The sequence below is a fragment of the Corvus kubaryi genome, unplaced genomic scaffold (assembly GCF_017639235.1).
Source record: "Corvus kubaryi isolate FWS band 111438036 unplaced genomic scaffold, C.kubaryi_AGA036_p1.0 37397, whole genome shotgun sequence".
NCBI lineage: Eukaryota > Metazoa > Chordata > Aves > Passeriformes > Corvidae > Corvus > Corvus kubaryi.
In genome coordinates, this window is record NW_024581136.1 from 7,185,349 (window position 1) to 7,710,579 (window position 525,231).

Below are 525,231 nucleotides of genomic sequence, written 5' to 3' on the forward strand. Positions count from 1 at the left end.
AAAATCCCTCACAGAGGACTGAATGTTCAAAGTTTGTGCTACAATATCTATACACTTCTTTACTTTTGAAGAATGAAGCAGGAAGTTTCTCCAAGCCCTGTAGGAAAGGTGTAATAATCTCCCATCTGATTTCCCTTGCATGTTCTGGGTTTCACGGAAGGAAAATACAGGTGTGTGGACTCAGAGGAGTCCAGGAGTCCTCTGAGAAGAGGGCTTGAAAATACCTTGTGGTTTATTGTAACAAGTAAGTCAAAGTGTAGGAGGGAGGCTGAGAAGTGGCAAAGAATGGTTAATCCTGAAATGTAAAGCACATGGAAAATCCGGGCTACGATTCTGATTTTCAGAAAATGTTTTGTTTCTTCCCCCCCATTCTCCCATCTTAGATGTACATGTTTCTTCCTAGTTTTTCTTCAGCTTTTAAATCCAGATTACGATGCTGTGAAGTGAATGCATTTATATGCTGTGCTGTAATAAGATAATATTTGCCTGTACAGAGTTTCATAATGCAAACCTCTGTGGGAAAAGACACCTCAAGAGTTCCAGCAGGAACTTTGCCTTGTTCTGTTTTGGGAAAAAGAAAAACATTTGTGATCTTGATTCCATTTACTCCAGTGCTTTCCTGTCAGCTTGAAAGGATCAGAGGAGTTCAGTCCTATTGGAACTGGTTTTGAAAAATTAAGATATGAACACTGTAATCTTCCCTATACCACAGTGCTGAATGGATTCAGCAAAGCACTTAAACACACACTTTAAATTGAAGTTTAAATGAAGTTGCACATAATGCAGTTTACATTTTTTTTGTTTAAAGTGTTTGAGGACAATTAGGACATCCATCCTTTCAGGAAACATCCTTTCAGGAAATATTAGACACCAGAGGAAATTGATTACATCTAGTTTTTATATAACCTTAACATGCACTGGGATCACTGTCCATTGGTTTTTTGGGTTTAATGATCAGAATAGAAAATTAAGAAGAAGCAAAATATTTAAGAAACCATTATTATGACTGCATCAAGCTTATCATGCAAGTAAAAGGCTTTAGTAATAGTGAAAAGAATATGCTCTGTAAATTTTAGAGTCTGTATGTTACATTTTCAGCTGTTAAATATCCAGAAGCTGGTAGTACCATTCGGTTTTGCTTCTCTGCTAACTTAAGTCTATAATCAGACAAACATTTAAAGAAAGATTGATCTCCAACTTCCTCTTACAGTTGGAGTAATATTTGACTGAAGGGAGGCAGCAAATTGAGTAGACTGGTTTACAGAATGCATCATCCTTTTCACATATTTGTAGCACCTTCTCAGTTAGGGAAGAGCTCCTGTATCTATGAAAAAAACTTGCAGAGGAGGACAACGTCTCCTTACCAGGCAGTGTAGGGCTGTTCTTCCTTGGTTTACAAAGGAGACATAGTTTTATTGATTTAATTTTTTGAAAATGTCTTTTGAGTACTTATTGTAAGATTTTAACCTTAGTGAAACTAAAACTTGTTTTAGCTTGGCATGATAGCAGTCATTTTTTAAAATATTGGCTTCATTGAGGGTGCGTCTCAGTATCGTCTCTTAACTAAGTTCTTATACTCTGGTCCTTCCATACATAATGGAGAGGCTCTTTCAGACAGTGGTTTAAAACCTACTTCTAGAAATAGATATTATTCAATATTACCTAAAAAAAGAAAATAAATTAAAAAATGAAACAATAATATTCAGGAAATTCTGCTAAAGGAATAGACAAAGCAAAAATGCTGGTGCATGGATATCAAATTTAATGCCATGGATTGTCTGACCTAAGAGATATATATGAATGTGGGACTGTTATTTAATATTTCCCAAATGAAATTGAATAGGTAAAAGTTAAAAGTGATTGTTCTAGTATTGTGTGCATAGGAGAGCTGGCTAAAATTGAAAAAGGTGCTTCAGTATTTTGAACTTCGAAGATGAATGTTTCTTGAAATGTCACAGTTCCATTACATACGGCTCATAACCTTTAAATGTGGTTACAGTAAACCAAAATGTATTTCAGATTCAACACACTAATCCTTGATGAGAAATGTGCAGAGCTGTCATTTTCTCTGAGCATTCATATGTGGTCACTGGGGTTTCCACAGGTCTGTTCCACAGAGACACTGTCTTTTAGCAGGTAAACATTTTTTTTTTCCCCCTAAGGAAACTGAGAAAAATCTGTCCTCAAAAAAAAGCGGCTCCATACAATCTGCAGTGCTACCCTCTTGTTTCTCTTAAGGTTTCAAGAGCTAAGAAATCGTTTTTACAATGCTGCTGTAAAACTTTGCCTTTATTTGTTTGTGGTTTTTTTTAACATCTTTGGTAAACATTGTCAGTGAAGCTGCATGTTTTCACCCAAGTGCCATCTGGAACTGTCCATCTTTCAACCTGACTGTTTAAAAATGAGGAGATTCGGCCAAGAAATCTGTTTTCTCTGTTGGTTTGAAAATTCCTGCATAATATGTGCTAGCCTGCATACCTCCAACCTTTCTCAGTATTTTGGAAGAGTGGCTTTTCTAATGAGTTTATTATTTGCCAAGTGTTCTCTGTGCATATATAGGTCATTGCATAACATGGCACTGAAGATGTATTGCTCTGGGGGGACAGAAGCATTTCCAGAAATATTTTTAAAAGAACAAAGACAAATTGTTCAGAGGCGGAAATTTAACAGCAGTTGGATTCCTTTGCCCCTATGACTCTTATTCTATAAACTGTGATAACCACTTCTGAGGGAGGAAGGAAGTTGAATGCAGAAACCTCTGTGCTAAATGTCCAGTGGCTTTGGCACCTGGGCAGTGAAGTCTGGTAATATGAATAGACCTAGGCTGGTGGAGAGAACAGGGAGAGCAAAAGCCAGAAATCTCCTGGGTTGACATTTTAATAGATGGAGGAAAAGCCTCAGTGCCACAAAGGGAGTCACGCACCACGTCCCACCAGCCAGTCCCAGAGCAGCAGCCGCCTTGGCAAGGCAACCCCAGTTCCTCCCTGTGCCACAATGGTGCCAGGGCTGTGGGTGGGGTGGGGTGTGCCCGACTGTCCCCTCCTACCCTCCTGCTCACCCTCACCCTGCTTCCTGGGGGGCACAGTGGGGACTGGAGAAAGCCTTGCCAGGATGCCAGCAGTGCTCAGCACCAGCTGGAACACTGGTGCATTATCCAGCCTGGTCTAGTCACAACCCCAAACCTCAGCACGGTATGGGCTGCCATGAAACATTAACCCAGGCCTGGCCAAAGCCAGTACTGAATTAATCCAGGTGGAACTGTGGAAGAGAGACTCACAAAGGTAGCTGTTAGAAGGGAGAATATGTTTATTTCAACAATTTATGCTTAGTTTAAGTCTCTTGGATTTTGGGGGTGATATTGTCCTATTAGGAGGGCTGATGAGTGAGCTTGGATGATAAGTGGTTTATTGAACATGACCTAATTATAATGAGGGGAATGGGAAATATTTTCGGACAGGCTCAGAAAAGCTCTGTGGGAAAGAGGTACCCAAAGTTGTCTTGATGTGGCACGAGGGGATGAATGGAAGTTAACTCTTGAAAGACTTCTTCAGGCACTTGGGCATTTGGATGATGGGTGCTATATAGGAACTCAGATAGAACAGTTCAGCTGTGTTTGAACTCATTGAAGGATTAAATCCCCTTCAGAGCAGCAGCACAATTCTGAGTTTTTTTGGAGTACCCTGCAGTGAGTGAGTTTATATCTCTCAAAGACAGACAGATAAATTAGTGCCCACAGTAGCTGTCTCAGCTAGATTTGAGTTTGTAGCAGTTCAGATTCTCTCCACAGAAATGAACAATTTCCCATTATCTCAGCAACCCCAAAGGACTGTGCTCTGTTTTTGAATACGAGGTTCCATGGGCTGCACAGTTCAGTACTTATTTCAAATACCCTGAAATATGGCAGTAATCAGTGGTGGAGGATGTGATCTTCCACTGAGTCCTACACATGATACACATTTCCTACTGGTTGCATGATAATAAAACTGATGGCAAATGGCCCCAAAGCCCTGGGAGCTGGACTGAGGGAGGAGTGAAAAGCAGTGGCTGCTTTGGGGTTCTTTTGCTGCCAGCTCTGAGGGTGTAACACGGCTGAGGAGCTGCAGGAAAGCAGCATGAGGGATTTTCAGTAAAAGTTGCTTGGTTTTTCTGGCCCCTACTGTTTATCAGTTACAGCTGAACAACCTGTTATCGCCCAAAGGAATTACAGTCTTAGTCTTAAACTCTCAAGATCTCTCAGTTTAGAAGGTTTTCAACTGATTTCAAGAATGTGACTGGGAGAAATAATATAATACATAAGACACTATAATTCTGGAGTAATTTGGGGGAGAGAATACAGCGAAATTGATTTCAAATGTCCCCCTCCTTTATTTTTTTAAGAATACAGTGTTCATAATACCTTGACTTTTAACCTGTAGAATTGCTATTACTGTAAACAGCACTAACATGGCAAACAAATACATTTTTTCTTTTTGTCCTGATGTTATAATAATGATATAGCTATAACAAAACCACTTGCACAGAATAACTGCAGATTCTGAAAAGAATTTTGATCATTGTTAATATTTTGAAAAGCAAAAGCTGGAATTTCTGGAGGGCTGCACTGTAAATTCTCACAAAAGGGTGTTTAATTTATCAATTATGGACATTTTAAAGCTCCTATAGACCTGTATTTGAATGCATTTCTAGAAGCTACTGTATTACCATTATGATTACTATAATGTTATTGTGATGGCTTGATTTCTGTGTCACAAAATTTGGTTTCAATTGTTGCTCATGTAAGATCATATGGAATTAAATGGCAATTTAAAAATTGATTCTGATCATTTTAAATATGGATTCAGGAAAAGTAAGTCTGGAAGAAGTGATAAATACAGAATTCCAAAAGCATTCTTATTGTGGAGCACAACATTTTATCTTTCTCTTTTTTTTTTTTTTAATATTTGTGGACGGGAAAATATATATATATTTTTTTTTTTTTGCTAAGAGAAACAAGTCATTTCTTAAGGTCTTAAGTGAATCAAACATGTTTGCTCTGGACTGTGTTGCACCCTCAGCCCCCTGAAGCTGGTTTCCCTTGTTTTCCATCCCCCCACAGGGCAAGAACAGAGTGCTGGGGTTTGGAGAGAAGACTGCTGACCCTCCAATGGTTGCTGACGAGCAAATATCTTTAGTTTTTGATTCTGCTTATCTTCCCTTTTGGGTTTACTAATTTGGGTCTCTGTTCTCTACAAACCCAAGTTGACAAGAAACCTTGGGAAGTACAGTTAAGTTTGAAGCCACAGCTCCTTTACAAAATAAAAATCGCTGTTCTCCCACCAAGTGTGGATAGGATGGCTCAGTGCTGTATTCGGTTGACAGTTTGCATTTTGCCTGAGCTTTAGGTGTCTTATGGAATCTAGGGAACCAAATGTTATCCTCTGTTATTTTAGTAAACTGACTTAAACTATCTCTTTTTAGTCTCATAGGGAGATTAAAGCTCAGTGTGCTTTATAAACAGAACATTATTTCTATTCAAACACTAGGGAAGCTCAAATATTTTAGTTAGCATTCGGAGCAATATTTTTGTCTTTTCTTGTGGTACTTTGATTTTTTTCTTGCCATAGATCTGTAAATATTTTTTTTCTCTGAACAGGTAAGTAGTTTTGGGTAAAATGTTAGAATAGAGTTGCCTCCCCTAGGGTATAAAATGAGTTCTTCATGATCCTGCATTATGTGTTACAGCCTCTCCTCTGCAAAAAGCACATTCTGTAAGAAGTTATTAACAGTAGGAAATTCAGCTAAGGTGCCAAATAACCCAACTGTACTTTTCACAGTAATGAGTAATCTGTGCTTCTTTTCCTAATGCCTTGACTAAAAAGGCTTGTTTAGCGTGTGTGTTTTACACTGTAATATAGTGCTTCATTTCCCTCATAATTTCTGGAGCTGGGAGCTGAAGTAATGGTTTTCTGGGCCTTAGCACACTGCTTGAACTTGCAAAGTCTATTTCATGGTCTGCTAGATCCTAATGGAGATTGTTGGTAATGAGATAACACTTATATTTATATAAAAGGAAATTTACTGCCAACTGCCTAAAACTTGCAAGCAATTGAAGTAATGAGTTAAGTTTTTAGTTTATTTTATTGGTATGTAAGGAAATATACAGAGGTCAGTTTCAACTCCCTAAAATGCCCAAAATAGCATAGGTCAGGGTACCAAAACACAGTGTCTTTGAAAACTTTTAAATGAGGAGGTATATTAATGGTTCTCTTGGAGATACATTTGTATCTGGAGCTTCTGCTTCCCAAGCAATTAAATAATTTGGCAACAAATGTTACACCTCATTCAGTAAAAATCAGATACTATGTTCTTCTGTTAATGTAGTCAATATTAGAGCTGAAGCATATGCAAAAAGGTGGGGAAGCTGTGCAGCTGCTCTTGAGAGGCTTTGAGGGTGACCTTGGTATCAGCTGTGCTAATGGCATTTCTAGCAGAGCCTCTGCAGGAGGCTTTTGCCTAGAGCCACACCATGAGTTATCCCTGCATTGGAGATTGCATAATTGTTCAAGAGAAGAGAGGAAAAATTGCCTTTCTAAATTCCCAAGTGAGATCTACAGCACACCAGTGAAGGCCAAATGGGTAAGTCTAGCATGGCAATACAGATGCTGTGCAAACCAAAGAGAATCAAAAGATTGTTCCCCCCCAAGAGCTTGTGTGCAGTGCTCACCATCTCAGCTTTAACTTATGGGATGTGTCCTTCTAGTATGCACACAGAGCTTTATTTTCAAATGGTGGTGATGTGGATGCCCCATTTCAGATGTTTAGAGGAGGACTTGTTTAGATATCACTCATTTTTGGGTGGTGAATGTTTACTAGTCAGAGAGATTTCTGATTTGAGAATCATCAAAATTGCATTCTTTTTGCAATCGTGAAACAAATTATAAAGAATGAAGCATTCAAAAATCTGTCAGCCCTTGTATGCATTTACAGTAGGGGGGAAAGAATATTGAGAAAGATCTCTCTGTTGCTCACAAGGTTAGTAATTGGGTTATATATTGATTTGAAGTTCAGTTCTGTATCTGCAGAACAGAGTAATAATATAACGAGTTCAGAGGTTTCCGGAGTTCAAGTTGGAAGTAGTGGAGCCATGGCTTAATTTTGTAGGTCATATCAAATCTGTGCCAATAATTCTTTAGGGGATGGCACATTATGTGTGCACCTACCACTTTTAAAGGCTAGACACTCTTAAAAATGTCTATTAACTCTGTTTTAATAAAACCTTCATATCCCAAGTGTTGGAGACACTGATGATTAAGATTTCAAGTGTAATGGCCTCAGGCATTGTATCTAACTTTCAGAAACCTTTCCAAGTTATCTAAAATAATAACAACTTCTTCACTTTTTACTTTCTTTTTAAAAAATTCAGGATCTCAGGGCTTTCTAAGGCTATGAGTTTGGCAGACTTTACTGCACAAGAAAGTTTGTTGAGCAATTTAAGTGTTACAATCAAAGCTTATTAGATGGCTTAAGATATGTGTGTTACCTTTTCATTTGAATTTCTAAAAGGCACAAACAACGTGAAAATATTTTTTAAGAGGTTGCGAGAGAAAGTTTTTAACAGTAAGAGGGTGGGGCAAAAGCTGGCAAGCTTTACCAGTGTTGTGGGAGGTGAGATTTTAGGTTTTGCAGTTTTCAGATTTCACTTTGTCTTGTTCTTTGTAAATGGTGTTAGGTTGAAGCTACAGAGTTTTGTTTTATTTTGTTTTTCTTGGAGAGAGTATTTTTTTGGGTTGGGTTTTTTTGTTCCCGCTTGGTTAGTTAAGAGAGAGAAATTATGCTTTCAATTATACTGTTATGAATCTAGAATAACTTAATATTCATGTGCTGTTAGTCTAGACTAGATGAGACAGAAAACCAGAACCTAGCTACAGTATTTGTTGATGAGTAGGATGGAGATGAGACTTTAGAGAGCAAGATCTTAATTTATGTCCCAATACTTCTGATACTACTGATATTAAATTCAGGTTTATGTTTTAGAAAAGATTTAAAATACTGGTTCAGGAAATAAGTGTAAGGAAAAGAATCCTCTTTGATCTGCACATATGCTACTGGGAGCGATATCTTTTGCTCCTTCCCTGCCTTTGTAGGTGAGAAAAGCCGACCAAACACAGAAGAAAGATTCCAGAAAGCAGCTGAGCCTGCAGGTTCAACTCTCCCCTGCGGCACCCCAGCTCTGTAGTCCTGCCATTGTCCTCACTCAGGCACTGGCAAACCTGCAGCTTGAGCAGCCACTCCATGCAGCTGAAATGAAAACTCATGAGGAAAAACAAGCTTTCCAACTCCAGGATGTCTGAATCAGCTCCATGAAGCAGGTCACTTGGCAGTTACATTCTAGTTTTTTTTCCATGGCTGGGAAAAACTCTGGGAGAGGTTGGGTGGGGCTGGAGTAGAACACAGGACACTCCTGGAGGTGGCCTGAGTGAGCATGGATGGTCAGCTGGGAGCTTAATGTTATCGGTGATGGAGGGTATGTTAATGATTCCTAAAACCAGCAGCAGTGTGTGCTGCTGAACTGGGACAGTAGGGTGGCTCTGGAAACAACATGTGGTTGGCACTCGTCCCTGTCCCCAGAATGGCTTCTTCCACTGAGGGTAGGATTTTACACTGAGGATAGGATTTTACCCTGCATCAGGAAAAGCACGATTAAAACTGTACATCAGCTAGGTAGTTCACTTTTTTTGAATGTAGGTTAATGCCAATTTATTTTGTGTTAGTTTTTCTTCTGAATTTATAAAAGGACCAGAACTCTCTGTTCTCTGGGCATGTCAATCAACCAAATTAAAGCACAGAAAACTGTTGAATAAACACTACAATCAGTGTAGAAAGAAAACAAGTAGGAATAACCCAGTATCTCACTGAGTAACTGTGCAGAACCAATGATTAACACTAATGACCTGTCCCTGTGGCACAGTTGCCCTTCAGCACTTTTAAATCACAATACCCAAATCCCTCACAGCACATCCTTGGGTCAGACTGGGCTATTTCAAGTCAGTAAGGCAAAGGCATAGTAAGAGTGCTGAAGTAGCTTATTTTTACAGAGCAGGTCTGGCCTTGGGGCATTAGCTGCTTTCAGCTGCCTCAGTGCTTTTGGGGGCCAGAGGCAGCCTCTCAGCAAGGCAGGTGGCAGATCTGACAGGGCTTAGGTCAGAAAGCACACCTTGGAAACTGCAGGTCTCTCCTGCCTACTATGAAACACCCACTGAATGTGTTCATGTCACCCGCTCGCTTGCACTCTACAGAAATTCCCTCTGAGTTGCTGTCTTGTCCTGTTTCATTCTGAAGATGGATATGTACCCTGTCTTGAGGCTTTTAAAAGCTGACCAGACACTGCAGAAGGTAATGTGAATAGCAGTTAATAAGTCATATGAAGAAGAAGTGTCATTTTGCTCGCCAAAACATGTGTGGCATTCTAAGCACATGGGGTCACCAACAGAGGAAATGCCATGTGTCCTGCCTAAGAGGTACAGAGGTGCCACTGGCATCACAGAATCACTCAGGCTGTAGCTGAAACCCGTTCTAGCATTTTAACAGCCAAGGCTCTCATCCATGCTTGTGGCTTTTGGAACAACAAATGACATTTGAGATTACGAGTTTGTTTTTCAGCATCACTGTGACAGAGCCATCATCACCATGACAGCCAGCCCCAGACAGCAGCACAAACCTGTCACAGCAGCAGAGACTGCACAGGCTCAATTTTGGATGCCTAAAGGGGAGGGCTTCCCAAGGGTTACTTGTAGGGCATTCTCCACTCCAATATCAGCCACTGTCCCAGTGTGGATCTAGGGTACTACACTGACATTAAATTATTGCATTTCCAGCTTCAGCTGGATAAATAACTTTTCACTTTCTGTGAGAGGTTGCTCTCATTAAATGGTCCCTGTATTCAGCACTGCTTTGCAAAAACTGCTTCACAGTAACAGATAACTAACTGTAAATCCATAAAACTATTCTTAATTTTCCCTCATGAAAGGTATTATAAACTGTAAATGATTAATAATTTCTCATGTATGTGGATTGTTTTATTTTATTTTAAGAAAGTGGCTTAAATAGAGTATAAAATCAGTAGGTCAGATCATACTGAAATGGTAGGCTAACAGATGTAGCAACTATGAAGGTGTTGCATTGCTTAAAATGTTATGTATTTTGTATCAGAAATAGGGGCTTTTCAAAGTAACAAAAGTTCCTATTTTAATTGGATAGGAAAAAAAGAACTTCATGTGAAAATAGCGTGTTCTAGGAACTATAGTACTTTGATCAGTACACCTTTTACTAAAATACTGCATGATAGAAGTTTCTTTAATAAAAATTACATAATTCTAAAAATAATTAGTTTCAGTTGATTTTGAGCTCAGAAAAACACACCAGTGCTGAGAAAGAGATGAAATTACAAAGCTGTATTGGAAAAGAACCAGTATGGTAAAATATTATTAACAATTATTTTAATCTGCTATGCATTGCCAAGAGCTGAGAGCTTGAGAGAAAGTTGTACGAAGATGTGATGTAGCACAAGTGGCAGCTGAAATTGAGACTGTTAAACAAAAATCTATGCAAACCAGAACTAAAATGACAATTCTACAACGGTATCTATGTGTGTGAAACCCAAATTGAAGGTTATGGATGAGCTTCAAACCAACAGATCTGGGACTGGTGTAATTATTTTGCTGAGCTATTATTGCAAACTCTTCATTCAGCTGAGCCTTCCAGGGTACCACACATAATGAAGTTTAGAGGCTCTTACTTAATTTAAAGCTGCTCATAGAGGTCGATGCCTCTTGGCAATGCTGCCAAGTCTTGTTGAGTCTTAAAAGGGAGCAACAGGCTTTAGGCTCGAGGTGTTAGATGTGGGTAACTTCAGTGGATTCTGATGGATTCAGAGGTGTCGTTGATGTGTAGAGGGAAGGTAGAATGATGGTGTCTCACGATGCCTGGGGATGTGAGCAGGTGAGGTACGTACAGCCCTCAGATGGGCAGCGTAACCTGCATGTTTGTGCATCTGAGGACAGTGCCTGACCAAGGTGCAGCTGTGCAATGTCCCTCTGTTGTTACTTGGATTCAGTGCTCTGCTGCAATTCCCTATGGTGCCTAGCATGGACTTTGGAGCATTTGATACATTGGGGATATTTGGGCCTTTTATAATTCTTGTACTATTAAACCTTGACAGACACTGCATTAAACTTCACTCCGTTCCATTCCAGTGTCTCCGTTATCACCTTATACATTCGCTTTATGATAATTCCTAAATTTGTCAATGGATTTTAAGGCCTTCCCACCCAGGAGACTGTACTTCTCTCCAGATACTCAGCTTGCAGAGTTGGGCTGTGTTTTAATGGTATAATAAATCCCAATTTAGCACTCCCTCTTTGTACGGAAAAAATTGCTGTGGGCAAATGGCAAAAATGCTGACTTTGTGTAAAACCTGTGCATGTTCTGATAAGTTTTTAAATTATTGACAAGTTAACATTGTACCAGTTCATTTATGCTGAAGAAGTATTATTTGTCTTTTGGAGCCAGAGTAATGTTCCATAAAAGCATAAAGCAGCCTGAATTTCAGAATTGCTGCTTTGGCTAACTTGGAAAATGCACCTGTATGATCCAGGTTCAGGTCCACAGGCTTTGGCATAATGACAGTGACTGTGAGAGAACCCTTCCATCACCTTGTATGGCAAGGACTGTAAACAATGCTGTGAACAGTGGATACACTGGAAGCTGAAATGACTCTCATAATTTTATGACAACAATTATTGACATATTTTTATGTACAAATTATTGAAATTAAATGTTGACATAATTTTAGAAGCCCGTGTTGTTTGGCCCTCAAGTAGTATGGGAAATGACAAACTAATTTTAAAGTGTTTTGAAGCAGAAACACAAAAATAGTATTTCTATTGAGAGGGGAAAAAAAAGATGTTTAGGAATGGTTGAAAAAGCAAAGATCACCAGTGCAATTTGGTTTGAAAGTAAGTTGCTCTTTCTGAGCATAAGAAGTGAATTTGGGACTAGTGTTTACATAAGGTCTCAGTTTACCTTTGAAAATTGTATTGCTGCAGCTGTCTGGAGATTGGCTTGCTTTGTGTATCCATGTGTTTTTAAATGATAGATATGAAAACAAATTTTTAGGCTGCTGTGAAATACTGATGCTTATGGCAGACAGTAATTTCAAGAGATGTATTTTCCTCACTATTAATGAACTTGTATAAACCTTACACGTTGAAGAGCTGGTCCTGCTCTAGTTGCCCTTGTCACATTTTCTTCCCTGTTATAATTTAGCTATGTAGCCTAGCTGCAGTACTGGGCCTCTTTTTTAAATTTTTTTATTTCATGTAGAAGTGTGAATGTCCTCCAAAAATGTGACCATACGTGACTCCCTTGAAGAAAAGAGAAGAAGCTGGGTTACATCCATTTTGTTTGGAGGAAGAAGCAGTCTGGGAAAACAAAGTAAGTCTTTCTAAAGTAAGATCTTGGAGAACAAGACACAGCAAGTTGTTAGAGTTCGTGTTTGGCTACAGTGATGTAAGAGACCTCTGCAGGGCGGGGGAAGTTCAGACATTCCTGCCTTCAGCTCTTCCTAATTGCTAAACTCCCTTATGTTCATCAGAATTTGCTGGTGGTGAGAGGCTGCCAGATTTGATAGAAATAACCAGAAACCTGAAGTGAAGGGTGAGAAGTCTGTAACATGGAATTGTTGTAATGACTAATGAAGTCAGAATGAAGGCTGAATAACATTGACTCCTTTATGATAAACACCAGTGGGTCAAAATCTGAACACTACTGCACCCTAGGAAAACGCAGTTATATTTAGGAGACAGGAGAACAAAAAAAGCCTGAAACATTCCTGTCAAGTCACATTTCTCTTACTGATATTTACTCTTTCCTTGTTGTCTCTTCAGCTTTTCCTTTTTTATACCTTTCCTTCTAAGCCTTGACAAGATAGGCAATATTGTTACATTGACACGTTAGGATAGAATAAAAAATGTAAGAAAGCATTGTGTGAAAATGGTTGTCAGCACAACGTTCCTTGTGTTCTTCTAGGCTTTTAGTTGAAATATTAGGTACTGGAAGCTTTTTTCTCTTACCTCATAATTTACCAGTTTACCCTCTGGGGCCACTGCAACAGTTTTCTGTAGCTGTTCCTTTTCTCATTTCCTGACTTCTGTTTCACACTTGGACACTTGCATGAAAGAAAAATCAGCAGAGCTGCCTGCAAGGGTTGTCCCGAATTGTCCTGCACTTGTCTGCCTTTGATGGCATGTGCTAATGCAACAGGGGACACACAGGGATGCATAGGGGATACACTGTGGGGCTGCTGAATGAATAAGTGGATTTCTTACAAGTTGCTTCATACTACTGCCTGTTCATGTACTCAGCTTAGTTGTAGGAAAGGCAGTCTATTCATAGTGGCATTCAAGCACATATTCAGTACTTTACTGAGTCAGTGTTCCAGTGCTATGTTTTTTTTTCTAAATTATACCAAATTATATAAATTACTTACACATGGCTTTGGAACATAAGTCACCTTTTTGAGAAGTTAGCCTTGTAAAATAAACAAGACAAAATCCCAGAGGGAAGAAAACCCACAATCCTTTTCTACATTTTAAGCACAGGATTCTACTGCAGCCAAACCATCTTCTTCCAATAAAAAGCTCTGCGCTGAGTTCAAGTATATATATGTTTCATTTTTCCCTAACTTCATCTTGGTCATTTGGAGAACTTGGAATTCACACTCCTCATCGGAAAACTTTTAAATCTTTTGGTGGAATGGCACTGGGCTGCAGGCCAGGAGACCTGAACACAGCTCTTTCATCTCTTGTAGGCTGAGGAAATGTACTTTCACATCAGGCTTTTTTTCTGGGATGGAGGTGGATTTGAAGTCAATATGACATTCTTGGAAGTTTCTCTCCTTGCAGCAGGCTCTGGAGGCTCTGTGCTTGTCTGGATGATGAACTCTGAGTGGCACTGAAGTTGTGAGCACAGCCTGGGTGTTTCACTGGAGAGGTTTGGGGTTGAGCACACACTTATTGAACAGTGTTTACTCACTTGGCAGTGTTGCCAGTCAAGGATCATCCCATCCCAATACTTGCCTTTTATGCTAAAAAATTACTACTAAACAGTTCTACTTCTAACTCTGATTTTTCCCCAGTAACCAAAAAGAATACTTTAAAATCCTTATCAATATAATGAATCTCATTCTCAAATAAAGCGGGCTTTTATTAGAAAACTGTAGTCATATGTCTTTTCTTACTCAAGGCTGATGGTTCTGCAAGTACAGACAAGATGAATGTGCTTCATTTTGCCTGGGATTCTGTGTGTTCTTTATTTCTCACAGCTCCTTCACTTTTAGGATGGACATTGGTTTAGTCAGAGCAGTGCTGCCAGTCATACTTAGTTATTTTTGGAGACATAACCTTGGCTAGTAATTAATTATGCCCTGAAATTGCTACTGAATTCTGGTTCAGGGCATATAGTAATATATAATCTTGTCTTATTTCACATACTGTTCCTATACCCTAGTCAAACATACATGATTGTCTCTAGTAGTCTGATATTCGTGGCAGAATTCTTTGAGGATTTAAGGTTAGGATCGTTGTCATCTCCTGGACTAATGGCATATTATCTGAGAGAACTGCTCAGCAGCTCATAATATCAATGCTTCCTGTGCTTTTTATCCTCAAATCCCTACATATTGCATAAGGTAAATATTATTCTCATCTTTTGGGAGAACAAACAGAAGAACAGCAGCAATGCCATTTGCAAAAAAGTAGCACCTTTCTGGCTGTCTCAAGCCAGGAAGTCACACTTAGTCCTTGTTCCCCCTTTATTTGTTGGAGGAATTCCCTGTGCTTATTGGTGCAGTGCTGCAAAAGAAGCAGCACTAATACTGTCCTTGTTTTCTGCCCTCCATTTAGCCAGAGATTTACCCATCTGGCAGGAGCTGCTTTCCTTCTAACTGCAAGCAGACTGCAGCCTTCACAGGAGAGTAAATGCCTTTTTATTCTTCTGTGGGAGTTTATCTCCGTTTCCAACCTATGAATAAAAACATTAGTTGGGAAAATGAAAGATTTTCTTACTGATAAGCCATGAAATTAAGCTCTTTGATCTTTGCTGGAAACCACCATATACACAGGTTTCTCTGTTCAGAGAAATTAGAAGATTAATTGAATTAAACATCTAAAAAATAAAACAAAAGCCATGACCATTTTTGCTGGGAAATAATGATGCCATGTTATGCTTTATCAGTATAATTTAGCTATGCATTATATAGAAAATAAAACTTTTTAAGGGATCTTGTGAGGAATAATTAAATAAATGAACAGTGGCATTGTTGAAAATATTCAGCAGAGATTTTTGTCAGTCGTGGGCAGATCCAAAAGCTGTTGAAGTCAATGAAAACCCTTATAGGTATTCAAGCTGGCTTTCCTGTCCCCCAAAGAACCACAAGTGTGCTGCATGGAGGCTGCTGTGTTGGTTTTCTCTACCATGTCAAATAGTAGGTGAATATTTGTCAGTCAGAGCAAGAATCAAATAAGTTTGTAAACCAAGTCTCACTTTCAGTTATGACTTAATGCCAAATTTTGGGTGGATTTGGATGTCTAAAGACCAGCTAAAGAACACACTGGGCTTTCCCAAATCATGCACATGCCTTCCTGCATGGTCCAATGGGCTGCAGATCTGTGTATTGAATGCTGTCAGTACATTCAAAATTGGGCTCCAACATAAATACCAATTTGATTGTAAAAAGGATGTTTAGGCCTTAAAATCACTGAGGTGTCATTGCAAATGCTACCAAGGAAAGCAGCTTCTCATACTAGAATATTTTTAGATTATCAGTAAGTGCAATATGCAAATTTCAGTCAGACCAGGGCCCTGTCTCAGTTATAAGTGGTCAGTAATGATTCTGGAATACATGAATATAAAATAATATGACTTATAAATCATGCCAAGCAGAAATTGTTTCTTCTACTTTGTTAAATATAATTATTATCCTGAATGAATTATGCCTTAAGAAAAAGATAAACTATTTTAAAAGGTCTTGGAAAAGGACTGCAAAAAATATTAACAAGAAAGATGCTAGTGCCATGAGAAAATAGAAAACTTGCTACTTGATACTTGAACCAGAATAAATTGTTTTTCCTCACAATAGTTTTGGCTCATGATACTGATGGCAATGGAAACATATCTACGCAGTGCAACAGAACTTATGTAAATTCAAATTTTAACTTGTCTTGAAAAATGTCCTGGGAAAAGTCTAAATCATTAAATTCTTAATTAAGAAGCAAGCAAAAAAGATAATATTTCTGGGGTGGTATTTGAAGGTTTTCAGAAGTGCTTCGTTAGCCAAGAGCTGAAAATTTGGAATCTGTGAAGCCAGAGAGTGTAATACAATGCCACCCTCTGTGGGAACTTGCTTTGTGTGTTATTAGATATTCCCAAAAGGCTCCTGGCTATAAAGTCAGAAGTTAAATAGATAGTCAGTGTAAAAGCAATTTTATGTTTAAAACTGTGGAATAAGAAACGAAAGCAGTCAAATGCCAAGAAAAACGTAGGTCCCTTTTCATAGTCATTTTCAGGCATATTCAAAGACTTTTGGATGCTGTCTCAAAACCCATAATTTGAGATGCAGTCTTTATCTTTCATTGTGGACCTATGCAACTAGAAGATCTTTGCTTCCAGGCAGTGTGTGGAATTTACTAGTCAAATTAATGACTCAGGGAACATTAAAGACTCTGTAGAATTAAAATGTTCTGTATATCAAGAACACTATCATTAGTAAGCAAAGGTATGTATTTAAGCTTTCTGAAATGTCTTTATTCTCGAGAGAAACATTTTACAATGGAAGCCTCATTTTCCAGTATCTGGATTTAGCAGTGTGTATTTAGTAAAGTTAGCATAATTAATGCAATGTAGCTGACAAAGTTGATGCACTAATACAGTGTCAGGCCTATGGTGAAGGTGTGAAGTTATACACTCATTTTATTGTTCTCAGATGTCACTGGAAGCACAGTAGTTCACTGAAAAAGCTGATCAATGCAGCAGAGGCTCTCTTGCCCCTATCTCAAATATATAATCTGAAAAGAAGCAGGCACTAGGGAAGCACTGCAACCCCCAGCTGCCCATAAAGTGGCAGCTTGTCTGCTTGAAAGAGTAGTTAAAAGGTCGAGTTCTGTACAGAGTCCTGATGTTACCTGTTAGCATTCCTCAGCAATAACTGTGTTTAAACACAGCAGAGTGACTGGGAAAGTGAGTACAAATCACCTCTGCTAGAGAACACTTGTCTTTGGAGCTCAGAGGTAAGGAAAGGAACTAATTTATGCTCATTTCTCCTTTATCTCTTTTCTTTCCTTTGAGGAAAGGAAAATGAAAGAAGACCACTTTCAGTAAATGTGGAACTAAATAGCCAGTGACTGTTTGGCTGTAAAATGCAATCTACTCTGGTCTTATACTGACTGTGTGTACAAGATATTTTATTGTCGGCAGTAGAAACAACTACCTGGTCAAGTTAATTAAAAATAGGTTTAAAGCCTCACATAAACCTTCTGTTTCTCCCATGCAGAATCTTAAATTGATCTTAAAGGATCCTGCTGAAATCTTGATCATTTATTTCTCAGCAGCTGAATTGACTGGTGGCTGGAAGCTCTGTGATGAAAAGAAAATAGCTTGGGTTAAGAGCTGGCTAAAAAATTACAAGTATGGGGAAACATAGACATCCAAGTCTTTATTAACATCAGAGGAAGCAGTGCAGAGTGCCCAGAGATAGCTGTGGAGGGTGTCAGAGCCTCATGTAGGTACCAGTAACCTCTGTAGGCTTTTCTGCTTGAGGAATGGCAAAGTGGTGGAAAGTTACCCATAATTTGAGAACATTTTGCCTGGGAAAATGGAAAGGTTTTACTCACACAGAATCTAAACGCCAAATCTGTAATTTAATCTGACGTGTATCTGATTTTCATCCATAATCAAGCAGTAGAAATGCACGTGTCTTTTGCCTTTCTGTATCCATTATCCATGAGGAAACTGAGGAGAGCCAATCTGACCATGGACTTGTAATTAAAGCATGGTGTTCTCCACTGTCACTTATTCAACGCAGGCTGGAGGATACAGCTCCTCTAACACACCACTTTCCTATCTAGGGCACAAGAACAAACACAATATTTATCTTTAGCAGTGGCTGGCAGCATTGCAGCTTGTGCCTGCACTGCAGTTATCTTTAGACTTTGTCACAGAAATGACCTACCTAATATCCCAGACATCCTTTCCTTAAGGGTAGGGTAGAACTGGATGTCTCTGAAATAAAATAATCACATGTATTATCTAATTCTGCAGGCAGCTGAAGGAGTAAATTTGTACCTTCTAAAATGTTCTTCTCTATGTAAATTGAACTATGTTGACGGAACCACTAAAAGCTAAAACGTGATGCAGTTGTTGCTTAGCTGTGTGAAGTAACATCACAAAAATGCTTTAGAAGAGCAAGTGAAATGCTTAGTTAAGATTTTAGAAGAAATGCTTACTTCAAATATAATGTACTTAGAGACTTAGCTAAACTTTGCTTTTTCATTGTGAAAAATGCTCTAAAATCTTTAATAACTTCAAAGGTTGAGGGCTTCAGTTTTACAGTAGCAAAGTGCTGACTGAGCCTTTCCTCAGAATGAGCTCAAAAGCAAGAGCACAACGTACTTTGATCAGAGACATTTCCTTAACTATATTATGGTTCTAGTGAAGTCTGCATTGCCTTGATAACTGCAACTGGTAAGTTTTGCCCTTCTGTTCCTCCATACTATACAAACTAATCACTCTCCATTTATGAGTTGATAAATTATCTCCTGCATTGCATATCCTCTGATTTCTGATTAGAAGATCAAGGATTTCAGTACATTGTTGGAAAGCCTTCAGTCCTACACCTTTTAGCAGAAAACAGGAAAGGAAAACAGCCTTCTGAGGTGGTGTGCACCTGGGTTAACCACTTCAAATTTCTGAAACCTGCAAACTAGAGAATGTATTCTTGTTTTATTTAATAACTAACAACTGTGCTCAAGTCTAGCAGGTCATGGCCATATTCACCAACAAAGGGTTACGTTGGCATGAGAAGGGAGAAAATGAACCCTGCTGAGAAAAAGAGAACTGAAGAGTGCTATTATGCAATTTAATACCCTTGCTGGGACTAAATACCTGCCAAGGGGTTGCTTGCTTCTATAATCCTTAAAAATCCCACAAAATACTCCACCTTTTGTGATTGTGAGTAAGGTAAAAGGAGGTGCTGATGAGCTATTGATCTCTTCAGCAGATCATGTCCTTTCAGGTGAGACTGAACACAGTGGAAGGCTTTAGACAAACCAGACTGGACCCAAATCCTGCCAGCTGTGCCAGAGGAGAAAGGATGTGAAGCATCACAGATCTTCACATAAATAATGGAGGTTCAATAGTTTGCAATTGTTAGCATGTGTCTGTCTGGGATGTCACCCGTTCTGAGACAACTGCTTGAGCTGTCCACAGGGACCTTAGCAGCACATTCCCTGCCCTATCCTGGCACCATGTTTGTACCTATCCTGTCTCTACACCATTTCCCACTTCTTTTCATGCCTTCCCTTCTAAATTGTATCCTTTTTATTTTCTTCAGTCTTTCTCACTAAACTTTTTTCTTCTTCCTCCTGTCACTGTCAAATCTTTGTAACTTCTTGTCTTTCCAAAATGCCTCAGCTCTTTTCTTCTGAATTACACAGCTCAGTCTTGTCTTCAGAGCCAAAGCTACAAAAACGTAGGAGGAGTTTATTTTTTTTTTTGTTTCTCAAGTATGGTGTTAAATTAACCATGGCAATTGTGCAGTTACAGAAAAAACCCTTTTCTTAATTCAGGCCAGAAATTGCATATTCAAAGCATTTTACTGTCAGGCTGTACCAAAAGTCTCAGCTGTTCACGTGGGAACTGGAATTCTGGAAGCTTATATTTTAAACAAATTTGGGAGAATTTTCACACCATGACACTGCAGTGATATTTTCCTTCTGCCAAATTTCCATTTCTTACTCTCTAGCTTGAAGGTATCAAAATTTTTAAATGAAATGTTATTTTTTCTTTCTTTCTTTTTTTTGAATGGTAGATCATTATTCACTTGCATCTTCCTTGAAATTGGCTCATTTGTTTAAGCTGACGCTTTCCAAAATCTTTCAGCTTGAGGCAATCACCCAGCAGCACAGGAAATTCCTCAGAATGGTCAACACTGGCAAAGTTATAAACAACTAAAAATAGGTCTTATCATGGAAGGCTTTGAATGTGCTGACTGTAAGAGGTACTGTCAGCTCTGCATGTAAGAGACGGAACAGACATCTTGGCTTTCTCTAGAGGTACTTTGGCAAAGACTTGCTCATCTCCTGAGGCAGTTCACATACACTGTTTCCGGGCATGTTTCCAAACAGAAAGTGGAGTAAATGCTACTCCACAAGCCAGGACAGGATTGAAAAACTGGCTCTGTAGCCCCTTTCTCTCAGAGCAATAAGCAAAAATGTTAGTGTGAGACTGTGGTTTGTATCCTCCTTACTGATCCCAGAGATTACTGTCTCCAGCTGGTCATCACCACCTCCTTTGGAGTTCATAGTCTCTGTTGATCTGCCAATTGCAGTAAAAGTGCTTGGTTAGATCAGAGGGTTCAATCTTATATCATATACGAAGGCAAAAAAAAAATCCATCAAAAAACTGGCGAAAGTTTGTTTATTTCTGGAAGGACAATGGCGTAGTTACTATATTGTGGTGCAGAGGCCAGTTTACTACTAGTTTGCTTAAAAGAATTTATTCCTATGGAAATGTTAATGTTACTCAGTTCATCTTCAAGTGCCGATAGATCAAGCACTGGGGTGTTCTTAACCTCAGCTCTGCTGCACGAGATCAATATGAGCCAATGGTTTTCTGATTAGCTCTATATTGATTGACCTTAATCCAAGAGTCATGTTCCTCCCTAGTAAGAGTAATCCCTCAGGAATGTCATGGCTTCCTCGATTATAGATGACATAATAATCTTCATTACCTTCTTTTCATTGTTCATTTTGAACTCTTTCTCCATGCAAGTCATGCCTTATCCTTATTGCTTCACTTTGGATTTGGTAGCATCATTATTAAGATTAGTTAATTAATTTGTAAAACTTTTTATGTAAATAGCTATAATTATTACTTCAGTGGCATGAAAAAATTTCAGTTTTTTAATATTCATGATCTCAGTAAATGTAGTTTCTATAAAGAGAATGTGGTGTGCCATTTTGGACAGGGGATGACAGGATAAGAGTATACTTTTTCCTTCTAGAAGTAGGTCTCTTGAGAAAAAAACTCTCTCAAGTCAAAATCAAAACTGGTTATGCTAGATCTGTAAAAGTGCCAATGACTCCAGAAGACTTTTTCTTTTGTAATGGAATTTTATCCACTGTGCTCTGCTTATGCATAAAAGATTTTCTCTGATCCCTCTTAGCTCTGTAAACCTCACCTAAATCTGAAAGCCAGGGTAGATACTTTCTTTTCCAGCCCCACTGCTGTTTGCAAGAGCACCACAGGCTAAATGAGGCCATTATTAAAAATTTTTGCCCCCCTTTATTTCTTTCTTAAGAGACAACTTTGAATAAACTTGTCCAAACCTATCAGCTTTCAGCAGGATTTGCAGAGGTGTAACCGAGGACAGTCTAGCCTGCAGCAGTTTATGCTTTGCAGGTGACAGTCCATGACAACACACATAACCAACACATGACCTGAACATCTCTGTCTTTTACCGTGCCTTTTAAGTCTCACAAAATGAAACATTTATTACTGCTTCAGTACAATTGCATTGTTTTCATACCAGTGGAATAAATACCAATTCACTGTAACCAAAAAGATTCTCTTCCTCTTCTAGATCAATTTCCTGCCAGCAGAAAATTGCTATGTACCAACTTTGGTGTTTTGGCTAGTGCAGTTTTAAATTCTCCAAGCAACGGGAGATCCACTGTTGCTATTTAAAGACTATTTCATTTTAGTAGCTTCTACTAAGGGAAATTTGCAGCTTCCCTATTTTTTAACTTTACATTAGCAAAACCTGTTCTTGTCAGAGGGAGTAATGAACTAAAGAAACTTCATTCTCTGTTCTCAGCTCCAATTACTGTTAAAGCACAGCAGTTTGGTGTTCCTTGGTGCTCACAGGAATCAAACATATTTAAGAGGTCTGGAACACCTACAAAATGTGTTTGTCTGTGTTTTATTCTCTGTAATCCATTTAGTGTATTCATTTAGAGCACACCTGGCTGAGAAAATGGCTTTTGATCCAAGAATGGCTTTTTGGGACTGCCTAATCAGACATCTTGGGATGTGTTTGGAGTTACCCCAAGTGATGCAATTATGCTGTAGGTGACTGAATTCATACCTGGGAAATAAAAACTGTTTCAAATACAGATACTATTTGAGAGCTGCAGGTTTTGATGGGAGAGGAAGATGGTGGTGATTTGTGCTTGCAGAATCAGCTGTGCTAGAGGAGGGGTTAACACTTTTGTGACTGTGGCAGCTGTGTAGCTGATTCCTGTGAATTGGTTTTTTTTTTTGCGATCAAGTAGGTTTAAATTTTGCCCGCTAATTAAGAAGCTCTTCTGGTGGCTGCCTAAAAGGAGTCCATTTCTGCCTTGTCCTAGCTCTAGCTCTCTTTTCTTGTTTAAGAATAATACATTTGATAACTCAGAATACAGAGCTGTAGGTAAAACCAAGAATGATTTTTGTCTTTTGCTGTTGTGAGAGGTGGCTCATATGTGTGCACATTTAATGTTTTGGGGTGAAATCCCTGGAGCTATGACCAACTGGCAGAAAACACTGGAAGCATGTTGATCTGGAACTCCCCAGCTCCCAGCTGATGTCTGCCTGGGCCTCTCTCCCACTCATTTGAAGTTCAGCCCAGGGGTAGGAAAGTATGTTGGACACTGGCTCCTTCTGAGTTTTGCTCTCTGGTAGCAACTCAGAGATGTTGCCTAAACCCTGGCAGAGATAGCTGCTGGAGTCACCCAAGGGACTAACTGGTTTTGTCTGGGCTGTGTGTGGCTTTTGGCATTTGCCGGCCTTGGCGTGGGGAAGTGGTGTCAGTCTGTTCTGCTGCTGTGGCTTTCTTGGTCTGTCTGCAGGGAGGCTGAACTAGAGCTTAACCCTAGTGCTGAGGTGAATCTTATTACTGAGGTCTACATTAATCTCTCTGACAAGCGTGCTGTACACCTCAGTGCATTTCTACTGGATCCAAATGAATTATTTTTCCTATGGACAGTAATCTGCTTTAAATATAGCAAGTACCTACGCAGCACATGAAAACACAAGCAGGAGCTTATGCCAACGTGCTTCAGCTATATATTAGTGGGATAGGTCTTCCCAAAAAGCTGGCTCAGCAAATAGGAAAGAAATGATCTTTTGTCAGTCCTGTACTGGATCTGTCTAACCCTTATTATACGTGTAAGGTTCTGTAAATAATAAATCAGGAGCAAGTAAATTGTATGAAGGCAGAAACCCAGTCAATAATTTCTAATAATCTCATTATGCTTGACAATATTTTTAGGAACTGCTTCTGCTATGATGGGGATGAAGGGAAACTTCCTAGCACAGTAGTTACCAGCTGCTGTGCTTTTAGAGGTCCAATAAGATGGTACTAGGTTTGAAAGATAAACAGCTAATTTTTAAAATTAAAAAAAGAAAATAAGGGAATGAGTAAATCTGACAAACATGGTAGTGGTTTGAGAGTGATTTGGGAACAAAGAATGTGGTAGCATTTGTTAGGCTTCACAGAAGAAGAAAATCAATTTGCCTCCTGCAAGGGTGGTTATTATCTCTGGTGTGCACACTTACTGCCCATGTCAGCCCATCGCTTCTGGGGCCTCTTGGTTAAAGATACTATCATCTTTAATGAAACTTAGTTCATTTCATCAAATGATCTTAGAGTCAATTACTATTTAAAATACACAATAGATGCAGTTCTGTTTTACATTAAAGAAGATTGATCACATTCCACCAGTTTAAAAGGTCTACCAGGGAGCATGTTTTATGGGCTGTGTAGAAAAACATGGATCAGTAAATTCAGAAGGCATATGTTCCTTTTGCTTTTCCTGTCTAATTTTCCTTCCCGAGATCTAATCTGGGCTGGTTACTGTCCTGCCTGCACTGCCTGTGTGTTGGTTGTTCAACTGGATGGACATATTATGGAACAAGTTATAAGTTAAATTATGAAATAGAAGGAAAAATTGGTCTGTGAAAAGATCTTTTCTTCCTTATTATTGCAGGGATTGTGTACTTTGGTATGAGACTGAGGTCAAATCAGGTGCCATAAGAGTATAGAATTTTTAATATTAAAAGAAAAAAAATTCACCATGACAATTTAACTGAAATATTTTTCATTATTAACTTGGAAAAAGAGATAACTATGTTTTGCCTTGCCTATTGATCTTATAGAATATTTCATATTTTCCTATTAATCCACCTTCTCTTCAAAACTATGCCTACTGAAGCTTACAGGAATCCCATGAGACACGTTACTGGAGAATGCAATAGTCTTTTTTTTTCAGGCTTCAGTTTGTTTTGTATCAGGGACCAAGTTTCTGGTTTATTTTAGGTAACACAGATTGAAGGAGGAAATAAGGCAATGGCCCTCCTGCATATCAAACTAACTTAAAATATGACAGAGTAAATCTGTATTTAACTACTTTGATGACTGACCCTCTTTATAACCTGTGACTGCTTAATCTCACAAGCTATTTGTGCAATGACTTTACTAGTTTCTAGTTTGGCAAAATACCCTGAAGACACAGCACTTAAAATTTGCAGTATGAGCTGAGTCAGCAGCTGCCTAGCTTGAAAGGCAAAGTGAACAGTTCAGCATATTTTCATCAGCATAAACAACTTTGAAGAAACATCATGATCTTCTCAGAATTATTTATTTTTCCAACTCAATTAGCCCTTTTTGCCCTGCTCTTTCCTCTGTCACACCTCTTAGCATAGATGTGTTGTGGAGACAGGCACTGTGTGCTAGCTCCATGTCTGTGCAGCACTGATATAGCTCTGTGCCAGCAAGGGATGCTCCTTGACATCATTCCAATAAAAAAGTTACTGACAGTGAGATTCTGGAGATGGCTGATGAGTTTTCCAGGACTAATTTTGACTTGTCTAACTATGATAACTCACTGGTTGAGTAGGCAAAATGAATATTGCAGTAAATCCTTGGTTAAGCATAGGTTTGTGTAAAACCTTGTGGTTCATGCATCCGTTTGATCGTCACCTCTAGGAACAGTTAGTTTTAAAGCAATGAGACTGTTTACAGAGCTTGGTCCATCTGCAGCTTTTGGGCCTGTCCCTAAATAAAGGGTACCACTTGTTTTCGCTATACCATCGCTTGGGCTGTGTTCTGGTCAACATTTACTGACTGTTCTGGCTGTTAAAGCCTTGCTTTTCACACCCTTCTCCTCTTTTAATCTGTGTTTCTGGTTTTGTTTTTACTGTGTGTTCTTCCTTGGAATCGTGCTGTGCCGCCTCACCTGCTGGGCCAAGCAGCAGGCTGTGGTGGTGCCGTGTTTTGCCTGCTCCAGAAGAGTCTAGTTCTGGGCACACAGGGACATTGTGGTGAGAGTGTCATATGAGAGCACAGAGAACCAAACCCAGCAGTCCAAGGGGCAACATGGCTGGGAGAAGGTGGGAATGGGGAAGGAAAATGAGCGTGAGCGTCCTGCTGGCACTTGGCAGCCCTTTCACACTTGTCTCATCTGGAGAGTCATGTGCCCCAGGGAGGGCCGCGGTCTGCCCTCCCCTGTGGGCTGTGTAAGATGCTGTTGCTTTGGAAACTGTCTGTGTATTCCATGTGCCTGTGACATTTGTGAGGGTGAGCAGAGTGTGATCTGGCAGCACAGCTCCTGGGGGACAAGTGCTGGGAGCTTTGATGGAGGGCACGTCCCCTGTGCGGGGTCCTGCTTGTCACCGCTATGACAGCCAGGGCCGAGGAGGGCAACGCATTGACTCCTCTGAGAGCGCTGGTGCAAAGATTTATCCTGGCTCTCCTTTGGAGCTGCTTTGCATTGTGCTTTGGGTTTGTTTCTAAGTTTGCAGAACAGACACACTGTGTAGGTGACAGCATCACTGAAACCCAAACCTCTCTGCCCTGGCCTCAAGCCCAGCTGTGAGAGTTCTGGAGTGAGTCACAAACCACCCGGGTACCTCACTGGGGTGTGGCTGTCCTTTTCAATTAAAAACCTTCCAATTTTTAAAGTTTTTGTCTACAAACTTTCTAAGAAAAGTCATCCCAAAAGCACACACTGAAAGTGATGCATAAGTATATGGTGAAGCAGTGCTTCAGTTTAAGCTTATGAATGCTTCATCATCAGTGTATTCAGTGCACAGCTTGGCTGCCTAAGCAGCTGTCAGAAAACAAAAGTACTCTAGAGACTAATACACTCTTCAGGCATCATTTCAGATTATGTGGATAATTTAAGATTAACCCTTCAATGCTTTAATAAGATTCAGTTTTTTACATACTATTACAACATGAATGAACCTTTCTGAATGATGCCAAAGGCTAGATGACTTTTATTATTAGTTTCAAGAAACAGCAATAGTTCGTTTTGATATTGTGTCAATATGTTAGTATATATGTTTTATTCCCTGGTCATGTATGCCTATAATGTTTCTAGTCTGAGTTTTGTTTGCAACCTTTTCTGTCTGATTTTTTTTTTTTTTTAATATCAGAACATATAGTACGTTGAATGAGGTTATATGAAATTACTATTTGTACCAGGTAAAACTTCAAGACATTTTATTTTTTTGGATGTAACTGTACGACCTAAAATGTTAGGACTACTATCAAGTACAACCCGGTAAAAGAAGAGATAATTACTTTCTGCCTGAATGATACTGCTGGGATCACTAAAGAGACAACAACTTTTATTACTTTGTTTTAACTCCAGGCACCGTATTCTCTTTTGATTGTGGTTGCTGGTTTGCAAACAAGGTGCCTTTTGTACTTCATATCCTCTGAGTGTCTTGTTAGTAATCTATCTAAACTCGAGTCTTAGATTTTTTGATGCCTTTTCCTGAAGCAGTAGTGGACAGAATTTGTCTAAAGAATATTGATGAAGCAACAAAACTCTGTCCTTTTATTGAAAAAGATAATAGAGCTCTCTTTGTTATTACAGGCTGATATTCTTGCCTGTACATTTAAGAGGAATCTTACTGTCTGGCCTTATATAATATGTGGGAATATTTCACAGGTAACTCCAGTATCATGCCCACTAGCTAAAATGATTGCTGATCTTTAATCTTCAGTTTTTGATTTGAGACATGATGAGTGTTGGAAGCCACATACCCTGATAAGCTGTTATAAAGGTTAATTACACTTTATTTTACTTTCTTGAAAATATGTTTTATTTTCTGGTTTGAAATTTCCAGCTGCTGTCACAATGGGGCATGGTCCTGTACAAAATGTGTTCCAGTGGGAACATTTTTGGGACTAGAGTTCAGTATATTAATGCCTTTCCTCTAAGGTGAAGTCAGGAAGGAAATATGGGAGACTTGCAATAGGTAATGTGAATCTGACAAGGAAGGCCACAAGAAGCTGAGTCCAAGATTGGAGGTGAGGAGGGGACAGTAAGAGCCTAGGTTTAGGATGAGCCCTTTTCAGGCTATTTCTCCATTTTAATTTGATTTGAATTTGTGCACATCTGCAGGTGCCTCACTGGGTGGCTACAGAGGTTCACGACACTTTGAAATTTGAGTTTGAGCTAAGTACAAGCATTGACTGCAAAGTGCCCTGGTAATGGAAAGGTGCCACTTGTGCCATTGCATTTTTTGATGTGGAAGTTTTCTGAATCTTAAGGTTATGTACTAAAATTTTCCCACGTTCCGATGGAAAACCCATTTCTTCTGCATATCATTTTACAATTTGAGTTGGAAGGGAACTCAAAGGCCATCTAGTTCATCCCGTGTGTGACTGTTTTGTGGAAGCTAGTATGGAGGTGGGTGCAATTCACCTATGAGGTTGTACAGAGTGTATACTACTTTTGAAACACCTGTTAAGAAGCCAGTGCTGGTTTCCTTCATTTCAGAGAGTAACAGAGGGTAATTGTTCTAAAGAGCACGATAGTGCAGCGTACTTCAACCTGTGATCTCTAATCTGACTGGACTGCAAGTGAGCACAGAGGCGTCAAAACACTATCTGTGAAATGTTTGCCAAAAACTGAAGTGCTGACAGGTTTAGCTGGAATCTGGCTCCTGGTGATTGTTAGCACTTCCTGGCAACAACAGCTACAGATGGCTAGAAAATTGCCAGCAAGCATTTTTAATGCTGAAATTACAATGCTGTGAACCAAACATTTTCTGTTTAGCCCGGTGAAAAGTACTGTGGGGTTCATGTTTCCAACAAAGAATGAGGACTACAACCACTCTAGGGCAAGTCAAAGCAATGAGATCTGACTCTGCCTCCCTTCCACTCTCCCTTTCCCCTGTCCAGTTTTGAGGTTTCGTAAAGGTTTTCAGCATGTGTATCCAGAATAGAAAATTATTTGCTTGCTGATGCTAATTGTGAATGCCTTTAGTTTCCTGTTTATTTTGGAATTGTGTTGGTACAGGAATGGGCAATGGCAATTTTAAATATGCTCAGGTGTTTAAATGAGAGTTCAGGCTCTTACTCTACCACCTTTTCAAACGAATAGAAAACTAGCAGTGAGTGAGGGGGAAAGAAAAGGAATATGTATTATGAGAATTGCCTTAGACACTTGCATATACTTCATACATTACTTTTCATCTTGAGAAATAAATATGGTGTCTCTCTGGTCAGAATCTGTTTTACAGAGAGTTCTACCTCCAGTGATTTCTAGTTGGTCAAGGAAAATGTAATTCATTATTTGTTCAGCACAACTGTAACACACAGGATACATTTTTGTCTGTGCACAGCTGCTTGGTACCTTAGCTGCATCATGCCTGACATTCAAGAACGTTGTGAAAATACAGAGCAGCTAGCTATTTTTATGAAGTAGATTTGTATACATCCACGAAGTTCTTTCTCTTTGGCCTGCTGGTTTCTCATCCCCTGTCATGATCCTCTTTCCCAACAACTTCTGTTTCTTTCATTTCCCCCTTCTCACAAATTCTTATTGTAGTAGCAGTGCCTCTGGCAATACTTCTCCAGTTGTCTTGCTTTGATAACATCACAACTTCCCCGGGGTGTGGTTTTTTGATGCTGACTTGCGACCTGCTCCGTGTACCAAGGTCACTCAGCTGCCCTGCCCACGCCCTGTCCTCCTCGGGGAGGGGCAGCATTGCCAGGGACTGGAAATCTGCCACTCACTCTGGTGGTGATTCCTGACCCAAACAGGTATGCTTTCAGATCAGTACGTCTCCCACGCAGATACATCTTGCAGACGTTTAAGGCTGGCTCCCAAAATCCTATTGTTCTCTAAGGAGGAAAGCAGATCCTATTAGAGTGCTGAATGGTTTAGTAATTGGAATTGTCCTTCTCTCCAGAAGTTCTTCACAGGTCAGGAGAACCATCAATAATATAAATTTGCTTCACTTAAGCACTGTTTTATCAGTGATTTCAGGCCCACATGGACTGCGTTTTTAACACGATTACGAATTCTAATTTATATACGAAGGAATTTGATTTCTATAAGGGAGACTGAAATTCTGTTACGTTATGCCACCTATTTTTTTTTTTTTTTTTGGAGGAGTGTTAAATAGACAAAGATGTATAATGTTGAGTTTTAAGTGCATTTGCATGTGTAAAACATTTCTGTACTGTACTTCTAGCTTTACATCCAGGAACTAGTGCTGCAGCTTGATCCAGCAAGCATTGAAACAATGCCTAATATTAAAAATGCTCATGGCCAGTTGAGATCAGCAAGGAAGATCTCCAGTTGAAATGGTTTCCTGGATTTGGTCCAGGGGGGCAGACAGGGGTGAGTGTTTAACTCCTAAGAAATAAAAACGCCTCAGTTGCCCTGATGTAATTCCATCCCCACTCCCCACCTTTGTCAAGCCTTGCCATCTGCAAGGGTGGGATGTGACACTGTAACGATAGCAGCACGATCCTTGCAGCCCTTAGCTCTCATGGACAGACGGAGATTTTAAAAATTGCTAAGGGGTTTTCGTTGCAGATCTTCCACTGGAATCCAGTTATTCAGAACTGCAGATACTGTTAGGAAGTTGACAAAATCATTTGGCCGCACTGATGATTAATTTATAAAGGGCTTAAAGGCATTAAACCAGTGACCTGGTAAAAATCATTGGTGTCAGATAAAGGGATGCCTGCATTAACAGAGCTGAGGCCTTTTAACAGCTTTTAGAGGAAAAGTATGTGTTAAAAGCATGCTAAAAATGTGTTCAGGGAACAGGTCAGCCAAAGTAATTTGCAAAGAGAAATAGTGTAATATTTTTGCATACAGGTTTTGATTGTTGCAAATACTAATCTAGGCTTACAGGAGCGATGAGAGATGAAAGCTAGAGAAAAATAAATTCCCAATCTTTGTTTTTATAGAAAGACTGTGCATTTTTCTTTATTATTAAATGCTTCGTAATAGGAAACTCATCCCTTGCAGTTTTGGATCCTTGCATCCACCTGGAGTCTCATTTAAGTTATTCCCAGAAGAAGTGGTCTGTCTGAGAATTGTGCCTTTTAGTAAAGGGGCCTTATTCTGCAATTTATGCATACTCCCTGAAACTATTTGGTGTTCTGATGTTGGTGGTTGTCTTATGGCTCACATCTGTTAGTGACATTTAGGTAAAGAATTTGTGTAAACTCTTCACCACTCAGTCTAGACAGTAATGTAAAAACTTAAATAATTTTGATTTTTAAGTAGGATTTTGTATGTTAAATTCTGCAATTCCAAAGACATTTTGGAAGGGAAACCTTTTTTTTGAAAGCGTAACCTAATCTCTTTTGCAAAACAGCTGAAGAAACTAATATTCTTTGAAATATTTGCCTCAATACATCAGCATGACTTCTCAAATACTTTGGCAAGCAGTAGTCCAAACTGGCTTTTTTAGGCAGGAAGGTAGTCAGCTTGCATTTATTTACAGATTGACTGTGTCATGGACAGTGTTGGATAGGGTCTGTCAGGGTTATTTGCTTGCAGGCAGCACTGTATCATCATGACAGTACTGCCTCACATGTTGAGGTTAATATTATCAAGCTTTGGAGACCTGTGCATCACAGAAAGAACCATCCCCAGTTCCTCAGCGCTGCCTATTCAGAAGGTATTGCATGGGAATCCTGCTCCTCTCCAATGGTCATATTTTGTAACTTTGTCTTTTAAGGTTGTGACTGTCATAACAGTACTTCTTCCTTTGCATTTAAAATAGACTGGGATAATGTACGTTTTAAGCAGTAATTACTACTATATTGGATATCTTGTCTGCTCCAAGGAAAGATCACACCAATTAGATTTTAATGATTATATGTAAAATTAAAGCCATATAGAAAATGCCTACTGAGATAATCAGTTATTGCAAGCAGGGGAGAAACAGCAATTCATATTTGTGGTGGTTGAATGACCACATTGTTTGCCTGAACCTGTGCCCAGTTTCTACTATTCAACAATGCTGCAACAGAATATCAAGTCTTGGGCAACCCCTGCAATAAAAAGAGGCAATTATCACAGTGCTGCAGTTAATGAATGACCTTGCTGATAGAAACAATCATTACAATTAAACATAGCGAGGTTGTTCTTTTGTTTGTTTTTTTAAACCCTTCCTCCTTCAAAAGAAAAAGTGCCTTTGGTTTTAGGAAGGAAATAATAATCAGATTGTAACTGAATTGTAAACGAAATAGTGGATTTCCTTTACTTTTAAATACTACTGCTGGTTTGTGTTTATTAGCAGACAATATGCATTTGCTGCTGTTCTCTAAAGGATTTTCAGCCAGTACTTAGCCAGCAAATCTAGAGTTCATTTTCTAACACAATCTGTCTTGGGGCACTGACACTGAAGATACATACCCAGGAGTTATTTTTCCATCGTGTTATAGGCTTAGTCGGTTCTCTTCTCTGCCCTGCCTTCTCAGTTCCCATTTTTTGAGCAGTCAGCTTGGTGACAAGGGTGAAGAACACTTTTGAGCTAAAAACAGCTATTTACTTCCTTGCTAGGAGAAAGCTTGTGTCAGTCCAAAAGGTTCTACAATGAAAGGATACTTTTGCTTAAATATGCCTGTATTGCAGTAGATAATTTTGCATTATCTTCCTACAGATGGGAAATGGAGTCATTATGTCCAGTGACATTGCCTACATTGAAACACAAGATGGATGTAGCTCCTTTTTTATTTGTTCTCCTAATTGAACCATCCAATCCCCAAAACACTGTGGAAGTGAGAAACAGCACTCCAAGGAAATATTAATTGTGTGGATTATAGAAAAATAATTACAGAATTATTTCAAATGTAAGTATTGCAGTGTTATATTTAGTTCACTGGATCCAAGTTAAATAGAAGAGTAGCAGAATTAGGAGTTTTTGAGGAAAACATCTGTTTTTCATTGTGCTTGAATGAAGCTGCCTTTTCTAAACTTTTCATTGTGTACTCTGTGCATAATGTGAGGGATTTTTTTTTGAAATGTAAATGGATAAAATGTAAAGGTTTATGTTGAATGGGGATACTGTAGTTGGCATAGATAAGAGGGTTTCTGAGACAGTTTTTGCCCATGAAACATTGAAACTGACTTTCTATCCTCATTTAAAATTAGTTTTATTGTTGAGGCTGAGCAAAGTAAAAGTGTGAGCAGATGCGTTAATTTATGAAAAGGAGAAAAATATTTTACAATTTTACCTTTATTATGAAGGTAAAGTGGTGACTTTTAAATACATGAACCCATAAAATCCTCACTGGATAAGTTCTCTCCTATACTATCCTGGTAAAAATTGTCCTGCTTAGTATGTGTCAGGCACCCTTATGAGACAATAACCTGACCTCTGTGTGTTGTCTCTAGATGAGATTTTGTATATGTTCTTTCAGGGAACATTGCAGTCAGGGTTTGGGTTATAGCTTCCCATGGTAATCCTTCAGAGGAACCTACTGTCAAGAGGATATGTGGTTTAAGGTTTTTTTTTTAAGAATGGAATATTTTGAAATATTTGTTTGTGCTGAGCAAGCACTATTCTAGGCTAAGTTTTAGAGGGCAAAAATTGTCATGCTATGCACCATTGTCTAAATTTAGCAATTACTGAAATAGCACTTGGTTGCAATCTCCTCCTCTTTTTTTTTTTTCTTTCTTTTTTTTCTCTCTCTCTGTCTTTTTTAAAAAGCATATTCAGGCTTTGGAGAGCTGAATGATTTTTGAAAAATTCTTTCAGTTTGTGACAGCCACCTGCTCTCTTGGTCATAGATTAATAACACCTGACCAAGCATGAAAACATGCTGAGTCCATCTGCCTCTCGCCATGCAGGGGGCATTGCAGTGTTGTTTTATTATGTCCTTAGCACAGCATCCCGTTCAGAACCATGTTATCAGTCCTGTTCAACCAGCTCATTCGAGAGAACGTGGGATCTGTTCACACAGCACCTTGGAAACAACCTTTTTATCTGAGCTTCTTTTGCCACAGTGCTGCCAAGTCTTCCACGTGTCCATTATTTGAGAAGAGTTTTATTGTTAATATTCCCTAGAGATTCTTACTGAGCCTCTTCCAATGAGCTGCAGGGATGCTGGCTGTGTTTGTTGGACCATGTCTCATAGGACAGCCTATGGGCTATAAGTTCTTGCTTAGTTCTGAAAAGTGCTAAAATATGTTTTCAATTTCAAGCACAAAAAATGGTCCTAGTGAAATAAGTACTAGGATGGAAAAAAAAGCGATCACTAAATTAAACTTTTATTGTTATTTAAAAATAAATTTAAAAAAAGAAAAAAATTCCACTGAGATACCTGTAACTGGCAAACTGTATGAACAAGTGATGGCTTACATCTACACAGAAGATCTTTCTTGAAATAGTAATGATAATTAATACCTTCAGGTGCCATCAGCCTGTACTGTACTTATATAATACCCAGCTGTATAATTAAGAGATCTTATTTTCAGCTTGATCCTTTCTTTTTCCATAATTATCAGTTAAAATCTTACACTTGTGAAGCCTGCCACTTGTGTTAGCAGTGCAGTTAACCCTGGCTTAAGCCATGCAGAACTGCTCTCAGTGTTAGTTCAAAAGTTTAAGCTCCTTGGACCAAAGGCCCCTTCCAAAGTGCCCTGTTGCTCCAGAGCAGATCTTGACTGGGCTCTTGTGTGCTCCAACAATGCTGATGACTAACTGGAGCTCTGTGTTCCATAAAAATTTTCCAAATCTGGGTAGAAAGCAAGGAAACAGATGAATTCGTTTGTAGGAGCTCTTACAAATAATGAAAGTTATAAGTCAAAGTCATATTCTAAGGCCGTTAAATCTGAGCCACAATGTTGAAAGAAGACACCAATTGGAAAGGAAGTAAATACCTGCCCATTTTTGGAAGACTGTAACCCCTGTCATGCCCTATTTTTTAAACTCATGTCTGTACCAAAATTCCTTTTTGATGAAGAGAAAAATATAATTTCTTTTAAATGAAACCAGAAATTACAATAATTTGGGGGGGGTGGGTATAAGGACATATGCTGATGTTTCTTTATCAATCCAATGTAGTTTGTAGGTAATAGAGGGACTCTGAAGGGATTTATCTTTCTCAGTGTGCACTTCTGCTTTTCACATTGCTGCTCTTTGGAACTTTTAATGCTCAAGCTTGTGAACAAATGAACATCTGGACACAAGCACTGTATGTGGTTGTATCTCATGCTGATTACCTATGTCCAAAGATTTTGCTGCTGTTTAAATGCTAGGAGAGGAGGAAAAATTATTTTTGGGAGAAAATAAAATATTTTGCTTGACCAAAACCAATCACTTGATTTTTAAAAAAGTTAATTCATTTGTGGAAGCAACATTTGAAAGCATGCATATTCTTTTGTGTTGAACCTTCTGTTTTTTGTCACCTCTGATCAGAAAACTTATTGTACTGGCTTTGTTTGGGATAGAATTCAAATTACTAATATTATGATAGTAGCCTAACTGAAGTGCCTAAAACCAGGAGAAGTTAGTAAAGAAATGTTGGTGGCATATTCCTGTGTCTACCCTCACTTAGATTTGCTGCATAGCTGCTTTTACAGACAGTGGAGAAAAGAGACCATTCACTTATACGGAACTTCACTGGGGAAAAAGAAGGTGATTAAAAGAAAAATGCAATTACAAGGAGTATGAGTAAGACCGTTTTTAGACAAGTGCTATTGTTCAATATAGAATGGAATATAAAAAATAATTTTCTCCTCACTTTCACCACCTCTTTAGCAAGCCTTTTGTACTGAGAATTTGCAGAATTAAATTCTTTTGACAATGGATTTCATTTAACTATAAAAAATTAAACCAGTTTCTTATAAGGTTTGTATTATGCAGTGTCACCTCTGCTAGACACAACTGTTCCTTTTCTCTCCTAACTCTCACTTCTCCTACTCTCTTTTTCCTTCCTCTTTATGGACTACTCCTTCTTCATCTTAAACAAGTGACAGCTGTATCTGACAGCAAAACACCTTCTTAGAAGTCCATGAGTTCATGTAGTTTTCAGGTTTGCTTTCAAACTCTTTGTTTGAATCATTGGGTTTAGTAAAACTGTAAGTGGAAATTAGATATAGTTTTGAGTAACCTTTAGCTGCCTTGCAACACTCAAAGACTATTTTATCCCCTGCACAACCTAAAATATTCTCACTTGAAATAATTGTCACTATTTGGCAGATCACAAGGAAAGCTGCTTGTTCAGTCTTGAACTGCTCTAATTCTCTGCCTGTGAGGAGCTATTTGCCACACCTTCTTCAAGGTGGTAATGAGGTTTACAGCCTCCATCGTCTTTGTTATCTCTACAAACATACACTGAATGGCCACTGAATTGTTGTCATGATCAAATACCACAAATATATATTTTTTATATGCTTGAAGGATGCAGAGACTCATATAATTCAGTTCAGGGGGTCTTTGGATTGGGGTTTGATTTTGGAGTATATTCTGTAAATTTGGTTTGCTAGCTATATAAATCATCTATTATGCCCCTTTCAAAATTATTGTTTACTAAAATCAAGGCTTTTAAATTAGAAAACTATACTTGACAAAGCAGTTATGCCAAGTAACCTATGAAAATGTCAAGTCTTCTCTGCTTGGGGGCTTGTATTTCATGATCGGGCTCTAGAGTGTTGACATTTCAGTCTAGGATCTCCCTGGCTGCCCTTGGGTGAGGCTGCAGGCTCTTGGCACATCCCCCAAACACATCGTCTGTCAGATCCATCAGACTTCAGTTGCTGGTCGATCTTCTTGGCCCACGTTTTTTCCGTGCAAACTCACCACAGATCTTTATCCTCTGGTCTACTGCTGCTCTGCAGTCTTTTTGCTATTCATGGGAGCCTGTTTTGCAACTAGGTGAAGAGCTGGTATTGTTTTACTTTAAATGAATGCTTTCCTGGTTTCATTCTTTATGCTTTCTTGTTGCTGAACTGCAGTCGCTGTGGTTGTAGTACAGCTCCCTGTAGTTTCTGATGGCAAGGTTTTTCTACACAGAAAGAAGCTCTCTGCTTTGCTTTGCAGAGAGCAAAATATTTTTTTGTGGAAAAATATCTCACTGTTATGAAACATATAGTCTGGGATTTTTTTCCCTCTCACTACCTGTGGCCTTTCCAAGAATGTTCTTATTTGTGTAAGCAGAACTTAACCATCAATTTTGGCACTATTTATCTGTTGTGCTCCTACATGCAATGTTCTAAGAGACACAAAAACAGATGTGCATAATAATAAGGGGATTTATCACCTAGAGTTTCATGTAAAGAATGCTTTAATTATTCTAGTTGGTGTAGAATTACTGTAAGAATTAATTTTTTGAAAGAATGAAAGACATATGCTTACTTTAGAAAGTATAAGGTAGTGAATTAACCCTTGAATCGAGTATTATTTAATCTCTGCCTCAGGGTCAGAATCTGGTATTCCTAATAACACTGATTATGAGCTGCCTTGAGGTAAGCTGTAGAATGAAGTACAATTCACTCTAAGGAAGAACTGTAAAACATTGCCCTGAGATAGTAAATGTAAGCAAGAACTGCACAGGTATTAATCTGACATGCAGTTACATTGTTTTAGGGAAATCTGTCTATCTTGCAGTTTCTAGATGGAGGAAAAGTCCAGCAAAGCACTCAGACTGTCTGCCATTTTTCTGAATGATTGCCAAGGATTATGTCTGTCTTTTGAAATGATCTACAAGTAATTCAAACTGATGAGAATGCGAGATGTGCCAAATGATTTGGCAAAATATCAGGTACCTCTGAACATGGTGGCTCCTGCTGACCTGCTATATAGAATGACACAATGTGGTGTGACTGACACTGCATAACATTAAGCAGCATGTAGGAAATTGGAAAATGCAGTGTTTTCAAGGCCAAGGTACCAAGGAAAAATGCATTTTTGATGGATGCCTACTTAAAAAAATCTTGCTGTTTGTGAAATGTCATTTTGGACTTTTGCTGTATTGGAGGACAGAGAATGGATTTTATGTCTGGATATTAGCCTTGGCTCTGATCAGCTAAAAGATGCTGTTGAAAATATTGGGAAAGATGATAAATTATTGGGTAAACAGTTGGATCTATGTAAGGTCTATTTTCTTAATAGGGAGGGAGAAGGAAGTGAAATTTCTCTTAACAGACTGAATCAAAAGCTTAAAGAAAAACATCATAGCTATTATCCAAGACTGGGATTCTCTCTTGGATTCAAAGTTTTGTGCTGAAATTTAAAGAATAAACTCCAAGCAGTGAGATTTAAATATCCTCTGTTGTTTGTTAGTACTTTCCCCATGCACTGATCTCCCTGCCGTGAACCCAACTGTTCTCAGAGGAGGGGTACACAGGGTGTCAGTCTGGGCTACAGAGAGATGGATATGCTGGCTCAGAAGGGAAGAGCATTTACCAGTTATTCACCTGCAAATAGAGGCTGATGGAGATGACTTACCAGCTTGCCAAAATGTCCTAAGAAATGCTTAATTGTCTCTGTAAAATATTTCTGAAAATTTTTCATGGTTTCGTTCTTGTTATGGTTAGAGTGAAAAAAAGGGGCAAGTAGAAGCTGCATAGCTTATAGGGTCTTACAGACTTGGATTCAGATTAAGAGCTTGTGGAGGTGGATGGAAATTTTGGACCTAAAGCTTGTGAAGGCAGCTTAAAATTTTAAGATTAACAGCCTTGTCATAGAAGGAACTAAAATGATTGAGTGTAGTATTCATGTGCTACAGCTAATTTAATTTGTGTTTCTAATAGCTTTGATTTTTCAGTAGTGCAAAGAAATAAATTTTTTGGTGTGGTGGAGATTTTTCATAATTTTTGGTTTTGTTGGGGCAAAACACTGAACAAGTGTTTCAGGAGAAATTCAGGAAGCATTAGTTCAGAAACAGTCACAAGTGTATTTTCTATGCTTGTTTAGGGCTTTAGTGATTTACATGCCAGTGGTATTTCACTTCTGTGCTGTTTCAGCTGCTCTTCTTGAGAAGCAAGACTGGAGCCATGCCTCTCTCCAGTTCTCACCTGCCTCTTTCAGTACTTTCCTGCTGAATTTTGTGTGTTACCACTTGAGGTCTAAGTATGGCACCAAATGAAAGGGAAATTGTACCTTGTTCTTATTCCCCAGGAAGGGAGAATAGTCTACATTTCAGTTTAGCTCAGTGAGATTAGACTATTGCACAAGAGATTCCTGAGGGGAATGGGAGCAGTTGAAAGAGTATAAGTGAGATGGGAAGGGATACTGTCATCTACATCAAAAAAATGCCCTACATTGGCAGTGAGAACAGAAGTGAACTACATGATAGCAGTTCACTGGTATCATCCACCTCTGATTTCTCTGATTGGATACCCGAGCTAGAAGCTCTGCAATGACTATAGAGCTGCCTGAACCATGTCATACACGTCAGAACACTCTGGAGATTAGATAAAGGCAGTTCAATAGGTAAAGCAAAAGCTGAATGCATGTGCAAAGCAAAATAAGGAATTCATTCTCTGCTTCCTGTGGAAAGGCAGATATTTAGCCCTTTTCAGTGAAGCTGAGCTTTACCATATGTAATGGTTGCTTGGGAATCCTAAGACTGTAGTTCCAAACATCTCCATCTTCTTTCTTTTCACGACCGTCATATGCTGAGCATGATGCCGTATGGTATGGTACATCCCTGTGGTCAGCTGAGGTCAGCTGTCCTGGCTGTGCCCCTCCCAGCTTTTCCTGCACCCCCAGGCTCCTTGCTTGCAGGGCAGCATGACAAATGGAAAAGGCCTTGATGCTGTGCAAGCACAGACCAGCAACAGCTAAAACATTCCTGTTATCTTCAACACTCTTTTGGTCACCTATCCAAACCATAGCCACACATGGTACAATGACATCATTATGATTTGCTGTATCTTTTATATAAGAGCAAGCATTTCCAGTGGCCTTGCCACTGTCTTCCATGACTACCATGATCTCATAGGACAACAGCTCTGGTAGTAACACTTTTGTTTATATAAACTTAAAACTTTTAAACTGCTTTAAAAAAATCTGGCGCTGTCAAAGATGGTAAGATCAAAGTGGTACTGAACCTTCTTTTTGAATATTTTGTGAGTTGTTTTGATGCACAGTAGCATATGTGTAGAGGAGAATGAGAGGCCAAATAAACAGGGAAAAGAAGTCATATATCTTATGGGCAGACTTCAGAAACAGAATTCTAGTATTTGATGAAAGCTAATCAGTATTACTGTGAGGTTTTACGTGTTTGTTCTCCACTGTGACTTCCCCATTATTCAAAACTGGTTTTATCTGCAATTTTGTTTTAAACTTGCAGGTTTCCACAACCTTTCCCATCCTTCATCATTGGCCCAAATTTAGCCAAGAAGTTGCTCATAATTCTGCAGCTTTACTAGCAGGTAATTTTTAATGAATTATGATTCCCCATTTCCCACTTACTAGTTCCAGGACTATGTTTCAGTGTAGACATTATAACTTTCAGAACTGTAAATTTAGATAGTATTTTTTTCCCCTGTGTCTGTTTTTGTGCAATTTTTATCCCTCTAAACCAGTGTTTGTTACTCTGTGTTTGTAGACTCTCCTCAGGTGTATGTAAATTACATACAGGTGAAATATGATATTAAAGCTGACTCTGCATATATTGAAGTCAATGGGGATAACTTAGATACAGAATTATTCATCCACTTAATTTTTTGCAAGATTGAAACCTAAGATTGCAACAATTATTTTAAGCTTTTGTTTTTGTGTCAGTTAATGTTGAATGGGCTGAATTTATTTATTTTTAGGGTGAATAAGTAGCTAGCTTATACTGGCTGGAATAGGGATAGTAAGGGATAATTTTGTAATGAAGTAAATGGACTCAGATTTTTAGAGTTCTTTTAAGAGAAATTGAGAACTTCATTGATAATTTTTTATTTTTCTTCCAGCTTATGTTTTTTTTTAATGTGGCTACAGTGTAGTTTTCTGTTTGGTTGTAAAGAGATAACCATGCTTGGAAGTTGCTTGCCAGACTTCAGCAGGGAACTTGTTCATCAGGTTTTTTGTCCAGTTAGCATGGTTTCAAGTGTCATGAGTGCCAGTAAACCTGTCAGCTCAGTCTCATTTCTAAGAAGTAGAAAGTACTACAAAGCCTTTTATTTTCTGACATGAGCAAACGGAAAAGATCAGTTTAGTCTGTAACCCACAGCTTTATGAAGTCATTAAGTGGGAAGGCAACAGCTCTGAGCTGCACAGTTCTAGAAGAGGCATGAAGGTAGTGCTAAGTTACCTCTGACACCCTGCTTTGAGTACTTGCCTGCAGGGGCTGTGGGTGAGAGCTGCCAGCACTATCATGGTGCCTCTGTTCATGCTGGTCTTCACTGTTGTGAAGGTAGAGCTGGAATAATAATTGCCTCACATCAGTATTGCTGTGGGGGAATGCCATTAACATGGAACCTCTTGGTTTAGCTTTACCATGGACCCTTCCTACTGATTCATTCAGCAACCCAGCAATGATACATACAGGCTCTGTGCACCCCAGCAGGGCACTTGCAGGAGCTGGAAATACAAGTGCAGATGAAGTACAAAATGCCCAAAGCATGATCATGTTAGCTTACAAAATTAAGCCATAATCTATGGAAATCATAGGTGTAAACACAATTAACTTATTTTTCAGTTTGGGCAAAAAAGAATTTACTAGTTTTATTGTCCAGGTTGGAACAACACTCAGGTTAATTTTCTCTCTTTTCAGTTCTCATTAGCCCATAGTAATGATGGATTCCTGCCAAGCAATAAACAGTGCCATTCCCAATTACTTTTGGGCTTGTTTTTTTTTTTTTTTTTTTTCTTACACTGATATAAACAGTGAAGGTAATTTTAGTTTTAATTTTTGTTCATGCTTAGTGATCTTGGCCAGCTGAAGCCTTATGTCCCATTTAGTTCTGAGTCAAGACTGGGCTCAGTCATGCCTGTGAAAACTTGTCAGTTTTCCAGCCGTTCATGTTCAGAGCCAAGGAATAGGAAAAATGTCTGCAGTTGAATGCTGCTCCTCCCCCGGATTGCTTTTGTCTTGTTTTGAGAACTCTCCTTATGCAACGTGCTTTGGCTGTGACGTAGTGCTAACTCCAGAGAGGCTTTCTCCCTTCGAAGTCATTACTGCCTATTGTATTCTCTCTGCCTCTAGAGCTGTTCTAATTATGTAAAGAGAACTGGCTTTTCATATAAATAGACATACAAATCACAGCCTGCATAAACTTTCATAAGAAAAAACTAAGCATCTGTCACTTGGTGTTAATTTCCACTGTATGCTTTCTGTATAAAAGGGATTTGTGGTTTTGTTTTCATACAGTGAGATTCTTTTAGTAGTTATAGTTTTGTTTTTCCCAGTCGCAGGAATGGGTATGATATAGTCATGCTGAAATGCCAAAATAGTCATTGCTGGCTTATAGTTGTTGCAGAATTTGTTCTTTGAATGATATATTTTAGCTTCCTTAAGAGTTCAAGGAATACTTTCTTTATTAAAATACTACCACATATAAGGAATAAATGGAAAATTTGAGTTGCCACTGAATGTCTGTGGAAGAACAGGCATCTCTGAACAAGATATTATTTTAGCTGCAATGAAGAAGGGCATTCTTTCCAGCTGGGAAGAATGTTAATGATGCCAATTACCCACTTTATGACAATGAATGAGGAAGGCTGGAATGCAGGGCTCTTTTTCTGAAGATGATGTGACTGCATGAGTGATGTTCTAGTAACTTTCAGTAAGATCCATATTATAGGGCTGATTTTTAAACAATGCAACTCATTCCCCTTTATTCTGTCTTTGAAATGAAAGTGTTAGAAGGTCAGATAGTGTATCCACTGTTGGGGGAGGGAATCCATAAATGATTATTCACGGAAGTGGTGTGACAAGTGGCATGACACTACTGGCAGTAAGGATGTTCTGAGCAATAAGCATTGGTTTGTGGTGTTTGCAATGACACTTGTTCTTTGCAGCAGGACTGTGCCAGAAGTTCCCAGCAGTGGGGAGGTGCTTGTGCTCCCCCAGGTGACCAAGAGGGTCTAGACTGGATGAGTTGTTGTGGCACGAGCTCTTCAAAGGCTGCACTGTTGGTATTGCTGGTATAGCCTCTAAAGTGAATAACTTATCTCCCTGCAAGTGTCCTTTGATAAAGCAGATAAGTCAAACACTAAATAGGAGACTGCAATGTCTTTCCAAGAATAAATTACCAGATCTTGAGACTCCTTACATCTAGAAAAGCTCTGCCGAATGGCACAAAAGTTTTGCATTTGGAAACTGGTGAAGGTCTATTGCATTAAAATATACTGACTTTAAACTTAAAATATAACCTGTGTTGCACATGAGATTATAAACTTTTCTTTGTAGTCTTCTGCTTGCTGAGAGGGAAGTACAAACCCCCTGACTGTAGAAAGTGGCAGAGGATTGGGAAAAGACATCAGAGTAGAAATTGGCTTTCCATGTGGGAACAGCAGTTTGAGAGAAGCTTGAACGCAAAATGTAGAGGAAGGAAGTAGTGGATGTCTCACTGCTCTCATGGTGGTTATGCACACAACACTGCATTTCAATTTAGGAAGAGTATGTTAGCGTGGGCTGCACTGATCAAATTAAAAACAGAAACCATAGAAATGTACTGTAAAACTTCTGCTTGATTAAACATTGTCTCTTATTCCCCAGCCTGCTCACTGCCAGGACAGCATGTTACAAATTGAGGGCTTGAGAACTCCCATCCATTGTTCCTCTGCTGAAAACCTCTCTGACAAATTCTTCCCCTCAGTGAGAGTTCACCAGCAAATTCCAGTAATGCTCTGGGTAGCTGGTGTGTCGTGTAAACTTCTCTCTTAACCCCTGAACTCTGCTGTTTCTAATTTCAGCTGACCATGTGTGACAGGCCAGGGCTGTGGCTTATGAAACCAGCTGTTCTGTGCTAGCACTGCAGCTGTGCTAGGCCACCAGTCACTGGCTTTCATTCCTTTTGTAAAGAAAATGTTTATTCGTGTACTCTAGTCTTGAAATGACAGGAATCGTGATGGAGACACGGCATGATTTGTATAAGCTTTCCTTTCTTTTGTTTCTGTGTTTGTTACAAATGTATGTATGGCACAATTTAGAGAAATGGTTCAGTAATAATACAATGATTTCACTTTAAAGCCAGTCTTCTTCTGGCTGCTGTTTATGTCTAGCTGCAGCAGAAATATAGCCATTAAAAAGAAAAAAATGGAGAAGGGCAGAAGTTCTGCTTTTCCATCCAGATCTGGTCAAACTACTCCAGTTTTGCAATATTTTTTTACAAATCTGTGGTTTCTATCATTGGCATAGATTTGCTGTTGGGGACATTTGTCTGACATTTCTGTTTAAAGTCCATCAGAATTCCATGCTTACTATTTAGATTTGATAGCTAGAGGTATTAAGTTATATTTGGACATCATAACACAATTAAGTTCTACAATTATTTACATTTCCTTTTATTCTTGGTAAGTTATCTGTAGCTTTGCTGCTTTCTATGCAAATAAAAGAGAAAAGGATTGATTTTTTTTCTGCATTTTTTTTTCTTTATTTCTCCTGGCTTTTGGTTGAATTGAGTTTAATAAGTAGCTGTATTCTTTTGGAGATAGATTTTTTTTTTTTCTTATTCTAGCTCATGACTCAGCTGTATTTCCAAAGACTGCATTTGGTGCTCATACTCCCCCCACCTCCTGGAAGTGAAGAATATTTAGAAGGAGAGATTTCAAAATACATTTTTAGTTCAGTTGCTTCTAATGCTGAGCTTTAATTGGCATGGCCAAATTCAAGTTCATAGCACCCAACCATACAGAAGTGACTTCACTCTTAGCTAAAATTGTATGTCTAGAAGCTATTTAAAATGCTACTCATTAATCTGCTCTATGCTAATTATTGCTAGTTTAACAGTCCTACTGCCCTCCCTGTTTAAATAAGCTGCTTATTTATTTTCATTAGTGAGAAATGTTCATGTGTTTTCTACCCTGGACACAAGTGTATTTTTTTACATTGAGGTGGGCCTGTCCACCCAGTGGGGGATCTAGAAATACTTGAAGAACACTTTGTTTTTGATTTTTGTTTGTTTTATTTTGTTTATTTGGGGTCTGCTTGCTTGTTTTGTTTTCTGGGGGTTTACATTTGTTTGTTTTGTTTTTAATTTATTTTTTTACGAAGTCAGGTGTTTTTGTCTTTTATTTTATAATTTAAACTCTTACAGGCTTAGAAAGAAGGCTGTTAATGGTTTCTATCTCTAATTTCTCTATGGCCTTTTTTTTTTTTTTTATGGTATACACTCTCTGCAGAAGAAAAATTGAAAAAAAGCAACTCCAAAAACCAAACAAAAAGCAGACAACAAAAAAAACCTATAGAAATGAAGTACTTGCTGGTGCATATGTTGTTCGTAGTCTGATTTGAGTGCTGCAAGTTTTTCTGAGTCTTCAGATGCCTGTTAAGGTCATATGCAATAGAAAGGAAAAGGCTGTACTGAAGCTGTTTTAGTTTTCCTTCATGTAAGTGGAAAATGGACAGCAGGGCACAATGCTAAAATTAGGAAATAATGGAAAAAGGATTTCAGTGTTAATATAAAAGAAGGAAGTACCAAAATGAAGCAGTTTTGTTGCTGTGTAACGGGAGTTAATGCTGACCTGCAAGAAAGGTGTGAGGATCTAAGGACCTCAGAATCCTGACTTGCCTTTGTAGTAAAGAGAAATTGAGTGATAATGTGATTTGTGTCCCCACTGCTCGCAAATTTGTTACCTTCCACTCCTTACACATGGGGTTTTTGTTTTCTGGTTTTTTTTTACTGCAAGCAACTTCTCTGTTCTGCTTGCCTTGTGTTCAGGCTCTGCCCCAGGTGGCTGATGTTTCTTTGTAGAAAAGCTTAAGCTGCGCTTCTTATTTAATCTTTGCAAATGTGTAACACAATCTATGAAGTTTTCTGTTTTAAAATACCAGCATCTCTCGAAAGTTTTCATAAGTATAGCTGGAGTACATTTGAAATCTTGTACCAGGATCAATTATCTCTTTCTTTGTCTATTTAATAGTAACTTTTTTAAAATAATATGCTGTGACATCTTTATTATCCTTTAGTGATGAGGACAGTGAACACAATAATAATTTTAAGCCTCAGTAGGTTAATGGAGTTAGGCTTGTCACCATACATTATAAAAGCAATTAAAAGTGTTTTTAATGAGCTTCAGTTGAGTGTGAATCTCAGTTTTATACAGCTCAAACTAGAGTGACCCTTAGAACATGTCTTACTGTTTTGGAAACTCAGTAGAGGAGGAGTTTTCATCTTCTGTCACCAAACACAGGCAGTTTGACTATACCTCTGAGTACTGCTTGCGTAGAGCAAAGAGAAATTAAATAGAGTGATATTTGAGGCCATATTTTACTTGGCCACCTTTTTTCCTGTCTCTGTGTTTGTCATGACTTAAAACTATGGCTAAAAGGAAATAAATAGAGTAAATAAAGGATTTTTTTTGTTTTGCCAGGAGTCAGATTCTGTGTGGTCAACTCAGGCTGAAGAGAATCTATAAACACTGTTAAACAGTAGTGACAATAGACCCTTTCCTGCAATATTTATAATACACCAAGAAAAATTCTGTTATTTTAAGTCATGAAAATCTCCTGACTGGGCCTGTTAAATTTGGTTGCTTTATACCAAGTCCCCCTTTGCTCTCTTAGGATATTTATAAGTGATCCTGGAGGAATGGCACACTCAGTACTTAATGTATTATGTCTGCATTGCAGCTATTGGAGTGCAGGTGGATATAACACTGCTGAGGTTGGTAGGAGAAATACATAATCCTGTAGTGCCTGGGTATCTACAGATTCCAAAGTTTTAATCTGGTGGCTTTCCAAAGATAAAGGATTTGGACCTATTTACAGCCAAAGCTGGGCTCATGCTCAAACACACTACACCCTTTTCCCTGCTTCAGGATGATGCATCTTTCCTAAACTTTGTTACTGGTGTTGGTGATGTCTATACCTTGCCAATTTGCCTTTCTCTGTGAGGTCTTATAATGATCCAACTTATTTTTTCCAATCCATCTAACCTAAAATATAATACTACTCCATCTGTGGAGAGGGAGGAGAGAAAGAGCTTACTGCTTACTGAAATAACTTATCTAGTGACAAGCAATGAAACTTAGGGAAACAGGTCATCATTGGGTAGATATTCTTTGATGCTGCTTGCCATTGCTTTTAAGGCATTAATCCTGCCTGTTTGTCCTGTGTGTGTTGTCTCTGAAGAAGTTTCTGACTAATTTAATGTGTTTTGATTCTAGATTTGTAATTATAGCATTGTAGTTGCATGTAGATGTGGAGATGGTTGAATTGTTATTCTTCTGTAATTGGGGTGGTAAAGTCCCTTCCTTTCAAAGTCCTTTTCTGAGATAGTCATAATTTTATGAATAATTTATTTGTCTTGAAAACTTGTATTGCTTTTGTTTCACAAAATGAGATTTAAAAAATGAATTATGTCAAAGTCTTTAGGCTATTTGGGATATCATGACTCTGAAAACTAGTGTACTGAGAAAATTATTCAAAAACTCTATTTATACTTCACTAAGTTTATCACCTTTGTAACAGTTCAAATTTTATATGTATATAGATTTATTTTGATGCTCAAATTTCATGTGACTGGTGCAGGGGATGACGTATGGATTTAAACTCAGGTTTGGACTGTGAGCTCTGGAGCTCAGCAGATTTGAAATGACTTGAAGATGCAAGTTAGATGATATGGCTTTTCTGCATATTCAATTTCTAATTCAGTTGGGTGAACATATTAGCTTGTCAATCAGTCCCTGAAAATTTTTCAGATCTCACTGTTTACAGTGTTATTCTCTGTTCTGCAGATGCCGATGATCTGTTATCCACATTCCTGCTAACAGCCTTCTCTGTTCCATGGTTTTTTCTTCCCTTTCTCAATGCCAACTACTCTTTCTCTCAAATTTTCCAGTTTTAATTAACTTAATTAGGTTAAATCATGGTCTTGGAGGCAGTGATACTGAGGAACCTTTTCTTGGCAGTTCTTTTTCTCTTGAGCAGTTCCTGTGCTTGTTCTTCCTGCTTCCCACCACTTGTTTTCCCTGCTGTAGCACATTGTAACCAGATTCATGCAAATCAAAGAATCTCTCCTGCCTTTTTAAAACACCAAGCAATTAATTCACTGTTCAGCTTTGTGGAGCGCCTCCACAAATGGTTAATTTGGCACAACTGAAGGTGGCAGCAAGTGGGTGGTTGGGCAGAAGCTCAAGGCTAGCAGGGATGGGGGAAAGGAAAGACCTGAGCTACCCCTGCTGCTAAAGGGGAGAAGTCCTTAAGACCTATTTTTGTCAGAACTTTGGAAGGGAGGCATCCCAGAGCTTGGTGCTTTTTCATGTGTTTTCAGATGGTTTGATGCTAAACACTCTGCTCCCTCCCATCAACCAACCTGCAAATAAGCAAACAAAAACCCCCCAAGAGGAACCAAATTTTACTTTACAGAGCTTGCAGAACTTCACTTTTTTCAGCATGTTCTAGTCAGTGGAACTGCCTTAAATATCCTCATGGATTTGTACTTTGACTTCCTCGCAGTTATGCCATACACTCACCTGAATTTCCATCAGTACCTCTGTTGATTTAAGCATTCCCCTTCTCTGTGCTGACGGCACTGAGGAATCGTCATGGTCCTTGATGATGCCTTGTTCATGTGGTAGCACAGTGAACATGTGCAGGTTAATTTCTTTAATGCATGGCACAATTAAGGGGATCATAAGAAGGCAGAAAGGCACTACTCAAATTTGCACTGCCACTGGAAGAGGTGCTCTTAGAACTACAGCTGTCGGTATTTCTTGCTTGGTGTATTTGGCCTCTTCAGGAATTCTTTCAGTTGTTTTCAATGAATAGCTCCATAGAATGCTCAACATAAAATAACAAAATTGAACAATTTTGACAGGTGAAGTTTGGAAGTTTGACTTTCCATTGGAGTGGATCTCCCTTTCAGTTTTAATGTTCTAAAAATGCTGTTTGGGTGTAGGGGTAGGTCCATGTTATGAGGCTGAGTCTCCCTTGCTCCTCTCTTGAATAATAGCCCTGGCATGTGTTGCTCCAGGCAATGCTCTGGTGTGTGCCTAAGTGTAGCAACAGCTTTTCGAGTCTTAGGGTTTTTTTTAGAGGCTTTGTTTTGGTGTGTAGGCTATCCTGGTGAGGGTTGATGAAAAGCAATTGTCCTTGAAAGTAGCTGTGGGAAATTTTAAGGAAATCAATGGGAATTGTCACCACCAAAAAGGGCACAGGTAACATAGCCAGCCAGTTTATTTGAGGGTTTGTTCTATGGTGCCATGTCTTCCTGTAAAGCACTGTACTGATGCAATTAAAATGAAGCAAAAGAGAGCAAATAACTGTTTTGGTATGAAAGAGGTGGAAAAAATGTTATGCCTCCATTTCTCATTCCAAGTGCTGGCTTCAGCAAGTATATTCCAATCTCTTTAAATCCCTACAATATGGGTGGGATTGAAGTTAAAAACCATATTGCTTAACAAGATTACAATAGTATTTACACTCATCACCTGGGCCCTGTCAATGTGTCTGGGTCACCAAGTCACCAGTGTGTTTGATTATACTGCACTGAGACTAACTACACTGCGTTAGAGCAGTTGGAAGCCATAAAAAGGACCTGTTTCTCAGAAGTTTATAACGGTAGTTGTGCTTTGTGACTTTCTGGATGAGCACTGGTTGAGTACAACATCTGCTTGTCTGCAGATGAAAAACCACAAATCTTTATTTGTGTTTTATGTTTTTTGATTGTGGAGAGAGACACTGGGTCTTTTTTTTCTTCCCCCCCACCTTCACTTCTCTAATGTGAACTTTGAAGTCACTCTAGTTGTGCATAAAAAACCCCACGTGGTTCTGGAGAGCAATTTAGAAATCTAAATATTTCTTCTGCTTGCTTTCAAATTCTCAAGCCTTTGTTTACTTTATCCATGACCATCATATATACGATTTTGTCTGAAATAATGTCTTTGTCACATAATTGCTCTTTAAAAACAAGGTGAAATGTGGATGAGTTATTGGGGAATTTTCTTTGTAATTCCTCTCCTCCTTTGCCACATGGTTAATAAATTTTTATGCATAACTGTGGCCTTGGCATAATTGAAAGATTTCTCTGATGTCCTTGAACTCACACCCATTTTCTCCAAGGCTGAATTCAACTTTGTGTTTTGCAATTGGGGCGTTCTTTGAGAGACAAAAAATTAAAGGACTTGAACCACTATAGTACATTAGATTTAGGGATGAGAGGTTAGACCCTGCTCCCTCCAGCTGCCTTTCCCTATGTCCTGTCAGCTGGAGCTACAGCCAGCACACAGCTGGCAGCACAAACCGTGTTTGCAAGCAGAGCCTCCCTCACTCCAGTGCTTTGCTGGCAGTGTGTGACCATGCCAGGCTCTGCCTGGCAGAGCATCTGCAGGGGTGGGACATGCAGACAGTAATATCTGTAACTACCTCAGTATCACTTGGTTTTCTCTTTGGAGGTCCTGGTTTTGTTTGCTTTAACTTTGCCTCTTTTAGTCTGCCCTTGAAAATAAGATGCAGCAAAGTGAGTAACCGAGAGAACAAACTTTGAAATCCATATTTTTTACATGAAGAAACACTGTCCAGTATTTCTAATTAAATCTTTTAGTAATAATTCTAGTGCCCTAGAATTTCTTCCTTAAGTGAAGAATTTAGTGTATATTTCATTGCATATGATTTTTTCTTTATCAAAGACAGCAACAATTAAACACTGCTTTATAAAAAACGTTATTATTTTCCTATTCATGTAAAGATTTATATAAACTAATTTTTATCCTCATCATCTTGTGAATATCATACTTTATTTTCATTGGATGTATTTTGAAAGGTTTTTCAGCCTCAGGATAATCTCTGGAGTCTTTTGTTCTTGAAGCATTATTCTTTCTCATCTATATCTTTGCTTTATATGCACTGACATCCTAATCCTGCCAGATCAGAGATTTGTAATCTTGTTCTTGCGGAGCATTTAAGTACTAATGGCTTCATAGCAGCAGACCTAAAGAGCTGGCACCTTTTAGTATAGACCTGTAGAACAAGGACTTCTGATTTGTACAGAGCTGAGCAACGGATATGCAAGAGTAATGCTGGTTTATAACTATGGCAATGAGCAATGGGTTGGTCCTTAAAAGTCTCATAGTTTGCCCTGTTACGTGCTATCATGCTTACACTGGCAAATCTTCCCTCAGCAAAGCTCAAGACTGCTCACCCCAACTGAACTTTTGTTTCTCTCCTTCTTTCCCATCTCTGTTATCTCACAGGCAGTTGGCTACAGGCTGGAGACTCATCCATGCATGCTCTCTATGGACAAGGCAATGGTGTAAAATCTGGGCTTTAGTATGCTTTAATTCAGAAGCCGGGGTGAGTTTTATCACATGTTAATCACTCCAGCCATATCTATATTCAATGAATTTTGAGGTTTTGGTACAGGATTGTCCAACCTTGACCTCACAGTGTAATTGAATTTTGTCTGTATTACTAGTGTATCTCAAGATAGTTCTTCTAGGAACTATCTCAAAATTAGCCTACTTGATTTCTTTATTTTATATTTCCCTTTTCCTTTTCTTTTTTCACTCACTCTATATGTATCCTGCATGCATGCTTGTATGAGCAGGGACTGATACCACTAAGCGGTGTATAAGGTGGTGATACACCTTTATTAGATTAATGTATATCACCAGAGGTTTTAAGAAGTTCATTGAATCCATTTGAAAAGGAGATGACTTATGTGTATAACTAACAGAGGGCAGAGTCTTCAAGTATATTTTTATTACAGATTTTCACATCTTGTATAATTATATATATTACACTTAGCATGAATAGTTCATTCTAAATCATCACAGACAAATGTGTGTGTGAATATTATATGACATATGATTGTTTCTTTTGCTTGTGGACTCTGAGATGAGAATTAGAAATGTTTCTTCATATGGCTAATCGCCTAAATCCACAGGATCTAATTTATGTGGCTGAGTATGGATTCAGCAGTCTAGTTTTAAGCATCTGCTTTTGGCTGTGCTGATCTTTAGCATTCTTTTCTTATTTTAATGAGGAATTTAACCTTTTAGTTGCTACTTCTTTTCAACTGGGCTCATTTCAAAAGGAAACGGTTGCACACTGTTTCATGCAAACAGTTCTTTTTCTTCATACTCTCCCTGACACCAAAATAATGACACATGAAAGTGTGCCATTCTTTTTTGGTCACAGGACCAGATAAAAAGTAGTCAAAATCTATGTTAATGTCTTTTTTGTTCAGCTTTAAGTAGTTTTCCACTGTCCTTTTCACACAGTGGAATAAACCAGACCCGTCTGACGCAGAGCCAAGGATAACAGAAATGCCTCCTCTGTCTTCTCCATTCTCCTCCCTCTCTCACAGAAATAAGAACAATATTTTTCTCTATTATTTGGTAAGCCCAAACAAGTTAAGGCCCTGCATCAAATATTTTTTGAGCCTTTTAACATTTCAGAAGTATGATAACATATTTAGTGTTGATAATGTGACAAATAGTTTACTTATGTCGTGCTTGTAAAAGTTTCCGTTGCCTTTATTGGGGCTGGAAACACTGCCAGAATGCCTGAGTAATCACTAGAACAGCTATTGGGCTGCAGATGAAGTCAATATTTGCTTGTGCTTCAAGTTGTGGTTATGTTTGTGAGGGAGCTTAAAACAGTGTCAATAAATGATATGAAGCCATCTTTATGTGGAACACAACAGTAACTAAGGCTGTGTTCACTGTATTGTAATCATACACAAGAAATATGCTCCTTACTCACTTTCTTCTGAAACATGACACTGTTAAATGTGAATTTATATGATTTTCACTTTAATAGTGAAGTCTCAAGGGTTTAAAGAGTAAAAAAACCTTAAACTAAAATGTACTATTCCAGCTTAATAAATCTGGCCAGAAAAACCTTTTTGTTGATGTTCCAGATTACTTTTTAAATTGTTTTCTCTTTATCTTCACATTAGAAGCCCAAATAAAAATATATGCTGGGGTGCAACAAAGGAAAAAAATTTGAGGTGTATCTGAATTCTAGCTTTTGGTCTAGATTTCACTTTTGGAGAGGATATTAGGGATGAGGGGACTGGAAGGGTCATATGTTCAGTGCTCATTCCTGCTGCTGGCAAGAGGAACAAGGAAGGACTTCTTGATATTTTAATTGTACATTGAAGTAAGAAGGTGGAGTGGAACAGGGAGGGAAGAGACTCTGATAGCATATACTGCAACACATTTGCATACGTATGCGATCTCTGGGGTATGAACAGCAGCTTTCACAGCCATCTGTTCTTTTGTTGGGGCTGCAGCAACTTGCATCAGTTTCAAATATTCACTGATGTGGGCTAAATATGTTTAATAAACCCCTGCTGAAACCACAGGTTATGGAAAGTCAATCCCGTATTGTTCCTAGACAAATCTGGATGATTATTGTGGTGTACATCCAGTCAGCAGGCTTTTGTCCAAGCTTTTTTATGGGGAAGATTGTGGCTGTTTTGACATGTTTATGTGCTTGTATTGGCATATTTGGAGATCAGGGAGTTTTGTTGCAGGGAGAAGGAGGAGTTCTGCTGTAGCTGGGGTCAAGAGCTCTGCCCTTTTAAGTGGGCAAAATCTAGGGAGGGAGCAGAGGTTAACAATGTGATGTGATATTTCTTTAAAAAACAAAAATATCTCTCAAACTCAACCTCTGAAACTCTGGTGGTGTCCAATAGCTGACTTGGATTGTCCAGTCTTTAGACTAGGAGTTTGTAATTGTCTCTTATATGCCAGCCAGCCCCTATAGCAAGAGGGTTATGATGCAGATATCTGGATCTAATGCACTCTGCATCCCTTCAGATAAAATCCATCTCTGTTGTTGTTCCTATAAATTAATATTAGGAAAGGATTTAGCCCAGATCCTCTCTTATTGAATTTTACCAAGTCCCTCAAGCAAAACATTCAAAACAAAAAAGATTGTTAGAATGCTTGAAGGTGACTTGCATTGGCTATTGATTATTCTCTGTGGTATGGCAAAGGATGGGCCCCTTGGCTTCATTATAATTATGCCTTTTTTACTTTTGCTTGTCTCTGTTGTGTGTTGTCACCACCCCTCTTTCAGATTCCTGTCATATTTCTCATTCTGGAAATATAAGATATTCAGGCAGAAAACCTAAATTGAATGTTACTTTCTGGGGGAATACTGGCTGGAACATATTTTGTCTTCAGGCTTTTCCTTTGGGCTAACATAGGAATGGGAAGATAATAGTTTTATATTTAGTTGGTGTTAGCTTTCTCCCAATTTCTGATTTTCAGTAGTTACCTCAGATTTCAGAGTATGTCTGTAACTGTGAATGTGTTGTCAGAAGTTGCTAACAAGCATGTATAAGTGTGAAAACTTAAGTGTCAATATTTTTAATCAAACTCATTCTTAAATTATCATAGGTTGTAAGTTTCTAGTTTGCCGTTGCAATTTTTCCAGTGATGTCCGTGTTGCAGAGAACTATGACCACTCTATGACCCAGTGACCAAGATTTGGCTCCAGCAGCTGTTTCAGTGTCTAAAATACAGCAAAAAGACTGAGTTGCAGAACTCAAGCAAGGAAATAATTGTTCAGAGCTGAAAAATGTCAGGCTTATATTTTTTCCTAAGCTTATATTTATAAATTTCTGAGTGCAACGTTGTCTTTTGAACCTCCTACCATAATTTTCTTAAAGGTGTTTAATCTAAGGAATGTGAAGTATTACTCCATGACTGGCGGTTCATTTAAGAAAGCTCTGAAGAGGGTGTAAATGTAGTTGCCTTACTTGCAGACATATAAGCAATATATGGCATCTTAAAACACAGGAAGCTCCTTATCAAAATAAATGGCATGGTGACAATTTGTTTCATACTAAAATCAACATCTATGAAAGGACTAATAAATTCATGACTAAATGAGAATCTTTCAATCATGCACAACAAAGCTTTATGTAGCTGCTGAAAATGCATATGGTAAATTCAAGCTATTTTGATTATTTGTGCTCTGCAGGATTCAGTTATCATATAAGAATTAAGACTTTGTCAATCCAGTTAAAACAAAATTAATTTTTCCTAACCGTGCAATTATGAAGATGATAGTTTGATATAGTTTGGAGGAAAGTGTAGCTGATGATTGCTTTTGATGAGAGTGACTTTATCTCTGCGTCCCTTTTTTCAGTGGATCCACCAGTGTAGAAGGCAGTTTCTGGAATTAAGTATGGAATTCAGCAATTTGAAGTTGCTTAATTAATGCAGGCTATCATAAGTCAGTTATCCAGTAGCTGTATGAGCATAACCAGTGTGATGAAGATTTTCATACAGTGTTTTGAAAGATGTTTTTGATTTACAATTGGTTGCCAAAGGTTTTTGTATTCTTGCTGTTCCCATGCAGCTGATCAGACCTCAGTGGAGTTTTGTGCTGTGTAACTCTTAGAAAATCAATCAAAAACTAAATAAAGGGACTTGTTGCATTGGTAACTCATTCCATTTAGTGAGGGGTTAAAAAGGAGAGCTGGTGCTCTGGAATACCAGCCTGCAGTAGCTGGAAAAAACAGGCAAACCCAAAGTCTTTGAAAGGGATTTGGAAGAGTAAGTGTTTACAGTAAATATTTTGGTTTTAACCTAGATAGCATCTAGTTACATAGAAAAATTAAATGTATGTGGCTGATTTGTATTTAATCATGAAGCAAGCCAAAGTCACACCGATGAACAAGCAGTTGTACATGCACAATTTAAGCCTGTAGGTCATGAGAACTGGAGATTTTAGGTTCTGGGATTAATCTGATATTGTGTTCTAATTTGCATATTAATGAACTGGCACAATCATTTACATATATGACATGATCTCTAACATCAGGTCTTAGCCTAACAACATATTTCCTCAGCAAGAAGCCAAATGAGTGTGCTTTAATCTTACAAATGCTGGAAGCCAATGAACTAGAATTAGATAAAATCTCTGTACTGTGAGTAACTGGAGGAAAGTGACCCTGCCACCTTTCAGTCTGTAAAAGCTGTTTGTAATTTCTTGGAATGACTCCCTTCCCACAGAGATAATATTTGGAGATAATATTGAAGATTAGCACTCCTACGTATCTTAGGTCAATGCTCTTTTGTAGCTGGATGTCCTTCTGTGTTCTCTGTAGTTCAAATCCTGGAGCAAATTGGACCAATAACTTTGTTCAGCAGCCCTCTAGAAAGGCTTGTCTTTAGCTTCCTTTGGGAAGAGGATGATTCACTCCCAAGAGCTGTCATGTTAGGGTGCTTCCTTTAAAGTGGTGACAAATCCCCGCTTCTATCCATCCCCAGATTCACAAGCCCGGGTTCCAGAGGCTTGTGTGCACAGGCTGTGCCTGGGACTGGCAGGAGGAGGGCTGAGAGCAGGAATGAAGGGCTGCCCAGAGATGGGATGTGGTGAGGGCCAATAATCTGGATAGTAACGGTGGGGACTGTGTGCTGTGAGGGGCCCTGTGTCTGGAGCAACTGGGAGACACAGTCCCTCCAGTAGACTTGTAGACTTTTTTGTGGGATTCATGGTTCAGGAATACTGAAGAAGTGGCTGTGCCTCTATTTTTGAATTATCTCCTTTTCCCAAAATACTGTCCTTGTTTTTATTTGTCAGAATAAAATTTCCTTACTTTTCACAGTCTATTATAACTAAAGAAATTCAGTCCTACTTTGGTCCATCTCCATATACTGCTTTGCCTGGGTTCCTACTGTTTGTTCTTCCCAATTGTTCTTGTTGGTGTTTGGCTGCAGTCTTTAGTCTGGGTTTGTCTTGAAAAAGTGAAGCCCAGCTTCTGCTCCAGTAGGTTTTAAGAGATGAACGTACCACAGACTTGTCAGGACTCAGAAAAGACTATGTGTAGAACTACAAAATGTCACTAGAATAGAATTATTCTGATCAGCTCAGGACTTTTTATTGCATTTTTATTCTGTTTTGAAGGGCCTGAGATAAAAAACCAGGCAGTGGCTGCTACCCTGCTTCTAGAAAAACAAGCAGGAGGAGGAGGTGGAAAGGAGAAGCACATTCAAGCCTTTGGTTTAAATGGTGAAAAGTTTAGATGGAAATAAAGGATGTTTCTTGGTACTTTACCTGACCCGGAAGAAATGTGAGACTCAAAAAACTGATATACAAAATGTAATGAATGTGACTGACATGAATACTTGTATTGTTTGGCTGGTGTGCTGCAGAAGGGTGTTTTTAATTTTTTTTTTTTTTTGTTTGTCTATTTGTTTTATTTTTGTTCATTGTGTCAACGAAGTCTGGAATGTTAATGTTTTCTGTGAGATAATGAACAGCTGCTTAAGGCTTATTTTCTTTCTGCTTTTCTAATGAGATTATTGTTTTGTTAGATCTTTTAGTCCCTGTAGAGTTGACAAGAGGTGAAGTTTCATTGTTACAGTTTGTTTAGGAGCTCTAAACATGACCTAGGATTCTACTTAGGTATAATAACTATGGAACAAAAGCACAGATGCTACATCCCCTCCTGCTCACCTCCAAGTGTTCTGCATGTAAATAATACCTTCCTTCCCCCCTTCCCAAAACAGGAACTCTGGTTGTAGTTCTAGTGTTTTCTGGTTAGGATTCGTTGCTACAGCTCTTTTCTGCACAGGAATGTTTACAGACTGTCCTGACATGACTCTTGGTAACGGAAGTTGCTGTTTCTGCTTTGGGTAGTATTCAGCTGATTTAGTTAAGTACTTAACTAATAGTGTCCGACAGATCAAACCCAAGCAGTAAGGTCTGGTTTTGTGGGTTTTTTTCTGTTCTATTTTGGGTTTTTCTCCCACTCCCTTCATTCCCTCTCTTAGAAAGTGCTACCCAGCTCCTGGCTTTACTCAGTCCCTGACAGCAGTGGAGCAATGGAGCCTTTTCAGAGCCAGGAGAACAATGGGATGTAGTCAGATGCTTCTCACTGGAGCTTTATTTGCTGTAACAAATATATTTGGGTCCCCTCATCAAAAGTTCAGGCTTTTATTTATTGGCAACGTAATCCTAATCACCAGGACAGAAGAACCCTCTGCATGCTGGAGGACTAAGCCTAAACTTGGTATCTTTTGACCAGAAGAATGTTATTTAAATTGCTGCATGTTTGAGGATTCTGGCACATCCTAATGTCTCATGTTTGTTTTAATATTTTAATGAACCCCAAAAATATAAAATAATCTCAATTAGTAGCTAATAGGAAATAAATCTTTATTGTTGTCAGACAAATATATTCCAAGAGAAACACAAATATTCTTCCTAGCCTACTGAGACATTTGATAATAAAATGTTTCCTCAGTATTTCTCTTTGCATTAGCCTGTATTTAACTGTCTGATCTGTTGAGGATCCAGCCAGAATGGGGGAAAACAGAAATGCATCACACTTAGGGTATTATATTTTCTTCATTTTCTAAGGTGCTGAACGGTCTTTCAGTAGAATTTGTAATAATGTTCCACCAGTCCAGCCTTTTTTCAGAAACTATTGAAAGCTTGTGAGTGGCTTCATGCCTATTTCCCATGGCAGCAAACTGTGTTAAAATTAATGCTCACATTACACTTCAGAAGAAGATTGATACAATTTTTTTTAAGATAGGATATTCTGTTTAGATCCACATAACAACACTTGTCATTTAAGTAATGGGCCTGCCTGGTACCTCATTAAACACCTTTTATACTGAAAGATGGCAGAAAATGGCAGCATAAGAAATAACATAGGCATCACTGAATAAGACCATTTTCTAGAATGCTTGAAAATTGGACTAAATGCACTGTCTATGAAGGACAGATACCAAGTCTTGTTGCAATGGGCTATGTCAGAAATAGGCTGACTGATGGGACCTGAACTGCCAGATGTACTGAAAGATATAATATACTTATTGTTTAATCATGTGGATAGAGCAGAAGATGGAAACATTGAGAATAAGAAGATTACAGTAAGAGCTACTGCTTAATCTGAGCAATAGCCTCTGAGGCTTCTTAATCTACTAGGGGAATTGTATAGATGCAGTAAGTCTGACAAGACGAATAAAAGAATAAAGAATCTTGTAAGTAAGTGAAATTATAGATTTTAATTTCTGTTTTTCTTCAAGGGATTGAGGAAAGGGAAATAAAAAGAGGCATGGGAAAAAATGTGCCCTATTTTACTGCTGTTCATGATGTAGGAAACATGAATGAGTCTATGATGTGCTATTTTTTGCTTTTGGAAGCATATGAATTTCAGGCTTGGAATCCCCAGCTTTGACTGAGGAGCCAAGAGGACTGTGCTGCTGATTTACATAGTTTGTGGTGAAATATTGCCATGGTGTCAGGAAGCCTCAGCTAGGTCTGAGGAAAATGTGGTGAATACCTGTCCCTGTCGCACAGGGCCTGTGGTTTAAAAGTTTGCAAGAAATTAAAGGATGTAAAGACCTGCTTGAGGGGTGTATGGCTGCTGCCCCTAATGTATGTTGTGTAGGCAGGACTGAAGTAGCTCAGTTTTAACCAAGGTGGGTGATGTGGGGGGGGGGTGGGAGTGGAGTGAGGAAAAAAGGAGTAGGTCTTAACATGCTGATCCTAATAATGTTAAAACGTAAACACACTTAAAAAAGCCATGTTTTTCAATGAGCATGCTTGTGTGGGAATATATCAATATTATACTTGTGGCCACAGAAACCAGGACAAATAAATGCAACTAAATGTCAGTAATCTACTAGTAGGTACAGGGACCTCAGATAAAGCTTTCCCTTATGTACTGCAAGAATACACTGCTTATTGTAATGTGTTCGGAAAATCATAAATTAGTGTAATTTTTACAAGCTAGAGAATCATATAAGCTATTTATAATTATTAACGTAAGTCAGTAATGTTGGAATCTGTGTAAAGAGTGCTTTTCTTGACTCATCTGTCATTCAGTTGTTGAATAGCATGTTCACTTAAACAATTCCAGCAACTTTTAAATGTTCTAGGAAACATCTAAATTACATCAGAAGGAAAGGTATTTTAGGAAATTTAATTAGATACCAAAGCATGCAGGTGCTTGTAATTTAATTGCTGAAAAAGGAGGGATTGCTAAACATTAACAGTTTTATTTTTATCCATCAGCTTTTGCTTAATGCACGGTGGTTCCATGAATGCTATGTAGCAGAGTTTTTAGCAGAAATGTTAATGAACAATGCAATAGACAGTTAAAAATTACAAAGGCTTTTAAATCTTCTAAAGTCTATGGTATGTATATGATGCAATCATTTAAATTCTTCTTCATATTATGACGATGATCCTGGAAAGACTTCTATTCCATCCAAGTCCAGAAAATCTTGTGCCTTAAATGAATTCCTGCAGTGTTGAAGACTTGTAGGTCATAAGCATTCGAACAATATAAGCCTAAAAAAAAAAATCACTTCTACTATGCTTTCCTTGACACGTTTTAAAACTTTCAGCTTCAACTTCTTTTGCTTTTAATTCCTCTCAGTCCTGTGCTCTTCTTATCCCTTCATCTTCCTGTCATCTCTCACTCACCCCGGATCTGTGCATTTTTCTGAGTTCCTGACCACAAAAGCCTGGCTTGAGTTGCCTCTGGAGGAAGTGGTGAAAGGAAGCATGACTGTATTATCATGGGGAACCGCAGAAACTTAGGAACCTTCTGTGGCTGCTGAAAGTGATGGCCAGAAATCATCTTTGTAATTACAGTAAACATTCATAGGATTTGGCAATTGAAGATAATTTTTCTCTCTCCTAGAGGTCTTTGCTTGTAAGGCGAGGACTTAAGAGTTCTTGCATCAAGTGTATCACTTTCCAGGCCGTAGCCACTTCCCTACCAAGAATAACTTCAGGACTCATTCTTTAAGGTCTAAAAAATGAATCTAAAATATGTTTAATTAAAGCTTGTAGAACTAATGATTTCATCTCCCCTTTCCTTTCCATCTATTATCAGAAATAGTGGGGGAATATCTTCCCTGGGAGGGGTAACACCAGTTTGTTGGTTCACTTACTGCCATTCTGACTTGCCTGAATTCAGTGCTTTCAGCACAGATCCATTGTCACTGCCAGGGAGTGCCCTGCAGAAAGCAGCAGAACAGGAATATTGTTGTATTTCACAGTTAAATGTAGTAGGACTCCATTAATCCTGAGAGGAATTGTTCTGATTGTGGTATTTGGACAGTCATTTTAGAACATGAAAGTGTTTCTGTGTTGAAAGATGAGAGGAAGAGTATATTAATGAAAAGACAGTTCAAGGTTAGTTCACTTCCCAAGCATTTTGTGACCGAATGATTACTGAAAAATATTGTTAAAAGCCTTCAAAGCCACTCATCTCACTGCAGTTGGTGCCACTGGAGCTGGTGTGTCTGAGTGGCTCTGTGGGTGTTTGTGCTTGGCCAGCTTTGCAAACACAGTTCCTGTAAAAACCCACCTATTTTCTGTAAGTGCCATTTTGATATCCAAGAGTTTCACACTAATTGTGATCCCTCTATTATTACTTTTTTTTGGTAAAAACTAACTATATAAAAATATCAGAGAAAAGGTTTTCAGTTTCAAAACTGTGGTACAGAGGAAAAAATTTGTTTATTTTCATACTATTTTTCTTTTAATTTGGTTATGCCTCTTTAAAATTAGAACTATAATAAAGAATGAACTAATAAGGAATGATTAAATATTAGGTACCTATAATCCTAAACTGCTTTGATATCTGTATTAAGCTTATTGCAATAAAATACACAAAATATTTTTATTTCAGGACAAATGAGATGAAGGAAAAATAGATAATGTGTAAAAAAAGTTACTCAATTATCTGGATACAAGATCCTGAATAATTACTATGCAAGCACCAACACAATCATTCATTCTCTGATTGTTTTGGTTTGTCAGTTCTTGGTCTTTATACAACTAATTCAGAAAAATATAGCATCCACAGGATTATAATATTCAAAACAGGTTTTGAACCTCTGATCGTGCAGGCTTTTAAATGTTTATGTCCAAATAATGGGAGTAATCAACATAGTGCAGACAACTCTTTGGCCTACAGTATGAGCAGAGTCAAGTTTCCTCTGGTTGTTAGTATCATTACTTAAATCAGATATGAATAATCATGTGCTTAAGACTTATGTTAGCAGGGGCAAAATGAAGCCAGATGATTTAAACTGGGTTTTTGTTTGTTGATAGGCATTGTGATTATGAACAACACTCTTTAAAAAATTCTCAATAAATTTATATATAAAAATCTTGCTTACAAATAAATGTACCTAAAATTATTTTATTTTTGTATATTATTGTTAATTTCAAAAGAGATGCAGATAGAGGATCTGGAGAGGCAGATGTCATTCCTGAGACATCGATACACTTTTGCAAGTTAATTCTGTGGACGTTTTGTAGAGCTGGGCATGGTAAGATTTCATTGTAAAGAATCTTTTCCTACCCTTACCTTAAGGCTCTTAGTGTACTGTGATACAGAAATGGGAAACCTTTGGTTAGCTTCAATTTGTTACTGAATTCATATAAGAAATTCCCAAAACAATGAACAAGGAATAAGTGCTTGCCAGTTTTTATTCTGATGTGGTGATCTTTGAATTCCTGTCTAAATACTGATGCAATGGAGAGTCATGTCCATCAGCTGTGCAAGAAATTTACAGTTATAAAGTGCACCTGTTGTACTCTTTCTGTTCCCTCTGCCTTTGTGGGAAAAAGTTGTTGAGCTATGGCTGTTTTTGTGGAACACTCTACATCTGGGAAGATCAATCTTTCTTGCCAACTATTTAATTTCTGTGTTTTTGTGCTGTATAGAGTTGAAGTGTTTAGTTTGATAACTCAAGTGCTTTTTTTGCTTGGTCTAATTTTACTGGTTTTTTTTCAGGGGAGCGTTGGGCTCCAACACTTGTTGTTGGGCTTTTGTTTTGTTTTGTTTGGAGATTGTTTGTTGGCTTTGGTGATGATACTTCTGTGGAAAAGTCCGGTTCAAAACTATATATTTAAAGCCAGGAAAAATATTTTTTAAAAAGATCCTGAAACAAATATGTCATGTTATGTTTAAATGCAAATAAGTATCCATCAGTGGAATCTACAGTGTCTGCTTTGTAAACACAGAGTCAGGGTGAGTAAACTGACAGAGAAGTGTTTCCTTACACCACTGAGAATTATATCAGTGAAGATTCAGTTCATTTATGTCTTTGATAAAACCAATGGAATATTTCCCATGTCCCACAGCTGGTATTCTGAAGAAGGGAGATGAGGAAGACCTTATCAGCAGATAAGACTTGATAAGCCATAAGCAAAATGCATGTAATCAGCTCCCAGGAACATTCCAGTCATTTAGCGCCCCTAATCAGGGTTATGCCCCTTATCAGTGAGATCAGTGTGAAGGTTACTAAAGTCATTGTGAAATAACAAAAAATGGGGATAGTTAAAGCAGATTTGTAGTAATTTGTGATATGTGGTTTTGCAATTAACTTGTGCTGTTTTCTATTTATGATCACAAAAACCACATTGATTCTGTAATATTGATTGGCACATAGCAAATGGAATCTATTTACCTAATCTTCTTAATAGTCTCTGCATTAGATGGGGGCAAGACAGCTGAATATAAGAAGGTAAATCAAAGCAGCTGTCTGCTTCCATTTGTGACATATAGAATTCTAGACTAGAAGGGGTGTTTCACTGCTGGTCAACTTATTTCATAAGGCAACCTAAAGAGACACTGTGAGAGAAAAGCTTTTGTTCATCAGAAAACAGCTTTAAAATTACTGCCATAAAAAGTCCCTGAAAATCACTGGTTGGAGTAAGATGAATTAAGATTTACATCATAGTTAAGTCTCATTAAGTTTCATTATGTTTCTTATGTTCTTACTGAAGATTTATAAGAGCCATTAACTTACATGTTGCAATTCTATGAAAATGCATACTTCTGAAAAGAAAAATGGTTATTTTTCTGGTTGGCTTAATGCCAATTTATATGTGGCACACATTCAAAGCTTTTATAACTTTGTGCTCTAATCATGTCCCAGGTTCTATTCCTTACTGTACAGTTAAGCTGATAAAATTGTTCTTAAGATGTTTCTAGCCAAGATACTTTTAGCAGATTAAAATGAATAAGCAGGATGAACATCTGTTTAAGTGCACAAAGAACCCTGTATTCAGCAGGCATCTCTTGCAGCCCCCTTGGAAGATTTCTGCTCAGTGAATTTTAACAATTCTAGTTACAGGTGATACCTGCTATGACCACTGTATGGTTATATATAATAAGGTCATTATCCACAGCAGTTCTACATCTAGATATGTCAGAGGAAAAGGAAAAACATATGTGGCCTTGTAATCTAATTGCTCCAAATTAGGAAAAGCAACATGAGTATTGTGGGAAATGTATCTATAAAAAGAGAAATCTATAAGATAAAAGTTTGGTAGTTATTATAGGATCGTTTGTGCCAATGACTGGAACAAAGGCAGGTCCCAAAATCACATTTGGAGTAGAGATTTTTCCCTTGAGGATGCACAAGGGCTTTCAGAATGCTGTGGGAACAGAGGGACATGTGAACACCAGAATTTCAGGATTGACTTAAGGAAGATTTACTGAACTGCCTTTTTTTTTTTTTTTTTGTGAAGAAAATATTTGGTTTTTTGCTTGTAGATGCAATAACTGCAGCTCAGACTATTCACAAGTTATATAGTTTGGTTTTTTCTCTCTTGTAGAAGACAGCCTGTTGCTTCCCACTTGCTAACAGGTTCTCTGAGGTTTTATTTTTTCACATGTAAAATTGACATAAGTGGCTTTGTTTTTCATTTTTTTTTTTTTGTTTCCCATAATTCCTGATAAAAAGCTCATGTGTTAGTTGTGTTTGGGAAATGGTAATACTTCCCAGAAAGAGAGATCTGCTTTTTCTGGAAATTACTAGGAATTGTTTGAGTGCTCATGTGCAGCAGTCTCCTGTACATCCTGTACCTGAAGTATCCCAGTTTTCAAACTTGGTCAAATGGGTCTCATCCATTATTACCAAGGACAATACAATATCCGTTTGGAAAGATCTCAGAAAATCTTCTATGATAATTAATATCAATTTCTTCTGCAAATTATGCTACCACAATCTGTTTATGTAGGCTTGGAGACCAGAAAGTTTGACAGCTAAAGCTGATCACTTCAATAAAATTTCATTTAGAAACTGAAGCTGAAAACTGGGCTCAAGGAGTGGTTCCTTAGAATTGAGACAGCTGCAATAGAAGCTTTTGGGTTGATGCTGTTTATGACTTTCATCTCAGAGCAGACATGAAAAAGATCAGGATGCCGTAAGTGCTCACTAAGGGATACTTTTGAGTGTACAGCTGTACAAGAGTTGGGAACTTTAAAGCACTGACTGTTTATATCTGGAGAGAAGAATGATAGAGAAAAGTGTCTTCCTGTACTGCTTCTCTTTCTTTTTCCAGCTGATCAACCTCAGAAACTTTGGGAAAGTTACTTTGAGCATGAGTGAGAGATCTATAATATCTGGGCTGGGCAGCACTGCCCTGCTGCACAAGTGACACCTGTAGTCTGCACTGGCACATCTGGAGGAGCAGAGCAGCAGCGCAGGGATCAGTAGAAGCTGATGGCGGGACTAGGCAATGGCTTTGTGCTGGCACCCACCCCCCCTTGCATCTCTGCTGGCACTGAGAACCAGCCCAGCTCCAAAGTACCTTGGCTGAGTCAGTCTTCACTTTCCTAAGGTCCTGCAGCTGTATGAAAAAGACTGAGGAAAAAAGAAGTGACCAAACCTTAAATTTAGAAATGATGTACAGAGGCTTTTACATAGGAAAGACTCTCTGTGCTTCTGTTGATTCTGCTTAATTCTGGGAGAGTAGGAGGTGATTCTGGAAAGTGTTAGATTTACTGTGTTAAATTCCTTCTCTGAGGCTTTCAAGAAGGGCATGGTACGTGCTTCCCCAAGCAGAAGGGAAGGGAGCGTTTTCTATGGTTTTGGAAAACATTAAAATGCACCCAACCACTTTTAATATTGAATTTTTCTATTCTGTCTGCTTTTAGTTATTGGCATAATATTCCCTGGCTGATTTGCTGCTGCTTGGAAAAGGCATGGGTCTCTTTCAAACCACCAAGAAGCACTTGAAGCAATTACCTCTTTACCTGATTTTGTGATGCTCTCCGGTCAAAATGTAGGTGTGAGAGCAAGGAATGATGAGAGGGGAGCAGGAAATTTTAATGCACTCAAGCAGACGAACAGCTGTCTCTGGAAAAGCTGGCCAATGCCCCGAACCTTATGCAGTATAAAAAGAAGGTCATCCTACTCAGCAGGTTTTCCAGTTACTTAGAGAAGACCTGCTCCCTGCTCCATGCTAGTGAAAACTACCACAACCCCTGTTACTCTCTTGAGGCTGATCAGTCAGTCTACAATTACTCACTTTTCTCTTGAAACTACTTTCAGAGATTGCTTGAGGGGAGAAGACACACTAAGAGCAGCAGTAGAAAAATATATTTTTTTAAAAGGTGCATTTCCAAACGTAAATGAAACCATTTTGGAGAAGTCAATTAAAATTGACTTTTTCAACAAAAATGAGACCTTAACTTTAGTTAGTTTCTCTAGATTTAGGGTTCTTTCTTACTGCATAGCACACTGACATTTTATATTTATTCACTTTAAAATACATGTGCTTATACATGTATAATTTAGACCTCACTTTTTCTGGAGGGTCTAGTTGTTTTATGGTCATGGGATTAAGCAAACATTTTTCAGAAGTGTATGTAATTTGTCTGTTAATAGAACGAAACTTTGTAATGTTTTGGGAATCTAGAAAAGTTTTTACTTTGGGAATCGTTTCATCTCTTGGCTACAAATGTCCTACAAGCCACATTTTAAATGCATGTTTTTTGTTTATGTGATAGAAAAAAGTGACAAAGGAGCAAGCACTTGTATAAACTGGAAAATTTTGAAATAATGCATGAAAAATACAGCTCTTTGGTCACTGCTCTTCTGTTAAAGCATGATTATTCTGTCTACTAATTCATTCTACATGGTGGCAAAAACCTTCACACAACTGAACAATATCTGAGCTTCTTTGCTGTGGTAAATCTGTACCTGCAGAACATATTTATTTAAGTGGTACCCTGGCTTTGATATGTTCCTCAAATCATAGCATACTGTAACTGCAGCTGAGGTAGACGTGACATCTGAAGTACCTGATGGCAACTTGAGAATATATTGGTAGCACACGCCACTACAGATATCATGGAATAATTTGCACCATCTGGGGAGAGCTTTCCTCTTCTGGAGGTGCCTGACACAGCTGTTACTGCACAGGGTATTTATCCATTCACTGCAATGCACAAGATAATTGGAGGCAAAATTAACATGTCAGCTTGAACCAGCACAGAAAGTCTTTTACTTCAGCAGGGTGCAGAAGTTCTCAAGTATAAATAAATACCTGCTGGTATTTAAGGTTACCAAGAGTTATATAGTTGTTGCTCCCTGAATTAAAAGGCATAATTTCACGCAATTTTCTTTGAGAGTGAAGGTATTTTAGCTTTCAGAACTTTAGTTCCTTCTGAATTTTCCTTGACCTCTTTTCTGACCTAGGAAAAAATTGCAGTTGATCTGAAAAATGCTGAAGTATTTTCTCAGAGGTTGCAAAGACATAGGTACATTCAAAAAGAGAATTATTTCCCTTTATTGTGGGGTTGTTTTTTTACACTTACCCTGAAGAACTTGGTGCAGTACATCTCTCCAAGCCCCCTCTGTGACTGACTATATGCCAATAACTCCTTGTAGCTGATTAATCTGGATAACCATTTTGTATTTAGACTTTGCAATGTATGCAAAAAGCTGATAGGAGCACACACAATACCCCCACACCCATGAGATAGGTGTTATCAAGAAAAACTAACAAATTTTTTTTTCTTGTTGGCTGGAAACAAACATATATAAGGTGAGTTGGAAGGGAGTGGTGTGGGGAAGGAGAGGGATTTTATGTGGGTTAGTTTTAGACCTAGGAATCCAGTTTCTTTACACTCTTCTGTGTATGAGTATGATGATGGCAGATACTACTTCAGGAAAACATAATCTGAATCTTAACAGAAGGATCCTGTCTCTTTATCCACTGAGTGTGTTGAAAACATATGTCTGTTAACATCCTTGGATTAAAGTAGGGCTTCGTTAATACTGCCATGCTGCTTCTTCCATTTTAGGAAGCGTAAATAGCACTCTATCCTGTTACATGAGATCAAACAAATTCTTAGACATATAGATAAAAATGTATGGGGCAGCTTACCTCTTTGAATAGCCTGGGTCTCATTGTCAGGGTGTGATATAATTTGTGCAGAAAAAGAAGAAAATTTATTTCACTTTTTTTTTTCCTCTCTGATGACTAGAAAATGCTGTCCTGGTGTTTTATAAACATGCTTTGTTTTCAGTGATAACTAAGTATCCAGAACCTAAATAGTCATCCAAATCCAAACCAGCATTGTATTAAATAATTTTCTCTATATGTCTGGATTAAGATTATCCTGTCTCACAGAGCTATTGCCTGTACAGAACTGCACAGTTTGTACAACTATGTACAGGATCTTCATGGGACCATACCACTGAGTATACAGTCAAAAGAAGATTTAAATTATAGCAACATTTTATTAGAATTTAAATATAGTCACTTTTTAATAAACAATCATTAAAATGACTTTCATCAACTGAAATTTCAATATTCATGTAATTATTAAAACTTACTTGTCTTTATTCTCCATAAAAATTTTAAATGACACAGCACAAGCATTCTTCGGAAAGGCATGAGATAAGTTTGTGTGTTTGCTGCTTACATCTCTCTTCCCCAAAGTTGCTGACCTTGATGTTTTAGACATTTTCTAAATGAGCCATACCCTTAAGCCATAGAATTTAGGCTTGTTCTTCATCAATGGGATGTCTGTTATCTATGTTGACATTGTAAATTGAACCCAGTCAAACACACAGCTGTCACCTGAACTGGTTACAGTTTATTTAAGTGTTTTAGTATACATGGGAAATAATTCCATCTGTACTACAATAGTCAACAGTGTAGCAGGGAATAACAATGTTCTAGTTAGCTTCCTGGGTTAATTATAACCTTGGCAAACATGAAACTCAAGGGAGAATGGGGGAAGGGGGATGACTGGGGTCATTAACTGGACATAAAGGTTTTTCTTCCAGAAGGTGGTTTGACACCATGTGGTTACTTCAGAGGCTCTCACAGAGCTGTCAGATGGTGCAACCTTTTTGGGACAAACCCTCCTGCATTTGTGTAGCTCCCTCAGCCATGTCTCCTAAGGAACCGCTGTGTTCTGAACAGGTGTCAGAAGTAGACTTGTCATGTGCCCGCAACAGGTCTCTCAACACTTAAGCACAAATGTCTCTCTACCTTGGGAAGTCTTGATCTGTGTTAAGAGAACTGGAATTGAGGATTTCTAGAGCCATTTATATGTAATATCCCACATTACACCAATATGTTCTGCTGCTATTGGTGTGACTGTCTGTCCCTCCCCTGCAAGCCTGACTTCAAATATAATTCCTGTCCCTTTCAGTCATCTTTTCTCACTGCCAGTAAAACAGCCCCGGCTCTGGACGTAGACATGTCCCTGTTTGAGCATTAGAAACAGTTGAACAGGCTGCCTGCTTTTGTTCAGCTAAGTGTGAGGAGCAGGGCTTTCTGTTGGTATTGCTGTGTCCTAAACATATAGGGCCAGACTTACAGTCTTTGGATAGAGCTTCTAAAGTCATAAGTCCATCAAAAACAGGAGTTATGTGCACAGTGAGCAGGTGTGTGTTGTGGTGGTAACCACAGTCATCATTATCTCGTTGCTGACACTGAGCGACCTATGGAAATTCACTTGCTGCAAAATAACTTGCTGTTCTGTGAATACCTTTAGTCTGTTTTCCTATATTTTTCTTGGCTTTGAGCTCCATGGTCTGTTTGACAGTGCTGTTGCACGGCATGGAAAATTTTGCCTCTTTTTTTTCCCACTGGTCTACCACTGGCTGGTGGATGGGGTAGTGAAAAGGGAATACAAAAGGAAGCTTCAAGAATCTTGTGTACAGATCATTTGGGGAAAAAAAAATCCCTTTGTGTCAAGGGCAGAGCTGTGCATATAGGGAACAGTAAATTAATTTTATTATTAATTTGATTAGAGTAAAAATTGCAGGATTTAACCATAAGAGCTGGTTTCAGTAACTTGCAAACTAACAAAGTGAAGTCATTCACTCCCTTTACTCTTGATTAACACATTATCATACACGTAGCAGCTTGTTTCTAATTCTTCAAGGATTACTCCAGTTTCTCCAGAGACTTGCTGATGAGTAACAATTAAACCAGCTTGGGCAGGTTGCAGTCTTCCTCCCACACCGAAGTAGCAGCTGTGACAATAGAGTGGACTCCCGGAGCATGTAGAAGTCAACTGTCTGCTCCACCCGGACTGACACCTCTGGTGAGCTGGGCTGGGTCTGAGGAGCGAGGGCCTCTTAAAGTTGTGACTTCTCCTTCTGTCACCTCCCCCTTCTGGAAGTTCATTGACATGAAGCTCAGCAATATCAGCTGCAAACGTGACTATGGAAACTTGGCAGGAGACAGTCCCCAACCCTGAGCTTCCATGGCGGGTTGCAAACTCCAAGAGATTTTCTGTGAGCCAACCCCGGCTGTTGCACAAGCGAATGCAGCTGTGGTTTGCCTTTGATACTAAACAAACTGAAGATGAAAAATAACATGCAGACATATTGCAGTGAAACAGAAGTCTAAACTTCTGCTATGGAAGTGTAGCAGTTATGACAGGGAAACTAAAACATGAGTTTAGAGCTCACGAAGCCAAATACTTCTCTAAGATGCTGCAGCTGTGCAGACAGTGACGCATTTAAGGAGAACTTAATTCTTTCAGTGGACTTTGAAATTACTGTTAAGGCTGATTTGGGAATGAGGGAGTCCTGGAAATCCAGTTCTTGTCTCCTTATGCACAGGCTGACAACTGTTAAAGACTTTTCTCACTTTTTGAAAACAGGTCTTTATCCACTACTAGTCTTTTTTCCCATAAAATGAAAAGCCTCTGCTTTGCAAACCATCATTAAATTGTATCTCTATTGTGTAGTCACTAGCATGTTCCCTTCTGCCTGAATGCCTCCTATAGTGGCCACAGATCTATAAAACATAAGAAATGTTCATTGTACATGCATCCATAAATTCATTACTTCCTCCTCACACTCAGCTTTTATGGATATTGCATGTAACTCACTCAAGGCAGAGTCAGTATCAGAGTGCATTACTCAAATGAATTTCACCTTTTGTTTTAGCTCTGGGGCTCAAAAATACAGCATTTTCTGTTGAAATGTATCACACACCAGTGTTTGTGTTCTGGTTGTGGTTATCTCCCTTTGCACAGCCTGGAGTACAACATGCTAATGGTTACATTTATAAAACATAGCTGTAACTGCAATAAATGGTAAGGGAAGGCAATTTTCCTGATAGACTGTGTTCTAGCCCAGATTAATGTCAAACTAAATATACTGCTTACCCTTCTCTTACCCACAGTTTCTGTCTCAAGCTGAGCGCATATTCTCTTGCAGCACTCACTCATTGCATGTCACTTTTGGAGGTAGATGTTATTTAGCAGCCTCTTGGTGAAGAGCATCTTATTAGATGGAGATGTGGATAGCAAATTATTTGGGGATAGACGGTGTACTGCAGAATTTTCTTTTCATTTTTAAAGGATATTTTGTATATGCAAAGCAACAGAATGCTTGATAATTTGAAACAGAAATGCAGAGGGATACCAGGAGAGGAGCACAAAAAGAAGGTAAACAGAAAAATACTGGCAAGAATCAGTACACCCCAGATAATTTGATCTATGGTTTTTTCTAGATGATATTTCCTGTAAAGTTCTATTAATCAGTGTCAAAATTTGTATTTTCCAAACTGTTTTACTTTAAGGTTTTCTGTCCCACTTCCCTCTAGTGTTTTTCTCTGCTGCCCAGGGTAACTGTAGAATCCTTGCTGAGAAAGAGGAAACAGCAGCTGCTTGGTGCATTCTTCAAGTGTCAGACACCTGCTGCTGGAGAGGTCCTCAGCCCTGTGCTCTTCACCAAGATTAGAACAAAACCAAGCAGAATTGTGCAGGCAAGACTGGGAAATAAGGAATAGTGTCTGTTAGAGAAGCAGTCCCTCTTTCTCGGCTTAGGAAAATGACTCTTCAGATTAATATGAGATTGGGAACTGAATCCAGGTTTCCTGGTCTAGTCTGATGACTAGTCCACAAACTACAAGTAGTTGTTTGGAAACTACAGTTTCTAATAAGTCTACAGTCAGACTTTGGAAAAATCATTAGAATAATTTCCAGTATTTTCACTCTAGGATCAGACTTTAGATTTCTGTTTTATTTTGCTGTGATTAGAATCAAGTAAGTGTGAAATTGTATAGTGTGAAATCAAACTTATTCCTGTTCATAACTAATTAAGGTTGATATCCCTAACACCTGAAAACATGTTGAGATCAAAATAACAGGAAAGCCAGAAAACTAATGATTAAAATTCTACTGGTTGGATAGAGACAGTCATAGTATATATACCTGTTTAATACCCCTGCTTGTACCCGTGTTTAATCTGCTGCCATGGCTGTCCTTGCTGTACTGCTCTCCAGGCATTCAATCCTTGTCTTGTGAAGTGTTTGTTCTGATATTTATTTTCTTTTCCTGCTCTTACAATTTTTCAATTCTTTCCACCCTTTGGAGTCACCAGCATTGACCAGGGGTACTGAAAAGAAAATATTACTGTTCTGAAGAACATAGGCTGGATGAAATGATGGCTCTTCCCTGTCCTGATGTTCATTAGGAAATGCATAATGTACTGCTGTCATGGTGTGAATTCCCAGCACAGGGATGTGTGGACCAAAATGGCTCAGGTACCTGGAATCCTGAGCTGTTACATACAAATTCCTGATGCACAGGCTGAATTTTTTGTGCCTGAGCCATTGCGTCATTGAAAAGAATTTTCACTCCTGATTGCAGAGAGCGATATTAAAGGAAAAAAATAAACTTTTCAATGTTCAATACCTCTTTAGTGCAGGTTTCTTTTGTGTGGCCCGGGGGACCCCAAAAATGTGACCATTCTTAGAGGTCTCAGTGTCAGGAAGCCATGAGCTTACACTGAAAAATAATGTAACATGGGAATTGAATATTTATATAATTTTGCTTTCGCTTGGTATACTTCTGGTAGGAAATAGTGCTTTAAAATTGAAGCCTAAAACTGCTGCTTTGACTTGAAGAATGAATATTTGCATTTAAATGAAGTAAATAGAAAGCCTGAAATTTTGCTTCCAAGGAAAACCAAAATCATCTCACAAAGAGTAATATTTTTGATTTTGCTTAATATCAGGGTTGAGCACAGAAGTTTCCATAACTCTCCTGCAAGGGCAAATATTAATGATGATTTATGAATTGTTGCTTGTATAACATGTACAGTGGAGTTTCAACAGATTTAACACAGTTTTGTTATGAAGTGTTTGTGATCTTTTTGGGCAGTCCGTGAAAAGTTACCACGTGTAGGTGATGTGTAAATATTAGTCTGAAGAACTGCAGTAAGCCATAGGAAGAAGTTGAAATCACAGCTTTTGTGAGTGGCAATTAAAGATTTTTAAGTACTTGGGCTAGAGGGCCAAGATCTTATTACTTCTACCTGCTCCATCTTCTGTATGGATATTATTGTGTGGTTACAGTTTTCTCTTGACTGGATCAAGAGAATTTAGAGCTGATCTGGTTTCTGTGGGTGTGTCTCACTTCAGAGACAGGTTTTTCTACCATTCTACATCTTGCTGAAATTTTAAAGAAATAGTATTTGGATTTCAAACCCATTTTCTCCTTTCTGAGGATCTTGATGCTTATGAGGCTGCTGTTAGCACAGAGGAGCCTGCAGGAAACAGGCAGTTCTAGCAATGAAAAGACTGTTTACATACTGCTGCATTCCTTCCAATGTTTTCTTTTTAAATGACATAAAACTATGCTTGAGAAGGTATGTCAGGCACACTACATCTCTTCTATTTAGTTTAGCTTTCCTGTCCAAAGTGTTTAAAAACACAAGCAATTGATCATTCACTTGAAGAGAGCTGAATACAACTGTCAGAAAACACACATTTTTTCTAAAAATCTGTATCTAAATAAGGTGTCTATCTGTTTACACACTGTTTATTGTATCAGGGTCAGAAACATAATGTTTAGAGTTCCCATCTGGTATGATTATTTCATACTGCTCTTGGTTCAGGCAACTTCTGGTTCAATTTTCTCAATGTTTATGTGTCAGTCATAGAATCATCAACTTTTGCAAACAAGGACAAGGGCATAGTGAGGGATTTTGCAAACAATTTTTTTTCTCTACAATATGTATGATTTTTAGAAAAATTATATAAAGAAGGCTTCACTCACATGCCTAGAAATGCATTAGAAAACTGAAATCTGACACTAGATATAAGTTATTTAGGGTCTTCCTCTTTTTTGCTAATACTAGTGAAGCTGCTGGTACTTTCTGCATTGTGAGGTCATGCTCTGCTCAAGTGCAAGTCAGATTTGGACTCAAACAATTGAATTTGAACAAAGGAAGATCTATAATATCTCTACTTTCTTTTGTCTCTTGTTGTGAGCAAGATGAGAAAGAAAAAAGTTCAGCAACTGATCTGCCCCCAAAAACAGATGCAAGAGGTTGTTTTTTTGTCATCTTTGTCTTTGGACTTCACTGCTTGAGTCAGAGGCTTTTTCATTTGACAGAATGCACTGGAAGCAAAACAAAGGTGTTGTCAGCAGAGTTCCATATGCTGAAAATTAGTGACTGTCAGCTGGTGCTTAAGCTGGGGCTCGCAGTTCCATGTACTGCACAGCAGGACAATGCACACGGTATCAATGCATTTCTTTTTTGAACTCTTTTTGACACTCTTGAGCTGTAACCTGCAGTTCAGATGAAAAGGCTGCTGTGTCTCAGCTCAGCCAAGGATGGTGAGGTCACAATTCTTCCTCCCATGAGCACCAGGAAGTTTGTATTCTGCCCAACACAGTCCAGCAACTTCAATAGAAAACCAGCCAGGGACTGTGGTGGCACTAGAATTAACAATTAACAGGAAAAACTGCCTTCTGCTCATAAATAGCAGTCTTAAGAAAATGCAGCTTGTGCTTCATGGTAACAATTGAAAGGTTTCTAGAACTTGCATGAAGAGCTATTTTGCTATAGTTGGTATGTAACTGCCTGTGCCTCTCTATTTTGTGTAGCTAATCAGGATTTTGAGAGTCTCACAGCTACTGCCCCAAGTTTTCTGTGAGGAGAAGAAAGTCAACTGCATATGAATTTTACAATTTTTTTGTGTGAAGTGAGTTAGAATACTCTGTTACCAATTAAATGGAGAATCCCATATTTGAAATGTTTCTAGTGCATTCCAGATAGATTAGACTCTAATGACTCAGTTTTCAATAAATAAAAAAAAGTTCATTACTTGTTGAAGCATTTATAAAAGAAAAAAGAGACACATTTAGAATATTAACACCTAATTTGCTGAACTCTGATAAGAAGATTTTTTTACCTCACTGGCTTCTGGGACCTGATCTTGGGAGAATATGGAGTGCTGATTATGGGCTTTGTGCCTTCTTAAACTTTTTATCTCAGGAGCCAAGCCTCCTGCAATTAGGATTGGTGAAATATTGCCTTTTATTTCATAAAAATAAGTGTATACAGTACGAAATAAAACAAGAATGAGCTTTAAATCAAGTTCAATTTGAACAGAAGGACTCTTTAATCTTAAGAAAAATTCCAGTTCAATGCTCCAGAAAGAAAAAAAAAAAAAAAAAGGAACTATTATCTAGCAGTGTCATACATGTGTTGGTATGGCTTTTAGACGCTGGAAAATAATTATCAGGAATTTTCCTTCCTAATATTTCTCTGGATGCTTATATTTTTAATGAGTACTTTGACCATTTTCAAGCAAACAGGATATTTTTTTTCTCAGCACATCACGAAGACATTGATTATAACTGTAAAATAGAACTCTCTACATGATTTTCAATACTGTAAATTGAAGAAAACAGATAAATTAATTGCTGCTACAAAATAATTCCTGCTCTAGTAAAATTGGTATGGTGGGGGAGAAAACACAAGGTAGTTGCAAGGGAAGAATTACATGATGGTTTAGGGGAAGAGTGGGACAAATAGAGGGTTAACAGTTTGATTTTAATTTTTTTTTCAATATATTCCTCCTACTTTCCCCCTCAGCTGAAGATGGCTGCTTTGCAGGAGAGTGGTGCTCTCCACTGTCTGTATCTGTCTGGGCACTGACTTGGGATGATATGCAACAATATGCAGGTACATGCATGTTAACAGAATTTTTACCACAGAATAAAATGGGCCAAAAGTTTTACACTGTACATCAAAATGTCTTTTCATGTGTCCTCTTGGACAGTGAGCAGACACTTTAAAACATCAGGAATATGACAGAAATTTACACCACTCTATGGGATTCTAAAGGACCTCAGCGGATTTATGCGCTTGTAATGAGCATTGCATGAATACATGCAAAAATGACAGATGAGATTTGGATGAATTGATAATTGGGTATTCATGGCATACAAATGAATGCAAAATTTGTAGCTATGGACTTTAAAAAAATACTAGAGGACATTTATAAAAAGCAAATTTTGGACTTTCATTCCCACACAAGTTATTTCTGAATTATGCAGATATTTTTCACTTTATTTATATAATCTTGTGAGGTTTTTTCTCTGTAATTCCAACTAACATAAATTAATTTAACTAAGTTACTAAAGGGTAATATAGCTTAATGAAATAGTATTAAAAGTAGTAATATTATAGGATGATTCAGGTTGGAAGGAACATCAATCTCATCTCCAGCTGAAAGCAGGGAGAACTCTGAGGAGAGTATTTGACTACTAATGTAGCTACTGAAGCTCTCTTTGCTCTTGGTAGTTAAGTCTCAACTCCAGCTGAGCTTCTGCTTTCCAAACACCATAACTTCATGCCTGGACAATCTTATGGAATTATATCTATATATCTAAAGAGGATAAAAGTAAAACTTTTAAAAGTGTAAGATGTCTGTAGAATTAGTTGAGCAGTCTAGAGACTGGATATATTGGAAACATGTTATGAACACTGTGCAAAAACAGGATGCGATTTCTTCACCAGTTTTCTTTTTAGTCCTAATATTGTTTTTTTCTGCATTTGATCTTGCAAGATTCTGAGCTTCCTGACCTAGTTTCAGTAAAATATTTTAGGCATGGGAGCAGACCATTAAAGTATAATAAGCTTTTCCCCATATTTCAATTTTATGCCTGCCTGGTTTCCTGGATCATACACAGTGCCTACAATTTTTGTGATGATTTCCAAATTTCGTGTTTGCATGTGATATCTAGTCAATGTTTGGTTTTGATGCAACTTTTCTTTTACTCTTGTTTACATCTGGTGACTAAGATGATGCAGCAAATTTCTTCAGGGCTGAAAATTGTTAAATCTGTGTCTCCTGGTCAGCAACTCACTGATTCTCCAAGATAAAATACTTGAGAAACACAAACTATTTCACCTCAATGTCTTACTTTTGGGGCTGCAGTTAGTGTTCCTCACTAAAATCAGGATCTGACCCAGTGTCCTCTTTTCTTTTGGAGCATTGCTCATTTGTGATGTGTCACAGAAATTACATAGCAAAATAGCACAGATCCTCTGGGTAGTGTTTGAACTAGGCCTACTTTCACACATCTGGTTGTTTTTTGGTGTTTGGTTTTGTTGGTTTTTTAAATTTTTTCTTCTTACCTGCCAAACCATTGCTGAACTTCACGGTTATCTATTTTTTTAATGTGCTGTCTCTAAAGTGTATCATTTCTCCAGCCTTCCTGGGATCTTCACAGAATGCTATATAAATGTGAATATCCAAATGTTTAACACATTTAAACACACTTCATACAGGAGCATTCAATGGTGGTATCACTGTAAAACTGCTTCCAGAAGTCTTCAATACAACAAATAGTAATATTTTTTTCTTATATTGCTAGCACTGGTGACTGCTTTCAAATTGTCTGTACCTTTGACTCTTTAAAATAACTCTTTAAAAGATTTTCAAGGGATTTAAGGATTTTCAGTTAGTTTGACTTTATTATTGTGTTCCTTTTTACTTATACATTACATCAGTACTTTTCAGCTTGTGGTCCCACACCTGTTTCGTACCTACCTAAGGTGTCACAGGGACTGGCCACAGGCTGTCAGGCCTGAGACAGTGGAAGAAACTGGCACTCCCCATACCTCCAAATATCTAGAGAAGAATTGCCTGAGTCCCTGTGAACACTCAGCAGTCAGGTGAGAGTGAGAAGCAAGTGTATGACAAGGAGATGGCAAACCTCACCTGGAAGTCATATTAGCTCCTTACAGTTCTACAGGCAGTCAGGTAACCATTTCTTCATCAACAGCAAATAAACAGAATCCTGCACAAATAGATTAAGATCTCTGATGCCAGGAGGAGATGAAAACAGGCTGTTTCCTAACTAATTTTGAGGTGTCTCTGATTTGCCTCTTCTGGGTCTGCCAGAAGCCAAAGTTGAGGACCTGGCCCATGAATCAGGTAAAGCACTTTTGTCAGCTCTACTCCAAAAAACATTACCTTATTTGGCACAGGGGAATTATCTCTCCAGTGTCTGATCTTTCAGTGCTCAGGTGGAATAAGGGGAGTGTTCCCAGTGGTCTGAAGATTTCAGCCTTGCCTCTCCATGCACACTCTGTAAATTTTCGGTTGTTTACAACTGTATATTTTCTTTTTTCTCCACAAGGCCTTTGTGTTCATACAATTGTTTTTTTTCTGTTATGTTTGTTTATGCTTGTGTGGTCAAAGGAGTCTCAGTTTTTCAGTGTGATGCTAGATGTAGCAAGGTGGCAGAAATCTGAGAATGCTAACAGACAAAGAAATATGTTTTATGCATGTGCCTTGGTCGTGTAAGGACTGGGAAATGATGATTACTTGTGACAGAGTAGGTTGAACAACACCACCCTTCTGCAGTACATTTTCCATTTGAAATGTTAATTGCAGGTTACTGGTTTACTGAAAACGTAAAGGGTATGTGCACCTTAAATGTAGGTCACACTGCTACACATGGAAACCTCTGCCCTTGCAGCTGCAGATATGCCAGGCAATCTCTCTGGGGGCAGCAGAGACAGGGTACACTTGACCTGATCTGCATAGTTCACTGGATCCAGCATCTGCGTTATGATACCAGAGTTCAAGTGCTTCATTTTCCCCTTCATTTTGTCACTTCATCGCTGCCAAAAGAGGGTAACAACTGAGTGTGAAATAAACGAATGTCTGCATATGCCAATGATTATTTTTACAAATGCATCTGTTAGATGGTGGTTTTTTTTGTTTTTTTTTTTAATGGTTATTCAGGAGTCACTCAGCAGCTAAAAGGAAAAACTTTTTAAATATTTAATGTCTCTGAAATGCTCTGAGATGAAATAATCTTGTTTTTGTAGCTTTGGTTTAACATAATGGACTGTGAAAGGAGGCCAATGATTATGTGACCATTTGAGAGCCAGAATCATACCTAAAATCAAGAGTGTCAGCAAACAATGACTTGATAAAAGTCATGAAGATGAAAATATAGCATAAATATCATCTATACAGAAATAAAATATGGAGTACATTGAATTTGCCTTTGAGTCAATATTAATTCAGTAGGATGAGGCTTTGCAGACTGGTGTTCTATTCATTATTTTTCTACAAAAGGATGTGGACAATTTGAGAATTTCTTTACTCTTCCTGCTCTATACTGTAATTGGATGTGCTGAGCAAAAGATCATAAATCGTCTTTTTGGTGGTCCAAAACAACAGGTACATAATGGACTTTCCCACTCTGGAGCAAGAGGTTGGCAATGAAGATGAATTTACAACTAAAAGAAAAATCAAACAAAAAAACTCCTCCAAACTTCTGTCCAAGCAATGTTTAAAATAATCCTGCAATACACCAATGCCTTTATTTATTTATTTTTCAACAGACTTTCCTTTTTTTGTTGCTTCTTTGGTTTTTTGCTTATTGTTATAGAATACATTCAGCTGGTTCTTGGCCTGCTCGTGCTGCAACACTAAATAAATCCCACATATTTCCGAAAATACATTCACCACTTCTGTGGGGCCTAATTTTCCTCACCTTACTGTTGGACTTAATAAACTTTCATCACCTTTAACATGAGGAAAATGAGCCTGTGACATGGAAATTTTGATGTCTGATTTTAATTTAGTTTTTGATTGATTCTCCTTGGATAATTCATGTTTTGCATTGACAGAAGATGGTGCAGTTAAGCAGGACCAAAATAAAAATTGTTCTGCTATTTCAGCAGTTAACTTGCAGCTGTTGTGGAAATGACAGCAGAATATATTCATGAATCACCTCAGTTCCCCCAGACAATGAACAGGAACAGTACAACTGAACAATTGCCTGCAGATAATAAAACCTATATTTCCTTTCACGCACTTAAATTTCCTTTTGATTAAATAATTCCATGTTTGAGTGCAGTTCACAGGTAGGAAATGTTTATGTAAACCCCCTTGATTAGAGCAGCATCCTGGGGAATTTATCACTTCATAATTTTTAGCTTCAGTCTGTTGTCACAAAGTAAAGCTTGCTAAGTAGTCTGCACATCTAATCCTCCAAACTCTTTCACACTGGCTTTAGCATCTCTAGCTTTAGAGTAGTGCTTCAAGTTTACAAGCTGCTAATTGCTCTGGGGTGCAGCTGACTGGGTTAGATTATCAGCTGGGATTTACTGCTTGGACTCTGACAGCACGTGGGAGCACCAGTGGCCCCAGTGCTGCACTCTGCGCAGGCACCTGGAGTCTGAGACCTTTCAGCCAGAAGTCACCAACCAGACACGGATTGAGCATGGATTGTACTCCCCTGGGTGAGCACCAGGGAGCAACACCGATCAGCCTTCCAGGCAGATTATCAAATCACACATCAGTACACTTGAGATGGGAATGATTTGGACTATGTAAATCAGGTATTTGAAGTCTTTCGTACAGTCTTGGCAAAGGACCACAAGATGCTGCTGGAAGCAAGGCCACTGCCTGGGCACCACTGCTCATAGGATGGCTTTATTTTAAATTGTGCTCAGGTGTGTGTTCAGTATCCACAAAAACTTCCATGTGCAGCACTAAGTATTTCAAAGGAGCAGGCTTACAACATCTTGGAACAACACAAAAGGCGTATTTTAACTGAATTTCTGAAAAGTTAAACAAGTATGCCAACAACACTGCAGCTTTTAAAAACTGAGTAAGAGAAGCTATAATATTTCTGGTTTTTGGTTTTCTTTTTTTTTCTGGATGGTTGCAGTCTCTTTGAGGATATTTTGTGTCCATATTGCATATTTATGAGTTGTAATGTATAAAAACACACAAAGGTAGATTGCAAAGTTTGTATTTGGTCGTTATTCACGCAGGACTCCCCTAGAAATCTATGAGAACAGCGTGTTTATTTGAAAGTAGAAGGTATACCTGTCTAAGGTATATATATTCTTTATTTCATTTCACATTTATTTTCTACACCGTACATTGTAAATACACACTGAAACCCAAGAAATACTTAGCTAAGTTCAAATTCTACCTTTTAGAAAGCTGAGGAAATGCACAATGCAAATTACACTGGGTAACCCGGGCTCTTCTGTGCAAAGCAGTGTCACTCCTGAGCCTCTCCCCCTCCTACTTCTCCTTCTGGGGTACCAAGTGGCAGAGCCAGGCCACCAATTCTGTCTTCCTCTTCCCAGGGCTCTTTGGGAAGGGGGAATAGAAAAGCACCATGTCACTTCACAAGGCATGGCCAAATCAGTTTTCCAAGGAAGCCACTTTTGTGTTTGCATCCCAGTCCAGTTGTGCAAGAACAAGCCTAAAATGGTAGGAGAGTGGTCCCCTCCTCCTCTGTGGTACACAGAAAGGAGAGATGAGGGGATATATTACTCTTTAGTTTCTGTTAAAGAGGAAAGCCTGTATCTGAATACTCAGCATGCTCTCAGACAACACGTGGAACCCAAGGACTTTTATCAGCAGTGACTCAAACTGGTGTCTGTGTGTATATATATATTTATTTATTTATGGATAGATTTCCTTTTCCTATTGGAATCTGAATACATTTATGTGTTTCTTTAGTTGTGTCCAAAGCTCTTGATTGGAAACAGAGCTATTCTTCTTGGGAGTCTGACCTAGGCTACAAAATCAGTCAAAAGCAACACCAGTCAGCTCCTGTGTCATAACAAACTTGGGTTGAATTTATAGCAGGAAAACATGTGTATTGCTCCTGTTTGGGAGGTGTCTGTATGGATTCATTTTCTGTGGGTCTTTGGCTCAGCTGAAGCAGGTGATGAATTTTTCCAACGTTGCTTGGAGATACCCCTGCAGTGCAAATCAACCTGGGGGTAAGATTTCTGTTTTTACCCATAGTAGCATATGAGGGCCAGTAACAAGACCTAGCCATCATCTACTTCTGAGCTAAGTAAATGCACCTGTAAGTCTTGCTGTTTGGGAGTCAATTAAAAGCCTAATTGATTATTTCTGCTTGGTATAAAAAAATATCCTTCAAATGTAAAGGTTACTGATCCCATTCATGTAGATAGAATAAAATATACAAGCATACTTTTAGACAGTGTTCACATGCTTTGCAATCTCATTGCCAAAGCACTTTTGCAATGTTTGAATCTGACCCTGCTGCCAGGGACATGGTGTATTACACTTTAACTGCACTGTTTCCATGATGCTGCTTTTTAAATAGCTGTGTATGGCAGCATCTGTGCTGTAGTGGAGATCACAGCTCTACACCATGTTAGTTTTCAGAAACCTCAGGGAAGTGAATTTTTGTTCCTCGGCACTTCCCCAGTTTCTTTTTGTTTAATTTTGGCACAAAACAGAGTTGTACAAGAATGCTGAAACCTAACTTATCAACCTTTGTTCCTGATGAAAGCATTCCCTGCCGGTTGAGTGAATAGGGATTGCTCACACGTGTTGTACTTACCTACCCTCCTTGTTTGTTACTGTAGGTATCCCTCAGTCTTAAAGAGGTATTTTCCCTTTATATGAGAAGATAAATTACGGATCTTGCTGTTTCCTTTGGGGGAAATATATCCTTCTGCCTGTGTCTGTATGTGGCACGACCATTGTCTTGGATGCATTCAGAGGCTGTGGAGTTAGGGTTATGGCTGCAATTGGTGTGCATGGTCTAAATCAACCAAATCCTACTTGCTGCACAATTATAAGGCAATCTGAAGTTAATATCACTTTTCTTTTCAAATCTAATTTTGGTATGTGTTAAGTGTTAGTAGGAATAGGAATTTATCTATTAAATATATGTGAATAGAAAGGAATCATGTTCCTTTCAGTACTTATTAACCAGATGTACTGTGGCATCATTCCGGGAATGACTTTATAACACCTTGAAGTTGCAATTTCTGTATATGATATAATTTCTGTTTTTAGTTTGAGTTACAGAATGGTTATAGAGTGTCTTGTGGAGGCTCTAATGACAAAGTTTAATCAAATATAAGGAAGCAGAGACTGTTATGCAGTCCAGTGCTGTTCCTGCTTGGAGATGGTAGAGCCATGTGCTTGGTCTCCTCCCTTAATAGTTGCTGCTAATAGGGCCCTCCTTTGCAAAGGGGTATCAGCCTTACAAATTCAATAGGACAATGCATTACCTAATGGAGGTGACTGATTCATTTTTCAAGAGCACAGAAGGTTAATTTTCCATTAGTAAATAATAAAACAAAGTTTACTTGACAGGGACAGATGGGAAGCTATGCAAATAAGCTTATGCAGTCAATTATATTTTGGATTTGATGAGCATATGGACAATAGACAAACAGAAAAATCCATGCCAGACAAATGAGTTGACTTCCTTAAGAAAAACATTTACTAAGAGTTCTAAACAGAATTAAGACCATTAATGAACAAGATAAATGATATTAATGGCAACTCTAAAATGGCTGAAGTAGCTTTGTCTTTAGCAAGAAAAAATGTTATTTGGACAACAAAGACATTTTGGGAATGCAGAGAAAATGATGTACCCAGATGAGCTTGTATGTATCTGGTGGTGAAATGCAGAAAGGTTTTGGTGGCCAGGAATGGTCACAGATGCTGTCAAAGTCCTTTCCCCATGTGCATCTCACACAGAGTCTGCATTTGCAGCAGTGGGTGAAGCTGCCATTTAAGCAAGGGTGAATTTCATTTCTCCTCTGAATTCCAGGCACACAAACCTGCCCAGTCAGATATCACCCACCATTTGTGTCCTGGGGATACCTTGCTGGTTCTTTTTGAAATTTATAGAGAGTGAGAAACAGCAATGAGGAGTTCAAAACTACAATCAATGCAGTAATTTTCTGAGCTAAAAGGTTTCTTAGCTTAACAACTTTTTGATTTTGTTGGGGTTTGTTTTTTGGTTTTTTTTTTTTTTGTTTTGTTTTTGTTTTTGTTTTAGTATTAAATCATATTAAAGGAATTTGGGGAGGATGAAAAAGTATTCATAAATATTTCTGCAGGTTTCTGACCTAACCTTTCTTTGCCTAATATTTCTCCTTGTAAATATTTTAGAATTCAATTCATTGAGTGAGGGGGAGGTAAAATATGTATATGAAAATGGAGATTAATGTTAACAGGATTTATGCTAACAAGATATATACCTACTTAAGATGTATAAACCACCTGCTTTTTGTAATATCAGGTATATTTTAATCTCATAACTTGAGAACTCATGTTTTGTTGCATTAAGATCAGTTTAATATAAACTGTGGCCCCTCTGAAGACAATATTGCATTAGTTTCGGTTTGAAACAACTATACCTTCTGCTAGAATTTAGTCTATTAAATAATACCAGGTGTGGTGATCACTCACCAAAACCCTTGTGCTTTATGGTTGCCATGCTCTGCTTTTTACAAGATGATAAAGTTTCAATTTTATCTGTAGCAGGAAATGCTCCATTTCTAGTCTCTGTCTTTTGCTAAATTTGCCAATTACTGCAAATAAAAATCAATTTTTGTAATCACAAACTGGAATTTATTGTTTATGTGATGTATTTAGCTGCAGAAAACTTTTGTTTAAAATAATCTCCTACTATAACTGCTAGAAATGGTTTTTTCATCTCCATTAAACTTCTGGCTTAGTTCATTAACATATTGTTAATTGTTGTGTGATTTAGTTTAGTTCCACATGAGTGGCAACTCTGAAGCAGAAATGATTTTTTTTATACTTATTGTTTGTCTGGAAAGAAAATCATCTAAAGTGATTGGAAAGGGAGGGAAGTATAGAATGCTTGCATTATAGCTCTATGTTTAATAGGAACAAAATATAAATACAAAAAACAAAATAAAAATTCAAGTGGAATGCCAAAAAAAGAATCTGCAAGGTAAGGCTATGGGACTTTAAATTATAAAAATGTCTTTTTTTTAGTAGTACTAGAATGTTGTCATGTGTTAGTAAAGCATAGCCCCGAAAGTGATGTTCTTGCAAAGGGGTGCTTACAGCTTCCTCTATGACTTGACAGAACCTATCAGATGGCCAGTTTGAATACGGACAATTTTTTAAGCCACTTAAAACTGTGACCGCCTCTGTGATACACACTTAAGAATAGACAAACCCCGGGCAGAGTCTCTCTCTCTCTCGTTTCCGGCGCTGGGACAGGTGGCTGCGGGCCCCGTGTGGGGGCAGCGGGCCCAGCCCAGGCCCTGCTCGGACCAGGCCGGGCCGGGCCACGGCCATCCTGGAGCCGATGGGCCCTGTTCCACCCGCAGAACCCCCCCACTGCCTTGCTGTGGGCAGCCGGAGCGGCTCTCCCCCCTCTCCACCGAGATAGGCCACATTCCAGCTGCAAGGCCTGGGTGAGATTAACCCTTTTAGTGCTGTGAAGAGCTGAAACCCTGAGGGAGGAGAAAGAGGAGATGCTTAAAGCTGAAATTCTGTTGTAAAGCTGTGATATATCAGAGTATCCCATTGTAATTTCATGAAGGCATGGGGGGTGGAGCGTTCAACTTGTACTTGAGAGCAAAAGCACCTGCACTGAGATAGGCAGATGCTGAAGCAGCTGTAATTTGATGAGAAGTTTGAACAGGGAGAGATGGAAGCGATGAGGACTCTTACTCCACATGGAAAGGGGAAGACCTCAGTTCCTAGAGATGCTCCCAGAGATAGTCCTAGAGATGAAGATGAGGAGGACCTTTTGCTCCCAGGGAAGGAGAAGGGCCTCTGTTCTTAGAGATGAAATGCTCCCAGAGATGAGTGAAGAGAACTTTTGTTTTTTTTTGTATATTTTCCCATATTTCTCTGGCATTCTATTAGTAACACAAATTATACATTATGCACATAAATAGACACTTTTCAAAAATAACAGGAGAATACACTTGTAAATATGAAAAATCTGTAGTGAATTCTTTTTTTTCAATATGCTAAGCCCTTTAGGCCCTATGTTATTTGATATGATTTCTTGGAGGCTGTTAGCTTAATTGTATCTTGGAAACACACATCAAATTCATGCCTTAGCCTGTTCGTGATCTTTGTATTGAGGAAACTATATGGAGTACAGAGAAAGAGCTGATGAAAGAGGAAAGTGTTTTGAATATTAGACAAAAAAATAAATTTATTTAAATCTTTTTTAAAACCAGACATCAGAGAACATGACAGTAGAAATACACATTTTTTGCAAAAAAAATTGTTTAATGTTTGAAGCTACAAAGAAAAGAGATCCCATTCGAGCGACTTAGATGAATGCATTTATAAAAAGTAAAAAAATCAGAGTCTAAGAAGGCCTGAAATATTCTAGTCTTAAACCACTAGTAGTTGAAATTCAAACATTTTCCTAGTCTTCCTCTAGGCCTTTCAGTGACTGCTTCAGCAAGTTTGGCTCCCTCCATCTCCTAGTTGGGAAAGGTCAATCTAGAGTGTTAGAGACAATTATTGTATTTAAGTGAATATCTGTGGTATTTTCTTTAAAGACTTGGTTGTTTTGTGGGTCTAAAGGAAAGGACCTCAAAAAAGAAATTATTATAGCCAAGAATGGATTCTAAATGCATATTAATGAAGATTAATAAAAATAACTGTGCTCATAGAAGGTCTGAAAAGAAATTAGTTTCTTTTGATGAGTTTTAGAGTAGACATCAGACTGGGGGACCTCACAGATAGCAGGTGGTGAGGCTGTCACTTCTTAAGAAGCCTGAGAGGTTTTTCCTGTCTAGGCTCACTTGTTCCTGCCCTCCCTTTTGGGGGGATTTTTGCACAAAGAGAACTCTGATCCAGATTTGGACACAAACCTCAGCACTGGCACTGTTGAGTGGGTGCTGAGTGAGTGAGTAGCAGAGGGGAACGCTCAGCGCCTCTTGTGCTGGCTGTGATGCTGGAGTAAATCTAGCAAGAAGCTGTGCTGTGTCAGTGCATGGTTTATCTGCTGGGGTTCTGTTTAGTGTAGTCTGCTCCTCCAAAGTGTTGGCATTTATTTGATCTAGAGGATTTATAATAAAAATGAGCCACCTAGAAAATACGATCAACTTGTCAAGAAACCTAGGACCTGAACTCCCTCCTGGGGATGCTCACTTAGAGTTTACCTACAAGGGAAACTGTTTAGCTCGGTATATGAAGCATTTTCATTTCAGTATATAAGTGTTCACATAAGAAGTCTGTTCAGGATAGCACTCTCCCCTTACATTTGCATCTTCCTTTAAATCCAGTTCCTTGTGTAAACAGGCCCTTGGAACATCACTTACAAGTGAGGAGCATTCCTTTTTTGTGAGGCATCCAAAATCCTGTGATATGTTGTTTAAAATATTAATTGCATTCAAAGCTGTTTCAGCTGATTTTTAGCTCTGGCTCTACTTAATGCAGGAAGGTATCCTAGAAGTAGATTTTTGCTGAACACATGCATATAAGAGCATAAAACTTATCTAGACCAAGGGTGAATGGAATAAATTAAGTAGAATGTATATGTGAAAATAATGAAAAAAAATGGAGTGGAGTGATGGCTGAAGAATGGATTTTAGTATTATATGATTAAGGTTGAGTATGTATATTTTGTCTTTCGAGTGCTAAGTCAGAGAATGGAGGTCGGACTTAAACATTCATAATTATCAAACTTTGAAAGTAAATTAATATTTCACGTAATTAGTATGATATTCAAAGACAATTTATAATATTTTAAACACACGCTTTAGCTACACAGTTACTACCATTTTTTAAACGCCAGAGCTTTAATGCTGCAGGTAGCAGTTAATGCCTTGGGCTGTGTAAGGTGCTTGTGTGCAGTACTTTGTACACAGGCATCTGAAAATCCTTGCTAATGACATGTTGCTGCACATTGTACTGGCATCTGTAAAAATTATCTAATGCTTATCTCTCAGCTTTGTAAACCCTATGTGAATGTATCTTTGATGGAAAGCATGACTAAGCCAGTGGCTTTACTGATCCTAATTTAAAGAGTCAATATTTAGATGTTGTAGTTAGGGTTTTAGAAAGGCTTGAAGGCTGATAACAAAAATTGTTTTACTCTAAAGAGACAGGAGTGAAAACAGATTCTGGAATACTAGTGACTAATGTAGGGGTAGTATGGGAGAAAGACAATCCTGGGGCTATAGAGTTCTGAAGAATCAGGAAATGCTAGAATTCTCATGTGGGTGCAGAGACTTATGTACTGCTGAGGAGCCAGAGAGTGATGTAAGGCACAAATAAATTTAGCAAATGCAAGAATGTTTATTACCTTCACATGCAAATGAAACATCATTTATTTAACCAGTTTTTGATGTCTGTAGTAGTGTGTATACTGTGTTTTATATGGTTCCTGTGTGGCCATAAATAAATTTTATTTAGAGCATTGGAGGGAGCTGTTATTAACAGAGTTACTCACAGCCAACATCAATTATCTCTGGTACTCTACAAATACTTATTTATGGTTACAATAAAATATTCTTGGGGAAGTGCAGTTCTGTAAAGCTACCTAGAATACCTAGCATGGGGATTTCATCTTCTAGAATAAAGCCACTGTTGTACATGACAAAAATATGGAGGATCAGTGAGTTGCTGAATAACCCCCAAAGTGTTCACTCTTATGAGTTAATGTGTGCTGTCATTTGTCTTAGGGCATGGGCCTCTCCTCTCATGAATAAATCTCACAAGTAGAATACCTTTGTAAGGAGAAAAAGGTATAATAATTTGGAATGTGGTACTATAGATTTTCTTTTAAAAAATTGGATAGCTAAGGTTCTTCAGCAAACTGATTATAGATATTCCTTCTAATTAGTCTGTTTTTTCTCCACTTTGGTCAGAGAGGTAATTTAGGTTTCTGTAGCAGAGAGTGTATTTTTAAATTTTTTGAGATATGAATACCTAGCCTTTTACAGTTTCAAAGATCTAATGAGTTTCTTATTCTGCACTTTGAATATCCCTTTAATATAAGGTTGCACGGATGAAATGTTCTTTTTTTTTCTTATGCCACTAGTAAGGAGCATTATAGATACCAAAACCCCTCAGTTTTACATCTTGTCTCTCTATATTGCATTGATCCAAATAAAGGACGTGCACACTGACAAGTGTGTGCCTGTCATAGAGTGGAACAGTCATTATGAGTTTTCCATTATATGACAACTCTATGACTTCTTTTGTGACAAAATGATTGGAAGATGATAAGTGGCAGAATTTTCCTCCTCATCTGAAAGGAGACTGATGTAGTCATTTGCACACAATGAGAGTTATCAGCCTGTATTAGACAAGAACATTTATGATCTATAGCTGGTAATTTGTAAATCAGCGGAGTCCCTGAATTAGCAAAGACAAGTGAAGCCATGCAGGTTAATAGTTAGGGTTTTCCCCTTTAAAAGTACAAAAGAGTGTAGATATTGATATGATATCTAAGGAGCATGTGTTGTATTAGTAATTTTATTGACTGTTACAGAATTCCTTTCTCGTTGGATTTTTATGAAGTGTCTTAATTTACGTCTTTACACTTTCTAGAAGTACTGTCAGGTTATATGTGGGACTGTGCAATTAATGGCAATGTCTTTCTAATGTGTTTATCCCAGATTCCTGAAGGTCTGATGAATGGTGGAATATCATCCAATTCATGTTTGTCAAATCACCATTTCACTGCCAGTGAAACTGGAATCCTGCAGAACTTGAAATATGTTTCTCTTCTGTACTATGCAATATGGGAAATTAAAGAGAGTCAGTATAGATGCACCCCACAAAAAAGGATATATATCATCAATTTTAAGTGTCAAATTTTAGTCTGACCATAAATGAAAAGCTATTAAAGAAGAATTTGAGATCATCCAGATAATCATGTGGAGCTTGCATGCTTCATCCCTTAGGAGTCAAGGAAATTACTTTATTATTGATTTTTTTTCCTATTTTAAAATATATTAGCAGTAAGAGCAAAATATGATGTTTTCATCACCCTCTCCTCTATTTTTAAAGTTTGATCTCCAAGCAGCAGAGCCTTTCCATGTTGCTGGAGTACAGATGTAGAGTATGAATAAAGTCTATATGGAAATGAATGTACACTGCCATGTAAAACACAGCTGACTGGTCACAGCACGACGACCAAATTGTATTGAACTGTACTGTGTGATTTACAAAATTTTTCCTTCCTTTGTCAAATATTTCTTGTTATTGGTTGGCCACAGATTTATCAAGAGTATTTATGGGTGAGTTGGAAGCTAAATTACCTCAAATACTGTGAGTGTGAAATAGTGTGAAAGACAGGAATGTCATTTAGCAGATATATTAATCATAGGGCCACAGAATAAGGTGAGTTAGAAGGCACCTGTCAGGATCATTGAGTCCAAGTCCTGGCTCTGCACAGGACACCCCAAAAGTCACACCCTGTGCCTGAGAACGTTGTCCAGACGCTTGAACTCCGTCAGGCTTGGGGCTGTGACCACTTCACTGGGGAACCTGTTCAGTGCTGGCCATGTTTACCAATTATTAAGGGAAGGCTGCTGTTTCTCCACATCTCAAATGCTTCAAAATTCTGACATTACTGGAAACTAAAGCAAGCCCAGGAGTTAATTTTTGAATAACTGCAATACTATTTCAGCTGTAGCTTTTAAAGGGAATTTTGCTGTTAAATGAGCTACTTAAGTAAACAGATCATAGTTTCCAAGGACCATTCACTGTATTGCAGTTAAAACCTCCCAAAGCAGAGCCAGTCTCTGCATTTGTTCTGTTGTGTTCACCCCAAGAGAAAAAAGCCTTCCTTCTGATCACAGAGCCGCTAACACAGGTACAGGAATCTGCCCACAGCACAGCTTTCTGCTGGTTACCCTTTTAGTAAGAACACTCTTCAGTTGGTTTTAGCCATAATTTTGTTAAATTGACTGGGAAGATAAGAAATGTCTTCATTTGTGATAATTTTTGGACAATGAAAACTCATTTTCTTGAAGAACAAAATAAACAAAAAGTTGAAAAATATGAGTAAATGCCACAAAAATAATTGGGAACTTAATCCTTCAGAGTTTTTAGTTTAGATTTGTTGTTTGTGGAGCCTGGATTTTTGTGTGTTTGTTTTAATAAAGTTTTGTTTATGTTCTTTATTTTTATTTAGGATAAAGTGTCATCGCAGGGTTTTTTTTTCCTGCATCAGATATTGTTCCTGCAATACTCTGTTTATTCTGGTCAGAAGCTTTAAGGACAATTCTGTTCTTATGTTGCCATCATTACATGGAACACATCGACATGGCAATGTAAAACTCTTCTATTGGATGAAACTGGAGATTTTAGCAAGTAAAAGGCTTGGATTTTAATTGGTTCATTTTTATGTATTATGCTATGTAAGACAGACACAAGGCAGGACATAATGAAAGTTCATGTAGAACCTCAGGGTATTTGAAATTTAACTGAGGTACACAAGTATTTTTGTCCTTATGGCTTGCATATTTGCCTTTGATATCAGATTTTATTGGTAGTTCATTAAATCCTTCAGATGAATAGAAACACCTACAATTACAGGTCCTCTCAGCAGAGAAGAAAGCACTAAAACACAGATGATGCTCGAACTTGGCTTGTGTTAAGCAAAATAGCAAATGAGGTACAGAAATACACTGTAAGAGGGATAAAGAGGGAAATTTTCCCTGTAGAGACCATGGCTGATGAAGGCTTTTTCTCCAGCCTGTGAGATAAGACAGTGGTTGTTAGTAGGTTTTGCCACCAATCTCTTGCTCCTTCCCATCCCCTGATACCTCATCCCTGTGGGAGTGTGGATCTGGAGCGTGTGTTAGGGAATGCAGTACCGGGGCACCCGAGGGCAGCGCAGCTGCTCAGGCTCTAGAGGGGCAGCAAAATCTCTCTTCACAATAGGAAGTAAGGTTTTCCTTTATGCCATGGGTGTTTGTCCGTTGTCCAGTGGCACAATTCCAAGTCTCAGGCAGCTGCTGTAATTGTTGCTAGGGAGAAGTTTGGTTAGCTATCCACCAAAGGTGTAATTAGTCTTTTACCTGTTAGAGCTCATCTAGTTAGAGAAAAGGATTGAAACAATTCCCTGTCCTCTCACCATTTCAAATAACTCTGTGTGGAGTGCTGGCTGAAAAGGGAAAATCTGTCTTTTTGAATTTAAATGATCCCTGGAGTTAGTAACTGTTGAAAACATGTAGCATATTCTATATTCTTTACTTAATGGGAAATGAGATTTCTTGGACTAGAACATTCTAAAGGGAGAAGACAAACATTTTTACTTGAATTTTATGTTTATGTTCTGACCAAGTCAGAGTGTTACATACTAAGTGGTTTGAGTCCTTTAGTTATTTAAGCATTTCATAGTCTTGACTGCTTGTCTTGAAGCTGATAGAAGCTGAGGTTGTAATTTGTCTGTCAGAATGCATTTCCTTTCCAGAAGCCCTATAGTAGTGGTAAAAATTAGTGGTTTGCCGTGGGTGTTTCAACAAGTGTGCTCAATTTAAGATGCCAAATCAGAATGGATTCCATAATTCTTATAGCATGTTAAATAAGTCAATTAACTAATATTTTTTTACTATTTATTCAAAGAATTCTCTGTGTTAACAACTGAGGTTAGGGGAGGGGTTTCTGTGGCTTTTTGTTCGGTTTTTTTATAACCAGTGCAGAAAACCTGCCACTTTTACCAGAAGTTTGAAGGTCATTGTAACAATCACTGAATGAACTTTAATTGCAATAGGAATGGATGGAAATCTCTTACATCTGCTGAATTCTGGTAAAATACTTCAGTGTAAGTTATCGTGTGGGTCATGATACTACATTTCACAGAGAAGGATTTGTGAAACAGCTTAAGAAAAGATTGACTGGACTCTTACTATGCAGTATTATTTATTGGTGATGATGTAAGCTGTACAAAGAGAAGGATGAAGCACAAGGGTGTTAAATGTGCTTTGTTCTTTGAATCATCTCCATAGCACTGCGAGCTCCAATCCACTCACAGGCTGCTTCTCATTCTTAGAGCACAGACAGGAACTGGCCATGTTCTGCCTATATATTCTGCACTAGTCATTTCTTAACACTTGACTTTTCATTCCCATTTCATACCAGGCAGACAGGCTTTAAATACTGGTACATTTTTTAATTTATAGTTTGAATAATTGTTCATTTTGTTTGTATGTTTTTTACTTTAAGCAAACTTCAGCTGAGATTTTGGGAAGTCAGTGCATCTAGAATTCATATGATGAGTGTGATGCAATTTAATCTCACTAAATTCTCTTCTCTTGGATACAACTTGCTATAATTGTACTGTAGATCTGCATCAAATTGAGATTTAGGAATAGAAATTAAGTTTTGTATTATAACAGGCTTAGTGAAAAGCCCGCAAAATTTTTTCAACTGTAATGGGCTCAGGTCAGGCGACAATTAAATACCGTTGCAGTAATAACTAAAACACATTAGAAGAAAACAGTTGCATGCGGGTTTTTTTTTTTTTTTGTTTTGTGTTTTTTTTGACATAGATTAAGGATGCTTAGTTCAGAAATAATATTTGGACAAAAACCACCCTAAAATCAAAGATGAAGAGCACCTCTTATCTCCCTGATGGGGGTGGAACATTTCAGTCCTGCAGCTCAGGAAATTGCTCTTTCCTTTGCACAAAAAGATTGAGGATCCAATACTGTTCTCTTACCTCCATTCTACCCATTGCAATTAAGGAAAGCAATTTGTGTCTATAAAAAGTCCCATTGAATCAAACAGCATTCATTTCAGTACATAATAGTCTCATAAAAATCAATAGGACTGTGGCTGTAACCTCTGTGTCCAAAGGGAATTGTGTGTGCTGGTGCCTTCCCTGTCTTGGAAGGTCTCCGAACCTTTTTGCTCAAGCCTTTAATATAGAAGGAGCTTATTGAAAACCTTGTTTGCTACATACTGAAGTGCTTTGATTTTCCTTCCTTTCTGAAGTATTGTGAGACAGTGTGTACCACTGTCCTTGGGGTGCCTATTAATATCTATTATAGTAGATATACTGGTTCATTTCTTTTTCATGTCAGTATAAAGATTTGCAGCCTACAAGAAAAATAATTACTGTGCATTTTCTTTTTCACTTAGGAAATGTTTTTCACTTAGAAAAAAAGAAACCCTCAGTAAGTGGCACATCTTGATGTAATTATTCAGAAATGTGGTTTAAATCTGACTCTTCCATTTTCTGTATCTTTTCCCAGTCTGATTAACATACACAATGAAAGTATTTATCTGTGAGGTTGAAAGAAAAAAGTGCCAGCTGTATGTTACCAAATCTAATGAAAGACATCTTGCTGTCTATGGAGGTTGATTCGAATTTTCCATTCTGCCTTGTTATCCTTGAGAGAATCCTCTCTGACTGATTATGACAACTGAAAATGTGGCAGCAGAAATTCTGAAGGGAAAAAACCCAAGTGATTAGAAATGAAAGTTTTTTTTGCATATGAAATTTTATATTACTATATAATTGCAGTGAACTATAAGCTTACTGGAGTAAACATAACAATAACTTGTTCTCACAAAATCCTGCACTGACTTACAATTTAAGGAGTCATTCACAATGTAGGAACCAGTGATTATTGAGCTGACGCTGGCAATGTATTAATTAATGCAATGGAGCAGCAATAATGACACTTGAGGGCATCATGCAAATCTTATATTTGAGTTATACTTAGAGTCAAATTAGAAATTACTCAAGGGACTTCACATTATAAACTTAGTCCATTTCAGACTTTTAGCAGAAACCTTTATTTCCTTTTTCTGTGGATAGTAAGTGCAGGTTTTTTTTAAAGTCACTCTCTGTCTAACTACACCTTTCACTATAGAATCATATCTTTGTTATAGAAATGTTATAAACCATTTTGTCAATTACCTGAGAGTCAGCAATTGGTACTTTCATAAGAATAAAAGGAATAATTTTTTTTAGAAGGCTTGATTTCAGTCTTGTGAATAGGAATTGCCTGTGATGTCTCCCTCCCTCATAAACAGCATCAGCCATTGTGGCGATCAAGATCCTTTCACTTCAAAGTGTTTAAACCATCTCATTAAATATACATTAAGAATAGCATTGATGAACAGACATTCTTTCATTTCTCTGATTTTTTTGCCTTCTGTTTTCCTTTCAAGTCTTGAAATCTTTGGCCATTGGGATAATTAGTTTGCTCTTGAGATGGTGTCTCTCCTTTGGCTGTCAGCTTGCACAGGCACCTAAAGATAATTTAGAAATTGGAAGCTGGTTTATGACTAAAAGCATAAGTGTAGTCAAATAAGAAAATTTGCTGCCTATGACCTCTACCTTTTAGGAGTTTTCCTTCCATGTAATGCCAGGTGGATCATATCAGTGTTCATCATCTTTTTCCCCTTCCACTTTTGAAAATGAGTTATTTTAATCATCAGCCAAAATGAGAAATCTTTTATGGTCTTCAGAGAACATGAAGCAACTGGGAAGGAGAGAAGGAATAAAGGCAAACATAGCATGCTCAAGAGAGGAAGGAAGGAAAATTAGAATAGCAAATCCAGAAGTAGCCCTCTCTACTGGGTTTGCTGCATTATGGTACAAGTGATGGCTGAAACTATTGAAAGTCCTATGGAAATTACATCAAGAAAGTAGAGTGGCTGTTGTCTGTTCACAGCCCCCATGCATTAGAAAAACTTTCCTTTTCCTCTTTTTTCTTGATACTTTTCACTTGCTAGAAATTTTAGAATTTTTGTAAGAGGCAAATACTGGTTGTGGGATAGTTGGTTTTTCTCCCTTTTTTTAAATTTTTTTTTTTTATTTGCCACACATGAAGATTAAAAAGAAAAAAAGAGGTGAGGCAAGATATAGTTAAAGCACCAAAGTTAACATGCTTTGTTTTGGTGTCTGAGTGAAGAGGCCAGGCTCTCTCAACTCGATAAACAGCCATATGATTGCAGTCTATAAAATCATTAGCAAAATGCAAAGCATGGAGGGGAGCACTGGCTGCTGCTGTTTTTTTCAGCTATAGTAACTGGAGGGCATTGAATGAAGCCAGGATGGGTGGGGATCAAAACAAACAAGATGAGCAGGATTAAGGGGTAGCAGGCCTGTGATCTCCTTGACAAGAAACACTGTGGGTGCCAAAAGTTCAAGCTGGTCCTAGGGCAAATTCATTTGAAGTTTTTGCATGAAAGACTGTTTTATTAGTAAAATGAAATTGTGATCTCTCTTAAAAGAAACCCTAAGTGATTCTATTTTTTTACAGTCACCATGAAAGAAAAAATTATTTAGTGTTTAAGTAATTCCCACTCTGAGAATGCTCAGAAAGATGGCAGGGTATGAGTAACTTTGCAAACAGACTTTGTCTTTTGAAGCTTGATTCAATTTTGGAAGAAGGTCCTCATATACTGTTGACAAATGAGATTGTAAGAGTGTAAATGAATGCAGAATAATAACTACTAGGAACAATAATATGTGTAGGGTTTGGTAGTGTCCCATTCACACTGCACAGACAATTCTTTCACTAGACTTTAAAAGAAACACCCTTCTAGGTAAGCATCTCCTTTTCTGTAACCTATTTTTTTCTCCAAGTTGCCAGCATATTTCTTTCATGTAAGCATTAGATCAAACAAAATGTAGAAAGCAAGCAGTGATTAATGTCTTTCCACTGTGTTTTCAGTGTGGAAAAGCTCTCCATAGATAAGCCATATTTGCTCCTTAACTAGTACTAAAGTATTACATCTTACTACATGCTCCATTTTCCTATTGCAAATTTTAGCTTAATTTGGCATACAAAACTAACCTATCACTCCAGCATCTTTAAACCTTCCAAAAATCCCTCATAAAGCAAGTAAATGTAGTTTTGCATACAATGTGAAATGAATATGAGCTATTTTCCTCTTCATTTGCTTTATTCTTTTTTTAGTCGGTGAATGTTATGTGTTGGATGATTCAGGTTGGGTGGTTTCTTTTTATACAAAGATATGATTATCCTTTTAAAGTGAATATGGTTTAAAGTGAAACATACTATCAAATATTTTTACAGATGAAAAGCCATCAATGGATTTCTAAATTCTACAAATTTCTCATGTGTGTGGCTGTTGGATCAGGTAAGTGCTAAGTTAGCCATTAAAAATATAGGAAGAGGAATATGACAACTGTTAGATATGCATCACTACAAATCAAATGTTATTCTAGCCTTCAAAATACCTAAAGTTTATAATTTAAGCCAATCTGTTCCATTGCAACTTTCCTTTATTTTTTTTCTTGTATCTCCGTTTGATTTATTGGGGGAAAAAAAGGAAGGAAGAAATAATCTTATGGGCTTGGTTTTACGGGAATAAAGATAATTTTTGGTGTTTCCACAGCTTTTATTATGCGATAACAAATATCCAAATATGTGTTTCTCATAAACCTCAGTTCTCTGTTCTTCAGAGTTGTTTTGGTTAGTCCCTGACATCTAATTCCTTTTTACTTTGGCGTCCACATATATGCTGTGACCTGAAGTTAGACCACCTGCTGGCTGACACCCTGTTAGCCTGTTTTAGAAATAGACTATTCCTGTCAACACTGCTCTCAGGTGTATATGTAAGACTCATATACATGCAGACTTACAGTGTCTGCCTTCTTAGTTATATTTGCCCAAGCAAACCTCACTGGGGAACAATTTGAGCCGTAAGCACCAGTCTACAGCATGCATGAAGAAAGCCTTTTTTATAATAGCTATAACTATATATAGTTGGTGAATGCTGGCAGGGGTACTAAACAATTTCATCAGGTATTTTAAAAATGAAATGTAACTTAGTAGAGCTTTGCTTTGAGCCCACTGTGGAGTAAGTCTGTTGGATTTCCTTCAAAAAACAATTTGTGCATTCCCTAATTACCATTTACTACCCTTTCGTTTCACAACAGAATATAGCTTGTGTGACAACTGACTCAAAACTGCTGAAACTTTCTGCTTAGATCACACATTTAAAGTGAAAAATGTTAACCAAAACCACAGTCAGATAAAGCAGTCTTGCCTTAATAATATATTACAGTTGTCAAAAGGCATCCTTGTTAAAACACATAGTATTGGAAAAAAACTTTATCTGATAAAGGACACTAATGGAAATATGTCAATGGCTAAAGGGTAAAACGATTTTTAAAAGCATTTTAGAACGTAATTGGGATCAAAAGAAACCTTTATTGGATTCTTTGCTTGATCCAGATGGTGAAATCCTGAATAGTGATGCAAAAGAGGCAAGAAATGTCAACAACAGTTTGTGTCCTATATTTGGAATGAAGCAAGAACATGCATACAGGAGGCAGATTTTGAGAGAATTGAATATTCACCAATGAGAACAAAAAAAAAAAAAAGGAGGTAGCACTTACTGAAACTAAGATTTTTTTTTTTAAACCACAGATTCAGAAAATTTGTCAGAGACCTAAAAGACATGATTAACAGTGTTATTTTTTCACTGATGTCAAAAAAATGGGGAAATTTGGTTTTTGAACAACAGGAAACTCTAAGCTGCTTAGCTACAGGTCACACAGAGGCACAATAAATGCAATAGTCAAATAGAGACTGTAAACACAATTTAAGAATAAAAATGGGAGACTTCCATCAACATGGCTTCAGGACAAGCATTTTTTGGTAAACAAATCTGTTATCCATTTCACAGAAATACAGGTTTGATGGACACAAACAGCTATGTTGAGCAGTAAATTGTGTTTTAACATCATTTAAAATCACATAACTTACTAATGCGAACCCTACAGGTTAATTGCATTCTGTAGACTTCACAGGGGTACTTAATATCTTCTTTACCTCAGACTTCAACAGAAAGGCCAGTTATCCTCAGGGCAACCAGCCCCCTGAGATGGGAGACAGGGATGAGCATTAGAATAGACCCCCTGCAATCCAGGATGGAGTAGATGATGACCTGCTGAGCCACCTAGACCCTCCCAAGTCTCTGGTAATGAATAGACCCCACCCAAGGGCAGTGAAGGAGTTGCCAAAAGAGCTTGTTCAACTGCTCTCCATCATTTATCATCAGTCCTGACCAACCTGGAAGGTCCTAGATAGCTGCAGAGTGACCAGTGTGATGCCTCTCTGCAGGAAGGGTCAGAAGGAGCACGCAGGGAGCTACGGGCCTGTCAGCCTGATCACAGTGCTGGGGAAGTTCAGGGAGAAGATCATCCCGAGTGCCATGCCATGGCACATACAGGACAACCAGGGGGTCAGCCATGGGCATAGAAAAGGCAGGTCCTGCTTGACCAGCCTCATCTCCTTCTATGGCAGGGCGACCTGCTTTGTGGATGAGGAGATGGCTGTGGATGTGTCTGTCTGGACTGTAGTAAAGCCTATGTCACTGTTTCCCACAGCATCTCCTGGAGAACCCGGCTGCTCATGGCTTGCACAGGCTCTCTCTGCTGGATAAAAAAGGCAGGATACCTGGGCCCAGAGTGTGGTGGGGAATGGAATTACATTCAGCTGGCACCTGGGCACTGGTGGGGCTCCGCCGAGCTCGGTACTGGGGCCAGCCCTGTTTGATCAAGGGGATCAAACAAGGGGATCAAGTGCAGTCTCAGTGAATTTGCAGGCAACAGCAAGTTGGCTGGGAATGTGGATCTGCTGGAGGGGAGGAAGGTTCTGCAGAGGGATCTGGACAGGCTGGATTGATGGGCTGAGGCCAAGGGTATGAGGTGCAACAAGGTGAAGTGCCAGGTCCTGCACTCGGGTCGCAAAAACCCCCTGCAGTGCTACAATGTGGAGTTATTCAAAATGGTGGGATGCTGCTTTCCTGCCTGCTTCTGCAGGTTAACATCAGTCAGGGAGGCTTCTTTACATCATCAACCCCTAAGCATGCTAGGGTCCTGCTGTTTCAGAACCCCACAGCACTTAGCCCTATTAGGTCTCAATATGCCGTGGTGTGATTTGTGCATAAATACCAGGTAACAAACCCAGGGAGCTTTGTAACATTTTGGGTTTGTTCATCTACAGGCACAGTTGTTTCATGTTTTTGGGTGAAATATGTGTTTGTGGAGGAGAAACTGGGATTAGAAAGTGAGGCTCTAAAATATCTCTAAACACTCCTAAGGAATTTCAAGCTTGGGAACAGCAGTTCCCTAAAACAGAGCACAATTTGCAACATCTGGAGTTTATTACAAATTTAAATTGCATATAACACCCCAAGTATTTATTTTCCTTCTCACAGAAATCATCCTTTTTCTGGTGGCATTAATAATATACCTGTTTCATTAAACTGCTCAGGCACATGACTACTAGAAACTCTCAGTGGAGAAGAAGCTGAAGTTCCCTGAGTGCTACAGTATACTTGACATAGTAGTAATATCTGCTGAGTTATGGGCTATATAATTTTTGAATCGTGTTCCACAGCACTCAGCAATATCTGTCATATGCTTTGTATCTATGTCACAGTTATTGCTGAGTTCAAACGAGTAATACTTAGGTTTATTTGAGAAATTCAGGTGAAAAGCTCCAAAAGATTTGTACTGTAGCAAAGTTTCATTTTCTACTGATGAGTCATTTTTTTATGAAAGTTTAATGAACAACAGCAAGCAAATAAAAATCATAACTGAGTTCACAAAGAAAGGTAGTATTGTGATGCCTTTTTCTGTGCTCACCTAAAATGTTGCTGACTTCCAAGGACAGGATTTTTCTTTCTTAATGGAACATGACTTAATTGCCTAGTTATAACTGTATGTTAATGTCAATAAAACTGCTTGTGAATGCAATGATTTAAAACCAGCAAGCTTTAAATTAGATGTCATGCATAGTATTCAGTTAGCCTCAAAGAGCAGAAATCAAAGATTTTCAAATAATCAGAAATGGAAAGTGGAAAAGACGTATTTAAGCCACTTTTTCTGTACAGAAGTTCTTCAACTTTTGTATCTTTATCAGCTGGAAATGCTCTGTTACTTGGGAAGTTTTTATCTTAGGCAGCCTTTATCTTTACCTTTGTGTGCCAGCCTTCCCACATTTTCGAATGCACAGCATTTTTTGTCTGGGAGGTGGAAACCAGCAGAGAATATTCATCTTTTACCCTTATCCACAACCTCTGCAGTCTCTCCAGTAGTAAAAGGCTCACAATTTCTCTGCTATACCACTATACCTGTCTGCCAGTCTTTACAGCAAAGGACAAAATGGAAATGAGAGTCTACAGCATATTTTAAATTCAATAGAGATCATTTTCCTTCATCATGTGTATAATATCTGGTAGATTTCTTTGGACCCATATTTACATCTCTATAGCTAGTGCTCTTTTAAAGCTCCCAGGCAGTTGAAATATTCCAGAAGCTGGATGTGAAATACTGTCTTAAGTGCTTAGATTACTTCATGTATACAACATTCTTTGCTAAAGGAGAGGAGATTTAGAGAAAGATGTGGGGTCTTATTCTTGCTGATGTCAGAGTACCTCTGAAGGGAGCAGCAAATCCTCACATGTCTAGATACCAGCACTTTGACCTTGACAGTGAGTTTACTTGGGTTGTGCCATTCTGCTCGGGCAAACCAAGCTCAAGTACATTGCAGTGCAACTAGAGAGAGCTGAGCCAGATTTAAAAATAGCAAGTACAGCAGCATGAATCTTGAGGTGTAGGCTGCATTAGAGTCTCAAGTTTCAATGGGGTCTCCAAAGTCTGTGGAACTGTTCTCTCACTAGCAGTGGTTAGCCTGTTCTGGCTGATCTAGTGATGTATTCCTGCTGCTTCAAGCAAGAAGTCCAAGGGACCGAGCACAGTCTACTTTTAGCATATGAGCACTGGCAACAAGGAAGAAGTAATTTCTCATCACTGTTGTGTTCTTCAGGCCTGAATATCAATGAATCCAGCCCTCCCCAGCTCCAGATAGTTGTGACGAGGTGTTTGAGCTGGCAGAATCAAGTGCACTGTGGTCATGCACCCCTCGACCTGGAGAAGGCATATAGGATGAAGAGGCTTCATTTGCTTCTGCTGCCTCTTTGCCAGAGGAGCTTCCCTCTCCCTGAAGAACTGTCAGCACCTCAATCTAGTGCAGTCTGTGTGTTTTGTCACTCTGCATTGCTGATCCACCTGGTGGCGTCTTTATAGTGTGAGAGTAATTGCTTTTCTGCAATACCTCAGTCTCCAATTTACAAAGGTTTCAGAGCTGGTGTCAGTGCAGCTCCCAAGCTGAGAGTGCTTGTCTGTCCGTGGTACAACTGGACGGGAACAGCTGTGCTCAGATATTCCAAATTCCTTGCCTCTTACACATGCTTTACCTTTTCTGCAAGCCTAAGATGATACAAGCACATTAATTCAAAGGTGCTCACAAAGATATCATGCCTTTTTTACTAAGAATAACAAAAGCAAACAGTGTGAATGTAGTGCTCTCTCACTGTCTGTTCATACTTTATGTAACATATTGTGCTTATCAGCTCTTGTTGGGCTTGTGACAACAACCAGATTAGTGCAGTAGTGCTGCTTTGAAGGAGCTGTGAGTTATTTGGGCGGTAGAAAGTAAATGCTTCTTGTATGAGTACTGGGATTAAGAAGACTGTACCACAATGACTAATAGGAAACTAGGCCATGAGCTTTTGGGCAAGACCTGTTTGGTCAATTTAACAGTTTAGTCCCTTTGGTAATTATGCAAGCAGGCATCCCATTTCATACTGAAACAAGAGTTACAGGTCTGATACAGCTTTGATATTTCTGCATGTCTCAGTGAATATTTGAAGAAGTACCCTGTGAAGATGGAATGCCCCAAGTGTAAGTGGGAGCTCCAAAACAACTGAAAATGACGGGGGACATGCCTCAGGCTCCCAGGCCTTTTTTTTAAAATGAAAAATATAGAATGAGGCTCCCAGATATCCTTTTCTTTCATGTTCCATGCTTAGGGCCATAGCAACTAAAAAGCCTTGCTGCATTGAGACTTGAGATAAACTGAGGGAATATTAAATAAGCCAGTATGCAGAGATCACTGGGAGTAGGTAGGAGTTTGAAAGCTCCAGTTTATAAAAGTAACTAGGAAATTGTGCTGGTAGCTAAAAGATCAAACATTCAACTTATCAAAGGTTACGTTTGAAGTTTTGGGAAACCAAATAAAGAAATTCATTGTTCTATTTCAGTGACTTCTGTGGCATAATTTCTTTGGCCATTGTACTTTCCTTAATAACATCTGATTTCTGTGGGGGTAATTTTAGCAGTGCTGCATCATACAAGATGCTTACAGAGTAAATGTTCTGCAAACAGTGTGTTAAATTGATTTCTTGTCCCTAATTGAGGTTGATTAAATGTAAATTTCAGGTTCTTGATCTAGGAGTTGTTGGCTTTTTGCCTTGGCTCTGGTTAGTGTGTTTCTTCTAAAACACACTTGAGCTAAAAGCACCCGTCTTTCTCAGTCCTCTATATTCATGTTGATAAAAATATTTTTATTTCTGGAGCAAGGCAGAGACTTTATTGAATATTTTGTCATTTGGTATATGACACCTAACAGCTCTGTGCCTCAAACCAGCTTTAACATTGTGCTGCTAATCTAGAACACAGGCTTCAAATGAGTTCAGAGGCAAGAATTGTAGCAGGACTAATGAAAATGAATTATATATGCTTCCTTATTTTGGCAATTTTGATTGAATTTTTTTTTTCCCATTTTGGAGAAGCATTAAAAGCATGTCTATAGAGAATTATACCTTTATGTGGTTTCTTGTGAAAATCACATTTGTTTGAGAAAGAATAGATGATTTTCTTTGAAGTAGAACCACAACCACTGAAAACCAGAGATATTTCTCCTAAGCAAAATGCCAAATATTTCCCTGTTTGTTTATAGGTCAAATCTCAAGGAGACACAGAATCCAGAGAACTTTCCCCTGGCCTAACCCTTAATTTATCCAGTAGTTTAGCTCTGCTTGTCTGTCTGCACCGTGAATAGGCTGATTCCAGTGGGACTATTTATACCACATAAAGTTAAATCATGAGTGAGCTTTGCAGGATTGGGACCTTCAGAGGCAACTGGCAGACTTAAAATGCATTATTCCAAAATGCGGCAGAGAGTTCTCTGTGTTATGCTAAATGGGCTTTATTGCACTGAACTAATCTCCTAGTTATAACTAATCTCTTGAAGCCTGGTTCTCTTCATCCTCATTTCAGTAAATGCAAAGTCATTGCCTGAATCAAGTCAGGGTGTTTGGCTTTTTTATTCCTTCGTCCTTAATTATTACATAACCTTTAATACAGGGTTTACAGAAGAGAGAGGTAGGTCCAGTGTATAAATTGGATTACTCCTCCTGGAACCTGTGGAGTTATAACTGTTTACAGTGACTAAGAATCTGGCCCATAAACTTCACTGAAAGGCTTTCTCTAACCTGGCAGTGTAATTAGACTGAAAGAGTTATTTTCAAGAGTTGTTACTACCTGAAAATGATTACTCACTGGGGCATCGTTAGTATAATACCAAAGTCACTTCTCAAGGATGCTGGAAATCCAAACACTCTGTGCTGTTTGCATTCCTCAGTAGGACAGCTAATATATTGCCTCCTGTGTGGCTTGTGTAGTAAAACTGCTGTATTAACTATAACAGCGTTGGTACATGTTTCCCTAATCAAAAAATGAAACTGGTGTCTCTGGCAGTAGATAACTATACTCCTAGCAAGACAGATGCTTGTGCCTTTTTATAGAGAGAGTAGCTTTTCAATGTGCAGCAAGGACTCTACAAAACCACATAACAAAACAGTTTATATTTGCAGATAAGAAGTAACATCACTTATACTGAATAAGCTGAGAAAGCCAAGTGTATAGATTTTAATACACTTCATCAGTAGTACATTAAGGAGCAGACCCAAAGGCTCATGGAAATGGAAAGAGGCTACCTGACTTCAGCAGGACCTTGGTTGATCCTGTAATCTTTAGGGTTTGCAGGCTCTCATGGGGGAAAGGAACCACCACACACATAATATTTGAGTCATGATGGTGAAAATCATGGCAGTGATGGGTGAAATACCTGCAGCCATGTGGTCTGTTGCTGTCTTGTGTGGTAGAAGTGAGGAGATCAGGAAGAGGGGGCAGCTTCTCTCTGTGCTGTGAGCATCCTCTTTTCCTGCCTTGGCAGTGTGGTTGCAGTCTGCCAGGCACTGGTGGGTGCTGCTTGCCCTGCTAAGCAGCAATGCCAGCACTGAGAGCAGTGTAGCTGTCTCCTCCTGCCTCCATCCTGCTGGGTTAAGGGCAAGGGTAGTACCTGAACCTCAGAGGTCTCTCTGGGCCTTTCACAGGCCTTAGAAATATGTGAGAACCAAGTCCTCTCCAAGGTGTTCCAGTTGCAGCTGTTGCTGCAGGCTTGCCTGGTGAGGCTTTGCCTGTCTCCTTGGCAAGAAATCAGGTATTAATAGCATCTTTGGTGGTCTAGCCACTTTCTTCCTAAAAATCCCACTAAGACTTCATTCTTTGTTGGTAAAGATAAGAAAGTGTTTTCTCATGATAGTTCATGTCAGCCCCCACCACAAGACAGATGGAATCACCATCAGCTGTTGTGTATCTGTGCTTATCAGATCTGGGCAGAGAGTGTGGGGCTGTTGCAAGCTGGGGGAGGCCTGTACACTCTGCTCCCACCCCTGCTGTCCCTGGGCCCTGTGCACAGTCCCCCCTCACCCCAGCTCAGGATGGGGTGTTCTCAGGCAGGGAGCAGAGACATCGCCGTGGCAGAGCAGCAGAACATCACAGCAGCCACATCTGCAGAGTTCTGCACACATCGGGCTGGAGATGCAACATATCTCATTGTACCGGCACAAAATGCTTTGTGTCTGGACTTAAAATAGGAGCTCAAGCACGAAGACATCTGTTTTACATCAGCTGTACATATGAATGCAAACACTGGTCTTTAAAGGTAATTTTTACTAATGCGCTCCCCATTGCAAACTTCCCTGGCTTGATGAGGGTGATACACCCGGTGCCAGCAGCACACCGTGTTTCAAAGCAAATTATAATATGCTGCTAACGTGAAGCTTAAGATGTGCTTTGTTAAAAACCAGCTTTTATCTCAGAGAAAAGGTTTTCTCTCTAACATCAGAGACTGTCTACACTGCAGAAAAATAACTCTGCCTCTGAAAGTTATCTGGCCAAATTAATACTGGCAGTTTCTAGGAAGCTATATCAGGGAATGCTGCGTTATTTTGTGTTTCTCCATGCTAAGCTTTTGTCCCATTTTATGTATTTATGCTTTCGCAATGTTTAATACTTGACCACTGAGGGCTAATCTGGTGCAACATGGATACAATGAAAATATTTTCTTATCCATTTTTATCCTAATTTGAGTTCTAAAATAGCTGTTGAACTGGTTAAATGATGGCTTGTTAGTATTTCTGTATTCTCTAAGCACAGTTTTGAATGCTCTGTTTAGAAGTTACTCTAATCTCTTAATGTAACTGTAATAATTCTAGTAATAGATAAAGTCACCCAGGAATCACAAAGAAACTCTAAGTACAGAAAAGGTATGGTACTGAGATGAATGATAGGAATAGATTTATTTTGTGGAGCAAAATATCCAAAAAGAAGTTTCTGGTAAAGTATCAGTTGCTACAAATTTGTGCTGAGCTAAAAAAAAATAATTCTCCACTTTTGTGAAGTCTACAGAGAACCACTTTTATACATGTATTAATCTAGCACTGCCTGTCTTAAAAGCTAAAACTGGAGAGAAAAAGTTGAAGATATTAGGATGTCAGTGTGGTGAGAAGATGAAATGTTATCTTCATTGTTGAAATATAAAAGAGAAACTTGGCAGTCATTTGACTGGCTGGATGATATTATATTAGATATAATGATTGTACATTTAGTAGAGACATAAATAGTTACTAATGCCAAAAAGACATGAAAACATGATTTTCTCTGCTTTGAAATTGGGAGGAACCCTATGCCATGTATTTATTTAGGAGAATTGTAATACTATCAAAGGAAGAGACCTCTGACATTATTAATACCACTAATTAATTCTTCCTGTCAGGAGGGTTCTCAAACCTAATTTAGAAGGACCTCTGTGATTTGCCAGCACTGTGCTCACTGTGTAGCTGTTCCAGAGTGGGCACTCATTAGTGGCAGTTACCTTGTACTCCTTTAGCAAGGGCTGCAGGTGCAAGGCAGTCTGAGGCTTCATTTTCCTTCTTTCCGCATAACCTGTGCAAATTAAGAACAGATATTTTGGTATCAAATATTTAAAAAGTACATTTTTAATGACTTTCTTATATTTTAATGAGAAAATGGAGGGAGGAGACAGATTTTGTAACTTTTAATAAGACTTCCTAGACAACATCTGTATGCTTAATAAATTAGTCATCTTTTTAGCACTTTTTGTTTACATTACTTTCCTCAGCCAACACTGAAGGAGGTTATTCTGATGATGAAGGTAAAATAAATGGGCTGATGTGAACTGAGGGAAAGCCTATTATAGATCCTGTGTGAGTGGCCTTTGAGAAGACGTGTAATGGTTCAGAGAGCTCCCAGATCTTGAGTCCTCAGGCATCTGCTCCAGATCTTGGTAAAGAGCTGAGGCCACCATCCTTCTCTGTGCATAGAACGTGTCTGCTGCCTTCCTTTGTCTTCCCGGGTTGCTGTAGCCACACGTAATTGGTTGTGTGTGAGGGGCCTCCTGTGTCATCTCAGTAGCTGCTCTCTTATCTCTTTTTTTCTGTGGCACAGTGATGCTTTCCACAAACATCAACAGCCTGATATTCCTTTTCAAAGTCACAACAGTCTGACAGGCTAAAAGTGCCTGGTTGGCAGTTTCCTGTTTTGGAACAGACTCCTGACTGCGTTTTGATTTTTTAACTGCACCATGGGGAAGAGCTTGCAGCTTGACACAGCCATCATACTGTAAAAATATGTTCTATTAAATCATTGTTTATTGCTTCTATTACCTTTCATTTTATTTTTTCTGAGAGAGGCAACAAAAATAAATGCTATTTCTTTTTTTTTTCCCAGGGGAAAAATAAAAGACAGTTATATGATGGGAAGAGGGATTTTTTGGCTTGTGGAAGGCTTAACAAGAACACATATGTACTCTTGACCCTCTAGTGAGGAACTGCAGAAAGAAAAAAGTCAAGATTTTCTGTGCAGTGGGTGTTTATATGCTTAACAGTATTCAGCTTCATAAGCTGTAATAGAAACTTCTTTTGGTAGGTCTTTCATCTCTATAAACAGCTTACTGCCGCCATCACAGTTAATTTGATTAGTGGCACTCAGACATGAACCCAGTGAAACAGCAGCTTAAGAGCACTTTTGCAACCAGTGACTATATTGGGAATTCTAATCTTTGTCAGAGCTGCACAGGAGGACAGCTACTTCTCTCACATTTCTTAATGTTTTAAAACTGTTTTGAACACTTATGTACTTCAGGGAATGACATAGAAAGGGTGAGAGAGATTATCACCTGACAAAACTTTCTTGAATTAGGTCATAGCAGGCTGTTTCGTTTAAGAGTTGTTCCTTTGCCTACGTGCTTAAAATCAAGCTTTCCTTCTCAACTCTTGTATAAGCCAGGACAGTGTTTTTGCTCTGTGAACACAGAGGATGCATGACTGTGGTGTCAGAGGAAGAAGGACAATACCTTTCTCAAATATCCTAGAAAATAAGGATGGGATTCCTATCTTATATGACAGCTGGATTCTGTATGTGTCCCAGGATTGTTCTGTGCTGCTCCCTTAAATTGCCTTCCCACGACTATCAGTGTTTATTGTAGTAACATGGCTCTGTTTCCTATTTATCAAGTTGGATATCTGGTGTATTTACTCAGGTAATTGAGGAATGCACAGATCCTTTGGGTACTGCAGATTTTTAAACGGAAAATATAAAAGGCAAATGATTGTGGCAGAAAAAGAAGGGAGAGACAGGGTAGGCTTTGAGAGCTCATTCAAGGAGTCTTTTGGTATAAAAAGATTGGAGAAATCTGTTTGACATGCAGGTGGCAAAGGCAAATCTTGTACCTGGGAAAGGATATAATTCCCTTCTCTCCTCTGTTGGGGAAGTACTGATCATACGTTTGTTAAAAAGGCCATACCTGATCCTATCTTGGTGCTGTAAACCAGAGCAGAATTAGCTCTTATCTCAACATCTCTGCTTGCATAAAATAATAGTGTATGCTTTTGATAATCACTGGTTTGGTGTGGCTGCCAAAATGGTTAGTAGTGAAACGGTTAAAGTGAAGGTATTTAAGCACTACCACTTGGTTTTATAGTGAGCACCTGCTGAGATAAATTCAAGCTCCTAGCATCAGTTGCTTTTTAAAAAAAAAGTAAATAGAAGTTTAACTTCTGTAAGTCTTTGACTTGGCAAATTTTAGGAAAAGCAAAACTATGCAGCAGTTTATGTGACAGGTAAATAATGTCTTCCCTATAAGATTTGAATTTCAGATGCTACAGGGGCTCTTGGCTCACACAGGTTTAATAAGTAATATGTCTTCCAGAAACCATATATATCTGAGAATAGACATACACTATGGCATTATGGATGGCACTGCTTCTGACCAGTAATTTTAATGTGCAGGGTTGTTGTTCTTTTTTTTTTTTTTTTTCTTTTTTCTTATGTGCTTTTTTCCCTGAGTAGTTAGAATTGACAGAAAGTTATACTCTTGATTGCAGACATATCAGTACTTTTCTCACTGTCATATGAAGGCAAATGTATTGTTCTACTTTGAATGTAACATTAACCAAGCAATTTAATGCAACTCAAAATTATGGCAAATATTCTTGTGATACTATGAGAACGTATGGTTGTGTAAAAGGGTTGTTTGGGTCTTGCTTTTACTAGTGCTGTAGAGTAAGCCATGACTGCCAGGAGAAGGAGGAATATAGTGCTCACCAGCTGGTTTTTCCCTACCAAAAATTATTTGGATCAAGGTATTTTATCTAAATATATTCAGAGTGCATATGAAATATGTTCTGGATACATTCACCTATATATTTTAGATAAAGAGCAGCTTTGAAAATTCCAGCTGTTTCACACACAATGTGCCAGCAGCAGTCAGATGACAGGATGTCTGCAAAACTGAACAGAGTTTCTTTAAACAAATTATTCAAACTCCCAGATCAGGTATGTCTTATCATCTGTCTCACAACCCATCAACCATCCCGCCCCTCCCTGGGAAAACATGGGAAAGCAGGAGTGTCTGGAAGGATGATGAATAGAGATCTGATAAACAAAGGTGGAACAAGGCTTTCATAACTGGCTGTGCCTTTGGAGGAGTGCCCTGCTCTGTTGTAGCCTATGTGGATTTACACTGGTAAATTGTACTGTAGTGAAACAAGTTGTTCAGTCCTAGAGGCAATTTGCAGGGAAACAAAGGCTGTTGTATTATATTGGCCAATAATGGCTACTGTATATTTTTTGGTTTCTGCTGTGCAGCTTGGTTTCAGGGGCCTGAACAAATGACAGGAAAGTAATGTAAAAGTGCATGGCTGGAAGGACTGCTTAATAAGATACAGAGCCTCTTATCTCTAAGTAGTCTGTGTGGGTTTAATAGGGTCCAAATGTTGTGACGAACATTTATGCAGACATCAGAGCAGTGTCCTGATTTTTTTTTTAAAGGGCTACATACTCCAGGCCTGCTGACGTCAATGCAAGTGTGAATGTCTCAGCTTCTTATAAATGACTTGGTGTGCACTGAAAAAAACTGATTTAGTTCACACAATTTTTGACTCTCAGCCATACAGACCTCTCATGTTACTCAGGACAACGATATACATTTTAGCTCTAAAATTCACAAGGGTCCACTTAGTACACAAAGGATTCTTTTGTTTGAACAATTGACTTTTTCGAAACTGCTTCACACTGTTGGCACAAATAGTTGGTTCTGCTTCTTGAGAGAAGGAGAAAATAGGCATTTAAAGGTGGTGTGCCACCTATGCCGTTTGTTGCTTGTGTTTTGTAGTGATACCACTAGATGCCATAGTGTTGAAATTCCAAACTGGAAGTGTCAAAGACTCCCAACAGATGTCATGTTGCATTGGATATATGTTTGTAGAGCACTTACCTCCTTTTGGAAATCCCACATCTAGGTTTTTTCAGTGCTTATCATCTGCTGAGTACAGAAGTGGTTGTGGTAAGGAAGGGACAGACCACAACTTTTCATTCTTGCAGCCAGTGATTCCCTCAGAGGAGAAAAGAAATTTTAGAAGTCTGTAAGGCCTGGCTTGCCTTTCTAGTAATGCCAGGGATCCTTGGGGGCTGTTTTAAGTCACAATATACAGCATGGCCAATGTCTGCACTTCACTTACCAGAAGGAGGGAAGTAATCTTTCCAGAACTCACAGTCTGAGTCCCTTCTTAGGTACTGACTAACCACAAAATTATTTAAGACCAAAAGAAATTATTTACCATGAACAGTATTAACAAGCCTAACTAAAAACTGCTGCTACTGAGCAGAGATCCCATCAGACACCAGTTTGTCACAGCTTTAAAAGTTCTTTTATTAGAATGCTGAAAAACGGCTGTATTGAAATAAATATCTCAACTTACATAATGTATCCACCTATCATAATTATGTATAGTTGTGAAATTCAGGTTCAGCAGGTTCAGCATACAACAGATTCCTGCTTGCAAGTAAACTGTGCTTGTTTAAAAAGTCAGAAGTAGAGAGAAAGAAGAACATATTTGAAAAGGAAGGTATTTCAAAGAACTTTCCTGGGAGAGTTTGAAGAGTTTCATGTTTATTCTGTAAATGCTGCAAAGGAAACTCCACTTTAAGCTGCCTAGAAAGTGCATTTTTTCAGAAAACTTTTCATACTTTAAAACTAAGTTTTAATATGGCACAAGCCAGCAAATTCAGGCAGCACATCTAAGAAAACAATTTTTTTTCTCATCACAGAAAACCTGAAGCTAATCCAAGGAGAATAAAAAGGCACTTCTTCTTTCACGTTTATACAATTTAAGAAGCTGTTGTACAAAGCAGACAAAAAACCTGTCACCAACCTCTTGATCTCCATCTTGAAAAACAACAATGGTACCCATTCATTACTTCACCCAATATCTCTTTCTGTTCTGTTTAATGGGAACTATTCTCTGACTGCAGTGTACTTCAATGAAGAATTTTTAAAAAGCCTCTGCTTCCACACTTTGCTGCTTTATATTCGAGCAAAAAACTCCTCAAAAGTTTTGCACTTATGCCTTTGTATAAATTTATGTCCATACATAAACCTGTGTAATATAAACAACAAATGTTATCTGTGCCCTGTGCTGCGCTTGTTCCCTGCTTACTTCCCATTTATGAATGATGAGAATTCTGTGCATGGGAGTGGCAGAGATATGAAATCTTTCCTCCTGTAGAGCTGTTTCCATTTCACTCCTTTTAGCCAGAGTTTAGAAATTGCTGGAAGTTTGAAGGACTGAAAGTTTTTGGGTGGAAAATTGTACTTTTTTCCTCCCATCTTTCCAGTATCGGTTTTTAATTCCTTCTGGGTCTTCTAGAAAGTGTCTCTGTTCCTATTTGGTTCTGTAGTTCCTGGATCATTGCACTTATCCATATCCACAGTGATATATCACTGTGGTGTCTGATTTGCAGTGGAAAAGCAAAGGCTGTGGGGGCTGTTTGTTTAAGAGTAAGCTATTTCCATACTCTTTCTGGTTCAGTTTTGGAATATGGAAATCTAAGTCTAATAATTTTAAAGAACCTGTAGGGACTCCTTTTGTATAAGGAGGAATTTTAGTAGCATGAGGCTGTGGAAGTGAACGTCATCACATGCTGGCCCACAGCATTTGTTCATTGAAAAAGGAAAGCATTTAATATTGAATCTCAGAATGGCCTCCACAGAAGACAATCATTCAGCAGTCAGGCTGCTCAGCCCTTGCTCCTGCAGCAGCCTGCTATGATGTGACAGTGCAGTAATGAAGACTACAGGAGTGCAGAAGACTTGCTTTGACTTCTGCAAACTTCTACAAACTCAGCTCTGCTCGTAAGTTGTATGGCAGGACCCAGCACATACCTGGAGTCACCCAGCATCATCTGATTTTGTTGTAATCCGAGGAGTGCCCTACTTATCTTACTTGTTCAGTAGCAATAGTTAAGGAAGAGTCAAGCCCAAATAAGCCTATAATGCAGTGCTACATTGCTTTTAGTGAAAACTGAAACAATATCCACCTGTTGTAGAGCATACCTGAGCTTTTTAATTTATTATTTCAGCCCCATTTAAGGGGATAATGGCATGATTGAGGGAATGCATTAATCACACATACATCAGTACTGGAATTTGGCTAGGAACAGATTAGTTCTTGTTCGCAGCAGATGTTCTATATTATAGCAGGGAGGAGAGGGGAGGAAGTTGCAGTTAACAAAGCATTTACCTGTGCTTGCTATTGCTCTGGGTTTTTTTGTATTTTTTTTTATCCAGGTGTGTTAGTCAATCTGTATTATAGTCATGCAGGAGTGAAGCATAACTAATGCATTTCTGACACACTTTTTATTTCAGAAAGTTAAGAGTATAGAGCAGTAGATGGGATTTAGTGAGAGCTGTTCTCTGAGCTCTGGGTGAAAGGCCTTTCTGTGTCAGAGACCTCTTGGGCCACACTGAAGTCACTGTGAGATGGCCCATGTGTAGGTGCATTGCCCAAAACTGAACTCTGTGCTTTCTTGTTTCCTCTTTTTGTTCCACTAAACCCTAGAATTGGGTAAGAATTAGGGTATTTGAAGCAATATTTTATGCACAGGCTGGATTTCCCGTCAAAGTCAATGGGTAACTTCCTACAGCTGCAGCTGGCTGGGAGAGCTGCTGTCACCAACTCATTTCCTCTGTAATGACCCTTTTCTCTCTGAAGTTGTGCTTATTTTTATACCCAGATTTCACAGTAACTTTTATTGTTAATTTTGTGTACAGTGAACAGAGAAGTTTTTGTTTACTTAGCATGAGACTTAGCAGCCACTGTGGTGTTTATCAACTATGACACTCATTTCACATCTCATCTGCTATATGAGTGAAATGTGAAAATAATCATGTTTTTCTAGCATATCAGGGATGAAATTACTTACAACCAACAGGAATGGCTGGGGTTATTTTTAGTCTTCTGTGTTAGTGTAATTTACCAGACAAAAACTGGAACCACTCTCCTCTTCTCACAGGTTTATAGTAGTAGTAAGTGCCAAAAGTATAGATCTGCTACAGCTCACAAACCCATTGCTGAGTTTTAAGATACAAGTCTCAATGGCAGCGTTGTTTTTTGGCAATTATTTTACTATAGCACCCCCAGGCAGATTCAGAATTTTCTGATTGCTGGCCTTGCAGGTAATCACAATTGGCCAAATTCTGTTGCTCAAGCACATTGAATACAATTTTGGGCAGACATCAGTATCAGTGCTTGATGTGCTTTCTAGTCATTAGGAACAACAGACCAGAGGTTGGAAGCTGATTTCTAGTAGTAAAAAATAGTTGATTGGAAAGAAATGATGTTTCTTTTACTTTGCACTGGAGAAGGCAAATATTTGCAAGGAAGGGAAAAGACAAGCCTGTGCTGTCCCCTATAGAGTGTAGCATCAAATTACAGTCAACAGGCTTTTTAAAGATTGAGAGGAGTAATTAATCCATAGTACAAAAACTTCTAAGAAAGTCACTGCCTTGTCAGAGCAGAGTAGAAGATAAGAAGGATGAAATAAGGCAATGAGAAATTGCTGAAAAATTTAATCGTGCTTTGTAATGGGACAAAGAGCTAGGGCCCAGGGGATTTGGTCTTTAGTTGGGTTTTTTATGGATGAGTGGGGTGGGGTTTTTATCTTTTTGAGAGCAAGATGGGTTTTAATTCTGATATGGCTTCCATTGTGAACATACTCATTATAAGTCACTTGATAATAACTCTGAAACTGATTAGTTCCTTAAGGCAATGCTTTGATGAAGTTTAGAAAGTAGTTTGAAAAGTCTGTAAGAAATTTCATGTTTTGCTTTATAGGCTTCAGATTACATATATAGTGCTAGTGTCATAATGAACATTAGGGGAACCAATTTGGTTGCATACCTAAATACAGTTAAACCAGAGAGCTCCAGGCTTACCTTTATGACTTTATATATCTATTATACATCAAAGGGACATGAAAGTTGTGCTCTGAACCAAGAAAATTCACAATTACAGGAAAAGAAATTAACACACATGTACTCAGCAAAACCACAGTGCAATTCATTAGAAATTAATTAAGCATCTCACTGCAAAATCCTTATAAAGACAAAACCCCCACTGGTCCAAATTCACTGCTAGCCTAGAAGGAACTAGCTTCCTGAAAATTTATTTTATCTCAAGAATTTTTATCGTAAGTGTTGGAAAACAGGTGGAATTTCTCAGAGCAATGATTACAGAATAATGCACTAGACTTGAGCAGGACACATTTTGTCTCAGGTAATCCCCAATTTTTTTCCTTTTAAGGTTGAAGAAGTAATAAACAGATTTTTCCTTAAATGTGGTAAATATGGTAAAATAGGATGCAAAGATCATTATGCTAATAAGGACTTGGATTAATCCAGATCTCTGTCATCATTTAAAGACAATTTAGGCCATTATCCTAAATTTCTTAGAAAGAGAGAGATTCTCTTTTCAGATTAAGGTGTCCCATCCAGTGACTTGCAAGGGACACCAACCAATGAAACAAGGTCTAAATCCTCTTTCTCCTGTAACTATGTGAACAACAGACAAATTGTGCTGATGAAAATACATGTGCAACCTGACTCCTGTCTATATCACATTTTTCTATCTAAAATATCTATATAAGGTGTGAAGATAGCTCTTATCTGCATGCAATTCTTCTAAGACTCCCGGAGTTTGTTTCCATGGTTGATAGCAACTTATTAAATGAAAGATTGGCCTGAAGCACATGCTAGAAAAAAAAATAGGAAAAGCAGTGAGGGAGCTTTATGTAAGACATTTACAAATTGTTTCAGATATTCAAACTTATAACAGTGCAGTCGCTTGAAGATGTTTGAGACTGTGTTTCTGTAGCTATCTTTGGCAGTAGTTCCAAACGATACTTTTGTACAGAATTGCTCTTTGTTAAAGGAAAGTGATTGAGTAGTGCAGTTAAGTATGATGAGAGAAGCCTCACCAGGAGCTTATTTGCAGGTGGATTTGAAATCCTGTATCCTACATGTACACAGACAGTCCTTTCCTCTTTCTAGCTGCTGTGTTCCACTTAAGCTTGAAAGAAACACGTCATTATGATTTTTCGCCCTATCTTTCCCTGAAGATAAGGAGCTGTTTGAACAAGGAAATCCTCGTAGTTTGACTTACTGATGAAACCAAGGTGTCTTCATGTCCCATTGCTTGTTCCATGCAACATGTTTGTTTAAGATTTATAGACATCTGATGATAAAAGCAATGAGTCTGTCTGGAATCCCAGGCAAATGGCCTTAGGGATTTTGAGACAGCACAGCTGACTTTTATTCCCATACTAAGCACTGAGGTGCTCGTACTTGTTAAATGAGGTTCAGACCTGATGCATTGACCTTACTGCACCTGCACTGCAGGACACACATGGTCACATGAGAGAGGGGTTAACGAAGTCCCATGTCACATCATGTGACTCTTGCATTTGCCAGGAGTCTGAACAATATTATTGAAACCCATAGATTTGATACACATTTGTTGCCATTTCGGAGGGTCATTTTCAGTGACAGGATATTATATGTTCGGGGGAAACAGAAAAATTTTCTGTGATAGTTTTTTATCTACAGTTCTGTGTAGTCAGAGCAGAAAGTCTTTATAAAAGGATACTATTTCATTAATTTCAAGATAGTTTTATTTTTATGCCACTGCTGGAGAGAGAAAAATACATATATGATCCACCTTTCTTTAGCTGTCTTACAGAGAACAGTATAAATAATTTTACAGCTTAATTATTGCATTTGGCTAACTGATATCCAGAGACCTAAACAGGTCATGAAGCCGGGTACTACAATGGATAAATTGTGTTTCCAGTTATGTCATTGAAAGTCCTTTAGAAACCAGTGCTGTTAAAGATGGGCTGCATGGGTGTGACTGATGGCAGGATATGGCCTATAAACTCTGCACTGAAGAGGAAAATAATCTGAATATGTCTAATTAGTGGGGCTGCTGAAAGCAGAGATGGAGCTTAGCTGCTTCTTTGGAGTACAGAAAACATTTAAAAATAGTTTTAAAATGACCACTCAGCAAAAAAAATATGGGAGGAAAGCCTATTTTTCTCCTTGAAAGAAATAAACAGATATTAAGATCAAACTTTAGTTTGCATTTGCAGAGAAACTGATGTTTTAGGCCCAAGCAAATGAGTAAATAAATAGATGTTTACTTAGAGATACTATCAAATATTTAACACTAAAAATAGGGACCTCTCAGGAGACAGTGGGCCTACTCTAAAGCTATAATAATGCCTTTGGGGGTGGGCAGCATCATCTTCCGTGCCTGTGAGGTGCTGTAGATTCCAAAGCAAAGCCGAGGAAATGAACCAGAATACAGCTGCAATGAAAGGACTTTTTTTTTTCTCAGTTTTAATGTAACCTAAAGTATAGAACTGTCTCAGTGTCTTCAAAATAAATCTTATAAGATTAATATCCTGAAGAAGTATTCAGTAAAATAGTTTTGCAATCTACAGGGTCTCTCCCAGATGCTTTTTATTTGAATATCAATAAAGTATTTCTATTTCATTGAATAAATTTGTCTTTTAAATTAGAAATGGAAGTACATATAAACTGGGAAATAAATGGATCTTAGAGTTTCAAAATTCAATGTTTTGACATGGTGACATGCAATATTCAGAGAAACACTGCAGAGAGGGCAGCTCAAGCATCTTCTAAGGTGAGTCACATATTGAATTTCCTATTTAACTTCCATTAAATAGGCAGAAACTTTCATTTCTTTTGAGTTCTAATACCACCTAATAGATTTGAAAAACTAAATGTAACATGAGAATTGCAGATATCTGTGTATTATTTTCACACTTAAAACTGAATAGTAACTTCAAACTGGTACAGTAAGAGATGGGAATCCTAAACTTGTATGAGAGTTCGTAGGAAAGGAGGAGGAAATTTCATCAGAAGTTGAATACTAAGTTCTGGATTTAAAATCACTAATGTAAAGAGAATGCAGAGAAAAATCTATTTTGATCTTATTACAGCTCGACAAGACTTTGCATCATTGAAATATAAGATGGACTAATTGCATCAAAGCAATTGCATTTGGGTCTTTTAGTTTGCGGTAAAACTAATTATAAAACAGCTTTTAATGAAACATTCTGTGGCATAGCAAATGTATTTTATATTGCTGTTACAAAATGAATAATCTCTCGTGCTGTAGTTCTAAATTCTTAATCACATTCTTCGTTTAAACTCTAGGAAAGGAATGAATGTCTTGTACATTACAGCCTTTTGACCAGGTTTTTATTGTGAATAGTCCAGCAATGTGATGAAATACTTTCTTTAATGCAGCCTGGGTGATTGTACAGAAGCTTTTCCTCAATAGTGGTGTCAGTTTAACTGTGATGTTTCTAGATATCTATATGCCAGTGACATGTTCCAAGTCTGAGATCATTCCTAACACTCCACTGAGACTTATCCCTAATTTTGTTCATCCCTATTAAATCTGCAAATTGGTTTATATATTTAAAGAAAGTCACCAGTTGTCAGGATAAGCTACAGTCTAAAAGATTCTTAAAAATAATCTCAGATTTTCTACTGACCAAACCAGAGAGGGAGAAAAGAGCTAAAACATATGGCCAACTTCAGCTTCAACTTCTTAGCCTAAGACTTAGAAAGGTATGTTGATTTAATTGGTGTAACTCCATAGCCTTTAATGGCAGATTTATATGTAAAATCCTTCACTATCCTCTGTAGATTAGTCAGAGGACTTACTGAAAATAATAAAAAGAAAAAGAAAAAAAAATGTATTTATGCAATCTGGGATTTTTCCTTTCTCAATCCAGGCTGGATGTGTGAGAGTATCTATCCAGTGAGAGACTTTGTAGAGCATCTAATAGTCAGAAAACATTAGGCAGCAACTCTTTGAAAACATTTGGTGGTTGGTTTTGGTTTTTTTCCAATGTCTTAAAATTAGGTTTATGAAATAATTTGAATATTTTCCATGATTATTTGCTCCTGTGCAACTCCAAAGATAATCCCTGTCCTGGAGAACTTGCACAGCAGATTGTTTGGGCCAGAATGTTATGTGATGTCAAGCCATTGCCAGCCCTGATGGTAACTCCACTTGGCAACCAGTTGCACTAATTTCAGAGGAGTGTTACTGTGAGACATGTTTTTGAATCTAGAGGAACACTGTTCTGTAACTGAGCTGTTTTGCTCAAGCATCTTATTTTGGCTGTTAATTTTTGAAGTCTGTCAGTGTCTTGAAAACAATGTGCAGATGCCTCTTGCTTCAGATCAGTTGTATTTGCCAGCATTGGCTCATATCTCTGTAGTGACATATACAGAAGTGGTGTTTCTTGCATCACTGTGACATTTTATTGCATATCAACTCCACAGAGAATATCTCCAAGAACATTTTTTCTGTGCATGGAAAATGGAAGGAGCACAGCTGTGTGCAGGGATGGTCCACCAGGGAGCCATGTTCTGCAAGCCTGCCTGCATCACCTTCCATAGGCTCCAAACATGAAACGTGAGCCAAACTCATCCTTTTGATGGCCAGCTGAGGAATTCCCCTCCCGGCCACTCAGCACAGCAGCTGGTTTTCTTGGTTTAGTTTCTTCAGAAGAGCCTGTGAGTGGCCACCCACATGTCTAACAGGCCCTACTGGTGCACAAAGAGCCAGACTCCTCCAGGCCTGGTGGACCTGTCATGTTCACACTATCAGGGTCAAACTGCTCACCAGGCTCTGGGCAAGGCAGGAATTTTTGCCAGTTGAACTCATGTATTTGCCTCAATGTCTTTGATCCTCTTGATGTTGTAGTTTGTCTGGAAACAGTCTATGTACAAATAGATGGGAAAATTATCTGATATATGGGGAAATCTAAGGGTGAAACCATAAGGAGAGAGATTAAGATATAGGTAAATGATCTTATGGTGCCCTCTGACATGAAGATCTACTGAATATTTTATGTGGAGACGTGCAATCAGTAGAAGAAGGTGTATATAAAATGTATGGAATTCAACTTGCTTGTCAGAGGCTGAGCTCCTCTCCAAAGGAGGAGAGGTTGGTGCTGTGTGACAGACAGCAGGTGAAGGTGCATTTCAGGTTGCGTGTGTTGTGTGAGGAGGATGAAGAGGCAACAACTGGGGCATGGGAGACCAGCAAAGCTCCAGGAGTGAGGGGAAGACTGGTAAGAGTTAAAGATGGTGAGCAACGAGGCTGTCAGATGAGAGATATGCGGGGAAATGGATTGTCAGGAAAAGTAACACAGAACAACATAAAGTAATGATACTGAAACTGAAATCTAGTCCTGAAAGAAGAAGTATGACTGAGGAACAAAAGGTCAGTTATTGAAAGGTGTAGCTGGTGTGTCACGTGCCGAAGTGAAGACACCTAACAGATCATTAATACAAGCTCACAGAGCAGGTAACTCAGCAGTGGAGGTGGCAACTGGGGGGGTGGCTGAGGAGCTCAGTGACAGCACAGCTCTGTGTCACTGCATCCAGTGGGCAGGCAGTGCCTGTTGGCTCTGCAGGCAGCAGATTTGATTTTGGTTTTCTTCCTGAAACCTCTTTTGTGGAACCCCCTGCTTTTCAACTCTCAAAGACAACTCGAGATTGCTGCTTAGTGGGAAATGGGAAAACATGTTAGCTGATGGGACAATATAACAAATGCTTAATTTCTTAAAGACATAACTAGTATTAGTTACCCAGACATATATGTGCAAGCAGTTAAACAGCAGTTGTGTGACTCAGCCCTTACCACTAAATAGCCGAAGTCTTTTGCTTTGAAATATTTGCTCCATGCTTATTTTTTCTGGCAAGGCATAATCATGAGATTTCTCCACAAACTGTTGATTGGCTTTATGGTTTTTAATGGTCTGGTTTCTGGTAGCCATCAGTAGAAGCAAGACAGAAACCTTGTTCAGTTCTGGAATCTGCCTGGGCTGTTGGCTGTTCCCAGTAAGAGATGTCATTTACTGAAATCAGTTATGCTGATTTCATCAAATTTTGCTAAATTGATCTACTTTCAAACTTACTTCCATCCAGAAAAAAAAAGTCATTTAGGTGTAAGCTAGCCATGTGTGGTTATCTATCTGCAAACAAAGTCAAGTTCCTGCAGTTTAAAAAGAAAGGGGTTTATGCTCATTGTAAAGCTGCATTTGCACTACTGCATGTAAATAGCAGATGTAGCTCAGCCTTTGGGTAGTTTGCAAGTGCCAGATTATACAGGAGGAATAAATGCAGACGGCTATGGGCAGGACAGACTCCTGTGCTGACATCAATCATCCCCAGATCAGTCAGAGCTAATCAACAGTTTTCAAGTTATGAATACTGAACACTTGTCACAATCTGCAGCTGAAAAGTTATTCACTGAAATTATACAGTGAATTAATTGAAGTAGCACCTTGGAGAAAATTATAAGTGTTTTGCAGGCAATTTGTGAATAGGTAAAGTGAAATTAATTGAATGAATGATTTGTTATGAACTATTCTCCCAGAAGTAGGAAGGTTCTATTTTTGGTTTTTCTAATTTCATTAAGCAAAGTTTGAAATTTTCACCCATATATCCTGCCATAGAAATGTAATCCTAGGCTTGGCCATCGTCATCTTTAGCATCTTGCCATGTTGTGAAGATCATTGACATCTTTAGCTATATTCCCAAAGCAAGTTTTAGCTGAAATGCTTTAACAGTTTATTTAATGATTAATATTCACTAGAAATAGAAATTGTCTACCTTGTCATTTTTTTATTCTGTTTCTCCACTGTAAAGCATTTACACTGGTCTACCATATCATGCTCAAAAGTAGAATTTTGTCTAGAAGCCCCATTTTGAAGCAGTAATCTAAGGCAGATTTCTGCTTGATATATGAAGTAATTATACCTCTGAAAGATCATTAACAGTTGACAGTTTTAGAAAAGAGAAATGAAGCAGTCTCCATATTTTTTATTCTGTCTTTAATGCTTAGCATAAATTTTCTATTTCCACAACATAATGAATGATGGCTTTGCCTCAGAAAACAACTGTTCAGTCTTTATTAATGAACACTTTTATTTAGGCTTAATAAATTTGTCAAGACTGCAATGCGTTCTGATGTGGTTACATTGAGAGTGAATGCCATGTACCTCCCAGATATGCTCTGTTCTATGATCTTGGTTTTTTGCATAGGAAATATGTCCAAAACGTAAACCAGTGTCCTATTTTCTTGTACTTCTGTAATTTATCTGTATAGATTTCACCTTAACAGTGATATCAGGTAAGAGAGCTGCCAGCTTTTCTCTCTACTTGTGATTCCTTGTCCCTGTCCATTGGATAGCGATAGGTGGCTCAAGTCTCCTGCCTGAGGAGATTGCTATATTTTGCTATATTTAATGAATTCCTCCATCAGTGGTGGTTTCATATGCTATGTAGGGTACAGAAAGCATTTTCAGAAGTAGCTGTTCATCTCTTCCCTCTGAAATCACTAGAAATTTTACTTTCTTCTCTGAGTCAAGCTGAAGTGAATTCTTTTGAAAATCCCATTCTGCTTGTCTATACAGGAAAAAAAAATTGTGGCCTACCAAGATAATAGCTTTCTGAGAGAAACACTGGCATCTTGATATCACACTTGGGGAATTCTTATTAGCACTTTATTATACAGCTTTGGAGGGCAAAACCAAGTTGCTTTGCTGTTTCTGCCAAACTACCTGAGGAATCCTTGAGCAGCATAGGATAAATATCCTTAGGGCTTTTGAAGAGACCAGAGGTATCAGGACCGAGATTTGAGGCTGCAGTTTCTGAGGACCTGGTTCCTGAAGCTTAAATTCTCATTATTTAAAATAAAAGCTTACCCCTTCTGTGAGAACAGCTTTGATTTGTTACAATAATGCTATGGAACAGTTTATTGAGGAACAATTAAAAATTCTTTTCCCCTTCCCCCTTCTCCCAGGCTCTGTTGAATTATAGTTGCTGCAAGCAAGCTTAGGTTTATAGCGCCAACATAATCTAAGGTGAGGAAAACCTTTTAACTAGATTTCCAGCCAAACAGTCCAAATTCCCTTCCCCAGAGTCCAAAATATTTATCTTTATTGATATAAGCAATGTGAAACAGAGAAAAGTACTAGCATTTGTTAACAATCTATTTCTTTTGTCTGCTGCCTCAAACTGAAGTGGCATTGTGGTTATAACTTCTCTTAGAGACAGGAATACAGACTGAGACCAGGAACCATGCTGTGATCTGTAGATTTTTTTTTTTTGGTGAAGGAATATATTCTACTATCATGTGGTAAAAAGTAGTCAGGCAGTGCTGAACTAGAAGTAAAATGAGTTTTCTTTCCTCCCTCCACTTGGATTTAATTTGGAAAACGTGAGAGAGAATGTTGTTCTCATGTACTTTTAGAGGAGCACACTGGAGTGACCCGTGTAGGTTGGGCAGGTAAAGCAGCTGGCAGGTAATCTCAGATGGCTGAAACAGTGTAGTGTCTGCTTTTCCATGAGTAGTTGCTGAGATTATTCCCTGTTGCCTGGTTGTTCTAAGGGAGGAAAAGTATCATGCTGATCTGTGTGTGGACTGGCTGCTGCCTGGTCATTTCATCCCAGTGTTCCCAGATCCATAAACTGAAGATTTGTTTCAGCTTTTCTCAGCTCTTGAATTTCTTCAAAAATGAAGAATTTTTTCAATAGTTTAGTTTGTTTCAACTCGGATTGCCTTGCCAATGCCAAAATCCTCTGTCCCAAAATACTCTTAATTAAATGTTCTTCCCAGTTTTTGTGTTCTTGCTGACTTCATCTGGTTCAAGGACAGGGGAGCCATGGCACCTGGCCCTGGGACACTGCTGACACAGGCAGGAGCTTACCTGGAGTGCCCTGCCCCAGGAATCCCAACTCCCTGCCTGCAGGGCACTCAGTTAGTGGTAGTTGGAATACTAGTGTCATTATTGCCTTTGACAATACTGCAGTAGAGCAGACCAAAAAGTTTTAATTTCCTCACTATTTTAAAATGAAATTTTCTATTTGCTAAGCACAAGGGAATCATTATATTTGGGTTTGTATTTTGAATTTAAACCAAGTCAGGTCTAATAATCTTGAGCTTAGTTTCATATCGGTGAAATTGATACAGTATTTGTGAACTACATGAAGACAACAGAAGCCAGCTTTAAATAAGAAAAATGTGTTTTTTTCTAAGAAAAGGGGACTTCAGAGATGCAAAGAAAAGCTGGAGCTAGATAAATGAGGCTTGTATTTTACTGAGTTCAAAAGCATTTTGCTGTTTCTGGTATGCACATCATTCCAAGTCCAGTTGTTTTCCCTTGAATCTCAAGACAACATTGCCATGATAAGGAGAATGGATCAACAGTGTGTGATGGCAGTGGGGCTCATACTCATAAAACTATGGCTGTATCACTAAAAGGCTGATAAATCACTTGAAAGCAGTTCCACCAGCTGTAACCTTGGAACACACTTCTAATTGCCAAGACTAATTTTAAGCTTCCACATTTATAGATGCAAAGCAAAATATGCAATCATTTCAAGTCAAAATCTGCTCTGGGATGTGATTTAAGAGTACTGTGTGTGCATAAACTGCTTCTGCAATGTTTTCCACTGACTGAGGTAGAACAAAAGAGCAAAGGCTAGGTTTGCCATTATGCATTAGCTTCCAGCTTTGTTAAACACAGGATCCCATCTCCACGGTGGACCAACATCTTATTATTCCAGGTCAAGCTAATACCACTACCCCCACAGAATTCCATGTTTCCTGTTAGCTAGAATAAAAACAAAAGCTCTAGGCTTCAGCTTTGCAGAAACATGAAATGTATTCTCCTGTTTACATACACAACAACAAAGTTTATTTGTGATCATTGAGGTATCTAATCCTTGTGGTGTCCTGTCAATTCTTGTTAACTGGAAGGATTTCAGCATAGGTACTGTGCACTTTCAGCATGCAGAAGACAGTGTACAAGGAAATCTGCATTGTGCTTTTCCTGTTGGTGGTAAATAAACCGCACAAGAGTCTCTCTAGACATAAAAAGTCTCCAAACTTCAGCTTGTCAGTCTAATTGTTCTCCTTTACAACTAAATAAAGATTTGGTGAACAGGTTTCCCTGCATATGAAAAACTTTGAGATGGAAATATTATTAAGTCTGTTTCTTTTTTTAATTTTTTTTTTTAATTTTTATTTTCATTTATTTTCTGACACTGAGACTAGCCAGTCTTTGGTTCTCAAACTCAAACATGACCTTTTAAAATGTAATTCAGGATTTTCCAAAAATACTTATTTAGTTTTCTTGTGAAGAAACAAAGCAGTTCCTTGTAAAAACAGACACTCCTGATTGACTTGTACAGTTTTGCCACCTGTGTGCCATCACAATCAAATGCAAAAATGATGGGATAATGCAGTAATGATTAGCTGGAATACAGATGTGAAAAGGTAGAGATGCAGTGGAAAGGAAGCACTCAATAAACCTTTAAATGTATTTGAAAGTGAGAATGAAAGGCTGAAGTGGAGCAGTTAATTACTAAGTGAATTCAGCACTTGGTCCTGTACACCAGGTGAAGCTTGGGAGCGAGGTGTGTGTGGTGATGCTGCTGCTGTGTGCTGAGAGGAGTTGCCATTGTTTCCCAGGAAACAACAATAGCCAGAAATGTTCACATGCATCAAGTCAGCTCTGTATTAAAGCTCATTGCTTTAGACAGAGACTGTCTCTAGAGGTAGAAAGGATGAGAATGGGACACAGATGATTTTGTAGATCCTAGACAAGTGTTTATAACCCCTGTTTTTCAACATGTTAGCTTGTATCTGAAGCAAATTCCAAATTAAGTATGTGCAAATCTGTATTTTGTAGTCTGTCTCAGGCTTTCAAATCAGGCCACCCAAGAGGATGCTTTACATGGAAGGGTTCTCCTGAACTCCAAACAGGTGTTTGGATACTGAATTCAGGCTGTTCTGTATGGGAATTCACTACTGCATAGACCAAGAGAGTGCCATAGTGGCATTAAAAGGAACATGACTCTTTTCTCAGTGAATTTCTTTGCTCAGACCTAAAAGGAATAGTTATCTATTGGAAGAAGCAATCATGATAGATTTCACTGGGTGTATTAAATGTGATATGTTTGAATACCATGTAAGATTACCATCCATTTGGACTCACTTTCATGAGAACTTTACCTTGATTATTAGATCTTTTTCAATATTTTTAATTTTAATACTGCCACCCACCCAGCAGTATACTGTAATGGAGTTATCTAGAGCATTCAGGACATTGAAGATCTAGACCCTGCAAATTACAAGAGAATTTTGTATTTGATAACTTCAGTTAGAGTGACTAAATGACGTACATAATTCCTTCATTACATGCAAATATGTGTTTGTGAAGTAGAGTATTACTGTGCCAGGTAAGCAATAATGAGAGGAGGAATCCACACACATGAATTTGACTGAAGGCATAATGGACTCTCCCAGGCAGAGGAAGCCAACTTTGAGTTGCTTTCTGTTACATCTGGGGTACAAAATGTCAGTTCATTTTGCGAATTTTCCTTTTTCCAAAATGAGTCAACAAGATGGCTCCAGAGAGATCACTGAGCCACTCTGATTTTATGCTTCCTTGTTTTTAAAAGGATTATTCTGTTGTCTCCTCTGTCCAAAAAGTTCTGTAATTACCTGGATACAGTTAATGAGAAGCCTGAGTTTTGGCAGCTACAGTATTTGAAGAACAGAAGATTTAACAATTAGTAGCAACAATTTAAAGTGTAACACCCTCTTTTTGATCTCTCTCGGCATTTCAGGAATGAATTTGTTTTGCAATTGCCAGTTCTCGTGACGGGCTTTGTCATAAGAACACAGGAGCATGAAGAAAGCCAGGTACTTGCAAGGAAATGTTACTGTGTGCTGTACTGTGGGAATCCTTGGCATCTTTGTTCCCTCTGGCTGGAGTTTCAATTATAGGAAGAACATGTGATAATAACCTGGCATGCTGTGATGAAGAAGTGTCGCACCCAAGAACGAATGATTGAAAGTTGGTTTTATGAAGTTTAGTTTTTGTTATACAGATGACTAAGAAACAAATATAAATTGTGCCGGGGCCTGTAACGAGATCCATGTAATTCTAGCCAAATACAGAGCAAGAAAGGTTGGAGTAGTGACTGTCACTTCACTGTCATTCCTAGGATGGGAATTCGTTGTTCCAGCAGAGAGAGGGAGTGAGACTGTGTGGGTGAGAGACAGTGATAACACGCGCTGCTTCTTTCCTCACCTCCCTTTAGGAGCACTGATGGGCCTCTATAATATTTAGAGTATCATGCCTTGCAGAAATATGAGAGAGTGAGAGTTTAAAAACTTACTGTACAAACAGATAGCAGTAGCTTGGAGACACCAACTCCTCCTTCTGCCCAGAAGCTCACCAGTGCACAATGCTGCAAATTGCTCCAAAACCATCGCTCCCCAAAAAACTTCTAGGAAGAATCTGTAGAGACAAGATTTATATAAGTCTCTCATTCTGTGCTGCTTCTGACAATGCCTCTTGGAGTTGTTTTTATTCCACACAATTAACTGTATTGTAGCCTACAAACATTTATTTAAAGAACACTTTGTTTGCCAAGTGTTCAAGGCAGCTGAGCATGTTGACCCAGTGTTCCACGGAAGCAGTACATGGTCAAAGATTGCAGAAATGCAGAACACTGGGCAGCTTTTGATGGAGAGATTCTAAAAGTCTTTTGTGTCTGTTCTAATACAGAACAAAAATTATAATCAGAACCCTTTTTGGAATTGCCACCGAGTTTCCTACTTGGAAAAGCACTTATCTTGCAAAAGCAAATGATTTCTTTACTACTTCAAACTGCAGACCCTTTTGAAATGTAAATTAGGAAAATGGAGGTCTTGACGCTTGGAAGAGCTCTGATGATTAATTTGTTATGATGTTCCTTCCTGCTGTGCTATACTGAAACTATACTGTGGGGCTGCCTTGCATAGTTCAGCTGCATCAAACGAGGAGGTACCACGTTGAAAAGAAGCAGCCACAGGGATGTGGCTGTGCTGCAGTTCATGGAAATGCCACCTCTGTCAGCTGCAGCAATTAGCTGTTTCTCTTCCCTCTGCTTTTAAGTTACAAGTTAATGAGTGTGTCAATAAACCCCCACCTGTTACAGCAAGAGAACCAAAAGTAGTTTGGTGTTTGATGATTGTAAATGCAGAAGTAAATGTGCAGAGAAACTTCCCAGTGCTGTATCAGAGAGAAGAGAGATAAAATAAAATGATTGAGATAAAAAGATATTAGCCTTCCAACCTGACACCTCCATTTCTGTGTAACTCCGAACATGTGGTCGTGTTGTGTGACTGAGACCACCATTAATAATGAGCTGGTGAGAAACTGCTAAAACAGGAATTCCACATTTTTTAGCTGTCAGCCATGGAAATTGTTTTCCCAGGAAAGCAGTGGTTCTTTAACTTCACTTTTATAGGTACAAGTAAGTTAATAATTTTATGAAACATAATAATGATATTTTTCTGATACTGATTTTGTTTTGTAGGGTAGGACTGAGTATGTTCCTAAATTAAAGAAAGCCTCTACACCAAACTGGAAAGTGAAATGTTGGTCTGTGAAAGTAGTGCTGAGGCTTGCAAGAGGCAGCAGATGCTTTTCTACAGAGATCTGTATTTGAATGCATCTCTCCATATCTGAAAGGAACTATTACAATGCACAGCAGGCTGTGAGAGGGGTGTTCTGGCAGGATAAACTTCAGTCCTTCAGGCACCTTGCTGTGGATCACACTGCACAAGTTTGTGCTCTTGCTGTTCTCCTGCTGGTTCGGGAAAGTTTGTGCTGATTTGTGGAATCTGTCTAATCTTGCATGACATGGCTTCGTGATATTAGCATGCAGCAAAATACTGACTTCAAACATTTTGCCTCAGGACCAGATGATTTCCTTGTTAGCAGTGGGTGGAAGAGGCACTTTTGGTTATGTCTCCATTAGCATTTAGATAATAAGAAGGCTTTGGTACCTTCTTAAAGATCTAATAGCTTAATAACAGCACTCACTGTTTTATCAGGGTATTTTCCTGTCACTCTCCTTAAACCAGTGTTATTCTGGGTTGAGCAGTGCATTAAATAGTCTTGCAGACTGGAACAGGAAAATTAATGGATAAAGCTGTGTGAGTACATGTGGATTGTTTCACACAAATTTGCCCCTTCATGCCTGCACTGATGGTATCTTGTAGATGATCATCCTAAAAGCAACCATTATACTGAAGATTGCCAAACTTTTATTTCATGTTTACGTACGAAGTTTCTTAGGATAGCATGATGGTACATTGTTTGCCATGCGACCTTCTGAAGAAATTTATGAGCAGACTTTGTGTGGCTGCACTTTGGTTTTTTGAAGATCATTTGTTAAAGATGGGCACAGAGGAGAAATGAGCCTTCTTTTCCTTTTTACTCCTCAAGACTTGATGATACATTAGATCATTATAGAACAGGTGCTTTTAGTTTAGAGTGTGATATCACCAAAGTGCAGGATAGAGGACACTAACAACTTTGAAATGCTATCACTATTCATTACATTCTGTGAAATGATTTTTGGAGGATTTACCATAAATCCATTAATTTTCAAGATCTCAAAGACCCTGAAGCAATGCTTAATCCACTAAAACCTTTTCAAATTTAGTGGGTTTTGAATAATATGAAATGGCTTACTACCTATGACTAGCCCTCTAAGCTCCCTGCTTTTAGTGCAAGGTAAACAGCTCAATTAGTTGTATTGATACATTTTCACAAAATATATACTTTAAAAAAAAGTCCAGGTGAGCTGTTCAGTTTCTGTCATGTTCTTCAGTTCTTGGTTCTGGATCATTAATTTTTTCTAACTAGGTACAGTGTTTAATCGTAAAAACTGTAAGCCAGTGAGAGTGATGCCATTTGCCTCTGCAAAAGAGGAAATTTTCCAGTATTCCCCGACATAAAAAATTAAAAGGGCCTATCTTACTGCACAGAAGAAATTGCTAGAGCACTGCTTGTGAACAGACATGCCCGAGACACTATTATTCCTGACTGGAATCTGTCCTGACAATTAACACTCAGCATGGCAGAAACTGCCTGGGACAGAGCTAATGCACTGTGTCATGATTATTGTACTCCTCCAAGCATAAATTGAATGGGGAATGGTTAGTAATTAGCTCAAGCAAAATAGACTCTACACTTGTCTTCTTTTGTCATTAATGTCCAGGCTGATAACAAAAGGATCTCTGGTAATTAGCACAAACCCATGCAAAAGGTCTGACTGTGCTTCAAGAACCCTTTCACATATGCATTTTTGTTCTAATGAAAACTTGACTTGAGAAAACAGTGGACAATGGTAAGATAATTGTACATTAATCAGCAATAATTATTTTAGAAAGAAATTCAATTTAAAGATCCTTTCTCTTAGTGGCCAAGAATAATTAATAAAACAATTACATAAAGGTTTAAAAAGGTGTCTGGATATGCAATGAAATAGATATATGCATGCAGCCCTCCCCCCAAACTCTCATGGGTACAGCTGAACAGAGAGCTGGCTTTGAGTTTTGCTAATATTCCACGCTTCCAGCAATAAGATGTGTGGAATCAGTATTTTGTGCAGTGATTTAGAGGCAAAGCTATCCTTCGAGTGTTGGGGGGTTTTTTCACTTGATTTTGATTTAAAGGGTATAGAAAACATCTAAGGAGATCTGTACAATGGAATATTTGATTTTTTTAGTGTATTTTTGTACAAATATGTGTATGTTTGTTGTGCTGCCTGAAAATGTAGCTGTTATTGGGGTTGTGTTCGTTGACTTACAATTTCAGGAGCTACACATTAAATGTTTTAAACCCTGAATATTGCATAGTGTGGCTTTTTAATGCATAACAATCATAATGGTGAGATCCAACTTCCCATCAGGATTAGAGGTTCAGCTGTTGGAAGGGTGTAGGTGGCTTTCTGCAAATGCAGAGATCTGAGGTGTAGAGCTCAGACTGGTGGTGGATCCAGTATGTTCTGCTCTTCAGCCTGGTGTAGTTTGGGGCTTAATGTATGCAGTCTGAAATAATAATTTAAATCAAGTGTTAACAAAGGTAATGGTGTGGTGACAGTGAAGGGTTTTAAGACCCCAGCCTGATCCAGAAGTTCTGGAAGCTGAGTAACAAGTTAAATCATCCTTGCTGCTCCTTCATGCTAAGGAGAAGCAAAAAGGTATATGGCAAAAATTTTAGCTACATTTTGTTCCCACTGTCTCTTCTCTATAGCAATGAAGAGTTGGGGTAGAGCATGTCTGTATGTGGAGCTGTGAAGATGAAGCTTGTTTTCACACCTTCACAAGCTGTGAACTAAGCCCTCATAATCCAAATGCAGTGGCGGTATCCCAGAATGTAGCACAGCTAACTCCACTAACCCTGGAAGGGACAAAGGCTGTTGACAGAGCTAGTCAGTACCTTTCTCAAGTTATTTGTTGTTTGTTTAATTTTTTTTTTATTAATGAGCTAGTTTAATTTTACAAAAGTGAGATGATGCAAATTTCAGGAGAAATATTTTTTCAAAGCCATTCCAGCCTTCTGTCTGGCAACAGTGTTTACACTTCAGATAGCAACAACCAGTACTAAAACATACCCAGTGTGCGTGTACTGGGAATGAAATACAGCAGTTCCCTATTTTGGCAGCTCTGCTATGTTCATCTTGTTTTTGGTTGTTTTTTCATTTTTTATTTCTGAAAGCCTTATCTAAGCACATTTTCCTGAGAGATCAATAGCTGCTTCATATATGTAAACTGATATGTGTGGCTTACAAAAAAGATATGATAAAGGAAGACTCTGGAATTGCTTGTATAGACAGATTCATTAAGATAACAGTCTGTTTATCTAATCTTACTGATGTGTTGTAGTTTTAGATCACCTACTATTATAGCAATTCATTTCTGTTTCTATTCAGGTGGTTTTTATCATTAGTTTTGTTCCTGCATAGATGGCTCTAAATCACTTCTCTCAAGATTTAGAGATATTTTAGATTTAAAAGACAAAACACTTCTGTCAGCTACAATGATAAAGATGAAAATACATAGCTGGAGTCCATTGGCCAATACTGTGAGGTCTTCAAGAAAAGCACTAGAATAAATCAGCAGGATAAAAAAGACCTTGGGTGATCCTGTTGAAGACTAAGTTAAGGATTTTGCAGCTCCAGGGGTGACTGTGGGGTAATGGAGCTGTAATCTACAGCCTGTTGGCTGGTACTCACTCCAACCCAGTGAAGGTGACAAATCACTCAGATCAAGGGGCCCTCTTGGGACTCCTGTGAGATGTGCCAGGCATGGCAATTCCCTTTGTGGAGAAGACAGAACAGTCTCTAGGGCTTCTGCTTTGCTTACATTTGCTAAAGATGGCATGCCCAGATAAGGTGCCAGTGCAGAGAGGCCCATGGCTACTTTATGGGACTCCCCAACAGCAGCCATTGCTCTTAGAGTTTGCAGAAAGTGAAGCTGAGCCTTAAAAGAAGGAGTGCTTTCCCTGGGGGAAGTACCTTGCCTATCCCTTTTCAAAGCTGCCAGCTCATTTTGTGTGCGTGAATAAAACATCGTGATTAATGGGAAAAGATGTCATTCATTGTGTTTAACGCTCTCATTGGCATCACATTCCTTTGAGCTCTAAATTGTATTCTGAAATTTTATTCATTGATGCTTTTGGAAGGGCAACTTGATATAGCTCATGCAGTTATGTGGAGTCCTGTGTGCATTTTTTAATCCTGTCATGAAAGGATTCTCTTTGCTGCCCTGTGGGTGTCACAGGAAGGAGTGACATGGGTAGTGCCAGTGGCAGGGTGGGTGCTGGGCACTCGGCCCTCCACCTGGCTCTGGGAAGTGCCTTCTTTCTTGAAGGTATAATTGCCTCAGTGAAAAAATTGTCTCCATCAGGCAAAGATGCACCATAGGTTTGGAACTTTGGGCACAGCTTTTAAGCTGTATTAATCTTGTTTAACGCTGCACCATTTTGCAATTTGCACTCTTAGTTGGAAAGCCTTTTTCTTACTGCCTATGAAACTTAATGAAAAAGTCAAGGTCTTAGTTTCTATCTTGAATTTAATATTCTGTTTATACACTAAGTGCAAACAACAACAGCAAAATATGATGGGTGGTTCCAACGCTTTTATGTGCAGTTAAAACCTACACTAAGGAAAATCTGTTTCTACTACATCACCATATATAGCTCTTCAGCATAAATATTTTTACAGTTATCAAGTCACTTTCCAAAATTTTATATGGGCAAATAGCTGGCAGTACCAAGAAAACTTCACACCAAATATGAAAATGTAATTGATATTGTATTGAAACAAGTAATTTGCTCAAGACTAGATTATATTTTCCCTGCTTATATGGTACATATTTGTGTTTAAACATGCACCAATGTTTGGCATTTTGAATGGAAATAAATGAGTGCCGATGGGATTTCATAGTATAGCAGAAAATATTTCTGTGTTTAGCATTTTCACAGTTGTGTTACCTAAAATCACGGACTGCCTCTTTTTTTTCTTTTTTTCCCCTCTCCCTCTCAGTGCTTGTCCATTTTCAGTTTTGATCACAGTCACTGGAAGCACTGGAAGCAGTAGTTCAGTGCTGTTGTTTGGGTGTTAATTTTCTGCTTTGCTGAAAGGTTTTGATTACAATCGTTCGTGAAATTACTTGAGTATCAGATACTTGGATATAAGGACAGAAGTTGAGATTCCAGATGGCATCTCCTTAGAATCTTACTGTCTGGTTTACTGTTTTATTTAGTTATTTAGCCTTACCCTGGTCTTTGTTCTTTCTTTTCTTTTTTTTTTTATTTTGGTCCTGATATATCTGACAGATGTTGATCCATCTGAAGTGTTGATTCTAATTTAGATATTGTCTGTGATTTCCCAGGGAAAGTTTAACTTTACGGGTATTATTTTGAACAAGATATTAAAGGAAAGAGAGCATTGTATTTTTAGTGAAAGCCAAAATAGTATCTAAGAGCAGGTAAGCAAGGGTTCTTAATTTTAGTGATTCATTCAGAACATGTTGGGTGGTTATGTTGAACATTTAGGCAATAAAAATGATAACACTATAAAGAGTAATTGTTCAGTTAATGACTGGGGGTTTTTGATGCCTTCCTGGGTACGTTGGGAAGAGCAGCTTGAATCAGCATGAAACAGCCAGAATAGCTGATACCTTCAGCTCTTGCTGCATTGCAAAGAGGATTGATGAAACCACTCATGCTGCACTTTTATAATGAACTCACTTTTCAGACACTTGTAACTCGGTCCTGAACTGGGCTCTGTTCTTGGATTTGGCAGTACTATTAATCTGGAAATAATGTGGGGTTTTTTTCTAGTCAGGTGAGAATGCAAACAATGAGAAATGAATACTTTTAAATCTTCTTTTGCCACGTGATAAGCGCAGCTGGAAAAATGCAGGTGCATTTTGCAGCAGGCATGTAAATCCTTGTGACCTTGCAAGTTTAAAAAAAATTCTGTCAGGTGAGAACTGAGTCTGGTAAATACTAAAAAACTGATGAACTACAATTTATCAGGGCAAGATAGGAAAAGGTAAAGGGATGCTCTTGGGTAGACTCTCTGTTCCCTAGAAGGCTTCACCAGGGCAGTGGATATCTGGGCTTGGTGCTCTGCTCTGGAGGTGGGAGCAGACAGGAGCATGGCAGCCCCAGCTGCCCTAGCCAAGGTTACCTGGCTCTGGCGCTTTGACGTCAGAAGTGTTTTTATTCTATTGATTTTTTCAAGAAATGGGAGAAACTTGTAAATTACTGTGAATTGAGATGACAGCCCATGTTTTCTTCTTTATAACTCTCTCATGACTACTTTCCAGAGAGCATAATTTAGGCATGGAACAATGGGAGGTTGTGATGGTGGAGTCTGTGGCTGGCAGAGAATATACTACACCTAACACAGGATATGTTGTGGTGTCTCACGTGAATTCTTTGGGAAATGAGTTGAGTCGAAGCTTAAATTTCGACTTGACAGCATTGTACTTAAACAAATAAATGGTGACAAAAACCTTTGCATTCCTACACCGATTCACGACTCCAAACAGAGCCAGTGTATATCTCAGAGGATCTTACACTAACACTAGCAGAGAAAATAGGGCATCAAAACTGTTGGCTCCAGAGCAGCAGGAAACTGATTGATTTCCCCTCATCCTTTCACATACCTGGATTAGAGTAGCTCTACAACAGACAAATCAACAAAAATAATGGCACTTCTGACAGTATTGGAACCTTTTATTAGCTCCACCTGCACCACTTGACATTCACAACTCCTGCTAGAAAATGTGGAATAGCATTCAAAGTACAGAGCCTGCAGTACACTCTGGTGTGCCGTGCAATCATGGAAGTACTTCCAAAAGCAATTTTTTTTATCTTATGGAGCTTTTCACCTGAGGATGGGAGAGTTAGAGGTAAGATTTGAGTGACATTTGAGCTGCCCGATGCAATAGGGATGGAAGTTGACTCCTCAAAAGAACTCTATGAACAAATGGATACTCTTTAGGGATAGGCTGCTGTGGGTGTTTTCTGAACTTGGTTAAACCAAGTGTCTCGCATGTGAATTAGCAAACTATGTTAGATATCTCTCCAGTAAGCTGCAGATGGGATTGGACATGTCTTGACTCACTTTATTGATCTCATTGATATTGACCCCTCAGGTACTGGAAAGTCCTATAAGGTCTCAAAAGAACCTTCTCTACTCCAGGCTGAACAGCCCCTACTCTCACAGCCTGTCTTTGCAGGAGAAGTGCTCCAGCCCTTGAATCATCTTTATGGCCTCCTCTGAACTTGCTCCAACAGCTCCATGTGCTTATGTTGTGGACCCCAGAGCTGGATGCAGCCCTGCAGGTGGGGTCTGAGCAGAGCTGAGAGGCAGAACCCCCTCCCTGCCCTGCTGCCCACGCTGCTCTGGATGCAGCCCAGGACACGTTTGTCTCTCTGGGCTGTGAGTGCTCATGGCCGGCTCGTGTTGAGCTTCTCCTCCACCAGCACCCCCAAGTGCTTCCCCTCAGGGCTGCTCTTGATCCATTGATTAAGAGCAGCCAACCATCCACCCAAATCTTTCGTTTGATATGTTGGATCTGAGTGCTAAAATAAAACATCACAATTAAGCCAGAGAATACATTAAGTCTGTAAGGAAAGCAGAGGGGAGTCATCCACATTTTTCTTATGCTGTTATCAAGTGCTACAGCCATTTCAATTTGTACTGAGCAAAAAATAACTCACTACAAGGATTTCACAAACCCTTCTCAGTCTTTATCACTATCGTATTGAAGAAATAAAACAAAAATAATAGTAATTTTAATGTAAAAATGGAATTGACTAATATTGAAATTACTGGTTTAATATGCTTTTTGTCCTCAAATAAGTAAGAGTAGAATTGAACTGATTTGATCCAGCTTATGAATATATTAGCAGCAAAATTTCAGGATTGGTTATTAAATGAGCTTCTGTATTGAAATTTTATGCCAACTTTTGTTTACATTTCTATCAGTGCAATCTCAGCTGTCTTGATTTAATAATGACAAAGAAAGAAATTGACTCGTCTGTGTTGATACAGAACTGAATTTGGAAGCAAGTAAAACCCTAAAAATGATACTGGGGCAACAGCTCCAAACTTAAATATCTGAAAGTTTTCCTTAAACCAGAATTTAAAAAATTACATCCATACCTACTAATCACAGGCTTTTGTTCCTAAACTGAAAAAATAATTGAGAACAAAAGTAATAAAAGCCCCCAAATTGAAATAATATGAAAAATGAACAGGGGAGCAATCCATTCCATCACAATGGGAATTGACTGAAGAGTTACCTGAGCTCCAGAGGCTCTCTTTTGTGTAACTTCAAGTGTCTGAATGACAGGCATTGTGAAGAAATTAAATGAAAACTAAGCCAAAATCTATTCAGTTTAGCAGATGAGGGATTTGGAGGATGCTGGTACTTTGGGAAGTGTGTGGTCCTTGGGAGATTTGTTGTGCAGCATAATTTTTCTATGGAACAAAAAGTCCAATTTAAATAAACTCTATAAATGTAATTTTGGTTTATAGATTACACTCTGAATTTCTGTAAAAGAATACCACCTAGCTTGCCATTACACCCTTTCATATTGAAAAGAGATTTGTAAATCTGGACAACTAAGTTTCTGGCCTTGAGAGGGAAGCTTCAAGAACAGTAATTTGATCAAAACACTCTCGGTTTTGTTTATGAATCTGGGAATAGGCATCAGCTGAATTGTGTCTGTGCTTTTAATATTAATGGAAACGGCAATAAGAATCTGCATAGACACAGAGGGATCAGTATATCCATATCTCTCAAAGCATAAAAGAGGGACAAAGGGTAGGAGAAGGAATTCAAAGCCATCCTCCTCTTCTGCTTTCTCATTATTTCTTACGCCAGTATCTTGTTTTGCATTACCAGGGGGATTAGAAAAGTTACGCAGGAAAGAGCACGCTCAGTTTCTAGGGAGTAGGGGGATTCATTCTGGTTTGAAATTAGTCAATGGTTTATAAACAGTACGTTTGCTAAAGACCAGTCAAATCCACCTAGCAATGTCATCAATGTTTTTGTCAACTTTTTGACCAGCATAACCTAAGTGGAACTTTCAGTAGGATTTTATTTTTCTAAGCCGTGTATAAAATTAAAGATGTGACCAAAGAAAGCCGGTTCAATAATTAAATCTATCTTGTTCAGGTCAGCTATCAGATGTGATTTTGTTGAATGATTAATGTCAGATTTTAAAACCATTTTTTTTCTTTAAGTTTAGTGAGAAGCCAAAACAGCATTACTCTGAAATGATCCCAGCTCCTATTAACAGAGTTAATAGATTGCTGAGAGCTAATGCAGTGGCAGCACCATACCTAATAGAGGATGTGTCTACTCAGTTGATTTTTTTGATTGCTGGCAGTACATGTGAAATGGACTATTCACTTATTTCTGGCAAACTGAAAACAGACCGATGCCAAGATAATACAGCTAAACTGACTGTCTCAGCCAGACATTCATTTTTCCTGAGCTTTGGGAAGCAAACCCATGACCAGTATTTTTTATTAAAGCCTCCACCTCCAAATGCTGCCCTAGATTCTTCCCTTTCAGCTGCATGTTGCCAGACCATTTTTTCATTAAAGTGCTCAGCTTGCTCTAACAGGTGCTGTTGTACCTTTGAGGGATTTTGAATCCAACAGATCCAGCAGGAGATGGTTGTGCAACATGGGACACAAACTACATATACAGACCTTTTTCCCCCTTTCTCTATGATCCTGACTGGTGAGCATGTTGCTCTCTAGAACCACAATTTCAGTCCCTGTATCCTGTCTGTGGTTAAAGCAATTAAAGGGCTTTGTTACCCTTCTACCACATTCAAATAGCCTGCCTAGCCAATAAGGACTTAGTCAATTAAATTGATTAGAGTTTATAGTGGAAGCTGTGTTGGCACCTGTTATCCAATATATCTCATCTAAGTCTGCAGACTGCCAGAAAAGGAGTTTTGCTGGTTCATTGAGTATGAGAAATTTGCAATAGAAAATGCATTGTTGTAGCAATTTTTCTTTCCATATGCAAGTCAATCACTTTTTACAGATTCAGAGCATGCGTCAAAGGAACCTGAAATCTGAATAAACTGCTAATGTAAAACTTGTTTTTTTGCTGAATCCATGGAAAAATTTTTGAGTCTGTGTTAGCATAAAGGGAGCTGTTACTGTTACATTTGGATGTGTGATTTTTGTAAGATGTTTACCAAAGAGTAAACAGTTGTCTGATACATGATAGATGGGGCTGTTGAGGTTTGTGGAGAGATGAACGAAAGTGGTAATTTTGGGCGTTGTTCATGAGAAACAGAGCAAATGATGTGTGCACTCTGAGCTGCTCCACTGCCTTGATAACAGGACGCTAAGCTTGGTGACCGAGTCTGATTTGCAAAATGAAGTAAAATATTCATATTGGCTTTCCATGAAACTAATCTCTCACAAAGCCTTCTTTGTGAGGTAGCTTCAGTGCAGTGGGTAAGTGTGTTCCACCTTAAATCTCATGGTTCAAAGTTATTGCTGGATCCCAGGGAATTGTTGCTGTCCTCCTCCAATTCCTCCTTCCATCAGGCAAGCAGAGGGGCTCAAAGGGGAATGGCAGTGCTGTGAAGGGGATGAGAGAGGGTGAAAAAAGTGTTTATATCTAATATAATAACTAATATCAGCCACAGGGTAAGACTTACTTCCCTGTGCCTAAACCCCTCCAACATTAAACTCATCCATCTGGAGTTTGGACATAGAAGATTGGGCTGTGTTTCTTCCATGAGAGTTGTAATCTCCTTATCTCTTCTTGTTTGACTTCCTAATTAAGTTTTCTTTTTCTTTGTGCTAAAAAAAGTTAATTGCTCTTTCACTGCTAGTTCTGTTGATTAATAATGCAGAAAAACCATAACATAATATCTGGGGTATTGCATTTTCCTCCTGGAGGCAGCAGCAGTGTCACAAGCACAGGGCTGTATGCTTGCAGCAGGAGTACCTGGGGAAAAGGGAAGCCAGCGAGCTGGGAATTTTTGCTTAAAAACAAATTGAATGAGTGAAAAAAGAAAATCACTAAGGCTTCATCTATAAATACTCTCTAATTTAAATTCACATTGGCATGAAATTTTAAAGATTTATTTCCATAATTTGAAGTAAAAGGTATTTGTTTTAGGGGTGATTAATTCACACACTGCCTTATGGGTAAGGGAGAATTGCAAGATCAGGGTAGTATAAATTAATAATTGGAGTACGTGTACTAAAAGTGTGAGAAAAGACTTTAGTTAGGGTTTTTCCTAGTTCCTTGTTCCTACTAGCATGGTGGTTGTAGAATTTCCTGATTCATTAACATTAAACAGGTACTGGTTTTACCACGATAATAAAGAAAATTATCATCTCAGTGATTTAAAAAAGTTACACCAGGAAAAGGGTGGACAAGAATGAAGAAACAGAAAGAATTTATTACCTGTTTTAGACTGGGAATCAGTTAGAACATCTTCTTCAAGAAAATATAAATATTTTATGGTATGATCATGCATAATAGTAAATATTATGTATAATAGCTAGAGCTCAGGCACCAGAGTCCTTTGCCCAGACATCATCCTGTGAGAGAGCAGAGCAGCTCCACTGCTTCAGAGCAGCTCCACTGCTCTTGCTGAGCAGGAAGAGGGTTCTTGGGTGATTTATTAGGGGACGGCTGTTACAGGCAGATGTCTGTGCAGGGGCAGAGCTCTGTGAGCTCAGGTTTTGTTTATGAAGTGATTGCTTTTGAACATGTGTTGTGTGTGGGAAAACTATTCTGCAGCCTTTCTTTGTGGCAAGCTGGCCAGTGTCTGGTTTTCTAATAAAGTTTTCTTTCCTTCCTTTGTTACTGACAAATCGCCTGGTTTCCCTGCAAGGCTGTTTAGTGATTAGAATGGGAAGCACATTGCAATGCTTATTTTTTTTCCTTAAAAGAATTGGTACTTATGAGGACTGTGATATTTCATACCCTAAAGACAATTGCAGCGCCTTCACTGTCTGCTGTCCTTTGTCACTCCCTGGATCCAGCCCAGACTCAAGGAAGGCCCTGTTTCCATGGAGGCAATGCTTGTTATTAGAGATATTTCTTCTACAAACAGACTTGTGAATTCTCACGCCTTTGGTTCAAGCTTTATAGTTTTAAGCCTTATCTGGAGCTTTTATGTTCCATCTTCTTTGATCTTTTGCCAGAAGGCTTTATGTTGCAGTCTAAGGTTATGATGTTTGCATGTTTTACTTCTCAGTTGCTCTGTGAAAAGCAAACAAGAGATGAAAACCTTACATCAGAGTTCCTTCCTTTGGAAAGCAGCATTACAAGTCCTTGATCATGGACAAGGCATGTTTTTGTTTGATTACTCTTATTATTTGCACATTTTTTAAAGCATAAATGGCAATTGACAAATATGTTAAGTTACAACTTGACTCATCTCTTGCTCTCCCTCAAGACAAACCAGAATTGTGGGAGACTTGAGTTAGGGATATGTTTCTTTGTAAACAATTTCTCTGGTTTCTTTTTTTTTTTTTTTTATTTCAGTGATGGTTTAGCTTTTTTGCAGTTTGGGTAGATTGAATTTCTAGGTTACAAGACCCTCTCTGAATATCAAGTTATTTTACCCATTTTACCTTTTTGAGTTGCCAGAATTTTATACAACAGTTTTGTTGCCAAAATCATAGAATTCCAACAGACTTCTAGGTTTTGATGGATGGGAATGCACTATTGCTGGTGATGAACTGTTGCAGAGGATAATTATCTGTCTGTGCTAATTTTAGCTTTCTTTCATTCACTGCTCTTTCTTCTGCACCACAGAGGCCTTACACTGTGGGTTTTCTTCTTGCAAATGTACTTATATATCCTGTTCTGGACACCATTCATTCTTTTCTGAGAAAATAAACAGGTTGAACTGTTTGGCTCTCTCACTGTAAAGGGTTCTTAATACCACAGAACCATCACTGCTCTTTGCATACTCTTTTCTGTAGTTGTACCAGTCACAATCAAGTGAATCTTGCAGAAAAGGTTTTCCAGATGAACATTCTCTTCTTTCTCAGAATTTTCTGAACTTTTCCTTATGGAAGCTCAATAAGTCTTTGATAATAACTTAAAAAAAAAAATAGATATTTTTCTTTTAGAGTGCAGTTTGATGGTGGAGGCCTATCAATTTTTTAGTTGAAATAGAAAAATCAATTTCTAGAATTATTAGCCATTTTGAAATTGGAACTTAAAACTAATAAACATTTTGAAAACCAAGTTAAGAATGAAAATAATTACCAGTAAAAAACGTGTAAGGATACAGGCATGTATTCAATTACTCGATTAAGTAATTGGAAGCAACTGTTCTCTTTGTTCCCTGTAGTTAAACACAGATTACAAAGACCTTGGATTTCAATAGGATAAGTTAGAATACGTTGTAAAAACCTTCTAATAATAAGTAAAATTAAGTTCTAGGATGAATTTCCAACAAAGATTATGGAGTTTTCATTACTGGAGGAAATTTTTTTTAGATTTGTCAAAAATGTTTAAGTACAGTTGGTCATGGTTTGGGTTTGGGTAATGAGGGAGCAGATGGCGTTGAAGACAATTTTAGTGTTTCTTTTAAAATTTTTTTGACAATAGATATTTCTGCAGAATTCTGTAAATCTGTGTTCCCTTCAAAGTCAATGTCTTCCATTGAATTCACTGAGTGGGAAGTTGAAACTTGAAGATATCCAACAATCTGGTGACCTGAAGTGACTCAAATGCTCTTATATCCCCAGAATATTCAAAGGTGGTGTATAGAGCAGGTGATTTTCTCTTTTCCTAGATCATCTGATGCTGTAAAGGGGCAGATGGAGGGATCAGGTAGAACACTAATGTATCTGCCAGTCCTATTTTTTTGAGTTCTAAGATTTTAAAATCTGACTCTGAGCAGTCTTGTTAAAAATGGTTATGCATACATATGTCTTGTCAAGAATAAACTTCAGTAAGGAATGCTATGAATACTAAGGAATGCAAAGCCCTGGCATGTCTTTTTGCATTTTTGCAGATTCCAGTCATAATTGTTATTAGATATTTGTCTTGCCACCTTATATCTGTATTTCTTCTCAGCCTCAAATTCCTCTTACACTCAGTTTAGAGTAACACTTTTCTGCCTCTTAAAACCAGCAAAACCAGATCCCTTCCCATTCAGCTGGCCTTAATTCCTTCAGGCTCTCCACTGCCAGAAAGCTGTTTTCATAAAAGGAAGGACCCCCAAGCCACCCAGTGTCATTAAGGTGACCAAGAGAAGACTTGATTAGGTTTTGGGCAGGGTAAGCAAGGAAAGCTGGCTGGCAAGAATAGGACCTAAGCTCCTGCTGTGAGCTTGATTCTCTGACAGGTGTAGCAGGAAAGGTCTTTTAGGATCCGGTGTCTCACAGTTGTGTGAATGAGGAGGAATAGTAGAGGCCTTTTTAAAGTTTTGCTCTGGTGAATAATCACTGTCTTGATGCATTGACTTCTGAAACATTATGTTTTTTGGTGTGAGCCTTTCTGGTTTAGCCTGATTTTTTTCAACCTGAAAGTTTCTCTGTGCTTCAGCTTCCTTTCGTTTCCAAAACTGGAGTGTAATTTTCCTGCCTCAAAGTAGCAAACCAAGATCCTTTTAATAAAGTTACCTAATCTATGAAGTATGCAAGTAGCATAATGGCAAAGGTGTGAAACGATGCCTACAGAGGGTTTGGGGGCTGACTGTCTAAAACTGTAAAAGTGACACATACAGGGAGTGTCATGTTTTTGCTTTGAAAATACAGCCTCAAGGTGATATAAGGATTACAAAAAATAGTGTCTGTAAAGTTCTCAGGATTCTTATAGGTTTGTATTTCCAAGTGAAAAGCATAATTATTCTCGGTTTGTTTTCCGGATAATAGTTAGTATATAAATAGGTAATTATTTACTCCATACTAATATATAACTAGTGGTAATTAGTCCTGTGGTTTGAGGAAGAGGAAGTTACCAAGGTAGGTTCACTTGAGGATACTCAGCTTCAGACAACCTCTTATAATCCGATTTTGGAATGTACTTATGCACTTAAAACACAGGAGAAGTCCATAGCAGGATTTCTAGAAGCCTCCAGGCACACTCCTTGAGTAGCATTATGTGATTTAGGCTTGATTCCAGCCTTAGAAAAGGGGCATATGTAGTTCAGTTGTGGCTCGAGAACAAATTACTCCTTGCTATCTTGACAATCATAGTTGTTTTTTTTAAATTATATTTTACCTGTAATGTTTTTTACCTGTTGTGAGCTAAAACACATCATATTGATCCTCAGTTTGGATCTTAAATAAAAATATTTTCTCTAAAATCTAGATGGGTTATCTTAGACATAGATAGTTATAATGACTTTGCTGCTAAATGCTATCTTGATAACATTCAGGTGAGCATCCTTGGACAACAGGGTGCACATGACATACATTGCATTTATACTGATAACATATACTGAGAAAATAGTCTCCAAATATCCTCTGATAACATTTATTCAAATATGTCATCATTACTCCGTATTATTGGTATAGAGGAAGATAAATGTATTTTCCAAGTGATCAAATACATTCACAGGTTATTCTTCTGCTAGGAATATGACTTTGTGATCTTGTAGGAATAATCTTGACCCAAAGATTAAGGAAAATATCATTAAAGAAATGAGAAAGATAAAGTCCTGCATTCTGCTGAAATTGTGTTATCTCTGAAACCTTCAGCCTGAATATGCTACCTATAATTTTATGTATTTATCCAAAGGTAAGAGTTCTGGTAGTTTAGACAATTTTTCATAGTCAGAATTGGTTTTCATTTTAATGTCTTTTTTTTTTGTCCAAATAGTCTGCTGCTCTGAAGTAAACTACATTTCTTTCCTCATTTGCAAGATCTGAATTATATCCTGTGCTTTGTCTTTGCTCTTTAGTAAATGCTGATGACTTGAAGTAGAAGATTCAGTGATCAGATCTAAACTTTTGAAAAATATTTTTCAAAAAAAGAATGTAGCTATCACTTCCTTTCCCTTTTCTATTGCCCTTTGCCTGTGAGATATTGGCCAGGCTGCTGTTGCTATTGATCTTGATGGACAGATTGGCTACCCTTGTAAGCATTAAGGATTTGGGCCTGCGAAAAGGCAGCAAATCATTTCAAGGTTAGCCTGTTCTTTCTGTTCAGTATTTAAAGAAATTCTACAGTCATTGATTGTCCTTTTGAGTGTCAAAACATTTTATCCCATAAGTATGAGTCACATTTCTTAGACAGTTTGCTTGTTGCAAAAGGCCAAATAATTCAAATATATCTCTCTGCTTCTATTTCTCTGCTTGCCAAAAAAATTATTGCTTTCATTTTGTTTTATCTTTTGTTTATGACAGGACAAGTGCATTATTCAGGAAAGAAAATGAGTGGTAGGTTCTGAGAGATTGTCTCTGAGAACCTATATATGCATTACTGTACCATGATGGGAACAGGGTGAATAGATCTTTTATAAAAAATAATTTCTAGGTATAGATTAAGATGTTAACTTTCTAACTATTTCTGCCTGTAGAATAACCCAGCTATCTGTCTATATTTAAAGAAAATATTTCAGAGATGTAGAAACAGGGATGTAGATTAAACTTACATGGGATCTTATGGAGAAAAATCATTTAACATCTACTTAAGACCTGAATAGGACATGTAAATACTCTTTTTGTGCTGTAATTCCACAAGTCAGGAAACATTATCTTATGACATAGGCTTTCTCTCTTCAAAATTGGCAATATACTGAACTGAGAAGAAAGGGAAAGGAAAACATAACTGAATTTACAGGTAGTTCCTCTGGGATTTTTCATTTCAGTACTCTGTAGCACTGATTTCAAACAACCAAATTCAAACTAGCAAAACAGTGAGCACAAAGCTTGAGGAACCCTTTCCAGTCACACTGGTAATTCAATACCTACACTTGAATACCAGCTCACCCTTGACACTTTACAGGGATCTATAACTGAGTCCAAAGTGCTCTTAGCTGTCATAATTTCATGGATATTATAGTCATTTGCAATATTGCTGGCCTCATGTGGATCTCAAATTATTTCAACAAATTAGATTTGTGCACAAAACCTTAATATATAATTAAAAAAAAGTTCTTGAACATGTTGAGAGTAATAGTAGGGGTAACATTCCTCTATGTTTTCAGTCTGGTGGATGTTTTAAGGTAATTCTGAATTTACTACATCAGTTGCATTGACAATGGTCCTTTGAGCATCTTTAGTAACACTGAAAATTCATGTCTCTAGATTTAATGCTCAGATTGTTTGGAAAATTATTCACCCAAATGTTACATAGAGTCAGCAAGGTGAAACAAATATTCACATGTTCATACTGGACTCCAGGAAAAGCCTTTTCTTTTTTCAACCTTCTCCACCCCACAACCAACCAACCAACCAACTAACCAACCAACCAACCAACCAAAAACCATCAACAAAACAAACAAACAAAACTCCCCAAAAACCCACCAAAAAACCCAGACAAAATAAGATAGGCTTAGGCTCAGCAGGCAGTTTGTTTATCTGTTAAGCAAGAACTAGTTCTTGTCGGGTAATAGGAAAAAGAATTTCTGTAATGTAGAAAGAAGAAAACAAAGTATTAACAATAATACCACTTGTATGACAGAAATTACTGCTTGGTTCTAGATGTCCTCCTACAAATAATTCAACAGAAAAGATGTATGGGGATATGGAAGGGTGGTTGTTACTGAGTATTTTGGAAAGATTTTCAAGAGATGAAGACAGCGAAAGGAGTTGGGTGGTTAGATTTAGAGAGAACTTCAGGAGTGCTTCAAAATAGGCTCTTCAGAGCTTACAATCCTGCTTCACTGCTTTTGCAGAATGAGAAAGCTATTTAGGCTTTTTTAAGGACTAAAGAATATTGGTGAAATTCAATGATAATACTTTGAAAAGCTGTAACAACATTTTTAACATTTAATTCCAGGTAGACCTGTAGACTGATTGTTATTGTCAGAACAGACCATTAAACATGTCTGGTGTGACTTCTACATAAATAACATAAATAACAGACAGCTTGAGTTTCAGTAAATGGTGCTTGTAGCCAAATAATATCTTTCATTTTCTGAACTTCTGCTAATTCAAAAAAAATCTTACCAGGATTAAAAAAGCTGAACTAATGATGAATCTTGTACAGCCTTGAGTAACTGGTTCAGTACTATCATTTCTTTGTTTAGTTAAATATGTTCAGAACTAGAACTTGTTTTGTTCTTTCTAAAAATGTAGACTGTTTTACAATGCAAAATAATTATTGTAGCGCTTTTGCTAAGGTCTAGGAATTTCAATATCTTTTTTAACATGTACACTAGAGCTGAATGCCACAGCCCACCAAAAGCCTTATTGACGTGCTGGTATAGCGGTAGCATTTTCCTGACTTCCAATCCATATTTCCATATTTACTCTTTGAGCTCCATGTTAACTCAGGTGCTTATCTTGTGCAGTCTTGCCTCTGCTCTGGTTCTAAAATCTTTTTAAATACCACTGATTTCTATGAGAATGTTGTTTGTTTTTTTTTTAAGCATCACCTCTGCTTTTTGTTTCCGTGTGTACAGTTGTCTGATTACTTTACAATAACACTAATTAGAATAAATACCTTCTTGCTACAGTATTCTGTGGACATCAGGGCTTAAAAGCAGTAATTTCACTGGACATCCACAATAAATAAACAGGAATAAAAAAATCACAAAACTCTAGGGTTCTTGTGTCTTCAGCACAACACAAATGATAATTGATAAAGATTGGGAAAGAAAATGACCTCTGCAGGAACCAGGATGTTAAATGTGTTTGAAGTATTGTCTGAAGTCTCTAATTCAATGTAGCCCCAAAACGTGTCTGATTTGTTATGCTAAAATGAGTTGAGCCAGAACCCCTGGTTGGGTTTTTTTGCTCCTTTGTTTTGCTTTGTTTCCTCTTAACAAGTTTCACCTCCTGCCATTAGTTGTTACTGAAGTGTTGGAGGAGAGTGTTAAATTTTATATGATGTTTTCTTACCTCAGGGACCTCCTGGAGAGTATCTACATTCTGCACTACTTAGTGCACATAGGAGGCATCCCATTGGAATAAAAGACTACAAACCACTGATTCTATAACTAAAACACAAAATGGAAAGTTTTTACATTTAAAAAATCTAAATTATATATGGTTTTAGTAATCTGCAAGTATCCTGGAAAGTTCTGTCATGTGCATGAGCACGCAGGGGAGAGGAAAGCTAAATCATAGACATTGGAGATATAAAAGACATCCTCCTTGGTCTCTTGTAAGTGCAAGATAGGTTTCTGTTGCCTATTTTTGACAAGTTGCAAGCATCAGATATCAGTGACATGGTTCTGGTTCCTTCAAAGAGCGGCTGTTTCCTGGAACCTTTGTATTATTTACTTCCAGGATGATAGGAAGCACATGTTTGGAGTTGTACTGGAATGACAGCAAAATCTGATTGATACAGATCTCAGGAGAGGCCTTAGAATGGATGTCTCTTGGGCAATGTCTGGTTTCCAAACAGTGTGTTCACTACTGTGATCTATCCTCTGTATCAGAGTAAGGACATTTTGTTTACTTGTACTTAAGAAAGGTATGTGGATAGCTGTACAGCTTTTTGACAGAGCATGTTATTGGAAAGAGGAAAATTTCTCTTGGAATAAAATTAGATTAGGACTATGTAGGAAGAACAACTTCCTCACTAAGGACTTGCATTAATTCAGTAAACATTAAAACTCTTGCTGTCCTACCCGACTTGGTTAGTGTAAAGATGTTTCTAGAGTACTTCTGCTTTTTATAAGATAAAAAATTATATTTGTCAATATACATTATATTAAAAAAAGATCCTATTTACATTTTGTTTGTGTGAAAAGAAGTGCTTTTATATCACAAAATAAATATGAAAACAAATTTATATTTTCCTTTAAAGGAATATATTTGACAAAACTTAGAAATGGTTATACTTTCAACAAAAAAAAGCATATGATGTGTTTTTAACCCATTCTAAAACAGAAATTCTGCTCCCATTGAGTAAGTTGTAAGACTCTTAGAAGTTTAAGTCTACTTAGGAAGTAGCAGTAAAATTGGAATATGCTTAGCTGGAAGAGAGAAACTCTTGCAGTCAGTTCAGATTCCTGTGAGACAGCTCATTTTTCTGAGTCACTAGTGGCAGGCTCACTAGGTCAGATGCACTTTTTGCCATGCCATGGACGTGGAATACTCAGCAACTCCTTCAATGTCACTGTTTCCTTCGAAAACGCCACTTATGCTAAAACACCTGCTCTGAGGCTGCTTCTCTAGCACCTCTAATTTATGGCATAAAATATCATTATTTTTAACAGAGCAGAAAGATTTCTTACATTAGCCCTTAGTTTTTTTTTTTTTAATATCATATTGAGCATTTATAGCAGAATGTGTACCTTCAAGCATTTCCATTTTATCCCCTAATTTTTCACATTTGTAGAGCACAAGAGTCCAATTTAACATCAAATTTCTCTTCCATGGGTTTAATAGCACTTAGTTTGGTACTTATGGAAATTTCATAGGTAGAACCAATCTCTGCCAGCTTCCCTAGGGTGGAAATTGCGGGGTGTGGGAGAGAATATGGAGCTACTGAGGGAGGACTCCCTCGAGTGATCTTCCTATCTTCCTCTCCAAAGCATATTAACAATCATTTCTGAAGTGTCGTGGCTATATTTGGAGGTTTCTTTTTTTTTTTTCTGACAAATAAAAGAAGATAAAATCTTTTTTAAGGTCTCCTGAGCTAAAAGCTTTGCCTTCCAAAATCTTACTGCTGGATATGTCAGCTGTGCTTGCAATTATGAGCAACTCCAGTGAAGTTAATAAGATGCCACTATGTCCAATAACGTTCACAGCAGTGGAGTTCAAATTACAAAATTACACTATTGTAAAAGAATGCCCCTTTTCCACAGCTGTGAAATTATTAACTCAGAAAATGGCAGAATACTTTTTTTATTATTTTCCAGCTTTCAAATTAATACTATCACTACTGATTAAACTCAAGGTCACAGGAATTCTATTCTACAGAAAATGATCTCAGATTCTGTGGTTGCTGGTTTCTGTGGCAACAAAATTCGTATGAGGGAAATCTTAATTTTATTGTGAAAATGATACTTTTAGCACCATAACCCTTGACAGTTTGTTTTGAAATTAACTTTTATCCTTTTCTACAGTACAGTATGGTGCAGGATTTTTTCCTCTAAGAAAACATAATCATTTAAGAAAAGTTACTAATAAAACATTTGGGTTGATGGCTTATCACCACTTGTAAAATGTTGGCTGTCTGTTCATCAGTTGTCATTTCCTGCAACCTTGATAATATAGAGGGGGTAGTGTTCCCTGCTCGAGCTTTGGTGGTTTTGAAATGAGCTGGATGTTGTTCACAAGCACAAAACCTAAAACAAACAGCCCTCTCCTCCAGCTCTCATACATCCATATGTAGATAGAGAGGTATATTGTACAAACACTAGGGGACATTTTTTTGTTTTATTTTGGAACTATACTGATGATAACAGTCACTGCCAAAATGGAACTGCTCGTCCTCATACACATTAATTTCACTGGGCAACTGCAGTAACAAGGAATGAATTCTGGGAAAAAGAAAGGTTTCCATTCACTCTAGTGGGGACAAGTTCTTCCCCTGCAGGCTTTGATGGATATTTCCAAATGTGTCACTTGCTGACAGTAGGTGAATGACAGTAGGCTCATGCATATGAGTTTTCCTGAAGGTAAGGGTAAAATGCTGTAGAAGTTGCTATTTGCTCTCTACTTCAAAGAAAACTTGCCATGATATTGTATTCACGCTTATTTTACACAACTATAATTTTGTTCAATCAGGACAGTATCCACCCTTGTTTCTGCAATGTTTTGGGCAGTTACTGCTCTTGTATATCTTTGAAATCTTTTAAATACTCCCACACCTCCCTGAACTACATCTAAGGTACTGAATTTCCAGTCTCTCTGAGCCATTCAGTTCTCCTAATGCTGGCTGTGCTGAGGGGGCCTATGCTGGGAAACTAAATAACATGAGTAGTTTTTTTCTATTAACTGGTTTTCTTACATTAATGTGCAGTAGGAAAGTTGACCTGTGTTCCTAAATGAATGAGATTGCCTATAAAAGTAAAGGATTTATACTCCTCCCTCTCAGTCAAATACTAGGCACTCTTTCATCTGAATTGTCACATTTAAGGACATGGCTAAGACTCTTCTAATCCGAGTGGAACAGGATTAGTGTAAAATCTTTTGTCACTATTGCAATCAATCAGAACTGAGATTTCTTGACTGGATGTTTGATACAAACTATACAATCACACTTAGACAAAGCCCAGTTGGAATTCTGAGCTAGTTGTCTGCCTCCTCTATCAGTACGAAGTACGAGGAAGCAGCTGTCAGAAACTGATAATGAGATGCACTGATAGAGCTGTGGGATTACTCTTACCCACCTCATGTTTGTATGAATCACAGTGGAAGCTGATTTATTATTATGCTAAATTATTGAAGATTTTTTGTATAATTATATATTCAGACCTGTCAAATACAATTTAAATGGTATGAGATGGGCCCATAGATGTTTGCCCTTTATGTGGCCATCCAGTGGAACCACAACCTCTTGCCACAATCAGCAGTACACAGTTTCATGATGCCTTCAAAAGCAGCCCACAGGACTGTGCTTTCCCCAGTTGCAGTCTGATGCTGAAGTCACTACAGGAAGGGAAGAGATCAACAATTTCTGACTCAGATTTGCCACTGCTTTGGTCTGTTTCACTAGATCAATGAAGAAAAAGAGGCAGGTAGTCAAAATATTTATGTCCCTGTCTAACTTCACTTAATTTAAACATAAATCTGATTTAAATCTAATTTAAATTGATGGGATTTTTCATGTGCCAAATACATAATGCAGCATTAAGGTCTATGTAAATAGGACTCAATCCAGTATTCTTAAGGTTCAAGTTTTCTAAGCATCTCTTTAGTGATATAAATTTAGTGATTCTAATTACTGGTATATTGAGGTTCTGTGGAAAATTTTCTTAAAAGTCTTCTGAACAATGTTCTACAGAAAAAATCAAGTCAGAAAACTACTGTAAAAATATTCTTTTATTCTGGTAAGCTGGTGGTACAGAAGCACAAACCCTATTGATGTTTGGTATTGATCAGTTTGTAGACAGCTCTTCCTATTTTTTTTTCACTCCATTTCTCCCTTACTCCTGTGACATACTACTAGTGATCTCCTTTGCTGCACCAAAATACAGAAACAAAGTGTAAATTGTAAGTGTAATTTTTTATAACGTGACATTACTGAAGAATCAGATTAGTTTAAGGAATGCAGAATTCATTGTCTGGGTGATACTCATGTTGGTGGATACTGACAAAATTCTATTAATCTTTTTTTTCCTAGCTAATTGGGGTTTCTATGCCCTTTTCAAGAAAGACTATCCTATTCATAAATCTAGTACATCCAGGACTTATGTTGCATTGCTTTTATTATTATTGTATCACTGTTTCAGTAGTTCAGTTTTAGAACTGCAGACATAGCTGTCAGGGAGATTTACAACCGACTGTAATAGCAGCATTTTATAGCTCAGACTGCACTACAGATCCTTTAAAGACTTAACACTTATCTTGTGACTTCAGTTTAAAAATACAATTTGCTTCTTTCTGTTGGTAAGAGCTTTTGGTACCATGAAATACCGAAATAATCTGTTGCTCACAATACGTGTTGCTTATTTTGGATAGTATTCTGAATTTCCAACAGCAGTGATTTGCTGCTAAACTAGAAGTTCATTATCAAATGCACTTCTCCCCTCCATGCACATCTTCTCTGCCTACTCTGGCCCATAGCACTGCTGTCCCTTTCTGTCTTCTACATCTAGAACCTCGCAGCAGTAGTTGAAAAGCTAAACAAGAAAACACAATTTCCTTCCCTCTTTTTAAAGGGTTTCTAGGGAAAATACTGAGAGCAAAACCAAAACTCTTCTTTGTCAGTGGTAATCTATCACTTTCTTCAATTTTGTATCAATATCCTGCTCTCTCTCTCTCTCTCTCTCGCTCTCTCTTTCTCTCTTTCCCTCTCTTTCCCTCTCTTTCCCTCTTTCCCTCTCTTTCCTTCTCTTTCCCTCTTTCCCTCTCTTTCCTTCTCTTTCTCTCTCTTTCCCTCTCTTTTCCCTTTCTCTCTCTTTCCCTCTCTTTCCCTTTCTCTCTCTTTCTCCCTCTTTTTCTCTCCTTTTCCCTTTCTCTCCTTCTCTTTCTCTCTCCTTTTCTCTTTCTCTTTCTCTTTCTCTTTCTCTTTCTCTTTCTCTTTCTCTTTCTCTCTCTCTCTCTCTTTCTCTTTCTCTTTCTTTCTTTCTCTTTCTCTTTCTCTCTCTTTCTTTCTCTTTCTTTCTCTCTTTTTCTTTCTCTTTCTTTCTTTCTCTTCCTCTCTTCCTCTTCCTCTTTGTCTCTTTCTTTCTCTTTCTCGTCTTTCTTCTCTCTTTCTCTCTTTCCTCTCTCTTTCTCTCTCTTTCCCTCTCTTTCCCTCTCTCTCTCCCTTTCTTCCTCCCTCTCTTTTCTCTCCCTTCCTTCCTCCCTTGCTCCCCTCCCTCCCACCCTCCCTTCCAAAATTTATTCATACCCTTTTTCTCATTAGTTACTAATCTGAAAAATCTGATATCCCTTCTCAAAAAGGAAATATTCATGTGGTTTATCCCTTGTACTTTGAAAAATATTTACTGCTCAGTGTTCTTGTTGATATGCAGTTCACCTGCTGCTTCTCCTGATGCAATCTTTCTTTGATAAATCTCTCACTGAATAGGTTCAACATCTCATTAGTGAATGAGATGGGGTGTGGGGTTATACATGTGCAGTTGAGTTCTGTAAAGAGCAAGGAAGGAAAAAAAGAGGGAAAATATGCACCTCATAATGTTTCAGTAAATTGCTATTTTTACTACTTGTGTGTGTAGTAAATGTATACACATATATAAAATTGCAATTATAGTGCAAAAAGTCGTTGTTAAGAAAGAGAACATTTCGTTACGATCAGGGAAATTAATGAGATCTGGCTTCCTATGGATTTATGTCCTTTGTGTCCTAAGTCCTCTCTTCTGACTGCATTACTCCCAGTTCCTTCCCAAGTCTCCTGTGATGATCACACTGGCAGGAAATAGCACTTTCTGCAGTTAACATGCAGCTGCCAAAGAGAAGTGTATAATGGCTGAATCCTGTCTTTCTCTCTGTTAGAGCACTAATTTGTTTCTTTCCTGTACAGCTGCTGATTTCCAGAATGAGTATAAGAGCTTCAGAATTTTATCTGTCTTCCAAATTTGTTCTCAGATGGCCACTATTTACTGTGGGAAAGGAAATTTAACAGACAGGCAGCATTTTAAAATGTCTTGCTCCCTAATTTCCAAACTAAAAATGAGATCAAATGAAAATATACAGTTTGCGTAGAATAAAGTCATTTGGGAGCATCAGTTATTATTCCAAGAGTCTTTTACTCATGCTGTATTAATCACTGAGTCTACTGAATAAATGAAGTGTTAGTAAAAGGACATACAATGCTAAGAATTGGAACTAACATATATCATTTTATTAACATTTCTGAGCATCAAATACAAAACAACCCTCTCACTGACTGTCCTGCATAATAGAACTACCAGGTTTCACAGACACTGAGCACACACTTTAGGGAGGACAATGCCTTGCCCTCATCAGTACTATGCCAGTGAAAGCAAGCAACTAGTGAGCATGGGAATAGAAAGATATAAACCAACAGCCCTCAGCCCCAGAGGGAGAGCTATAATACACTGTCAAAAGATGATCCAAGCACTGTAGCTCCAACTGGATGATAAAAGTCTTGAACTCAATAGAGATACTGCTGTTATGGCACATCAAAATTTTCCATCTTTTCCATCATGCTTAACATTTCCAAATTCCAGAAATGGTCATTTTCTTTCTCCATTTCAGAGCTAAGAACTTCATCACTCTCCCTATTCCCTTTTCCTTGGTGTTTGTCTGTAGAGGGATTCCTTGTGGAACAGGGGCATATGATACCCCTGGAAAAATTGGACAACCCAGGGTTGCCGAGGAAAAACCCCTGAACTGGCCCCTGGCTGCAGGCAAGCCTGGATAACACCTGGCTGCAGGCAGCCCTGAAAGTCCTTGGCAAAGTTATACACCGGTCAGCTCCCCCGCGGATTAAAGGCCGTCTAGAGGGACTGGGCATGAATCTTTGCAAAGTAGATATCAGCTTGTGTAGATAAACAGTAAAGGGAGAACGATGCTCAAATCGTATCGGTATTCATGTCGTTACTCTGGCCAGCTCTCCAGCACTTGGGACCCCCCTGAAATTTGTCTTTCCCTCTCTTCCCACCATCTCCACTCTCTATACACACGGCAGTTAACCCCATTGCCACCAGACCAAAAAAGAGATGTTTTTCCATAAGTGAAGGTCTGAAATTCTGTGCCCCTATATCAGACTAATATTTTTCTTTAATAAATATTTGAAAAATTACAGCCAACTGTTGTTAAATACCCAGGCTTTAAATAGTGTTGAATAATGCAGCCAAGAATTGCGTAACAATCCCTCCAAAAAAAGTACCCAGTAGCTCAATGGTTACAGAACGTCACCTCTCAGTTGAATTCTGAGGTATGATGGTTTGTGTGTGCCAAGTAGCTGGTTGATAGAATATAAATGTTGTATAATAAAACATTGCACTTGAAAGAGCCCAGGCACACAGAGTGGAGAAATGGAACTCCTAAGGAAGCATAAAGGTTCACTAGCTGAATGTTTGCCTCTATTTGCTATTTTAAATAAATAACATTAGAATATAAGCACTGAATCCACATAAAAATAACCTTGAAATGGTAAAAGGAGTCTGCAATATTAATGGATTAGAAAAAATTAATCACTAGCATATTTCTGAGTGCTGTGTCAATTTATTTAAACTGTTTTGGTGCCTAAGGTTCTCTGAATCATGGTAACTATTGTAACTTATTTTGATGGCAGCTTTGATTAACATTAAATAAAAGCAAGGGATTTCAAGGTATTTACTAGATTATTCAGAGTTAAACATAGCTATAAATATAAAAATTTAAGGAGTGAAAAGTACAGGAATAGGATAAAATGCTCTGGAGATCTTTAGAAGTGTGGAGATCTTTCAAGTGCACATGAAGGCCTAGAGCCTTGTGATATTGAAGCCACAAAGACCCTTTGGAAGAAATGACCAGAAAGTTAATTTTAAGCATAATTTACTGAGTTGGAAAAAGCTCGATGTCCATATTCTGAAAGTACTTTTATAAACCTGAGTCTGAAGTCTGCACATCTGCTCAGCACAACAGAGGAGAGAACAGAGCTCAAGGAAAAGGGACAAAAAGTTAGCATAAGTCTGAAGGAAAAAATAAAATTTTCTGCAGAATTTTACCTGAGGCTTGTTTTGGTTTGGATTTTATTTTCTTATTAATTACCTCTCTGGTATAAATTTCCCTTTAATTAATTGAAAGAACTATACCAGTGCTGCATACTCAGATGCTTTGCCGGAATCAGCTGTAGCTTGCGCTAGGAAAGATGTGGTACAAGTTCCAGTTATTTAACTGATTCTCAACAACAGAAGCAGAAGACCCTTGTAAATACTTGAACTGAAACACATTATCAGATGTGTGTTGCCTCTGAAAAGGCCTCATTGCAGGAGCAGTTTCAAGAAACTTCATTAATATTTAATAAAGATTTTAACTGAGGGACAAGAAAGGAAGATGCTGAGACACTGTGGGTACCTTATTGTGTCACATTTAGTTGTCAATTAATGATGTTCTGCCTGAGGTTGATAACTGATGAATTTACTGTAATTAATAGTAAATATGGAAAGAAGACATTTCTGAGAGTGGAGAGTGAAAGGTATGTGTGACTTTCAAGCAGTTCATGCAAACATGACATTTGGATCTTTATGCTGACGTCAGAATTGTTTGGCTCAGAAGATACAGAAGTTCAGAGGTTCAGAGCAGTTGTGTTTCTGAGGCTGGTCACTTCTAGCCTTTGAAGAGGTCTTCCAAGATGCAGTCTCCTCACCCTTGCATTTCTACCTGTGTTTGGTCCATCACAGTAGTAATACGTTTCAATTTCACTATATCTGGAATGTCAGACTTTAGGAAATTCAATCTTTTCTGAAGCCATGAATTCAGATTTGTTCTGCAAGCAGAAGACTGTTGCCAGATTCTGATGTTGCCAGATTCTGATGCCAGATTCTGGCAGGCTCTTTTCTCAGCATCCTGCTGAATGAGCAGTCTGTCAGAGATCAGCTGTCCCACTACTTATGTTTCCTTCAGCAGTTGCTGGACAGTTGGCAACACCTCCTCACGCATCTCTTTGCTCTCTTCTTATCATCATTGCTGAAGTAAGTTAATAATTTTGTCCATGAATATCCTGAAAGAGGAGAAATTTTGAGATATTCTCTGTATCAGGTCCTAAAAACCATAGGGAATTTAACTGAAATGGAAAAAAACCCCAAATACAGTAGCTGTAGCTTGATCCAAAAAGGAGCATTGGCTGTAATATCTCAGCCAGCTTCCTGCTCTCTCTGGTTCACCTCTCCATTCCCAGTAGGCCAAAGCGGCTGTTGGTGTTCTCAGGAAGGCTGCTGAGAAGTTCCACCATGGTCGAGTAGATGGGATCATATGGCATACTTTGCCTTTTAGGACATAGGGTTATTATGGTATCCCAGCATCTAATACTTCTGTCTTTAACTTCCGCACCTTGAGCACATTAGAATGATAATGTGTTCTCTGCTCCTTACCAAATCTGCAATAGGAAGTTTAGGTATTGAAACTCCCCTTTTCCAGCATTTGCTTTCAATTCTTATGAGTCTCCTTTAATTTTTAGCTTGGTGTCTTAGGCAGTCTCCTGCATAAGCCAAATCTCCATGACCCCAATTACATCATACTTCTTTTAAACTACTCTGTGTTGTATCTAAAAAAACTCTGCTAATTTTTTCCTTCTGCTGCTTCTATTCTTGTAGAAAGAATTGACTTTCTCAGAAATCATGCTTTCTCCTCTCCTCACCATTTCTCCAACTCATTTGCTCCCTGCTGCTGGGAGATTCTGCTTGTTAGTTGCTGTTTTAGGTTTATCCAGGATTACTTTTGCCCAAGATTTAACTCTTGACCATCTATACAGTGTTCCACAGGAAAAAAAGGAATATTCCCCATGTGTTTTGTTTTGCTTTTTTTTTTTTAAAGGAAAAAGTAATCACTTTCTGAAATGTTGACTGTGCATTTCAGTTAAAGTATATGCATCTTAGCCAAGTATGCCAGCTTATGGTTTCTTCCATTATTGTTGCTTATTTTTCTCTTAATTTTCTGTCTGAGATAATTTGTCTTTTTTTCATATTATTTGAAATAGACATTGCTTGCATTTTCTTGAAATGAAATCGGCTGTAACGCAGAAAATTCTTCAAACGCTGCTGCCAAGAAATTGAAAAGCACTTAAGTGACTTAGAAAAGAGCTGTTTCCACAACCCAGCACTAGGCGTGGTCTTCCCAGATGGAAGCTGGCATCCTTCTCTGCCAGGGCATTGTGCAAGGATACCAGCGTAGCTCCGACAAGTCATATAGCTGCATACTGTTTGTTTTCATCTCCTAAATCACATGAGCAGTTTTGAACAGTTTTTCATATCTAACTACAAAGCAGGATGTGAAATTTAAACTGTCTGGCAAATACCAGAATGATTAACAGTGCTGCAATAAGATGCATTCAAACTTTAGTAACACAAATCCTTCACCAGAAACAGGGATGCATAACAGGCCACACATTTGAATGTGTCTGTGGCTGCTCAATATTTGCTGGCTTCTAAGTGATGTCAACGAGTTGGATTCTCTCTGGAAAATAGTATTGTTCAAAAGTGTTCATTATCCCTACACCATCATCTCCCTTCACAGTTTGGGAGAAAATGCAACAGGGACAGAGATTGCTGAAATGCCATTTTGAAATGTGCACTTTTGTGTTTGAATTGCAGTCACCAGACTTTCCCAAAGCTGTCAAGGCCCCTCTGTATGATCTGTGCATTGCACAAACAAATGGTGAGAGTGATTATTAAAAACTTTGTAACTGATACAAACAAGAACAACTGGTGAGGAAGTGGAACTACATCTAAACGTCATATATGGGAAGAATAACCAAAAAAGCCTTGGTCTCCTGACTTACAGCATAATGTTTTCTATGCTGCTTCTGTCCTTCCTTCCTCATTTCAGGATGCTCATCTCATAAAGTTCACATTAAGTGTCACAGGAATCTCCAGCAGCTTCAAAACCCACAGCTGCTGGCCCTCAGAGCTTACCTCAGCTCTTTTGCCACATCTCACTCAGGTGTGCTCAGTTGGCCCTCCTGAGCCTCCTGGGTAAGGAGACTTGCAAGACCAGGAGACAGCAAACAGGATTAGTGCAGGAAAGAACATTTGAGATAAGAGCAGTATGAGAGTTTCACAAATACACACTGTGGACAATATAGAAGCTTTATGTCTTGGCACTTGGCAGAATGCAATTCAAAACCTGTGCTGTTTGAGGAAATAGGTGGGACAGAGAAAGCCTGTGGGAATACCAATGGGTTACTTTTTAGATTTTTTGCCCTGTATTCTATGACTTCAAGGGTAAGGGTTTTTCTTACCTTTAAATTGGTACTGAGAATCCTCTGGACAGGAGCAAAAAGTATTCAAGTTAACCAAACAATATAGAGAAAATATTGTTTTTTAGTACAAGGTCGGTAAAAAGAGTAGAAAATGGGCTGAAGTGGAGAAGTCCTGGCTGAATTCTGAAGCAGACTACTGTTGTGTCCTAAATAACCTTCTTTAGGCATTTCAGGTTACCTTTCTGAGTCCTGCCACATGTCTTTGAATGGCTGCCATGGTAACTGTCATGGCTTCAGGGGGTGCAGCCTGGACAAGGTGTTGAGCACACCTGGAGATTCCTTCAGCAGAGATACATATACACTGTGGTGCCATTTGTGCTGAATTTTTCTAGCAGAGGGACTGACTCGATGGCATACCTTGTGCATTGATGTGTGGAATATCTTGCTGCTGTGGCTTGGCAGGTAACCTAAGAAAATGGCTTTATGATTATTATTTTTTTTAATATTTCTTTTCATTGGGCTCTACAGAGAAAGCAATTGTGCACTATGGTGGCTGTCATCTGGCCTCCCACTTAGAGTTTTTTCATTTTAACAGACAGTAAATGGTCTCTAAACATATTCCATGTACCCTTTCGGGTTCCCTGACCCCCTGTGCTGCACATAGCCATGCATCAGGAGGTAGGACTCTTCCAGAAATATGTACATTTTCCACTGGGAACATGTACAGAGTGGTGGGGATGTGTGGGAAGTGGCAGAGGTCATCCCTCAGCTGTCTGGGAGCAGGCAGTCAGGCTGGAGGACTGAAACAGTGGTGCAGGGACACCAAACTGAACCTGTGCCCATATCCTTCTCCTCCTCTCTGAAGCTTCCTCCTGTAACATCCAGCACAGCAGCTGTAGTGTTAACCAGTCTCCTCCAATTTGTGTCAAAACTCCTAACTCTTATTTGGTTAGTTTTGTGTGTGAAGCCCTCATAGCACTTGAAATGAAGCAGTTGTAGGGAGAAAAAAAATTAGTAGAAAAAATAAACATTAGCAAAGATGTTACCAAAAAGAAGTGTGATATTAAATTTCATTGCAATTCTATGTGGTGGAGATAATTTGAAAGGGTTCAAATAAGTAGATTTAGCTGAAAAAACCAATAAATTTTTGGTATTGTTTTAAAATATTGAGCTCGGTAACACCTTAGAATTTTTTTGCAGCTTATAGAAAGTGAACAAAATAAATCAGACTGCACTTTAGAAACTTAAAGAATGCAGCATTGTCAGAATAAAACCCAAAGCAGTTTCATAGGGGTTAGTGAGGTTGGATTAATGTCTTTCAGATTCATGGAATTTGAGGACAGATTGTGTCAGGGATCAGAACACCCAAAATAACTAAGGGACTGCTGCAAAGTCTGGCTTAGGAGAAACAAGACTGTTGAAAGTAGGAGAGCACAGACGTCTTGGCAGGAAGATGATATAATGACTCAGTGGACTTAGTTTGCAAAACAAAGAATTGGAATTGCTTGGTATTCTGGGAAAGAAAAAAGGACTGAAAAATACAGAGAGTGATTCTGAATATTCTGAATAAAATCCAAAATGCAAATAATGCAGCAGAATGCTGTCATGATCCGCTAATGCAAGCGGGGGTCGTGATGGTTCGTTTATCGATCTCAGAGTGTAAAAGGACTTTATTAAGTCCATGCACCTTTATTAAGTGCCCACAACACTGTAATGCAATAGAAGAGAGTAAGGGAGAGAGAGAAAAAAACAAAGTAGAGAGGGGGAAAATGAGGGGCAATAGCTACCAACAGATGAGACGAAGTCCTCGTGGTCTTCTGCCAATAGATTCGTCTTCTTTCCGTGGGGAGATCTCGGACTCGGTTATTTCAGAAAGTCCCTTTATAGCCCTTTTCAGAAACGAGGAGCAACTGGCCAAGAGGTCGGGAAATCTACAGCCATTGTTATGGGGCCCGTTGCTTTGGGAAGCAGGTACAGGACAGACATACAGGACAGGTGTACAGGAGAGATGTACAGGACAGGTCGTTCCTTTCCGCTTCAGCGCAGTCCTTCCCGCCTGGGCAGCAAGAACGGCACAGTCCATTGGGACCTGCACTAATTTTCCTCAGGAATGCGTACCAGTTCCCAGTGGGCACACCTGCAGGCAGCACTTGGCAGACATCCCACCTCAGCCAGGCCAGGACTGCTGTGTTCAGTCTCTGTCCTCGGCGATGATCGTGAGGCAGATGAGGGATCTTCGGACCGTCTCTTACAAATGCTCAGCCCTAAACAGTGCCTCGCCTTTACAGAAAGGTGCAATGCTTGCGTTAAGCAAAAGCATTGCACAATGACAAATGACAAATACAAGTACTTACACATGTGCTTGTACGTATTTGTCCCACTGCAGATTGAAGGAGAAGGTGACTGCAGAGCAAGGAGAACCAAAGGATAAAAGATTTCTCTACACAATTTTTTTAGGAAATGGCTGCATCTCCTGTTTGAAACATTTACCTGAACATAAATAGTCTTTTGCTGCTTTGTTTGTAACAAGCTCGCGAGACAGTGACCAAATTGCAAATCACTCATTCCACTTCCAGCTTCCTCTCCTCTAATGCTCAGTAGTGTAAATGTTGCTGTATTAAAAGTGCACCTTGTTACATACTCAGTTGTGCCCAGTGAAGCTCACACAGCTGTGGACTCTGACTTCTGGCAACTGTGGATACACAACAGCAGTGGTACTCTAGTGTAAGTAATGGTCTTTTTTATCTGCAAAATTTAGTTTCTGGTCCTTCAAAATGAAGGAAAATTAACATTCAGGAAAAGACTGCAAGTTTGAAAAGTGAGTGGAAAAAGTGAGTGGGACTAGCAAAGCTTTGTTTAGTTTAACACAATAAAAAAAGGAGAGATTAAATAGGACATATTTGCTCCTCTTAATGGGATTTAACTAAATCCCCTTTATTTATTTAAAATTAATGTAATTAAACTGAATGTAAAGGGATAAGGGTGAACAGGAGGAACACCAAGAAGGAGAAACTGTTTAAGAGAAAAGACAATGTCTGACCCAGGTAAAGCTCTGTATAACTTATTGATGAATAAATATATATCTCATACTGGAAATTATAGGAATGAATCAGTTCTGGACAGGTTCAGTAACAGTGTGGTTAAATCCGTGAGTCTGATCTCAAGACAGACTGTATCAATTGTGTTGGCTCTAAATCAGGATCTTAGGACATTCAGTACTGGGAAGGTTTGGAATCAAAGCACTGTCCAAATTCTACAGTCCTGTACCTCCAGGTTACCTGATTAAGCTGAAACATGAAGTCTGGGTAGGTCAGTCCCCAAGGCAGGGAGGTTGTGTTGGTGTTGCCCCCAAAAAGTACCTGTTTCATTTACCATTTATTCTTTGTCTCTTGTGAGTGATTGTTCTATAGACCCTTCAGTGAATTACTGTGCAACAGATTACAAAATATTATTGTGACTCTTGCTTTGTTTGAGGCTTTTCAATCTAGAAGTTTTACTTTTTTTTTTTTTTGGTTGTTATATAAATAGAGCAGAAAAATATTTGTATTTTTGGTAGTTGCCTTGTTTAGGGCTGAGGTTCTTCTGAAGGATCAGTCTCATGCTGGAGCGAGACAAAGTCTTCTTCAGTGTCTTGCATTTAAAATGAGATTCTAACATCCCAGAAAATATTGTTCTATGCACACAGTTTCATGTGATTCATGAAGGTACCACTGAGGATTCATTTTGTATTATTTTGGAGATATTTTTCATTGCTGGCAAAGAGGTGAACATTTCTCTGTATGTAAAATAGAAACCCAATATGCCTGTTGAAAACTAATCATGAAAAATGTCAGGGGAAATTTTTTAAACTACAGCTTTTTTTTGCAATCAGGTAAAACAGCATGCATTTGGATCTGGATATTATTTTCTGTGGAGGATGAGAACAACAATTTGCTTTTTTTCTAGATCTACCTTTTCATTATGCAGTTGTACTGTAATACAAAGAACATTAAATGGTAATTCCTCATGGTTTGATAATAAGAATTAAATAAAATTATTAAATAATGTATGAAAACACATAACAAAAATACTTTGAATAATATTTCATGAAAGAGAAAGATTTTAACTTTTTCCATGAATCTGGGCACATGCTATTGATTTATAACTCCTGAAGGAAAAACAATCAGGTCAACCAATATTGCATCATTGCCAAGCTATTTAATGGAACTTTCATTCCAGACCATGCTTTGACAGGTCTCATACTCCTAAGAAAAATCCCATTATTATCAAGTCATTATTAGTTTTCATTGAAGGCACAAGGTCAGGTCACAAACCTTCTTTTCAAAGACTCTGTGACTATTGCTTTTGCTTCCAGAGATAAATAAGGAAATGATGGATGAAGCTTACTTACCACAGTTAAATTATCAGTAGGAAATTCATTGGCTGGTCCACCAGGGGAAAGAAATTTCATAAATTCAATAAACCACCAGCAGTATAACGTGTAGATATACATGGGGGATGCAAAAACCCAGAGATGGACCAAGCTGATTAGAAAGACAGCAACACATTAAAATGAAAGACTGGTAAACTCTGGAGGAGGCTGTTTGATGTGGATAAGCTTCATGCTGTGCCTCTCTGCTGGTAGCAAAAATAGCTGGAAATTTTTATAGGGACAGCCTTGTAGATGGTGCAAATGGCTGGCACAGAAGGCAGAGGAGAGAAGCCAAATACTTTTCAATTTGTTTCTACCAGGCCTTTGTGACTTTATTCTCTGTCAGTAATAATGAACAAAGGTTTTTCCAAACAATGTTAAAAACTTTGGAAAAGAAATGCCTTTATTTAGCATGGATTATTTCTCAGCAATTTTTTGATACTTCTGAGCATAGCAAGCAAGTAATTCCTTACTTGTCTATCAGTTCCACTGATTTTATTACAATTCTGCAGATACCTCAGTACAACAAATATGTAAGACTATATTTAAAATTAAAAAGTTGCTGAATGGTGTGTAGTATGAGGTATTAGTCTGTTTAATAACAGACTCTGACACTCAGAACCACTTTGTAACATTACCAACAAGTCCAGCCTGTGGAAAGCAAAGAAATTTTATCTGTTACACTGAGCACAAAAATTAAGATTTGGTCTTTCTTAGGACTAGTAACTTTAAACAATTGCTTCATTACATTTTGTCTGCTTCATTACTGATAATTTCCTCTACATCCACTATAACTTGTGACCATTTGTGAAAGATCTAAATGCTTTTTGTACATGTACAGCTTTTTTTTTCCCCTCACACTCAAATAAAGCTTCTATCTTCTGTCTCAATTCACTATTTTATGAACACTCAAGGAGGGGAGAAACTGATGATAGAAACAAAGAGTGTTTTATAAAGTGAAGAAATGGGAGTTTTTCTGTGATATTTTTGACTCAAGCATTGGTCGTGTTGCATCTCTCTGCTGCACTAATTGGTATTCTATTTCTGTTTGAAGTAGTGCTGAATCAGGGCTGCTTATACATGACTTTTTAGGCTTCCTGTGGATTTACTATAATATCTTACTCATGGAAGTTGTCCTCATTGACGTTACCAAAGTAATGCATGTAGATCCCATCACAAACGGAGAGCCTATTGTGCAAACACCTCTGTGTTTGTTCAGACACGCTGCTCATACGCACTGTAAGACCTGTCTGTAAAGCATCACTGATGTGTAGTGTGACTAGGAAATACTGTATACAACAGGAAACAGCACAACTCCAATGCACATCTTGTTCATCCTTGTTCAGGGAATGTCACCTCTTGGGAGAATGTACCCATTGGTAAAACTTACAACGTAATTGCCAATTACACATGGATCCAATATTTGCTGAAATAATTAAATAAGAAAATTGGACTCTGTGAATTTGCTATGAATTTATACGCTGTTTTCCATGCTGTTCATTTCATTGTGTGCCACTGCAAGACACAGGTACTTAATGTTTTACAGAAGGCTGGCCGTGGTCGTTCTTCGCAGTCTCGCTTAGGATCAAACCCTTCACACACTAACTCTGGTCCTGGCACAAGGGGAAGGGACCCAGTAGCTCCAACAATCTCCTGCTGGAGTCTGAGCCCTCTGACAGAGGAGGGACAAAAGCCAGCTCCAGCTGCACTCCTGAGTGTTGTTTACAGCAACTTGCTTTCCCTGCTCCACTCTGTTTTCTGTTGGGAGGACAAATGGTATTCCTGTTTTATTTAGAGACTGAATGACACAATGTACTTGCTTAGGTTCAACAGCTACTAGACATTAAATAGATTGGTTTGCTTACACCCAAGGGGGACCAATAATTGCCGTGGGGCAATTCTGAGCTGTCACTTGGTAGGCAACACTCCCCTCCCCCTTAATCCAAAAGTATTAGTGAATGGGAAGGAATGAAAGAATTGGAAGATTATTTCTCTTAGTCCAGCATGTAAAGTAACATGTTTTATGATTAAAATAATTTATTTTTAAAATAACTCATTAAAAATTATGGTATAAAAAAAGTTTGAATCTAGAGCTAGATAAAAATGAGGAAATATTTAGGTGCACACTGAAAGAGAAGCCTTACCATGGGACAATTTCTTGCCTGCAATTCCATTTCACAACCTGTGGATGCTTGGAAGGGAGCTCAGCATTTGTACTGTACAACATATCTGGTACTTGAAGCACAAAACACAGTGTGCTTTCTTGCTTTCTGAACACATGATTTTGGCCTGAATCCAAAGAGGCATCTTGAGATTTTTTTTTGATGACCAGCAGACAAGATGTCATTTGGTGACTGTGTCATGTTATCTGGGCTTTAAATTGACACTTCTCTAGAGTAATGCAAGAAACATTTGTTTGTAGTTTCTTCTTTCTATTTTTCTGCCAAAATACAGATATGTTTTATTTTGGGAATCCAGATTTCTGTTTTGTACAAGTGTATTTTCAACATAAAATAAGAACAAGGTAAACATTGAAAATTATTACCAAAACCCTGTTAATTAGAGATCCTTCCAAGGACTGTGTTTGTTTTATTCATAAATAAATAACTGGAGAGTACACAAATTTTAAAATGTCAATGTGAAGGTGCATTTTATTAAATATAAAAAAAATAAATATATATTGTAAAGAAAATAATTAGAAAGGTTGGAATACAATTGGAAGATGAGGAAAGAGAAACAAAAAACAAAGTAATCTTTGTTCCAGTGCTGCTGCAATCTGCCTTTTCAGTGCTCTGTACTGATGGTTTCACTGTCAAGCTTTTGTATGAAAAACTAGAGGACAATAAATTCCCAGGCAGTGCTCAACAGCAAAGAACATGACACAGCTCTTTTGTGAACTTCAAACAACTGGTGCTGCTGGAGCACACAGTTCAGAGAGCTCCTCTGTTGCTTGACTGATGCAAGATCTCTCGATCTGTACAAATACAGAAAGAATTTTGTGTGTGCAGAGCTTCAGACGAGAGCTGCTGCTGAAATGTTAGCAGTCAGTCTGAGGCCTCTTTGAAAATACAATCCAGAGGAATTTTACACATGGACAAATACATTATGATTATTGTCCTAGAAATCAGCATATCAGGAGGAGGGATGGGATGTGGAGGGGCAAGAGTGAGTGTAGTTAGTTCCTTGTTCACAGGAGCAGCCCTGTGGCACTCACTGGCACTGTGGGCACTTGGGCTGAGGGCACAGCACTTGGATGCCAACATCCAAAGTTACCCCAGAGTCTTCCTGGCCATAGAGTTTAGGGGATCATAAAGGCCTTATGTAGCAATATGTCTGTTCCTCTCAGATCTGCATCTAAGTGGATGCAGAAGTGTTAAAAAAAGGTGTTTTATTGCTTTTCGTGATAGGCACCTAAAATGTTCTTCCTCTCTCTCTCTTTTTTTTCTCTTTAGATTTGTTTCATTGAAAACAAATAGTCTGAATTAATTATTGTAGATTAGAACATAAGAGAATTCTATTCCTTTTCATTTAATATGGAAGACACCAGAGTGGTAACAATATCTACAGACTTGTTAGTGGTTCATTTTCTTCCTCTTCCTATTTGGGTTGTAACTGCCCAGAAGAGATTCCACTGAGAACCTTTTTTACTGCTGTCATTCTCACACTCTCAAGAAAATACATATTTATTGCTCTTTGCATGAAATACCATGCACATAAAAGCCAGTAGCTAAGATCCTATTTATTTGAGGAGATTAAGATTTCATTTTCTGGAGTCATTTTTTGTGTGTCAACAATGAAAGTATTTAAAAGTTCTCCACTCATACTAGTTTGGTTTTATTATTGTTATTGCAGTAGGATTGGTTCTATTCATAATTTTAAAAAGTAGAATGTTTGTAACATGCAGGATTTCATTTTGGTTCCATTACTTGTTCTTGTAAACCATACTGCCACAGAAAACATGGAATCACTGAGGGTAAATTGCATAAAAAAATCAGGTAGATATGGCAAAAGGCTGGTGCTAAAGAAACATTTTCTTTTTTGCAAGAAAGGTGAGTTGCTACCATTTCAATAAAGCCGGATGTCATAAAATGAGAGCAGAAGGTAACTATAACAATGGAAGTTTCCCTAATAATTCCAGTTTAATATGTGTCTTTCAGTTGCTTTTGAATTGTAAAATTTCAGATTGAAATTGAGCTTGTTCCCACTCACAGTATTGTTTTGAGTAGTCCAAACTGGTGTTTAAGCTTCAACAAATGATTCCATATTTTTTAGATCTGTTAGGGGAGAGAATGGCTGTTTGACCATTCCAGTTTCTTTGGGGAGTGTGTGGGTTTTTGGTTTTTTTGGTGGGAGTTTTTTGCTTGTTTTTATTTTCTTTTTCCCAGGAATACCATTTACTGTCAAGAGCTTGTGGCAGAAGTTTCCATTAATGCCCATGCTGTAAAGATTATTAGCTGCTTGCTGCTGCAATTTTCAAACACTTCATGTGCCAGAAGCAGGATCCATAATCATAGTGTAGCTGTAGCTTCTGTGGACAGGACACAGGAAAAAGCTTGATACTGCCCATCTTGTCTGCCCTGCGAGGTGAAGTTGCACAAATTAATCTTTAGAAGGCTAAGGCTGCAGAGTGATGCTTAGATGGCATCTAAGGCCGCTTGATGATAGACTTGGGGACTTGGTTGGTTTTGTTCCCTGCAGCCACCTCATATCTCAGGTTTGTGTTTTGAAGTCTCTTTGATCTCTCTGTTTTTTGTGGTTGCAGGAGAAGCACTGGCCTTTTACTAGAAGCAGTTTAAGGAGATCTTTTTTGCCACAGAGTTTAGGTGCAGTGACTAAGCATGGAATGCAAATTTTTGTTCTGCTCTGTTGAATTTGGGAAACTTTATTAGCTTTCTCTTCAAAATATAATACAGGTTTACTGATGGTAGACCTGTTTGTTTATCCTCAGCTTTGCAAAATGCCCTAAGGCTCTTCTCTAGCTGTGGTGTTTGCTGTCCTTTGAAGTCTCAGCTATTGAGGATTTTACTTTTGAAAAGTAGCCACTGCTCTGAATATGCTCAAGTTACTCACTAGTGTTTTCACTGTGCCATAGGTAAATCAATTCCATGAAATTCCTATTCCCAAAGATATGATTTCAGTGGGAGCATCTCTCTTAGTGTTGTTTTCTTATAGGAGAAAAAAATAGCTGCGCCATTAGAGTCACATTGCGTCTTCAGGGCTTCAGGGAGGGGAGCCCAATATCACTGCAAAGCTCCACAGAGATCCTTTCTTTCTTTAACAGCATAAATACCATGGATTTTGCTATTGAAAAGAAACTACTTTTATGAATATATTTTAGTTACTGTTAATAGTGTTTTCATTGTGTCAAAAGTGTATTGAATTTCTTCCAATAAAGCTCTATCTCCTGAGACACAGTTTCAGTGGGAGCATCTCTTACTGTCACTTCCATTGAGATCATGATTGCTTGGAAGGCAAAAAATAGTGACTGTGTCATTAAAGTTATACTGTATCAGTAGGACTTAGAAAGACTACAAAGTCAATGAAAAATGTCATGCACTTTTTCAGTCTTTATCTTTTGGTTTTAAGAGCAAAAAAATTAAAGCTATATTTGAAGGGTGAGTGTAATATTTTTGAATCATTTTAGTCCCTTCAGTTCTGGTCTCAGTGTCAAAATCAAGAGGAACTGTGTTCGAACACTGAGGCCCGTGTACACATTTGGAAGCAAAGATGTAAATTAAACAAAATCTTCTTTTGTCTTGTCAGTCACCATCAAAGATGAGGTTATTGTCAGGGCTCAGATGCAACCATAAATCTTGCAAGTCAAGCCAGGAAGCAGCTGAGCCCATGAGAATTTGTAAAAATCCTGTCCTTGACTTTGCTGGGTTTTGTGTTGGCCTCAAGACTGGAATGCAGAAGCTGTGGCACAGGGGACATGTGGGCCTTGTGGCACAAAGGACTCTTCCAGCAACGTGTGCTTCTGAGTATGGTGGGCAGGGCTGTGTCTGCCACTGCTCTGGAGAGGAAAGTAAGGGTTTATTGGGCTCCGAGACGTGTCTGAGGAAAGAAGAGTCTTGTTACCCACCACTGGCCCATGCAGACAAAATGCACATCTCTTTGTACTAAGCCAATGACTGCTCAACCAAGGCCCCAATTCTATAAATTATTTGAGAACTTTTTATAGTACTGAGATACAAATGTGCCCTTTTTTTAATATCTGATTTCTTTTGTTGCAGGTACTTAATCAACACAAGCCTGTTGCTTTTTCTGACATATTTTTGGACTTTATGGTGAATGTGCTATTTCTTATGTGAGGTGAGCTGAGAAAAAACGTAATTTGACTTCTTAAATTATATGGATCTACTTGTTATTCTATTCTTAAGAGCATATGAAATAGCACTACCAGCAGAGACTCTGACAATAACTTCAGCTGCACACTTCTTCTCTCTTCTGCTCACGTCTCATTAGTGATATTGTTCTAATAAAAATAATTAACTCGTACATCTTCACAGATGAGCCAAACAGCCCCAAGTGAAAACAAATTTCAATAATTTACACTTCTACACTTTCTGTGATTTAAATCTGGAGCATGGTGATCTCTGGCTAAGAAAATTTTAGATCTAGGCATGTAAAATAAGTTATTTTAGTGGTTGGAATTAGCAAATACCACATACTGTTGTCTTTTTTAATTTTCTACCTCATTAACATCTGCAAATGAGTATGTGAGGTTGAGCCTACAGAAGTCATACTCTTTTGTCATTAAATGTATATGCTGCTAGCAATAACTGGATCTCATAATGCTGTTTTGCAGATATATGTGTATTTACCCCCAAAATACAGCAATATGGACAACTTAGAATTGTGTAATCAATACTCATATCCTGAATTTGTGGGGCAGTTATAGATAACCTTTCCAACTCAGTGGCATCTTTCCATACAGCTCCAAGCTGTAAGATGTTTCTAATAAATAAAATTTAGTTAAAAAAATTAAAATCACTCAAGCACAGAATTTTCTTACTCCAAACTGATAATGATCAAATCTCAAGAGAATATTCTTGGGCCAAGCTCCTCTGTTAAGCTTTATATCAGCTGTCACTGATAGGTAGTTTTTCAAAAATGTTCTCCCAAATGGTGTAGTTTGAAAGTGAACCAGTTTCCTTTGCAGTTCTGCTTACAAAATGCTCAGTCAGTTTTGTTCATACAGAAAAAAAAATGAGGTATCATCCCTTAATTAATCCAAGTGCCAACTCTGTATAGTCTCTATAATAATATCTCACCATGTATGGACTATAATCATATCCCAATCATTGAATGGAACACATGCAGTCATTATATAGGGACTGAAACTTTAACCTTGGGCTCCAAACCACCATTAGATATCATTTGAACTATTGCAAAGTTCTGTTCTCATGGAAGTGTAAAAGGGCCATTTCTCAAAGCATAGAAATTGATAGACACAGTTTAAATTGAATTCAGCCCTTCTGTTAATGTGGCTAAGGGGTCCCTATAGCCATACTCATCCTCACGGGCTGTGAGGAACATATGATGACGAATAAACCGTTATACAAATCCTTAATAGTTTTTATAATGTGACTTTCTTTGTTGTCCTATGATCAATACATTTTTTTTTTTCTCCAAAAGCTTTTCAATGTTAGAACTGGTTTTCAGTTCTCTTAAAACTGTTGTCACCCACATCTCTCCCAAAATCCAAGTCCACTGAAGGAGGATTATACAGCTTGACAAACCAGAAGGAACAACTTGACCTTTGTAGTTTTGACTGTTGTTTCTTAATGCCATCACAAAGCAAAGATAAACAATATCTTATGATCACATATCAGGAAAGACTGAAAATGGCATTGCTCAGGCTTGACATTTTAAGTGGCAGATGGGATAAGAAATAATTTTTCCCATCTTTTCTTGTCAATATTTATTTTAAAGGACTGAAGCTGATAAATATAGTGCATTTTAGTTCCAGAAAATATGAATATCAATATGCTTCTCTGGCCTAATTGCTTGTCTTTGACAAGAACTGGATAATAATTTGAAATGAAACCAGACTTTTTTTCCCTATTTTGATATAGTCAGCAAGGCATATTATTACGCTGATAAAAAAAAGTTTCCTCATTGTCAAATGTTCTCTGTGATGTTTTCACAGCACCCACCTGTTTGAGCCGTCTCTCACTGAAGTTAAGCACCCTGCAAACCTGCACCAAATACTTCCTAAGTTAATTGCACTGACCTAGGAACCCCAAACATTTTAAACTTTTATTCAAACATTAACAAAGTCAGCACCAAGCCTGTACATTATGTACCTGACCTATGTGAATATAAAACAGTTAACTGTGCATATATTGTTGTAATTCTAGTGGCTGCATAGACCAATGTCACCACGTATTCCTGCTAATTAAGCTTGCTCTTAGCCTATGGATTTTCCACAGAGCCTTTCAAAATACAATTAAATTCTTTCCCTGTCAACTCCCAAGTGTCTTCCAGTGGGTTTTGGGAACGATTTACATTTTTAAATGTTCTGGATGTAAAGCCTCTACCAAATACCCTTTGTTGTTAGTTAAACAGCATCTCTGGAGGACCAAAACAAAACACTAGAAAAGGTGTATGGATTTTGCTTGCGCTAAAGATCATCTGAAGTTGGGGACATATGCAACCCTTATAAATATAGAGGTACTAAAAATGAAAGGCATTTAGTAAATTTAATAAAACCTCTCACTAGGAGAATTAAAGCCCAACTGAAAATCCCACAACTTCTATCTGTCTTTTACCTGGTGACACCCTGGAGCGCCTGTACAACTTGGAAAATTGCACCAATGAGAGGGTTTGATTTAGACACATGAACATCTTGTATCAGTAATAGCTACAAGAATAGAATTGTAATTGATGTATAATTTATCTAAAGCTTGCCTTCAGTCATGCTTTGCTAGAAACTTTTTACTTCGGTCCTTATTTTCTACCAGTAATTTCATGGAGAATAAATATATGAAACAACGTGTATAGGGACCATTAGAGTGTTAAGTTTGACAGAGCTATAATTGAAACTGTTTGGAAGCCTTCAGGGAAAGCTGAATGGAATCTTTAATACGTTTCCATACTGTTCTTTTTTTTTCTTTTATCTCTATGGATACGGACTACTTCAGGTTAAAGGGATTATAAATGTTATAGTAAGTTACTTAGGAATAATGTGAAATAAATTTGATATCACTGTTTGTGATAGACTGCAAGTAAAATTATCTAATTACTTAATTATCAAGGCATTTCTTCTAAGTTGTATTCAATTGCCATTTTTGTCTCCCAGTTAATGTTTTAGCGTCATGTAAGATCATAAATGTGTGACTCAGGTAACTATCATGCTACATGCTAATTTCTTCTTAGCCTATAAATTGTTGCTCCCACAATGCATTTCCTTTATTAAGACTATGAAATCTCTTTGTTGCTTTTAAATTAATTTTTAAAAGTGTATTTTCTTTACAATCCACTTTCTCCCTTAGTAGTTATATGTCCAGCCTATTCTATCCTAATGGGTGAATAAAATACTTGTAGGAATTTTTTCTGAAATCTTCGTAAAGGTTAGAATTTTTAGAGGATAAAATCAGGTGTGTTATGTTGGGGCACTGAATACAATGTTTGCTGGTCATTTTCTTTGCAAGCATTTCCCTTGAATTCAGGCCTGCCTCTGACAGGGGTTGTTCTCAGGCAGATCCTTATGCTGAAGGCAGAGTCTTCTGATGTGAAATTTTGTGAGTGCACCTCTCTCCACTGCCTCAAACAGCCTTGGGTGGGGGAGATGTAGTGCTGTCTGTAAGCATTTCAGCTGGCTAATCTTGAGAAAAGAAAAGAAGGGGAGGGGGGGAAAAGACTTAATTGCTGCCTGACTTTCATATGGACAAAATATCTGGAGGTGTTTCTGTTAAGGCCTGGCTACTCTTTAGGATGCCATTGGGCATCATAATTTGAACATAGTTTTGAGATTAATGTGTGTGGGTATAAGATAGCTAAAGATGAATATTCTGGAGTAAAGGGCTACTACTAAACAGACAAAACTATATAATCCTTCTCATTTCAGTTTTGTGGAATAAATTTACAGAAAGATGTGAAGGATTGCAAATGTACTCATAAACTAAATAAGAGTAATGAATAAACAGTCTCCCAATACTCCAATTGCCAAGGAACACTTTCATGTCTCCTGAAAAATATATATGCATATCCTAAAACATATACAGACACCATAAAAATATAAAGATATTGTTACCTCAGTCACATAATGAAATGCAATTTCCTCACTCTGTAGAAACAACAAATTAGAGCTTTTTCACTTTCTAAACCAGACATGCTGTCTGTATCTGAAACAGCTTTCCTCTTCTGTATGCTCTCAATGTACAAACATATTAAATTGTAAAAGTCAAACTTGATGTGAGGTTTGGGTGGGGGCCTGTCTGCAAATCCTATTTTCAGTTTGCCAGCAAGCACTTTACCCTGCTCAGTAGCTTGCACCTTTTCAAGCAGAATAACTTAAGGCACTTCTCATACAATCATTAACTGGTTGTTCCTAGTGGGATCTCTTTCCTGAGTACTTGTTAATGTTCGTGATGTGGGTCACAACTCTGCATTGCTATTTTCTCTAATTACCGTCCTTCAGTGTTTTTTTCCCTCAGCTGGAACATTGTGTTCTCCCAGGCATAGTGTATGCAAAAGTTGAGATATCACAAAATGAGAGGAAAAAATAACCTAATTATCTTCATGGTCCAGGAAGGTCCAATTAGCAATTAGAGAAATGTGTTGAAATAAAAATTATACATTGCTTCTTTTGACTCTGTTTCTAAACTGTTAAGTTCACTGCTCAGATTTATCATGGGATTAACTAAGTACTGATAAGAACACTTTTAACACCAAAGCTCTAATGTTTCTGAACACAGATGGTTCGAGGTGTTTGAAACTGCATGAATTTCTGAACTATAGTATCATTGCAGGGTTGTTAATTGTTCATTGAGCCTTGAATGGAAATCTAGTTTAATTCATGCTGCACCATCACTGGAGGTTCAGTTTTCATAAATGAACATGCAGTTGCCATGCTGAGAATGCAAGAAAGTGACCTGATGAGTGACTGAACTGTGAATGTGCAAGCTCTGCTTGGTCCTGCTCCTTGCATTGTGCACAGAACAGACCACATGTTACAAAACCTACAAAAAGAATATCACAGTGGTACTGGTTTATTCTGAGATTTCATAATTTATGCTGAATTAAAGAGAGTAGGAATGGCTGGTGCAGAAGGGGAATGGTTTACTGCAGGATGGCTGACTGCAATGATGATACATTTTCCCTGCAAACACCTCCTTCAGCATGAACCACACCTGAATTACAGGGTGGAGTCTGCAAGAAATGATTGAAACTAGGATTGCATTTGAGAGGAAAGTGTATTGGATCCATAGCCAAATCCACGATTTATATTCCAGGGGTTGATGTGGTTATATAATAGTCCTCATTTATCATTTATACCATTATGTTTCTGCTTTGGAAGGTGTCTACATCAATCTTGGGAATCTCTCTCAAGGAAGTCCTAAGGGTAGGTATAGATTCCTACCAGCACGCAGCCTGAGCTTGGAAGTCTACATGGTGAAACACTATTTCTTAAAATCTTTGGAGGGAAACTAGAGGAGATCAATGTAAGCACATAGGGAACAAAGAATTTTAATACTTTTTACTCTTATTACTCTGCAGGATCACTTTTTTTTTTTTCCCCAAATGGATTATTGTTTCTGGAATTGGAAGCTTTGAAATGGGTAGCTAACAGTAATATATGCATGTCTTTATTCAGTGGTGGTGGGGTAGGCTGTAATGCAATACCATAATAGAACTTGTTAGCTGCATGATATGAAAGGAACAGAGGATAATACCTCCATTTTTCTGTTTGCCCTAGACTGAAAAAAAAATAGCAAAATAATTGCTCTGCTTGCTATCATTTATTATGCTAACTCATTCATCTTGTCCTTCAATTGTTTAGGCATTTCTTTTTGCATCTCTCTGTCTTGTGACATGGGCCACATATAACCTCTTTTTATCTTCTTATTCTAGAAGATGCTTTCTATTTTTAGATTTCATTCTCCATGTATTTATTCTCTAATTTCTCACTGTGAAGACAAACCAATTCTTGACCATGCTTTGCTGCTCAGGTGCACCATGCAAATCAGGCTGGAAGAATAATGACAGGCAAAAGTGCTCCTTGTGCATGAGGCCCGAGTGCTTGGAATCCAAGATTGTGCATTTAACATCTAAATACAGGAGTGCTCACTAGGGTCTATGAAATGTTATGTCATTACTAAGAAGTATTCAGAAAATTATTTTTAGTAGTTTTGACTTGTAACAAAAATCTAAAAAATTTATCTCCATCTTGGTGCCCCCTGCCTTTTGGACTTCAATGCCCTGTGCAGAGGATACTCTGCACAACAGGCATTGTTGGCTTGTTAGAAGTGGGTCAAGGGAAGAGACAGCCACAACTCCTTCATCCAGGACAAGAAACAGGCCATTCTGGAAAGGAAGGGAATAACCTGAATTGTTCAATAGATAAGACAAAATTAAGGTGGCAAATCAGATTTCTGTTAGGTAGGAGAAAAAAATAACAGTTGGTGAAACAGCACACATTGAATGTGGAAATATGGCATTTCTGCCATGGGTGCTTTTAAAGAGCAAGTGAAATAAGCATCTGTCAGCAATGTTGAAGGAGTTAGGGCAGGGAAATGTTTTTGCCCATCCCTTAAAATCCTCCTCAGTACTAATTTTTCATTGACTTTGTTAAGATTTTACGGGGAGATTTTCAGCCCTGAAGGGTATGTACTAGGAAGTCCTGTATTGTTTTTGCTGAGAATTTTTAGACACTTTTTCTCCAAGAGTAAGTGGAAAATGTCACATGGGGAATGTCTGGTCAAGTAAAAGAATGTTGAGAACTACAGTGTTTTAGAGTTGTGCAGTGGGCAAATTTGTAAAGCAGATTCCTGTGGTTACTGCAATCAATGTCAAAAATGTTATTTGCTTAAGGGGTTGGAGACACAAACCTTAACCTACTTAGAAGATACTGGTTAATCAATTTGAATAAAATTCTTCTTCCATGTGTGTTGAACCAAGCAAGAGTTTTCTGTTCGCTTTAGAGGTGACAATCCATCATGCCAGTCTCCCTGCCCCCAACATTCTCTGGCATTCATTTTAATTAATATTAATTAAATTTGCCTAGAGGAACTTACTTTGCTGTCCAGATTTTACAAAAGATTTTTCTTTCTGCCTGTCTGCCTGCTTTATCACCTCGGTGCATCCATTTACAGAAGATGTAGATGCAATATAAAATATTAATTCATCAATTTGCTGAGGTTAAAACAGTGTCTCCCCCCCCTTCCCCGGCAGTCATTTGGACCCTGTAGCACTGCTGGGCAGCCCGGGGGAAAGCTATGCTGCTTCCAAAGGGCTGGCGGAGGGCACGGCGGTGCCTCCGGGCACTGAGCAGAGCCTGGGGCGGGTGAGGCCGGGCTGGAGCCGTCCCTGGGGCTGGCCCCTGGCTGCTGCTCGGTGCTGGGCACCAGGTGCGGGAGCAGAGCGCAGCTGGGAGCTGCTGGGAGCTGCTGCTCGCCGGCCAGCCCAACACCAGCCCCGGCCCGGCCGCCGCCGGCCCAGAGGCCCGCAGGGCTCCGGGCAGGGCGCAGCTGCCCGAGGGGCGAGGCGGCCCCAGGTGAAAGGGCTGCGGTCCTTTCGCCCGGGGTGGGGCAGGAGCTGATGGACCCCATGGGCCCCGGCTGCCCCAGGTAAAGGAGCTGCGGCGGGGCAGGGCTGTGCGGGAGCTGTGCAGGTGAACGGGGGCTCGTGGGCAGCTGGAGGGGCTGCGGGTGGGGCCGCTCCCCTGGCCCGTGCCCTGCGCTGCCAGGGACCCCGCGGCTCTCTGGGGGCTGCCCGAGCCTCGCTGGAGGGGTCCGGGAATGCTCCGCTGTCCTCAGCCCTCGCTAGGTATGGGCAGCCTGTGCTCGTGCGGGCAGCCCTGGCAATCCCGGGCTCCTCTGGTCAGATGAATCTCAGTTCATTCCCTTGGCTTTTAAGGGATGTGAGGTCTCATAACATGAAACGTTCTGGGCTGGAAAAATCGAGGTTCATAGCATACGTTCCTAGATGTGCCTCGGTGGTCGTGGTGGGAGTTCTGTGTTGTGTGAAGGGAAAGTATTTATTGTGAAGGAGAGGTTAATGGGGAGTGGGAAATGTTACTACTCCTCTGTTTTATTTAGGGTTAATCTGTATTTTAGCTAAGAGCACAATAACACGGAGTTCAAGTTTCTAAATTTCTGAATCTCAGTGTGTAGACAGCTGTGAACCTCCAAGTGTTTTTTTCAGGGTTGTGGTTTTAATTCTTGTTTTTCAGAGTACATATTGTTATACTTGGAGTATATCTCAAACCATAAGGTTCTTCTGACTTCTTTATCCCACTATTCTGTGTACCAAAGAATGGAATAATGCAGCTTGCAGCACTGTAGAAGATTTATGTAATCTGCTCCCCAAACACAATTTTTCTTGAAACATTGTATGTGTATATATATATAGATAGATAGATAGATAATATATAACTCTGTGTCTCACTTTAATTTTTCTCATGTCCTCTCTAGAATCTAGTTGGATTAATAGCTGCCTGTGTTCTTAATCAGTAGAATAAGCAGAAGATCTCTTATATTTTTGATCATTTATCATGCTGTTCTAGATTACCAGATGTGTTCATCTGAAACTTAAGCCTTTTATTTTTTTTCCATTGTGTGCCCAATTGAACATTGCTGTGTTATATTGGAGATACTAATCTGTAGTAAAATCACTGTAATTATGAAAATGTTCTTAATTTCATTGTACTAAGCATATATTGCTGCACAGGTGCACACTGTAAGAAAATCTAAATTGAAGTAATTTCATTTGTGCTCACAAAGCTGAGAAAGATTTACACTCTTTCTATAAATTAAGGATAATTTTAGGCATTTTAAACTCTAGGAAAAATACAGTCTATTGCAAACTACTTAATTGACATTTTAAAATACAATATAGCCTTTAATATTGAAGTATTATGGTTTGTGAGGAAGCCCAAGGCTAATTATTTTGGCAGCCAGCTTAATCTTTAGCCTAACAAAACTAAGACAACTGTAAAACTTACATCAGTTACTGGTTGTACAACAAGCTGTTTTTCCAAGCATGTGATTGTATTGTTTACACTGACCTGTTTATCTCAAAACAGTTTTTGGTGAGTAAAAATGTTCTTGAAATTAATGCTTTGAGTGGCCAGTTTGGAAATCCCTGAATAAATCTAACTGCCTTGCAGACAGTGAAAGTGTTATTGATTTGGGGGAGGGCAGGTTTTCTTCTTACCCTCTGTCTTGGCTGAAGGGATCCTCCAGATCCTGAAACACAATCATCTGCCACTGTAAGCAGCTGTTGCATCTGGAGCTATCGAGACGTTCCTGTTGCTTGCTCACGTGCACATCTTCCCGTGGCTTCACTGTTCCGATTGCTGAAACCCTCCTCTGCTTCTTTGGTTATTGGTATTCACTTCCAGATTAAGCCTGCCAATCTGGAATCTATTTTTGGCTCTTCTCCCTGGTTGTTGTTCTCTTTTCCATAGATCTTTATGGACAACAGTAATCATCTTGGTTCTGTCTTACTGCATGAAACCATTTAGAAATAGGCTGTTAATACTGATGAGCAGTCACTCTTAATCAGCTGCTACAAACTCCCTTTCCCAGGCAGTGAATGAGTGACCAGCAGCTTGTCTGGCAGTGACTTGAGGATGCATGGGGAGAGAATGAAGCTGACTATTTTATCCCAGGCTAAGATTTCATTTTTTACCTGCAGTTTACTGTGGTTTTTAAGTCTCTCCACACTGTAGCACTTATGGCTTTCTGGTTTTGCTCCCTATAGCCACCTGCCTTTCCTGCTGCTGGCTCCGCGGCTCTGCCACAGGGCCTTGGTTCTTCCCTGTGCCTCTGGCCACACTTGACTGCGGATGGTGCCTGTGGAGTGTCCCAGTGGCTGCCTGGTTTGCAGGGAGGCAGGAGCAGGTGACTCAATGGCTGCTGTCTCTGTTATGACTCAGGGAACAGGGCCAGCCAAACACTTTGCTTTATCCAGAGAGTGCAGGAGGCCGATGAAGTGGCTCAGTGGAACGCATCCAGCTGAAGGGTTGTGTCATACAAGCCTGGTACAACCCATGGACTTCACACAATCCTCTGAATGTAGTTCTTTCTCAGATTGCAAATTTCTCTCTGCTGGGAATTGCCTGACCAATGGCAGCCAGGAGTTTGCTGCGCACCACTGGGGCTGGAACCCCAAGGACAGTTGTTCCAAAACCTGGTGTACCCACACTTTTAGTTGGAAGCCTTTTTGCTCAGTAGATCTGTTATCCCTTAAGCTATCCACATAAACATTATGTGAACAGTTTGAATAGGAGTAATCTTCTTAAAGTAGTTATCTGTCATGGATGGCAGCTCTCCTTGTATTGTGTGGGTACATGTCTTTTAAATCTTGCTATGATCAGAAGGGAATACTAATTGTATTCAGAAGTCTTACTGATAGCTGTAAGAGCACTTGAAGCTATTTGTCCCACTCTTACTCTAGATAACATGTACCAAGACTGGGAGTATCAATAAATATTTGATTACATTGCAGCATATCATCCTCATAAAACTTTTGTTTTGATGTTGCAACTTTGAAAACTCTTGCCTGCAGTTTTGAAATAGGGGTTTCAGTGGATGGATTGGAAGACTGATATGGGTGAAAGGTCCATGTTTTCCTGCTGCTGTTTGGTAATACCCTAAACTTGTCTGTCTCAGATTAGATTTATTTTTAGCTAGTTTCCTCAGCAATGTTTATTTATATTTTCTTATTAGGTTATTTTTTTGTTGGTGGCTATTCCAAGGTGGACTTTGTGCAGTGTTATTCCTTTTGGAGATTATTAATCATGTTTGGTTATTTAAAAGTGGCTATTGTTAATGTTCTTGCAAGAACTGCATATAAAACAGATCTAAATTTTAACTGATAATGTTTATTTTACTTCGGGTAGTGGGGAACATCCCAGTAAGGTATTTGGAAAAGTATATTTATATCTGTTGAACCATTAAATAAAAGAAGATGTGAACAGGTAAAAACAGCTCAATGAAAACGTAAAGGAATCTGATAAATGCATATTTTTCTCTCTGTGTGTGTGTGTATAAATACATATTCTCATATGTTCTCCTTAGTTCCAAAGAGTGCAATAAAAGCTAAGCAATAAATGTCAGTGTTATTGCCAGGCACTTTTGGAGAAAAAAGTCTAAACAGTCTGAGGACAGCTGGGTTTGCTTTAGTGGGAAGAGTAAGAGAGGTACTTAGTGACCTCAGAAATTTGCAGTGGTCAGAAGATGAAAGCATATTTTGAATCTACGAGGGACTTCTAGCTGTTACAACATGACTGTTACTACTTGTTTAGTAATATTTAGTACTAAAAATTTATGTCTTGGGCCTAGGAAACTTTAAAGGCAATTTTTATATATCATTGCAACTGGAATGAAAATACAAACATTTCCAAGTCCTAGACTTGGTTTGATTTTTAGTGTGTCCCCTTGTGATATGAGCTATATGTGTTGTTGTAGAGCAATGCAGTGGTGTACAGCCAGTTTAAAACAGATAAATCTGTCTCAGAAATGGTTACGTAGAAAAGCTTAAATATAATCCTTGGGTCTGTGTAGGACATCCCTATATGGAAGAAAACCCCTCCCTCCATTAATCCTCCACTGCACCTTCTGGTGATGCTGAGGCTCTGCTTTTTCTCACACTCATATTTTTCTCTTTGAACTTGCTCAAATGTGTTGCACTCAGAGGTTATTGCTAAGTTTGGGGCTGCCCCTTAGTCCTTTGTCAAGACTTTGTCTTGTTCTTCTGTTACTGTGGCTTTGCCTTCATTTATATCCTTTTGTGAAGGATGCCCTAGTTCATCCTGATGCTGACATACAATGGTATTCTGCAGAACCTGCATGTGTACTTCTGCTAAACTAATTTCCTTTTGGGGTCATTGATCTCTTTAATGAAAGTCTAAGCATTTTTATGAGCCAAAACCTCATTACACTGTACAGAGGCTGTACTTTAAACCTATCTATTCTGTTATTGTACATTTTAATAAAACTTTATTAGATTATTCTTCTGATGAAAGACAGTAGGAAATATTTCATTCATTAGAAAACTTGAGGTGCTGGGAAACTTAATGTTGCATTCTTGTTTTCAGATTAATTATGGGTTTTGTTATACCTTGTTAATGGTCTTCTGTGAAAGGAGTTCACATAAATTATGCCAAGAAGATAACTGCATTCATGTCAAGATTATCTTTACACATCCAACCATGTGGTTTCTTTTCAATGAATAATAATTTTTTCAGTCTTGATTTATTAAATTTTTTCTGTTGTAAATGGGTATGATACTCATTTTATGAGTAGGTATTTTATCTAAATGCTGCTTCTACCAGTGACACTTTGCTACAGTAGCAGATGCAAATCTACTGCAAATGTAAATCTACTGGAATGAATTTTCTTCCTTCTTTCAGTGAAAAGACTTCATTTTTTCTAAAGTGGTTTCCTATGCAACATGAGGTACAGTAATCTGTACTGTTATTAAGTTGTCTGAATAGGATGAAATGAAATTCCCTTTCCCAGGAATGAAAGCATTTTTATGTAACTTAATTTTATAAAATCCTGGGTAGCATCTGGAGGGAAGAGAATGCTGGGGAATTACAAACTCAGGGGATTTGTTCAGTATGTTGAATCTACTCCAGTATCTTATTTTTCTTCTATGACCGCTGTGCATATGTTTGGGCTGCTACTGAGAGCAGAAGAGGTGCTTAACTTAAAGCTACAAGGGGTTTGTATAGATAAAAGCCACTTTTCCCTCTTTTTTTATATTATAGCCACACCTCATTAGTGTCCTGGCTTAAGTAGGAGGATAAAAATCAGTTCCATTTTGTTTTCCTGCTGCCACTACTCTGGAAGGCTGTAATAAAGAGACTTTTTTTTTTCCTTTTTTTTTTTTTTTCATCCTATTTTATCTGTGCCTGAATTATTCCTATGTTCCTAACTCTGGTTAGGGGGGTTTTTATATGTCTCTTTTCTGCTTTCAGTAGTTTTTTTGCCTTTTTTTTTTAAACCAGCAAAATAAATGAAACAAACGAAAACCAAACTGTTTTTAATCTATCTGAATAATCAAGATAAAACCCCTTGCATATTGTTCATCTTAAAGAGGGAAATTGAAAACTGGCAATGAGGTTCCTTTTGCTAACACAGATTTGTTTGTTTGAAAGTATTTACACAAAGCCCTAGGTGTAAGCAAGCTCCAAATGTAATTTTTTTTTTAGTTGGTACTCCTAATTATATCTTTCAATAATTATTATTCCCCTGTTGCTTAACCAGTGCTGAACCCAAAAGCTGCTTCCTTTGCTACCTGTCAGTCAGAGCATTCCAGGCTTTTTTGGTTTCTTCTCCATCTTAGATCTCCATTCAAAGCATCCTGAACTCTATTGCCCTAACAGAAAAGGTCTTGGCTCTGTGACCTGTGCTTTGCTGTAGAAATTGGTTAGACTTGTATTCTCCAGCTCTGCTTGGGAGACACGTGGGTTTTTTTGAATAGCAGTGTCCAATGGTGTCCGTGTTCCTGGGACCAGTGTGGCCATTTGGCCTTGGGCAGCCGCCCAACCCCAAGCCAGCTGTTTCTCACACCTCCTGCCCTCAGTCCCCCCTGTGTTTCACCACTCTGGATGTGGCTTCCAGCAACAGCCTTGTTTATGTATGAGCTAGGAAATACTTTGTAATGAATAGGCATGATCGTGATGGAATAAATACCCTGTTGTAAAGTTTCACCCCACAATCTGTTTAAAGGAGAGACTCTTTGGTGTGTGCAGTGCTGATAAAGAATATCTGCTTTCTAATGCTTCAAATTGTGTTAGAAAGTTTATTTTCCAGCTGATTTCAGTGTCACTTCCAGCCCCCACTCTTAGACAGGGCTCACTGTGCTGTCCTCCACTTGAACATCAGTGTTGTCCCAGCAACAGCTCCTGCTTCGTTACTGTTGGTGTCTTACTGCTCTGAAAGCCCCACAGCTGAACAATGGGGATGGGCAGGGTGGGACGTGGCTCCCAGCAGTGGGGGTGCTGCATGGGGGCTCCGGGGCTTGGGAGAAGCTGTGGCAAACCATTGCTAGCAGAAAAAGGAGTTGAAAGAAGATGGGAAATCTACAGGTAAAGCCAGTTTTCTGCCTTTTGTTGGGAACACCTTAGCCCTTCATGGCAGTAAATAGTCATAACATGAGGGAAAGTAGTATTTATTTCAAAATATTGTGGAAAAAAATGAAATAACAGTCTGTATGGCAGTGAGGCTGATGTTCAGCTTTTGTATCCTGACCTGAGTGTTTAAATTGCTTTTTCACACAGACTCGTTTTAATCCTAAAGTTTTAAACTTTTAGTTATATATAGGTGTCACCACCAACCAGGTGCTGTGGATTACATCCCTTGGATTTCATTATCTTTTTTCTTTACAAGAAGGGTTTTAAATCCTGCAGGATAGGAGAGAGAGTGGTATGAAAAGCTTTGCAATGCTTCTGAAAGCGTTTAGTCCCTGAGACTTCCTGGACCCCATTCTGGTTAGTTTTGGGTTTAGTATTTAATCTTTTAAAAGCCCTTGGGAGCCACCAGCTTGAACATTAGCAACTATGTATGAAATATATGCCAAAGCACTAATCTGTATTAGGTGCTGTTGAATTGTTTGAGTTATGTACTTCTAAAATAAATATCTGTTTAGAGTGACCTACTTCTGACACACTCTCTGACGTAAGGAGCACCTTTCTTTCCAGTAAGCAGATCCCTTTGAGGTGTTTCTAATCATAGGAATAAATAGTTTATGAATATAAATCATATGCGCTTTGATCTGGTTCAAATTCCAGGATAAAGCCTTCCCATACCTTCCTGGAAGTGATTTACTTCTCACCGCCCCAAAAGACCCCAGGCTTTGGCTCCTGACAGGCATTCTGTCACAGGTAAGTGAGGGGCATTGTTGCACACACCCTAGGAGCTGTACTGAATCATGAACCAGTCACAATTTGGCATATGCCAATCCAAAAGATGTGATGGGACATCCAAGGATGGGGCTGCTGCTTTTGCACTTTTTGGTGACGAGAATCCTGTGGAGGGATGGATTTGTTGGTTTGTTTTTTTTTTCCTGTTGGGAACAGTTACATTTCCAAACACTGCAACTGCTTGACAATTAGTGTCTAATCAGCAAAATCCAAGAAGATTTGCAGTTTTGGATCTCTTCTAGACTCCTTCTGCTGCCCAGTCCAAAAGCTTATTGGAATGCCTGTGGTGGGATAATATTTCAGGGAGTATCTGAGACATAGTCCTTGACCCTGTTTTCACTTGTCAATAGCTCTTAATACTGTTCAATGTTCTGTATGAATGAGAATAAGCTTGTGAAGTCTTGCTGGGTAGATGGGTTGATGGATCAATACTGACCTTTGCCATTACAACTGCAATTAACACTGAGTATGAACTGTAATAGGAGTAGCAGTTTCAGCACAAACGGAGATGGGGAGAGGGTTTGCAGGGCGATATTTTACTCTAAGGGTATTTTATGCCATTTTTGTTGTCTCTGAAAATGTCACTGAATTGAGAATAAAGATGTACGGAGAAAGGCTTGAGGATGTGGCTAGTTTTAAATCAAATCTGTTAAGTGTGGTTTGTTTCATTCTTTGCTTTTTTCCTTGACAATGGAAAACCTCTTAGGAGTGAGTTTAAGCATCTTCATTAAAAACAAGCTACAAATTCAGCTCATTTCTCTCACTGCACTTGCTGTGTGGTTTGTATGAAGAAATGATATTTATCTCAAGGAGATCTCACAAGCAGTGGGCAGACAGGATTAGCAGCACAGTACTGTCTGTGGCCATGGCAGAGAAGTCAGAAGCTTTTAAGGTCATACCTGTGTTCTCTATTGTTTTGGGGGTGTTTTTTGTATTTTTTTAGGGGTTGGGGACAGCAGTAAATATGTGAGGGGGAAAAAGATCATTTTCACAGACTTTGTATTGATGTAGCTTGAAAATGAGAACCAAAAACAAGAGAAAAAGGGCTGTGTGGGTGGAAATGATCAAGGACAGTCAATCCACTTCAGAGTACTTTCTCTCTTCAAAAAATAAAATAAAAGGCTTTTCCACTGTGTACCAAATCCCAAACTCTGCATTCAAGTGAGAAGCTATGTTTGTGGGTGGCTTTAACCCTAGTCCTTTTAACCTACTTTTCTCATGGGCATTTTTTATTATGAAATACAGAATTGTGAGGGGGCCCACTTTAAGAAACAAGAGGAGACACCAAATAGTTGAAGTCTCCTATAATTTTGGCCAGCTTTGTTTATAAACTCAGGAAGACTATGTTTACAAGTAAAGAAATGGTAAAAGAAATTAATTCCCAGACTGTGTCCTGACAAAGCATGAGTGGTTGAAAGGGTAAAGTGAAATGGGAAAATGAGAATGAAAACTGCAAAGGAAATTTAAAAGTAGCCAGGAGACATTAAGTGACTGGATGGAGAACAGCACAATTTCATTCTTGAATACTGCTGGATTTTGCTGCCCTGACTAAATTAGTTTTTTAACATTGCAAAGAATTAAAAGCCCTCTCAAAGCTGTGCCCTCCTTGTGATTGGAGAACAGCTACCAGCACTACAATATAAGATTTTCATCTATCCACAGATACTTGTGTGGGTGGAAATAAAGTAAAGAAAACATACTTTCCAGGTTGGACTACGTGGTATTCCCTTCTCCAGAAAAAAAATTCCTTTTTGACCATGACTGGGAATGAGTGGGATGCTGCAGATACCTGTCTTGCCTCTGGCACTCCTGCCAGCTGCATGGCCAATACTCTGCTGCAGAGCAGTGAGAAGAGAGTCAAAAGTGCTGGGGGGATTGATCTTCCTGGATGGGTTCAAGTGCAGGATGTTCCCCAATGTATCTGGGAGAAAAAAGTGGTATTGATCTGTTCTGTGGGAATGTTAAACTTGCACTGTACAGAAAAAATCTCATTAAAACTCCCCAAGATGCTCTTTACTGCTATTGTTGGCTTTTTTAAAAAACATTTTTCTTAACATCAGTTTTCCTTAGATTAAACTGCCTCAAGTGTAACAGGATCAATGCAGCTATCTGGGGACTGATATTGGTAAAAAAATAATTGTAATGCCGCAAATAAAAGCTATTTGCCATGTTATCTAGTGAAAAGCAAGGCAGAATCTTTTATTTGTTCTGAAGCACTGAAAACCTGTAATTCCAGCTCTTTGGGTGATTTTTCTCCGTCCTGTGCTAGAGATAGTTCTCAATGTGACAATCCTGCCAATCAAAGATGATGTAATATATACTTTTAAAAAAATTTTTTAGTAAAAACCAACTAATGTGTTTGAAAGTAAATGCAGTTGAATGTGACTGTAACCTTTATAACATGGCAGCTCTATATAAACTCTAGTGGATTAGATCCTTTCTTTTATGTTCTTTTGAATTATTACAGAAGTTATTATATAAGTAGTGGTATACTTTATGATATTTTTAGACTGCTGCAGTAAAATTTTAAAAAATACAATAGTAAGTCTCCTTCCCTTTTTGGATTCCATATATAGATTACCCGTCTCTCAGATTTTTGAGTGTTTTAGATGTTGCTTAATTGTTTGGGTCTAAATTGTTTCTGAAAATGAAAGTTCATTTCATTGTTAATATGTTACACAAGTAATACCTTGGGGTTGCAATGTTTATCAGCTGAAGAGCTCCAAGTAGTTTGGAAATGTGTTATTTATTATGTATCTGTAGAATAATGAGGGAGCTTTGTTAAATTCATGGCCTGTACAGTCATGTTTACAGCCAAGCCTGCACTTTGAGGAGTGGTCAGAAAGGAGAGCCTGTCCCCTCTGGACTTCATTTATGGGGGTGAAACTCCCTCTGGTTAGGAGCTGACTGAAAGCTGTCTGAAAGTTCAGCAGTGAAAGGTAGGGCTAAAGCACTTGCATCAAGGCAATTTACCTTTTTTTTCCTCAGTTTGCCTGGTATGCAAATGTACCTATACAAATGCAGTCTGCCTCTGTTTCTCCTTTTGAATTAAAGAGGGCATTGGTAGTAACTCAGCATCCAGAAAAAGGGCAGTTTGATTCCAGAGATAGTACAGCAGCAGAGGACCTGGTCTCTTATGATTCATCACTTCTGAGAAAAAAGATATGGACAGATCAAGGTTTACTTGTTTGATCTAGTTCCATTTTTTCTCTGTCAATGCAGCAATCTTCTAGCAGTGTAATCCCTTAGACCATCATTTTTGCTTGACAGCAGCTAATTGCTCACATTTTTGTCAACTTTTTGACCTTTAAATGGTGCCACTTTTAACAGCACTTGAAAATGGTGACTGCTTTTAGAGAAAGAAAGAAGAAACAAAGCATGCATTTCCACATTAATTAGGATATATAGTGCATTAATGACAATCATGTTGTCAGAAAACTTTAGACACTTGGAAGGCTGTCATGATGGGCAGTTGTTATTTCTTGTCATCTTCCTTTCTTTTTCATATCCATAAAAGTTACAAGTGTCCCCAAGGGTAATGTGGCTTGGTTGACAGTGTTTTCAACAGAATACTGCTACTGACATGAGGGGAAAATCATTGTATAATGTACTGCCAGACTGCCTGTGGAGAGAAACTGGTGGGGAAAGGAGGTGCTGTGACAGTCCCCATGTCGTGTGGATAATGCCTGACTTGCTAGATGATCTGGACAAGCAATTTCTGAGTCCGGGAGACTTCGCCGTGTTTGGGGTACTAGATGTCTTCTGAAAGACCTGAGCACACAGCTCTGACCTGCGCTGTAGGTCTGGCTTCACCTCAACGTGACAGCTCCTGGAGCTGAGATGTGGGTTTGATATCCTGTCCCATCCCAAACAAGGAAGCAGGCTGGAGCTGATGGTTGTCAACAGAACTGTTTGTTTTTGCTGTCTCACAGACCTCCTCAAATGCTGGGGCTCCATTTCTGTTGTGTGACTATGTGGATGGAAAAGCTGCAGGGGAAAAAAATGGTGAGGGTGTAGTTGCCACTGGAATAATTTACTGAGCTTGTAGTTACCTTTGTATTGCTGTCACTGGCCAAAGAAAGCCTCTGGGAAAAGATGTGAAGCACTGTAATCACTTGGTTTTGCCTTACTTAGTGGAATGCCTGTCTATAACTTTAGATTTAAACATATACAGACACCTTTCATGTCTGCTTTTTCTGGTTCACAGATTGAGGCCCCAGCACTTAGTAAACTGCTTTTACAGGCTTCTCTCTGCTAAACTTGCGCAGAGGACTGTACAAGTCTTCTGAGTATAGCCAGACTTTGAAAGCAGAACATTACTGAAGAAAAGGTAAATCCACAGGAAAGTGTAAGTGCGTATTTCAAGACATTGAAAGATTAACTTCCCTCTAAGACTCTTATAGCAGGTTATTAAAAAATAGAATACAAGAATAGATGTTCACTATGTTTTGGTTGGGATTTTTTTATCAAAGGTTCCCTTCTGACCTGTTTCAAAATCAGTTTTTACTATACCTCTTATATTGTCTTTTAGTATTTGGCTGTGGTTCACCTTATATGAAGCAGACTTGTGAATCCTAGGAGAGCTCTTTACTGTCATTATCCTACATATTTGTTTATTTCAGGAGTTATTAGTAGCTGAACTATTTATTTTCAAGTAGGTGGATTGAGTCACTGAGTTCTGGAATTATATTAATAAAATCTGGATACTAGATACCTTGTCTCAGCGAGCACATGACTTCCAAACAGCTTAAAAGATGGCTTTTCCCTGACTTAAGTATATGAATACTTATATTTGTAGACCTTTGAATGGTCAGTATAAAGTTACAGAGAAGTAGTGAAATGGCACAGGTAATGTTACAAGTATTCAGCCTTCATAAAAGCAAAAATAAGATCTTCTAGGAGAGAGGGGTCAGATGCTGCTGCTTTAGGCTTCTGGTAAAAGTGATGTGGGTTCTTCTGGCTAAGGTCTGAGTTTCTCTTGTCTGTCTTTTATGGAAAACAAAAGCCTGATCCTTCTGTTGGAGATAAATGTGCCCTTTCCACCTTTCAGAGACATGGAAAATACTGTCATATGCTATATGTGACCTTGAGTTTTGCAGGATTTTGTTGTTTAAATATCTAAAATATTTTCAAGTTAAAAATCTCTACATGAAAGATCCCAAATAAAAAGCGTCTGTATTTCATTGTTTATAAATCCTGAAAATAACTTATTTACTTACAAACCAGGTGTACTTTTAGAGCACTGGATGTATTCATAATATTTCTCCTAGTAAAATAATGATGGAAATTGAAGCATGGAATGTTAATTAAATGTTAAATGTTTTCTTTTTCATCGTGTTCTTCACCTTCTGACAAAATTCTGAGAAGCACCCTGGAGCAGGATGGCTTATTCTGTATCATAATTGACTAAGATCTCACAAAGGAACTGTTTCCTAGCTCTGGGCTGTGCACATTAGTATTTAGATGTGTACTGGGTTTGCATGGCAGGGTTCTGATAGCAGGGGTGGCTACAGAGGTGTTGTCTGTGAGCAGCTGCTTGAGGCTTCACCTACATCTGACACAGCCAACACCTGCCAGCTCCAAGACAGAGCTACTGGGGGCCAAGGCAGAGTCCATCAGTGTGGTAAAAACACTTCAGTGATAACAGTTAAGAAAGCAGCCAGCAGGGCAGGGAGGAAATAGAGAACTTGAGAGTGAAGTTAAGCTGTTGAAGAAGGGCGGAGTGGGCAAAAGGCATGATATGATTCATGTTTTATTTCTCATTATCCTGCTCTGATTTGATTGGTAATAAATTAAATTAATTTCCCCAAGCTGTGTCTGCTTTGCCCATAGGAGTAACTGGTGAGTGATCTCTCCCTTCCCTTACCTTGATCTAAGAGCCTTTTGCTTTATTTTCTTCCTTGTCCATCTGAGGAGGGAAGTGATAGAACTTCCCTGGTGGGCACCTAGAATCTAGGCAGGGTCAACCCACCACAGCCTGCAAGGGGGACATGGAGAACTTAACCTTGAAGATATGACATTGAAATTTTATTTGTTAGTGTGTTTTAATAGGCCAGTCTAAATACTTGTACAATCTGAATAGGATTAATTGTTTACTTCATTTAGATAAATATTTAGGGCAAAATGTATTTCCCCCTCCCCTGCCTGCAGCTCTCTGGGGGTTTACTGCTCATTTTCCTCTGCTAGCTATGCATGTGGCCTTCAATGTGAGTGAAAATAATGAGAACACCTATTACAAAAAAAATCCAGATAATTTTATATATAATTAAAACACTAAACCCCCTGTTTAAAAAAAAGTGCTGTAAAAGTAGCAGTTCTTATTGTTCATACTGAATTCTGTGTAAGGCTCTTAACAACAGATGTTTTCAGACAACTAATTTTTCTATTTTTCATGGGAGACAAAAGAAATATTCAAAATACTGAGTTTAATGTGATACATTTTTCAATAAGAGTGCATTGACCTGTTGGCATTGCTGTGGTCTGCGCTGATGAAAGTGTGACCTTGCTTTGGAGCTGCAAGCTATTTATTCTGGGCTCAATGTGCCGTTTGAGAATGTGGCCAGCAGTTCTCTTTTGTCTGAAAGAAGCATGCCCAGCTTGAATTGTAGAGAAAATGGCTTGCTTTAAAAATGATAATCCCTGGAAATAAACCTGAAGACTCTAGAAGAGGAAAATGTTTGTCTGCATCTTACCATGCAATTTATTGAGGTTTAGACATTTAAATGCTGTTGAATCAGGGTCTAAATTATTTTTAAGTAGTAAAGTAGTTTGTTTATTTTTTAAATAAGCTTTATAAATGCATTTTTGGTTAAAAAAGATGGTGATAGCATGATACAAGCAGACTTCAGCTCTGGTTTAGAGATGCTTTCACCTGTCCCAGTCTCCCTGCATGGGGCCAGAATCCTGCAGCGCAGATTTTTCCCCTGTATGTTGCTTGCATCTTTTTTTTAGATACTGTTTTTCAGGATACGGTCTCCAATTCTGAATTCCTTTACCAAATGTCTGACCTTGTGTTTGGCTGTGAATAGCTTTGACTTGCCAGCTTAGCCAGTTTGCCTTTATGGCCATCTTACCCTTCTCAATATTTAGTACCACTCTAGTGACTCAGTGATCTAAGCATTTTATCAGCAGTGACTGCAGTGACTCTCCTATTTATTTCCAGCCCATTGTTTTGTCTTCTCTGTTTCTTTGGATTTGGGATTTTTTGTTGTTGTTTTATTTTGGTTTTGTAACTCTAACAGAAACTGGAGAAAGAATTGCCTGTAAAATTTGAAGCTTATGTATCTTGGAGACATAATATCAATCACTGGATATGGAGAACCTGTGCAGATCAATCCAGGTAGGTTTGGGTTTTATGTAAAAAAAATCTCATCTTCTCACTGTAGTAATTTCTGTCTCTGTTAGCTCTGCTTTCACTCAGCAGTAGCAGAAAGGGATGAAACCCCCATTTATGTGCAAGAGAAACTGTTTAATTTATCCCCGAGCATGATTCCTTATATTCTTCTGCTGTAGTCCAGCAAAATCACATCATAGGAGTCAAAAGACGTTCTGTGAATATTTACCAAAGGTTGTCTGGAGGTGTGTGCTTTCTTATCTTAGAGGGTCATGGACCTGACAGTTGATTGTTCTGGGGTTTGCAATGCAAGGGGGATGAGTTCCTGTAAATAACGACAGGACTGAAGGGTTCTTAAAACATTAACTGCTTCACTACCCTAAGGATGTGAAGAATGTGCCCAATAAAAGTTACCCTACTGTGACCCCTTAGTTTCACTGGATTTTCTTGCTCTTTTCTGTAATGTTTCTTCCCTAATAAAATGTCTCTGCACACAAGGGATTACCCTGTAAAAGCATATGCTGCAGGCATTGAAATACAGAATAGTGATTTTATTTTTCATTCTCATCCACAATGGAAGAAGGAAAAACATTATATTTTTTTTCTTTTGAGAATAAAATTCTTAATGACCCAGTGAATCACCCTTTGCATTTTTTCCCTCCTTCCTTTCTTTATTCTAGAAAAAAAATCCCATAATTGCAAAGTCCTTGGTGGCTGAAATCAATACATCATCTTCATTTTATTAGGAGTTACCCGGAGTCCGTAGGAAATCTGGGCCATAATTAAAGTCAGTACAGAGTTCTAATAGGTGTGAGACAGCTCTCGTCTGTCTTGTCTCAGGGTAGTGTGTTTTAATAACTGAATTGTGAGCTCTTCTCAGAGAGGCTGAGCATCCAGGCAGAGGTATATCATTACAGGGAGTGATTTACAGAGCTACAGCATACTTGTGCACAGCCAAGTGCAATTATTTAGATGGTTCATGTTACTCTTAAATTTGATAGTATTTTGACATGTTTCTTCAGATATTTGTGTGAGGAGAGGATAAATAGAGCAAGGCTGTTATTTCCTTGCACTTTGAAGCTTGTTGATCTCCCTTCATTTAAAAGATTGCCTATTAACTGCAATTTTGTCTGTGTTTGTATCTGCAAATGTTAATTAACATTCTAGTTTATGGATTTCAGAAACTTGATTTCAAATCTATCACTCTTTTTGCCTGGATGCCAAAAATCCTTTTAGCCTTGTACTTGATACTGATGTGAGAATGAGATAAGGCCTTCTTTATGGTGTGGGATTTTTTCTTCTTTCTATGATTGCTGTAGAAATCATAGAATGTTTAGAGGAATGTGATAAAAATAATCCTTACTGAAGTTTCTTAATGGGCAGACAGTGGGTGAGTAGGTCAAGGTGACAACATAAAAATGTACACTTCAAAAACTGCCTGAAAAGTAAAAATTCCTTTGTGTTCTGAGATTACAAATGCATGTTATCCTAAGTGGTTTTTTAATTTCAAAATATTGGAGAATTCTTTGTTATGGTGGGCAACCAGAGATAGCAGAGTTAACTTTTTAAGAAGTCAAGAGTTGCCTCACTGTGACTAATAACAATGAATTTATTTACAGTTCTGAGTTTTTAAAGTCAACTGATATCCCCTGTTCCACATGACGTCTTTGTCTTTAAACTGGAAACACATGGATTTGACAGATGGACCACTCAGATGTTGAGGAACATATTCAGTGCAGGTACCTCAGTGTATGAGCTGCAGGTTGAGCTCTGGGGGCAGGAGCCCAAGGCAAGAGGCCATGAAGTGCTGGGGACCTGTGTGGCAGCCAGGTGAACAGACCCTGGGGAGGCACGGCAGGAGCCCACGACCCCCAGACTTTCCCTTGCTTAGACTGTGATGGTATAAAAGCCCAGGGGTTCCATTGTTCAGAATCCCTTCTTGGAGGCACAAGCTTGAGCTATTTTGTTGTTTTATTGTTAAATTATTACACTATGATTAAATTATTTTACAGACCTGGATGTTTGAATTTCTGCTGTTGGAATCCTGGGGTCAAGCTGGTGAGGAAATGTGGTTTGATTGTGTGAGTGGGGTGTGTAGCTGTGAAGGGGCTTTGGTCACAGCTCAGGTGGTGTGAGTGTGACAGTGGCTCTTGGATGGTTGGACAGGGAGGTTTCCTTAACAAAGTTGTGGTCAACAGCTGGATGGCCACATGGGGATCAGTGATGAATGGTGTTCTCTGGGGTTATATTGGGATGAGCACAGTTTAACATCTTTATTGGCAACATGGACAGTGGGATCGAGTGCACTTTCAGTCAGTTCATCAATGACACCGAGCTGCGTGGTGTGGTCAATGGGCTGGAGGGAAGGGATGCCATTCAGAGGGACCTGGACAGGCTGGAGAGGTGCACCTGTGTGGGCCTCATGAAGTTCAACAAGGCCAAGTGCAAGGTCCTGCACCTGGGTCAGGGCAATCCCAAGCAGAGGCTGGGCAGAGAAGGGGTGAAGAGCAGCCCTGAGGGGAAGCACTTGGGGGTGCTGGTGGAGGAGAAGCTCAACATGAGCCGGCCATGAGCACTCACAGCCCAGAGAGACAAACGTGTCCTGGGCTGCATCCAGAGCAGCATGGGCAGCAGGGCAGGGAGGGGGTTCTGCCCCTCAGCTCTGCTCAGTCCCCACCTGCAGGGCTGCATCCAGCTCTGGGGTCCACAACACCTAGAGCAGGAAAAGAGCAAATTCTGCCATTCTACTTGATGTCACTCTATCATGTTAACAACTAGAAACAGTTGTCATGGGTCAGGGTCCCATTGCTCAACTACTGTGCTAGTGCAAAGCAGAAATGTGTAGAAGAGGAAGAAAAGCATACACAACATATACATAAAATCCTGTTTAAAGGCTGAGTCTAAAAATGGGTCACCACTGTTGCCTTAAATGACAAGGGTATAGTTTCATGCTTTCAGAACAGTCACCGAATTTCTTTAGTTCAAACCAGTCAGAGATATATGCTTTGCCATTTGTTGTCATGAGCAAAGAGGATGGAGCACCAATCCCCCAAAATGTCCCTCCTCAAGAACACCAAGCTTCTGTTGTAGTAGATGTGTAGTCATGGCTCTTTAACTGTTTGGTAGGAACAAGTGACATAGGGTCTTGACATGGAGTAAATTCAAATGCAGATGGTGAAATTAGTGAATCAGTCTGTTAAACAGTAATTTAGGTCTCTGTGCTGTCCTAGATGCCAAATTGTAGATGATTTCTTTCTTTCTTTGTGTCAGACACTCCCGTGTGTTTTCATGAAGGGATCAGCGATTGCTTTTAGTGGTGTTAAGAAACTTAATCTTGGATGGTGGAAAGATTTTTGTCAGTTTTCTAAAAGACAAATGTACTGACATGGCAGAATGGCTTCATCTGAGCATCCTGCTCATAAGATTAATGACAAAACCAGAAAGAAGTCTTGTGATATGGGCAGAATTGATCTCACTTCAGAGGAAAACTGTTGTATGAACACAAGATCAAGTACAGGGCATGGTTAGGCAGTTATGTTGGCTGAAACAGTACTTAATTTAGTACCATGGAAATCTTATCTTAAGCAGCCTCTGCCTTTCCCGCTTTAAAGGCCTGCAGATATTGTGGTGTGACTGTGACAACAAAAGTTAGAGATGGTGCATCATTTGGTAATAAGAAAATATAATCTAGATACAAATCTAGATTTCATTGGATTTTTAAAAAATAATGGCCTGGAAAGAACCAGAAAATAATTCTATGCTAATTAGCAAAGCTTATGGCAGAGGATGTGGCATATACGGGGTCACTGAAAGCAAGCTTAAATTTCCAGGCATCAGTAAGGAAGAGAGAACACAAATTGAGGTATGGGAGAACAGTCAGAAAAGGGAAGGTTGACAGGAGGGCTAAAGATGAGTGAACAGAGCAGAAGAATTTTTTTTTTTTGTGAAAGTGAGTGCATTTTTGAGGCTCATTAGGCAACCACAAATTTCTTGTGCCTCCTGAATTTCTTTGTTGTTGTTTTTTGTTTTTTCTTTTTTTTTTTTAAATTTTTTACTTATTTATTTTGGTTTTTTTGCATTTTTGGTGGCTGGTGGTGTTGTTGCCTTACCTTCATGAAGCTATTGCATTTGGTTCCATATCAGAAATTCAAGATGAGATTTAACAAATGAATTCAAAATATTCAGTTCACAACTCTACCTGCTGAAGCATATTATGAGATTGTTGGTCTCTGTAATTCTGTGACCAAATAGATACAATTATAATTATCTGGGTGAATATATATATATATATAAAATAGATATAGATACCATGGTTTTTAACAGTTGATGCCAAAGGTATAACTTGTTTGTTTGTTTTACTTACCTCTGTTCTTGTGTAATTATTTTCTAGAACTTGAAGCAAAATACAGAATACAAAGTAGTTCTGATCTTTTTTTTCTTTTTAAATGTGCTGCATCTAATTGCATATAACTGTGTTCAGATGTGGAAACTTAAAAGTTTTTCTCTAATTTACTGCATATTTCCCAACGGCAGAGAATTGTACCAGCACTGTACAAATTGTGTTGCTATAATTAACACTGGAGTGTACCAGTGTGTTTAAACACACTGGAAGGACCACTTTACAGAACATACCCCAATTAGTGTTCTTCCTTAAAATGTTAAGTGCACCAAGACAATAAATCAGCAAGTGATCCTCAGAGCAGTAGTGACACTTGTAGTTTTCAGCTGTGTGGAATATGAACCAGCAGCCTGCAGGTAAATATTTCTGGGTAGGCCCCCCACCAGTCATCTGGGCTAAACAGGTTGCCAATACCCACTTGGCACAAATGTGTTTTTCAAGCAAAGGATCTATTGCTTTTTTTCTTATTCATGTAGCTCCCATATTAATGTCAAAGGAAACTATGTGTTTGTGAAAGGAAAATGGTTCCCCTGAGGGTGTCAAGTATTTTAAGGTAATGTTCTTCCATTACATTTTATGCACTGCTTATTTTTATGAGTTGTTGTAATTGTTTAGGGTGTATGATTGCTTTAGGGCCTGTTGTCAGGTGTGGAATCACTGCATAAAAAGGGCTCATGAATGAAATACTGAGAATTCAGAAAAGAAACCTCATTTTTTTTCGTGTCAGCAAAGCAAATGCATAGTATTTGGAATAGGAACTCACATAAGGAATAGCAGAAACTGATAAATGAGTGAGAACTGTGAAAATGCATGGTCCTAACTGACCAATTAGTGCCTGCAGTTATTGACATTTCAGTTATTCATTAAGTTATTCATTTCAGTTACTCTGTATCAAAACCAACTGGTCTGCTGGGAGGAAAGCTTGTAAGGGTGGCATTGATTAAATACGCTGAACCTGAGAGACCAGATTAGTGGTCATATTTCTAATTTGTAAATTAAACATGCTTACAATGTAAACTGCTTCTTTATTCTCATTTTTGAGGAAGCCTTTTGACATGATTTTGGAAGTGCTGTGTTATCTGAGCTTATAGAATTGTCCCAAAGTAATTGTGAAACTTTTTTTTAAATGATCAGTCAGTGAGAACTTATTTCTTGAAAATAATCAAATTCACCATGGCTTGATACAAGCCATTTGTGTTCCTACTGCTACTACTATTTGAAAACTGATCATTTCCTTGGTTACAGAGGCACAATAAACAGTGAAAAGACAACATGAGTAAGAGTTGTTCTGAATGTCAGTTAAGAATGGATAAAGATGACAACTATTGTAAAGAAAGCTTTCTATAAACACAGAATAAATTTTTTTGGCATTATGTGAAACTCTTGATTTAGAGATTTTTTTTGTATGGCTGGAAAAGTGTTTTAAGTTCCACGGGGTGAGGTGTCCTCTTCTTGGAATGTTAGTGCTTTTCTACAGTTTTGTTCACCATTAACATGACAAGTTTTTACCAGGACTGAAATCCTCTTCCAGCATTTTGTTGCATAGAACTGTAGCAATGGCTATAGTTTTCCACAAAAGGATTTCTGTTAAGGTGAGGAGTATTTGCCTTTACTCCTGCGCTTCTGTTTTACAGCAGTTATCTTTGGTGCAAGCCAGCTCATTTGGAGTTTAGTCTGCTAAGTTGAGTGGTTCTGATGGGTAAGTAATGAAAGTAATTCTTTTTACTAATGTACAATTTTCTACCCAATCTTTGACCTGAAGAGTAAACCATGGCTGATTTGGGCCCAAGTGAGGAATGATGAATTAATTTGTATATAAGTTCAGTCTGGGGGTCAGATTTGTGGTTCATGATTGATGTGAATTGTCACCAGAATATGGGGACAACCTGCTTGTTACAAGCTGACTTATAAACCCGGTTGTTGACTCTTTTCTGATGTGTAACCTGGGCTCTAGCCCCAAATAAAATTCAGCCTTCTGACATATTCCTGAAGCTGCTTTCTCAGAACTTTCTTCTACATTGGGAATACATAAACCCTACTTTGTAGATGCTTTTTGTCTATTTCTGATATATTTTTGAAAAAAGCCAGTATTGGTTACTTCAATATTGCTGTTTTTATTAACAAAACCAGTTCCTTTTCCCCTGCAAAATACAGTATTTCCCTTTAAGTGGATCTCTGATACCGTAGCTAGGTTACCAAATTGGTGCAATAGGCAAGGCATCTGGCTGGCCAAGTCTGTGTATCTGATGAGAAAATACTGCAGATGCAGGAATAAAATATTTGTTTTCAACACTAAATTTCTGTGGCTTACCTCATGTCCTGGAACTTCTCGTAAGCAACAGATATTTTTCTTCTCATTGCAAAGCTGCACTAGAACTGCATTAATCTACTTACCTATAACTTTCTGCTATAGAAATTGATTCTATCCAAAGCCATTTTTCTTATGTTCCCTTTCTTACCAAACTGCTTTCGTACTTCTCCCTCGTAGAGCAGGAAATGCCTGGATTGCAGGTGATTTTATGAATTAATATCAAACCAGTTTATTACTTCAGTGACCACTTGGGTTCTTCACAATGGTATTTTCCAATGTTTGATTCAAAACAGATTTCTGCAAAAATCAAATCATGTTTGAGCCCAGCTTTGGGGAACAGGAATAGAAAATTAAAAAGGGGTATTTGAGAGTAATTTTCTCAGTATAAACTTCAGACAAGTCTCCAGCTTGGGATAAAAGCTTTCGAAACATTTTAAACTCATTGGCTTGTTTCTCAGTCTGAGTATTCCATATTCAGGTATAATATTTTCTTGCACTGCCATTGAGCTGGCCTTAGTGCATGAGAGCTGATCTTTCTAATTATGACTAATTGCTGAATTAATGCAATCAGCTGATGCTTACGTTTACCAGCGCAGCTCTTACCTACAGGAGAAGGGAGGGTTGCCGTGCTGCAGGGCTGCTTTGGCAGTCCCAGGACAGCCTGTGGCCCTGGAGCTCCAGGAAAGCAGCATCTCCTTGAAGGGTGAGCGTGGGTTGTGCTGTGCAGGCACAGACTGGAAGGATCCAGGTCACCCTGGCAAAGGACATCCTCCGTGTTCAGCCTTGCTTTGCAAAGTCTCCCAAGGCTGAGGACTGGGCACAAGTCCATAGCAGGAGTTGGGCTAAGATGGCAAAAAGAGACTGATTCCCAAACTGTATTTCAGTGTGTCAGCTTGCCTTGTGGTACTTAGTTTGAGTTTGTAATTTTTAAATCCAAGACTGGAAAGTTTTGGCCTACTGTTTCCTTGTGGCCACAGAAATTTTTTACTAAGCTGTGAGAGAATGAGTTAGCTTGGTTTGAAGTAATTTTGATACTTGTGTTCAATAGTACTCAAGAAATAGGTTTCTGGGGTTTTTTTATATACTGTTTAACTTATTTTTGGCACTTACAGAAAATAAGTGATCCTCTTAATATGTTTTCTGGGACATTTTACACTTGTATGTTGTTTACCTAAAAGATCAAGGTGACCTATTCTAGGAGTTTGGAAATGTGGTTTTGTCTTGAAATGCAAGAGGAACTTTAGTTGTTTTAATGTCTTTAGTATGGTGTGCAGTTACAGTGGTTAACAAATTTTAAAGAATAGGGTAAAAATGGTTACAAGATCTGAGTTTCTCCTATGGGTTGCAAACTAAGATTTTCCAGTTAGTTTTCAGCTCCAGCTATCAGCTGATCAGGGGAAGAAATATCTGAATGGTGTCTTTCATCTCTGTGATTTTGTATTCAAGTGTGCACTAATGAAAGATGGTTATGACGGAACAGGGAATAACTTTAAGAAAAATTATGCACAGCCAAGCTAGTATATACACAGAAAAGCAAAGACAGCCTGACTCTGACTAATGAAGTTTGTAATCAGTGTTTTTGTGCTTGGTGGATTGCAGCTGGTCCCAAGAAGGCCCCTTGTAATCCTGGAGCTTAAAAAAGCTGAATCTCCTGGCTCTAGTTTAGTTTCTATTCATTAACTCTGCTCTCTCTCCACCATTTCATTACTCAAGTATTCTACTAAATAGATTAGGTCATGTTGCACTTTTTATCTCTCCTTGCTTTTAATCAACACGTCCCAGATTGAGATGTGTGTGTTTTCTTTAGTTTTGTTGGTTGGTTGATTTTTGTTAATTTTATTTTTTTCTGTGAGGAAGGAGGAAAAAAGACCTGATGAAATATCTGCTTCTCAAACTCTCTTAGGACACAGAGTAATGTATTGGCATCCAGTAGGTTTGCCAGTGACAAAAGTTTTATGATTGTGATTTCACTAAAGTCAAAGGGAACAAAATGCAGTGTTATAATGCTGTAAAACCACTGTTGGGTCAAGATAATCAAAACCTAGTGTCTGTCTGTCTCAGTGGATTTATTCCTACTTTCTGTGTTGTCAGAAGACGGGAGGATGTGACTGATGTGAATTAGTGTCTTTACAGGCTTAAAAAATGGAAGGAAGAGGGGGAAGGCAAATTATCCCTGGTTGTAAGTATTTGTAAACCCTTTCTCTTGTTTGTGAATTTACTATACAACAGCTTGAAACCCTGAGGACCTGCAGTTATTCTGCAAGGCAATTGTAGGTAGTGATCTCTGGAGGCCATTGTATTTTAAGGCAGACCAAGTCCTTGTAAAACCAAACCCTTAAAGTTATAATTTATGCATACATTTCTTGTATGCAAACCCTCCACCAATCTTGTGAAAACCTTTTCAGATCAACTGTAAAATTTGGGTGCCTTCATCGAAAACACGTGTAGTACTTTAAAGTCCAAGCTTTATTTTTTATTTCAGTCTTGGAAGACTGGGCAGACAAAATTCCAAGTTTGTAGTTTGCTTCTGTTGCCTGTGTGCTCAGACCTCACTAAGACTGGACTTGCAAGGCTGTCTGGTGAGAAAGTTGCTGTTTAATGAATTAAATTGGCTTGGCCAAAGGTTTGGCTCCAGAGCAAGTGCAGTGAGGTTGGGTGGTAGGAAGAGGAGACTCTCTCAGACTATGGGGATCCCATCCTGCTGTATCCTCACTCTCTTCAGGCCTGAGTCTTGACTGTTTTTAGTAACTCAAAGTGATGACTTTGAAATTATCTATTGAAATGCCACAAACTTGAGCTGCTTTGGGGCAAGGGAAATGGAGTCTTAAATCCATCAGGTTTACCCCACATAGCATTTTATTTAGTGTTGTGGAAACAAAATGTAGTAATTTCAAATGCTTCCAGTTGGAGTTGACTGAGGTTCTTAAAGAGTACACATTACTGTAATAATGGTACTAGAACTTGATTATCCTTAAAAAAAATGTACTGCAGGACTCTTCATGTCTTGCTATGGAATATGGTAAAAACTGAACTATATCTGTCAAATGAGCAAAGAACATATTGCAGAGTATTTTACACTTGCCCTGCTTGTATTTCCTCACTTTCTACCATATTTTGGATTTTTTTCTGAGAGTCTAACAACGATTAGTGCTAATTAAAACCTTGTAATGCTGGTTTTATGTAAATGAAATTGTCATTTCAAGTGGTGAATTTGACACGCAACATATGTCGCTCTGTGTTTGACTGTTACCCCTTCTGGAGGAAGGCATATAAATGGGTGTTATCTTTTGTTTCAAGGCTGATGGTTTTTAGGGACCTTCTGAATGTACTTTTTTTTCTTATAATGAACATAACTCACGGAATCCTGAGGAAGCCTGCATGGCATTGTCTCCACCTAGAGATAAGTTATTAAAATTCTACTCCAAACTGTGTTTCCATATGACCTGTGTGACTTCAAAGTGAGGTTAAACCTTAGCAGCTGCCTAAGTGCCGTTTCACTGTTACACAACTGTTTGGAACTTACTTTTGCAACTTTTATGTAGAAAAAAATATTTCTCTTTGAATTTCTGAATCACCAGAAATGCTGGCTGCCATTAGTGTGGCTGTAAGTGGGTTTCTCTCTAATGTAGGCATCTTTGTATAGGAGGAAAATGCCATTGTTTTTAGACTGCATTTAAAATGCACCTTTTCTGAAAAGAAATGGAAGAGAGGAAATCCCCAAAGGAATCTGTTACACTGTTCTGATGTCTCTCTACTTAAAAGCTACAGTATATTTACACGCACCTAACCAAGTGGCCTCTGCACACATGCATGCTAAATTCCCTCCCAGATTTGCAACAAAAGAAAGGTAAAATATGGTTCAATGCTTGAAACTGAATTCAGTTTGAGATAGCAATACTTTTCTCTGGCCTGGGAGGCCTATAAGCTCCAGAATGCTATTATGTGAGATGGACAAACCTGACAAGGTGATACTTTCTCATCATGATTGTGTGTCTGAAATATTTATTGCCATTTGTACAGAACTTTCGTCTTTCAAACAGGCAGGATAGTATTGAGACTGTGGAGAATGTTGTTGTCTGCAACACTTCAAAGACCTGGAGTTGTGTATTTCATTGCTAAAATGTGGTGTATGTGCATGAATCAATAGTTGAGATCATGTCAGGCAAGTCTAATTCAGGTCTGCCATTCTTGACAGTGTCACTTTAACAATAACTTGGGCTCTGTCTTCCTGTGAGATACTTGAAAATACAAACTCAGTGGAAATTGTAGCCAGTTTTTATTCAGCATCTGAAAGGAGTCACAGGTTTGGAAGCATAGCTTACTCTGCTTTTGCTGTTTGCTTTCATTTATTTCTGTGACCCAAGAAAAGGGAAATGAAACAAAATTTCAAATCCAGTTTCTGTTACGAATGAATCATGTCTTTCAACCTGTTTGTAGACCTATGCGCTACACATTTTTGAGAGCTGGCTGCACTGAACATGCCAGCTGAGAGATGATGGGTGCATTTAGGATCACGACAATGGGTTTTGTTGCCCCTGATGTTTGTGTCCATGGGGACTCTGATGGCCTGAAGGGAAAAAAAAGAAAAATTTAGGAACACATCTTCAAAAGCTGACTTTCATTTGCTGCTAGACTGTTTGGATTATTTAAGGACACTGCCTCTGTGGGTTTCTGCCTCTCCAGACTTTTTATCTAAAGTTCTGAAAGACATTATTTTGTTTGTAAGCTGTGTCATATACAATGCCTTTATTATTTTTTCTTGACTCTCATTTTGTAACACGATAACAGATAATTTCTCATTGTTTCTCTATTATATCCTAAGATAGAAAACAGCTGCTGCATTTATTATTAAGATATCTCTGCATACATGTAATTTGGCAAACATTTATGAACTGTAAGGATGCCAGATATTTTAGTGTAATCTGTTACAAAGACTAATCTTGTGTGTTTGTTCCTAGACTGAAGGGATAGGGGGAGTGAGAACTCCCAACACTTCAGTGGTGGAACAACCCTAGCACTTTGCTGAGTGGTAGATGCTCAGCTTTCTCTAAGTATTAATGGAATATAGGTAATCAAATTTGTTACTGTGCCATGCCTGCTCTACTGTCATAGAGCATATGGTATCCAAGGATGTGACAAGCTTGGCAAATACTTATTTATGCATTTCTCTTTGCCAGTAAAATATGTGTTCTCCTGTTTGGTTGTTAAATACCCAAGACCAGTGTCTGGTTGATGTTCAGCAAATATCTTATTTCATCAGTGTAAGCATGTATAAGTATATAGCCTGAGCAATACATGTTCTCAGACCCTCTAAGAGGAAAATAACTTGATACCTTTGAATAGATATTACTTATTCAGACATAAACCACTAGCTGAAAATGTTTGGTGGCTCTGGGTTGTTCCAGAAATAAAAAGTGGTGAAATTGTTCTTTACTTAGAAAGAACACAATTTTGGGCATGTCCTGTCTCTGAACATGATGGAAGAACAACAACAGTAGGTCTTTCTTTCCTTGAATAGCTATAAATTTTACCTCTTCAGCAAGATTTTGTCAGAGGTTATTCTAAACAGATATTCATTTGCTATATCTCAAACTTCAGTTAGGTAACTTATACGTAAAAATAAATTGTTAAAGGTAAGCAATTAAATAAATCTTTATGAAAGTCACGTTAGGCCTTATACCTGTTTGGTCCCAATTTTTAAGACATTTTCACAGTTAAAATTAAATATACAGTGCAGCAAATGAAAATTTGTTTTTACCCAATTTAAACTTTTTTAAATTGATATAAAAGACTTTATAAAGAGCAGAGCAGAAAGTTGCTCTAATGTGTGGGAGCTCTAGCAAAAAAAAATTATTACCTAGTTTTGTTCCTGCTCTCAGTGAAGGAGAAAAAGTTTTGTAAGCATGGGAGCATCCATGTGTTTTGTCTCTCAGTATCAGAGAGCTGGTGATTGCTGCAGTGTAAAACCTGTGTATGTGTACAGTGAATCAGTCAGTGCAATAGCTCAGGAAAACTCTATTAATTAACACTGTTTTAGGACTAGGCTGCATTCTCACAATGTGCTTTTGACTATCCCTAAAAATATTCCATCTATTTATGCAAGTACGCAGGCTTATATATTCTATCAGTTGCCTGCAATCATTGGACCAATATAATTAGGGCTTTTGTTTTATTTTTGTTAATAATAAAATAAACAATTAGGACTTCCTGAAAAAAAATAGTTGTTTCAGATGGAATTATAGTATGATTTTTAGAAATTCTAGCAGAAAATATTGTTGTCTATAAAAGATGGCCATTAGTAAGGGCTATGCATGGTTACTGATAAATTGTATGCATGAGGAGACAGAGAGCAACTTCCCTCTTACGGTTTTAATGGTCTCTGAAGTTACTATGCTGTAAATGCCTCTTAGAATATGGATCTACCCACTTAATATGGTTGCATAAGAGCACAGACTAATTTCTTCAGTTATTAAGTTATAAATGAAATTAAGTTGTCATGTTTCCTACTTGCGTGAAGACAAGGCTTCTTCTCTAAAGTGCATGTTTTTTTGTAAAATACAGGTTTTAACTTCCTAATTCTTTTGCGTTATTTGGCTGCATTGTTCCTTAATAGTTTTTAATAGACTAAAAAAAAGTTGGTTTGCTACTTTACAGTGTCTGACAATAGCTCAGTTCTGGTGAAGAGGCAGCTGAAAACATCTGGTTGATCCCCAAATAAACTACTACATAAAGCAGCTGATGGGTCAAATCTTTTTTGAGAGTTTGCACTCCACATGAGTCTAGGTTTCCTTGCTCTTCTTTGTATGCAGTACTGCAGACTGCTCTGCATGAATCTAAAAATGTGTCAAATCCAGTCCAAAGTTTATACAACAAAGTTCAATGGAAAAAGTGAGAGTAATTATTCAACCACCGTCTGACTTTTCTGTTCAGAATTGCATTTTTTGTCTTACATGCCGGCTATACGTTAAAGAAGTCTGATGAAAGTCAGGTCCACCAAGAAAAAAGGTATTATCAAACAGCCATTCTGTATAACATTCTACAATATTTATTCATAGCTTTGTAAAACAAAAAGAAAGCTTGAAGGAAAAGTAATGTTTTCCAAGAGTCTGGCAGCTAATATTTGGCTACATCATTAATTACCTTACAAAATATTAATTGTAAGTGCAGTTTACCCTCAGATTGCTAGTACAAGTTGAATCATTGAAGGAGAAAGTTTCCACGTGAATCTGACTTCAATAATTTTATTTAATTGCATTTCCTTTTCCAAATATTATTTTTTCATTCTATTTTGAAAACTTCTGCTGTCAGAGAGCTCTATGCTCTTCTCACCACTAAGTCTCCACAAGGATTTGTAGAAAATCTCTTCATTGGGCTTGAGATGGCAAGAAACAGTTTTAACCTATTTAATAATTTAGTTGATGCTTTCTTCTTCACAGCATTGGAAAAACTATGATACTTTAAAAGCAAATTTAGAGTTCTAGGGGAAGGAACCTTGACCTTTGCCCCAGAATGAAATGTTCTTCTCCCTGAAGTCAGACTAGAAATTGGCGAATATAAATGAAAATTTCTCAATCCCTGATTGTAGGGCTTAAGATGAGTAGTTGGCCTAAATTAATTCTTGTGTGTACCCCTTTATGGTGAGTTGTAGTGAGCTAGAGCCCTCTTTATTGAGGAACTGAAAAAATACCTCTTAAAAGTCCAGAGGTAGAATTACTATCAAAACTTGTATTCCTAGTAAAATATATCTAATGCTGCCTAGTTCACTGATAACTATCATACTTCTTTTTTACTATTAGGAGTTGGCTTCCTGTGGCTATATAGAGTTGTATTCATTAATTGTAAGTAAGCTGGTTGAAATGCCACACTTTCTAAATTGAATTTGCACTTGAACCAGTCCCCCAGAATGATTTCTAGGTGTTTTTAAATGGCTGTGATCTGGGTTCATTAAAAGGACTGTATTTTCTGTGTCTAAAAAACATTTGGGTAATTAGTTTTTGTAGAAACTTGCCTCTGTCAGTGAGATGCATATCACAATCTTACAGATACATAATCAATAAACCAGGAATTCTGAGCCATGGTTCAAATTTCCTTCCAAGCTTTCCAGCAGTATTTATTTAGTCATTAGCCATGCCCATGCACTTATTGATCTTCAGTCTACAGCCAATTTTTTTCGGTGTAATTTTTTTCGATATAACTTGGCTGCACAGATGGGTTTGGTAGTTTCAAACAGGCAATTCTTTTATCCTCTTTTATAAGAATGAGGGGACTTGGTGGAGTTCCACTAAACGCAAACTTTTTTCTTTTTATGACACTGGTATTTCATCATGGTCAGTAAAAGCTTATCCTGAGTTTCTGGCTGGTTATTGCATTGCTTTACTATTACCGAGCCATGGACTAGGACACCTGACTTGGTGCTGCTATGAAGAAAAGAGGAATGCAGGAATTATCTCGCACTCTACCTTTCCCCTTTATATTTATGATCTCTGTTGCAGGGCTAGGTAGCATAGTGTTTTTATGGCCTGAAGGAGATGAGTCAGCTAGAAAGTGTCTTGAAGTCTAAGGAGAAGCAGCTGATGATGTCTCTCTTAAGCTGTGGGCCAGATCCATTGAATCTGTCAGGGGTGTTGGGAATCTTTTAATTGCTGGATACCATGCACTGCTCTATGCTCCTACAGTGATGTGTTAGAGCAGGGACTGTGAATGAATTCCAGTAGGAACCTAGAGAAAGGGACGTGTCTGGCAGGATAATTTGCTTCCTTAACAAGCACTTCATGATTTCAAAGCATAAATATTTAGAGTAAGTTGCTGATGTTTCTCAGAACATCTGTTTTTAAGTAAAAGCAGGGCCCTTTCACTGCTTTTGGTGTGCCGTGGCTTTCTCTGTGTTGCTGTCCAAGCCACTGGGAGCTTCACTGACAGTCCAAGCAATGAATTAAGTCTGCAGGCAACATGCGAATTATGGCAACTGAAAGGTGTAGTGTCATTTGGAAGATTATATAAAGGCTTATTATTCCTAGGCATCTACATGAGCAAAGCAATGACCTCCTTTGGCCACCTCTTGCTTTCAGCTGGGATTGCTTAACCAAACCAGCTCAGGGCAGTGACATGGCACAGAACACCTGCCCTGCTGGGGGCTGGCACTGACTGACCATCTGCTCTTGCTCAAGCCCCTTCTCTTGACTTCTGCGGTTTCTGCCACAGATGAGCTCATTAAAAAACCATTCTTTTTGGGGTGGGAGGGATGTCATTGTGTTTAGACAAAACTAAGTCTCCAAAATCAACCCCTGTTCTCACTAGACCTTTCAATAAATGTACTTAATGAGAGTATCTTAATCCAGATAAATATTTCTTCTGGTTTGGTGCCAGTGTTTTCCTTCTGAAGTAGCTGAGTGTTTTGCACAGGGCTCATTTCCCTGCTGGTTTCCTCTAGATATTAGAGCAGTGGTGGCCCTGCTCAGGAATGGGTTCCATGGGTGTTAACGTGAAATGAAGTGAGGAAGGGATGGCTTCTCGCTCACAAAAAAAGCTGCAATATTGGGTATGGCCACGTACAGTGGGTTTTTAAGCTAGTGTTGTGGTGTATCTGAAAAGCTGAATAATTTTTGTAGCTTGAAGATAGGTGCTTATTTATACTTTACAGTCTTCCTATACGTGTGCAGGGGGGCTGAAATATGCCTTCTTACTATTTCGGTTTGATTTTTAAGACCAAAGTTAAAGTTTTTACATTAAACTTTGAGGTTTCTGCCACTTTGATGTACCAGATCTACTTGCACTGGCAGGGGTGAATAGAGACCTCACTCTACCTCTTGTGAAGTAATGTATTATGTTTTGTGAGGGAATGAATATTGGCCTTAGGGATTTCTCCAAGTCAAATAATGTGGGGTCCTCTGTGCTTGCAGTATTACTTTCATTGTCTCATAAATAACAGCTGTTTGTACTGGATTTGAATTGCCACAAAAATGGTTGAGATGGTAATTTTGAGTGCTTTACACAACTTTTTAAAAAATGTAAGAAGTTATGATTTCACTCTTCAGTGCTGCAAAATTGGATCATTTTTTACATTGTTGGAATACAATGCAGATTTTAATGGTAAAAATAGCTCTGGGAATTAAAAAATTATGCACATGAGGATGAATTAAATACACTGATGGAGGGAGGATAAGAGCCTGTGAATAGAAAAAATTTGTGAAATTTTGTGATGTTTGCTTGTATACTCTCATCACAGGACAGGTATTTGAGAAATCTCATCTTTCTTGAATGAAGCTGATTGTGAAGAGCAATGTTATCTCTCCCTGTAGTATTTCTATTATTCCTCTGCTTCCTGGATGCATCATCCCAAGGCTCTTTCCAGGTACCTGTCCTACTTTGAGCCTGGGCAGGTTGCTAGGGAACTCATTAAAATTGTGGTAGAATAAGGTCTAGAGATAATAAGATTGCTCTGTCTTGTATTGCCTTTCCCCTTTTTTTGCAGTCTTTATAGTTTCAGATTTACACAAAACTCTGTGATGTAGTGGAGTACACCATATGCTAAACAATAGGTGCCTTTCAGCTCCACAGGCTGTGCCTATAAATCACGAGAGGTGCTGCAATTTTCATCCTACCTATGTTGGCATCAGCTGCTCTTTGTTCTACAACTGAGTCAGAAAGTGCCATTTCAAACATGAGCAGAACAGACTGTGAGCACAGCAGAACTTGCTGGGAGGGGTGGGTGCAGGAGGGTTGTTTTGTGCTTTGAGCCTAAATACTTGCAAATGGTGGTGGTTGGGAAGCTGCAGTATTTTTCTGAAATGCTGATGTGAAATACAGTTTTCTGTAATCTCTGCATACTGTCTTCAACCTGCTGTGAGAGGGAGGGGTAGGCTTAATTATTTCAGAGTGCAATTTCCTTCCTAAATGCATTCAAGTCTGGTTCCTGTCTGGAAGGCAGATCGTGGCAGAGGATTTCTGGTGCCAATCCTGGATGTTTTCCATTTTCACAGATTTAGCTGAATTTTGCATATGACTTTGCAGATATGCAGCCTTTGGAGTGACTGAGTTCTGAGCCCAGAATGATTAATCTAATACTAATGGTCTTGCGGTCAAAGATCCTTCACAGATCTGTGATTGTGCATTGAAAAAGGAGTTACTTTTGGCCTCTGCTTTTTATTTCTCTAAAATAAGAAGACTTGTAAAAAAGTCCACTTGTGACTTTTGTGTTGAGAAAACAGAGTTGATTTCAGTCTTTGATATTCTCATTACTAGAAGATGGACTTCCATTTAATATCTGTCCTTATGCATGCATTTTAACATTATTTAGACTTTTCTGGAGGCTTTGTCAATATTTTTGAGACCTCTGAGCTTAATAATCGTATTCAGCAGAGACCTGGTTACTGTCTTGTCAAGCCAAAAAGGTCCTCAGTTTATCTTTTTCTAGATTTCCATACTGTCATTTCCTGCTTTGTACACTGTCACCTCTACCTAAAACATGCCATTTGTTTTTCAATCCGTGTTGAAAGTGCACATCTGATAGTTCATAAAAATTTGATCGTTTTCTCATCTCTATCAATTCTCCATAGTGATCAAATAAGCAAGATGTCATTATGAAGAATACAGGATGAGCAGAGTTAGACTGTACAATGTAGGCTCTAAGAACACTGAGAGCAGATGAAATCCTAATTATGATTTTGTAGTCAAACGTGATAAAATTTTTGATAGTAGTATAAAAAGTTTATAAGAATATAAACATTTCTGATCTGAAGAGGGGGAAGAACATGGCATGTAATGACATTCTTAGCATATGGCAGTTACAAAATTCATTCAAACCAGGTGAATTACTTATTCATGAGGCTGAATTGTGGCTGATAAAGTTAAGTTCTTTCCTGTTAGCAGATGCAGATAACAAGTATCCAAAGGAATTAGAGAATCACCAAAGGAATGCTCTGAAACTCAATGTTTTTTTGGTTTGGTGGATTTTTGTTTTTGTTTCTTTTCCCCAGAGCTCTTGGGCAGCAAAGCTTTGGCATTCTGGAAGACCACTGGTGTTCCTCTGGTATTTTGTAAGGGTTAATAGGATTATCTACCTGAGTATTAGAATTAGCCAGTATGAGTGTGGAAATAATGAGTGTCTAATGTGGTGCTTGATGAATGCAGTTAAGAGGGATATCTGAGACAATTAGTATGAGTTTTTGATGGACAATAGTATCATGCTAATTTTATAAGACATTCTCATTCAATTCCAGGTTTGGCTAATTGATTAAAAATAGTACTAAAATAAGATAGATCATAAGCGCAAGGGATTTCTAACATTTAACTGTAACACAGCATAAATAAACATGAAATTTAATTATGCAGAATGTAACAAACTTGCATTATGTGAATGGGATGTACCTTATGGTAATCTCAAAATGTAATTTTACATAGGAAGTGGTCACTGTATTTGAAGAGTTCTAGATTCCAGAAAATGTTGGTCTCAATAATTTGTTGTAATAGTAAAAGTAGTATTTAATCATTACTCACATGTACAGATATCTCTGGAAACAATAGAAAATACTAAACAACAACCCCAGGTCCATTCTGCATGGTTTGGGCAGCTGAATTCAGTCAACCACACACTTTGTCTGAGGGCTTTTGTTTTGGTCATGCTCTAACAGAGGTTAAATATTTGAGAAAGGAACCAAGTTCTGGGAAATTTTTATGAAAAATGCAAGAGGATGGTGATAATGGCTGATTAACAGTTTATGATCTCTCAGGGTAAAATTGCCCTGAAACCCTTTAGTCCTAGATTTACAAAAAGGGAACTGTTTAGTAGGAGCAGTAGTTCCTGTATTTGACATTAGTATGAGGGTTATTTGGATCATCTTAATCTTAGCCCAGAATGTAACTGGAAAATTGGTGAAGATGCATAAAAATCGTTAAAAAATAAAATATACAGTTGGAGTGAATGAGCGCTGATGTTTATCCAAAGGGACTGCTTTAGATGTTTATGTATTTTTGTGAGACAAGTATTTTGTTGAGATTTGAACAAAGATTGCCACTGTTTTTTTTCATTTGTTTGTTTTTTTTAAAGAATATAATCAAACTTCAACTTGGCAATATTGTTCTGTAAATATTACTTTCAAGTGACAAGCACAAATCACACATTTTGCTTCAAAAAACAAGTCTGTTTTTATTCAGATATATGAGCATAAAAATACTGGAGGAAATGGCAGCAGTAGAAAAACTATATCCATGTAATTAATTGGAGCCAATAATGATGAATTATCGCAAATCAGCTTTCCAGCTATGTCTTTCGATAAGCTGTGGTATTTATTTATTGCCTTATTAATGAAGTATGAGAAGAGCAGCCTAACCAAAAAAAAAAAAAAAAAAATTCACTAAAATTGAGCCAATCAATCCAGAAAAATGACTAAATGGTTCTTGTTGTAAAAATGTCCTAATTAAAATAAAAGCTCCAGGATAACTGTGTGTTGTTGAATGTAACCAATCGGTGGCAGTGGTCCCAGCTCAGATGCGAATGCAGCCTACGGAAACTAATTGACTAAGTTGTTTTAGTCTTGCCAGACCCTAAATCCTGTCATGTTTGTCTAGGAGATGAGAAAAAGCTTTTCTGTTTTGTGCAAACTAAGGCAGATTACACACTGTTAGAGAGACAGTGATGTAGGGTTTCGGCTTCCTCATGGTGGTGTAGAACATTGCCACTTGAATGAACATCAGGCTGGCTTGGTTTTCATTGCAAATAATCCATGAAGGTTGGATTCCATTACTGTTTAAGATTTCCAATTGCTGTAATGTTTAACTTAATTAAATGAATAATGGCAAAATGTGTCTGACTTAAAAATGTCCTACTTAACCTTGTGCCAAAGCAAGCCCTGTGATAGCCATCCTGCTCTTAAACATTTTTATGATGAATCATGCAGTTTATTTTTAGGTAAACACATATTCACAGTAGGGAAAACCTTCCCATGAATTATTCTGCAAACAAAATCCAGCCCCACAGTTAGATGCTCATAAATGGACTGAAAATCATGTTTATGCAAAGCAAAGGCACAAAGACTGTCCTTCACTGGCCTCTTGCTTAAGCTTTTTACCTCCTGGAGGCCACAAGCCATGAACTGGCCCTTTGAATGGAAGGGTAATTTAATCTCAAGAAGTCAAAATGTAAATTAAAGACTAAATTCCATTCCATTATGGCAATAAATATAATGTTCTCAGTGAGCCACGACCAACACCATCATCTTGTACTGAAAAAAATGGATTATGAAACACAATAAGGATATAGCCTGTCTTGCCCTTGGGGGAAGAGGAAGATCTTACTGCCCGTGAATGATGGCGGGAACTATGTTCCATATAATTTGTCATGAAAATCTAAAATTAATTGAATAGATAAAAAAGGGGTACACTCGAGTCTGCAAAAGGATAAAAAGACAAATTAGCTCTAAGTCAGTAATTTTCAGCAAGCTGTTAAAAAAGAAATCTTGCTTCAAACAAGAGCAAAATATGGGGTAAATACTGTGAAGTCTAAGAACAGTGCTATTTAAATCAGCATGAGTGTATGCCACTTATACAGATTCTGAAGGAACATTCCAAATAACCTCCCAGCTTCTTTTCTGGAATGAAATTTGAAAAGGTTATCTCTATATTTCATTCAATATGACTGTGGTAGTTTTTTGCCTTTGTGTTTCAAAGTCATTCCTAATCAAGTCTTCACTTAAGAAAACTCCAAAACAAACCTGCCTGAAGATAAACAGTGAAACACCTCTGTTAAACATCTTATACATCACTAGACTTATCTTGTTCAGGAATTTGTTTCTTTCAAACGATTCAATCAGCTAAGCAGATACTTTGTATTACCATGGAAATGAAATTGTAAAGTGTAATTGTCAGGTTTAAAAAGTTTGATGTGCAATACAATTTTTTTTTCATCTTTCATTTGCTTTCTTGTTTCTTCCTAATTAATTTCCTGATTGGAACCTGAGTGATAAACTTGATTTGTACTCAAGATAGGATCTTAACATAAAGAGCTGAGTCATAGAGGTGAAATAGATAATTGTTTAAAGTTTTACCAAGTTGGCTGTTTTCTTTTTATCTAATTGTTCTGGAGAAATCTGGATAATTTACTTTACTTTGTGTTTCTGGTAGCTCAAACACTGAAAAATAATTTTTTTTGTCTACAAATATTTCACACTAAGCACAGAAGCACCAATTGCTTTCAGGGTTGTAGTTACTGATAATGGAAAGAAAACGTGTTTAAATTTGCATATTAAGTTATGTTCCACATCCACAGTTCTTGGCTTTCTCTACTTTTTGACTTAGCGATTGCAATACAATTTTAAAATGTGACTACTTACCTTTAGGCAAAGAAATGTGTGCTGGGTATCTAGTGCCTTTCTAGACCTGAGCATTAATTTATTTATCTCCAGGTTTCACTGTTGGTAGTGATTATCTGCATTTAGATCTGCCTTTAAAGTGAGGCAATTCCCATTTTCATTCCATATCCACTCCTTTAAGAGTTACTGAGGTCTCTCTTATCCAGTTATATACAAGCCATACCAGCTGGAAGAGTTATAAGGCTTTTTAGTGATTTCAGTGACTGGCTTACCGAGATTCAGCTGAATTTTATTTTTGAGGATAGAGTCTCTACTCCCACCCCAGGATACCATTCACAGTTCCTTTACTTCTCCCATGTTATAAGAAACACAAACAAAAAAAAGCTAACTACGAGTCTAGGGGAATAAACAAATTCAATTCTTTTTTCATGGATTTGAGTATAGACTTGACTATTGGTTCTCCAATATTCCCTTTTTATCTTTACTGAGCTTTATTTTTCCAGACATTCGGAGCTAGTGGAGGAGAGGCTCCCAAGGATGCTGTTCCAGATCAGGGGGCAGAAAGAAGGAAGGGTAATCTTCCTGCCTGGTCCAACAGCCAACCTTGCTCCTCAGCTACAGCAGTCTGTATTCAGTGATGGTCACTCTGGCACTCACAGGTTAAAATATATAATGGCACTGAAAAAAGGGAGGCAAATAACAAATACATGAGGCACTGTTTGCCAGTCCTAGAAACAAAAATAATTTTTCTCAAGTTGTCTCACTGGAAAAAGAAAAGAATGAAAAAAGACTCTCTTGGCATCAGGAAGAGGGATAGCAATCCCAGCTCTCCCAAGAAGCTATTCAGGGACCGTAGGGCTGTACGTGATAATATTCAGCCCACAACAGAACCAAGTAAATGACAAGATAGATGTGGTTTTGTACTCTTGCAATTACAATTCTCTCAAATGTCAGAAAAAAATATTTTCAGGCCACGGGGAATGAAATTAATTTTTCAACTGTATAACAGGATTTTTCTTGATGTAGAATTGAACTATACCCCACAGTCATGCAATTTACTTGTCATAGGCACACACTACTTTCATTCCTTAAGTCTATATTTCCTGGAATTGCTTTTGTAATGTATGTTTTGCTGGAACTGTGTCATTCACTGAGCCCTTACTTTTCAACATAATACTTAAAAAGAAAAAAACCACAAACAACAATAATGAAAACCCCAAACAACAACATATGCACACACAAAAGGCACAAAATCCCCCACAAAGAAACCCCCAAAGCAAGTGAAGATGAGAAGGAGAATCAATTCTGAGAAGTAGAGTTATTGTATCAGTCACTTGTTTGAAATAGTCAGGCTGTTTTGTGTACTTTAGGTGGGTTTTTTTCTTTGTTTTCTTTGTGTTTTTTATAGGGAGGAAAATTAAATTGTTTTGTGGAACTCAGTGGAACCTTTTCAAGTGAAGGGTGTAACTTTTCAAAAGCCACATTGGGCTGAAATATAAATGTTGGTGATGTCCAAGCCTCCCCCACCTCTGCTGACCTAAATGTCTGTGGAGGGATTCTGAGCAAACTTCTGTCAGTTCTTGGTTCTGAATCACTTTTAGCTTATAGACAGGTTCTGTAGCCCTCCTCTCCTCAAAAACTGTGGCTGAAATACACAAATAAGTGTGCTAAGATCACTGGTATGCTGCATTGAAAAGAACTCTTTTTTTGAGAAAAGCTACTTAGAGGTTATAATAGCATTATTACACAGTTTCATACCCCTAAATAAGGATTGGCAATTTTTTTACTGACTGGTCAGCTCTGAAAGCACTTGGTAAATGTGCACTTACATGACTTTTGTGTAAACCCTTCTAAAGATAGCCTTCCTTAACCATGTTTTCTGCTGATAGTGTGGCCTTCATGTGACCTTGTGCTTTTATAAGCTGCACATTCAAGCATTGCTACTTAATTAGTTAATGATTCCTTGATCAAATTAGATAAATGGTTTGGAACAATGCTGTATTCAATTAATTTTCATTTTCAACTAATTACTATTGCTATGAATGCCTGTAATTCGAGATGTGGTTTTGTGTTGTGATATCTCATTCATTTCTATTTAAAACAGGAAAGCTAGACCTTTCCAGACCCAAATGCACTTATTATCCTGAGTGTAATTACATTTAATCTTGTTAGGGGGTGGTACTGGATATGTATTTCTTACACGTGATGCTTATGTAATCTGCACCCTGGTAGTCTTGACTGGCAAGGTGTACATCAGCCTTGTGTCTGACGTTGCAGGTGTCCCATGTCAGCTTCCCAGGACACCAAGAGTTGCTTCTAAAATGTAGCTCAAGGCCTGTGCTGCTCCTCCTGTGTCTGATGGGCTCCTGGAGAGCAGAGGCCGAGCTGGCTCAGATTCTGCCCAAACTACTGGAGGCTGGGCAGGCAATCCCACACCAAACCCAGTGCGGCTCCAGGCCCTGTCGGACAGTTTGTGGTGGAGCTCTGCCCTAGGCCTCTTCACTAAGAAAGTTCACCATTTTAATGATGACTTGAAATGTTTAATTTTCAATTTAGCAAACAAATTTCAATTTGTTATTCTGTGTGAAATTTTAAAATGCAGTATTTTGTCAGATGGGGAATCAAAAGGACATCAATGAAGTGTCAACCTGATACAGAGCTTACTGAGAATTATCTTGCTTATAAATGCAAAAAAGGCAAACTTAAGCTACAAGCCATTTCTTTGATGTGATATTTGATCTGATAAATGGTCTCAGTCTCTCATTAAAGCAACCTTTTCTGCCAATAAAGGCTTTTTTCAGATTGTTTTGTTATGATTGCTACCAGACAGTGACAATAAGTGGATGGGAGGAACTCATAAGACCAATTTGTACCATCTGTTCCAGACATAGGAACTGAGGTGACACCATAAAGGCGAAAGCCAAACACTTGTATCTGAAAGGGTTATCAGTGGCTATTTTACATTCATTTGAAAAACATTATTCTCTTTATACTAGTTGTGTAAACATGTACTTTATATAGTTAAAACACCCTTATATCTGTACTAGATTTTGCATTGCTTGAACGACTGACATGGTGGTTTACCTCTGTATATAATCAAACTTATGTGGAGAACTTATGTGGGTTACTGAAAATGTTTTTATTAAATCAGTGAAGGAACTTCAATTCCTGGTAATATCCGTGGGTACTGTGCTTAAACAACACTGTTTTTCTGCTGGTATGCTGTGATCTGTCATCATAAGATCTAGGAGAGCCAGAATGCTCATAAGTGTCCAGAAGGTCTATTGGCAATCAGTGAGTTTTTTAGCTTACAAAATAACATAACAACCTGTAATCCTATTAGCTTTTCTGATGCCAAGGACTTCTACAAATTCTGTAGATTTTCTCATCTACTCTGGTTAAAGCAGAGATCATGAGGTGTTTATTTGCTGCTATCTCCCAGAGTATTTGCAGTAGTCTTAGGAAATGCTGTCACAAATCATACTTCAAATACAACTCTGTTCTCAGTTCTTGAGGTGGTCTGTGGTCATTTCAGAGCACCTTCATTATAACCCACTACACTGTGTAATGTATTTGTTAGTAAAGTATTACAGAATAGAATCATAGAATGGCTTGGGTGGGAAAAGACCTTAAAGACCATCAATTTCCAAAGCCTTAAAGCATGTTAGTATCTTCTAACCTGTGCAGGAAAGATCAGGTGGCACAGAAAAGTAAATTTTGTCAAGTCTAATAGCTGTAATGCAGTTTCATTGTGAAAATGTGGTGGATTTAGCTGTTTGGACGTCATACAGGTTATTAAAATATATGAATAATAGAATTATGAGGCTGTATTTCAAGTTTAGCAAGTCAATTCAAGCATCTGGTCCTTGCTGAAGGTAGTATGACATATTTGGATGTTGGGTCCATTATTTTATTTCTCTTCATATGAAATTATATTAAAATGGCAGAACTTATTCCAATAGATAAAGTGCTATTTCTGGGGAAGAAAAAGACTTCCTAAATGCACAGAATCATAGAATTGGTAGGATTGGAAGGGACCTCTGGAGATCACCCAGTCAAATATCTCTGCCAAGACAGGGTCACCCAGAGCAGGTTATACAGGATCCTGTCCAGGTGGGTGTGGAATGTCTCTGGAGAGGGAGATTCCACGACCTCCCTGGGCTGTCTGTAAATTTCTGTGTAAGGAATTAATTCCTACTTGTTGAACAGATGATAGTGCTGTGATTATAGAAGCTGGTCTGTTAGTTGTTATTTCTCCCTGTGTAGGTTAATACTGAATTTAATTACAGTTTTCATTCCAGAGGCAATTTTTTGTTGTCATGAATCTAGGTTTATTTTTTTTATTGGCATATTTTGCAACTCAATGCTGTAGGTGTTTTATACATAGGGAGCTCTGAAAATGAGTCAGCTGGTGAGACCTATGTGGTTTTGGAGACTGATGAAATGGTTGGGAGACCTTGAAGAAAATCAATGTTACCCCCTGCAGAGTTCCTGCTGCAGCTGTAGGTAGGCTTTTTGTGGGAACTCAGTCCTTGAAAACTCAGATGTTAATAAGAGTTGTTGGCAATAAGGTATCTTCAGAAGCTGTGAGTGAAGAGTGAAGACAAATATCCTCATACAGACCATAGAAAGGGGTTTAGGAAACCTTGGGAAGAGAAGCAATAAGTCAACAGTTTTGCTGTTTTCTCTCTAGCTATTGTTCTTGTGAAGTTTAGTTAAGTTTTACTTAAGCGCCAAGTAAATCTCTAATTGTAGTACTATTAACTGAAAAGGACAAAGATCCTAATAGTACTGGTCCTGGGTTTCTTTTTTGTTTTGTTTTTTTGCTGTTGCCTGGAAATATTTTACCTTACTGGATGAAGTATTCAAATGACTCGATCAGAAACAAATGGAATAATTACAGTTATTTTTGTAGCCCTTGCTATGTAGGGTTTGAGACTAAAATGTACGGCTTGAATAGTATTAGTTCTTGAAAGTAAAGGAGCCCACAGACTCTTGTTTATCTTTTATTTTATATTCCCAAAATCTTAATTGACTTTTTTGCCTCTTTATATATGCTGCCTGCTCTACAGCACCCAACCATGACAGCTATAGTCTGTTTTTATTATAATGCATGCTGTGTTACTCCCATTAAAATAAACCTTTGCATTTCAAATTGTCATTTTTTTATTTCCTTCTTTGGCAATGAAAAATATCCTTGTCAGAAATGCAAAGCATTCTCTTCACAATCTCATTAAATAAGCAAAGTAGGTCACTCAGACATCAAGCTAATGCAGAAACTAAACAGTCAATGCATTTTAAAGCTGTGCATCTCAACCCTTGTTCCGACAAGGCATGACCTTATATCCAAACTGTCACTTCAAGGTTTTGAAAAAATCTGACATATTATAGCTGTAACATGTGAGGAAGCCATGGGATGAGCTGAGGAAAATGAATTCCTTCATAGGCCAGTAACAAACTGAACTGTGAACTGAGGTGGAGGTGTGTTTGTCAGTCATCATGGCAGGTTAGAAACATACGTTTTTTAGGTCCTTCCTTCCTCATGAGCCCTTAAGATTATAGGGCTGCTTTTGCTCTTGGTCAGAGAGAAACTCCCCCCCCCCCCCCCCCCCCCCAATAGTAGTGCATTAATAACAAAAACAGTCATAAAAATAAACATTCTGATTCTCTGGAGAAATATTTGCATCTAAATGAGCCTTCCTGCCATGGACAAAAAAAGGATGCTTAGCAATTAAGTAAAAGCTAATGTTATGGAGGCATCCAATTTTCTTTTAATTGCAAGAATTTCACAATGTAAAGTTGCTTTATCTTTGATGTTGGAGATTTCCATTACGATATCAACTCCTGAAAGATAGGAATAGTAAAAGAATAAAAATGCCCAGTTAATTGTACCGCCAGTTTTGTCAATTATTATGCAAAACCTGGAGACTCTGGTAGGCCATAAACAAAAGATATTTTAAAAGTCAGTCAGTCTAATGCAAAAGTAAACTGTGGCTGTTTATGAGCTGGATCCACGCTGGTTTGTGAGATGCTAATCGAGCTTTTTGTATTGAAAGTCTTCTACACAGATTTAGTTCCAGTACCAGCTGATAGCTGTACTGTCTGCAGTTGAATTATGGATTATGACAATAATCTCCCATAGTTTTGCATAAGAAGTGGGGAGCATGCTAGGAAGTGTGGCTTTGTATTGCTAAAAGGCTTTGGTCTTACTGCTCAGCTAGAAGGTTTTTATTGAAGTTTTTATCATTTTATGGTAGTGTGAGTAAAGAGCAGAGGAGAGCGTGAAGTGTTACTGGTGTGCACTTTTTTGGGTGGCCACTGCGCAGTACCGCTTGTTTAGATGTCAGCTCACTGAGTGTTCCAAGGTGATGGACAGCACTGTTTGACAGCAAGATGAGGGCAGTTGTATATAATGTAGCTTCCAGAAATGTCTGTACTTTTGAGCTTATAAAAATATATCAGACCTGAGAATTATTTTTCTACCCTACCCTCCATTCTGGAAGGCTGTTAACATCTGAATTTCAAAGATAGTGCTGAGACCTGATCTGAAGCTTGCTGTCGAGTGGATTCTCTTGGACTGAAAGGTCACAGCAGAGGTCTTTGAGGTCATACCTGTGGAATTGAAAGTGTCCCTTCATCCTTTCCATTTTCCTGCTCTTCCTCCAGCTAATCCTGTGGTGGCCCTACTGAAAGTGGTAAAACTGAGGTGAGTTGTCCATGTGCTTCCTTGCCCCCCTTGGGTGGGGGCTTGGTACTTTAGCTTAGGGCATGTACCAGAATGAATCTTCTCAACATCACCTGGAGGAGCCTGAGGCAGAGTGCAGAGGGTACAGAGACGTTGCAAGAGTGACGGTGTGGTTCCTTGGCTTCATGCAGCAATACACTCCTTCAAAGAAAAAGATGAAATAATTGGAGCTTTGTTTACATACTGCCTGAAGAAACGTTTATTTTGAATGTATTTGTCTTGGAATTATGGCCACATATTTACTTTTAATGATCCTGTAGTGGGGTTTGAGGCAATCAGTCTTTCTTTACATTTGATATGAGCTGAGCTGGTTAATTTGACTTTTGTTATGGTATATTCTTCCCTCGATGGAAAGATATGGGAATAATTTCTGATCACAGATTATTTCAATAATGTGTCACTGGTATTTTTGTTAATATCTGTCTGTAGTTCAGTGAAGTGATAGTCACTTTATTTTCTCGAAGTTGTATGACATTTTTAATATTTCAGCTCAAAAAATTTTGGTAAAATGGCAAATTAATCATACATAGATCTTTAATCTTATTCACAGAAGCAGCCTGCAGCATTGTAATGTGACCTTTTGGAGCACAATTACTGGTATGTTTTGCAGGAGTAATTTTTTTCCCAGAATTCTGATCTTGTTCTAAGCAGACAGATACAACCTAGAAGGGAAAGAGTGAGGAAAAACTTGAATAAAGTTAGATTATTCATCTTCTTATATTTAGGTGTTAACTGGGGAAAAGAAGGCGAGAAAGAGAGAGACACACACTTGTAAAAAACTTTATCAGAGAGCTATTATACTGCCAAAGATGTCTCCTTACAAATCTGCAAAGAGTAGGGGAGATACAGTTTATAAATCTGCTATAATCAAAGTTAGTGCTATGGATATAATATAGGTGTCTCTGTTTGTGTATATTTACAGAGAGACCTTGAATATAAATTTTGTTTAATCTTTGAAAATAGCCTGATTTTATAGAATGCCTAATGAAGTATGTATGCAGATGATATAAATTTTTGTAGATTAGCTATAGCTAAAGTCTGACAGCACTCTACTGCTTGATGTGGTGAAGAGCCGAAAGCAGTCATTGAGGGTGGGGCTTATCTACAGCTGTAAGCATGCTTTTGTTCCGAGGTGTCTATACCGTGTCATACACATACATCTTCATGGAAGGGACCTAAACCATTTTTCTCTATCCCAAGACCTTTTCTACATAAAAGAAGAAGAGCTAATCTAAGTGATATCTTCACTTTTTTAAAAAAAACAAAACACCAACATAACCAAGGAAACCTACAAAAAAAAAAAAAAGGCAATCTAATCAACTGAGTTTCAATTACTTCCTCTTCCCAACTCCATGGCTATCTAAAAATTGATTTTTCACCCTTCTAACTCCAAAATAAATTGCTAGAGAAGGATAAATTTTACCAGCCAGTTACAAAACCAGATTATGTTCCACTCCAGTTTTCCAAATAGGAATGCTTGAGATGCAGGCATTACTCATTATTATTTTTTCCCCTAGTAATGCTACTTTGTGTATCACAATAGCTTTCAAGAATCCAAAATAGCTATTTGAAGAAATATAAGGAGTTTATTGTTTCAATCAGTCCGATATGTTAGCAATTCAGAATACTGTCTTACTGAACGTGACTTTAAAACTCCACACAGAACAGACTGTCTCTTCAGACTGTTATAGCTTCTCTTATTTAATAAATATTTAACAAGACCTGATTCTAGTTGGCCTTATAAAAGTTTAGATAATTTGATTTTAGAGTGGTTACTCTAATGAAAACCAGAGTTATATGAAATAAAACTCAGGGCGACAGACTTGAGCTGTATATAGAAAGTACCAAGTGCTCAGCTATTCTCAGTCTGGTTTATGCTGGCTAAAATCTTGTGAGACAGGTAGAGATTTCTGCCCTCTCTAAAAATGACTGTGAGGGGCTCCTCTTATACAGGGATTACAACTTTTAAGGTAGTTTTAGTCATCCTCTTGTGGTCTCATTGCTGTTAAAAATGTCTTCATCAATTTGTTAAATAATGAATGTACGTAGTGATAGAGGTGTAGCTCATTCAAAGAACTTCAGCACCCTCCCTGTAGATGTAGCTGGGATACACAGAGATGCTGATGCAGGATTTGGGGCATCAATCAAGGCTGATTCGATGGCTGAAGGAGAAGTTCAAGAATGTACACTATGATTTTGCACAGAATGGATGTTGGATAATAATAAAGCCACTAGGATGTAATCTTTAGTCTCATTATGAAAAGAGGAGAAAATTAAATTAGCTATTAAAACAGCATACAGGCGGTAATATCCAGAAATCTAGGTCATATGCACAGCACATGTGTTTCCAGAGTTGCAAATGACTTCAAGGAAAATTTCAAGATGGACCACAAGATGCAATATCTAAAAAGATACTGTAGGGTCCCATTCCAGCAGCCCCAATAAATATTTCTACTGCTATTGTTTACCCTGTTTAATAACCCTGAGACCTAGTTGTTTTCATCTGAAATGTAATTTATGCTGTTTAGCCTCTACCAATGAAATATTTGCACTGGGAGACCTCTAGAGAGATTTATTTCCTGCCCATGCTGTCTTAGGACCTGAACTGTTTGCCTGGCCAAGATGATTGTAATCAAACCTGTACAGATTTAAAAAAGCACTTTTCCCTACACAAGTCTCCAGGCAGGCACTTTTTCCCCCTGATGCATTCTTGTAAAAGTTCTGTATGTCCCGAGAATACATGGTATTGTTTGCCTCGGTGAAGAGGCCTTCATCTCCTGCTGATTTTGCTCAGCTTTTGCTGCTCAGCACCTCACAGATTATAGCGGAGTGCTAACTTCCCAACAGCTACATTCTTACTGCAACAGTCTGCTTTGGAGCTGTTTGGATGGTTGCAAGGCCAAATGATCACAGGCACAATGGAAAATGCTGTAGTGTGGTGCTGGTCCACCCACCTGGGCTGCATTTCAGCAGGCTATACTAGAAGTTCTGATCTACCTTAAACTTTTGTGCTCAGCATTTTGCATGCTACGTGTTGACTGAGCTTCAATGTAGTTATTCTGAGAATTATTTTCCTAATGTGATTTATTACTTGACTTTCAGTGAGACATTTGAAGTGCTTTATGGCATTGGACTAGTCTGTATTTATCATTTAGCAGGTCTGCACAAATGCATACTTGGTGTTGGACATGTGCCTGAATTAGAATGGAGCTACCCATGCTAAGATCAAGAGCTATGTGAAGGTTTATCAAATTGCTTGCCTGGTAATTTACTGCAGATGGAATTTCAAAACTTACAGTCTTGAATATAAATAGGTTATAATAAATTTGAGAAGTTTGTTTTCTGAAATGAAATTTCCCATTAAAAAAAAAGTAATTTCCATAGTCTGTTGAACTAGACAAGTTATTAGTGGGCAAATCTTCTTTGTGAAGAAAGCAGAAGAGACAGACTTTTCAGATTTTTTTAAATCCTTCCTGAAGACTATTCATCTGTAGCTGGCTAATCTCATCTGTAAGATTTCTTTTTAATTGGGGGTTAAGACAGTTATGACAGTAATTATTCAGGGAGCAACCTCTGACTTGATGCTCAGCCTGGTAGATGAACGTACCTTTTTTTTTCCTGAATGGAAGTTTTTTCAGAGTCTTTTGGTTTCTAAGAGTTGTAATTTTCCCAGTTTAGCTTTCTGGTGCAGCTGTAGCACTAAGGTGGGGTGACAGCATTTCAGGGGGATGTGATTACTATCTGCTCCCCCTGTATGCAAGGGCAGGTAGAAGGGGATGACTGTGGACTAGCTGGAAGTGTAGTGAGGTGACCTAGAAGGCCAGGTTGCAAGCTGGTGTGGCTGAGGCATTTGTTCTGCTCCTCTGGCCCAGCTTTTGGGAGAGCCACTCTCAGCTGAAGGTTTGAGGGAGCGGTTGCAAACAGCATCACTGTGCTCGAGTGGTTCCACGCAGGGCTGTCAGTGGCAGGCTCTGCCACGGCCCCAGCTCAGCTCCTCAGCAGCCATCTGCACACTGGCACCAGCCCTGCCTTTGCTGGGCACGCAGTCCTGATGCTCTTCTACTGCTTGGCTTCACTGGGAGAGAGATTTATGGACAATGTACTGTGAGGTGAAGTTTGTTGGATAAGGGAATAACTTGAAGACATCCTAGAGAGCTGGGTTAGATGTAAGCGCAGAGGGATGCACTAGGGATAAGACAACGAACAGAATATGGAATTTAGTGTTAGCTATGTCAGAGAGACTTAGTGCTTTTTTTTAAAAAAAAGAATTTCAACTAAATAAATACAAATTACTCTGAAGAGGGGACTCATATCTTGTAGAAGAGTTTAATAAAAACAAAAATGTGTTCTGACATTTTAAAAATTAGGAAAAAAAAGTTTCCTTATTTTTTTTCCCTTTGGGATCTAGCAGTACGTAGTTTGCTTAACAAAATTTTGCAATTTGTCGTGTAGCTTTTAATTTTATTTATTTAGCTATTCTAAGAAAATCAATTTAGCTGAGTAACAGTGATAGGATCTCCAGCTATTATCACCTAATCATTAATTTCTCCTGGTCTCTGTTTAATACAACTGCTGCAGAATGTTTAACAAATCATTAAAATAGCTTGGATTTAACTGATGAATAAATTATTTAAAACCATAATTGCAACATATTTCCCCACTCCCAATCCCCCAAAACCCTTTTGACTTATTAAAGTGTAAGTGAATTAAAGCACAATGAAATCATAAATATGAGAATCTACAGCTTTTTAAAAAAAAATTATGAAGAGAATTCCTAAATCTCATCTGCTCATGATCCATGCCTGCAGATACCACATAGTTGTATTTCATGAAGTGCTTAGTACTTCCAGTGTTCACGCTCTGATTGTCTGGTTTAGAATGAAGGTATTGCTCTCTTTGTTTTTGTCACTGCGTATTTTTTTTTTTTTTTTTCCTACCCAAAGCATCAGAAAGACCATCAGCATGAGCAGATTTATTTGTTACCTGGCTGGTGCTTTGCAACTGTGATTCCAGCCCTGGTCACCAAGGTCAGGGCACAAAATGAATGTGTGGGTGCTGAGCCAGCTCTGCACCCTGAGGCCCTTGAAGGAGGAGGACCAGTAGTACACAAGTGCCCTGCACCTCTCGGTAGGTTTAGTGAGAGCTGCTCATAAATACAATTTTATTTTGGTAAGGTGTTGCGATTTTTGTTGCTCTTTTTACTAAAGTGGGCATCTGGTTTGCTTTCTGAACGTCGCATTCTGACGGCATGGCAACACTAACAGAGGAGTAGAGAAAACTTTCAGCTGGTATAAAATGAAACAGTGAACTATTTTCTGCTTCATGCTTGTGGACTTGATAGATGCAGAGCCTGGAATGTTTGATTACAGGAGATTAATAATTAAAGAAAATTAATGCCCAGTTGAATAACAGCATTAGGTTAAACAGGTTCCCCTTCTAGGATTAAAGGTTAACGTGAAAGATAATGTAAACGAGTAATATGATCTCCTAGTAAAATGTTTAACTTTTTCCAGCTTGTTTTGTGTAATTTTTAAATATATATCTCTAGTCACTGAGTAGCAAATCCAAAAGCAGATGGTTAACAGTATAGTTTTTATCTACTTTTATGAATACATCATCTCTTTTTTTAGTGAAAGTCACTTTTTTAGTAGCTAAGAATGAAGGGAAATATCCTCTTGCCTTCCAAGAACTCTTTTATAGTCAATTTAAAGGAACAAATAACTGTCCCTGAAAGGTGACATTTTCTTTCCAATTTCCAGGAAAAGAAAGAAATAATGTAGTCAACAAATACTTAGAAAAAAACCCTAGCTATTTATAGCAAGAGGGGACTGTTAGTTCTCTTGTTCAGAAGGGCCTTTTGGTCTTGCTGTCTAATAAAGGGACTCTTGAAGCCATGTGTTGAGGTAAATAATGTCACATAATGTGTACTGATGCTGAAGAGGAGAAAAATTACTGTGCAGAAAGCTCTGAGATTTGGGAAGAAATCTATATATTTACATATGTGTCCTTTGCATAACTGGCTGGTGAATTCCTAGTGTGGAGGTCAAAAGGGAGTGAAATGTCTGTTACGTTATTCTAGAAATACCAGTTGGGCCCATGCATTACAGAGAGCAAATGGAAATGGTTTTTTTGTCAGGGATTTTCAAAAAGGGAGACTAACACTACTTTGTACAGTGAGTTTAACACAGGCCCACAGATGTCTGTATATGAAACATGTTTATTTGTTATCCTGATTTCCTTTTCACAACCTATTCTAGACAGAAAACTGTGTTAGATGTTATTTCGATTGCTCCAATCTATACCTACTTGCAGGCTGTATTTTCAGCGCGGCGAATTTGAATATTAATGGTAACAAGAAGTGTGGGGAGGCCATCAAGGGGCCTTTTGAGGAGCATCAGGGAACAGTTAAAGGGCCATTTGCAAGTGCTCCGTGCTCCCAGCCCTGCCTGACAGGAACCCAGGGTTCTGATCCAGTCACTCTTCCCAGAGGCTCTACGTTTGGTCTTCAATGTTGATCAGGTTAATGTATTGTTGTGAGATGGGTGGGAAAATCTAATGATAAGAAACAATACCAGAATAGTGGGGGAGGAAACCTAAGGGATTATGGAGAACAACTGTACGAGAAATTATATTGGTTAGGAATCATAAATAACTGCAATAAGTAAGAAGTGCATGAAGTCCTTGACTCTCTATTATCTATATTACTCTCTTCTGTTTCAAAGTTGCTACAAGCCAACCTGATTTCATCAAGTAGCCTGGAAAATGCATCCACCAAAATCAATACCAACCCTTTGAAATTTTGTTTGAAGGATTAATTATGAAGCTGTGTGACCTGGCTGCCTAACTTTAGGTGTCTGTCTCTATTTTAGGAGACTTCTCTTATTGTATTGAAGAATTTGGCTCATGTACCTTAGCAGGTGACACTGGCTTCACATTAAATAGAACTTGAAAAACTACAACACAGAAAACGAGGTGATTGCAAGGAAAGAGATATGGTATCAAATGCTATTGTAGAGGAAGCCATGCCCAAATGCCTATTGCTTTCCTTAACCAAGAAATGATCCGTTTATTTCCATAAATAGACATATTTCTATTAAAGCAAATTACAGTGAACCTCTGATTTGTATCAGATGAGGGTCTGCCTATTGATACATTAATTAAGTGCTCTGGAGCTGTTCAGTGGGAGAGCTGAACCAGGGCATAAAAAGAACAAAGTATATGAAGGAAAATCCAGCTGTGCCAGAACCTTTGCATGAAACAGTCAGCAAATCAAAGTTGAATATTTGCAGTTGCCGGTTCGAAATTGTAGCTACTGTGGAATGCAGACAAAATAGACACTGGGTTTAAGTCAGCAATACCTCATATCTGTGAGAGACAAAAGTGAAAAAAAGAATAAAGAAAAGAAAAAAAGAAAAAAAAATAAACAAAATCATTTGACACAACCAAAAGCACTCATCCAATGCAATGTGCTATATTAAAGGTGCTCAAATACAAAACTTAGTTGTCCCAGAGCATCCCAGCAAGAGCATCCCAGCACTTTCCCATGGGGAGAACAGGAAGAGAACATGTCTCCAGCTTCCACCCCTGTGCTTTACTTTTCAAATACTGGGTAGAACAGAGGAAAGGGTAAACCACAACTGATATTTTTCTGCTTCCTTGCACAGAGGCTAGAAAACAGTGTTTGTAGGCATTTTTAGCCATTATTAATCCATGCAATTGTAACCTTTGTAATTTTCTCCCTTCAAAGTGTGGAAGATGTTGAAATAACAGCCTAAGGAGGTTTCAAAATTGGGACTTGGCATTTAAAGCCTAGTCAGCTTGCATGGCATTGTGTAGTAATTGCTAGTTAATGTAATAGCAAAACCATTACAGTGACAAAATCTTAGAGTGTATTTCTCTTTTGATGTGTAAATTAAGACTGTCAGAAAGCAGTCCCAATATTAAATAGGTCCCCTCATCCATTCGAGTTTGAAAACACTTTGCTTAATCATTAGCAGAATATATATATACTCTTTTGCTTGTGTCTGCCATATTCACTAAAATTATCTTTCATGCATTCCAAAAGAGAAAGATTTATTTGGGCTGTGAAATGTTTGAGAGGTTATCTGCTGGACAAAGGAACACTGATTTTTAACTCAAATTCTGGTAGCATTTTTTTGTAGCAAACTACACATAATTCAAGGTTCTTAAGCCTGAGTATTTTGGTACAGTATTTCTTTTCAAATAACAGTGCAAGATTAAAGAAATTCAGAAAAGATAATGTGTTTCCAGAGGATGGGAGAGAGACTTTGAAATAAACTACTAGCCTATTCGTAGAAATTATGGCAGCATCAAAAAAACCAAACAGTACCTAACTGGTTTTTTCCATTCTGAAAGTCTTAATTGTTTTCATTATGGTATAAACCTTAAAATATAGTTCTCTAACCTATTTTTAGCAAACACATAAAATAGTAAATCAAACATTCCCATATTGCTTTCTCACTTTAGTAGAATTCTTCATAAGTGTATTTCTTCTACCAAAGATCTCAAATGGTTTTGCGAATTAGCAGGAAAAGTCACTATAACATTTCTTCATGGAAGAGTGAAATATTAATGACTGTATTGCTGTTCCCCCTCGCGTGCTTGGTTGAACATCTTTGTGCTTTTAACTCCTCCACTTCCTCTTCTGTTCCTGATGAACTTTTAAAGTATTGATCACGGCCCAGTAGCAAGTGGATCTGCTGCAGGTGGTTTGAATTTGGGTGTCTCACATTCAAATGTGGGTGAGTTGGGTATCTCACCTTTAGTTAGAGTGTAGTGAGGACCTTGGAATGTCTGTGGTACTCTGACCCATTTCAGGGTCACTCAGCTTTCTCCTTGTCAAATTTCTTGGTTGGTTTTTTCCTCTGCTACTCAAATAGAATTTGAAAACTAATTCTTGAGAGGTTTCCATGGTCTTATGTGGTCTCCTAAATTGTTTTTGTGAAACGGTAGTTTGATGGGATTCACTTGTCCTGAAATAATGGATAACTTCGAGGGAAGGGAGTGAATGAACCCAACCAAACCACTATACAGCAGTACATTTACCAAAGCCAGCAAGCTTGCAGTGTTAATAGTTGAATTCCATGGAGAAAATAAGCCTCCATGGAGGAATTAAGTAGCTGATATATGATAGGTCAAATAATGACTTCAGCTGGGATAGCAAAGACAGGAATTGCTGCTCATCCTTCTCCACAGCACATCTGTTCTTTGCCCCTCTGCTGAAGGCTGTGTTATGTGAGACCTGAGGCTCTGTGGCAGTGACCCAGAAATCTGTCTTGTTCCTGGTGTGGTGAACATCTTGCCTGGCAGATATTGGACAAAGGGCCTTAGTATGACACAGTAGAGCTGCTCTGAGGGCTGTATGCTGTCTCACAGTATGCGATCTTCCTTCATCTCTAAGTCTGACATAAAATATTCTTTTTCCCCTAATTGTTTCACGGCAGTGGGATGAACTGTTGTTTATCTGCCCTGTATTAAGGATGAATAGGTAGTTTTTCATCATTGTGTTGCTTAATGTTGAGGAATATTCCTAGTGACTCTTTGATCAATGTAGTCGAGGTAATCACAGTGAGGCAATTAAAAAAAAGGCCACTTTGAAGTTGCTGACAGAAAACAGAGTTCTTCCTCAGAGATTGCTTTCTGTCCAGTAGAGGAACTTAAAGTTTGTATAATAATTATTATGCTAAAATAATGGTATTTAGACAGCCATTTCTCCTCCTACTTGCAAATGGACTTTGAACGCTGTAAAAAGACCTTCCAGTAAATTATCATGATTTAAAAGGATTTAGGAAATATCCAGAGGGCTGTTTGTTACAGCTTGTGATAATGGCACCCTAAATGTGTGAAGTCTCCTTTCAACAACTTGCTTTACTGACCTCTAATCAATCTACTTTACTGACTATATCTTCATTATTCCCATAGCTGTACTTTACATCTCAGGGTCACACACATTCTCACCAATCCTTATTGCTTGGTTCTTCATTCTGAGTACAAACCCCGTGTTCCTGTTCAGAGTCCAGCAGGATAACAGCATCCCTCTGACTGGGCCTGCTTGGCTCTTGACTCAGAGCTTTCTGCAAAGTCTGCCAGTGGCTCTGCAAATAAACTTTTTTAAAACAAAACAGAGAAGGAAAAAAAAAAAGCCCCAAATTTCAGACCCTCCCAACTTAGTAACCAAGTGTTATCAGGAAGAGGAAGATGGGAGAGACGAGAGACATTTAGTGATGTGTGTAAAATGCTGTTTCAGAGCTGCACCTCCAGTTTTGCTCCCCTGCGCCCATACTGCTGTGTTTAACCTATTTTCTAGTACCTGAAAGCTGTGGCACTATTTCATTTCTAGATCCTATTCTACCCTCTCTGTTATTTGAACCAATCTTTACAGTCATTCTTTGTCAGAGTATCTTACTGCAGTTTCCCCTGTTCAGCATCATATTTTCTAGAACAATCTGATCTGAACTGTTAAATTAATACATCACTGGGAAAGGCTGTCATTTTAATGATGTATTAATGTTACAGGTCATGAAGATAAAATGCAAGGTAAAAAATGCATTATTCTGGATATGGAGCCTTCTATAGAATAGAATTGCTGGAGGACAGATGTATGAATTTTTTTTAAATAAAAGATTTTTTTTAAAAACAAAACTACATAAAACAAACCCCCAAAACTGAAAAAACATACCACACCTCTGCCCACAACCAAAGTAACCAAATTAGACAACTCTCTGACTTGTTCAATGTCACTAGGCTGGTTTTCTTCCTCAATTGTACAGTCTGTGCTGAAAGTAGCATTGCTATATTTCAGTGTTGTCGGTAAAGAAAAGCGATTTTATTTTTACAGTACTTTTCTATACACAACAGCTTTTTTTTTCTGTTAGATTTTAGCCAGATTCACTAGAATAAGTCTGTAGGGTATGGATAGAGAAACAGCTTGGTGTGGGTCTGCCTACAAATTCATGTTCTATATTACCATGGGTGAGAGGCTTCTTCATGTCAGTTTTCCCTTGCAGCCAACATCTTCCTTATCCAAACCCAGAAGAAACAAAGTGGTTTTTGAAGGGCTTCCTTTCCAGTGTGTTTTCTGCCAGAGGTCTCTGCAGTCCCTTTATCTCATTAGTTCACACTGAAGCTCACCTGTGAGACATGGGAGACAATCCAGAACCATTACTGGTGCCATCCCAGAGGTCTGCAGAACTAATTCTGGCTATGGTGATGAAGCCTCAGGAATCTGCTGTCTCAGACTTTTAGTTGCCCTTGAAGAGGTCATGCCTATGTCTTGTGATTCTGTTTCCTGCGATGGAGAGCAGAAAATCTTAGTGCCAAACATCCTGGAGCAACATAGGATTGGTGGCTGGTGCTCACTGCGGGATGGAACTGGTGCAAAGGCTTTTCTTCAGCTCTGTGCTCTTGCAGGTTTTATTTCATGTCAGTTAAAGACACCTGACTGCAAGGTTTGGATTTCTTACAGTATTGGGCTTTGTGGGCCAGGTGCTGCTCCTCTCCCACTGTGACTTTTCTTTGGGTGCTTTCGGAAGTGTGGGAGACAAGGGTATTTGGAAGGGTGTATCTGTGTTTGGCGAGTGACAACTGGAGAATGCTGGTTTTCAGTTCTTGAAAGTGTTTTTGAATCTTGGGGAGCAGGAGTTGGCTTTTGTTTGTTGTGTTTTTCCCTATATATTTATGATTAAAAATATCAGTCTTCTTTTTCATGGATGAAACCTACCTGTTTCAGGAGGACTGAAACCCAGGAGGACTGTATGATAATTTTGGATATTTTTTGTGTGTTCCGACAAGTGTTGTAACAATTTGGTTTCCATGTGGCCTACAGAGGATTGTGTGCCTTGCTGTTGGGACTTTTCTATTGACATTGTTCCAGCATAGGACTGCACAATATATTGTTCTAGCAAAATATTTTGGAAAGATAAAGTTTGGCTGAAGTTTAAAAATAAAATAACAAAAATATTATGATTTGACTTAATATTTTGGCACTTCCCCTATAGCCAACAGTTACTGTGGTATGTTGTGCTCATAACACCCCAGGTCATTCAACCTGTGTGTGATTCTAAGCACCATCTCCTGCCATGTTTCTGGCAGCTGCTCTTGTGCTTTTAGTCTTGTTTATCCCTTGCACAGCAAAAGCATGTGTGAGCTCACTGTGGCTGCTTGCGAATTGGTGCTGTAATCTGAATAATTACATCCTGACAGGCCTAACCCTGTAACTGGGAATAGCACAGAGTCTTTTGTCTGCTCAGACCTGAGAAAGTGGAGATGAGCTGTCCTTAACCACAACCCCGCTGTTGGGATAGTGGGGGACAGAGGATGATGGCTGCTAAATTATGTTTATAATAACACAAATAAATGCACTGGGTTACAGATGTGCAGTTTAGGAAGAAGGCTTGAGGGAAGATGATCTAGGTCTAATGGGATAATTTAAATGAACTAATGTTTTGTAAAACAAAGAATCATAGTAGCATTCAGCAATGAAGCAAAAACTTAGATACAAATAAAATATTTAGAAATTTGTAACTATTAAAAAGTATTTTTACTGGTATTTGCAATGGTTCCCCTTCCCTTTAGTTTTAGAAAGACAGACTCATAGTTTGTTACTCACAAAGGAAAAAGAGAAGAAAAAGGAAGCAAGAATATGTAATTGTGCTTATTATAAGAAATAGTCAGAAACTGATTAGTGTGGGAGGAATTAATTATTGAATCTACCCATGCTCTCTGTTTTTTCAAATTTTTGCCGTTCAATTATACATCAGTAAATGTTATCATGCAATCATTGGCAAGGTGGTAATTAGTATTTATGAATTGCTGCTTTTTAAGTCTGACCTTTTGATAAATTCCATTTGTGGGGGTGGTTTTAGGTATACAGTGATCTTGAGGAACTGTGTATTTTTTTGTTTTGTTTTTCCTCAGTTCTGATTTTTTGATACACTGTTGCAGCAGCAGTGACTTACAATGCCCTTTTATTTTTGCTAATGAAAAGAGATGCTTTAATGCACAGAAAGGTGCCCCAGTAAATCACTGAATTAAAAGAAAACAATTCTTAATGTAAGGAAATACATGTAAATGAGTGATCAGTGAAAAGTACTGTGAAATGTAGTAAACAGATGTCTTTTAAAATCAAGCTTCTTATCTGGGTGCTTCAATGGGATTTAGATGCCTGTATTTAACCAGACACTTATAAAGATTTTATGTTTTAATTATTTATGAGCCCTTGAACAGACCAGAGGTCAGTGGTGTTGCCTTTACTAGATAGTTATACATCAGTATGACTTCACTCTGAAAATAACCATTTTCACCCCTTCTGAAACAGAAACCCAGTGTTCCTAATCCCCTACGCACTGATTTTGCAGAGTCCAGAGGCTATTAAAGGGCATTGTGGGAGTGAGTGGGATCACAGCTAATCAAACTGACTGAGGGGATTGTGGTCAGCCTGCTCAACCACTCGTTCAAATGAAGGCTTCAACCATGGAAGGAAAGCACATTATTGCTTTGATTCCCAGGCTGTCCTACTGACATGCTTTGTGCTTCTGCTAGAACGGAGCGTTCTGGGGGTGCAACTCTGCCAGAATCTGTTTAAATGTTCTTCAGCTAGCAAAAAAAAATAAAAAATAAAAAAAAAAAAAAAAAAAAAAAAAAAAAAAAAAAAAAAAAAAAAAAAGAGTGAATGGGAAAACTGTTTGGTTTAACCAAAAAATCAAAAGAAGACTCTTGTTTAATTTATGCATACATAAAATTATGTATTTGTGTATATCTTACATTTGTGTGATGTGTTTGGTTTTAATATTATGCTGGGGATTCATTGCTAGCTGGAGTGCTCCACTGTGCCACGATTTCAGGGCACTCATTCTCTTGAGGAAACAAGCTTGTCTGGAGAAGAATTACAGAATCTTAAAGTTGAATTATCATGACTCACATCTTTTACATTTTGAATTTTATTGTTTACTTGTGGGATGGATGATTACTTTCTAGTAGGTTGATTTAATGCTTGGTAAGGCGCTAAAATATTTTTTTCCCCCAAATATAAGAACAATTGATATCAGAAAATTTGATTTGATCAAAATGGGTTAAGTCTCTTGGGTCCCACAGTTGGATGTGCTGCTCTTTCAGGCTGCACAGTTGCCTTGTGTCCTGGGAGCAGGAGCAGAATGGCTCCTTATGTCAGGCATGCTCAAAGAGCAGTCCTAAGTGGAATAAATAAGCCACAGCTGGAGGTTTTTGTTTGTAGCTTTGTGGGGGTTTTGTAAGCTTTTACAACTGATTTAAGTAGGATATATACACATATATACAAATAGTCTCGTACTGTCTGATGGGCAAATATGCCCCTGTTTCCCATTTTTTCCACATTTGAGCAGTATAAGGTAACTTTGCAGAGTTGACTTGACAAGTATTAAATATTCCATTATGTTCTAGATGTGAAATTAAACTCGAGGATGAATTATTTTTATAATACTATTTTTCTGTGTTCTGAAAGTGGTTTTGAAATGTATTGAGTCATAAAGTTGCTCCAGCTGGACAATAATTCTGTTATTGAAACTGGATATGAAGAGGAAAATACACTGAATTTCTTTGCCTTCTTGGTTTCACTTTTTTAACCATTTCTTCCTTTAAAAATGAATCCTTATAAGAACATGATATGATATTATGTGCTGATGTGATTTAACTAAATACAATAACAATTGTTTGAACAGCAACATAAATAAGGATTCTAATTTTACTTAAGTAAGAAATACCCATGAGTATAACTGGAAATTTTAAGACTCTGAGGAAAGAATTCAGTTCATGTTTTTTTTTCTGATAAAAAAAAGTTAGTTTCCAGTTCTGCTTATGTTGCAGTAATGAACAGTAGATGTTCAGCAAAGTAAATGCAGAAATTCATTAACGTTGCAGGAAAATAGCAACATCTTAGTTAATTTTCTTTGAGAACTGATTCCTTCTGACTGTAGGAGAGTTTATTTTGGGGTTTTTCATATTCTGCTACCTTAAAGTCTGTGGTGCTTTTATATTTTATATACTATCTAAATAAATTACTCAGTTGAAAGATGTTTTAATCTTGAATTTTTTATTTTTTTAATTTGCCTTCAGTCTGCATTGGGTTTTTCCTTCTACTTTCATATAAATTTGAAAGTAAAACTGCTCTGAGAAAAGCTCTATTAAAAACAAAGCTCTGTGTGCACATGCAGAGCCAAGGATACTTTTCTATTTAGGGTGGGGTTTATTTTTTGCCATTTAAATAGGAGAATATATTTGTATAATTTCTGAGTGTTTGGTCCCTAATGTAATTGATCAGCTTAACTGGGAACTGAACTGAGATGTTTAATGAACAGAGACTTTAGCTGCAGTACATTCTTACATCTGGAAAAGAACTAAATAATACTAAGGAGTTGTGGGAGGAGATGTAGAGGCGTCCTTTATAAATGATTTATGAGAGTTCATGCTCTTTCACACACAATGAAAATGGATTCATGCTAATGATCTACATTTTGATTTTCATAACTTTAGCAACAGTATTAAATCACTAAATGCAATATTTAATAAGTGGAAATATGTGCTATTAAAATACTTCTAAGCAATTTTTTCTGTATTAGGAGAAAAATGTAGAAATGAGAAAAAACAGTAGGATGCACTGTTTCCACTGCCATCTTGGTTTCTACACCGTATTTAAAATCCTGTAATGGAGTTCATGCTTTTGAACTTTTCTTTATTTGCTTTTTGCCAGCCACCCTAGACCAATCTGCAGGACCTGAGTTATAAAAGATGGAGGAGAGATGCCTCTTGGCGTTCTGGAAGGCAAATGCCTCTGCATGAACTGTTCCCTGAAGTTCATATTTAGAGGTTGACTAAAGCTGCCTCCTTTTGCCTTCAGTCCCACTATCTTTCACGCAAATTAGGCTCACTGACTAATGTTGATGAAGTAATAATTAGTGTCATTCCATTGCTGGCAATTTTCCCTGAAACACTAAAACAAGATATGAAAGTTATTAATCTTGAATTATTTTCTGATTCACTTTCCAGATGTTGTGCAACAGTTCTGCTACTCTATGATGCTCCAGAAAGCTGAAAATTTGAGATTTGCCCATGCTGAATCACATGACCTGTGGTCGGTATCTATCAACAAAGACCTGCCAGTTGCCACTTCATCTGGAGGAAACCCAGAGCAGCCAAAAGGAAATGCTTCCATAGGTAAGAGACATTAGATTTTTTAAAATTTATTCTCTCTAGAGTGATGAATTCTGACAGTTTGAAACTGTGCAGTTGTGTTGTATTTGTTGCAGGAAAGCAGAAAAAAAAAAAAAGGAGGGAAATGAAAGCAGCTCTTCAACCTTGGATTTTGAATTATTCCTCTAAGGTTAATTTAAGTTTTCAAGTCAAGCTTTTGCTGCAGTAAGTGTAACTATTTCTTGTTGCTAGAGAATTTGTATGGGGTTCCTCCTCTTACATTCAGAAAATGGAAAAATAATACCTGAAAACTTAAAGGCTTCTGCTGTGCCTTCTGATCTGCTCCAGAAGGCCAATTAGCAAATTAATGTAAGTTCCTGGGTTATACCCTGTCTAGTTTATGAAGTAGCCACTTCGACATCCTTGTATGATAAAATGGGGAGGTAAGCAATACATTACATTTTGAACACCTGCTGGTTGGGAAGCAGAGACTGGAAATGACCTATGAGCAATGTGTACATAAGCCTGACTTAAAGAGCTTCCACAGGGAAATCTGAGCACAGGGTTTGTTGTGGCCGCTTTGGGGATGATTTTTATTGCTGTTGCTGTGCAAAGTCCTTGTTACAGCCATTTATATTAAACTGCACCCCGGGGTGATTAGTCTTCTGTTGATGGGTAGGAGGGAGATGACTGTGGTGTATGGCTGCAGTAAAAAGGCTGTATGTTTGGTGGAAGTTTCTTGGATTGGATTTGACCTCTGCAGCAAATGAGCTGTGGAAATCCTTGGAACTCTCACCCAGAAAAACAGAAAGCGTGCATTTTCCTCATCAAATGGGCTTCAAGAATTTAACTTATTTTTCTGTTGCTAGAAGGGCAAAAGCCTTTCTATATCTGTGCCTCTCAATCTTGCCTTTTATTGTTTCTGAATAGTTTTAGCTGAGGCAAGACACACTTGTCATGCTTGGCTTTATAATTTTCTTCCTGAGTGTGATTATAGTGAAAAATATTAGACAAAGGAGTAGGAGGGGAGAGAAAAGCTTTGAAATTGTGCATGTGGGCCGTAACTAGAACCCCCTAGGTGAGTTAATTAGCATGGTGGGAGCCTGCCTGCCCGGGCTATTAGTGCTTAGTACTGTGGTATTGGTGCTTTGAAAATGCTCTTGAACTGTAGACTGCTCACAGAGCAGGAAGGTGATATGTGGTGTTATTGTCTCTACATTTTGTTGCAATTTCAAACTTCCAGGAGACTGCTAGCAATGTGATATGAGTTTATGCTGTTGCTGTGATATATTTTTTTTAAACATATGTATCTTAAAAGCTACAAGAAAAAGCCTGAGAACTTAGGAAGTTGAAGGAAAGAAGGGATTATATTTGTTTCAATCAGGATTGAAACATGAATGCTATTATTTGGGGCTTTTAAAAAAACCCCCTTGTTGCAATTCACACTTTCACTCTTAGAAATGTCAGACAATTCATAGAAGCTGGAGTCTTTACTGATCAACTTCTGGTACATTTTGAGACTGATCAGTAACTAACTACTCCTCTAAAAGTTAATGGTGCAGTGGGCACAGGGCAAAAGGCTCTGTCTGACAGTTTCTGCCTCACAGGCCTGTAATGGATGAAGATGTGTTTTGCCTCTCTGTTGTAGGACACCTCTCCCACAGTAAAAGCAGCAAAAATAGCATACAGCTGTGCTGTGCGTATTGGCTTGTACCCCACCAGCAAAAGCCACACATGACTGCGGTGCTGAGAGCTTTTTCCCTTCCTCAGTGAGCAGTACAAAGTGGAGAATAATATAAAATATGTGCATAGCTTGTCCCCAGGTGTCAGATGCCAAAGTCACTGAAACCTGTAATTTAGACGATCTGGCAAAGATTTCAAATTCTGGGAAAGTCCTTTGGGATCTTTCTGTGATATCAACTTTTGCCAAAGGCTTTGGAATAGTTGCACAGACAACAGACTAGTTATTGGGTTTTCTTCCTTAGCTTATCTATTAGGATGCTTAACCACTTGCTTTATGTGGTGGGGTTCTTCATTTAACCAGATGAAATCTAGTATTAGATTCAGTGGATTGAATCTCATTTATTTTCAGATATTAGACCAGGGCAATAGGTTCCTATGCTTTTTTAAAAAAGAGTTGATGCCCTCACCCATAATTCTGTCCTCTCCATGTCTCTTTGTGTATGGATTTGTAACATAATGTTGAACTAATGTGCAGAGTCACTATAGTACAAATCCAGCTATCTAAATCTGTCCATTTTGGATCAGTATGTTGGAAGAAATATACTCATTTTTAGTCAATACCGAGACCTACGTCAAAGGAAAGCAAAAAGACCTTGCTTTGGACAGAGTTATAAGATAGGTATGATATGGAAAAAATGAAAAGGATGAGAGGAAAGAATAATAATAATAAAAAAAGAGAACATTGTGAGCTCTAAGAACTTTTGAAAAAGCAAAAATGTTTCCCAGTGTTCTTTAGGTAACTTCTGATACACACTTTAGGTATTCACATATAAACAGAAAGCATTATCTGTTAATATTCAGGCAGTCAGATACTCAAGTATTTTTTCCCTTTGTAGGAATTTAAAATGTTAATGAATGATTAGGCTTTACTAACAAGCTGCCTAATTTCACTTGCAATGATTTAAGAAAAGTGTTTTCCATCTGGGAGAGCCGAGAAACAAACAACTCAATTTTTGGCAACAGATATTTTAATTTATTGTTCTTTCTGAGGTTGCATTATGATGGAGCAATGTAAAGGGAGTTATTTTCTGTTTCTGGTCCCTGTCAGAAAAATACACATGGGTAATCTTGTTAGAAGAGGAAAAATTTATCCAGAAGACTTATGTCAACACATTCTCTACAGCTTTTTCTTTAAAAGCACAGACTGAGTATCATATTTTTCAAAGCAAAGAACCAAACATTTATTTAAGATGGGATACTCAAATCTTTGAGGCTTATTTCTAGAGTAGCAATTAGGAAATTCTGGGGCCATGTTGCAAACCTCCAATAAATGCGTTGTTATGTTACATAGCAAAATCTAAAGGGAAAGATATTATGGATTTTGTATCAAAAACACTTTCTAACTAACTAAAAATGCATTTATAATATATTTTTGTAGTTTCTTAGGGCACTTTATTCTCATAGTGCAATACAATAAACTTTTGAGTTATGGCCTGTGTCAAGAGCCACCTGGAAAGTCGGTATTTTTTGGCATTTAGCAAGGATATTAGTTAAAGACAATGCTGTGTGATATTGGGTGGCACTTTCAGCATGTCCTTAAAAGCTCTGTTTATTTCTTCTTCGCTCCTTCCCCGTCAGTTTCAAATAACTTATTTCACCTAATTTCCCTTAGAGTTCTGAAAGTTGCCCTTTCAAAGTAAGGTATAATGGAGATGTGAACAAATAATTGCTCTTTGGTCTGGTGCAAATGCAAAGTATTTACCTTAAGGTTTTTCTTTTTGCAGTTTAAGGACTTGGCATAGAATGAAAATGTATAATGCAGGCATCCTAACTAATGGAGAAAAACATGACTATTTTTGCTACCAATATCTCTGTTAACTGCTCAGGGAGAAAGGGGATACCTATTGTGATAGTTTCATTCCATTTGCATAAACAAGATTCTCTGCCTCATGTACTTGCTCTAATAATGTACTTATTGTGTGCTGTCTATCTGGCAAGGAATCACCATGTGGATGCAACAATTTACATGGGAAATTCCTTTAATCCTGACTGTGGCTGTGCATGCATTTAGAGCTGTGGATGTCCTTGGAGCAGTCAGTTCATTCAGCATTTTGCAGCATCAACCCCTCAGTCTTGAAAACACACAGAAAACAACAGCAGAATTCATTCTTTGTCTGAATGTGCTTAATAAGAACAAATGGTGGCAGCTACAATGGCAAAATGTTCAGGAGAGAAAAGTGTTTCCATGTCATGTCGTGTCCTTGTGGTGAATATCCCTTGTAAAATTAAAGGAAGGGGCTTTTATCACAATGGGATTGTTAATATAGACAAATTGCATATTCAGTTTTTGTTGTTTGTTGTAGAATTGTTATGCTTATTTGCTGCTTGCATTGGCAGGTCTTCTAGATTTTCCTAAGTAAAAATTTAAAATGACAGTATTAGAGGCCAGTAGTGCTGTTGCTGATGTAGGGAGCTATGAAATGAAAATATTTCTAGTCAATCAATTCTGATTGACTTCAGTATACCTAAGATCAGACAACAAATTCCTTCTTTCTCCCTGTGTTTTTAGCCTTATTGAGCTGGAGTAATAACACACACACACACATACACACACTCTCCCCCCATTTTATTTCTCTCCTTTGAGATCTTGAAAGGAAATGGGAAGTAAAAAAGGAGGTGGTAGGAAGAAAAAACGTTCTTCTCTATGGCAGTAAGTGAGCTGCAGTAACTTTGGTCTTGCAGCCTTGTTCTGCACTGCGGGGTAGTGAGTGACTGAGATCTGAATCTCGTGGTTGTGTGAGGTTTATGTGCTAATTTTCTATTCTCCTACGTCAGAGAGTGAAATCCTAGAGTATGCATGTCACTTGCCAGATTAATTGAACCTCATCAAAGTTAAATCAAATACAAGGATAAATATTAGTAAGCATGAACTATTATAAAGTTATTTTGTGGTTATTTATTGAAGGACTAGGTCCTGGGTTTATTTGTTTTTATTTTATACAACTGTATTAGATTCCTTTTTATGTTTTTCACTCAGTGTAAGGACTGCTTTATTTTGGTAATGTAATAATTTAACTCTAATTAGGAAATTGTGCAACGAAAAACCTTAACATTGAAGAAAATACTATTCCTTTAAAGATTTTACATGCTGGATGTAAGTTAATGCTGTTTTCATTAGAAGTTTTCATTAAGTCCCATCTGTTAGAATATACAGAAATGATGAATTATTAATGCATAGTGCTGTAAGAGAATAGTCATTTACTGACAGAAAACAGCATTTGGTTTGATACAGGAAATTAATTCACTTTATGCTTGTGAGCCTTGTTAATTATATCTGAAATAAAGGATTTTAATTGATCTCAATACTTGCTGTGCAAAATAATTTTCTTCACTCGAATGTGAAAGAATGCATAACCATTTTTATTCTGTTTTTATCTTTAATATCGGTTTGAACTGTTAAAGAAAAAAACCCCAAACAGTAGTTTTCAACAGCTAATCGCAATTTGGTACAAACGTAATTTACTATCTACTCAACATTTCTGTAAATGGAAAAAGAAAAAACAAAATCCTTATCTTTAATGCATTGGCTTGCATGAGAAGATGATTGTTCATTAACCTCTAGGTAGCCTTCAGTAAAAACTCATGGTTTTCTCAACCCACCAGGAGCATCCTGGGCAGCAGTGTCCAAACACTTTTCTCAGCCCTGGCCAGAGATGTTGCTGAAGACATGGGTGTGCATTACTGGCAGCAGTGGCTGAGAGAGGACAGTCTCTCCCATGTGCAGTGGCAGTCCTTGGACTCCTGATGGCCTCTGTTGACAGGGCAGCAGCAGGTTTCATGTTTGCACAGGTAAAATCAGCTTTCTGATAGCTCTACATAGAGTCCTGAGGAAATTTGTGACTGCTGCTAGAGAAAAAGACAGACTTTTATGTTTGGGGGCAGGAGAACAAGCCCTGGGTTAACTTCCAAGTGATTTAATCTTTTTTCTAAAAATAAATAACTTTAAAACTGAAATAAAATATACACAGACTATTTTAAATGTGATATATTGCAACTCTATTTATGCTTAGAAGACCAGGCAAGTTTTAAGAATTTGTTCACTTGCCTCAGCATATAAACTAGAGAAAAGGATTAGGAAATCTTCAAATTATGAAATCCATGTGAAGCAGGAGGCCTTGAGGCAGAGAAATAGGCAGTACCAACCTATTGGTGTACCAAAGTCAGGTGACATTCTCTCTCAGCTCTTGATGACTCCCCACATTGACTCCCACTGTGATGCTTCTGGTCCAGAAGCAACTTCTGTGCATTTCTTTATGGTGTCTTTTGTCTTGTTTAGACCTTGGGAAGGGTCTAAAGACTTGAGACTTCTCAGTTCAGCTAAGAGAGATTTTACTGGAAGGAAGAGATGAACTGGAGATAAGACCTCAGCAATGACTAAGTATAGTAATAACCCAAACTGTTCACCTAACCCATTTTGTTTCAGTTCTCTTGGTGAGGTGGCTGATCCTGGTGGGAGGAGTGAGAGAGGCCAAGCAGAGTCTCCTAGCAGTGCTGTATTTCAGTCTCAGTGCAAAACATGAAACTTTCTGCATGTTTTGTGTTCATCACATCTGCTGCACAGGCAGTGCATGCATTTTATTCTTGTCCCCTGAATCTGTTAATGAAGCTTATGATTTTTTCCACCCCCATCCCCAAATGTGACTACAGCATTTCTAAGGTTTAGACTATGTGGATACAGCCTCTGTGACCCAGACAGTTATGGAAATGTAAACTTACGCCTCTTGAATCAGTATAGTGCAAATAGTGGTATCTTTTTGTCATAGTTTTGTATCTTTTAATCCACTTGAAAAGCCCATATAATCTGTTCATTAGGTTTAGCATTGTATATGTGATATTTACCAAGACACTTTAGGAAGGTGGAATATTTAAATCTGAATAGCATGTTTGTCTATAAAATGAAATAGAAAATAAATAGAATTGATTCGTGGCTTGGGGATGAGACCCAGGATGGAACTAGAAAGCATAGTAGAAGGAAATAATAAAAAGCAGGTGATTATTGCCTCAGCTGGTTTCTTATCTGCTTGGGTCCAGAGTGTTCATAGACCAGAGCACATTTCAGGGCAATTCAGTGCTGGAAGCTTTCAGTCCCACTGCGCCCTCCTCATCTACTTCTACAGCCCAGATGGAACCTTATTTACTAATGAAAAGTGCAGATGAAGGAATTGATGGAGCTCAGTTTGAGAAGTCTATAAGGTGTGCAGTCAGTTTCAAATGCCATTAAAAAAAAAAGAAATTGAAATATGGTAAAACTCTTTCATTTGGAAAAGTTCAATCGGCTTTGTATTCGAAGGTTTTTGGCAAACACTTTCCTATATCCTGTTTCATCAAAACTCATTTTTCATTAAAAATAATGATAGGAAATTTCCATCCAATATAGATGTGAGTCTGTCTGCTGGTTTATGGTCTTTCAAGATTCAGTCCAGGGGCACTGAAATATACCAGTAGCCATGTGATGTGTTTCCTATCAGAAATATCTACTTCTTCATGTCCTTTTCTACAGTCAGGATCAGTTTACCTAGGCTGTACAGGTACTTCGTAGGTGTCAGGATTTTCTGTTCCATTGCATGAATGTTTTTAAGCACTTTTGTTGAGGATTACAATTAGCAAATCAAGCTAAATATTTCTTAGATGCGTGCTGCCTGGGGGAAGATCTTGACCCCCACCTTGCTACAATCTCCTTTCAGGTGTTTGTAGAAAATTATAAGGTCCACTCTGCCCCCAGTCTGTTGCGCTGAAGGGGCTTGTTGTGACCCAAGTGTAGGACCCAGCATTTGACCTTATTGAGCCTCATACAATTGGTCTTAGGGCATTGAGGCCTGTCCAAATGTCCTGATGGTAGTTGCTGGAATGGTGTTGATTGATTGGTGATGGTCTGAAACTACAGATGGAGAAATGATGGTAATATGAGGTTGTAAATGGACATGGAAACAAAGTGTAAATACAAATGCAGGCACTGAAATGAAAGCTTAAGGTTAGGTGGTGAGCTGGCATGTACTTATGGTGGGGATCTTATAATTCCAAGTCAATTGAATAATTTTATCAATGATAATATTTACACTTGCTATTGTTTAGTCTTCCAACTTGCTCTCTACTGTTTTCTCTCAAAAGAGTGTACCCACCACTGTTTTCACAGTAGTTGTTCAGCATCAGAAAGGTAATACTGCAGTCTGATCTGTAACATGAAAAATCATTATGGTTTTCAGTGATTTTTGTTTAGTTGGTTGGTCTTTTGGGGTTTTTGGTGTGGTATTCTCCCACCCAGTTTGTTGGTTTCTTTGTTTGTTTAGTTGGTTTTTTGCCTGGTGAAAGGTCATCTGGATGGTTTTTAATGTTACCTTGATTGGAAATGGGGACATGTACTACCAACGGAAACTGTGTTGAGAATCAACATTCACACACTTATCCTGTCATTTCGCTAGCATGGATGTTGCTTTTAGGTTTTTATTCTTAGCAAAAAGAAAGAGAGCATTATTCAAAACTGACAGGTAAAGCTTTTGCTTTAAATCTGGTTTGGGATAAAAAAAGCCTGGCTTGTATCTTCTGGAAACTTCTACATTGGGGTCACAACAACTGTCACTGGTCACATGGTCAACACTTTATTTTGTATTTTACATTTTTGGCAAGATGACAAACATGATAATCTGGAAAATTGGTATCAAAACCTATAAAACTGCTTATGATGCCTCTTTCCAAAGTATTTAATCCCTTTCAAATAGTTTTGCTATCAAGTGATACAAACTGCCCCAAATCTTTCAATGATTTGACATCTATACCCTCCTTGGTACATGTACAGCTTTAAGATTATGTTTGTGACTTGTCAGGTATTAGTTTCAATATATGCCTTGGAAAATAAGTTGTTTTCATTAAACCTCTGTAAAGACATGATTTCCAGAGTTTTGTTTCAAATGATAGAATTATGGTAACTGAGTCAAGAGCATCAACTTTTAAAGTAATAGTCTTAAAATAACAACAAAAATCTTCTACTTATTTCTGTTGCAATGACTTTTAATTTATCAAAACTATGAAGAAATCCTACAAACCTCTTGTTTTTGCAACTAAAGGAGCATCACAAGAGAAATTTTGTTTATTATAATTACACAGCCAGATCCCATGAGTAGCAGATGTTTTGAGAAAGCTGAAAAATTAAGTTGTTTTAATGAGAGCTATTGTTCTGGTTAAATAATGCATACCTCCAACTAGAGAGATGTTACATTTAGAGTTTTTAAAATCATATGTTCCAGTCTTGCAAACAATTAAAATGTCTTTTAGTCACCAATTTAAGTAATGCTTGAGAACTAAGAATTTTAAGAAGAAACACAATAACAATAACAAAGGCTTATTGCCTATTGTACTCTGAACTCCATTTTGCAGCAATAGCTTTTTGAAAAGAACTAACCTTCAACAACCTGAATTGCTGAAATCTGGAAGTGAAGGATGTTCTTTGTAACAGGAAAAATGCAAAGATCTAAACATTTCATAAAATTGCTGCACAATGTGTACAGTTCTTATAGTAATCTTTCATACAGTATTTTATGTTCCAAGTTTGTTTTATTGACCTCATTTCCATTTTTACCTCATCTCCCAATCAACTCTTCCCTTTAGATTTCATGTGGATTATAAAATATGCCAGAAAACTAATTCCCAGGGGATTGGGTTCAAGTGAATTCTGGATTCTCAGCAATCTCTTTTGAAGAAAGTGGAGAAAGGGCTGTGAGCTGTGTGGATGTGCAGGGAGTGTGGTGCACACCCCCTTCCAGGCATGGTGTGTGCTAATCTTTTTCTGCCTTCCTACAGTTCCCAGCCCAGGCTACTCGCTGTACTGGGCAAGTCTCAGGCTTCCCAGTTCTCTTCTATCACTCCAATGCCTCTTTTTCTGCAGTTCCTGATTTTGGGACACATCTTAGTCTTTCACAGAGCGATTTCCTCCTTTGTTCTGACTCTGGAGAGGGGCCTTGCTCTATGTGCAGAACACCAGAGGGAGAGTCATCATTCCCAAACCTCCTCTGAAAAGAAAGCTTGGTCCATCACAGGCAAAGACAGGTCCAGCACAGAGAAAATGTTTGCCATGTCCTAAGAACACCCAAGCTCAACAGATATCAAGTCCTACAGTAAAATGTATGTGTTGAATCTTTCCAAATGAACTGCTTTCATTTTTTTTTTTTTAAGCAAAACCAGGCAATTAGTTTCTAAAATAGCCAAATATGTATGAAAATAGCCAATAAAGCCATGGATGTTCAGGCTGCTTTAATTATGGGGAAATCTGCAAGCTTTACTTCAACACACTAAATTAATTCAGATTGCAGATTTATGCAGAACAAGCGGAGAAATAACATTCTTGTTGGAAGTTATGTTTTAAAGTCAAAGAATCACAGGATAGTCTGAGTTGGAAGGGACCCAGAAGGATCATCAAGTACCAATTGTGAAGTGAATGACCCACAGAAGGATGGAACCCACAACCTTGGCATTATTAGCACCATGCTCTGACCCGCTCAGCTAATCCCAGGGCCACAACACTTTAATAAAAGCAGCTGTACCTTTTAATGACCAGAAAGTTTGCTGTAAGGGGCATGTAAAGGTGGGATGAGTATCTGAAGTACAGTCTTTGCTTAGTCGTCTGCATGCAAGTAAAAGTAGTTATCAGAATGCTACAATATTTAAACCTTCTTTCTGGAACAGGCAAGGCATATCACTATGCTCTGTTGCACTGTATGTGCTCATTTCCTTGGATTTCTCTGCTCTTTCCTTTGCAGTTTTCATTATCCATTGCAGAAGTTTTAATGGAAAAAAAGCATAATAGAGATCATCTTTTTGATTGCAGCTAATCATAAGCTAAAAATGCAGAACTTCTTAATTATCTGCTAAAGCCAGTGATTCTTCAGGGACAGAGTAGTTAATTTCCTTTCTTTACATTTTGTAAGCATATTGCTATTAATCCTGGAGATCATAAGCTCAGCATTCCTGAAAACGTGCTAGTTAAGGAAGTGCAGCTGACTTATGATGCACCTCATAGGAAATCTTCGGAGAGCTGCATATTTTGCTTTGCCTGGGAAATTGTGGGCACACTCTGAATGTGCTTTTGAAATACAGCAAAGGCTTAGAGCCATCAGACCTTCCTAGGGTCTGGAATAAATAGGAAGCCAATATTCATTCTTCACAATAAATTTTATTTAAAATATATTTAACATATTCCTGGTGACTTTGTTGCTACTGAAAGATTATATCCTCATTGCTGGTTGTGGATGGAGTTAGGGGATCCTAGACTAGCTCATGTATGGATGTTTGATTCTGATCTAGAATGAGTATAAAACATTTTTGCACTGGACTGGCACTGCAGGTAATGGGGTTTTTAAACTAAAAAAAAAAAACCGAAACAAAGGTAATTTGTGTGTATGTGGGCACAAGTTGGTTATGTAACTCAGTGCTTTGCAAGTCTGAAGAATCCTGATATCAGACTCAATAATCAAAGTGATAGATGTAACACTTTGCATGTCAATTATTTTTATGACCTTATATGCCTCCCTTAATACTTCCCTTTCCATTGTTGTGCTCTGGATTAATTCATCAGTGTAATGGTGTGACTGAAAAGGTCACAGAAGAGTACTGTGAGTGCTGAAGGTCTAAGCTGCATCACAGCTCATAGTTTATGAGTACTTGTAAGAAAAGAAAGACAGAAAATGTGACAGATGAGACTTTTCCAAATGAAAATAAGAAACCAAGTAGTTTTTCCAGCGCTAATACTTGTGATAGACCTTGACAAAGTAATTGCTTTCAGTTCTGCTAGCATTAAGATTACTTGTGCATTTTGACTAACATACAGCTCTCTTTCTCCCTATGTAATTCCTGTTCTCAAAATTAGCACTTGTATCTTAGCTTGAATTAGTTTGTTTACAAATAAACCATATTCAAGCTAGAAATTAGGCACCAATCTATCTACTCCTGTGAATGGCTACTAAATTCAAATGATTCCCTTGCCATAAAATAGGCAATTATGACAGTCCATTTATTAGTTACAAAAAAGAATATGATATGATACACCCCTGTAGCCAGAGGAAGATTTTTTTTTTTTTTAATTCGTAATAACTATCTAATTGGTTGATGCAACCTTTCAATGCTCATTTTGTGCTGTGTCACATCTGGTACAATCAACTTGGTGAGACTGTGAACGGTTCTTACTTCATTTGTTAAGGGGCTGTCAGCCAAGAGGCCTTTGAGGTGAATCTGCCTGAGATTTTCACAGGGAATTTCCTGAAGACCAAGCAAAGTTCATTAACACATAAAAAATCCAAGTGACCAGAAAAGGCAGAGTGATACGAAAACTTATTTGAGGTGAACTGACACAGCGAAGGGGAAATAGCAACATGCACACTTCCTTTCCCTAGGATCCTGCTGGCTGAAATGCTGGTGTAGAACCGGGAGCGCTCCACATCAGGCTCTTGGGAGAAGATCATGGCTTGAAATACCAGCTGGTTATTTCTGCCTGCTTGGGTGTAGTGAATGGTGTTTGCTGTGAAAAGGTCACATAAAATTTTAATCAGGAGAGAAGGAAAGGCATGGGGAACAACTGTGCAGCCTGACATGGAACCTGTGATGCTTTCCCTTGTGCCTTTCCGGAACAAGTGAGGCTTTAGCAGGGACATCTTCGTCCCCCAAAGCACCCGTGAGGCAGAAGGAAAAGCCTCTCAGTGGGAAATGAGCCTCCAGGACCTGCTACTGGAGGAGGGACATGAATACTTTTTGCTACTGTCCTGTAGAAAGTTTTCAGTTCATAGAAATGCTCTTTCCTGTGCTAAAAAGGTGGGAAATTATCTTCTTAATTTAGTAAAAAATGCTAGACTGGTGCCTTCTGATTACTTCGTGAGACTGAAAAAGAAATGAAGCAACTTCTTTAAAGCAGAGTAAAAAGCTCTGTTCAACTAGAAAAGACATCTTTCACTTGGCCAAAGAAAATTTTTTAAAAAAATGGTAATTATGGTTGCTCTGAAGCACACATCTTTGGTATCTACACCCTGAATATTTTTTTATTTGATTGGGGGTTTTGGTGGGCTTTTAGTTGTTTGTTTTGGGCTTTTTTTTTTGAAAGTGCTTTTCAGCCCCTGGAGGTTCACCTTTTATAAACTACTGCTATTACCCCAGGACTGTGCCTCAAGTCTATAACGGGGCTGGTAGTGGCCATGTATCTGCTCTTACCTAAGGTAATAAAGGTGATGAAAGGCTTTGAAAATTCAGAGCCCCACCTTAATTTAGCTTCCTTAAAAAAACTAAGTTTTCTAATCCTACTGACCCCCTTATTCTTAGTTCATGCAGTTTTGTGTCAGAACTCGTCCTCTTAGCTAAAAATAGATCTGTCTTGTGCAACTGTGATGCAAGGCTTTGTGGTGTATTTATTTATATATACATAACAAAGGCTTTGGGAAAGAAAGAGAAGAAGGGTGATATCACTGACTTTTTTATTTTTGAAATTATTTCAATTATGGCCACAAATTTTTTTGCATTTGAAATTACTATATGATCAAAAAAAACATATTGCTACAAAGCTCTTATAAATCAACAGGAAGTTCCAAAAATTTGGATTGTTAACATAACCTTTTTTATTTAATGTCATATTGACATTAAATATTTAATAAACACATTTTGTTTTCACTGTGCAAAATTCAGTGGTGCCTTAAGCCCTATTTTCAGTAGGGTTTTTTTTTGTGTTTGTACCTCACTGCACTAAAGGCTGTGTAAGTCTTGATGTGTCCAAAAGTTGGTCTGAGAGGCAACCAGCAGAAATGTAAATGAACACTAAACTGCAGGTGAACTTGGCTAAGGAAGGTGGCTCATGTATTCTCCTAATTGACCTGGGCAATGCATAGCAAGGGCAGGTTTAAAATATTCAGGACTGTGTTTGAAGACACAGAAATAAATGAATGTATTGTCAATGGCAATCTTCATTGTCAAGGAAGATGTTAATTCTGAAATACCATCTTTCACTTTAAATCAAAAGTACTTGGCTTTTTATACTACTAACACAGAGTAACATTTTCCCTGTTAGAGACCTTTCTGTTACTCCTATAGAAAGGGAATCTAGCTTTATTACACAACAATAGAAAAATACTTGAGATAATATAGATTAAAATAATTTCTATTCATAGGGCTCTGAGGAAGAAAGAATAGCAAGATATTGTTCATCACTAAAAAACAAAGTGGGGTGGAAGGTAAGGTTACTAAGACTGAAAATTAGTACTTAAAAGCATTGATTGAAAAAGGCAAGATTTTTAAGAATTAAGGCTCTGTTACTGTTTTGATATAATTATGACAGTTAAAGTATTTGTTTACAGTTTCTAGTTCAAATTGATGCAAAATAAAGGGACAAATTTTTATTCAATTAAAAAACTTGACTCTTCTTTCCCAAAGAATTATTGATGCAAAGCCTCAAGGGTTCAATGTACTGTGAAAACTGAGGCGTCAGCTTGCATCTGGATCTGTTACTGGAAGTTTTTCTGTTGTCAATGCTGCATTAAAGAGCGTTTTAACTTGTTAGTTTTGTGAAGCTGGTGTTTCTGCAACTGTATTACACAGACTGCTTCCTTTACTGCTGAATTTTAGTTTTCCCAATGAGAGCATGGAGAATGCCAGAGCAAATGTAGTGCTGCAAAAACCAGTTCAGAATCACAAAGAATATTTTGTTGTGTAGAGGAGTTTTGTTTGATCTCTGTTATTTTAGTTTTTACTTTGGGGAGGGAGGGAGTGAAGCCTATAATCTATTTATTTCCCTCTGATCAGTATTGGATGTGTCCTAAATGTTGGTTGAGTTAGGAAGTAATGACGAGGCAGAGGAGTAGGTTATGCTTTTGCTTTATACTTGAATTTGGCCTAAGCTAATTCAGATGTTTGGATGCAGTTGACAGTTGCCCAGACTATGTGGTGAAGACATACTGATGGTGACAAGTCCTGGCACTGTTTTGTTTATGAGATCTGATGAGGTAACAGCATGAATTCCTATAGTTGCAATATGCAGATGACATGCTATATTAATCAAACCGAAGTTTACAGCTCTTGAGCTGTTCCCTTAAAATTTAAACATTTTTTTTAAAATCTAAAGGTAAATAATGCTGTGATCGGTCTCTAAGATTTATTAATAAAAAATCCAGCAATTTTTACCTTTATGTGGATCTGCAATTCAACTGTGACATCCTTCATAGCAAAAATGATAATCCAGACACCATAAATGACATTTCCCTTTGAGCAAGCCTGCAGATGAAGAAGCACCAAAACCTGTTCAGAAGCTGATTTAGAGTTACCAGGGGGACAATTTTGCTATGCTACAGTACATAAACATTCCGCACTGACAACGTTTTATGGCTGGTCACAGTGCTGATAAATATATTTTATGGAATATCTGCTTGTAACGTGCAGACGGAGACAGAAGAATTCTCCATTTCATTTTGGTTTACTTTACTTTGTCATTTTAATAGCATTTAGAATAAACCTGATAGGCCATTAAAAACTAGCAAATATACCTAGCTCTTAGTTACACCGATGTAAATTACAGTTTGCTGTCTTTGGTAAAATTATTCCACACTTATAGAACAATTTGCAGATTGTAGATATGCCTTGAGGCATTACAGAGATGTAAAATTAAAGCAAATGAAATAAGCATGAAACCTTCCCTGGACATTACTAGGGTTTTTTTATTATTTAAAAAAACACCAACAACTAAGCATTTAAAAGCCAAAACAAAACCATCAAAAACCAACAGCAAAATAAAACCCTACACATGATCCTTTTATTTACTATGCTTTTACATCCTGAAATTAAAAAAAAAATTTCTGATTTAATAAAATAAATATAATTAAGCTAAATATAATATTTGCTTTAGGCTGTTTGTATCTAAAGAGTAAACTACTGATATTGAAATAGGGGGATCAGCACCTGGAGAATGCTGACTTCCTAAATTTTCAATTCTTTTACTGATCATTCTGTCTTAAAATTTGTCGTAAACTTTGTAATCCTGCATGGGTCATTTCAGACATCTTTTCCCATGAACATCAGGACAGGGAAATATGGGACTATTTGTGAAACTCTAATCCTCCTCTTTTAGTCTGTGAGAAGTCAGGTGAGCCCTGTTTGTTATCTTGTGTTTTGTTTTGTCATTTACACCTGAATACTTCAAGAAGCTGTGAATTAAAATTCCTGAATATTATTCTGCAGCACTGCCAGGGCACCAAGGGCAGCTTCAAATCTGTCTAAATCCTGCAAGGCCTTCCCAGTCCCAGAGAGTTTTGCCAGCATGCCCTGGAAGAACCAGAGTAGGATGAGACTCGGGTGTGAAGCTTTTTCCAATCTGCCCTCTGAAGAGGACAAGGAAGGAGCCTAGCAGAAAATGAGAGCTGCTCTTTGTGCTTTGCTGCTGTTTCTTATAGACTTTTCAGTACAAATTACCTTCTTAACAGCTGGCTTAATTTGTTTAAGGTTCCTGTAGGTTGTGGAAGAGAAAATCTTGTTCACAGGTTGGGTTATGTGGTTTGACTTTTGCAACTTCTGAACGAGCAGAAATAGATTTGCAGATACTAGCCCCGGCTTCCTGTGGAGCTCTGTCTGGGACTGTGCTGAAAGCAAATCCCTTGCAAATCCTCATTGGTGTCAGTAGGAAGCTATTTGACAGGCCTCAGAATTGCCCTATTGCAAAGTGTATGGTTTCTTTTCTCTAGACTGTACATGCTGCTTTGTGTCCTACAGAACACTGAAATCTACTATGGTGGGGATTTTCAGGGTCTGCTGAGATATTTTCAAGGCATGATAAGCCTGGGAAAGTGCTATGCCAGGAGTCACAGTATGCCAGTGTCAGCTACTGGGTGTCCTTGTTTTGATGTCTTGCCATGACAGCCAAGTTTTCCTATTGCATGGGAGCTGTTGTGGCTGAGCAATGGCTTAGTCAAGCTGGAAGGAAAATCACACTATAACACTAATTGTCTGGATTCTCCTCTCACAGTGCATAGTCATGAAGCTAGTAGAGGTTATAATGAAGCTTGAAATTTTAGCTTTTAGCTTTGAATTTATAGAATTTTTTTACCTATAACACATCAGGTTTCCTGAAGAGAGAGGAAGCATAGGTGATGTGTGTGCAGGACTTTAGAAGAAACAGAAGAAAAAGCATGAACGAACATTAGCTATCCTGCATCTGTGCTACAAGCCAAAATGCATATTTCTTCCTTTGAAATAAACTTATTTTGCATTAACATTTTCTGTCTCTTTTGTGCATGTCTATTTAGCCTCACAGTCTAACCTCTTATGTTTAAACAAGATCCAGAATGTACCAACATGGTTAAAATATTTTTTTATGAGCTCATGAATTTGAACCATGCTCTGGATCCCACCCCAGAGTCTTGCTTACTCACAAGCACGGCTGTAAGTGGGTGGCTAGGTGGATGTAAGTGAATTCAGTCAGACTCATCTGAGTGCTGTTGTGCTTTATAGTGCCAGCATGAGAGACCACATAAGATGGAAATAAATCTTTGCTGATTACAGAGCAAGAATTCAAGAGGCACAACTGAGATATCTGGCTTTGGCATTGTCCCTCCAGAGCCCTTAAATTGGAGCTTGAAGAATGGCAGTTTTTTGACTTATGTGGTAGCTGGAGCCTTTGCCTCATTACTTCAGCTAACAGTTGTATCTTTTATACCCTCATGGACATGTCTTTTCTGTGATGATGGTTTTCCAGAGCTGAGTGTTAGCAGGGTCTCTGTATTGGCAAACACACAGAGAAGCTGTGCCCTTTTGAGCAGTGCTATCACCAGTTTTGCCTTTTTCTGCCTATGTAGGATTTATGTGAATGTTTTGTACAAGCATTTTGTTTTCTTCTCAAAAAAAGCTGAGCTGTACAGATTTCCTCACCATAAATTGTGGGAGTTGTCTGTCCTTTTATCAATAGTGGAAGAACTATGGGCAGACAATGAGGGTCTACAAGCATTTTCCCTTCTTGCAGACAGAACTGGCCAGCAGTCCAACTAGAGGTGTTTCCTGTGCCAAAAAGTTAAAAGCACCATTAATTTCAGGTCAGATAGTTCTGAGTTTAGGCAGGGAAGAGGTCAGGAACAATGGCTGTGTAAGAGCCTGGATTACCTATGGTGTGAATACAAATATTAGTCAGCCATACCATAAGGGCACACAAGTGCTCTAAGTGGGCAAGTCCCAGTAAGGCAAACAACTCGACAGAGAAATTGCTAGTTTTTCACTGGGGTCATGTCAGTATTGATTTGTAATTCAAAAATCCTGTTTCACTAATTGTATATTTATTTGTATTGCAAATCTTAGAAATAAAAGCAGGATCCTCATCAATGTAAAAAACAATCTTTGTGACTGGGTGTGCTTGTGTTGATTTGAAATTAATGCCACTGCAGTTAACCCTGCTGAGTGTAAGGAACTGGACTTACTGCTATTTGTTGATATCTTTGTTTCTTAAGGTCTAACAATGGCTGCAGCATCTGCTCTTGCTGGTTATCTGGCTCTGTCACATTTCCCTTACAGTTCTTTGTCCTTCTTTCTAGAGGCTTGCAGAAACTTTTGAAAAGAACCATTGGTTCATCTCTGAATGCTTAAATCCCTGTAATAGTGTTTCTATTAGACATCTTGTATTGAATATAATCTCTGTATTCAAGCAGAAACAAACATTAAATCATTGGAGAAGAATAAAATAATTTGGTTTACTTCGGTGATCAGTTATGCACAGAGAATGATGGGGAAAGCAAAAGAATATTAAGACATAAATGTGTAAGCACACTTAAAGCTATGGCATTTGAGAACCTTTATGGTACATGTGAAGACTTGGTCTGAAAAAACTCTTTTAATGACTCTTACAAATCAGGCATTGTATTTCAAAAATGTTCCTTTTAACAGAGCTGCTATTTCACTGTAAGTTTTTCTACTAGAAATATTCTATAGTTGCTGTGTAATGATGCAATAAATTCACCCAGGAGCTTGTTACAGTTAATAACCTGTAAAGGGCAAAGGTATTTGGACAATGAACATGAAATTAAACCTGTATCATTCACTAACAGTGTAAGTTATTTCTTCCTTTGTCCTTCAAAGAAATGTCATTTTGTAGAAAAAATGGAGGTCAGCTTATTTTCTACATGTTTAATTTTTTACAGCCAGTGACCTCTTTGTAAATAAATAATATACTTTGCTCAGAAGACAAGCATCAGTTCTGAAAAATTATCGAAGACATTAGGATACAATGCTAATGTATTTCATGCTTCAAAAGCTACAGCTGCCAGAAATTCATAGCAATCAATCAACATTTTTCGTTCGCTGTTTTTCGTGTATTAGCAACACACCAGGGGTAATAATTATGACCCTGGCTGTCCCCACTCTTTCAGATAAATGTACTGGTTCTATTGATTCACTTAATATTCCTCTGTGGCTATTTCAAAAGCAGGTACCATTTCAGAAGACAAGCAGACGCCTCGTTCCCTTTCTCTGTAGAATGCTTTTTTTTTTTTTTCAGACAATTTAACACATTTCTTTGTGTTTGAATAGAATTACCTTTTCTACTACTGTGATCTGTAAATTAGAAAACCGAACAATAGAGCTGAAATAGAGAAAGGCTTCCTCTCTTATAGCCTGTCAAGTCATTCTTCCATTCTTTAATAGACTAAGTCTGGTGATCACATTGCACGCCCTGGTGTAAAGTATTCTCTAAAAGAGAACTATCCAGGGGGCAATGCCTTTGAACTGTAGGAGGGTGGATTTAGATTGGACATTAGGAAGAAATTCTTCCCTGTGAGGGTGGTGAGGCACAGGAACAGGTTGCCCAGAGAAGCTGTGGATGTCCCATCCCTGGAACTGTTCAAGGTCAGGCTGCATGGGGCTCTGAGCAACCTGGACAAATAGAAGGTGTCCCTGCCCATGGCAGAGGGTTGGAATCTTCTAATCCAAATAAGCCTATGATTCTACCTCCATTTATTAGAACAAATGTTTGTACAGTTGATGTCAGAAATATCTTTAGTAAATTCTTGCGTATAGACTGAGTTATTTCAAGCCCTGAAATGCTCAAGATGCAGGGGCTTTCTAGGTCAAGGCTTATAGTGCAGGCAGGAGAACTTGTATTAAAGGAATCTGCATTATGGGCTGTCTCCATTTAAAAGACTTAACTTTCCAGTCTTGTCTCTCTCATTTGACCTTCACCCAGAATAGACTGCAATAAAAACTATTTTTATAAGTGACAAAAAGGAAGCACAGGCACTGCAGCTATAACAATGTAAGATTACCTGTGGATTTATGAGTAGGGGATGTTGCTGCTTTGGTTGTAGTAATGAATCTCACTTGTGCTAATAAGCAGTATTGTCTCTGCCCTGTCAATGCCGGGGCAAAGTCGTGATGCTCTCAGAGCTGGTTATGCACTGTGGCAATGAGCTCTGGTTTCTGTCTTTCACATTGCATAAAAAAAGGATCTATCTTGAAGAGAAAATGGAAATTACAAAATGCCTATTCATAACTTTGCCTTGTTTTTTTTCTGCTTTAAATTACTGCATCTACAAGTAATTTCAAAATTAGTTTCTCAGAAAATGAGCTCTCGTCTCCCATGGTAAAGGAAAGGCCTTGTTATCCAGAGAGCCAAGGAATAACAGACTGAATAAATATTCCCCCTCACATGAGGGGGCAGGGAGGTGGAAACTGGGTGCACAAAGTTGTTTTCTTTCATCTCCTTTTGTTTCATGTGAAATTTTGGCTGAGAGGTGCCCTGATACCTTCTGCTTATGAAAAAATATGAGAGGAATGGAGGACTGTGGGGATCAGGCAGTAATATCTCTCCTATTGGCTTTAGGCTTGTGCAATGAAGGAGTACGAATAAGTAAAAATTGTGTCTAGAGAAATTAAAATAGCCTGTTGCAAGTTGAAACTAGGTTGTTAAAATTATGTTCTGAAATGCAATATTATTTATGTGATCTTATATGATATCCTAATTTTGTGGTTATTGCTGTAGTAATTTCAGGCAAGATATACTTGTATATATGTTTGTAGATTTTAAAAGTACTTCAGAGCTTTTAACAGTTGACTACTTTTGTGAGGTGCAATTTTTGCAAGCCTATGATACTGATATGTGACTGAAAGTCCAGGGGTTTTTTCCTGATACTGCAGAGGAGAGGAAAAAAGCTAGTTCACATTGCTTTAGTGCTGCAGTAGTAAAAGTAGTGGAGTCATTTTTATTTTTATATAAAATCAGAGGATATCAATTTGAATACTTTAAATAGAGTATCTCTCTATGCACGTTTAACGACTTTCCTATAAAACCAAAGACAAAACCAATATCCAAAACACTTTCAGTTTTCGGCTATGTCGGGGCTTTGTTAGTTGGAACACAGCAATTGTATTTTAGTTAGATCTGTTGGGTCTGTACACAGAGATGTGTTCAGTGGGTTTTGCTTCATATGTTCTTAGGTATTAATAGCATTTTCCAGAAAGATATATAAACTTTCTTTTACACAGAGCTTGGTGAATAATTTAATACCAATTACTGCAGTGTTGCTGTCTGTGATGGTTGGTGAGTGATGCAGCAGCTGTGCCCTCACTCAGGAAATTTGAAAAGTCTCCATGTGCTCTGAGGAATGAGGAATGATCTCTGTTTGCTCATGAAAGAACAATATAATGGTAAAAGGTAATGGAAATAAACCCCCTTAACAGTTGTATTCAGATAGTTAACTACAATTAGAAAAGAATCCCAAACCACTACCAACGAAAGCCCCAACAGATTAACTTAATATAAAGCTAATAAGGACAGAGAAATTCCTGACTTCCATTTCATAACAGCCTTGAAGGTCATTCTTTTTCGGGCATAAGATACATAAACAACAGTGTTCATTAATCTTTACAAAGTGTTAAGAAAAGTGTGAGGAAACAAAAGAAAGGCTGAAAGAAAAGAACACACTTTATTAAATGCTTAGGAAGCTGCACTGTGTCCCATTGTCCATAATAATGAAAGAGATTCTGCTTCCTTTCTGCATACAAGATGATGAAATAGAGTTTACCTTGTTTTGTAACATCAGCTTCTAAGGGTAAAGGGTTAGCAAAAGACAAGATGCAAGGATGATTTTGAAGGATGTATTGATCTTTTATTTATTTAAAAGGGGGATATTTGCAATTCATGTAAATTGCTAGTGTTCTCCCTGAGATTGCATTTATGCCTGTATGCAGGATATGTAAAGTTGAAGGCAAATAATTTTTCCAAGGGTTTTCCCTCTTTGAATTTGTGAGTTTCTGGCAGATGTGCCTTCCTCAGGACTAGAGTTGAACAACAGCACTTAAAATTCTACCAGTTTCCATTCAGTCCTCAGTTACCTTGGAAGTCACAGCCCCTTATGAAAGGTGAGAACTTTGAATTGCTAAAATGCATGGAGACTAAGCAGTGCTTAGCAGTTGAGTGCACCAACCTGCCTTAAACTCATTTATTCTATCTTAATTTGCAGAGGAAAAGCTTTTTGCTTATCTGGACATTCATAATGCATGAATGGGTCTGAAATGGATCGGTTGTTCATGGAAAAGAAAAGCAGTAATTGATGTGGGTCTCTCTCTCCTTTTTAATTTTTGTTTCCTTATCTCTGTAAGGTATCTCGGGGTAGGGAGAAGTAATTTTCTAATGATAAATTGTGTATTCATGTTAATAACAGAAAAGCAACCATACATTCTTGTGTGTTATAGATAGGAGAGCTGTGACAGGAGCAAAGGGAATTCTTTCATTTGAGTGCTGGTAAGACTCTCAGCTATGGGACTGCTAATTTCAGTACTGCACTTCAAGAAAGATAATGGGCCAGACACAGCTGGGGAGATGCAGAAATAATGTGAGGTTTGAAAATCTGATTTGAAAATTTAAAAGAAGAATAGTTAACCAACTGATAAAGAAGGTCAAGATTCTTCAGAATGTTGGCTGGGACTGTGATCCATGATGTTATAGCAGTAAGTCTGGCCAAGGATCCATGCACTCACATAGGTTGTAGCAATTAATACTATGGTTGTGAAGCTTTTGGTTTCAGGACTAGGCTGTGCTGTACTTTGGAAAGGCTTGTGGTGCCACTTGTGTTATCCATAGTGTAGTTTGGACTGCCTGGCCAGACATGGATGGATGGGTTATCCGTCACATATGGTTTAACAAACCAGGTAGAAAAGCATGTGTCAAATGTCTCAATATCTGGTGTGTTTTGAGATGTGAGATGGACCAGTTGATCTCTCAGGATGCTGTGTAGCTTTTCTGTTATTTATAAGTGCTAGATATTTTTTTCAAAGTCCTTTAAGCCTAATGTTGTTCATACTTACAGCAGTGTTGGGGTCCTGGCATAGCTGGTTTGCATTTTCTCTCATGGACTGCCTTCTTTTATGGTTCAGATTTTCTGTCTGAAAACAATCTTAATGAGAAACTTGGTGACTGCCAGTGGTGGTTCAAAAGACAACAGAGTGAGTCTAAAGAAAGGAAGAATATAAAAAAAAAATCAAACATTTGGAGTAGTGCTTATAGATCTTTTGGTGGATTTTTATATATTTCGGAGTGATTACATCAACATTTCTGGGTTTTATTTTTACTGATGCATATTTATTTACCTCTTTGCAAAAATATTAGTAGCATTCTTTGTTCTTTACTCTTTCTTCTTTGTACTTGCCTCTTAGCTTGGCAGGTTGTTTTTTTCCACTAGTTGGAAGAAATAGAATAAAGTGAAAAGACAGCCAAAGAGGATGTGAAGAAAGGTAAGACAAAAGTAAAAGAGACTGTTCAGTTGTGAATTAAGAAAAAAAGTGTAATTGCCCATCTAGTAAAAATGAAGGTGCTCAGAAGAAATGTGACAAAGGGCAGAAAACAAAGACAGATATATTTTCAAATAGGGAAGATGCAGTCTGTAATTCTTCCTTGATTCCACACCCGCCCATTCTTTTCATATGTGACAGAGAAGAAATATAGGCTGTTAAATAAAAAGTGCACCTCTCGTAGAGTCCCTGCACTTTAATCTAAAAGGTACAAAAGTACTGAAGTCTTCCAGTCCCGCTAAGGGAGCACATAACTGCTTTGCCTTCAGAGCACATCTGGGGTGAGACTATTTGATTGCCCTTGTTAGTGGAAAATAGTGTGGCCATAGCTGGACTGCCCGTGCTGGTGGAGAAGGCAGATTCTGAAGATTTGCCCTGAAAATCTTCCTTGAATCCCATCTTCCCATGGCTGGGGAGTTTCCAGCACTAGCTAGATTCTACCTGTGTGGTCAGGAGACCTGTTCCCCTGTGTCTGGCTCTGGGGTATTCTTTCCTCTGGGACCCAGTTTACTGGGGATAACATGTCCTGAGGTCAAGGTTGGTGTGCTGGTCTTTCTGGTTAACTGTTTAAAGGATGTATGGAAGTGACTTTTCTGGTGCAGTCCCCCTTCTATCTGCCCTAGACAGGTTGGATTGTGGGTTCTTTTTGGGTAAGACAGTCAATTTTTTGTTATATACTTGTTGGGTTTTGATTAAATAAGCCACTAGCTTTGCAAAGATCTGTTTGCCTTGGTCTTCTGAAATAATTCATTACAATTCTTGGTGTAAGAAATTCAGTAGTTGTTGTTTTGCAGTTACTTAAGTTAAACACCCTTGCACCCTGATAATTTAGAAAGTGAAGGAATTTTTAATTCTCTGCAAACAACTTTGGACAACCAACCAAACAAAACTCAACCCCATTCCTTTACGCAAGCAATGTCCTTACAGCGAAGAAGCAACATCTTATTCCTACAGTATTCCTACATTAATATTTAAATTAGCGAGCAATCCTTTCATTCTGAGCAGTTTTGACACAATTGCAAGTGTAAACAAGATCTAAAAGGAATATAAGTGCTGCCAGCTTGCTCAGAGGGCAGTTCTTACAGCACTTGAGTACACTGGTGACATCTTGCTGGGACTGCCATCTGCTCGACAGGAGAACACAGCTCTAAGGGTGGTCTTACAGAAAATGTCCTTTTTGGAAGCAAAACACAAAATACAGATATTCCCTCCCCGTCCCCTCTCCTCCCCCCCCTCTTATTATGTCAGTATTACTGATATTATTATATGTAACTATATTGCAATTTAATAAAGCAGTACCGGTCATACAGGAATGTACACATTATTTTACACAGTTTTATTACTATTATCTCCATTGCTTTCTTCTGCTCTTTTAGCTTGTTAATTTCTCTCTTTTCCACACTTCTCATAACAACTGGATAAACAAAAATTAGGTAAAATTTTACTCTATTTCATCTCATTTTCCATGGTGCCCCACATCTGTTTTCTCTTAGGCCACATCTAATAGTGGGATCTCAAATGTGCATTGTTTCAGTGAGGTGTGTGCAACACTTGGTATGTGTGTTTTAAAATAATACATCTGTTGGGGACATACCCTCCCTCTGAAGCTGAACTATAAAGTGGGTCTGGCTTTTGTACACAGCTGGAAGAGCTAAGTCTCACTTTCAATTGCTGGATCTTGGTTTGAAACTAATTGTGTTCTCTTTCTTATAAAAATGAAAAAAAAGAAGCAAAGCCCCACAAATGAAACTAAGCTGTAACCCCTCCCCCCAAATCTTACAGGAGCAGTTGGATTGAGGCAGCTCCAGGCATGCATGTATTATTATAATAGTGTTGATTCTGCTATGATTTTTAAAGCCAAAAGAAATATTTAGGAATTGTAAATTTTTTTTCAGGAGTTGATATGATTCTTAATTTTCTCAATTGATTGATAAAATTAGTATATTTCTATCCACACACTACTAACCCATGTAACTTGTGCCCAGTTAAGATGGCTCTTCGGTTGTATTACAGTAATATATTTTTCATAAATGAAGGAGACTTTTGTGCTAATTTATGAGCCTTTGAATTCTAAGGTAGCTTTGCTTTACAAGTTTATGAGTGGTGAAACTCTTTCTTTTCTCAGCTAGAATGTTCCTAAATTCTCCAGTCATTTGGAAGAAAAGGGAACAACTTCTTGGAGGGAAGATAAAATGAGTCAAGCAGTTGAAAGAGTTGTGATTTACTGCTCTAATGTCAGTCTTACCCATTTCCACCTTGAAATTTTTGTCTTAATTATAGATTTTCACAAAGCTAATAGCCCGCAACTGGCTTTGCAGCAGCTTTATTTGCCTACACGTGTAGTTAAGGCTAAAATTTAACACAGCTGACATACACTCAGTTAAAGCAGTATACAGAAGTTATAGAAGTTAAGTTCCTTGTTAAAGTCTTTCCTGTAATGAAGAATTTGACAGGAGCTCCAAAGGAGTTGTACATACAGGTATTAAGAGGAAATTTAGAAAAAAAACTAAAATGGATTAACTACCTCAATTTCCTTTGAGAGGAATGAAATGTTAACCTTTTTTTAGGTGCATACAGAGTTTGCCTTATCTCCCTAGCCAATAGCTGTGTGAATAAAGACTTATTTTGAGAAAGAACTTTTAAAAAACTTTTTATATCTCTCTGAGAATACCACAGCTAAATTATAGCAGTCTAAATCTTGGGGTTGTGAAATACAGTTTAGTCTTGAGTGATTCTCTTTATAAGATTGAATGTATTGTTTGAATATGTCCAAAATACCTGGACTTGCATTTAAAGTGCTCTGCTGTCAAAAACCAGTTATGAATGCAATACAAACAGGAAATTATGGGAAATAATTTTCTTTTATGAGCATTATTAGGATTTTCCTGACTGCAGTGCCATTTGATGAAATTTTAAATATAGATTAATTGGTACAAAAATAAAGACAAAAGCAAGAGGAAACAATCAACATGAAGAAATTTATATCTGTGCCCTGTACTAGTAATAAAAATAATTTTGAGTGTAACCTTGTATTTTATGTGCCATCTGAACCATCTCACTGTATTTATATGCCTGTAATTTAGCCTAACTTGTATGTTCTGCACTCATTAATATGAAAAGAACCCAGTGAATGAGTACCTATTATATGCAAAATCTATGGCCTGGGGACAATTTTATTTCACTCATAAATTTTAATATCCCTACTCTACTACAGTAAAAATAATGAGCCTGTAGTGGTTTTGTCCATCATTACAGAGAACTTTTTTAAAAGCTGTAAAAAGGAATTGTGACTGATTGGAATTGATCCACGAATCTAAAACTAGGCTTTTCTTTTTTTTTTCCCCCCCGTTTTGTCAAATGCAAAACAGCCTTTGGCCAGTGTTAGCTTATATCTGGCAACAGGAATGATTTAGTTTTTTCTGTTATGCATAATTTCTCAATAGTTTGTCGTGAAAAGGGCTACACTATTTTTTTTCCCTTGAGCAGAATAGTATGGTTTTGGTTTCGCTCTTACGTGAAATATTGGAATTTTTAACTTATCTTTGATAATGCATTCCATTAAAAATCATATTCTTAGAATCATAAGCAATTAGAGTAATTCTTGATGGATTTCGGTGCCTTTTTTTTTTTGCTAAATCACCTTAGACGCCTTTAAAAATCTAAATCATAATTTTCTAGTGATCACTATATGTAGAAGAAAATTATGGCTTTAAGGTGTATCCAGTCCACATAAATCCATGCATGCAAGTTTCAGTGAGAGACTTCAACCACAAGAACTCAGCAGTTCAGACTGTTGAGTCTGTGGAATCATCTGCTGGTAGTCTGTGAATGTGTTCAACAGCAGATAAACACAGGCAGGTAAAGCTGCCTCCCCAAGGGGGAGATGTGCTGGACTGGGTGAAACCAATCCATGAGTTCAGTTATCAGACCTGCAAAAATAGAGTTGTTTATATCAATGCTGACAACGTTGCTCCCTAGCTTTGAAACTCTATTCATGTTCTATTTCATGTTTTTAGAAGAAATTCAGGCTCAAGCTGTAATGAACATAATGCTCAGGTTGTGGATGCCAATGCTTAATTGCACAAGTCATTCATTTTTTTACTTGTATTTCAAATGTTGTATTAAAAAAAGAGGGTTTGATAGTAGAAGACAGATCAGGAAAAGCACTTTCAGAATTTTCCAAAATTAAATGTGAACTTTCTTATAAATGGCATAGAATACATCCCTACATTACAGGTTATGCAAGTTTACCTTGAAGAAGGATTGTATTTTGCCTTCTAAAGAAGCTCCCCTAATGATTCACAAGTCTTGCTTTACTATTTTATGTAGACTTTCAAGATTAATGTTGCCTTCCAACCTAAATTTTGGTCTCTAGGATTGTATATGATTCTGGGTTGTTTTTGGTGCTGAATTTAAAGTATTAATTCCTTCTGCCATGTCATGAGACCTCTGTCTGAGAGATGAGGATAATCCAAAAATCACATGAAGCTCTGTCACTGCATCTCAGGTATTTTTGCCCTTAAAATTTGGCCCTGTCTTCTTTTTTTCTAGTCTGCTTTTTAAAGTTGTTGCAATACTTTCTGCTCAGCAGTTCTTTGAGCAACATATAAAGCCCAAAGAGGAAGGGTAAAGAGACTTCAGACTGGTTCCTGCTGAGACCATGCCCACATACACTCTTGCTTCTTGGCCTTCCTCAGGCAATTATCCTTCAATGCAAAAAGTTATTTTCCAAGGATATAGTATATGTACAGTCAAGCTTCCTTTTTCATTCAAATGATGAAAAATTTTTAATCTCACTGTACCTGCTCTGATGTTGGTGTTACCTTTTGTGGCTCCTGAATTTACAATCATGGTCAAACTCTGTTGCGCAGATTCTCCCACCCGTTGTCATGGCTCTTAAGTGACAGAGGTTTCCTTCCTGTGTTTCCCAGTGCCAGACCCCATTTAGCAGTGGAAGCAGTCTTGCACCGATGGGCAGGCAGGCTGCTGAGGCTCTGGGACAGAGAACACAGTGTCGCACTTTAAACGTTTTCTCCTAAGCCTTGTACTTGTACTTGAAACAAAGGCGTTGTTCTGACAGTGTCTCAGATTTTGATGTGTCTGCGCTTTCCTAACCTATCTGTGCAGCACTTCTCACCCTAATTGACATGTTCCTTCCTGGTCACCCACCTACTGCTGCTTTTTGTCACGACTCATACAACCAGCAGCTACTGATACTTTTCTTTGTTCGTAGTTTTTGTCAAGGTCACTTTCTGTGGACAGACATTCCTGCATCTGCTCTGTAAGTGCCCCCAGTTTGGCGCTCAGACATCTCTTTTCTGTCTTGTTTCATCAATAGTTTCTTTTCTGTGGAGGGAAAATAATGATCAGAATTCTGGTATAATAAGTGCTGGATCTAGCTCTGTAAGCATCAGTCAGGATTGAAAGAACCCAATTATCTCTTTATGAGTGACAAGGGCCACTGGTTTACCATTTGTAATTATTCATTTTAATAACTAAGATTATTACTTAGCATTATATGGGTCACATTGTGTGGTATATTACATTAAATTGCAAAAAATTCATAACTGCCATATGATCCCCAAATGATACTGTTATTCTGTTTGCAAACCTTTCCCTCCACAGACTATCTCATATTTGCTAAAATATCACAGTAGTTTTCCTGATTCTCATTTCCTACTTGAAAGCAGCTTATGATTCTGATTTTACTTTGTTTTCCTGAGATGTCTATTTTTTGTCTATTTAATTTGGGTCAAATTCTTAAACTTTATTATGTATTACAGTCAGTAATTTGAAGTTTGAGGTTTAAATTGGTAGTCAAGTTTCTTTGATTTCTTTCATCTCTGCACTTCCACTTTTACTAAAACTTCTCTTGCCAGTGGAGATGCTTAAGTTTAAAATAAACCCCCCTCAATTATGTAAGAAAACTGAAAAAGAATATTGAACTCTGTCAAAACATGATCTTAAATTTTATCTTTTTTACTGTTTCTTGGGGGGCCAGTATACTTTACGTTTGTAAATAGAGTCAAACTAAAACATTGAAAATTTTGATTTCTAAAACTTGAGCTCAGACACACCAAAAATATTACAACTTTTATGAAACATTCTGAAAATTAAAAGGATTTATTTTTTATAAACTCCATGAGTATTTCTTTCAGCAAATTTATTGTTTTTATGAGTATTTTTAATAGCAAAAAAGCTACTAAGTTCTCAGCTGAGGTTCACAGGGGTGCTTTATAAGGTGAGTCTTCCAGCTAAAGCTTCCTAATTAGCTATTTAGTGGGTGCAATGATGCTTATGGGACATTGATTTATGCTGTTTCATCACTGAGGGTGGAAAAAAACCAACCCAAAACAAACCGGAAAAAAGCCAGCCATTCTGTTGGCTGAAGGTGTTCAATAATAAATGCATCTGTGCTTTGGGTTGGAGCAGCACAGACCACTGGAGCAGTCAGTATTAGGCAGTTCAGAGGCCCCAGCAGCAGCTGTGCTGTTTGTAAAGGTGCACTATATTCTCTCCAGGGCAATCTGTTATTTCTTACAGCTGCTGGAGCTATTGTAAATTTTGTCTTTCATGTCCCATGAAAAATCTCTAAACCAGGTATTACAAAAGTTGTAGATGGATGTCAATAAATAGCATTCATTGTATGGGATATTTGTTAAAGGTGTTATTTCTGTTTTCATACTACAATACTTTAACTCCTGGTTACAATGTTAGTTCCCAGGGACAGTTGTATCATAGGTGGTATTGCACAGAAGGAGAGCTAAGCTGAAGAAGAATTCAATAAATTTTTTCTCTTAATCCTGTTCCCTATGATTATGAGAAAGAGAATGTGGCCAGGCACTGCTGCTTTCTGATGCCCTACAATTTTCAGGGGAAAATGCCAGGAACTATGGGCAGTCTCTGGCAGAATAATTGATGGCTGAAGAAACAATGTTCTCCTCACCACGAGTTCCTCCTCTCTGCCTCCTTAAGGAAGGGGAAATACTGGGCTGGATTCTGAGCTGGTGACCAGTGGCTTGTGAGCCTTAGCTTCGAGAGGGAGGAGTGAACAGGCCCCCAGCTCTCTGCATTTTGGGCTAGGAGATGGTGCTCCCTGTGGCTCAGATGGCAAAGGGTCAGGGGTGACAGAAGGACTGCCATGCTACTCCCAGCCTTGGAATAATTCCCTGGCAGGCCCTGGGACCTGCTCACTTCGGTAGTTTGATTGCAGGTCTTCATTCCGATGCAGTGGTTTTTGTGGTTTGCTAATTTGTAGCCAAGTACAGGAAAGTGATGGGGGGCAGAAAAGAGTTTTAATGAGATTACACACAGTCTTTGGCATAAATTTGATTATTGATTTTTTGGAAATTACTACTAAACGTTAAAATATTTTCTGTTTTAAATAGCCATTTGATTTCCAGAAGAAAGTTCAATAGGTCAAATACTCAGTACCAGAAAAACTTCTTGTAACATTTATAACACAGTGATCTTTCTCTTTGCTGCTGTTGGCTATAGACACAGTTGAGTGATCATTGTGCTCTTTTGAGAGGATTTTAATGTTACATTTGAATTATGTTGCATAACCTTCAGTGCAAAACTGCAATAAAAGGCAATGTTTTTATGTGCTGAATATTTTTCCCTAATGACTGCTTTTACAGAGAAGTTGGCTTCTTTCTGACAAGGGTGTGCCATGCTGCTGCTGCCATTCATGGTTTTGGAATGGAATTCTTTATGTTAAATTAACAAAAGCAGTAGGAGTTTACTATTTGTTTGAAGCAGGGCTAGGATTTCTCTCTTGGCATTGTAATTTTGTCCCAGCTAGTGTCACCAGTCCTTCATGAATATTTGTTTTTCCCCAATTTCCCTCCTAAGGAGAGTGAAGTAATTGGAATTCTAGATGGTATTTCAGGTATCATTTATATCTATAAATTGCACGAAAGATTCAAGTTATCAGATTCCTCTTGTGGACTGTTGTACTGGTTTTATTCTTTTATCTTTGAGTATAACAAAAGTTTGTTTTCCCTCTTCTTTTTATTATCTGCTGGCACACATGCCAACATGCATCTTAAACAGTCCTTTAAGATCAGGAAGCATACTCTAACAAACCCAAAGCGGATCAATATAAGCTTTTAGTGGCTATATAGAAACCAGATGTTTGGAAGTTACAGCTTGCACTTCTACTCAGTCTCTAACAGTGTGTAGTAAATGAAGTTTTTGTCTTTCAGGTTAATATGAGTTATGCTCACACAAAATAAGTAAAAGAATATTAGAATGGTGTAGGTGCAAATTAGAAGAGCTGTTTTTCTGCTGCAGGTTTAGTGCTATTTGAAGCTTCCAAAGAGCATTTTAAAAAGCATCTTAGAATTACTCTCAGGTAGTTAAATAAACTTTCATTGCAAACACTTTTTGTAACTGAACCTGTGCACGTACAAAGACTTTTAATGACAGTGTACAAGACCTTTTCATTGATTTAAATACTTTTGCTTTATGCAGCCTGAATCATATACCTGCCCTAGTCCTTTACAACTGCTGTAATAAAAACCTCTACTATTTTATATTTTTAATGGTTTGTTTTCACTTTCTCCCCTCTTCAACTTTTTCATGTACTTTTTTTATAGGATCTCCTTTTCCTGGCTTCTGGTATTTTAGTACACTTTTTGTAAGGTTGTCATAAGACTATTTATTTTCCTGGCTCTTCAATAAAAACAAGCAGCAGCAGACTGGTCTCCTTTAGACTAATTCCATCCTTTTTAATTTCATCAGCCCTGGAAATTGACTTGTAGTTCAGAATGCCTTTTTTTTTTCTCTCTCTCTAATGCACAATTTTCAAACATTTTAAAACATGCTATTCCAATGTCAAGCTCAAAATATAATCTTTGAAATTTTTTGGGAAAGATGAAGGATGATAACTCATTTATCCATCGTCCAGGGGATATTAAACACCTTGCTGATTACTGGTGAGGGAGATCTCAACCCAGATCACTTTGTCAGATGAATTTTCAAGTAGTTACAATCTGGAATGGAAAGGTTGGTCCTGTCAACATCAGAGATGTACCTGACCAGCATCATAAGTTAATTCATTCCCATTAAAAGCAAAGGCTGAATTGCCTGTTTCATGCTGCCTCTGGAAGACTGCAATCACTCAATTCCTCATGAATTTTTTGTCTGAAAAGTAATTTGCCCTCTCCCTTCTCATAGTTTAATGTAGTAGAATAAACATTTAAGAGAGAGATTTCTCTGAGCCTTCTCCTGTGATTAAAGTATTTTATTGATAAGTGGATATCAAGGCACACAAGGTCTATGAAATTATGGAGTATGTCAACAGCATAAGCTGATTACATTGTAAAGGGAAAAACCCCAACCAGAGCTCTGCAGTGAGAGCTGTGAATAGCTGAGGGTTCTTCTGAATAAAATTGGTTATTACCAGGGAGTTACAGGCAAGATTCATCTACACAAGAAGATATAGAGATGCAAAGCAAGGGTGAGCTGAAGCTTTGCACCTTCAGATTTAGAGAAAAGGGATAAATGGGCGCAGTAAAAGGCCTGGAGGAGACGTTTCATTACTTGCAGGAAATCCCATGGATTGGTGCTGATGCATTGATACACTGAGCTGGGATGCTCCTGCAGCGTATTGCAGGGTTGTCTTCTGACCACGCATCCCACTGCTGCCAAGGTAAATGTTTGCTGTACAAAGCAAGGTAAATGTGCACCAGATTGAGTGGGTGTAATTGAAATGGATCTGAAAATGATTTGAATATGAAAATTAACAATGTAGAATTGTAATTTTTAAAAAAAATTGTTTAACTGCTTTCTCAAGATCAATCATCTGACACTTTCCAAAACAAAAGCCAACTAAAAAACCTGTAGCATTTTTCTTTGTGGCTCTGAAGGTGCTTGTGCTGGTGCACAGGGTGGATGACAAGCCACAGGCTTTGTTTTGAGCCGGTTTGTCACACCTCTCCACCATTCTGAACTTTACTCAAACACGAGTAATTGTTGCAAAGGCATTATTGTTTCTTGCACAAGTCACTCTAATTTGAACCAATTAAAATATAATTACACTATTTTATGCTTAATTAGACTCTCAAGTAGCTTTTTCAGGCTAAAGTTATTCCCCTGGCTCTGTATTTTGAGATCTCTCTTGTCTCCAATGGAAGACTCAGGTTAAATAGGAGGGCCTCTAAACTCAAGAAGTGCTGATGCTTTTAAGTTCATTAAATTACTCTTCAGGAACTTTGCTATTCCATAGTTCATTTCTTCCAGAATGTTGGAACAAGTACCATATGATGGCGATTCACTGCACTTGCATTTCTCAGGTTGCTCTATTATTTCCTTCGTAAAGTGTTCAATCTCTCTTAAGTCCACACTGTGAATTCCTATAAGAAATGCCCTTGGAATAGAAATTTCCTCATTATCCCTTATGATAAAGGCTTGTGCCAAAAAATAATTTAATTTCACTAGTCTCGTCATTACTTTTAATTCCTTACATATCCCTCATCCAAAAAGAGCTTGGAATTGCTCACATATTCACCTTGATATTAAAGCATTTAGATATTTCCATGCATACAGAAACTCAAACCCATAATATGATGCTGACTTTTCAAATATTAATAGTTGTGAGCTAACCATGGACTGCTTTCTTGTATTTTTAAAGGCAGTTTTTTCTGCATAAAGAATTTGGAAAAAGGAAATAATTGAAAAAGGACTTTGACTAGTAAAAATGAAGGGAAAAATGCAAACTAGATGCCTATGATATAATAGGGTTTAAGCAATTTTTATCCTCATTCCAGTGGAATTACATCTACAATTCATTTGCACCAGTACCATCAGTCACACAGGATCTGTGTGGCTTTAATGTTAGGTACAGCTGTATCCTGTGAAGTCATTTACTAGTAAGACAGTTTTCTTTAATGTTTACTCATAAAAATGGCAAACTTCATCTTCATGTTAGTAATTTACTCACAAAAGGCTTACTAAGACTACATATTTACAAAGACTTTGGTGTGCTTTGTTAAATGGAAGGTTTTGAATTTTTTTTTTTATGTCAGGTAAAACCAGACATTTGATGTACTTTGGACTTGTGTAAGCAATCATGTGTATAAAGAAAAAGAATTCTACTATTATATTCTAATGAATAATGAGTAGATATTTAATTTTATTTTCAGTATCTATTGCTGCTATTGTAGTGCTTTTGTGGGGAAGAAACTCAACAGTGAGTAAAACAATTCCTGGTGGTACATTAATCTTAAACAGCCTTGCTGTCTGTGTTGTGGCAAGCTGAGAAAGGGGTTAAAAGTCTGAAATTGTTATGTAATGTTTCTCTTAGCTAATCACTAATATCTCACCTTTCTGTCCACCTTTTTAAGGTGCAGGGCAAATGCCTGATTGTATTTTCACTTTGTGTTGTTTAGGAGAGACATTTACAGCAATGAAGAGTACTCTAGCTTTAGGGCTAGGAATTGCTGGTTTTCCCCTGAAATGATACATAAAATAAACCAGGCAACAGCTTAAATTTTTATACTACAAAGTATAAGCAAAAATTATTTATTAAAAAAGAAAAAAGAAAAAAAAAAAAGAGAGAGACTGTGGCTACTTGAAGAGTGGCAATAATGATTTTTGGTTAAAAGAGGTATGAAGTGAATTATTTTATTATTTTATATTCTTCTCTGGAAAAATCCTGTTCAAGTAGATAGTTATTGATGTTTAGAAAGAGGGGAAAGAAACCTTCACTTTCCAACGATCAATTGAGGTATAAATTATTATTAATAAATTATTAGTCTTAAAATTATTAGTAATATTAGCATTAAAATGGAATACTTGAACATCTGAAGAGCTCACATCTTGTAAAGGAAGAAGGTTTGCTCTCTCTCATTGGGTGTGTAGCAAAATGAACTACCATCCTTATGATTAACTGAATTGGAGATTCAAGTGTATGGACTCTTACTTAAATAGCGGCCTGAGGTTCACCCAGATGGGCCGACACATAAAGTAGCAGGAAATTACACCAATTCGAATCTTTCTGTAGTCTAATTCCATCTGCTGTACAATATTTAGTGTCACAAATCTCAGATTCTTGACAGAATAATGTTTTGTCTGAACCAGGTTTTCTCTGCCAAATAATGCAATGTGTAATTCCACCTGTTTGAGGCCTATTCTTCAGGGTTTATATCCTCTGCAGGTGGTAGAGGGATGCTGCAATACTGCAGATGTCCATAAACCCCTGCAGGTCTTTCTGAATCTATTGCGTAGCAGGTGCTGACAGCAACTAATGGCACCTAACTATTTATATACCCAGCTATTATATTTTCTAATTCACTGATTTTAGTTTCAGAGAAAATTGATCTTGCTGGCTGCCTGGAAATTTGAAATCTTGAAATTTGCTCACCTGTGTTACAATTCTGGACTTAATCAGCAGTGCTAGATATTAGCACAAAGGCTTTTAACCCACTGTACTAACCTTTTATCTTGATGGAATAATTCTGCTTGCAAATACTGGAATGATAGCTATGAAAAAGTTGATATAGCATTAGATTTTTCTTCCCTTTATTTCTGTTAGAAGTCTAAAAGCTACTATCAGTATACATAGCATCTGCATATGGCATTAATTCCCCACGTAAGATATGGGAGTATTATTTTTATATCCCTTCAAAAATCCTGAACTTTTTTAGTCAGTGTGCAAATTATCTGCTCAGGTTGGCTCTCTACATTTTTCTTTGATTCTTCATACTACACATGGATTTTCCTGAAATGTAGTTATACAAATTTCTTCACACCTTTCTGACACACTATTTCTGTACTTAATCTTATTAGTGAAGTCCTAATTCTGCCTTTGACAAAGGCACTGTCACCTGTATTTTTATGTCAACTAGTGTTCTATGACCTTTCATCTGAGATTAGGGATTCCAGAAATAGAAAAATAATTTCAAAGTACTTGTGGAAGTCAATGAAACACTCTACAGTGTCTTACTTGGGAAACATAGTTATGAATTAAAATTAAGCAAGGCAAGTATTTTTTATTTTAAATCTAGTTCAATCAAAACATTTCTAGAAATTCTAATGAATATCTGTTGCCTATACCGGAAAGAAACAAGGAATATTTTTACCCACTATATTAGAGAGCCAAGACAGAAATTCAGTTACCATAAGGAAACCTTGTGAGCTTTCAGCCCTGCAAATTATAATATTACTTAGAATCTTCTTTAGCATGAGGCTGAGCTAATGCAAAGTCTTTGTTAGCTTTGCTATTGTAAAAACATTAAATAAACAAGCAGCCTTCAAAGAAATATAACAGATACTTTTGTGTAAATCAAAACTAATCAAATATTCATGACTGGTTTTTATGTGTACCTGGTAGTTAGTAAATGGAAAAGAACAAAGGAGAGCTTAAGTTCTTGGCACCTTTCTCTGCTTCCCTGCTTTCGAGCATTCACCATTCATGTGTCTCATGGATGTTTAGCAATCCATTTCTAATCCCTTCTGATGAGAATAAATTGTATGCAACACTTTTTCACCTGTTATTTTCTTGAACAGATGCTTTATCTGCAGTGCATGCACAGATCTGATTTGTTTCAGAAAGTTATGCAATTTTGTTGTACAGTTTGAGAACTTTGTCCTTCGGGGATATGTGTGTGCACTAATAAGTAATCAGCTTGCAACAGAAATGATGTAGCATAGCGTTATTTCAGTAAATGTCACAGTATTAAAATGAATGAGGAATAGTCAGATAAATGGGTAATGGAGGAGAAGCGTCCCTGAAAGTCTGGAGGGAGTATTAATACAACAGAGAGTCACCAGTATAAGGTCTGTGGCTAATATTTGGCTGTTCTAAATTTTTGTACCATACTTTGAAACTTTCTTTTACATGCCAAGAAATAATGTAAGCTGGTGTAATAATGTAAGCTGGTGTTTTCAAACAAGAGGCTGTGGGCTGTGGGAGAGGGCTGTTGGGGCAAACTGAACAGCATCAATGTCCCTTCCAATAGCTAGTACTTAAATACTTAGAGCACAAAATTCAACAAGAAAAAAAGCAGTGTCAGAAATAGGGTGCTGGAACCTCGTTCTATCGCTTCTTTCACATGCAGCAGCACAGTTTGTACAGCAGGGTTGTTACCTAGGGTATTCTCTTTACTTCTTTTGTGCAACAATTTATACATAACCATCTAAATAAAAAAAAAATTAAAACTGTTTTGAATATATTTTATTTGATCAAGTTTTTACATATAATATGTCATGTATTACTTTCAATGAACATTATCTGAGTTGCAGTACAGATTTGTTGTTTTTCACTTAAATTCTTTTATGCAAGTCTCTTCAGTGCCAAACACCACCTCTGTTGAAGGCTTACATCACTTTTCACCTCCAGTTAGAGCATTTTTTTATGCTGATATAATATTGTTGTAATCATGTGCATCTGCCTAAGTGAACATTGAGGCAGCAGTGTTTAATAATAAAACAGTGTATTGAACAAGGCAAAACCACTTAAAGTACAATAAAATAGGACAATTTTCCTAAGTTAAGGTTCTTAATTTAACCTGTTGTTGCAAAAAAAGGTTAGAGAATTAGTCAAATTTATTTTAATAACAGCCAAAAATCAGTACTACATTGGAGTATTCCAAACAACTGTTTTGAGGGCTGCTGCTTGATTTTCTGAATACTCTGGAAAGCCACTTAGTACTATGGAACCTGAGAAAACTCAGCAAGGAGAACTCCCAGACACAAATATATGGAGTCTTTCTAGTACTAGTATAGAAACTAGTATTTTGTTAATATTTTCGGCATATGGTTAACTGCAGGAGTTACTGCTTCACATCATGTCTGAAGGTTCTCTGTCTATAAAAAGAAGTATTTATAAAACGCTGAATACTGACAAAAAAGATATGAAAACTGGTAATGATGTTCTCTTGTGCTACGTAATCTCTGTCATGCTAACAAAATGTCATGTACCTCTCTAAATGTTGTATTTAGGCTTCTAGGACTTATGGTCCTTCCTTTTTGATGTGCTTTGGTTTGTTGGGAGGTTTTTTGTGTTTGTTTGTTTGTATTGGTTGTTTTTTTCCCCTCATAATTTGAGGAAAGCGTAATGCGTGAGCAGATAAAAAAATTACAGTGGGTGCTCTATCACTTCTGAAAGGTTTTTCTTCTACAGATTCCATCTTAGCTAGATTAGCTCCCACTTGATTAGGCATGACACAGGAATTAGCAGATAAAACCTTTTTGATATAGGTCACAGAAATCAATGCAGAAAACTGCAATAGATCAGATGCATTCTCTGGGTAAAAATCTATGATTCAAGCACTGCAGAATATGCACTGATGAAAATGTGTAAGTCTTTTCTGATGAACCCTAAGAAATACTCTTATCACCTAATGCTTATTTTACTGTCAAGGAAGAATTGGTGAGTGCATGAGGACGGGGTCTGGGAGTGAATCAAAGTTTTCCTTGGATTTGTAGTATTCAAACGGTTTGGAAGAGTTAATTTTAGCAAGTGTTTCTCCAAAGTAGAGAGGTATATGTCTCTGAGAAGTCTCAGTGAATGTGAAACTACATTGAGGCCACATCAGTGCATGGGCAGTAAATACATATATAGGTTGTAGAGATTTGGGCTGTGGCCCTGGGCCAAGAGATGTGGCACTAAAGAGCCTTTCCTACTAAACTTTTGGAGTTCCATGCAAGCACAGCCGTTTACTGGCCACGTCTCAGAGCCCTGGGATGGGAGCTTCACGCTGCCAAGACCCACAATCTGCCCACTGCTGTTCTACAAGAAGCTGCTGCCCTCTACCTCTGGGAAGGGGCAGTCCCTCTTCCCTCCAAAAAAAGGTGTAAATTTTCTTTCTTCTGTAAAGAACAAATTCAGATCAGTAATTATAGAAACAGACAGGCTAGTCAGACTAAAAGTGAAAATAAAATATGTTTATGAATCAATAAATCAGATACTCTAATTATGGATAACATATACTAGAAACTAACCTGAAATTTTAATATTCTGAAAGCTCATCTGAAAAATATCCTTTCTGTGTGGGGTACTTCAGTTCCATAATGAATATTAATTGTTTGACAGCATTTTACCACTGTAATCATTAACTGTTGGATCAATAAAGAGCATTGAACAGGTTCAAAAAAGAGAGCAACACATCTGTTTATACCCCTGAGCTGACTCAATAGCCTACTAAAAGATAACACAAAGAAGACACCAGGGGATGGAAAAAACCCCAGTATGATTTCTTTAAAGGAAGTCGATATGCTTCACAAAACCATCAGGAAGGATAGCCCTGCATGCAGATGGTCTCACCTGAGCTCAGAAAGTGTCTCAGATTTGTTTGTGCAGTTGCAGCAAGTCCAGAGGAGATTTTTTTTCTGGCTGAAGTTACTTCAAGAGAAACTGCCTTTTCTCAATGTTGTGACGCTTTGGGAGGATTTTTTCTTCTGATCTCCATATAGCTTCAGAGCAGAGGAATATCTGATAAGTAGAATTTTTTTTTTATTAAATTTGGTCTGAGTCCAAATGTTGAGTGCTGAGCCTAGCAGTGGCACTTAACAAGGCACCATTTCAGAGCTATTTTCTGCCCCCCAATTCACAGTCTGGCATGGTGACTGAAGTATTTAACACTGATTTCTTGTGGTATGGCAGACATTTATTTTTAGCTTTTATGAATGATTTGTTGCTAATTATCTAACACTGAAAGTACAGTCTGGGTCTAAAGAGGCAGATGACCATTTCAACAGGCTACATTCACAAGACACCTTGAAGCTGGAGGAGGCAGCTATCAACTTATGCAACAGACAGCTTGAAATCTGCCACCAGATGAAAGATCAGCAACAAAAGAGGCTGTACATCCCTGGAAAGGGTCAGTTCTTTTGATGTGGTTTAGAGGCCCACAGGAAGCAAAGGTTTCCAGATTCAGATCCTCTTCAGTAAATGCAGTGTGAGGGCAGAGGGCTGCAGAACTGCCAGCAGTATCTATGAGCCTTGTGGTTGGATTTAGAAAGAAAAAGAGAGATTCTAACAGATTCAATTGTGGGAGAAGTTATACATGGTTGTGGTTTCGTCACCTATCCTACATCTGGTTTGCATATCTGTAAATAAACAAGTTTGTTTCAGTCTGGCCTGAGTTAAAGTTGATTTCAATGTAACTGATATTATATATAATATATATATTATTATAATATATATATTATAGATAATATATATATAACATATATATATATATATATATATGTCCTTATATTGGGCTCTGGGGAAAGCCAGTAGCTGCCTTCACTGAGCTGTGCAAACTGCTCTGGGAACTTCTCTTGCAGGTGTATGGGTGGAGAAAATATTTTCCAGTGGTCAGTGTTGACAAAGCTGCCAATTATCGTGGCTGCTGGAAGCTCAGAAGGATGCCTTGCCATGATGATCAAGAGGGGAATGACGAAATCTTTGGAATTAGTATAGTTAAAAAAATGCAAGGATCTGGTAAGAAGAGCACATTTGAAGTTGTCTGTATATATTTAAAAGAAATAAACAAGCAAACCCCTGACTGACTTCCTGAAATAGTGATTTAAACTCAAGTAAGCTCACACTGAACTGAGAGTAAAGGCAGAGTAGTAGTTGTGCATGTGTTTGGATCTATGCTTAATTTCCAGATGTACAACTGAGTTTTTTGCTTTGAATTTTAGACTATTATTTAAAGATGCTTCTGATAGCCTGGGATGTTTTGCAGCTGTGATTTGACGTTAGTTCCTTGGCATCCATCCATGCCTTTGAAACCAGTTAAAAGACAACATAAATGGGTGGGATAGTCTTAAAACCATATTGTACTGATAAAACCTTCCATAAAGCCATATGACATTTTATCTTGGAAAGCAGAAAATTAAAGTAGAAGTGAAATCAGGTGTAGCTGGAACCAGGTTAACATCACTGTATGCTGCTGTTACCCTTTCCAGTGTGTGGAGCCAGGAGATTTCAGAATGCTGGATTAAAATTGGTTCATTAGCAGCAAAACCCAAATTTTATAAGTGGAAAATGGGACTAATATTAGATCTGGCGGCTGAACTAAATCATTTAGGTTCTAGGTTACCAGCTCCAGAGCTTTTATTAAGATTGATAACATGGGAGCACTGCACAACTCTGTTCAGTGGAGACTGGAAAAAGCCTGAAATCATTAGGGTGTCCATAAATAACAGACTAGAACTGTCTGTGGTCAATTGTTTGTATAGACAACTTCAATAGCTCTTTGAATCCAGCACTGACACTGCTGGGGTGACGATTGTGTTCATTAGCAGCACGTGACAATTTGGTTCTCCAGCAGAAGCTTGGATGTGAGTAATGGCAAAGATAAACTGATCTTTTCTCTCAGTAAGAGATCCTCTAGATCAGTGTCTTTTCAGATCTTTTTAAAAAGCAAAGGAGTGACCTTGTGGAAGTTGCAATAGATGCAGTTATTGTGGCTTGGTAGCTTGGGTTATACAAATCCTTTCTAGTTGCTGTAACTCAGAGAAAAATATCTGTGGCTTCTTGTTTGGGTTTTTTTCCACTCTGATATGTGGAGAGAGAAAAAGGGGGATGTGGAAGGAGAAATATTTAAAAATTGGCAGAACATTTCAGTTGGATGTTTTTCAACTGTACCTTTTTTTTCATGCAAGGTGACAAGGTTTGTTGTAGGTAGAGAGAATGATTTGAAAAATTTTGTTTTGGTTGGACCAGAATGGAATCCTACTCTCCAATATTTTCCACTTTGAACCTTTATCTAGAAAAATTTATGCATAAAATGCTATGGGTCCTGACTACTGTCTCAGAATTTAATTCTAGCTTATACTGGCAAATTTGATAGATGTGACCAGATTTATGTGTTTATTGAGGCAAGCTTGACTGTAAATTCCTAGTGGCTAAAGAATAAAAGCATCTGACACAGCAAACATCTGACATCTGGTGCATTGTTAAAGCTACAAAATTGTTTCTATGGATCCAGCTTAGTAATGAATATAGTTTAATGAGCCATAGAATACTGCATTGTATAATATTAAAATGCATCTGTTTACATTTTATTTTACTATATTACATAATAATATTTCAATTTGCTCTGTTGGAGTACATAACAGTTTTCAGGTTTTCATGAATTAAATAAATAGTTTAAGAAGAAAGGACAATAAATTCCTTACACTAGTAAAATCCATAGGCAGTGTAAACAATGGAAAAATTTGCCTCAGCCAGAATTCTTCTACCAAAACATTAACCAAATATTTTTCTAGTGTGTGAAATATAACAGAATACCAGTCCAAGGCACGAGTTGTTCTAAGCCTTCTGTGTTCTGTGGGAAAAGTGATTTTAAATATGAAATATGGAAATTACTACAGTCTTTTTTTTTTTAAAAATTGGATCTTGTCAGAGAGTATTTCAATATTGTAGTACTATTACACAGCTTGTTCATATAGAAGCAAGAAAACACTAAGTTTTAAAATGTACTAAAAACTCACCAGTGCCTCATCAACGTAACTACTGAGAAGCATGTGATGAAAAAGTCTAGAAATATTCACTAAATTGATGGTGTAAATCTACTACTTCAATGCATACATTTTGTTGCATGTATTGAAAAAACCACCAGAGCTCCAAATTTTGATATCTCAGTTTGGTTTAGTTGAATAGCAAAAACCAACCAAATGAAAAACTTGAAGAAAGCAGTGTAACTTGTTAGCTGCTTACATGTGTTGTGAATGTATTTATTTGACATACAATTATGTCCCCAAATAATGCCTAGAACATAGCACTAATAAATGCCATAATTGGCAGTTGCAGTCAAATATTCAAACATTATTCAACTGGATTTCACTCTTTGTTTTGGTACTTTGAATTATTTCTAGTTTCTACCAGGAGACCAACCTATAGTGCATTTTTCAAGAGCACTATGACTCTGGTGATCCCAAGATGAGATGTAAATAATCTCTGAGACAACTTTTATTATTATTTCAATTTTTACATCAATTTTAGAAAGACATTTTCTTTTTCTGTTGTCACATGTCCCCTTGGAATACTCTTGCCTCTAGAAAATATTTCCAGTTAGAATTTACTGTTTGCTGACCGAAGTTTTTCACCTATAAAATCTATAATCTGATTGTGTTATTTTTCATGAGAACATAAAATCTTTATAGGCTCAGTCTAAGTACAATGTGGCTTGAAGTGTGCATCTAGGGGAAGGCACAGGAACAGAACACATCTGTAGTAATACTTTACTGTAATACTCATTCAGTAAACAATTTATTGCTGAGAGAATTCCTGAGCCAAAGGTGACCTCTAAGTTTAGTATTGTTTTGCAATTTTTTTAAACTCATGAACATGTCAGTCTCTACCAACTCTGTCTGGAGCAAGGAGTTCCACAGCTTATCCATGGACTCTGTGAAGAGCCATTTTTTGCAGTGTGTTTTAAAACTCCACCTTGCAGGCATACCAAAACGCTTTCAGCCCAGCTCTCTGGTCTGTAGTTCAGGCACTACATGACATTTTTTGCATCAAAAAACCCTTGACTTATTTCTTTTAAGTGAATTTGCACAACTACTTTCCTTAATCAAAGTTTGGAAATTCTACTTTACTGCGCTTTCCATTAAATATTTACAAGCAAGATTTGTGATCCTGAAATTAATAGTCTCATCTAAACTATTTTGTCTTTTTACTGCCTTGGTGTTCAATTACACTGTGATCTGATCCATTTGCTCTGAAAGTGCCAGCTGCTGGGGAACTCTGATGCTTCTGGGATTCCCTGCTGTGACAGTGAGGTCTTATTCCTACCCACTTGCAGTTGAAGCATCTGGAGTACTAAGCAGTAAATACAGCATCCAATTCCTCCCATCCCTTGTTGTAAAACAAACAGAGAATACTCCCCATAGAATGGTTCTTTTTCATTCCGCCAAACTGAAGCAATACTGAGAACATACTCCATGGTGCAATTTGCAAATAGAGTCAGCAAACATAAAATATTAACACAAGCCATAATGTACTCCAGGCACAAATAGTCATTATGTCCATGTTGGTTTTCAAGGCAATTATATCAACTTCACTGTGCTTTCAGAGGGCTGCCATAAAGGGAAACCAGCCAAATATGGCCATTTTTAATGATGAGACTCACAAAGGATATTAGAACACTTGAGGAAGGATTGCTCCACGTGCATATTGGGAGCTCTGCTCTGGGAATTTCACTGCATGAAATTGTTGCATAAATTATCTGAACTCATGAGAGTTGAGATGGTGTGAGTTTCTTTTAAGAGAAGCTGTGGCAAGGAGTGGCTTACATGGGCATATGTTTGTGTTTTTATGCATGTATATATCTACGTACTCTTAATTCTGGGTCATATGATTGTAAAGGATTCAGTTATCTAGCATGATCAGCAGTACCTGAGGTTCCCCTAAATTAGAAAAGAAAAATAATTTCTCTCATCCTGTGTCACTGCAGTATTTGTAATTAATTTTTGCTGGTAATTCTTTGATACTCAGCCTACACACTCTAGTTTATAACTTTAATATATTTTTGGTGCAGTAGCACAATTTCATCCTTGAATGTTGGCTTAGGCAATGCATATTTTTATCAGCTTCTCATACCTCTTTCTTCCTGATTGTGTGTGTCTGTCAGAGGTTGGAATCCTGAGAATACACCATAAAACTGTGAGATCTACATTAGCTCTTGCTTACGTTATTGCATTCAATACAGGCTCATTCTTTCTGAAAGTGTTTGGTTCTTGCAGGTGAATTACAGCTCTTTGGATCTGCTCAGTTGTTTAGGGACTGGGAGTATCTGTACTACATGAAGCCATGTGACACAGAATTCTCAAACCTCTCCTCTGCTCTGATTTTTCTTTTTAAATTGAAACAAAGTTTAAGACCTTAGTTTCATCTCTCCTTTCTCTCAATGCAGTTATTATTTGGATATGAACCCTGATGTTCAGTCAAGCACTAAGGACAGCATCAGAATGAGCTGCAATTTTGGGAGTTGTCTAGGTGACAACTTCTAGGCATTACTTACTTCCACCCCAAAGAAATATAGATATAGTAGGAAAGGGATAAAGTTAGGTTGCTCTTTTTCTCAATAAGTACTGATTAAAGGAAGAACAAAACTTTGAATTTATGCCAGTGGTGAAGAAGTGGCCAATAGAATTTATAAAAAAATAGTTTAAAAAAATCCTACTTGTTGCTAACCCAGGCTGGTCACACAAGAGCAGTCATAAAAACTGCAATAACATGGTTATGGAAGGTAGAGCTACATTAGATAATTTTTAAAAGGTTCTAAAGTTTTATTACATATGAATTTTTTCTCCTTTTATTTTTATTTCTGAAAAATGTATGCCACAAGAATCATAGTCCAGCAGGAACTTATTTTGCAGGCAAAAATAGATGAAAAATAGGACCAATAAAATTCAAAACTCCATAGTAAAAAAATTAACTCCTGATAAATAATTTTTCTGTGAAATATGTAGCATATGTAGGTGTCTCAGTGCCATGGTTATATAAAAGGTATATAGGCACTTAGGAATAGTGCTGTCATTCTAACTCATACCTATAAGAACTCTATATTGTGTCATGCCATCCGGAATTTTTTACGTGCTCTGTGCACATATATATTTTTATTAATAGTTCTGATCAGTTAAAGGCTATAGGTACCTCTCTCCCCCACCACATGGCAAAACCACTGTTTTTCCTGACATGCTGTTTTCACCTTGCTCACTGGTGATGCTTGCAAGACACCCTTTTGGCCAGGTTAGATATCAGGAAAAGAGGCAAAGACTTTAGCTTTCAAATCTAAAAGTGGGACTAGCAGATGATGCCCTCTGTGGATTCATAGCTGTATGCTTTTCTGAATCTTAGTTCTCCTCTGAAATGCTATTGCATTTCAAGGGATTATTTTGGGGGGCCTGAATTTGTTCATTTATTGGGGAATTCTGTGCTTCCAGGAGTAAAGAAGAAAAACAACATTTGGTCAAGATATTAGCAAAGTTTTATGTACACTATATACTAAAACTGGGAACAAAATAATTTCTGTAGTCAACTGGCTGAGAGCAGTCTGTTAAACTATGGTATATCTTTAGGGCAACAGGAATTAACATGTATCTTGAAAGGATCTACAATTTAGAACAGAAATATTCCCTGTTGAACATCATGTTGGGAATCACAGACAGTGAAAGTATAAAGAGCTATCAGGAGAGATGGGGGAGAAAAAACCAGCACAATTTTCAGGTTTGGTGGTTTTTTTGAATCTCGAGTTTGAACTAACTCTTCCTACTAACTCTTCTCCCAAAGGACTTCTTTCTGTAAAAAATTCAGAACTTGCTGTGTTCAAAGTAATCTATGCTGAGACATCCTCCAAGTATTTCTGTAGTGTTCTATTGTATTAGAGGAAAGGTAGGTTGTTATTTTCTTGCTTTTTACCACCCCTCTACAATACTGTCTCATCCTCTCTGCTGGGAATCCTCCCAACACACACGGAATTGTACTGGAGTAAAGACTACTAGAAAATCAAGTATATTTACCACCTTCACAATGTGTTCATGTCACATGAAGGGAAAAACAAAGTGTGTTGGTACATGCCTGACTCGTTTGCTGGTGTATGCTTGGGAATTACTGCAGTGGGAATAATTTTAAGCTGCCTCATGTCTTAAGCTCCAGTGTTTGTTGTTTTGTTTCTAGCGTTTTTGTTTTGTGTTTTTTCCCAAGTGTGCTTGCTGGCAAAAAGTGACCAAACATGTGGAAGCACTGAAAAATGGTCATTGATGCACAGTGATACAGCAAGAGAAAGGAGAAGGAGTAATTGCATGGGTAAACTCCAGATGCCTGGCAGAACCCAGAGCAGTCAATGGTAAAGGGTTTCAGATGATACAAAGTCAGAGGAAAATGCAGTGTGTTGCCCTTCAGAATAATACAGTGTCAACTGCTTTACAACAAACCTCAGTTGTAGCCCCTGTGGTGTGACCTGTCCTTGCTGGCTATTTACCTTTTGGTAGGTCATGAGCAGTTTGCATTGACTCCTCTCTGCATTAGTCACCATGTCACTGCAGAGAAAGAACATCCCTGCTGGCCCTGCTTGAGATGGGCTGTGTAAACCAAACCTACTGTACCATTTCAGAGCCATCATGGCACCTTTTGCACTTTAAACCTGAGAACATCCACAGTATCAATTTCTGATTCATATTAAATCCACTGGGCTAATTAGTGCAATGAATATGCAAATTTAATTAGGGAGGATATGCATGCAAAAAAATTAATGTTAATCTTGATAAATATTTGACTAACTTCATAACAAAGATGACATTTGATCAGGGAGCAATTTCTTAGAGCTGCTTTCAATTGAAACAGCAGAAACATTTGAAAGAAATGTTTTGGTTGTCTGTAAGTTCTGCTCCCAAGGAAAAGCAGATGAGTTCCAAGTTTAGGCCTCCTTCAAAGATAAGACTGATCAGCGATTAATTTTAAATGTACTCAGTTTGACACTGGTTTTGAAGACTTGCACTGCTACCCAGTTTCCAGGAGTTTTAAAGGACAGACCGTGTGCAGTCTCTGCGTGACTGGACACTGAGCAGAGAGCTGTGTGAGACAACAGTAGTAAAATCAACAGGAGTCTAATTATGACAGCCTGAAGCTGTTTATAATTATAATGCTTAATTAGGTGAGACACAAACAAGGAGAGAGTTCATTTGGTCAACATTCTCTACAGTAATGTGTTCTGATGGGAAATAAAATCTCTGTGCTGACCAAGTAATCAAAACAATGTTTTAAACTGTTCATAGCCTTTGGCAGAATTAAACTTTGTAATCGTGACATTTTATGAAAGGTTTGAACAAAACCTTATCTATTTTAAAAAATTAAAATCTACCTGTAAAAAGCAACTCTTCTTGACAATAATCAGATGCACTCCTTCCCAAGCCATGTTTTTCTGTTTGGAGAACTGAAAAATGTTTTTCTGTAGAAGCTGCCTGGTTATTTACCAAGTTGTGTATAGCATCTTGTAATCTCTTGGGTAAGCAAGGTGTTTCACAGCACTGCAGTCTGCCCTAGTGGTGGACACATGGAGCTGCAGTGCAAGTATCCCAGCCAAAATCCCACAGTAGGTGCTGGGCAGCTCTTACCCAGGGTCTCCACAGAGCTGGGAGCTCTTTGCAGAGAGCTGTGTCATTGCTCTGTGGTAGAACTGCAGAGCACTCCGTGATGAGAAGCCACAAGATGTCAATACACGTCCCCAAAGCCAGAGCTTTGTTTTCTAGGCTTTCATTTGCTGAGCTGTTTGTAACCTCCTTATCATAAAAAGGTGTGTTCCACATTGGATTGGTGTCCTCATGGCACCTCATGCCCTGCAGCAGCAAATACATAGGCAGGAGAATGAAAAAGGATTCAGGGAATAAAAAAAATCAGTAATATTTTCACAGGAAACACCTGCAGCCTTCAGAAATTTTATTCTCTGAAGGGCATTTTGAGCCAGCTGTATCTTATGTGTAATTCTTCCTGAGGTATTTTTCCATCTTTTACCTATTTTTCTTCCAACTGCATCTTTTGTCCTGTTCTGGTGGCACCTCCCTCCCTGCCCCAACATGAGTCTCTATTTTTGTAGTGAAAAGGACCCTTTTGCCTTGTGATGGTTTCGCTGCAGTGCAGTTTTATGGAGACTTTCACAGAGTCCTCCCAGAGGATCAGACTCCCAAACATCATCTGATGTGGCACGAGCTCTGTGCACTTTATGCACACACTGAATATTGGGTACACACTCCAGTTTTGCTGTGCTGGCAAAAATCAAGAGGTAAAGCAAGACACAAATGTGTATGTTTTGGGCTCAGAGGAAGATAAGAGCTCTGCTGCAATACAGCAATTGTTAGCAGTTTTGTTCTTTTTTTTTTTCTTTTTTTTAACGTGGGACATCACTTAATTGAGACAAAGGTGAAAGTTTTTGCCAGAAATACAGAGTGACTTAGTTTTTCTGCAAATTTTTGCCAGGTTGCTTTAGTTAAAAAAAGAGGAACGTGTGAAAATTCCCCAAAATATCTAAAGAAAAGTGTCACTTGAAAGTGTCTAAGTTTAAAAAAGGGGTCCTGATGCACTCACAATTAAGGAAATATTTTGCTGAAGCTGACTTTTTTCAGCTAGAGAGGGAAAAAACCAAAACCAGTTTCATTAGTTCTGTACTGTAATGGTCTCTGCTCACTGATATCAGTACTGAAAGCATAACAGTGGGCAGCATGTGAAGCAGAAATTGTAAAAGCACTGCAAAAAATACAGAAAAACGTGATATTTTTTTCATTCTGGGCTTCAGTCTTTGGTAAAGAGACTGAAGTAACAAAATATTTTACTAAACTAAAAATTAATTTGATCATTTATCTCATGTTTTAGGAAATAGTTCATTGTTGTTTGTAATTGTGCAGCCATTGCAACTGTAGAGTGAGTTAATAAAAATGACTTACAGTGCTGAGTATTAATTTTTGACTAACAAGTTGTAGTGCTCGCTTCTGTGCTCCAGGGATTGTTTCTTCTTTAATGCAATTAACATTTTTATGCTGAAGGAGGCATGTTCTTACTCAAGCCATAAATTATTAAGCAACCTTAAATAAAAAATTTGAAGTATGCATGTATGAATTTCTGTGTATTTCTTCAGGCAATTAATTTTTAATTTAACAATGTTGTGTATTGGCAGTAACTTTTAGTGCAGTAAGGTTGTTTTATCCATTTTATTGTCATTTAATACATCAACTGTAGGCTACACACAGAAGCAAGTGCTTTTCGAGCCAGGGTGTTGAATTGAATTATTTTATATTTCTGTACACTTTCCAGAAAATAAGCATTAAATGGAGTGATAAACCTGACTCAGAATAAATCATGTTAAAACGAGGAAGCAGAATGTATTGAAAGATTATTTAATAGAGTTCCTGAGCATCAGTCTTGGAACCAATTTTGTTTAATGTTTTTAGTAATGGTTTTGGCACAAAAAGTGTAGTATTCTGTTGAAATTTACTAAAGATTCAAAGTCAGGTGGCATTGTCAACAGGACAAATTGAATTGCTGGGCAGAAAGTGCAGAACGACATAAGGTGGAATTTTTTATTTCTTTTTTTTATGGTACCTTTCCCAGCCTCAAAAGAGAAATTAAATTCTACAGTAAAAACCATAAAGAAATGCACTTAGGGAACGAAAAAAATTTTCCACATTATACTAATTGCCCATCCCTTCAGGGAGTAAATAGGACAGAGTATAAATTGATCTAGGTGTGCCCTGGTGATGTGTCCAGTTCTGGGCTCCTCTGGACAAGAGAGACATGGAGCTCCTGGAGCAGGTCCAGTGGAGGCTGCAAAGATCATGAGGGGATTGGAGCATCTCTCTTCTGAGGCAAGACTGAGAGAGCTGGGCCTGCTCAGCCTCAAAAAGAGATGACTCAGAGGGGACCTCACCAATGAACATGAGTCTCTGCAGGGAGGGATAAGAGGAAGGACCAGGCTCTGCTCGGTGGTGCTGAGCAATAGCACAAGAGGCAGCAGGCAGAAACTGATGCCCAGGAAGTTCCACCTGAAAATGAGGAAGAACCTTACTGTGCAGGACACCATGCACTGGAATAGATTGCCCAAAGAGTGTGTGGAGTCTCCCTCACTGGACCAGATGATCCACTGTGGTCCCTTCCAATCTGCCCCGTTCTGTGATTCTGTATGGCTGTGAGTGGTGCAGCTGTGGGGAAGAAGGAAAATTCAGTGACAGATTGCAGCATTCAAAATCTTTCCAGTAAAATTACCAGAGTGTCAGACCCCAATGCAAAATCCTGTTACTCTGTAGGGGATTATATACACTCTGGAGGGACTTATATATTCCTACGTAAGAAGCCGGTATTATTGCAGGTGAAGACTGAATTTGATGTTGATTTTGGACATTTTATATCATAGCATTTGTGGGGTTTTTTCATACTAAGTATCATGTTAGATGCCATTAGAGCAGTAAAATAGCTAAATCCCTACAATTCCTGCTTACATGTGAGAACTAGAGGTGACCTGGAGTGCCTTGACATTGGGATGAATAGTTTTTGATGCTTTCTTTAATTATTTTTCTTTCTGAAAAATTACTTAACATTTCATGACTTCAGACTCTATAAGTCAAAGTATAAAATTGTAAATCACGTCACTTCTGAAAATTCATACTTAAGAACAATCAGTCTATTCTTTGTCTAGTGGATGATAAATATGCTTTATTCCTTTGTCTTTGAGACTGATACCTTACTAATATTAGTTTAAATATTTTAAATAATTTTCATTAAGTGTATTTCTATAACATTATATAAGAGCTTTTATTTTATTTTTAAAAGGGCTAAAAGAGCTCATTAAGGATGCAAAAATATATCTTTGTATTTCTCAGAAAGGAATCAAGGTATTCATTGTAAATATAAACATAGTTTTCAAAATGTATTATTTTTACATATAGAAAACTGGAGCATCAAGCAGTGAAATATTCACAAGAGAGGATTTGTGGACATTAACATCTGCTGTGTTATTTGAGTGTTATGGAAATACACTCCAACTGCAAATAGAAATAATTGCACATTAATGGGAGAGATCCAGATTAAGTCTGTTTATTGATATACAAGAAGGTTTTGGTTTGTATAAAGTTGAATGCTGACAAGTCTAAATACATCATAATTTCATATCAGTGACAGTGGCTGCAGCCCATATTGACCTCATTCATGGTTCCTCAAGCCTTGTCACGGATAACTTTCTGGAATGATTGAATTTTGTAACTTTGTAACTTGGGACACTTTGGGGTTAGTGAATGTGGCGCATGGCAGAGCAAGAGCAAAGAGAAGGGGAAAGTCTTCCAGAGATTTAACACATGTCCAAACATATTCTACTTTAGAAGAGGAAGAAGAGGTGACTTGCTATGGCTTAGGGTCTGTGCCCCAAGTGAGACCCTCTCATGTCACTAGGGGCAGAAGCTGCACTGTACAAATATTTCCTGGGCCTCTTTCTTCAGTGCCACAATATTTTTCTGACTGTTAGAGGCTGAAATAGAGGATTTTTTTGGTGCTTTTTTATTCTTGGTAGGCCCACCATGAGTAGACAGGGCAAACTGTAACAGTATTACCATCTCATATTTTATTTCAAGCTATTGACCTATCTGACAAGTATTTACATGTTTATAAATGCACTACTTTAAAAGATTGGATTTTTCAAATACTTTTACTCTTCCACACCCTTGGGCAGATGTTTCTACTTTTGGGTTTTCAGCTTGCTAAAATGGAAATGTTTCAGTTTAAGACACATGATTTTATAAATAAACAAGATGTGATGAGTTGCTGAGTTAGTCATGTTCTGTTCCCCTTGGACTTGCTGGAGATCTAGTCTATAAACTCAGTGAAACTAGGGTTTAATTAACATCAACCTCAAGGAGATGTTTTCATGTGATCAGCTACATAATGTTCTAAAATTGCCTGGTTTTCTTCATCAGCTACAAACAGAGCTAGGCACATCCATAGTGGTTCAGTGAACTAATTCATTTGTTTTCTTAGTTCACCACAAAACGGGTAAAATCAGTGGGAATAGCTTAATGTATGTTGCCTTGTCCTTACAGCTTTAATAACAAAAGCTTCTGTTGGTGAGGATGAAATCAGGATTTCAGTCCATATGTGTTTTTTTATTGTTAGGTAAAGGGACTCTGGGGAAGATGTTATGCAACAACAAATGCCAGATGTTCCTGATGGTCAGGCCAAGGCTTGGAACAAGTGATCTATAACCTTTAAGATTCTACAGTCCATGAGACATTGCTTAATGAGATGATAAGCAATAAATACTGCTAATCCAAAAAACATCACCACTTATGCTACAGGAAAAATTATAGAAAGTAATTATTTTGCCCAGCTTTCTCAGCTGGCCTAAGAGTCTAGCAGACTGCTGAATTCCAGGGTCGCAGGTATCACCTATGACTAGTCTTATGATCAGTGAGTTCAGGAAAGCTTGTCTGAAACACAAAACTATAAACTGCTTTTAAATTTTTGTTAAGATGAACTTTTGATTCTATGAAATGCACACAATATCTTAAATTATTCTTACTGAAATTCTTACATTCTTGTAACCCTGTATAATGTTCAGTACTCAATAAAATACGCTGTTTTTCTGTGCCTCAAAAGTTTTTAATGATTAGTGGAAAATTGGAAGCATTGTTTATAGTTTGAAGTTTTTTTCTTGGCTTTTAATCTAGAGATAAAGGCATCACCAAAATTGATAGGATTTATATTATTACTATTTTTCAATATTATCAGTTGTGTCCAGTATTGTCAACCAGAAGAATCCAATTATAAGGATACTGTTTAAACTCTAGACTTGCTCATCCAAAGGCAAGTTAAAAAAAAAAAATAGTATAACAGTAGGACATTAGAGAGAACTGCAATTTTTTGCTGTCTCAGGGAAATGCAGCAAATCAGCTTAATTCTTAATGCAGTGTGTGCTTAGTTGAGATCCTTCTGCAGTGAAATAATTTTTTCCAACATCCGTAAGGATTCTGCCTGCCAGCTAGGATCTTTGCAACTCCAAAGCCCCACTCTTTATCAGCAATCTGAAAATACACTTGAAACATATGGGTGTTGAAGAATGAGAGTATGGGCCATCTGGTCATCATATGTCTTTTTTGCATGCTTGGATTGGTTTGTCAAGGGTCTCAGATCTTTTTCTGAAGGATTATTAAACAAGACAAAACCAGAGATTTCTGCAAAGCAGTGAAAGGTCTGGGGTCCCCTTTGCCATCTCTGTCTTAACCTGTAACACAAAATGCGTGTGCTTACCAAGTGTGTCACTGTCTGCTGCTGGAAGGGTTCAGAACGTGCCCTTATGGTTTTTTGGCTCTGGTGTCCCTCAAACATGACCAACCTGCAGGACCTGCCTGTGAGGGCATGTCACAGGTGGGGTGTAGCTGTGCTGGCACAGCTGTGCCCTGCTGGTATGGACAAGGGGACAAAGCTGGGATCTGAGGGGGGCAGTCAGAGAGCAGTGCCTGCTGCCTCTCCTCCAGCTCTGCCTTCGAAGTTTATGGCATGTACATTGTCTGCAGTCAGACTTCTATACAACCTTCATTAATTTTTGCCTGCTCTGTGTGGGCAGGGACAGTTTCATTTCTGTGGCCACGATGTTCAATTTAGTACAGCTTTCTTGCAGTCAAAGTATTTAAAAGGGGAAGAAAAAAATACTCCTTTGTCTGCCTCAGGTAGGGAAAATTCTGTCTCTTGGCACTTAACATAAGGCCTAAGATGTCCAACTATTATTTTCAACTGTGATGAGAGGAAATTTAGGTCTACAGTTATCTATTATTTTCTTAAATTTCTTATTTTCCCTTGTATAGAAGGGAGGAATAGATAATGTATAAAATCTCTTCCAGCAAAACATGTTTTTATTTCAGCACTTTACTGAAATTTTTGGTGCTATAATGAATTGCACAGTATTGTAGATCATTGAATTCTTTGTGGGAAATTCTGTCTTAACAGTCGACATGCACCTGTCAAGATCCATGTAATCATCCACATTTTCTGGTATTCATTAAACCGGAAAGTTGATCAACAAGCAGAAAATTGCTTGGAATATTAATGAGACAGTAGAAATGTGCTGCATTCTCATGGAAAGGTTTTAAATATTTTCCACTAAAGCTGTATGACCAGTATGCAGATAAGGATGTATAATTAATCAGGAAAATATTTTACTATATTGATATGTATCAGTAATAGAATTGTTCCTTTTTAAAAAACTGGCTAACAGGAAATATGGTGCTGAAAATATTGTGTAAATTATCATTGAATATTAATATCGAGAATTTTATATAAACTTTGTGTTTGTTTATAAACTTTTTCTTGCATGAGTAGTTCCCTTTTTAGAGGAATATGTTCTATTAAATTTTGCCAAAAAAATAACCCAACCAAAATTAAACTCATAGTTTTTTGTTTGGTATAATTTTGCATATATATATATATATATTTCTTCATGCTTCTGAACAACTTAGATATTGTGAAGAAAAAGCTCTGAGTGTAGCTGTAGGATGAATTCCATTTCCTCTGATTTTGATCACTCATATATAGCTCTGAAAGCAGAGTTCCAGTAACTGAAGGAATCAGGGGAGTTTTCAGGCCCTTCTTTCTCCAACCTGTTGTTGAGACCCAAGTTGAGGCTGTGGTGTCAAGTCTGAGTTATCTGAACAAAGAAAAAGCAAAGATTTTTGATTGTGCAAGAATGTTTGAGATGCGATTGCAACCAATCCTTGTAAATGTCTTGGCAAACTGTGTATTTTAAATTATTATATAAGTGAACTGAACAGTTTTATAGACATAAAGTCCTAGTTACATCCTTAAAGTTCAGTTCTGCAGCATTTCTTCTCTTCAGTCATACCAAGGGCCATACTTGTTAATATATTGCTAAAACAAAAAGTAGTGCAATTGCAATAATAGCAAACTGTTTTATTTCCTCTTTGGCTGCACCTCATCGTCTGCCTTTTTTATAACTGAATGCTACCCCTCGTATCAAACACTTTGAGGAATGCAAATTACAATAGTGTTTTATGTAAAGTATTATCCTCATTCCCTATGTTCAGACCTAAATTGCTAAAACTTTAGAAGTTTGTAGTTAGAGCATTTCTGCAAACACAGACATCGTAATGTATTCTTGTGTATTTAAGTGCTTTTCAAAGGGTCAGGTAAGGATGAGTGAAAGGAGATGATAACAGCAAAACCTGCAGACTGAAATACTGCTTTCTGGACTGCCTTCAGGACTACACTAAATACAGAATTTTTTCCCTCCCTCCATAATTTCAGTTTGTAACTTAGATTCATCCAGTGGAGTTAAGTGTGATGCTGATTGTTAAAGTGTCTTAGCCCTCAAGAATACTGTCAGTATTAACCCTGCACCTTTAATAACTTAAGATAGTCCTGCTTGTAAGTCTGCTTTCTCTTGTGATGTTGTACTGCCCCAGGCTAACAGCTGTGCTTAGCTAAGGTGTGGATCAGAAATCCTCTTCACTCAGCCCAGAGGCACAACACAAACCATTTCCATGAAGGGATTTAATTTGCCCATCTATATGCCCTGAACATTCCCAGTAGCTTGTATTTCCTCACTTTGAGGAAGAGAATCTCCATATTACCATGCAGAAAAACCAGTTCTCTCCTTCTCCTCTGATGTTACCTCTTTTGTCCTGGGCTGCATTAGCCATGGATGAGCAGCCTCCTGAAATTTGCTGCTGTGCCTACAGGGTAGGCAGTGATCTGTTCCCCTGCCCTATAACTTTTGTGCTCTTCTGCGTAGCTAAACTAGAAATTCATGAGAGGATGTTTCTAGAAGCAGTAGAAAAGTAACTACTTTATCAAGAGAACCTGGTACCTTTTATAATATTTCTCTGACTTGTGGCAGTCAGCTCTAATATTGGCAGTAGGAGGCTATTTTTGGTTCATGCTTCTGGCTTAAAATGGTTTCAGTTCATGGCTAATGGGTAGCGTGAATATAATGGGTTTTCCAAGTTCTGCTGCAATATGAAACTTCACCTGATGTACCTTCAAGTGTAATGCCAGCACGTCATGATGCCAGAGTGAGAAAACAACATTTCCTTGGAAAAGTTGGAAGCATCCAGGGAACTGGAAGGGTTGCATAGAGACATGAAAGGCATGAATATTTGATTTCCTGTTCTTTTCTTGTACCTTTCTGTATACCATTTAAACGTTTGGCAGAGCTGGGTGTTGCCAGATAATAGTTAAGCAGGGATCATTTGATACTAGTACACGCTCAAGTCTGCTCTCTTATTGCGTATGGTTTCTTGTTTACCGTTTTCAGCCACACAAAGTATTAGATTTAACAAAATAAAAAAGAAAGAAAAAAGGAGGAACTAACTTTCAATTGCAAAAAAAGTGTCATTTCAGTTCCATTAGCGACACTAGATCAGTCGCACTCTGCTGCCCATGATTACACTTTAAAATATAAATGCCTTAAAAGCAGGAACATAAAGAGATACTAAACCACATCCATAACCAGAAAACAAAGGCTGAAGATGGGCATTATTTCAAGTGCTTTAAGTGTTTAAAAAAAAAAAAATCATCAACATGATGGAGTAAGGGATAAATTTGAACTGCATGGCCACTTCCCCCACTGGGCAAAATCTTACTGTAAAGGTTAGGTAACAAAAATTGCTTAGAATATATGTGAGAAGAAAAAAAAATGTTTATGTAAATTTATATAATCTTTTTTCATTGGGCTACAAAAGCACCAGTTTGAGTATTGGAGTTTCATTTTAAAATAGGTTTGAAAATTTTCCCACTTGTCTATAAAATAGGTTAAATTTTATCCAGGGAATGATGCTTAGTGCTTGTTCCTAGTTACCTTGCTTGAGTAATTTCTCATGTTTGAAATGCCTCACAGTTTGAAAAGTATTGGTACCCATCAGTATGGTCAACCACATTTAGAAATGGGAAACATCCTCATCTGATCTATCACTTGAGGAAGCTTCGTGCAGATGTCCAGCTCCATAAACAGAGCATTTCAGATACCCCAATTAACATATGCAACAGGTTTGATGAGAGCTTTACTTTTGTGGGTTTTTCCTTTTTTTTTTAATCCTTTTTCTCTTATACAGCTCTGTTTTGAATGACAGGGGAAAGGAAGAGTGAAGTCAAGAAAAGAGAAGGAAATACTTATGGAGAGACACTGGGCTAGTTTCTCTAGGCTGGTTACAGTAGAAAATATTCTTGCTAGTGAATTAGGATCCTTAATTCCATCTTGTAGTCTGACATGCAAGCATGGACAGTTAGAGAGAATTAAGGAGAGAGGGAGAGGGAGAAGGTACAGCAGAGATAATGCCTGGCTCCCAGGTTGTAGGTTATCAGTTGCTCGATGACAAAAGAAATATTGTCCGTCATTCTCTGGGCCAACCAAAAGCAATCCATGAGGAACATTATGGGTGGCAGCGTGTGATTAAATGTCCAAGTATCTTTGGAATGTCTGATGTGTCCTGAAACCTCAGTTTGATTTGTTGTTGCTGGTTCTTTCTCGTCAGGCTTATGAACTGAGAACCAGGAAACCAATCCACATGTCAAGTGTTCAGTGCAGTGTCATATTGTAAACACGCTCTCATCTCTGCAGAGACCTGGTAATATTAAAAGGATGATTGATGCCTCTGGCATACAGAAGAGAAATTAGAGATGGTAAGAGTTGTCTTTACAAAGAATTCATCTGTTAGAGGGGCTTTTTGTTTGGTTGTTCTAAATGGGCACACCTCATGGGAAATTAAAAAGATTAGTAAAGTTCCTCAAGAGAGCAAGGCACGTCTGCTTAGCAAATACTTTAATCATTACACTGACCCCATTCCATTGCAGAGCACTTAAGCTGAAGTCCCTTCTCACATAACTTAGATCCAGGCTGCTCATTTGGGCCTTGTTCTCCCTTTTGTAACTTCTGTCATTTTCTACACATTGTTACAGCTGGGAGTTTCTGAGGCCGAAGGAAATCTTGAAAAAGTTTTCACAAAAAATAATTCTTGTCTTCTGCTCAGCTTAATATCAAGGACCATTTGGGTTGTCTGATGTGCATGTAAAATTCACATATGTGCAGAAATAAATTTCCGCTATAAACAAGTTCCTGCTGAGGACTAATACCAAAAAATGGATTTTCTTTCTTGTAGCTAATCTTCTCTGCATGGTTCAATCTGAGATATTTAATTTCTGTTGGATGTGATGTAATTATTTTTCATGTGCTGTATTGCTTTCTGTTACCAGTCTTACAACACATATGACATAGTGTAGTACAAGTCTTGTGTAACAATATTGGGAACAATATTGGAACACAGACATACTCTTTAATAAGTTTAAAAATGCATTTAATAAAACCCATTCAGAAAAATCATCACAATTGTGATGATTTATTGCTAATCTCACAGAACAACTGTGTGAAAGAGAGAAATTTAACATGATCTGTATCAGTTTGCCTCCCTGTTACAAAAGTATAAATAAGTATCTTTTAGCCAAACCAAAGTTAAAGTAAGAGATTGGAAAAAAAGTTATGATTATATTCACTCAAAAATTAATAAAAAAGTATTAAAGGTTCACAGCAGAGTTCTGCTCATCAACAAGCAGAAATTAATTATCTGGATATAATCATCTAGACTATCGTGCATTGCAACTTTAAATATGGTTTCCATTATGTGTAAAATTTTCTGTGTACCCTTAAGAAAGGGAAAATATTGACCTGATGAGTGGCTAGGGCACTACGGTTCCTCACTCAAGTGGTCAAAGTACAACAAGATTTTCAAACTGAATAAGGAGTCCTGTCTATTACCCACCATTTGAGTCCTCATAGAATGGTGAGGTAAGATATCGAAATGATTCTACGATTAGGTATGTTGTATTGTGCTACAGCTTGTGGGAAATTGAAATTTGATTATCTAAACTCCACAAGGCCTCGGGGTCTTGTGTTGGAGTTTTTCTGTGTAGTTTTTTTGTGTATGTTTGGTTTTGTTTGGGTTTTTTTTTTCTGTTGTTGTTATTATTTATTTTATTTTTCTTGTCATTGGTTCACGTGGGTTTAGTCATGGCATTATGAAAAACTTATGAGATACGGATTTGGTGAGAAGTAAGACACTACCTTGGGTCATTTCGTGGATCAGAGGTACCATAGTGCAAATAGAAGTCTGGCTTCCTACAAACAAGATAAGTAGAAAAAATTGAGTCTATTGTAGTCTGGATTCAAGGTGGTGGAGTTTACACATCTGTATAAGAAAATAGATGTTAGCCTAGAATTAAAATGATTGAAAAAATTGGGCAGCTACTATCCCTTTGATAGTTCTGCTTATAATCTTTTGGTTAAAAAAAAAAGTCCAAGTTTTTTGATTAATAGAGCTCTGTTTCTATTCTGGTTTGTGTTATGGTGATACTCTTCAGGGCTGCAGTAGTTCCCTTACAAACAGTCTTATTGTTTGTGTCCAAAGGTGCACCAAGGCCCTGATAGCCCCTTCCAGTGGGAAAACTGCAAATCAGGATCCAAAGGAGGACTTGTTCGTGAGTCCTGGATTTAATTTGAAATATTACATTTGTGTTAGACTACTGACTTGAGAGAGAACCTGGCAAAGCATATGCCTATCTTCATGGGGGAAAGGCCCAAACTGAAACACAGCCATGAAATCCGTGTGTATCGGTGCATAAAGCCTGGTCAGTTGTAACTGCCTCATCTCAGAGAAGGAGATGCAAAAGCTTCTCATCAATCTTGTCTTGCTGCTCATGTCAGTTTAGGTGTGAATTTTACCCTATTTGTGCCTTGTTTGAATAGCACGGAGGGAGCCAGCCCAGGGCTAGTACCTGCTGCGGCTTAATTGATAGTGCTTGGGGAGGAGAGGAAAGCAAGGATGGCCCTAACTAGGCCATCACCACTTCTGCATCTCCTGAGTCCCCCAAAACCATGGGAAATCTTTATTTTCTTCCTTGAATTCAAGGCAACATTGATGAGGGATTTTTCTCACTTTTGCGAGATTTCCGAGCTGTAGGGCTCCATTTGCTGCATGTGTCTACATGCACCACATCAAATCAGACCCTTACCCAGAGAAATGCTTTTGGAGACCTGCAGGATAAAGGCTGTTTTCTACTTCCTTGCCTTATTTCAAACAAGTGTGCATCAACTGGCAGGATAACAAAGATATGCCTAAAATTGGGTGTTTGTTTTTCTGTTACTGAATATTACCCAGCTTAAACTTCTGTGAATATGCATTCAATCACTTGCATTTTTATTTCTCTTTCATGTACCATAGGTCTGTTTTCCTGCCTATTAGAATTTACTGCTTCTTATAGAAAAAGTTACCATTAAAAAGGGCATTGAGTATCTTATAAATCAAAATTTGGTGAAGACACATTTTTCTTTTAATTTTCAACTGTGTTTTGGACAGGAATTTAAGGGTAAAATAATAAATGGAGTTAAAATAGATGACCTTACCAGGTCAATTTCCAGTTGTCATAATAAATAACAGGTTTCTTTGAAAAATACTTGAATGCAGTGAAGACAGATAAACACATACCAAAACTGAATGAAACACTTATGTCAGAATTAAAGGGAGATAAGGATAATCATCCTTGGAAAAAAAATCATTGATACTGATGTAAGATATCTACATATATTAGGAGCTTCTTTGTTAGTTGATGTCATCTTTCATTTTGGTTTCAGAATCTATGAATGATAGTGTGAGAAATGCTATGTGCATAAGACTGGAAACTGATCTATATTGAAGCAAACTCCCCATTTAAGCTACCATATTAATTATTCAGCTGATATTCCACAGCAGTTCCACTGAAGTGGCTTACAGTCTGCAGATTTACTGAGGTACAGCAGAGTATAAATTTTATCTCGATTGATTTTTTCATAAAAGTAAGCTCTCCCAGATCCATAGAATCCACATGAGTTTTACTAATCCTGACCCAACTGTGAATAAGAGTAACACTTTTTGGTGGTTTGTTTTGTTTGATTGTTAAGTTTATTGTTATACTTACCTCCAGAGAAGTGTAGTGTATGCAGGTCACCACATTGGGTTTGTGTAATGGTTCCCAGAACTGCAGTTCCTGAGTTTGTAACTGTTAGTCTTGTAGGATAAAGTTCAGGAATACCAGGATAGAGAAAGGGAGTGAAAGGCTCAGGTGTCAGTATGTCCAGCCTCCAGACAGGAGACAGACCGCTGGAACTCCTGGGATGCTGAATCTGCCCAGTGTCTCAGACTGTTGCTAAAGAGCCATTCCACCAAGAGAGACTGGTCCTGCAACTCTTATTCTGCCACTGAACACACATTGCTCCAGAGCTTACAGCAGAGTCAGAAACAGAGTAGATCCTTTGTAGTAGATCCAGAGTAGTCTCTGAGTAGATCCAGAGTAGTCTCCTTTGCTCCTTTGCTATTCCTTCCTATAGAAGACGGAAATGATTTACCTGCTTCCCATTCTACATCCTTTTGGTAACCATTCTTGAAATGCTGGCATAACTTTTGAGACATGCAGCATTCTCAACAAGATACTGCAAAATTATTTGCTCAGGCAAAATGTAGTTTCTCTCTTTCTTCCTTGTATGTTTTTCCCAAAATGAGAGTACCTGGAACAGAGAACCTACCTGCTAGCTGGTGCTTAAATTCAAGTTATAGTCACTTTAGACAAACGATAAGGTGCTTATATGTTGCAGATTTAACAGTAATAAAAACCACTGGTGTTTGGATATGGAAGAAGATAGATAGAGAAGTATTACTGAAATTATTCCTTCAGGCAGTAACAAATGTTTTGGTTGAGCCATAATCATTCTTGTCAATCACTACTTGAAAGAAGGTTGAGCAGGGATGCCTGACATCTACTTTCACACCTGTCTCACTGTGGGAAAAATTCACTAATTAATATAAACTCAGTTATTTGCAGTTAGGATGCTTCTTCCATTTCGAATCAGCACAGTTACATACATATTTTAAAAGTGAATGAGGAGATAAAATCTGCATTTCTTTTCTTTGCTGTCCTATTTTTCTTTAATTTGCACCAGCTCCATTTTAATTAGGACCATTGTACTTAATTTACTCAGTCACTGAGTAACAGTCCAAACTTATTCATCTTCTCCTTCAGTAGGATTTGGAACCACCAATGTATAAGTCTTCAGCTGGTGTCTGGGAGCCTGTGTGTGCTGACTATGGCATTAGCTTTCCGAGCAGGAAGAATTTACACCCAGGCCAACTTCTGTATTTAGTGGTTTCATCTGTGCATCTCTGCAGCACAAAACTGCCTTTTGTTACCAACAGATTTTGCCCAGTATTATGCATGACTGTCATTGGGCTCACCACATTTTTCCATAAAAGTGCAGACTGTGGTGGATAAAGGTTCAGAGCCTGCATTTGTATATGTAAAGTGGAGCTTTTCTAGCCAGGAGTCAGTGCTCTTCCTGGAATTAAAAAGGTAATGTTTGAAGAGGTTTAACTCTGCCAACTTTAGATGCTTTCTGATATGAATTAAATCAATAAGGTGGTTATTAAATTACTCTAATAAAGACGATAAGTCTGATTAAAGTTGCTGTACTTTGGGTCACACCAGAACAGATTATATTCAGCTTCCATTAAATAAAAACTGGATCTAAAATTTTTAGAAATTACCAGGGCTTTGGAGGAAAAGTCATAGCCATAGATGAATAAATAAGAGAAATATGGTTTTATATGACTATTCTGCAGTAAAATTGTGGATGCTGCTGAATGATTACTGAATTCCAGGACACATCCTTTTTTTTGAAGGTTTCAGGAGAAATGTTTTGGAAAAAAAGCAAGGGAGAAAACAACCTCCTGTGGGAAGTCCTGAATTAGAAGTGAAAAGAAGCACACACAAACTGAGGGTGGAAACCAGGTTCTTGCACACTGCACAATTACATTGACTAAATCCTTGCAACAAATTACCCTAGCGTTCCCAGTTCTCCTGGGATCTTCCCTATAGGTAACTCAGCTCTTGGCAATAGATAACTTTCAAAGATTAGTAGCAATTCAAACACGCAAATATTATACAAATAAAACAACACCCCCGTTGTACCTATTTTTACTTTACAGCTGATTATTTTGCAGCTTTATTTAGTTTTAAGATTCAATGTGCAATAGAATTTGAAGAGGAAAAATACTAAGCACTCTCTCAAGAAAAGCCTGTCATTTTTTGGGCCAAGTGACAGCTCAGGTTTCTGGTCCTGTGTTAGGTCTAGGAATCAGCAGGGATTTATAGCAGATGCAAAGGCTGGAAGTCTGATCACTAGGGAAACAATTAATTGACATTTGTATGATTATATTTCAGCTAAGTCAAAGCCAGTATTTCAGGCTGTCTGAAAACTTGGAATGATGTTGATGCATTGTGTTATATTTTTTTCCCTTTGGAAACATATTTTTAGCAATTAATAAGCTTTTGAAATCTCATTTCTCTCAATCCTAAATACTGTGGCAGAGATTGTGCTGCTTCAGTGAGCATGGAACATTGTCATTTGGGGAAAGCAGACTTAGAACTTGTGTTTCCTAAGTGACAAGTGGAATGAGATTTCAAAAGAAAACTTTGATAAGTTTCCAGCTGTTTCCATGTTTTTTATGTGTAATTTGCTTGTTCTTCCAAAGAGACTACTTGTCTTTTCTAAAGCTCTTGTATTGGAAGAATCCAGCCTGGTGTGAACAGTAAAAGTAGAAAATTACTTCTTCAAACTCAGATGATAATTCTGTCAGTGGTAGTCATAGCCTCTGTTTTGACAGCTGAAAAGTGAACCTAAATCAGGAGAGATCTTTGAGATTCACTCTGTCTGACAGTGACTGAGCTGACTTGGGCTAGGGGGCTGCAGCTGCTGTGGAATGATATGCTCTAGTTCACATATGAGCTTGGCAGGTTGTGAAAAAAAATTTTTTTGTTGTTTTTTAAAAGTTGATAACTGTTAAGAGTCTTTAGATTCCCTTTGAACATAGAAATAAGAGGAGTTGGAAGGTATTTTTATTAATACAGTGTGTGCTGGACTTATGTGAAGGGAGATGAGTGAACCCTTTAGTAGTGCACAGACCATGCAGTATCAAGTGCTGGATACAGAAGCTAAATCCCAGTCTTAAATTTTATCCCAGTCTCAGTTTGTTTTCTCTAATGTTTTCAGATTGCAAAGAAAGTAAGCTCTAGCCAGAGCTCCAGCTGAGCAAAATGTTTACAGTGAGCCAACATCTTCTTTCTTCTGCTCCAAGGTTTTTGAAACCACAGCTCTTGTGAGCTTCAAACTGTGCTCTCTAAAAGCACATAAATTTCAGCTTAAGTTTTCCAGCAGACTTCCTAAATCACCTCTTTGCCTGCAGCACCCCATTTATCCTCTGGTGCTCTCTGACTGCATTTCTGTGGCTGGGTGGGCTGCAACTTCTGAGCTTTCAAATAGCACTGGGTATCTATCTGGAGACATTGCTTGATATAGTCTACAAACCTCCTTCTAAAACATCTTGTAGGGAGGTGGAACCAGGAGGTGGACCAATATTTCAGGGAGGCCATCTGGGATATGGAGGCAGCCCACAATATCAAATCTTGTACATATTGATTCCAAGTAAAAAGAAATGAAATACAAACAGCCCAACATCCTGTGCGGCCAGGAACCATCAGTAAAAAGTTAGTGCAAAAGGTTCTGCTTATGAACTCAACTCAGAGTAGTGGATAACTGATTTCTTTAAATTATACTTCTTAATGAGTTGCTAATAAAAACCTTAAGTGTCTGTAGGTTTTACTCGGGTTTAATTTTCATCATATTTTTGCAACTTGGATCATAGCCTCCCTATTTTAGAAAGTGGGTAAAGGTTTCCAATGTCCAACATGTCATAGTTTCAAAAATCAGATCTAATTTTCTTTTCTAACTGCCTCAGTCTCATACTGGTTACATTGCCATGATGCCTGTGACTCTCACTATAAATAAACACGTAGCAAAGCATCTGATCTCATACCTGATTTTAACCATTCACTTCACCTGTTCAGGTGCCTTGTTTCATTTGAACATGGAGGGGTTTGCGCTGTACACACAGGAAATGAAAAGTGGACATTCTCTGTGCAGTTTCCCGTTATCTGTGTATGAAATTACAATGTCTGAAATTAAACTGACCTCCATCAGTGTTGCTGCAGCTTTATGATGCAGAAAGAAATTAAAGAGGATTGAACACAAACAAAGAAGTGGTAGGTGAAAGGAAATATTTTTAGTGAATGTGGTCTGTTTAGTTATGTGACACAGTGCCCTGTGATTTTGTAGTGTTTCTATGCAGTCCTTGGCTATTAAATGAACCAAAAAAAGTAAATGAAGCACAAGAAAACAAAATAAAAACTTGAGCTGTTGGTAGTGTAATAAAGGACTGAATAATCACTGACTCGGTACATGAGTTGTGCAGCCTGAGGTTTGATATTTGTGTGTGACCTGTGCCTGACACAGTTTGTGGGAGCTGCCTTTGGAACAGATGTGCAGAGAGCTGGGGCAGGGTCTGACAGCAGCTCCAGTGGAGAGTCTGGGGAGCAGAGGAGGCCCTGAGTTCTCCCCAAGGTTTTGTGTGTGTATTCTCCTTTCTCCAGGAGAGCTTTAGGGGGGGCACTGTCCTGTACTCAGCTGCTGAGGAATCTGCTTTGCTTTTAGGAATCAATGACATCAATAATTTCTGTTGGTAAAGAAACCAACTGGACCATGTTCTATCAAGATTTGAGGTTTCTTCAGTACAGTGTATCCTCAGCTCTGAGCAAAACTCCTTTTTGTTCATGGTTTACTGGATCATGAAGCAAGTATTTTTCTTTGTGTTTTCTTTAGTAGTGGGATTTTTCTTGTCCTTGGAGTAATTTTTAAGAATATTGACATGGAATGTGAAACATCTGAAAGGCAGTATGTTAAAAATAACTGTGATCACTTGAAGAACTTAAATTATGATAATCAGCTGGCAGGCAAAATTTAATTTGGGGGATAACTGTATATAATTAAAATACAGTACTAATGGGAATTGACCTTTTCATATATTATTACTTCTGTAGAGTTTAGTAAATTAACAGGTAAAAGAGAACTGCTACCCCTTTCTTGATTAAATGAAAATCTGACTTACTTTTTTATAAAAAAGAGAAGTGTTTTTGTTAAGTTCTAAAAATGGCTATGTTATGAAAGTAAATGAAAAATAACTTTTATCTAAAGGTTTAAGATTACTAATTTCTTATAAATACTGAAGTCCACATTAATACTTGCAAAAACAAGAAAATACCCATTTGAACAGAAGGGTTTTTCTTGTGTTTAGAACAAAAAAATATTAGAATATGATGTACAGAAGAAAGGCCTAAAGAAAGGAGGTGATAAATTCCTTTTTTAATCAATTGTCAGTCAAAGAAAATCCTACATATTCAGTCAGTAGCTGAAATAAACTTTGAATGGAATAAATAAACATTGCAATGACATACCAAACTTGCAGCTATATTTCTGGCAAACATGATAGTGTCTGTATGTGATGCTGCATGCAGAATGTGAGGGGCAGAGTTCAGTTGCAGGGGAAAACAAGCAAGTTCATTAAAAAGGGCTGTCTTGTCACAGGTGACATTAATTAGCTCTGGCACGGTTTTCAGAAGAGCAGTAAGAAAGAGTAGCTCACAAAATCAGACATGCACTGGACTTAATTATTTCCCTTCTCCTTACTGGTGTTGTCAGCTCCTCAAATTTGGGCAGTCTGCGCCGTGTCCTGCTGTTCCTTCCAGCCCCAGCCGCTACTGCCTTGGCCTCCCCTGGCCCGTGTCCCTGACAATGCCTCTGGGGGTTATGGTCTTCCAGCACAGAGATTGGAGGGAAAGAATCTCACTGATTGTCTTAATGCCTTAATGGTCCGTGTCAAGGGTGCAGAAAGTGTTTGTTAGGGGTAGGGGACATGAGGGCAAGGTAACCTCAGCGATGGGCACTCTGAGCTCTTTGGGGTGGGCTGGGTGGGGCGAGGACATCTGGCTTTGTGTTGAGTCACAGGTTGTACAACTCTCCAAGGAAACTGCTGGCTGAAAGAGCTCTTCTCTTTACAAACTACTTATGTCCATAGTAATAAGAAATTCTAAAGTAGATTTGAAAGGGCAAGTTTCTTGCCCTTCTGCTGCAGCACCTTTCTGTGCAACGGTGAACATTACTATAAACCTTGATATTCCTACATCCTGGCTATCCAACTCCAAAATTTTTTCACTGCCAGGGCAACATAAATATTGAGTATAATAAACATTGGTGTATTTACTGTCTTCTGATCCCTGGAAAGACTGCTGTGGTGCTGAGAGTCTGATACATGTCTGAGTCTAAGACATCCTTTTTTATAATTAAAATTTCTTTTTTATTGTTTATTTTACAATTTGGCATTTTTCCTTCTCAATTCTATCTCCAAATTCTCATAATTTCCCTTTCAGGAAATATTATTCCCGTTCATCCACTTCCTTCAGTAAGTGCACTGGCAGATGCACTGTAGATATAGTCCCAACATCATCTTCTGTAAATGCACTACATTTCTGAACATTAGTTTATTAGAAGGACTGCAAACTATAGGTCCTATCCCATCCAAACTACTCTTATTGTTTTGTTAATTAAATTTGATTTTTTTTAAAAAATGGAATTCAAAAATGTGTTTTGATAGCCAATAACAACAGAATACATCTGCACAAATCTTCAGGCCTGTCAACATCAAGTTCCTTTAAACTGAGCTCGGTCTTTTGGGAGTTGATTCTAGATCAGAAGAGTGGGATGGGATTCTGAGTATTTGATTTCTGCTCTAGACACTGCCACTGGCAAATAAGTTATCTTGGATAGACCATTTTAGGCATTATGTAAATGCAAAGATTTTCAGCAACATCAAGGCAAACTTGAAGAGCTTTTAAAAGGTTCAGTTGAGACTGAATGACATTGGAAGAACCAAGTGAAAAGATAAACCAGCAAATGTAAAGCAAGATGACAGCTGGTTTGGTTTTTTTATTATTTTATTTTATAAAAGCAACAAGGTTGTATTTCTTTTTTATGAAGTACTTGAATAAATTCTTAGGGGAATGAGAATTTCACATTAGCCTTATATTATTATTCTTTTCTAAAAAATAAAAAGTTTCAACAGAGCACTAACATCAGAATGCATTCAGAATACACTTCTGATAATTCTGTAACTGAAACTGATAATCTCTAACATGGCAAAACAAAAACCCCTTGAAATTGGGTATATGAATTTAAAGCTTTGCCAGTTATTAAAGAAACAAAAGGCAGACCTTGTGACTCAATGCTGGCATCTAAGGGAAGGACGATAGGTCATGAAATAAATCATCCCGACTTTGAAGTTTGAAGATTTCCATTTTCCTTCTAAACATCTCACATATCTTAGGAGAGGTGCACTGTGCCTCTGCCTTTGGGAAGTTAATGAAACTGAATGATCAGATCTGGCAGAGAAAAGGAGATTCTGAACTGTGTGTCATTTACAACCAGCCACACAAAGATGATGCATCTTTGCATCTTGAGCTCCATTTGTCTCTGTCCTGCCTGTAAACTCTGTTCATGAGTTTTTTTCATCCTGAATAGGAGTTTATGGGAGTTGATTACAACTGTGTTAATATTTGGAAAGTTGGAATTGTGATGTGTATTAGATTTTTTTCTATGTACAGTCAAGTTGTCATACACTGATTATTCCACTGAAGAATATTTGCTTTTACAGTTCTATTTTTCCACTGGAGTTTTCCTAAAACTGCTTAAATCTCCCTCAGAACTACAGACATGCAGTAACCTGGCCGCAATCATGTATGGCTCAGTAAGAACTGGGCTGGGAGTTTCCTTGCTATGTGGGGCTCTATTTTGTTGTTGTCTCGAGGTACAGGCTATGCCTTTCTTGCTTTATAACAAAAGCAGCTGAGCAGTAGTTTTTATAAACTCAGGTATAATCCCTTGTGAATTGCATCTAAATCTATTAACTTTCCTTGGAAGTTTGTAGTGAGTTGGTACATCCCAATGGTCAGGCCTAAAATGTTTTTTTTTTTTTTCCTAAAATTGATTCTCTAAGTTATACTAGCAAAAGAAGAAAGAAAAATATTTAAAAGATGTTTGGTTCATACCTACATGTTTCCAGTTATGAAGGAAATACTTATCCACAGGATAAAAATTAAAAAGTTATCTAGATGATGTTTTAAGAAAATTCATCCTTACAGTAAAAAAAAAAATTGAATTTGTCTAATGGTATTTAAAATTAACCAATACATTAGAGACTCTTTAACTAGGTATGTGCAATTTAATGTCAAACTTTTGACTGGAGCATTTAAATTTAAATGTAATCCATGAAGCGATAAATACATCACTAATTAGCATTAATGTAACATGATTACAAAATAAACATTTGATTAGTACATTTAAATTTCAGCGTAATAAACTGCTGAACTAATTAGTAAATAAAGTCCTGTTGATGCCAACCTTTGGATGACACATTTATGTGTTGCACATGGGGAAGGTGTTTATAGTTAAAGCACAAAACAAACCTCTGTCCTTACCAGTGCATATGGAGCCTAGTAGCTTAGTAAATAAACAAAACCTTTGCAAATCACTTTCCAGCCCTCACTCGCATATTCTTTTAATGCAAGTTCAGTAACAGCTTCAGAAGACACATGGCTTGGGAAATGTTGCAGATGCACACTGAAGCTGAGAGAAAGTGACTACCCCAGATCCCTGCCTGTCACCCAAAAGACCAGAGCTAACCACAAAATCCTTACCTGATTAGCTGGGTGATCATCCAAGTCAGCTCATCAGTGTGGATTGGGGGAAGCCTTTGGCTGTCACTAAAAAGCAAAGTACCAGTTTGATCCTGCATTATTGTCTGTGATGGTGGTTCTTCCACTGGACTGATAAGTTTTTTGAGTGGCATAGATGAGCAACAGTGAGCTCCTGTCTTGGACAAATGGTGTTGAAGCCAGTCTCCAAGAGCACTGGTTATTCTTGGAAAGCCAAGGTGGATGCCACATTAGTTTATGTTTTGCCCAGGTTTCTTGAAGCCAATGAATCTAATTTTTTTATAGCCTTTTGTTGTTAGATTTGATATTTATGTGGAAACTGTCCGAGGTTACAGATTAGGACAGTCCCAGATCCTTAAAAAATATTCAATTACTGATTATGCAATGAAAGGAAGACAAAAAATTCTCACCAGAGAAACAGTAAGTACTAGTGCAAATATTTTAAAACCCTTTAACTGGATACTGAGTAATGAACCCGGTGTCTTCCTATTAATGCACAAGTTAACACATTCTATATGTTTTCCTTCACCAAAGAAGCATATAAAATGTCTGTAATAGACTTGTCATTTTAACCTCATTTTTGTCCAAGATTCAGGCTCTAGGTCATCACTTGAGAAATGGTTGTTTTCTTGGTATTTGGAAGTTCTCAAGACAATGCAGAGATGTTTTCCTTGAAGATCCCAAACGAATCTTACTTTGCAATTGCTGCTATTGCAGAAAGGAGTAGTGCTTTAAAAAACAATCATAATTGTACTTCTGCACAGTATTTTCTAAGATTTTGAAGCCACTTTTTTCTAAAACATAAGCTGCACAGAGCAAACCTGGGACTGAGCAGACAAAGGCATTTTGCACTTCAGGCCTGCATTGACTGCCTGCTCAAAACATCTCAGGAACAGCTCATACATCTTTCAAAACATAAAAAAGCTTTCTTGGAAAGCTCTCTTACTTATTGTAAAGATTTCTTTATTTCTTTTGGCATAAAAGGCATTCAGAAACTGTAAAAGAGGTCTTTGCTGTAGTCATTATGGCTCACTAGCTCTTAGCACAGAATGCGTTTCAATTCCTTGTTACAAGGCAAACTTGTTTGAGCCTTTTATTTTTGCAATAAGATTTTAATCAGTTAACAGTACCAGCTATTTAATAGGGGAGAGCAATTCTTCAAAACAGCTTATCTGGGTTCCCAGTGTCATTTGCAGTATAAAGTGTAGCTATAAATAAATTAAAGCTCTCTTCAATGGAAAGTCAGTCCCAAGAGACATCATCTTTGTTGCTATGAAGTCTGATCTATTCTAAAAGCTGTAGGAGGAAATATATATTTAGCTGATATCAAGGATAGTTACAGCAGGATTGTTTTCCAGTCTAGGAACTTCTGGGATAGCTGCAGTTATTTACATTGCACAAGAGTATAACTTGTGGGTGTAAGGCTTTACATGTTAGTTGTAATAGGCTTTATAATAACTGCAAACACCATCATGTGTTTAGAAAACAAAGGCTCTTATTTGAAAAAAGCATAAATTTGAGTGATGGATGGTAATTTTCACTTTTCATGTATTCGGGACTGACAGTGCTTCAAATGTGCATGAAACAGTGCTGACAGCCCATGGCCAATGGAATCCACAGTGTTCAGCTGTCCATTCCTGAGTGGGAGTTTCATTCCCTCAGTGAAATACTCTTCTGTAGGTATGATTTTCCCACTCATTCTTCAGATTAGTGCTGTGTCCTGTGAGTCTCCCTCTTCCTTCTCCACTCCCATGCTTAGTAAAATCATTCAAATATTTCCCTTCCTCATCTGAAATTCCTCCCTGATTTAGAAACATCAGTAAACATCTTGATGTTTGCACATTATTGCATCTGGAAATATGAGAAATTTAATTTCACAGTTATTCTAACGTGATTAAGATTCCTTGGCAGGTAAAACTATTTCTTGGGGGTTGGATAGAAGCAGAATCTTAAATATGTGCCTTTTGAGAATTTTATTCTTCTTTCCTAATGCAAATTTTATGTTGGAATCATAAAATAAAGATAGGCATCACTATAGAATATGACTCTCCTGCTTGTGGAGAGAATGTCTGGACTTTTCTTGAACTTTCCAATATGGTGTACACTATTTTGAGCTTGTAATTTGTGGTGTAAAAACAAAAAAAGTGTAGAGGAAATTGTTTAAAACTCAAAGGAGATGCTTTAATAGATACAAACAGAATGTCTGTTGTACCCATTGGTTAAAAACAAAATGTAAAAATCAGGAGCTGGTGAGGGACTCACAGTACAGATGACATCTGAAATCCTGGTATTGTCTTGTGGTCAAAGACTGATGGAGTCACCTTTTCTGCAGTCATAGAAGGACTCAGTGTTATGGTAATGTCAGAAGCTGGATCATGTGTGGCTTAACAACAAGAAAAAAATATTAATTCCTTAGTTCTTAAAGGAAAGAGAAAAACATTGGTCTTCCAGTGAAGACACCAATTGTAATTGGCTTTTTTCATTGCATGACAATATTAATAAATTTTAATATTTTTAAGAAAAATGGTTTTCACAGAAGAGCATATTATGATTCCCACTGGTAAGGTTTGCAGTGGCTGAAAATACAGCTCTATTGAGAGGAACCGTTTTAACCGGATTTTCATTTTTAAATGTAAATGTTCTGGTAAAATTCTACCAAAGTACAGTTCAAGGAAAGCAGGAGAGGAATCAAAATAAAAATGTAGATTCAATGCATGTAGTAAAGTTGAGTGATTTATATTCACAGTTTGGGATTTCTCATCCAATTTGCTAAAAAGCATCTATGCACTTGTTACTGAATATGTTCATTACTGCAGTATCCCTTCTCTGGGCACACTTATCACATATATTTTAAAAAACAATTTTATAAGTTCAGAAGAAGGTATTTGGATACTACCTTAAAAGAAAAATGCAAAATCCATTCCCATGTTTAATTCTAATGCTATGTAATATAGAAGGGATCCACATGCTTTGAGCATTCAGCACCATATAGTATTAAAAAATGCAGCAAGCCTATTTTAGAAATAAACTGCAACATTTTTTTAGTAGCTTTACATTTATGTTTCTGAACCAGAAACAATGAAAATTTGTTGATTATTTAAGCATGCAGAATAATAGGAAGTATTATAGCTCACCACAGAGGTCTGTATGTTGTGAGTGAAATTAAGCAAGATTATTGAATCACATGGATACATTATAAATTGATTTATAAACAAGGAATATTCAGTGGTATTACAGTATCAGTATTTTTTGAGTTTTAGTTGCTTAAAGTATATTGGTAAATTTAGATGTGAAAATATACCTGCAAATAAAGGAAACTTTACATGCAAAATTCTGGCAGTAACCATCTTACATTAACAGAAGGTAGAAGCATGGAACACTGAAAATTTAGCGTGTTCAAGCATCACTGTGGCTTAAAATTTTACTGGTAAAAGGCAGTTTTTAACACAATTTGAAGTGGTTACTTGCTTGATTCCTTCACTGGGCAGAAGGTAACTCTATCTTAATGAATTGAATGAAAAAAGATCCCAATTTCAGTAATGCTGGGTTTCTTCCTTTCATACTTAAGGTATGTAACTACCAGACTCTCCTCACCCAATACAACTTCTGTAAGTAGAAATCCTACGTTTAAAAGTCAAGCAGTGATAATGGGTATGTAGTTTGTGACAAGAAAATGCATGGGATGACGGATGTTCAAGGGTGCACTCTTGGATCTCATCCCATAACCTATCACATTTATATTTATATTTATATTATTTATATTTATATTTATATTTATCTAGTTTATCTCCTGCTAATCTGACCATGCCAACTAATTTTTCAGGTATTTAATTTATGTATGCCTTATGCCCATGCTGTACAGGGGACAGGGGTATTTTAATAACATTTCCTTCTTGGTGCAGCCAGTCCAGACCACTTGAGCAGACTCCTAAAGGGTGAAAAGTTATGTTTTGAAACACAGCAACTGTTAATTTGCACACTAACTCCTGGGCTGGTGACTTAGGCTGCTTTTCCTTTATCATCTTTTGAAGACTCTTGCTTAAAGTTCAAGTCCAGTGGATGTAGCAAATTAAGTTAAAGACAAACATGGGCCCTCTGTGAGGGGGCATTATGGTGCCTGATATATCTGCTGTGTTACTTGGAGAAAATAGTTTTCATTCTGCATGCTGGAAGATGATTCTTTCTGTTCTTACTGGTATTTTTGTGTTCTTCTGAACATATTTCTAGTTAAAGAAATAAGAATCAACATATAAACTTAGTGAAAATATTTCCATTATCTGTAGTTTGGTCATTAAAGCTTGCCTGTGTTTTTCTGAGCCTTTACAAAATGCAAGTCTTTCTTCAACATGCAATATTGAAATCTTGTAGTAGTACTTCAGACATCAAGATCCTTCAGACTTCAAATCCCACTTAGACATCATTTTTTTCAGTTATGCTCAAGACACACTCAATATTTGGCTAAAAATCTCCAGTTCTTACAGTTTGAGCAAATTATAAACTTATCCAAATCTGGGAAATCAATAGAGCTAGATGAAATATTTTTTCTTCATCCCTCCTTTAGCATTATAAAAGTAAGCAAGTGACACATCTTTAAAAAAAAAAAAAAAAAACAGAAAAAAAAGGTGTTGATGATGGTGCTGCAAAACACCTACAAAGAACATGATCTGAGTCACTCTAGTGACATTTCTCCAAACTGTTCTTCACTCCACAGTGGAAGGAAGGTATTGGTGTCATGTTGACATTTTCTATGAACTAATTGCATTTAAATTTAAAAGATAGTACACATTACATCCTGGTATGATGAAATGAAGTGCACTTAGATGGAAACTTTAATGTAATTTTTTTCTGAAATACAGTGTTCTAAAAGTAGTGTATAACAAGAGCTTCTTCACAAGTCCAAAACACAGAATAAAAGAAAACCATTGGAATTTTAAAACTGCTTTTAAAATGTTCTCACAGACCACAAAAAGGGCAGCCATGGATTTGGTCAGTCTTGGGTTAACTGGTACTAATTGAAGAGCAGTTCTTGAGAGCAAAACACAGCAACACTTCAATAAAAGCTAAACTTGCTATTGAGTGTCTGTATCCTATTGCCAGAGATGAGATAATGACCCAGAACACAATATTTTCCAGTTAAAGAAGCCAAAGTTACAAACGTGAGTGAATTGGCTATCAATGCCATTACAGAGAGATTTCACTGCAAAAGTTGGTCTGTGAGTGTTCCTGCCCCTACACAGGATATTTGTGACCTTGGCCTCAGGATGTAAATGGAGTAAGGGATGATCAAAGTTATGAGTTCCTGTTTCTGAGTAATCTGCAGGAGTGGATTGAATTTGGGCTGTTTTCTCTTTTAGATTTCTTTCCAGAGTGGCAAAATAATTTATTTTTTTGTCCTTACTTAATTTCCTAGATGCTGAACAGGAAAAAGCTCCAAGCAAACAACAAATTCACAGTCTTATTTCTTCTGTTTGCTTCCTAACTTTTCCCTTATCATAACTCCTTTTTAACTTGCTTTAAATGGTCTTGACATGTGTGCCTCTCCCTCAGCTGCCCAACCAATTCTTCAGGTGAAGTTACTGCAGAGTGGTTGCAGTGCTGGGGTGATAGTACAGTTCTGTTAGCACATTTTAGCTTTCTGCAGTTTTCACTGCCAGATTCTCCTTCTCTGGCTGCAATTAACCTTAGGTTTGTGGTGTGTTGGCAGTAAGTCAATCAGCTTGTTGGCATAAATTAATTACCAATGTAGAGATTTCTTTCAAGGTTATCTCCTCAAAGGCCTGTCTCAGCTTTTAGTTTTGCCATACAGCTTTGGGACATGTGTAAATTCAAAACCCAGTTGTATCTGCAGTACTTTGTCACAAACGGACAGTCATCATCTCTCATCCTCCTCCCTCTCTCCTGTTCTTCTCTGACTTTGGTAAGCCTTGTGACTCCCAAGGACATGTGGAAGAAGGTTACCCTTCAGGGTCAAGCACTGAGTTAGTGAAGAAGGACAAAGTAGCTGCTGGGCATGAAGAGTTCATGTGAAGAGGGCAGACTGAATGTGCAAGAACAGGAGGATTAACACCATCGCTTGGCAGCTTTTCTGCTTGTAGCTGTGGATGGGCAATCTCTACAACGTGTATAGCCAGAGGAAGAAGCTGTGCTGAGACTGTGACTCGTGTGCACGGCTTCATAAATCAAATCAAAAGATGCTTGAGATGATGGCAACCAGCTCTCACTGCTTTTAGCAAGACATCTTCCTTTGTGTTGAACCTTTTATGAATAGTCCCCTCCATCAATATTTTGAATTCTTACATCAAGTAACCATCTCCCAAGTAGCCACAAGGGAAAAATATGCCTAGGCTGGAAATGGTGAGTTAGCTGCAGACTAGATGCTGATTTTTTTTTTTTTTTACCTCTGCAATTTCACTGAGGGTATCTAAAGGCTGCAATTGACATACCTGCAGCTCAAATGAAAACCACCTCAGCAGATGATTTCTTTAGCATTCAGTAAACCCCAACCAATTAGGTGTTTAGAATCTGAGGGATTACTCAGGTACCGATTTAGAATGATGACAACATTTGCATGTATCAGTGCAGGTAAAGTGGCTACAACTTCAGCTCCATGTTGTTGCCAATAGTTTTGCCTGAGACAACTTGAAATAATTAGATTAAAATCCAGTAGCTAAGGGGAAAAAAAAGCAAATACAAACTATTGAGAAAGTTTGTTACAGAACAGCACATAGTAAAACTTGAGTAGTCTTCATTATTTACTATCCGAGCTGAAGTTTCATCTTTTTATGCTTTTGTTACTAAATGGAACATAATAACCCTTCATCTCTAAGAGAAGCTTTGTTAACTAAAGCAATAAAATGAATTGATTAGTTGTTATTTTTTGCATCCTGATCTGCTTTTTAAATTTTTCCTCACAAAATTCTTCTGAACCCTCCATTAGTGCTGTTTATATCTTGTAATTTATATCTTGCTATTGAGGTAAGTAATTTATACATATAGACTTCCAGTATTTGGTGATACTCAGATTTATGTATCACTTGAGTGGAGTATTGATCCTTCTATCTCTTTATTTTTATAGCCTAGTTGTTTAAGACATAAAAATGGATGCAACACAATTTTCCAGAGTTAAGTGTAAACTAAATAGTATTTCTTAGTTGTAAACTATTATTGGATTTTAAGGAATAGGTAAATAGAAATATATATTTTGCATATGGATTTGCCAGCAAATTGAATCAAGATAGATAAAATTGAAGTGATTATTATTTTCCATTTTATACTCATACATAAATTCATACCCATGCTTTTGAATTTCTGTATAACAATTTAAAATATATATATATATATTTAGGGTTGAATAAGCTTTGATAATTTTGAATATTTATATTCATAGTCCAGTATTCTCAAAAACAGTATCTTTTAAGTTGGTTAATTATTCTCAAAAAGTGAAAATATATCTATATTAAGCTAGGGCTTCTTCTACCCTTGTGAATAATATTAGTTGAGGCAAAAATAAGACTAATTTCTGCATAATTAAAAATAAAAAGGAATTTTAAAATGAGTAAAGTCAAGTAAGGAAAGGGTTTTGTTGTCTTTGCACACAAAGTAGAAAGCATTGCAGTGCCTGCACATTTATCAAATCACTCATCTGAGTTTGGCCCTTGCTGCAGAGCTGACTCCTGCAGCACTGCAAAAGTAAGCAGTGGATGGGCTTACTTGATATAAGCTCAGAAGAATACTCCATGATAGCAAAATATATAAAAAAAATAGATAGGAATGAAGACAAAGGGGAGCCCTTTGAAAATACCTGTGAATACACTGATCATATCTTCAAATACAGTTTCAAACCAAACCCCTTCCCTTTTTTTTTCCAGGTAACCTTCCTTTATTTTTGTTGTAAGCCATTTTGTTAATTATTTTTTAGTCTACCTGTCATATCTTGATTTAACTTATGTGGAAAGCTTGTGGAAGCACTTGTAATGTCAGTGATTTTTTAAGTCAAACTCTTCAATCACGTCTCTTCAAGAGATGCTGCTTCTTTAAAAGGGTAAATTGTGTGTCCATCTAGGTGACTGTATTGAGCTCAGAGGAGATCCCTCTCAAAAGAAGGTTGTTATTTCCAAGAGCAGACTATAGTTGGTAAGGGCCAAAGCTAAGCTTCAAATGCTTTTCCACTCTTGTTTTCCTTCTGTTTAAAATAAAAAAGCAAACTCTCTGCTCTCCCTCTGATGGGGCTGGGGATCTTGACTGATTATTCTGTACCAGTTTGTCATATGGAATAGCTTTTCGTGCTGGTTCTGCACAGGGACAGACAGTGAAATATTCAGCAGAGCCCAGCAGTTCAGTGGGAAGGACAGTGTTCCCCTAGAAACAGAATTAGAGAAAAAAATCACAGCCAGGAGTACTGAGAAAATGCAGTATTCATGGAAATTCGACATATTAAGGGAAATTAGTGTTTAGCAACACAGTATACCCCCTAGGTTAAGGGGATAAATAATATAAAATAAAGGTGTCATCAATAGAAATGTTGTTAAGGTAATGGAGCAGGGTCCTGGAAAATGCACATCACTACTTTGTTATATTCTACTTTGAGAGGTTCAGCTTCTTTTGTGGCATCTGACTGGGCAGAGAAAATTGGAGCCTGACATTCCTGGTGTTTTCAGCCCTCCTTCACAGAGAGGAGGTAAGAACTGTTGCTCTCGAGTCACCAGTCAGCTATCCCTGACAGAAGTCTGTTTTCTGCCCATTTTAGCTTTGTGTCAGCAGCCAGTTCCTCTCTGCACCCTGAAGGACGGCAGCACAGAAGCTGGACTGTTGGCCAGGCCTGTTCCTTGGATTTGATCTCTTCCCTGATCACATAACACCAGGACAAGCTAGCACATTGTCACCGAGCTCCACAAAGACATGCCAGACACCTGAAAAGAGAATGTATTCAAATCTGCCTGAAACAGCAGCCAGTGAGCTCATAAATACACTGTTGAGGTGTCATCTTTCAGGAAGGAGTTCGGAATCGTTGACAGCTGCATGTCAGTGTGCTGGCTTATGAATATGTAAAGAAAAGGCCAGATTCATACAGCCTGACTGAGACCCAAATTCAGTGCCCTCTGTTCCCTGCTGCCCCAAACTATTTAGAAAGAAAGTGAGGTGGCAGTTGTACTGTGTATTAAATGCACAATTAATACTGTAAATTTATGCTTACTGTAGATGATGCTATTCCAGCTCACTGATCACAAGGAAAGGTTAAAATAGTTGTGTGCATCTTTAAAGAATGTCCCCAAACTTTTGAACTTAAAAAATTAGAAGATACTAAGGCGGCAGACAAAGCAATGATCAACAGTTTATAACAATTATAAGAATAGGGACTGTCTGCCTTTCGTAAAGATCACACTACTGTGTATAAACCTAACTGAATCCAGCTGGAAGATGAGAAAGTAAACCCCAAAGATGAGGCAAGAGGTTTCCAGTACTTGTATATACACACGTGGGTGCTCAGCAGAGAAATGGTTTGGGCTCTGTTTATGGGATGTGTGTGATACTACAGGAGTGCATATGCGGAGGTGTTGCAGACTGTCTGCTTGTGAGGTGATTTGGAGCCTGAGCTTGGCTCCCTGGAGCATCCTTTTCAGTGCCCTTTGCTTCAGCTGCATGGGCTGCATTACAATCAACACTCTGCAGGGCTGCTCACTGCCCTCCAAGAACAGGTTGAGGTTTGTTGGAAGGAAAAATCTATAGCGTAGTCAAAGAAAGATATGAAAGAAAGAACCCGTCATACCAAAGATGAATTGAGTACTACTTATTACTTCTAACTAATGTGCCTCAACTTAAAGGTTTATCAGGTTTTGTTTAAATCACTTCTTTTTGGTCCACAAATTATTGTTATCTTATCCTTTATATAACTGACCAGCTTTATAAAGATTTAAGGTTTGAGGTGGTTTATGTATGATAAAAGTTTGGAGCATTTTGAGAAATCTCAAAGTGCATGTAATTCTTTGTTTTATTTTCCGTAGTATTATAATTTAATTCTTCTGGATGCCTGTGTCACTTTGCAATACTTTCAAGTACAGCTTGACCCAGTATGTTTTTTTGGCATAAAAGAAAGTGAACAGAATTTTTAAAACTAATAAAAAGAAGCCCTTAACAGTATATTATTAAGGTAGTACTTCAGCTGTGATGGCCTTGATTTTGAAAACAAGATACTTAAAAATGTAGCTTTCTTTTCTGTTAAGGGATTCCTATTTTTCCCATAACAATGCTTTAATTCAGAATTATTTTCGAAGGCTCACTCTTGCTGTGCATTATTCTTGCTCTACCTAAACAGCCTTGCCTTGAGACAGTTATTGGCAGCAGTACAAATTATCTGGCTGCTGTAATGATCCATTAGAAGAAGAGTATGAGAAACCAGTGCAAATTAGCAATAAAAAACACTAAAGGTATAGATCACTGGCAACAATTTAGGAATAATATCTCTGCCTGAAGCAAATTCTGGTGATTCACTGGTAATTTGCTAGAAGCCTTTTAACTTGGTTCTCATTTGTAAAGTTAATAGTAGGTTATTTTGCATTGTGATTGAAAGACCTGAAATCTTAGTTATTATTTAAGACTATTGATTTCTCCAAATGGAAATTCACCCATATATTAAAGATCTTCCTGTCATAAATGATAAAAGCAATAATAAGAATATAGTTTCCACATATTTTAAAATGCTGCTCTGGCTTAGACACTACCTTTGCTTGGGCTCGAGGTTTGCCTGCTGGTTGGCAAATAAAGTAAATTCTCAGTTTGGGCATCTGCTTTTATGATAAACATAGGATCCAGCAAGTTTTTACAGTGAAGAATCAGGGATCCTTTTGTGATTCAAAGGACTTGTGAGATTTCTGCAATCAGGGCTAATGAAGGAGGCAGCTGCCTGGAATGGCTGCTTGGGGCACCAACATGTGTGATCCAATCTGGAGATGCAGCTCTCTGACCTCTGTGCTTCTGCTGAAGAAGTCCCTGAGGGTAAGAGGAGGTTTTCTCTGTACAGTTTCCTCTCTACAATTTTCACTGTGCAGCCACTGCCTCTCTCACTCTTTGCTGGGCACCACAGAACCCAAATCTCTGGGGCTGATTCCTGGCTAATTATCCCAGGATGGGGTGACATCCTTCATTCCCACAGTTGGGCTGGACCAATCCCGGCCCTGAGCTTTAGCCTACAATGACCAAGAGCCTTGGGCTGACTCAGGCCTGATCATGCTCTGTATCTTTGTGGAGGGTACAGAGGGGTGCTGGCACCAGTATAACCCAGCATCTTGCAGTACTGGGAGAACTGGAAGTCAGAGGCTTTTCCCCAGCTTTGAGGGGCACAGTGCAATTTAAAATTACAATACTATACTGCCCATGAGAGGAATTCCTGTCCTTTTGGATCCTCACACAGCTCTTCAAGCTTAATCAGAAGAGCCATGGGATATAGATTTTAACATAATTATTTTACAGAAAGTCAAACAAATATAACAGGCAGGGCATAATTTTTATACAAATATATATTATATCTTTAGTATTAATCTAATGATATTGTGCTGAATGCAATGTATCAGGGATATCTTGTTTCATTTTAGACAGGAATTTTTGACTTTGTACTGATTTTCTTTTTTTTAGTTCACTTCCACAAACTCATGTCCTGTGTGTGGCTTCTGAGGCTTTATTGCCATGTGGGTGTGTAAAGGTGGGAACACACAGAGGTGAGATGTCACTGTGAGGATGGCCAGATTAAATCTTGGTGCACAGGAGGGGCTGCAGGGGACAGAGGCTCCTTAAGCAAAAGCAGAGGGACACTGGATCACACCAGAGAGAACTGTACAACTGACTGGGTCCTGAGTTTGCTTCTTTCCAAAGGCTACAGAAATAAAGTAATATAAATGGTCGGAGGAAAAACACAGAGCTGTTTTCAGAGGTCAAATCTACTATGCCCGCTGCTTTCTTTAATTCTGCCCATTACTCAGAGCATAAAAACAGTTGTAGTTGCTTGCAATGTAGTAGCACAATGAAGTTTATTTGTGATACAAAAGAAGGCTCATAATACTTAACATTTACAAAATATATCTCCATGACATTTGTCCTTTTCATTTGATTTGCATTTGCTAGAGTTGTAGGCATGCACTTCCCTTTAGAGGTCATTGAATAGCCTGTGTGTGTTTTTCTTAAATGGCATTAAAGGCACACTGGGAATTAATCAAATTCCTACTGAAATTCACTCTGAATTCTTTTTCCTCAGGAAGTCATCAAGCTCAGTTCTGTGTGTGCAGTGTAATTCACCTAAAAGTACTTCACTGAACTGAAGGCCTCCTGTCTTAGAAAAGAAACCTTTCCATAATGAGGCATTTTTGAGGAAATAGCATTTCAGGCTCCATTCCTTGTTAGACACTGCTGTTTGCTCAAAAAAATACTTAGCAGAATTTTGCATTCTCTTGCACAATGATAACTGACAGTGGAATCTCTTGCCCTGGCATCCAGTCAGTTGATGGAAAGATGCCAGCTGCTATGAGTTATGCTCGTATGTCTTTACTCCTGATTTCCTTATTTTGGTCCTTGCTAGTAGAAAATTTCAGATGTATTTGTTAATACTTTGGAGGAAATTCTGGCTTTAGTGAGGCCAAGACTTTACTCCTAATTGCAAGATGGCAAAAAGGAATAATGTTTGTTTGTTTTTGTTTCAAGTGTTTTGTCTTTAATAGCCATGTGTTTATACTGCTTTAAAATCTGTGCATCCCTGTCAACATTATGAATGAGAAAAGTTTATGCAACAGAACACAGCAGTGTTCAGACCTTTTCTGTCTTGGGATCAGAAGATACTTTTCAGTGTTAACAGATCTTGAGAGAACATCTTCTTTGCTGTGAGAAATTAAGTACTATATAGGTGCTAAATCTGAATATGGAAATTACTATTAACATTAGGAATGGGGCATAAAAGTGAGTCAGTGTCTTGGAAGATGCTGCACACACTCTTGACACCTCAGTTCCTATAGCCTGCTTAGTCTGTGGTCTGTATGGCACAGGTTTGTGACAGATGTTTTACTGAATGAGGGAAAACACAAGTGGTGGGTTATTTGATTTTAGTCATTTTTCAAAGAAAAGAGATATAAATCTTTTAAAAAATAATTGTGTGTCTTAAGTCTGCTTAAATGAGCATCTATGCCCTTTATCATGGAAAAAATAATTAGAAAACTCATTTAACATGCAGCAAAAATTGCAGCAATTTTTCCATCACTGCTGATTTTTAGATTGCAAAAGAAGTTATGTGGGTTTATTTTTCATGCTTCCATCTTATGCATGGAATTCTCTTTACAGGCAAATTTCATGTCATATTTTAATTTCAAATATGGGCTTTATGCAGCCTATTATTTAAAAGCTTTAGGAATATAGAAGCTCTTTCTTTTTTTTTTTTTTCCTTCCTTTTTCTAAAATAGGAAAGTTATTTGATAAGTAGTTTAAATGTGCAGTCTTCTGAGGTAATGCTGCTTAGTGTCTGTGGTTTCTTTTAAGTAAATGTTCCATTGCCAGATGATGTTTCTATAACACAAAGGGAAAGTGTCATTTTCACCCTAGACATCCAAGTTTCAGGAAAATTTACCAAACCTAGGAAGAAGATAAAATCTCTGAAATCAATTTATAATACTTTACCTTTGTGTCTTGCAATGTTTTTCCCACGGAAAGTGGCTTCTTAAGTATCACAGATGGTATCAGAAAAAAAAAGAATTATAAGGATCTGGTCTGAGACTCGAGAGACCTGGATTTTAATTCTGTTCATCATCTGTTTGCCATAGGCAAGTTACTTTGCCTCCAGTTATGTCACCTGAGACCTCTGTGTCTGCCTGTGATACAGATAACTCAGTAATAACTGCTGTATTGATTTGATAGCAATAACAGACTCACGCTGATCTGTCCATTGTGCATCCATTACTGGTGCTGTAACAATGTTCTGTTTGCATGTCTAAGCTTCACTGCTAATGGAAATTAAAAGCCTGATACACCACTCCCTACACAACTTATTTTGATGGGGTTTTGTTGGGTGGTCGTGGGGTTTTGTACTTGAATTTTTGTAACAGACCACAGGCTCTCAGGTTGGCCCCACTCCAGCAACCTGAAAGCTTTAATCACTCCTTTGGAGAGCCTGTGTTCCTAAACAGATGATTTCAGCAGATGCCAGAGAAATAAATCTTCCTGAGATGAAAAGACATTCTTTTTGTGTCTCCTCTTTAAGTGGACTTGTTTGTGAAAGGTAATGGCAAGGAGCTAAAACTGGAGGCTGAAATTCTTTGGGTTTTAGACTGGTGAAACAGGTAGCACCTGTTCAGACTGATAGGCAGCTTCTCCTCCAACACTGACCTGCAGCACCTGGCAGGGCAGGGATAGTCTGCAGCTCCTCCTCCCTGGGAGACCTCTGCTTAGCAAGGACACAGATTAGCAGCAGGAGGGTTGCAGCTTTAAGAGCAGGCATTGTAATGGGCCCAATGCAAAGCCCGAACAGCTCATGGCAACAACTTCTATTCACTGCCTTCTGACTTAAATTGAGGCTGGCATCTGGTGTGAGGGTCTGGGCTCCAGTCAAGCAGATGGTCCTGAGTGTTGCATGTACATTACTCTGTAATTACTCACACGTGGAGCTGGGTGAAAAGATGAGCAGATAAAATAATCTCCTCTGCCTGTTAACTTCAGTGGGGAAGGCTCAGAAAGCCCTTCTAGTCTCTGTGCAACCTGAATTAAAATGTAACCTTCCCTGCTCACTTGCCCATGTACATGACCCTATTCACTGCATTTATGCTGAATGGTCTTTATTTTCATCATTAAAAGACCAGCAAAATTTTACAGATAATTTTTAGACATTTTTACAAAATTTGCATAAAAATTAGAAGTTTTTCAGTCAGTACTGGTCCATTAAGGAGAATGAGGATCCAGAAGTTTTTATTTTTATAATTTTCAGGGATTTCTAAGCCCTTTCTTCTTGGCATCTGTGTTTCACCTTTGGTCTGTACCCTCTGGTAGAGGAAGCACCTAACTTCTTCTCCTGGTAGGAAAGATCTGATATTTCACTGGAGATCAATGCAGCTTTTTGGATATCCACATCTGCTCCAGTCTGAATTCAGGTTTCTCAGAACATTAGAGTCAGGACTGACAAAGGGAAGCAATCCTTCCTTCAAGGGAAAATGCTGGGTCTCCCAGTAAAAATACCAGTCTCTGATTCTGTAATGACTTATGCATGTGATTAAATTTAAGCATATGAAATATCCTGCTGTAGCCTCTTAAGAGTAACCCTTTGCATAATTAAAACTTAGAAAAACATAATTTTTTCTTGGAGAGGATGATTTAAAATCCCTGTCACAGTGATTAAAATTGCTAATTTTGTCTTGTAAGGGCAACTGGTGATTGAGATGACAAAAAGATGGTTAGAATATTATTTTTGTTCTCATTTTTCACATTAGTGGTTTCCAGGATCTCAGAATGTAGCCACACACAATTACTATTCACACAACTGCAGGATGGGAATGAGTAGCAGAGGCTAAAATGGCAGGGGGATAAAGAAAACTCAATGGTTTTTCCGACATAGATGAAGCAAATTTCCCTTCCATCTGCTTTAGAAGGTGCTGAGATTTCCTGGCCATATTCCTGCTACCTTTGCCACCAACATTCTCATCCTATGGGTTGTGCTAAAGGTGGAGAAGTTTCCATGTGGCTGAGCACCAACTGGGAAATCACATGTGGTACCTGCAGGGCCAAGAACAAGAGACTGAATCAGGAAGCTCCTTTAAAGAACAAAGACCTAAATTGATAACAGTTTATGGAAAGCAAACTCAACAAATAGGTTATAATCAGCAGTGATGTGAACTGCAATCAGGTTATGGTGCTCTCTCCAGGACAATAACGACATTTTAATTTTTCCCCTTCAAAATATTGCCATGAATTTAGCTGCTGAATTATATATCTGTATTTAGTATTTTGCTGTCTTTTTTTACTACAGTGGACACATTTCAAATAGTTACCTACCTTATATAAAGTAGCTTTTGTTCTGATATAAATGAAGATTCATCAATTTTAAGAGAATCGTTAAAAGTAGTCTTGTATTTCCCAAGACTTGAGGAAATGTTTCTTTTCTGGTGTCTAATTTTCAGTGCTTGCCTCTTAATTTGCACAAATAATTGACAGCTCATTAACGACTTGGTAGGAAATCTGAAAAACAACTGAGAAAAACAACTTGAGTACAACAGGGGGAACAAAATATCTGCTTCTCTGTTGTGCTGTTAGTCTCCAATCAGATTTAAAATGAGGTTGGAAAATAAGTATAAATTATACAGGAAGAAAAGATTATGCTTTCATAGACAGCTCCTGAAAGCTTTCACCAGACCATGTGGGGCAGCTCGTTTGAAGTGTGTGGATTCTTGTGGCTCCATGGACGTCTGTGCTGGGAGTTCTCTGGTCCTTCTGGGCTGGCACTGCCAAGGCAGGACAAAGACACTTTGCTTTAAACATTTGCTATGCCTTTTCTTGGATTTTACTGCAAATTTTGATGATTTAGTTAACACTATTGGTTTTATCTGGATATTTGAGCTACAGGATAAAAACTTTTTTGTTGTTCTTTAATTAAGTGCTGGGCTTGGGGAAGTCTTCTTTTGGAAGTTGGAAAAGTGGTGTCCCATAATGATGGCAAGACATGTATCAACAGAGCCTGTAGCCAGTTCTGCTCCCAAATCCACTGGGTTTTCTTCTTAAGCAGAAGTTATTGGAGATTTCAACTGGTCACTGGAAGAGTAAGAAAATGCTTTGTCCAGAAAGAAAAGGTACTAGAGTAGCTTTCTGAAAACAAGTAACGATCTTTGTCTAAAGAACCAAATTAGTATTTCATATCTGGCCTCATGTCAGCATTCTCACAATTGTTTGTCTGATATAAAGAAGAGGGGTAACATTCGAGAACATAAAGAGAAAAAATCCACAGAGTGCTTTCTAATTTGGTAAAGAGCATAATTACTTTTGTAATTTGTACTTTGTAGTTTGAGGAGCTGCAACGCTAGTCACAGTGTTATTTCAGGAATACAGCATGCCTACAAAACTCTGGGTCTGGGACATTTGGTTCAGATCACCAGAGTGCATTGGTGAGGCAAATACATGAACACAAAATTGTAATTTGGGAAAGGTACTTTTTCTCTTTCTTTTTTGGAAGTGTTCTAGCAATTAAATACTGTTCTTGAAATAATTTATTTCCTTGGGAATCAAAGTAAGATTGTAGCAGCTTGTGGTTTTATCCATGTTAAAAGGATAAAACTGTAGTTAATGATTTTATCAATATTTTATGACCTTGTTCTTTAATGTGTAATTGGTGATCCACCAGGCACTGAGTAAAGCTGTTCCCATAAGTAAATATTTTGATAAATCCAAAAGCCTATGCAGAATAAAAAAATACTACTTGGAAACATAACTATTGACAGTATTTCTCCTCTTGGAGTATCAATATTGTTTGGTTTTGTGTGGTATTTGAAATAATTAAAAAAATTCGAAAGAAACTGAAGTAGTCAGGAAAAAGCTACTTTCCACGTAGAAGTGATTTTTGAGAGGAAGGCAAAGGCAAAAAAGAGCATGGTTTAGAGTATAGCAATGTGATTCAGGAAGTAACTAAAACAGGGTAATGGTACTGCAATAATATAGCATAAATTGTGTAGTATTCCCAGTGTAAATATTTCTGTGTAGCAACTTGTAGTGGAGGATACAACCTTTAGTCTTCAAATTATGTGTGCACACGTCCTCTGAAGTCACCACCATCGTTCAGCAGTGTTTGTGTGCACAAAGTACACATTGTTTCTGTATGTATGACATGCGTGGCTCGCTTTGGACACACGATGTTGAAGACTGGCAGCTGTTTAGATCCAAACCACACCATCAGGAGTCAAATGTGTGTCACACTGGGCTCAGGAAAGGAGGTGCCTGCTGCCCACAGGTGACTCCTTTGCCAGCAGTAGAGGTGCACTCTCACAGCCAGGGTTCAAACAAAAATTGTGGTGGAGACTTCCAGTGTTGCCTCTCTCGATTTTGGTGGCTGAGTAAACAAAGAATTTGCTGCTTCCAAAGATGTCAGTAAAATAGTTTTGAATTTCTCTTTTGTAGATATTTTCTAAGCAAAGACCAAACAGATCTTCACACAGTTATGTTTTTTACAGGAAAGTCTGGGCCTGTTTTGGTTACTTTACTTTGTATTCTGTGCTCTTTTCTCTACTACTTACTGGATGAGTAGCAGTTTCTTTGTTATTTTTGGTTTTCAGTCTTGCATTATTCACAAACTTCTGTTTTGAATCCCAAAAGACAGAAAAACTTCATCATGCATTCAAATCCACACATATATTATAAGAACATCCGCTGGTGATGAGCGTCATTGGCAGCTTCCACAAGCTAACATTAATTATGCACATAACGAAAAAGCACCATGACTGGGAATCATCATTTCTAATAAAAACACTGACTTCTAGTCATAGATCATTTTATCGCTCCTTGGGGCTATAAATCACTCATGTCACTAAGATATATGCTTTTTCTCTTTGCTTTATTCTCTACAGAACGTTCCTGCTGGTGTGGTGAGGGGATGAAGAGGAAAGTGTCTTGCTTTGTCTTTTTGAATAAACATCTCAGCCATCCACAGTGAGATGCCAGGGCAGATTTCATGGCTGTGGGGGAGCACAGAGGAGTAAAAGCTGAGGCTGGGTGCCATGAACCCAGCAAGGTTCATGAACAAGGCAAAGTCAGGGGCAGATTCAGTGCAGTTGCTATGCTCCACCATCTCATGCTGAATCTTTACTTAGGGGAGAGTTACATACTCAGCATTTAAGGCTCATATTCCTTTCTCCTCTCAGGTAAACAGGACAGAAAAAGGCGTAGAAGGTTTTCCAAAGCAATGGGTTGGTATTTCAGAGAGGTGGTTAGGTACAAGGCTAATCACCTGATGACTGAGAACCTGTTCTATTGTGTGAGTCAATAAAACCTTTCTCTTGGTTTTTGTGATCCTTAACTTTGTAATGTATTTTATTTCATAGAGTGACCCCATTTAATTAATCACGTGTGCTGTGAGACAATGGGTAGAGAGAGAGAAAGAAATTCTAAATTCCTACCAGAATATCAATCAGGTTCTTTTTCTGTATATTTCTTGTCTAATACTGTTTCCTTACTTTCCTATGAATTTTTAGATTGGGCATATGGACAAGTTGTTAAAGTGTTTCTCAACTTGTCAAAAAGGGGAATACTAACAATCCTGTTTATTTTTTATTCACACAGCTTTTGGGAAAATGTTTCAGAAATGCTGTTGCATGCAAATTAAAACCAAAAGCGATACTGGGGCCACTGATGTGCAAACTGATGTAGGTGCTGGTCACAAACACAGCACAGACCTTAACTAAGAGTATGAAATAAGGAAATTAAAATTGTTTGGCAGCTGCAGAAATGGGACGTAGAATACCTGGTAACCTGTCCTGGATTCTGCCTGGTCAGAACTGTGCTGCCTGAATCTTGTTTTAATTGTACTGGTTGGGTCAAAATATTTAATTTCAACTGAAGTTATATTTATTTCAATTTCCTTAAAAGAGAGACTTTAGATAAAAAAGGTAATTTCCTTCAAGACGGGCTGAGCTGATATAATTAGTTCTTTGTTTCAGCCACCAAACTGAAAATTTGCCACCTTATTTCAAGCTTTCTTTCTTCCTGCCTCTCAGTGATGGCAAGGTCATTTCTGTCTACTTTTGTGTTTGCCATCTCTTGTAGTCTGCTTGGCATTTGGATCTGCCAATACTTTGGAATTTTAGATGTACATGAACAGAGGAAGCCAGGTAAGGAGAGTGAGTCAAGATTATATCTCCAGCTTGAAAGCTCTTGTCAATATTAAAATACATTTGAGAGCAGTGAGATTTCCTTTGGAAGCAGCTAATATTTTTATAAAGAATTTCTGAAATACTGAAGAAATGTCAACTTGTCTTGCAAGTTATTTTTAAAACAATTTTCTCGATTCTTCTACAGTGGCTACACACAAAATGGAAAGGTGTATAGATACAGTGCTAAGATTGGCAGATGATAGTGAACCCATATATACAGATATACAGATTTGCTTGGTAGTATCTGAAAAGAGTGTGCCAAAGTTTTGTGCTACAGCACCTGCAATGCAAAGATTTCAGGGAAATTCTATGTATAGAATTCCTATACTCTGTTCATAAAGCAAGCTATTTGAGAACCGTGTCAGGTTCTTAAATAGAATTTTATATTGTATATCTTGTTAATATAGGGACAGTGGAATCTGTGCTTTATAATTTTTTTATGCTTCTTGTTTTCCTTTTGTACTTCCCTTTTGTCAGTGCTTGCTGCCTGTTTAGGGTGTGCCAGTGCAGAAAAAGAATCAACTGGTGAAACATGAGAGTTTCTAGAACAACCATTTTGCTGCGAACAGCAAAAAAATATTTTAGTCAGGAGTATGAAAGGGTAGAATAAAACTTTTCAAAGTATTTTCTAAGAATAAGAGGTAACAAGCCAGTTTTCTTACTTCCTCTTCTAAGGTTGGGAGCTTCCATTTGCCATCTGAAACTTTTTCCTAAAACAGTTTTATAAGATCTGCAAGCCCTCTTATGCAATATGTTTTGATGTGATTTATGGTTAGAGAAGTTGCCTATTTTAACTTCACATTTCTCAAGTGTGAAGACACCAGATCAGGACCACAATTTTGTTTTAGCTTCCAGAAAGATTAACATGTATTAATATGAGTATGCCTTGCATTACAGCACTTTTCAAGCTGTGAACACACATTAAATGACTTTGACTGAAGCAATTGGAAGAGTGGTGCAATGAACAGTTCATTCCACAAATATATTTCTTATTACAAGCAGAGCTGAGGAGTTCTGAGAACGTTGCCTGTTTAAACATCAGACCTTTGAAACAAATTGAATTGGTTTTAATTATTAAAAAAAAAGAAATGTAAAAACTTTCAGGGTTTATAAGCCCTAGGGTAGCTTAATTAAAACTGAAGAGAAATTAAAATTATCAGAATTTAGGGCAACGGGAAAAGAAAGTAGGAACTTTCAGGCTATAATGAGAAAAGAAATAACTTTAAGTCTCTTGGTAATTGTGCAGCAAAACTTCTCTAATATGTTGGCTCAAGTAATAAACTGACCTAAATCTCTTCAAACCATCTAGATTTTAGCCTAAAATAAAGCATTTATGTATGGCTAGTTCTAAAGTAAAGTGAATCTACGTCAACTATTTATCATGTTAATGAAAATAAACTATTGATAATTTACCATAAACTTACAGATTAAACTGCTTTTAGGTTACAAATGAATCCATAATTGAAACTCAAACTGGTTTCAGTATGAATGCTGCAAATGTGATTTCTTTCAGTCTGTAATATTCCTGACAACGAATGGGACCCACTTTTGAAAGAGTCTTTTGCAGTCCATCTGATCAGGAAGATCTGTTTTGACAACCCTGAGACTCAAAGGCTCTTTATTGCTATGACATGTTCTGTGTAGCATCACTTTCTGAGCTTGATGCCTCATGTTATTCTTCAAAACTTAATGCATCTTCTTAAATCAGGAGTTCAGAGTGCTATTTGTATTTGTTTATTGGTTTTGCAAACACTGGTGTAAGGAGATTTCTGCAGGACAGTGGCAGGTGTCAGGAGTGACACCGTGGCAAAGCGGGCCAAGCACTCTGGTGGGACATAAGGTTTTGCTGATGAAGTTCTTTGAGAAAATGACTGATCTCCTTTGCTGCTGAGGCATTTGCTTTCCTGGAGTCCATGGTGTGGCATGGTCTGCATGCTCATTTTTCTGATTGTAGATGCCAAAGTGCAGAATATTTTATCTGCCACAAGGTCCATGCAAACATTCTTCAATATCCCCCTAGACTTTGACATTGTGATCCATTCTTTTGCCATGCCTTGTACACTGTTGTTATTTATTATGCTAATACTTAGAGGCTAGTAAAGACCAGATTTTCGTTACTAAGTTTTATTAGCATCAGATAGGAAGAAAAGAATGAAACTTTCTTTGTTTTCAAGATGTCATCTTGATTTTTATGATTAGAAAGTAAATTCATTATAGCCATGTGTACTCAATGAAAAGCCAAGCAGCAGTAGCAAATCCAGGCACTTCATAGCATGGCCTCAAGCTGTTATTCAAAGTTTGTAATCCAAAGGCTTGACAAAACATGGTATCAGATGACAGACTGCAGTTCATTGTTGGATCTATTTGAGGTAACAGAGCAGTAATAAGTAATTTCTGTAATAAAATCATACCAATAGATAATTCTGTCTGCTGCAGATGACAATTCAGTGTACAATAGCAGCTTAATATTGCATGAAAAAATTTTTCTAATGTAATTTTTATCACTCAGAACTCTCAGAGAACTTAAGCACTCGGTTCTATTTACCCTTTCTACTCTTCTTATTTAGCTCTCTACCCCTCTTAAAGAACAGTGAGTTGATCTCTGACCTTTCAGAATAAGAAAGATTTATCTAAAATGTCTAGATAATGTGATACAATTTCCGTTTTTACTTCTTTTTAGAAAATAAAAGGAGCAGTGTAGAGAAAATGACTGATGAAAAATTCACACGTGATTGCTGTGCCTTTGCAGACTACCCTGTGTTAATTAGATATGATTAAAGATGGTGTTTTGCATATCTTTATCCTAAGTTTACAGTTATGTTGTGTGACAGATGAATGAACACTGCTGTCTCTGATTTTACACTAAAACATGAGAAGTATTCAACTTGAAGAAGTAATTCAGGGACAAGGCGGGTGTATTTTCTGGGATTTTCTCTTGTGGCAATACTGCAGAGCTATCCAGGAAAATTTCTCAGTGTGGAGTTTGTGGTACATCAGAGGGAGATGGCTGTAGGTAACACCATGTGGGTGTAGATTCAGACAAGCCTTGATGGGGCAGATGGACAAGAAATTGCGAGATGAGTCTGGCCACTGGTACAAGGGTAGAGAACAGCTTTGTATCACCATGCACACCACTCTGCTATGGTACCTGTAGCTGGGACTGACACCTCAAAAGTTTCCTAAAACAGAGTAGCTTCCAGACCAGCCTCGATCTTGGAAGAGTGCAAAATGGTTTTCAGCCACTCCTTTCCCCTGGGCTGTGAATTCTGTCCTTCTCCAGGCACTGCCACAGTCCCAGGCTGTGGATCCCTGGGTGGCTGAGCTGTGCTCTGCTCTCTTCTGGCTTTTGATGTCTCAGGGACCAGTCGGGGGTTTCATTGTTATTTCTTTGAATCTATGGCATGGTTTTTGCCATTGTTTATTTGGTTTGGCTTGGTTTTCTTTTTTAGCTTCTTAAATGGATTTATAGGGCAGAATCAGGTGTTTCATTTATTCACAGCAAAAAAGAGGGTGGTGATATTTTTGCCTGCTCTCACCCAGTAATAGCTCCTCTCTAAGCTGAGGAAAAAAGGCAGTTCAGATGCCATTACCATTTTTTGTTGAGTCTTCATTAAGGCTGCAGTTTATGATCTGGATTTTCTTGCCTGTCATATGTATTGCCTGGTAACCTCCTGGTTCTTAATTACCCCAAGGTATTTCAGGCCTGTCTTCTTTAGCAAGTGCACAGCTGTGTATTTTCTGGGGGATTACTACTTGAGTCCTAGTCTGAGCATTATTTAGATTATAAAGTATAAATTTAGAGGTGTCAGGCTTATGTATTTTTCATAAGGGATGTGCAGTGGTTGGTAGGTACCAGGAGTTTCCAAGGAATTAATCTACTGCACAATAGCAGGACTGATTGTGTGAATCATCCCTTTACATTCAGTTCAGATTCAGGCATTTTATAGTACCCTGCTTACAGTTTTAAACACTCAGTATTCATATTCTTCACATATGAAATATTCAAATATTGTGAGGACCCTTTGGGAAAAAAAGGGATTTAAAATACAAATGTGTTTGTGTGAACAAATTTGCCTGTCAGTATCTGGATTAGCAAAGACTTCAGTTCTGATATAAGCGATTCAAAAAGGCCTCATATCTCACATGATGTACTTTCTGTTGTTACCGCTAAAAAAATTTCAATCAAAATACACACGTGGCCAAAAATAAAAAGAATAGCTGACCTGTTGATTAATTTACATAAAGCTATAACCAGCATGTTCAGCAAAATGCTTGAAATGGAGCCTCTCTGTTGGTTTCAGGAAACCTACCTTCTCTGTGCCATTCTAGCAAGGAAAATATTGAATAAAACATTATAATTCTAAATTTTAGAACAAAAAGTTAAATATTGAAGAAGTGTGGTAAAACTACTGAATCTCTTTCTTCCTCTATAAAAAAGATCATTTTCCTTTGAAAAACAGAATTGTATTTTAAAAATGTCCCCAAACACTCTTTTTGTTTACAAAGGTATAAAGCGACCGCTAAAGTTAGGTTTAACTAACAAAGAATCTGAATTCTTTGTTAAAGCTGACAAAAAATATTAATGCAGTGTTGGAAAAAAACTCCTAAAACCTTACTTTTTAATGCTGTGAGAGGAGATGCCGTTTCCTTAGTGAAGCAGGCCATGCAGCTTTAGCTTGCCCCAGTATTTGTACATACCAGACTCTCATGTCACACTGGTACCAGCGCGGCCAAGTCCCGTAGAGGAGAGTGACAGCATCCCAATCAACAGCCAAGGAAAGTCCTGCAGTGCTTGTCCATGGTCAAAAGGGCTTTGCCAGCCCTGGGAGCAGGGTGGGGAGCAGTGCTTGAGGATGGTGCAAGGAAGGAGAGCCCCAGCCCTGTTTGGGTGGGAGATGTGGAGCAGGGGCGGGTGGCCCTCATCACTGACACAGCCATACTGCCATCCACTGGTGCAGCGCTGCAGCGGGCACCTCTGCATGGCACGGGTGCACCAGGGGTGCATCTCCTGTCAAGAGAACCTCGGTTTTTCCTCTTTCTGATTGAGAAAAATGCTCAGGATTTTTTGCCTCAGATGTGCCCTTGTATGTCCAGTGGTGTTTCAGTGACTTGGCACGTGAACAAACTCACTCAGATCCCCTGCTAGCTGGATAAATAATAACACAGTATTTGTTAGATATTATTAAGTATTATTGCTAAATTTTTATCTCCAACTTTTTGGTCTTTATCTCAGTCCCTGTATGAATGGGATAAAGGACCAACAGTCTGATTAGTCCTCACCTCATCTTTTTGATTCCTAGTAGAGAGAAAAAATGTCTCAAAAGGATACTCTTACACATAAAAATCTGTGTTTAGCACAAGCCTCTGAGAGTTCCAGGTTGCTTAATCATGTGAATGCAAGACTGCTGCTGAGCTTTTGTTCTCTGCCCATAGCTGGTGCCTTCCTTATTTAATTGCTGTGAACAGCTTCAGTTTGATGACAAGATATGTAATGAGGCATCCAGCTCTCTGTGCATCTCTGTACACAGGAGCCTCAAGAAGGGAACAAACAACACTACATCTTAATAGGATATTTATAATTAGCCTAGTTATACACCTATCTGTGGGTATTTTCAATGGTTTTTTTTAATTACAATATACTCCTCATTCTCCTTTTCATCTAAATTTAAAATACTTTTCTATCTTACCAAGAGTATATTAAATACTAAGGCACTGTGCCAACTGAGATGTGTGAAAATCTCATGTTAAAAAATAAATATTTATGCTTGGCAAACTCTCGACTGCCACACCTTCTTTAAGGTACCTCTTCCTTGTATTTCTTAAAAATACAATCCTCACATGTCTTGCAGTTAGTATTTTCTATAAATTTCATTATCTGTTTGGAGTTTTTTAATATTTTTTCTGCCCAAAATGGTTGAATTTAGCAAAGTGTCCAGTGAAATAACACCAACACACATTTATAGGAGACTCTTTTATAAAAGTATCATGTTTTTAAAAATTTTGAGTAAAAATCTGAGTATTTCCATCTCTGAATTCTTCTAGCTCTAGAATGGTAGATGGAAAGGGAAATATGTAGTGAGAAGATCTTAATTCCTTTCCCCTTTAGGCTTGAGAAAGCATGTCAGAGATGCAACATATGTAGTCTTAAGCTGAAAATTTTAAATTATTCAAGGGGAATTAAGTGCCTACCTAGCTTGGGGAGTATTTGCTTTAATCTCTTTGATTGTTGGCTGTTATTTTGTAAAGTGATGACAATGAATACCCTCCTTTCCTCCTGCCCTCTTCAGATTATAAATTCTTGATGAAGGCTGTTACTATACATAAGGGCAGAAACAGAGTGAACATCATTCCAGGGTTCTGTGGACTGCCAAATTGCAAATAATAGTAATGATTTTACCTTAATAAACTTAGTGTTGGTTTGGGGTTTTTTTCTGCTTAGCATGCACTACTTCAACTTTCTTCTTCATAAATGAAAATAAGCAGACTTTGTTTAGTCTACTGCCAGAAAGAAATTAAATCATTGTTAGACACTATTTTCCTGTTTTTACTCATTACAGGTTCAAAAATTATCTTTCTTAAAGCCAATTTCAAAATATTCTTCATTTTTATTGCTCTCTCTTTTTGCCACCTAGAGTCTGTCTCTTTTATGTTCCAGAAATAATTTATTTCTTTTATCTTTTCTTTTTTAGTGTTGTGTCCTTGTGAAGAATTAAAATGTCTTGTATAATTAAGATCTGCATGTAATACAAAGTGAAATTGATTTGCTAACAACAAAACTGTTTCTTTTAGTTTGGGTTACTGCAGCTGCTCTAATTGTTAAAGGCAAAATTATAAAAAAAGGGAAGAGAAGAGAAGACCATAATCTGTCTTATAGCTACCAGAATAGTAAGAGGGTTTAATTGCCTTGGTTGGCTGTATCACTAATGAGTACAGCTTCATTAAAAGTTCCATGGCTTGTCTAATTATAGCTGGAAACTTGCATTTCTCTCTTTTGCAGAGGAGTGCATTTCCTTGGTGCACTTCCCTGGTGAAAACCGCATGGCAGAGCCAAGGCTGCTGTGCTTGGGAATCCTCAGGAGGTCAGAGCACAAGTCCCATCCCTGTGACCCTGACATGGTGCACATTTCATACTGACTATGGCAAAACACACCCTCCACCCATTTTGATGAGCAAGACATTGCTCAACAGTGCACACTTTCTTGCACAGTTTGAAAGAGTTTCAGATTTGGGAATCAATTTTGGATTAAGGGAAGACTTAGTGTCTGCCTTAAAAGTTGGGGGTCTTTGGTTTTGGTTTTCTTTTCTTTTTCTCACTTTGTACTCATCCTCTGAAAAATGTCAGAATTTAGCAGGTCTAAACACATAAAATAATTCTTGGCTTTTGTCTTTTAACTCTTTTTGGATGAAGGAAATAGCAAATTTAGAAAAGATATAGCTTATCAAACTGTACAGATGTATTGCCCCAAAATAAACTGAAAATAAAAGTGAATATATTAGAAAGGAGACCTTAGTTTGCAGGGAGTAAGAAAGCAGAATCATCTAATCATCCCAAAACTAGTTTATCATTATACAGAACTAAGGAGGATAATTAAAACTTGAATCCTTTTTGATCCTCTCTTAAAACATTGATTTCTTCCCCCATCCTCCCAAGGTCATTCTTTTTTTCCTTCCATGTGACTAAGTGGACTTATGAAATGGATAGGGGACTTTTTTCCAAATGATAATTTTAGCAACAAGGTGTCTGGCATAGCTGCATTTATGAGGAAAAACAATGATATGGGTAAGATTTTGACAAAATCTCTAGTCAAATTGAGTATTTCCTGCCATTACTCCAGTTCCCCACATTCCCTGGAGTTGCCTGCCATCATCAGCAAGTATGTAAATCTGCCTTGACTAGCAGCTTCTAAAGCTGAGGCACTTCGAGGAAATGATATTGGGCATTATTGAGAATCTTAGAATGGGTTAAGAGAACCTTGAACTGTCTGTGTGCACCCGCTGTGTGCAGTGGCCAGGTGCTGTCACAGCCTTTGCCCACGATGGCAAAGCCTGCATACTCTTGAAACACTGAGTCCCATGGGATTAGGAGAGGGTGGTTCTCTGTGAGCAGCAATTCTCCTCATGTCCAGCTACTTCCATGGAGATGCCAAAGTTTGCAGGACTTTTCTATGTTCCTGGTGACTGAAGGTCTTGGGGGAGCCAGGAAGGGAGTTGTCAAGGAGGTGGGGCTGTGGGAAAGAGGGGCTGTTTAGCAGCAGATCCAGACTGATGATGAGTGAGACTGCAGAAGGGCAAGATGGTCAAGCCATGGATTTACCAGGAGCCTGGCATTTGTGCAATACGTCTATTGCTATTAAAAATTCAAATTCAGGATGTGGTCCACATCCTACTTCTCCTGTGCAGCCCAAGGTGCTGGCAATGACCATATCCAGTAGGAGATCCCAGGCTGTGCTTCCTTCTGTCTTGCAATACAGCTGTCTTTGATTCCATTACATTTTACTCCACAGCTAACTGTAGCCCCTGAGGGCTGCTTCACTCATCTCTGTGTTAAGATTCAGATTCATAAGCCTTTAAATTTGATAGATCATTTTCTTTTATGTTAAGGTAAAAGGGCTGTAAGGAACACCCAGTGATAATTTATTGAAAAGACTATTAACAATGAGGTTAATGACAGTGATACATCTCAGCTGTGATTCAACCTGGCAAAATAATTAGTACTTTCAGAAACACACATGGTCTTTTTTTTTCCGCACAAAAGAATTAAATACATAACTTTTATTGCAGTCTTGCGGGCTCATAGTTTTCTTTTAATCTTTAGCACAAATGTTAAGATTTTGTCATTTCAAAGTTTTATGTATGGATTCTCCCCTCACAAGCTCTACTGGTAGTGACCAGCAGAGCTCTTATTCCTCCACTACAGCAGTGCTTCAGAGAGATTCCAAAAGGCTTCTTGCATTTCCTCTGGTATAACAAGCAACACAACAGAAGGCACAACTGTGTTAACCCTGCTTTTACAGCGAGTCCAACATCATCTTAACACCTTGCTCCTCATATCAGTTGTTGCCAAACCAGGAAAAATATGTTTTTGTTTCAGAGGTTCAGAGGCACAATGGGCAAGGAGAGTTAATGGAATTAGTACTCATAATCACTTTTTCCTGTCATCCCAAGACATTTGTAGCTATAACTGAAGATGTTATTTGTAACCATTCCTGGCTTTGCTAAAGATCTCTTATACCTTTTCTTTGAAATTTAAGTGCGCATTTTGGATTTAAGAGTATTTTGGTAAATTTGTTTTTGTCTAGTATGAGGTTTAAATTATATTTATGAAACAGTGCAACTAGTGTCCAGTTTGTAGTATGAATATGGCTTGAGTTCTTTTCTAGTGGGGGAAGACATGCAGAGGCAAAGGCAGCTGGCATTCAGTAATAAGTTTTATGATATATGAAGATCATATCCATATCTCATATTAAAAAGTGGAGTAAGTTAATTTTCCAAGCAAAATGCATTTATGTATATAACACACTTCTGTATGATGAATGTATTAAAGTCATCAAACCGTGAATTTTTGTTAAGGGATGTAGGATTTTCACTGTGTTTGAACATATCTTTTAGTTAGTTGTTTTGACATTAATAGTGACATGTTTAATAGGTAAGAGGTGCATCATTTGTGACAGTTTCATTGCAGATGAACTTTTGAAGAATTCATTTCTCCTTCCTTACACATGTTCACCCTCCCAAGCCATATGGTCTGTATTTCTCAAGATGTTTTACATTAGATCAGACAACTAAGTGCGTCAAAACTTGAGTTATCCCAGAAACAAGAGATAGGCTAGAGACTGAAGTACACAGCCAATTTTTTTTTCTCCTGAGAAGTTTTTGCCTCCTGATTACATCATGTCCTCAGCTAGTGTGGTAGATGCAAGTAATAAACTAATATTCCAGCAGTAATTTACTGCATTGCAAAGTATCTCCTTATTACCTGGGAAGCATTCATTTTCTGTTACCTACTGAAAATGCAGGATGCTGATCCCTGTGGAGTCTTGAATTGATAAGAAAGTTTAAGAACACAGAGAGGTTTTCTTCTTGTTGTTGCTGACATTGAGGTGAAATGAGTGTCCAAAAGTGAATTATTTTCAGTTTGGGGCCCCAGCCTGCACATAATACATTTTCTTAGACTTCTGAGGTTTCTATTTCAGTGCAGAGAGGGCCAACATGTACTTTTTTAGTATGTGAGGTACATCAGTGTAAAAAATCAAATGTAAGGAAGGTATCATCTCTGTATTTGGATGTCTTACCTTTCCTGCTTATACTTCATTTTATGTTGTTGCTGACTAAAATGGTGGAATGTTATCTGTGAATTCCATACTTTCGACATAAAAAATCTACAAATTTGCAATATCTACCAAGACCCTTAAAATGTAGGCTTTTTGTTCTAGAACTGTCCATTTCACGCTCTTTCCTTTGTGTGTGTCTGCAACGTTTCCATCAGCAACATTTCACCTTGTAAGTCTATGGCTGCAATCCACAGAAATGCCATGAGGCTGTTGCAAAATTTGGACATTCTTTGTGGCTGTCTCCAAGTACAACAATTTCTAACACATGCTCCAGGGCCAAATGGTTGCATTACTTAATTTTATATGTCAAGTATTCCTTGCTCCTCCCCAGAATAGTCTGACGTTTTAAAACCAGCCAAATGGTCAAGAATGACTTCACATTCCTTTTCCATGCACAGGGGCAGAAGCGATTTGGCAAATACTTGGTGCAAGGGCCACCTTCTCGTTACCTGTTTCAGCTTTTAGACTCTTTAAGTCTCCCATTACAGGTGAGATGAACTTTCGAGAACAATGCAGTTTCCCCCTCATGGCTACGTCCTGTGCACCCTCCCTGGCTCTCTATGAGCTGGCTGCTGTCCCTGCATTCAGAGCCAGCTGCTTTGGCCTCAGCCTGGGCATCACTTGTGCACTCTCCCTGTTGTTTTGGAGCCCAGCTATCAGTGAGAGCGCTGGGTTTCTTCCTCTCTGCACACACAGGGGAGAAGAGAACAACCACAAGCATGGCTGGTATTCCAACAAGAGACTTTGTGAAGGTTCTCATACCTACTTCTGCCTTGACATCTCTTGCTGACCCCTGCAGCAGAGGAGAGGAGGTTGACCAATATGTGTAGGACTACAAGGAGCCTTCTGTTAGACCTGAAATTTCTGTATTAAGCACAGGATAGCAACCATTATCTCTTGATGTTTTTCATATTTATTCTGGTTTGCATCCACTGGGTGCAATCCCAACAAAATTATTATCCAACTTTTCCCTCCCAAAGCCTTTTACATTTCCCCCCACCTTATCTGGCCTTAACCACACTTGTCAGAGTAATGCCATCACTTGAAATACTCTTGGCTTAGAATGGTGATAATACAGACATCAGCAATCTTCCTGTGTGAACCAAAGCTTCCAACTGTCTCTTTCACAAGTTCTCCCTTGTACTGTTTTAAAAGGACTGTGTGATTGCATTTTCACATCATAGGATTTCTAATTATATCTCCTTTATCATCTTGATACACCTACTGAGGTATATTTTCCTTAAGCAAGCTGCAGGAAGGTGTGTTCAATTAGCCACCAGGAATGTATTTTATTAAAGAAGCCAGATCTTTCTGTAGTGAAGAGGGTTTGGGGTGGAAGGGACTCCACCTTAATATTCAAATGTTATTCCTCATCTTTTTCATCATACACAGGCAGTTCATTTTAAGTGCTGTATACAATACCTGTTATTCTTGCTTGCTTAACCTCAAGACAGAAAGAAATGACAAAAACTGTGCTGTTGAGTAAGACTAATCTCAGTTGCACGATCTCTTTAATGCCTATTGGTCTATTTTATGGCAGTGTGAAGGATTGTGTTTGGGGGGTGGGTTTGGTTGTTGGTTTTTTTTTTGTATTTTACTTTTAGTCCAGATGACTTCCAGCCTGTTATCAAACAATGATATTATGTAGCTATTATGTTATAAGGCTTAATCTGATTTGATTGACAGTTTTACAACCACAGCAGGGAGTGATAAGACATATCCTTTGCGTGGGATTAGATGTTTATATTTTCTCAAAAAAGAATCCTTTATTGAGGATTTCTGTAAAACTTTAGGTGTTATGTTGTTGTTTCTGGTGCTTTTTGGGGATTTTGGGGGTGGTTGTTTGTTGTTTTGTTGTTTTTTTTCCTTATTGTAATTCTGTATCTTAATAGCAGTGACACAGTTAACACATTCTGGGACATGCTGTCCTTGATAGCAGTGGCTGTAACACCTGAACTGCAGGAGAGGTGGGTCTCTTGTCCTGCTGGATTGTTTGTTCAGATGGGAAACCCTACTGGAAATGCCCATGGGCTGCTGCCCACCCTGAATTTTCTCTCCTAGTATCTTAGTGTGGCGTCAGTGCCTGCTCATGGGTATGCAGAGAAATGGGGAGTCTTGTGCTGGAGAGCTTTCATTATTATAGAAAGGATTTGGCCACAGAATGCACCCAGACTGCTCCAGAATCTGGTAAAACGGATATAACCATTCAGATTCAAGTGTGAGCTTGGGTTTATGATTTTGATTTTTTTGCAGGATAAGAATCAAGGCAAGACTGCTGGTAGTGGAAAGGTGCAGATTTCAGGCAAAGACAGCAAAAAGGTAGCAGACTACCCAAGGATCCTGCTGGCAAAGTGCTTGCAGAGGAACCTGGGAGGAAACAGTGAGCCTACTTCTCTGAGAGACACAGAAGACAATACCCTCAGGTGGTATAAGCTGATGTTTTTCCATCAAAAAGGGTTCTGAGGATGAGTCAAGCACTGCCTGACAGAAAGATTACTTTTTAAAGGCCGTTCTGTGCAGAAGCAGATGGCTCGTTCCACTCCTGAAGCTTGCCTCGTGCAAGTGAGAAGGTCTAAATATGTCCTAAACTGCTGCTACTATTAAACTTCATAGATAATCCTTCCTACCTCTTGCAGACACTTCTGTCAAATTTAGATTAACATCTTTCCTTCAGCGTAGGTGAGGGCACTCCCGAATTGTACTGACAAGCAGAGCATTTTACATAACACACAGAACTCGGCAATTTTGTGTTTGTTTTCCTATCCAAGTGACTCTATATGACAATGTGTGAAGTATGTACAGATGGCAAGAACAGTTGTGTTATCAAGTTTGTTTCCTCTGCCAATGCTTACTGAAAAATAATTCCATCTAAAAGTATAAATAAACGATGAAATAAAGTATCTTTTCCTTCTACTGGCAGAATAGACACTTCAAAGCTTTTTTCCCAGAGCAGTTACACATGATTAAATGGGACAAGAAATCTTCTGAAGATGACTGTATTTCTCATTCATATACCTTTCAAAGTACATCATCTGTTTAGCCCCTAATTTTTTTTCATATCAGTTAGGTGTCCTGTTATATTTGTTGTTAGTTATTTGCATAGCCTGTAAGCTGATGGAGATACAAAAATCAGATGATTAATGAAGGGAGACTTCATTTCACTGCACATCTGGATCAAACCATGGGTTCTGAGGATATTTGGCATGCCAGAACCAGCTAGAAAACCTTGGTTTTTTGTAGTAATCCAGGAAATATTTTGGTTTTACACAGCTGAGAATGCATAGTTTGTACTGAAGAAACTGAAAAGCCCAGATGCAGGAGACTTTCCAAATTAGTTGAAAACCCTAACCTCTTTCCATCAAAAGCAAAAGGTTTGACTATGATTTGAGTTTGCTTTCTAATGAAAAATGAAATAGATATGTCAAGTAAAGAAATTTGATGATGCAGCCATATTGAAGAGTTTTCAAAAGAAAAAGGAAAATGAAAAAACATATGAGTCTAGAAGGTCAAAGCTATTAAATATTTTTCTTACAGAAAGAAAAGGAACAGCAAAAAGGAAAATAGCATTTTGGGATTCTTCTGTTTTTCCGAATACTTTTTGTTCTTGAAAAGAAAATGCTATTTCTTGCATTTTTTAATGGTTGAGGAGTTGTCAGTACTGTAGCATAGGTATTGTTTGGGTGGAATTGTTTTTTGTTAGTATTTTCACATTCAAAGCATCACAGCTGAAAAATAATCTCTTTACAAAGATGAAGGTAGAGAATAAAAAAATATGTACAAGGAAGCAAGAAAAAGATTTTTTTTTGGTGTTGCAGTAAATGCATAAAACAAATTCTAAATTCCTTCATTTGTAGTACTGTTTGCTTTTACCTCCTTCAACTTACAAAATGTTCATTTTCTTTATATTCAAGATGATATTCATCAGGACTTTTGTGAATGCAATGAAACATTTCTTTTAAATTCTGTATATACTGGCAAGCACTGTAAAATTAATGGTTATTGCAAGGTATTGAATAGGAGAGATGAAAATTTTCAACTTCTGTGGTAATATTCAAGCGGGATTCAGTAAACATCTGCAGTATTTTTCAAGAAATTAATAAAATAAGAATATTTCATTTATTTAAAACATGATGAAAGTGAAACCTCTTTGTCCGATATAGGTAATTTAAAAAGATAAATAAGTGAAATAGAAATTGTTTCTTAACAATTAACATTGATATAATTGAAAAAAAAAAGTCACTTAATCTAGGAGAGTGCATTGAGTTATTCATTGCTGGCTCCACTTTAACATATTTTATTTTTGACATTTGCATGTCTTTGACCTTTGGCCAGTTTAAATGCTTGAGATAAGATCCTTCCAGTCAGGTGATGCAATAAAAACAAAGATGCAGGATGTCATCCCCTTGTCAAGCCCTGAAGCCGTCTCTAAGAGGTCAGTCATTCACTTCTAACTCCTGGTGGAAAATTCTCTCCCAAGATGTTTGCTGTCAGTGGAGGGATCGGGAGGTGCCTGAGGTGTGAGGGGATAGAGGTGACACGTGCACTGCTGCTCCAGCAGCAGACAGAGAATAGGGACAGCTCTGTGCACTAGGGAAACTTTCTTACCCTAGCAAATTTTATACAGGTTTCATGACTGATTTCCAGTTTAATCCCTGAGTGGGCTGCGTAGTGGGGGACCCTGCACTGCTGGCCAGGGTAGTCTGTCTGCAGAGGGAACCCTGTAGTGAACCTTCTTGCTGTCAGCAGAGAATTGGGTCCTTTAGAACAAATTTAAGAGCATTCAGGATGGTATAGCATGTACTGTTCAAATGTGGATTCTGATTTCCCTTAGCTCTCAGAGTAACATTAAATAAATGTATTTCCTTTGTAACTTTTAACTACTACAAGATTTAAATTTTGATCTTGCACTCTTTCTGATAGTTACACATGCCTGAAAGATACTTAAGTAGTGTAAATCAAGTGAATATCTTTGGAGAAAATCTCTGTCTGAAATATTAATTCTACAAGTCAGAAATTGGAAGAGAGAGAATCCAAGATGACTGGTACGAAGCAGAGCTTTCCTTTCCTCATGTACAGGTACATTCCAGGAGAAGGAGTTCCAATTCTAGTTAAAACCACCAGTGGCAATAATTTGAAAAGCTGTTAATGATAATGAGTTTCCTGGCAATTGCCCATTATTCCCCTTACATATAGATACAGTAAGGTTGTGTTAGTTTCATCTCCTAGAGGGAGAAAAACCCCACTGATCCAACAAACATCAGGGACTATAAGTAGGGAATACTGGTGTTTGATCTTTAATAAGAATTGTATAAAGATCTTCATGTTTGAGACAAAGTGAAATTGTGAGACTGCCTACAGGGATTGTGTTTTCTTTTACAATGAGTAGCTCATAGGAAACAGCTACTAAATTAAGTCAAACAAGGGCCATTTTCCCAGAATGTACAAATATGCACACAGACCTGGTATCTCTCCCCTGCAGTAGGGGACCAGTGTGTATTTTCCGTTGCTTTTCATGAAAGAGTAAACTGATCCCTTCTTCCTACGGATTGTTCTAAATACCTCCTTTGATCTAGTGAGTAACCATGCACTCTATAACACTTGAGTGGATTTTTGCAATTGCTTGGAATTTAACTAACCTGTTTTTGTCCAGTGGGAATTAGAAGACTGACTTTTAAGGCAGCAGAGCTAAGTCGCCACTGGAAGCTTTTGATATTTCTAATTTATATTCTTATATTTTATAGCTAAAAATAGGATGTGAATCATGAGTGTACATAACGTGCATGTACTGGAGTTGATTTGCAAGGTTTAGTATCCCTGCAAAGAACTACAAACAGTGAAAATAGGATTTGTAATCCAAGGTGCCCAGCTTTTACCACACAAAAAACACCAAAAAGCAATTTGTTTGTGCTAACAAACAAATCAGTGCAGCAAATGTGAAATGGCTTATGAATTCAAACTCCTAGATTTGCCCCTCTCCAGGCTAATTTTCTCCCTATGTGAAAACAGAAATGACGTTTTTTAGAGGTCATGGAAATATTCCATCCAGTTCTATTTTGAGGTGGTTTTTTTTATTTCCCAACATCACTGTTGATATATTCTACTCACTTTTTGTCCTCTCATAAGGAGGGATGAGCTTTACAGCTAGTTCTTAGCTGTTCTTAGCCCAAACTGAAGCAACTTGATTATATTTTAAGAGGTTTTAAGTGGAAAAATCCCTTATTTTTGATGGAATTTCTGTTCTTTGCCTCGTACGAACTTGAGGTCCCACACTTATGGTAATACTGGAGACCTCCTGAGGTTTCTTCCAGCCTGTGTTAACCTGGGATTTTTAAGTCCTACCTATATAAAACACAAACATAAATAAATTTACTAATGTAATGGAAATTTTCATACTTGTGGGGGAAAAAATTAAAGAAAATATTTACTGAACATTGCATTTAGTGTGAGTTCTGAGTTTGCATTTTAGAAAGGTGAGAAGAATGTAGTTACCAAACCACAGACAAGAAGTCAAGCTGATAATGCTTTTCTAGATTCTGCACTTGCTTGTTAGATTATACTCCTAGGTTTATAGAAAACACACACTAATGGGATTTTTGTTCCATTTTTTTCTGTAATTGATGATAAAGGATAAAGAATTTCAGATATGTTTTCATGTTATTCATGTGTTTTCCATTATGATATATTTGTGTTTAAACTTTTGATATATGCTAGTATTTAAACATTATTCTTTGCCTAGATGTAGTAAAGAGGAAGGTAAGTCATCACAGCAGAGTAATTTTGACAAATAGCTTAAAAGACAGTTAAATAAGCAGCAAAATAATTAAATTTGCTATGTAAGCTTTATAATATGGAGGAAAATGTAAATTCTTCCAAAGTTAAACAACAAATTCTACTATAATGCAAAAGACTTACTTTTTGCTCAAATTAGAAAATTAATCTTGATGAAGAGTCAAAAATTCCATATATGTAAATGGATATCGTGAGACATATATGTAAATGGATACATTTACATATGTATATATAAATAAGTTAATATAAAATAGAAATGGTTGAGGAACTGCTTGTTATACAAACTTGTGGTAATGAAATCAAAATGTTACATGCATTGTAACACAATTCCCTTCTAGCAGGATAAGCAGACTCCTAAAACAACCTTGTTCAGTCAGTTGGTCAATATGCTTGTATTTTCTTTAGAAAAAACCAAATAAACAGTTTGGTGTGTGCTCGGAAATGGAACAGCTAAAAATAATTGAAAGTGCTCCATACCTGTGGGTGTATTCTCCCTACAGGTGTTCTTACTTAAACTACTTTCTATTTGGTATTTCCTCCTTTGGCAGCATACTCTGAAATGTCCCTTATCCCTCCAGACCACTGTGCTGTAATTCACTGTGTCACTGCCTGTCCTCGTTTTCCTGGGAAGAGGCAGGTTGGGCACCTTTGTCTGGGGGCAGGGCAGTGCAGCTGCAGTGGGCTCAGGGCTGGCTGTGTCCCAGCCCCACAGCAGCCTGGCTGGGGCTGCCCCAGGGCGGGGTGCGGGGACAGCTTTGGCCTGGCCCTTCTGAGGGCTGGTAGAGGGAGTCCCTCGTTATGGCACCAGCTGCAACATTGAGTATTATTGTCCTGGTTGAGGCAGAAAGCTGGCACCCCTGTGCCAGTGTGTGAGGCAAGGGCATCAGCTGTCTAGGGCAATAAAAGTTTTCCAAACAAATTTCATGCGGCTATTTTAGAGGTTAAGGACATTCTGACGTAGGTGATATTTTTTTCTGTGCAATTCCATCTGTGCAGATAGATAAATAGATGTAAATAATAAAAAATATTATTAAATAAAACTATTTATTATATTAATGTATTATAAAGTGTATTAGTTTAGCATCTTGAAACAGCTATACATAAGCAATGCAGGAAGGAAACCTAGGCTATTTGCTAGAGAGAAAGAACCTTTCTTAGGGTAACCATTTTAGTTTACCTTAGTTGTTATTGTTAATTGCTTGAAAATGTCCTGGCATCATGTGTTGAGCATTGCGCCATATTTTAATCTCTTCCTTGCTTCATTTTTATCTTTAAAAAAAAATCTCTTATCATTTAAAAAAAAAAATTGTCAGTTTCTATTGAACTGGTCAGGAGCTATAGAAGACTGCTTCTGCATTAACTCTGTAATGATGTGACATCTTGGTATGATGCACATTAAACTTAAAAAATTATGTTTAATATAGATTAAATAGCTTGTGGAAGGTTAAATAAAATACAGCTAGGAAAAACAAAAGTGGTGGGGGTTTGTCTTAAAGAAAAACTGAAACGAAATCCTGTCTAAATTATGGATGTATGAATTGATGAATCCCTTAAAATGTCCTCCTATTCACCATTATATTGTTTTAGTTAGGGGAGATGCAGATAACACTGCAAAGCAAGGATGATTACTTGAGATTAAACACTTCCACCAGAGAATTGAAACAAAGGCTGATTTACCAGATCGAACCCACCAGCCTGCGTTGTAGAAAACAATGCAATCCTCTGTCTTTGTCTTACAGCTCGCTTTTCTTTCAAGCAGACTATTCTTTCTCACAGCCTTTCAATTCTAATCACATCTATTTTCCATTTCTCCCTTTTCATGTGCTCTTTCTGAGAAAACTGACAATAAATGATCTGAATTTACCCCAGCCCTTGTCTTGTCTTCCCTTCCCCCTCACAACTCTGCCTTTTATCTCTTGGCACTGGATGTAGAAGTTTCTTGCCTGCACAGTGTCTGATCTTATCCTCACCAATACCCCAGTGACCTTCACTTAATTCTTCTCCAGATCTCTCCTGTGTCCCCGACTTTCCCTCCATTATCATTCTTCTGAAGCTCTCTGGTTTTTTTATTCTTTTGCCACTATCAGTGCAATGAGGATTCTGTTCAGTAAAAACTCATGGCACATGCAAGTATCCAAAATTCATCTTTTATTACTAAGCTTCTCCAACATTCCCATTACCATTTGTCTGGAGATAGTGAAGTCAGTTCTTGTGTCTTGATTTAACTGAAACCTCTGAAGAGAACTAGTTACAAAGTTTCATTCATGCAGATTCAACTGGTTTTCTGGCTGCTTTTGTCCTTTTACATTCCACCTTCGGCCGAGCTGTCTCAGAGGACAGTCACCTGCTTTCCTTACCTGGATTGTTGGCAGACCCACTATTGCATGTGTTTGCATCTGCCCACATGCAGTCAGTGTTCATTCAGTACAGTCACCCAGGACTCTTCTTCGTTACCATCAGATTATCATTTACATTATTTCCTTTTTGGTTGATAAGAAACCCTTGCTGTGTGTTGGATTTTTAGGCCACATCATGCATATCATCCTTCATCTTTTCTGATTTGCCATATCCAGGCCCTCTACATGTTTCATCTCCATTGCCAAAACCAATCTACTGCATCTGTCTATGGGTGTGGAAAATACCGAATTCTTTGCTTTCAGTGCCACTTTCCTCTACAAAGATTTTTCTCCTGTCTTGTTCCAGCCAGCTCCTGTTAGCCCCTCTCTGTGGAAACATTTCCTCTCAAGAAACATGATTTTCCACAGTGTCACCATGTGCCTTCTCAGCTGTTTTTGAGCTATCAACTCTTGCTTTGTTAGCCCAGGTTATTAGCTTTCATTCCTTGTTAAAACTCACAAGCACATGTTTTTCCTCTTTCCTCTTCACAAACACATGTTTTCATCCTCATATTCTTGGAATATTAATATGCAGTATACCTCATTAATTCCTTTCAGATACTACTGTAAAGCTACATGTTTTTACTGTCCTGGTTAAAATATTTGACAGTGCTAAATGCAGAAGTGTGCCAAGGCTGCTTCTTGTCACTAACCAGTTTTTGTCTTTGTGGGTTTTTTTCAGTTTTTTTTTAAGCTGGACTGAAAGCTGTTTAAACCAGATCTCAATTTTTTTCTTATGAACTGATTAACAGCAGAAGTTTGTGGGTTTTTTTGCACTTGGAAAGCGAACTCTTTGTAGTAGAATTCTTTTCAATCCTCTTGCAAGATCACCATCTCCTTCCCCCCGCCTCCCCCCCCCTCACTTTTTCCTTATAAGCAAGAGCTTAACTTTCATATCTGCATTTCTCATTAAGACCTGACTGTTCCCATGAGATTCTCAGAATCTCTCTATTTCTGATAGATTAGAAATCTAGCAGATGCAATTATAAAGCAGATGATAATAAACTGTTTGATGTCAAAGCCTTTGAAATTGTTTTATTTCCAGCCATCCTTACATTTAGTTTTTATTCCCTTTTTCTAAAGTGCATTTTCTTGAAGTAAGGATATTTTCCTGTCACTGTAAGGCAGATACCCAGAAGTTGAACATAATGTGTTTATCTTTCTCTGAGTTTCAGCAGGCTGTCAGTTTAAAAAAAATCAAATTTGAAGTCTGTAATTTCTCAGAGGTCTTTAATTTTGTTTTTAGCAGTCTGCTTCATTTCTAATTTCCATTATTATTTCCCTCTGGTGATGCCTCCACAGACCTACGAAAGCAGGATCTGAGATGAGTTGAATATGGAAGATCTCCAGTGCCTTTGGAAAAACAAGCATAATTCTCTCTCCAACAGCCCCAAACAAATTGTAACATGCTGTTTAGGTATGATTAGGTATAGCGTCACAATATTTCTGTGTGAAAGAAAACAGCTAAAAAAGAACTATAAGCAGTTTGGATTAATCATAGTACAGTTTTTATGTCTGTAAAGACATATGCCAGTTTTCTGCTGTCTCTTAGGCCTCATTTCTTGTATGTTTTAAGAAGTTAGTACTGTATACCATATCCTAGAAAGAGACGTATGGCTGGTTGCTTTATTCTAGTTATCTGAAGTTAATTTTTCTCTCTTTATGAGGAGAAAAAGCCCTGATGCCTTGTCTTCAACAAAGAGGGTTTGTAACCTTGGAATTGTAAAGAGTTCATTCCAGCATAAACCGATACTGAAAGATAGCCCACAGGATGAAGTTTCAGGATTATTTTTTTTTACCACTGAGGTTTCAGAATATACAATATCCGTGCTTTGGTTTTAATGGAGAAAGAGAACACTCTGGTGAAATTATAACAAAAAGTCCATTATTTCCTTGCACCCTCAGAGGGCACATTCAACTGCTAGCTGGTCTTGAAGCCACCAATTTGGATGCTTCCCCAAAAGAATTTGCTAGGTCCAGCAGCCAGGGTTGCACACATCCCAGCTTGCACTACAGTCTGGGCCTCATGTCTCCATTCTCATGGCTCTGCATTTTCAGCTATTGGGTAAAAGAGGGAGAAAAAAAAGGTCTATACAAGAGCCTCACTTAAAAATGGTTCCAGACTGTGTAAGGATGCTGTATTTTTGCTCCTTGATCTTGGGCCAAAAATCAATGAAAGCACCAGAATATCCTAACTATGTTTATTTTGCCCCAGATATCAACTGGCTTTTCTCTTAGGCTGCACATGTGGTGAGTTCAGTCCCATATCCTACAGCTTGTGTTCAGCTTAGAAGATTATTAATTCAGTTTCAGAAAGGTTTTTGTGCCCAAAATCTGCCATCTGCTGCATGTCTATGAGCCTAATGAAGATTAAACCTCTGCCCCCAAACTTTGCCTTACCTGAGGCATGTACACTTAGGGCACGACAGCCGTGATGACAGCCCTGACAGTTGGGCAAAGTGCTGTATATGGAGCATGTAATTAACAGGTGTGACTTTACCAAAACCCAAAGCATGTATGAGTGAAGTGCTTTCACTCTTGCAGAGACTGCTGTAATAGATAGCTTCAAGTCAGGTGCAGAGAACCCAGTCCAGTGCTCTGTCTGCAGAGCAGTTTTTCCAAGCCAGCTCAAAGATATGGCCATATGAGGAGTCAGTGCTTTGCAATGCCTTGTCAGGGAAAAGTTCTCAGAATATGCATGTACTAACAAAGATGTCAAGTTTAGAAGAAAGACTTTGTGTAGCCCATGATCTGAAGGAGTTAAATACATATGAATAGAAATCAGGTAGGAATCGTTTTCTAACATTTTTTAGATCCACAAGACCTCTTGGAATATCTCGCAATCTAGATAAAGGCTTAGAGCAGTGCAAAAGTATGTAAAGTATGTTTCTTGCCGAAATTGTCTTAAATGTACTTTCCAAAAGTAGGTTGTTGTCCAGTTTGTGGCTATGAAACTTGCTTTTTTGTGGGCTTATTAGGAATTTTAATTTGCATGTATGTGTTATTTGATCCATAGAACAATATCTCAAATACCAATTATGTGAAATAAACTAATTTATTTTTTTTATTCCTGGCTTAAAAAATGTTCCCTCATTCACCTTTCCCTCAAGATGTGACGTTAATTAATTCTATAGAGGCCTGTCATATCAGTTTCATTTTAAATGAGGTGTATATAATTTCTTTAATGGGGAAAAAACTGTTACTTGTGAAAATTATGTTTAATATAAGTTGGCTGAGCTGCACATTGAATGAATTAACATATCCATTAAAATCTACTCTAAGTGCAAGATTTACTTTTGGGTGATTTCATTGACCTAAGAGGATTTTATGTCTAATTTGGCTTCTCTGAGGTTTTGACACTATTGCCTGAGCTCTTAAAATATGAAAAGTAGGCTGGACTTCTGATACCCCTTTTAATTAAATTCAGCAACATCCACAGTATGATGAGACTGTTAATACAGGCCCAGAACATGAAGGCCTGGGGCTGTATCTCCAGCAACTCAATCTGCAGCCTTTTTTCTGTTCACTGGGTACACGGACCTTTCCTCTCAAAGGATTTGGCTTCAAGAGCTCTGGCTTCTGGTGCTGTCTGGGCCACCACAGACAGTTAACTCTTCTGCAGTTTCTATTTATATAGATTTTGCTACAGCCAAATGCTAAAATATCAACATCTGTTATCACTTCTGCTTACTCATGATTTTGACCTCTCCTTTTGGGAACTAAAAGATTCAGATGATTTGGGATTTTGTTGAAACAACTCTATGCTTAGAGTGAAAAATACATTAAAACATTGGAGACACATTTTCTTTAATAGATCCTGAAGGCATCAGCTTGCTTGTTTATTTATGTGCCCCTTGAAAGGCATAGTGGCCTGATTCAGAAGGATGAGGAGGAGGCAGACAGACACACAATGTTCTCTGCCCTGCCTTGCCACTGAGTGTATTACAGTGCATCAGGGTAAGTGAGCAGGATGTGAGTCTTTGCATGTTTTGTATTGGGAGCAGAGCTATACTTCGGAATATATTCTGAAGTTCCTGATAAGCCAACTTAAAGTATTCCATGTGCAAAATATGTATGAAATAGTTGTACACACCCCTGTGTTTCACTGGTCCATCCTCCAGCTCTCCTCACCTGGTGGAACTCAGCTGCTGCCTGTGTTGGATACAAGCAAAATAGTTTTCTGCACTGGTGTCATTTGCAAATGCTGAGCACTTGCCTAAAGGAGATGGGAGCTTTTGAAAGACACCCAAAAGAAAACAGTAAGGCCACAACAGAGTTCAGCCAAGCCAACAGGCTTTTCCAGCCTCATGCTGATGGTACCAGTTGCTAACATATACCAGATGATGGCATAGCTGTGGAGACTTTAAAAAGAACAATAAACTTTCTAGTATTTTTATAATCAGGTCTGTAAGAAGCAGCATGTTGTTGTGCTGTAGCACAAAGAGAGATTTCAGCTGCTTGTTAGGTAGATGCTGCTCTTTTACACACAACCCCAACAGAATGAAGTATGCCCTTTTCCAAAGGCTTGTGCTCCGATGAAATTCTGAGGTTTGTGTGAAAATCCTTTAATTGGCCAGGTCTTTTGGTTACTAGCAGTTCAAGCCAGAAACTTTTACATTTGACTGTTCAGGTATGAAGTTTTTGGAGTAGATGAAACTTCATTTCAAACACAGTCTAGCATTTTTTTTCATTCAGAATATGTTGGAATTGACAAATGGTGCTTATATTTGAATAACAACTATCCTAAAAAGCTTTTTCTTCAAATGAGGCCAAACTTTTCAACTGTTTCTTTTTCTTACATAACTCTTGGCTTTGGTTGGTTATTTTTCTTTTACTGTGGCTGTACCTATTTATGACTGGATATGTTCTGAAGAAATAAGTGGTCAAATATCTTGTTTTCTGGTGTGGTCTTATTCAGTGAAAGACATAGTGGTTGTAGTATGACTATCAAATTTAAGTCCCTGGACTGTTTCTCAGAGAACTTTCTGGTATATAGATTCTTTTTCACTGGGGAGGAAATATAATAGGAATGCTTTTTTCTCATTCCTAGAAGTTAGATGAAGTATTTTGAAATTAAGATTTTTTTATTACACCTGTGTTGTGGCATTAATGGTGAAAAATGAGGGGAAAAGTCTCTTCTTTATCCCTTTAAATTATCAGAAGTCCCTTTAAAAGTCCCTTTAAATTATCAGAAGAATCATCCATCTTATGGCAAAATAGTTTCCTTTCCCAGGTGCATATAAGAAACCCATGTAATTTTATTATATTACTTTTATTTTACCCTTGTTAAGTTCTGATAATGTGGTTTCCATATTTATTCAAATACTGAATAATGCTTATTGACTGGTAAATTTTATTCTGCTCCCCTGCAGTATTTCTAAGGATGAAATGGAGCGGTGAAATTTGGATTCAGCCTTGCTTAACGCTCATATTTTTGCTCATGTCTTTGCTCATATTTTTCAATGCGAGTTTCTGGTTTAATTGTTTTCCTTAGTAAGGTATTATTTAAATTCTTATTTTAAAAGTGATAGGTAGAATGTGTTCTTTTTGTTACCAACTTTATGGACAGGAAATGCAGTAGCTCTGGAGTAGAACATAGCTGTAGTTCTATGTATAGCCCTACACTGAAATTGTTTTCAAAACAGGTTGTTTGAAAACACTGAAAGATACACTAATTGAAATAGTGTTTCTGAGAGTTTTAGATAAACAGATCAGTTTACTGATTCCAATTAAATCTACATCTGTCCACACATGGGATTGTATCTATACTAATTTTAAAAGTGCTATCATATAAGGAGCTGCTCGATTCAAATGCACACATAAAATTTAAAATCTGTGTTTGTTTACTCTTCTGTTACAAATCATATTATGATTATGACACATTTGATGTTACTCAGGTAAAGCCTAATTGAAATTTTTTTAAGAAGTTCTTTCTGCATTTTTCATGGTGGCTAGGTACGTAAAAGATGGTATTGGGTATTTTTTTGCAGTGCTGATACCTTTTATGCAGCAATGAGTTGTAAATCAGTTGTTCAGTGTTTCATCAATTGTCTTCTAATTTTAAATGAGAGATTAAAAGAAGAACCTATATAAAAAACCCATGAAATTGGGATTTACTTAGTTTTACAGTTTGGGAGAGTATCTGTGATGCTCGTGTGCATGGTTTCCAATACAGAATGGATTTAGGATTGATCTTGTTTACTATTTCAGAGTATAACATTGCTTCTTGTAGAAAAATAAGTAGAGCAATTAATCATCTGAGACAAGGTAGGGCTACCCCATCACCCATATGTCATCTATGGGTTGTTCTAAAATGAATTTAAAGTACTGTCATATGGCCCATAAATTTAGTGGTAAAATTATTGAGAAGTGGGGAATTACTGAACAAACAATTTTAAAGAGCAGTGACTATCTTCTGTACTCTTACTGATCCTGAAAGCAGAAGGGTCTCTCTTCAGTATTGATCCTCTTTCCCTACAGTGAGGGTAGTCAAGCTGCCTTTGCTGCTACAAAAACCCTGCCAAACTCTTTCTCTCAAGGTTCAAGTGCGGTGAGACCCTAAAAGTTGCCCTTTCTTTTCCTTTAGCCCGTATATTGAAGGGACTTATGTATCATGAAAAGTGGCACTTGATGCAAGAAACTGTTTGGTTTCTCATCTAGACTGTCAAGATACCTAAACTGGAACTGTTCAGAAAATATTCTGGTTAAAAAAAATTTTTGCAGGATAATGTTCGCTGGCAAAACAGAAGCTTTGCACAGGAGCGTACCACTCAAAAGCTTTTTGGTTTAGTCTGACCTCCATAATGCAGTTGTGGTTTAATTCAGCTTGACATCTTTCTTGATTAAACTGTGTTGAAGAGGTGGTGTCTGATGCTGCAAAATCTTTGAGTGCACACCTTATGTTAAGCTGCCAGCCCTCACACTTGTGAATATGATCAGCTGTGCTTTTTCATTGAGTGGATTTGATTTTCACTCAGCACAAAGCGTGACTCCATAGACATGCTCACAGGACATGTTGAACCAATGTTCACCACATGCTTCTTTTCTTATCTATTTGCAGCAAAACATTTGCAATGGGAATTATTCATATCTGGAAAACCAAAGGGATTCTTGTTTCAGATACTGGGTAATGGCAGCACAAAGATTTCATTTCAAGAATTAGATGATTAGTGTTTTAAGCCCAGAGCAGGTCTCTTCCTGTGTAGAATTTGGAAGTGTCTTGTTTTCACACTCATGCTGAGGGGAGATATTTTTTTCATATGTAACAGTGGTTTTCAACATGGGAAAATAGTTTCCCATTCAGCTTTATAGTCTGCTTCTGGTAGGACTATGTACATTTGGGATTCTGTCACAAAAGTTCCTATTATGTTCTGTGACCTTCAGGTTCTGGGATACATAAAAGAATATTTAAATAAATTGTTATGGAGTTTGATGCATCCATCTCTACATGGAAAACATGTTTTGTAAAGAAACATCACTGTAGAAGTTGATCCTTTAAGATTGTGTGCTAAGTGTTCAAAGTATTTCTTCTTTGAACACTTAGCACACAATCTTAAATCTCATTTAGACACTATTAGGTTTTCTTTGAGCTTTGATAAAACATCATAAACTTTTATATCTTCAAGTTATGATCTTGCCCTCTCTGCAGAGTCAATTGCACATTTCAAATGGTATCCTCAATAACATGAGCATGAAAAAAGGATAAGCAGCAATACCTGTCTAGCCCTAACTCTTCTTGCAATCAATGGACATGTTGATAGTTTTATTCAGCAGCAGACCTGTTTTAATAAAAACACATATTTCAGATACCAATAAAACTGGGTATTTGGTGGAACTTGAAAGAAGAGTAATGGAACTGAAAATTTGTCTAGCAGCAGCTAGTAAATCTTTGATACATACATAAATGTCTGCCATCTACACCCTTGTCTTATTCAAATCTAGATTTATCCTATTTGCAGCCAAATATAGAAGTCTGCCAACATTAGCTTGGTAACCTGAGATAATTTGATTCTTCCATCTGCTTTCAAACAAGGAAACATATCTAAATATTTTCTCACAGCATATAGAGAATCTGATCATCTCTCTAAAGAACACTTTCCATCATCAACAGCCAAAATGCCTTATTGGTAGTGGGTTCTCATTCACATCAAAAAGTTCCTTAATAGCTTTTAATGGATACAGTTTAATGGAGATTGTTCCAAACCATCTGATTGTACAGAAACCTTTCCAATAGCAGGGGAAAGCAGGCAGATGGTTTTGGACTCTGAGAACACTTTAGAAACTGAAATGTTACCCAACACTTTGTCTCTAAAAGCTACATCCAAGGCAACTTCTGGAATCATTTAGGACTGCAGAATGAAGTTGTATATTTTGAAATTGTCAAGGACATAGTTAATAACAGTGCAAAGGTCTTCATTCAATTCTTCCCTGTCTCATTTCTTACTCCCTTCGCTCTCTGTTTTAAGCAAACCTGCTCTTAAGTCCCTTTTTTTGAAGACATTGAGCTGGAATATTGCCTCAGCCTGGTTGTTTGTCTCATGAGACTTGATGAAATAAACCACAAAACTATGTGTGGATGCCACAAGAAAATATCAACAGACTTCAAGTTTTGTTTTGCTTATGTTATTTCTAGTGTGTAAATTGCACTGCTGAGATTTAGAATGAGAACAGAGCTTAGTGAACAGGGATATGCAAATATGGGTGTCTTGCAAAGTACCTTATTGGATGCCTGAATTAAACCTATGGAGTCATAAACCTGTAAACTTTTCATAAAGATTGCTGAAGGAAATGTAAACATGAGCCAAACCAATGCATTTTACAAGGAATTTGTGATTATGTGGACTAATTGTATAACCATCTAGCACTAACTCATCTTGCAATCAATGGATATGTTTAGATTTATTCAGCAGCAGACCTGCTTTAATCAAAAAGATTAATAGAATCTGAAAACTAGCTATTTAGATACCAAAGGTAATTAAAAAACCCTGAAATATTTCCTCTGCAACTACTAGTGTTAAATTGTAAGAAAATGATGAATTATTTTCATTTTTAGAAAGATAATAAGCTTTTAAAATACTTGAATTGTTATCTCAGTCCAGACCTTTCACCAAAGCCCCTTGTCTGCTGCTGATGCAGAGTCTCAACACATTGCTTCTAATGTTGGAGTCCTGCCTACAAAAAAGATGCCAAATTTAAAGTAATCTTTGAAGTCCAGTGGTGAAACCGATATTGCTTTGGGTAAAATTACCATTTAAAAGAGAATAGTAATAGACTCTGAAATGAGTAAGTTCTGCCAAATGAGTTATTTGTGTCTTGGATGCACGTATTTCAACAGTTACCATTATTGTTTTAGATGAAGCAAACTAATAAGACAAATGTCAGAGAAGCCCTTTAATTATGATATATTAACATACCTAATTATCTTTAAAATTTTTTAAAATACAAGCTCATCTAAATGAAGATCAGGTAAATGAAAGGAAATGCCAACCTCAGCCTGTAATTTGCTAGCTTGAAATCTAAGAACAGAAGTCACTTTTCATGCACCTTGAGCACCCATGTCAGAAAGTAGCCCATGCTTCCAGCACAGCCCAGTGAATGAAAAATAATTCATCCTGAAGATTCAACACTCTTCTCTCTTCTCCCCTCTGTATTTTGGGAGATTAACAATTCAGATGGAAAAAATGTTTTTGGTGGATTAAGGACCCCTGGAGATAGCACAGGAATCCAGAATTCGTGCCACAAGATTTTTATCCTTTTGTATCCCTTAGGTGTTTTTCTCTACGTATGATAAACCATGCAAGAACTCTTTAACCTGGAAAGCATCAAAACCCTTTGGACTTCACTGTGTTCAGTTAACTGGGGTTGATTTGGCTTGGTAACATTTCTGTTCTTTTAAAATGGCTGTGTTTTCTTCCTCATCCCCAGTTAAAGATAGACTTTTGTAATAGGAATTGAAACAGGTTGTCTGTTTCATGTTACATTATATCAAATGGTCCTTTACCCGAATTACTAAATTATACATTAAAATGATATAGGAACAAAAAATTACCCTATAACATTTATATTTACCTGCATATATTCCACTGTTAAAAATAATGAAAAACGATGCATTAATTTTACAAATGAAAAATCAGTGAAACAAATATTATTCACTGCATTTAAATATTTCATTGCACTATTCAGGACAGTGAATCCATTAAGCTGTGTACTGTGTCTTGCATAATATTATAAACCAGAACTCCATTTCCTAAACCTTAAAAATTTCTTAGCCAATATAATTTTTCATTGGGGAAAATGATCAAATAAGTCACCTTGAAGAAAACCTAGATTTAAATGTGTTGCTTTAGCTATGACACTGGGTAAGACCATTAACTGTGAACTAATCCTGAGGTTATGAAGTACCTAGGACTCTCCAGGTTTATTCACTGACTACTTCTTTGTTGTTCCTTCAGGAAAACAGGAACCTCTTCTACTTCGTATTTCCCAAATTCCTTGCCATTTTGGTATCTTGTTCCTTGTGTTTTTCATGCAAATTCTAAAGCAAGTACCTATCCTGTTGCTGATTTTTTACCCTTGCTTGGAAGCCTTAAGGAATTTCAGCTTACTTCCATGGATAGTATTAAAGGAAAAGATGAAATGTTTGTGTGATCACTGAAAATTATTTCCAAGTTATATGCCCAGCTATATAATCTATAGTTGTGCTGAGTTTAGTTCAAATAGCACACAGTAATTTACAACCAGTAGAAGTGGCCAAGAAGATTTTACTAAGGAGTGGATTACAAGTTATCATCAACATGGATAAAGCTTCTGTTCCGTGGATTGATATCTCATGTTTAAGCTATGAGGCCTTGTTTACAGATATTTGCTCTGTGCACAGGCAGTAGAAAGCTGTGAAATCTGAATTCTGCCTTAAACCATTTCCAGCGTTTTTACCAGTATTTTCTAAAGAGAGGAAAATATTGCCATCTGTTGCAAGGAGGGAGATTAGAGTCTTTGTAGGGCCTGTCAAAGCCCCATTTGGTGGTAGCAAGTTGGGCATTGGGAAGGAATTTACGTTCCTGGAGAGAGATCTGCCATGCATCTTGTTGGAAAACTCATGTCTTCAAGGTGTTCAAACCACCTTTATATTATGTCAAAATTTTTCTTAACAGAATGTATTGTTCATTGAACTCATGGTAAGAAATCATTGCCTTTGGGACAGAAAACCAGCAGGAGGAAGAGAAAATATATGCTTTATACAAATAAATACCAGAAAGAACAAAGCAATTTTGCTTTCATACAGTCATGCTGTATCTGATACTATTAGAAATCTCAGAATAAATTTAAGTAAGTAAATTTATAAAAGTTACTTAGAAAACTAAGTAAATTTAGTTTTATTTGAACAGGTTTTAGGATATACTGCTTTACTATGGCACTGCAGCTGAAAAAGTGTGATTAATTCTTGTTTATATTAGGAGATTATGTTTTTATTTTTTCTACAGAATTAAATAGCTGAAACATTTTTATTGTAGGGTAAAATATTGATTTTAAAACTTGACGTGCACAATGAAAGGAAAATACTTCAATGAAAATGCCGTCCAGCTTTGATGTGATACATGAGAGTTTATTAAACATATGAAAGTTTAAATTCAAACAAAGGGTCATGGTTTGCAGCGGCCAGTCTTAGCCCACACAAGTCTTCATTGTAGGCAAGATGGTAATTACTTGGGTGTAAGAAAGGTTGTAATTTTATAAGAACGATTTAACTTGAATTTATTATTGGTAAAGACTACATCTATTATTCCAGATTAGTCACAAAATTATCAAAATCGAAATCAGGGCATCTTGCACTTTTTGTGCTGTTTGATCACTAAGCTGCATCACTCATTACCTGAGTAGGCACACAAGCACCTTTTCTCTAGTAAAATCTATTTTCCAAGAGTATCTTAAGGGTTGTATATGGAAGTACATGAGAGTGAGAGGACACCTAATGCAGTTGTTGGTGTGTTTTGAAAATTAGACATCTGTTTTGTTCACTGAATGCCCTGAATCTGCGCCTACTTTCCTCTGTACTGGTAGAATTGCACAGTACCCTTCAACTGTAGTGCATTTTTTCCCTACCCAGCACTTCCTGGGAAGCAAGAAAATAAAATTGTAGGATACTGTGCAATTCTACTGGGATGGGAATTGTAGAGAACTCAAGAAGGAGATTTCTGAAAAAGACATTTCTGAAAACTCATGGCTACCTCTCTGTTTGTTCAGGGCATTTATGGACTGGGTACTCATTGTTCAGCTGCAGAAATTTCTGCTTTCTGTGCATCTTGAAACACAATTGGAATCATCTATAGGAGAGGAGTGGAGTAGAAAGCCAGACACTGGCAGTGGTGGTGTCAATTTTGCTACCGTGTTGATCCTGCTCACTTTCGTGCTTGTCAGAGAAGTGAAAAATCTCTGAGAAACAGCTCTGAGGTAACTCCCTTGTGGATGGCAAGTCCCTGGTAAGTGTGCAGAGTCACACTGCAGTAGTTTTGCTGTCCCACTTTTGCCATTGGGATAGTTTGATCCCCTTTGCAGCTTGCAAATGTGGAAACTCTCTTTGGAGGTCTGTTTCTCCATCCCACTTTTAGAAATAGTCCTTCTTTTTATCTAGATCTTCTCTGTCCTTCAGATGAGTATTGCATTCAAAAAATTTTTCCCTTCTCTGGACCTGAGGTTTGTCAGATTTCCTCTGCCTGTGGGTACAGCCAGCCATGACAGAAGGCACAGTGGGAGGTATATGTCTGTCACACCACTTGAATTTGGAAGGTTGTTAGATCTCAGAAACTTTTATGCTGTATTTTCTGTGGGAGAATGATTTTTTTTTTCCTGTTGTAAAAGGTTCATTCTTGCAAATTCCATAACTTGAAGTGCAGTTTTTCATACTGGACCTGTACTGATACTGGAAATGTATCAAAAAAGAACAGTAAAGGAATTGGATGACCTAGAATTAATCTCTGTTAAAGCCAGATTGGGCCAGATGGTGATCAAGCTGCCCAAGTGGTTTGGATAGCACTGTTGTGTGTGGATGTGCATTGTACTTGAATTATCCTTTGGGTGTGGGTTGAGGTGGACAAGGTTAGCAGTACAAATGCATCTCTCTAGTTTGTGATTGTAACAGGGTAGTAAAAAGTGGCAATATCCTAAGGGGAATACATATTAAACTGTAATTGTTTTCACTTGGAATTTAATTAGTCTCAAATTATCCTTCTTGTTTTATAGATAACATTTTGATTAGATAGAAGATTGATTTTGCAGGAATACATCCTAGCTCCTAACAAAGTTGTGCTCCAAGTGCTATTGTTTAAAGTTTTGGGGAAAGTAGCGTTCAGTTTTCCCATACTAATTGCAATGTCACATTCCAATGCTTAGATAAAATACAGCCCTCAGACGAGACATCTTCTGAGTATCATTGCAATATCTCTAACTCAGTGTGGAGCAGAAAAGAATAGTCACAGCCTTTCATTTTTCCTCCATATACACTGAAAGTAACAGACATGAGCTGTAGAAGAACACAATTTTATTTGCTTTACAAATGAACAAACATAAACTCATGCAGGATTAATTGTAAGTCAAAGCCATGGGAACTTGTGTGTTATTACTCATCCTTTTCCAAAATTATCATATAACTTCACTGGGAAATAGAAATAAGAAGGCAGCAGAGAATGCACCCTGCAGCCATATTAGTAATCCCAGTTTTCTAACCTCAAATTGTATCCACTTATAGACTTATAGCAGTTTTTGAAAAATAATTTTGAACTACTTTTTTGTTTCTCCCCGATTACTGTACTATGATGAGTGTATTTCTGTTTACAGAATGAGATGGATTTTTTTTCATACTTTGAATTTTTGCTTGCCTTTTCAACAGACTTGACAAATGAAACTGACAAAAAGAAATTTTTGGTCTGATTTAGAACAGATTGTATCCATACATGAGAACTTTCTAGCTAAAATACTACATTTTTTATATTAATGTGCACTAACAAAGGTAAAGGTTAAGGTTGCAGATAGATGGGGATTTCTTTTACGAACTCCAAAGTCTTTTCACAGTTAAAAAAATTCTTTGAGTAATGAATACACAATGTAATGTCCTTCCTGAGGCTTGTTTTCATGTGGAATAAGGTGTGTAACCCCAACTCTACTAGCTTAGTCTTGTCTGCAGATTTTCAAACTCTTATTGAGTTCCATGCAGTGACAAAAAAGGGCAGGTACCAGATGGATAATAACATCCAGATTATGGATACCAGATGTGCAATACCTGTGTTCTGCTATTGAATAAAATTGCCACTGGAGATGTAAATAGATTAAAGAAGTCTGAGTGCTTTTAAAAGCAAACAGTTTACAAAAACAGCCAGCAGCCTAGAAAGGTTCCACAAAAGATCCTGACTACTAAACCAGAATGATGTAATGGTCTCTATCACTTATAAGAGCTCTCACAATAGAAAAAAAACTAGAAAAATCAATACCCTTGTTTAGTATAGTCAAAGCTTGAAATATTTCATTTCAGTGAACAGTGTTAGATTTTTATTTAAAGAAAACAACCTATTTCTCATGCCAGGACTAAATATGTCTTCTTTGCTTGTTTGTTTATGTTTCATGAAAAGGATTAAGAACCCTGTACTGGTTAGTTTAGCACAGGTATGAGTGGTAGAAAGGAGTCACTGATCTGGGCTAATATTGTACATGAGTCCAGAATAGATTTCAAGGATTCCAAGTGGCTGAAGAAAGGGGACACTGGCAGATAAATAAGAACAATAAAAATAATAATACAATGAATACTATCATGACTCTTAATAGGTTAGAAATGCAAGGTGTACTTTACAAATGCTGCAGTGCATGACAGTGCATTTCTACAGTCTGAATGTGTATTAGCCAGGAAGAGATATTGCAAGAGGAAAAAACACATAAAAACCCATCTTTTTGGTATTTATTTATCTTTATTAATTATGGCTCCATCCCTCCTTTTATTTTTCTTCTTATTAAGAAGAGGCTCTAAATGTAAACTCTTAAACAAAGTACTTATTTCCTTGCTGAGATCTCTGCTGTAGACTAGACACATTCATTTTGTACATATCAATTTTATACACCCATAATTGAAATCAATAAAGTGTGTGCACTTCCAGATTTGTGAGGCCGGAAGGGTTGTCATTTTGTTGTTCAAGGAAAAAGGAAGGAAGGAAGACAGAAAGAGAGAAGGCAAGAAAGAAAGAAAGAAGAGGCCTGCAGCCCTCTGCAGCGTTAAATTTCCCATTAAAAAAAAAATAATAACCTTTTTACTATCTTTCTCCTTGTCAGCCAGCTAAGCTTCTGTATGTTCAGAGTAATGTGCATATTTTTCATAGAGAGTGAGAAATGATGAGTCACTGAGAAGTTACTTCTTGAGCGAGGGAGCCCAGCAATGCTTCTGACAGTGAGTTTGCCAGGCAGGGAGTTGATCTGAGATATGGCTATGCTCTAATTATTCAAGTGCCATGTTCTGCCAGAGTATTTGCTGAATTCTTTCTTTCCACCCCTTTTCTAACCTATACAAGATGTGTAATTTGAAGGAGGTTGAGCTAAAATCTCTGTGTAGTGTGTAACACAAAATGTTCAATGTAAATAGAACGGTCAGTGTAAAATAGGGAAACTCAGTTGAAGAGGTTTTAGAAATAGTCAAAGTTCTTCAATGAAACACAATGTATAACAGGTTCACCTCAGCCTTAGTGAAGGGAAAGCTGTCTGTGTTTACTTTATGCATTTCTGCTCTCAGCTGCATCAAGAAGTTTGAGACCCAGAGCTCGGGCAGTCACCGTAGCCACGCAGTTCCACTGTAACTGTTTGCCGCTGAACAGGACCCATCTCTCTCTCAGTCCATGTGTCAGATTTTATCCTGCTTTTATAGCCATGTTTTGCACATATATAATAACGATTTTGTGTTAGCCATTGACCTTGGCTGCCTCAGTGAGTGTCCACTTATTTGGGTCATTCAGTCCTCGGGGCTGCAGTCTACAGTTCTGACATTTACTGCATGGACAAGTAATGAGAAAGTCTGGAGGAATATCTGGGTCGGGAGGAAAAAGGACACTGCAATATGAAAGGACTAAAAAGTGTCAGCTTTCATCTATGGTGACAGAAACTATGCCAGAGTCACCTTCAGAAATCTTGGAAGTTCTGAAGGCTGTGTCAATGTGTGTGCAGGATGTTAAAAAGAAATTCTGGGACTGGGCTCTGTAAATTTGGACAACTGAAATGGAGTAACAGGAAAACAATATCTGAATATGTTCAAAACATGTCAATAAAATTTAACCACCAAATCAAATCTTCCTGACCATTTGTATTCTCTCATTGTACATCTTATTGTGAAGCAGTTTTGAAGGTCAAATCTATAGTGATAATGTATCCGATGCAAGAGGCAAAGCACTATGATGCTTGTTTGTTTATTGGAGGCAAAATCTTGTACATATAAATTGAAACATCTTAATTTATTTAGAAGCTATTGGTCTACTCAAGTGACACAGTTTAAACATGTTGCAAATACAACATGGTAGATTAAAATATTGGGCATACGTACCAAATAGAATAAAAATAGGAGATTGATTTTTCAGTGCAGTAGAAATATCAATGTAGGGTTAAGGGAACAAGAGTATGTTAAGAATTTATGGAGCAGAGCTATAGAAGGAAAGAGCATTTCATAGACACCTTCTTATAGAAAAGACTGTTTATTTTAGCACTGAGGATGCTTTCTGCTCCCAGGGAATAAAGAAGAGGTGTCTTCCCTTGTGTTAGTAGTAAAAGTAAAGATTCCAGCCATGTTAGCAAAACATGGGGTTGTAGTGGTAGCACTTTTATAATTATTTATTTTAAGAAGATATTTTAATTAACTCAAGATAAGGAAGATGCATGAGTGCCACCAGGTGGATGGGCCAGCCAAACCTCCTCACAAGAAGGTTGGTGCTTGCTGGTAGAGTTTGTGTATTGAAATGAGAGTCACAAATGAGTGGCAAGTACAAAATTCAGTAAAAAAAAGCTGCAATGAATTAAATGACTTAGTTCAAGAGAAAACTGCTCCTCTGCAGAGCTCATAGTCTAAATATGTAAGACAGACTTTCCATCTGGAAGAAGGAGCATTTGCAACTCCTGTTCCACCTGTAGGGAGGTGCAGCAGAGAGCACTGTGATTGAGGAGAGGAGCTGTGCCTGGGGCTGGTTACACTCTGAAATCGGTGAACTCTCACCACTGCTCTCTTTTTTTCTACTGTATGGCAGACTGGAAACAGCATTCACGTATCCCAGCTAGAGTAGGGAGACAAAGAAATAATTTTGGAAATTACTTGGTATCAGTGTCTGATGGCATGGACAAGTTATAGAAATGGATGCTGATTTGCAAGACAGCTCGCAAAAGACAAAGTCATTATTTTAAAATTGAAGGCACTATATGCAACATACTGTCCCAGAGTTTTGATCATATGGTAATCTTTTCTGGTTTTCTTCTGTGAAAAATTTAACTATTTTCTCTTATCTTAAACCCAAGAAAATAAATTTTGTTTTCTGATAAGAACTACATTTTGTGTTTATTCAATATTACTTAGAATTCACTACTATTTGAAGTGAAAATATGCCTGTGAGTTTATAAAAGTTTTTTTACAGTCTTTAAATTATGCAAATCACAATACTTCAGTGGTCATATTTTTCACAGTAAAGTTCAAAATTATTTTCAATATGCTATTCATTAGGATGTTACTAGAAGCAGGGAAAAATAGACTTTCAAAAGAAGACTTTAATTTGAGCATCTACAGAAATTTTATGCATTTAAATACATGCCCTTATCTGCCCACAGGTCAATTATTTTGATTTGCAAAGTATGGAATTTTGCTGATTTTTTGTCAAAACCGATTAAGTGAAAAATGAATATCCAGAATCTCAAACAGTGCTTCTTTGTTATAGGACAGTTTCTCTGTAATCCAAGACAGTACTCTCTTTTTTTTTTTTTTTCTCAGCTGTTATTCAGCCAAAATAGAAAATCCATGCCATATTCTGTGTATGGAATATTAAATGCTGTGTGAGAATGCGTCTCACATATTTTAGAAGAACAACCACTGTGGGTAGATAATTCTCTGCCACTTCTGAAATTTCACAAGGAAATTGAACAGGCCCAGCTCTGAGGAAATGTCTTTTAGTATGCACAGAAATAAACAGCAACAGGAGCTAAGTATTAAATACATTTAATGAAATGTTTTTTCTTCTCTTTTATGTATGAAGTTTCTCCCCGTTACTTAAAGAGCTAGGTTTGAGGTTTCAATTAATATTTTTAGTTTATTGGTCGTTGTGCCTTGTATTCTTTTTTAATTTTGACAAGTTGTTTAACCCCTTAGGGGTCAAGAAGATGAATTAATTAACACTAGTCAAGCAGGTTGGGATAGCAGCATAAAAGGCACTGTAAAATTGAAGTTGTACATGTTACTGTAAAATTACATAGACTGTAAGGTGAAGCTTTCATTGGACAGAAAATTGTCCCCTGAATTTTCCATTTTTGCTAAGGAGTTGTTTTCAGTAGGTCATTACACACCAACATGTGTGACCTCTGAGGCAGGCAGAAAAGCACATCTTTGCAATTTAAATGAAGATTAACCTATTTATAATTTCGTTATTATTTCATTACTGCATGACTTCTGCTATTCGTAAATGTCAAATACAAAAAAAAGTGTGCTTCAATTTAACCTTCCCTGTCATGGAGTAAGAGCTTTATTTCTACTGTCCTTAAGGAAGTACTTCATGTCTCAGAGTAAAATCTATTAGACTTAGCTCAATAGAGAATCATTTTGATGTGAATGGGGATGGGGAAGGATGGCATTTTTCTTTTAAAGCTAATTTCATACACACAGAGCATCCAAGCACACAATATTTTCAATTTAGTTTATTTAGTCACTTCAGACATCCAGTGGTCTTGTGCTTGCTTCATTTTGTCCTGCTCTCTTTTGAAAGGAGGCAATTCATGCAACATAGACTGTACAAAGCTCTAGAAAAGGAAAACAGATTTCTGTATCTCAGCTAATTACATCCATCCAATCATCATGGTATTTTTCTTTTTTTTTTAATGGGGGAGTTTCTCCCATAGAGCCATCACTGATGGCAAGACAAATATTATAATAATGTTATAATAATGGAGAGAGTGCTGACAATACTGTGAATAAGCTACCTTTTCTAAATTTGTGTGCATTTAAACCAAATATAAAGTAAAAGCTAATAATGTGCTTAATATGCTGTTTTGAGGTAGTTTTTGAGTCCTATTCTACATTTAGAGGTCAGCAATCTCCCTTTGATTTTAGCAGTCATTGGAGGAGAGCCTCTGGTGATCTCACATCTCCCTTCATGATAGTCTTAAGTACCTTGTTGGTTCAGTCTAGGTTCGTGGAGTTTATTTGAACTTGGATGATTTCAGGAAAAGTAAAAAAAATATTATACATGTTCTGTTCATTGTAATGGAGTTGTTCTTTTTTGCAATCATAATAGTCAATTTTGTACTGCTCTACTTTCCTATACACAAAGACCATCTTAAAATAATATAATACTTTAAAAAATGCAATATTTACTTTTATTCTTATGATTACCTTCATTTTTCCACCTTTTGCTGTAGCCAGCATCCTTCTACCACTTTCTTTTTTTCCCCATTATGAAATTTGCCTCATTGGCTTTCAGTCTTGTAGCACCAAGAATAAGGAGCTCTTTGCTCCTGTTTATCAGGGAATACATTTCCATATAGGTCTTCCTTCTCCATGAGCTTACTGGTTCTTGTTATTTCTGACTATCCTTGAAGAGCTTTTCAAACTAGAGAGAAATGTTTTCCATTGGAGAGTGCTAACTGGAAGACACTGAAATACTTTGGGCGATACCTGGTTTTTAAATTTTTTTTCAAGAAACACTGCTGAAACAGATGCATACTTTTAATTGTTGGCTTAACTATTCCCTTGTGTAGCTGGAAGAAAAATTAAAGAATAGATTTTCAACTTGTCAAAATAAAACATATTGACAAGGTCATTTGCATTTTCGCTGAAATAAAGTTCCTTGGAATTATTATTTTTCTAAATATTTTCACCCTATTCTTCCAGCTATGGGAAGAAAAAAATCAAAATAATGAAATTTCGCATTAAATGGAAAAAGCAAATTGTTACCAGTGTGTTAGCTGCATTTATCCCACCAGGCATTTTAGCATTTCATTACAAGATTAGTAGAATCCACTTCACTCAACTATCCTAAAGTTATTACAAGTAGCTTGTTTCTGGTCAGGTAATCTGGGCAACTCATAACCCTAACCTTTCCCACATAGACTCTTAAATGTATTGGAAGCCTGAATTTACAGTAGTTAGGCCTTATCTGTGAAAGAGTTAAAATTTTGATATTATTGTGCAAGTGTTACTCACAAGACATTGGGGAAACATTTCACAGATGATAATGAGATTTTAAGAAGGCTTACCTGGACATAAGAGAATTACCTACTAGGAAAGTATGTCTGAAACCTGATTAAATAGGTTTGGATTTTTTTTTTTTGCTTAGAGTAATGCTCTTGTCAAAATGATAAAAAATTTAAAGGAAATTAGCTTTTAGTGAAGTTAGAAATTAATTGGTTAATTATTTTCTCCCAATATACTGTCCTTGTATAATTTAGAATAGATTTTGTAGTTTCTACCTTCAATATACTTCATTGTGTTATAGGGTTGGCAGAGTATCCATATAAAATCAGTCACAGGCTGTTTAGCATTCATCAGCATTGCCCAGTCTGCCACCTCAGCTCCTAACTGAAAACGAGAGCTAGAATTGTCCTGGATAATCAATTATGTTTTCAAGATTTATTTTTGAATGGGAGTTATACTACACAGGGAGTTAGAGATAGAGAAGGTTGTAATAAAATCAAACTTCAGTCATTTTAAATAGGGAGTGAACGAAGTTGTCAGTGTTTAATTACCTTAAAGGCAGCAGTCTCCTGAAATAACAGTAATAGTTCTTTTGCTAGGGCTAGAGCAATGACACCTTTCTGGTTTTACATTTTTTGCATGCTACATTTCTGTAACTGATGCTCACAGCTGCACAGGAGCAGTAAATCATCATCTGGTGGGAGCTGTTTATCATTTTTGGCAGTCAGGCTCCAGCATGTACTAAATAAAGACCAGCTCGGTCATTTGCATTGGACTGGACCAGCGGAAGACTTTCTGCATCACTACAAGGCTGTTAATCAGTGACTTTCCTAAGTAATTCTGAGTGGCAAATGTGAATTTCTTGTGAACTTTTAATGTACTGACATTTGTTGTCATGTGCCAACATAAACCAGTGGTGCAAGTTGTATGTGACACATATGAATTTCCTACAAGAAGTTAATGTTCTAAAACATTATGGACCATATCTCCACATGGCTGGGCCTCTTTGGAATCATGGTCCCAATGTGTAGAGAGTACAAGTGCAGGAACAGGATCTTTTCCCTTGCAGAGACTGAGGAAAGTCCTCACACCTCTGTACAGCTTGTGCCTGGATAGATAAGGAAGGAAGCAAAGAAAGAACTATTAAAGGTTTCAAAGACATAACATATACCATTAAAGAACAGAAAGAGTTCTATCTGTTTGTACAAGCATTGGGTTTTTTTTTTCCTTTGATAAAGTAAAAGGTAACTTCTAATCTGATATTTTTTAATTAATAGAATTCTGCAGGGTATATTTGTCAGAACCAGATGTGAGACTTCTCTTGGCAGAGTTATTCTAGATTTCAGTTGAGGAGACCACATCTGAAAGGTCTTCAGTTAACACTCTTAGTCATATCAAAAATCCTTTTATCTAAAGGTTCAGGTTTTATTGACTCACTGAGCCTAATTCTGAGTTTATTTGAACCTTTTTCAATCATAACTGATGTGAGAAATTCAGGCATTTCAGAATTCTCTTTGTATTTATGGATATAACTTTGGACAGAAGCAGCATCTTTCAAAACAGTGAAAATATTAATTTAACCATGTTTTTTTGTTCCAGCCCTTTGATATCAAACAGAACATTTAAAGGAGATGTGTTTTGAAACAGAAGTAATTGATGCAAGAGCGTGGAATTCTGGAACATTTACTTAGTTTTGTTTTGAGGACAGAGACATGGTTTTGTTCCAGTGCAGTCTGACCTCAGTGTAATGCACCTCTTCCCAGTTATGGCTGTAGGGGCCTTGGTCCAAATAAGAGTTGGGTCACGTTTTTGAATACACTTTGTTTTCATTATCATTGTCCATTTTTCTAACTATAAACATAGAGATGGCGAGGAGGACAAGGGAGTTATATGGTTAGTTTTGAGATAAATTACTTTCAATGCATATCCATGATATTAGGAACGTGACTTCCTTGATGAAGGGACCTACGTTAAAGATTCTATGTGAAGTTATAGTTCTCTGCTGAAATGAGAGATATACTCTTGATGCAAAACTAAGTCAATTTGTACCTCTCCTTAAACTTTAGTTTGCATGGCATCAGGTCCTGGAAGCTATTCTGATGGAAATAAATGATAGTCAAACCACTTCCAGTACTGTGAACTATGCTCGCACCAATAATTGATTTTCCAAAATTTACTCAGTTTCTAATTTGTGTCACTGTAAGTCTTTAGTCAAAAGAATGTTTTTTTTTCTTTCCTGAGGATATTCTATTCTGCATTGCAAATATCTTCATTTCTCACAACAAATGGTGAATTAAATATTAGTGATTCAAGTAGTATATATTTGGTGGCTGTTGATTGATCACAGTTTTGATTTTTTAATATAAAAGTATTCCATGACAGATAATATTTCTGATAAGCTTTTGTTTGGTTAGTTTTTAAAGAAAAAATAGCTTGGATGCTATAATCTGCGCCACTTGCTATCAGCTACCTTCAGTAGCTATTATTTTTTATCAAATCAGGCAGGCATAGGAAGCAAACTGATTAAATTTGGCATGTCGCCCACAAGAAAAAAAGAAGGCAGTATTGCTGCCTAAATCCTTCTATTGCATTTATTCTTTTCAATGCATATATCATTTCATGGAAAAGCTTTGCCTGAAGGGTTTGGCTCTGCATTTTGGATGCAAAATGCAAAGCAAACAACAAAAGCAACATTTTATATGCTATTAAATCTTTCCATTGAGGACTAAATCTAATTCCAGTTACCTTCTAAGGTGGTGCTGAACATTATCTCAACTCAAGTTGTGATTTTGTAAGGGCACTGACATCTGGAGCTTAGAAGTAACACCAAAATTAATAAGTGTCTTGTTTTTCTCTATCAGGACATCTTTGTGCAAACTTGTGCTCACATTGCCAATGACTGCTCCCATTGTCTCCTTGCATGAGCGAGTTCGGCACAGTGACCTTGCAGGCTTGGGAAACAAAGCGGAGCAGGAATGAGGGAGCATCTGTAACACAAGGATTCTGATTTACTGAAACACTTAAGCATTTGTTTAATTGTCACTTTCTATAAATGCAGCTAAATTTTAGGTAGGAGATATGTGGCACTAGTGGACATTTAATAAAATAGAAAGCTCAAATTTCTTTTTCCTGAAATGCTGTTGGCATCAGTCATGTTACCAAAGATGGCTTTTTTGGTAACTGTTTGATGTCGCAAATAAAATAAAAGGTGATAACTCATAGGCTGTCATCTAGAGAAACAAGAAAAATCAGTATTTTATGACTGTTTTATGACACACTGAATGTCTAAATTCCCTTTTCAGGTTAAATATTTAAAATGAAGGTGTAGTGATCGTCTTAACACAAAATCATTAACGGTGTGGCTACTATGATAACAGGTTTAAGGAAAGAAAAAGTATATCTAGAAAAGATAACAGGATGCAGAACATTTTATTTGGTGCAGATAATTAAGTCTTTTGGAGAAACTTGAGCAATTCCTTAACTATAAAACTGTTTATTGAAGGTAGCTGAAGGAACAAAGTAAGAAATAACTTTTTGTCCTGTAACATTATTACAGCTGGATGTAGCTGTGTTATTAGTATATTTTTGAAATATAATTTACATAACTAATTAGCTCGAGGTGGCTTTGATATGTTAATGATATGTTAATGTTAACGACAGCTCTGAAGAAGACCCTGTAGAAATCAAGCAGTGGAACTGGATGTGCTTAGAGCCCTGATATTGTCATTGGCGGAGAAAAAGCATGCAAAGTGATTTCAGTCTTAAGCTGATTAGAATATGCTTGAAACAAGAAATAACTTCTGAGCAAGGCAATGCAGTACTGTACAGTCAATGCATAATGTCTGTGTCTAGCTTGTGCCCCTCCTGGGCGGGAGTAAAGTAGGATGTGAGTACAGAATTGGAAGTAAGACATGCTACTGACTCCCTCCTTCGCTCTAGGTATTATCACAATACCAAGGGCACTTATTCAACAATAGTTTTGTTCCCAGTTACATTTAACAGAAATGTTCTGTAAGCCTCAGTTTCCTGAAATTACTCCTCACAAGTTATTTTCAAAATTGTTCAAGCTAATAATTACTTCTGTAAAATTACATATTCCATTACTTTCTTCTGTCTCCCTAAGAAAGGCACATTGCTAGATACTGCTGCTGAAAAAATAAGTATTCTCAATCTATTTTAGTTTATGTGTATAGTAGAAAATATTTTGCGTTCAGTAAGGAGGACAGAGACATTTGCTGCAGAAATGTAGATTTATTGTTGAAAAAAAAAGAAGGTAAAAACCCCTTCAATCCAGTATAATATGAAGTCTACTTTGGTGTTACAGGTCTTGAAATAATTTATGGGAGAGATGAACTGGTAGTCAGATGGAGGAGACAGCAATATTACTGTTTTCAAAAAGTGTATTTCACATCTCTAATGTGCTTAAACATTAATTTCTTAAAGGTCAGTTCTGAAGTAAAATTCTTTAACTTTTTCAGAAGTTAGAGAATGCTAGAGACAGCTGATGTCAACTCACTAAATCGGTTTCGGGTATGCTCAAAGAGATTATTTCAATACTGGACCATAGAAATAATATTTTAGAATATGTTCACTCTCCAAGTACCTGCTTTGCAGTGAAAGAATAGTATAAGATTTGTTTCACTGATACTTTTAGGATCCATATGCATTTTTCCCCTGGGGGAGGCTATGGCCATTTTCCAGTTACAGATTCCCGAGCAGACCCTGGGTCTGAGCTGAAAGTCAGCACCTTACAAATGCAAACACTGCCTTTACTCTGATTTTTAAATATAGCTCATTGCTTTTGATGATTTTATTCCTACTCCTCACTATTGAGGGATTCAAGCCATGTGTACTAGTATTTGCAAAAGAGCAGAAGCAATAAGATTAAAAATGCCGGTGTGTTGTCTTCATTGCTGTTCTAAGGAAGGTCTCACCATGGCTTGTGTAGTTTCCCTAGCTGGTTAATGTGGCACCTTAGTGCCTGACAGAGATGGTAAATAATGTAAGGTAGTGAGATAAAGTGCGAACTGGGCTCAGGGCCTCAGCTGGAGTGTTGCTGTGCAGCACAAAGTGCTGGTTATCCTGAAAGATGAGAGGAAGCGTGTTCAGAGGTTCCAGCAGCATGGAATCAACTTGAATCTGAATTTCATACAGCAACCTTGAACAGAAATGGATCCAGTGCTTCTGGCCTTGAAATTGGATGTTACTTTAGGGGGAGAACAAAGGGGTTACTTTCCATTGTACAGCATTGCTTGATAGCAATATCCACGTTGCTTGATTGGGTGTTTAATGTTTCTTTTAGCATTGGGAGTATTGATTGATGAGGAGCTCAACACAATCCAGCAACCAAAGCACTGTGGGCAGCAGAGGAGGGAAGGGATTCTGCCCCCTGTTCTGGTCTGGTGAGATTCCACATGCAGTGCTGCACCCAGCTCTGGGGTCCCCAACATGAGAATGATGTGTTCAGAGAGCCACAAAAGTGATCAGAGGGGTGGAGCACGTCTTCTGCGAAGACAGGCTGAGAGATTTGCTATCGATCATCTTGGAGAAGGGAAGGCTCCAGGAAGACCTTAGAGTACTTTACAGTACCTAAAGTAGGCCTACAAGAGAGCCAGAGAGGGGAGTAGTGGTAGGACAAGGTTAATGGCTTTTAACTGAAAGGTGATTGATTTAGATTAGACATAAGGAATAAATTATTTGCTGTGAGGGTAGTAAGGCACTGGAACAAGTTGCCCAGAGGAGTTGTCATGTTCCATCCCTGGAAGGGGGTTTGGAGGGGGCTCTGAGCAACCTGTTCTAGTGGAAGGTGTCCTTGCCCACAGCAGGGGGTCGCAACTAGAATTTAAAGTGACTTCCAACCCAAACCATTTAAAATCCATGTAGATGTGGCACTTGGGGATATGGTTTAGTGGTGGAGTCAGCAGCATTCAATGAACAACGAATTGGTCTTAAGGGTCTTTTCCAACCTAACTGATGATTCTATAGAGCACTGCTACAGCACTGCTCTGGATTTTCCTCCCAGACAAGAACAGCAAGGAGCTGCAGCACACTGAGTGGCACAAACAAGGGAAAACTTCACCCTCCTGGATCTGGGTTACACAATAGCATTACAGGTCTAAGGAGAATACAGCCTCAAGAGAAAAGCCTACTTAAAGTTTGCACAGAAGAAGATAGCAAAAGGTACAAAGACAAAGCAGTAGAAAGTTTTTACACCAAACTAAAGAAATATTGCCTGCCAGGGAGTATAAGAGTAGGTGAATCACTGCTATTGTACATTATTGTAACTACTTTTTTTTTTAATCTAAGTTAACTCACACCACAACTAGAATAATGCCTGTGAAATCAGGAGCCTTCGTTTACTGAAGTTCTCATCCTAATGTAGGAATCAGGATTTTTTTTTTTTTGAAGATGTCATAAGATTTTCTCATTATTCATGTAAATATCTAACCTCTTAGCTGTTTTGATTTCTAGAAATTAGCTATATGATAAGCATAATGCCAATAACTCAGATGCATGTTTTGTCATCTTTTATTTGTCATGTCACTGCTTGTGTTTTCAGTAAGGAGAGGGTACCATGCAATTTCCTTCTGTCACTTATTATTAAATGTAAGATTTTCTTAGGGTGTCCTAGGCTGTCAGCTTATAATGTTCTTCTAAGTTCCAAAAATCTTGGTTAATATAAGCTCAGAACTGGGCAAGTCACTGCTAGATCCCTGTCAAGGTCCTTATTGCAAGCTGATAGTTGGGACACTTTGTCATATTAAAAAAGGACTCATTTTTTTTCCTCCTTAATATCTTACAGTAGTTATTGGAGTAGTATTAAAAATGGAACAAATATTTCTGGAGCTGTATTTTATTTTGACACTAACCTTCATTTGTTGTTACATTAAATCTTCCCAGCTGAAGTAGTTTGTGGGTATCCATACACACACATACACACACACACATATATCTTGTACTTTTATTTAAAGGATTAAATAAAGTTGTTCCTGGGGGAAAGCAGTGTAATAGCCAACGCAGCATGGGCACATGGGCATTGGGAAGTGACATTTATCTAAGTGCTGCTGGAAGTAATTTTTTTCATGTCTCAGCCTTTATCCAATTCTAAATGCCAACAGAACAGATGCATTTGACAATGTAATAAGTGCAATAAATTCTAATATTTATAGTGGCATTGCTTGATAGATGAACACTGAGCATTTTCAATACTTGCATTTCATTCTACAAATTTTTGCTTGGCAAGGCAATGTGGTAAATGACTGTGGCTCTCAGTCTGCTTTTGTTCTGATGATGTGGAGAGTAAGAGTTCTGTGGTGCTTTACCATGCTTTTTGACACTCTGGATCCACTTGCAATTAAATGATTGTATTATGAACATTTTTCTTACTAAACACTTTCAAAATATTATATTTAAATAAACCAAGCTTTTGATAAAAATGGAGATTCCAGCCAGGGATCATAAGCTGATGTGAGAAACTTCTTGCTGTCATCATTACTGGTTTAATTCACAGCATCTGCTGGATTCTGGAATTGGTGTTAGAAAGCCAGAAACCATCCTTCTGAACAGGGAGTGCAGGATGGGGGAGGTACCTCATGAATGTGCTGAGTGGATGTGAAGAAACCTTATGAGGAACTGACCTGGTACCTCTTGGGAAAGCGATTCGGGGACAGCCTCAGTGGAGTCCAGGTTAAGCCATCTGGGTGCAGATGCTGAATATTTGCTGTGCTGTGGTGCTCACTGGAGCTAATGAGCCCTGTCAGTATGACTGTGGGTAAGATTTTACAGCTATGAACTCCACCCATGTGGTGAACTTAGTGGAGGTGGCCGTGGGTAGTCACCGAACTGTTGACACTTCCCAGTGCAGGCCTTCCCAGTTACCTTGGCACTGCTCAGTGGGGAGCTGAGGTGGGTACATGAGCGAGTACTCATGAGCGAGTTCATGGTTAAATTTTAGGAATTCACTCTTTCTGCAATTCTATCAAGCAATGAATGCAAAAATATTTCCTGTCGGTGATGAAGAACTTTACAAGAGAAGAAAGCCATAAATGGATATAAAGCACATCTTAGTTAGCTTCCTGACAGGTGTCCTCTAACACACCTGACAACTTTAATATATTGACATTTATTGAAGAATATACCTTCAAAAGAAATGAGTGCCTGGCTTAATTTCTGTGCTCCCATTTTTTATCTACCCATCAGAAAGTCCATGCCTTTTACGGACAGGCTCAGTAATTCCAATACTTAGATCATGGCAAATTCCCAAGTTTTGATAAAGCTGTCAGTTATCTGCTTCAGGTATCTAGAAATACTTTCCAGGGGCAAGATTCCAAAGATAATTTTATGCTTGCTCTTTGCCAAAGGCTCAGTATTCCTAAATCAACTGCAGAGTGCATCTACCCTGCAGAAAACTAGTGAATGCAGGCAGTAATTAAACTGCCTATTTAAAATAGTGTCCTGAAGGGGAGAGAAGTTTGGCCTCCACTCATGGGAAGATATGTGTAGTACCAGCTCCCAAAATAAGCATCTGTCAGATGAAAGTGATAGAGTTCTTTACTGAAATATTTCTACTGTCTCTTAAAACAATAGTATCTGTTCTTTCTGTTTGCAAGTTTATGTATAAACCTCTACAGTTTGCTGCTTGTACAGGCCTCTGCAGCAAGCCATACATTTTTGGAGCAAATAGCAGTAGCTCTTTCCTAGATAATCAGGAATTTTTAAATAATAGAATGTCATACAACAAATACACTGCTGCCGTGTTTTCACAGACTGGCTGGCTACTTAATGAGAAATATTACTATCATAAAAATAGCAAGAACTTTCACTTTACAATCCAAACCTATGGAAAGCCGTGCTGGACTATCCCCAGGGTTTTGTCTCATCTGCTGTTGTCTCTGAAACTGCAGTATTACACCAAACACTTCTCAAGATGTTGCAGGAAGATGTTTGGTAAGGGTCTAAACCTCTGTATTACAGCAGTAGAGAAATAGTGAAAACCCATAAAGCAGATCCAAGAGAATGTCTGTGTGACACAATGGCATCACATGCTGGATACAGCTGTGTTCAAACAGGTCCATCCTGCATGAAATAATACTGTGTTACGTAGCATTAGAAACAGTATAGCCTGCCTCTGCACACATGTAATTAGCCAGAATAAAGTGTTTTGCTGCCCTTGTGAAATGAGAATATGCTAGTACATCCACCTGGCAGTGCACTGCATTTTAGAAACACACTGGTGTTTCCAGTTTATGCACTGCAATATGACCCTGGAATGAATCATACTGAAAGACACAAAAATAATTAACAGAGTGCCCTTTGCAAGTGGGATAATTATGTTGTAGAATATCAATTAATTTAAAACCAAGGGTAATCCAGAAGTTAGTTCATTCTTGTCAATCCTCTCCTAACTCGCACTCTGATGGTGGAAGGGAAGGGGTAAAAGCCCAGAGATTTCTAAGTCTCAAACTGTGACTGCACTCCCCTAGGTATTCCTCCTGTCTTTTCCAAGATTTGGCCTATGATGAAGTGCAGTTTATTTCTTGATTTTATGACTTTTGGTTCACCTGAGAAGTAGTGTCACTTTTAAATAAGTCAAGGATTTGAGGCGGAGGGTTGACAGTTGTCCCAACTGAGGCACAACATGAACAGGTTGTGATAATTTAGGATTCATTCATTTTATTGCCCTCAGCTACCTGACATAAATACTGGAATTATTTAAGAGAAGACTTGTCTTAGTGTTTTGCTTAAAGGCCCCTTTATCCTTTGTTTTGTGTCCCAGATCTTATCTTAGAAACGGAATAAATGTGATTATGAAGAAGGTGGCAACTTTGGTCAGTGGCTAGAGTACTGTTCTTTGCAAAGATTTATTACCAAGTATAAGAGAAGAAAATAGCATAAATCAAAAAAGTAGGAGGTGGTGTTAGAAGCTGCAGCTCAGTACTTTGACAGGCAGGTACAGCTCCAGGACAAAAGGAAAAAAGTCAAGACAGAGTCAGGAAGAGGTAAAGAATTGACATTAATCCAAAAGTGTGTAACACTCCCCAGGAATCACTGTATTTAGGCAGAAGAAAATTTGTATTTTACAAACAAGCTGATGTCATTCTAAAATGAATTATTAATTTTGAGGATTTTTCCATTTCATAGTTAAATGGAAATAGGAGTATATTTAAAAGCACCTATAAGGTGAGAAATTTCAACAGGTCTGTATGAATGTATGGTTTGACTTTTTCTTTTCTGTAACAGAATTCAGGTTACATATAACAGCAGAGAATCTATAAGTTGAAATAGTATAGTAAAATTCAACTGTGGAATGGGGATAGGAACTGTGGGTTATGAATTTTACTGCTGTGGAGGAAATGCTACACATTCTTACCATTGTTTTATTAATTTGTTGTGAAGGAACGCAGATTCACATCTACTCTTGAGGACATTGGAGAAGGGTCCACACTCCCCTTCCAACCACAGGTGAATGCCTAAGACAGATCACTATAGGATCACAACTCCCCCGTGCTCCCTCTCTATTGTAGTGAATCCTTAATTCCTATTTACAGGTTGAAACTGGTGAACTGGAAGTGCCCATTCAGCCCAGAATAGAAATAAGAGTAAATTTTCCATTATTTTCCTGCACTGGATTATAAAGAGCCATGACATACCAATCTGAGTTTGCCATTTCCAAAGTTCTTGGTTATTAATTTTTGAGAGTAACCATCATGAAAGAGATGGTATTATGTGAGGCAAGGTAGGTATTTGCAGACAGGGGAATTCTGGCCCTCTGTTGTTGCAATATTAATACTAGTTTAAAGGTCTTCTGAAAGGAACAAGGAGCACACAGCTGGATTAATACCTCTTCTTAGGAAGTTGCAAGATACCTGTGAAATTTGTCGATATAAAACCAAGCAGAATCATAAACATTCCAGCAAACATGAAATAATAGCAAGAAAAATGTACTTTTGAACCATCAGCCATGCCAACAGTGTCACTGCCTGTGGTGTAGAACGAATGCTTTGCTTATTTCTCTTCCCATGACATGTACTACCTTAGACTTTGCAAGCCTGCTTCAAGGATACATCACCTATGCATTAGACATGCAGACTGAAATAGCTTCAGAATTGTGTAAAACATCACAGAACTCATTTTTTAAATATTATTGCTCCTTTTAAAACAGGCTTAAATATTGAAGGAACTATTTCTGTCAGCATAATTATCATGGTGAACTAGACATGTAACAGCCTTTACAACCCACTGAGTTTACAGAAGAAAATCATTTGCCATATCTAGTTCGAAATATCCAGACAGCCTCTTTCTCACCTACGGAGATTCAAATAAAAGACTAGTGACAAAAGGCTGTTAGGAGCAGTTGTATATGTTTCTGAGAAAACTATTAGCTTGTCAAATAAATTTCTTTTCTTGTATTCTGCTCTTAACTAAATGAATTTGACAACATCTACTCTATACCCTCGATTAAACAGAAGTTAAATTACTTTATAGAGAAATAAACTTCTGACTGAAATTCCTCATTGTAACTAAGTTTGAACTCTAAACTCAAAGCAAGAACTAAGGCTGGAGAGTGAATTAGGCATGTGTTGGGATCATCAAGGAAGCAGGATTTTAACAAAACATAGCCCACTTAACAATTCTGTACAGGAAATTAATTTTCCTATATTTACTACCCCCCAAAAAGGCAAAGTGGAGGCAAGAAAAAGCATCAAGTTACCTCATTTTTAAGGCAGCTGTTTATTAATGAGTAGGTGGTGGAGCAGGGCTCTGCCATAATGCAGTGTTTTATTGCAGAGTTGTGTTTTATCACATTCATGCAGAGATTTTCACAAGCAGGAGAAAGTTCTGAAATCCTTGCAACCTGTGGTATATGAGAATGGGCCAGGCTTTTAGGACAGCTACATAAGGAGTGTTTCTTAAAAATTATGAGAATGTTAAGACTGTTCTCTTTCACTTGTATAAACTATTCCTGCATCTTTTCAATTTCTAATTTACATTCTGTTTTGCTGAGTCATTACATATATTCAGTCATGGTCTCAGTAATGTTGTTAGGTTGTTTCTTTGTTCATGTGTTGAGGTCAGCACTGACAAACAGGACTTCTGCTTTAGGAAATGCTTCTAAAACTACTCCCAATAAAAAGAAATAAAAGTTTCAAAGGATAAGAACTCCCGTGACTTTAGAATACTGACACAGCTACATATTAGACATGGTGAAAATGATAACGCTTTCTTTATATTGTCTGATAAACCAGCTAAGCACTGATTCAGAATATCTATTTGTCCCCAGCTCAAACATAATTCAGTATCTATCAGAGGACATCTGCTGCCTTCTATGAAGCCAAAATACCTAGTTCTGCCTGCTCACATGGCTTGATCATAAGTGCTGCTCACACTGAAGAACAAACCCAAACCAGCACTCAATGTGGTTTGTTTTGTACCAGTTCATTCAATGTCCAAGTATATCCAAACTTAACTTTAGGTTACTTGGACACTTTTCCTTGAATACTTTTAAGCTATTTATCAGAAAGAGGTTTAAAAATTAAGCCTGGAGACTTGTTAATAGCTTCTGAAAATTGTTGACTAAAGAAACTATGAAGACAATATTGTTTTTCCCTTTCATTTTTTTCATGAGACTGAGCAGCATCCTTATAGTGACATTGATGAAGTCACCTCTCAGTGAAAATTTAAAATACATTCAGAATTGGAATCCTGGTGAGCAGCAGGCAATATTTTTTTGCAGTAGGCAATTTGTCTACAGCAATTTTAAGGAACAAAAGGTTTTACCTAATACTGGCAGATTCCTAAGTTTCTTTTTGTCAAAGAAAAAGAAGGTCTTATCACATTACAGTTGGCTTTTACTTTATTATGCAAAAAAGAAGTCACAGATTTAAAGAGATTAAGAGCAATACTCAGACCAAAAATGTGAGCAGCTGAATGGGATAGAACGAAAATGTTGAACTCCTCATACGCACACAGATGAAACAGTTTCATTACTTAATTTGCAGAGTTGTCAGCTAAAGTACTATTAACATCAATTAAATTACTCCTACTGAAGCTGGCTCTGGCAGAACAGTTTAAGCCTTTCTTTGTAAAGATTTGATTTTTCTCCTGGCTATGGGCTTCATCTCATTGGCAAAGCTCCCTTCTATCTCAGAAGAGCATGAATCGACTTCTGTTTGCATTTCTTTGGAGATGCAAGTTGGATGCCCAAAATCAGCACTGGAGATGTCGGTCTAATTTCTAGTAACTGGTCTTTTTTGACTATCTACTTCTCCTCTTTCCTACCAAAGCAAAATCTACTCATTTAAATTTCATACTTATCATTTCCAATTTCAATCTTATGCGAATCAAAACTTCATAGTTTATTTTCCTCCACCCTTAGATACAAGTCTATACCTCCTGCTAGAGCCCAGTTTTTCAAGGTTAGTACTTTTGTATTTAATTCTTTTCATCCTCTTTCTACAAACACAGCATAGTAGTTTCTTCAGAAATTCCAAGTTATGAGCTCTGCAGACCATGCTGCGTAGCATCCATTTTATTTCTTCTTTGGCTGCCCTGTCCTTTCCTGCAGCACTGGAAGAGGTTAAAGAATTTGATGCACAGGGGGATAGGAATCCTATGTGTATGTAATTCCTTTATCTGTGTTTTTGTCAACTATCCATGTTTTTGGTGGATGTAAATAATCATAACATGGTGGTTTAAACAGAAGACAAGGATCCATTTTCAAAATACACTTTTCCTGAAAGTTCTTGGAAACCAAAAGAATGTGTTTGCAGAGGCACACTGTTTACATTTTGGTCCGCTTAGGTATTTCCAATACAACAATGTGGAATGTAAAATCTAGCTGATTAGTTACACTAAAAAAGTAAGTAGGTTGTTTTAATTCCCTGAGCTCTCTAAATTAGCTATTTTGAGCTGGTGAGTGTACTTCCTACTGAAAAAAATTTGCTGCATGGTACTTGGTACTTTTGTGTCAGTGGTAAGAGGTGACAACATCTCAATTATACCATTATTTGTGTTAATGTGACACTTCCGTGTGAATGATTTTTCAAAACATGTGATGTGCATACTCCAGACTTAATTCAGAAACACAGCGAGAGAACAGCCATTTGCTTCTGTTTTAAATATAGTCTGGATTGACTGTCGTTGAATCAAGTATGGAGGAGATAACATTGCAAATGAATGGAATAACAGGAAAATCTCATTTGACTTAATAACTTGTAATTTCATTTAATTGGTACTAACAGATGTCTAAAAATACATATGGTGACATTTAGAAAAATGCTGTCTTTTTTTTTGCTAAATATTGTTTGCCAGGAGCTACATTTTGATTCTGCTCTGGAAAATATTCCATTGAATGTAGTTTTTTCTTGCTGCAGTCTCAATGTTAGGATTTGTTACATATTTGATATGCTGTTTGCAATATACTGCTTCCTGCTGAAAAGGATGAGAATCTTCCTGTTCCACTCACCCCTGACCTCCTGCATTCAGGCTGCTGTTAATAAACATTGGATCTGTTCAAGTGAAGGGCAGACTGTCACCAACCCTGAGTTGTCACAAAAACAAGCAAGCAAATGACCTGTAAATATAGAAAGCAAAAAGTGTTATGTATTTCCTATGATGTTTGACAGAAAGTGAACAACTCGAACTGGAATTTCTAAGCTTACCTGACTACAGCATGTGGATAACTAATGTTAGCAAAAATGGGACACTAAATTATCTTTGTTCTTGACTTGAGAAAATATAGATTTATTTAAGTAAAACCTGCATACTGACTCTTTGAGCTTGAGTAAATTTTCAAATCATGACATTGGCAACATTGATTATACATTTTGCAAAATCATAGTCCCCCCTGCGGCTTAGTTAAAGTTTCTACTTGCTTCTAAAATAGATGAAGGAATTAAATTTTATTCTTTCTTCTCATTTCTGGAGCACTTGCATTTATCTCAATGAAATTTTTGCAGATTTGCTTGTGAAAAATAACTAAATTTGAAGCTCAGAGCAAATATTTATATATTTGATTGATATTTGAATGACATAAATGTTTAATCAAATATACTGAATAAACAGTATGTGGTGATAAGTGTTAATTTACTACACAAACCTGTCTTCAAATTGTTTGAGTAAACAAAAATTCTGATGGTAAATATGTGCAAATTTTAGATACTTGGTTGTTTACTTGCTGACCTGATAGCAAGCCTCCACCCAGCACCATATATTTGCCATCTCCCTTCTAATTCATAATGTGCAGAATATTTATTGCATCCTGCTATGTATGAGTCTATAAAATCCTGTTTATAGGATTCTATAAACAGGATTTTCTTTCATTGTGTGTGAAGAAATGAGCAATGAAAGCACATTAATCTGGGAAGAATTAACCATAGTTCAAATCATTCTCAGGAGCTGAAGGAGATTTTTAATTGGTTTCACCCAGAGGCCTTGCTGTGGAATTTTCAGTATTGATGAGATTCAAAAATGTCTATGCGTTTGAAGAATCTAGAGAGAAATGGAAAAGTAACCATTTGTCTTAGTAAGTAACTCTTTGTCTTAAGAAATTTGCCAACAAGATAAATTGTCCCATTTAAAAGATGTCAGAAAACTATATTAGCAAAAATTTCTAAAGTTTCTGTGTTTGATCTTTTACAGTTCTAATTCTCATGGGCTTCTTTAGCTGCCTGTACTTTGCTCCAGCACAAGAGTAATGACCTTGATAAACAACCAAAACCAAACTAAGAGACCCATAATGAAGCGATCACTAATAAGTAACATTATTAATGATAATTATGTGCCAGTTTCGACTGAGTGCACTGCTACTTTAGTGACAAATATGTTGTCACATATCAAAAGTTGTTTAAAGGACAGGCAGTGTTTTGGAATTCACCTGCAATATTTTGTTTTCTCATTAATAGATACTGTGCTTTATGATTTGGTGGTTGGTGACAGAGTGATCTGCTCTGTTTATACCTGTGTGTGTATTAGGACAACTTATAAGATTCTTCGGGGTTAGAGAAAAGCAAACCATAGATTGAACCTTAGGAGAAAATGTAACCTATGTCATACCTAACAATTTCCGTAATGGTGGTTTAGTTATATTAGCTTTGGATGGAATTCATGTTGCTTTGAATCCAAGAGAGGCCGCCATGCCATGAACAGCTCAGGCTTTAATTTTGGATGTAATGGTTCAGCTTCATCCTTCACGTTCATCTGTACTGCTGTGAGCTGCTAACAATGTAACTTGAGTGTAAAGCAATGAGTTTCATCTGCACTGTTCCTCCACCACTAAGCTGCATGTCATGGGTATCTTCACTATTCACAGAAGCTGACATTTAATTTCTCACTGGACAAAAAACTAAGTCAAATTCTGTGATATCAATACAGCTTCATCTCTATATTTAAGTCACTTGTGTAGAAGTGAACTGTCAAATTGTCAACCAGTGTCACAGGCACAATGGAGTGGCATGATAACATAAAATCGTAAATTTAACATTTATGTGGTCTATTTTTTAAAAACTGGAATTGCCATTAATTTTTACCATAACTTTTATATAAGACACTTGCCATGATATTCAGTTCTTTTCAAATATGCAGGAGGAGGCAGAATATCAGAATTATACTGAAAATATACTCTTCTGTCATCAGACCCCCAGCAGATTCAATATCTATAGGTCAGTTATATGGCATGAACATATTTGATATTAGTGCCTGGATTTAATGAATTCTGTCTGCTTGGAGCATAAGCAGCCTAAAATGTATCCCTAAGGCTGTATTCCCAAGAAGAAGTAAATCATGCTAATAAAGTAAGCATAGTTGTTAATATAGTGATTGCAATCATAAACCTACATTAAAAACAACAAAGAGTGCTGATGTAGTATCACTCAAATTATTTTATTTAGTCTGAGTTACCATAGCAACCATAGGAATCATGAGATTTTAATTAAGAATCTCCTAGTAATTCTGATTGTTAGAGCCTTAAGTACATGGTATGCTGATCTGCATACTGAGTGCAGAGGAGGTTGATAAATATACAGGTCACTGGAATTCCTGTATAATTTCACTATACTTTTTGTGAGGGTCAATTCAGATTCAGCACATCAGGTAATCTCAATCTACAATAATATTGAAATGTAAGAGAAAAAGTGAAAGCAAATCTTTGTCTGGAAATATTCTAGAAAGAGCTGGGGAAATTAAGAAATATTGCTGTGTCTTTGCACCTATTGAAATCAGCACATGGTAAGATGGTAACAATACCTTTTCTTAAATCAGCGGCAGATTTCATGGCTATTGAATTTAGGAGTGACGGCTATAGAAACAGAATTAGAGATTAAGAAGCATGTTAACTGGAAAATGTCTTGTGTTCCTGAGAACTAAATATCTGGTTAGGGCATTTTGCATTTGAAGAGCTCCAAAAAAAGTCGGACATCTCAAAGTTGCCATTGGATAGTTTAGAGCACCATCTAGTTGAAATATAAAGCCATTTATAGAAGGAAATAATTAAAAACCAGTTTTGAATTGACTTGAACTCAACTCTTTCCTTTTTACCTGTCATTAAACAAAGTGCCTCAATGTGTTACATGTTACTCTCTAAAGTTTGGTAGCAGCAGAATGCAAAGCTGTCATTGCACTGTTCTTCCATTCACACATCTGCAGATACCCACTTTGTTTTAAATGAGACATATGGTGGATTAAATAAACAATAGAAAGATACCTCTGTGAGGTAGGGCTTCATATTTTTAATTTTTATTTTAGAAGTTAGAATTTTTTATCTGTCCTAAACTGGATTTAAAATTTTAAACAGGAAATCTTAAAATATAGCCATAAATTAGATATGGATGTTTATTGGGAGTAGTAGGGCTCATTAGTAGTCAATTTTGGAAATAAACACACTGAAGAATTTCTTGGAGTTAGACTTTTGTTGGCAAAACATTTGGGGTGGAAGACATTTACACCAGAAAATTTGTAACCACCACTTCTGCTCAGGCAGTCTTGGAAAGTAACACACAAAGCAGAAATCAATTTTGTAATTCAGCATAATCTGTAAAAGCTTAAATGTCGTTGCTAAACCACTTTCGTGATTGTTATTCAGAAATATTTACTTTGGTGATTACAGCCTACATTTCTTCCAGTCAACAGATATATAAATCTTTTCATGTCTTCAACCACTTTGATCTTCACGTTGTTAAAAATTTCTGTGATTTCTTTCTTCTTGTGGTTTCTAATAATTTCTGGAAAAGGTGTGAAATAAACTCTTCAAGTCTCATAGATTTATGCAATAGGATAGAACAATAATATCCCGTCTCAAAGTAGTTTTGATGAACACATTCAACTAACCTGCTTGCCTTTAAACTGATATGAAGTATTGGCTAAAGCTTTCTACCTTTAGATAGCTCTTTGTGATAGTTCTCTCTTGGTAAAACTGCATTAAAATGTAGCCTTATTTTTTTATTGCAAGCCAACCATTGTACCACATCTGCATTTAATGTTCCCATGGGATGCATGTTCAAGGAGGAAATCGAGAAATAATATTAATATATATGTCAGACAAGGCTGAAATAGGAAATTAGTGGCTGAATAGTCACTGGATGATTTAGTTCAGTCTCTCTGTTGCACTGAATGATGTTGTAATGATGGATAAAAGCATTTCAAACTGACCTGGTTAAGACACTCATGGTGTGCAATTCCAGTGGGGCATAATTGAATATCCTCCTCACAATGCATTAGGTGCTTAATTAATTGCACTAATGATATTGTCCAGCATTTTACACTCAGTGACAGATGATTTGGTTGAAGTAACAACCATCCTAAAATCTATTAATATAAAAATTAAGTAAGACTACCCCAAGATACCACCTGCAATATGATCAACTATAAATATCTATTCCAGATTACAATTAATTCACTCAATTGAAAACAATGATTCTAAGAATTTCTTATGATAAATAAAAATACTCACGTTTCCTGGTTATGCCTTTATCTAGGTTACAAATGCTTTTTGCTGGGTTTTTTTGGGTTAGAAAATATTTTATATTCACAGAAGCATAAAAAATAAGACAATAAATCTAATCTGAAATATAAAAGAATTATATGAACTTGAATATCCTATAATGGTGACATTGAACTTGAAAAACATTTGCCATTTCTAATGGCAAAATTAAAAGAAAAGAGGAGAGGTAACAACTAAGAAGAAAATTAGTTCTGGCTTAGAATTAATTACTGTTATGACTGCAAAACCTTCTTTCCCTGAACAAAGCACCACTTTGTGAAGGTTCATTATTCCTGTGTGGCTGTGGTGTGCCACCATATTTTCATAACTAATTCAGGAACAAAAAATAATCCATCTGGATTATAATCCTTTGTAGCTACACACACTGTTCCATGAAGCATTGTTCTTTGTTTCATTTTCTTTGCAGTTGTATTCTACCTAGCATGTGAAAAAGCCTACAAGTAGAACTTCACTGAAATTTGTATTTCTATTGTTTCTAGATATAGAATTTGAATGATCAAAATTTTAAAAAATATTTTTAACAGCAGAGCAAAATAGGAACTGCTGGGATCTAAACACTCCTACAAATACGTCTGTTTTCTTCAGGTGTCTACACAAGTCCTAAACCTTTATTTTGATTATTTCAAAATCATGGAAATAATGTATAATAAATGAATAAATGCAGAAATGTAGAATAAGACTAACCTGCTATTTTTCTGTTTTCCAACAGAAAACTTAAAGAATTTTTATGGTCAAATAAAAAGGTTAAATACAGATTAACCTCATCTATCTTAACAAAAGAGATTGAGGGAAGCATTCAGAAAAACAGACGTTAAAATCTCATGCTCTGATGTTAAATGATAATGTAACCTGGATGAAAAATCTAATATGGACCTAGTGAATGGGCTACAGATACAAGATGCATCTTGTACAAGGTTTAAAAAACTCCTCCAATAAACCTTTAGTAGAATTTTTATGTTAAAATTTGTGCTGGTGCCTCCAAAAAGCAATGCGTACTAGCAATTTAACTAAATATGTGATTATTAATTAAAATAAATAGCTGATTAGCAATTGCATGAAGAATGTAGGAGTACTTGCATGTATATGAATATTTATAAAATTATCTCTGAATCATAAGAAGCTTTTAACACCATTTAGAAATTGTTTGATGATGACGCAGAAGAAAACAATTTTCCATATGGTATTTTCTCTCAGACTCAAAATATTGCCTTCCATGTAGAGCAGGTTTTTTCCATTTTTGTGCTACCTTTATGCCACCAGGATAAAAGTAGTATCGTTAGTGATCTCCAGTGAGTCACATTAGGGAATCTGGTATTAGTGTGTTGCAATTGTTTGACTACCTGCTGCTACAACAGGTGATGTGGATGAGAAGTAAAATTACATGAAATAGAACTTTTTTGTGTTGTGCAATATCTCAAAATATGACCAGGAAAGTTATACGCAATTTTGTAGTTAGCGACACAAGAATTTGATATTGAAATTATTCCTTGCTTTTTGCAGAATTCAGATTTTCTTGGTGTGTTCCTTGAGACTGGATTCTTTGTTTTGTTGTTTGTTTATGTCAGATTGCTTCTTCTTATTGCTTTATTTTTGGGGTGGTTTTGTCCAATGTGATTTTTTAAAATATCTAAGCTAGAACATTATGTCATGCTAATGGTATTCATTTGCTTCTGGTTTCATTTATGACATTTTTCATCAAATGTAGGATTTCCTGCTACACAGTATTTGGACTTTTTAGTTCTCTAATAGATGTCCTTTTTCAGTCTAGTTGGGATATACTTCAGCAGGGGTGTGTATAAAATGCAAAAGCTTGGCTGGTTCCTGATGTGTTCTGCTGCTTTGTTATTAACATTAATAAAGTTTTTGACAATCTTATGACCATATTTAATACCAATCTCAGATAACTCTACTCTGTCTAGCACATCTTTTTCACTGTCTCTTCCCAAGAAGACTCATACCCAGCTTATTCAAATTGATCAAGTAAGCATGTCTTCTAAATTTTGCTTGGTCACAAAGGCTGGAGTTGTTTTGCACTTGAATCAGGAATTATGTGCTATTCATCATGCCAGAGCACTTGACCAGATAAAAATGGAAATGATCCACCATGGTCCTTGTTATTTCTAACAAAACAAATTTGTTTTATTCAAATTAAATTAAATATTTTGAAGCACTGTCATACCTAAAGAAAAGACGATGTAACTACTGTAACTTCAATGTTATTAAGCTTTTTGTAACAATGAAAAGGTGTATGTAAATTTGTGTTGTTCTGTAGACTTTTTACCACCCTCCTGTTTCCTTGCTTTTCTAATGAAGTTAGCACCAATGGAAAGTCATTTAAAGTTTAATTTGAAGAAGGTTCTTCTACACCTGCAGCTCTTTTGAGTCAATGTGAAATATTTCAGCTGCTCATGTCCATGCCCCATTGGCCCTCCCAGTGATAGAAGACCATAACTGAGGCAAAGGACTGCATTATCCAATGACCTTTAGCTTTATTGGATTGACCAGAAAGGCAAATTTATAGGCACCTTGTATTATGCCTAGAGGAAAGTCAGCTATAGCTCTGCATTCATTGTATAAATAGCTTTTGTGTGTTTCATGTGACCTAATTTAGGGTAAAGGCACGAAATATCCCATAGGTATGACCTTATTTGTGTTTAATTTTATGTACAATATCTAACCAAGAGGTATAGGTTTTCCCAGTGACTCCACATACATTTGATTTTTATTATAGAATATTTAACATTTGAAACTTCATTTTTGAATGTCAGTGCAGAAATTTTGGTTAAGGATAATTATCATGTGGTTCATCATTTCCATTTTGCAATTGCCAGTGCTGCTTGTTTTATTTTGTATTTGCTCTGGAAAATGAAATGCATAGATACTTTGCAATGAGTAAGTAACATAGGTTAGAACATGTTCTAAAGATGCAACAAATTTTTACAATTAAAAGGAAGAAGTATGTAAACAGATTAAAAGCTGCAAAAGAATAAGATCAGCAGAGTTTTTCTTGAGCAAAATACAAAGAGGACAGGCGAGGCCTCACCTGGGATTTTAAAATGTGGCTTCCTATCCTTTAAAAATCAAGCTGAAAAAGATTCTAACAGGAAACAGAAGTTTACATTTTCATTTGAGATTTTTCAGTTATAGGACCTTCCCTTAGAAAGGCAGGTGCAAAGATGAGCTCGTGTACTTTTGAAGAGTTATATAAAGGCTCTTCTGTGACATTTTTTATATTACTGCAGCATAATATATTTTTGGCTAAACAACATATCTTGCTGTAACTAAAATTTTCAATCCCTTTTATCATCTCCCCTACACCTGATCTGTTACAAACAAAAGCCTGATGCTCATTAAAGTACAAAAGCCATTGGTGCAGCTGTAAAGTTGAGAATAATTTAAAAATAGAAATGAGAAAACCTTGACTCTTCTGCTCTTCTGACATTGTATGTTTATGTAGAACACAAGTAAGCTAAAGCAACTGAAATACTAATGCATGTTTCTGAAAGATGAAGATCTTGGCAGAAATAAATTTCTAAATTAAAATTATTTTAATAACGCTGAAGTTCAATTTTCAAGGTTTTTTTCCCCTTTATTATGGTTTTTCACTATAAATTAATAATATTTTAATATGATGCCTAGAAGTGGTAAAATTTTTAAATCCAGATATAGCATAGGAATATTTTAATATTATTGATGGTTTAATTGTGGAACAACAAGACTATGTAGGTTCTTCCTTAAGTTTTCAGTAGCAATGCTTTTTTTCAATATTATCATGTCAATTTATTTTATTTTATTTACTAGATTGAAACTTGTGAAGAAAAACAAACTAATGTTGTTTCTAAAAAGGCTGGAGTTTCACAGGAATGTATTAACCTCTAATTGTTTAAAAAAGTATCTTGTTCAGCAGAGCCAAACATCATTTGGGTGAGACAATAGGGTGAAGGAGGAATTAATGTGATCCTTTGTATAATTCCTATAAACATTTATTGTTTTGTTAATAGGAACACCAGACCAACTGACCTGATAGGTACTGGATTTGAACATTAACCTACAAAATCAATGAAGTGGTGTCAGTTCACATTTTCTGAGGCTTCCCTCTATTTTAATTTAGAGACATGCATCAGCAATGGAAGAGAAAATTTAATTCTGTAATTATCATGCATAAAAAATTAATGCTGCCACAAATAATATTTACTAATAAAACGTGTATTTTACTAATATATCTTTAAATTATACATTCAGTGTTATCATGCTCCATTTCTAGTTAGGAGTCAGGAATTGAGCCCAAAGGGTTTCTGGTTATATCAAGTAATGCTAAAGAAAGTGTAATCTTTTAAAACACATTGCATGAAAGATAAGGAGAAATGAAGGGTAATTTTTGGCAGAGCTTGGGATTTTCATCATGTGGAATACGGAAAAGTTCTTTATAAGAAATCATCTTAATTCTTTTTCTCTAAGAGATAACTAAAGAAATTCATTCTAGGCATCTTAAGGCACCATTATGGCAGTTATTGAAAGAATTTCATTTTATAACTGGAGGTCATGACCATTACATAGTGATAACCTAGTTTAGGAAAAGCTCACCCATTTATTCATAGTTCAAAGATTTTCTATGTGCATTAATCTTACCCCTATGAAAAGATAAGAATATGAGAACTTTGTCCTTCTTTCCAATCAGAAAATTTTGGAAGATGCAAGACTAGATGGAAACAAATGATTGCAGCAATAATATTTTTAAATACTGAAACTCTTAATGTTTGATGTTGCAAAAATGCCTGTGGTTGATAACAGGGAGTATAAAAACCTAATTTTGTCTCAGTTCTGTTGTATGACACTTCAGAGTTACTAAATTAACATAATTTCTTTAATATTCCATTTAGGGAGTAAAAGGAGAAGAGATGAGCAGTAAGACCAAGCTGGGCTGGAAGGTGACTGACAGCAAGCGTGAGTAGAAATCTATTTCAGGTTCATTTTTGTGCAATATTCATCTATTATGAGGGCCTGAAGGGTATGAAAACACATTTGGATTTGTTAAACACATAAACCAAGAAACTCATTTTCCACAGTTCTTTGTTCTCAGTTCCACAAATCTAATCTTGCTACATTCAATAATTTCAATGAAAGAGAGAATACACTGGAAGCTTTGGGATATGAAATTATTTCTTCAGAATGAATTCTTTTTTCACATTCAAGGTATTCAGGGATTAGTTGCACATATGATCTCTGAAATGAACTCTAAAGTTCTGAACTGTACCCCAGTAAATGCTTCCTACAATCTAAAGAGGAACTAAATGCCATGGAAGTCATACATAAGAGCAAGTTAGATGAGTGGGGACCATTCCAAGGTAACCCATGGAAAATGCTGAATAAAAGAGAGTTCACATCTAGCAATTTGAATGTTCTGTGCCAGAGGGAGAAAAGCTGGGGAGAAAATAAACTAATTTAAATACAACATATGTTGCTTTTTGCTTAGTTATGCATTTTCACATGCATGTCTGAGTACTTTCCTGTCAGTGGCTGCAAAATAAAAAGTAGTTCTATGTTTGGATTTACTAGAAACATGGCCATTTAATTAAATTTTAACATATTGTGGTCTCTCACTCTAATATATGGTACATTAATTTTCCATGATGCTGGCATGCTGTGCTGATGGATTTCTCAGCCTACCAAATGAAGTAAACCAGGGATTTTTCAGGCAGTTTATTTTTTTCCACAAGTGTTAGCATTAACATTCTTTTGGGGAAGACAGTTATCAAAACTTGACATTTCATTGAATGTTTGAAATTCTCTTGTAATATGTATTAAGTCTTGTCACTGTAGTAATAATTGCCTGTTACACACCAACTTTGTTAGTGAAAATACCACAGCCTTACTCAGCGACAGTTGGGCTTCATTATCAAAAAGAAATTGTTTAAGAAACTGGAAGTCATAAATAAATTTCTATTATGGCAATAATTGGTACCATCTTCTGTAATGTAAAAAAAGTACAGTCTTATTGTTAAGCTTCGTATGGTTTGGTTAATTTTTTAAAATTTATTTTGTATTTGGGGAGTCTTGCCTTGAATAATTTCCTTTTTTTTGTCCGTGATCAAATTCCTTGTCCCATAATAAGGAGAGTTTTAAATTTTTTTATGCTGGACTGTTCTGTGTCTACTTTGTGCGACCTGATGATAAGGAAAATAAGTTGCAAACCCTCCTTTTTTCCTTTCCAGTTGTGGGTCAGTGATCAGTATGAACCAGAAGATTTTTGTTTCTTCTTAATTGCTTTGCTGAAGTGGGGATTGCTTGGGAACCCTCTTGCATGTTCATATCAGGAAAATGTTCCCTGAGCATCTGCTGATTATGCTTATATTGTAATATTAACAAATATGGTTGTCCTTTTCCAGATTCTCTACTGCATACGCAAAAAGTTCTGTTCCTTAGAGTCTGAAGTAAAAGATGAGGGACAACAGATAGAAAAGGAGTGGGGAGATAAAGCTGTATATTGGTATTTGTACACTGGTGTAATAAGCCTTCTGACAGACAGTTTTTCAATATTGCATTTTTCCATGCCTTGCAGTGACCTCTTAATGAGGGATAATTTTTCTAATACCTTTTCATTTATTTTAGCGAGGAATTCCTCCAAAGAGAAAACATTGACATTATTTCTGACATTACCTTCAAGAGTATACTGGAATTCAGCCTGGATTTTTCAGAACTTATAGAAATATAAGTGTGATGCACAGGGTGTCTGAAGACAAAGATGGAGATGTTGAGGGAAGCCATGAGACAAGGGAAGTGATTCAATGTCTGGTCTTTGTGGCTTAATTCTACAAATTTCACTGTTGCATACTAGAAAATGCAGTCCAATTACTGCTTGTATCTAGTAAAAAATAAAGGATATTATAAGAATAATACATGGGATATATCCTGGGCAAATATTTGAAGTGTGTGGGGCTGAATGAAAGTGACATCTATAGCATGGCTTTACTGGGTGTGAAGACTGGGGGAGTTTTCCATATAGACCCTGGCAATGTAGAAAGACAGGAGGAAGATGGGTCTTTTAGATACCTGCAATATATGAATTTTAGGACTATATGTACATATAGTACATATATATGTACTAATCTGAAGTTTTTCAGAGGTTTTTCTAATTTCACTGGATCTCATACTCCAAGGACAGAATGTATGTGGACAGCAATGCAGGTAAAAGATCTTGTGTGCAACAAAGATTTCTGTGGCTGAGTACGATATTTTGTGATGCAGGATTGCTTCTGAAAGGGCAGTGTTATGCAGCTTGATAGGCATTCTACACTCTCCTGCTCATTAATTCAAATTTACTGCACTTTGTTTCCTTCTTAGTACTTTAAAAAGATTATTGGAAGGGGTATTGAAATATGGTAGATAGATAAGATGCATTTTTCAGGCTGTAAAATCACAGAGGTAATAGATAACCTTTAAGTAGGAAGCACTTACCATAAATGATCATTAATTGTTGGTTTGGGGTTTTTCGTCAGACAGGTAGTTTAATGTAAAATTTATGACACTTTTGTCCAGCTAGTTTTGCTTCACAGTCTTGATTTTTAAGCTGTGATATGAAATCTTTGCTGAATCTTGCTTTTAACTCTGTTAGAAACACTTAACATGTGCTTAACTAACTTCTCTTTTGCAGCAATTTTCTGGTGAAACTATTCCAGTACTCCTGCTTTTAGGTACTGCATCAAAGGGTGTCCAGCTCAAACGGAAGATAAGCAGTTAACAAACCATTCCGCATCTAGAAGGACATGTTGTTGCAAAGAATGGATTATTTTTGCTGTGTATATGGTGATTGTCTTGCTGACAACTTAGTTGCATCAAAACAACTAATTCAGAATTTGCAATCATACCCAAACTGCTCAATCTGCCACCTATGTCAACACTACTCCTCACCTCAGCTTTAATATAGTAGAACAGACTGAGATGTTCCTAATCACCTGTGTAACCTGTGCATTCACTAGTTGTGTTGATTTAGAAAGAAATACAGGATTTTCAGAAAAGCAAAGTGCCACATCCCATTTTATTGCTTAGCTTCACTGCACTCACACTAAAATGATTCTCTCTTCCATGAGAACATGGTGGTGTTTACTTTCCAGAAGCAGAAGATATGTGCTGGATGGACTTTTTCTGTGTCAGAACACGTTTATTTCTCTGCTTCCTTCCTGCATCAGTTAACAAGGGTGTTTCTCAGCACTCTGTGGCAGCAGAGTTAGGCAGAGGTGACAGAGGTGGTGCTGGGTTGTGATGTCGCACAGCAGGCTAATCTAAGCAAGCCATTAGTGCAACCCTTGGTGGGGTGGGATTCAAGATTAAAAGCTGCTTCAATTTTCTAATCACTGGGAGGGCTACTTCCAGTAGGGCTGCTTGGTGTGGGAAATGGTAACACCAAGAACTGTAAATAACAAGAATGTCTTTGATCTGACTGAGAGTTGAACTTTTGCCTTCCTAATGCATCACACGAGGCATATTAATATGCTAAAGATTGTGACTGTGATTCCCTTAGCATGTGTGTTTGCAGCTGCTTTTTAACACAGTGCACGAGTGTGCTGTGCAGAGATGACTGGTTGGAGGCTGCCTGCCCAGCAAGGTGTTTTATCTGTGGTGTGTCTTAATCTAGTCATCTTGCTTTCAAAGTGAAAAGAAAATTTACTTCAAGGAGCTCAAAAAATAATCCTCAAATCTTTTTCTCTTTTTGACTTTAATATAATCATTACATTCACACTTTGCATTTATAAGTCCTTTAAAAGAACTCAATAATTATTTTTGCTGTTCAGACCTATCAAATCCTTCATATGATTTGTGTAATCTACTGAAGTTCTTTGTGGCTGTTTTAAAATCCTCATCCTAACACAGCTGACCTGGATAAAATGTGTAATAACTCACATTTTGTGGTTTACCAGGAGAGCATTATAATAATGCCAGAGTCTATTAAAATAAAAGGCTATGCTTTTATTACTTAAAGGTCAGCGAAGTCCTCTACCATGACATCTGTGTTCCTGCATTGTGTTCCCAATCTTTATGTTTTCATAAGAACAGGTACTGGCATATTATGTTTTGAAATCGATCGTGAATATTGGGGAAAGAGTATTACAAAGTAGTAATTTTACAAAGTAAATTACAAAGTTTAACATTTTTATCCAGAACTAACTTGCTATCACCAGCTTTCTGAAATTTGACTGCTTTTTCCCTTCAGCAATGATTACACTTTTCCCTAATTTTGTCAGACAGAATGGTAATAACCTTAGGGAATCATACTAAAATAACTTGTCAGCTACTCATTGTTTTATTTTTAATGTATTAAGAAATTAAATGCTCCAAAAATGCAACAGACTAAAGAGCTGAATCCATTTTTTCTTCACAGGGTGTCTTCAGAAGACACCATGGCTGATCGTGTTCCCCAGCTGCCCAGCAGTACGGGCTGCGACAGCCCTGCACAGCCCCAGGGCCTCCCACCCTGCCCACCTCAGGCTCGGCCAGGCACAGGGAGAGAAGAGGGAAACGTCTAGTTTCTTGGAGGAAATTTATTCCCACTTGTTTTGGGAGTTCGACCTCCTCAAAAGGGTGGGAGTTGAGGAGCAGGGAAGGGAAGTTGTGGTGACTGATGGCCTGAAGAGTTTAGTAGGAGCTGTTGTTTGTGATCTTAGATCAGATCACCCTCCGCCACAAAATGCTCACATAGCCAGAAGAGCTGATGTGCTGAAAGGTTCAGGAATGTCTCCCGATCCAGCTGGACCTCTGCAATGGTGACTCCTCTCACCATCCAGACAGCCCTTGGCCATGCTGCTTGAGAGGCCTGATTGCCCTAAAAAGCGTTTCCCTATTATGGTTATTATATTTGTTTAACAACCGCTCTGTCTGTGGGCATCTGTGCAACAAATGAAATATGCACATACAAAGAAACCATCATTTCACTATCAAATTCCACTTTGAACTTGTTGAGGAGAAAGAGCCAAGGGCTTTGGTGGCTGTGTGGTGCTCCAGAGAAGGTATCTGAATACCCTGGGCTTTGTTTCTTGTGTAAAAGAAACTAAGGCCAGCAGTGCTTTGGCCTGTGAGAGTTTCTTGGCCTTGCTAAATGCACTGCATCTCCTCCCCGTGTCTGGGAGATCTGCTTCAAGTTAAAGAGCAAAGGACACCTTTTCCTGAGATGCTTTATAGGTTAAAACATCGTGCCTGTTCCACAGCATGTTACTTTCAGGTCTCACTTTGACTAGGAGAGTATATTATTATAATCAACAGCCTTTGAAAATGCGCATTTCACAGATCTCATTGATGTTGTTCTGCTACATACTGTAGCGTTCTTTCAAAAATGACATACTGCCATCAGGAATGAAAATGATAATCTGACCAATTCGAAGACAATCAATATTCCAACCTTTGAAATTCATTTTATATAACTAGTGTGTGAAAATCTTCTGATTTAAAAAGAAAGATACATTTCATCCCATTTTATGTCTTGATAGATAACTGACCATTACACCTCCTTGTTCTCTTTCATGATTATTAACAGCTTAGACATATTTCTTGTAATATCTCTCTATAAATAATTCTAGGCTCAGAAGTTTGTTTCTTTTATTATAAATTAAGCTATCCAAAAGTGATAGCTCGTTTCTCCATAACTAGAATCTGTCTCCTCTAGGGGCAATTTATCTTTGCAGCAGCTAACCCTTAGGCATTATTTATTTCATAAACTTTTATTAATCATCTTTGCCAGTTTCTCTCAGTCTTTCTCTTCCTACAGTATTCTGCTACACTCCGAACACCCACCAAGTTTTCCAAATATTTATACTGCTGGTTTTAGAGGAAGAAGGGTTATCTGAGATGTTGTTTTTATTAAACCTTGATTGTTTAAATACCAGTCATCAGGGATTGCTCATGGAAAACTCAAATCTGACTTTGTTGTAGAGGAGGGAATGCCTGTTTTGTGAAGTCAGTCTGTATGACAGGGGTAGATTCAGAATCACTATGGATTATCCTCTGGGAAAGACAGCTGCAAGGAATGAAAATCAATGTGAAGAAGGATGGCAAAAATTAGCTCAATGCTTTTTTCCTGCACTGGCTAGACAGGAAGAAATCTCTTGGTAAGAATGTCTTTCCAAGCCTTATGTGCCAACTGTTGAGCCTCAGTGTCCATGCTCAGAGCAAGAGATACCTGTATTTGAGAAACCTGCCCTGCCATTCTCACCAACCATTCCCAGTGGAGCGGTGATTGCTCAGCGAGAGGGATGGACTCTGTGAGGGCAGATGGACGCAGCCACCACCTGCTACTTTGCCACAGCTGTAAAGATGACACTAGGCAGAGATGAGAAACTCATAGGAAGGGTGGCATTATAGAGTTTGCAAAGCTGGCATGGCCAGGAGACATACCAGACTGGCACACCTATACACTTAAGATAGATGTTTGAGGTTCCTTTTACATCAAACAATTAAGATACGCCTTAGAGAATTTAGTGCTGTCCTTGTAGCCATAACTCATGCTACAGGCAGAAGTGCAGTTCATGTGCTCATTTCAAGTCCTTTATAGACTACTTTAAATATTATTGAGCCAGGTGTTGCTGGTAGTTGCATTATTTCTTTCATATTGATTAAGAAATTTAGTCAAATGATTTTTTTTTTGTGGCTCCAAACAGTCTAACTAATTCATAAGCTGCATTTTTATCTTGCCTTCTCATCAAATGTATGTTCTAATGTGTTAAAATTGTAAAAGAGTATTCTTAATTTTTTTGCAGTATGCATTGTTGAAGAAAAGAACATGTGAAAATCTACTTGAGTGTTGGCATTTTGGGGGGCGTTTCAGGTATGATTTTTTCCCTATATGTTTGATTTGTGAACAACAAAGAAGAGAACTTCCCGTGACAAGTCTAGTCTGTAATTTAATAAAAAAAGATAATTTATCAATGCTTCACCTCAGCATATGCACTTTATCTCAGAAAAGTTATCTGGAGTCTTACAGGAAACCAGTGAGGTTGGCAAGGATTATCTATAGCAGCCCTACTTAGGGTCCATCTTATTTCCATGTAGGTCAAATATGTATTTGTATCTATACATGCAAATGCATATGTAGTTTATTTGTATGTGAACAGCAAGACTTTTAAAATTTGATACTATTGACTTAAAGTATCTGCTTAGTTTGCAGAGTAGAATTATTTATTCTGATGTTAATTAGGATGATGGGGAATTAGACAGAAATAGAGCTCTCAGATTTCAGGGTGACAAGAAATCCCACTTGAGTCCATCATGAACTGTGCCTGCAAATGTCTGTCAGCAATGACTGAATCTGCCCATAAAAGCCTTCAGTGTAAGAAACTCTACAAACTTTATATGTTCCATTCCTTACCTCTCTGTACTTTGAGAATGCTTTTCCTGATGCCTGTCTTGTACTTTTCGTGCTGCAATTTAAACTTGCTGTTAGTTTTCTCATCAGTGGTAGAGATCTCATTTTCCCCTTCAATTTTGCTGTGTCACTTCAATCTTCTCTGTGCTAACCTAAAATTATGATACCTGGTAATACTTCCTCTATCTTCTTATTCACTCTGTAATAGAGAACATTTCCCTTTGTTACACAAGGTCCAAGTTCTTCACCCTGCAGTGTCTCAAAAAGTGATTTGCATACCTCATCAATATCCCCAGATTTGGTTTACAGTCCCCATTTATAATATTGGTTTTGGTTTTTTTTTCCCTGCTGACATTTCAGCTGTATGAAGGGCAACTTCTTTAGTCTTTTATTTATGACATGAACCATTTTCTCATTGGATTTTGTTACTACATATCCTGGTTTTTTTAATCTAATGCTAGAAACTGTTCTAAAATATTTTTTAAGTCTTCTGACTCCCTAGAAGATGAATTGCAGAAATGCCGCTGCTCTGAAATGAAACCACTCTGAAATTAGTATTCTGTTGCTGTGTGTGTTTAAACAGACCAAACACTATTTGTGCCCTGGTTTTGGAGAAGCTGAAAGTGCTGGTTTTGTCTGATTACTTTTTTCTCAGTCCCTGATAGAATAGTCACTTTGGAAGAGAGATTGGTATACTCTACCCAATTTGCAGATTCAGGCATTAACTTGTTTCTTCAGAATTTGAAAGGGTAATGGCAAAGAACTGCTTATAAATCTTAAGTTAATTTAGGATATTTAGTCTTCTGTCTCTTAGATGGATATACTTTGGCACTTTAATTAACTGCTTGTTAATTCTAGACTTTCACGTTGTTCTGTGCAGAGACTTTAAATAAGATATGCCTATACTGAGACTATATTAAAGGGCATATTTTAGTGGTAAATAGATTCCAACTTTATGTTTGATGCATCCCACAGATCACGTGGCTTGTGATTCAAAACACGCAAGACATGTTTCCAGGGTTTCAAGTACTGTAAATAAATGTAAAACAAGCTCTTTGCACAAATGTGCTATAAAATAATCAGCACCAGGAAAGCTAAGAAGCTAAATGACACTTGGAAGACTGTAATTAATATTAATCTCTTGCATGCCAGAACAGGTGATTAAACTACTCCACCTCTTTTGCTTGATATGCAAATCTGGCTGAATGGCAACATCCTATGACAAACACACAACTGTAGCAGCCACTGGTTGATTTTAAATATGCAGCAAAGGGGTCAGAATTTAAGAAAACTTGTGAGTAGTTTAAGAATTTCATCAAGTTGAAGCCTGTTGGTGCCTGTTTTCATTAATAGTAGGAAAGGACAAAGATTATACATTTGTTTTGTGTGAATTGGTCCAGCGAGAAATTTCATCTCTCATATTCTCTTTGCCAGAGTGTTTTTTCTCAAATTAAGAAAAGCAACACCCAAAGTTTCTGGTAAATATGGCTGGACAGTTATCCAAGTCCCTACTGTAAACTATGTGTTCCAGGCTTCTCCCTGCTTTCAGTGTGAGAAGAGATAAAAACTCTATTTTCAGAGTATTTGCATATTTTTTTCCCATTTTGATATTTCCCAGTATTTTTTATCAACATTTCCATGAATTGGGAAAGAATGAAAACACCACTTTGTTTTCAGTTTTTACAAAAATTTTGTATTTAATATATCAGATCCCTTTTTTTCTCAAACCTTCTTGGAAATGAAATTAAGTCTGATTTTACAGTTTACAGCACGTCAGTAAAATTTTAGAGAACATTTTAAATTTAATAGGTGACTTCCTTTCAAGTATTTCCCTGTTTTCCATATTTTTATCAATACTACTTTGCAATTACTGGAGCAAACATGAAGAATTTTATTCTTGAAAGAATTCTTCCCAGGAGAATTTTATTTGGTGTAATATACTCAAGATATTTGGATAAGAATAACATGAATAAAGTTTAATTTTCATATTCAAACTAGGGCTGGGTTTGATGTCTTCATTTATTTTATTATTTAGCAGTATTCCCTTTAGGTTTTTGCCAAGGCCTAAGATTAACTGACCATCTGTCTATTTTTCTACAAAGCAGGATGTGCTACTCATTACTGGCAGTTAATTTTGTGGCAAAAATTCACATAATGTGGTCTGGTATTGTGATTTATTCAGTGACATTTATAGAAATCTAGCAAATCCAATCAGAGAATTCAAGGATACTCAGCAGAAGAAACGTGTCATGAAAAATGTTCACAACTGCCACTATTCAAAAATATGGCAATGATATGCTTGTGTCCATATTTACATGTATAGTTCAAACTTTTATTAGGTATTTCCAACCGGAAGTTGTAGCATCATTGGACACAGGTCTGGAATATTTTTTCCTGTGTGAGGGATCTTGTGCCTGCAGTGGACTAAGAATATGAAGACATTTGACTCCCAGGTGTTAGATACTATGGAACTACACCCATTTCTACATTATGTCATTAAGTCATATCTATGTAATAAGATATGTCATAAAGGTGTGCTTAGAAGCAACAGGATAACTGGAGATAGTCAGCTGTTCTCTGTTTAACTTTTCAAGACTGACAAGTTATTAAAATATTTCAGTTCCCCTGAAAGGTATCCTAAATACTTATAGGTAAAAAACCACATCCATTTCAAAAGAATCCACCATTTGAATTTTATTATATCAGTTTGTGCAAATTTTTTAAATCTTCTGATTTTTCTCATTTCATTTTTGTTGGCATACTGAGATGAGTTTCAGATGTCCTTATCGGGGCAATTTTCACCCTAATTCTTGTTCAGTTAAGATTATGATATTCTGTTTAACAAAGTTCTTCAGAAAGCTGCTACCAGTAATTGATGTTTGATTCTTTTGTCGTTTATGAATTTGTCTCCTTTTTCCTATTACTTTGGAGTTCAAAGTGAACTCAATGCCAGTGCATAACAACTGCACTTCTTGTCAGACACAGATATTTTTACAATGAATGATTCCCTTTCAAGGAAATGAGTAAGGGTTGCCTCTGCTGTTCCTTGGTGCTAGCCAGCATGTCACACTGTAATAACTGGAGTTGCCTGTTTCTGATGAAAAAGCATCTTTAGAGCATCTGAAATTATGCTGTGCTGTGGATTGTGGTTTATATTTAAGAAAACCTGTGCTAATTTTAGATGTAATAAAGAGTCTAGAAACATCTATGTAGGTCCATTTAATTGTCATTTCTCTCCGTGGGAGACTTACTTTCTGAACAAGACATAATAATGTTGCTGCTCCTTGAGTAGCTCCCTCCCCTCATACACAGGAATGGTCTCTCCAGCTGCTTGCGTGGCTGTTGTCAGAGCTGGCACTCCTGGCCAGAGTCTGAAGCACTCAGCACTGACACCCAAAGCTGTCATGGTTACACTCTGTGCACTCAGGCTGGACTCAGAGCTGGGGCAGGTGCTCTCGGCTGGCAGAGCAGCAGCTATATCCTAATACTGCAAGTCTGGGGAAAGAATTTCCCCATGGCACCATTACTGTGCATTGGCAGTGGGTTTTGATGTGATACCTTCATACTTTACTAATATTTATATTAGGCTTTTAGTGTTTTCCTGTGCATAAAAGGGAATCAGAAACACTTTGAGTACCTTTTCTAGCGTTTGGACAGTTGCCTGAGCCTTTTTATACACACTGCAGAAGAACATCATAGAAAATAAGCAAAACCATACTAAGTTAGCTCTGTTGCCTTTTGGATGTGCTGTGTAGACATAAAGGCTTGCTCAGGAATCTCTGCCATGTTAGTGTTGCATTGTGTGCATAGTCCACAGTCTCAGTTGGTCAGAAAGTCATAAAGCATCTTAGTTTTGTCATAATTTTACAAACTTTATTGGCAGCAGAAAATATTGGTGTGCAATTAAGGTTTATTCCAAACTTGGTGATGTAATTTTGTGTAAAAATGAAAAATCAAAGTCTATCATCAAAAAAGCAAATATAATGAGGAAATTAAATTATTTACATGTCTGATGGAAAAGCAGCCATTCTGCTTCCACTGTATCAGAATATGCTAGACTTCATATTGAAGGTGAAACTGAACTTCTGCAACGCACATTTTATCAACTAAAAACATTTCTGCATTTGAGAAATTCGTTAAATGGTACACAAAATTTCCAAAAACTGCATGCACATGAGTGCATGCAATGTCCTTCCATGTCAAAAAGAAAAAATTGTGTAAGACTGCAGAAGCTCAGTTTCACTTCCAATATTTAGTGTTACCAGTATTTCTGAAATGTTTTCACATAGAATTAACAGCATGGGGGGGGGCGGGATGCTATTTATCAAAGCAGTTTATTTCTGCTGCTCAAATACGTATCTATATTTATTATAATTTAACATTTTAATTCAAGATTAATAATTTAATTCAAGATTAGTGATTCAATCAAATGAAAGAACAGCGAAGCAATTATCCCTCCCCTCCCACAATCAACTTGAGTTTTTCAGAGGTGTTGCAGAAGGAGTGTGAAATATTTTCTTTTCACTGACATTATAATGACACTTTGCAGGTGTCCTTAGACTCTAATCATCCACAACTTTCACATATGCTACACACTGGGAACAGTCCCTTTGAAGTTAATTGGGTTTCACCTGTTTACTCCAGCAGAGTGAAACCCTGTTTACTGAATTTTAAATTAAATATAAACACATTAAAATATAAAACTGTACTTTAACTCCTCGTAGTTCTATTCTGCATGTTGTAGGCTTTGTCAATTAAAATACATCCAATTAGATGTATTTAAAGATGAAATCATCCTCTGAGGCATTGGGTGTAGGAATGGATTAAAAACTAATTAAATGTAAACCTCTCGAGACCTAAATTACTTTCCCCTCCCCCTAAAATCAGATACATGTCTATGTAAGAAGATCTGAAGGTTAGTGATAACCTCAGGGTTCTTGGCTTTTATTTGCTCTCAGATCACCTGACATGGGCTATTCTGTTCCATCATACAAAATGTATCCTTCTGTTTAGCTTTCTGGGGACTCTTGTTAAGGTTAAATAATATGCATTTTTAGCAGCTTTTTCCCTAAATAAAGTAAGAAAATTACAGTTGAAATTTTCCAGAGGAGTGGAATCTAAGCTAATGATTGACACTATATCCAGAATAACTCCATCAATGAGTAAAATGAAAGCATCAGAACCATCAGAAAAAGGGATTTCTTTTTCTCGTGTGTGATTGTGGCTGTCTGCTTGGGGGTGAAGAGAAGTTGAATTGATTGAATGACTTTACAGAGAAAACTTCATTACTTTGAGAACTAGTTTGAAATAAATTGGACAAAAATTAAATTTATATTATATAATGGGCCAGATCATATGAGATTTCCCCTCAGTATGAACTGGGCATTCAATATTAGCCACATCTTAGCTCAAAGGCACCTTAACTCAATTTATATAACTTCTACTACTGGAAGAGCCCACGTTTATTAAGGATCACCAATGTTTTTTTACCTGGAGGATATGAATCTGTATAATTAGAATGTAAAAGACCAAAATATTTTTAGGTGATATTAAAAAGTGAATGTCATGCAGTGCATCATGCTGCATAGTGTAAAAGCAAGATATCACTCAGCTGAAAGTGAAAAAACCTGAAATTACTTTCAAAATGAAGTGTAGATGTGTTGGATACAGATGTTGATGTATGAGCAAATGCTGGAGAGGGACACAGGCAGAATGGAGAGTGGCTGTCATGGGATCCTGCAAAACTGCAGCTGGAGGTAGCCAGTTCCAAACTTGTGATCAGCTTGGAGCCGTTCGATTGCTGTTGTGCCTGTGCTCAAGGAAAGCAGAGAGTGACTCAAGGAATCACAACCAGCTTATGTCCAGGAGAGGAAGCTGTGAATTTCAGTGTCAGTCTGGGTTTTAGACTGAATTAAAATTTATGAACAGAAATCACACTCAACACTGTGGCAGCACTTCTTCTTTTTTTTTTTTTTTTTTTTTCTTTTGTAAAGGCGGTAAATACTTTGCTTATGTTTTAAACAGTACCTGAAGTCTCTTTTTGATCCCCATTGGTCCAATCAGAGTTTGCTTATTTGTGCCATAGCAATGCCAGCATTTCTCGAGCTCTTTGGCATAGTCCCTAATTTAAGATCTGGATAAAAATGTGGTCTAAACAGCACAGGAAATCCACAAAAGGGCAGCAACTTTGGAAAGGACAGCTTTGTGCCCAGGTTGCCACCACCTTTAGTGACAGCAGTGTTCCTGGTGAAGGTCTTGCTTAATAGTGAAATCCTAGCTTACAGATTACTGCTGAAATTACTTGTGAAACAAATACATTTTAATTTAATTTTTGCAAAAAATCTCTATAAAACTATTAGTTTTGTTACAATGTATATTCCTATTGCAAAACTTTTTTCATTTGTTTGTTTCTTTGTGGTTTTTTCTGTGTTTACTTAGTTCTTTCTAGTTCAGATTCTTTGCTCTATATTTATGGAGCACTTGCAGTAATTTCAGTGAGGTTTGAAAACCACTGACATTTTAGTCAGGAGGGAGCAGGGATTGATAGACCAGACCCCAATACTGATGCTGAGGAGAGCAGGGGATAGTTCTTTATTAAGATAAGTAGCTTTGGGGCTGGAAATGCATCAGAGGACATGCTTTGGAAGGAATGCATTATAGAGAGAAGACTCTGCTGGCATAGCCTTGGCACGCAGCAAGACACTGGGAGGTCGACTGAATGAAGAGGCTTTCCCTGTCAGTCTCTAACAGTTCTGTCGGGCTTATTTGAGAAGTAAAAGTATCACTAAACTGGAATTGAGGAGGAGTAGTGACATCTTTTCACTGAGACAGCCTGAATGTTTCAGAGTCTAATTCCTGGATATTGCTGTCCTCTTTCCTTATCTGTCCAAGTGCTTTAGAAGGCTTGCAAACTCTCTAGTCATGCCCAAAACCATGAACACCACCAGCAAGGGACACAAAATCAAGACAGAAAATCTTTTTCCCCTCCTGTGAGACAGTCCTTCCCTTCGAGCTTGCTTGGTGACCCTAAAGAGCACAGTGCCACATGACTGAAGTTAACGATTAATGAACATTGTGGACTTTTATGCTGTGCCAGACTTCTCTTATTATTTACATGTTTACTATTCTCCAATTATTATCTATAGACATCTGTGCAGCTACTCATATACATTGATGCTAACTCAAGAAGTAACAAGATGTTGAGACTATGCTTTGGGCTATAATGTATGGTCTGAGGTACAAAATAAAGATATTAAACAAAAATTGTTTTTCTTGACGTGATTAAAAGTGATTCCCATTGTTACTATAGTGTGGTTTTTAATCTTTTATGTAATACTTTAAGGCAATCTGTTGAATAGAAACCATAACACTATTAATTTAGTGTAACATTAAGCCTCAGGAGTAAATGCTAAATAACATTTAGTAATGGGTTTTATAACAAATTTATGGAGCTCCTTATGTGTGCTTTTCACTCTTTTTCAATGCTAATGTTGTTATCCATTAGCACTCAGATGCTCTTCCTCATGATACAATAGCTATGGCAGCTATGACTCCAAATAGCTTAATCTAATTCTTGTTGGAGACAATAGAAAGAATTCATGGGTGTCATATAATATCCTCTTCAAAATCAGCTTTAAATACAATACACTGCTTTTCCGTGCTCTTGAACATGAATTAATATTTTATATCTATTCTACCACCTGACACAATAAAAAGGCCAAAGTTTGTCACTGTGCCTAAAGCGGGGTTTGTACTGGGTATGAGGAGCAGGGAGGTCAGCTATATTTTAAGAAGTTCACTGGCTAAGTGGTCATAGAGCATTATTCCACAAGGCAGGAGGCAAGACAGTGTAAAAACAGGCCTAACCAATGTTCTTGAAAACAAGATTCAGTGGACTCAGTGGTCTCTGAATCTAGTTTCTTTTCTGATTCTCCTGTAGCTGAGTGAAAGGTGTTTCTGGCTCCACCAGACATTGCATACATATTCCCAGAAATGATGAAGAATTCAAGTAGGCATTCAAGCTTCCCTTCTGTGAATGATTCTGTGGAGGACAAGTTTATATGCAGTGTTCCCAAGTCTCTGAGATCAGGAATGAAAATGTAAAAGGTTTTGTTTCCCTATATATGCAACCACCACCTGTGGTCAGGATATTAAAAATAAAAAAAAATAAAATACTTCAAGCTGAAAGACAGGGCCAAAAATACTCATAAAAGGGAATTTTTCAGTTGGGAGTTCAGTCAATTAATTAATTAATTAACTAACTTGACAAAGCACTCAGTAAAACAGAACATTTTCTTCATAAGACAAACTTGTAGGCCTCCCTCACGACATTTCTATGATTTTTTTAAGATTGCTTTGTGTTGGTCTGCTAAGAAATAAGATCTGCAATTGTTAGAGGATTTCTTTTTCAAAAAGCTGTAGGTCAAACATCTGTTTAATACACATGTCTTTGAGAATTCTCTGTAATGGCAGTTTTGACATAACAATGTATGGTGGTGGTATCAATAATACTTCTTTTTAGAGTATAATTTTACACTAACTTTTAATTTCCTTCCCCTGCCTGAATTTGCATTGTTTTTTCCTGTAAATTAGCAGAGTTTGTTGTCACCTATTCTTAAAATTCTTTAACCTATTAGATTATTATTTTGGTGCTAATAAAACCGAGGTGCAGCAATATTTATATTCATTTGAGTTTTATTTATCTTTGCATGGATATGTCATTATTCTGTCCTGTGTGATAAAGTCCTTAAAATGAAATAATTTGTGCTGAAGAAAGCAGAGAAGGGAGAAAGCTGAAATAACTTTTTATAACCTCTAAGATCAATGCCAAATGAGCATCTAAGGTAGATGAAACTTCTATATTTATTTTATGGCTAGATCATCCACTTCACTGTTTTACTCTTTTAACAAAGGTAAGGTTCTCAACCAGGAAATATTAGATCTTTAATGGATTTTCCATTTTTCAGAGGTGTAGTTCACTAACTGCACTATAAATATGCAAATATTTATTACATTGGTTGTAATGGTTCATGAAAATACCAATTCCCGTGCAGATTTTAGGATTTTCTAAAGAATCAAAAAGTTTAAAGTTTGCTGAACTGTGGCATATAGGTAAAACCTTATAAAATGAAGGCCTTGTTGCATTTGTAAAATCATGGCTCAGGCTTGTTACTTTAGCTGCGTACAGAAGGACTGTGGGAAAGCAACACAGCTGAGTTAGGGGTAGAAAAACATGCTGCGTGACTGTCATGTGTTCACATTGTGGTGTGTGGTGGGTGGTTGAATTATGCTTGTTATGCTTTAAAACTAGGTAAACTGATAACCAGCTAAGTGCTTAAAAAGGCCCAGCTTTTGCAATAAAGGGCTCTCCTTTGCTCCTCCCTGGGGAATCTGCGTCGCTCATTTTCACAACACTGAACTATGAAATAATATTAGGTACAAACATTTTTCTGGGAAAGAGAGTTTTCTTCCAACTTTTCTGCAACATTGCTGCTCTGAGTTAGTAATTGATTCCTCAAAATTAAGTTGCACATTTACTTCCTGAAGATAGTCTGTGTCATCTGTCCAGAATATGGACAAGAAAAAGTGCATTTCTTAAAGTGTCTGGCACAGGAATCTACTTTTATGAATGAGCCACATAGTACATAGGCATTGCCTACAGCTTTTGTTTTTCCCCTCATTGTGATTATCACCAAGTTAATAGATGGAAAGAAAGGCTTTTACTTCATCCAGCCCATCATCCCTGACAGTTCACACTTATTCTCTGAAGCAGAGTTTCTGTTGTTGCATTTTGTTTAGCACTAAAGCATCTGTAAAGGGCTGATCTATCTCCTCGTCCTTCACTTACTGCCTGGAACATTGTGGAGAGCAGCATCCTTAGACCTCGCAGTCTCTCTCCTGACATCCTTGCAGTGTTTGTGGCACCTGCAAACAGATATTTCAGCTCTGGTGTTGTAAATTTGTATGCTCTGTGTGGAAAGAAAAAACAAACCAAGAAAAACCAGAGAGCGAATTAAGGCTTACTGCACTGTCAGTGTTACCCACGGAAAAATCTGTGATTGGTAGGAGATGCCTCTTCTTATTTGTGATTGTTTATCACTTTCTCTGAATGTCACTACTTGAAGACTGAGATGCAAACATTGCCATGAACAAGACCACTTAGCAGGCTTTTGCAGCACATATAAATTCCATGCAGACATTTGAATATGACTTTCTTTCAGTGTAATTTTTCAGAATAAGAGGAGACAGTAGCAGTATAATGTAAGACACAGAATTAGGCTTGGCTCAGTGACCAGAGCTCTGGATTTGCTCTCCCAGTTGCTAACATACAGAGAGCCATGCTCCTGCTCCTTACTCCAGCAAATCTGGAATATGTTAATGCATCACTGTTCCAACGTGAGTGTTGGAGAATGCCTCCATCCAAAATATAAGCTACATGTGTGTGTCCTTTTGCCAGCCAGGAAGCTGGATCCCAACCCTGAGAGCCTTCCAGCTGGCCTGTTGCCTTTTGTTTAAAACAGTGGGGCAGTGGCCAAATGGCTGTGAGTGATGAGAGTTGGAGACTCCCCTCCTCAGGGACAGAAGGGGTTCAGCTGGAGTCACATGCACACCTATTCAGGCATGTGGCTTGTTTTTTACAGTCACTGCCACATCAGGGGACTCTAAAGAAGTGCTACATGATTGAAACTCAGCTCACGTGGCTGAAGAGCTGGAAAACCTTTACTGTTGAGTATGGAGGGAAAAGGGAAAATTTTACTCTTGGTATGAAAATGAGAGTGGTGACTGAGAAGTGCAGGGACAGAAGTATAAGCAAGTGAATGTTGTAATCTCTCTGACTTTAGCTATAACTACAAAACACTATAAAATAGAGTGTTTACTTTTTCTCTTTTCCTGCATCAAGATTAATAGGAAAAGTTAAGCATTTCTAAATCACATTACTTGCCTCAGGGAAATGAAATGGTAATAGTGTGTCTTTTCATAGTTATTTCAAATTGTTCATGTATGCGTTAGCTGATGTTGGCATAAGTAAATTGTTTCTCTGGTGTTTCATTTTCTACATTATTTAGAATTCAGATTAATTCTCAATTTGTCTGCTTTCTGCAGGCATGTGTATCAGCATATATCTGCAGGGATGTATATCAAATTCATTTTCTCCTTGTCTCTCTGACACACTTCCATGTGTGAAGTCACATTTAACAAATACGCTCAGATAATTTCTTGTACCCTGAAGCTGTATTGATTGTATTATCAGTTTTGTACTGTCATGCAGAGTAAGGCTTAGTTTCTGAATGTCTTCTTACATCCATCTCTCAGGGATAATGCAATATGCCAAGGTTATTCTGTCTGATTTAGCAGAGATATTTTAACAGAGCAAAACTGTTAAGACATTTACATGACCTATTTATTTTACTGCTGCTTATTCTGCTTTCTTTTTTCCCTCTTAACCACTTCCTGTTTTTCTTGGATTTGTCTTTACTAAATGATTTAATAAAATCTTAATTTTGGTGTCACCACCAAATTTGGTATTTACCTGCTGAGACCGCTCTAACAAAACAGCTGTTCCCTACCATTTTCATAAATTTTGAGACCTTGTGTGTGTTACTGGTAGTGATTCCTACTTTCCAAGGCTGGGTATACTTACAGGAGCTATAGCTGACTAAGCCTTATCATATGCTTGATATATTTCTTTAATTGTGTTATATTTTCTTGAGATTGGAGTCCTAGATGAAACTTCGTTGTTAAAATATGCATACTCAGGATTATGAACGAAAATCATGACTGCTGAAAAGTATGAAGTGAGAACATTTCAGAGCTGTAGTAACAAGATTTAAACCTTCAAATAAAGGAGAAAGGATAGAGTGAATCAGCAACTGGAACAAGCTTAAATGGCGCATGTCAGGAATAGAAACAGCAAAACTCAGAAACAATTCTCTGAGACACACTGTGGCTTGGATTAGATAAGTAATTGTTTAGAAAGGATGAAGGGTCCTTGGTCTCAAACCAACAGGAGCAGTAAAGCAGAGGGAGGAATATGGGTCTGGATGTGCTCTTCTGCAGGCTTTGCAGCTCGCCTCACATGAGGAATGGGTTTTCCTTAAAATCCCAGCTAGCACTGACAGCCAATGGATATCAGTTAACACTGCATACACTTAGAGAAGGTGCTAATCTGACACCTGAAACCCACATCAGCTGCTACCCACAGGAAGGTTTTCCTTTCTTTTATACTTTATGTACATGAGCACCAAGTGACAAAACAAAGAAATGCACCTTTCCTTGCTGGAATCAGCAAATCTCTTATATGGCAATTACAGTCACAAAATTAAGCTTTTTATCTGGTTAAATATTCTATGAAGCACTATTCTTTGAATTGTGGGAACTGTGAGCTATGTGATTAATAGTATTTTCATAATTTAACCAGTTTAACCAACGGACATATTGCCAGATTTTATTTTGAAAACTAATTTTTGCCCGTAACAATCCCAAAGTGAGGAGGCCATTCTATGTGGTGGTGAGAAGCTGTACTTTTATTGCAAGTTGGTTTTTAATTCATTTTGTACCTGGGCCTGCTGGAAAATAAAAAAAGAAAAGAAAAGAGGATCCTTCTTTCAAAGAAGCCATAGGAATCTGTTGTTGTAATTATTGGTAAAAACATATAACAAATTTTTCACAGTTTAGGTCACACCATGGCTAATGTTTACATTCCTCAGTATATATTGGCAAACATTTTATGACATTGGTTTCAGGTGAAATGTACTACAGTTTTTCATGTGAAAATACTAATCAAATTTCCTGTCTATGTTCATTATCGTATTAACATAAAATAAGACCTTGTACCACCAGAAATATTTTGCAGTAAATGTATTGATCATATAATGTCTGCTACTTCTAGGGCAAAGAAAGCCTGTCTTCTGTATTGCCCATTATAATTACCAACTGCTCACAGTTTTCACAGTATCCAGTCTGCTAATTAATGGTGATATTGAAGGATGGGCATCTGATAAAAAACCTAATTTGCATAAGCTGCCTGCTGGAATGAAAGAACATCTTCCTTTGTAAATCCCCTATAAATGAGCATAAACTAAGAGATTACATCTAGGTCTTGAAAGCCACCTGAGGGATTCATAGCTTTGAAAATCTCAGCCATAATGTGTACTGCTATAAATGAGAGCAAAGCAATTCAAATGCGTAACAGCATGGGGAGAAAAAATTAACATGTGTAAATAATTTAGGAATGAGACTGTTCTTTGGAGGACTAGCTATATGAGCTTCATCATAATAGCTGTTGTCTTGAACATTGCTGGGAGTTGCTGCATTGCAGTAACAGTTTATCTGGACCCAAGAAATGCCTCTCTACTCCGATTTGCAGGCAAATCCTTCAGTAACATAAGAGCATTCTCACCTAGGGAGGTGGAACGATGGGACTGCCTGTGGTGAGAAAAATATTTCTGTCTTCATTACAGTCCCTACAGAGAGAACATTTGGAAATCTGAGAGGGTCAGGAATGATAAATAGGAAATCTTCATCAGTTGTGGTTTAGAGTATACTCAGAGAAGCTGTTGTTGTTGAAGGCCTTCCAAATTGAATTGGATGTCTCTGTAATATTCTTATGTGCAGACAAATGAGATATTATACAAATGTTCATACTTATTTGTCTTTAATATAGCAGAATACAGTAAGAGCTGTAAAACAGGAAAAGAAATCTGTGGATTTTTGTCCTACTCAGTAAGAAAGAAGAACTAGAATATACAAAACTTGAATTTTAGACAACCCATTTTCCATCTTTTAATGGAGGGTAATATATTCCTTCTCTCTTTTTACAGTAATGGATAAGAAGCAAACATTTGACAACTGCTTATGTACCTGAATTTAGAGTTGACTGACACATTCTCAGTAAATTGACATTTAATTTAGTCTAATGTTTTGCCATTCATTGGTCCTTTTAAAAATTCCTTAAAAGTATTTCAACACTGTCTTCCAGGAAATCTGATTGTAAGAATCTGCTGAATGTTGTCAACTTTTCCCCTAATGCTTTTCTTTCAGAAATATTGCTTTTGGTTGCAAATGATTTTTTTCTGCATGACTATTTAACATTATTTAGTGTGTGTTAACAACAGAGTATCAGCGCACAACTCACCATCTATTGCTGGAAACTCGTAGGTTTTCTGGTATTTTTTATTGTTTTATTGCTTCCCCAAGCATGCTGGCAGCTGTTACTTGTGTGATGATATCTGCTAGCCTCTGCCTAGGAACTTCTGCGAGTTTCTTCAGTTACAGGAGGATGATTGGTTTTTTCTCTTCTGTTCTGAAGTTTGTTTTTTTCTCTGCATTTTTTCAAGTAGCAGGTGGAAGAAAGGTGGGACAAAATGTCAGCTAGTGAGGAAAAATAGGTAAAAGCATGACATGGTGTTGCCTTCTCATCCATTCTTCCCAGGACCTGTCAAGCATCATGCAAAACAGATGGCAGAGGCAGCACTGTTCCACAGGAGAGCTTTTGATCTTCAGTGCTGACTTTCATTGCAAAATTGTCCAGTCACCTTGCGAGCAGGCAAAATGCCATAGCAACAGATGAGAAGGAGTGTGAGTACCCATGTATCATATGTGTTTGTCGAGCTGAGACTGTCCAAAGGGCTTGGGGTTCAAATAAACAGCTTGGCTGCACTTTGTGCAACAAAGGGGTGAGGAAAGAAGGGGATTCAAAGCCAAGTCTGTTCTTCCCAGTTCTTATGTTACACATTGATATAGAAAAAACACTTTTCAATATAGCTTAGAGCAGCAAAAAATAAACCTAGCAAGTAGATTTCATGGTAGATTGCTTCACAAAATATAGGTCTGCTCCACTATCTTGTTACACCACCTCCAGTGTTCCTGTAAGTACAGGATGAAGCTGTAAGTACAAAGTGTGGGAACCACCACAATGCAAATATTCACTTTAAAAGTCTATATTTGTCAAGCTTGATTGTTTCTTGTGCAAGGACCAGCATAGTAAGGTTCAGTTTCATAATCGGGATCCTTAGACTCTATTTCAGTGCATTTTTGTTAGTAATGTCCAGTGGTGTTTCAGATTCTGTGGACGTCTTGTTTTCTATCCATAGACATGTTTTGTACTGCAGGGTTGCTGATAAGCACTTATGTTCAGGGCACAGTGGGAGTGGGTTTTTACTTTTGGATTGTCATATTCAAGCAGGAGGGGAAAGAAAGATATCTGCCTTATGTGCCATTTATTTTTGTTTGATAAGACTTTCTCAGACAAAAAGTGGAAAATTTAATGCCAATTTCCATAACAATTGGGTTTTCAATCTCACTTTGGGTTTGCAATATAGTATTAAATACTGACATCAGTGCTGTTCAGGAGCAGAGCCAAAAAAACCCCACATCATCTTATTGTTTCTTCACATGGAATGAAATTTCTTATGGCACCCTGTTCTAATATTTTTTCAAGTATGTCATTCTAAGTGTAACATTATTGAAAAAGCTTAAAGATTGTGAAGACTAAACCTGTGTCGTTCACTGGAAATGTAATTTACCTCAACAGAAATTGCTGTGAGGAAGCCAGAGAATTAAATAGAACATGCAAATGTTGCTCTAAGCTCTTGAAGCATTTTATAAAAGGATATGATTTTCAGTGAAATTATGAACATTTTCCAGAAGGACAAATCAGGGACAAAAAACAATATAAAAAAATCTTATTCTTCCGAGAAAATTTTATGTACTCCTTTCAAAGACATATTCATGTAATAATTTCTGAGTAGCAATTTTACTATTGAATTTCATTATTTTTAGCCTTAACATCTTTAGTTTTCATCAACCAGCTCGTAGAATCACCTAATTATTTTGATAACTTTATTTTTCATAAAAACGAAAGGAAATATTGTTATCTTTAACATGTTTTTATTTTTGAACCATAAAGGGGAAAAAAAACCCTAGAATGAAAAAATGAAAAATAATCCCCTCTCAAGTTTAACATAAAAAATAATAAATTTTAATATCTTGAAATATATTATTTAATTATATGGATTGCTAAATCAGATGTCTATGATAACTGCTATCTGAACTCAACTGCAAGGGAAAAAGTTAAAATATTAAAATATGTTTACTTTTTCTTTTTTCCGCTTTTTTTATAATCTTTCTTTGACAAAAGAATTGACAAGTTCCTCCCAGTTTACAGTTTTATAGTCTGAGGATCCCTGGGAAGAAATGACATAGGAATGTGAATCTGTTAAAAATTTTGCTTGCACTTTTGTACAGAAACAACTTTGTTTAACCTTCTGGAATTCTCAGATTGCTCAGATAATCTTTTTCTGTACTGATACAGTGAGTATAAAAATTACACAGACTGATTTAACATATTGTTCTAAGGGGGCTTTCTCCAGAGTTTATCTTGCTGTGTTCCTTTTGCATTTGTAAGGAGAGATATTTTTTATGAGGAAGTTTAATGCTGAGAGTGCTGAATAAGAAATAAGCACATATCTTTTTATTTCTCTCCCCACTCTTCTTGAGCAGTTGCACTTCTGCCTTGCTCTAATTTCCCTGAACAGTTGAGTTGTCGTAAATTTGTGCAGGCAGTTTGTGAATACTTGTCCAATAAGTTCCTTGAGTTTCAATAAAAAAACCCCAATAAAATCTTGAAAGTAAAGTTGCAGGTGAAACGTCTTATTATAACAAATAAGAATATTCCAATTTAATGTATTTCTTAACTGGTTAGTCTACATGGCAGGACTGAGTTCTCTCTATTGCTTCCACTACTTTTGTTAACATGCTCCAAAAATTAAATTCCCCAACATTTTTTTTATTGCAAGAGTTTTTGGGTCTGGTTTTCAGAACTTGCAAAACACATTTTACAACCTAATACTCACTCTCATATTACGTGGTCAATATAATATTTTACTCAAGTGTGGCCCTTGGTGCCATGTGAATGATTTTCAGAATTTGTGGCTAGATTTCATTCAGCTGTTAAGAAGAAACTGAAACTGTAGAAAGGAAGAAAAAAGATATCAGTCAGTAACTAGCTGAACAGTAATTCTACTTATTCATCTCTTTTTCATTTCTCTTATGTTTCTGCAAGTCAATTCAGCATGGAAACATTGTGGCAACTTTCCCTCTTTTAACACGGTAAGGATAAGTAAAATCCTAAAATGCTTTCAAGCCCCTCTTCACCTTTTCTTCAAGTTCATTTGTTTGTCTGGCTGTTCTGAGCTGTGGAATAGATTTCTCTGCTTCTTCATGTTCAAAGTCAAATTCAGACTTGAGTTCAGCAAATGTTTCCTTCTTATCCCTTTTTTTTTTCCTGGGTATCCATGATTACTGGGTATAACTTATTCTCTGAAGCTACTGCTCTGATCCCATTGTCTTAGCAGAAAAAATCAGTGGCAAAAGTGGTCTCCCAGGCTCCTCTCTGAATCTCCAGATTTCTCTTTCATGTTTACACTATTGCCTAGCAGTCTGTAGACCTCTTGCTGTGATTGTAAGTGCTTCACTTATCTGACTTTTCAACTGAGAATTTCATTGCTGACTTTCATTTTCCTTTTAAAGACTTGATTGCTTCAAATGCAATTATTTCAAGACAGCCCAATGCAGACCCAACTATGTTTCCATTATACATAGCTAAAATATTTGGAGATTAGGCATACTCAGTGTTTCTCATGCTCTAAAATCCCAGCCAAAAAATTTATCAGCATCCTTCTGTAATCAGGTCATTCCAGTAAAACCTCATGTGTTTGTTCATCTCAAGAGTCCTTCACAGAAACCATTCTGTCAGCAAATGTGTTCAATTTTGTCACAGGAGGTTAAAGTTCTTGAGAAGAGATGAAGTCTCTGCCATGGTCAGACTCCAAATTAAAATCAGTCTGTTAGAAATAGATCTCAGGTTTGCATATATTTAAGCCGGAAGCTGGTTTAGAAGTGGGACCAGTCTGCAGGTAGTAATTAGCATTCTGGCTATATTTGGTCATATTACCAAGTAGCTAAAGGTCGTGTTTTGTACCATGGCCGTTTGTGTATCACATCACAAACCTGCCCCCAGCAGATCTTCAAAGGCAGCTGCTTCTGTCACTGGAGATTTCTGTGTCTGGCCAAGCAAAACAGAATGAGGGCAACCAACACTGACAAGACATGAGTCTAGCTCTTGGTATGTGCTTTCAGATTCTGATGTCTTTTATGATTTTTACCTCTTGCCTTAAAGTGTTGTCATATTTTCCTTGAATAGCAAGATACTGTAGATACCCTTAGCAAAAATACTGGTCTGGAACCGGGGCAAGGGGACTTTTTGTGTCAGCAATTGAGAGTGAGCATTTCTCATGCTTGGTACCAGTGCAGGTGCACTGCTGTCACATTTGTTTGCAGTAAAATATATTTGAAATTATTAGGTGATGTGCATTCTGACTTGGTTTCCTGTATATTCAGATTTTTCTTTTCTTCTATAAATTCTTCTTTCAGATGTATTTTTTAGATAAGGTTTATAGGTCTGCAGTGCATAGTACAATAAGATCTCATTTGTGAGCCCTCCAATGTTAATTCCTTTACTGATTGTCTGGAGTGGGCTGCCAAAGTGTTCTGGTTTTGAAAAAAGCAACTTAATGTCTCCACTTGACTACAGTTACCAAAATGATGAGTTGTGAAGGCGATTCCAATGCATTTTATGAGTGAATGCTTAAAAATACAGAAATCTTCAGAGTATTCAGATGTAGGTTGGCTTTTCTGAGTCTCTGTGGTGTATATTGGGGATGCTGGAGTGGCCTAAGGAATGAACCCTGAGAGAGAAACAGCATAAAAATGGAACTCATTGCTTTTTTGCTAAAAGAGATGGTAAATGTTGTTGGTCACTCAATCTGCAAACTAGCAATGCAAACAGCAGTGACAGTATCGCTATCAGCAAAAATTTATTTCACCATTTACTTGTTAAAAGTGAGATGAACTGCGAACTTTTATGAGAGGAGGGAGAAATAGTCTTTTTCTTAGCATGCAAATATGTCTTTTATTAATTTTTTAAAGCAGTAACACAAGTGTGTGTATCTGGAAACATCTTATTGTCTGTTGCAAAAAACCCCAATATATTTGTGATTTCATCTCTTTACCTCATATTTTTTTAAAACTATACATCTTTTCTAATATTCATAGTTCTAAAGGCTTTAGTGTGAATTACTTAAAGAAAGGAATTAATACAAAATTCATTAGAATATGAGGGGCTTTTTAATGTCAAAAACTCTTTTCAGTTAGATCAAGTATATGCATAGCAAACCTGTAAGACAAGGGCTATATTCATTTTGATACAATTTTTATTAATCTGAAAGAATTTATTTTTGTCTTCTTGCTGCCTTCTATGGGAATATGAGACTGGGAAGTCAGAAATAATACCATTAGAGTTTACATATAAGTCCACATTTAACAAACCTGGCAAGCATGAAGAGAAATATTTCCCTGAGTACTCTGCTGAAAGAGCCCCTTAGTTCCCATCTGTGGGATGAATGTATGCTGCAGTCTCTTAAATAACGTTTTGTAATCCCACTGCAAATGGAAATTGATTACAACAACTGGAACTGGTTTGGATTTCCCTGTATATTTTAGATAAAGATATTTTAGGTGGTTTGTTTTTTTTTTTCTGATAAGGTAATGTAGGTCAATGTTTTAGTTAATTCATAATATGTGCAAACTCTGAACTTCAATTTAGAAGAAATCAGCAATCTGAAATCTCATTAAAATGTAGATCTTTAAATGCCAGTTTTGGAAGGGGATTATGAAATAATAGAAAGTAAACAGGAAAAATGTGTATTGGTATTATTCACCATTTTAGTACATACACTAAATATGCATATTTTAAATATGAAATTATGCTATTAGAAGTAACAGGTGAATTTGAATGCAAATAGTGACATTTTGGTAGCATAATTTTGCAGCTTTAATTCATTTCCTATAGGTGTCCTGACAGAATTTTGTATAGCAATGTAATAAGGAATCATCTGTATTAGTGGTAGCTGGTATTTTGTCCAGGTGCATCAGTGCCAAGAACACTCCTCACTTCCCACCCTGCCACAGTCCTGCTTCTTTGGGCTTGTCTTCCTTTCCCCTCTGTCATTTCTGTTCTCATTTTACCTTCCCCTTGTCAAGGCTCTGCCCCTTGGAGCAACCAGATTAAATTGTTCAGAAGACTTGAATCACCCTAGGTAGAATCAAAATGTCCTTAACTCCATGTAGAGGAAGGTTGACCTCTCTGTACTATAACACTATTTTATCTGAAAGTTATTAGTCTAGCTTCTGTGGATGATACGAGTTACTGATTAAAGCTCAATGATTCTCAAGCAAGTCCTAGGACTGTCTGATCTTATTTTTCCTCCTATTCATATTTCAAACTGGCATTTTATCTAGCTATATTGAAACTTTGAAGTTTGTTTTCAGATTTCTAAGTTTTATTTCATGCTCAGTTGTCAATATTTCTTTGTTTTTCTGATTTTGGGACTGTACTGCATATTAAAGAGCATTTATTTTCATAATTTGCCTCTGAAATTTGTTTTGTTTTTTGGTATATTAACTAATAGCATATGAAAAATGTTGTAAATAGTATTTGAAAAAAATAAATGCATCTGAATAGCTGCCCAGATAAAAGAAAATTATTATGCTTTGATTGCCTTTATGCCACTTTTCAAAATATGTGTAATGACTAAGGAATTTTTTTTCAGAAAAAGAAAATGTCAGCTAGATATTAGAGAATTTTGAACCTGATAACATATGCAGAACAGAAACTTTATTCTAAAATTTATACTCTACTTGTCATTGAAAAGAAAGTATGCTTCAGTATTTTAAAATATTATATGATGGATCAACATTTTCATAACGACTTCCTGAACTGTAAATGGCATTCAGCCCAAGCACTAGTGGCAGAAATAGGCAAGTATATGCTAAGTAATTTAAGATAGCTTGAAAAATGAGTATTGTCTTGGGCAACATGAATAGAACAAAACAGTGGATACAACAGACAACTTGCTAGAAATTATTTCAGTTATTTTTAGTGCCAGGACAAGTTTGATTTGTGCATATGTGACTTAATGGAACAGCTCAGGTGCTAAATATTAAGCATAAGATTAAGTGTTCCACTGGATCAAGACCATGTTTGATAGTACCTTGTCCTCTGGGCTATGCTAATTCATTTTCTGGCTGATTACAGTGGCCTATAAAGAGTGTGAAATTGCTTTCCACTGGAATTTTCTCACTGTGATAGCAATATGTGGAACTTTTGAAGGCTATCTTCCCAGGATTCGACATCTGTGGTACAGTGAAATTCTCCTCCCCATATTTCTTTCATGAACCATGATTTATACATTTTAGCTCTATTCAGGGCTGAATAGAAGCAGCAGTCTCTGTCTCATTTTCTGGAGTTCTGGAAATTACTTTTCAAGCTGGGACATTTTTTGAGGAGTTTCTGCCAAATTAACTGTTACACATAGAGGTTGTATGAGTTTGCTGGAACTTCTGTTGTTGGTGGAATAATTACAATGTCTTCATCTTTAAAACCTGTTAGTTGAGGGGATGCAGAGGTTTAATTTCTGTATCGTCTTACTGAGTCCTTGTAAAATGCATTGGTGTTGAACCCTCATATCTGACAGGGGTTTACTTATCAGACCCAAGAATCTTCACTGTTATCATCTGTCTCAGGCCATGCCAGTCTGCTTAAGAGGCTGAGAAAAGGAAGGGTAAAGGGACACTCCCACCCACCCACACCACCTGAAAAGTTTTTCTGATACATGAAATACTGACACAGGTTCTGTTCAATCTCCTGGCACAACAACCCTTTCCCAAATGTGCCAGATGATCTGCAAAGCAAGTTGCTTGCTGCCCTTGCAGAAGGAGAGTCAGGACCAAGAGACTTGATCAGTACTCCACATCTGTGGCTAGGGATATAAAAGTTACTCCCTTGGTGACTTGGAGGAGTCATGAGCTGGTCAGAAAGGGAATTGTTTTGAGAAAGGAATTTCATTTCAAAATGTACTTATGGGAAGTTCATCTGTGGGAATTCTGCCTTTTAGATTCTCTGAATGACAATTGAGTCAAAATTCAGCATTAATCTCTAGCCTTCTTACAGGTCATATTAAGGGAGCCTGTGAGAAAAGGCACATTTTCAGCCCAATTTTTTGTATTTGGATGCTGCCATGACTGTGAATTGGTGACTTGTCTTTGTAAATAGGAACCATCAGATGTAAGCCCTTCCAGTGTCTATTTCTGGCTTAGGATGTTTATTTTGCTTAAAGAGAGAAACTCTACAAAGAGAATAAATGGTTTGCAGAGGGATGAAAAAGCAGCTGGAGGAATGTTTTTTTCCTCCAACTGGCCTGCTTGTTGGAGAAGAAGAATGGGGCCTACCAATTGCAGTCTGAATAGCTCTTTGAGAAGGGCAGAACCACCCATGAGTTTAGTACCCGCTCCAGTAAAACTTACCCAGTATTGAAAACCATTATCCCCTGCAGGTTGTGTTGAAGAACAGTTGAACATCAGTCTGACAAAACTGCAGCTGAATCCTACATGGCATCACATTTGAGGTCCACAGTCTCAAGTGATCCAAATCTTTTACAGTCATTAGCTTTCTGGCACTGATGTTGAAATGCAAAGTATTATGTTACCAACATGATCCTGTTCATTTGCAGAGAAAACTGCACGTTTGGATTTCTATCCTATCTACTTGAGACTTTTCATTTTCAAATAATACAATTCTTTAGAATAGATTACTCTTAATCTTGCCATCTTGCACAGCTTTGTAACCTTCCAAAATTTCTTTCAGGAGAAAATACATCTTGAGTTTTAGATTCTTATTTTGCTTTTTATGCCTTTCATTCTCTGCTCACAAAATCAGTCAAACACGCTAGACAGCACCAGCTGTCTCCTAGGGCTCTAAAACTCTTTCTCATTGCTCAGTAGAAGATCAGCTGCAGACCAAGAATAACAGGAAATACATAATTTATGTGCTCCATTCCTTCAGAGCTGGCAGCTCCAGAATTCTGGGAGGTGTAAAGTGTATTGAATTTTCCACATCTCAGTGTAAATTGCAACATGCTCTTATTAAACATTCTGGAAGTTCTGAAAATATTTCAGTTATTGGATCATCTCCATAATTTTCTATCTTTTCCTCCTTTTTTTTTTTTTTTCTTTCTTTTAAATATGTTATCTAGGTTATTTTGCAGAAACCCAAATGGATAAATGTTTATTCTACTTTAAAATTTTTTTGCTTTAGAATTCTCCCAATTCCTCTCCTCATTTAAAAGTTGAATACTGTGAAGACCTGAGTTGTCTATGAGACAATCCTTACAAAACTGCTGGATAAATTTGGCCTCGCCTGTTGGGGAAGATGAAACAGGAAAGCCTTATAAATATGATTGCCTGACAAAAGATTTTGGGAATATGAAAACTATAAGCGACATCGAAATGAAGGCCACCTTTGAGATACCAAGTCTTAGTTACTGAACAACTGGAAAACAATGGTATGGCCGACTGAAGGTAATCCCCTCTTGATTGAACAATACCCTCTGCTTGCAGGCAGGTCCAAGGGTCAGAGCAGACCCTACTAGCTCAGCAGAAGGGGTCCAAAGAGTAGTTTTTAGGAGTTAAGATGTAACACTCTATGGTAATATAAGAACTCTTATAGGCTGTATGTAAATGCTATAGGATTTGTATCTTGTATTAGATTGGTTAGTGACAATTAGAATATTCAGTACAGAAGATGATTTATTGTATTGTAACGAGGACTTCTGCACTACCACTCTACTTACTCCCTTACCCACTTACTCTCTTACTTACCTCCTCTTCGCTCACTCTTACTCCACTCTTACCTACTTGCTCTTACTTTTACACTCTTGCTCTCCTGGGCCTGCTCCGAGCTGCAGTTGGCAGCTCTAAGCAGTGCCCCTGTACCCACGCCCTTTGCAATAAACCGCATGTTCCAAGGTCTGACTTCAGAGACCTCTCGTCTCCGTCCGTCCCGACCGTCCAACCCACCCAAGCTCCTACATCGCCCAAGTGTTCTTGGCCAGGACTTCTAGTGATGGCCACAAGATATGGCCCTCTTTGCAGCCATATTGACTGGAGGAATGTGTGTGCAAAAATATTTTGGTTTGTAATATCTACTTATGTCAAAAAGCATAACAAAACAAAGCCTCCACAGCTGCCTGCAATATTGATTTCACTTGTTCAAATGACCGGCATAGAGTTTAAGCCTTCTTTTACCTTTTAAAATATCAACAAGACAGAGTTTCCAGCTTCTGAATCTTCAGACTGAACGGATTACCCCACACACCTGTAATTATGTGGCCTCTAGCCCAGTGGGGTGTGATTTGTTTGAGCACATTGGGGAAGGGTAAGATTATATTGCAGGAGAAGGGTTGAAGCAATTTCTAACATAATTCAAGCAAAAGACATGAAATATATTTCAGGAAGAATGTTTCTCATCAACAGGTGGATTGATTTCCGCAGCAGTGTCAGGAATGCCTGTTTGGTTGTGGGGTTTAATTAGCATTCCAGTGATCTCGATATGCTTATTATGCAGTTCACTCTATCTCTCACAAATGATGTGTTTGTAAAAGCAGCTGCTGCTTTTCTGTTTTGCAAGAAGACAAAAAGGCTTCATCTGTCACACACACACAGAGCTGCTTCTTGCCCTCTTTAAAAATCTTTTTGGACTGTGGCAGGCGAAGGGTAGGGGTAATTTCCATCCAGTCATGTTTTGAGTTACGCTTTCAGGGTTTTCAGACTGATGACAAGACTAATCTTTTAAGTATAAAATCATATTTCTACTTCTCTGGTCTGTGGAAGTAGGCCTCAAAAATATAATTTTTATGTCAATATTTTCTTCCTTGTTCTCTTTTTCTTTTCTTTTTTCTCCTTCCACTTTTATTTTCTGCTTGGTCTGATCTATGTCCTTTCTCTCTGCTGAGTTACACTCTTTTTGTCTGTCTTTTACTAACTGCCAGATATTATCTCTCTCTAAACAGAGAGCGATTTGATGTATTTTACTTCAAAAGCAAGTGCTGTTTGACTGAACACCACTGCGTTAACAAAAAAGCAGAGAAACGACTGCTTCTTCCTAATAAATATGATAAATCCTGGCTATTGTCTGGCTTTTCAACCATAGTAATAAAGTCATAGTAGTTAATGATTATGTCCAAATTAGCAATGCTGTGCTTTTTCTAAATCTTTTTAGCTACCCTGGTAATACCTGTATAGTAAAACACAAGAACAACCATAACCAGCTTAGCTTATGCTGTATGATTAAATAGTAAAATATGGATTTAGTACGTGACACCATTCTACATCTTTATTAATCTTTCTATATTGAAGTAGTAGTCTTTATTCATATTCAACTTCAGTGAAAAGGCCCAATGTGTCTTTCACTGCCTGTTGCAATAAAAAGATGAAATATTGTGTCAGTATTAGTGTATTCATTATATGCATTTATAATGACATCAATAATAACAGATAAAATTAAGATTAGATAAAGCAATAGAAAATGAATCTGAATTTTGTTTAGATGGTCAAATTGAAAGCATTGCAAAGGGTTCTATAATACTATTTTGTTAATGTTCTGTTGAAATGAATTCTGCATTTGCTGGTTTGGAATATGCTTAGTGTTAAGAACTGATCCTGGTGCTGTAGTCATATTTTAATAATGGTCGCATTTAAATTATATTTGCCTGCATTGTTGGTCTGCAGTACAATGGGTAAATGCCCTTTCTCTCCCAGTGTGCCCATACTAATTTGCTCTGCTTCCTCAGCCACAATTCTGGGCACTTTTTGAATGTCTAATGTCTGTGTATTCAGAGCAGCAGCTGGAAAAGTGAACCCTTCGGGCTCTTTGCTTTTGTATAATACTTACACCTATACACACACTCAAATAAGTGGAGATGTCAACTTATATGGTATTTACAGAATTATAAAGGTCGTCTGTGCTTTACATTGCATGTCATCTGAAAGTCTTTGAAATGTGGGATCATCAGTTAAATTTATTTCAAGATTCTTTGCATTTAGGTAACTCAGTAGGACTTAGGCCAGTATCTGTTTCATGAAGATCAAACTTTTACAGGGTAGAAAAATTTCAGTGAAGTGCAGTTCCTTCAAAAAAATAGTCAGCTTCAGAAATAATTTCAAATTCCAAGACAAAGTCTTCCATCAGTGCTGTTTCTATCACAAAGACACCAGAGATTAGTGTTATATTCTAGAATGAGACCTTTGCAAAGAACTCCCAATCTAAAAATGAATAACTAAAGGTGCTTTCTTGAAAGCCGTTTAAGGCAACCACATATGGACAATCCTCTTCAGGAGTATTGTATCCACTTCTTCATTTGTTCTTGGGTTAGCAGTGTGCCTCCCTTCTAGCCAGGATTACCTGACAGGGAAAGAATCAAACTTCTCACTGTTATCCACTCATATTTTACTGACACAAGTAAATCTTGAAGAATAGCATAATATGGGTAAATTTTTTGGTCTGAAGAGATAATTAAACATTTCTTTTCACTGGAAATACTCCTATTCTCAGTTTTTCCCTTCTCCATCCATCCAGAAGACCAAAAATCTGTATCTTCAGTGAAATAGAAAATCAAAGAAACCTTGGTGCTGTAACACCGAATGGTTTTCCCTTTTTATTTTAATTACTGGCTTTTTTCCCCCCTATGAAAAACATTGGAAAATAGATATGTCCTTATTTTATAAAATAAGATGCTTGTTCCTTTTGTCACTGAACAGTAAGCCACTTCACCTGTGTTCTGATTTGTTGGTTCATGTGTTTGTTTTATCATGAATGTGAAGATATTTGACCAAACTGCCCTTGTCCCAGTGTCCGATGCTTTGGAGGAAAGCCACAGTTTCCCAGCCTGCCCTAAGTGAAAATTAAGGCTGTCAGCATCTGAGCGAGTGGCAGATCAGTGTCATGCTGGTGCACAGACAACAACAACAAAAAACCCACTCTTGATTTCAACAAAGCAGTTCGATTTGGGTTGGTTCAGCACATGAAAGGGCAGTTTAGCTACAGTCTTCCTGTCTTCCTCATGGTTTAAAGTTTTGGAAATTTTTAAGAAACAGCATAGCTGAAAATTGAGAATTTCCCTGTGCCTTGTAATTTTTTCCCCTGTTTTTTATTCAGCATGCTGGAGATAAAATGAAATGCAAGACCATTCTCTGGATACAATTTTCAATCAATTATTTTTTCCTAGCTTTTCTTAGGTCCTAATACATTAACACATATAAGAAGCCACAGAGCAGAAATTCCTTCAGTTAAATCTAAATTCCATTGAAATAATTGGGAGTTTTTTCCTTCACTGACTTTTGCGGGACTAGGACTTTGCACCTCCAGCACCTGAGGAGAACAAGAATCCATTATCATGTTGGAAATCCTCTTTCTGCCCTTCCACTTCTGCTTCAGTCAGAAGTTTCTTGCACTCATGATCAATATTATGTAAAAGCCACATTATTTTCATCTGAATTTTAAAAATGTCATTCATAATGAGCATCAAGGAGTACATTTCCTTGGTGTCAAATATATTCTTTCATCTGGAAAATTGTAATATACTCTTCCTTTGCATTTTATTGTGGAAGGATGTCCTCCCAGCTTCATGCAATCTTCACAGAATTTCTAGATGCAGACCATGGCACTATATCAGAAATGCTGACACCTGTTGCTAGTTTTCAAGGCCAGATTTCAGATAAAAACCAAAGAAAGAAGCATGAAACAATCTCATTTAATAAAGTCCTTTTAAAGTTGCTACATGAAAAAAAGTTCGATTATCAAAAAAATTTAGATTGCTTGCACCAGGAGGTATAGGACCGAAGGGCTGGGTTATTTTTCTCCTCCTGTATAATTCTTACTATGAGTACTAAAACAATTTAGAGGACCAATCTGTGAGTCATAAATTAAAAAAAAACCCTGATTTTTTTTCTGTGTTGATATAATTTTAAATTGACCATTTTTTTCTTGTGTGATTTTTCTTTGTTCTTTTGATTTAACAAAATTTTTGAAATTAAAATATTTAAATTTTTTTTCTGTCGCAGAAAATATTTTGATAAAACCAATATTATTTATAGAAATGTCCCCAACTTACATAATCAATATAAAGGAGATATCCTTTATGACCTGCATCAATTAGATCTGCCCTTCTAGAAGAATATTGCCTCATTTTATTTTCCATCAGGAAGTTCACACTGGAAAAAAAATGGATAAAAACATTTTTGGGAAATGATTTCATTTTCAGGAGGCTGTTTGGTTTTTTTTTTTTAATAAGAAAATCCCATTTCCAGCCTTGTTAACTGTTAGGATTTAAGTAATGGGAACTTTCCACATTACCTTTGCTTTTCCACATTACCATTGCTGTCCCATTTACAAATGGCAAGAGAAACAAGGGAATAATCAGAACCACAGGGTGTCATCTCTAGCAAAAAGAAAATATTTCAATTGCAGTACCAAGACATTGACATAGATTTTTATTTATCAGAAAATCACATGTAGTCCACCCTTCCACAAACGATTGCCTTGGGCAAAGGATTCTCAGGAAATTGCAGCTGCTGTTGAGCACTTTACTGACTTTCACTTCACATGTATCTGTGCAGAAGTTCTGTGGATTTGGAACACGCCAGGGTTCTTCTGAAAGCAGAAACCTCGAACTTGCCCGTAGATGTAGAGAGGATGAATGGGTTCAGTTCCTAGGACGAGACAGGCAGCAGACAAAAGCAACAGAACAATGCTATAAACTAACCTCAGCTGTTTCAAGCAGCTCCCTTTTATCCTAAAATGAAGGAATTCTGTAATGAAAAGTGACAGAGGGAATACAGATAAAAGACTAAGTACTTTGTTATTTTCAGTCAGACACATTTCCGATGTGTCTTACAAAAGAAAACCAAGCTACAGAGAAATAGGCACCAAGTAGGGTGTAGGGGGGGGGGTGTGTGTTGGGGGAATTTTACTAGAGATCTTGAACTATTCAAAGCTGCAAAAAATTTTGTGTGGAAATAGACTTCCTCAGTTACATATTCTTACCTAAAAAAGCTGGAACCATGTAAAGCCAGGATTACTCTCTAAATCTCTGTCATGATGCTGTTCTTGATACTACTGGAAATATTTAGAATCCTGAAGTACTTGTGCTATCACCGAGGTCTCTCTTATGTAAGGCACGTGTTGCCCAGTATCCCACTGAAGTATGAACCAATCCTCTGGAAGAACCTTTCTTTGGTTCCTAAACTCTTCTCACTCTTCCCAGTACAGAAATAGCAGTAGAAGGCTTACAGGGAAAAAAAAAGTGTCTATGTCTAATTATTTTAATGACAGATGTCAGGAGGGAACAGAGAGACACAGAAACAAGAAGGAAATGGAATCAAGAAGGCAGAGGGGAGAATACACAAGATGAGCTGAAGACTAAAGTAAACATTTGTATCCTGCTTGAAAACCCACTGCAGCCATGTGTGTCTATCAAATGACTTGAGTAAGCTTTAACACTATTTGATTCATTTGCTGGCAGGAGACCAAGAAATACATTTACAGATTCTGCAAAAATAGAGCTTTGGCTGTCCTGTAGTACAATCTCTATAGGGAGGTTATCGTTGTTGCTTAAGAAAAAATACCAAACAGCTGAAAGACTGAAATTAAAATGGTCCTCGACTGTATAAAATTTAAGTCCTGCAATAGTAATTCAAGCAATTCTATTATGCACATGCAGCTTTCTGATAGGCAGTGTTTGTGGAAATACCGTTCTCATCAAAACCACATTCAATTATAGCAGAAGCAAGAGAGAAAAGAAAGCTTTGTATAAAGTTGGCATTGGAGCTGCCAATTTTATAGTAGCTCCCATTCTCTAGGAATGGAAGGCATAATGACTAAACAAAATAAAACCAGTTGAGATGTCTGAAATAGAAAAAGACCTTTTAGATTATCATGCCTTTAGACAGTAATTGCCTCAGATGTTCTGCTAAAAGAAGACATAAAGACAGAACTTAACATAATCATCAGTTCTGTAAAGGACTATTTTAATGGGACAAAAGTATAGCACAAGGGAGAACATCCACTTTCAAAAACCATCAGTGCCAAATTAATCAAAAGTATTAAAGCTAGACTAAAATCCAAGAAGAAGTTCTATTTTCTTAGTGCATGAAATGAGCTAATCTCAAGTCAAACACTCTTTATGATCTCTGCTGCACACTTCTCTCACGATTTCTCTCTCTGCTCTTGGTCCAAGCATCTCAAAGACCACTACCATACTCCAAAGGAGCAGAGAATGATAGTAGTAATTAAAACCCTGTAACACAGCCTCCCAGTGGGTATTGCCTGCCCAAAGGGTATCTATGATACACATTGTTTATTTATTTGAGGTTTTGTCATAACTTTTTTCGTATTGCCTGACAAAAAGCAAATGAAGCCAGATAACCAAGAGAATGGGGAGTGTGCATCAGTGTATGTTGCAAATGCTATTGTTTCTTGCTTTACAAATTATAAATTCTATTGCTCATATAAAACAATTCTATTTAAACTCTATGTTACACCTATTTATATTTTGTCAGCCTTTTAAAATCTAACACCTCTGTGTAATGTAAAATGTCATGTAAACCAAGTGGTGATCTACACAGCATTCCATATTTTAGTGTTTTTTAAACGTTATGTCCAAGATATATTATAGAAAAATAGTTGTCAGCAAGATATTCAGTCCCTGCAGTGTCATTTACATTTCAAAGAGCAGTTTCTCTGATGAACTGAGAAATATCACTGACTGCATTCACAGAACAATAATATTTAAAAAAAGGAACCTAAGATTTATGATATAGATTGGATTCTGTATCAATATTTCATTTACCTCCTTACAATATTTATTGCAAATTTTTAATACATGCTAGAATAACAAATGCAATAATGCAGTGGGAATTCATTTCCTTTCCATCTGAAATTTATCCTCAAAAAAAAAAAAAAAGGAGATAGCACAAGCAGCAAAATGGATCTAGTAAGCAGAAGGGAGGTGGTTCCAGATTTCGTTGTAGCTTCAGGCAGAGCACTGAGAAATGGGTCATTTGCCCTACACCAGCAGCACATCCAGCAGCCTGGGTTGTTCCCAGGTAACCATAAAGTAACCATAAAGATAATTGTGCTCTAGATGGAACAAATCCAAAAATATTACAGGCACATAAAATTTCGTTGATGAGATCCTCTTAAGAAAGTAATAGCTCCTTACTTTTTGTGAATAATTAATCTTAATTTCTTTTCTAGTCAGTCACAGGGGGAGGATGATAGAATATGAGCTTATTTACATTAGCCTATAGGAATGTAGTGCTGCTGTCACTCCCTAGTTTTGTTTTTTTTTCCTGTTTATCAGTGAAGGAAGAATAATTAATTTTATGGTGTGCTACTTTTGGCTTGACAAGTGTGTCATTTCAGGAAATAACATTTGAATATATAACCTCTTTAGTGGTGTTAGTAATGTCAGATTTTGTTTAAAATAAACTTATCTGTAAAATTAATGCTTGACAACATTGAGACTATAATGATAATGTTATATATGAATGGTATAAGTGGAAATTTATTCAATAAAGAATCTTTCAGACTGGATTGTAGAGTATATGAACTATGAATAAAGATGTATAAAGGGCTGTAGAAATTGGATTTTGTAGGATAGAACCTATCTGAGAACAGTGGTTTAAATGGTATGAGACCTCTATATCCATGATTCATCTTATCCTTTCCAGGAAAAAGAGTGAGCATAATGGTTGTTTTCCTTTATGTTGATAATAGTATTAAACTTGGATCTTTTTATCTCTGCTTGCAAGCACTCAGTATTGGCTATTACAACTTTAATAACCATCATATAATTAAGAAATCTAATTCCAGATGTGCTGTAAGTTTTGCTTAACTTGAAATCATCACATAGCTCAGTAGCTCAGTGGATGTTTCCGAGTTCAGCCAAATATATTCTTTCATTACTTTCCCACAAAAGCCACTTAATTTTTTTCTCTCTAAGCACAGAATGATGTTTTACTAATTAAAAAGAAATTATGAAAGTTAGCACAAGTCCTGATGTCCTTAAGTGATAAAACACGTAGATCCTCAAGATACGAAGTTATCACGCACAATGTTTTCCATGCCTGAGTAATTAAACTAGTTAAAAGAAAGTTCCAACCTCAGATGTGCAATGTGTGCTAGAGGAAAAATCCACTGTATAGCACACTTGAGTTTGAGATTTGCATTTGCAATTCTCACAAAGTGTATTGATTCTAGTAGTAAACAACACCTGCCAACATTATTAGGGAATTTGCTATTATGAGCACTGAAATCCACAAATTGAAATTCTTTATTATATTTTAAAAGCCCAATCTTGCTTGATTCCCATCCTTTTCTTTACATTATTTATAAAAGATTTTCTTTTTTTTTTCCTGCAAAATGGAATTTGAGTTCTCTTCCAGTTCATATTACTGGTGAGAGGTGTGATTTATCTACACATTTTCTTCTTTTCAGCCATTTAGCAATGGAGGTTTGCTCCATATTTTATTCACTAAAATTTGAAGAAACTTGTACACTCCTCTGCATGCTATCATCAGCATGTGGATTCACTCTGACCACAAAACAGCTCAAAAATACAATTCTTTCTGCCTGCTAAAAAAAAATAAAGACAATACTAAAAGAAACCTTTCATTTTATTACTGCATTTCCATGAACTACTCCTTACATGTGCTTTATCAAATCCCATTTCACAGATTGCTAAACAGAATGCTTTTCTGTATCTATTCCTTCAGACTGATCACTTGTTTGGTTGAATATTTTCCTTGATTACATTATTCTTTCACCATGTAGTCTCTGCTTCCAGTGCTTTATTGATCTTATCTGTATGTCCCTGTTTTTTCCCATATCTACATGAAAGTGCTGCTCTTTGCATCATCATCTCATTTTCTTTGAATGGTTTTTAAGTGGTCTTTATTTTTCTTCCTCTTCACCCACTGATTCTTTCACCTTTATTATCCAAGCATGTATCTCCTCCTCCCCTCCCATATAATCCTCTCATTGTACTTTTTCATGCTGTTTGGGGTGTAAACACCAAAGAGGGTTTGGTCAGTGTTTGGTCAGCAACTTGCCAATGCTGTATCAAATGCATTTTTAAGCACTTTGCTAGCACTGAAGTCACATCCTGTACAATATCAAGTGGTTCAGGGCATATCAGTTTTATGATGATGAATGGGAGTAGCAATTTCTACGTTTCTTGGCATTTCAGCAACAGTCAAAATATGGAAAGAGTATTTCCCTAAGTTTCACCAAACAGACCTATAAACCATAACTATGGCAGTAACTGAGGAAACATAAAACCTTAGCAGCTTTGGAATGGAGCCAATCATAAATATATACAAATGGTCTATTCCTGCTAAGAAAAAAACAGCTATTTCACAGTGCTATCAGTCAGATTAATATACCCCAAAAGTATTAAAATATGACAAGCTGAGCAGTTTTGATTCCTTTCTTAGAAATGATATCTGTAGTGTCCAAAATGCTATTGTAGACATACACTTCAGTAACATGTCAGAAAAGCTATCTGCAGATCTGAAAGCTGAACTGAAAATATTTCTCTACTGATATAATAGACCAAATTTTTTCTGAATTTTTTTCTTATATAGGGAAAATATGAATATTGGAATAATATGGGTCTTTTAAAGTCACCAATATTATGTATTCAATTGTGATGATATAAGAATTTTGTCCAAGTGGAGTCACATTGATTTATTGAAAGATAGATCTGAATTCTTCCTATGCATGCCTGCAGTGAAGGCAAAGTTCATGGTTTTATTGATTAAAGGTTTGTTTCTGTTTTCTGTTCAGCAGTGTAGATTAGGAGAAAGTGAAAGCATAGCAAGGTGTGAATGAGGCTGAGAGCCTCGGGTTAATTTCGTAATTAATGCAGATTTCATTAGGGGAGCATCTCAAAACTTTTTCTTCTTATGTGCAAAAGATATTTATTCTGCATTTAGTAAGATTTATTCTGGTTTTCGGCTGCATCAGGAGGGCCGAGCCATAACAGATGGAGCTGCTCCGTTGGCACCACAGGCAGGACTGGAATTATTGGAGGTGTCTGTCATTGTGAAGAGCTCTTGAGCAAATGAGCCTTCTGCAGGCTTTGGAGATGGATGTCAAAGGAACAAGGTCAGTAACTTGGAGGTATTTAAAACTTGTCAGGACAAAGCTGTGACAAATATCCTCTGTTTTGAACAAGACCTGGCCTAAATAACATTTTGTGTTCCTTCAAACCTAAATTATCCCCTGATTCAACTAGCTTTTAAAAACATACATCCCTTCTGCCACCATATCAATTAGGTTCAGGAGTTTCTCATTAAACAAGTCTATCAGTTGGTAGTCCATATTTGCATAGTAATTTCAGGAAAATGCTTTTATTTAAAAAAATATTTTCCTACCATTAAGAAAAAAATCAGTCAAATACACACTTTGTATGAAACCATAAAACTCCTCTGTTGCAGAGGGTCTGTAGTGTGTACAGAAAGGGTCTGAAATGGAAGATGCTGAGTGTTGCTTGAACCATCAGTTCACACAGATGTGCTGATGGAGTAGCTGGAAGTAGGAGCTGATATCTAGTGATGAGAAAAGAGGGCCAGAGATTTGTGAAGAACAAGAAAACATCAGAGAGCCATTCACTATCACATCAGGAAAAACAAATGTTGTTCATTACTGGGGACAGAAAAGAAACTGGTGGCAGTTGACATGAACTCTTCAACTTTTTACTGGTCTTGACTTTTAGGTGTAATGAGTGAGAGGATGAAGGAAGTGCTCCAGATGGGGGTCCCAGGAGAGTTAGCTGAGATACATAGCTGTGGGATCAGAGACAGAACTCCTGCCCTGTGCACAGCTTACAGAGTGCACTGGGCTGGGCTCCACTGGCCCCAGGGCAGCCCAGCTGCAAGTACCGCTTGGTGTGTAGGTGAGTGTGAAGTTTTCTCATTGCTGCAGGGTTATCCAGGTCTGTCTGCCCTCAGGATTTGATCACAGACATGCAATTTGTAAAGAGAATGCATAGCTGCCACATTCAGCTTCTGCAGCTTGTGCAGGTTATTTCCAGCAGTTCATCAATATCTGCAGCAAGAAAATATTATATGGGTGGGTTTTGACCTACATTTTTAATTGGGTTATGGATGGAACCCAAATAGTCGTCATGGCATATAATTTGGTACGTTTTGGAACGATCACACCACATGAGTTTCCCCTCTGACTGCTGCATATTAGCCACAGCTGAGATTTGCAAATGCAATTTGCAGGAACTTCCATAGGATAAATGGAAGAAAGGGAGAGAGTTTCTGTATAGTATTTCTGCAGGAGAAGTGGGTTTTGGAACTTGTATTTCAGTCCTGGGTCCATGATGAGTCATTATAAGGAATAGCAAGATTCAGGAGTGGGATTTGGCAATTCCTTGCCTCTTTGAAAAGGCATCATTCTCTAAATTTTGCTAAGGTGTTGACTATAGCATGCACTGAAATGGAAAATGAATATCAGTCTGTGATTTTAGCTTATGGACAGGATTCTGAGAGACCTGACTTGCTCTGTGGGTTATTCCTCCTTAATTTTTAGTGCCCCTTTCCCCTTAAATTATTACATTAATTCAACAGACTTGTCACTGGTATTAAGACATATCTTATCTGCTATATTCCTGTTAATATACAAGATTTCCACTATATTTTTGTTCAGCTGCATCTATGTTGGTGTCATGTGGTCTTTGTATTTCTTTTAAACCATCTCTTAAAATATTCCAGGTCATTACCTTTTTCTTGTTGGAGGATATGGTAATTCAAATATCTGGCGCATACTTTTCTTTTTACATATTGATTTTGAAGGCTTTTTCTTGAGTAATTTTCAGGCTTCTAGTCTTATAGTACATTAATCTTTTAGGACTAAATATTAATTTATAGATGTATTTGGGGGAAAATCTCTCTGTAAATAGGACTCTGGACTATAGAGCTCATTCTTCATCTGTGCACACACCACACTATATTGTGAAAGTCCAGAATGTGGTGCTTTAGGGCAGTGGTGACATTTATTGGCAGTTGCTATTGAAGTAAATTAATTACTTGAATAACAAGGTTCATAATAATCCTTTATCTAACATTACCTGGCATAGTATTATCATCAATGAGCTCTCTCTGTACTGAAATAATTAACAAAGGTCAAATTTTCCTAGTTGATGTTTTAATTTCTTTTACCAGTTCCTTCTATTTAAAATACATGTTCATATGGTTTAATGTGATATAATGACATTACTAATGAGCTAATGTATCCAGAAAGCCAGCAGTTAGTCTACAAACAATTCTTTATATTTAAAATATAAATCTAAAATAGAAAAATTCATGTTAATGTTTTTGAAATTATGTAGTATTCTTTAAAGCCTCAAATGGGTCGTTTTAATTACCTGGATAGAAATATATATGTTCTTCCAATAGATTAATGGATATTGAGTGTAGTTTTTATCTTTTTTCTTTTTATATACCAGGAAACTGTGGGTTATTTGTACTGATTTGATTTTCAGAAAGATTGCACATAGTTATTTCTAATGTTCAGTGGGTATTGTGGTGTACTTATATAAAATTGGAAACACTAAGGATAAAGCATTGGCCAGAGGAAAATAAGGTACTAAATTAAATGAGGACTTGGTAATGAACTGGAAAATTAAGAATTTGGACTATAAATCATTCCTTTTGCTGTGTCCCTGAATGTATACACCTTTTGGAAATCACAAGGACTGGAATAAGGGCCAAAAAAGAATCTAAAATATCCATGAGTCACACATAAGGAAAACAGCTTTTTTTTTTTAATGTTTCCATATTTTATTGAATACCTCCACAGAGATATTAGAAATATATCATCATTTTAACATTATGGTTAGATTATATTTGGTAGATTCAAGATTGACCTTATGTTCTGTATTTGATCGTGTCTATAATTAGTTATTTCCTTAACTTGAATGTTCATTAACAGTTTAAAAAGCTAAAGCTTCAGAGGAAGGGATGTGTAGTTTGTTGTAGTTTTCTTATGGGCTGCATATTTTTTCCTTTGGAGGCCTTTTTTGAATTTCTTCTTGAGCTGCAAATCCTACTGGTGTTTTTGAAAGCTCCAGAGAAGATATAAAGATAGACTCAGGTCTTTTATGAAACCTTATGTATGTCCTGATGCTGACAGCTACAATTTAAGTTGTAATTACCCAGTCTTTTCTGCAGTGGAGTATCGAGCATGCATTAAACTTCCAGTCCTGTGCACAGTAAATGCTGTTCCATAGCTAAAACTGCAGCATTTAGAGTTAATGAATTACTCTCCATTTTTCTTCCCTAATGACATAACCTTTCAGAAGTACCCTCTTTTCATTGCTTTTATACTTTAAAATAAAGTTTGCTAGCAGAGAATTGGATTTTCAGCATGATCAATAAAACTAAGACTAAACTACTCATGGATTCCCTCACTGGCTCTTTTCCTCCACTGCTTTATCATGCTTTAAGATTCCCTTCCCAGCCAGAAAAATGGAACAGAAACATCTTAGGTATAAGCTTGTCCACAGTAGGAACTGTCTGTCCATGGTGTAATTTCACAATATTACTGAGGTCTAGTATTTTCTGCAGATAATTCCTTTAGAGAGAAACTTCTGTTTTGGTGAGGACAAGTGTTATTTAGAAAACTAATGGTCCTTGTGTTAAGATACGAACATGAAAAGTGACAGTCCTGGATTCAAATAACCTGAACCTCAAGAGCTGCTTTGAAATAAGCAGTTTTCTCTGTTCTCTCCAAAATGACGACTTTGGCTGTGGTTTCACACCTAGTGGCTCCAAACTGATCAAGCTGAAAGATTTTTCCTTTTTGAGTGCTTCTTTGATTTTGGGTTTGTTTTTTTGCCCCGAGTGAAACCAGTTCTGTGGCAGCTGTGTCTGAGCCCTTACACCTGGTGGTGGTAGAGGAATTCAGACATGTTCTGTAACTGGGGGGCAGCAGGATGTTTCAGCTATTGCCTAAAGAATTGCATTAAACAGCTTTTGACATGCGGTGAGCTTAATGGTTCACTCAAAATCTCATTGAAATTGGTCACAGATAATGGTAGGAGGGCATAGCTGTCCTAAGTACTTGCGTTAATGATGAGACTAATCAGCAAAAGCAAGAGATATTGCATATGGTGTGAAGGAACATCTTGTCTAGAATTCCCATTTCCTTCTTTGTTTCCATCTGTGTGTGAAATAACATTTTTTCCTTGTGAAATACCAAGTTTCTTTTCAGAAAATCGGCATGGATATATTTGCAACTTGCCCGCTAATTGCCCCAATTATTTCTGAAAGGTGAGGTGTTCAGTGAAAGTTAGGAAGAGTGTCAGGGAGTCAAAATAAAAAAAAAATTGCTCTGTAATTCTTCTAATGCTTAGGCTTGTGAAGGAAGGCTTGGTGAGACTGTAGGGAAGAGGCTGAATAGCAGTATTTACTGTTTATTTATTATTTTTTTTTCCTGTATTACTTTTAGTCTTCATGTGAGCAAAACATGACTCTTCCTTATTTAGAAGAGAAGAAATTGAACATTTATTACAGCATTGAAAGATGACTGCATTTGGGGCAGCCAAAGATTGAAGCTGCTTTTCTGATGAGTAACAAAACCCTCAAAAGAAAGATGCAAAGCAAACCTAAAACGACAGAATTTTTCTGAGATGCCTTAGGGGCTGATACTTTAGTAAAATTAGGGAAACCACATTCTAGAAAAAAAACCCAAACAAACCAAAAATCAGCCCACAACCAGACCCTATTTTGCACTTGGATGAAGAGAATAGGATTAGAAGTCTAAACTGGGGGAAGACTGGCTGCAGGCAAGGAGTTAGCTGGCTGCCCAAAGCTCTGCAGAATAAGCCAAATAGTGAGTTACAAACAGGAGTGAACAATAACTGGGATGGGGAGAGAAAAATTCGTCAGCTTGTGACAGATGAGCTGGAAGAGCTCACAGGACGTACAGCATTTTAGACTGGCTGTTATTGTTAGGGGAGTCCAGAGGAGAGCACAGAGGAGGTTTAGAGAACTTTCTATGGCCTGGCCTGGGAAAAGAAAGGCTGAGTAATTGGGAGACAAAGGCTTTAGATACAGCTCTTTATGTCTGTGGTGGGCAGGCCAAGGGGAGGAATTCTGCCTTGTGGCGAGAAATGGTGTTAGAAGGAACCACCTGCAGATGAAACACCAGCCTAGGCTGCATTTGGAGCTTGTTAAATCCTCAGTGCTGAAGGTCCTTAGTAACAGGTCTGAGCAGGAATTCATAAAATACGGTGTGTGTAGCCCAGGTGCTGTGTGAGCGCGTGCTGAGAAGTGCAGGTCTCAGCTGCTGGGTGGATTTCTCCATGCAGGGAGGGGTAGGTGCTGACTGGGACTGTGTCCCTTTGCAGGGAAGCAGGTGAGTTACTGCCTGCAGACACCAGGGGAAAACAGCAGGCTAAGGCAGCTGGGCTGGAGAGATTTCTGTATCAAACAGTGCAAATACTCTTGCTGATCCTTCCTTGGAACAAAGGGATGAATTACATCAGGTCTTCTCGGGCCTTTTAACTCTGTTTTTTACCAGAGTTACATGAGTAAAACTTCTATTTTGCTTTAAATGCTCTAAAATTCTAAGCATATTCCAATAAAGTAACTCTTGAACAATGATGCTGGTAGCTGTACACCTTCCCCACATGCTAATGCAATAACTTTCCAACAAATAACAAATCCAGAAGGGGAAATGTACAGTAGAAATTGGCTAGAACACAGTCAAAGCCAGAATGTGAGATTATTGCTATTATTTTTTGTTTAGAAACACTTCCATCTCCAGCTAAATTTATCTGAGGCAATGTCTGCATTTATATTATCACATCTGCAAACAGTTCTTTAGCTAAGCTATTATGATGGGAGATAACTACAGATAACTTCTGTGGGGGAGAAGTGTCTCAGAACTGAATCTAATTTTTTACTTATCTTTCAGTCAGATAATGCTGCTTGTTTGCTAAAACAGTAATTTGAGTTGTCACCTTGCTTCTAAGCTATTAGATATTTCTAATATTGGGAATAATTTTCAGCATGTGACTTCTAACCAGAAAGAACTCTGTCAGCACAGATATTCCTGAGTCTTGCATGACTAATTCAGGAAAATATCAAAGACCTTTTAATATCAGAAGATAACCAGAATGATCAAATTTCTTCTTGCTGGAAGAAAATATAAATATGAGGCCACTTTAAAAGACAATACAAAGTCAGCATGTACACGCCCCTCATATAATACACCAAATACTAAAATTAACAACCGTTTACGGGGAAGAAAAAGAAAAAAAATAATACCCAATACCACAGTCTATTTATCAGATGTATATAAAACACATTGCTTAAGCTCCTGATTAAATGTTTCACCTGTCAGATACCAGTACATCTAAGATATCAGTACATCTTTTACAGGTCAGCCACAGGATTTATTCTCCTCATTGCTGTGTTGTCATGTTGAGCATGTTCTACTCACAAAACATTGGCAAGCTTCAGCTTGGAGAAGCCCCTGTGGAATTTATGCAAACACAGCTTTCAGTGGTTTATGGCTCATTTCACTGGGATGGCAAAAATCATCCTGCTGACCCAGAATAACTATCAAGAGATGCTCTAGAAAATTAAGCATTTGAGACTTGTGTTGATACAATTTTACATCCCTTTAACAGCAAAACGCAGTTTTCTCTAGCCTTTTTAAAAATAAGCCTCAGTAGTAGTAATAATAATAATAAAACTAGAAACTAGCAAAGATATATATATGCACTGGAAACTGTCTCTGTAGGAAAGTACATATGTTCTGATTTTCTGAGGTCTCTGATTTTTGTCTCTGCTTCCTGTTTCTTATTTACAAAATCAGCTTTTCTTATTGCCTGGCAAATCTAAGACCTAAGTCTCCCACTGAGTTTGTCAGCTTGCACAATCAGTCTCCAAGCAGGTCTAGCAGACACAGAAACATCTTTCCCAGAGTGTTTGACTGAGAATTGTGTACTATAAAGTTTCCCAGTCCCTGAAGGGGGCACAAGTGTTTACCAAACCCACATGAAATTACTTTTCGCCCAAACACACTTTAATAATGAAGCAAAGTCAAGTTCATTGTAATCAAATACAAAGCAAACCAATTCCCTTGTGCTTGGAAGCAGGTGCTGTGCAGGGAAACAGCAATAGCTACCTGCAGCTTTGGCTTAGCTTCAAGTTGTTTTCTTTGGACTGTGAACTGAACTATGAGGAGGACCTGCTCGGGTGTAAGAAATGGAACTGATTCTCAGATAATTTGCCTTTCTCAGGCATTCTGTTTCCATGTTAAAATGCAGTTTGGAGGTAAAATCTTCCTGGGACTCTCAGGAGAGTGAATGCATCTCTAGGGAATGAGGGTTATTCTGACTCTTGATAATTAAATTCAGCAATAAAGTAAGATTTAACCTGCCTATTAATGAATTATATATTACCCTTTCACTTGCTGCGCAAAGGTACTCCTAATGCCACTTCCTGATGACAGACTTAAGAAAAACTTAATATTTATCTGTCCAGTGTTAACCCACTTATACAATACACATTTTATCCTACTCAGGGAGTAACCATTCAGATTCACTGTGTAAAGTTCTCATCAAGGTACCAATCTAATTTTATAGCTTGAAGACAATGCAAAACATGTTCATATTAGTAAAAGCATTCATTACTAACTGTTGAACAGTGACTAACATTGGGGAGGATTTGTCTGTGGATTTTCTATTATTGCAAAACTTAAATTGTGTTACCCAGGTTGTTGGATTGAACAGAAAATCCTGTCCTTAGTAAACTAATTTCTTCTTTCTTAGTTTAATAGTGGATCTTTAAAAAATAAAAATCTAAAGAAGAATTTTGGTTTTTCTGGACATATTGGACAGTTATAAATATTCTTGTGACTGTTTTACATAGTTAATACATCAGTGTGGTAAAGATGTATAGTCTAAATAATATTTTACCCTGGGCTTCAAGGTCTGTTTCAACTCCAAAGATCAGATTCCCCATGTTTTAAGTTTATAGTTTTGAAATCTAATGAGTTACAAAAATGTAATGCCTTGTACTTTGATTGTCTGATAAAGTCACCATCTGGAAAATACACTTTAATTTAAGATACAATTTAATCTGGCTCTTCTAAGACAGATCATGAATGTTCTTATTAGCATCCTGGGTTTCCCCAGGCTGGGGAGTATGGTCTTCTATTCCTTGCTTTTGTCAATAGACAGAGGGAAAGTTCTACCTTTAGTCTCGTTTCCATTGCTTTGTTCTTCTGTTTTCTTGTCATTCTGTTCTGGGAACCTCTGAGAGGAGTGGGTAACTCTCTTGTTGATTCACTCTCTCCTAACAAGAGTGAATCAACAATGCTTTTATCTGGTTCAGTACGTCAGGTCAATGAAGAAGGCAGAAGGAGGGAGGACAGAACAAAAGAAGTTTCCAATTGAAAATCTCAAGAGCAAAGAAATAATTTTAATAATTTCTTCTACTGGAAGAAATAGACCAACTTAATACATAGTAGCAGCACCAATTGGGTATGGAGAAATGATAGTCATATTTCTGCAAGACAACTGCTATATTTTCATACCCTAACAGTCATTTTAACCACAGACATTTAAAACACAATTAAATGTCACTTCAGTGATTACATGACTCATGACTGAGCATGCACTACAGTGACTGAATACTCTGAAAGTGACACCTTCAGTCTCTCTCATGCATGAAGGGAATAAACTGCATCTTTAAAATATGTAAATGTATCTAGGCACAGGAGTATTTACGGGTCTGTGTATTTTCTACCATTGCTAACACTGATTATGTTTTATGTATATGAAGGAAAAAAGAGTAGAGGCTTCTACCTTTTTTAGCCACTGACTGAAAATCAGATAATGATGTCCTGTATTGTAGTACTTTCCAATTTTATCTCTTAGTTGCAGTTATGGTTTCAGAAAATTCCAGACTAAAAGCTTTTCAAAAACTCTCTTTTCAAGCAGTTATTTAGTAATATTTCCAATTGTATTACATCCTCAGCTTTGGCTGAGCAAGAAGGGGAAAAAAGATAGATGGCAATGAACAAATGTTCTTTTTAATTACATAGTGCTAGAAATGAAAATTATTTGTTATGCTCTGACTTTTAGTCTTCAATTCAATTCCAATAACCCTTGCATAAAAATCCCCATATTCTGAAAGAAATTTGTTATAGCAATGTAGCAGAACAGTTTATTAAAAGAAATAAGACATCTGGGAGGTCTCTGAGAGCATAAGACATGATTCAACAAATCCCTAATTTCTTCAAGAAATGTATCTCTAGGGAGATAAAAAGAGATTTCAATAACAGTCACTTCTCCCTCATGTCTACAGGAAAGCAGGCTTTATGTCTTTGTGGCTTGTATTTTTCAGTTCTTTCCTTATAACATCTCAGTACTTCGTGGCCTCATGAACTTGGTGTGTGTGAGGACTGTCACTGATATTTCTGCAGGTGTTCTTTTTGCATTTAAAACAAGCTGGTCTTCAGGGAATGATTCCAGATGCCCAAAAGAAGTTTGTTAGAAGTTCAGATGCCCTACTCAACTTTAATGTCTGTCTTTACTGTGCAAAAATAACCCCTGAAGAAATTGGACACCTTGGAGAGGTTTATACCTCACAGTGCCCAGTAACTGGGTAGTCTTTGTGGGTGCTAAGTTTTGATCTGGTAATGCAATAAAGGCACAAATATGTAAAGCAAAAGAGAGAGGCAATCATTCATTAAGGATAGGTTTAGTGGACTCCTGGTTACCCATCACTTTTTTGTTGCTGTTATCTTCTAAAGGATTTGATATATTAAAAAATTGTATTAACTAATTTTATTGTACTTTCTTCTCCAATGGATGAGTGCTACGGACTGAACCTTTACAGTTTAGGCTCTTACCACTGAGAACAATCCCAGTGTTTACCACGTGGCATTTTCCAAGCCACACAAACTTCTTTCATGCTTGAAACTGTAGGAGAAAGTCCAGTAAAGCTTCAGAGATGATTCTCTAGCCCACACTGACTTTAGCAAAAAATAGCCAATTTTCAGCAGATCACTGAAAGATGTATAACTAACTCCTGGGCTGTCTCTGCCAGGTATCAAGTCACTTTCCTGGTCCACATTTAAATTCTTGGCAATACAGTACTGCAGAACTCAAGACTGAAAACATCTGAAATAGTAGGGAATAACTTGTTTTAAAACCCAAACTCTTACTCTAAGGCTAGCATCAGAAATTGCTGCTTTTTTGTCAGTGTAACTTGGTGAGCAGAGGGCATGCAGAGCATCCACAGCACTGATGTACATAGGATATATTTGTGTCTCTTCTAGAACCCTTCTGGGAACTTGTCTGGAAAAGTGGTTTTTTGGAGTTGAGCCCTTTTGGAATTGAGACTCGTGGTTTTCCCTGATCTGTGATTGTTTTTGAATAACAGATCCAAAATGCTAATTATCACACAAACCAATAATTGCAAGGCATTTTGATTCGTGTTCTGTCTGCATCTGCATCTAAAAATAAAACTAGGTCAAAGCAGGAGGTGCTCAGTTGTTGAAGGAAGCAATGTCAAACTTACTCCTTTTCAATTTATTTCTGTCATTCTAGACTGAATTCCTCAGAGCTTGTTTATCAGCAGTATAAGGGTTTGCATTTTCACTTCTCAGTGTAGTAAGGGAAACTTTAGCCTTAAATAGCATCTCAATTACAGAATTATTCTTAAAAAACCTGTCTATTCTTCTAATAACAGTAGCTGATAAAATCAGTGGTGGATAGAATCAGTAATGTTTCAGTTACCTCTTAGAAAATATTAGACACTGTGAAAAAAAAGGTATTTTCAGCCTCAGGGCTGGTTTATACTAAGGGAAAGAAACATTTGCAAGATTTAAAGACATCTACCTAAAGGTCGTAATAATCTACATTTATAATCATCTCAGTAACTAAACACCCCTACATAAATCTTCTCAATATTTTTTCTAGTAGAAATTACTAATCCAAATTCATAGATTCGAATGATATCTGCCCAGAATTAACCCTCTTTTGACATGAAGAATATTTAAAACATCAAGAAAAACTGTGTTAGACAAGGAGACTATTTTGTCTTTCCAAACAACTATCACTGTCATCAGAGATTATTTTCATAGAATCATGGAATATATGGGACCTTAAATATCATCTAGTTCCATCCCCACACCCATGGGCAGGGACACCTTCCACTAGACCTGCTTGCCCCATCCAGCCTACCCCCTAACACTGCCAGGGATGGGGCATCTAAAACTCCTCTGGACAACCTGTTCCAACGCTTCACCATTCCCACAGTAAAGAATCTCTCCCTAATATCTGATCTAAAGCTCTGCTTTTTCAGTTTAAACCCTTCCCCCTTTTTCTGCCACTACACGCCCTTATAAATATTTCATCTCTTGTAGAACCCTTTCAGGTACTGCAAGGGGCTCTAAGGTCTCCCTGGAGTCTTCTCCAGGCTGAGGAACCCCAGCTCTCTCAGCCTGTCTCCCTAGCAGTGGTGGTTCACCATCACCTTTGTGGCCTCCTTTGGACTTGCACCAACAGCTCCATGTCCTTCTTATGCTGGGAATTCCAGAGCTGGATGCAGCCCTGCAGGTGGGGTCTGAGCAGAGCTGAGGGGCAGAACCCCCTCCCTGCCCTGCTGCCCACGCTGCTGTGGATGCAGCCCAGGACACGTTTGTCTCTCTGGGCTGTGAGTGCTCATGGCCGGCTCGTGTTGAGCTTCTCCTCCACCAGCACCCCCAAGTGCTTCCCCTCAGGGCTGCTCTTCACCCCTTCTCTGCCCAGCCTCTGCTTGGGATTGCCCTGACCCAGGTGCAGGACCTTGCACTTGGCCTTGTTGAGCTTCATGAGGCCCACACAGGTGCACCTCTCCAGCCTGTCCAGGTCCCTCTGAATGGCATCCCTTCCCTCCAGCCCATTGACCACACCACGCAGCTCGGTGTCATTGATGAACTTGCTGAGGGTGCACAGGTTGGTTGTACTCTTTTAACCAGTGTTATCTAACAGACATGTATTTGAAGGACTAAATATGTGCATACAGGAGATCTAATACAAAAATTAAAAAATAAGAAAAATATTTTGGTAACTCATTGCAACTGTTGCCATCACATTTTTGCCACAAGCAATTTATGAAGAAGCAGTTGAATTTAAACATATCTATTCCAGCAGATAAATTTTCAACACTTTGTGAATGGTTTTACAGCTTGGTAAGGAAAATATGTATTTTGAATATGAACCCTATTTGGTGTGAGCTGTAGTCTGAATAACTGTGAACATTTCAAAATGAATCAATTTCAATTCTGTTACTTCCCTTTCCTCATTGAAGTCTTTACATCTTGCTTCAGACCAAGACAGATATTTTGACAAGTTTAAAAAATGGAAGCTACTGCATGGAAGAATATTTTTGTTCTTGTTAAAATTGTCTTGCTAAGTAAATATTGATCAGATGCTGCAAAACCCTGTGGCTGAATTCATTCTGTTTGAGGAGGAGGGAGGAGGGAAGAACTGCTTCAGGCTACTATAAGTTATAAAACTATGATGAGCAAAATAGGCATGTACTGTACTTTCAGCTGGGATGCTGGTACAAAAAAGTTTTGAGCAAAGTCCTTTGAACCCGTTAAATTCTCTCTCCCTCTTGCAGGGTTATTGATTAGGCCTACTCCAGCGGCAGATGAAGGCTGCAGGGGAAAAAGCAACTCCTCAGGCAGATCTGCTGACATTATCAGCTCTGTAAGAGAAAAAGCTTCTCAGTGGTCATGGTGGGAGGGCTGTTGTGCAAGAACTGAGTGCCTTGTTTTGTCTTCTTAGTTCTCTTTCTCCACATTTTAAAAATATGTAAAAGCTTATCAAATCTCTTCTCATTCCCCATAGAGCTTTACCACATCAAATAGCTGGTTTCCAATAGAAGCTCTCAGCTATGCCAGTCTGGGATTACTATCAGTGGCTTAGAGAAAAGGCTGGTTAAATCACTGCTCTCCCTGAAGCAGAGCAGAGATCTGCCTCTTTCCACAGAGCTTGGAAGGGATCTCAGGGACAGAGGGAAGAAGCAGCCTTGTAATGCCCAGCTCATGGAAAGGTTTATGGTGAGGCTGACCTTAGGGGCAGGAATGGACAGAAATTTGGGCTCTGTGTACTTGCAATGTTTCCTTAGGTTAATCTCAAGAGATTTCCTATGACACCATCAGATAGGCGGCATGTGGAAATTAGTCTGTAAAACTGTAATTTTTTACAGGACTGCTTATTCATCCCTCACTCATCTTAGTGTAAACACTTACAATCACAATTCCCTGAATGCTATGAAATATAGCCTGAAATACTTTGCTGTTTCTATGTCCAATTAATTGTCTGCTTCTATGCCACTTTTTCCATGCCTCTGTGTGTGATTTTGGTCCCACAGCTTTTGTAAAGGACAGAATTCTCAGCTCAGCTGCTGAAGTTTTTATTGCACACTGTGATCCCTCCCTGAGGTTTATCTGTTCAAGGTCAAGCACAGACTCTCTGCAGGTGGCCTCCAAATATCTTGGAAAGTTTACAAGTTCATCAGCAAAGTCTGAGGTTTGTATTTCTAAGGCTGGCATTTATCACCATAGGCTTTGGAGAAAATTGGAACTTCTAAGAGCTAAAAAAGAATATTTCCTCAATCTCTTCCAAATAGATGTGGTTAAATTCAGAAGCTTATGTACAATACACTGCAAAACTAATCTACAGCTTAATATTGAGTTACAGACAAGCAAATCAGCTTTTCTTAAACACAACAGCACGAGCTTCAGGCATCTGTTATGTCTAACAAGAAATTAAAGGGTTTAACTTTTTCTATTGTACGTTAGTACCTCTGTTTCTTTTTCCTTTTATTCATACTTATGCAATTTTTACAAAATAAGGCATTCATTTATGTCTTTGAACAAGTACATAATGTTCAGAAGCTGATTATTTTTTTACTCCAATATTATCTTGGAACATGGCAGGGAAAAAATTTATTACATTCCTACTGGACTTAAAGGATGGATTTATTTACAGTGTCCTGATTCCTTTGGTTTATAATTTTTTAATGCTGACCAAGCTTATTTGCTGGTCAAAAACCAAACATCTTTGCTGGTTAACTGTCGCTTGGTAAGAGGAATTTTATTAAAAAGTGTTCAAAAGTTCATTAGCAATTTTTTCATATGCTAAATCTTTCCATATTTAAAATCATTCCTTAATCTGCTAATGACATTCAAGTTGTCTGGAATTCTCTGTAACATAGTGGCAGCAGTAAGACAACACCTATACTAAATAAAATTTACAAGTGTGTTAAGTAAAAATGGATTCAATAAGATGGGTTCTATTACATACAAACTACTGTTACTCATGAATATCTTTCAATTTTTTTCCAGTCATGCCTTGGAAAAGAAAGCCTAGTATGAAAATAGAAAATTGTCACCTTAAAATCATAATTTTTTTAAGAATTGTGCTTCCCTTTTTGCCATCTTCCTTTGAAATTCCAGTGCAGCCTTGAAAATCAGCAGCAGTGGCCCAGTGCTGCCTCTCATTGTCTCTGGGTTCCATTTGGCTACCAGCTGTGTGTTCTCTTTTTAGGCAATCTACTCTAAAATTTAAGGGAAGATGATTTCATCATGATGACACATTCCACATTTGCATGGATGTGGCATTTTCGAGATGTGGGGCTATTTCTCTGTTCTTTCTTCAGTTTCTGAAAGGTACATTGGTATTACTCACTGTGTTCTCAGAAATAGAGCTGGAGATAGCTGCCTCCCTTGGATGTGATAATGATTTCTCATTATTTTTCATCGTTCTTTACTGACAATGACAATTCAATCAAGTGGTCATCTACATGGAAAAAAGTAACAAAACCAAATATGTTTTCCAGGAATTTCATCTGTCTGTAATCTTTATGCTAAGATAGTTTTGTTTTAAAAGAAACATTCTTCCAGTTGAGTTCTTGTACTTCATAAATCCTATGATCAACATCTAATAAATAAATAATGATGCAGTATCAGATTAGCTCCAAAGAAGGATTAGTCCTGGGATTAGTACTACGAATAATGTCTGCAGTAACTAATCACTTGTAATTAGAAAAGAAACTGGTCCAAATCTTGGAACTCATGGAACCTGGGAAGTCCTAGACACTAGATTTTTGACAATCTAAACATGAGACCTGAATAATCCACAGGAATCAATAAAAGCTATTGTCAAGAAAGATGTGGAACAGTGACAAAACATTGGACATCACACAGAATAGTAATAACTTCAGAAATTTCTCCAAGACAGAAACATTAAGCTTATTTTGACAGTACTACAAACATGTTCTATGTATTAAAAGTTTTAGAAAAATTTGAATTTTGGCATGGGTTTGTGTCATCACACCTCCCTCAGGTCTGCTTCTGTTAAAGAAATGCAGGATCTTATTTGGGAAAAAAAAACACAACAGATTAAGCCGAGTCAAGTTACTCTTCTCTTTCTTTCATAATTACCAGAAATAATTATATATTCTTAAATATCAAATCCATTCTTCCCTGATAGGAGTTTAAAATAATGCAGGATATTTATAACTTTTCCAGCCAAGTTTTAAATTTCCTCTGACTAAAGCCCTGAAAGTGATTATCTTTTGTTTCACTGCATTAGCTTGCTTCTGTTAAAGAAGCATTTTATGGGTGCCCTTGAACCAACAGGCAGCCACATCACTCTTCCTGACTGCATGGTAATAGTAGAGCTCCTTGGCTTCTTTATTTTAAATACCATTTAGACAGCACAATATACAACTTGTTTTCAGCCATTATCTGGTATGGAACACATACAGCAATTCCCAAGGCTGACATCCATGTACATTTTTTATCACTTTGAGTCTCAGCATATCAGTGTTCTCTGATTGCCTTATTTTTAAGCTAAATTCAGCAAGAAATGTTCCCTGAAGATCTGAATTGTGCAGGAAGGTATTGCTTTGTTATGACAACCAAGCATCCCTTCTCACCCACATGATCCTGTCTCATTTCACATTATTGCTTTTTTGACTATGCTTCTTTCTTTTGAAATATACAGTAAAGTTTAATATCTGGTATAAAAAAAGCTTTATTTCTCTCTTTCCATTTCTTTACGCTCTATGTGCTGCACACACCAGCCCCTTTCCATCATCTACAAACACAACAGAAAAGATCCTCTTTTAAATGTAAAAATTATTGTCTCATGTGGAATGGGGTTCAGTTCTGGGTCAAAGAGTGACCTTCCTGGCAATGTCACTGAGAGCCACCTGCCCAGCTGGGACTGCATTCTCAGCACAGAGCCACTGATCTGTGCAGAAGAAAACACTGGGTCTGTGACTCACAATCATGAGTGTGCTAATTACCCACCATCCAAATTTTTCATAAAATTAGAAGAATTACATTGGTTTGGACTCATAATTTGCAAGCTGGGTTTGCAGCCACTGGATTCAGTGCTGTTTCTAAGCTCTGGGGAGGATTTGGTGCTTGTTTATGGTACTTGTGCTGGTTCCCAAAGCAACCATAGCTGTTTGGGAGCTGGACAGTGGGAAGACATTGTTTTAAATCTGATGATTTTCATAGCTTTAAATCTCTGTAACTGAAAGAGAAATCTAGAGATTAATATTTTCCTTTCTTCAGAAGAAGATATTCTTAAGGCTATGCAGTGAACTGAACAAACTTATCATTACTATGTACTGAACCATGATATAACAAGAATATCCTTAAGCTTAGAGAAATAGTTCTAGAAATGCATCACTGGACATTGTATTAGAAAGCACACATTATAATATTCATTACAGTAGTAGAATGTGAACTGCATGTTATTGTAAAGGAAAATCCAATTTGCTGCCTACTGCCTTCAATTTGGTTTTGACAAGTACTCAATCTTCTGCTATATTTTGCTTTTTACATTTATCTTCCTGGGCATGTTCTGTAACGTCTGCTTAGGGCAAAAGCAATAATCTTTTCATTTAATTTAGTGGAAAAGCTCATGTATTCACTATGCTTACTAGGTACAACAATATGAAAACAAATCCCAGTTGCTAAAGATCCATTTGACAATGTGAAATAGATTCTGACTTTTTAATTTAGGCATAAAATTGTAGAGGACATATAAGAGATGCAGATTTCAGAGCTGTACCCTTTATTTATGAGCAGTTGTAAGAGAGTGATCTGCAAAAGCCCATATTATTTTACCAGTGATGGATGAACTTAACATGGTCAAAAAATAATTTTGTTTGACCCTTGCAGAACAACTCTGGAAAGTATCAAACTTATTTGGCTTTGTTAAAAATCTGAGAATTTGAGTATACCTCAGTTCCTGCAATGAGTATTTTCTCAAAGTGGAGCACAATTTAATTACATTGAAGTTGGGTGCTTTGTAATTTAGCTCACTGCAAAGTGTGGGAAGGAGAGAGGGCAGAATTTCAGTAAAAATTCAATCAAATCTTAGCATTTCTGCTGAACTGTCCTTGAAGCAATACTGTGTGATCAAAGGGAAACTAATCTTGCCAAAATTTTAATTGTTTTAGGTATGAGGTTTGGTTTGCTTCATGTTGTTTCTGAATTTGTCCAAAAATGTCAAAAGAACATGTTTTATCTTGTGCACGGTAACTTGAAGTGTGGCAAAAATGCATCCCTAATTTTCTTACTACTTTTTCCTCAGAGGGAAGTGTGATTTTTTTGGATAAGCTCCTCAGTTTGCCTAACCAACTGATGCCTTAAGAGGCCTCCTAGAAACAGAGACTAGACAGGAGTAAAGGAATAAAAGCAGGTATTTCTTTGAAAGGCCTTCAAAGGTACCCCCTGGGGAGCCAGAGGCTATTGCCAAGATGGACCCCAAGATGGATGACAGGTCACGAGTTCTTCACACTTTTATAGGTTTGGTTCATTTGCATATCAGGGTTAATTCTCCAGTTAAAGATTCAGTTTAATGATGTAATTTCCCCTCTGCTTGCCCCTTTAGAGGCTTTTGGTTTATACTTTTTGGGCTTAGGAGGGTCTGGGTGTCCTTGAAGAGCAGGCCTGGAGAGGCTTTGTTATGTCTACCTAGCATGAGAGAGCAGAAATTAACAGGCTACAAGAAACTTCAGAGTTAGACACTAAGCAGTACAGAATTTGAAAAATACAAAAGTTAAAACCTAAGGCATCACAGCAAACCCCTCCAGTGCTTTGGTCCCCAAGTCATGTGTCTCAGATTTTAGAAAATAAAGTTTGTAGAAATTTTTTCTATGAAACTCAGAGAATCAGGTAAGTCTACCACACTGATCTAGAAAGATATTTTCAGCCCAATTCCTCCACCTCCTTTGAAATAAACAGAGAAATAAAAGGATATTGTCCTTTATAATGCTGTTAAACCCGATATCTTATCCCTTCAAACAGCAAGCAGCAGCATCTTTCCTGTTCCCTCATTTATAATGAGGAATCGCTGAAGGGAGCCACAGTTGGATTCATTATTTTTTCCAGGAAAAAGCATCAGTCTGAATACTAGGAACTATACCATGGCCTTATGTTTTAGGACTGCTTCCAGTGATGGCTGAAAAATGACAATTATTTCTTATCTCCTCAAACTTGAAGGAGGCAACATAGCCTCAAGCAAAAACAACCACAGCCACCTGGTTTGTGGAGCAGTTTTTGTAGAATAAAATATTGCTAGAGCAAATTTTATACTTCTCAGACCTCTGAGTTTACATTTTCAGTTGGCCAACTGTATCTTTAAAGTTTAGTAGAGTTTTGTTCTACAGCCAGAAATGTATTTAATTCTTCAGAACCAAATACTGCAGGTTCTGGCTCAGTACAATTCCTACAGACCTCAAAAATCCTGCAGGATTTGGCCATCTGGAAGCTGGTCTGCAACATACCAGATTTTGATTTACTTGATACAAATGTCTGATCTCTCTTACACACTTGTGAGCAACTTAATGTTTCTCACTAAGGCATTCAGTCCCTGTGGATATGGGTGTGATTTTAGAAACTGGTGCCACATATGCTCTAGAGCTCCGCTCTCAGTCACTACATTTGAAACTAACTGCAAGTGTTTCTGCATGACCTGAAGATGGCTGAAATTTAGCTAGCAGATATAGAACTGTGATTCTACAAATTTCACAAACTTGCTGCATTACCCCAGAGTTGCATCAGACTCTCTTTTGGCATAAGAGTTTCTGTAGATTCTTAGCATTTAATTTTTTGGGACGTTCCAAGGTCCCTCAGTTGTGACAAAGCTGAGCATCTTGTGACTGAACCTGATTTTTATTATCCAGAAAAACTCAACCAGGTTTTGTGTCATTTAAAACACTGAGAGGCTCAAAATTTAGGAGGTCTTTCAGAGCAGATTTGCAGAATTAGGTTTGGTATCGTCACTTAGAATACTGATGAGACCAACCATTAACTTGGGGAAGAAACCCATAAACACTCAGTGCTGCCTTTCCCCCCTCCTCCCTTCCCACACATCCTTACATGAAAGCTTCCTTGAATGTGCTGTCATGGGTGACTTTCTCACCTATCCCAGTGCTACTGATGCCCCTTTGTGACAAGAAGTCAGGAGAAAGGGTGCCAGGACCAGAGCACACCACATCAGTGCCTCTGCATAGGTGCAGACTAAGGAAGGCATTTTTGTGTCCTTCTGGTCTGAGGAGAGAGTAAAAGTTTAGACTTGTGCATGTTCTGAAGGTGCTGTGATATTGTTGCTCTGAAAGAGCATAATTTCTTCCACAGCTTTATGGTTTTAAGTTTGCTGCTCTGCTTTGAAGTCTAAATGGTTTCATTTTCCTAGAAATTATTCAATCTATTTTTTGCATAAAGCTCTTAATCCTTAGCCAGTCTGGAAATGTGCAAGAACTTCAAAACACACTCCTTGGTGATTTAGCCTAGTATGTCTTCATTCTTCATCAGCTTGTTAACAATCCTCCTCTCATCTGTTGACTTCCTTCTCTCTTTGCTGTAAGCTTTTGCCACAGAGAGCCTCTCACAGCAATCAGCAAGTTTCATAAACTGCAATTGTGCCAGATAATTAAATAAGAACCCTATTTCAAATCAATTTAAATCCATATGACTTTCAGAAATGACAGTTGCTACACTGTAAAACCAGTGAATAAAACCCTTTGGAATACTTCAATCAATCCCAACTTTGTTTCATCTTAATCTTCAGAAAGCAATTCCTGCAAATGTCAACACTGCCCAAATAGATTGGGTCATGATATCTTGTATGTGTTAGCTCCAGAACTGCATTTGGATCAGGTCAATTAAATGAGTGGAATTATTGCTTTTCTACAGAGAACAGATAGAAGCAGGTGCTTTAGCTAAGGTGTGTATTTACAGCAGTGCTTAAGTATTGCTATGGACATAACTGGATTTCTCCTATTTATTGTGTAGTAGCTACACAGCAGCTACCACAAGTTTATCAGCTAACAGCCAGTAATGCTGTAGACTTGTATAGAATGGATACTTTTGTATGGCTCGGGAGATGTTTTTGATGGGTTTTTTTGTTGTTTTGTTTTCTCTAGGATCAGGGCCTGATTTTGAATGAAAGATCTTGTGCTGCGCAAATTCACAGGCAGAAGTAATTAATCCTTTTCCTTTAACCGAAGTCAGTGAGGGAAAGAAATAATACAACAACAGGTTACAGAGTAAGTCACTGGCATAACAGAAACCATCTCTACTGAGTCCCATCCTAGTAGACCTATGCAGTAGAGCATCTTCAACAGACTAAATTGCTTTATATCTTTTTTAGATCTGAGTCTGCTGTTTTCAGTCTATGAACACCAAATACACGTTTCACAAATTCACTATGTTTGTATTAAAATAAGAGCTAACATATGTTCCTGCATCATATTCGTTTAACTACCCCTAGTCATCTGAAATCCTGACTATAAAAGCATTTGTCACAAAGTTGTCCATCTCTATATGTGTCTGGTGATAATGGTCATCTTGTCCATCCCAGTAGACTTTTTATTAGTAATATAGAATTAAAACCAGGAATTAGCAGTGGCCGTTGCTGTATGTAGCCAACTACTTGTCTGGCTTCAAGGGCCTGGATGATTTGCAGTTTTTGAACAATAGCAATCCAAATTGCTAAAATTAGTAGAAAATACATAGTATTTGTACCCTGTTCAAAACCTGCAGCTGGCAGAGACAGTTAATTAGCCTGGAGTTTACATGCAAAGCACCAGTAATGCCCTGACTGAAGTGATTAGCTGGGCCTGTAATGTGCTTTTAGTAGGACTCACACTTCTTAAATCTAAATTTTCATTTCTAGATAGTATCATAATGTGCCTGTGCTTTTAGTGAGAATTGAAAATGTCACAAATTGCATTGCTTCCCAGGTGAAATTATCATTATGGGAGGGATTTGAACCACATCTGTCTAAAGGCTTGTTCTAAATGTCTGGTGGGCTCAGCAGCTCTCCCAGCTCAAACTGCTGCTGCTGAGTTAGCAGGCAGTGCTGCAGAAGGACTTTACTAAAAAAATTGACAAGCCAAGATTCGCTGATGATACAAAAGTGTCTGGATAACTGAATCCAAGCATGACTAACTCTGGTCATAGTGGCAAAAGAGCCAACTGTCTAAAAGCAGAGAATGTAAGAAGGCAATGAAAGGTAATTTGGCTGTGTCGTGGTATCTTTATTACAAAAGGAGACATACGCAAATGGAAAAAAGAGCAGTTGTCTCTAAAAGGCTATCAAAACCCTTTAGGTTAAAAAACCAGCCAGGATAAAAAGGTGAGTGCACTGATATTTACCAGGGGTAAAGAAAGGAAGAGGATCTACAAATACATTAGGTGACAAAGGGAACAGTGAAATTAGGGTCTCAATTAATCAGGGTGTAAATGCAAGGGAGGAGGAATTCTAAGCCCCTCTTCTGTCTTTGCAAAAAGGTTAACAATGACCAGATACTCATGAGTCTAGTAAGACTATAAGAAACAGCCAAAATGGATTTAGCAAGAAATAATAGTATCAAACTGATTCGATTTTCCTCTTTGATGGAGAGCTCAGGCTCTAAGGCGGAGCAGTCAATGTGCTGAACTGGAAACTCGGATAAGGCTTAGAATCCTGTTCACTGACATATTCATGAGCAATTGATGGAAGTACAGGCAGGAGAAAATGCTCTCAAGGCGTAGTGGAACAGTCAATTTGGGAAACTATAACTGAACATCAATTACCTATAGATCTTTTCAAGTTTCTGGAAAGGTCATTTCATTTTAACATATTTCCCCTTTTCCTTTTTCCCCTTCTCTTTTTCTTTTGCCAGAGAATCAAGTAAGATTAAATAATTGTGGTTTAGGAATTGCTTTCTTTATTTCTTTGCCCGTAAGTAAAATTTTCCTAAGGTTTGAAATGCTCAGCACACTGACTGAAAAGATACAGAAATTTTATGTTCTCTTTGTTCCATATCAAGGGAGAGAATAAGAAAACCAAGGTTTCCCTACATAAATGTATTAGATCTTAGGGTTGTGAGTTTGGGGTTTTTTTTAAGGTACATTAAATTTATTAAATTTATTAGTCTCCTGCTAAATAATATGATGTCAAGAATTTAGTCTATTTTTTCCTACAGAGTTCTAATAAACAGATTAGAGGAGGCAGATCAGTGGGGAAAGTAAGCTGACACTGATTTGTTGTTTCAACAAAATGGGCTGAAGGGAAGTTGATAAACGGTTCAGAGTAGCAGGAGGAGTCCTGCTAATCTATATGTCACTCAGGAAAAAAAGTTCTCATGTAGAAATTTTCCCATTACATGATTTGTGTTAGTATTCTGTTAACACACATAACTGCTGAATAACAAAGATTAACAAGCTCATGGCCACAAATAAGCTTTTCGTTTTCTTATTTTTGAGCTTCTCATATCCATGATTAATAATTTGTCAGAAGGTTTGAAGTCTTGTCTCAGAATGCTAAATACATTAGTAATTAGAGCTCTACAAAATAACATTGTAAACAGAATATCCAATGAGCTTTCAGATATGGTCTAAAATACAAAGACCCTCTGAAGGAGGAGGGAGCAAAGTGATGTAGGACAGAGGGAAAAGGAAATGCCTGTGCCCAGAGATTAAGTTCTGAGTAAAAATAATAAATTCTCTAAATAAGCTGTAGTTTCCTTTGAAAATGATAACTTTGGAGTAATTAAAAGCTACCAAGAGTTGTAGAGCCAATATCAGCATCCACTGATACTTAGGAGTTCTGTAAATCAGTATTTTTCAAAATTTTTCTTTTTCGAAGAATTGTAAATCTTTTCAGGAAAAAAAAAAGCGCCAACCACTCAGTAGGGTCAGTATTACTGCAATGGTTTCATTTGTAACTGAAAATTATTCTATGCTTTGGATAATCTCTTGCTTTTACTTCCTTTATTGGTTGGTCATTTCTTTGTGTACATGGGAACACATACAGCTGTTCTATTTTCTCTTTCTTTTTTTCTTTCTTAGGGAGGTGGGTATGTCGTAGTTGCTTCACAGTCACCATCTGATCCATTAAAGCTCCCATGGCCATGGGACATGACAGAGGAACACTGCTGGTACCTTGATGCATTAACTTCAATGGCTGGTGCTTCTCTAATTTAGATGTGAACTCTCAGCCCAGTTGTATATCAGCTAAGAACAAACCCAAAGCTATAATTTCAAAATAGAACAGATAACAAATATGAAGGAGTCTTTGGGACTAAATAAACATTTCACCTAGTCCTGGTTCTATAGCTTTTCCCCCTTTGTCCTATTGGTGAGGTATTCAGTGAATTTTTTTACCAGGTTTATTTTCAAATTAAAGAAACCACAGCTGACATTGGTGTCTTGGTCAGTACTTTTCTTTTCTGAACAGTTGCCAGATTCAGGTTAGACTTGGACATTTTTCTGAACTCCCTTGCCTGCAGAAAAGATGGGTGGAGGTTCAGATCCATGCAGCGTATACCTTTTGCTTGGGCCTCCAGAGAGAGCTAAAGCAGCTTCCCCTGATTCCTGCAGTGCTGATTATTCTCGCAGTTTCTGGGAAAGCAGCTGTGATGTGCCAGCACACTGAATTTCAAAGAGGGTGTGGAGAGCCCTCCCTCCTGCTGAGAGCCTCTATAAAAATAACTTGATCTCGGGAATTCACCCAGATGGCCTTGGGGAAAATGAGCAGAGGCACCAATTATTAGCATGAGGATGTCGAGTGTATCATTGTACATCAATGTAGTTGCTGTAGCTGCAATCAAGGCAAGACAGCAAGGAAAATTAGGAGAAAAAACCCCTTCCATCTACTTCTGTCTTACTGCCCTCATTAGAAAAACAAAACCAAACCAACATAAAACAGTATGTGATAGCCTTGAAGCGTCACATAAATTAAATGCTGATATTTCTTTCGAAGGTTTGGTCCTTGTAGCAAAAATATTCTATTGTTTCTACAGCTCAAATTGCCTCATTCTACTTTTCTTACACCTTTATAAATGCTAAAATTGATTTTATATGTGTGTTGCATTATAAGAGTATTTAGTATGCAGTTTTACAAAAAGATATAAACTCTTTTCTGTGAACTTTATTAATACTCTTTACATGAATATTTTCATAGGCATGCACTGGTAATACATCTGTCTGACGCACAGTGCAGTACTTGTGCAATATCAACATGATTGAATGCTGCCTTTACCAGTAAATGCAGAGATTAGGAAGTTACTGGAAAGAAGTCATGGAAAGTTTAGAGACTCATTTCCAAGAGGATTTGGAAATGGAAATTCTTAATAAATCATTCTGTATTTAAATGCAAACACAGTTGCACACATTTTTGTGTAGCCACACATGTATCTCCTTAAGGACATGCTCCGGGTTGTCTGAGAAATGGAATTCTGTTTGCTCTGGATGACCTGCTTAGGTAACAAAGAAAGGTATTTAAAGAGTGCTTGGAATTCTAAGACTCAAGAAATATGTTTTGCAACCACTGTACAGACTACAGTATAATGCATAAGTAAAAGAAAAAGCACTAGTTTAGATTGCTCACTAAAGTTTTCATTTCTCTGGAGTATTTTTCATGTATGTCTGTGTATCTGAAATTCTCAAAACTGTTGCCTAATTACAGATGGGTCTAGCAGAGGGAAGTTCCCTCGATGTCCTGAGTTAATCTCAGCAGCATTAGAGCAGCTGATCAGTTAGAGAGAGGCCCTGTCAGTGCTTTCCCTGGGGGAACATCTGAATGTTGACATCAATCCTTACCAGATATCAGAAAGGAAGAGAATGTTTCTAAAAATGCCCCCACTGTAGGAGAGGCCTCAGTCAGACCCAGCACCCAAAGATGTGTGAAACACACATCTGAAAGAAATCAGGCTGGGAAATTATCATGGTTAAATTTATTTTGGGTGTTGAGGTCTTCAATTTCTGCTTGTGTCTTCATGGAAATCCTTTCGTTTCCATGCTATATAAGGCAGGAGAGGAGGTCAGATATGCACTTGCTTACTGCCTCCACGAAACTGTGTATTTTGAATGGACATAAAACATCTTTTTTTTTTCTTTGTTTCTCCCCTGTGGCAAATTATTATAAGGAACTGCTCAAAAAGAAAAAGAAAGCAGGTGAAGTATATATTTTGTTAGAGTTTAAAAGTAGACAGTCATGCCAATCAGTTAGGGATAGAATTTACTACAAGGTCAGCAGCAGGGAAAAATATTCTTAGTGCTCAATTATGTTTTAAGTTATAGATAAATTTCTTGCAGCAGTTGTGTGAATTTGTACACATTCTCTTGGAAGAAAGAAAAGCAGTAAAATTGAGAGCAACGAAACCTGACATGCGGTCGCATTGTTTGTAGAAATTGCTTGTTATACATCCAGTTCTGGACATCTAGCGTGGAAGGTGTCAGTATTCATTTGAGGATCACCCCTTCAAAATGATTTTATTGCACAATAGGAGCTACTTGGTAACTATTGCAGAGCTGATTTGACTGGTGTGTACATAAATAGATATGTCCACCAGGTAATTGCTGGTTTTAGTTGAAATTATAAGTCCTGGCAATAATGCTGAAAAACCATTTGCATCCATCTAATTATTGACTAGTTGGGTTGCTTACACCAGGTAGAGAAGATTTGCTGGGAAAGTCAGGGCTACTTCCAAGATCTTTTTCCATGATAGGCTTCCTGTCGAGAGAGGGACAATGGCACTTCTGGATGGGGTGCACAGGACAGTCACTACTGAGCTGCTTAGCAGAGTGCATGTTGAGTTGAGGTGCTCCAAAACAAGTGTGTGCTGAGACTTCTATACCCAACCTGCCAAATCATTAGAAATATACCTTGAATTTCATGAATTTCATGAATTTCAATAACAGGAAATGGAAAGACCTGCATTCATAGCTTCACAGACTAAGAAGGGATTGTTTTCTGTGAGAGATAAGGAAGGTTTGTAGTTACTGTTTTGTCTTTAAAGCCTGATTCAGCTCTGAAAATAATCTGTATTTGAAATACCAGGCCACTGACTCTTCTGCATTCCTTGAGTTATGTCTCAACTTTCAAAGCTGCTATCCCATTCCCATCTCGTCTGACTGAAATGTCATCAGCTCCATTTTTGTCTCGTTTTTACCTTCTAGCAAAGGATTTGAAGTTCACACTAAGTATATTTTCTATTCATAACCTTACTCAGCTTTAGGGTGTATGACCTGTCATCACATAAAATATTTTTAATATCTTTATATCCAGTGGGGTTGCTTCATTTTGTTCTCATATTAAGAATTTTGAACTTCAGCCATTTGTGAGTTTTAAAGATCCTGTAGAGAGGGATGGACATTTGAGCTGTTGCTGCCCTGGCTTTTCCTCAAACTCTGACCAGGACTAACTACAGTCACAGGCATTCTCAAGGACTCGAGTGGTTTTCAGGCTGACACCTCTGAATCCTTAGCTGACTTTAAGAACTATGTAAGATAACTTTAAAAACTATCCAGAAGAGTTAATTCTGCTTATTATGGGATCTCACTTATATGGGAAATTTTTTATAATTGTTGAACTGAGAAAAAGGTTCAAACTCTTATCAAATACATTAAATAAAAGATTTCAAATCATATCTAGGTATAATGAGAATGATTTTCATCAGCTCCTGCTTCGAATAAATAATTTCACATGGTTTGTTATTGAATTATTTTCTTAGGTTAGGAATAAACAATGATTTTGTCAATAAATTGTCAGCAGTTGAGTCTTACTCATCAAAAGCACCATCATTTTGCAAAAGCTGAAATGAACTCTTTAACTTTGAATAATCCAGCATTTTACTCTTCTCATATATTCAAGCTTTACAAAAGGCTGCAGTTTTTTGCTTATGAATAATAGAGTATTCATGGAAAAAATTCTCAGATACCCCTTGAAATTTCATTTCCTTTTTTTTTACACTGTATAAAGACTCAGATTTTTATAAATGAACTTGCATTTCTCATTTAAAGAGTTTTCACTGAATTTTTCTGAAAACAAAAAATTTGTGTTAGAGACAAAAAATAAGTTGTCAACTAGTATACATATGGCCTTACTCAAGTCAGAACTTGCTTATATCTTAATTCCTAAGAAGCATTGGAAGTATTTGTATATGCAGTCACACAAGCATACATTGTGTGTTATACTGGCAAGTTATTTATTTATCTTAAATCAAATGTGCCAAATGAACACCCAGTAGTATTGCAGCTGCAGGATACATTTACAGGGCTAAAAGTGAATATTCTTGTAAAGAACTATGAACCATTTTGCATTGATCAAAAATTTTTGACCCGATACCAAAACACAGATCCAGCTATTCCAGCATAGACAGTGAATTTGCATTGCCTTTAATTGAATTACATATTGTGAAGAAAATAAAAATATGGAATCATTCTTAAATCATCCCAGAACTATTTTGAACATATTTAAGCAACAAATTTTTTATGTACTTTTGCAAAAAGATGGGGTTTTTTGTTAATTTTTTAATTGCTTTCTCTTTTAATATTTTAAAAAGCCTTCAAATGTCTTAAAATATTTAATTTTGTTTTGTATCAAATCAACCTATATTTAACTCAATATTGTTCTATAGCTAGAGACAATGCAATTATTTGTGTTGTTTCCTATCTCATCTTTTAGATGTAGATACATTTATTTATAAGGGACTCTGCCCCATTTCTAATTCTGGATTCTGATTTCTATACTGGGAAAAAAACAAGTATTATCATATTTCAATATGTTTGTCAGGGATCTTGGAATGAGAAGTGGTGTGGTGTTATTTACTGTTATGAGAGATTTAAGGTAGAATGATCAAGAATAATTACAGAAGGATTTCCTAAGTCTAGTGACGGGGCATTAAAATGGTGAAATTCAGTGTAGATAAATGTAGCGACGCAGGGGAAAAAACAGCTTGAGCTCCACATGTAAAATTATGATCTCTGGGATTGTTAAGTGTCAAGAGCAAGATCTTCTGACAGTTATAGGTAGTGCTGGTGAAAAGCATCAGCTCGGTGTCTGGTGAGTGTCCAGAAGAAATCACTTTTTAGGAATTATTAGGGAAAGAATAGAAAATAAATCTTATATCTCTGTATATATACATTGTTTATCAACCCTGTGAATGCTACTTTTCTGATGGCTCTCCCATCTCATAAGGCTTATTTTGGAATTTAAAAGCTTTGAAGAAAGGAAAGATGATAAAATGATTTGTGTATATGAAATCACTAAACGTGCTTGGATCTTTTGTTGTAAAGGAGACAATATAGAGGGAGAATTTAAATAAATTTGTATTTAGTGTATAAATTTTTAATTAGTCTATAAATGCAAATATATTTAACATGACATTTGAAATTCCTAATTTTCTTGTCCTTTATTGTGACTGTTTATATTTTCTTTATGGAAGCATACATTTAAGGGAAAGATGTTTAACTGTGATCTAACTTGATGGCTTCATGTAATGTAGACTCTTCTTTAGCAGAAGTCAATGGTAAAATCCAGTCAGATTAGAGACAGGAATATATAAATATACTTTCATGAGATAAAAATTCATTTAAAATATAGGATTAAATCCTGTTCATTACAGTCAGACAACATTAGTATTTGCTTCAAGGGGACTGCTCATTTGAATAAGAACATTATCCATAATCAGCAAGTCCTTTCAAAGCTTGGATCAATGCCAGGGTAAAAGTTCTCCATTCTTATCTCTTGGAGCCAAAGGAATAAATGAAAAGAGAGGAAAGAATTACAATAGATGCTCTTATCCGCTGGTTTAATCAAGTAAGCACTTATCACTGCATTTCATTTGAAAAGAGAAGAAAAACCTCACTTTTTGAATCTACTGACCTTGTAAGTTAGACAGGCTGGCCTGTTGTATGACAGGCTCAGAAGACAACCTTCTCATTTTCTTTCCTGAGCTAAAGGACACATGTTCTGCAAAGAGAAAAGAAGAGAGAATCAGGGTTGTATTTACTTTAAGAAAGAGGGCAAACTGGTGAGAAGTGCACTGACTGATGTGAGAAAGGAGGAAATCTTATTTTACTCCATTTTACTGGATCTCTGGTTCATGGCATTACATGGAAAGGTGTCAGCAGTACCCGTGACAGAGCACTGTGATCTTTCAAGTGACGTGGTACAAAGACCTTTTATCCAGGCAGAGCATATGTGAATGGCAGCAGCAGTAGAAACTTTCCGGTCTTTTCTGACCCTTTTCCAGTCTTCCTCGACCTCCTAAGAGGTTTTTCCTTCTGTGTAGGGAAAAGTTGCATGTAAAAATGCAATTAAAATGAGGTTTATAAATTTAATATGCAGGATATATATATGTGTGTGTGTGTGTTTAAGAGCAAATTAGTGTTCCCTGCAGGCTGTTTAGAGGCACTGCTGGTGGCAGGGAAGCTGTAGCACCTTGAAGTGCATTCATATATATATATTCCCACACTTCCAGTTGCTAAACCTATATTGTCTGGTTATTTGGGAGAGAATACTTTATAGAGAATTGGAAGGAAAAAAAATCAAGTAGATCCTTTTCCTTTGTCGTTTAGGCTGCACAGAAATATCAAACTACATTTTGACCTTATCTATCTACGTTCATTTTGTTTTACTCTTCTGTGTAATCGAGGTGATAACCTCAGCCCTAAATACCCCATGCATTTCCATCTTTTCAATTTCCTCTCCCTTTTTCCACACCTCAGTTACTGAAGGGTTTTGTGGCAGAGAGTAATTTTAATTCCACTGTGCTTTGAATGACCTCAGAGCTCAAATAGCTGTGCAACTTTATACTATTTTCCTTGCTGCAAATAAATGCTGCAGGGAAGGCTCCCTGCATGATTCAACATTATAGAAATAAAAATGTTTAGATCACAACGTGGTTTGCAAGGGTTTAGTGAACTAGTTGGCAGTTTTGTTCCTCGGAAACACAAGTGAAGGGGGCAAGAATGCAGATTTGTACCAACAGAGAGAATGGCAGAAGTACTGGAAAGAGAACAAAACTTGTAACCTCGCCACTGTTGATACAACAGCGTAAAAAATAATGGTTGTAAATTCTGCGTATCAACCAAAATTATTACTTAAAATATTGCTTAGAGGAGCAAGTAATTTTTCACACATACAGCTGATTCAATATGAAGTAGGTACATTTTTTATTATTTTGCACTACAAGTTTACTCCCTGAACTAATCCCAAAATATTTTCTCCTAACAAATTCATCACTTTCAAGCTTTAGAGTCTGCTGTAATCATTGAGTCTGTCTTTTATTATATTACAGGTTAAGTACTTCTGGTATCACTGTTACAACATCTACCTAGAAGTTAAGAATAAAAATTTGAAGTTCTGGAAAGTCTATTCCTTTTGTTAAAATATTCTAAAAATTTTATCTCTTCAAGTAAAAAGTATGTAGCATTTTCTAGATGGAGCTTCAATTTCCAGACTTTCTGTATTGGTCCTTTTATACCTTTTCAGATCTAAATGTCTCTCTCTAAGAAATCAACCAAGTTACCATGAAAATAGATTATGATATTGAATTTCTTTTAAGTTCCCTAGGCTGTGTCACCTCCTTATTCTACTCTCTCTCCCCAGATAATCATATATTTTATGAGATGGGTATTTAGACTTAAATTAGATAAACTTCATTGGTCCCTTTTGCAAAATATCTGAACACAAGGCCAATTGCAGAGGAAATTTGAAAATTATCACAACAAACCAATTTTCTGGAAAGAGACTTTCCTGTCTTTACTTATACCCATTTTTAAATGGCAGCGAAAATACAGAAATCAGTTAAGTTTATTGGTTTCAGACTGAAATTGTGGGGTTTATTTTCACCATGTCATAATGCATTCATGTTGCTCCAGTTTATATTTAGGAGAACAGGACTGGATGACATTTGATTCTTTTGTTGATACGGAAACATTGCTATTCATCTGAGAACACCTTCAAATGGAACCCAGCCTGCAACTTGGACTCTAAGCTTGAGGTAATTAGGTTAGAATTATATTTACAGAATTAAAACCGATGAGGAGAAACAAATAATGATTATTTATGGTGTTTTCTTGACTCCAAGTTCTACATCTTACATTGTTTTATAAATTTCTGTTGAATTCTTATCCCAGAAGGCTATTGAACACAGACTTTCAGAACCACTGCATACTGCTAATATGAGACTTTTTTCAAGTTGTTTTTAGAAAACCCCGTCCTCTCCACGCATAACTTAATGGGAAAGAACAAAGCAAAAACTATGCACATGTATTAATTCTGTCTCCCAGAACAAGTTTTAGAAGTTGACTGGTGAAAACCTGTAACCTTTTCTCTCTCTTTTAAATGCTATTTCTTGCAGACTAAGTTAATTCGTTTTTTTTAGCCTAAAAAGGTATTTCCATGGCTGAATGAAAAAGCAGTTTTGGAGAAATTGGATGCAACTCATTGTTTCACAGCAGGGTAGTTCCTTCTCTCATTTTCCCTTGGTTAATGCTGGGAAAAGCATGGAAATGTGTTGCTGCAAACGTTATTACTGGGTAAACATGTGGTCTCTCTGTTACCATTTATTGACTGCTGGTGTGGTAGTGTTTTTAAGTCATATCTCCTAGAAAATTTCCTTCTCAAAATATTTTTTTTCTATTGCTCGAAAATGTTTCAGGCTTATTGCTTGGATGTTTTCTGACCTCTGTCCTTGGAGTAATTCCACTTTGAGCATCTCCTACATCTCACACAGTTTAGAAGCCAGCTGATGAAATTTCCTGGAATTTCTTCAGTTCAACTGCTTCAGCTTGTAGTGTTCAAAGGCATGGGCTTTAATTTTCTTTTTGGATTCCTAGCAAATTGGCTCAGATTTTTGTGAATCAATCCATTACCCATGACTGCCTTGGGGATATCAGTCCTTGCTGTATGACATTTCGGCTTGCTATTTTAAATTCAGTTTATACAAACTATATTATTTAATACTGCTGTTCTTATTTCATGGCCAACACTTTACAAGCAGAAGCCATCCCTGTCTAGGCTGTTTGACATCTTACTGAGAAACGGGGTCATTTTAGAAAGAAAGCCATTACAATTGAGCAGGCTGTAGAAAATCAGTGCCCTAAACTTAGCTGAAAGTGGGGAGATAAGCTGGAGATATTCCCTGAATTGTTAATGCCATTAACTCCAGGAGGAGTAGGATGGCAGAATACTTGCTCAGTTTTTAGTCCAAAAAGGGAAGAGCCTCATAGATTTGACGGAGCAACTTTACCAGACCGATAAAAGTCATGACCTTTCTTATAGAGAAAAACTGGTAACTGACATATCCTAATGACAGACCTGATCAGCCAGATTGGAATCATAGTTAGTCAAGTCAACTTATCACATTTATTTAAAAATTTCTTTTTTACTTGGCTAAAATCTTAGAGGGAACAGCACCTTTCCTGGAATCTTCCATTTGCTTACTCAAGTTACATACACTTGCAAAAGCTTTTGAGCTCCTAATTGTTTTCTCTTTGTTGGTACAGTGTTGATTTGAGAAGTTTCCTTTATTCCACATAAAATTGTTATTGTCAATTACTTATTTAAAACACTTTCAGGATCATTTTATGAGATCACCAAATGTCTGGACTCCAGAAGGTTTATAAATCTCTGCGAGGCTCTCAGTCTTTTCAGAGGTATAATTGCAGATGGGCCCATCTGTTCCCATTTCGTTTTCATCTTCCATGTTTATGTACCTCTTTTATATTTGGCAGTATATGGATGGCAGAGGGGTTCAGCAACTGGTGTAAAGGTGCTAGTGCTTGATATTGTCAAGTCTGAAGGAAATACACCAAATTTTGAAACTTGAAAAAGAGGTTGTAATAAATAAGTGAATAACTTCAAATTCAGAGTTTGTGGACAAAAATTATGAGAACCTACAAACCCAATAGAAGTCACAAAGATAAATTTGTATATAATTTATTTAAAGGATGATATCTGTTTTTTTCAAAGGAGCTAAATGTTATGGATCACTGGTCAACCCAAATAGTAGCACCATTAATGCAGTTGTAAACTAATAGGGAACAAGAGGATTTCTCAACAAAACTCTTGGAAAATTTCAAAAGCATGGAAAACATCTTCCTAGCATCTTAGATCAGGCATTGACACATCTGTGCAAGTAACAGACTTGTAGGTCCCCTATATGTATATCAGTATAAAACATTTTTAAATTGGCTCATACATTTTAAGCTCCGAGGGGTGATTTGGTTGTGTTTTTTGTAAACATTTTCAACTAAATCCCCACCTTTGATAATAAAAAACAGCAGTTGAGAGAAAAGGCAAAATAGTTGCTGAGAAACCTCTCAAATTCACTTGATTGTGAGGACTGCCATGGGTTGAATGTTCTTTGGTGCATGTTTGCTCACTAACTAGCAGTGACAGGGCCTCACTGGTCGTGCAAAGGCTCTGAGTGCCACTGCGCTCTGGGTGTGGGCACTCTCAGGGATGATCCTTTCCTGTGCCCATTGCAAGAGCTGCTGCTGCAGGCGGAATGGAGCCAGAAGGCAACAGTGACTGGTCTGCATGGGAGAGAGGGGTAGAAGTTAGCAAGTGAGGAATAGGAAAGAATCTCTGCCTCTCAGCTGATAGAACCTGGGAACCACTTCTCCAAATATGGCTGACTGGTTTAGCAGCCCAGGAAACTTCCAGCATCCTGTCTTAAATGTCCAGCACACAATCAGGAGAGCCAAGGGATTTATACAAATGTAGTTTTCTTTATTCCAGCCTAGGATCCCACTCACATCACTCAAACAAGCTCTAACAGAAAGTTTTATTCAGACTACCCTGAAAAAGCAGACTTGTCATACACGACATAGCCCATAAATTCCCTCACTTTGTTCATACATCTACATTTATATATAGCTGGCTCAGGTTATATATGAAACCAGCAAATATCTTGTGACCTTTCAGTTTTGATAACCAAATTACTCATGAATGACAGAACCTTTAGCACATTATTAGCCATCCAATAAAAAGTGTCTTCTTCATATGACACATAATATATTTTTTGGGGGTGGGGCACCTTTGTGGTCTTCAATATTGCCATAAAATATAAAATAGCTGTTCTTGGAACACAGGCACACTGGTGGGGAAATTCTAAGCAAAGAGTTCAAAGTAGAAAATCCTCTCTTAGGTGATAACAGCTGGGGGTTTGTTTCTCTTTTTGAGGTATTCTGGCACAACCTGTTCCAAGCCGAAAAGGGAGGCAGATCAGCAGATAGAATGTAGGTGAAGCAGGTCCATGACATGACTCATCACTTGAATTTTATAACCTTCTTAAATAATTATTTACCTTTTTTATACTACCAAAAAAAAAAAAAAAATTCAATTTCCTTCATTTCTCTGTACTTTCTGACATTGAGGCACCTCATATCAGTTGGGTACAGTATTAGTATTGTCCCTCTTTTACAAGCTAGGATGTGATACATGGAGATTATTGCATGTGCAGTTATGTTAGAGCTGAGTTGCTTCTCTGAGACCTCGGTGCTGTTATGGTGAACTTCCCAGGTGTTGGAGTAACAGCCTGAGCTAAGGTTAGGTCCATTTTAGGTTCATCTTGGGCTAATAGCCCTGCACTCCTTTTTTAGCAAGGAACGGTGACAAGAGCCTTGTTAGGTCTGAAACAGGTGTAATTTGCTCATCATTCAGATTCACCATTCAGTTTATGAAACTTCAGTTCATATTTGTGGAAGGGCATTCTATGAAAAATACTGCTGTCTATTTGTTTCACAAATATCCACTCCTTGGCCAACATTTGGACCAAAGTGCTGGACTGGAGGTACCTTTATCAGGCCTATAAGCACTCTTCTCATGTCCTTATGCAGGGATTGACTAAACTGTGCCAGTCAGTCTGCTCTGCACTGCAGTGTCCTGGCAGACAGGCTGCAGGACATCACTGCATTAGTCTGCTAAGCTCTGCAGCACTCCCCCATCTCAAGGGCTACAGTTCTCACGTCACACTGTTCTCTGCTCAGAATGAACGATCCCCTGAAGTACATTTACAGGCATTTTCTACTTGCAACATCTATTTAGGTATGTGCACAGTCCTCAGCATCTTATAGCATTTTTTTTTTCAGATTGTTTTTACTACATACCCTCCTTTATAGGTACAGAATGGAAATAAAAGACATCTGCTTGAGGGCAATAAAAGACATCTGCTTGAAGACTGTCATGAGTCAGATCCCAATTCAGTATTTCAGAGTCTTACTCTTACATCCACTTGTCTCAGAGTGAATTGCCCTTCCTTCTCTCTCCTAGATCACTGGAGTGCCTCATTCTTTCAAGACTGCTTCCACTCTATTCTGCAAGCTTGAACATACAAAATATAAAATTAGATTGGTAAAAAACAAATAAAATCACCAAAAATATACCTCTTCTTTTCAAGGAGTCTTTTCAAGGACCTCTTCTTTTCAAGGAGTGACTGGTTATTCTGAAATACTACCCTAATTTCATAAGAATTTTTTTCTCAGGAGTGGTTTCCAATTAATGCACAATATCACCGTACCACACAGCATTTAACCTCTCATTAATTGCCACTAATGACACATTACTGCATCAATGGTTTTTGTAATAGATTGAGTGATGTTTTTAACACAATTCCTCAAGTAGTTCTCTCCCACTTCTTTCTGACAGAAAGATGATAAAATACATGCAATGTTTCTAACTGATGACCTTTTCGGTTTTGGAGTTGGCTGATTATTTGAAGGCAGTGTTCTTGGTCTTAACATATTAGAATTCTTTGTGCTCTATACAGACATTTCACATCCTTTATAGAGCACCTGTCTCACAATCTCCTTTTCTTCCCTGTAACAATGGCTTTTTGACTTGTGTTTGTTAGAAACCAGACTGAGACCTTTACATGCATTGGTAATTTGTTGGGATTCAAGATAAGAAATCGTAATTAATTTGGCAAAGACCCCTGTTTTTCTGTCATGTGTTAGACTAAAAAATAATAAACAGCCTCTTTCTAATGGAATGAAATTATTATCAATGTGCAAAAAGGATGTCTTCATTGAAAGAGTAGGTCCCAGGTGTTTCTATAAGGCAATACCAATTACAGTGTTAAAATCTCCATGATTGCCTCTGTTTCTGAGATCAAATGGACTGAAAGGTGCTGGGACTTGGCCTGAAAGGTAATCTAGATTGGTTTTTTTTTTTTAAAGTTAACAAAAGAAGACTTAAACATATACTTTTAAAGATGTATATATTTTTTCATTAAATTTATTCATTCTACATTAACAGGTAATAAAGATGCCAATTCATTGACATCTTCCATGTTTCTGTGTAATGAAAATCCAGCTGTGAACTTTCAGGCTCCTGAATGCTGCCCTAATGGGCACCATTAATTAAATGGTCCCTGCAAGTCTGTCAGTGATCCATCTGCTGCAGGCCTTTTCAATTTGGCAGTCTGCAGAGGAGTAAAATGAGTTACAGAATAAAATGCACAATTTTCTGCTGTGAAAGGTTGGGGTTTGTACATTGGTCAGAAAAGTTTTACTGTGCAGAATCCAGGACTGTCAGTTCTGGTCCTCTCCACTGGAGGACAGTCTGCTGTAACATCCTACTGCCTGCTCTGGCAGCAGTGTTGGGCTGGAAGGAATCTGCCTCAAGTTCCTTCAAGGGAGGGAAAAACATTACCAGTCCTACGACAGAGTTCTGAAGTTCAAGCCAGAGACATTATAAACATATTTAAGGTTTTCCACAAAGGCAAAATTAGTGCCTTCTCCAGCCTTACGTTTTTTCCATGATACCAGGTGATGGAAAATATCAGTAAAAATAAGAATCTGGCCACTAAGTCCAGGAAATCAAAACATCTCTGTAGAATTTGGGCAGATTTATAGAGAAACTATCCAGGGATTGGCTGGCCAGTAAAGTACTGAGAAGGGAAAATTATCCTTTTTGCTAAAACTGCAAGGAAAACTGAGGGAACCAAGAATTGAAGACACAGATGTAGCTAAATACACTGTAAAAAACCCTATGTTTCCCTCAAGGTCCTGATTCATCTCAAACTAGTAAGAAAGAAGTTCAAAGGCTTGATAAAATTGGATAGATCACAAGGACATTGCAATTTATTGCCCAGTGGTGTTTGCTGTAATTGTCAGCTGAGTTGTAATTATCCTTACAGAATCCAGTCAGTCAGTCCCTGTCCCAAACCTGCAGAATTGGATGGACTCTTGTTCCCAAGAGTCTGTTGAGTATGGAGAGTCTATTTATTTTTATAAGTTTGTTTTGTTTGAGGGGTTTTGGTTTGTATGTAAAGAATAACATTTGATGTTCCTGAGTGCACATTTAAATATTTCATTCTCATCAAACAACTTTGCTTACAGTTTTTTCCTGCAGCATATGTGCATGCAAGAGATTGAGGGTTCTCACTCTAATTCAGAAAGCACCATGGGGATGTGCTCAAGTTTATAGCCTGCACAGATAAAGGATACTATAATGGTTGAATTAGCTGGATTTTAGGTATCAAAACACTGGAGCTCAAACATTAATGCAGATTTCCTCTCTGACCTTGAGTAAATCACATGTAATCTCAGGCTCCATTTCCTTGCCTGCAAGCTGAGGGTGCTGTTCTGCTTGATAGGCAAGAACTGTAACGACTGTGAGGTATTTTTATAATGGAAACTCTGAGTATCCAGATGCTCACACCTATTCAGCCTAACAAGGGACACTTATGCACTCTTTCTGCCCTCTGCATGAGGCAAACATGGATTTAGAAGTTACAGCGCAGATTTGTCTTTGTAAATACCCCCACAAGTATCTCTGAAACATATTCTTTTTAACCCTATATCAGATAAAGGAAAAAAAAAAAGCTGTTAGTGCCCCTTGTACGATCTAGACAAGGTTTTTCATATCTTTCACGTAGGAAGCATTTTTCTAAGCTAGCCTAAAAATTAATTTTAGACAAATGCATAGTAAGTAAGGGGGAGAGGTCCTGCAAATGGGTCCTAAGGAACTGAAGTGCCTCTTTGTTTGTGTAAGGTAAATGCTGGAGTAGTTTCATTTTATCCTACATCTACAAAGAGGGATTTATTGTTCTTTCCTTGCTTCTCCTTGTCAATGACAAATAAAGAGTTGAGAGATTAAAGTTTATCTTAAGGACCTCGATTCAGTAGAAAATTGCACCTCAAGGTAAATGTAGACCATTTAATTTTTTTCAGACACTATTTTTTATTCTAGCATTATTCCATATTGCATACTCAGAAACTGTACTGAAAAAAAAAAAAAAAGCCAACCTAATTGAATATTGATTCATCTTCTAAAGAAGAAAAGGGTTTCCAGTAGTTGAAAGGATGTCATTTTCTGCTTTGGATCTTTCTTTATCATGGTCATATTTCTTAATACATGCTGTCTTGACAGCATGTTCTTGAGGTCCTCAGAAATTGCTATAGTTTGCAAACCCTTTTTTAGTAGCACATTCCAGTTTTGCAAAATACACTTGGCTGAGTGTGTGATAGCATGGGCAGTAGCTGTAAAATAACGATTTTCCCTGTCATCTCTGAACAATTTCATTCTATCAGCTGGCATGTCAGATGTTCCCTTGCCATGTGTTTGGCTGAGGGAAGAATTTTGGAACTGCCACAAAGCTTTGTTTACAGGACTGAGAGGTTCATGAGATACCCAGTCCTTCCTTTACTCTTGCTATAGAAGTTTGTAATGTTTGATACACAGGAGAGGCACTTATGGTCCCTCTTGTCTCACAGATACATCAGCATTAGTCCGCCCCAAGACATTTAACTAAAATATAAGACGCTTCTCAGAAGGCAATATGGTATTTTGTTCCAGCATTTTCTTGTGTTCCTAAGTATGTGGAAGGAGGAATTCTTTTTGAACTACTACTGAATTACAGAAGTTTTCACTGCTCCTGTCAAAGAATGGTTGAAATTCCAACATAGTTCTTTTCCAGATCGCATTGATTCTTCCACTGAACTCTGATCATTTTTGATTGGCTTGGGTTTGGGTTGCATTGTAATGTACAGAGGAGCTTTTTATGTGGCAGTATAAGGAAAAGTATTTGCATTTTTGACAGGCAACAGGGCTGAAAGTCTGTGCTAATCATAAGAGCAGTTGTATCATTTGACATCAAAAGCCAAAACCCTTTTGCTTTATTTGCATGAACAGTCAGATTTTGAAGCTGTCAGATGATGAACATTACTGTAAAAAGGCAAGTACTCATAGCCTGAAACCAGTGAGCTAAGAAATATATAATATAAACATAAAAATTGTACTCCTTTAGAAAACTCTGCTGTATACAAATGATAAGCTTCCATACCACTATTGTAGCATTTGTTATGCAGTATGACCAGCAGGAAAAGGACAGAGTGGAGGTCACACCTTTTGAGTCAGAAAGAATCAGTGTCTAACTCTGCTGAAAACCCAACCCATAATAGAATCAGTTTCAAGACCCAATATACCTAATTGGTTTCTTTTTGTTTCTGTCCATTCAAATATTTGTTTATGTCTTCGTATTATCATGTAAATCAATCTTATCCATATATTCATTACATATATACACACGTATGTATTAGATATATAGACACAGAGATATGTATACACATACGTGTTCCATAATGAAGCATCTTGAATTCATTAATGAAAGTTAATAGTATCTTCCAAATAGTTTTTTTTCTTTCTCTATAATTCATAGGAATCTTACAATGTTACTCCCAAATAAACAGTAGAATCCTATTTTCAGAGAATACAGTGACAGAATCCTGTTTATTTCAGCAGGAAAAGAACTGGTTTGCAAACCAAACTTTTATTAATTTTCAAAATTGCTGGCTTTCTTCTTCCAGTTTTAAGCTTCATTTATTATCATCTTACTATTTTAGTAAAATTCCATTGTATCAACATGGGCAAAATTATAGATCAATTTGATCTCTTTAAGAATAATTTTCACAGGTATTAACTTAATCTTTAGAAAACATGAGGTCATCTAATGCATTCTAAAATCTGAGTTATTTTTGTGCAAAGACAGGCAAGTTTTATGTGTCAGTCTGAAGCCTGGAAAAAAAACCTCTGTGTACTTTAGAGCCATTTATGAAGGAAGTAAATATCAATGAATTGCAGCCTATACAGCACAAATCAAACAATCTTATGACTACATACCTTATTTGTTTTGCCTTTATTCCAAGTATATATTTCTCCTTTTTTGTACCAAAATGAAAATGTTGATAAATGGATGTATTTGCTTCTATAAGCAGTCAATAATTTCATAGATTTTAGTTCGTTGTTGATGCAGAGACGTGGCTGAATACAATGAATGTTCAGAACAGGCCAGAACTAAAAAAAAACAAAAAACCAAACCCACAACCACCCCCAAAAAACCCAAGTTAAATACTAAATCTGTATTCCAGTTAGGTGAGAAAACTAAGGTTTTCTGAACTTCTTTCATTGTCACCCATATATATTTGCATAACTCTTCTCAAGAAATCTTGGCAGAAATTTTGTGTCTGCTTCCAATTCTTTTCATTCTCAGCACAAGCATGGAGAATATATTTCCAGATGTTCAGTGCATGGACAGAAACACAATGGTTACTGATGGTAATTTCCAACCTATGGCAAAAAATTTACTTGGATCACCATAGGAGAACGCAACCAGGGTAACAAAAGAGAAGTAAAAAACCCAAAAAAGCCGGATTATAATTTTATAACCTAAAGGTTGGAAAGCTAATTCAGCTTCTAGAGGAAAGAACTTAAGATCACTGAAAAAATTAGGCACTAGTAAGACTAATTGTGTGCTGAGATGTTCTGCAATGACATTCTTTCTTTTTTGTCATATTGACACCAATATCTACCAATCTGTGTGAAATGCCTTTTTTTTTGTACCTTGATTATTGGAAGCCATACCTATTGCCACCTCACGGCAGAGAAAAAGCCACATTACAGGACATTGTTTTACCTGATTGTTTCTGGTAACCACTTGCATTTGAACTCTTTGGGTTACCTTCCCAGTATAGGAAATGTCATGATGAAGATCTTGGCTTATTGAAGAGAATGTTTTGTTTGGTTTGCAATACGTTTGTTGTGACCTATGCAAACACCTAAGGATGTGATTCTAATGTAATACACCCACAAAAATAATTTTTAAAAGAATCAAAGAAAAGAAAACCCACACGTTTCTATGCTGGTTTACATGGTAACAATTTTACAGTTCTCCCAAGAGGCATCTTTCTGCCTTCTGATCTGATTGGTCACTTTAATGTTGTGCAGTGTCATACTCTTACTTCTTTCACTTGTCAAAAACCCCTGTGTTGTGCAAATAGCAAATACCATGTATTTTAATAACTTAATGATACCTCTTCCGACCCTAATTGTTTTAATTTTTGCAATCATGGCACTGTAACACCTGCAATTCAGAGTTCATACGAAATATTAAGTAATATGAACCTGTGTAGAGGGCTGTCAATAGGTCACCTGTAAGATGCCCTGCTCTGTTCCAGCCCTTTCTACAATTCTGGTGAGAAAGAAATGGTTCATAAAGAATTCCCCCTGAATGGGCTGTGTGATGTCAAGTGAAAAATCTGCTCATGTTCGTGTGTGTTCTAACAGAGTGTGCTCTCTGCAGCTCCAGCTTTGCCAGAAGGATTGCAAGTAAAATGGGTGGAAGGAATTAATTTATAAGTTGAGTGGCATAGGATACAGTTTCCCAGAAGAATTGAGATTAATATGGATTAGAAATTTTTACCTCCATAAAAGTTGACAGAGAAGCCTATAAGGGAATGAGAATCCTGATTTCATGCACACTGAACCCCAGAGTTTATAATGGTTAAGTTCTAAAGGCAAGTGTCCAAACACATTACTGCAGAATTTCTTTGCTAAATGGAAGCTATCTTCCTTCGTGACAGAGAACTGGAAGAGCAGAGCAGCTGTCAGTCTGAGATGCAATCAGTCTCCTACAACATATGCTTCATGACAGGCAGAGAGTGGGACAGAAAATAAACATCATGGAGGTTTTCCTGGCTGAGAGAACATGCAATACAGAAAAACAGACTGGCTAAGTAGATTTATTTAAACAGTTAGTGAAGCTAAAGTTTTTCACAAAACTCCATTTCAGGCTCCATACTCAAAATAATTTCAATGCCTTTTGAGGCTGATACAAACCAAAGTAAGAATAATGTTCAGTAACAGAAAATAAAATAGATTTGGTTTTGACAACAGAAAATAAAATAGATTTTGTTTTGACATTCTTAAATCATGTTTCAAGTTTTCATTTTGCTGTGACATTTCAAAACAATATTTAACCAAATTCAGTGTCTAAGGAGTCAAAATTTGGAAAAAATATTTTGACAGAACAAGATATTTTGTCAACTTTCAGTGTGTTTTTTCATTAATACATTTGTGTAGGAAACAAAAGTAGTAGTTTTGTTCAGGTATAGTCCAAGCAGATTGTTATCTCTGAGTGTATTCTTCTCCACACGACACCAAGTAAGAAACAAGTTCATTTTACAAATGCTTGTACTGGATACTGCTCAGTGCTACACAGATTTGCCAGGCCTTAGCCTAAAATTTCCCATTGTTTTCATTGATACCACCTCCTAATTACAAAGTGAGTTTTAATAAATTTAATAAGTAAATTTAGAGTAAAGTTTCTTTACTATAAAAGGGTTAATTTTTGTTTCAGTGCAGTTGTAGTAATCTCAGTTAGACAATTTGTAGCTGCTGCTAACTGAGTGTTATGAAACTGTGAAAGTATACAGTCAGGAAATTTATATTTCTGTTAAAAGTCTGAAAGTTTTAAACTGCCTGTCATGATACTGACATTTTTCTAATACTATCTGCTTTAGTAGAGATTAAAATAATGTGGATCAATATCTTTTGTGATATTTATGTCTTTCACACTGCCAAATATATCGTAAGCATTGGAGAATAATATGGCAGAGAAATTGATTTCCTTGTCTATAAAGTTTGCAGACCAAAGCCCCACATGGTACAAGCCTCCTTGCTTACAGAACTATAGTGACTTATGTATTTGTAGTTCAGGATCCAAACTTTGCTTACAGAAACTGCCTTTAATAATTTTTGAAGGTAAAATGCATTTACTTAGGCCTCTATCTGGTTTCAAAAGAACCACTCCTACTGAAACTCTTTATGAAGCTCTTGCCTAGAAATTTGATTAAACCCAACCCCAAATCTAGTAACCTATATAATATTAGCGCCAATGGAAGATCAGTGCATCAGATTAATTTTGAAGTAGGATGGCAGCTGGTAAGTGAATTCTGCACTGAAAGGGGAAGAAAGTTCAGCTTCTGAATGCATTACTCAGTATGTAGACGAATGACATTCACTTCCCACTTCTCGTATTATGTGTGATCTCAGAGTCCATAAAGACAACAGCAATACATAGGTAAAGTACTGCAGTACACTGCATTTTCTGAAAGGTGTCCTGCCAGCAAACTGAAACAGGATCCAGGCAGCCCTTCAGCAGGGAGTGTTGCCTTGGCTGCAGCATGTGTTACCAGAGAAGCCAGAAACGATGTGCTTTTCACCATGTAGCAAGACTGTGCTGTTACAGAAGTCTGCAGTCTGTCTCTAGTCAATTCCACTCTCCCTCAAACACAAAACTTTCAACAGTTAAACAAAATTCTTTAAAAAAAAGTCTTTGGGCTGTGACAAAGGACAAAATTTCACAGAATTTAGATGACAATGGTCATAAAAAACCCTGAAAATGACAATGGTCATAAAAAACCCTGAAAATGCCAGCAGCATAGAAAAGCGAATTCCAAAGTTAATTAATAAATGTAGCATTAGTACATACAGTTTCTGTGTAAGTATCTCCAACTTGCTCTATTTCAAATTATAGATTGTTTATTTAGCGTACTTCATTGCCAGTAAAACTTTTCATTTAAATACAAGTTTATAAGGCAAATTATCCAACTGTGAAATTGGGGACACTCAACTGTTTCAGCCCATTGCAATCTTTTTTAAATGTCCCCCCACAGTAATCTGCACTTGTCTTTATAGTGCCTACAAGTGAAAAGGATTATCTAGTCAGAATACATCAGTATATGATAAATGTGCTTCATTTCTTCCGCAGTCCTTAAAGCTGACAGCCAAAATGAATGTTTGTCTCAGCATTGACACCACTGGTACTTTTGTAGAGACTATTTCATGGTCCATTGGACCCTAAAGGACATTGTTTTTAAAGGCATATTATCAAAAGGGATGAAGCATGCCATCAGAGTGCATACCAGTTATGTATTGAACTTAAGGGCAATAGTATTGCTTTGTTGATATTGTAAGGCTCTCTAGTCAAAATGTATTAAAACTAATCTTTATCCTTCTCACCTTTTATAATTATTTTTTTGTCTAACCAGTAAATACAGGTCATGCAAGGAACTTGTACATCTTCAGTAACTTTGAAAGAAGGACAGAACAGTGCTTTATATTCAAGTAATTTATCTTTTCTGTATTTATATAAAAAACTTACCACTGCTGTTATACTAATAGGCTACAGTGCCACATTAACTAGCTGTGAAAGCAGCACAGCTCTATTTCCCATTTTGCTGATTTATGTGGGAAAAAAATCCAACCTACATTCCTTTAAAAGTATGCAGATTCACTGTTAGGGATATTTCCATGAAGTAATCATTCTTGGAAACATCTCTTGAGTTGCACAATGCAAATTTCTGAACCTCAAAGGCGGGGGGCTCATCAGAATACTCATTGGTCACCTCACAGCTGTGATAAGATTGCGTGGGCAATACCTAATTTGATCCAGATTGCAGCAGTGCTCACTGGGTTAGATGCTGCGTGGTCCTGACAGCTTAACTGTCAGATAAATTGCTGCAGTTATAGCATATGAGCAAGCCCATAAGCTGATCATATTAATGTTACAAAAATATGACACCAAAAACTAATAATGTTCTTTGAGGCATCTGGACAGAAGAAAATCTAATCTTGTCTAAAAGATCTCCATTAGCAGTAATCATTCTGTAATACGATCAACATATTCTTGTCAAAGCAGATAGTACTGTGCAGCACTAGGAAAACTGATTAAACATGGCATGCTGTTCTAAAATAAACCTTCAACTTTGGGAATCTGAGCCTGCTGATTACTCTGGATTTGTTGGTTAAAACATGTCCAAGCCATTTTCAAAATATCTTCTTCTTGTGATTTGTTCTTAGTAAAGGAGAAATACACAGTAGTAGAAAAGGAAACAAAATCAGAGGTTAAGTCCTGTAGAATTTGAACTGCTTGGGGAAGGGGAAAAAACCCAAAACATCTGAGAAGAGTTGAGCCCTTAGTACAATAATCTTCTATTTCTCCCAAATAAATGCAGGTTTATCCATCCTTTGCTTGTAATACCTTGTGATATGATTGCATAATCAACCAGAGTCCCTTCAAGGATGCCCATTCTTACACCTGGAAACTAAACACATCAAGAGTACACCAGGCTGTCTCCTTCTTTGTTAAAAAGAGGCTTTATACTTTAGTCTAAGCTTTTGAAAGTTTTTTGACAATTTGGTGGAAATTTATGCTGGGGAACATTTGGTCCATGATGCTCTAATGTTCCTTGCAACAACAGAAATTAATGAATTTAAAAGTGAGAAAAATGGGCATCAAGCACCATGCATTTTTTGCTCAGTATTGTTGCTGTGGTCAAGGAAAGTCCTATGAATGATGATCTAGAGCAATGCAAAATAGATAAAGAGCTGTAATTCAGAAGGCATGAGAACGTGGGTTTTTGGTAGTTGGTGGGGGTTTTCTGTTTGCGTTTGATTTTGGTTTGTTTTTAGTTTTTTTTACATATATATATATATATTTAATTATTTAACTAATTCCTCTATAAAATCTCTCAATTACAGCAGAATCCAGCTGCTCTCCCAGGAGTGTGCATTCAGATGCAGAACACACAGGCTCTAATTTAAATTATAATTGGGAAAATATTTCGCCAGCTGTGAACTGGTTTCCTTTTTGGGCTTGTAAAAGGATCCAGACAGATCTGAGGAGCTTTAGTCTGCAGTATCTCAGTTCCTTAAGGCTGAGTGTGTTTTTGACAGGCTGTAATTACAGCCTGTAGGTGTTTACTTTCGCTGGAAAATTACTGAGCACCTTTAACAGCTGGCAGCAGCAGAGTTTCTCTAGAGAAGGCAAATGAGCTACACAAGGTGCAGCAGATCAGGATGGTGGCTGCTGCTTTCTCACGTGGGGGAGCTGAGCTGTGGCTGCTTGGGGACTCTCTACAAATAGTGATGAGGTGAAACAGGGGAGGAAGGCAAGGAATGATGTGAAAGACAGAGGTTTGTTTTTTTCTTGGAAAATGAGGATTTGCAACCTCTTGGGTTGCATTTCAGAGATGGAGCCAGATGGGCCCATCAGTGCTTCTGTAGGTGGATGAGGGAAAAAGCTGTCCCCTGCATGACAAAGGGGTCGAGTTAATGCAGAACTTTGTTATCTCAGAAGCATGTGAAGTGCTGTGAAGTGCTATGAAAGAAGAATGATATGATTTGCAGACTAGAAGGAGGTTGTGAAAGTCTGAAGACAAGATGGAAACAGCAAGATGTCCCTGCTTCTCTGTAACATGAATTAATTAAGACCAATTTAGTTGTAGTTTTATGTGAGAGCTTGACAGTAATTGCAGTGGTTAGACTAAGGTGATAGCAAAGCTGTGAACCCAGTGACTAAGGATTTGAGGCAGCCATAAAATAGTCTTGAATAAAATACCCACACATAATGAAGAGTCTGGTTCCAAAATACAAGTGAGATGATTTGGTTATTTTCTGTGATGTAAAGACAAAGGCAGCAACCACCAGATAGAAAAGTAACAAGTCTTCAGCATGCCTTTTGTATTTTCTTTCTCTCAGCCATTTTGAACTGAACATCAAACACTTTTTTTTGTTCCCCTGATCAAAAGGACAGTTGTTACATTGGGATAAAGTATTTCCCAGTATTTATCCTTGTAAAGTGAAATATAGGGCTAAGTGTTGTAAAGTCTCAGAAAATTAAGTTTAGTTTCTCCTGGCACGACCTTGTCTAACAGGATGGGCATCTGTATCATGATGTTATACTGTCCTCATGAGAGAGATGCCTCGTTTTTACTGCAGGAAAGCTACTTCCAAGGTGAAAGATGTTCAATGTTGAATCATAAATTCAACAAGCCTACTCTGTCATAAGAAACAAATTCAATTTTACAGTAAAAATTGTACACTGAGTATCTGTGCTTCGAAAATGAAGATGGGCTGGTGATAAATGAGATCGGGGCAATAGATGTCAGACCCTCTAAATTATATGGACTAGACTGCAGATGGTACCAGCCGCACACTATGAAGTGAAAGGAAATGAGAGTGTACTCACTTGTATTAATATTTGTGTGCTAAGTATCTTTTAACTTGTGTGTGTGAAACATGAAAAAGGCTCTACTTTTCCCCCTGTAATGTCCAACCCTGGCTCACAGGAGGGGCAGGATTTGCTGACCAATGCCAAAAAGTCCACCTGGCACATTTCTGTCCCTCTACAAGGAGCAGGAAGGCAGCTGCCCCTCAGACACCTCTGGGTCAGTCTGCCTCCCATGCTGACCAACCTACAGACAAGCCCTTGCACAGGCTGTGCCAAGAACCAGTTTTAACCTCCCAGTACAATGACTTACTTGTTTAACATTTTTCCCTGATGGTTTAGCCCTTAAAAGTTAAGCTCATAAGGTACATCATTTAAACATGATTTCAAACTAGAAATAATGTTTCAGTAATATCTTATTAGAACTAATAACTCACTCTATAATGAAATTTTAACTCCACCAACAGTCAAACTGAATTAATTCAAAGGAGCATAGATACTCAAACACAGAAACCTAATTATTTCACTTTCTCTTCTGTCTGTACCATGCAATAATTTCCCCTTATTAAGAGAGTATATTTCAGAGGAATTAAAATTTATACACAATGAATAATCTCTTAAAATATAATTATTTCTTGGATATTTTCAGTGACAGAACTATTGAGCAAGTCTTTCCTTGGAAGATGTAGATGAAGAAATTAAACTTAAAAAGTGCTGTGTGCCATTTTTAGTAGGAAAATATTTATATTGGGTTTGTAGACATTTGTTACAAATACACAGGAACAGATTTTTGCATTTAGTTTAAAAATTTTAGTATTGAGATAAATTCAGTGAAATATGTTCTTGAACTTAATATGTTGCACAGTATCCTGGACTTTTGGTAATGTTTATATTTAATGTGGTCTTCTGATTTACAGCTACCCAGAAATGTAAGAGACTGCCAAAGATCCTAAGCCTGCACTAATCAGCACAGATGATGGGTGATTTCAGAGATAAAACTCTCTTGGGAGCGACCATGTCAGTGTGCTGCTGTTGTGAATCATCTTTAAAACCTTCTTCATTGAGAGTGGAGGACATGCCCTCAATTAAGGGGTTTGGTGGTGGTGTGATTCCCACTACAGGTGGTTTGCTTAAGCCAACACTGCTGTGTTCAGCAGGTTTGAACTGAAGAGAAAGTCTGCTGGATTTCAAGATACTGCCATTAAAGGTAATTCTGAAATCCTTCCTCAAACATATACTGTCTTTAAAATGCGTTAAGAACTGCTTCCCTGTGTTTTCTGTAAAGGGTTTTCTACAGGTTTTGAAAGTTGAGAAAAATATCACCATCCCTTTCTTCCCATTAACTTGTGTTTCAAAAAGGATGGACAATAAATCCTTTCAATCTTGCTGGATAAGTAATATGAAAGTTATTTGACCTTCTGACAAAACAGAGTTGCTCAGTGTCCACTCACAATAGTGTGTGTCTAGGCCAGTGAGGTTTCAGTCAGTGATAATTGTTGTGTCTTACAAGCAGGAGACATTGTGATTGATGCTCTCTAACACAGAAATCAAGAGAAGAAGAAAGGCACAGTTTGTGATGACAGGGAACTTCCCATTCTTGTGTTGTACCTCTTAGAACTTCTCACAATCAGAAGTTGCTTTAACCTTGTGAGCTACAATCCAATAGCTCTAATTGTGTGTTTGACACAGAGCACACACAGCTAAGTCAGGTTGTGTTCTAAGACACTGATGAGTGGCCCAGGTATGTACAAGGGAGGAAAAAAAAAAGCATTTTTATATATTTTAATTAGGCAGAATAAAATCTGGCTTAGAAGAATTTAGTCACCTGAACTGCCATTGCTGTGAATTACTGTACAAAATTTATGACTGTCCTTAGGGGCTATATTCTAAATAAGCTGATAAAAAAAGGAAACAAAACGTGAGCATGCTTCCCGTGCATCTCTCATACCTATCCAACCAGAAGCAAAGCTCTTGGAAATGGAAAAATCCCAAGGGTCAGATTTTCAAATGACCAAGATCTCCCAGCAGTAACACACCTGTGATTTGGTGAAAACTGAAAGACCATCAGGGAGAAAAAAGATCAGAATGATCCTTGGTTATTAAGAATACATTAAATTTGTGGTGTGTCTGTATGTGTAACAGCTGAAGAATATTACAATGCTGAAAACTCATCATTGTTGGTGAATGCTTTCCTGGTATTTTGGGAAGAGTCAGAGGTTAAAAATCTTGATCTTGATCTGAATTTCCCTAACTTTCAGAAAAATCTTATAGCTCCACTATATATATATGTATATATGTGTGTGTGTGTGTATATATGCATATATAAAATTTAAAACTTTCAGCTCTATTATTTAATTTGGGTTTAAATTCTTATAGTATATATTCTCTGTGTGGCAATTTTAGATTTTGTTTAAATAAAATCAAATCAAACCGTTTATGAGGAAGGGAAAAGACATCCCCTAAATTACTCTTTTTTATTTTGTTTTGTAAGTGAACAGAAATAAACATGTAAAAATAGCATGTAAAAATAGCATGTTTCATTTTAAGGGGGAGAAAGAGGGATGAATCTAATTTCCTCAGGAAGAAAATGCTAGTTATATTACCAGACGTTCAAATTATGCACACTAAAATATTTTTATACTAATTCAACTTCTTAGCAGGAAGTCATCTCTATGAGTAGTTAAAGTGAACCTTCTTCAATGGGCCAGATGGGTTAACATGACAAAACAGCACAAATTGAAAATGTGTTACTTATAACTCATCACCCAAAATGCTGGAAATGACGAAATTCTTGAGAAAAAAAATTACTTAATGTTTTTAATTATTGTAATAAAGACTTGTTGTCCAAAGGTTATTTGTAATTGCTTTTGGTGAGTTTACTTTGTATTTTCCCCCTTTATTTGTTTTTAAATTCCTTCAGAAATGAGACTAAAGACTTGTTCCAGTGAAGTGAAACTAAGCTAATACAAAAGTTAATGAAATTAATTAAGAGTTTTTGTTATAAATTCTAAAAGAAAAGTGCTTTGGAAATATTTTACACATTTTCAGAGGATTGTTGGATGTTTCAAAAATGCAAGAAGCTTAATGAACTGACTCAAAAGAGGCAGTTATTACATACTTTGCACCTACAAAGGACTTTCTACACCACAGATTTTGGCATTTGCTTATTTCTTAAGATTTAAGTGTTGTGCGGATGTTCCATGCCTGTTTTGAGGGTTTTTAGCTACTTTGCCTAGCAAAGGCAAAAAGATTTGTTTCAGCAGTCACAGTGAAGGCAATGGCCAAGGGACCACTTCTGAAAAATATACCTAAACTAATTTGGTGTGTGAAGGTAATAGAATAAGAATTATAATATTGTAAAAGACTCTTTGTGACACACGTGTCTCTGAAGCCCCTGGAGGGACACTGACCCCAAAAGAAATGGAACCAGCTCCACAGTATGTTCCTGTGTGTCTCATGGTGAACTTTGTGGCATGATTTCTTTCTGTGGAAGCTCAGATAGGGGTGGGAGGCCCAGGGGTGCTGCTGACAAACAGAGGGACCTGTGAGAGCAGAGATGCCCCCAGAGCTGCTGGGTGCAGCAGGAACTGCTGGGTCTCTCCATGTGCAGAGGACGGGTCCAGAGGGTGTGTACATCCCTCTCTGTGCTCTGTTCCTGCTGCAGCTCAGAGCCAGGCCTGGGTGGCTGCCCCACTGACATTCCTGTTCCTGCTGGAGGCAGAAAGGGGCCCAGCCCTGCCTGAGAGCAGCTGTGGAATCCTGCAGAGTCCTGTTGGGAAGCAGCATGAGGCTGGGAAAGAGCATCCTCATGAGGGCTGCTTTGGAGCAGCACAGAGAAGAAAGGGCTGTGGGGTGGCCCCAGCCATGTGTACAAGCTTTTAGAACTGTGTAATATCCATTTAAATATGAGTATTCCTATGAAAAGAAATAGCGTTCAATTCAGATTCAAGGGATGTCTGGTGCCATAATTTTGTTCAGAACCTCTTTTTTTTCCATTCCATGAATAGTAGAGTCTAACGGAGTTAGAAAAGAGTAAAAAGCTTGATTGTAATGAAAATAATTTTAATGAGTATATCAAATGAGTGCAATTAAAATCTAGATACATAAATAATATCCTGTTATAATTAAAGAGGGTTTTTTCTCCAGAATACACATATTAAGGGTTTTTTGTGGGTTTTTTCTATTGGGATTTTTAAGATTAATTGAAAACCTAGGTCACTCCACACTGAGAAAAGTATTAACAAGAATTTTTTTTTTTTTTTTACTAAATCTTCAGCAGTTACCCAATGGTCTTGTTTATCTTTCATAGTGCAAAATTATTTTTTTGATTGAGTATGTCTGCACTATTTTCATTAATGCTCCACCTGTTTTGGCTGGTTAATATTCATAGCAGTAAGTCATCATTTCTTGATTGATAAGTGATTGAGCTAATTCAGTATATTTTATTTAGTTAGAGCTCCATTTTTAGGCCCAGTTGTCTATTAAAATGTGCAGGAGACTACACAGGAGAAGAGAGGGAACATGGAAATAGAAAGAAGAGATATCACTCCTTGCAGAGCCTTGTTAAAGTGGGTGGAGGATTTGTCTGGGCAGAGCCTATGGCAAGATGAAGTGTGAGCTATTGTGGATTTATATCAGTGTCCTGGGGCCCGCCACCATGGCAGGTGACACAGTCACCCTTCTCTAGGCTCAGCTGCGTAATTTGGGACAGAGGCCATGAGGATCACATTTCTTATGTACCCTGAACCTGGAGAATTTAGTAACAGCATGAAGTAGACAGGTGAGGAAGGTTTTTGCCGGTGTACCAAATCCTACTTTCTAAACACATTACATGAATGTGTTAATAAGTTTAACTACCTAAAAAGTTATTTTTCTGTCAAAGATCCAGATTTTGAAAGGTTATAAAACAAATTAGTGGATTGTTGGCTTATTTTTGTCTCCATGCTCTACAATTTACTGATTGGGTAGTGTATTGATGACCATTATAAGAAGAGGATGACATTATTTTCAAAATTTCATGGAATTATAGACATGAGAAATGTAATTATTTTTTAGGTATATTAAGTTGGTAATGGACCCTCAAGTACAGGATTGCTGTCATGCATACAAGTTATATACTTTTTCACATTCATAAGTCAGTAATCATACTCTGATCTCTAGTTTCGATCTTCTGCTGAAAAAGCACTCAAGTGCTAATTTGGATTGCTAAAACTAGAGATATTTTTTTATAAGTTGCATTGACTTGAGCCAAGAAAATAATGGTTTGAAATGCTCCCAGAGCCTCACATGCCACAGCATTACAACTTCTGGTACATTACAAATGAGATAGACAAGTTTATCAGACAGTGAGTACAAGAGGTGATTGAGACAGTTCAGATTCAGAGACTGGTAAGAGGCACAAACAGAGAAAGATTTCTTTGTTTATTTGTTGGTGCATCCCATGACCAATGTGAACTGGGTGTGCAAAACAAAGACCTGAAAACTTTGCATGGGAGGCAGAAAAGCTTAGATATTAAACAGTACAGAGCTTGCTAATTTGCTGAAGAGTTGACCTATATTGACTCTCTATAGTTATTTTTATTTCAATTCATGAAACTTCGAAGCAAATGGAAAAGGTAGAGATAGGCTGAAACTAAACTAAGGATGAGGATGCTGGATGCTAGGTGCCATGGGAGTCTGCACTGTCTAGTAAATAAATGTCTGCTCTCCATGGGGAACTCTTAAAATGAAAGCTTCCCCTTCTATTAACACCAAAAAAAAAAAAAAAGAATTGACGCACTGCTCATCCACTGTTCTGTTCTGAAGGATTTTATCCTTGAATACTCTAAAATCTCTTGAGTGCAAAAGGACTTCAGCTGGTTGCCTTTTCTAGTCCCACTGAACAACAACACCAAGTGCCTGAGGACAGCACTCCTGTGAGGAACCAGGAGATTCATGCTGTAGTATTCCCTAGCAATGTTGTGCTAAGGACCTTAGCTGGAAAACATTTCACGTACATAGCAATTCGTCATTAAAACAAGTAGAGAAAGCTAAGGTTAAATGAAAAGCATTTAAGCTCTTATCAGGATAGGCAACATATTTTTCATGTTGGAAAAGCATGTTTAGACATTGAGTAACTGATGTATTTGGTTCTCATAGTGTACTGTAAATGCAGATAAACTTGATAAGCAAAGACATGTCTGCTGAATAAGAATGCAGTTTATAATTTTTCTCCTGAGGTAATGACTACCTATTCACCCTCCCCCTCCTCAGCAGCATCTATAAGACTTCTCCTCCATTCCCACTCACAGGGACACTGCAAGTTGTTCTACTTATTATTCTTGTATTGCCAACACTGCGCCTGTCATCTTTAATGATGTAGGGCCTTACCTTAGTGGTGGTTAATCTAATGATGAACCCTGGAGGTTACAGGCACCATTTTTTCTGTTTCTAGCAGCCAGCATCACATGGTAATGAATATTTTGGGCTTTCCTCACTCCCCTGACTATGTGCACATTTATAGAAGGAGAAAACTATAGCTATGGCTTCCAAAACAGAGAATTCTTGGCAAGGAATCTTTGGTGTCTTCTGTATCTCATTCACCAATTAGAAAATATTGGAATAAGAATGAATTAATTCAGAAGAGTGAAAAAATCCAGGGGTGGCTCCAGGACTGAAGGTCCTCAAGTGAGAAGTAAAATCAAGATCCATCACTGCAATATCTCACATAGAAGTCTATTGAACACTTTAACATTCAATCAACCCAAAACTGCATATTCCAGAAGTGAAACTATTTGACTAAAGACACATGCTCTGTAAGAAGACAGGCTGAGAGAGCTGTAGTTGTTCAGCCTGGATACAAGACCCTGGGGAGACCTTAGAGCCCTTTCAATACCTAAAGGAGCTACAAGAAAGCTGGAGAGGGATTTTTTACAAGGGCAGGTAGTGACAGGACAATGGGGAATGGCTTCGAACTGAAAGAGAATAGGTTTGATTAGATATAAGGAAGAAACTCTTCCCTGTGAGAGTGGTGAGGCGCTGGCACAGGTTGACCAGAGGAGCTGTGGATCCCCCATCCTTGGGAGTGTTCAAGGCCAGGCTGGATGGAGCTCTGAGCCACTTGGTATAGTGGAAGGTGTCCCTGCCCATAGCAGGGGGGTTGCAACACATGATGATCTTTAAGGTCTCCTCCAACCCAAGCTATGCTGTGATTCTACGATTAATTACTCTTTTGGCTGAATTTGGCTGGATTTTCTGCTTTTGAATATTGTCATAGGTTAGCAAGCATTGTCCCGGAAGGGATGTCCTTGCTAAGGGGTGCTTACAGCTTCCTCTGGGACCTGATAGAACCTATCAGCTGGCCAGTTTGAATATGGACAATTCTCTAAGCCACTTAAAGTTGTGACCGCCTCTGTGATACACACTTAAGAATAGACAGTCCCCTCCCCCCAAAGCTCGCTCTCTCGTTTCTGGTGCTGGGACAGGTGGCTGCGGGCCCCGTGCGGGGGCCAGTGGGCCCAGCCAGGCCCTGCTCGGGCCAGGCCACGGCCATCCTGGAGCCAATGGGCCCTGTTCCACCCGCGGAACCCCCCACAGCCCTGCTGTGGGCAGCCGGAGCGGCTCAGCTCCCCTCCCCTCTCCACTTCCATAAGCCACATTCCAGCATCAAGGCCTGGGTGAGATTAACCCTTTTATTGCTGTGAAGAGCTGAAAACCTGAGGGAAGAGAAAGAGGAGATGCTTAAAGCTGAAATTCTGTTGTGAAGCTATGATATATCAGAGTATCCCATTGTAATTTCACGAAGATATGGGGGGAGGAGTGTTCAACGCGTAAACAAAAGCACCTGCGCTGAGATAGGCAGATGCTGACGCATCTGTAATTTCATGAGAAGTTTGGACAGGGAGAGATGAACCAGATGAGGACTTTTGCTCCAAATGGGAAAGGAGAAAACCTCAGTCCCTAGAGATGCTCCCAGAGATAGTCCTAACGATGAAGATGAGGAAGACCCTTTGCTCCCAGGGAAGGAGAAGGGCCTCTGTTTTTGTTTCTGAGCGGCTCAACCTTAAAATTGTACCCCAAAAAACTTCAAGAGTGGACCCTCAAAAGCAGTTGCAGGAAAAGCTGCAAGTCGGGGGAAAGGACTCACACGCAGGCAGAGAGACTCCTCTTCCTAAATGGACTGAACAATATTTGGAAGTGGGCGGCTGTCTCGTTGTGATAATGTTTTCATAGCATGAGCAAGAAGAGACTTCTCTTTCTAAATGGACTGAACAAGGTTATTATGGAAGTGGTAAACTGAACATCTTAAGGGTTGTCTTTTTACATTGTCAGTGGGAGAAGGGAGGAAGGTGGGGGGAGGAGGTATAATTAATTATAATCTGAAGGTGGTGTAATTTTTTTTCCCTTCTTTTAGGTCTGTTAATAAACTTCTTTATATTCTTTCAAGTTTGGTGCCTGCTCTGCGTTTCTCCTAATTCTTATCTCACAGAAGATAAACAGTAATGAGTATTTTGGACCAAACCACTACAAATATGACTTTAATGCTTTCCTTTATCTCATCTATATCTGTTAAAAACTTTCTGTTCTGTAATTATACTAGATGTCTGTAAACTGTATTTCAAATATTCCAAACCATATCAAAAGTGCAAGTATCTTGAAATAGAAATTTTATAATTCTTGGATTTTAAATTTGATAAGACTACTTAGATTATATAGCAATAAATTTAATGCCAGATTAAAGTCATGTGTTGGTCCAAATGCCTCACCCAGTGTTATCTGGGGAACACTTACTTGTGGTTTCTAATATCTATGGACTTAAAGAAATTTACCACTCTATATATTTTAATAAGATATTGAATATCTTATATTTAAGAATTTCCCAGTCAAGTCATGCATATTTTATAAACAGCAAAAATTAGATAGAAATAACAAAATTATTTTTTGAAGTATTTTCTCAGATTTAGCTACCAGTTCTTTCCTCTGACACTTTTTAAGACTGGTCTATTTTAGTACCTCTGTTCCTAATTGGATTTCTTGGCTGTTTTCATGTTTCCATTTCCCCCATGATCCCAGTGCAAAACAGGAAACTTTCAGGTGGAGCTTTAAGATGGGCTTTTTTTTTTTTTTTACAACAGAGCAGGATTGTATTTAGATTAAGATTAATGGAATAAATTATCCTATTTTAATTGCATGTTATACTAAGGGGGTTTTGTTTGCAAAAATGAAATAAGGACTACAACAATGTGGTTTAAACGCTCCAGAAATCTGATTAAGACAGCAGTATATTATGCAGTTTATTTCTAATTGAATGGCTTAGAAAACCACTTCAATTCTCTAATAACCTGATCAAGGAGGTCAGGAAGTGACAAGACAGAATGTAGAGCATGTACTGAGCTGAGTAAATGGGGAATGAGCAATTTCAATTCACAGTGTTATAGTGCTGGTGTTTCCTATATTCCCATAACAAGCTCAGACAAGGAAAGTTGTAAAATCATAGCCTTTTTATGTTTACTCTACTTTATATCTCCCAAAGACCATTGGGATAGTAGGTTCAGTCAGACGAGGCAGAAGTCCCCAAATAAATCATTTATTCCTTAGCATGGTACAGAGTTCCTGTAAGAGCTGAGAAAAGAAAGGCTGCTCTAACAGCATGGGATACAATGCAGAGGTCCCTACATGTCTCTACGGTGCACCCAGGTTTGTAGAGAACATTTTACCCCTCATCAGACAGCTACTGAAGAAGCAGATCCTGGGGTTTTTTTCTCTTGTCTGTAATAATCCCTTAGGCTTCCAACACCAGGAAAGCCTTTTCTTCTTCCCTGAAGTAAACATCCAGAAATCAATACTGGTTTTTATAACTCTTCATAGGAGATACTTAACCAAAATCTGTTCTGCCTTGAACCTAAGTATTTACTCTGTGTTGTGGACTACATGGAAGAAACCTCCAGAGGACTCTTTAGTTTGAATGTATTTAAAAGGAATAGATGCAATCTGACTGCAAGCAATTGATCCTCAAAACTGGGTTATAAATACTTTAATACTTCTCAGTGATATGAGCAGTATGACCTTTCCAGATTAATGTATTCTTGTCTTTGCAAACAGCCCTATTTATGGCTGACCCAATTACTTAAGAACTTATTAATCTGAGATCTAAATTTTTAGGTGGGGAAGTTTAGAGTTTTCTTTAGAGTCAGCTATGCTTCTCTATTATTTTGGACAAATATAATCAGACCTCCTGGGAACGATGTACAGCTGATTTAGATTTACAGTTAGAGCAGGGCCTCTGTTGGTGCTGGTGAAGGTAAATGATGAACAAGGCACAGGAATGAAAAGCCTGGGAGCATTTTCAGCGCTTACTGCTGGAGTTGTCTCAATCTCAATATGTCCCAGTCTGAAAACTGGGAATAATTCAAAGTATAAGCCTCACTGGATGTCTTCTCCTGACTTACAGACCCAAGACCTAACCCAAATGCAAGAATTAGCTGGTTTTAAAGGGAGGAAGAGAGGGAGGAAACCTTCAACACTACAGCAGTGCAGGCAAGAACAGAGCCCTTAATGGCCCCACTCCAGAATCCATTCTTCCTCTCACCCTTTTGATTTTGTACTAAGGAAACCCTAGCCTCAACTCTCTCTATATATTTCTCCTGTGGTAGGAGACCACAGTGTCCCAGAAGAGACCAAGGTGTTGACACCAGAGAGACACAGCCCTCAGGACTGCTTGGAAAGGTTATCAAAGCACACTGGTGTTAAGGAAGGTGTTAAATTGCTGATTATACTAAACATTTACTGGAAAATAATCACCTCCTCTTAGCTGACACCCATTTAAAGTAGGAAGATTCCCAGTACTCTTAACTACTGTTTTCTGTATGGTTCAGTTACATTTTAGATACATTATAGGGAGGAAAGCTTTGAAAAGTATTTTCTTTTGAAACTTTATAGTGAGGCATAAATTACTTTAATAGGACTTCATATAATTCTGTTTATATTAATTCTTAATTGTCTTAAAATGTCTAAACAATCTTAACTAGTTAAAAATGTGCAGAGTGGAGACAAACTCAAAAAAAACTGATGTAGATCCTCTGTATAAATTTTAGACTGAAAACATCAAAAGCCTTATATTTGTATTAGTTGTATTTTATCTAAGTTTATTCAGTTTCTTATATAAAATATAGAATAAAGCTACTGGTGCCAGGACCACATTCATGTTAAATGTAATTTCTCTGATGACAATTGCAGCTGTGTTTAGAATGTGAGTGCTGACCCCAAAGGACAGTATGATCCATGTGCAAATAGACTAAAAGACACTCTAAAACAATATGCACCCCAAATACCATCACAACAGGTTCTTGCAATGGGTCAGGCTGTGCACAGAGAGCTTTGAGATTTTTTGCTAAAGCAATAACTGGTTCTGTCAGATACATCTTTTGACAGCCACGATGTTCCTACTTTGTCTTGATTCAGGACAGCGTTGCTGCAGTAGATACAAAACATGACAAAGGGTTGTAACAAGTTGCTGGTTAAAATACTTTTAAATTTAAATTTAGTGTGGAGAGGATTAAAATTGCAAGCTAGAAATAGGAGAGAGATCAGGGCATATTTAATAACATGCCTTTAAAACCCAGCCTTATATAACGCTGGCCCGCCACAAGCTCTTTGAGAGCAGTGACATTTTAAGAAAAGCTTCTGTCCATTTCTTTTCCCATTTACCCTGCAGAATGCTTGCTTTTCCCTGTGCCCTTTTCAAGCAGACTGGCATTAATAAAATAAGGGGAAACAGTGAAAAATGCAGAGTAGAAAAAGGAAAGAAGTTTGTAAAAGTGCTAAAAAACCTTATCGCATGAGACATAGGTCCTGATGAAAAATTTCTAGCATTTGTTGCTGAGCTGCTATGGTATGAAAGTGAATATTTTACCTCAGTGCCAGGTGGAAGGCTGACACTAATTATTTAGGTATGGATTCAAATGTGGATACAACTTTATTCAACCAGATATCTCCAGGAATATTGACCATGCAGCTCACAGATATCTTATGCCCTGGCAGTACAATAAGTGGCAGGGAGAAATATTGCCTGCATTGTATTCCCCTGGACACTGTGTCAGAGAGGGATAAAGATCCTCCCTGAAAGTGACATTTCCTATAATTTTGTTTATATTAATTCTTAATGGTCTTAAAATGTCTAAATAATCTTAACTAGCTAAAAATGTGTGGAGAGGAGACAATGTGTGGAGATCTCTGCTTTTCTTTCCTCAAGACTTTCCAGCTTATTGCCTGAAATGTGTTGCTGAAGATTGTCTCCACCTAATGTCACTGGAAACCACAGCTGTAAAAGCTGTACAGGTGGAATGAACTATGCATGTTGATGCTGTGAGGATAGCAAGCCCTAAAGCTCTGTTTGTCTCTCCTTGGATTTCCATGAAATTTCCTTCCTGGATTCTGGATCTGACTCATTTTGCAACCATATAGGTTACTAAATAGATTAAGGCAGAGCTTTATAAGAACTTCTGAAGTTTGGAAGAGCGGCTAAATAAGCAAGAAATCCTCCCTGTGGGAAAATGGCCTCTCTTCTCTTAACCCTACAATTCTGTCTCTGTGCTTTCAGGCCTGTGCAATCCTATCAAAGTGCTAAAGCAAAATTATTTAGGGAAAGATGAAAGAGAAAAGTAAGAAGAGGAGCAAAGGATAACAAATTGCAAAGACAAATAAACCTAAAACACATTTTAGAAAATCTTCCCACGTTAGGAAGGTCGAAAAATGAAAACCCACCCCTTCCCCGAAATTTATTTCAATCAGTAGGACTACTCAAGAAGTAAGTTTTAACTCAAACTTAGAAATGTTGATTCACATCTGACCCTCAGCAAAAATGCAAATCTGTTAGTAGCTTCCAGAATTCCTCTCAAGTAATCATTCAAATAGCATTTATATCTAGAAAATGTTTCTTACATCCTACCATTTACTTCCACATATTTGAAAAAGAGATTTGAGTTAATAGACACAGCAATATAAGTTATTTTAGTACTAATATAAAAATGCTTAACTTTTCCTTGAGTGACTATAGCTTGAGAAAACCATTGCTTTTATGGAACATTCCTTCCTGGTTTAAGTTTGCATGTGATTTGGGAATGCCTTATTTTGCTTTACATGTAGCACTGCTGGTGCTTACACAACTGTTAAGAATTACAACACTTCTTTCCAATTATGAGTTGATACAAGAAAGTCTCTATGTTATAAATCATATGTTGTTTTTAGAAAATCACCGAGAATTTTTTCATTGGCCACATTAGAAGTTCAGCATGTTCCCACAGGAATATTATGATGCACAGGTGATGAAGTTTCTGGAGGCAATCAGTTAGCATGGTCCTGCTTGAGCTGGGGTGATTGGACAAGAAGACCTCCATAGATCCCTTCCACCCTCAGCCATTCTGTGATTCTGTAAAGTGTGGGCTATCGAAAAGGAAAATTTAATTAATGGTAGCCAATGGTAGTTGATGGCAAATAAATTATTACAATTTTGAAGAAAAATGTCTCCAATTCAAATTTTGTCAATGTCAAAAGTTTAGCATTTAAGCAGCCTTCAGGTACTGCAGGCTCACAAAGTGTAGGGCTGTTTGAAAAGACAATAAAATCCTTAAATGTTACGTTCTGGAGGTACGTTTGCATCAGTATAAATCATGTCATTTGACTTAATTATACAGAAACAGTGCTTACTGTTATTATCTGATTATTAACCCCTATGTGAGTTATTTACGTCTCAGTCTTGATTAATTATCATAATGATTACCTGCCTGTTGTGGTAATAATAAAGTAGAAAATCCAGCAACAAAATAATGAGATTTTTAATATTCTTTTTAGGTGGGACATAATGAGCACAGAGTGTAATAGTGGGTCTCGAACATAAGGCAAATTACATTAACTTTTAAGAGGCCTTTTTTTTTTTTCATTTACAGATATTTACTTTTTGTCAACAGAGACCTAAAAATGTTTAGGAGCCAAATAAACTAAACAAAATAAAAAGTCTGTTTCTAGTTCATGAGACTTTCTGAGATGCAAGAAGAGTAAGGGTCTATGTACAGCTGATCCACACTCATGCCAGCATTCCCGCAGATGCTGGGTGCTGCAGGCTGCCCAGCTGACCCTCACAGGTGTCACCCCCCATTTCCACTCCTGCCACTGCAGCAGCTTCCACCAGCTGATGAGTAACATCACGTGAAAAATTTTAAAATCAATTAAATTCTTCATCACCAGAAGCTATGGTTATCTAATGTTTAGTCAAACGCGGAATATACTCTCAGTCTAGTACCAGAGTAACGTCATGTAAGGCTGATCCAACAGGGTTATCTCCATAGGGAAATGAGAGAAGTTTGCTGACTGTGGGCATTGGAAATGAGATTCAATAACGCTCTAAGAAATTTACTGCAAGGTACTAATATTGCAAATTTGTTAGTGTACAGCATATGGCTCTGATCTGAAAATCCTGAAGCATGAGATCATTTTCATTGAGTGGTCCTGTGGGATGAACATCTTAAATTCATCTGGAATTCTGCAGCTGGTGTACATTTTGGAGGATTACTTGTAAGTGTTCATTTTGCCAGCATATTAAACTACTGCTGCATCACATTAATTTTTCTGCTCTTAATCGCAAATTAAACATTTTTTTCACTACAATTTCTTAGTATACTCTGCTCTCTTCTCACTGTTGACCTCCTGATGAACATATAATAGCCGACAGGAGATAAAGCCATGGACTGGATGAAATAGCAGCCTTTAGAAGACCAGATTGCCTTTAGAGATTTCATTGGTTTTCTCTGAGCTTCCTTGATTTTGTTTGGAGTTAATTATCTGCTTTTCATCTGAAGACAACTGAAAGCAACACCTTCAAGCCACATCACATATATATACAGAAAGATCTTATCTCCCTTGATAATGAGGTGCCCTGATAGAACATCTGAAGTATGTTGGCATTATTTGCTTCATTCTTACAAAGTAATCTTGTATGTACATGGCTTTGTGTGCTGGGAGAACTCTTTTCTGATTGTCTAATTAAACTATACCTCATGTTATTTCTCTCAGTGTTTCAAACATATTTGCACAGTTTTATTATATTTTTGTTTAAAATCCCTTATTACTCTTGGTTAGTACAGGCTCACACAGTACGGTAGGACACACATGCTGATCAAGTATAGTTATTTTCTCTGCATAGGTGTCTCTGTTTTTGAGACAAAACTTCAGGAGGAAACATTCTGGAGTGAGTGTCTCCTCCAAAGGCAAAAGGGCCTCCCCTTTTCCTCCGTCAATGAGACAAATGGGTCACAAGAAGTGAAAGTGGGAAAAAGAAGCCAAACTGTTTATTAACACACAAACAAAACAGGGTATAACAGGATAAAAAAAACCCCCTCAAAACTCAGCAAATTCCCGGAGAGGGAACAGACACCGAGGCTCCGACCAGCCAGGGCCACCCCTGCAGGCTCCCCAGACCAGTGAGGAGGGAAGGGAGGCAGTGAGGCAAGGGGAAGGAAAGGGAAAAAAGAACAAGAGAAAAACCAACAGAACCTTTTCCCAGCTAGCTGGAACACAAAGGAAACCCAGAAAAGCAGCACAGTGCTCCCGGCACACTCCCTCCAGAGCCCTGCCCAGACCCTGGAGCCCTTGGGCTGAGCCGTTCAACTGCCCCTCACTGACCCCTAAGGGTCAGGGGCTCCAGCCCCGCCCTCCAGGTCCATCCTAAAGGCACAGCGTCCTTGGGCATTGAGCGGACAGTTAAGGAATAAAGCAGCTTCATAACGTCACCCCAGGACATAAGGATAAAAAACCAAACACAAGTTGTTGATGAAATCATCTTTCATAATATTAAAAAATCAAAATCTTTGTTTCATTAGAACATCTTCAAGAAGGATAGATCTTAGTTAGATGCTACAAAGCTGTCTGTGGATTAAGAATAAAGCTTAGTACCCTTATTTGACTTTGTTCTGATCCCTTTGAAACATTGATTGCTTTGATTTTCCAACTCTGCTCTCAAACCTCTCTTTCATCAGCTCTCTGAATGCTACATGGAGCACTCGGAAAGTCCCATGCCACTTCTCCCCTGAGGCCTTTCTCATCTGGTTTTGCTCTTTGTCTTTTTCTGGAATTGCAGTTGTGTATTAAAGGTTACCATGTTTTATTTCTCTATGGATATATGTTTGGGGATGGTTTTGTTTTTTAATATAGAATATATTGAAGGCCTTGGCTTTGCAATAAATTGCATTGTGAATACATGGTATGGCCAGTCCAGAGGTTATTGCATGGTGAAGGCAAAAACAGAAAACAGATTTTATGTGTACATTAAGGAATATGCAGCACCAGCTTATTATAAAGTTCTCTGATGCTTCAAATGCTCATGTGTATTTAACTTCACAGCCATGGGTAATTCATTGACAGTAATGGAACTACTTTTGTCCACCTCACATAAAGTGTTTGCTTATACAGGAATGAAAGTTTATGGCGTCAGTCACAGTACAGTTCCTTGGAGGAATGTTTTTACTTGCCTTTCTTCTCAGTGCAATGAACCTTACATAAGCCCTACATTTGAAGAACCGTCTTTAAACAAAAGGGAACTGTGTCTTCCACTTTCAGTGGTTACAGTGGTTTACAAGCAAGATATCTTAAGCCTTCTATTATATTTTTAAGCAAAGTAGAAATGCTTTTCTCAGTGAATAAAAAATGCTGGCATTTTGCTTTGCTCTAAGGATGGGCTTAAAAGAGGTCATTCTATATGCTGCATGAATGGTTGGAGGATGGGAGAGAGAGAAGAGTAATAGCTTTTATTTCTTAATCCTATTTTTTTAAATATTGTTAACGATGAAAATGTTTGCAAAGAAGATTAAACTCCACCAAACCTTGGGTAGATTGAAACGAAGGTAAGTTTAATGTCTGAGATTATCTTTTGAATACTTTCTTCTTTTTTTAAGTATTACTCTCTCAGCTAAATATAGTTCTGATTTTTACATTTTTATAGACCATGTGAGTTCCCTGTAGGCACATTGTCTCTCTTCAGTGATTTATATAGTTTGAATTATAGGGGATGATAAGCATTTGCTGTTCAATAGTGTAGTTAATGCTCAGCCCCCCCGGGTAATAGAGCAGTGAAGCATTTACTACTCAGTGGTAGTTCTGCAACAATCAGCAGCAGTGCGGCTCTATCACAGTAAATTTATATCAGTACACTTCAACCTCGGGGAGCTGAACATTCACTCAACATTGCCTAGGGAAAACAATCAGAATGGACATTTTCCAGTCTTTTTAGGTGGCACAACAGGAAGAGTTTACTATTGCAAGCGGATCAGAAACAGGAATTACTTATGTGCAACATGAAAATTATCCAACCTTTATTTTCTCTCCTTTTTTTTCCCTTTCAGCATAAAAAGTAAATAAATGCTTGGACTATAAAGCTTTTGGAAAGCTGAAAGTTAAAAAAAGTTTCTGGCAGGCCCACTGCCATTCTGGTGAGATGCCAGAGAGTCTAGGAGGGCTCCGAGCCCTTCACTCCTGTGCTTAGGAGGAAACTCCTCTGTAGGTTGGTGAGCTTTCAGGCACTGTGTCTGTACAGCACTTCTGTTCCTGTGATTGTGATGAGAAAATAGCAAGGACTGAATCAGCCAAGCAATAATAGCATTTCTCTTCCAGGTTATTTTTCTTCAATAGGCCTGAAAGCATTTTATAAAGGAAGCCAATATCAGCAGTTGAGGAGCACAAGTAGTGTTCTCCTCTATCTTTCTGGTTGCAAGACATGATGAGGGAAAAAGCATGAAATTCCATAAGATCAATATCTGTCTCTGAACATGGTGTCACTGGCAGAATTTGGGGGTTTTTTGGTTATGGGTCAGTTTAAACAACACCAGGCCTGCTGACAACAGAGAGGGTACACCTGTCTCAAAAAGGGAAAAGGAGTTAGCAGGTCTCACTGAAAGAGATTAAACTAGATTTGAAGGAGAAAAGGGAGTGTTCCTGGAAGTCTAGGAACAGTGATCATCCCCCTGTATACTTGGCACTGGTGAGGGCACATCTTGAGTATTGTGCTCAGTCTTGGGACTCTCATTTGAAGAATCACATTAAGTTGCTGGAGAGTATCCAGAGAAGGACAACGAAACTGGTGAAAGGTCTAGAGAACAAGACTTACAAAGAGCAATGAAGGATTTGGGGTTGTTTAGCCTGGAGAAAAGGAGATCTGGGAGAGAAAGGACATTGCGTCAAGTTGAGGGTCAACCTCTTCTCCCAGGTGCAAGTGATAGGATAAGAGAAAAATGCTTCAAGTTGCACCAGATGGGTTTAGATTACATATTAGGAAAACTTTTGTCACCAAAAAGGGTTGTCAAGCACTGGAACAGGCTGCTCAGGCAAGTATTTGAGCCACCATTCCTGGAGGTATTGAAAAGCCTCGTAGCTGTGGCACTTAGGGACATGATTTAGTGGTGAACTTGGCAGTGTTCAGTTAACAGTCAGACTTGATAATCTTAAAAATCTTTTCCAACCTAAATGCTGTGATTTTATCTTTGTATGAAAGATGTTGAAACCAAAGCAGAAGGAGGCCCCAGGCAGTAGCCACAGTCCTTCAGCAAGCCGGTGACAAAGTAAAAATAAAGCTGAGGTTCCCAGGGTGTCTTGCTTAATGCTGTGGCTGCTACATTCAACACTGCCCTCTCTGAAATGCATCTGGAAGCCCCAGGCTGTAGTACAGCCAGCATCAAGAATAAGGACTGACAAAGTTAATTTTTCTCTTGTAAATTATAAAAGATGAGACAGAGTAAAATATAAAAGAGGAGGAGAAGAAACTGCAGTAGGGAAGATGAGTTTCAGCCTAGAAAACAGTGAGAAATTGTGAAGTGGGATTTCTGTGAAGTGGGATTGTAAGTGCTCCAATCCCACAGATGCTGTTGAGATTGTGAGAAAGATGATTGCAGTGAACTGAAGAGGTGTGAACTCTGTTTTGGTGACAGGATATCTACAAATAATGACCATTATACCTACACTGCATTTTTAAGCCTGACTGGTTGTAGAGACCCAGCAAGCATAAATATAGGTGTGCTTAAGTGCATCTCTCAGGGCCTACAGATCACAACATCAAACATCTGCCAGCATCTCTCCACCCCAGAGAGCCTGAACAGTCTGTCAGCAGGAAGGCTTCAAGCCGAGAGGGCAAGTCAGGTTTCCAGAAGATGTCTGTGTTATGCTTTGTTCTTGCCTGCCTGCTGCAGTGTGGAAACAGTGTAAGGACATTGTGAAGAGCCTCAGAAAGGGTAATGTCGACAGGCAAGTGGAAAAGATTGAGGAAAAAAGCATGATTTTTGTTAAAATCATGGTCACAGAACTGCTGACATCCCCTGGCAATGGTGAGAATGTCAATAATTAAAAAGAATCTTCATGGCATTAGAATTGGGACTGTTTTGAAATCAGCATAAAAATTAGGTAATGCAAAACTTTCAAAGAAGAGGAATCTGTTGATTTACCAAAATATGAATATTGATCTAATATCGATATCCAACTGAGACAGACAAAAACTCTCTAACAGTTTAGAGTTAGAAAGTGCATGTTTTATTGGCACCAGGCACTGCATGGGATAGCTCCCTAAGACGCAGGGCCCGATACAAGCAAACATGGCACTTTTTATTTCCAAATATTATGAATATCCAAAATACAAATGCATATTCATAACATTAACACCTCCCATTCTCCACTTCATATGGAAATGAGCTTAAATGTCATTAAGCATGCATAGTGTGTGTCCTGAATTGAGTCGGTGGTCTCGAATTGGGTCAGTGGTCCCAAAAAAGATGAAGTAACTCATCTTCCTCATTTTGACCTTTTTGCCTTTCTGAACTTTAACAATCCTAATTACTTTGGTGACCTCTGAGTTTCTTCTTGCGTGACTTTTGAAGGGGTTCCCACAAAGGGAGGAAATTGGTAATTGTCCTTGTTCCCTACACCAATTTATCAATGTTTCTATTCCTCGTTCTAAGCACAGCTAAGCAAACCTACAAATGACAGATCATCAGTAATTTGGTAATCAGTTACTAACATCTTAAAACCCATTTCAGGTCCAGCTCTGTCAACTATTTTAATTAACTCTAGCTGGGCCCGAATTCCTTCCTACTCTAACTAATTTCAATACAGCTAGCCTATAACTAAAATCTTTATGTTTCTTCTAAATCTATGTTTCAGAATAATGGGAGAAAAAAATTAAATGTAAATGGCTAATTGGCCAAAAACCCCGAGAAGATCCCAGCTGAGCTGTTCCAGTCAGTGCTCAGATGGGCATGGCTCTCTCCCTGCTGTCAGCAGGCATAAGCATCATTCACCCACACCCAGCCTGAATATGACCTTAAAGCATGGACACTGACAACAAAGTGAGGGGGACCACTTACATAAAGGCCAGCATGAATCCTGCAGAACTGGCAAAGGCAAATCTTATCCAGTTAAACAGTGTGGCCTGTTTGGTCAGTCTAGTCAAGGAAATCAAAATTATATTCTAGTCCTAGAAGGGAGTTTAAAACTGTGAAATGGAAAAAGAAAAGAACTACGAATAAAATCAAAGACAAAAATGAAAAGGTCACACTTAGAGTCAAAGAAAAGATGAAGGGGCACTAAGCGAAGAGCAAATGAGCTTACTATGAGGCAGAAGAATAATTTCAGCAGCTTCAGGATTCAGGTAACTGACCATTGCTCCACCTCAAGCTATAAAAGACAGGTCTCTTGGGGAGAGTGGTAGTAATATTTGAATGATTTCAGTAGTAATATCAGAAGGAAGTTGAGAATAATGAAGGACTCATTCAGTCAAGATTCAGAATCTGTGGCGTCAGAAATAGGAGAGGAATAGCTGTGGAAGATACAGTATTAATGCTGTAAGTCTCAGTGCTCATGTAGGTAATACAAAGAATCTGTATCACTTTATCTCTGATAAAGCATTTACCTCTGCTGTTACCTCCATCCTCTTCCCTGCATCACAGTGTGCCTAAGGCAAGAGGAGTGAGTCGAGGCATAATGTGGAGTTACACAATGCAAATAAAGGCAAGGGTGCCTCACAGAATATCTGTTATAAGCAATCATGTGTATGATTGAAAGAGTGGATGTCTTCCGTTGAGAGGAAAAAGATATTTCTTTGAACTCTCTGGAACTGAAGGAAATCATGGATTCAGTCAGAATGGTACTATACCAGACCACTTTTATAGGCTCTTTCCAGAGCAGAATCACGTATGGAAAAAATTTTTGATAACGTGCTGTAAAATACATTCCAGGGAATATTCCCATATTGGCAGAGATTGAACTAGACAGTTTAATAAGCCTTCCATCCCTAATTTCTCTCTCCTTGTGATTCTTTAAGCTGAAGGCACATAATTTTATGTTCTCTATAGCTTTTGAGTTATACAATATCTACTGATTTATAGTTTGACTTTTGTATAAAAAACACCAGGTTGACTGAGGAAGAAGGACACCCTAATCACAATAGCAGGTTTCAGACACTTCGTTGCCAACTCCAGCCTCTTGTTTTATTTATTTATTTAGTCTGTGAAATGAAATATACCATAAGAAATATCTACACTGACCAGTGTCATCTAGGGTCTTTATTAAGTCCTCATATAAACAAAGCAGAGAGCAGTAAAAGTGATATGAAAATACCAGGCAAGATACACAGAAATTAGATGATGGTTTGGGAAGGCCACCCTCATTTTTTAAGCTTGAGTGTTGGGAAGAGGTGGTGTTATATCATCAAATAATACATATATTCTGTGTACTTACCAGGGACTGTGCACACTGCACAGCCTTTGATGGGCAAAATGTAACTTTTGGAGGTGTGCCATATTTCACATGATGTGAATCTAGAGAAGACAACCTGTTTCCTCAGAGCATCTCTGAGTTTCACGTCTGTATCAGGTACTGTTGGCAAGCTAAATCTTTAACAAAAAATCTGATACATGAAACCCCAGCTTGGGAGTAGGTGTTATGGAAGAGAGAGGTGTTTGGTCTCATCTCACCTTACTGTAGAAATCTAAACCTTACGATGAGAGGAATCACCTTCTGAAGGTACTGCTCTCTCTGCTTACTATCCTACTCCTACAAAACGGAGACACAGGCACTTCCAGAGGTCACTTTATCCCACGTCTCTCGTAAGAGGAATGACTTCAAATCACCAAGAGTAAAGGTTAACCTTCACCTTCCAGTATATCCAGTTTGATTGGATAAATTTCAACGAACAAATGGAATACTTCTGACATTTTTCTTGAAAAACTATGGGGGTTTAAGAAGGCTGAAGTCTGTAACAAAGTTGTGCTAGGCTCCAAGGCTTTGATAGCCTTCATTCTTACCAGTGCAAGAATGAGGAAAATTGTAAAGCACCAGAAACCTTTATTTAAAAATCAAAAATACTTTGATCTGTGCAAGATCTTTTAATAAGCTGTCGGGTGAGACTGTCCACTGTTTTGTTAATGAACATTGCAATCAAAACAATTGTGAAATGTTAATAGGTGAAGAAAACTGGGAAAGGAGGTCTATGTGATTATAAAAATGTCATACCAAAAGTAGCAAGATAAATGCTCCCCCTCTTCAAACTGCATTCATTGTCACACTGAATGCTACATTTTCCAAATGATAGTAAGTGAATGAGGATCTGAATTGCGATTAAAGAAATATTCATATACAACATTTACATGCTCAGAAAGGAGGGAGTGAGAAGGAGGGGGAATAAGAAACCAAATAATATGTTTGTGTGTAATATCCTGAACATTAGGTAATTTTCTATTTTTAGTAGGGTTTTAAATAGTATGAGGACTGATTATGAATCAGTAAGTCATAATTAATTATAAATCACTTTTAACTCCAGTGTAATCTCAGGTTTTGGGAGAGCTCTTGTTTGAATAACTAGAATTTGAATTTTTATATTCAAGACATGTTTGTATCATCTAGGATTCTAGCAGGAAGTCTGTTTCACTTTGAATGTGTCAAACCCAAGCATGACAGTGGCGGTTCCTCATGAAGTAGATATGCAAAAAACAAGTGACTGGAAGTATCACCCATATTGATTTTTCTATCAGCAAGAGCTTGCTGTGTCTGTCTTAATAATATAGTTGAATCTGAAGCAGGATAATTAAACATATCTATGATGGGCTTAATCCTGTGAAATACAGAACACCCAAACTCTACTTTAGCAAAGCAGTGAACAATTTCTTTTAAGACTGTGTTTATATCTGGAACATTCTTAAACACTGTCATTGTGGGGGCTGACAGCAGCGACTGCCTAAAACAACTTCCCTGAGGTGTGTGGGAAGCCCACATGAGTGTCCTGCAATTTTGGATCAGTTTCACTTAAAAATCGATTTGGAATATCCAGATGAGAAGTGCTAAAACAGCTGAATTAGTATTTGAAAAATTTGGTGTACCTCCATTTACATTCAGCCAGACTGATGTGCATGCTGGTTCCTGAGGCCTTCAGTGCCTGAGTGGAACCTGGTGAACTGCTCTTACAAACACCTCAGACAGGTATGAACACTATTTATTGAAAAAAGACTACTTCAGACATGTGACATTAATGTTATGGGGCAAGGTTGAAGTGGGTCTGTGATTTGTATTTCCTTTTTCTAGAATAACAGAGCAAAATTTGAAGCCACACATTAGAATAAAGTTCAGTGATGAGGCAGAAAATGAGAAAGGCAATTCATTTGTACTTGCAGATTATGTCTTTACCTTTAACACAATGAAATGGCCCAACTGTGCTGTAGACTTGACTTTGTTCAAGGTAATTTGATATTGATCAGCCTTCAGGTGTAATGTTACAGCAATCAAACTGATCAAATGTAATGCTACAGATATGGTTTTTCAGACACATTATTTCTATGAGAAATCATCACATTGCAGAGAAAGCAAGCAGACTGGCAAAAGCATATTTATCAAGCTTAGTTTCTTTTTCCACCTTCTGATATATTTGTATTGAGTTTTATTTTTAACCTCGGAGAACAGCTAAGAAATGTGTGGTTATTTCAGACATTCTATGAAGATTGTTTTTTTCATTTGCAATCCTTTTCAATGTACTAATAATGTGAACAAAGAACTTAAAACAGACATTTGAAAAAGAGGCAATAGCTGAAGTCTTAAATTCAATTAGTTACTCCAACCCATCTCTGAAATTCAGTAAGTTCTTTAAATTCAACGGAGACGGTTCTCACTCGCTTTAATGAAGAGAGTGTTTAGGCCCTGCCAAAACTCATATTTATAAGTGAGACACATGCACCTGTCTTATTCTAACTCCCTGTGTTACAGTGCTGGCAACAGTGTCCCTTTCCAGTGCAGCACTAAGTCTTCTGGGGCTTTCCAACTCCATATACCATTTGCAGCTCATCAAGCCCATGACCACATAAGATTATGTACACTTTCATACCTACTTCTGTTGTTTCTACTGTGACAGTAAGATTGAGCCAAGGCATATTGGCATTCAGAAAATTTATTTGATCTTTGACCAGTATGATTTGTGTTGCATTTCTACAACCAGGCACATTCTGAAAGATATTTTATTTACTGAAAAGGTATGAAGGTCTTATTTACACTATCTTTTTTCCTGCATCTTAAATATCTTAATTTTATAACTTTTTTTTTGTCTTGAAAAACAAAAAGTGTTCTTCAATGGGAAAATAAATGTTCTCAAGAGTCATGCAATTAAATCATGGGGGGTGAAAGGATCATGCAATTGAAATTTGGATAGTGATTTACCTTAATACTTAAAGGAATTTAGAATTACAGGCTTCTCTCTCAAGTTCAATATATAAGTAGAGGTAATTGATGTCATTGCTTAAAATAACCCTTTTTCAGTGGGAGTTGCAGCAGCATCCAAAATTCATCAAGATATGGATGTATGTTGCTCAGCCAAATAAACACCATGGTCTTTTAGACAATTAAAGGCATTAAATCTTCACATATTAGATTCTGACTAACAGAGTCTTGGGCAAGCTTTTTATATGAAGAATATAAAACATGTTAATTAATAAATCCAAGTGCAAACTCATTAACTTAAGACTGTATAGCAGAAACACGGAAAGAGTTACCTTTTTCCCCTTAGGATGACAACTTCACAATTATAAACAGAGCTTGCAAAGACACGCTTAGTAGGCACTTCTTTCAGATGAGCTAATTAAGAATGTTCTGTTTATTTTTGTGTGCACCCAAGTGAACAGTGCTATTATGGCAGGAGAAACTAGATAATTTTAAAATCCCAGTCACAGTTGGTTGAAGTGGCTAAGTTTAATTTTAAAACAGCGGTTCAAACTCAGGTTGGACACATTTTCTTCAGTATAATTTTAGAAGATAATAAAAATGCAAACCACTCCTGAGGGTAAATCATGTCACCTAGAAGAGGAATTCAGATGTCCTGTTTAAATTAAAAGTGCTGACTTAGAAAAAACAGAAATCATAAAGATTCAGTTATATGCTTAATAAAAGATTTAGAAGCCTCGGAATGCTCTTGTCCAGAGAAGAGTAAGAACTGAACTATTTTTTGTGCAGCATTTATGCTTGCTGCAGCATCATGTCTTTTGTTATTATATTTATTTGTACCCATCAAAACAAGTCCCACTGGTTACACTGGTGCTTCACTTGGTCATGATGCTTTGTCATCTGACAAGAATGGATTGTTATCAGTGAAATAACTTCAACAGTAATCCCTGCTGATGTCTGTCTGTTCAGGAGCTAAAAATAAACACATGCAAATATTTCTGCTGAGAATAATTCTTTTTATGCTACCTTGTGAGCAATAATATTAACAATAAAGTAGTATAGCTGCAGATGTAGCCCTGAACATATAAAATTTTACAGCAGCCTTTTCCATTGTAATATTAAGGGTCAAACTGCTGTTGTGGCAGGAAAATACAACAATGCAAAATATAGGAATCCTTACTCCCTGTATGAAGACAGTAAGAATCAAGTGAGCTTTCATAATTAGCAAAACACCGCTAGCTGAGCTGCCAGATATATTGTGCGTATGTACATGGTACATTATAGAAAGAAAAAACAATGCACCTGGTTATGCCAGGGAATGTACCAAAAAAGCCACATGGTTTTTTAGTAGCTATATTGCTCTACCTTTTCCTAATATAATAATGTTCCTTTACTTGTTCTTGGTTTATTATTATAATGCATGCCAGTGACGAGAAGTCACTCCTTCATAGAAAACACTATTGAAATTTGCTTGCTGTCCTAGGGAAAGAAAGAATGAAATCTCTTTATTTTGAATTCAGTGTTCAAAATTCTACTTTATTCACTATACTTTTAAGCAGCCTTTTTTGTTTAATTGAGAAAGAAAGTATATTGACTATCTTGAAGGTTTAATACGCTCACATGCACTTTTTATGTCTTAGTCATTAGGAAAATCCTGCTTCTTAATCCCTGTCACTTGATGTAAGTTTATTGTTTTTTACATCTTGAGTACAAGAAATTTAAATGCTTTGCTGACAAGCCAGTAAAAAAGTACTTTTGCAATCATTCAGTAGCTATGGAAAATATCTTATCTGAATCAGGTTCTTGAAAAGCAATAAAATTTGGCTGATTTTCTTCTGAGACAATCAGTTGTTGAGCCGTGTTGATGTTAATGGAATTCCCATCTTTCTTGTCCCTTGCTCTGTCTCTCAGTGTGTGTTTTTCTACATTCTCCTGCTTTTGAACCAATTGACTCATTTAAACTGAAGTCTAACAGGTGTTTGTGCAGGTTATTACTACAAATTTAAGAAAATATACAGGAAGTTAGAAGAGGGACCTCTGTACCTTCTCAAACATATGCCATGCTTTAGGGAAGACAAAGTAATTTTTTCTTCTATGCAATGGAAAAACAGCCACTCACATTGTCCTTCCCATCTGACACAACTAACAGGGTCAGGTAAATTCTCTGAATTCGCTTCCCATGTAGTTCTTCCAGAACCACAGCTGCTTTGGGCTGAAATTAAATGGAAATTGCTAAGGCTGCTATTCTGAGCACAACATTATTTAAATCAAGCAGAATGTTTTCCTGGGACTTCCTTGTATTCCAGAAAAATTCCATGAACAGTCTTTAGCAGAAAAAGATTTCTCTTCCTACCTAGTAAATCGAAATTTGTCTACAAGATGCTGTCTCTTGGCCTCCCTGACAAAACAAAAGCCAAATAAAACAAAATGTCAGCAGGTGAAATGGAAATGTAGTGCAGTGAAGTTTTCAATGCATTAATACCTAAGGAGTTATGCAAGAAATCACCCAGTATCATGAGGGGATAACATGATGATGGTAAATCACACATGTGAATGACAGGTACAATTTTAACCTGAGAAATATTTGTTTCTCCTTCAGTAAAACAACTTATTGCACAGAGAATGAGGTTTTGCATCACTCCATATTGAACATTTTTTTTTTTTCTTTAATTAATCTATTTTACTAAAGTGAGAATTTTTGTGTCAAGAAGGCATTTGGTGTCAAGAAATCATTTTATGTTTCCAACATTGTAAAACTGAAATGACTTGACCAGAAAAAGTCATATCAGAGCAAATAAATTTCCTAAATAGGGAAGCCTGCTTACAAATTTAGTGCAATTGGAAGAGAGTAATTTATATTAATATAATTGTACTTGCCTAATACAAATTCCTGAGTACAACAAAATTTCAGGGTGTTCGGTTTTCACACTCTTGTACATTTCTTGGGAAATGAGCTAAGCAAAAGATGGGAAGAGGGAGGACTCAGAATCTGAATTTGTTGTTTCACTAAAACAAAAAACCGAAATCAACATTTTAAATAATGTTAAAATCAGAAAGCCATAGACGGTTCTGGTGTGGATTAGAAGGTGTAACATAGACTTATGTGGGTTGAGCTGGTTGACAACAAACTTAAAAGTTGACCAAAAATGTTGCTGGTCATGTGTGTTAGTTCTCCCTGTGCAGGAGAAAGAGTTATCCTTATGATTAGCTACAGGGCTGTTTAAAGAAATATTAGAATCTAGAGTAAAAAATTAGTCACTGGAGTTCTCCATTTGAAGCTTTCTCTAAGCAATTTTTCATGTGCTAACTTCTTAATGAAAAATTTCCTGTATTTCTGCTGTGATCAAATTAAATGTCAATAGTCAATCTCTATTCTTCAAACTTTAACCCAGTTCCTTGTTTGGCAAATCCAAAATATGTGTGGATATCAAAGAAGTACTGTAGGTTTGTTAGAGCTTGACACCAAATTAAAAAGGAGCAATTTGGTCTTCTATACCACCTGACACATTCTGACTTCATCCATTTTGGGGATAAAAAGTGACAATGGATATTTATTAGTCACAACACCAGGTCAGCCCAAGATCATGGGAAAAAAAATTTAAAAATAGAAAGAGAATTTGTTGTCAGATGGATATTTTTATACTCTGTGGCAGAATCTTGTTAGAGGAACAGAGTTCCTGAAAATGGGAAAGGTCATCTGTGCATTATTGACATCCATCACAAACCAAGCCCAGGCCTTTGCTGAAAGGTTCTGTATTCAGGCTTGATTGCCTTTTAAAATTGCAGCTTTTTTACTCATTTTTGCTTTGCCCATATTTCATCTAGAAATAGAAAATCTTTAAAAAAGAACAGGTAAGGAGACAAAATGGGCAGTGAAAAGTTAAAAATATCTAGACAAAGGAGCAGATATGCTGAAATATTGCAAAAAATGAGCACCTGTTTCCTAGAGGCTTCATCCAACAACCAGAGTTTTTAACATTATTCATGTGTAAAGAGGATGTAGAAATAGCTTCTCATGTTTTTAAAAGTATAACACATATTCTCTTTAATTACCAGAAATACTACTACTTAGTACTAACACTATAAGAAATATTTTTCTTTTTTCATGTAATGTTGTGGAGTTGGTTTTTTTTAAACCTGTGTAACAGTGCATATCAAACACTGAACCAAAAATTAATGAGTCAGTAGATTTTTTTCAGAAATTAAAGACAAAGACAACTAGTTCTTGCTGTTCAAAGTATTTAGAGTTTCATTAGCAGATGTGCTACTAAAAATTGTAGTAGGTGTACTGTGAGGTTGGAGAGGAATGGTTTTGCTGTTCCCATAAATTCCTTATCTGATTCTTCTATCTGCTGTTTAATGACATCACTCTTTGAATATTATATCAAAAGCAGCACAGTAATTTCTCTTTTAGTTTTCTTTCCATGATTATATTTTGCAGGTTGGAGAATACACAACAATAATGGTCCCTACCTCTGGGTTTGTGTTTTTTCCCAAATAGGTGTGATCTGATATCCTCTCTTTACTCCAGCCAGGTGGATTTGTGGTAGTGTGTAATGACAGAAGTCCAGCATCTTTACCCATAAATCGGCCTGGAATACAGCCCACTGAAGCTAGAAAAACGTAACAGACTTGAGTGGCATTCAGGAGCTCTGAAGTGAACACAGCAGAGACCCAGCATGACTGAATTTTCCAAGCCCCGCTGCAATGTAAAACTGCTGTAAAATAGCAAAAAACTTGTGTAAAATTCTTGGTAGTCTTCTGTGAATGCTATGCTGTTACTTTCAATGCAGAAATCCTACTTTTAATATCTGAGGATTCCTTCCCTTCTGTTTTGTTTTCTGGTTTGTTTTTTTTTTGACAGGTAGCCCTGAGGAGTCTCACTGGAGAACCTCATTAAGAAGAGTTTCAGTAGTAAAAAATAATGACATAAACCACATTATTTTCCTACTGAGGTCTTGAGAGAAAAATGCAGTGGAATGGGAATAGGTAGAATTTGCTTATCAAACCATTAAAGAGCACCATATAGTTGCAAATAAAGCATTAGGTAATTATTAGAAGTGTGGATTCAAGTTCCAGAGGATAAAAAACCCAACAAAAATCATGCCATAAAAATCTAACCATTTTACTATTTCTGTGAATTCCAGCTAGAAGAAAATGAATTGTGTTTGATTTTATAGATAATGTAAAAAAAATTACAGGGAGAGAAAAAATCATGTGGGACTAAAAAGTTGTACAATTAATTAAACTATTCTGTTCTAGGAAAGTATTATTTTTTTAATCCATGAGTAAAAAAACACTTTGTATTATTTTTCATTGAAATATTACAATAATCATTTTGAAGCTATTTGGTTCAGGAGGTATTCTGTAGTCTGGATTACTAAATGATAGAAGGTGTAATTGAGTGATTCAGCTGGCAGCTGGCTTGGTGGAATAAGAAATGTTAGTTTAGACTCCAGTTTATGGTTGGTTGTTTTCTTGTTTTACCCGCAGGAAGAAGCTTAAATGTTTAATTCTGTAGCTTTTCTAATTTTCTACGAAGTTCACAGTAAAGCATAAGGAAACTTTGCCTAGTTTATATTGGCATTTTTAATTAAATGTTTTGTTCTTGTTGTTGCAAACCAAAATTTAAACAAAAACTCAGCAGCAGGAGATTTTAACTGCACAACATTCCTTTTGAGCTGGAGACAAAAGCTCTCATTGGTGTCACTGGAGAAAGTTTATGTCTTTCTTTTTTATCTAAAGCCTGTTTTAATTTGTTGAGTTTTTCTAGCTGAGTTTGTGGTTTAGTCACTTAGCTGAGCCCCTGCAGTTGCTAATGATTAATCTTCACAAAATTGTTGTCTGGGAGAAGATGATTTATCTGTATTTTATAGGCTGGAACAAGGCACATCAGAAACAGTAAACATTTTTGGGGATCTGGTGCTGTGTTCAGTGTTTATGAACAACACTTCCTGTACCTGAGCCAAATGCCTGTGTCGTGAAAGTGTTTTTCTGTGTTGTTGTGCTATTAGTGCACTAACAGAAGGAATAAAATGAAACTTTAAATTCAGTGAACCAGATTGGTTTTGGACTGGCTTTGTGTAGTGCTCTGTTATACAAACTGTAGTGGAGTCTGATTTCAGGGCCCAGTTGCAGCAAAGCATCTCTAATGGCAGCATTGTGACCTGTTTTTCCAAAGCAATGAGGCCTTTCCATAACCTTTTTTATCTGTTCCTCTCTCTGTCTTGATTTGCACAAGCCAAACAACAATTCCACCAAACAGAAGAATAAGATGTTAGCTGAATGCCTTCATACATTTTTATGGGTGCCTGAGGGTCCCTGAAAATGCTGTTTTTGCAGAATATGAACTTGAAAACAAAGCTGCAAACAGAGTGGGAGCATATCTTCCACTTCCTTTCACACCTGCACAAAGAGTCATTTCCACATGCCTATGGTCATTACATCTCCTCTATTTACATTTGATTGCATGTGAAGTGCACATTCAATAAAAAGCTGGCTAGACTGAATTTTGAAGCTGTCTTGAAGCTGCTTGTTATACCCATTTTTTTGGTGAATCCAGAACATAGAACATGTAGAATATCAACATCATAGAATTAAATTCTTGCTCTTTGTTTAACTTGGGACTCCTAAACATACACCTGCTTTACTAAAACCTTAGCTGTGAAAATTTGAACTAGGTGAAATAATTCAGGCAAACAAAGCCCAAGCCAGATACAATAATTTAGAAGCAATATACTTTTTCATGAGTATTCTAGGAGCTCAAGTGGGAAATACTGACTCATTCCGCAGAAACTTGAGCTCAATTCTTACCACATTCCTAACCTAACTGTGCAGATTCACCAGTTCAGCTGCATTTCACATAGGCAGCTGAATGCATAGGCATTTCTTTGGGTTTGTATTTTTTTACTGTATGTGATATGAGCTGAGAGCTGATTTGTTTGAGCCTGGACTTCTACTGAATGTGAACCTTGCCCTCCAGGTTTTTTTAATTCTTGATTTTCAAAAAGCTTCATCTTGGTCATGAACTCTGGGGTTTTAATACAAATTGTTTGCATCGTTATTTCTAGAGGAATGATTCACTAGTTAAAAAGTAACAGAGGGGAAAGAAAAAACAACAATAAAAATGACAACCAAGCTTAAGGGATTTCAACAGAAAAGCAATAACCTGGATCCCTCTAGAGGCCGTTTGTGTAATATTTGGTAGGAAAAAAATCTGAACTTGTCTCCCAATTTGCTGTCTACAAACAAAGGAAGCTTATCTATCTCATGTTGTTGCTTATTAACTTTCCAGTGCATTTCTGTCTGGTGGTGAAAGCTGCATAATTATTGTACTTTCTCTCCTTCAAACTAGTTCTTCCTTAGAACCGAGCAATGCAGCAGGAGTTTCTGCACGCACTGATTCAGAGTCTTAAATTAATTCCTAAAGGCATGTTTCCTTGAAAGCTGTTTTTAGAAAGCAAGTGTTTTATATCAGAAGCCAGTTGAGGCACCAGAAAGTCAGGTTTCCACTTGTGGTAGTATTGCCAAGGAGTTAATTAAACAGGCCAAACAGGGATATGGCTACTTTCCCATTTGTGTGCATTGATTCTGATCTCAGGCATAGTGAGAATACTCCTTTGTGTGAAAAGCCAAATCTTAAATCCTGTAAGAGACAAGACAGACCATTATGATGGTGGAAACCTGCAGGCAATTACCCAAAGAGGAGGTGGTTTCCTTGGAAAAGAGCAGTGCTCAACACAGCACGGTAAGGAATAGAGCTTTCTGAACCCTTCCCATTGCTTCTGGTGTACAGTAATTTCTCCACATTAAATGCTTCCTGAGGCTGAGAGCACTGCTATTCCAGTGTCTCACTCAGGATAATCTCCTTATTGGGGGTGTGCGTGGACGTAGAGATCCCACTGGTAGACCAGCAGTCTCTGTGACACAGCAGACTGTGAAAAAAGTGAGTGAAGTATTGGCAATGTGTCACAATCTGTCCTTCAGTGATTGATTGAAAAACCTCGCCACAAAAAAACCCCCCTCAAATCAATTTAGATGGATAATTGAAAAAAATCAGAATGTCTTCATAGTGATCTTGGTCAAATCCATCAAGGAAACCTTGCTGCCAAGGTTTTTGTATGTATTTTGTGTAATTTGAGCTGATGGTATGTAAATACTTTGCAATTAAAATGCCCTTTATAATATTTTTGGTTCATCTCTGGTCCTTATTCTGTTTCTCCTGAACATTTGTTGTTCTTTTCTCCTTTCTAGAAAAGTGCTATAGTCCTCTATCACTGTGTTATTCCATGGGATCCTACCAGCTATTTAAAAATCAATTTTAATTTTTTAATTAAATTAATATGAAGACTGGTATATCTATTATACTTCAGGCATGGAGAAAAATAGTTTTTGATCATTCATTTTGTGCAAAATATCCTTTTGTACACCATGAAATATAATTTTTTCCACATGAGTGAAAGCTGATGAGGTGCTTTTGAAGAACTCTTGGCTAAAATTACCAGACATATTCAACTTTGCTGTAAAGGTGAAAAGAATAATGTTATAATGAAAGATAAAGATGTGGGAGAATACTCATAAAGGCTATTTACAAAAGAATTTATAGAGAGCACCATCTTTTTGTGCAGCATTATGTTGCCTAGGGAAAAAACTGTAACTTGTGTATATCAAGCACTACAATATAGCAAAACATAGGGAGATTATGCATAATCTGGATTAATGTTTTTACCACAAAATGTCAGCCTACCAGACTAGAATGATCTGGGGTTCACAGAAAGATCTGGTAGTGTCAAAATGTCTCTCCCTTACTTTTGTTCTGGAGCTCAGCCAAGAACTATTGATGGCATGGGAAAGACTCCAGTGGGTCTGGTCTCATTCTTCACTTCATTCTTCACTCTTTTCTCCACTTTGCCTAAGTACCACTTTACATTTTGCCCACGAATTCGTTCAAAGCTTCATTTCAGACCAGGAAGTATATTTGAAAGTATGTGAGCTGACACTGGGTACTCGTAAGGAATATAATTCTTTTATTCTGGCTTGATCGGCTGGCCAATTGATTTATGGCTGTTTACTACTGTTTTGGTTAATTAAGTCGGAAGCAATAACTCAAGGGCTGCATAGCCAGCAAGGGGAGCTCTTTGCTAGCCTAGGGAGGTGTGTCCTCACCAGGAGCCTTGCTCTAACCTAAACTGAAACTACTGGAGAGCTGGTATTCAGTTTTCTTTTGGCCCTTTTGCAACTTTCACATTGTGTTCCCGTACTGTTGGTTTGTAAAACAAGGGGATGATGGCTAAAAACAGGTCATTTATACATTTTTTTATTTCCATGGAGATTTTATGGCTTTTTGATTTGACAGCCAGATACTGTATTTATTCCCTTCACCCCTTAAAACAAAGGGGAGATTTTAACCTTTCATTTTTAATTTATGTTTTTGTAATAAATATATCCTAGTAGTTTTAGTAAAATGGTACAGTTTGCCATACCAGGAATATGGGGGATGCAGGGGACAGTCTTTCTGTACTTTTCACACTATAGGCTCATTGCCCACAGATGAATGTTTATAGAAATATTTCCTTAGAGCAGGATGTCAACCCAATTTTTCCATGATCTACTTTGTGGTTTCATAAATGGTTTAAAGTGTAGGGCAGTGAAGAATCTTTTAGTGAGAACCAGTGTTCCAAGAAGCAACTTTATTTTAAATTCTCCTTCTTTTCTACTGCAAACTGTCTTGATTAGAAAGGATTTTAAACTAAAATATACAACTTTCCAGTCACGTAAAGGGAAGCACGGAGAAAATTTCATTCAATCAAAGTGAGGTGTCAGGATTAGTTTTATAACTCAAATTCTCAAATGAATCCTGCATGAAATCCAGACTGAACATAGCATTTGCCTGCTAATGCTAGAGGTATTTTTCTTTATGTACTTTATTAGTGTTGAAGTCTCATTTATTTGTGCTGGCATGTGGTTTACTTGGTGTGTTACTCCATGTATGCTGGCAGTGTTTTATCCAAATCATTCTATACATCCATTGGTTGGTGTTAAGTTTACCAGCACTCTGAAGGTCTCTCATTTTGTGCATAACTTATGCTCTGTAGTGCTTGTGCTTGTTCCCTCAGAGCCCACCAGTGGTCTTACTCCCCCATGGTAAGAATGCTATTGCCATACTTAGAGAAAAGCAAGTCTATTTTGGCAGGGAAAATATATTAATTTAGGTGTGTAATTCTAATTTAGTGAGACAGAGGAAAATGCATCCTCTCCTCACACGTCCTTGTGTGCTCAGCAGGGAACCTGTTCTTTCCTCCTGCTGTGCCGAGGATGAGTAGAGCAGGGAGAATTCACCACTCCTTGGAGATGGCTCCTTCTCACTCCATGGCTTCAAACTAAAACTGGAGGGGAAGGGAGATTGGATTTCTGAAAAGTTTAAAAGAGTTTCCTTTTCTCAGTGCTTCTGAGGAACAGCAATCAGTAAATTAACAATGTTAGTCACGTCAGTAACAAAAAAGTCCAAGAAAGTAGAGTTTACATCCCCAGAGTATGGGTGGAGGCACAAACTGTGGGATGGGCTAAGTGAATTCCCACCTGGTGAAGTTGGAAATTGTGTCCAGCTCTCTTGTACTCAAATCCTACTCCATGAGGCCTCTCACTTTTGGTCCTTTTGAAAATAGTCATTTTATGAGCCATCAGTACCTTTTCTCTGCTTTCATTGCCATGACTGAGTTCCCTGGAAATGCTTTGTAGCCTTCCATGCCTGGCCAGCTCTTTACAGCCCTGGACATATTCAAGCAGAGCTTTGAAGGAGATCTGCTTAGACAAATCGTGTGAACTCTGGAAACAACAGAAATATCTTCCAGCTTGGCTCCCCTGTCCCTGAAATCTCTTGGGGCTTCTTACCTAGAGCTGGCTCAGCAGCTTTTGAACAAAGATGCTGCTCCCTCTCTTCTTCCTGACCCATTCCATTCTGGAAGGAATTAGGAAAAAAAAGGAATTTAAAAAAGCATGTAATCATAAAATGCCAATATTAAATAGCCACAATCCTTCCCTTGCAGAGGTCATTTTTCGAGTGGGAAGGTAGAGAAAAACACTGTATATAAGGAAAAAAATGCTCGCTAAACAAGCACTGAGAAGAGATCTCTGTAACTAAGTATGAAATGAAGGGGAAACAGTCTTCATAAGATGAGAGAGTGGCTCATTCCAGCTCTCCACAGTACTCTCACTCCCTGTAACCTGTTGTGTTTCCCAACCATCTCAGAAACCAAAGCTCCTCTGTGCTTTCCCTGAGGTCTTCAGGGGACTGATTGTTTTTCAGAGTACAAAGACCTACTCATTTAGCTTTCAGGGGCTGTCAGTGGTGCTGTGAAGCCACTCATATATTCACAAAAGAACACTTATAGATCTCTGTGGGATCACCTTGTTTTACTACTGCTACAGCACAGTGAGGCTGCGCCTCAGATCACTCCCAGGCAAACCTGGCTTTTGTCCTTCATAAAAGTCAGGTCTCCCATAAACCACAACTCAGTTTAGAAACATACTGAGGGACTGTGTCCTGTTACAAAGCAAGGAAGGGAGAGAATAGTTTCACTCAATCAGAACAAAACAAACAAAAAACCCTTCTCTGAACAACCAGTGCAATAAGCCTCAAGGCTTCAGTTACTTGTGCTCCTCTCAATTGTGCGTGACTTTGTTAGAGGATTCATTAGTTAAGGCTAATGAGTGCTTGCCTACACACTCTCATCTCCATAACTAACACACCAGCACTTGTCTCAGAGCATTACAGTGACATTACATCAGCTGAAAGAGCTAACTGTGATTTATTAGACTGCAAAACAAAAAAATGTAAAATTATTTAGTCTGGATATGGGGAGGTGAAAAAATGTTGGACTCTGATCTCATGTATTTCCTTAGGAAAGGATACAGTTGTTCTGCCCAAATCAAGGCCTCTGTATACTCTTTGCTTTATCTCTGTATTCAAAAGTACCATGCAGAGCAGGCTGGATTTTATGGCTCTATGCTAACATTCTCTGTCAATTTACATGAGCATTGAAGGCGGTGTCAAAACTCTTGAAACTCAAGCTAAGGAGCAACTGACAAACTCATACCCGTACATTCTAATATGGAGAGGTGTAACATTAACTCCAGTGGAAGAGTGCAGGGACTGTAAACTGAAGAAGTGCTTAAATGCTCTGATGCCTCCCTCTGCCCTGTTTTACATCAAACTAGTACAGTTGAATTGAATGGGAAAGACAGAGCAATGTAGCCATAATTCATGGCCAGACAGTGCAAATTTAACTAAGACAACCTCCCCTTTGAACTGAGTCAGTGTTGGCAGCTTAAATTAAGTCAGGGATTATTTTGTAGCTTCGTGTTTGTGTGCTGCAATCAGACCTGGAGAATGTCCCTCAAAAGAGATACTGGAATGACTGGAGCCACTTTGAGTTACTGGTGTTGCAGGAGAGGCAGTGAGTGCTGTGGTGCAGAAAGTACTGGGTGGGTAATCAGGTGCAGAGAAGGGACTGATGCTGAAAGCCCCAGCTGGTATCAGCATTCAAAAGGCCTGCTGATACCCAGCTCCCAGTGGGAAGCTTCCCATTCCACAGGGCAAAGATATACTTCAAGAAATGTTTAATGGAACAGAGAAACAAAAGTAATTAATTATTTTGTCACTGCTCTCATGTTGTTCTGTAAACAATGGACAAGTTGATTAAATACATTATTTTGGTAAGTATTTTGATGTTTAATCATTAGTTTTGCAGGTTAGGCTGTTAGATAGGTGTAGTCTCTAGATGTGCTGCAATTGTTATCAAATAGAGAAATATTAATTCCCAAGTAAGACTTCTTTGGGCCATACAAACCACAGAAGTAAATGTTATTGTGGTCAAATTTGGATGTGTTTTCAATGATTTTCATGTAGGGGCTTTGGGCAGGGGTTTATTTCAGAATCCTTTGTGAAAATAAAAAAGCAAACTCAAGAAAGTAACAGGTTATATGAAAGTTCAATCACAAGGAAATAGTTAAAAGAGTTGAAGAGTTCCTTTAAGCTCTCTAAGATTATAGTGGAGTTATAAAGAGGAGGACCGGACTGACCTCAAATAGAGTAAGGTAAAACTCTTCAAGAACAACTCTCTTCAGAAAACTGAGCATGCACATATGGAGACTTCTGCTGTTTCTTTAAACATTGGTGGTTATGGAAAAAAACACATTCATAAATAGACAGTGTGAGATCTACTGATAAATTCAACAAAAGCAATGTTATACCTATTGCAGAGAACAAGCCTGACACTTTAATGAATGCCCAGAGCAGTAGATTGAAGAGAACAGGTAGATAGTTACATCCATTGCCTGCTGTCTTCCTTCTCCCCTGTCTTTTAGAGCAGTCAGAGTTGGAATAAAAGGGGAGAGATTTTCTTCTTTTGGAAAGGACTGAAAAAATAACTCTTTTTCCTTTATGAAAATTAGGGATACCATATCTTCTTTTATTATTATTTTCATCCATTTTTATTTCCATCTCTAGTGCAATGCTTCGAGAATAGTTGGAATAAGTAGAGTAAAATTTTAAGCAAAAGAAAAGGTCATTCTGTAGAAACAAATATGAAAAATAGGTCAGTAAGCTGTATCATAAACCATTCTTTATGCTCCTCTGGTAGTGATAAAGTTATTCAAGACCCAGAAAGTGTCCCAAAGGTTATCCCTTTGGAAAAAAACACACCAACACTGGATAAATATTGTTCTACTGCATTGTGTGTAAACCAGAGTTCTTAAAAAATAGTGGAGCACAGAAAGGAGGAGAGTGGGAACCTTCAAAGCATTCAGGATGAAACTGGCCCTACAGGCCCCAGGGCCATCTGTGGATGGCTGTGGCAGAGCTGCCTGTGCAGCCCTGTGCAGCAGCTCCAACCCTGCTGCCTCCCTGCTGGGGCCAGGGGAACTCAGTCCTGCAGCCTTGGTGAACCACCTCTGCCAGCAGCTACTTGCTGCTTACAGACAAACTTCCTTGGGCATGTTGATATTTGGATTAAAGCTTTTTGCCCCTCTCAGCCTGCAGAGCTGCAAGGAATTCACAGTGAAGATTCTAAATTACATAAAACAATGAACAAAAAATCCATCCTCTTAAGAAGTTTTTGTGTCTCTCTAGGGTGCTGAGGTTGCCAGGCTGGTTGTGTAGTAGAGCAGAGAGCAGGGGAACACTGGTCCTCTGGTTTTGGGCAGGTGGTCTGCAAAATTTCTCTGACTGCATTTTCTGCCTTTCAAAACAGGTCTTGTTTAAAGTTAGTAGCTTTTTGTAGTACATGTGTCTGTGCCTTTCTTAATGTGAGCTATAGAAATTTCAGTCTTTATAGACTTGGGCTGCAATCCTGCTTAGTTAGAAATCCATGTCTCTTTTGCATTTTGTTTGCTTCTGTACTCCATTGGGAAGTTAGAGGGCATCATGTCTGAAGAGATTTGGCCTCTCAGGAGAAATGCAACCCAACTTTTGGTAAGACTGAAACTTGTAGGCAGTCACTAGTAAGGTAAGGACAGCTGTTAATGCGCTGTTGGTTGAACTCTATAGTACACCTGCAGAGACCAAGGAAAACCAAGTTTTCATGTCTGCTGCACAACAGTTACTGCTCTGAATGGTATGCCATGTATCCAGAAATATGCATAACACTGCTTGGGGAAGTGTCACTGAGTGAGATGGAAGGGCTAAAAATCCATTAATGCCCTAGTAAATCTACTCTGAAGGCAGTAAGGGCTAATCTGATCTATTGAAGTCTACAATACTTCCCTGGGCAGATGATTTACAGTGCCTTCAAGTGCCAGTGCAGATCATCGCTGCTGCCGGGGGTGTCATGGGGCACAGCCTCGGTTGCTCAGTTTGCAGAGCAGTGGCACAATTGAATTCTTGGTTTCAGTCACAGGCAGAGGTTTTTCATTTGCAATGTACTTATTTTCTTTTCTAAACTTTAATAACATGAGTTAATCATCCAAGTCAGATTTCTGCCTGCTCTGTTCAAGAAGGACGAAAGGCGGTTGATGCTGTGAAGTCTGAGCTGTAATCTAAACAGTGCTCAGTTTCAAGCATCAGAATAAATATCTCTGTGCATCTGAGCTTAACCCATGATCCTTTTCCTCCTGACACTCAGTGTCAAATCCATCGTCTTTCCCACATTGTTCAGGAAGCCTTTGAATGGCATATTGCAAAGCACAATGGTATCATAACTGTGTGTGAAACCAGTCACAGATGGCTGTCACCTGGATAGAGACCTGTTCACTTTCAAAAACAGAATAATTGCAGATGGTAAATGTCCTGTGCTGATTACAGCTTTGGGCCCTGGGCCTGATGGTGCAGGGCAAGAATCTGGCACTGCCACCAACGAGAACAGGGAACAAGGATGGCTCTGGGGACCTCCCTGCTCACCCAGACACTCAGCTCCCCTGGCATTGGCTCAGCCCAAAGCTAAAGTCCCTGCTGAACAAGTCAACTTCTGCTATGAGCAAGATAAAAGACATAGAAGAAAAATGCTGTGACTCACTCTGGGCTCAGGGTCCTGACATGCCTTGGTATTGTCACTGCTCTTTCAAAAATCAGGTCTTATTTTTCAGACTACATTAGAAGCTGTGTGATGCTTTGGCACTCTCACTGCTGAGCAAAGGTTATTGCATCCAGTGTTAAATCAAGGGGTGCATTATACTGGAAAAATATTATTTTGCGTAAATAACCTTTTTGAACCATTCCATGTCAGTCTCCAGTCTGTTTCTGGGACAGAAACATGCCATGTTCCTCCTCATGGAAAAATCACATAAATAATAAAGAAAAACTGGGAACAAGATGACTCAGGAGTCAGATTTCTGATACTGAGGCCTTTACCCAGCCATGGGGAAAATTGCTGTTCTTCGTTCAGCGTCATGTAAAATAAGAGTTTGTTTACAGATAAGAAAATAGCGAAAGAATGCAGTGAAATGAGTATAAAACTCCACATACTGACTCTGCTTACTCAGAAAGAGTAGGTAGTCTTGTATAGATTTGAAGTTCTTTTATGTTTGTTTTGTTATTCAGTAGGGACAATATTTTTTTCCTTGTTTTGTTGTTTTAAGGTGAGAACTCTTCCATAGCCTTTCATGCTTGGTGCCTCTTAAAGAAAGATGGAATTTTATGTGGTATACATTTTTTCTCACTATTTCGTCTTGGCTAACCTTTTTAATAAAGTCTCTGTCCAAGAGCCAAATATAAATTTGAAACACTGGCTTCAGTGCTGATGGCTGAAGCTGCTGTGCCAGTGGATATCCCAATGACACATGCACATCATATTCTGGTTTAAACCTCTGAATACATGAGCTTCTTTTTGCCCCCTCCAAAGGGGTGTAGTTGGCCCGTGACAGTTCTGTCCTGCAGCTACTATTGCTGCCAGTTTCTCATATAGTGAAGTATAGGATTCCAGTGGTGCTGTAAAGTTCATCACTTCTGAAAAGCATTTCTGCACATGCAGGACTGTAAAGTGAAACTTGCCAGGTGGTTTCTGTGCTCAAGCACATCTGCTTTGCCTCTCACACCTTCTTCTAATTGTAAATACTGTTGGTCCTGGGCTTCAGTCTCCCTCTTATTTTCCCCACTGAATAATGTGTGAAATTTCTGTAGTCTGCTCTGAAATTACACCTAGTTACTGTGACCTGTAGAGAGGCAGAGAGGAATTTCACACTCTTTGGTATGGTCTGTGATCACAGGTGAGAAAATATTACGCAACCAAACACACTATCTCTTCTTTATTGGATGATTCACCTTGGTTTATATAAAAAAACATATTTTACAACATAAAACTTGCTGGAAAAAATTAAATTGAAGTAGTTAATTTTTAGGCCTATTTAAGATTTTGAAAATCTCAAGGCAGTTTTGTTTAAAATGGCAAAATATTTTGAATATGCTGTTTTACAAGTACCATAGGTCCTTGGAACTATCCTTTCATGGAATGTAGCCTTCTAAATGTTTAATTTAACAGCTGATAATAGGATTCAGGCTCTTCAGGCTGAGAGATTTCAGAAGTTTATTCAGCTTGTTTATCTAGATGGAGCAGGGCCAAAGAATGTAATTGAATAAACAATGGTTTAATTAATTTTTCAGTCTTGCAATAGAGCGCATTTGTACCTGTGAGTGATAGCCTCTTCGGCAGATGTTGGTTTCAGATCATAAAGCAATGTTCCACCAAGGAGACCAAAAATGGTTTTCCAGTCCCCATCTGTGTTTCACTTCTGAAGAAAGTAGTAGAAACTTTCTATATTTTGTTATACATGACATAGAAATGCTGGTTTGAAAGTAGTTTGTCTGTCACTTTGACATGAACCCTTTCCTGGGGGAGGGCAGCCTGGGTGTCCACACCAGGTTTGCACAGCACTTCCAGCAGCTCCCAAGGAATATGGGCTTACTGGCAGCTCAGGCTGGTACAGGATTGCCTGGGAGTGTGTGTGGACACTGACAGGCTCTGGCTGGGTTGGCAGGGTCACATGAAGTGCCACAGAAGCACGGCCTTTGTTTCCTTCCTCCCTTCTGAATGCAGGGCTGGGAATAAGAGAGAAGTCTGAGCAAGCAGAGTTTGGCCATTCCTACTTCTAATATGTAGTTTCCAGCTTCGGGGTTGTACTTTTGGCTTGGTGTTTTTACTTGTTTGTTTTGACTCTTTCTACTGAAGCAAACAGAGCATTTGTAAAGTGCAGACACATTTTGAAAAACCACAATAAAACGAAAGAAAATCACAATAATTAGACTGAGTAAAGGTCAAAGATAGAGTTGGTTAAAGTCATCACTCAGACTTGCTCTGTAGTTTTCCTGCACTGCATCCCAGCTTCTCAGCCTTTTGCTGGGCACTGCCAGTCCTGTTTGCTTGATTGTCTTCATGTCTTCATCTTTTTTTAGAAGCTCTGAGCCCACAGCTGCATGAAGAAAGAATACACAGACAAACATTAAGATTTCTTATTAAATACAACATTGCTTTTGAACCTCAGCTAGGCTGAAGGAATCAGACTGAGAACTTAAAACATCCAGTTTTTCTCAGATTTGTCTTACAGTGCCATTTTTAGGATCCTGATATTTTAACATTTTTAATTAGTTCTTTGACAGTGATTTCAGGAAGAAAGGCAAGGATGAAATTATTGAGAAACTGCATTTGCTGACACAGGTGGTATGACCGGAGGATCATAGAGGTGATTGGCTGCTAGTATGAAAAGGTCTCATTAGGAATATTTTATGTGTTTATAACAATGTGTTTACATTGCCCTTTCTGTTTTTCAGCTCCATTGATACTGAAATACAGTGGAGATCTAACTGCAAGGAGAGTTTGGATGGCTGTTTATCAAAATAAGAAAAGCACCAGCAAATTTTTTCAGTCTGATCAGACCAAGCATATGTGAGAAAGTTGATTACATCATCTGATAGCATCTGTAGATCATGTGGATTGAAAAAAAGCAGCTCAGGATCTTTTCCAAGGAATTAGAATAATAATGGGTGTAGAAAGTCCTAAGCAGGTTTGTCTCCAAGAAAGGTGTTTCCAGGCCTGCACCACTCTGAAAAATAATCAACTAATAAAGCAACTAATCACTCTCTTAGTAAGCTCTGCACAAGAGAAAAGTAACAGAGAAAACCTCTCATCTTCCTCCAGAGACAGAAAGTTTGGGAAAGAGAAAGCGTAAGGAGACAACCATTGATGTGCAACAGCAGCCAGAAGCTGGGAAATTGTGGAAAAATTGGCTCAAAGCATAAAATTCAAACTGAAAACTCATCAAGCAAGATGTTAAAAGTGAAAAATAGACCCCACCTACCCCATGGCTGATACAGAACTGGGAGCGGCAGTTATTGAAGTGTTGGCTGGCTCTCTGGTGGGAAGGCTGGGTCCTCTCCACCCTGTATTCACTGAAAAAGCCTCTGGTGTTTGCTGGAATGTCCTTTGTGCTAATAGAGTTGTCTCTGGCCTGGTTGTCTCTGTAGTAGGAAGTTTCTTCTTAAAAAGAAAAAAATGCAAAACCAAGAAACAACAAAACCAACAACTAAAACCCACAATAACAGGATTTAGAAACAAAACCAAAAAAGTTTATAGTACCAGACTGGCTGTTGACCTTTTCTGTATGCAGATTGTTGTTATTTATTTTTGAAATATGGCACTAAGCTCTGGATTTATTCATGAATGTTCTGAGAAATTTACTTTCCTTTTATTACTGGACAGAAGAACCCACAACTCTGTGGTTTTTTCTTTCACTTTCTGCCTTAGTTTGAAAGATTTTTTTTTTTTTTTTTGCCTAGTCCCTCTGCATTATATTTCTTGGCTTTTTACAGAAGTACAATTTCTGTGCTCCAAACTTTTCCCACATAATATAACTAAATCCATATGTCCAGTTCATACAATTGAACACGAATCTCTGGCAGAAGCTCTCTTGAAATCTGGCTACCACTTTGGCATTTTTCATGAGATTTTTACCCATGCAGCTCTGTTCAGCAATTGGAAATGAAAGCACCTTCTTTGCTACTGTAGACCTTAAATAATTTTTTTTAAGACTTGATTCCCAGTTTTTGCATTCAAAGCAGAGTGACCTAAAAATTAGCTGTTTGGTTTTCCTAGTCCTTCTTGTTTTTCAAAGACATGATAAAAATTTGAAGACGTTTCTTCAAAAAGGTATGGAAACTCCTGCCTTTTGCCTAATGTGCCTCTGTCCTAATCCAATTTCTTCGAAAGACAGGTTGGATCAGCAGCTTGTATTTGGTTGCAGATATTGGTCTGACTCTTGTCTGCTAGGCTGCATGAGAGCTGAAGAAGTGGAAGCAGTGGGTTGTGGGTTGTGTTTTTCCACCACATTTCAAAGCAACACATCTTCTCCATCAAAATTAGCTGTGCCAGTTTTCTGCATTTGATTTAGACAGGAAAAGTCACAACAGTATTCAAGCTTCTGCAACAGTCAAAGCTTTTTCAGTTGCCTTATCTGAATGCTGCCATTTTGTTTTATATGCCTGTGAAATTAAGTTCGGTTTTCATGAGTCCTTGTTCTGTGACCAAACTCTGTAAATGAAAAAGATTAAACACTAAAAGACATGTGCACAATGTGCTTCTACTGCAATGAGCCCCCAAAAAAATATCAAGCTGTTAAAAATGTCTGAGCTAGCAAAAGGAGTTGTAAGGAAGTATGAGTGTTTCCAAAGATATTTGGAGAGAATATGTGTTTATATAGTTAATCTATTGTCCTGGGTTGCAGTGTATTCTATTACCATCCTCAGGAGCCGTTGA

The 525,231-nt window shown here is 37.6% G+C and overlaps 1 long non-coding RNA gene across 2 annotated transcripts; it reads left to right on the plus strand.

The window, feature by feature from the left end:
* The first annotated feature begins 177,064 nt into the window (after positions 1-177,064).
* LOC121671291 lies at positions 177,065-487,141 on the plus strand. Of its 2 annotated transcripts, none has more exons than XR_006018467.1 (6): positions 177,065-177,300; positions 236,695-236,862; positions 391,185-391,248; positions 398,049-398,116; positions 463,872-463,993; positions 481,207-487,141. It is a non-coding gene; the product is annotated as an uncharacterized LOC121671291 (long non-coding RNA). The 2 variants fall into 2 exon arrangements; XR_006018468.1 differs by having other exon boundaries at positions 177,065-177,256.
* The last annotated feature ends 38,090 nt before the right edge of the window (positions 487,142-525,231 follow it).